At 42.1% G+C, this 576,716-nt stretch overlaps 1 protein-coding gene across 14 annotated transcripts; it reads left to right on the top strand.

Annotated features, from left to right (window-relative positions):
- Positions 1–114,023: 114,023 nt before the first annotated feature.
- Positions 114,024–567,653, top strand: cacna1g (calcium channel, voltage-dependent, T type, alpha 1G subunit). Of its 14 annotated transcripts, none has more exons than XM_051936494.1 (39): positions 114,024–114,663; positions 115,413–115,724; positions 304,217–304,328; positions 311,281–311,414; positions 340,669–340,766; positions 356,352–356,511; positions 360,025–360,316; positions 366,600–366,692; positions 377,940–378,738; positions 380,938–381,305; positions 421,465–421,616; positions 424,345–424,530; positions 425,460–425,574; positions 434,270–434,425; positions 447,884–447,949; positions 456,438–456,528; positions 458,837–459,021; positions 461,535–461,981; positions 467,522–467,622; positions 472,786–472,909; positions 478,674–478,742; positions 480,538–480,722; positions 492,667–492,793; positions 493,025–493,150; positions 496,008–496,097; positions 497,601–497,814; positions 505,170–505,220; positions 527,496–527,647; positions 529,426–529,535; positions 530,190–530,323; positions 532,660–532,730; positions 534,938–535,016; positions 535,177–535,298; positions 536,249–536,599; positions 539,048–539,188; positions 546,319–546,453; positions 552,417–552,603; positions 554,912–555,084; positions 559,772–560,286. In XM_051936494.1, exons 2-39 carry the CDS (start codon positions 115,420–115,422, stop codon positions 559,835–559,837), a joined length of 6,567 nt encoding a protein of 2,188 aa, XP_051792454.1. In that variant the 5' UTR covers positions 114,024–114,663; positions 115,413–115,419; the 3' UTR covers positions 559,838–560,286. The 14 variants fall into 14 exon arrangements, with proteins under 14 accessions (XP_051792454.1, XP_051792446.1, XP_051792445.1 ...); XM_051936486.1 differs by lacking the exons at positions 447,884–447,949; positions 559,772–560,286 and adding exons at positions 451,863–451,889; positions 565,219–567,653 and having other exon boundaries at positions 114,040–114,663; XM_051936485.1 differs by lacking the exon at positions 559,772–560,286 and adding an exon at positions 565,219–567,653 and having other exon boundaries at positions 114,040–114,663; positions 497,601–497,793.
- Positions 567,654–576,716: the final 9,063 nt, after the last annotated feature.

Raw genomic sequence — 576,716 nt, 5'->3', positions numbered from 1 at the left:
GTGTTGGTCAGACGTGCAGACAGGAATTTCATGGTACTACGAACATATGACAATGACTTTGAAATGAACTGTTGAAAGAATTAAACTGGATGGTGCTCCATTCCACGGCTTGCTCTGGCCTCAGAAGATGACTCTTCTTGGAACACCTGTCCTTTATGGTGGTCGGACCAGAGGGGAGTCAGGCCCTTAGTGGGTGGCTTCTTGGTGCTATGAGGGAAGAAGACAAAGTGGACAAAGTTAGCAGCAGCCCCCCCCCCCCCCCCCCCATCGTCTCGGCGGGTTATTACACACCTTTACCAAGCCTGCCAAGGAGTCCTCTGACGTGCATGCGTGACAAAATATAAAAACTTCCTCCTCCTTCTGTTTCATGTCATTTGAGCCTTGCTGCCATGTCAACACGGAGACTACAATTCCCGTCATGCAGTAGATTTGCACTGAGGCTGATGGGAAGACACCTTGACATCACTAAGATGCTCACCGAGTTTAAACAGGAAGACCTCTTTGCATGAGAAACAGAGTTTAGCAGTAATTGTACGAAACTGGAGGTGAAGGGCAGCTCGTCTGATTTGCTCATCACTACCTGATGTACTGGGTGATGTTACATTCTACACAACCTGCAAAGCGAGATTTGGGCACCGGACAAGAATGAAGGGGGCGAGCGGAGCGTTGGCTAAGTGAGCAAAGAGGAATTTCATTGTGCTGTGTGTCTGCGACAGTAAATCTGAAGTGAACTGATGAGCTGGCAGTGTTTTTGTAAAAACATAGTCTTATATTTAAAAAAAGAGATTAATACATGACATAAAGGAATTGAATTTAGCAGGCTCGCGTTTTTATGAAAGTATTATGCTCTCAACTCATTTTCTGCACAACACTATATTTTTTATGAAAGCATTACAGTCATGTCATGTCATTCTCCAACCTGCTATATCTGAACAACAGGGTCACGGGGGTCTGCTGGAGCCAATCCCAGCCAGCACAGGCCGCAAGGCAGGAACAAACCCTGGGCAGGGTGCCAGCCCACCGCAGGGCACAAACACACACCAAGCACATACTAGAATCACCAATGCACCTAACCTGCATGTCTTTGGACTGTAGGAGGAAACCCAGGCAGACACGGGAAGAACATGCAAACTCCACACAGGGAGGACGCGGGAAGCAAAACCAGGTCTCCAGGTCCCCTAACTGTGAGGCAGCAGCGCTACCACTGTGCCACCGTGCCGCCCTTTACTGTAATTCACGTTATTATTTATATTTGTTCTATAAGGTGTTACACTTTTGTAAAAGCACTACAGAAATACGTGACATTATTTACAGGATACTTACTATGTAAGGCGCTATATTTTTATGACAGCACTCCAGTAACACATAGCATCATTTATACATGGCGCTATATTTTTATTACAGGACTCCAGTAACATATGACATTGTTTAAATCTACTATGTAAGGCGCTATATTTTGTTGACGGCTCTCCAATAACACATGGCATCATTTAAATGTGTTATGTAAGGCGCTATATTTCTCTCCTGTATATTTTTCGCCTGTATTTCCTCTTGTCTCGTGTCCTCACCCCGTGTTTGTGCAGCTTGTCGTATTGATCAGGTCTGCTCCTCCGTGTTTTGCTTGTTCATCGGGTTGTTTGCTTCAGGGCCATGTGCCAACTCCATCTTTCTTTCTTTCTTTCTTTCTTTCTTTCTTTCTTTCTTTCTTTCTTTCTTTCTTTCTTTCTTTCTTTCTTTCTGTACTGTAGATTTAATGAGACAATGTCATGATTTACATTATTTGTATTCTCCTTGGGTCACCCAGAGTCGCCTGTGTTGTCCTTTGGACTCGGTCCTTTCTGTGGCTGCTGGTCTTGCTACTGTCCTGAGGGTCCGGGTTTGTAGCACAGGAGTCACGTTTGTGGTTGCTGGCAGGTTGTCCCCCTCATTCCTCATGGCACCCGAGTGGTGAGGTATCGCATGTTGAATGGCACATTAAGACCTTCAGTGTCCCCCGGACGGAGCAGTGGGAGGTCACCTGGGCTGCAGGGTTGTCTTGCCCCTAATGGCCGGCTACTCATCTCGTTAGTCTAGAAGAGCGTATGCCATTTGTGGTCTTCAGAGCGGACAAGGGGGAGGATGCAGTGGATTTGTGAGCGCAACCCCATGAGCAGTTGCTGGGAGGGCAGAAGGAGGTGGCCATTGGGCCCCCGGGTTGACCGAGCCTGCCTGGTGTGTCCAGTCCCATGTGGCCCTCGTGTCTCTTAACAGCCAGACATTAAAAAGCCAGACCAACGACAAACAGCAGGGGGATCGTTTTGTGAGGGGCTTCTCCTGACATCATCAGCAGTCTGGATCTGGTTAAGAAAGCCAGGGGCTGCCAAGAAGGGGGAGGGGACTGCAATGGGAGAAACATGGAGCCAACACCCGCAAACCGCACACACACACACTCTCCCCGCCCCCTCCTCCACCATAATAGATTGAGCTGGAGTGCCGGCTGACCACCACGCTGCGGACCACTGGCCTAGGCAGCCATGAAGGAAGCAAAGGCCACCAAAGTGTAACTCAGATGGGAAGTTACCACAGGGGTCCAGCATTTCAGGGCAGCTGAATCAATCCCGACCAGGTGGGGGTGCACTGATTAGAGCTGGTGGTTCAAACCCCAGGCCCGTCACTATCTGTGTGAAGTCTGCGTGTTCTCCTTGTGCTTTGGGGGGGGGGGGGGGGGCTTTTTCCTTTCTATTCAGTATTATGAATTAAAGTAAGGGGCTTTAAAAAATGTACAAAAAACGTCCTCCTCCTTTTGTTTCATTTCATCTGAGCCTTGCAGCAGTGCCAGTGCGGAGACTACAGTTCCCATCATGCAGTAGATTTGCACTGAGGTTGATGGGAAGACACCTTGACATCGCTAAGCGTGCTCACTGAGTTTAAACAGGAAGACCTCTTTGGATGAGAAACAGATTTTAGCAGTAATTGTACGAAACTGGAGGTGACGGGCAGCTCGTCCGTTGTGCTCATCACTACCTGATCTACTGGGTGATAAGTGGCTTTAAAAAGTGGATAAGTGAATAAATGTACCCACCCTATTGTCTGAATACACACCAGGAAAGAAAGAAAGCATCTGAGCCAACCAGCACTCGAGTGAGGCGCTATACAGTACCATTGGTGTAAGGAAGCCCCCCGTCGTGTTTCTGGACCCACTTCTGCTGAATGATTCGTTGGCTGAAGGTCCTCAGTGTTGCTGCGTTGTTCATAATGGCACTCGGTTCTGTCTTCATTGTCCCCACAATTCATATCTCCTGGGGGTCCGGAGTGGTCCTATTTTCACACTAGCAGGACTCCCTTTATAAAAATGATGTGACGTCAGGACAGTGAGATTCAGGGCCCAGGCACCAGCAAGTGCTGGGGGTCTTAGGGGATGGGGGGCCTAGACATGAAATCAGGGTGTCAGGGGTAAGTGCCCATATGGGGGCAAATTAGGGGGATGCAGAATGAGACCTAAATTCTGTAATCATCTCTCAGCTGTGTTTGATGTGTCCGAGTCTCATTATGTAGATGAAATGGGTATGGGAAAGGTGCTATATAAGTAAATATATTATTATTATTAAATGTAATGAAACAGCAGGGTTCACTGAGCCCAAGATAAATGGAAGACACACACGACAATATCAGGCTGTGGACACTAGGGGTCACTGTTGCCCCTTAAGCCCAACAGACAGACTCGCGGGACACTAGGAAAAAGCACTAAGAAGATTTTTAATTGACTTTCTTCCTTCTTACAGTGCTCCCTAAGTGCCACAGCCACAATAAACAATTAAATGAACACAATACAATTCTCTTTCTCTTTCTCCTCCACACCTCCCAGCGAGCTGTGCCCACCTCCGCCCGACTCTGGCTTGCTTGCTGGGTTTTCAGCAGCCCTTTGTATGTTTTGGTCCGACCCGGAAGTGCTTGGGTCAGACGGAGAACTTGAGTACTTCTGGACTCCCGTCCTTGTGACTTGCCAGCACTTCCGGGTCAGACGGAGAACTTGAGTACTTCTGGACTCCCGTCCTTGTGACTTGATTGTACTTCCGGGCTATATAGGAGATAAGAGTCCCAAGGTCTTCTCACAGCGTCCCCTGGTGGCAGGGCTGTGATAGCGAACTCCAAAGTCCATGATGCCCTGCGGGAATCCGGGGCACCGTTAAGCTGTAGGGAAGCTGCCATTTTGAGCTTTGGGGGGAGGCAGTGTCCAAACGTAGCCACCTTCGCCCTTCCTTCCATCCTCGGGGTGTTCCTTACATTGCCTAAAAAACACTAGAAAAATGTGTTTTACATTTATAATAATAATAGGTTGCATTTATAGAGCGCCTTTTACTAACCCAAGGACGCTTTACATACAGAGGGGTTGGAGGAAGAAAAACAAAAAAAAGAAGACAAAAGTTTGTCAAAGAGGAAAGTTCTGAGTTGGGGAACGAGGAGAGACGGAGGAGTTGAGGGGCCACGACACTGAAGGAGCTGCCCCCCAGGGTGGAGTGTCTGGTGGGTGGGACAGTAAGGTGATAAATGTGCGAGGACCTAAGAGAGCGACAAGGAGTGGATGACACTGGGAGCTGAGAGGGGCACAGGTTATGGAGGGCTTTGAAGGGGACAAGCAGAATCTTGAATGTAACCCTCGATGGAACCGGTAAAGAACAGGGAAAGACGTGAGCCGAACGCTTTGTGTGGCTGTGCAGTCCCGAATATACTGTGGCTGTGGGAGGCCAATGGAAATGAGAATTACAGAAAGCAATACGAGACTTTAGGAGACAGTGGACCAGAGTTTGAGCATCAGTAATGGAGAGCAATAGACGGAGGTGGGCAGTGTGGCGGAGATGATGGAATGAACTTTTTTATACAGAGATCTAATGTGCAGCACCAAGTTAAGTGAGGAATCAAACAAAACAGCGAGATTTCTGACAACAGGTGCAGGTTTGCCAAGGGTACCATCAATAGAGACAGAGAAAGTGGATGTATCACTAAGTTCGGAGTTTGGGCCCACCAGTGACACCTCAGTTTCATTGGCATTAAGTTTGAGAAAGTGCTTTTCCATCCATAGATTAAGATCAGTGAGGCGAGTCTGTAGGGAACGGTCACACTTAGGTGATCAACCAGCAGGGGGCACAATGCACGGCCACCCTCCTGGACACAGCGTTGGTGTAGAACAGGACAGGTGTGCCCCTAACACCCACCAACCCGATTTATCGATAATGAATACCAGAAGAGGCAGACATAGACGTGTCAGGCCCTTGAAGCGAGTTCCTCTTAAAGTAGGATGAGGAGCTCGGCACACACAAAAATCTCCTACTGTTAGGAAAAACTAATATCAGGAATGGAACCAGACAGATTCTTAGGCCCAATTTGATCCCCTCAGCTGGAGATGATCTTTATGAATTTATTAAAGGAAATAAACACCCAAACAATTAAATTATTTAAACAAACAAGAAAATATATTATAATCAACCAAACAAAACTATAAACACCCCTTAAGCAATCCTCCCCAAATCCGTAACAACTAAACAAACACTAATTAATATGCCCACCTCCTTGAACCCTTCTATAATACACCCCCCAGAAAACGGCGAAACAGAAAAGAAAGAAAGGAAAAGAAAAGGAAATATCACCTGTCTACTGACAGCACAAATAGATTCACAGCACAGACATATATATATATATAGTGCATCCAGAAAGTATTCACAGCGCATCACTTTTTCCACATTTTGTTATGTTACAGCCTTATTCCAAAATGGATTAAATTCATTTTTTTTCCTCAGAATTCTACACACAACACCCCATAATGACAACATGAAAAAAGTTTACTTGAGGTTTTTGCGAATTTATTAAAAATAAAAAAACTGAGAAAGCACATGTACATAAGTATTCACAGCCTTTGCCATGAAGCTCAAAATTGAGCTCAGGTGCATCCTGTTTCCCCTGATCATCCTTGAGATGTTTCTGCAGCTTCATTGGAGTCCACCTGTGGTAAATTCAGTTGACTGGACATGATTTGGAAAGGCACACACCTGTCTATATAAGGTACCACAGTTGACAGTTCATGTCAGAGCACAAACCAAGCATGAAGTCAAAGGAATTGTCTGTAGACCTCCAAGACAGGATTGTCTCGAGGCACAAATCTGGGGAAGGTTACAGAAAAATTTCTGCTGCTTTGAAGGTCCCAATGAGCACAGTGGCCTCCATCAACCGTAAGTGGAAGAAGTTTGAAACCACCAGGACTCTTCCTAGAGCTGGCCGGCCATCTAAACTGAGCGATCGGGGGAGAAGGGCCTTAGTCAGGGAGATGAGCAAGAACCCGATGGTCACTCTTTTTAGAGCTCCAGAGGTCCTCTGTGGAGAGAGGAGAACCTTCCAGAAGGACATCCATCTCTGCAGTAATCCACCAATCAGGCCTGTATGGTAGAGTGGCCAGACGGAAGCCACTCCTTAGTAAAAGGCACATGGCAGCCCGCCTGGAGTTTGCCAAAAGACACCTGAAGGACTCTCAGACCATGAGAAAGAAAATTCTCTGGTCTGATGAGACAAAGATTGAACTCTTTGGTGTGAATGCCAGGTGTCACGTTTGGAGGAAACCAAGCACCGCTCATCACCAGCCCAATACCACCCCTACAGTGAAGCATGGTGGTGGCAGCATCATGCTGTGGGGATGTTTTTCAGCGGCAAGGACTGGGAGACTAGTCAGGATAAAGGGAAAGATGACTGCAGCAATGTACAGAGACATCCTGGATGAAAACCTGCTCCAGAGCGCTCTTCACCTCAGACTGGGGCGACGGTTCATCTTTCAGCAGGACAACGACCCTAAGCACACAGCCAAGATATCAAAGGAGTGGCTTCAGGACAACTCTGTGAATGTCCTTGAGTGGCCCAGCCAGAGCCCAGACTTGAATCTGATTGAACATCTCTGGAGAGATCTTAAAATGGCTGTGCACCGACGCTTCCCATCCAACCTGATGGAGCTTGAGAGGTGCTGCAAAGAGGAATGGGCGAAACTGGCCAAGGATAGGTGTGCCAAGCTTGTGCCATCATATTCAAAAAGACTTGAGGCTGTAATTGCTGCCAAAGGTGCATCGACAAAGTATTGAGCAAAGGCTGTGAATACTTATGGACATGGGATTTCTCAGTTATTTTTTTATTTTTAATAAATTTGCAAAAACCTCAAGTAAACTTTTTTCACGTTGTCATTATGGGGTGTTGTATGTAGAATTCTGAGGAAAAAAATGAATTGAATCCATTTTGGAATAAGGCTGTAACATAACAAAATGTGGAAAAAGTGATGTGCTGTGAATACTTTCCGGATGCACTGTGTATTGTAGCAGTAGAGGCTGTTATCGACCTCTTGCACCCTCAGGTACCACGCCAGACACCAGGTAAAAGTCCAAGACTTCTTTATTTTATGATAATAATGTGCACTAAGCACCCTCCACTCCACACTGTACATATAATAATCAATAATCCAAATACTATAATCACTCCTCCTCTCCCAGACACTTCGCCACCCTACCTCCCAGCTCAGCTCAGTGTCTGGGCTTTCCCAGCATCCTTTTATTCCCCCTGACCCGGAAGTGGTTCCTATCCAATCATCCACAAGTCCTCATTACTTCCGGGTCAGAGTGAAAGCCCTTCTCTTCAACCTGGAAGCACGTCGTTTTTCCTGTTCATGTGACCAAGACATACTTCCAGGTTATAGGGCAGATTACAGTCTGTCAGCCTCCCTACAGCGACTCCCGGTGGCTCCCATGGTATCCAGCAGGGCTGTGTATACAAACTACAAGGTCCATGAGGCCCTGCTGGAATTCGGGGAACCTCCATGCTGTCGGGAGAACTCCACCTGGCGGCCTGGGGGTGAGGGCCGGAATATTTAGCTGGCCATCCATCACAGTATATATATACTGTACATACATACAGTATATATACAAATATAAATTAGACACACATACTCCCCACATGTTCCCCAGTCCCTTTAATATTAACTTTGTTTTAAGTTTGTAATCCAACAGGCCTGGGAAGTCCGCCGATAAATCCAGTGTACAAGTCAGATATATTCCACTGACTCGTTATACTGTATATATCTATATAAAAGAAGCGATCTCACCAGCCTGGCGGCGACTCTTTTGCTGAAGTCTGCCTCACCCGGGTGTATTGGCATTAACGTCCGTCCAAGGCAGATGCCAGCATCAAAAATGCCAAGTAAAGCCGTGCGCTCCGAGGATCAGTACTCCTTTTCCGTGCGCCCAACCATCCTTGTTACAGAGCCTTATTTGCTTCACCAATAGCTTCCTTTACATTCACCTTTCCAGCTCCTTCTTAAACAATCTTTCTCCTCTCTTTAAAATGCGCGCCTCCTTGCCTTTTAAGTCGGTTCTCCTTACGTTATACAACAGCGCGTTCTGGCAAGGACCCACAGGCGTGGTTTGGCCCCCTGCTCCCCTTAAAGAGATATCACTAAGACAGTTATTCCCTTGGACATAAGCCCTAAAGGGAGCAAGCGGCAGAGACAGATAAAAGCACATAAAATATGTGACAACCGTTACACCCTCACTGCACACACTCGCTAGCGCCCTCCCCTGGTGGCCAGTTGATGAGTTACAGCTGAGGTCTTCATTGCAAACACGTAGGAGAAGGAACTGCGATGTGCCAAGTGGGATACGCTGACGCAAGCAGAATCCGGCGTGCGCTTCTTCTCCATTTTTCGAGTTTTGGCTTTCAATTTGCTTTCTTTCTGCATCAATTCTCGATGAGCACAGTTTTGCTGTGTATAACGTTGTTATGATCTGGAATTTTCTTTCATATTTTATGGAGTTTCTTTTTTAAATCGTATACGTCCTTTTTGAGTTTTCCTACCCAAAGAATTCATTTTGTATGTTTTGCTTTTTTTTTTCCCCACAAGCCTCTTGGAAAAGGTTATCGTATTTTTTTTTTTCCATGAAGTTACAATGCCATTATTTTTTTTGCAGTTTAGCGTTGGATGTTTCCATGCATCCCTCCGCTATCCGAGATTTTGGATTCCTCTGTCATTCTTTCTTCAGGTCCACAAACTGGACATCTCATTGATTTAGACATTGGGCTTTGGTAAAAGGAAAGTCTTCATTGTTTGGTTACCGAAACTCAGCATGACCTCAGCCTCCCGGTCATCTCTCATAACAGAAGAAGACTTGTTGCTTTTGTTATTTTGGGCCAGAGGTTTTTATGGTTTCTCCTCTCCCGTTGGTGATTTTTGAAGACTTCAAAAGCTGATCAGCTTTTTGTTGTTCCTCTTCCTCTCAGGCACCGCTACACTGGATGGGACCCACCATCCTCAGGGTCTCTGGGGTTTGTTTGGGCAACTCAGAGTCTTGTCCTGAAGCCACTCTAGTGTTGTCATGGCTGCACGTTTATGGGTCATTGTGCCGAGTGGTGGCCCATAACCCCAGTCTGAGGTGGTGGATACTCCGCTGCAGGTCTTCCTCAAGGACCCCTCTCTGTAATATAACTGCACTCACCCTTCCCTCAGTTCTGGCTGTCACCCCCATACTTCACCATAGCGTTGGTGATGAGCACTTTCTGGTCTTCATCAGACACAGTGCTTGGAGTTCTGCCCAGAGAGTTCCATTTTTGTCTCTTCAGAACCGAGAATCTTCCTCCTGAGCTCTCAAAGTTCTTTACATTTCCGTGATCCTTTTCGTTCCAGCCACTCTGCTATTCACGCCTGATGGACGGAGAGCTGCTGAGAGGTCCGTCCTTCTGACAAATGGAGAAGGAACTGCGCGATAACTGAGTGTGAGACACTGACACGTGAGCCGTTTCCACTTGTCTCTTCTCCGCTCTCCCATCTCAGCAAAGAACTTTGTAAAGCTCAGTCCCAGTGACCGCTGGGGTCTCAGTCACCTCCCTGGCCAAGGCCCTTCTTGCTCTTGTTGATCCGTTTGTCCAGATGACCAACTCTAGGAAGAGTCCTGGTGCTTCCACGCTTCTTCCATGTTATAATTATTGAGACCACCGTGCTCCTGGGTACATTCCAAGCTTTATGGGAATGGTTTGATCCCCTTGATTCCCCTCTGAGCCTCACCACAGTTTGATGGCGGAGGTCTGCAGAGAGTCTCATTGACTTCATGGTTTGGTTTTTGTCCTGTCATGCAGTGTGAATTGGGGGACATTCTGCACACACAGAGGACCACGTGTGCCTTTCTAGATGATTAACTCAGTGTGCCACAAGTTCTAGAAAGATCTCAAGGAGAATTACAGCAACCAAGGAGGCACCTGAGCCCAGTCTGGAGTGCCACAGCAAAGGGTCCGATGAACATATAAAAATGCAGGAGAGAGATTCCAGCTATGTATTTTGAAGACATTTGCATACCTTTCTGAAAACGTGTGCACGCTGCATCATTATGGGTTACTGAGTGGTAGACGTTCTTGCAAATGTATCCATGGACAGTAAAGTGAAGGGGTCACTGCACTCAATCTAATGGGGGTGCAGGGACGAGCAGGCACGCTGGAGGAGTGCCAGTCCCTAGAGGATGCCATATCAAAGATGGCTCCCCGACAGCGGTATGCCACACCGCAGCACCGTGTGGGCTTTACGGGTCACATGAGAGACCAGGCGGCTTTGTGTCAGCTCCTCAAATGGTTAACATTTACAAGAACTAATCGTTCTCACTCTTTGGCCCACTGTGCGTGCTGCCATGTTATTATTCTTCCATTCTAGCCGCACACTATGTGAGAAGGTTCTGGAAGCGGTTAGGGTGCAAATGAGTTCCGGGTGATGGGGATCAGGCATGAAAACACGCTTAATGGCTCAACCCTCGTCCCCTGGGACTTCTTGAAGCAGCGCCGTGCGTGAGTCCAACGTTCTGTTTTTTTGGCCTGGCCAGTCTGACTGCACTTGACAGGTTGGCATCACCTGGCACTGTTGGCACAAGGTATAAGGTGGGGGGGGGGGGGGTCACAATCAAAACCTTTTCCAGGTCTCCTTTCTGCTTCAGCACGCAGGTGAAATTCTTTCCCGATGCTCGGTCCTGCCAGCCTAGAGATTCTTCCCATCGTCCTCCTTTTTTCCATTCCCTGCAGACTGTCGTGCTTTATTTCACCAATGGTGATAGGACAAGAAGGTTCAGTAATGGGTGGGGGGGGGTCATGAGTCTCTCAAAGGAGTGCCTGACCAGCTTGTAGGACTGGCCACACTTTGCGTGACTGTGCAGTCCAGTTCTGCTGCCGTGCACGGCGGCCTAAAATTGCTCCGTTTCATCAAAGTCCTCTGATAAAAATCACGACACAGGAATTTAAATTGGAAGCAGATCAGAGTACAGAAGGGGGAAGCGGGCAGATGTTACTTTAAAAATCCAGAAGTGTTCCCCTTTTCTTGGTGGTGCCCCCCCCCCCCCCCCCCCCCCCCCCCCCCACCACCATTTTCCAAAACCCCCAGAGGAGGAGTTTGCCTTGAGGCTGACTGGAAGCATTAAAATCAAACCACAGTCCGGCAGACGCCTGCAAAGAGGCGACACCTGATCGATCCATTGAATTGGACTTTCTGTTTTCACAAAAATAAATAAAAAAATGAGTCCCCGCCCCTACACTGCCACAACAACCGTCAGCGCTAGGGGCAGCTAAACATCCGAGCAGCACAGGGCATGAGTACACTTTTGACAAATCAGCCTGGATATCCGGATTATGATTGTAATCAACTCTCAAACAGGGATTGACACTAAACTGTCATGATAGCTTCTTAAAAGCAGCCATCAGAAACCTTATGTAGAGCAGTCGGCCTGCACCTCATATAGCGCCTTTCACAATAAGCACAAAGCACCCAAGCATGACATTAGAGTTCAAAATGAGCACAGCAGTTGCACAGCCTGTCCACTAGGGGCCCTTCAGATAAATGGTGTTGACCGTCCACTTGAGCCGTGCTGGACTGCAGTGTTTTACATTTCAACAGTCCCAGGGCCGCCCCACACAGCGGTGGTATTCACATTATTTTAGGTTTCACAATGAGGTGGTGTGGGGGGGGTGATGCCATCTCCTGGATTCAGTGTCCTGTACTCAGTTGTTTTTCCCCATGTCTGTGTGGGTTACACTCCATGTATTCTGCTATCCCCTGCTGCATCCTCAAAGTCATCAGAGTTAGGCGAACTGGCTCTGTGGGGATGTTGTGGAATTAAATACAGCACGGTGTGCATCATGGGATACTTGGCATAAGCTTCATGTTAACCGTCTGACTATCACACTTATATGAGCTTGCTGGACTTCCCATTCCGAAATCATGGGTGTTAATTTAGAGTTGCCCCCCCCTATAACAGCCTTCACTCATCTTTCCACAAGGGTTTTCAATGTGTCTTTGTGCCCCCTAAGCAATTTGTGAGGTCAGGTGCTGAGGTGGGATGAGAAAACCTGATTCACATTTGGCATTCCGACTCACCCCAGAGGTGTGGTGTCCATGTTGTTATGGACCACAGGGCCATGGTCATGTTGGAGCAGAAAGGGGGTTGTCCCAAAACCATAACTTTACTTACAGATATTGTCTGAGGTCCCGCCCCTAATTCTTCTTTAGTTTCAGATATTGGCTGAGGCCCCACCCCTAACCATTACTTTAATTCAGTTTGCTGAGGCCCTAACTCTAATTGTTCCTTAATTTCAGATATTTTTTGAGGACAAGCTCCTAGGTGTTACTTTATTTCAAATGGCTGAGGCCCAACACCTAATTGTTCCTTAATGTCAGATATTATCTGAGGACACGCCCCTAGGTGTTACTTTATTTAAGTTGACTGAGGCCCCACCCCTAGCTGTTACTTTAATTCAATTGGCTGAAGTCCCACCCGTAATTGTTCCTTAATTTCAGGTATCTGAGGACATGCCCCTAGGTGTTACTTTATTTCATTTGGCTGAGGCCCCACCCCTAGCTGTTACTTTAATTCAATTGGCTGAAGCCTCACCCGTAATTGTTCCTTAATTTCAGGTATTATTTGAGGACACACCCCAAGGTGTTACTTTATTTCATTTGGCTGAGGCCCCACCCCTAGCTGTTACTGTAATTCAATTCGCTGAGGCCCTACCTCTAATTCTTCTTTAATTTCAGATGTTATCTGAGGACACGCCCCTTAGGTGTTACTTTATTTCATTTGGCTGAGGCCCCACCCCTAGCTGTTACTTTAATTTAATTGGCTGAAGTCCCACCCGTAATTGTTCCTTAATTTTAGGTATTATCTGAGGACACGCCCCTAGGTGTTACTTTATTTCATTTGGCTGAGGCCCCACCCCTAGCTGTTACTTTAATTCAATTGGCTGAAGCCTCACCCGTAATTGTTCCTTAATTTCAGGTATTATTTGAGGACACACCCCCAGCCACAGTCATTCCTTAATTTCTGGTATTAGCTGAGGCCCCACCCATTCAGGTGACAACTGAATTGCATAGCAACACACACAGAGAGTGGAGGCCTGGAACAAAAGATATGGTAGGGGTATGGTGTGGGTGGGTGAAGGGGCGGAGCCTCATCCACAGGCTGGTCCTGGGACTCCCTTCCTTGATCCTACATTTGCTGATCCTCTGAACTGAAGGGGCTTTTAAACCCTGGGCAGGAACCACTTTAGAGGAATACCGTCTGAGGTCAGGAGTACCCAGAGTGTAGAGGCACAGTGGTGACAGGGTCTTGGAGATGGGCATTTCACAGCTCCATATGGGCCCTGTACCAGGTGTTATTGTGTGGTGTATATAGTGAGGGTCAAGCAGCTGAGGACAGCAGAAAAGAGCATTAAGTTGGGTGAGGCATCCATGGCAGCTCATGGCCCAGAAATTACCACAGAAGTACTTAGACTGGGGCAAAAAAGAAGGCCAGGAGACTGTTACCCAAGGGTTCGGCTCTTGTGCGTAATTAGATTGCACTTGGACTTTGGAACTTATAATTATTATAAAATTGTCACACGGCCTAAAGTCAGCAGTCATTTAATCTGTGCTTAACGCCACTAGTAACTCCTCCATTTTTGATGTATATGTTTTTCATCTTTTGTGTAGACTACCACATCTCTTGGAAGACATCTGCCTGCATTGTGCCAACTAGAGCCTTCAGTCCAGGCTGAGAAACTTTGACTTGCAAGTGCTGCTTTGCTTATGGTGGCTCTTTGATTTATCTGCCTTGGCACACACTGGCATGGAAGTTCTTACAAGAATGAGGTCTGACGGCCCTCTGAAGCAGCCAGTGCCAGAGCAACAAATAACTCGGAGGGATTTCCTTCAGTGTGTTATTTTTTAATTTGTAGTACATTTGACATTATTTGGAGCCACAGTGAGCCCGACTGTTTTTTTTTTTTGTTTTTTTTTGACTGTGTGACGCGCTTGAGATGTGACAGTCTTCATTTATTCTGCCTGACTGGCATGTCCTGTGCTGTAAACAGACCTGAGACATGCCAGCTGGTATTGAGTTGTCAGTTCACGCCAAATGGAGGGGATAAGGAGCCACAAAGCAAAGACAAATCGATGTCCTGTTCAGCTATGCGTTAACCGAGCCTGCTCGTGTCACTTGGGGCCTACAGGGAGAGGAGGCTGTCATAGCAGCAAGGAGTGCTCAGTGGGGACTGAATTAGGGCAGCATCTTCATCAGAATGGGCACCAAATCAGTCCTCGGTGTCTTAACCTCAAGGCAGACGACTTCCAGCTTTGCTGGGTTTAGTGTCTCGAACCTCCCCATTTCTATTAAAGCTCTGTAGGCAGTCCTCTTAATATCTCATGCATTATCTTGTGTTTGATCATGCAGAAGTTTCCTATCTATCTATCTATCTATCTATCTATCTATCTATCTATCTATCTATCTATCTATCTATCTATCTATCTATCTATCTATCTATCTATCTATCTATCATATAGTGCCATTCCTGTCTAGCTATTGAGGTGGATGGCTTGCGCCTTGCCCGGCTGGGATGCCTTCTTAATGAACTGGGGGAGAGAGTGTGCTCAGGGCATTATCTCCCCCAGATCACCAAATGGCAGCCCCCCTGGGCTGTTGCAGTACCAAGGATTCCCACAGGGCATGCAGGAAGTTGAAGTTTGGTGCCTCAGCACTGTTGTATACCGCCAGTGGGGTTGCTGCAGGTACTGCTGAGCCCTACTTTGTTGGGCTCCTGCCTAACCTGGAAGAGCTTCCGGACCAGGCTTATGGGCCACTGGAAGCACTCCCTGGTGCAGCATAAAAGATGCTGGCTGCCGCAGCACCAGGGGCCCAAGTTGGGAGGAAGAGGAGCAAAGCTTGCTGGAGAAAGGAGGAGGTGGAGACGTCTGCTTATTGTACTATGTTGGCTGTGGTGGGAAACGCTTGTGGGGGAAGAGTTTCCCACAACCAAAGGAAAGTTGTGTGTTGTGCTGCTGAACTTGTGCTGATGTCTGTCTGTGTTGGGTTTGGGGATCTATCTATCTATCTATCTATCTATCTATCTATCTATCTATCTATCTATCTATCTATCTATCTATCTATCTATCTATCTATCTATCCTGCCTTCTATGTTAAAATTTCTATCTATCTATCTATCTATCTATCTATCTATCTATCTATCTATCTATCTATCTATCTATCTATCTATCTATCTATCTATCTATCTATCTATCTAGTATATAGTGCCTTTCATGTCTATTTTTCGCTCTCTCTAGCACTAGTGGTGTCACGTGTCTGAAGTTCTCCATCACGCAGCACTTTGCCACCCTCCAGTGCCATAATACACAAGAATGGATTAAATGATAGAACTTCATTTTAATAAGAACAGAAAACACAAATCAGCTTACCTGATGTACTTCCTAATCCCGCTTCTATGCTCGCTGGTGTAACAACCCTGAGAAAATCTCCGCCATGGCAGTAATTGGTCTGAAATAAGGACATAATAAGCGACATTGTATTAAGTGCATGTTGCTTTCTAAGATTACTGCGGCCCTTTCTAGTTTGATTAGCCAGCAGGAGGAGAACGGTTGAGGTTTTTTTTTTAATTTTTACTTTTGTCAACAATGAAAGCAAACCAAATGTAAAACTTGATCGGCCAGTCCTGGAATTGAGGTTTTAAAACAAGTGAGTTAAATGGTGGTCTGAGAAATGCCACCCAGCAGTGCCTGGAGAAGGTGCCTCTGGAGTGGAGGTCGTTTACGGAGGATTTGAAGAGTATTGAGATTTGTTTGCTTTCTTATTACATTGCAGATTTCATCTTAAATGGATAAAAAAAGTCTGAATTAGTGTTAGCCTCCCCCAGTTGGGATGTTCATAAGAAGTGTCATGAGGTAGACATACATAATGCACAAGAATGTTTGCTGTAGATGTTTGAAATATTAAAATGTCTTCTTCAGTTTAAATGTTTAAAGCATCAATTATAATAGAAATTTGTCTTTTCGCCCTCTGATGAACCCTAGTAATAAAAATGACAGATACCAGTGTGTTGGGGGGCCTGGGTCTTGTCATGTTACACACTTTGGGGCCTCTCAGTTGTCACAGAGGACTCGGATGGGCTGGCACCCCAGCTGGGATGAGTGGTTCCCTACCCCGCCGGGAAGCTTTTATAATGGAAGGATGGTGGGACGCGGCTTCCCGGGGACCATGAGCTCTCCCTCTGTGTTAGATGGCAGCATCCCTCTGGTGGATCTCCCATGGGCACACCTGCAGGACTGCATGGGAGTTGTAGTCCCAATGAGCCACCAGGTGGAGCAGCAGGAAGGTTCCATGTGATGCATCCTGGGTGCACTGTGGTAGCGCAGCGTGAAGGAAGGAAAGGAAGGCGAGTTGGAGTTGGGAGTGGAGGATGGACAAAGCTGTCCTTGAGGGAGAGGAGGAGGAAATTGTATTGTGGTGGTAAATGTAAGGAAGAAGCCAATGTGGAGGGATTACATTACAAATGAATGCTTACTTGAACCCAGGACTTGTATTTGGGGTTTGGGATGCTATTATGTCCTCTACAGGTCACCCAGCCCAGTTTTACCAAAACTCAAAGATGAAACAATGTTGTAAGCAGTAAGCGATTTCCACCAAAAGGTGTTTCAAGAGACGATTCGGCCCAGCTGAGCGTGCGTCGGCTCTTCAACTCCTTCTGTCCTCAAATCCCTAATTCTACTGACAGTGGTGCTTCCTTCAACATCAATGTCCTCACTTAGGGTGAAGAAAGGTCTGAGCGGGCTGAATTGTGTGGTCCATAAGGCTGTCAATCGGGGGGCACTCGAATGCAATTCATCATCGTCCAATTGCTCCTGCTGATTCATTAATTGTGCCATCGATCCGTAGCGGGCTGCTAAATTTTGGGCAGACTGCCTGAAAGAGAAGCCAGGGGCTTCTTTGACACCAGCATGCGTGCAGAGTCCAGTCCACGTCCAACCAACATGCGACCCGTGACCACCACCCTCAGGCACCAGGGTCAACAAAAACGAATGAAAATTCAGGACTTCATTTTCATGAATAGAAAACACAAACCAGCGTACCTGCTGTGCCCCCTACTCCTGACTCTGCTTACCACTTTCAAGTCGAGGGTCTGTGAATCTGAAAGCTGTAGCTTGTGGACCACCTAATGGGCGGGGGGGGGGGGGGGTTTCCTACTCCGGGGGCCTGCTGGCAGTTGTTACATGGAGGAGCTGAAACAAATGCATAGCCAAGGCCCTTAGAGAAGGCGCTATACAGCAGACGTCTGGATGGTTCTGACATCTTGTCGGATCTGAGGTTTGCGTTCAGGTCGTCTACATCTGCTGGCTGCTAAACGTGTCTTTTCATTTGTCCGTGTTGTTTGATTTTTTTTTGTTTGTTTGTTTTCAGACATTCGTGACAGTGGTTGTGGGTGATGTGAATTTGTCATTCCTTTGCACAAACACACTCGGTGCACACTCCCACTCACATCCATAAGCAATTAGAGGGTCCTCACGCACATGTGAAGCAGAGCAGAGCCAGACGTGTGGCCAGCCAGGACAAAATGCGAGGCCTGGCTCCCCGGTTACTGGCGTGAGGAGCGAAACTGAAAAAGATACCCGGCAAAAAAAAGTTGAGAGACAAAGCCCCCCCCGTGCCTGAGAAAACAAGAAATGATGGCATCCCATGTATAGGCAAGACCACCCTTCCAATGACCACCCAACACCTCCTGATAAAAGGGATGACTTCTCATTTCAGAGAATGCCAACCCATCCTGGAAAAAAAAAAAAGCTAGCAGGCTCTAATGCCCCTGGACTGGAAAAAACTGTAAGTGACCCCCCACCCCGTGCCACAACTAAAATGGCTGCCACAGCAAGGTCCAGGTGCTCTCCAGTTTCCTTCCACACCCCAAAGCTCTGCGTGTTGGATTAACACCTAATGGAGTTGTGTGTCATCAGGGGCTGACATATTGGCTGAGACCCCCCCACTGTCACTGTCTGTAACAAGGATTCTCCCTCTCGGAAGTGTTCTTGTTTTATTTTTATATAACATTGAATGGGCGGAGTGGTGGCTCTGAGGCTGTCGGAAGGTTGCCAGTTTGAATCCCATAAAACGACAAAAGTGACTCTACTCCATTGGGCCCTTAACCTGCAATGGCTCCATCCTGGGCATGACGTTAACCTGCATCCAGCCCTGCATGAAGGCCCTCCAACCTACAGGGAAAAATCTGGGGGTTGGTGGCAGAATTGGCACTTCAGCCACCAGAAGAAACCTCCCACTCCGTTTGAACTAGTGTGGTGCTGAGGTGTCACCCGCTGCATGGCTGCCCTCGAGTCCTAATCTGGGATCCTGAGTTGGTTTGTCATGTGGTTGGTGTGGCAATGCGCCGTATCAGCGCCTGCTCCTAACCTCCTCCTCCTAACATTGCTTACATCCGGCGCCGCCGTGAGTGGCAGCCTTTTCAACAGCTCCGTGTATGACTGTATATGTATGTGTACTTTTCTACTTTTATTTTTCTATTTTTATTTATTGATCACTCCTACCACTTTATTTTATGTGGATTCCTTCCCTGGACACACTTACTTTTACAACGTGGGCATGGATTTTAACACGCCGAGACTCGCCTATTCAAGTACTCAACTTCGGGCGCTGAGAACAAATGCCAGTGCCGGTGTGGTTCCATATTTACCCGACGAGGTAAGAAGGCGATATCGTGGCAGCAGAGCCGGCACTAAGCTAAAAAAGAAGCGGCTTGCGAGAAAGTGGCGTTTCAAGCCTTCGGTGCCTTCTGTGATTCTGTTTTTTTTTTCTTTTTTTTTGTGAATTTCCCATTGGGATTAATAAAGTATCTATCTATCTATCTATCTATCTATCTATCTATCTATCTATCTATCTATCTATCTATCTATCTATCTATCTATCTATCTATCTAGTAGACTGCACAAGGGACATTCAAAAAGTTTCACTCTATTAAGAATTTCAAATACAAATGACATCACTTTTCTACATGGTCACCTTCCTTTGCAATGCAATTTTCCCAGCGTTATACCAACTTTTTAATGCCATCAGCAAAAAATGTTTTTGGTTGAGCGCGTTGCCACTGATGCACCGCTGCGTTCACATCATCATCATTACATGGGTGTGGCTGGATGTCCGGAGTGCCCTGCATCCGTCACACCAGTACGGCCATTTTCTAACATTTCAGTCCACTCATAGACGACTCTACAAGAAAGGAAAAGGACAGAATGAGAAATGCAACAAAAGAGGGAGGGAGGTGGCTAAGAAAGTGAAGTGGAATGGATGTGTGATAAGGAGAGACAATGACGATGTGGGAAAAAGACTGATGGGAGTGGAAGTCCAGTGGATGAGAACGCGAAGGAGGCCAATGCGGAGATGGATCCATGCATCCATTATCCAACCTGCTATATCCTAACACAGGGTCACGGGGGTCTGCTGGAGCCAATCATAGCCAACACAGGGCAGCAAGGCAGGAACAAACCCCGGGCAGGGTGCCAGCCCACCGCAGGGCACACACACACACACCAAGCACACACTAGGGACAATTTAGAATCACCAATGCACCTAACCTGCATGTGTTTGGACTGTGGAAGGAAACCCATGCAGACACGGGGAGAACATGCAAACTCCATGCAGGGAGGACCCGGGAAGCAAACCCAGGGCTCCTAACTGCGAGGCAGCAGCACTACCACTGCGCCACTGTGCCGCCCTCAAAGAACAACATCATGATAATAATACAAGGAATAATAATAGATTGTATTGACGCTGCACCTTTCACACGCTTGCCGGGCCCAAAAACAATGGAACAATGCAAAAAAACTGATTATTGGAGAAAGGCGACTGCAGGTGGGAGCGGAATCCTCGGGCCGCGTCGCCTCCTCGAAGCGGCGCTTTTTGTTTTCTTTCTCAATTTAACAGGAAATGCCTCTCGATGAGCCGTTGAAATAATAGGCTCACAAATTAGAAACACAGCGAGAGAAAGAGAGCCGTCCCAAAGACGGGAGGAATTTCCAAACGCCAGGATCGGTTTCTGCACGGGCTTTTGTCTCCAGATGTGGGGGCCTTTGCGATTGTCGTGGACACATCTGTCAAATATTTTGCCGTCCCCAGCAGATGCTAGCAGGCAGTCAATTGACATGTGCAGTCGCCATGCTCATTACATGCAAACACGGATCCTTCTCCCCTGTGGACTCGGGCCACACACCATGGAGGCTGGAAATCAATCAAAGTTAAAAAACGCTTGCAGAGCGCACGCTGCATCCGCAAGGAAACGAGGGTCTGTGGACCGTAACATTTGTCAGCGGCGCTGGAGCCAGCGGGAGCGAGACGGCTTTGCAGGCTCCACTTCTGACTTCGGGGACGGTGGAAACTGGAAAAGGCGTCCGGTTCAGTGGAAGCTTCTGGAACCTCGGCACACAATACATGTTAGTGCTCTCACGAAAGAGAAGAAAACGAGTGCAACACCAAGAGCCGGAGGAAGACGATCTTGAGCAGCACATCCTAAACACACACACACAGAGATCAGACAGTCCGCTCGACTGATCTTTAAAAAGGGTCTTCCAGAGTGAGCTACTTCATTTTAGGACAAGGGGCCAGGTGAAGGATAGATACTGAAGTTGGCCATTCATCCATAACACACTTTAAACTGGCAAAGGCTGGAAAGGGCAGTACTGGGTGGCAGGGTGGGCAGAACTAAGGAGCAGCTGTGACCCTCAAGACAGTCTGAGGGCACATCCGTGTGGGGCGGGGATTGGCTAAGGCTGCACACTGTTTTAGTTGGGGAGGGGGTGGACAAAGTAAAAGATACAGCTTAACAATCCACTGAGGCTAATATTAAGGACGTACTTAGCAGAACGGCCAGTCTTTGCCTACAGAAGAGCTTCACAGACCAGGACTTTCACCAGTCTGCCTAGAGACGGGCCTCACCCCAGGCAGCCTGAATCCAAACTCAACAGGCAGGCTTCAAGGCCTACTTAGGCCCAAAATGGGGCTCAGACTGTTAGCAAAATGTCCTAAATCTCCAAAAAAAAAAGCCCTCCAGAGAAGAGAAACCTGTAAAAACCTCGTGCTGAAAGAGCAAGGCGAGCGAAAATCAGGTCAGACGCGTGGGCATTGAGGGAGCATTTTACAGGATTGTGCTGCAGAAACCCGGGGAAGGAATTAAGTGTGACACGGCTGCTAACTTTCGTTTCCATCTGTCTCCTTAGAATGAAGGAGGAGAAAAGTCAGGAGGACCAATGAGGTCATGTCTGATACCCGCAAAGCTCCACCCCTTCCAGGAGCAGAAATATTTAAAAAGAACAACAAATGGAGGAACTTTTGTTTGTAAAGCGGCATCGTCACACAAGTTGGCCCTTCCATATTCAGGTGTATGTAGACGACAATCGACTGAAGCCCCAGACAGGTGACCTCCACCAAACTAATTGTGAAGAGCTTCACAGACCAGGACCTTCACCAGTCTGCCTAGAGACAGGCCTCATCCCAGGCAGCCTGAATCCAAACTCAACAGGCAGGCTTCAAGACCTACTCAGGTCCAAAATGGGGCACAGACTGTTAGCAAAATATCCCAAATCAAACAAATAACCCTGCAGGGAAGAGAAACCTGTAAAAACCATGTGCTGAAAGAGAAAAGTGAGTGAAAATCACGTCAGACGCATGGGCATCGAGGGAGCATCTTACAGGATTGTGCTTGGGAAACATGGGGAAGGAATTAAGTGTGACACATTTGTTTCCATCTGTTTCCTCAGAATAGAGGAGGAAAAAAGTCGTGAGGACCAATGAGGTCATGTCTGATACCCGCAAAGCTCCACCCCTTCCAGGGACTGAAATATTTAAGTAAAAAGAACAACAACTGGAGGTTGCCATTCAGACTTGGACCGACTTTGGCATCTCTGAGGAACTTTAGCTTATCCTCACACAAGTTGGCCTTTCCACATTCGGGTGTATGTAGACGACAATCAACTGAAACCCCAGACAGGTGACCTCCACCGAACTAATTGTGAAGAGCTTCAGAGACCAGGACCTTCACTAGTCTGCCTAGAGATAGGCCTCACCCCAGGCAGCCTGAATCCAAACTCAACAGGCAGGCTTCAAGGCCTACTCAGGCCCACAATGGGGCACAGGCTGTTAGCAAAATGTCCCAAAAAAAATGCCCACCAAAGAAGAGAAACCTGTAAAAACCTTGTGGTGAAAGAGAAAGGCAAGCGAAAATCAGGTCAAACGCGTGGGCATCCTGGGAGCATGTTACAGGATTGTGCTGCAGAAACCCGGGGAAGGAATTAAGTGTGACACGGCTGTTAACTTTCGTTTCCATCTGTCTCCTTAGAATGGAGGAGAAGAAAAGTCAGGAGGACCAATGAGGTCATGTCTGATACCAGCAAAGCTCCACCCCTTCCAGGAGCAGAAATATTTAAAAAGAACAACAAATGGAGGAACTTTTGTTTGTAAAGCGGCATCCTCACACAAGTTGGCCCTTCCACATTCAGGTGTATGTAGACGACAATCGACTGAAGCCCCAGACAGGTGACCTCCACCAAACTAATTGTGAAGAGCTTCACAGAGCAGGACCTTCACCAGTCTGCCTAGAGACGGGCCTCACCCCAGGCATCCTGAGTCCAAACTCACCGTTGCCTGTTAAAACAAATACTTGGGCCGACTTTAGAGGAGACTGGGGTCTCTGTGGAGCTTTTGTTTGTGAAGCGCCATCCACCGAATTTTGTCTTTTGGCACAACTGTGCCCCATCTTTGTCCTTCAGACATGGCAGCCAAACGAGGTATCCTACAGGACCCTAACCCTCATTTACTTTGTGAACAATTTTTATTTACAGTCTTTATTAGTAATGAATTTCTTCACTATCAATAAAAAATTGGAACAAAAGATGAATAAAGGAAAGGCAAAAGAATGTGCCACAAAAGGTCAAGTCCAATGTGAAATCCAGAAACTGAACCCAAAGACGGAAGCAAGGAAATCACAAAAACTGAAAATCCACAGCAATGACCACAATATGGTGAGTGTATGGAGGCCTCAACCCTTGTAGTCATCTTAGAGACTCCTTCTCACTTCAAGCACTATGTCTGCCAAAGACCTGGCACTGCTCACCACCTGCCTAATGCCATCCCTGCGGTGGTGCTTGGTGGTGGCAGCATCACGCTATGGGGATGTATGGGCAGGGAGACTGGTTAGAATTAAGGGAAGGGTCAATGCTGCCAAATACAGAGAGGTCCTTGAAGAAAATCTGCTTCAGAGCACACACCACCTCAGACCAGAGTGGTGATAATGGCCTGAAGCACACAGCCAAGACAATGTCTGAATGGCTTTAAAACAAGTCTCTGAATGGCCCAGAGGACATCTACGGAGACGCCCAAAGATGGCAGTTTGCAGACACTCCCCCATGCAATCTAACAGAGCTGGAGAGGATCTGCAGGGAAGAATGGGATAAACTGCCCAAATCCAGGGGTGCAAAGCTTGTAGAGATTAACCCAAGAAAACGTGACACTGGAATTGCTGCCACTACAAAGTGTTGAGTGAAGGGCCTGAATGCTCCCATGAAGGAGACATTTCCATTTTTTGATTTTTAATCAGTTTGCAAACCTTTCTGGAACATGTTTTCAATTTGTCATAAATGGGATACTGAGTGTAGACAGTTGGGCAAAAACTGGCAAATTGATCCATTTGAAATGAAACACAATTAAGGTGCACAAAGTGGAGGAGTCTGAGAACTTTCTGAATCCACTGTAGATTTTAATGTTAAATTTGGAAAAGCAAAGCGGGGTGTGTGTGGCAAACACTCCATACAACCTGGATGAACAGCAGTCCTTTTGACTGGATGTTTTGGGCACCCAATGGGGCCTCCAATAATAATAAAAAACATTTTATTTATATAGCATGTTTCTCACGCTCAAATGTCGTGTTTTGCTTCTGAGCTGATTGGCCTTTGGTCTGGCGTAGTCTTTAGATAAATATGATGGATGAGGAGACCCCAAGGTGCTTGCTTCTGTGCTTCCCCTTGGACTTTGAGCCAATCATGATCGTGTACAACCTCCGTTCTCAAATCCTGTACTTGTGGCCTGGGGGGAATAGGGTCAAACGGACCTGGTAGCCTGTGCAACAGGTAAAGGCATGAAGGTAAATGAGGTAGGTGACCTCAAGTTCCTCTTGTGACTGCAAAGGCGTGCAAAGTAAACAATTTTACATTGGCTGTTCACTGAACAGGTACAGTGGAAATGTCCTCCAGAATACAATAAGGTATTTCTAACATGTGCTTTACCATTATAAAGACACTAGGATAGCGAAGCGCCTGTACACTGGTAAGTCTGTCTGTTTTGATCACCTTGTGCATTTAGGAACCTCTCCTCACCTGATATCCCATCCCTTACATCCCTCTTTCCTTGTGCTTCTTGTTGCCTTGCTGCCCTCTTGTGGACACCAGAAGATATGCTCAGGCAGAGACTGTACATTTTGTCATTTTTACATATACAGTAATCCCTCGCTATATCGCGCTTCGCCTTTCGCGGCTTCACTCTATCGCGGATTTTATATGTAAGCATATTTAAATATATATCACAGATTTTTTGCTGGTTCGCGGATTTCTGAGGACAATGGGTCTTTTAATTTCTGGTACATGCTTCCTCAGTTGGTTTGCCCAGTTGATTCCATACAAGGGACGCTATTGGCAGATGGCTGAGAAGCTACCCAACTTACTTTTCTCTGTGTCTCTTGCGCTGACTTTCTCTGATCCTGACGTAGGGAGTGTGAGCAGGGGGGCTGTTCACACACCTAGACGATACTGACGCTCGTCTAAAAATGCTGAAAGATTATCTTCACGTTGCTACCTTCTGTGTGCAGCTGCTTAGTGAAGCGACATGCTGCACGGTGCTTCACATACTTAAAAGCTCAAAGGGCACGTATTGATTTTTCACTCTTTGTTTTTATCTGTCTCTCTCTCTCTCTCCCTGCTCCTGACGGAGGGGGTGTGAGCTGCCGCCTTCAACAGCTTTGTGCCGCGGTGCTTCGCATACTTAAGCCAAACAGCCCTATTGATTTGTTTGCTTTGCTCTCTGTTTTTGACAGCCTGTGCTCCTGACACGCACTTCTTTGAAGAGGAAGATATGTTTGCATTCTTTTAATTGTGAGACAGAACTGTCATCTCTGTCTTGTCATGGAGCACAGTTTAAACTTTTGAAAAAGAGACAAATGTTTGTTTGCAGTGTTTGAATAACGTTCCTGTCTCTCTACAACCTCCTGTGTTTCTGCGCAAATCTGTGACCCAAGCATGACAATATAAAAATAACCATATAAACATATGGTTTCTACTTCGCGGATTTTCTTATTTCGCGGGTGGCTCTGGAACGCAACCCCCGCGATGGAGGAGGGATTACTGTATAAATATTTACATATAGATTTTATAAATTTATATATAAATATATATTGTATTGTATACATATTTGCACAAACATGTGCCTAGGAGGCAGTCAAAGGGCTTAACTGAGGGTAAGATGTCAGCTCGAGGGTTGATAAGGTGTGCTAACCTCTCTTCTTCCTCTTCTACAGATCAACAGAAGGGAGACCCACTTGAACCAGCACCAACTTCCATCCTCCTGTCCAGACCACGCCCTCCTACTGACCTCACTTCCGCCACGCCCCAGATGGACCCGCCTCTTCCTGCTCAGCAACTATAAAAGCCTGCCTCTCTCTTCCCCAGTTAGTTTAATGGGACTCAGTCTTTTATGATTACTCGTTTGATACTTGAATGCTTGTCTGACAATATATGGGGTGGATCCCCAAACCTTTTCCCTTCTGTTGTGTTATTATTACACTATATATATATATGTATACATATTGTGACGGGCGGCCGGGCCCCATGCCTGGCCGGGACGCCCCTTCAAGACTGGATCCGGGCGAGCAGCCATGGGATGCACTGTACGTGGTGGCAGCCCTCCTGGGTTACATCAGGGCCACAGGTGTGGGACTTCAGGACCCGGAGGAGCTGCACGGCTTAACGAGCCTCTGTGGCCTAATTAGGCCAATTACCACCTGGCGCACTTCTGGGAGGGCTACAAAAAGAGCCTGCAGCCACTACTCAAGGGCCAGAGTCAGGAGGTAGAAGACGAAGCTAGACAGGAGAAGGAGTGGTGGTGCCAGAAAAGTGTTTTGTGTTGCCTTAAAGTGCTTTTGGGACTGTGTATGGCCTGTGGGGTTCACAGGGAAGACGTGCCCCACAGGTGAAGAAAAATAAAAGAGTTTTTTACACGTGAGTCTGTGTCAGGTCGGGCGCTATATAGCGTCCATATCACAATATATATTTATATATATATACACACACACACAAGTGCGATTAGGAGACAACTTGAGGGCTCATCTAGTTGCAATCCCCCCCCGCCCTAGCCGAGGGTTGGCACTGTCACCTAATGCTCCTCCCCTCTTTTTTCCCCGATGGTTCAGACGACCGCCAGTCCCAGTGACGTCACTTGGCTCCGCCCCTTCCGGTCTGAGTGCCGCCATCTTCGTCTGGGTTGCTAATCTGGAAAGACCTATAAAGCTTTTTGCCTTTTTTCCCTTTCTTTTGGTCATCAGATATGCAGAGTTTGCCTTCGAGGCGCCCCAGCTCTTTCTCATTGTCTTTGCATTTCATTACAACAGATATGAAAATACGCAACAGCACACTAAACACTTGCTCACAGTCTGTTCCACATTATTGAATTAAAAAAAAAAAAGAAACTTGAGTCGAGGGTAAAAGCAGCCACTAGCCCAAAGGCACCAGGCTCAACACAGAAGCCAATCCCTAGACTGAATGCCAGTCCATCACAGTGTTGGCATTCATATAAGTAAACATGTCTGTTTAAATATTCAGTAATGCTGCAAGAAATTACACTGGTCTAGTAAACTGATGGAAATGTAAGATTTCAAGAGCAAAAAAAATTAAAAGAAGATGTAGCCAGGTGGCTTTGCAATTGCAAATGCAGTGGACTGTAACGTGTCCGCGGTCCACGTACAAATGGCTAGATACGCAGAAGCTCGGGGCTATTTTAAGCGCTCAGCCTCATATCGGGCCATCAGTCTGCTAGTTGACTTATTTTATTTGGAACGTTCAAAATAGTTTGGATCGGATGTCATGTTTTTCATTCAGATATTTCACTGTTGGGTTTTCTTCTAAGGCTCTGGCTCCAGTTTCGAAAACCCAAACAGTCTGCTGTGTTTCTTGGCAACTGCCACAATGAAGACAAAACAGCGTTCACCAGGCAGGCAAGCGAGCGAGTGCACCCACGTGACAAACCTCAAACTCATTAAGGTTATTTATTTAGCTGATGCCTTTACTTAACTTTCAACGATCAAGACACCAACAACACATTTAGGTGCTTGGCAAAGATTGCCTAAAATGAGCAAAGAGCTGAAAATGACGGTGCCAGGCTGAGCCCGAGAAGTTTAGTAATGTGGTCTAGTTGGTGCTGGGGGCAAAGTGACACTCTGGCAGCTTTGACCCGTTTGTGACATATCAGGAGAAATACAATAACCACGAATGGGGCTGCTCACCGGTCATCCAACACTTGTAGTTAACTGTTAAAAGACACCAAGGATTAGGAGCACCAAGTGGGCAAGGAGGATGAGGGGAATGTGAGGGATTGAGCCCAAGTGAAAAGTGTCCACAACACAATCATTACAGGACAGAAAGTCCACAAATTCAAAGCGAAGGAGCATTCAGCTCAAAATCGAGTCAGCAGGATGAGGAGGCACTGGCATCCTATCCAGGAATGAACCCTGCCTGGTGCCCAATGCAGCCAGTCACCCCAACACTTGACTAGGCAGGTAAAGGAGGGGAGGCTCTGCAGGATGGATGGGTTCACAAAAAGAATGGATGGATAAAATGATAGAGCAATGGAGGGGGAGATGAACAGGTGGGTTCAGAAATGAGATGAACAAATGGACAGATGGATGGGTTTGTTCCAGCGTTACATTCATAAATAGGTAGACCGACGATATGATTGGAGGAATGGATGAAAAGAAATAAATGGATAGATCAATGGATGGATGAATGGGTTCAACAAAATTGTGAATAGATGGGTTCAAACGATGGATGAATATGTACATTGAGGAACTGGATGTATGAATAGTTGGGGTGAATGATTGACAAACAGCTTCAGCAAATGAATAAATGAAAGTGTAGGTTCAAGGATTGGATAAATGAATGGATAGGTTTACTTAATCAATGGACAGGGTGATGAATGGGTCGGTTAATCTATCTATCATATAGTGCCTTTCCTATCTATCTCTCTATCTTAATATATTGGCTTACATTTGTGTTTCTCTATCCTATATAGTCTTTCATATTTATTTATCTTACCTATTCATCTAGTTATTCGTGTCATTTTGTGTCATTTGGTGTCATTTTGCTTGACTTTTCACTACATCTAGTTATTCCAAATTTGTGTTTACTGTTAGTCAGAGTCTATGCAGGCAACATGAGGTATAAGGCAGGAACAAACCCTCTACTGGAACAGTGAGATTTAATTCATAGACTGATAGACAGATAGACTGATGATAAAGGCACTGTAAAACTAATTTATTAATATACAGCATACTGAAAGATATGATGGACAAATATGAAAGGCACTGTATAGCAGACAGTTTAAGTAGTTCATCATGTGTATGTAGTACAATGAATTTGTATATACCTGTACATAGATATGAGGTACTATAAAATAAATATGACAGGTACTATATAAGAGAAATAGATATGAAATGCACTTTATAAGGGATAGATATAAGAGGTACCATGTGATAGATAGATATGAAAGGCACTATATAATATAGATAGATAGATTTTAATTTTAGTGTAGTAGGTAGGATAAGATAGATATTTAATTTTAGTGTAGTAGGTAGGATAAGATAGATAGATATTTAATTTTAGTGTAGTAGGTAGGATAAGCTAGATAGATAGATAGATAGATAGATAGATAGATAGATAGATTTGACAGGCACCTCCTTGTACTGGACTGAACAAGTGGAGAGGCTTTGACTGCACGACTGCTCAGCTTGTATCCCGCTGGTCCGCCCTGGTGTTCCTGGCGTGGGCCTGTTTAATGAAGGTGGTCGTGTGGCTCCCTCCGTTCCGCAGCTTGACTGAACAGCAGAAAGCAGCAGATGAAAACAAGTGATGCATATTGTAACTGTCAGCCAGCTCTTGTTTTCCCAAGGCCTTGTTTTTGTTCTACAAGCTCCTCCTTAGACTTATTGATGCCTTGCATCTTCTCGATGTCTGGATAATCTCAGGTTTGTCTAAAACAAAAAGTAAATCAAACCTGTTTCTCTTGTGCGATTTTTTTTTTTAATTTATGGAAAAATGGTTGACTGATGGAACTTGCACACACAGCTTTTGGTCGAGCTGTGCAGTTTTAGTTGAATGCTGGATGGCATTCAGTTAAGTTGAAGCCTGTGTCTAGATTCTAGATAAAGCAGGGTAGAGGGCATCCTGCTACTGCTTTTTTTCTTTTTTTTTTTTTTGTTCTTTATTTCGCCTTATACAATTTCTTGTATTAGGAATTTGTTAGTTTTTGCATACCCCTTGGGGTCAGAGCACAGGGTGAGCCATTGTACAGCGCTCCTGGAGCAATTACAGGTTAAGGGTCTTGCTCAAGGGCCCAGCAGAGTAGGATCTCTTTTAGCAGTGACCAGGATTCGAACCGGCAACCTTCTGGATACCAGCACAGATCCTTAGCCTCAGAGCCACCACTCTGCTTACTTACCAGGCAAGAAGTGCCCTCAAAGTCCCAACTGCTTCAGTAGTGAGCCTGGATTTAAAGGTGGTAAGCCTGGGACTGCTGCCTTGTAATGTTAAGATCAGCTGATCCTGTGTAACCCTGTGAGGACCAGAAGAATAACACGGCATCAGCTGCTTGGGTTACACTTGGCTTATTCCATCTGTCTGTTGTCTTTACCTGCTTTGTTCCATTTACAGTTTAGGTGGCCAGACATCATTCCTGCAGCGTTGGGCATAAAGTAGGAACCATCTGTAAGTGGGGTGCCAGTCATTCATAGGCACCCCCAGTTACCCAAAATGTGCATGTTTGGGGTCTAATGTGAGACATGAATCATGTGCAGAATCCACAGAGTAACCATAGAGTTTTGATACAGCTGTTCAATGGACTTTAAAAAATGTCAGTTTTAGAACATTCCTGATCATGTACTCATTTTGCTGTTTACTGAAATACATTGTTGCAAATGACAAGGTCCTACCCATAGATTATTCAAAAGCACCTCAAAACTTAAGAGGTCCTGTCTGTTCCCAGATATGCGGGAGGAAACTGGGGAGAAAGTGTAAACTGCACACAGACAGTGGTGGATTGTCGGGAGTTGTTAGTGCCAACAACCACACCACTGTGTTGACCGCTGAATAAAGAAGGCAGACCCACTTATGGGATGTCCCCTGGAACAGCTAACGGTCATAGAGGAGGAGACAATGAAAACAGAAGTGAGTGCCATTATGAACAATGCTGCACATCCTGTTTGTGACACACAAGCATTGAGGATTTTAAGCCAACAGGTGTGTGTCAGGAAAATACACCTTTATAGCGCCTTACTGGGGCTGCCCTCTTATCATTTGGGAGGGCAAAGTAAGGTAATTCTTGTTTGGTGGTTTTGTTGTTTGTTCTAATATTTTTCCTGTGTAAAGTTCATTTCCCCCTTTACACAAGAGTACTATCTATCTATCTATCTTATCCTGCCTACTATGCTAAATTTAAAATCTATCTATCTATCTATTATATAGTGACCTTCATTTCTATCTCTGTCTGTCTGTCTATCTATCTGTCTGTCTGTCTGTTACTTAGTGCCTTTCAGTTCTATCAACCTGTTATATAGTGCCATGTACATCTCACTGTCTATTATATAGTACCTTTCATATCTATCTATCTTTGATATAGTGCCTTTCAGTTCCATCAACCTGTTATATAGTGCCTTTTATGGTTATCTATGTTATATAGTGCCTTTCACATTGTTCTGTGTGTTATGTAGTGCCTTTATTATGTCTATTTGTTATATAGTGTCTTTCATATTGATCTGTTATATAGTGCCATGCACATCCATCTGTTTTATAGTGCCTTTCACATCAAACTATATACCTATCTGCTATATAGTGCCTTTTATGTATATCACTTACAGTGCTTTCATGTCTAGGTATATACCTCTGTTATATAGTGCCTTTCCCATTGCTCTATTTGTTATATAGTACCTTTCATATTGCTCTATGTTATATAGTGCCTTTAATATGTCTATCTATGTTATATAGTGCCTTTCATATGTATATGTTATAGAGTGCCTTTCATATCGAGCTATCTGTTAAATAGTGTTATTCATATCAAGCTATATAGTGCCTTTTATTTCAATCATTTACAGATAGATAGATACTTTATTAATCCCAAGGAGAAATTCACATACTCCAGCAGCAGCATACTGATACAAAAAACAATATTAAATTAAAGAGTGATAACAATGCAGGTATACACACAGACGATAACTTTGTATAATTTTAACGTTTACCCCCCAGGGTGGAATTGAAGAGTCGCATAGTGTGTGGGAGGAACGATCATTTACAGTTCTTTCATATCTAGCTATATACATGTTAAATAGTGCCTTTTATATCCATCCATCCATTTTCCAACCTACTGAATCCGAACACAGGGTCACGGGGGTCTGCTGGAGCCAATCCCAGTCAACACAGGGCACAAGGCAGGGAACCAATTCCAGGCAGGGTGCCAACCCACTGCAGGTGCCTTTTATATGTATGTTATATAGTGCCTTTCATATCAATCTATCTGTTATATTGTCCCTTTTATATGTATATCTGTTATATAGTGTCTTTCATTTTGAGCTATATAGTGCCTTTTATGGCTATCATTTGCAGTGCTTTCATGTCTAGCTATGTACCTGTTATATAGTGCCTTTTATATGTCTGTTTTATTGTGCCTTTCATATCAAGCTATATAGTACCAATATAGTGTCTATCTATATATTATATAGTGCCCCGATATCTCCTTATCTATTATTAGTGACTTTCATATTTCTCTCTCTCTATCTGTAGCCCAGTTGAAAGAAGATTTTAAATAACGTGTTTAGAATGTTTGTTTGTAATATACAGTATATTATCGCAGTACACGAAGAGGAGACCTCGCCTTTAGCGAGCCCTTTAGGTAATCAACCTGCCCGAGCAGGACGCTGCATAGCGAGCGGCGTGTTGGGAGTGCAAAAGGCGCCGGAAATTTCGAGAAGGAGAGGCGCCTGGACGATGACGAGGAGGAGAGGGCGAGTGAGGAGTCGAGGGGAAGGAAAAAGAATGTGGATGGAGTATCGAAGAAAGAAAGAAAGAAAGGGCCGCCGTCTGTAGCTGGTCAGCAAAGAGCGCGAGCGAGACAGTGGCTTGGCGCGCTCATAAAGGAAGGTGACACGAGACGGCGAATGGGGAGCGAGCAGAGTCCATATCGGACGTGTCGGCGAGGATACGCGACCGGGCCAGAAACAAACGAAAGCCCGCTGATGACAGTTGGTGAAGTTAGCCGTTTACTTTTTGGAAGAACATACCTGACATTCCTGGAACTCAGACTGGGCGTTTGTTGTAAATGACGGGGTCGGACAGGTTGAAAGGACTGGCATGGCATTCCTACAGCGTGGAGTTTTGCCTGGGTGAAATGAGAGGAGCTTATCAGGGAGGAGCCGAATAACGGACCCAAAGGAGCTGTAAGTAACTGCGAAAATGTTTCGGCGTTGTTTAGTTATTTTTTTTTTTTTTTATTCGCCCGTGGGGCAGAGGTCGTTTTGTTTGTTTGAGGGACACCAAACATTGAAGCGCCAAACAGGCCTCAAAACTGGAGGGGTGGACGCTGAGAGGTCACGTGAGATTATTGGCGGTACTTGTTATACTGGTGTGTGAGTTTGTCAAAATCGGCATCTAAGGACTACGTTTATTCAAATTCATGTAAATACATACACACGTGTGTGTGTGTGTGTATATACTGTATATATATTTAAGACGTGCGGTCAGGGGAGGCAGTCATCATGAAAAGTAAAAAAATAATAATGGTAACATAAAATAAACGTGTCCACTGGCCTGTACTATAAATTTGTTTTGTGTATGATTCTAATAATTTTAATCATTTTTATAATCAAAATCACTGAATTGGCGCATTTCTTGTTCAAATACAGAGGAGAAACGCGAGGTGCTGCAGCGACGAGCCTTCCCACACCTTGGACTGCACTCTCCCACACACACCGGTTTAGTGCCTGCGATTGGCGCTGCCTGTTGCTGTCGCTCTGTATGTCACCAATATAATGTTTGCAGACACGTTTATTATACACCCTGACTTTCCACACTCTAGCTAATATCTTAAATTAATGTGTGTGACATATCTAGTCTTGCTGATCGAACATCAAACCGCCGTGAAAAGGCACAAGGTGAGGCCGACAGTACCGTGGCGTACCGAAGGGGGCGCATGTGAGCCCAACAGGTGCTCGTTACTGCTCTTCAACTCTGGGCGCTGATAAGTTAGCGATATCAGAAAGTCAAGTGCACTGCAGCGGTCCGTTTATTTTTATTTTTATTTTTTTTTCAACTGACTGCCAAAACGGAAGATTAATACTTTTAAAACGAATGGAAAGTAATGAGGACTTTTACAAGAAAGTGAGGGAGATTATCATGGAGAAGGATAGGCACATGGCCTTCATTTACAAATAAAGATGATCATAAACAGTTTTCAGTTTTATAAAAAATGTGATCAGACTAAGAAAAAAAACAATCCAATACTAAAAACAAAATTTTGACCTCAAATAAAATATCCTTTTGTTTTTCTTGTTATCGTTTTGTTGAACAGTCTGTATTAAAATTGATTAAAGCATAAAGAATTAAAAGCTTTTACAAACAACTAAATATTTCAATTAAGGTCAAAATTGAAATCTGTTTTTTTTGTACAGCAAGCTATACTTTCATTTGTATTGAATGAGTATGAATTGTGGAATTGCAACTGCAAATTTAGAACACATGGAGGGCGAGGAGCAAAGGCGCCCAGTCCCCTCTCTCTCGCTGCTGTAAATGTAACGTTCTTTCTTAATGGACCCTTGACTTACGAACTCAAATCGTTCGCGAGGGCTGGTATTGTAACTCAAGTTGGTTGTAAGTCAAGACTATTTTTCCCATAAGAAATAATGGAAATGCCCTTAATGTGTTCCAAACCACCCACAGCAACACACATTTTTTTAATAGAAAAGGGTTCTATAATGTGCATAATTTACCAAAAACACTAATAATTTTTCTAATGTACTAACCAAAAAGTTATAAAAAGTGCCTAGCCTACCAGAAACAACAATTTCATACTGTACTCACCATTTAAGTTGACATCTTTGGCTTGCAGGAAGGAAGGAGGAGGAGAATGAAATGGAAGGTGGTTATTGTTTGGAAGGAGCCTCCTTATACAAACCTTTTCTTTGTAAAATTGTCGAGATGGTGGATCTCGACATGCTGTACATATTAGGGAGATCGGTCACACGAACGCCACTCTTATATTTCCACACAATTTCCTTCTTCGTTTCGATTGTGATCGCTTTCTTTACCTTCGTTACCTTCGCTTCCTTCCTTAGCAATTATCAAAATAAATTATATAAATCACTACACTGACCGAAATTACATCCACAAACACATGCATCTGGGCTCCGACTGATGCTTACAAACGCTCTCGGCTGTTTGTTTACACTCGCGCAAGCTGATACACATGACCGCATTCAGGTCGTAACGCAAGATGTTGGTCGTAATTCAAAACAAAAATTTTGGTCGTAAAGCAAGTTGTTCGCATGCCAGGCCAGTCGTATATCAAGGGTTGACTGTATGTGAATAGTGAAGAAGCTACTCTTTCTGGTTCTTATATTTGTAAATCTGACTCTGAAGGAGTCAGTGCCACACCGGCCATGAACCTCACCGCATGTCACTGATATATATGTCTGTTTATGTATGTATATATATATATATATATATATATATATTTAATATGCATGCATATATAGTTTATGTATTAATTAAAAAAAGTAATTTGTGATGCTCATGTGTATATATTTAAGTTACTGAATAAAGTGAAAGTTTGGTGTAGCGCCTAATGGAGAGAGGTTTCTGTCATTTAAATATTATTTAAGTTAATGACTGAGAATAGGGTTGAATACTGGAAGTGTTTGTAAGAAAAAAGAGTGAGACTTTTATTTTAGTAGAGAAAGGCTACATTCTGCTTGCTATTCCTACACCAATGGAGGCTCCACCAGTAAAAGAAAGAGTAATCTAGTAGTGCTTACTGCCTAATGAAGGAATGGAGACACATGCTTTTGAGACATTGTGGTTGAGACGGCAACAAGAGAATTAAGAACCCAGGACCAGGCCTTTTGAGGTATAGAGTGTAAATTTAAAGGAATCCATTAATCGGTTTTCGAATTCACTTATTCAGTTCATGGTCGTGATGAGCTTGTGTGTGTTTACTGCTGGGAATCAATCTTGGGAAGGACACATCAATTAATATCAATTACATCTATACATAATTCTACAAAATCTATATGTAAATCATTAAATGTCTCTACTCAGGAATCTGCTCTGGGGTGTTGTCAAACCTGAGGCCTTCAGATTACAAAGTAGTTTTCCCATCAGTCATAAGAAAGGAAGCTCCAGTAGAATTATTGGTTGGGTTGTGGGCTTCTGGGGCTTTAGCCACTGATCTCAGACATCCAGCCCCTGATCTTCAAGAGCCCCACTATACCCCATCTCATCCATCCATCCATTTTCCAACCCACTGAATCCGAACACAGGGTCACGGGATACCCCATCCCATTGACTTATATATCTAACCCGTGATATTTGAGCGACCACCCCCCCACTTCATCCCATGTTGCTTTCTGACACACATGGAAGACTACAAGGGGTTCCCCCCGCTCCCCACTTTTCCACATAACACATATGTAGGACATACAGCATTATCAGTAATAAGTGCTAAAGCTAGTGACACCCCCCGGGAATATCCCCAGCTCACCAGATGGGACAGCTGCTAAGGTGCACACTTCTGTGTGTGATGTCAGGCTGGCTCTCAACCAGCCGGTGACTCTCATGTGCCTCGACTGTTAGCCTGTATAAATCCATATTTGTTTAGGATGGTTACCAATTTTGGCTTTTAATCTGTCGGCAACAGTGCTGACCACTACACCACTGTATTACTGTATTACATTCCAGCTGTGGAATGGCCAAATGGGGGAGGCAGCTTGGTGGCTGAGGTCTCCGGGACTCTAAACAAATCCAAATCATATTATGTGATATCATCTAAATTCTGCTCTATATTTGTAAACTTTTTATTGTTATACTGTATTGAGGATTTGTTCTGTTCTGTGTATTGTATTGACCCCCTTCTTTTTGACACCCACTGCACGCGCAAACCTACCTGGAAAGGGGTCTCTCTTTGAACTGCCTTTCCCAAGGTTTCTTCCATTTTTTCCCTACAAAGGTTTTTTTGGGAGTTTTTCCTCATCATCTTAGAGAGTCAAGGCTGGGGGGCTGTCCACAGGCAGGGCCTGTTAAAGCCCACTGCTGCACTTCTTGTGTGATTTTGGGCTATACAAAAATAAATTGTATTGTATTGTATTGTATTACCCATATTCACTTAATTTATCCATCCATTAATCTATCAAGGTTCTTCTTAACCCTCTTACTCGGTTCAGGATGAGAGCCGCCGTCTGTTTCAGCAACAGTGGGTATAAGGTGGGAATCAGTCCTGTGGAGGGCACTCATGCACATTCAAGTCTAATATGTTAAGTGTATATCTAATTAAATATAATCTCCAAAAAGCTCTGTGTAAACTTGAGGTGGTAACCAGGCTTGACTTTTATACTGGGAGGCAGCAGTGTTATAGTTATGTTTCAGCAAGGGTCTCTCCCCCTAGCTCATGTTTAAACTCCTTTTTTATGTTTTTTTTGTTCATTTTTTTAAATCTTTTTTACATATGTCTATTATTTGTGTAACTATATGTCAATTTTATGTATACGTATATTCGATTTTACAATCAAACACTGTAGGAGTTGGGGTGCTCCAACTTGAAGTTTCAGTTGGTAGGCACTTGAAAACTACCATTTACTTCCAGTACCGAAATTAAAGAAATGCTGGTACCTTACCATTTTAAAAAACTGGGGTCCCCCAGAACATCATTGAGAGTTGTAGAGTGTGGTTTAGTAAGTTTGCTGTGGCCTTTCCTTGTTTACTGGATTTTTGCTTCTCATTTTTAGTTTTATTTTCTAGATTGCAGATTTGGACTCGTTTGTCTTGGGTTGCCTTTTTTAGGCATAGCTTTTGGCCTTATTTTTGACCTTTTTCCCATTTGCATTTTTTGTTTATATAAATAGTACTAGGGTGTTGTACCGTGTTAGCCATTATGAATGTAGAGAAAAGCCAAGCAAAATGACACCTTTTATTGGCTAACTAAAAAGATTACAATATGCAAGCTTTCGAGGCAACTCAGGCCCCTTCTTCAGGCAAGATGTACAGTAATCCCTCCTCCATCGCGGGGGTTGCGTTCCAGAGCCACCCGCGAAATAAGAAAATCCGCGAAGTAGAAACCATATGTTTATATGGTTATTTTTATATTGTCATGCTTGGGTCACAGATTTGCGCAGAAACACAGGAGGTTGTAGAGAGACAGGAACGTTATTCAAACACTGCAAACAAACATTTGTCTCTTTTTCAAAAGTTTAAACTGTGCTCCATGACAAGACAGAGATGACAGTTCTGTCTCACAATTAAAAGAATGCAAACATATCTTCCTCTTCAAAGGAGTGCGTGTCAGGAGCACAGAATGTCACATAGATAGAGAAAACAATCTCTAGCAAACAAATCAATAGGGCTGTTTGGCTTTTAAGTATGCGAAGCACCGCGGCACAAAGCTGTTGAAGGCGGCAGCTCACACCCCCTCCCTCAGGAGCAGAGAGAGAGATAGAGAGAGACAGAGTTTGTTTTTCAAGCACAAATCAATACGTGCCCTTCGAGCTTTTAAGTATGCGAGGCACCGTGCAGCATGTCGTTTCAGGAAGCAGCTGCACAAAAGATAGCAACGTGAAGATAATCTTTCAGCATTTTTAGACGAGCGTCCCTATCGTCTAGGTGTGCGAACAGCCACCCTGCTCAATCCCCATACGTCAGGATCAGAGAAAGTCAGAGCAAGAGAGAGAGAAAAGTAAGCAATCTAGCTTCTCAGCCATCTGCCAATAGCGTCCCTTGTATGAAATCAACTGGGCAAACCAACTGAGGAAGCATGTACCAGAAATTAAAAGACCCATTGTCCGCAGAAATCCGCGAACCAGCAAAAAATCCGCAATATATATTTAAATATGCTTACATATAAAATCCGCGATGGAGTGAAGCCGCGAAAGGCGAAGCACGATATAGCGAGGGATCACTGTAATACAGAAACTGGAGTTCCCTATGTTTATATACACACTCTAGGACAAGAAACAACATTGGTAAATATTTAAATGAGAAATTTTAAATGTAAAAAATTAATAGATTCATTCAGTCTAGGGTTAACTTAACAAGAGAGAAAAGAACAATGTATTGTCAAGATCTCTGGATAAGATAACTGTCCAACAAAGTCTTTTGAAGTTTGTAATGAATTTTTCAAAACAATGTGGGTCTGTAGACAAGTTGTCTGTATATAAATAAATTCTTGCTTTCCATAGATACTTAATACTTAATTTATCTTTGTCTTCTCAAGCCAGATGTTTACGGTCATTGTCTTCCTTGAAGAGTATTTTTGTTGTGTACTTCTGAACTTTTAAAATCCTGAGTCCCAATTTTTGACAAGGTCAGACCTAGAAGTCTGCCTTTTTAATTTGAGGCTTAAGTACCTGGCAGATGAGTGAAATCCTGGCCTTGGGTTCATTTTTCAGGGCTACACTCCCCTTTCTCCCTTTTGTGCTACATCATCACAACAGCATTTAAGTTTAGTATCAATGCAGTCTTTCTCTTGATGTCATCTCTTTCCTTTTATCTTGTCCATGTCCTGCTACTTTTTCTAGCTCCTGCCTAATCCCATCATCACCACAACATAAGGGTTCTGAATATTAAAAGGCAGGTCACTTAAAATGAACACAAAAGAAGAAGGTTCTGTTAGCAGCGGTAATTAGATACTACGTTGCAATGTGGCTGGAACGAAAATGCACTGCACAACATTCATGCCCTACAACGACTGAGGCAGGTTCACCAAATAGATGTTTTTAATGAAGACGCAAGTTTGAGTGATATCGAAAATATAGGCAATTTATACAATCGGAGTGCAACTCTGTGAACCAAGCTCATGTCAAAGGCTTCTTTCTTTACACTTAGTCGGGGTATACAATTTTTAATTAGCATGTGGATGATGGTGCCTTTGGCTCATTCCAGGGGCCCATTAACTGTCCTGCCTGCTGTACCTTTTAAGCTACAAGGCTTACGTGAGACAGCTCAAGTGTGTGCTGGCTTCCATTGCTGGCAGAAGTGATGTGGCCTTCATGGCAACTTCCCTCCTTCTACCATGAGGTCAATTAAGTAATTACCTTTAATTAAGTGCAACATATGCTGGCGTTGGAAAATTAATTGCACGCAGATTGGCAGCCTAGAGTGTCTGCTGGTACTGCCTTCACAGCTGCCAGGGCTCACTCGTCCAGAAGTCAGGCTGAGAACCTTGACAGCTTTCCTAGCACCACTGGATTCATTTTAATGCTCTCCAGGGCTCTGTCCCTCATGTGAGTTTTATTCAGTATTCTTTGTTTTCTTTGTTTTGCTAAATTGTTTCATTCCTTCAGTTAATGCAATTATTTGCATGAATTACTTCCTTTAAACTGTGTTTCACTTGGTAAACTTCTTTTTGTTAATTATTTTGTGATTTTCCTTTTTGTGTTTGCTGGTTTCACTTATGTCTTCACGTTGAGATCAATGGTTAGGGTTAGGTTAGGGGTAGGATTAGTGTTGTGACACTCTGCAAAACAGAATGGTAACTAGAAGGAACAAAAAAGTAAGGCCAAAGAGTGCAGGCTAAAAATGTGGTCTCAGTAGAGGCAAAAGTTTAGTAGTCAAATTCTGAAGTGATTAACCCAAATTGCCAAGACAAAAATTAGCGGTCAAAAATAATGGAGGAGTCTTTTGCCAAAATTGACTAATAAGGATTTTTTTTTAAATATCCCAAAGCTAGGACTGACCCTGCTGGGTCACCATCTTTTATAGATGGGCCTGGTGACACAGTACTGATGTCCATCCATCCATTATCCAACCCGCTATATCCTAACTACAGGATCACGGGGAGTCTGCTGGAGCCAATCCCAGCCAACACAGGGTGCAAGGCAGGAAACAAACCTTGGGTAGGGCGCCAGCCCACTGCAGGGCACACACACACACCAAGCACACACTAGGGCCATTTTAGAATTGCCAATGCACCAAACCTGCATGTCTTTGGACTGTGGGAGGAAACCGGAGGACCCGGAGTAAACCCACGCAGACACGGGGAGAACATGCAAACTCCATGCAGGGAGGACCCGGGAAGCAAACCCGGGTCTCCTTACTGCGAGGCAGCAGCGCTACCCACTGTGCTGCCCCCCAGTACTGATGTGATTCTGCTTTTTTTTGTTAATGTTTTGTGCATTTTGTTCTTTGTCAGTTTTTCCATATGTAGATTTCATTTTTATTATTAATTTTTGATTTTTATTGTATTGGTTTAGATAGATAGATAGATAGATAGATAGATTATGTTGCCATCATTTCTTTGCGTCTTTTTATTCAAGGATTTTTGGGAAGTATCACGTGATTGCAGGTTGATGTCACATTGTTCAGTATCCTTTGGTGGTTAAAAATAGCTTTTTACCTTTGCTTATGTAGTTTTTGACACATTTCATATTTGTGAGTTTTTGTTTTTGTAACAAAGATTTCTGTTTATGAGGTTTACTTTTTATTTTAAGTTAATTTTTGTTCCCGTCTTGAGTTTGGTTGCTTAGATGGCAATTTGTGGATGCGTCATGTGACTGTGATTGGAAGTGATGATATAAATATAGTATTGATTACAACAAGTGTTTGTTGTGCTAAGGTAGAATTCAGCATGAAAAAGAAAGTAACAGACAAAGAGATACATAAAGATCATAACTAGAAAAATCTAGAGAGTACTGGCATCTAAGCCAAACTGTGAAGCAAAAATCAGTTGGAGATAATTAAACACAAGAGCTTTGCAAACAGAGTAATCCACAATTTCACATGAAGAAGAGACATTGGGGAGACCCTTTAACGTGGTGCAATTAATGGTGTCATGCCCCACTTACTTCCAAGAATCTCCAAGGTAATGAGTAAACAAATGATGGTATCCATGCACGCAAACCTGGCGTCAAAAACCATGTAAAAATAATTATTACATTATTACAGAACTGTTGATGTATTTGGAATTATCACATATCAAAACCTCAAACAGGTCCAAAAGTCAGAGTAAAACATAGTTTTTTTAAATTTTTTTATAGGCTTTTTTGCTATCACACACGCAGAACGTTTTGTATTTTCTCCAAGTGAAACGTTCCAACCTTTAAACTTACAGGACGATGCTGCCACTGACTGCTTACATTTCATGTGAATCAATTAGCAACATGGCAAAAACAAAATCCACTACCTGCTATAAACAAAATTGCACCAAAACACCACAAAAATAATTCAAGTAGGTTAAATAAATTTGATTTGAAAAAAAAAACAATGGGTCAGTTGAAATCCTTGTGTTCAAACACCTGATAAGAGAATCAAAACACAATAGAAACGTGACAGAAAAGCACTATCGCCTGATCACACCATTTCATTTTGATCTTCAATGACCATAACTCTGGCTCCAAATTGCTTATGCAGACAGTCTTCCCACTAAAAACATGTTATTGTCTTCATTCTACCCTGAGTTTCCCTTTCCTCCTTCTCTTCCACCCTCTGCTCTTTTCCTAAAATAAATTAATCTTATTTTTGTCCTTCTGGAATGTACTGTATATGCTTTGCCTTTTGATGATCACAGGGTCCTATATCTGAAACTCCAACCCTATAGTGACCAATGACAATGCATTTCCAGACAAGCCCACTGTTGAGAAACAAGTGACATTTTGCAGGTTCAAAAGTGATTAGTATGACAAGAGAATTGCATGTCGGCAGCTTGGAAGTCCCCACTTATCTTGGCCAGCACTGGTATAATAATACACTTTTTAAGACATTCATTTAGAGGTTAACACTCCACTGCTTTGAATGAACTTCTGGTCTCCCTAATCGAGTAAAACATGCACATCGAGTGCATTTTTAAATTCATCCACTGCCTTTCGGTCACTGAGTCTAATTCCAGAATAATTGCCAGCTTCTTGAATTTAAGACCTTTTTAAAAGCGATATCCTGTACAATCAATCCACCGAATGAACTCCCCATTAGCCCAAGCAGCAATTACTTAATGTGTCAGATGGGAGACGCCAGGAACCTTTCCTCTTACCAGGTTTACATTGTGCATGTAATGTGCAGCCGCTTTCCAGGATGGCTTTCCAACAATGAGGCTACTATGCTGGGTTAAATGCTATCAGCGTCACTTTTGATACAACTAGCATCCCCTCATGTTGCACAGAGGCTTTTCCCTTTGCAGTGCCCTTGCAATAAGAGCCCATATTCTGCCAATCATTCACAGGCTAGCCAAAGGGGGAAGAAAACTAATTATTTCTAGATAAAGTATTTAATTCAAGCACTTTCACTGGAACGTGCTTCTCACAGCACCACATATGAATCAAAGTCAAATTATTTCTCATGGCAGTTTGCATTGGAACTGAAGTGTCTGTTGATTGTTTCCCACTTAAACGTCAGAAATATTCTTTGGCTCTAGGCTCGTCACTTTTCTGTTCTGCTTCCTCCAAATGGTCTTTGGCGTTACAGGACTGTTGACAAAAGGGGGATTGGCCACTCTTATTGTGGTAATACTGAGCTTTGGGTGGCATTAAATTAAAATGATTTGCCAACTTTCACTTAAAAATCAGCTTAGAAGTTGTAATGTTAGTGCAAATCCATTACAGTTCCATCTGAATTACACTTGAAAATCATAACTTAGAGCTGCAGTTGTGGGATTTGTGGACGAGAGCAGTAATTCACTTTCACCAGAAAATGACTACAAAAGGATGCATTGTTAGAATCTGGGGCCTGTGGCGCTAAGTCGCTTTGTCCTGAAAATCATGTATTTCAACACTGAAGTATATATGTTGATTTATAACACTGTCCATAACTCACTTGACAACTAACAGTAAAGTTACAGTATTAGAATCTGGAGCCTATAGTGCTAACTGTCATCTGAATTTGGGGCCTAAAACACTAATTGACTATTGCCGTAAAATCACCACAATGCTATGCTTTGTCAGAATTTGGGACTTAAAACTCACTTTCAAATTAAAATCATCACAGAGGCTGTCATATTGGAATAAGGGTCGTTTAACGCTATCCAGATTTCACTTGACAGTCACCAGTAAAACGGTAATATTAGAATTTGGGGCCCATAACTGTGTTAAAAGGTACAAAAATGAAGAAGGGATGAGGTTGTGCTAGAAGATCACTATTATGGCAGATTTAATAATTAACGATTATTACCTTTGATATTATAATTGTAAATGTTAATTTCAGTTAACAGCACTACAATGAAATACACACTTTCTCTTACCAACTGCACACACTGTATTCTGTATGCATACAGTACAACAGAACTTTAACTTTGTAGGGAACAACTAAAAAAGTTGTTAACATGAAGTTGTTAAATGGTATGTTAGTTGACAAATTTGTGTTTAATTGTTGTTTCTTTTTATGTTTCCAGTAAAGATACAACACACATATTAAGCATTTTTGAGTCACTGTTTTTGTAATAATTTTGTCATTGGTGTAATGGTGGCTTTGAGGATATGGATCTGCGCTGGTATCTGGAAGGGTGCCGGTTCAAATCCCATTACTGCCAGAAGAGGTCCTTCTCGTAATTGTGTAACCCTAGATTTTGACACAACACCCTCATTTAACGTATTGAATTGAAACAGGAAAAGAAAGGATCAGTAAAAGAAAAGTTTGTAATTCATTGCTGCGGGTGTTTTTCAGTTATGTTTTAGGGTCAGAGATCTGTCTTCTTCTTCAGCAGTGAATGTCGACTTTCGGTATTGCACATCATTAAATACTAGGCAGACTGGAATGGAGATGGTGCATAGGTCACTTTTGCCAGAGGTGACACTATTCCTCTTCCAGGAGCTTGTCGTCCACTCTAGGGACAACAGCAACAATGGTAATGATACTCTTCCACTCTTCTTTTTCCCCCCAATAAGAACCCAGACCTAAACCGGTGAGTCAATCCACATGCTTGCGTGTGTGACAAATGCTAACTTACTTTCACCTGAAAGTCATCATGGAGATTGCAGTACTGGAATTTGAAGCCTCTAGCACTAACCTGAAAATCACTATTGGGGATGCTGTATTGCAATATGAGGTCTATGGCACTGGCCTAATTTTGCAGGAAATTCACACTAAGAGTTATATTTTTTTAGAGTCACTTTTGGGACTGCAGTGATGAAATGTGAGACCTGCACTGTTTTTTTACTTGATCACCATGAAAAATTACAGCATGTATTCTACAGCACTAGTGACTAGTTTATTACTCATTTCTTCACTCACTCACAGTTGTGTGCTCACTTTGTCTTAAAATGGTCTATTGTTTTCTAAAAGTAAATTTCAGTGTAAATGGTGAACCCCTCTACTTCTTCAACATATTTTCTCCAGCATAAGGTCATGGCAGTCTGTAATCCATTCTAGTGATATTGGATGAAACGTAGGATGTAACACTTGCAGGACGCACTCATTCACAAGTTTAACAGGACTTTTTTTTAAGTTTTAAAGGAAATCTGTGTATCTGAAAGATTCCTATGTAGACACTAGAAGAACATGCAGACTGGTTCTTCTAATTGTGAGCAATAATGCTATCAGCTCTGCCAATATGCTGCAACTTGTAATTGTTATCCCTTTTCACAGTTTGACTTTCTTCAGCTGATCTTCATCATGAAGCTTCCATAAAAGTGCACCTGCTTCAACTTAGACAGACTTACACATTTCATAAACTCTATGTCGTAATCTGTCATAGTATTCTTTAAGAAAGGTATTGTATAAATTGAACGCTGTCAGACTCAAGCGTTAGCTATGCTACAAGAAGTTGTTCAGATAATTCAAGCAGCGGGCTCGCTTGACAGGATGCCATCAATAATGCTGCCTAGATGATCCCCACTGCTTTTGTATAAATAGAAGTGTAAGGCAAATATAATTAATATCAAACAGTCAACAGAACTGAAAGAACTTGAGAAGCATGGCAACAAGACACATTGTGCTGACTTAGGTGCACGTCACTGGCATGACTTATTATAAATAACCTACAGCATCTCAAACAGGTGTGCCTCCGGAAGAAGAGATTGGCAGGAAATGGGACCATCATCTTCATGGTCCTCTAGAGACAAGGCCAAGGGGAACAAAACTGTTCTGAATTCTTAAAATGCTGCAAAGTTTCCTTTAATTGGGACAAACAGTTGCAAGCTGCAACGTAAAGACAAAAGGGCAATTACCTTAGGGTCCGAGCTGAAAAATAAACTTAAAAAGCTAACACACTACAGGAAATACTTCTAAGATTTATCTATTTGTTTATCGTTACATAGTGCCTTTCACTCATTCATTGTCTAACCTTTATTATGTAGTGCCTATCTATCTATCTATCTATCTATCTATCTATCTATCTATCTATCTATCTATCTATCTATCTATCTATCTATCTATCTATCTATCTTTGTAACTGGGAACTCTGTTATTGGAAATGTCGAGGACAAAACCCTAATCAGTTTCATAGTCAGAGTTCAAAAGAAAAAGGGTCCAGTGTCAAAAACATTAAGGAATAAACAGAGCATGTGAAAGGTGCTATATAAATAAAATGTATTATTATTATTAATAATAATATTGTTATTATTATGCTAATAAGTTTTGCTGTACCCACAATCTTGGGCATCTAGCAAGTGCACTATACTGATCCTTATAATGTCACAGTGGTGACATCACATTCCAATCATTTCCATTAGTTTTTGTAACAACCACAATCAAACAATTTACAAAATGACAGTGCTTAAGATATATATATAAAAAACACTTTTTAAAAACCATGCTTATATTAAGTTAAAAAGTGTACTAAAAAGTAAAAAATAAGTCTCTCATACATCACTCGTAAAATAAAAGGTGGGCACTTTTGCTAAGATTTTAAGAAGTGTTTTTTGAATGTTGATTGATGAAAAGCGACCACGCTTTTATTTTATGAATGATGTACGAGAGACTTTGTAGTACACTTTTTAACTTAATATAAGTGTGGTTTTTAAAAAGTATTTATATATATATATATATATATATATATATAAATTATATATATATAATTTTCAACTTTTTAGTCTTGGGTTTTAGTATAATTTTGTATTCAATATTTGAACACTTCCTTTAATATTTCTATCCGTTACTAGTGCCATCTATTGGTGAAATCTTTAACTATTCTTCATTTGAAAATTTCATTTCTTAATTAACATGAATTAATTGATCAGTTAGTGAAACTGATTATTGATTTATGTATTGTCATCGGAAGTGAGTAAGTATGCAAAATATCAAATCATTTGGACAATAGGAAGTGGGTTAAATATCGAATACAAGATTTGTACCAGACAACAAACAGGTGAAGTTAAAAGAAGCATGGTAATAAAAACAAGAAATTCTATCTACATTAAAACAAAACCAAAAGTAAAAATAAATGATAGAAATGGGCTGTCAAAACCCCAGGTTTTTAAAACAAATCCAATTATAACATCCACAAGCTAATGAAACCCAGGATCCTTCCTGAGATCATCAGGGGTTACATAGCCAGACTAATGGATTTAAGTAGAAGAGCGAGTATCATAAGGACGACTCTTTAGGAGCTTGATGGTCAGTGTGTGTCGCTCAGTCTCTCACATATATACACCCTCTGCAGGTCTCTTCAGTATGGCTCTGCCACCTCTAAGTCTCTCTTTCTCTCCCCTAGCAACAGGGAGTTTCGTGTTAAAAATGGGACTCCCATACCGGCGCTGCCCACAAAAATAAATACATCTCAACAAAAAAACAACATGCTGATATTACACTTTGATGCATAAATTAAGAAATTTGTAGCAGGAAGCATTAACAAAAATCTGTAATAAAAGAAAAACATTTAATAGCATTTCAATTGTAACCACTCTTTTTGAATATATGAATCATTACTTGAACAGGCGCCTTCACTGTCCATGTAAATTCATTATCCATTGTTCATATTTGCATACTAAAGGGCAGTAAGAATTCCCCACATGTAGGCCTCGGCTTTATTGATGTGTAAATGCGATGGCTGGAAATGTGTGTGCCCCACAGTGCATGTCCAAAGGCTGGCAGCCCAAACATCCCCAGAAGCTTGCACCACTGACATGGAGATATGTTTTTTAATTCAACTCTGAGGAATTTGAAAATAATTAAGTGGAGCCAACAGATATGGTTTAGGGATGAGTGAATGGGCAAGTTCATGCACTAGGGAACCATGAGCACCTCTGGAGCAGACCAATGTAACTTGTTCCCTTTGTTATTAAATATTTTTAAGCATTTTATTGTACTTTATGAAGCCATACATGGCTGGTAAAAAACTAAGGCATCTCCAAAGTGGAAAAAGGTATATGGAAGTCTTGCGGGAGCCTGTAATAAAGAGTTTAGTTTAAAATATTATCATTGCTGTTATCATATGCTTTGGGTTGCACCCATCTTTACTTACAGCCAGTGACAATGGCCTTTGGCATAAAAAGGGTCACTTTACAGGGCAGGATTTGTTCTAACCCTGCAATACACTATCAAATGATAAGGTCTCCCAGTACAAAACAAATCTAACAGTACCCTTTCTGTTATGAAAGGGAAGACACCTACATTAAAAGATCCACAAAGTAAGTCCAGACTCTCGCAGGAAACCCTAGAAATGGCCATACCCCAGGCTGCCAGATCCCAACTACTACCAGCAGTCTTTGGCTTGCCCAGGCCATAAAAGGGAAGCTGGCTTTAAAAGTTTGACAAGACTTTAAATTAAAAAATATATCAAAAATGACTTACAAGAGAGAGAGGGTAACCGCAAACCTCTGTTTTGTTAAGACAGCCCCAAAAAAGTACCTTTATAAATAAATATTTATTAAGATTTAAACAAATACAGGTACATAATAAAAATAATGAGGCAAAGGGTTTTACCTAAAAGGCAACCCAAATCAAACTAGTCTCAAACATCAGAGTTCAAAAACAGAAACAAAAATTCACAAACCAAAATATCAAAAGAAGAGCAAGAACTTGTTAAACTCCAAACAACACAAAATGTAAACCTGAGGGAAACTGACTCATCCACCAGAATATAAAGGTGGAGAGCAATACCTCAGGTGTGGCATCATGATGATCCTACCTCTTAGCGCTTCACCCACAGAACACAAGGAACATATACATTTAAATACGAAGTATGCAAACTCTAAATAACAAACAAGCAGTGTTGAATTTACATACAAAACATAATCATTCAAAAATAATAAACAGAAAATACACAGAATATAACCTCTGGCGCAAACATAATACTTTGGTTTCTGGGTGTTGTTAGCTTTTTGGTTTTATAGCTGGAAAGCTTGCATATTGTAATTTGTTTTTAGAAATTTTTTAAAAATCAAAAGCTGAAATCTCTCATTCATAGAATTATCCAGACCCTTAATTCAAAACTTTGTATAAGCCCTTTTGACAGCAATTCTAGCTTATAGATTTCTTGATAAGTCTCTGCAAGCTTTGTACACCTGGATTTGGCCAGTTTATCCCGTAGTTCCTGGCAGATCATCTGAGGCTCTGTTAGACTGGATGGGAAGTGTCTGTAAACTGACATCTTTAGGTCTCTCCACTAAATTCTATGGGATTTAATTTTTTGTTTTGGTTGGGCCACACAAGGACAGTCAAAAGCCACTCCTGCATTGTCTTGGATGTATGCTCAAAAATCTTGGAGTTCTGCCTTAAGAGTTCAATTTTTGTCTCACCAGACCAGAGCATCTTTTTTTCTCATGGTTTCAGTTAATTTAAACTGTCATATGCCTTTTACTCAATAGTGGCTTCCTCCATAAATGCTTGTTTAATGGAGTGCTGCTGAGGTGGTTGTCCTATGGACATGTTCTCCAGCAGAGGACTTGTGAAGCTCTGCTTATATTACCATTGGGTTCTTGGTGAATTCCCTACTTGCTCTTTTACTCGGTTTGCCTTGGAGGCCAACTCTAAGGGGAGTCCTGGTGGTTCCAAAGTTCTTCCATTTCACAATTATTGAGACTATTGTGCTCCTAGGAACATTCACAGCTTTATAAATGATTTTATCCTCATGCCCTGATCTGTGCCTCACCATAGTTTAACTGCAGAGGTCTACTGAGAGTTATTTGGACTTCATGAATTGTTTTTTTTTGGTCCTGACATGCAGTGTGAATTGTGGACCTTCTATATACAGGTACATGTATGCTTTTCTAAAATGTGTCCAGCCAACTCAGCCTGCCACAGGTGGACTCCAGTCAAGTTCTGAACACATTTCAAGGAGAATTAAAGTAAACATGAACACAATTTTAAGTTCCACAGCAAAAGTTTTGCATACTTATATAAAATTTTGTCTTCCTAGCCATTTAAACTCATTACCTCTGCAAGCTTGTGTTATGAATGTAAATACTTCTTAATTTTTCTTCATGTTTATTCTACATATTTTCCTGTTTTCTTTTTCTTTGTGAGGGTTTTGGAATGTATGGAATTGCGTAAAAAACAGGAATCAGAGTAATAAACCAGTAATTCTAGGATTGTTGTCAAAAATCAAATAAAATATTTATTATAAACCTTGTGAGAATATCCAGTATCCTGTGAAAATGATTTACCTACGACTCCCATCTCGTATATCATTGTGCCGATGATGTCACATGTTACAACTTCCAGAACAACACTTCCTAGAAGCTGTTATTGCCCAGTAGCAACCATGTCACCAAACGGCAGCACGTTAGATTCAAAAATGAGCAGTAAAGTAAAATAATAAGTACAAAACATAAATAAAAGTGAATTATCTATGGTAAAAAAATAAGAAACCCCAGGAAGACAGTACTGGGCAGAGAAAAAAAGATTTTCAAAATTGCACTAACATTGTTGCTTACTAACATTGCTTCTTAATAGCAGGTTCGCTTAAGACTGTTTTAGGCTATAAATATGGCAGGCCCTTCTGACCCCCTCCATTTGGCAGTAAGGGTCACTCTATTTTTTCCCTCACTTTCTTTCTCCCTCTCTCTCCAGGTGGACCCCTCACGGGTGCTTTCCCTTTCCCTCTCCCTTGACATCTTTGTTGCTCCTAGCAACCCATTACTAGCGTGGCAGTCCTTATCACACGATATCTTCTTGATCATGAAAACTTCGACAGTTTTTTTTATTTGCTGTCTTCAGCAGAGACTCTGCATTTGGATTCCTCTGTAATTGCTCCGGGATGAGGGGATCCTCTGCGACACATTTATGTGCTCTCTTGCCAAGATAATATTTCTAAAGCCGCCATCAAGACAGACGCTTCAGGCAGGGAGATGTGAAGATCCAATTATTGAGAGCTGAACACCTACTTCAGGCAGAGGGTTTTACAAATCTCCGATTACACAGGGCCTTCTATCCAATACAGGCGGCTAATCATCCCCAATCTTGGTGAAACTCTAGAGGAATAAGACAGTTAGGCCCATCAGAGTCGTGCTTGCCGCAGGACTGTGACGGCGTGTGTCTGCTGAGGCGGATGCTCCCCCCGCCCAAGTCCCCAACCCCCCCACTTCCCTGTCGTCCATGGCCTGCCATCTTCCGGAGCTGTCCTTGTCGGCTTGGCAGGTGGGCTGGCTTGGCATGAAACGGGTTGGGAGGCCTAACCTCAACCCTGGCTTACCAATACCAAGAGTGCTAGTGGTACTCGCAGCTGAAATGCCCTCCAGGAATAACAATGAACTTCTGAGTGACATAGAATATAAAGGCAAAGGGTGCTCCACCCACCGAAGAGTGAGGTCAAAGGCAAACAGCTTAAACACTAATTTATATTTCAATAAAACAATATTAACAAAAATCGCATAACAGCAAATACATATGAAAAATAATAATTCAAAATTAACAGAGTTAACAGTCCACTGTGACTCCCTGTTACTTCTAATAAGGGGTACTTTCAAGTTTCAGACCTCCCATTGTGTATTCACAAATCTAAAATTTTTACTTCCTACATGTAGCTCCTTACATTTATTTACATTCAATTTCACTTGCCATTGCTTGTATTTTTTCCAGTATTCTGGTTTATGGATGTTGGCTTTGTTCAAAGCAGTGTTCTTGAGCACAATTTGGGTTGGGAATTCATCCAAGCCTAAATCCTGTGACATACTACCATTGGTTAGCTATTTAACGCAGTCATGTGCGATCTGAGATGCTGATGATGTACCATACGGCTTTAATTTCTGTGGTTTGAAGGTTATTGTGATTCTGTTATAAAAAATATAAAAAAATGGGTGTAGGCCTAATAATTTCCTCAAGCCCCATCAGCACTTCAATTTTGCCTTGTTCCTCAGAGAAGGCCTCACCTCTGACTGCCAGGCCCCAAACTCAAAAGGCAGGCATTCAGTCTATGCATGACAATTTGGTGCTCAGACTTTTAAATAACCACATGTTTAATATCCACAAAATCAAAAGAGGAAAGCATTAAAAAAAACTCTCTGGTCAATGCGTAATACAAAGTTCTTTAATAATCAAATATTTGTTACAGTAGATTAAAAAGGACTGGCAAAAAAGCAAGATTGAACAAAAGGAAAAAGCCAAAATAGGTTTCCCTAAAAGGCAGAGCTGGAAGTGAGCAAACTCAAAAAACAACAAATTTGGAAGCAGTACCTAGAATGAGAGCAGGGGTCAAAACCAGGAAATCTTGAGATGATGGGAAGCGTGATCCACAAGACAGAAAAAAGAACATCAAAGCCTTTGGACTATTGGTTGTTTCTTCTCAAATAGCAGAGTGCATGGGGCCTCTGCTGTATCATTAGGTGGACCCACCCCCCTGGTATGAACATATAAGACACATGAAACATAAGGCACAAAAACCAAACATTATTCACAAACTGAAAATCATCAGTAAACAAAGTAGTATTCATTAGACATACAATATTAAAAAGAAAAAAAAACAACTGATAATATTTGCCAAATAATTTTTAAAAATAACAAAAAAGATTAAATAAATACAAAACACATTTGAGCCAGGGTTAGGCCTATGCATGTAAGTCAGAACTTCCACTGAAAAATGCCACTAAATGGAAAAGTCAGCCAACATGGTGTAATAAAATAAAGACGCTGGGAAAATTCACAAGAAGAATTGGGGAATGACCTCGTATAATAGCAAACAAATGGATAAAAAACAAGAGCATTTGACAATATAGTAATGGTTACATGGAGTTTATATAGAAAATGGTGGCAGGAAATGATCTAGACAGGAAGTGACATCAAAAGCAGATAGGCGGAAGTGATGTCATCATGGAGGGCCGGAAGTGATGTCATCATGGAGGGCTGGAGAGTGACGTCATTATGGCGGAGCCAGAAGTGATGTCATCTCGGGAGAACCGGAAGTGACATCGCTGATGGACTTTGGATAGTGGCCATTTTTGGCAACCAGAAGTATTGTGGGTGAGTTATGGTTTTTCTTCTTTGATTCTGTTGACGGAGAGAGAGAGGCATTAGTACATAACAACCAACCCTCTATCTCTTGTAATATCACACACCTTAGGACTTGTTGTCAGCCTCCTAAGTGCATGTGTGTGACAATGCATAATGCTTTGTTACTTATTTTACAAAAAATGTTTTAAAGTGATTAATAAAATGATAGCAAAGCAATATCATCACACTTTAAATTGCAAAACACAAGTAATTCAAGCTAAGAGCTTATTGTCTTTTCTATTTCTTATGTTCCTTGTACTTCGTGTACTGAGTTCAAGGGGGCGGCTGCCGCGGTGGGTTTCCCCAGGCCTAAGGGACCAGCACAGTGCAAGCTGGATACTGAGACATGTTTGTTCAGCCCAAAAATTCTTGTGTGTTCATTCATTATCTTGTTTCTATGTGGTTCTGTTTGTCCATTTTTTGGTTTGTCTCCTTAGAGAGATCAATTTGATTCCTTACTTTTGCCTTTGTTTTTAATATTTTTGTAAAAAAAAAAAAAAACTTTAAATCTTAAGAATCTTTGTTTTTGTGATTCATGTTTTACAGGGTTCCCTTCTCCCGTTTTCAATTTTCAGCCTTGACTTAATTTTGGCCCATACTGGCCATGTAGCCTGCTTCTTAATTTGGGGCCAGGTTAAATTTCTTACTGTTATAAAATAATTCTATTTTTTTATTTTTTATGAGCTTTTTTTCTATGTTTTGCCATGCGTTTTGCACCTATCTGAAGCTTTGATGCACAGTGATTCCAAATCCATCAACAACTTTTCTATGCAATAAAGTAACTAAAATTATTTTTGTGTTGTCTTCAGCACACTGCCTGTTTGCTTTGATGTGCCATTAGTTTACTCATTGCCTGTGAGATTTGCGTGACATCATTGCAACATTTGAAAAGGTCATCGCCAACATCTCTTCCTCATCCAAGATTGTGGATATAGCCCAGAACTTTGTATAAGAGCTGTTTTGCTTAATAATGTTTAAATTAGATTTCTTTGACATTTTGGTTTTGACAATGGTTCTTTCTAGATTTTTCCACTTACAACCTTTGTTTTCGTTTACAACTATGTCTGTTTTTCTGGTCCATTCTCTTTTCCGTGCTGAATTCTACCTTAGCACAACAGTTGTTAGGTCTCAAAGGAGGAGTGAGGATTAGTTTTGGTACATTAGCCTTTTTTGAGTTTTGTGAGCTGGGAAGAGCGTAACGTTAATGGATATCACAAACAATTCTGGGTCACCATGCAGAAAAGAAAATTAGTAAAGCCCCTAGTTTGACATGATGGTACTGCATCCACGTCCAGCCGTATTGCAAGGGTCGTCAATGCAAGAGTAGCAGTGGCATTAGTTGTTTATTGAGCCTGTGTCCATTCATTTTTAGGCACACCAATTACATTTCACAATGTTTATTCAGTTCTTAAATGATTGTGACGTTTTCAGAACCTGCACACAGGCCTGGAAAGACATGCAAAAGTTCTGCTTTCAGCCCTTCACAAAATTCCCATCTTTTAAAATTTCTCAAAATCTGTGTCTCGATGAGGCTATCTGGGAATTCATCAGAAAATTAGAATGCACTATGTCAGCTTAGCTCAGGCCTGCACGGCTTGTCCTTCTCTGCTTTCTGGAAACAAATTAATAATGAAATATTTATAATGACCCCATCCCTTCTTTACAGCAGGCTAATTTTTCTCCAGCTTTCACAGCCATGAAATTGAGATGCAGATCATCAGCTTTTGCCGAATGTCTCATTTATAGACCTACCAAAAAAATGAATAGAAAATTAAAAAGATGATCTCGAGGTGAAAGAATTGAGAAGGTATAATAATGACAGACAGCGAATCCAGAGAAAGATGCCAACTCCTGTGCATGGCAGCACTCGCTGATCTATGAGAATTACTTGTAGGTGTTGGAAAGTTGGACTCCTGATTGGTCCCAAGAAGACACCGGATGATTGCCCTTTTAATGAGCTGCCGTGATTTCTTCTTCTTTTCTGATTTGTTGTCTTTCACACAGAGGCATCTGGAAGTATGATACGAAGGGCCACTGAAGCTTTTCCATGTTGTGGTCATTAAACATTTATGGGATTACTGATAACGGCCACGACACCTATCAACAAGGAATGTGCCACATGAAGGGGTGTGTTATGTGCAGAGGGGTAGCATGAAGGACAAATTGAGGAAAACTTCCACCTGGCACAACCAGAACTGGCAGTTTACATATACTGGCAAAGCTCAAGATTAATTAGCTAGTTCTGAAATTAGATAATCATCAGACATTGGATGTTGGACTGTAATGCTAAGTGAATTTTATTTTTTCAAGTGCAACATGACAGACAAAAGTGAATGGCACAGCTCAGTGTGAAGTGGGAGAGAGATTGAAACTAAATGCATAAAAACACGTTAAAATTCTTGTTTTTCGTTACAAGTACATTAGCAGTGATGAAAAAAAACATGTATTGAACTCACTTGTTCCTTAAGTGTATTTTGATCTTTCCTTTCAAAAATGTGCACAGGCCTCAAAAAAGCCAGGAAAAGTCCTTCTTTGGAGGTGTGAACTCCCAGAATTAGCCTCACTGTGTCAGACAGCCTAGACCAAACTCAAAAGACAGGCCTTTAGCCGGCCCACACCCAAAAATGGGTCTGAGACTTTTAAAGTCTAAATATTACAAAATATCAGGAAGAGACAGAGGAAAACACCTCTGGCCCAAGTAAAGTAAACAAGGTTACTTTAATATTTAAATATTTATTAAAGAGGATTCAAAAAAAGGATTCCACATTGACAAGGCAACAAAAAGGCAATCAATAAATAAATGTTTTGCCTTTAAAAGCAAAAAACAAAAGCAGTACCTTAAGCGGTCAAAACCGGGGCATCCACACAAATGGGAATCACAAAGTCAACAATCAGGGACCCAAACGCAGCAACGTCAAAGCAGTTGTGAGGACAGCAACCCTCCATTTGGCTCCACCTTCAGGCCTCTCAAGTCAAATCTGCCAATATTACAATATTTTTAGTTTAGTAAACATTTTTAGTGTATCATTTTTTGAACATTTGTAGAAATTGTCAGACTAATGTAATAGAATAATGATAGTGATGAGGATCAGAGACAAATGTTGACAATTATTAATAATAAAATAAAAGTATATAACATTACATTGTATTGTTTACTGATATTAATCAACAATGAAAAGTTTTTGTTTCAGACAGAATTGCCATTGTTCAGGGGCCTTCATCCTTACTTTAAAAATAAATACAGGAATAGGGAGAACCTGAACCGTATCTCCAAGAAGCAGAATCAACTGCACATTGACTTGGAGTTATTTTACTCTTTCTTTGACGTGAAGTAGTATGTAAATGATGTACTTTCTTTTGATCAGAATTAAATTTACCTAATTTTTATATATTGAAAGTATGGGAATTTTAGGCTTTCAATTTTTTATTTCATATCAAATGACCTACTGTTCTTAAATAAAAAATTATTTATAAAAATCATTTGGCTGACATAAGAAAAAGCATACACCTACATAATCAGAAATCACTTGTTAAAATCCCAAATTAAACAACATTAGGGATGGGGGATTTAAGAAACATTACGTTTAATTGTTGGTGTCTAATCAGGGTTCAGTACTTAACAATTTAATTTTAGTGTTCCAAATCATTCAATTCCTGGGGGGTATTCCAAGAGAAAAGGCAGAGAACCTCTTGCCTAGAGATATCAAACAACATTTGATCTCATTTGTGCCAGTGGTCTACCGTAGTTAAGTATTTACTTTGATTTTGATGTACCCGCTGTTATCCCAAATCATGCTCTGTTACTGAGATCCAAGATTGTGCTCTACTTCACAGCATTGGGCTTATTTTAGTGCATGACCCATACCAGATGGTGCAAAGCTTTGAGGGACCTCATTTTATAAAAGTTTAGGGACTCCTTCAGTGAACTGTTTACATTTAGTCAAATGATACTTGTATCAAAATATTACACTGTAAATTAACAGAAGGTGTTTACAACAAAGAAATGATACCTACTTCGCTTTCTTAGTCTCAGACGCTTCACTTAGATGTTATTAGTCATACTTTTTTAGTTATACTTACTTTAAAAACTTGAGAGATTTGAGATAACAATTGAGATTTAAATTATTATGAGATCATTTAAAGGCAATCTTTAAAATCTGACCTCATTTTTAAGAACTTCCACCTTGGAAGGGCTGATGAGACCCCCACCCATTTGAAAACCCTAGTTTATTGCAGTCTATTGAGGATTAGTGCATGGAGTCAGACTTGTTAACTTATTTGGAAATTACATTTTATAAAAAAAAGGCATAGGTGTTATTATTCTGAATCAAATTGATTTCGAATCGGTAAATTGAATTGAACTGACAAGTCACCATCATTTCACAGCTCTAGCACTATATAATACATTTGATTACAGTAACAGTGCAGAATTTTCTTGTAGGCCTACTGATATATTTGGTAATGCAGTATGCAGTTCTGTGTAAGTTTGTGTTTATTCCTCAATTTTTATTTCCTTTACATTGTAGTGTACTCTAAACAAACAAGCATGATGGACTGAATTGACTCATTTGTCATATTTCCTATGTTCTTTTGTATTGCAAGAAACTTAGTGTAAAATAAAAAATGGTTCCCTTTCATGTAAATGATATTTCAAACCAAAGCTTTTTACTGTGCAGTCTTTTGTTACAGTATACAGGAATGGACACTTGCAGTGTTTATAGTACTTTGGTGTGTGTAACACCTGTGGTATTTGGCTTTGTACACAATAGCATTTGGTTAGCAACAGAGAACTGATAGTTTACATATTACTGTCAAGAGAGTACATTGTTTAGAAGACATCCATGGTACAAATTCATGTTGACAATATGTTTAAACATTGTGCCTGGCTTGGCTCTAGACAATGATCCAGTGTTGTTTCATTTTGCTTCATTTCACTCATTTACTGACACGATTATTACATTTTGATGAATGAGTTAAAACTTTTGAGTGAGTCACTTTGTTTGGCAGGTTGAACCAATGTGCTGTTCTGCAGCATATAAACTGTTAAAGACTTCTTCGGAAAATGCAATCCAGCTTTTTTGCTGTTAAAATAAACATTTACTATATTTATAAAGGTGTGTTTTTTTTCTTTAGTGTATCAGCTAGACATTCGTAATTCTTGAGGTGTAATTATAGAATGTGGATTACCATTTTAATTATGTCGTACTTGTTTCTTACCAAAATGTATACTGTATGACACACGGAAATAAATAATAAACACGGTACAAATCTTTAAAAAAGCCGCAAATGTATCAAATGCCCATAAGGCGTTTATCGTGAATACACAAGACTATCAAGCTTAAAAGGTTTATAAGTAAAAGATATATTTTGCTGTTTAATAAGCAGCCATTTCAAATTATTAATAATAATAATTCAAAAATGATTAATAATAATAATAATTTATTATTTATATTTTCTTTTTCCAATTCATAATGTAAGCTGCTGCACTTAAAACAATATTTCTGTCCAAACTGAAACAGTGTCTGTTTAAATATAAATGACAAAATAAAAAGGTCTGAATTATTAAAGTAGTTTTTCTTGCCATTTGTCTAGTTGCACAGGATGACTTCTCTGATTCTTTAACATAATGGCCAAGTTCTCTCTTCAAGCAAACCTCAACTTACTGCTCTTTGTTTACACTGCAGTAAGTTTACTGCAAAAAAATAAAAAGAGAGAGATGCACTGGCTCAACTACCATAATACCACATGTAAAGGAGCACTGTAACTAAATTAGTGTAAATCTTACAAAATAGTGTAAATCTTACAAAAGCAAGGGCAGAAAAGATCAGATTTCATGATTTTACCAATCACTGTTTTCTTTTTTGTGAAAATTGACTGATTTAGATCGACGGCCGCTCGATCAGAGCATCCCTGGTTTTGTGATACTCGGTTTATTTGCAGCAAGTTTTTCCTTTTTTCCTCATTCTTTCTTGCCTTTTCTTTTGTTTGCCTTTATTTTGATTATTTTTATGAATGCATTGATGATAAAGAGACTTTGTTCTAGTATTGTGAGCCCAAGATTTACATGTGACCCCCCCCCCCCGACTTTCCTAATAATATATTAAGATACTTTTAAACTTCTAAAGTCAGTATACCATTTTAGGCCTTGGTAGGTCTGAATCCTCCCTGCTTAGTTTGGGCTTAGCTGCCTAGGGTGTGGGCAATCTAGTGTACTCAAGAGCTAAAATTAGGACACGTCTGAAATTTTGTGTGGGATTTTTGGGTTGCTTGCTCTCTTTTGTGCTTCTGTGTGACAGAGTTCACAACAGATAGGACAGCACAAAGAACAGAAAAACAGAACTGAAAGGCACTATGTAAAATAGAACTAAATGGTAGTATATCAGATATAAAATAGCACTGAATGGAAGTGTATCAGATATACAATAGAACTAAATGGAAGTGTATCAGATGGGTAGAAATAACTAATATTGTCACTATATAACAGAGAACTGAATGGTGTTATATATTAGTTATACTGTATATCTAAGCCACTATATCAGATAGGTAGATAGACAAGTGAATGTGCAAGGCATTGCCTAAAAGGTAGGTAGATAAACAGATAATGAAAGGCATCATATAATAAGAGACAGAGAGATAGTGAGTGCGTGAATGGCTCATGTAATAAAAGATAGGTAGAGAGTGAATGAATTAACGCCACTACATAATAAAAGTTAGATGGATAGGCACCATATAATACTGAACTGAATGGCATTATATCATAACCAGAGATATAAGGCAGTATGTCAGATATATGTATAGATGAATAGTTAGAACTGATAGGTACTACTTAATATACAACTGAATGGTACTATATCATACCTATATACCCAAGGAACTTTAACAGGCAGATAGAACTGATAGGCACTATGTAATATAGAATGGAATGGTATTATAGCTAGACATGTATGGCACTACATCAGTTACAGTAGACAGATAGAACTGAAAATCACTGTACTGTTATAGATAGAATGAAAAGCATTACATTAGGCAGGGCTAAATTGATCATAGATACAGTATGCACTATGTCTTATAGATAGATATGGAAACGCTGAATTAAAAAAATCATTATGTTCTAGAATAGCATGACCTATGTGAGGTGGGGCCATGTGTGTAAACAAAGAAGAAGTGGTCTTTGACTTTGATTAATCCAAGTCGGTAACCCTGACCCCTGTTGGTTTAGACAGGCCAAGTCTTCTTGCTGGCTGGTACAGCTGAGATTTAGCCTGTCCAAAGTGTCATGTATGCTAATGAAGTCTTCCTATTTGCAGAGCCTTTGTGGTCTTATATCTTTAAAAAATTGCAGCAAAGTTTTGCCAGCCATCAAGAATTCATAGTATTTTCTTGAATTGTCCATTTTCTTTATATATCACATTCAGGTTTGGTGTTTGTCGAGCTGATCCCAGCCACCCAGTGCATCATCCCCTTTCCTCAACTTGTCCATTTATTTGTCTCTTTTCTCTTGTAGTTAACCAGAGAGAACAGGAGGGTCAGCAAACAAGACCACAGCAGAATCATAAAAATGAAGTATTATATGTGTATTTTAAAAAGAAAGACAGAAAATCAGAGGAATAATTTGGGATTCTTTTAATGACCAGATGAAAGCGCAAAAGAAAAAAATCTATCTATCTATCTATCTATCTATCTATCTATCTATCTATCTATCTATCTATCTATCTATCTATCTATCTATCTATCTATCTATCTATCTATCTATCTATCTATCTATCTATCTATCTATCTATCTATCAGATCTGAGACTTTTAGGCAACATTTTAAATGTGAGGCCTGCACTGAAATCCAGTGTTGAATACATGGAACTAATGGGAAACGAGGCCCACATATTTCAGCAGAATCTTTTTTTAATTTAACTCGCTTTTGTTATGCAAATGTGAAAATGATTGTAGACGATACATCAGTGGGCTTTGCTCTGTTTACTGGTGTGTGGAAGACCCTTGACACAGATGGTCTTAGTTTATTGATTGAAAGATTACAGGCCTTTGGCATGAGTGAGATGGCTTCCGGGTTGTTTCTGTAACTGATCTGTCTAATAAAAATTTGAACAGGCCTTGTAAATCTGCACGGATCAATACGCGTGTTAAGGAAGCAGCTTCAGGGTTGGGAGTAAACTCCCCAACTCCACCCTCCCCACACAGGCTTGTCAGTCCTCTCTGCTTTTTTTGTACATCAGAAGTTTGTGAAATTTGTTCATTTTTTCCTTGAATGATGATTTATTGTGATGGCTTTATAGCGTTCTGAAAGGGTTAAAGGACAGCATGGGGTCAGAGGGCAGGATGCCAGCCGGTTTATCAATTTGACCATTTTCTGACTTCCTTGAAATTGTACTGGGGAGACAAATCTGACTTTTTTGTGGGCCAGTCCAGGATGATTCCCTATTTAGAATGCATGGCACCCCCCACCCCCTCACTTTGAATCATCACACCTTGGACACAAGGTAGTTGGAGAACCCTGTTAGTAGAAGTGTTGTAAGGTATGCTGCTGTTTTTAATCAAACAGTATAGCTCATGCTAGGCACACATTGCAGGAAAATTGTCCCAGTTTTGGGCCAATAGTGTTAGGTAACAGCCAGGGTTCCATCACTGTTTAGTCAAGCCTTTCGTTATCCTTTAAATATTACTAGCTGAGTTACCCATCAAAGAAGGGTTGAAAGCTAAGTAATCAACGTAGACCTCAACATTGTGATAGAACATCTATTGGAATGTATTTTGTAATACATGTGCTAATAAAATGAACTGCATTTATCATTCCAACAGATGTCGCATCACAAACATTTGTAGTAATAAAATGCATTATTACAAATGTTGATGATGTGCCATATGTCAGAATGACAAATGCAGCATGTTTTATCACTACAAATGTTTGTGATGAGCCATCTGTTGGAAGGACAGAGACATGGCAGCCAGATGGACACACAGATGCTTATCCTTTTATTAAAGTGGATTCTGTATACAGTATTTTGTTACTTATTATGTCCCTGTTTTTTGTATATGTTATTTCTTCATAAGTATTTTCTTGTTTACTCATTTTTTGTTTTCTTATATATACTCGTAATATTCATTGTACTTTGTATATTGATCCCCCAGTGCTATTTAAGAGCTCAGCAGACCACATGATGACTGTGGTGGCATCAGTATCTCCTTCTGCCTATTGTTGTGTGATATTTCAGAATTCATTTTTATGACTTTCCATTCATGTTTTTCTTTGCTTTTTTCTTTCCATTATGGGCTTTGAACAATGGGGAATCTGTATTGAATGTTTAATTTTATGTTCAAGACATATATAATATTTCTAAAATATATTCTGTACCATTTTGGATGCCTTTTTGTTTTGCATGGACACTGCCATTTGTGAGTTTTTGTTGTTATGTTGTCTTGGAAACCACTGGATGTCACTTTGCAGACAGGATAACAGGTCACCGTTTTAATCTGGTTTCTATCCGAGATTATGGATATACTTCAAAAACTTTTTGCAATTTAAAAATTTTAATTTGTTTTCTCTGGTTATGAATTTATTAGGCATGGTTCTTTGACTTGGTGTCTGTTTAGTGCCTCAGGCTTGGGCATCTTGTCTCAGTCTTTACTCATTTGTGTCGATTGCATCTCTTCTCTTGATCCCTTTCTATTTTTGCTGCTATTTTCACCTCTTAGCGGTACACTTATCAGCTCTCTTTTGAATTTTGAATTCTGATTTTTCAGCTACTGTAAAGTGCTTTCGTGATTTTTTTTCCCCGGATTTTGATCTTTCTTTTATTATAAAATATTCAGATTTGGTTTAAGTTTGCATTAAGATGTGTCTCTTCAGGCAAAACCTTTTTTATTCTATTTTTCATTTATGTCCTTGCTTTCAATTTCTTTTTGTCGATACATCCTAAAAATATAAAGAAACATTGTTTTTTGGGACTTGAGGCTGTTTTCAAGGATCCTCTCTCCCTTCCTAGGTTTTTGAATTTAAAATCCTTTCCCATTTTCTGTTGGGCCTGTGCAGACCATGCAGCCTAATTCTTGAGTCACATTCTCCTGGGGTTTCTGAGCAGGAAGAGTTCATTTCTTTTATTAGTTTTACATTAGTTTGGAAATTACAAGTTTTTTTCTTTGTCATTTTTCTCAACATTATTTTGAATCACATCACGTGACTGCAATCATCACACTGATGACATCACTAGATATGGCAATATAAATATAGTGGCAATTGCACACTTCTTTATTTCTCTGTGGATTGATATCACATTCTTCAAAATTCTTGGTGGTAGTTTGTTAATTTTTTGCAGGCCCTAGTGGTAGATTTATGTGTTTTGGTTACGACCTCCTTCTGTTCCTTGACTTATGATTCCATCTTTGTTAAGGTACATGTGAGTGTTCATGGATTATTGTAAGCAAACAATAAGAAAACAATGCTCTGGTTACTTGGTTGTGTTTTGCTCTTCTGGTATTACTGCTCAGTGCTTGCCCTGCTGTTTAATCTCCTGGTGCTCACAATAATTCTTAGAGACTTCTGCATTTCCTTAACTCCTGTTAGCACTCCAGCTGTGAAAATATATAAGCAGTGAAAACTTGTAAGTCTCTTTGGATAAATAGTTCCATATCCATGTATTCAATGACGAGAAGTCTTCGGGCACATAAGTGACTGAGTATTTTGTAGCCACTGTTCCCTAGAGAGAGCAGCTTCCATGCCGGCACTCAACCAGGGTGGGTGTCCTGCACAATTATTTTCAGTCACAGATATGACACGATAGCATCTCAAACCTGGGGCAGATGGCATTGGTGACCTGTACATTGATAGTAGAAATGCCATGATGCCATATGTGGTCATCGCCCCCCACAATGGCATTTAAACCACAGGTTGGCTTTGGTTTGGTTCTTAGCGTGATTGTACTTGGGGCTGTTTTATCTAAAGCTGGTTGCAGAATCAATTGGGATGAATGCAGTACCAAGTGCACTAAGGGCTGAAACTGTGCATTAATCTAAAAGCACACACTTGGACAAGCTCAGTTTTCATTGCACTCTATACTGATCACGTCTCCAGAGTTGGTTCACACTGGGGCTGCAGCAGTTGATTATTTAAGTAATTCAATATTCTACCAATTATTCGATTAATCGAGTAATCGGATGAGAAATACTTTTATTTTATTTAAGAGTAATAGTAAATATACAAAACAGAAAATATGACATCTCTCATAAAATGAATGCTTAGTTCATTTCCTTTTTAGAAATAACATTTTATTGCTTAAATTGCATAAAATAAAATTATTTGTCAAAACTAAATCCATTTAGTGCATTTAAGAGCCATATTATGCCATATTACATTCTGGGTTTAAAAAAAAAACATTGTCTGAAACACCAAAACAAATAAATACAAAAATAACATATCAGTTACAAAGTACTTTAAAATGCTGCTTGAGACTAAGGCATAAATCAGTAATAATAATAACACATAACAATAAAAACAACTTTCTGAACTACAAGTTTCAACCTGACTACAGCTCCGGCATAATGTAAGCCTGTACTGTCTTCTTGGAAGGCTGGGTGTGTGTTATTTTGTGTAAGCCTTTAAAGGAGCATGTGGTGGTTGCAATGAAGAAAAGCGAGCATATCAACAGGCTTGCTCTGCACTTTGCAATGTTTCCTGTTTTATTTTTACATCATATTGTTTTATGTTGAATACTAACTTTAACGTTACTTTGTGTCTCTGCAGACTGGATGCTTAGACTGGGTTCTCCCTGTTGAGGTGCTGAAGCATTGACGTTGTGCTGTCGTGTTTGGGTAGTTCGGTTTTACAACAGACATACTGTACTTTTTTTTTTTGCTTGTTTTTAAGCTTCAAATGAGCCCAAACCTTTGACACTTTCTTTTGCTTACTCTGGCATGTCTCTTCACTTTGCCCCTCACTATCTTCTCTCTCATTCTCCATTTTGCAGTCCACGCCAACAAATAACGTCTTCCTGTCATGTATCCACAGCATAAGTAAACATGTTGTGTGACACTAATAATCACTCTTACGAAACATGCTGAGGTATAGTTATAAGGATTAAACAAAGCTTCAATACAAAGAATAATCGAATTACAGTACTCGAGTTTCACAAGGATTTGTTTCAGCCCTAGTTCAGTCAGTATTTTAGGTTCTGTATTAACCTCATTCTTCATTGTCTGATTCTCAATACAGCTGCCAGGACTCCATTTAAGGCCTGTGCAGGCCAAAGTCTGCCTGTGGAGTTTGAGAGGTGGATGCCTGAGCAGATTGGTGAAGGTCCTGGCCTGCTGTGTTGGACCCTTTCATTATGTTTATGTCACCTTTTCACAACATGTGGGAGGTGAGTGAGACAGGAGGTGAGCCACGTGAATATTTAGTCATGTTGACTTTATTTTTGGAGGTCAGGCAAGGGTGGCTCAAGAATACCCTCTATCTTCCATGGTTGCATTGAAGGAGATGCCACACTGATCTGGTCCCATTCTTGTTCTGGAGCTATAGCAGCTTCACCTATGAGACATGATACTGGCTTTGGTTTGCATCATGCCCAGAATGATTTGCCACGTGGCTTACATTAGCTTTGATTAGTTCATTTTACAAGAAATAGAGTTTTGCCCGAATTCAGTTGGTACTGCTCCCATGTCTGCCTTCTGTTAAATTGTTTGCCCAAAACTAGTTCATAATTCCAGTGTTCTGACAAATAGAGAAAAGGCAAGGCAAATGCATGAATGGATGGATAGCTAAGAATTTGCTCATAGCGACTGTACCACAAAACCTCAGTCAAACTGAGGACAAAATCTACACACTAGGAATGTCTAGAGTGATCTACAGGGCATTCTTTGTGCTTCACAAAAGAAACTCAATGGCCGCATTTATCTGTTGTGCTGACTGGACTTCATTTAGACTGACTAATTTGCTTCTAAGTGACCAGTTAAGGCGGCAGCACGTGTGTATACGTACTTCACTAGCCTGATCACTTTATTTAACCAGCACGCAGGGAATACCCAGTAAATGAGGGGGCCGAGGCAGGCCGAGTGACTGACAGGACATCATTACGGGCTTGGTATTGCACCGGCACAGATGGGTCCCCTGGGAAGACAAATTGCACGTCTCATTATTATTGTTGACAATGTGGCCTGTTCGTTTAACTTTCAGGTCCTGCAATAACCTCTCATCATTCTTCATTGCCTGATTCTCTCTGACATGGACCCTCCGGGCCACTTCCTGCCAATACAGCAGCTATTGTTCTCCGGTTATTTATTTATTTCAGTTTGGAATGGTCCATTCCAAACAACCAGTGAATACCAGGAGGAAAGCTAGAAAGATGCGGCCTCTAAGAGAAAGAAAGCTTTGTCAAGTACAATTTCTCATCAATATATCATAATTGGAACCATTCTAATGATCCATTCTGACTCTCGGATCAGCATATCAAATACATACAAGCCAATGATAAGTGAGGGGAGCAGAAGTGAGAGCAAATGGCTTTGTGCTGTCATATGCCAGTAGATATTAGAAGAGCTGCATGCCTGTAACACAAGTTCTGCTTTCTGTTCTGGCTCAGTACTTAATGTATTACAGCTTTTCCAGGCTTAAAATTGAGCTTTTACATTTTATGTAAGGAGTCAGAAGGAGGATTAACAAAGAGAGTCTGATAGATAGAAAAATATGAAAGACACCATATAAATGACAGATATATAGTCAGTCAGTCATTATCCAACCCGCTATATCCTTACACAGGGTCACAGGAGCCAATCCCAGCCAACACAGGGCGCAAAGCAGGAACAAATCCCCAGGCAGGGCACCAGCCCACTGCAGGACACACGCACACACACACCAAGCACAATTTAGGATTCACAATGCACCTAACCTGCATGTCTTTGGACTGTGGGAGGAAACTGGAGCAAACCCACACAGACACGGGGAGAACATGCAAACTCCACACAGGGAGGACCCGGGAAGCGAACCCAGGTCTCCTTACTGCAAGGCAGCAGCGCTGCCACTGTGCCGCCCGTAGATATATAGTGCCTTTTGTATATATCTGACATTCAAGAGAACCCACAAAACACAATGAATATAACAAAGTTAGCATATATACACAGACAGAAACAAAAAATAGAGAATGATGCACATAATCAACATAAATAAAAGAATTCAAAATAAACAAAAGAGACTGGCTTAGATATGACAGCAACTAACCATTCAGCACATTAAAGGTGCAGGACATCAAATACAACAAAGGAGCTTAGACTAAATTGGGAAAGGGCAGCACCAGAAACTCCAATGATTCATAGGAAGACTTTTGCACAGCAGTTTGTTTTTTTTTTTAATCTCTGTATTTGGTTCCAGACAGCATGGTGGGCATGTTTGTACGTGCTATTGTATCTAGCATGCCTGATAGTTGTTCTTCCCGTGTCTGTGTGTAACTATTCCTTTCACATCCCCAAAAAGGTACACTTTAAGTTAATTGCCAATTCCAGATTATCCCTTTGTGAGTATGGAAGTGTGCGTGAACAGGCCCTGTGATGGACTGGCACCCTGTCAAGAGCTGTTTCCTGCCATGCCAGATACCCCCTGCATAGGCTCTGGGCATAGTGACCCTGAATTAGATTAAGAGCATTTAAGAATGTCACATTATATTGGGCCATGATACAGTAGCATCATGAGACAGCAGATTCCTTCTAGTCTGGGGAATTAAAGCCACTTTGAATGCTCTGTTCCTAATCCACTTGTCACCGGGATGTTGAAGTGCTCACATGAAGACTAATGGCTTGGGGGGTGATTTTGATCTCTTAAAGACTGTGCTCACCCTGCGCAGTGGGAATGCGAAATAATAGAATTCTCTTGTAGTAACTAAATATGCATGATTTTCATAAATAATAAAGAGAACAAAAAGAGATCACCTCAAATGAGGATACAGAAACGTGGCAAGCGATAAGGCAGCATGAGTCGCAAGTTCATTCCAAGGCTACCAGCATCACAAAAATGAACCAGCAATACGGCATAAGGTGACAGCTTTTTGTGCAGAGCAGAGCACCTTTTCGTGGGAGGTAACCAGATTTATTTCTTTTGTTTTATGTATATGCTAAAAGATAAGGTGCTATATAATGGACAGAAAATAGAAAGTGCATTACGCAGCTGAGAACTTCCCACTCTCATAAGAAGCAACTACTAAGTTTTTTTTTTTCTGCCTCTGATGTATCTTTAGGATTGCAATCACTAAGATCATCATTGTAACTGGCAAAGTGGGGATCAGACTAGCAGAACACAACTGATGGCTCAACAAAATGTCTATATGTGACAGAAAATTGTTATGATTCTGGGGTTAGAATTACTGAGAATCCGTTGCATCTTTGGTTCCGGTTATAATTTTGTTTTAGCCTTGTTAATTTAAGTTTCCATTATATTTTGATTTATAATGCAATACCATTTTGTTTTTCTATGGGCAACTGTCATTTTGGGGAACCATTGCCTGTTGCTAGAGGGCATGTTCTGTTGCTTCGTGTGACATCATCAACACAGCCATGCTTGTATATTAGTCAGTACCACAAGTGACTCATTGCCCAAGTTTGTGGATTCTTTCTGGAAGTCTTGTACAAAGTTTAGGGTAGTTTTTCTTGAAGATCCAATAGCAGCTGCTGTGTTTCTGACTATGGCTCTGGTTTACACTCTAGTTTTTCAGATGGTATGTTACAGCCAGGGATTTTTGGCCCGGCTTGTATTTATTTTCAGGTTTATGGTTGTTTTTCTTATATTCTGTTAAGTTTTGTGTATCACTTGTTTATTGCATACTGTCCCTTAAAGAGGCATGTGCTATGTGAGTGGAGCCGGGGCTACCCTGACATCCCTACTCCTGGCCTTATATTCTCAGGACTAGTGTATCGACTGTGTGTACTAGTTTAAGTATGTCTTGCTTTTCATTTGCAACTTTTCTGGATACTGGGAAAATTTTGCTCATGGTTAACAGATTCTGCCTTTTGGGTTGTGTTTTGGGACTTATTTGCCTCTGATTGCCCTTTAGGCAAATCCTATTACTCTTTTGTGCCTTTGTCCTTATTTTTTATTTTTCATTAAAAAAACATCCTCCATTATCAAGATTCCTTGCTGAGGATTGTTTCTATAAGCCAGAGTTTCATTATTTCTTTCCCAAAGTGTGGGACTTTTCTTTATATTTTTGAACTTTGATAGGCTTGTGTAGGCCCCAGTCTGCAGGTGGAAGTTTGGGGACTAGTGCTGCATGATACACTGATATGGAAAAAGTACCAAAAACCCAACATTTAAAATGGTATGATACCCGCATTTAACTCTGGTACCCTAAGTCAGTAATTGCTGACAGACACTTTGCGCTTAGTCATTTATTGGCACAATCGACACACAAAGGTGCACAAGATCTTTGATATAATATATGTATTTCATCAGGCTCAAATCGGGCCCCCTTCCTCTGTTCAAACTTATATTTTTAGATTAACTCATCCCGCTCCTTATAATGATATTTGGAGTGCGACAGAGCATATGTGTGCACACTTGAGCTTGTTGGAGAAACTAAGCAGCCTTGAGAGTTATGCATTATATGCTTAAGTATCGCTTTAGTATTGGTGCTGAGGCACAAAAGCTAGTATCAGTACCACAGTCAATATTTTAGTGCTAATCCAGCATTACTGGGGACTTCCAACCTTGAGGTGAACTTCTGCAGGGTAGAAGAGTGAAAGTCCTGGTCTGCTTTTGTGGCCTTTTTCCGATGTTTGATACCTCATATCACAACAGTACAAGGAGAAGTTTGATTTATTGGTTTTGGCACGTTGCTAACTTTTGTTTATTTTCTGACCTGTCTTTCTCATCCCTTGTGGTCTGCCACTTTTCTGCCTCTTGGCACTAGAGAAATGACTCTGGCAATTTTATTTTATATATTTTTTTTTTACGAGAGATCTGTATTTAAATACTAAATGACAAGCAGGCACATATGGAATTAATTCATATAAACGCTTCCAGGAAATAAGCATCTTTCTTTTTGTTTCAATGTCATGAATTTCACTGGAAGTAAAACAGGATTTCTTTTTGCAAATTTTTTATTTTTTTTTGCAAAAAATAGTTTCACTCCAAATTGTTTGCTCATCAGTAATGGTTGTAAAGATCCTGTAAGTGACCTGATATAAATTCAGGCAGCCAGAGTCATGAGGTTCGCACAAGTCCATGACATGATGGCCAGTTCCCGGCCACGTGTGCGGCTCTGCTGCTGTTTCAAAAACTCATACTGGGGATCTGTGTCGCCATCAGAATTGGCTATGTATTGGTAATGTAGAAAAGGGAAATGCATAAAATATATGAGTTGAGGAAGCAGATTCTCTCCCAACTTTTTTTTTAATTCATTTATTACTTTATCTATTTACTTTTTTTACTAGCTTAAACTTTTCCATGGGTGGGGGTTGATTGTTTCGAACAAAGTCTTGTAAAACTTGACTTATTTGTATGGAATGTTTTTTGATTTTAATAAAATCAATAAAACCCCATTAAAAATATGAGTTGATCACTAAAATGTTTTTCTGTTTTTTGATATACTGTTTTGAAAATATGTCAATGCTTTAAAATGGGAGTTTCCGAAATTGTGTACATCACACTCTATTCAGAATCTCTTACCAGAAATTGAACTTTGCAAACAAATTTTGTTGAAGAAAAAGCATACTAGATTTAAATGAAATCAGCATTGTCAGCAAATAAAAACCTTTTCTGATTGATCCTGCATCAATTAGCGTGCCTCAAAACCAGAAATACCCAAGGTAAACCAAACAAAAAGCTCCAAATTTGCCGTAAGTGGCAGACAATCATGGCCGTTTGATGGAAGGTCAGTCCAGTTGAGGTTAGCCGAGTTGTAAAAAATGTGATTTGCCACTTAGCTGCCTCTTATCCCAAGGCTGTGGCCTTGTAATAACACTTACAGATGTCTGAGTATCATGGAGAGCTTTTTAATGAAATCCTGTTTCCTTGGCCTTCCGCCTCTGGAGACAAAGCAAGAGCGGGAATCTTTGAGCCAGGGAGAACACTGTTTGTGCCTTAAGGTTTACACACATTATGGGGGTTATGGATTCAACCCTGAAATTAATTTTCTTGAATTGAATACTTTTGCTAATTGTTTATTATATCATGAATCATGTTTTTGAACATTTTGTTTTTTTAAATATTTTTAGTATTTACGACTTATGTGTGTTATGATCATCTGCTCTGTTTAAATTTTCTGGGTTTTGCTTGAACGTTAAATAAAAGGTACACTTTTAAACTAAAATTTTGAAACCTAAGGAATTCACATATACGTAGCAATTTGCAAAAAATGAATTGTGTTCCCTGACTACACCATTTTGCTTTTTGATGGGTGGGATTTATTATTGTGCGGCACGGTGGCGCAGTGGGTAGTGCTGCTGCCTCGCAGTTGGGAGACCTGGGGACCCGGGTTCACTTCCCGGGTCCTCCCTGCGTGGAGTTTGCATGTTCTCCCTGTGTCTGCGTGGGTTTCCTCCGGGTGCTCCGGTTTCCTCCCACAGTCCAAAGACATGCAGGTTAGGTGGATTGGCGATTCTAAATTGGCCCTAGTGTGTGCTTGGTGTGTGGGTGTGTTTGTGTGTGTCCTGCCCAGGATTGGTTCCTGTCTTGTGCCCTGTGTTGGCTGGGATTGACTCCAGCAGACCCTGTGGGATGGATGGATTTATTATTTTTATGATGTTGGTTATTGTTAAGTAACTATATGTGTCTTGCTATTCTCCTATGTTTCTTGTATTTTGCGGGTGGATCTCCAAGAGACACGGCCACCTGTCTATCACCTATAAAGGCAAGCTGGGAATTAAAGTCCAGGACGATTTATTGAATGCACTTTGGCAGTGGGTGAGGTATAATTGCAGTTTCTGTCTCTGGTTCTCTAGTTTGCTATTTAGTTATGCTCATTTTTTCTTGGATTATGATATAAGAATTTTGGATTGGACTTGTTTGTTTGTGAATTGACTTTTTGACAAAAACTTTTGCCTCCATTTTTGATGTTGTTTGTGTATTTTGTTATTTTTGCTACTTTGCTAATGAATTCACATTTTATAAATATTCTGGTGGGACTTGTCTCTGTACAAGCTGGAGTTTCACAGTTTGTGCTCTGTGAGACAAAGACCTAGGCATGCCTGAAACCTCACAGTTTTCTAGGGTTAGGCTTCACTTGGGTGAGACCTAATTGCAATTCTGGCCTGTTTTTTGTGGGTCATTTTAAAGGCCTATTTGTGTTATGCTGCAGTCACAACAGATTTTATACATGTATTTTTGTCTCATGTTTTTTTTGTGCTGCTTGTTTTTGTTTTTGATATGTTGAAGGCTTGCACCCTTTTTCACCATTTTATCTGCTACAGTCACAACATCAGCTTAGAATTAAAGTGGAGATCTGAACTTTTTAAGGCATCAAATCCACCCCACCTTCAATAGAGAACACAGCTAATAAAGGTGCTGTCACATCTCATTTACCTTCACCAGCTGGAAAAATGAGGCGTCCGTTTTCAGAGCATTTGTTTTTAGCTGACCTACTGTTCATATTGCGCAGTGTACGACGTGTTAATTTATTATTTATCCATGTAGTCACTCAGTGCGGTGCAGTATAATTAGTAATAAATAAAATGAGCTGCCGCGTTGGGACATGCTGCAGATAGCATGAGCTCAGCATTTTCCTCAAACCTCATTTTATTGGGCTAAACCTAACAAAGAAGTGTGTATTCACTTTTAAAGACCTTTTTATCCAGCATTCACACATAGAGTAATGAAGCTGAGATGTGACTTTTCCAATGGCACAAAGTTTACATGAATAATGTCCTTGTCATCTACCTACAATGTGCACACCATCCTTCATCGATAACACTGTGAGGCTACCGTCTATGGCTGACGCCAAATACCCCAAAAGCAAAGCAGAGCCAAGACAAGGCACCACCTTGTGGATTCTATACACAATGTATTTTAAAATAAAAGGCACTTAAAGAAAGATGGTTCTGCTTCTGGGGTCTTTTCCTGTGCTCATTCAAACCTGGCTGTTGGCCGTTATTTATTTTTCCACCTCAGAGTCCTCCATAAGCCCTGATGTTTTCCATTATTTTGCTTCATCTTCAGTAAGTAGTTTGGTACTTGAGACAGTTATTTATCACTTTTGGCTTGTGTCTGGCAGTTTCCTGACCCTAGCATGTTTAAAGAATATGTACTTGCCTATTGCTACCTCCAATCTTTCTTGGTTACAAAACTGCAACTTTGAACACCCAGCCGTCCTGGTGTTCATAGCGCAGCTGCAATTAACCAGTGTACATTTTTAAAAATTACTGGAGGATCACCTGAGTGCCTGGGGAAAATCACAAATATGGACAACAGCAAAGAGAAGGATTAGGACCTTTGAGACGCTAACCAATACTTGGATGGCTCAATGGCACAGTAGTAGAGTCACTGTCTCACAACTGATAGATTTAGGTTCAAATCCCAGCCCCAATCCACCCACCACAAGTGCATTCCCCCAATGAGGTCACCAAAGCCCCCACTCATACACAGCAGCAATGGAACCAATATTACCCAGTTTGCAATCCTCTTGATATAATTATAAAGCTTGAAGTCGCTATCTCCAAAACACTAGACAAAGATAGCAATGGCAAGGGACATGCATGGGTCCTGAAAATGTAGTACAAGAATGGTAAACTGGCTGTAGCATGCAAAATCATTTGCTCAAAATGAGGTTATTTTCTCCCAATAACAATATTTAAGTTAATAGTTTGCAATGTGAAGAGCATTCTTGACACTTTATTATCATGGCACTGTGCTAACTTGTCATTCAAGTACCCGTCAGCCATACAAATGTGCGTCGCTGGTATGCCACCCACCGATCAGCTGTAGAGCCAAAGCAAGTCAAGGGACTGACTGACAGAGAGATTATAACAGAGCTGCTTTATGTAATTTGAGAATACAGTATTCCTGATCAACACAAAACTTGAGAACAGAGTGTTTCTGGACAGAACCCAATGCTTCTGGGATGTCTCGAGAGCTTTCTGCTGGTTTATTTTACCTTTGAGATGAAAGCTGGGTCTATAAAAAGCTCCCTGTTATAGGCATCAGTTCTTGTGGCCCACCACTTTCAGTGCCTTGCAGGGCCTATTGTTCCCTTTCTATTGTATTTATGACTGAAAATAGGGAGAGGGTTTTTCATAGCATAAGTGTCAAGGCGAACAAAGTCTGTGCATTTGGGGAAATGTTGATAGATGACTGAAGGTCAATGGCAGTTAACATAAGGGAGCGCTACAGAAATTAAGGAAGTTAACTGAAACTCCTATACTGAGCCTGAAATGGACTCTGAAAATAAGAAGCCTTGTAGTCAGATGCCTGATTGGTCACTAGTGCTTCTGGATAAGATGGTGGCACTCTGAATCCATAGCCCAAGATCCATGAGTGAGGACTGAGAGAGGAGCCACCCAAGCAAATTTCTTACCACTGACATTTGGGGGGCTCATCCAGGGTTGGCTCACACAGGGTAATAAAGTGTAATATGGTTGATTGGAGAGAGTCTGCTTGGAAAAAGGAGATAGCTGCACAGTCAAAAGCCTGATCTGTCTTTAGAGTTTTCCCTTAGCTCTACTGGCTAAGATGGCTGTGCTGTACACTCCCAATCTATTAAATCTAAATGAGGACATTTAGCCAAGGGAGGCCCTGCCTAAGTGAAGCTCTTGCCAGTGACATTTGGGGGCTCGTTTGGGGCTCACTCAAGCAGAGAGGGTCAAGTATAGTGAGACTGAACTGGAAAGAAACTAATGTGAAATGATAATTCCTTAACAGTCAGTAGCCTGCCTGGTCACTAAAGAGAGAACAGTGAGAGATCTCTTCTAGATCAACTGTATAAAATGGCTATAGTGAAGAAGGGAACAACCCATGAAAATATCTCACTGGTTACATTTAGGGGCTTATCTGGGCTGCGGTCACACAGGTAGCGGCAAGAGTTGCAAGCTGAATGGAAACAGCCCACTGTGAAAGGAAGCCGCCATCACAGTTAGAATACTTATTGGTCACTATAGAGGGCTTAGTTCTCCTTTAGCTTTCCTGTCTAAGGTGGCTGTCCTCTGAAGTCTGAATTCAGCATTCTAGATTTGCATCCAGCAACTCTGAGTGAGGATGTGTAACTAACAGAAACACCACCCAAGCAAATCTCTTACTGGTGACATCTGGGGCTTGCATGGGTTATGGTCGGGCAGGGAGCAGGAAGTGAAGTGAGGCTGAATGGAGAGAACCCAAAGAGCTAATCACAGGTATACATTCTCATGATAAGTCTTAGCAAGAGGATAGCTCTCCTGGCTAAGATGGCTGTACTCTTCACTCTGAATCCAGCAGCACAAGTGAAGTTGCATCACTCAGAGGGGTAACACCTGTGCAAATTTCTTGGCAGTAACAAGTTTGGGGTTGATCCGGGGCTCACTCAAGTGAACAGGGGCAAGTATAACAAGACTGAAATGGAGAGGGACCACTGAAAAAACGTCACTTATGAGAGAGGCAGCTCTCTTTGCTAAAATGTCTATTCTCTGCAGTTTGAATCCAGCAGCTTCGAGTGAGGACGTGTAACCAAGAGGGGGACCACCAAGAAAATCTCTTGCTGTTGATATCTGAGGGCTTAGATGAGGAGAGTGTATTGAGACAGAAGTGGAGTGTGCCAGCTGTGAAAAGACTCCCTTTTGGCCATATTGGTGGGTCCCTGGCTTTGATTTCCTGTAGTGCAACTCTGCACTTTGAATCTGTGGCCAAAGGTCATATGTAGCAGCTCCACAAGAGTTGCTGCCAGAGGGAATTTCTTACCGATGACACCTTCTTACCTCAGTGACTGTGCCACAGTTGATGTTTTTTTGTAGTTAGCCAGAACCTGAGGCTCCTTACCTGCATTTTCTTGAGGATCCTGCAAGCCGGATCTCTCTCACTGTTGCCTGACACGCGTATCATCCTTCATTCTAATCAAATGACTGCCTATTAGTGGGCTCAGCTTCTGTTTGTACACAGAGAAAGTGAAACTATATTAATTATGCATTTGCATTGTCAGGCATCCCTTATTAAATAAAAGCTGATCTTTTCAGACTCAACTGTCTTTTTTTTTCCTTTGCTTGACCTTTCCCATGATATGCTACTAGTGGATGCCTGGCCATCAGTTGTTTGTTATGAATTCAAAACAAATTGAGGTTTCTTGTGGGAAGCGATGTGCTGCCTCGGTGTAATTACTTGGTAATTAAGGATACTTGAAAATACACATTAACATACGGTACGTTTAAGAACGCTTAGCAAGCAGTCAACACACATCACTAATGCTCATCTCAAAGGCATTGGAAGAGTTGCAGGAAAATCAGCGTGAAAGAAAGAGATTAATATGGCAACTAGGTGGCACAGCGGTTAGTGCTGGCACCTCACAGCCCAGGAGACTTGATTTGATTCCCAGCCTGGTCCATTTGCAGCTTGCATGTTCTCTCTGTGCCCATTAGGTTTTCTCGTCTCACTCTGGTTTTCCTCCACATGCTAAAAACTTGATGGTTAGATGGGTGGAATTATTTTGGACCCTTGAAGATTCTGCTACACCCTCCCAAAATGACGTCTAGAAGTGCTGCCAGTGCTGCTGGATGTGATTTCAGTTACAGGATTTACTTCTTGGGTCCTTTAATGTGTGTGATGAGCAGCTATCACTGTACCTGGTGTGGTGGCCTATGCTGTGCTCTGCTGGGCAATGACACTGACCTGTAAAAATGCACTGCATGACTGACCCTGGACTCACTGCAGTCAGTGGCAGAAAAGGAGGTGATGGGAAAATGAAAAGCCATCATGGCTAACACTGCCCATCCTGTTCATTGTGGTTTACTAAGAGGATGCTTCCACCTGTCATGCCCTTCTTCATCCTGGATGATATCATCATCATTATGGCGATTTATTATTATTGCACTTTGTGTGCCTTTCTACATGTTTATAGTGTCCTTATTGTCATGTGTACAGAGTCCTATGACGTTCTTACTTGCATGTGCTAATCTGCATGCAATACGTTGCCACTTTCGTGCACCCTGATTAGTGAGTAGTACTACCTGACCTTAAAATTCCTTACCTGAAAAATCTCAGAACTCTCTTCTCATTACCTCGCAGAATAAAAATGAAAAGACAAATTTCAAATACTGAAAAGATGTCTTTCTATCAAGTGTTGTATATAAGCCAACCTGTGCTAACTGAAATCATTTACAGTATTACATACAGAAGAAATTCCTTTTCCTTCCTTAAATTACTTAGGTGCTTATGTTGTTGGTAAATTTAGATGTGCTGTGCTTCTGTACTGTACAAGCAGTGTTCTGCTACTCAATGTATGACATTTTATTCATCAAAATAAAGAACTAAAAATGTGTGCAAATTTAAAATCGTCTAGTCATTAATCTAAATGTACTACTAAACAATTAAGGCTTAAATGAAATGAAAACAGTGAGTTAGCCCGCTCTAGGACCTAGAAAGTAGACTTGTGTGCAGAGGGGTGTCTGGGAATACACTGACGTGCTTCAAGTGCTTGCTAGCAAGATTGCCTTTACTGTTTAGTACTATGGTTTGATGTTCTAGGTTATTTTCGGGTTTTAACCAAATCTCTCCATTATCTGGATTAATGATGTAATATGTATGTGTATATTATACAGTGCCTTTCATATCTATCATCTGTTAATTTATACCAAGTGGAGCACCATTATATGTATCTCTTATATATTTCATTTAATACCTGTCTAATTTTATGTAGCACATCTATCTACCTAGCATAAATTGTCATTCATATCTATTTAAAATATTTTATTTCTATTTATCTTTTTTCCTTTCATTTCTATCAATCTGTTATATAGTACCTTTCACATTTTTAATATATGTCCTGTTATGTATGCTTATTTCCTTTCATTTTTGACCATCTATTATATTGTGTCTTTCATATGTACTTAATATATTTTATTTGAGTTTATCTCATTTCTTTTATTTCTATCAATTTATCTGTTATATAGTGCCATTCATATATGTCGAATATATATTTCCTTTAATTCATATCTTTTTCATTTCTATCAGTCTATTTTATAAAGCCTTTTCTAGATATCTATCAATCTCTTAAATATCACCTTTCATAGTTTTCCATCTTAAAGTCTTTCATGTCCAGTTAACATTCTTTTATATAGTGCCTTTCTTATTTATCTGCCTGTTTGTTAAATAGAACCTTTCTTACCTATTTTTAATATTGTGGCATTCCTATCTATCTACAGTGCATCCGGAAAGTATTCACAGCGCATCACTTTTTCCACATTTTGTTATGTTACAGCCTTATTCCAAAATGGATTAAATTCATTTTTTTCCTCAGAATTCTACACACAACACCCCATAATGACAACGTGAAAAAAGTTTACTTGAGATTTTTGCAAATTTCTTAAAAATAAAAAAATTGAGAAAGCACATGTACATAAGTATTCACAGCCTTTGCCATGAAGCTCAAAATTGAGCTCAGGTGCATCCTGTTTCCCCTGATCATCCTTGAGATGTTTTTGCAGCTTAATTGGAGTCCACCTGTGGTAAATTCAGTTGATTGGACATGATTTGGAAAGGCACACACCTGTCTATATAAGGTCCCACAGTTGACAGTTCATGTCAGAGCACAAACCAAGCATGAAGTCAAAGGAATTGTCTGTAGACCTCTGAGACAGGATTGTCTCGAGGCACAAATCTGGGGAAGGTTATAGAAACATTTCTGCAGCTTTGAAGGTCCCAATGAGCACAGTGGCCTCCATCATCCATAAGTGGAAGAAGTTCGAAATCACCAGGATTCTTTCTAAAGCTGGCCGGCCATCTAAACTGAGCGATCGGGGGAGAAGGGCCTTAGTCAGGGAGGTGGCCAAGAACCCGATGGTCACTCTGTCAGAGGTCCTCTGTGGAGAGAGGAGAACCTTCCAGAAGGACAACCATCTCTGCAGCAATCCACCAATCAGGCCTGTATGGTAGAGTGGCCAGACGAAGCCACTCCTTAGTAAAAGGCACATGGTAGCCCGCCTGGAGTTTGCCAAAAGGCACCTGAAGGACTTCTCTGGTCTGATGAGACAAAGATTGAACTCTTTGGTGTGAATGCCAGGCGGCACGTTTGGAGGAAACCAGGCACTGCTCATCACCAGGCCAATACCATCCCTACAGTGAAGCATGGTGGTGGCAGCATCATGCTGTGGGGATGTTTTCAGTGGCAGGGACTGGGAGACTAGTCAGGATAAATGGAAAGATGACTGCAGCAATGTACAGAGACATCCTGGATGAAAACCTGCTCCAGAGCGCTCTTGACCTCAGACTGGGACGACGGTTCATCTTTCAGCAGGACAACGACCCTAAGCACACAGCCAAGATATCAAAGGAGTGGCTTGAGGACAACTCTGTGAATGTCATTGAGTGGCCCAGCCAGAGCCCAGACTTGAATCCGATTAATCATCTCTGGAGAGATCTTAAAATGGCTGTGCACCGACGCTTCCCATCCAACCTGATGGAGCTTGAGAGGTGCTGCAAAGAGAAATGGGCGAAACTGGCCAAGGATAGGTGTGCCAAGCTTGTGGCATCATATTCAAAAAGACTTGAGGCTGGAATTGCTGCCAAAGGTGCATCGACAAAGTATTGAGCAAAGGCTGTGAATACTTATGTACATGTGATTTCTCAGTTTTTTTATTTTTAATAAATTTGCAAAAACCTCAAGTAAACTTTTTTCACGTTGTCATTATGGGGTGTTGTGTGTAGAATTCTGAGGAAAAAATGAATTGAATCCATTTTGGAATAAGGCTGTAACATAACAAAATGTGGAAAAAGTGATGCGCTGTGAATACTTTCCGGATGCACTCTATCTATCTATCTATCTATCTATCTATCTATCTATCTATCTATCTATCTATCTATCTATCTATCTATCTATCTATCTATCTATCAATCAAGCTGGCAGATTTTCCACATTCTTAAAAGGTTGTGTTATTGTTTTAAAGGTACAGCCCATCCATCTATTTTTAATCCTACTGAACCAGAATCAAGGCTATGGTCGGGGTTTAAGCTGCATCATTATCTTAACAGGTGCAGGACAGGACCAATCCCTAGATGGAGCACAAGTCCATAGTAGGGCACACTCACTCACTCATTCACTCACACTGGGCCAATTTAGTGCCATCGGTCAGGAGAGTATAAGTGTCATGTGGAAGTCACCACCAAGCACACACAGACATGGGTAGAGTGTGTAACTTTCACATAGAAAGTGACTGGTTGGAATTCTAACCCATGTCCCTTGACCAGTGAGACAGCAGGTATAACTGCTGTGTCACTCAATTTTTTACTTTTTATACCCACACACAAAATTGCATTGAAGCTTTCCATGCTTGTGGATGTGTGTGTAAATACAAATCTCATGGAGGCAGAAGGAGTACATTGAACACTCATGGCATTTGAACTCGGAATGCTGTACTGTGAGGCTGCAGTGCGAATCAAAGTGCCACCCTAAAGTCAAATGGTACTGCTTAGTTTGTAGCATCCATCCATCTGCTGAGCCATTTCACAAACTTGCCTATTATAATTTTCACCCACATAAAGCCAGAGCCTAACCTACTGTAAGTGCATCAGGGAGAATGCCAGAGTCAACCCAGGATAGGCTGCCAGTCCATCTCAAGGTACATTCATTCTCCAAGACAATTCAGGATGTAGCTTAAAATAGAAGTAATTCGAGAAAATCCACAGCAAAAAGGAACAAATGTACACTTTCCAAACAGACAGCAGCAGGACTAGGATGTAAACTCAGTTCTTTGGAACTGTGAGGCCATCACACTTACCATTGTGTCACAACATTATGCAAACCAAATAATGTGTGACTTCAGTAAAAATGTAATATTGCAGAACTTACTTGGGGCAAAATAAAAAGGAGATAAATAATAATAATAATAGTAATAAATTCAGACTACTGAACTGTTTAATGATGAACCAATGCAAAGTTTTCCATCTTAATTGTAATTGTATCTCCAGTAATTGGATTGTTGCAATCAGGAGCACTAGACAGAAATGAGTAATGCCTACCGCTGTGCACGGCGTGATAATATCAAATTGTTCTTTGTGTGCTGGGGTCTCAGTCTCAGGCCTGCAAAGCAACTCTTTTAATAAGTATACTAGTAAAATGAATGATCCATCCAGGCATTCATTGTCTGTATCAACAAGGTCATGAGGGCCCATCAAAGCAGCAGCAGGTACAAACCAGGAACCTAGTGTAGATGGGATGCCAGTCTGTCACTGAACACACTGAAACACACACACACACATGCTCAAGTCCTTCATTAAACTGGGGGTCAGTCGACCTAAAATAGACATGTTCGAGATGGAAAAAGAAAATAGTGTGCCCTGGAAAAATCTAGTCAGACCCTGGGACAACATGCTAACTCTACAAAGATGGCAATTGAGTTGGAATTTGAACCCAGCACTCTAAACTCCACATATCACAAAATCATTGGGTTGTCCATTCAGTATATACAGTTTCACAATTAGGTTTGATAGCCCCTTGGAATTCCTTAGTTTTCTGCCTTAATTCCTCCTGACAATATGGTCTTATCTTCAATTAAGTCCTGGTCATCAACAAACCCAATCTGCTTAAACTCATGACGCACAAATGTGGACATCTTGTCAGCATTCAGTACTCAAGGCTAACAACTTGTCCAAAAGTTAATTGGAGTCCAGTGTTCAACCAATTATATGAGACTGGAGGTGTGGTTTGGTGGTGCCCTGCCCTATAAAAGGGCACACAAACTTTGGTGATTGACAGTCACCATGATTTAATGAGTGCAATTTGATGATTCTTACTATTACTAAACAAGAAGTAGTTTATACTGTTTATTTCCTTTCATTTATATTGATCTATGTACAGTGAACTCATAAAGTCTTCAGACCCCTTCAATTTATGCACATACTATTGTGTGCCATTTTTATCCATCAATCTACAATCAGTAACACACAATGACAAATTGAATACGTTTTCTGAAATATCTGCAAATTTATTAGAAACTAGCAAAATACCCGCGCTTCGCAGCGGAGAAGTAGTGTGTTAAAGAGGTTATGAAAAAGTAAAGGAAACATTTTAAAAATAACGTAACATGATTGTCAATGTAATTGTGTTGTCATTGTTATGAGTGTTGCTGTCATATATATATACATATACACATATACACACACATATACACACATATACAGATATATTATATATACATATACACATATATTTTTTATATATATATTTTTTATATATATATATATATAATATATATATATATATATATATACACATACATACATACATATACACACATAGATGCACTTACAATAACATAGAAATCAATATAAACAACATTAACATCATTATCATATGAGAATATGAAGTAATATATAAGAAGCACATTTCATATAAATATAAATTATTAAACAGTAAAATCTTCTTCTATAATTTGCTACCGTGGCTTTTCGTTGGTCTGTCCAGGATTTTAAATCACCTGTAGCTTGCAAACCGTTTCACCTATTGACTTGAAATCTGGTACACATATAATACGTCACGTCTGCTATCCGCTTTATGGGTGATGATTGTATTACTCTTTTTATGTTTATTTTATTTTAGAATCAACTCGTATCTGCGCACACCAGGGCGGCCGTGGGCAGATGCGTATGGTGTATTCACTCCATGTTATCGTGCATTGCGCTGTCACTGGTATTTTGATAAAAGAATTTGAACAATATATAAGAAGCGTATAAATTATTAAACAGTAAAACATTAACATTTAAGAAGTAAAGTTACATTGAGTACTACTGCAGTGCCTTCGGGTATACCTCATTTTTTGTTTGCCCATTACATGCTTAAATGTATACATTTTTTGGTGTACCTACCCGAGAACACGCGACATATAACCGAGCGTGGGAGAAGCATGGATTTTAAACACGCGTTGAGTTCATCTGCTGGTCTCCCTCGTGGAATAACTGGTAATGTTTGACTAAAATGTACAGCGAGTAAAACGACATTACCTCCTTTTTTTTTTTTACGATCTCTGAGATCTTGCTTTTTTCGGTTCAAGGCTTCATAAGCTCTTTTATGTGCCATGGTGTACTTAATAAGTACTAATTATCCCAAACCATAATCTTTGAATGTTGCAAGACTTTCGCCTTGTATGTAGATCGGGGTAATTACATTCATTGCATTCCTAGTCTGAATCACAATCTGATTGTATGGGTGGTTACCTGGCACTGTAGGGTTGCCACCCGTCCTTTAAAATACGGAATCGTGCCGCGTTTGAGAATGAAATTGCGCGTCCCGTTTTGAATCAATACTGGACGGGATTTATCCCGTATTTTTTTTATCATTTTTTTTTTAAAGCAGCGTGTCATGCAAATCATCCCACACGCATTTTATGAAGATGCCTCCTTTCCTACTTTTGATTGGGTAATACTTGATGTCATCGTTAGTTTGATTGGTCTTTTTAACTGTCCAGTGAGGAGGGCGTGTCTTTTAAGTAGAGTCTGCAAAGTGTTGGCACTGAGATGTGGCGTCAGCGCCATAGTTGAAGCCCCTAACGTTGCGGTCAGCAAGTCGGCTAACATCCGCCATGTGCCGTCTTTCAGTTGCGAGAAGCAGATCATAGAATGGTTGAAACTGTTGCCCCTAACGTTGCGCCACGGCGTGTGGTTCGTGTATACCTCGTGTCTTCTCATTAAACTTTTATCTCGCGAATATGTTATTGCAATCCGCAGCGGGAGCGTTTCTATAAACTTAATTTAAACTTACGTTTTACACCGTGCTTTGTTTCCCTTATGAACATGCTTGTATGCTTCACTCGCTCCGTTCTCAATTGTTTAATTAATTTTTTGCTCTTCGCTGTTTCCGGCTCTTCCTCCATTTCCCCCTACTTCCTTCTTTTATCTCGCAAATATGTTATTGCAATCCTTAACGGGAGCGTTTCAATAAACTGATTGAAAATAGTTTTGCATTTACCTTTTTAGTAAAAGGCGAGCTTTTAAGCCTGAGAAATCACCCCGTAAATGCACACGTTTAATTGCACATGTGTTAATATGTATGGTTACACAGTATTAAAAGACAGTGAACAACGTCAGTTACCTTTGTTCCCGCGTTTGATAAAAGGTGAGCTTTTAAGCCTGAGAAATCACCCCGTAAATGCACACGTTTAATTGCACATGTGTTAATATGTATGCTTACACAGTATTAAAAGACAGTCAAAAATTAACGTCATTTACCTTCGTTCCCGCGTGTGACTCGTGCTGTAAATCTCTTCCTTGTTTTTAGTTCACGTGATTACGTAGGAGGCGTGATGACGCGATACGTGACTCCGCCTCCTCCATTACAGTGTATGGACAAAAAATATGTTCCAGTTATGACCATTACGCTTTGAATTTCGAAATGAAACCTGCCTAACTTTTGTAAGTAAGCTGTAAGGAATGAGCCTGCCAAATTTCAGCCTTCCACCTACACGGGAAGTTGGAGAATTAGTGATGAGTCAGTCAGTCAGTCAGTCAGTGAGTGAGTCAGTCAGTGAGGGCTTTGCCTTTTATTATTATAGATCAGAAACTGAAATATCACCTATATTTATAAAAGTATTTGGACCCTTTTCTGTGGCTCTCTAAATTGTGGTTAGGTGCTTCCTGGTTGCTTTAATTCTCCTTGAGGTACTGTATGTCTAGAACATGACTGTAGTCCACCTGTGGCAAACTGAATTGACTGAACATTGTTTAGAAAAGCCTGTGTTTATAAGGTCGCATAATTCACAATGCATGTCAGTACATAAAGCCAGCAATGAAGCTCAAGGAACTGTCTAAACACCTCTCCGACCAAATTGTGGAGAGGCATAGATCAGGGCAAGGGGACACTGTAAAACCATTTCTAAAGCTTTGGGTGTTCCCAGGAGTATAGTGACCTCAATAATTGTGATGTGGAAGAAGTTTGGAACAACCAGGACTCTTTCTAGAGTTTGCCATCCGGCCAAACTGAATACCTGGTCAGATATTTCTTGCTTCTCACAGTAGTCCTTGGAGACACTATCGCATAGCATCAATATTTTTGTTTTGAGTTTGTGGCACATTTATCGTCATTAATATTTTGAAATGACTGTAGCATCTGGAACGGGCAGAGCCTTGTATGATGAAGCAGCATGAAAGACTGTACTCTGTGGAGTGTGGGAAGTAATGGATGGACTGGAAAAGAATAAAATAACGGCAATTGGTGTTTCAAGTCCTTTACAGGACATCTCCAGAGGCCGACAGTGCAAGTTAATCTTTCACAAAGGAGCTAATAATCAGTGTTTCCAAAGGCTTGTCTCTGTGTGTTCGCTTTTCCTTCCATCTCATCTCTGGTTGTTCCAGTATGTTAGATCTGTCAAGGAAGGTGCGTGTTGGAGGAAGCCTAAAATGTGTTTTTCTGAGCAGACGTTATTAAATAGCGTAATGACATATAAATATGATATAATGCTGAATTTTAGAGTTTTCCTGATTATCACACTGTTTTTGCAAATGAAGTGAAAGAAAAGTTTCTTGGGTTGTTGCAATGGGTTTGTTTCAACCGAAATATTGCCACCCTCTCAGAACTTCAAACAATCCCTCGCATTTTTGGACAATTTTTTTGTAAAGTTTTGTTTCCAGAAAACATTTTGCCAATTATGACAGGCAGCTTCAAGCTGAGCACAAATATCATTTAAACTTGTCTGTATCACATTGAAATTTAGAGTAACATGAAATGAATTTTTATTGAATTTAGCATGTTCAACCATTTAAGGATGGGGACACATTGCATTAGCTCAGCTGAGCAGAAAATGTTTTGCTGGAGATTTTCATTTGTATTTAGCTTCTGATGCGTCTTGTTTCAGTTTGTCACTTGCCCCAATTCTGCTTTTTAGTGTTGGATATATACTAAAATTCTGGCTTTGTTATTGAAACCAACTTTTGGACCTTAATACCAGTAGCAAAATGGTACCAAAGCAAATAATGGATAACTCCCCCTGCCTGCCTGCCTCCCACATCTCACAGCTGCTTTATTCCCCAAGCAGTTAAGCATGCACGTCTCCCTCTCCGTCACACTTTGCAGTTCATCAAGAAGAACTATCCCCCTTTCAATCTCCAGCACGTTTATATAAATAAATACACTCGAAAAGTGTGATGGAGTCCTCCTTGGTGACTCAAGCTAGATGTAAATCAGGGAATCAGAGAGCCCAGAGGTTGGTCCTCCTTAGAGTTCTTAACACACTGATAAACTGATGAGCACAAGCTACTTGAAAACTGTCATTTATTTCCTGGGTTTTTTTTGGGTACTTTTTTGGTATCGTTATACCATGCAGCCCTACCACTTTTCTATTGTTGTGATGTCCTGGTGAAACCTTTCACCACGTTCATCACTGACTGCACCAGGATTAGCAGGGAAGAAAAGTGGAAGTGTGAATGCAGAATATCAGTCTTAAACGGCATGTTGCACTTCATTGTTTTGAATGCTTGAAACATGTTGTGAACCAGCTGGACGTAGTTTGGTGCTTTGTTGTTCTCAACAACATCTTTAAAAGCCTTCCTTGTAATTTCCTCCAGCAGCACTAGCAAATCTTCAAACTGCTTGTCATTGATGACATGTCTGATTTTTGGACTAAAAAAAATTCCTCCCTTTATCGTGGTATCAGTTATTTGTGCAAACAGCCGTCTCAGATATTGTAATGCTTCACTCTCCTTGTTCATTGCTAAGTTTAATATGAGGAGGAGTGAAAAATCTCTTTATTGGTTCAACAAGTGGTTTATGTGCCACAGTTTTCTGCCCTGCTTATGGAGTGGCCAGTTCTTTTTAACGTTATGTACTTGGTTTATCTGAGCTGCATTCCTAGTGGCAGCACCACTACTTTTGGAGCACCACAGATGTTCCAGCAGTAGCTGTTGTATCATATAAGATGAGAGGAAATCACGTGTCATGCATGCACATCAGAGGATCACCTTTCGGGTTCATCCAAAGTACATAATACCACCCTGGGGCACAAGGGGGCTCTGTCACTAAAATTATCGTCTCCCTTTTCCCCTACAGTATTGAGAAGATGTCCCTCTGAGGGAAGCAGACTCCACCCCTGCTGTTCAGTGCACCTTAAAGCCCAATCGCATTGGAATGTGGTGTCACTGGGTGATCTTGGCAAACCGCAGGACGAAGCTCCAGTAATCTTAACAGAAGACCCGAAAAATCCTTTTGTGAGAAGCTTGAGTGGCTATACTTTGTTTGGAACATTTTTGTTTGCTTTCTCAGCCATTGAGTCACTGTTTTGTTCTTTATTATATCATAACCGAGTTGTATGCTTTTTCCACTTGCGTAACCATGCACAAAAATAGGCGATTGCACCAAAACAATACATGATAGGAAAATTTTAAGGTGATTTTTTTTTATCAGTAAAACAAAATCCATAAGATACACCCAGAAGTGTTCAGGAAGCAAAATCTTTATCATCCAGTGTTATTAATAAAATAATCTTCTTTTTTTGATTTTGTGATGTTTGTCACTTTTTCCTAATTTCTAATTTTTGTGAACTTTCCTTTCTCACATATTCATTCGTTTTGTTTTTGTAACTGATTATTTTTTATAAGAATTTCATAAACTTTATTCCCCTTTATACCTGCATTGGCCCCTGGTATTGATCTGTAAGAACCAGTTTGCTTTGAGGGAGCCCTCCATGAATATGAATTTTCACATCTGTTTGTTAACTGCTTCCAGGGCCTGACATTAAAGTCCCAAAGTGGAGTTGATGCTCAACTCCTGGTCGTCTCGCCGTAATATCTGTATATTGGCTTTACATGCAGACAGCATTGTATCCCTTCTTAAGGCTTTTCTTTTTTCATTACATGGCAAATTAGCTGCTTAAGAAATTGTTCAACTTGAAAAACACTAATCTGAAGTGAGACACTTTACTTTTATCTCTGTTGCCGTGTCTAATTGAAATACCATTTCTCAGCTTCAAAAGATTGAGCACAGATTAAAGCTTTGGAAAGTGCTTGCCATATTCCTTGTTCTTGAGAAAAATGAAATAAAATTCTGACAGGACAGCTTGCATCCGTCACATGCACTTGTGATTTAAGACCAACGTTAAAAATTTAGAGACGCCAGTGGAATAATATAAAGAACCACATCTGCCTGAAAAAAAAAAGCCAAGTATGTCTTGATGTGTCCGTCTTCACCAGCAAAGACGTGCCTGCTTAGGCAAAAAAAATTAGAGTTGGGAGTATAGAGGGCATCAAAAAAACACTGGCCCTACCCTGGCAAACTCTGTGAGAAGATGAAAGATACCTGCCAAGCTTCTGGTATCAAGACCTAAATAGGCTGTGATGACTGAGTGGCACAGATAGACCTCACTGCATTTGGACCCCAGTTTAGGTTGAGGCTGGAGGGTCTTGCAATGACATCTTCTCATGTATGATGCCTGTAGTCTCTAATCTGTCCTCATATGACTGATTGTGTGTTAATAGCAGTAATGTCACAAGTACAGAATACACTGGAATTATTACTTGCATGTCTAACCAACAAGTCCTTCATTGTCACTCTCCAGCTCCATAATAAGCAAGAAGGGATTAAGTGGAACTGATTTTGTGATTGTTATAGAGCAGAGCCCTCTACGGGCTGGTTTCTTGTTCTGCACCAGTCTCTTTCAGGATTGGCGTTATCTCTCTGCACATGAGGCCAAGGCAGGAAACACCTCAAATGGATCCACTCATGCACGCTCTCACAGGGGCCTATTTACCACACAAGCACTTCTTTGGGGGCGTAGGAGGATAAGCATACTAACTGGAGGAAAATCCCATACATATGGGGAGAACATACAGACTTCAATGTTCTGCAAGTAGAAAACTGAGCAGACTGTAAACCGACCATTAGATGAGACACAAGACTAAATTCCACAAAAGGGTTGAAACTGGGAAGTTTAAAAAAAATCCAGATGTTAACCAAACTTTAATGCTAATAGGAATCGCCGAGGTTTCCAATGCCCCAATCTCTTGTTACTGTCCACAGTCTTGGATGAAGATTTGTTTGACGCTAGCTTTTATCATCTCACACCTGCCAAAGCCACACCCCTAACAACAGATCAGTGCATCCTGACGACAGTCCTACAAAATGGTGGCAACCACCAGAAAACAAAAAGATGTGTGGAAAACATTTCATGAAACAAAAATAACAATTTATTTTAATAAATAAGCATCCAAATTGAAAGATAGCAAAAAAAAACTGAATTTCCATAGTCTAAAAAACAAAATCACCTTCAAAAGCTGTGTCTCTTTGTCGATTCTAACAGACCTCATACCCCACCAAAAGTTTCTTTTCTCTAGGGACAGTTCTGACTGAGTTTTTGCTTTCCTCTCCTCCATTGTCAACTGATCATAACTCAATGACAATGTTAATGGACTGATACGATTAGGTTCCATATAAGCTAATCAGTTTGAATCTGCTTTGTTTTCCTGTGTGTTTAAACAAATCTGTGTCTTGTGTAACTAAGAGTTCAATGTTGTAACAATTAAAGTCTTGCGTATCTCATTAGACCAAAAATTATTTCCTCATGGTCTAAGAGTCTTTAAATTATAATTTACCTTTTACTGAAGAGTGACTTCTCTCTAGACACTCTACCATAAATCCCTGATTTACGTAATGTTGCTGAAATGGTAGTCCTTCCGAAAGGTTTTTTCATCTTAGCAGAGGGCGTCTGAAGCTTTATTAACACTGACAATTGGGTTTTGATCACCTGCCTGATCGAGCGAGTTCAGCTAACTCTTCAAAGAGACCTGGTGGTTCCAAACTACTTCCATTTCACAACTTTTGAGGCCACTGAACTCCTGGGAACACTCAAAGGTTTACAGATGGTTTTGTACCTCTGCCCTGATCTGTGCCCGATCACAATTTAAATGCAGAGGTCTGCAAAGAGTTCCTTGAACTTCGTTGCTTGCTTTTTGTCCTGACATGCACTGTGAATTGTGGACCTTATATACAAAGGTACACTTGTGCCTTTTTAAACAATATCCAGCTAATTAAGTTTGTCAGCGATGGACAGTCAGGTTGTAGACACATCTCAAGGAGAATTAAAGCAAACATGCAGCACCTGATCACAATCTGGAGTGCCACAGCAAAGGGTCTGAATACTAATAGAATTTATATGAGAGATTTCAGTTTTTGATTTTTAATAAATTTGTAAACCCTGTCTGTCTATCACTTTGTCATTATGGGTTTTTGAATGTAGAATAATGGGCAAAATTGGCAGATTTATCTATTTAAAATTAAATGTATACATCTCAGTAAATCTGCGGTGGGTTGGCACCCTGCCCTGGATTGGTTCCTGCCTTGTGCCCTGTGTTGGCTGGGATTGGCTCCAGCAGACCCCCGTGACCCTGTGTTCGGATTCAGCGGGTTGGAAAATGGATGGACATCTCAGTAAATTGGGCCGAAATTGAAGGGATCTGCAAACTTACATGTGTATGTGTCTATGTATCTATCTGTCTGTCTGTCTGTCTGTCTGTCTACTTTCCCACATCCCCAAAGGTGTGTGTGTGCTTTAGGTTATTTGGTGATTCTTAATTAGGCGAGTGTGTGAGGGACACCCCATTCCAGGGTGGCTTCTGTCTTGTTCACAAAGCTTCCAAGATTGGCCGTGGCCCCACTGAGACTGGACTGGATTAATCTGGTTTACGAATGTTATGTTATATTCAGAAGTTAAAATAGTGTTAACATCAAGAACAAGAGGTGCCAGCAGTGCTCCTCCCAGTGCGAAAGGTCACTTTGAATTACTGCAGCACAAAAGGCCGACCACATCAACTAACAGGTTGTGTCCACAAACACAAGTGTAAATGCTCACCCCTTTATGGCAGCAGGTGACTGTTGTCTGGAAGTTGCTGATAACTTTTAAGACACTAGAAAGGTGATGGAGGCCAGGGTCAGATGGAGTGCTCGCTGAGATGGTGGCATGCTGCTCTATCAGACAATATGTATTTTTAATGTGGACATTGATTGGTTTGCCAGCGTGCTTACTGCCGTTAGAGACTGACCTTAAATAGGATGCATATAAAAAATGCATGAGCTTTTTAAAAGGAAATAAATCCCAAAGCACATGTTAGTGTGTGCTCAGAAGCAGGTGAGAAAGATTCACAAGGCGCTGGCACAGCCTGGCTGCCCACCCACCCATTCCTGCATGGTGTGCCTGCTAGAATGAAGCCTGCTGCAGCTGTAAGATGCATTTGCCTCTTTATTTTTCAAAGATGTTATGAGCCATGAGAGCCTTCATTGACATAAACCTCACACCAATCTCATCTCAATCCTGTTTGGTACATTAGACATTGCAGATTACTGTCATGTTGGGACCCACCAGACTGGCCCTTGAAATTTGATTGTTAGATCGCTGCTCACCACCATTAATTTGAGTTGAGGCATTCTTTAGCTGTAAAGTAAAAAAAACAATGCTAGAAGCAGATGACAGGCCAGATAAATGTTGTTTTAATATTTTTACCAAACCTTACTTCAATATGATACAAATTGCCATTCAGTCAACTCAAGAAGAACACTGTGGTGTCAAACATCTTCTCTCATGCCTGTGCCCATTTACAATTATTATGGAAAAGCCAGAGTTACATCCCTGGCCCAAATGTCTTCTCATTTTTAAAATTTTGTTTACTTATTACTGCATTTTGTTAGTTATGTGTTTTTAGTTCTTTGTCTCATATTCCTTGTTTTTACCTGTTGAGTCTAAGGGGGCGGAGCTCCTAGAAAGTGCAGCTATAGGACCCCCAAGCCTTTATAAACCTGTGGAGGGCTCAGTTTCTTCAGTTCTCCCTGATTATTAGATTTCAGTTGGTGAGTAGTTCTCCTTTTTGCCTTTTTTTTTAATTTATTTTTGATTGTGGACATCAATTATTGGTTGCTGTTTTTTTTTTTTTTGTGCTTGTAGGGTTACCTTTGACACGCATGTATGCTATGGGAGCATTTTGTGGGCCCTTTTGTGGTAATTACCTGAGGGACTGCATTGGGTGTGACAGAGTCATGAATACCTTTTCCTTCTCTGGCTTTTGACACCACAAAGAAACCATTGAGGGTCTCTGATGTCACATTCATCTTATGCCTGGAGGTTTCTCCCCTTCTGCCCCAAACCATATAAATCCAGAGCCAACCATGAAAATGTGTTCATTCTTAGACCTGGGTCTGCAGAAGCAACATCTTTATCCTACAAATGCAGCTCTGCTTAATCATGGATTGATACAATCCTTTACGTTTGTTCCTTATAATGCAACACTTTCCTCCATTAAACAGGGGTTCCCATCCCAAACTCTAACTCAAATTGAAAATATAAGCCTTGTGCCCCAAAGCTGCTAATACAGACTCTACCCATCCCCATAACCCTGTACTGCACTATGTGAGTTCAAAGATGTGAATGCTCAGTTATGTGACAACTTTAAATCGGCCCATTATGTGTAAGTGTAGGTGTGCCCTGTGATAGAAGGGCATTACATTCAGGGTACAGATCTTGTGCACAAAGGGAGACTTAACCCATCCTCATAATCCAGAACTGGATTACATGGGTTCAAAGATGTGTGTGCTAAGTTAATTGGCATTTATAAACTGTCCCATTATGTGTGAGCATGAGTGTACCTTGCAATAGACTGGTATTACATCCAGGGTATCTGTCTTGTCGCCTGAATATTCTCTGCCCCTGCCTCCAGTTCTCTACAGGCTTAAGAATGGATAGCATGATGCTTGGCATGGATGTAAAAGTTACAGATGGAGGACAATTGTTTCTAGATATTCCATTAGGCAGCCAAGGTGTCAGGCATCTCGTGAAAGCTGCCACCTTCATTTTAATGGAAAACCAAAAGAAAAGCTTCCTCCACCTGAAATGTTTGCCAGTCCCTTAGCAATGTGAAGAACTCATTGATGGTTGAAGCTTGTCCGTGGAAGAATGGGTGCCAACAGTGTCAATGTGGCTAATTTGATGGTATCACTTTCTGTATAGCCTATTACATCCAACCCTTCTTAAAATTCTGACAAAAATTGATAAGGAATTTTCAAAAATGTCTGCTGTTTTACATCATCAGCAAAAGCAGGGCTGACAGCAGGTCACATCGCCATTACATTTCCCATCTTTGCTTTGGGTTCATTCATGTAAAACTGTGGCACCAATGTGGATGTGAGGCAACCCAGATGGTGCAAATTACACCTTCGACTTGCGAATAAATTGGCAGCAACAAGTTATGACGCTAATTATTGAGGGCTGTGAAGAAGCACACTGAAAGGCCATCTTTTTCAGTCAGACACCTCCATTTTGCCATTCAAAAAATTGTCAACTGTCACGTCATGCATTTCTAGAGTGTGCAGTGTGAAAAACAAGTGAGGAACATGGCGGGGTGGGGGGCATCTCTCAATGGGCTTTCATGTTAGCTGAGGATATCTCACATGTCTTAACTCAGGGTTCTTCAATTCAATTTATATAGCATCTTCCACAGCAAAAATCCTCATGTACAGCTCTACTGACCATGAAGACACATTAAAAGCCATGCTGCTACCTTAGGGAAGAGTAGGTTCAGTTTACAGCCTGGTCCATGTCTGGGGATGGAGGTTAGATAGATAGATGTGAAAGGCACTATATGACAGACAGACAGACAGATAGATAGATAGATAGATGCATTCATAGCAATCTATCTATCTATCTATCTAAGTGGGAATCAACCCAGGTGGGCCAGCAGTCTGTTGCAGGCCACACTGAGGTGAATTTAGACTTGAAGCACACGTTGAAGTGACAGATAGACTGTAGTGCTCTATAAACCCCACAGACTACTTTGCCATTTTATAGTGGCATAGCCTATGAGGAAGCCATCAGTTGTTGACATCAGACTTGTTACATTATTAACCACTGAACTCAGCGCACTGTCGCAATTGTTATTATTATGAAGTAACAATCAAATTTAATGTTTACAAGGGGCTAGATGCAATGCAGACTTTTTATATTGCTCTCCTTTTGAACTCTAGGCACTGCCACAATTCTTCTTTTTCTCGTTATTATTATTATTATTATTATTATTATTATTATTATTATATGGTTGTTGTTATACCAAAAAATTTGTGTAATTCACAGGGGCTAGGTGCAAGGCAGAAGCCATCCCTGGGAAGAATGCCAGTCCATTGCAAGGCACCAGTCACATACACATCCTCACAGAGTGAATTTTGCAATTCTACTCAACCAAATGAGCACATCCTTGGGATGTGGGTGAAAGACTAGAGTATCCAAAGGAAAATCCCCTAAAGACATACGGAGCTCATTCAAACTCCACTCACACAATGTCCAGGGACATCAATCAAGTCCAAGTTGGTAGAGCCAAGAGGCAACAGTACTACCCACTGCGCTATATAATATAATATGTGAGATTGTTTATATACATTTTACAAGTGTCCTCCCAGGTGGCTTCCCCCAGACATGCTAAAGTTATATCTGTCAGCTGACTTGGAAATGCCTAGGAATTCCCTAGAAAGAGGTGGAATTTGCAGCAGAGACAGGGAAGTCTGGACTGATTTGCTTGGCCTGTTGCATGGTACTACCCTTAACAGGAAAAGTAGTCTGAGAAGCTGAGATGATGATTGGAGATTTTCCAAATGCAGCACAAGTGACTGATGACTAGCTCAGGGCCTCACAGGGTTTAAACCTTGTGCAGTTAAAATATGTTCCCTGACTTTACTCAAATCTCTAATCAAACTGATAGAAACAATTAAGGGACATTTATCTTATTTACATTTTAATTTTGTGCAAAAAAGCACACATTTTGAATCATATAGCACCTTTAGTTAATGAATGGGTCCCCAAATACTCTCCAGTTATGGTACACTTATACCATAATGCACCTCTTTGGATTTAACTTTGGTCAGGATGGTTATCCTCCTCCGTCAAGGTCACAGAGACCTGGTTACTGTCTAGTGCCTTAGCAACTAAGCCACACCACCAGACTTTTTCATACTTGTACAATGAATTTTTATTACTTACAGAATCTTACAAATTTCTTATTTTTTACAAATGCACATGTTAACTTATATAGTGCCTTTTGTGGGTGCTTTAACAGTTAAAGTATAACACAACTGTTGGCACACTTCTTTGATCAGGCTGTTTTTCCTACTTACTCTGGGTCACACAGGGACTTGGGTACAGTGCATTGCCATACAAACTGAACTACACTGCCAGACTTTCTGGAAGGTGGAACGGTTACTTGTCTCCTTTTAGTTTCCTAAAAAATGCATGCAAGTGTTAAATTGTGTAGCTCCTTTAATTAGTGAAGGGATTTCAATATAACTGCATATTTCTCTCATCACAGTGCATATGCTGTTTTCGGAGATCTTCGCTATTAGCTAAACAAATGAGTTTGATGGACTGAATGGTCTCCTCTCATTTGTCAGATTTCAGAATCACACATGAGTTTGGTTGCAGTCCACTGCATAGCAACTTGGCCACACTGCCAGCCTTTGGTTTTTCAGGAGGTGAACATTAACATATAGCATGACTTTTCAGTTTCTTATAAAATGCTTACAAGTCTTAAATTATACAGATCATTTCATCAGTGAATGGATCCCTGGGCATTTTACAGATAAAGCTTCATTTGTAGTACACCAGTTTGCACATAGTCATCAACAGGCTTGGTATGGTACTCGCTCAGCATCACACTGTGTGTGGGTCACAGTCCAGTGCCACAGCAGTTAAACTGCATCACCTGTCCATAATTTTTAACAACTGTCTAACATTTAGGTTTATAGTATTGATTCAGTAATTCCTTAGGAAAGCCACTTACGTTGATACAGGGATGCATGGCGTAGGATCATTTTGGACCCGCCATTCAGCAGTAACTGACCCTGGAGAGGGTAAAAGGAGCCTACACCTGGCACCCTTAGCCTTAAGGCAGGAAGCTCCTCTAATATGAGGGACAGTCCATCACAAGGCACGCTCAAGTGTTCTCCCATAATGCCTCTATATGGGTCAGTTAAGAGTGACCAGTCTAATCTATGGAGATTTTAGGATGAGGGGGGTAACCAAAGTGGCTAGTAGAGACATGCTCATTCACTCTATTTAACTGATGTGCACTTTTCAATAGGTATCACTTCAATGTATTCTTTTATTTTTAGATTCTATCTATCTATCTATCTATCTATCTATCTATCTATCTATCTATCTATCTATCTATCTATCTATCTATCTATCTATCTATCTATCTATCTATCTAACTTATTGTTGTGGTTGTTATTATTTATTATAATTTATTGTTATGTATCTATAGTTATAGTTATTTACTTATTTTACTCCCATTTCTACAACTGTAGTTCTGTCAGATGAGGTAGTTGCTTGCCAAGATTTCTCAAGGACTCAGTATTGCAAATTACACTACTTATCTTGTGGCTTGCAATTGAACACATTTTCCACAAGGGGGCCACACTTCCTACTTATCCATATATTGTAAACTCTCACACTGGTGTAATTATTTGAATGTGTGACAATGCTTTATAGATTCAGAGTTCAGGGTTTCAATCTTGTGCCCAGTTCTTGTCTGTGTGGAGTCTGTATGTAGTTCTCACGTCTTACTTTTAGTTTTTCCCAAAGAAGCGCACAGTATGTTAATTGGTAATATTAAAGTGGCCTGTATGAGTGTGTCCAAGAAAGGACATGCCACCTGTTGAGAGCTGGTTCCTGCTGGTTCCTGTCATGTGCCCATTGCTGCAAAGAGGCCCTATCCCTCTGAAAACCTGAATTGATTTAGCCTGTTTGTGACCACGAGTGGAAGTAAGTGTTTTTGCAAAGGCTTTTTCATGATGTGTATACCATTAGGGGGTGCTATTGAGCCTTACAGAATTTGAAAGGGTTCAACAAAGGGGACTCCTGTTTTGCTTTAATGACACAACTCAGGCAGGTTCTATGTCTAATTTTGGGGACATTATCATTCTTTCAAGCAGGAGATGAGAAGAAATGAAAAGTAACAACTTTGTCGTTAGAAGGAGATGCCGGTTGCCCATGCCAATTGAATCCAACGGAGAAAAAACGTGTGCCGCATTGAAAAAAAGTTTGACAAGCAAGTAAAATATCACCTAAGTAATTAATTGGCCTGGAATCAGAGCCTCTATATGTGGGAGCCATTCATCGCTGTGGAAGGAATGCTTTACATGTCTTTCATTTTGCCATCTACGATATTATTATCCTGAAGAGAACCCACCTTTCTGAGCCTAACTGCACACAGATTGATGACAGGACCCAATTCTCAGTGCAGTGCATGAGCCAGGAGAGTCAATCATTTCTGCTTCGCTTATTGTGCTAATGCCATTTGAGAAAAATTGGATAAGGTCATTGTTCTCATTATTTTTAATGGACTATTTAACAGTTTCTTATTCAGAGATCTTTGCTAGGGATTTAAGAACAAGACGCATATTTGTTAATGTAAGCTTGGATAAAAGGGCCATCTGCTGTTTGCTTTTTCCTTTAAATCATTTGCCAGAGGTGAGAAGAAAGTCCAAAATACAGAAAAATGAATATCAAGGGGCACCGTGATCGTACACTATTCATTTGATCAAGGGTTACACAATTGGGGGTGCTGCTCTCATATGGTCCAGTTGCTGATTTGTGGCTCTAAACTGGCCCACTGTGCTTAGTGTGTGTCTTATGGTTGACTGGAATTCCAAATTACCCCTGCTTGGTTAGTGTGCCTTGTGATGGACTGGCATTCTGCCCTTGTTTGACACATAAATTGGCCCAGTGTAGGCTTATTGTGTTGTGGGAATGGCTGTCATCCTGTCCAGTTTTGAATGCCACATTAACAAAGTGTGTGTACTGTTGTGGAACCTAAATTGACCCAATATTTATGTAACTGTGCCATGTGATGGGCTGTTTCCCTGCCAAGATGTGGGTCCAAAATCTGTGGGGTTGTTGTTCTTCGGCATCCTTCTCAGGTCATGGACCTACTGTAGATGTGTGACTGTGCATTGTAACAGAATGGAATTCTGCCCATGCAGGTTGAAGTCTTACTTTGATTTGATGTCTACTTTAGTCTGCCTTTAGGTGAACTATCATCCCATCCCCATTGGGGTCCTGCCAAGTGTCCAGTACTGCCAAGAGACTCTCCATTGCCCACTGACAGAATGTCTAGCATCAGAATTTGAATGGGCCACTTGAGTGGGTGATTGCTTATTTGTGGTCCACTGCTTGGAGGAGCTTACAGGTGCAGGGTTCAAGGCCAGGACCATCACCGTCTGTGTAGGACTAGCATATTCTCCAGGTTTCTCACTGGGTGCTCCAGTTTTCCTTCTACATCCCAAAAAGGTGCAGACTGTGTTAACTGGCACCAACATGAGTGGGTATGGTTGTCTACTTGGATTTGCCTTTCACTGGACTGGCATCCATGCATTCATTCATTCATTCATTACATTTATATAGCGCTTTTCTCAGTACTCAAAGCGCTATCCACACAGGGAGGAACCGGGAAGTGAACCCACAATCTTCCCTCCTAGTTTTGTGTCCTATGAGCAGAGGTGTCAGCTCCCTACAACTCTGTAATGAGTTATGTGCTAGTGCAAATTCAATGGACTGCTGGAAAGGTGTCACAATAGATTATGCTTTTCCATCACAGCCCGGGGTGTAATTCCTGGCCTGCTACTCTCTATGTGGACCATAGCGGCTTCCTCTTGTTAATCTGATGTTAACAAAGATGCTCACAATAGGCTAATTTTTGGCTGGAAACTGGTCCCATGTGGGGCTGACAGATGCCCTGCAAATGATGCTACAAGTGACTTTAAAAAAAAATGAACTTAATAAATAGTGATACCACTTAATCAGTAAACTGGGGGTCCAACTCACACTCTAAATTGTGGTGTGTCAGGAGTCAATGGGCCAAAAAGCAAAAGCAGATGAGCTGAGCTGAGAGCTGAAATACAAATAACGACTCCGCTCAACTCTCAAGAGACTCCACAATGACTAGAAGGTGCCCATGAGAGCTCGGCCATGTGCCCGGGGACAAGACACTTTATCAGTATGAGCCCATGGGAGTGAGTGGCACAGTGACACAGCACTCTGCTGAAACTACAGGGACCCAACCGCTGTCTGCGTAAAGTCTGCACATTCTCTGCAGGTCTGTGTGGGTTTTCTTACATACATTATGAAAAAGTATCCACATTTTATTGCTATAAAGCATTGAACCACAGTAAGTTTGTCTTTTTTGACAGAAAAAGACTCTTTAATATCGACGTGAAAACAGATGTGTGCTAAGTGGTCTAAATTATTCACAAAAGTTAAACACAAAACAATTGATCGCATAAGTCTTCACCCCCTTCATGTCAGTATTTACTAGATGGCAGCCATGACAGCCTTGAGTCTGTGTGCACAGGTCTCCTGTTGCATTCATGTGCTGTTAGACTATTCAGAGCTCTGAGTTGTGCCGTTTCACCTTCCCATTTCAGTGTGTTCATGTGAATTTCTGGTGAGACTTTTCAAGGAAACATGAGGTTGGTGTTGATTTCTTACGTGGTCTACTAAGAAATGAGGATTAAAGATGAAAAACATTTTTTGTGGAAGTAAAAAGCAAGATAAACAGTACATACCAAATGTTTATGACTTCACTCTAATTTTCAATTTAATTCTAACCCTAATTTCTGCACGCCCAGGTTATGTTTTATTTTAAACAACTGGTGAAAAGTCAGTGTCATGTCATAATTCGAACAATTCGGGTAGCACTGTTTGGTCTGAATTGTCCAACTTGTACTGCATTTCTGAGTTTGTGGGAGCATTCACGTGCAATTGTTGACTTGATAACTTGAATTTACTGCTTGTCCAAGAGCACATGAACACAGCATCGCTCAATCAGCTCTGACATTTTTCCTCATTCTTCTTTGTAAAAGCTGCTCAGGCTCTGTCAGGTGTCATTGTGATTGTGCGTGAACAGCCTTTGTCAAGTCCAGCCACAAGTTCTCAGTTGGATTGAGATCTGAACTTTGACTCGGCCACTCCAGGACATTCGCATTGTTGTTTTGAAGTCATTCCTGTGTAGCTTTGGTTTTATCCTTTAGGCCTTTAGGCTTTAAACAAATCTTCTCTCAAGGTGTACGATTCTTACAGACTGACTCCTTTTTTTCTTCTTGGATTTCGTCGTGTTTTGCTGAATGCATACATTCTTTTTTCCCTCACAAACCTTCTAGCGCCAGCTGCAGAGAAGACTCCTGTCACCCTGATTGTGTCATCGCCATGCTTCATTGTGGGACTGGTGTATTTTTGATAATGTGCACTTTTCAAACATGGCATTTTAGTCTGATATCCAGAAAGCTCAATTTTGGTCTCATCAGGCCATAAAACCTTCCTCCAACTGACTTCAGGGTCAGTCGTGACCTGGGGTTTTACTTTCCTGATCAATTCATTTGTGTTCTAAATTTGCAATTAGTTTAGGCCACTGATCTGTTTTCACTTTGACATTAAGAGTTGTTTCTGTTGGTCAATGTCAAAAAAGCCAAATTAAATCCAATTGGATTCAGTGTTGTATAGCAAGAAACTGGGAAAGTTTCCAAGGGGCTAAATACATTTTATAGGCACTGCAAGGTGCCCACTTTAGGCAGAGCTGTCCATGGACTTTGCATATTTTCATTTTTTTCTGGGTTTTACTCCAAAAACTTCTGATTTTCCACCCAAAAAATGCAATTCTTAATTGATAATACGAAACTGGCACCAATTGGCCCTGTGATGTACTGATGCTAGCTCCAGAGCTTGTCTTTGTCTTCCATTTGATGTTTGCCTTAGGTTAAGGAATTGGTCCACCAGACCAGACCAGACTATTCACTCAAAGCCTGTGCCTTAGGATGGTGCAATCTGTGATGGAACAAAGCTGGTGGGTTTGATGGCATCACACCTTTCCTCTGCCATTACTGAACAAATTTCTCTGGAATTGCCTCCACCTCACATGGAAGCTCCAACACACTGTCTCTAATGTTGTCAGGAGTGTCCTGTGCTCTCTTTATTTACTGGATTTTATTAGATAATTTTCACAATCTGGAAAGCATACTCTAAATATTACTGGTTCCACAATTGCACTTTACTGGGGTTATGTGATTCATTGTAGAGCCATTGCTTCACAAAGAACCATTTCAGTCTGGGAAAGATTCATTTCTATGAAATTGGGTCCATGGGCTTTGAAAAGCCAGTATGGTGTAGTGGTTAAGGCTTTGGACTTCAAACCCCGAGGCTGTCGGCTCAAATCCCACTCCTGACAGTGTGTGACCCAGAGCAAGTGACTTCACCCGCCTGTACTCCATTTGGAAAACCAAAAGAAATGCAACCAATTGTGTTGCAGGCTGCCTTGGATAAAGATATTGGCTGAATAAGTAAATGTAACATAAATGTATTTTGTGGACAAAACAGAAACTTCGCAGTATACTGAGCTCATGAAAACCTCCACTTGCGCTATTGTATACAGCTAAGAGACCTTTCAAAATCATGAACCCATTGGTAATTTGCAAATCTCTTATCTATTCATGGTTATTTATGAAGCCTGCATGCTTCAGATCTTTCTGGAACCTGCAAATGGATTGTTCATTTGGGAACCAAAAATGATTCTCCTATGGCATTGCACTGAAGAACCACTTTGGCACCTTTATTTTTAAGCAACCATGGCAGCCACCTCACCCATCCGGCCATCTGTGTTAAGTTGAGAGTGGGAGTGGGAATAGACTGGCAATCTCGTTTTTTTCTACCTTGCCTTCCTTCATTGCTGCCTAGATTATCTCCAGTCACCCACTAACCAAATTGGATTAAAAGGTTTCATAATACTATGTCATGTTATTTGTCACATGTCTTGGATCTTTTAAACATTTACTGTTACCCTATTGCCGACAATGTGTACCTTTTTTATTTATTTGGGTAACTCCTTTCTCCAACATTACAATTGGTTGCGTTTTATTTTCCTTTTACATGTTGCAGCCCATGCAGGTGAAGTTATTTATTCAAGGTCACACGTGTCACTAGCAGGATCTAAACCAATAAACTCAGAGTTTCAAGTCATCCTGTCTTACCCACTACGCCAGGCGCCGAAAAGGTCTGAAACTGAGAATGAATCTGTTATTAACGTTTAGAATGGAGAGAGAAGGAGCATCCATTAGCTGTGGGCTCTCAGCGTAAGAAGGTTAATGGCTAATAATCCTAACACGCTTTTCCTAATTGCCCAGCGTTCTGCAGAATGTGAATGAGACTGAAAGTGGCACACCGAGCAAGAGCACGAGAATCCGCCTTTCGGACACCCCATGCCCTTGCGATTGTCTTTACGAGAGCTGATTCTGCGCCTCCAGGCAGGTGCGTCTGGGTGTAACGGGCGGCTACCCGGAAGCAGGGTGTCCATCCTGGTTGCCAAGAACTTTTGCAGTTAGTGGGTGTTGCTGATGGCTGGGAAGAACGCAAACCCGTCATGAAAACAGCCAAGCGCAATCGTAGGCTGGCAGCTATTGACGGGAGCGACAAAGCGGGCCAATTCGGTTGCCAGGCGAGCGCAGCGTCTTGCTAAGAGATAAAGCAGCGGAGCTGCTTTTGCCGTTGCTAAGCGCGAACCTGACCGGTAAGGATGTGGTGAGGGAGCTATTAAGCCGAGACCTGTATAGACGCTACGGGGAGAGCTTATTCTATTATTGCATGTCAAGTAAAATGGAGCTTCTAAGAAGACTACCATTGGACAGCCAACCGAGTACTCGCAAATATTCATAGAGCTGCGTTATAAGTCGTGTGCTATCAGATGAGCTGGGGAACTTCCTCTTGCTACTCAGGTGGGGGAGATGAGACATAAGAAAGCTGGAGCTTTGTCTCTTCTTTACAAACATCTCGTTAAAGTCACAACATTTAAGTGATCATTTAGAGCACAGTATGTCACCCATAAGTATTATACAATTCACGTGTTATATACTATAGAGAAACTTTGGTGAGTCAGGTACTGTATAAATTATGCGCAGTCCAGGACTGCAGGGAGCTAGCTCTCATCTCTGCAGCATTGCCACCAGCTGATTGTTGGACACACCGACACACACATCCACGTTTACTCATATGGAGCCAAATTACCCTCACTGATTAACCTGAATGGCACATCTTTGGAATATTGAAGGAAAACCAGAATAGCTTGAGAAAAGCCCACGCAGGGACAGCATAAACCATATCGTATGTGGGATTCTAATACAATATTGCAAAGTCTACTTAAAGCTAATTAGAACAAAATATAACAACATTCTGATGCCGTGTCCAGTTGAATGTCATGGGGTGGTGGAGTCTGTCTTTACGGCACTGGACAGTTCACTGAAGGGCACACTCAGGCACATCCATGCAAGGCCAGTTTACAGTAAATTTTTATAAATATTAAAATATATATATATTTGTGTGTGTGTGTGTATGCAGTATATTTATAAGGAGACATAGAGACAACATACACACCGCACACAGACAAATTCCAGATGTCAGATTATAGTATTCGCATATTACATATTACAAAGTTTATTTAAACTGAGTTATTATATAATACGATACCCAAACAATCCTATTCAGACCTGCTGAGCACTGGAGCCTATACTTGGCACAAGTTAGGAATGAGCCCTGAACAGAGTGCCAGTCCATTAGAGGGCCTACCTGTGCACCCTTCATCACTCACCCTCACTCTGGGACCAGTTTATATTTGCCAATTAACCTAAAATGCATTGCTTTGGTGGTGAGGGAAATTTTGAGTACCTGGAGAAAAGTCAGATTTATAAGCAGACACAGGGAGAACATGCAGACTCCACAATGAAAATATCCAGACGTCATATTCTAGCACTTTGCATTTTATAAAGTTTATTTAAACTGAGTTATGACATAATGCAACATAATATTATCATACCCAGTTTATCCAATTCTGGGTTGCTGAGCACTGGAGCCAATCCTGGCAATATTGGGTACAATGCAGAAATTGCCTTGTGGACAGAGCTGCCTACTCGGGCACACATCCTCACTCATGCTCACAATGGAGCCAGTTTACTTAAAATGCAACTCTTTGATGATAAGGGAGGAAAACATTGAGTACCCACAGAAAATCACACACAACAAGTACAGGGTGAACATGCAGGCTTCACCCAGACAATATCTAGGTGTTAGATTCTAATTCTGAGAATATCATAAATTTTATATGAAGTAAATTATAACATTTTTAAACCTGCTTAATCCAATCTGGTCAGGGGACCAGAGTCAACCCCTGCTGCATTGGTCCCAAGACAGGAATCAGCACTGGATAGGATGCCAGTCCATCACAGGGCCAGTTTAGACTCGCCACTTACCCAGATATGTACTTTTTTGAGATTTGGGTGGAAAAAACCTCACAGCCCCAGGGACAACATGCAGACTCCACACAGGTAATGTCTCTGTGTGAGATTTGAACACTTAGAGTACTGGAAGGTCTATTTTAACTGGACTATGTTCATCCATCCATTCTCTTCTACTAATCCAAGGTCGGGTCGCGGGGGCAGCAGCTTGAGCAGAGATGCCCAGACTTCCCTCTCCCCGGCCACTTCTTCTAGCTCTTCTGGGGAATCCCAAGGCGTTCCCAGGCCAGCCGAGAGACATAGTCCCTCCAGCGTGTCCTGGGTCTTCCCCTGGGCCTCCTCCTGGTTAGACGTGCCCGGAACACCTCACCTGGGAGGCGTCCAGGAGGCATCCTGATCAGATGCCCGAGCCACCTCATCTGACTCCTCTCGATGCGGAGGAGCAGCGGCTCTACTCTGAGCCCCTCCCGGATGACTGAGCTTCTCACCCTATCTTTAAGGGAAAGCCCAGACACCCTGAGGAGGAAACTCTTTTCAGCCGCTTTTATTCACGATCTCGTTCTTTCGGTCACTACCCATAGCTCATGACCATAGGTGAGGGCAGGAACATAGATCGACTGGTAAATTGAGAGCTTTGCCTTACGGCTCAGCTCCTTTTTCACCACGACAGACCGATGCAGAGCCTGCATTACTGCGGATGCCGCACCGATCCGCCTGTCGATCTCACGCTCCATTCTTCCCTCACTCGTGAACAAGATCCCAAGATACTTGAACTCCTGAACTCCTCCACTTGGGGCAGGATCTCGCTACCAACCCTGAGAGGGCACTCCACCCTTTTCTGGCTGAGGACCATGGTCTCGGATTTGGAGGTGCTGATTCCCATCCCAGCCGCTTCACACTCGGCTGCAAACCGATCCAGAGAGAGCTGAAGATCATGGCCTGATGAAGCAAACAGGACAACATCATCTGCAAAAAGCAGTGACCCAATCCTGAGTCCACCAAACTGGACCCCCTCAATGCCCTGGCTGCGCCTAAAAATTCTGTCCATAAAAGTTATGAACAGAATTGGTGACAAAGGGCAGCCCTGGCGGAGTCCAACTCTCACTGGAAACGGGTTCGACTTACTGCCGGCAATGCGGACCAAGCTCTGACACCGGTTGTACAGGGACCGAACAGCCCTTATCAGGGGGTCCGGTACCCCATACTCCCGGAGCACCCCCCACAGGATTCCCTGAGGGACACGGTCGAATGCCTTTTCCAAGTCCACAAAACACATGTAGACTGGTTGGGCGAACTCCCATGCACCCTCCAGGACTCTGCTAAGGGTGTAGAGCTGGTCCACTGTTCCTCCTGAATCCGAAGCTCGACTGTCCGATGGACCCTCCTCTCCAGGACCCCCGAATAGACTTTTCCAGGGAGGCTGAGGAGTGTGAACCCTCTGTAGTTGGAACACATCCTCCGGTACCGTTTCTTAAAGAGCGTGACCACCACCCCAGTCTGCCAATCCAGTGGCACTGTCCCTGATGTCCATGCAATGTTGCAGAGACGTGTCGTCCAAGACAGCCCTACAACATCCAGAGCCTTGAGGAACTCCAGGCGTATCTCATCCACCCCCGGGGCCCTGCCACCAAGGAGTTTTTTGACCACCTCGGTGACCTCAGTCCCAGAGATGGGGGAGCCCACCTCCGAGTCCCCAGGCTCTGCTTCCTCATTGGAAGGCATGTTAGTGGGATTGAGGAGGTCTTCCAAGTACTCCCTCCACCGACCCACAACGTCCCGAGTCGAGGTCAGCAGCGCACCATCCCTACCATATACAGTGTTGACACTGCACTGCTTCCCCTTCCTGAGATGCCGGATGGTGGACCAGAATCTCCTCAAAGCCATCCGAAAGTCGTTCTCCATGGCCTCCCCAAACTCCTCCCATGCCCGAGTTTTTGTCTCAGCAACCACCAAAGCCGCATTCCGCTTGGCCTGCCAGTACCTATCAGCTGCATCCAGAGTCCCACAGGACAAAAGGGTCCTGTAATAATAATAATAATAATCCATTACATTTATATAGCGCTTTTCTCAGTACTCAAAGCGCTATCCACACAGGGAGGAACCGGGAAGCGAACCCACAATCTTCCGTAGTCTCCTTACTGCAAAGCAGCAGCACTACCACTGCGCCACCTGTGAGGACTGTAAGACTCCTTCTTCAGCTTGGTGGCATCCCTCACCGCTGGTTTCCACCAACGGGTTCAGGGATTGCCACCACGACAGGCACCAACCACCTTACGACCACAGCTCCGGTCATCCGCCTCAACAATAGAGGCACGGAACATGGCCCATTCGGACTCCCTCGGGATGTGGTCGAAGTTCTGCCGGAGGTGGGAGTTGAAGCTACTTCTCACAGAGGGCTCTGCCAGACGTTCCCAGCAGACCCTCACAACATGTTTGGGCCTACCAGTCCTGACCCGCATCCTCCCCCACCATTGAAGCCAACTCACCACCAGGTGGTGCTCAGTTGACAGCTCCGCCCCTCTCTTCACCCGAGTGTCCAAGACATGTGGCCGCAGGTCCGACGACACGACCACAAAGTCGACCATTGAACTGAGGCCTAGGGTGTCCTGGTGCCAAGTGCACATATGAACACCCCTATGCTTGAACATGGTGTTCGTTATGGACAATCCGTGACGAGCACATAAGTCCAATAACAAAACACCGCTCGGGTTCAGATGGGGGGGGCCATTCCTCCCAATCATGCCCTTCCAGGTCTCACTGTCATTGCCCAGGTGAGCATTGAAGTCTCCCAGCAGAACGAGGGAGTCGCCAGAAGGTATGCCCTCTAGCACCCCCTCCAGGGACTCCAAAAAGGGTGGGTACTCCGAACTGCTGTTCGGTGCATACGCACAAACAACAGTTAGGACCCGTCCCCCCCAGGCGGAGGGAGGCTACCCTCTCGTCCACCGGGGTAAACCCCAATGAACAAGCTCCAAGTCGGGGGGCAATAAGTATACCCACACTCGCTCAGCGCCTCTCACAGGGGGCAACTCCAGAGTGGTAGAGAGTCCAGCCCCTCTCAAGGAGATTGGTTCCAGAGTCCAAGCTGTGCGTCGAGGTGAGCCTGACTATATCTAGCCGGAACCTCTCGACCTCGCACACAAGCTCAGGCTCCTTCCCCTTCAGAGAGGTGACATTCCACGTCCCAAGAGCCAGCTTCTGTAGCCGAGGATCGGACCGCCAAGGTCCCCGCCTTCGGCCACCACCCAACTCACACTGCACCCGACCTCCTTGGCTCCTCCCATAGGTGGTGAGCCCATGGGAAGGGGGACCCATGTTGCCTCTTCGGGCTGTGACTGGCCGAGCCCCATGGGTGCAGGCCTGGCCACCAGGCACTCGCCATCAAGCCCCACCTCCAGGCCTGGTTCCAGAAGGGGGCCCCGGTGACCTGCGTCCGGGCAAGGGAAAACGCCGTCCAAAGTTTTCATTCATCATAGAACGTTTGTTTAACCGCTCTGTCTCATCCCTCACCTAGGACCAGTTTGCCTTGGGTGGCCCTACCAGGGGCATAAAGCCCCGGACAACAGAGCTCCTAGGATCATTGGGACACGCAAACCCCTTCACCACGGTAAGATGGCAGTTAAAGGAGGGGCTGGACTATGTTATAACCAATTAATTTTAGTAGGCTTTATTTAAGCAGTAGGGTGTGCAATGGTTAAGAAAATGAGCCACTCTTTTGAATGGAAGAAGGAATCTTAAGATATTTGGGATGTTTATAAAAGGGCAGTGAAGATATTTGGGATTTTTATAAAAGGGCAGTGAGAGTATTACTTACTTACAGATCACCTGTACTAAAGGTGTGTGGAATATTTTGAGTATTTTTTCAGTAGTACTAGATTGTTGTACTGTGTTAACCATTATGAATGTAGTGAAAAGTCAAGCAAAATGACACCTTTTATTGGCTAACTAAAAAGATTACAATAGTCAAGCTTTCGAGGCAAGAAAAGTGTTTATTTTTTTTGCTCAAAAACTTACTTTCTACATCCAAACCTCATATTTTACTTCCTGAATGACCAGGAAGACAAGAAAAAAACTTTCAGATAGTCTGGAGAAAAAAAAAACTTAAGTAGCCTGTTTCATTAGAGAAACAAAAGAATGATAATGAATTGTATCACAAATGTTGTAAGTCTACTTGGAAGAGGTCAATCGACAAGGTATAAGTCATTATAATAAAGCTTATAATTTTTCCTTCAGAGAGTCGAGATGCTCTTCCTGTTCTTATCCTCTGATATATTCCTGGCCAAGGCACAGGATATTATTACCCCAAAGGGTCATGGTGGTCCACTGTCGGCTCAAAGATTCAGAGTCTTATGTTTGAAACCTAGGCCATGTTCATTGTCTATATGAAGTCTACGCACACTCTCCTTGCCCTTTTAGGTTTTTTTCTATGGGTATTTTGGTTTACTTCCCACATCCTGAAGATGTGAGCATTAATATCTTAAAATCAGTATATTATGGATGGATGAAATGAAAATGGATGTGAATTATGGACAGGCATCTCTGTGTTGCATGTTATACTGCCAAGAAAGACCCTACTGTGATTGGTAATAATCCTGAAGCTGAATTTGCATTAATTAATGGATAAACATTTGTTAAAATATTTTGATGCCCTGCGTGCTCTTAACTTATTTGGTGGCCCATTCAAACTAGTTGGCAAATTTTTGTTCTCAATTTAAGTCCCATTGGTTTGGCTGGCAGATGATCCGACTGTCCCCTTTTAGTATAGGGATATTTTTATGAAGCCTGTGCTAAGTGTGTAAAATCATATCCATTTCTGTAAAGGTGCAGTAGGTGGATAGAAAACAGATGTTAAAATGCCAAAATTCTATCTTCTTAAAAGCAGATTAATAGCTTAGCTTGATCTCTGCTGAAAAAGCATACCATATATTTGGATTGCCCTATATAAAGATGAGGGAGGCGGCTTTTTCAACAGTAGTCTTCAACCCAAATAGAATCTCAACTTCCTCGAGTCCTTGTCATGTTCAACCAGAATATCTGAAACAGCAATAATGATGGATCTATGGACTGGTGCCACCCTGCACATTCACTTTGTATCCAGCCTCATTGATAACTACCTGCCCACGGGTTGGATTGACAAGCAATGCGCACATGAGCAGGTGTGGGTGTCATAAGAATGAAAGAAAGAAAGAGAATATTGAGTAGCCATAAACACAGGTTACCTTTTATCCTTCACACTGCTGTATTCGGATATATTGGAATATGGCACTAAAGGCTATATTTAATCTTTAAATACCAGCTGGACGTGGGGACATGGCTTCCGTTAGAAATGTGGGGAAGTGTCCTGCAATAGTTTTTATATTGTAACATTTGCTGTCCCTGACACTTTCCACAAACAGTTACTTTAAAGAAGAATTCAGACAGTGGAAGTCCTAGAACTTTACCTTAAATCTCAGATTTTACAGAACTCACAATTAAGGTAATGGGTTTTGCTTAATATGTGTATATTGTGTAAATGGACAAGACTTATTTGGGTGACTGCTTAAGAATGCCCAACTGTTCAACCTTGCTTTAATATATCAAAATAATAATCATAATAATGTTAAAGAATAATCCCGCCATCTATCAGTTTTCTAAACTCACTTTTATGGAGCATGGTTTGAGGGAAGCCAGAGCCAATCGAATATTCAGGTGCATCTCAATAAATTAGAATATCATATCAAAGTTAATTTATTTCAGTAATTCAATTCAAAAGTGAAACTCGCATATTATAGAGATTTATTACACCAGAGTGATATATTTCAAGCTTTTATTTCTTTTAATTTTGCTGATTTTGGCTTGCAGGTAATGAAAACTCAAAATTCAGCATCCCAGAAAATTTGAATACTACATAAGACCAATAAAAAAAAAGATTTTTAATACAGAAATGTTGGCCTGCTGAAAAGTCTGTTCATGAACACACTCAGTATTTGGTCGGGGCTCCTTTTGCATGTATTATTGCATCAATGCGGTGTGGCATGGAGGCGATCAGCCTGTGGCACTGCTGAGATGTTATGGAAGATCAGGATGCTTAGATAGTGGCCTTCAGCTCGTCTGCATTGTTAGCTCTGGTGTCTCTCATCTTCCTCTTCATAGATTCTCTATGGGGTTTAGGTCAGGCGAGTTTGCTGGCCAATCAAGCACAGTGATACCATGGTCATTAAACCAGGTATTGGTACTTTTGGCAATGTGGGCAGGTGCCAAGTCCTGCTGGAAAATGAAATCAGCATCTCCATAAAGCTTGTCAGCAGTGGGAAGCATGGAGTGATCTAAAATTTCCTGGTAGACAGCAGCTCTGACTTTGGACTTGATAAAACACAGTGGACCAACACCAGCAGATGACATGACTCCCCAAATCATCACTGACTGTGTAAACTTCACACTAGACCCTCAAGCAACTTGGATTCTGTGCCTCTCCACTCGTCTTCCAGACTTTGGGACCTTGATTTCCAAATGAAATGCAAAATTGACTTTCATCTGAAAAGAGGACTTTGGACTACCGAGCAACAGTCCAGCCCGTTTTCTCCTTAGCCCAGGTAAGACGCTTTTGACGTCTCTGGTTCAGGAGTGGCTTGACACAAGGAATGCTGTGACAGTTGTAGCCCATGTCCTGGATATGTCTGTGTGTTGTGGCTCTTGAAGCACTGATCCCAGCTGCAGTCCACTCCTTGTGTATCACCCCCAAATTCTTGAATGGGCTGTGCTTCAAAATCTTCTCAAGGCTGTGGTTAGTCTTGTTGCTTGTGCACCTTTTCTGCCACATTTTTTCCTTCCACTCAACTTTCCATTAATATGCTTGGATACAGCACTCTTCTGGACAACTGTCAAGTCAGCAGTCTTCCCCATAATTGTGTGGCCTACTGAACCAGACCGAGAGACCATTTAAAGGCTCAGGACACCATTGAAGGTGTTTTGGGTTAATTAGCTGAGTGAAGTGCGACACCATGAGTCTACAATATTGAACTTTTACACAATATTCTAATTTTCTGAGATACTGAATTTTTGGTTTTCATTAGCTATAAGCCATAATCAGCAAAATGAAAAGAAACAAACTCTTGAAAGATATCACTCTGTGTGTAATGAATGTAATATAATATATGAGTTTTACTTTTTGAATTGAATTACTGAAATAAATTAGTTTTTTGATGATATTCTAATTTATTGAGATGCACCTGTATATTCAGCGTTGCATTCTTGAACTAAATAACATAACCCAATTAGACGTGACCTTTTATAGTTTTCTGTATTTAAGTAAAAAATTTTAATACGTGTGCAGTGAGTTTTTTTGGGTCTTGCTACTTAGCGTTCCCTGAGTCTACATTGACTTTAGTAAATAAGTAAATAATTTACTTTAACGGGTGTGGGTGAAACGCTTAATATGAGGACCAATGGACCTTCCATTAAATTTGTTTTTACTCTTTTCTTTCGTGATGGAACTGTCCGTGTTGACCCACATTCTGGTTTTTATGGTTCCAGTGCTGGAATAAACGTCAGTATCCTGCAACCCTGAATTACACTGAACAGATTTGTGAATGTTAAGTTATTATTTTGTTATGTATTCAGTTGGTTGAATAGATTTGGAAAGTGGGTAGCACATGATAAGTTGGCCCGTACTCATTCTGGTTTACCACCTCCTCACCTCATTGTCTGGTAAGCTGCTTCTAGCATGTCCTCCGCGGAAGGAACGATCCACTAAACAACTTTCACGAAATAATGAAATCCAAAATGTCCGTACTTCGGACTGTGGAACAACGCTAGCTTTTCTTTTGCAATCCGGGTACGCTTTTAGATTGCTTTTTTTCTGGCAAGTGCAATTATTGCCATTGCACAGTGTGCATTTCTGTATGTATGTGCGTACTGTGCGTTCGCCGGCATTTATTGATTTACTTATTTGTTTCGACGTGCCCCTTTTAACACTGCATTTTATAAGACTGCTGTCTCCAGCCTGTCCCACGGGTGGAATCGCATTTTCATTTCCGTCCAACACGCGACACGTCAGGGATCTATCCGTTCCACTGTGAACAATGACACATTATTCTGAGATATATTGTGCACATGCCGTACTTCTGCCAAAAGTAACTTTTTTATGAAGCTTTACTCTTAGGAGACTAATATGGGAACTTAGGAAAAAATGCGAGCAACGCACACCACCTGAAAACTCGTCAGTCCCGACTTTTCTCAGTAATTCTCTTGTGAACATAAAATATTTAAACTGAAACCATATAGAAAGCATATAGCTGTTGTTTACTTTTAGACTTTATTGCTGTTTATGATTTTAATAGCACAAAGTTTTTGCAAAGCAGTATCTTTGAAGTACAATATAAGCCTGGTATTACCAAATACCGAGACATGTTTGTGTCAGTCAGTGTGAACCATAATCGGGCGTCTTATAGTAAAGGGGTTGTTTCCACTCAGCTGCCGTTTAAACATAAAACATATAGATAAGCAATATGACGGTGGGATACATTTCTATGAATGATGTAGTGTAGCTAGACAGAAAGAAAAAAGGTAGATAGATAGATAGATAACCGGTGCTTCGGTTTCTTTCCACGGTCCGAATCAAGTCAGATGGAAGGTCGAAGTTATTCTGGCCCGTATGAGAGTCTGTGTGTTTACCCTGCTGTGGCCTGGGTTTAGGAAATAGATGAGCTGTGCATGAAAAATACACCATTAAGTATAGTAATCGATGTAGGCTAGCTGTCACGGTTGACATGTGCTGACATCTCTGATCTAGAGCTCTGTGTCCTAGATCTGAATTGCTCTCTTTCCATGTAAAGTTTGCACGACCACAACCCCCAAAACACTGTGGGCTACGTGGGCTTCTCGTGTGTTAGGATAATTGGAAGTTCTGTATTGGCTTGCTGTGTATGAAATGTGAGTGTGTGGGCGTGTGCGAGTGCGTGCCCTGCAATGAACCGTTGCCCAGGCCAGTCTCCTCGCTGTAAGAGAGATATACTCCGATTTTCAGATAAAGCAGATTGCAAAATTGATGCTCGATGGATATTTCTAATTTAAACGCTTTTCAAGACATGTGCATTTAGCACATAAACAGTAGATTTCAACAGACAGATAGTGTCTCGGAGAATAGCAAGGCGCCCTTGCTTTTTTTCAACTCGGTACAATAATTTCGCTATAAACTTAACTGTATCCAGTTGCGGTGCTGGAAATCGAAGAGTCCTGGAAAAAAGGGCAAAAAAGAGGGCAAAACGGAGCTTAGAATAAAGAGTCCACCAATCAGCTAAAAGGTATGTCTTTTCCATGCTCTTGATTGGCTGTGAGCTGTCAATAAGATTCCAGCTGTTTCGTCCGCCCACTCACCGCTAAGTGACGTGGTCTCTGGCGAATCACAGAGAGAAGACGGCCGGCTGCCGTGCCAGTGTGGATCAGGGCGGGTCGAGGGCGGGGAAATGAAGTTGGTCCTGAATCCAGCTGTGAAGCTTTCCTGATCGGGGGCTTCAGGTTTCAGCCCGTGCTTCACGGGGAGTGAGAGAGGGCACTGTGCGGACTTTTTTTCTCTCTCTCCTAAAGCTGCAAGGCAAGGAGCAATCACCATGCAAGGAGCCATCCCACTCATCGGGCTATAGACGCATGATGCTAAAAAGACTACTGCCTCTGGATACCTCTCCCTGGAAAAGAGCTGAAGATATTCCGATAAGGAATAAAATAACACTTTATCGATTTATTTTGCGCATAAAAAAGACTTATTTAAGAAAACAATACAGAGGCAACCAAAGTAAACGTTCCATTGTTCTTTTGTAAAAATTAACCAACTCAAGAAGTGGAAATTACAATATTTTTTGCCTCGAAAGCACATGGATTTTCTTCAGAGATGGAATTAAAAGCGAGCCAACAGTGCGTTGTTTTTAACACAATGGAGTAAAGGCGACGGAATCAGGTCCGCTCCTTTCAGAATCAATGTCGAACAAATCATCTTTACTGTAGGAAAAATTAAAACACAACATCTACCCGGCAGTCTTCCTGGAAGTTGCTCTTTTTTTTGTAGCAAGAAATTAAAATGCAATGACTGAAGACGACGTTCACATCTCTCAATTCACATTAAGAGGTAACGGTCTCGTATGTTTCTTTTTAGTGGATTGGGTAGCTAAATAGGAAATAAGAAACAGAGCTGTACAAGTTATTTTTTTTTCAGACGTTAGCAGTTAGAAGTTGTGACCAAATTTATGAACTGCTAGAATTACTTGGAAAAACCTCCTTTGTAGCGAACCGTTTTCTTAAACAAAAGAAAGTAATAAGTAAGCTAATATGAGCCGCGCAAGAAGCGCACGAATGCCTCGCTTGAATGTAAAGACTTACAATAAACATCTTATGTAATTTGCATGGATTTAATCTGTTGGAACTTCCTGTTTTAAAGGAGACAACATGCCTTTTAATACACGGGGCACACGGGCTTCCAGATTTGTATATGCATACGCGAATTAGAGAAAAGCTGGCCTTAATAAGGATTGTTCTTCAAAATGCTTCGAAAATTTACTTGTCTTATTCGGAGGTGCTCTTTCTAAACTAATGCATATTATCTTATCTCGGTGTCTACTTTAATTTATGCTTTTACCCTATGTGTTGGTTTATTTAGCAATCAAAGTGATCAAAAACATATCGGTAGCGTTGATTTCATTTTTAAGGTGGCTCCTCTCGCTAAAATAATGTGCCGTTTTTTTTCCAGGGCTACGTGTGGGCTTGAAAGCAAGCGCTGGCTGCTTTAAGATTCTCTGCATATGATTTATCATTATTTATTAAGGGTTAATACTTTGCAATATTTTAAAATTCCTTCTTTTTCCTTTTTCCTCGCTGGAGGGGTTGAATGATGGATGAGGATGAAGGGAATCAACCTGAAGACCAGAGGGCTAAGGAATCGGAGGGGAGATCTTCCATCCCCAGCACTTTTATCCGTCTCAACGACTTGTCCGGTGGCGGCGGCGGCGGAGAAAGGAGCGACCAGGATCCGGAGCCCGGCGCGGAGCAGAAGGAGCCAGCGGCGGCGGGGGAAGAGAGCTCAGGAGGCAGCACAGAAGCGCTCCCTTACCCGGCTTTGGCACCCGTCGTTTTCTTCTACCTAAAACAGACGACTCGACCTCGTAGTTGGTGTCTCAAGCTGGTCTGCAATCCATATCCTTTCTAAGATAGGCGAGCTGGGCTCTTCGTGTTTTATGTGGCCACGTGTTTGTGATTTTTTTTTACCAAGGGGGCACAGCGCGCCCAGGATTCAGAAGACTTTGCCAGGTAAGGAGATGTTTATCACTTGACATCCTTACGCATCGTCCGGAGGTGGCTACCTGGACAATTCGGTAGTGGCACACCTGCGCTTTGTGTGTATGTGTTTTGAGAGTGGGTGGGGGGTTGCTGTGCTTCCTGCTGAGTTTCTCTCTCTTTATATATATATATATATATATATATATATATATATATATATACTGTATATATATAATAATAGTGTCAATCTTTTAGGATCACCAGACTTTGTACTTTTATAGACATGAGAGTTCTGTGATTAAGTTTGGCAAGCATGTCGGAAGCGAAGAACCAATCTTTGAATTTCATCTCGGAAGGATCGCCGTTAGCGAAGTGCCTAGCGGAGTAATTCCGCTTTCGTTTCTATTGGCAACACAGCCACCCTGGATTCCCTTCAGCGCATCCCGATACAAATGAGCGCATGTGGGCACGGGGACCCAATGGCAGAGACTTGATAACGATAGGCTGCAATAAAGTACAAGTTCGGCCCTCCCGTTTAGATGCGGGGGGTTATATTATGGCATCGAATCCCGCTTACCAATGTTCGTTTTATTGCTCCCTCTCATTTCCAGATTTGACTTTAGATCGTGGGCGTGTGAAGCGAGGATGGCTTAGCTTTCTCGAGTGATTGTTATAAAGGAGCTTCATTTAGGTCATGACGGCAGTATTTTTTTTTTAAATTGGTGAGAGTGTCTTCTTGATCGTTGGTTGGGTTGAAGCGCAGCATTATCTTTTTAAATTAACATAAATGGATCATCATCGTTTAAGTTTTGAGTTGAGAACTGTGGTGAGGCCGCTTACACGGTCCTCCATCGCTTTCATGTACCTTTATAGTGAGCTCTGATCTAACCCTTTTACGGCTCAAGCCAAGAGGTTTAAGACACTGAATACACGCATAGCAAACTCACTTTCAGTGCTATAAGAGAACAGCACAGGAGCGACCATTTCTGTTGTTGATTTTCTTTAAGGCAGTCCGAACACTTGAATTTGTTCTGTAGAAGCGAATGCCTTAGTGCCAAAACAGCCTTGGCACATCCACCGTCTTCAGTTTATGTACAGGAAAAAAAAAGAGAAGTAATCAGCTGATGAAGTTCGACACGCTGCACTGTAGCTCAGGGGTTTGGAAAAGAAAACGTTCAAATACTCACCAGGCAAAAAAGAAAAGAAAATCAGACGAAATGCAGGGAACTCAGTGGCGTCTCTCCGAGTTTGAGTCGCATGCTCTGCAGCGCGGCGTATGGCGCACTGAGCAAAGTCCGCGTGCAGTACGGTGGACATCGTGTACAGCCTGTAAAAAGTAACGGACCTGTGACTCTTTGGGGCTCGGGTGGCAATGTTTCTGTATCCGGGGACAGAGGTCTTGAATTCACAGCGTGATTTGCTCCGAGTGGGGGCACAAGGTTGCGGCGGCCACACGCAACTCGAATGAGAATGGCATCGGACAAGGTGTACGCAATAGCCCCTATCCCCAAGTCCTCTACCCACTTCTCATCCCCACCAACTCTAGCCAGTCAAACGATCGTGGAAACGCTTGGGCGCAATCAGCGTAACACATCTGAGTTCACATTACTGGTAGCATATTTTCAACAATTTCATAAAATTCATAAATCCATCCATCCATTTTCCAACCCGCTGAATCCGAACACAGGGTCACGGGGGTCTGCTGGAGCCAATCCCAGCCAACACAGGGCACAAGGCAGGAACCCGGGCAGGGTGCCAACCCACCGCAGAAATTCATAAATTTGTTTGCGTATTTGTATGATCCCGCTTATAAATCGTCCTAAATAAAGTAATGGTGCTTTTAATAACACACGGCTCTACTTCATTCTGATGTGCATTTAATTGTTAATAATAATTGCATTTGTGTTTATTTATATATTTGTTTATTGCGTGGACCAATACGGTTTAACATTGGGAGTCCTAGGGTCGCAGAGAACAGCTGGATAGAAACAACGCCCACAACCATGAAATTAATTAAATGTAAAAATTACTAATTTATATGTTTTATTATTATTATTATAACCAGGAACCTAAGGTTTAACACACTACTTTTGGAGGAGCGTGAGCGGTTCCCATCAGTGTAATCTTCTGCACTTCTTGGGCTGTATGAAAATCCTGTCAGCTTCTCCAGATTCTTTTTGAATCCTTTCTTGCTGGTACCAAGAGCCCTAAATCATTACATGCACAACTCTAGTGTTGGTGCCCCACATGCTGCTGATCTCAATGTCTAAATGTGTATATCAGTTTTGCTTTTCATCTTCTTTGAGTAAGATGTTGTTGTCATCTGGGACTGCTACATTGAACAGCAGGCATTACTTCTGCATCAAGTGATGGACCACCGTATCAGAACGGTTTAGCTGAATTGTATGATCAGTTTGCAGTGTGTACCATAGAGCAATAGATAGCTGGTTGCCCTGCTAGTTTTATCTATTCAGTAGAAGCTTGCATTGCACATCCAGCGATGATATGGCTGGTCATCTTCTAAGCTTTCTGCACTTGTTCTCAACCAGCTGCTTCAAGATGATCTCCTAATGGTGTCTGGTGTTGAGTGCCAGGTCCTGAGCTGCCCTGAGTAGGCATTTAGTCTCTCGTTGGTGTATGGAGCTGTTCAGCCATGCCACACTTGGCCTTTTTTTCCACCAATGATCTGTCAAGGCTACAGTACTATGGGCTGTGCAGTGGCTTTTTATATATAGAACTGCAATTTCAATGATGGTCTCAAGTCTCAACTTCATTCCAGATTGGTCAATGGGATGTGCAACCAGGTATTTTGCTCTTACTTTTCTTTGCTATTGCTGTGAGGTAGTATTTTGCTCTGCTGGCCTTAGGAGTCTTCACATGCTAAATTAATGAACTTATCTTTGCCAAACTTGATTAAATCGCTCAACCCAACAATGGTACTGTTGTATGGAGATGTAAGTTTCATAAGTCCGTGGCCACCATTCTGTCTTTTTATCTGTAGTTGCTTGACATTTGCCTTTGGATCGTGAAGTCTACACACCTGCCTGTATTTCAATTGAATTTACAAAAGAAATGCAACCAAGTGCATCTGAAATGTTGTATGCTGCCATGGACAAAGGTGTCTACCAAATAATAAGTAGCAGTAGAACTCCTTATACTTGTTTTTCTTTACTCTTCTTGTCTACCCTGTGTAAATCTTTTTCCCATTTCCTATTATTGTGACTTCTACCCTACGCTATTATATAAACAGAAAATTCACCACATATTACCGTAATATGCATTAACTTGGGTGACATGACCACCGGCTGTACAGCACCAAAGATTTGGGTCTCATACCCAGCCTGACCACTATCCCTGTGGAGTTTGGACATTCTCTTTGTGTCCACTTAGCTGTGCTTGTTAGATTAGCAGGTCACTTCATGAGTAGAAGTGGGCTCTGTGATGGATGTGAATCTCATTCTGGCTCAGCTTCCCTCTGTACTCTCATCTACTCTTAGAAATGAAGATGCCAAAGAAGTTCATTAGACGATGCCTTAGAGAAACCATTTTTGGTTCCCAAAAGAGTCATCCATATAAAAGTTCAAGACAGAACTTTTTATTTAGATTTGTAAACAGGCCCTGTAAATAATCATGAATAGATGATAACAGATTTGTGAAATACTGATTATAAAAGAACAATAACTCTGGCAAAATTCTGTTTTTTTCTAGTCTGTTGTATCCTGCTAGGTAGCCTATTATTTATGCATTAAATATTTCTGTTCGGCCCACATATTAAAAGTCTTTTCAAACTCCAAAGACCCAACTTCATATGGATATAACCATTCCCAGAATTAAATTGTTCATTGTCAAGCGATGAAACCACACAAGCCAGTAAAGTGACATTTTAGAACAATGACTTTTAAGAGTCTTATGCTGTCAAAATCCCAGTTTCATATTTAAAGAACCTTACCAGAATGAAATGGCTTTTTCAATAAGTTGTTCTACAAGGAACCACACCGCCCAGTAAAGTGCCATTAGAGAAACATTTACACATTTTTAAGACTGTACACTCTTAGACATAAAGAGGCCAAAGTGGTACTTCAGTGCAGAGGGACCACATTTGGGTCACAAATGATCCATCCATGAACGTTTGGGAAAGAACCTTTATTAATTTAGAACTAATATTCCACAAATAAGAAGAAAAGGACAGATTTATGACATACCACTAGGTTAATGGTGTCAAAAGGACTCTTGCTTCATAAAATAAGATATGCTAAGTTCATGTTTTCCTGATCTGCAAGTATTCATTGGTAATCTTCTATACATTAAATACAATATTCCTGTTTCATCCACATATTAAGAACATTTTTCAAAGCTCCAAGAACCAATTTCATGTTCAAGGAAGCCTTATAGAATGAAATGGCTCTTTGTTAAGCAATGGCCATACAGAGGACCACACAACCCAGTAAAGTGTCATTAAAGACATTACTTTTTGGAGTTTAATGTTGCCAAGACGGACTTTTGGAACTCTGCTAATGCTAAATCCAAATGGGTGATCATTTACTGTGTTTTGTACAGATATGTTGTTTATTCAGATATAAGGAGACTCATGAAATGGTGTCTGTAATCAAGGGTATTTCTAGGTGTTATGCAATCCAGTCTTCCCCATACTTAAAGTGTCAGAATGATGAACGTCACGATGTTTAATGTTACAAGAAGCATACAAATGATGTGAAACGCTGTTTGTATTCATCTATTAAAGTGTTTATAGCATCGTGGAACATTATTTAAATCAATTGTGCCATAACTTCAATTGGCATTGTTTATCATTTTATATACCATGACCTTGCATTGGACAAAGTGGTTACAGCAAAGGAAGAAATGATTGAATGTCTTTTACAATTATTATTCAATTACTACAAAACCTTATGTTACTAAGCAGAGGCTGTACTTGCAGTGGCAAAGCAGTTCAGCATTCAAACATGAGGCCACGGCTTTCAAATATTCCCCTTCAATAAATGCACAATGTGAACGGGTTTCGATGAACAGCATCCCCTGCTGGACAACATAATGCACTGAATATGTCACCTTATTTTGGATCTTCATCACTAAAAAATGAAATGCTACTGTAGTAGCCATTAAACTCAGTGAGAATGAGAGAGAGAGGAGAGAGAGCACATTCTCTTATCATTTCAAAAAGTCTTCCGACGCAAGGGAGTGCTTGTGTGAATGTGGTGGTCTGTGGGGGAGTAAAATCATCTTTGCTGATTTTTAAAATGGAAGACTTTAAGGGCAGCAGTGTGCCAAATTTTGAACTTGCTCTCTATGATTACTCAGTACCTTTCTTATATGGCTTTGTTCATACAGTCTTGGAACCCCTCAGGCAAATGCACACCTGTCTAAGAAGTGCATTACTCCAAAATGTGGGAATCAGCAGCATGCTCCATTGTTACAGGGGTGTAGCAGTCATACATGTAGCTATGTTTATATTATGTTTGTGTATATAATGTATGTTAGCATGTGCAAGTAACACATTCTCTGGACTCGTTCCTCGTGACATTGAGGACTCTATAAACCCAGTAACTGAGATTAGCACTGCTGCAGGTCTCATGGATCTCGAATCCCTTGTCTGCTTGTTTGGTTAACTGGACATTCTAAACTGGTCCAGTGCTGGGTAGCCAGCATCCCATCAAGCATTGCACCCAGTGCTGCCCAGATAGGCCTCAGTACCCTGTGACCCTGAACTAGATAAAGCAAGTTTGAAAAACTAGGATAACTAAAAAATACTACATCATTGAAAAAATAGAATACAACAAACTATATTAGGTAAAATTAAAAGGCATTTTTCATGAATAGATAGCTGAAAAACATTATGTAATTAATAAATAAAATAACAGCCACTATATTAGGTACAACTGAACGGCACTACATGATAGATAGATATGTAAGACTGTGTGTGATAGATAGATAGATGTGAAAGGCACTACAGTATATAACAGATAGATAATAAGTTTAGCATAGTCGTCAGGATTAGATAGATAGATAGATAGATAGATAGACAGATAGACAGTACATTTCCTTTATTTATGTCTTTCGTGAGCAGAAAAAAAACACTGGTAAAATGAAAAATACTAACATAGACAGGTACCTGAAAAGCACTATGTCATTGATAAAACAAAATAAAAGGGGCTATGTTAGGTAAAAGTGAAAGACTCTATATCATAGGTAGATATGTAAGTCATTATATTATATTAGACACTAGATTAAACATTAAATAGGCACTATATTCCAGATAGACAAATATGAAAAGCACTATATAACATTAGTCTTAATAGATACATATGAAAGACACAATATAATAGATAACAAAAATCACTATATAATTAAAAGATAAGACACTTGATAAAGGAACTACATAAAACGCTACTGTCAATGAGCAATATGACGGTGGGATAAATTTATATGAATGATGTAGTGTAGATAGATAGATAGATAGATAATTTTGCCATAGCGATCATTTAGAGTTGTTAGTCCATAACGTCAAGAAAACCACAGGGGCATAATTGGCACTGGTGTGGTGTATTCTTATAAACAAGATTACTGCTTTAGGTGAGAAATATAGCACACGGCTCAGAAAGGAAATCAAGTGGTCACACGCATACTGGCTAATGAGCAAATGCTTATTAAGGCACTTAATCTAAAGAACACTGGCTTACGTACTTTTGTGTTTTTTAGTGAGATTCTCAGAAGAATTTAGAACAGGTGTTTAGAATCGCTTGCGTGTCTTAAATTGGAAGAGAGGTGGGGTGGCAGGGAATGGCTAAAGGGAACCAAAAATACATAAGAAAGCTCCAGCAGGACTCTAATGCAGTGATGTGTGCAGTATGACGGTCTATTTGGAGGATGTTATTCATTAATTCTTACGAATCCATTATTATTTGTTGTGACAACGATGCCAGCTTGTGATTTTTTTTTTTTTAGGCGACTCTAGATGTAAACTAGTTTTTATGGCTCTCTAAAATGAGTGGGCGCTTTTTTCCCACGGATCCAAAATAATCTGTGCATTTGTGTGCTGTAAGTTCTGCCCGTGTGTGCGTTTCTTTTTCTCCAGGAGACTTTCGTGTGATGAGGGGACTGATAGCTCCCAATGTGAGTGTGATTCTGTGAACCAGTGCTCCCAGTGATGAATTGCTGTACAAGGTTGTTTCTGTACGATTTGCACTACAGTGCTGCAAGACCCTAAAATCTGTTCAGGCTGATTCATAGAATGAGTGGATGCATTTGTTTTAGCTGCCGTTGAAAATCATGGTGTGATGCGGGCTTGAAAGTGGTTGAACAGATTAACGGTCCTTGGGTAGTTTAGTATTTCCAGGTTTGATTTATTTTCCTGCAGAACATTATCTATCTAATTAACACTTGAGCCCTACTAAATAGTGTTGCCAATATGACTAAGTTCTTTTGCGTACAACACACCTTTGGTTGCTTTAGTTGACTAAAATCTCTCATTGGTGTGGAAGACGAACCTTCTGTGTTCCAAAGCTGGTGACAGTGTTGACACTGTCGCTCAGCTCATCTGTCTGCAGTCGAACTTTATTTCTCATTAAATTATTGTTGTTTTTACTGCATAGACTTATTTGTTCAGTGAAAAATATACATATACAGTACATATGTACATATTATAACTCAAAGTTATCAGAAAATACAGAATGGAATTCAAGATGGAGCTCAAGACATTTATTTTGGAATTTGAACCTGGACAGGAAGATACACTAACAACATAATCAATACACACCAAGCAGATGTAGTTGTTTTACATCAGACAAAACAGTTAAATAGCTTTCAATGTGCTTTTGTGAAAGAGGGTCCTTGTTTTTATCTGGCAGATGACTTTGTGGAAAACACCCTATAAATGCAGATACAAGGTATGTCAGTGCTTGGGAAGACAGAAGGAATTCAGCAGCTAAATATATCGTTAAAAAAGTGGGAATAGTACGTCAGTTGCCTAATGGACTAGATAACAGAGAAAATAGCTACGGAATAAACGAGAAGTGAGTAAATTGAGCGAAGAGGAGTTCAGAATTCCAAAAAAACAGAGTTGTCTTAGGCATCCAGAAACCGAAGCTCCCCGTAAAGAGCGGTCCATTTTGGTAGGCTGAGAATTGGGCTATTAGAGATACAGAGATATGTGTACACATTACATGTGGGAATTAAAAAACAAGGTTATGATGCAGGCTGTGTGGTTAAAGCTTTGGATCTCAAACCCTGCGGTTGTTGGTTCAAATCCCGCTACTGACACTGGGTGACCATAAGCGAGTCCCTTCATCTGCCTTTGCCTTAATTAGAAAACTGAAAGAAATGTCACCAATTGTATCATAAATGTTGTCAGTCACCTTGGACAAAGATGTCAGCCAAATAATGAAATGTAAATAATATTTTATGTAAGGAACTTCTGATTGGGGAATGGCATGGTATGTTTACTCACTTTATGTTGCTCCCTTTTGTAAGTCTCTTTGGATTAAAGCGCATGCTATGCAAGTAAAGGTAAAGGTAAATGGTATCACTACCAGGGTGCTCGGGTTTGCATGATCTACGGCTGCTCGTATGGGTTTCTTCCGGGTTTCATTCTACAGTCCAAAGATGTGCAGGTTAGGCGGATTGACATTACTAAACTGGTCTTAAGCCCACTGTATACGACTTCTAGTCAGAGGTGATGTCATACTTGATGTCTGTGAGTTTGTGGCATGAGGATGTCAATTTATAAGACTAGAAATTTCTGGAGAACGTCAGCCTGACTGTGTCACAACTCTCCAACACAGTGTCACATTTCTTATGTATCTGGTGCTAGCACCTTTATCTGACAGGCACTAGCACGCTGCCTAGCAGAGCAGGCACAGCACAAAAACTTTACAGGTGCAGGTTGAGCAGTAGTCTTGGCACTTTTTTTCGTATTTCCATTCTTTGATGTGACATAAAAGACAAGGCATCGGACAGACGAGTCTCTCTTCTTTTTGTGACGTCCAAAACATCCGTGTTCCTCCTTAATTGTTGCTTTGGTGTGCACACATTGGTTGTCAGGTCTTGCACAAGCAGAGCCTGCCCCACGACTTAAGGCTGATTTTGTCAGTATGACAGACTGGTGGGACTGAGTCATTGGGGGTGTCACACAGCATGATAGCCGTGATTGGTGCAGACTCGACCGGATTATGTAAATGAAGTCTGTGACTGAAAAGTCATGTAATGTGACATAGCCTTTAGTGTGTGTTCAACCTACACTCTGTCCAGCTGTTGCTCCAATTGCGAGTGATGATTGTTGGGATAGGCTCCTGCTGCACTAAATTATTGGGTTAAGGAAATGGACAGATGGACGTCTGAGTTGCAGTGGAATCAGAATTATCCACAGCTAGTGTGTACAAATGAAACATGGGGTGAGGTAAGGTAATTACTAAAGCTAAGGAAGGCAGAGGGTTTGAGGTAATCATGGCTCCAAAGAGTGGCACATGAAAATAAGAATTTCACTGCACTCTGTATATGTCATAATAATGGCTCTGTAAACCTATACAAGCTCGGATCGGCAGAGGAAAGTCATCCAACAGCACGAGAGAAAGAAAAATAGATACATTACTATATAAATACTGTATATGGACCAGCAAGAGTTTTAATATGCCATGTAATATTGGGTGTGCTATTTTGGGGACTGGTGCCCTGTTCGAGGTCGGCTAGATGTTACAAGGCGTGAACTGGAGTCCGATAATGTCCAATAATGCATATGGAGGAAATATTCAATGTCACCCACCCTGTACTAAGTGATGGAGTGATCCTTGCTGTGTATTTAACTTTACCTCAGAGTTCTTAACTTTTGCTTAAAATAAAATTTTCAAACATTTTCCGTTAAACACTATCGTAATCTCAATTTTCCATTCTTTGGTGTGTTTGTGGGTAGTGCAGTGGGCAGGGCAGCAGTTTCTACAGAACCTCAAATGTCTTTGATTTGAGTCCTGTGTCTGGCCAGGTTGGGTTAAATTGTGTTAGGAAGGCTTATTGTGTTTGTTGACTTGCCCATATGAGGCTATTGAAATTGGCACTGCCGGGCAGATATGCCGAAGCAGAATATACTGTATGTGGTATTAAGGCAGTGACCCTGCTGGGTCCTCGCTATGGGATTTGGGATGGAACGGGGTCAGATGTTGGGGGTTGGGTGGGGGGGCAGTTGAGTGTCTAAATGTTACCATTTAGTGTGAGCTTTAAACCTAAGCCTTAACTTCCCTCCTAAAGCTGTGCTGACTGCAAATGTATGATATTGCTGTATTTTGGTACAGTAGGTACAGTGGTGAATAAATAAAGAACAATCGTTAATAATAAATTGAGTAAATAAATACACATCTAATGCAATGGCTTCGTTGTATGCATGAACTTGGACATCAAGCGGAGAGGGGAGGATTACTGAATATATGAGAAGTATGGCTTTCAACTCCGTCCACATCAGTCCATGCCTGACCTCGTATCCCACAGCAGGCTACGTGTCCTGCAGCAAGGAGAGGGTTACTGAATTTGGGAGGAGTGTGACATTCAACTCTGCCCACATCACTCCCTGCCCGTCTTGGGTCTTACAGTGAGGGGAGGATTATTGAATATGGGAGGTCTGACATCTGAGGCATCAGACTCCGCCCACATCTGCCCCCACCCATCTTGTTTCCCATAGCTTGGGGTAGTTGACCAATGGTGTAAGGTGAGCAATAATAAAAGGACAGGTTATTTTTATGAAACACATTTTCTGACGGCTTTATAAGGATTGAGCCCAGGAGAATCAAAAGAAAGACTTGAAACAACCTTGAGAAGAAGAACTTAGGGTGGAGGCAAAGGAGGCAGACCACAAAATGAGCAGTTAGGTGGTAAAAGTCTTCAGGGGCACAATCACGGGAAAGAAAAGACGGTATGAGACATCCTGTTTAAGAAATTACAATACAGAGCTGTAAACTCAACACAAACATGAGAGTCACAGCGCGCAGTTTCTTCATTTGCCACCTGTGTGGACAACTATGTGTCTGTTTTGTGCCTTTTAATCATTTAGCTGAGAGGTCCAATCCAACTCCAGACAGAATGCAGTTACTCGTGTGTACTTTCAGTATCTGAGGGAGTGGCACAGGATTTCTTGACCAAACAAAGTGTGTCTGCCATGATTAGAAGAAGAAAGCAACCAGCATCGTGTTGTAATCAGGAGGACGTGTGTCTCGGCGGTCCTTCTACCTGGCTGCCAGGCTCAGTTCAAGCAAAGTAGAGAAAGCAAATAAAAGTTAAGCAGAGCCCAAGGTCAACAGTAGGGGGCAGCAGGAGTGGAAACTTTATCTACTTCATCATGAGAAGTCAGCAATGTTGTCAGTAGGGAGCAGCCGTAGAGGAATCGTCACCTACTTCTTGCAGACCTCGACCAGGTATGGGACCTAAACCAATGGAAGCCAGGAAGGGACAGGGACAAATGTTTGCATCACCTCGTTATCAATACGATCATAGAAGGCCGTGGTAAATGGCAGAGAATGAGCTAAAATAATACCTTAATGTACTAAGAATGAGTATGGTGCTTTGACTTCATTTTAAATTCCAAGGCCATGTCGCACTTTATTTTATACAGCAGCATAAAACAGTTAACTGCATGCCGGGATCAGGTTTATAAGTAAGGGTATAACATATGCGGAGGAGGGAAAGAGAACCTGTCTATTCTTGGAGAACAGAAAGGAGGCAGGCTGCTCTTTACAATAAAAAAGTAATGATGATACAAAAATGCTTAATAACATTCAGACAGGCATCATGATATGTAATCCGTAACTTTTGCTCAGGCTCCGCTCCCCTAGTTTTAAGGACAGGGATTTCCTCCTGAGAGATACCTGGCTAGACACACTGATTTCTTAAAGATGAGATAAAGCTGAGGCGCAGAAATCTGAGCTGCGTTAACAAAGAGCTGCTGCTGCTGCTTTGAGGAAATGTTGGATGCTGGTGTCCGTAATACTTGAGCAGTAAACAGAAAAATTGGTGGTGTTACCGTAACACTTCAAAGTGGATGTGCGGAAACGCGCCATCCTAGACACTAAGACATATCCAAGGGCTACTATAATGCCGTGAGAGTCAATTTAACACTGGCTGTTATGTGGTGTGTGCCCGATAGAAGGTCTGATGGAGAAAATGAAGCCAGTAGAGCAATATAGCATCTGCCTGCAAATCTACAGCATGTGAAGAGAGACAGACACACTGATAGAGACACAGGCAAGTCAAATGATAGAATGACACGATAGGCACTATATAAAATAGACAGATAGATATGAACAAGGTAGACACCAAAAGCACTATATAATAGGCAGATGGAGAGACACTGAAAGGCGCTATATAACATAATCTGATAGGTATTGATGAATGGCACTATACAATAGATACATAATGAAAGGCACTATATAAGAAAACAATAGACACCTAAACAAACTACATAAAACATATAGACAGGTGTTATATAAAGGTGAATGACACAGTGTAGCTAGACAGACAGAAAGAAAAGACACTACATAACAGACAGATAGATTGATATGAAAGGCACTATATAATAGTCAGATAGATTGATAATAATAATAATAATTCATTACATTTATATAGCACTTTTCTCAGTACTCAAAGCACTATTGATATGAAAGGCACTATATAATAGTCAGATAGATTGATATGAAAGGCACTATGTAATAGACAGATGTTATATTATGGTGGGTCTGATTTCTGTGAATGATGTAGTGTAGCTAGACAGAAAGAAATCACCCTATAAAACAGGTATATATGAAAGGTGCTATATAACTATAGCTAGCTAGCTAGGGTGACACCAAAGGAGATAGATGAATGGATGGATATGTAAGGTGCTATATAACAGCAAGTTTGCAAGATGGATGGATATGAGGCACTTTATAACATAGCTAGTGATTTAGATAGATAATAAATGCTCTATATAACACAGACAGCTTTCTGTTTTTTATCGCAGTTTACCAATCCATGTAGTTATTGATGTTCTGTTAGGCTAACCGTGATTTTTATATCTGAATGAAATATATTTGCAATAACTTACGACCCCTGCAGGTAGTCACTGACCAATACATTTTTTGTCAAGTGTGTCTAAAAACCTTTCTCTTTTAACATACCAAGCTCATCTGTAAACATCGTTAAACACGTATGGCAGCAACTTGTAGGACTCTAAGCCAACAAAAATGACAACACAATGCAATGGGAAATATTCTGTTAAGTAATTCCAAAATGTTCTTGTTCCTAGATTTCAAGCTGTAGCACATTGTTTGTGCCCATGCTTTGCTTTAGTCAACGTAACTGCCACTTACACATCGTTCTAGGACGTGAGAGGAAACTGGAGCTCCTGAATAAAAAGATGCACACTCCACAGGAACGAGAACACCTCCAGGAACACTATAGAACCCAGATCTGTGAAGGCATCGGGCAGCCGCAGTCAGGGTGCCACACTAGTCCATTAGGTACATTTCTCACACCTGTCAAGACTGATCCGTCGAGCTTTGCCTGAATATGTGAGGGAGTGCTTTTTCTAATTTTAAAGTGCTACTCTATCGTGATATTGAAGCGGACCGCTTAGTCTCGCTGCTGACTATTTCATTCAAGCAATCTGGAGAACACTGAGAAAAACGTATGGAGAGAAGCACACGTGAAACATTGAGACGAGGCAAATCTGCAGATAAGAGGTACCTGAGCACACTGCCACTTGCCAGTCTCATACACCACAAGCAAGAGTAAGACAGAAGTCAAGGCAAGGGGTGAGGGGGGGAGCCCCCAGTTTTTTCAAGCTGCTTTGGGTGGGGGCTTACTAATATTTGAGGTAGTATGTGCTCAATCAGACTTGAAGTTGTGTCCTTGCATGCTTTTAATGGCTGTGGCTATAAAGTCATACCTTTATAAATGTACAGTAGATAAATACTAGGACAGTAGTGTAGCAGTAAGGTGGCACAACAGGGCAGGGCAGTGCCAGATAGTCAGCATATATTCTTTCTCCAAGTGAACTTATATGTTCTGTGCATTTGAACTGGGTGGGTCTAGTTCCAATGACCAGTGTTCAGTTTGATCTTAGGGTGGTGCCCATGTCTGCATCAGTTTTTTGGGGGTTATCCTTCCTATGCCTCAGTGAGCCCATCCTAGTCCAGAAGTCATCTACCTCCACTTGTTTGAGCCCCCACTTGTCCTTGCCCTGCATGGCTGAGAAGGTTCTTGGCTGCATACATGTGGCCTGACGGTGGATGTCTGCAGCCAGACTCTATTGGGCCTGGCTGGCGTCTCATCGCTTGCACTGCACATTATTACGTGGGTCACCCCAATAAGTGCACTTACTGTGATACCCCCGTCTGTCTGTATCCTCATGAAATGACTGTGCTCCCAGTGGGCCAATTCTGTTGAAACTCAGCACATTTATTCTTTGAGGAAATTTGACAGACAGTTCAATTTTCATTGAGATATCTTGACTACAGCACACTTTACACATTTTTGAAATTTCAAAATCTCTCATTGAGACACATTGGTGAATCAGTGAACCTGTTTATCTTAAAACAGAGAAGCATTTTGTGCAACTTTATCTACAAATTAGTTTATTGTGTAATTTTACCTTGAGAGCAGTTACGTCAGCTTATACATCTTTATATATTTTTCCTTTTGCTCGTTTCTCAGCCACTTCTAATGGCTATGATCTTAAACACCTGCAGTCAAGCAAAGACACCTTTCAGATGGACATGCGATGGGATGAGGTTAGATATGGGTGGGTCGGATGGCTGAATATTACTGTATAAGGAAGGTATGACATTAATATCAGGATTTTATTTTTTTGATTCACTAATAATGAGCTTCTTATATCTGATATTCTCATCATAGAAGTCTTTATAGGGTGTGTTCACATATAACACAGAAAGTCCTTACTGTGATAGCCTTGTCTGTCTGACTGTCCATCACATGAAACAACTGGATTCCCAGGGACCAGTTTTGTTGAAATATGGAGCACATATCTTTCAAGAACTTTTGACAGTTTAATTTTCATTGAAATGTCTTGAGTACAACGTGCTGTCCCCATTTTTTAATTTTGAAAATGTCCCATTATTGCTTTTTTATTGCTTTCTTGTGATAACAGAATAATCTTTTCGAGATCTTGAGAAAATGAAACCTAAGCTTTACTCCTGGTGAGCCTGCTAACACAACTAGTAACAATAATGATAGCAACTGAGGAAAACTCGTGTGGTGTGTACACAAATGTAAGTCTATTTGCATCATGTGTTTCTGTTTGTCTGCTTAGCGTCGCTTTGTGTCAAACTGCAATGGCTAATGTAGGCACCTTTTCAGTATCAAGATCTGATCTGATTATTTTTGGGCACCCCTCACACTATCTAAAACCACTAATGAAGTAAGCTGTAACAACTTCAGGTTTACTTTTAGTAAAGTTTGCTTGCATCCAGATGATATGGCGTGAGAAACAATTGATACATCAATTTACTCTGATTTCAGTGGCCATGAGTTCATCATATCTGTTGTAAAATGACACAAAGAACACAGATAAAGAGTTGGGGTACCACCTTGATAACCCTGTATAATTTGACAAGGTTTTGTGTAAATAAATGTGCAATTAGTTGCAGAGATCTCTTTACGGACACGAGTCCAAAGCAGGACTGAAGTTATTTAGCTGGTCTTCCGGGTTAGGAAGAACAATAGCAGGAAGGTTGTGGGTCCAGAAGGACGGATAACGTGAGGATGGAGATGACGCCATTGATGGAAGGGCTGTCAGTCACCTGGTCTGCAGAGAGAAAAAGAGAGAAAAGATCAGAAAACAGTGCCAACCCCTGGCTCGGTGGGTAACTACATTCACTAGCATCTCCAATACACACATTCGTGACACTGTCCATGTGTCAAACGTAGTTTGGTCCTCTTCTTCAGAGACTCCCATGTCTTCTGTACAGAATGCCCCCTTGCGTCCAACATTGATTATGCTTCATACACTAGATGTCTAGTGACCTGCAATCCAGTCATCATATGGTTTCCAATAAGCTAAACATTAGGCTATATGTTTATCTTCAGGAAACCATTTTGTTTAAGGTGGTGCCCATGTTGTTGTTGTTTTTTTTTTTAATCATTCTGTTATCATCAGAAAGCATTAAAAAATCAAATAATGTTACATATCCTCGCTCAACTTCCATACCTTATGTATGGCTCGGTGACACTTTATGCTACAGTAACTAAACGTGTACACAGTATATCCGTTACACTAAAAGCAACTTCTCGTCTGCAATATTGAAAGATTCTAATGACTACACGTTTCTCAGACACTGCCATTTATCGGCGAAGTGCCGCAATGATCTGCTATTTGTTATATTCAGATGCAGCCAACAATTTTAGCTTTTATACCTCAGCACAGATTTTACATTTCCAGCGGGAATCTCTTTGAAAAAATTTAATGTTTAAGAAATTTGAGCTTCAGTTAGCCACAGTCCCTCCACATCCAAGAACTAACAACAGCAAAGGAATCTTCTTATCATTTAAGCAGGAATCTGCCATCTGTGAAAGCATCTTCAGCCATGTGATATTGTAAAGATGTATTTAAAACATATTATATGTGTACTATTAATAATAATAATAATAATTCATTAATACATATAATTGCATTTTGTTGTCACTGTTATTTACCATTATGACACTCTGTTACACAGTCAAAGTAAATGTTTTGATGAAAAAATTAAAAAACACTCCAGCGTTCAGACCAGCGAGCCAAATCTCTGAACACACCTGAATGTTACACCATGTAGGCCTTTTCTTACTATTTAATGCTGGGGGTTACAAGTGCAACTCTAAGGAGTTTTTTTTTTTTGGTGTTTAAAATTGGATTTAATGAGTTAAAGAAGCAAATGAATGGATTGTCCAGGACTCACCTGAAATGACCCCTGCAATGATTCTGCTACCTCCACTTCCTAATGATAAATCTAACTTTAACTGAGTTGTATGTGTGATGTTGATAGGCATAATGTCAGGTGAAATGTAACTAGCCAAAGCCTAATGGCTGTGTCACACAGTGCATACTCAGAGCCTAATCCCCATTATTATTCTTCTTCCCTGGCTTTGTGGTATGAGGCTGTTACCTCTTCAAAGAGCCTCAAATTTACTCAGACTGTTAGTCATCCTTGTCAGTGTGGTGGCAGAGCATACAGTATGCTGTGCCATGTTCTGCAAATGGCATCAACAAGGTGGCCTCAATGAATGCATTGTCAATGAATTCTGAATGCTTTAAAGAGTTGCAGCTTCTTATAAAATATGCCTGCTTCATACAGTATGACTGGATTTGATGTTTAAATGAGCTGATGAGCATACAGGAGTATGACAGTCAAACAGGCCACAGGGTCAATGGAGTATACTAATTGTATACTGAAAGAATATAACACTATTAGGGAATGTCTGAATACATCCAGCTTAAGCCAATGTCACATTGCACGACTTCTAGTTATAGGGGATGTCAAACTTGACCACTGCAGTCTTGTCGTTTCAGGATGTAAGATTACATGATTATAAATCAGGGGATGACAATTTAGAGTAATGACTTTCCAGCACAGTTTGATATTTTCGCAAGCTCACCCCTCTTTCTAACAGCCAATAAGGTGCTGCCTGACCATGCGAGGTGGCCATGCGAGGCGAGTTCAACTGCCATTTTTTTCTATTCTAGAGTGGTACATAAAACACAAGACATCATACGGACTCTTTTCTATGTGTGAAGTCCAAAACACTGTTTTCCTTTTTCCTCATTGTTGCATTATATGCACTATAAAACCAGGTGAGTGTTCATTGGCTGTCAGTTGCACACATAGCCCACCCCATGCCTTAAGACAAAATTGGGCCGAGTCACAGACTGATTGGATTGAGTCACTGGGGATGTGATACCACCAGACTGCTGATCATGGGAGTGTGCCATGGCTGCCCTCAACTCGCTAAAATTATGTAAACCAAGTCTGTCACTGAAAATCACTGGAAAGTCGAGTAATGTGAAGAGGGCTGATGGCTCTGGTGAACAAATGGTTTAGGAAAGCAGATCCAAAGTGATAAAGATACAGGTGGCTATATAATGCTGGACCTCACATCAAATATGATCCAAATATTATGTAACACAGTGGAACTGAACATCAGATAAACACTCCCACTCTGTACATTGCAAGCAAGAAAAACACCGAGCTATGAAATAACAAATGGGGAATATTATAATAATGTGCAAGTGGGGAATGACTATCAGTACAACGCTTTACTTTATACTGTACATTTCATATTGATGCAAATCCTATCGACCTAAATATTTATTAATATAGCACCTTTCATATCTATCTATCTGTCTATCTATCTATCTATCTATCTATCTATCTATCTATCTATCTATCTATCTATCTATCTATCTATCTATCTATCTATTGTTTACTTGTCTATAAATGGAATGATTGACTGATTTGTTTTTCCTTTGAAGAGCATTCATTTAGCACTAAACCTGAGCCCACTTTCTGTGATGGGTTGCCTGTATCCCAACAGGATGATAGGCAAGAAAGGTAGCAAGAAATAAGGGAAAGAAGGTCTTCCCCGAGACAAGTTCAACGTTCTTGCCATGTGATATTCTCACTCGTGTGTCTCCCCTAGATGTGTGCCTGCAGTGCAAAACCAACAGCAGACAGTGAATACAGAGCCAACACCACCCCCCACCATAAACTCATCATCAGCCAACAGATCTAAGATGGCACCTCAGGTCCTCTCATGCAGTAGTTGGTGTGAGCTGCATTCTAGTAGCCTTTTGAGGATAATAATAATAATAATAATTCATTACATTTATATAGCGCTTTTCTCAGTACTCAAAGCGCTATCCACACAGGGAGGAACCGGGAAGTGAACCCACAATCTTCCACAGTCTCCTTACTGCAAAGCAGCAGCACTACCACTGCGCCACCTGTGAATGTTGACAAGCCCAGAAGGTGAGCTACCCAGCAGGTTCCAGGCATCCCATACTATTTTGTGGTGGCAGCAGAAGGTCATGGAAAGTTGACAGGGAGGCAGAAATCATACAGGATAGAACAAGGTCCTCTCCTGCCAGGAGGCCAGTTGTTAGTCACTAACCTGTTAGGAGAGTTGGGCAAGAGGCCTGGTCAATTATGTGGTGTGGATAACTTAGGTTGACAGTGCCACCAAACCTTTATAGACCCACTGGTCAACAGAGGCTGGGCTAGAAAAACTAGCAGGGCTTTGAGGTACTGGTGAAGTGAGTGAGTGGTTAGGACTTCATAAAGAGCAGTGGACAGGTTCCAGAACACTGGAGCTGCGAGTCTATCGTGACTGTTTAATATAAATAAACGATGACATGAAGGATGCTATTTAACACATAGATAGATGTGAACGATATTATATTAATATGTGGAAATGTGGGTGACACACAGATTATTCCCTAAATTATCGTGCTGCGTTAACTCACGGCACACAATGCTTGTGTGATATCATTAAAGTTGATCTTCCATTTACATTTCAAAACGTACATTGCCTCTGTCCATAACACTTTATTTAGTTATCTTAGGATCTTGACTAAACTGTGACCGCTTCTATGTAAGAATGACACGGAGAATCGGTGCAGTTGACTGCTGCAGGTCTTTGTTTGCTGGTCTTCCTCTAGAGTCCATCCTGGGGCTGTGGTCTTTTCGGGTGTCAATGAAAACATGGACGTATTCTTAGTTTACCCCACGGTTGTCTTCTGTACACTGACTTCTTATTAAGAAGGTAGTCCAGTTCAAGAGTCTAGTCTTTGTTGATAAATATTTTTATTATAATTAGTTATTAGCCTGTTTACTTTTGAGAATTGCCTACTGTGTACTGTACATATCCACTTGCCCCCTTAGATTGAGATCTTCTAGTTGTTTGGCTGGCCTGTGGACAAGGCGATGCCCTGCGAGTGATGGTGTACCTAACCTTGGAACAGGCTTCTGAAGTTTGTAACATGGGCCACTTTTAAAAAATTAAAATACTTCTCTCTTTTGATGTGCTTTTAGTAGTCTTTTGGGATCTACCTTTTATTATTTACTTTACATGTAAAGGTATTTTATGTATTGTAACATGTATTTCTTTTTTTAACATTTTGTGCAGCACTCTTAAAAATAAAGGTGACAGAGTTGTTCTTCAGAGCAGTGCAATAGGGTAAAAGAACTATCCTAGAACTATCTAAGCTCAGGTTTTCTAGATGTGCTGTATCCTGTAGGTAGCTTACTAAAAATGAAAGGTTTCTCTTTTATCCACATATTAGGGACATTTTCAAACTCCAAGGAACTAACTTCATATGCAAAGAAGTCTTCCCAGAATGAAACGACTCTTTGTAAAGCAATGAAACCACATAAAGTGCCATTAAAGAACCACAATTTTTAAGAATGTTACTTAGTGTTCTATATAAATAAAATTTATTATTATTATTATTATTATTACAATCTGTTACATCTCAGTTTGGCTTAATCCTGTTCATGGTCACACAAAATGGAGACCTTTCCTTTGCACGGTGCTTCATAAAGTCTATCCACTTCTGCTGTGAAGTTTTGTTCTTCATTACTTGGTGGCAATCTGACCCTCATCCATGCATAATTGAACCTGCTTAATGTAGTTCAGTGACACAGTAGCCAGACTCTTTGCATTATGTAGTGCCATACACCAATTCAACATGCTTTAAAAAGTCTTCCTCTTCTGCACTGCAGTTTCTTCACACATCGATGATGTGCACACACCCATTCATCATCACCTTGGCTTAATCCAGGCTGTGGTCAGAATGAATAGAGTCTTTTGCGTTACAGTACAGTGTATAGTGTCTTACACCACTCCAATAGTCTTTAAAAAGTCTAACCTCTTCTGCACTAAGATTTCTTCTCACATCACTAATGCCCAAGAATCCACCATTTATCAGTCAGTCAGTCATTCTCCAACCCACTATATCCTAACACAGGGTCATGGGGGTCTGCTGGAGCCTATCCCAGCCAACACAGTGTGCAAGGCAGGAACAAATCCCGGGTAGGGCGCCAGCCCACCGCAGCATCATTTATCAATTTGGCTTAATTTAGTGCAGAGTCACAAGGACCTGAGCCTTTTCAATTATATAGTGCCTTACACCATCCCGCAGTCTGCTCAGACCTCTTTTGATGTGCATTTCTTCAAACATCACTCACCCCCCCCCCACTCCACTCCCCCATCCCCATTCCTTTTTAGTATGTAAGTATTCAGCAAGACTTATGGAGCGTGAGGCGGTGATGATCTATTCAGAGACAGAACGCCTGCTAATTAGGCTCGAGCTGCGGAGTCATTCAATCTTTTCTCGAAAGCGCTGTGTTTTTTTGTTTTTTTTTCCCTTCTTTTTTTCATTTAGCACTGCAGTTATCCCTACACTGTCGGCAAGCCTGAACAAAACAATATGGCCAGGATTTTTGGGAAGCCTCCAGCAGAGAGGAGGGGAAAAAACAACATTCCCGCCAGGTTGGCGGTGACTTCCCAGCCGCGCACACACCAGCGCACGCGTGTGAGACAATGGCGAGAGCCCCCACCCCCATCATCAGATTTCAGTCAGACTTCAGAAGAAGTGACTTCACCCTCCGTGTGTGGAGATGCAAGCTCCTCTTGCTTTTGCCTCTTTTTATTTGTTTTTTTTTTTTTTTTTGGACACAACATTCTCCTGATTTTTTTCCCTCTTTGATGCCCGCTTTCAGCTGTGTGCCTGAGTCATGTGGGGTTCTCCTCTAGAGTTGCCTCCCGCCGTAACTGTAGAGCCAGCCATCATGTGTTCAGGCGAGCACGCTAGTGGGCCAACGTTTTTTAGAGCTGCGTTCTTAGGTGGTGCCTCTCTGTGGTGCCTCACAGAGTCTGTGCTTGTTGTTGAGACAGAGACACTACATTAATGTGCACATGGTCTCTCCTGTGGAGAAGAGACAGCTATCAGGATCAAAAGCAGAGGTAGATGGATTGTGTTTTTAAATTAAAGCAGGCCTCATGGAAAAAACAGAGGGCATTCATTTAATCTGTTCTATCACTATGTAGAGGCCAAACGTCATTAGTGTTCATGGTGGCCAGAGGCAGGTCTGGTCACTCTGTGGGCTTCCGTGATGTCTCTGATTTGTTTGCAAAATCATCCGTGCACCCGTTTGTTCGTCCAACTGTGCATTAACTTAACCACACACTTTAACATTTGTCAATGCGTTGATTCATCCATTTGTATATCCATTTGTTCAGTTCAATTCTGTGTTAAATAAATACAATGCCAAATGAAGGCAAATAACCATCCATATATCTATCCTTAACATGTTTATTGAAAGGTAGGGTTGCTGGGAAGCTGGAGCCTACCCCAACAATCATCAGGTACAAGGCAGGAACACCATAGGGCAAAGAAACAGTAATACAGAAATCAAGCTTATTGGTTAAATGTAAGCAAAGTCAGGTTTCCATTAACTTATGACCTTAGTCAGCTATCCACTTATCCATTCATACATGTCTCTCCATCCATCCAGCCTTTTCTTCATCAATCTATTTTTCCTGTTCATCCACCCAATATATAACTCTCCATCCATCTATTACTAGTTATTCGGTTGACACCTTTATGTAAGGCTGCATAAAACATCTGAGAGATACAATTGGTTACATTTCTTTTCTGTTTCCATTTGAAGCACAGGCAGATGAAGTGGCTTGCTCATGGTCATGCAGTGTCAGTAGTGGGATTTGAATTCCATTCATCCATCGTACTTCTCGTCTGTCTATCACTCAGTCCATCCATTTCACAATATGGGTGCCTTCAGAGTTATTTCAATCCAACTGCATGCGTTGAGATTTTGGAGAAATTCCAAAAGAAATGGCAAAACATGCCAACTCCAGTCAGTGGGCAGCCCATTTGGGAAGTGAATCCATAATCGTAATGTTGAAATCTATTTTTACTGAGTTTTCAACTAAGCAAACATTACAATTCCACATTATTTTTTTAATATGAATTCTAATTTCTCTCCTTTTAATATAACCTATCCACTTCCCTCTCTCTATATATTTAATGTATATATGAAAAGGGAGAGAGAGGATAAAGGAAAACAAAGTAAACAGATAAAGAGTTCAGATTCTTGGGAGTCCCCTTTTAATGTCTTAACAGTCCGTGCACTGAAAAAAGGGAAATAAAGGAAATGGGAGCTACATGTCTTCTTCACAAAGTAAAATATAGTTTTGAAGGTTGGGTGCTGTGTCCTTTTTAGAAGATGGTCCGATACATACACATTTTGGACAAGAGCAGCCCACAATTCTTTCTGCTGCTAAAACACAGCTCAGCCTTTGGTCCCAGCTGCAGGAGTTCTCAACATTTTTGTGCTTCCAAAGCTGATGGACCTATAATTTTTGACACTACAAGATCCAACCTTCTCAGCATGAGCTTCAGCCATGGTGTAGAGTGAGCTTTAAGCAAGAGGGGACAATGCAACGTAATAAATGTGCGGAAACAGAAGCAGAAGCAAAAACAGACATGCCGACGCCGACTTGTGTGGAGGTTTGTGCTGCTCAACTGTGGCGACTCCCGAGCAGTCAAGCCCACTGGTCTGCGCGCGCAGTCACCCGCCTGCAGCTTCAATATGAGACGTAGACCATGCGGCCACTGCCTCTCCTCTCTTGAGCGTTTTGGCACCGAGAACGCCATCCTGCTAGCTCTGCATTTTAATTGCATGTCTGAAATACCTGTGTCAAGCGTGTAGGCTGTGTGCTGATGCCAGCTCCTTTGTCTGATTGCGCTTTGCGTTCTCTGCAAAAAAAAAAAAAACAAAAAAAAAAGAAAAAGAAAGCACACATGCCGATCCTTCCAAGGTCTGGCACACACGCTTCTCTCTTTTTACTTTTTTTTTGTTCATTTTCTTCTGTAGTTGCTGCATCTGGTAGGTTTTTTTGAAATGCTTCCCAATGTCACTGTAATCCCTCAGTAATACACAGCACAGCAGGGCAGGAGTTAATTTCCCTGCCTGGAATATTTCTGACATTTTTATGCCCCTTTTCTTCTGTGAGCTCCCTCGCCCAGGCCGTTCCGTGCGATGTCTGCAAGTTGATGTAGGAATCCAGCCAGGATTTTCCTACCAGCTTTTTCTCATTTAACGTATTATAGAAGATTGGAGCTGTGGAACAGAGAATGGCATTTGAAAGAGAACGGGGTGGAGGGGGGAGTTGTAGAGGGGGCAGTGCTGCCAAACCAAATTCCCCCTCAGCATCTGACTTGAGTTACTTCTGCTGTGTTTAGTGCTGTCCTGCTGCACTGTATACCTGCTGCTCTCTCTTCTTTAATATTCAATTTCATTAGTAGAGATTTTGGAGATGTAATAAACTAGCCAGCAATCTGGACATTTTTGTAGTGCAATCATTATTAATGGGTGTCGTTTTAAGTTTTCTTTCTTTCTTTCTTTCTTTCTTCCTTTACTATGATGATTAGCACATGCAAGTACAAATCTCTCTGGGCTCTTTAAACATGACCATAATGGCATCAATAAACCTTTATAGTGCCTTTCACATCTGTCTCTGCATCTGTCTTACCTATATTGTGCCTCTCACATGTATGTATCTGTATAGTGCTATTCATGTCATCTATCTTTCTCTCTGTTTATCCACCTATCTATGATCATATATAGTGTCTTTTATATCTATTGCATTAATCATAATCTATTTATTGTATATAGTACCTTTCATATCTATCACATTCATCATTATCTATAGTATATAGTGCCTTTGTCATCTATTTATCTATATAGTGCCTTTCATCTCTATCTAACTATTGACCGCATATAGCGCCTTTCATATCAGTTGCATTTATCACTGTCTATCTAATGATCATATAGAGTGCACATCTGTTTATCCATATAATGTCTTCCACATCTATCTATCTATCTATCTATCTATCTATCTATCTATCTATCTATCTATCTATCTATCTATCTATCTATCTATCATGCATCTCTTATATACTTTTCCTATCTGTCTTAATATTCATATGTCCATGTCTCAGATTGCTGGCCCAGGTTTATTTATCCTCAGGGTGGCAAGATGCCAGCTCCCACTCCTTTAAATGTACTGTAGCTCATACTCCTATGTATTTAAGTACCTCACTGTAATTTTTCACATGCCCCTCCATTTTATATGTTTAATATTGTTACTATTTTTAATTTTCTTGCCGGAGATTTTACATTGACACTCACTTTCAGGGTTATTTAAACTCCATTTTTAGTGCTTAGAAGGTGTATAAAAGCGCAGTATAAAATGCATTTTTTGTTTTGTTTTCCCTTCCTCAGTTCAGTTGAGCCCAGAACTAAGTCAGACTGGGAGGCCAGTGCTTTGCAGTGCACACCTGCAGTTATTCATCCGACTACCAGGCATGTATCTGAGAGGTGAGGAAAAAAATATGTAAAAAAATACATTGAGATGGTTCAAACTCAGTAAAGAGAGAGAGCAGGCCAGGATCTGAATGCAAGCCCCTCAAGTTCTGAGGCAGCTGTGCCAGCCTTCTTAACCATTAACCAATGCCAAGTGCGGACTCCATGGTTGTGTTGTATGGTATTGCTCCAAACAGAGTTGTGTGGTGCAGTAGTTAACATTGTCCCCTCATGACTTCAGCATCGTGAGTTGAGTTCACTGTCTGTGTGGAGTCTGCATGTTCTCCTTTTGCTTGAGTGAGTTTTTTTCTCTGCTTTGACCTACAGACAGGTGTGTAAGGTTAACTGGTGATGCCAAATTGGACAAGCATGGCACTGTGCGTGTAATCATGTGGCAGCACCCTTTTCAGGGTTGGCTCTGACCTTGTGCCTGATTTTGCCAAGATAGACGCTGACATCCTGTTAATGGTTTGATGATATTATGGGATGTTATCTTTCACAATAAACAACCTGTTCTAGCCTTTAAGTAAATACACACACACTCAGTCTGACAAGACTCCAAGATACCCAGAAATGAGCTGAGCAGGAGGGGCAGCAAAGCCACACAGTCAGCCGTGTTGAACACATCGAGAAATGGAGGGGGATCAGTATGCAGGAAGCAGGTTAGAAGGGGTGAGTGTCCCTGCCTTTTGTCACATTGCTACTTAGAACCCACCTGCTTCTCCAAGTGAGGCCATATTTAAAAAACATTGCCTGCAAGAATCTCAGAAACTATTGGGTCACATCACAATGACAAATACGCCCAGCATGCCCAAAAACCTACCCATACCTTCAGCTGGGAGGGGCATCCACTGCATCTTATCTTCCAGAGATTAGATAACTAGAAGGAAGAACGTCCAAGGAATGCTGGCACTGCTATGTCTTCACAGTAGAGCACCAAACTCCGTTCCTGCCCACTCCTCAGCTTCCTGGTTGACTTGATCTCCCTCCTGCTTCCTGACCTTGGGTGCAAATGGATGGTAGACACATACCCCACCCCCCTATCTGGAGAATGCTGAAGTTGACATCTGCATGTGATGTACCTAGAGCGCCCCCTGTAGGCTGCCCCTGGCTGCAGTTCAAAACAGGCAGGGATTAAATGGTGATACATCGCCTGGAAGCGAAGTAATTGGTGGGGGAGATTCATTTGTCTTTGGGTTAAATGAGCACAATATGTGCCCATCACACATTTCTTACGGCAGCCTGCAGCTATTTGCACTTGTAACAAACAGCGGAAAGCTTGCCGCCTCTGGGAAAGCTATCACGTTGTGGCGGGGTGTTAATGCGACCAGAGCATGGCTGTAAATATTTTGTAGGTTGTGTGGAGTATGTTTTCCAGAAATGCACACTGTACAGACACGACACACTCTCTCACAGGTATTTTCCCATTTCCTCTATGGTTGTGGGGGTGGGGGGGGGGTCGGTGTGGGAGGAACATGCCCACTGTGGACTCCCTGTGAGATACTCCCCCCATTACCCAGCTCAGGTCCATGATGTATAAATCTGTTGCTCACGGGTATGGCCACGAAACCCCAGCGTGTGCACACACACACACATGGCTGCCAGAAGCCCCCCGGACTCAGGCGACATATGGTTTCAGTTGTCGGCACACAGAGCTGTCCTTATTCCTGCCCTGAATCACCATCAAGGCCTTCTACGGAGAAGGTGCAAGGCCTGCTGCTTCAAGCAATGGCTGCTGATATGGAACGACTGGCTTTTTATTCATCCAGCTGAAATGAAACCCAGGCTTGCATGCCAGCATCCAGGCCCAACTGGCATTGCCACATGGTTTAACATGACGCTGTGTAAATGCAGGAGATATCGGGTAGGCTCTATGCTATATAGCACCTTTGAGAGCAAACAGCACTGAAAGCAATATGCCATCTCACAGTTTTACAATCCAACTCCATTTACACTCTCCATCTGTTCAAGAAAAAAAAATAGAGACTTTCCTTAATCTGTTATGATAGATGCAAATATCTGTTATGATCTGTTATATAAAGAAAATGAAAGGTGCTATATAATAGATAACTTTTGACATCCATCAATGTTTTATATAGTGCCTTTCACTTCGCTCTGTTATGTGTATATGATTGTAGCACAATTCACTGTCTATAGTTTAAAAAGCACTTTTCACATCTCTGTCTGTCTGTCTTTTATATAGAACCTTTCATATCTGTCTATTATATATAGTGCCTTTCACTCTCTATAATGTTATATTGGTGGACAGATGTGAAAGAAACAACATAATAGATACATAAGTAGATGGGTAGTCAGATAAATAAAGGCACTATACAAACGAATAGGACTTCCTAGATTACAAAAGTGTAGAGATTTCTTACTATTGTATGGCATCTGCAACATGCGGTATATAATAAGTAAATGTGTTATCGTTAGAACTGGAAGAAATCAGGGTCTTAGCCCACTTTGTGATTTTTGCAAGTAGTCTTTCCCAGAATACTTGGATAAAAAAATCAAAAATGGGGATCCCTTGAAGTGTCAAGTGTCTATTGATCATATGAAATTGAAGAGATGAGGTTGGGTTTCCCTTTTGCCTTTTGTGCATGATCAGGGCTGAATGAAACGGGACAGAGAAAAAGATCAGAGGCTCAACCATATTGATCTTAAATAAATAAATAAACAAATACACTCAGGAGCTGGGTGTAATAAATAAAGAGGGCTACCCCCACTGGCCCCAATGCCTCTGGTGTAAAAATCAGGCCAGAGTCGGCATCTGCGCAAATAGACCGAGACATGGAAACTTGTATAACAAGAAGAGTGCTGCAGACCCACAGATTGGAGGTGCTGGACAGTGGACAAATTATTCAGAGGTTTTCCTCCGGTGTCTTTCGAGAGCCAGGAGAAGGCAGACAGATGCTCTTTGCGGCTTTGAGTGTGCAGGTGTGTGCAGCCTGACTTCTTCTAAATTCCTTATTTGAGCTGTCTTGACATTTTTGATCGATGTCCCTGCAGTGCGTTTTTACTTAGTTAATTGTCAGTACTTAAAGAGGTCGCTGTGGCCCACACTGCTCGGTCTCCTTGAGGTCTCACTTTGGTGATTTGTGTTTTAGCCTTGGTGCTGCTGTATGCCAAAAGTGAGATCAAACGAGCCCATGTCGATGTAATTTTCTGTAACTAACAAGGGAGAGAAAGATATCAGAAGGAGGATTGCTTTAACGGCCAACAGATTCCACTCAACACGCACATGTACATTTGTTTTGCCACATCATGTGGATGATACGTGGACCAGCACAGGACCAGTAATGGCAGCGCTGCCATCTTGTTTGCAGTTATTCAACTGGACTAATCACATCACCTTGAGACTGCCAGCACCTTTTATGGTGAACAGCCTACAAAAGCGGGAACAGTGCCATTGCTCAACTAAAGGAAAACACAAGTGAAATGGCAGGCTGGCACGCTCTCTCATGGGGTCACACTGTGACCTACCAGAGGCATTTAAACCTCATCACTGTGGGTTCTTTAGACAAAGAGAAAAACTCTGTATGAAGATTCATCTCCCCTGCTGTTCCATGTGCCTGTCTCGTCTACCACGTGATACATGAGCCTGTTTTCTTCTGTCATTCCCCTTCATTTACTGAGGCTTTCATAGTCTATTTAACCCGTCCACATCTTTTCCATTAGTTTTCCCCGAGTGGGCACTGAGATGCAGCCCCTACAGGTAGGCCACTAATGCAGAGTGCACATGTAGTAAAACCACCCTTCTTATTCTTCTTTTGGTTTACTAAGTGACGTCCAGTGCGTCCTCACAGCTCCAGGGGGTCCAGGTTCAAGCCCCTAGCCTGACCACTGAATGTGTGTCCTTTGCCGGTTCACCCTGTGCTCTGAACTCCACTCCCACATCACAAAGTCACATCTTTTACGTTCATTGGTGACTTTATATAAATGAGTGCCAGTGTAGATTTGTTCCCTGCAGTAATTTGGCATGTGACCCATTTTTGCACAAAGATGCTGTAGTAAAATGGACTGGTATTTGCCCAGGTGTTTATTCCCAGTTTCTGCCCAATGACTCTGTAAAACAGTAGTTACCTGACATTTTGTCCATTTGTACCCTGAAATTGACTGCCATTTTGCCCAGGACGTTTATTCCTACTTTATGCCCAACGGTGCTGCGCTGCAATAGGTTTAATACAATAGACTGCATTTTTTCCATTTGTGCCCACTGATTTTGCCTTGCAACAGTCTGGCATTGTGCCCAGGTGGGTGTATTCTTAGGTTGTACCCAGTGATTGTGCCCTGCGATAGACTGACTTTTTGCCCAGGAGGGTTAGTCCTTATTTATGCTCAGTGATGTTGCCCTACAGTAGACTGGCATTTTGACCAGGAGTTTTATTCCTAGCTTGTGCCCGGTGATGCTGCTCCACAATAGAGTAACATTTTGCCAGTTTTTCCCCAATGATGCAACCCTACCACAGAATGGCAATTTCATCATGGTTTTTTTTTTCTCAAGTTGTGCCAGATGACGCTGCCCTAGAATAGACTGACATTTTTGTTCAGGGGGGAGTAATACTAGTTTGTGCCCATTGATTCTGCCCTATAATAGACTGGCATTTTCCAGATTTCTGTGAAATTTTCTGTGAAAATTCTGTGAATTTTCCCTTGGGATTAATAAAGTATCTATCTATCTATCTATCTATCTATCTATCTATCTATCTATCTATCTATCTATCTATCTATCTATCTATCTATCTATCTATCTATCTATCTATCTATCTATCTATCTATCTATCTATCTATCTATCTATCTATCTATCTATCTATCTATCTATCTATCTATCTATCTATCTATCTATCTATCTATCTATCTATCTATCATTGCTGCCCTAAAATAGGCTGGTGTTTTGCCTAGATTGTTTAGTCCAAGTTTCAGCCCATTGATGCCTCCCTGCAATAGACTGGCGTTTTATGCTCAGGGGGTTTATTCCTAGTTTGTGCCCATCGATTGTGCCCTACAGTAGACTGGCATTTTGCCCAGGGGTTTATTACTAGATTGTGGCCCATGCTGTTCAGATGGCCTCCAGCTGTGTAATGCAAAAGGTGGGCTTAGAAACTGAATGAATGGACAGAGTTTTGATTGTCAAAGCCTCGGAAATGAATGAAAAGGGGTGGCATTGTAGTAACACAAAAACACTGAAGTTCAACTTGAAAGGAAAGGGAAATAAAAGCAGCCATTTGAGCAATGCTGAAAAAGGGACACATGAAAAGACAATCAGCGCCCACCCATCATTTAGGTGCGCGTGGCAGCAGCTGCTGAATGAAGCCCAATCGGTGCCTCTCGCTTTGGAGAATTACCTGAGGTGATTTACATAAAGTGGAGTCACACTCGAGAATTTGTCCAATTTCCTTGTAGCCGAGCTCACACTAAACAGGAACAGAATGGCTGCTGGAGTTTTGTGTGGGCTACAACTGTCTTTTATCTTTTTCTTTTTCCTGCTCATTTTGCTGCTTCTGCCCGTTCTTCATGTCAAAGGATTACAAAGGCATTGAGCAGTAAGGAACCCTGAGGTTTCATGAAGACACGTCAGTGTCCCTGTAGTGCATCATTTCTCATTCCTGTGACCTTTTGTGATTCCTAAAGATCTGATCAGAAAATTAGGAGGGCACAGAAAAGTGGCATCCTACCACCGTGACAAGCTGCTTAGCATCACTTCCTATTTCAGCAAAGTGACCAGTTGATTGGTTCACCTCGTGTCACTACCACAGGGGGATGGCATCCAGAGGTGCTATGCTACAAGGAAAAGCAGGCTTTAACACAAAAAATAGGCTTCCACAATACTAGGAGACCTGGCCCCAAACTAGAGGAGCAGAATTTAAGGCCTGCACAGACCAAAACAGGCCAGGACCAGATCTGTACACTAAAGGGAGAGGGAACAATTAAAACCCCTGGCCTAAATGACAAAAATGAATATATCAAAAAGTTTCAAGCGTAAGGTTCAAAAGAAAAACAAGAACATAAGGAGTCAAAAAGTTTTGCCAAAAGTTAACAACCTGAAGCGCATAAACCAAAAATTAAAATCCAAAGACATGAGCAGAGAGCATAACCAGATAATATAAAAAATGTAAACCCAAAGTGAAGTCTGACAGATTTTTCTGGTTTACTTTATGAGTTTTTCACTCATGTTCTGAATCACAAGAATCCTGACAATTTTGCTTCTTTCTTTGGAAAAGTTTGCATTCATAACATAGGAATGAATTACAGTGGAGCCTTGACTTACAAACTCAATTCGTTCGCGAGGGCTGGTTGTAACTCAAGTTGGTTGTAAGTCAAGACTATTTTTCCCATAAGAAATAATGGAAATACCCATAATGCGTTCCGAAACCTCCCACAGCAACACTTACTTAACCTTTTCATAATAAAAAAGGGTTGTATAATGTGCATAATTTACCAAAAACACCAATAATTTTTCTAATGTATTAACCAAAAAGTTATAAAAAGTGTTTCATACTGTACTCACCATTTAAGTTGACATCTTTGGCTTGCAAGAAGGGAGGAGAAGGAGAATGAAATGGAAGGTGGTTATTGTTTGGAAGGAGAGCATCAGGACTCTGGCTCTCTGGTGTCCTTTCTCTCCTTGGGAGAGGCTGTAGCCCACTAGTTCCTGCTTCTGGCTCACTAGGTCTCAACCTTTTCTTAAATAAAAACTGGTCTAAGGTTGTCTGTATCTGTCTTTTCTTCAACACAGTTCTGTAGTATGACATGACATTGTCATTAACCAAGTTAATGCAACGATTAGCTTTTTCTCTGTCTGGGTGGGTCTCCTCTACAAATGTTTGTAGCTTTGTCCATTTTTTCAGGATGTCCTTTATTTCAGACAAATCTTTTCTTTGTAAAATTGTCGAGATGGTGGATTTCGACATGCGGTACATATTAGCGAGATCGGTCACACGAATGCCACTCTCATATTTCTGTACAATTTCCATCTTCTTTTCGATTGTGATCGCTTTCTTTACCTTTGTTACCTTCTCTTCCTTCCTTAGCTTCTTTTCTAGCTTTTTTGGGGCCATTTTGATAGCAATTATCGAAATAAATTATATAAATCACTGCACTGACCAAAATTACGTCCACAAACACACATATCTGGGCTCCGACTGATGCTTACGAACGCTCTCGGCTGTTTGTTTACAATCGCACAAGTGGATACACATTCGGATCGTAACTCAAGACGTTAGTTGTAATTCAAAACTAAATTTTGGTAGTAAACCAAGTTGTTTGCATGTCAGGCCGGTCGTATATCGAGGGTCGACTGTACTGCCTTGTTTCAAATTTTACCTTGATGCCATTTTGTTTGGAATTGTGGCCACCATTTTGTTATGACCTGTTGCTAAGTGAGCGGCGTGTCCCAAAAATCACATTGACATCATGAGTATCACAGCATTTAGGTTTCTGCTACGTGTAACACTTTGTCCAAGTTTGCAGATACTTTCTAAAAGTACTCTTCATTTCCTAAATGGTGTTTCTTAGGCTCCGGGCTTTCGACTTAATTCATTGTCACATTACACAACTTACAGGATATGTCAGACTTGCCGACCGAAATGACTGACCTTGTCGCTGGACGATAATCCCAATTGGCTGTTGTAAACTGTGTGCTTGTGAGTACATCCCTGGTTTGGCCAAAGCAGATGTCAATAATTGGTTGAACCGCCCTCTAGTGGGCAGGCTGAAAATAAACCCTAAGCGGAACAAAATGCATTGTCCAGCTTGCAGTGTGTCGGCCCTTCTTTACTCCACTGTCCATTGCTATTAAGAATTTATTTTGGGTGCTCTTCTGAGCCCTAGAAGAAATCATGTTAACCGTAATAAAGCTGATTTCAAGCTTTTAAGCCACACGTGTTAGTCACTGCAGATTTCATTTAGAGAACAGGCCATCTGGCCGGCTGTCTGGCTGTCTGGCCTGGCCAACTCTTAAAAAATCAGTCTTATGCTGATTGGAGAGCCGCTCGCGTGCTGCATTATTGTGCTATTAAAATGGCGACTATTATTACCTTTCTTTATTTTTCCGACAGTACACAGTGTCCACTTAAGTGTGAATGCGTGCTGTTTCTGGTTTGAAATGGTTTTATAGTTACTCGTTGCCAAGAAAGTGTTGTGGGGGAGTTTGGAGGAGGCAAGTGATGAGAAGTGGTCAAAAGTCAGCCTGGAAAAGAGATTTGTTTTTTAACTGCATGTGCCGTCCCCGTCTTTGAAAAAAATGGAAAGCCGAGTGAAGGAATGTTAATTGTTCCTAATAGTCCCAGATTTCAGGGATATACCAGTGGCTTGGAGCCTATGCTGAGCTCTAGACAGAACCGTTCACTACGAGAGTGGTGCCCAACGGGGTTTATGTTTGAAGATTAACATCCCAAAAACTGGAGAGAACAAAAGGTTCAAGAAAATAAGATGTTTGATGGAACTGTAGGAGTGTAGCCAAATTGATAAAGCACAGGACTGTCACCAGCAGGGCTCTCGAGTGACTCAGAGAGATTGTCACTTAACCTGCCTGCACTCACATCTCAGTAATAATAATGAATTTAATACATTTATATACATTTATAAATCAGTTCAGTAAAGCAGTAATGTTCATTATGGAACGGCACTATATAAAACCTTAAGGTTCAGTGCCCACCACGGACACATTGTGTGATCCTACATGACCCTCTTTTCTTGACATTTATTAAATTATAGAATCACTGAAACTCTGTATAAAACAAAAGGTGCAATCTCCACCATGGACACACTGTGTGACCTTTAGTGACTAACCTTAACCTTAACTGTGACAGTCAGACTCCACGACACAGGATTTCAGCCAAGGATGCTTAATCCACGAGGCAGCAGCACTAACCGATGTGCCACCCTGCTGCTCCCCAGTAGTTCTAAATGACTGCTTTGATTTGGGAAGAGATGATAAATAACATAACATGAGGAGAAAGTGTCACAGCAGTTACTCGATTATGTTGGCTACTGTCTTGTCATCGCCATGGCGCATCATGTCAGCAGAATCAAATGACTGATACCTTTGATCGTCGTCACCATTGTTTCCTTAATATTTCTGACTCTAAGTATCATCCCACTCATGGTAAATAATTTGAGTCTGCAAGTAGCTAATAATGCTTGACAGCCATCATGTCTGGGAAAAATCGAAAGAGTTGACAAAGACAGAGCAGGAGTGCGTACTTGAAATGATTTTACTATTGATTCCTCGTGTAAAAGCCCAATTTACGAGGACATATAAATACAATTTAAAGGTCACCAAATTATAGCCATCGTGACAGGGCGCCCTTCTTGATTACAATCTCTCCACCTTTTGTTAACTTCATTTTGGAGGTTGTTGTATCTGCTGTTGTTCATGGGGGGGGGGGGTTTGGTGACTGTGCTGTAATCGATTTAGCAGTAATGTGAGGCAACATTCACTAGGAGTCAAATTAAGAGGGGTGGACTGACACCCTGTGTTGTCCTCACACAGTCCATGACTCCTGTGCCGCAGTTTGATTGCAGTGGTGGTGAAGTGGAGAAAGTGCCCACTATAGTTAAAGAGGCAGGAACTGCCAGAAAGGGAGAAGAAAAGTAAAGACAGAGAGATGGGCATACAGTCTGACCGGCCAGCACAACCTGCATTTGAGAGCCTTCCTACGGGTACACCCTAGTTATCAGTCTGCCTTTCTTAAGAGTAGGGGCATGATGGTGCTAGTGTGGTATATATTTAGTGCAGAGTATAGAAAGAGCATATGAAGTGATGAAAAGTAAGTAAATCAAAAGGTGGTTCAGAAAGGTTTTAGGTGTGGCTACTGAGTGGGAGCTCCTAAAATGACCATCTTCTTCTGGTGGTCAGCCAGTGTATAAGTCTGGCCCTACCCAGTAATGAGTGTATACTACATATATGAAAGTTCCAATGATTGATCATACACATGATTATGATTCATCGATTTCTTATCCTCCTCAATAATGTATGCCTGGCTCCATAGGGGACAGTGACATGGAGGTTCACCCTGTTGACAAAGATTCAAAGATTTCCCCTTGGGATTAATAAAGTATCTATCTATCTATCTATCTATCTATCTATCTATCTATCTATCTATCTATCTATCTATCTATCTATCTATCTATCTATCTATCTATCTATCTATCTATCTATCTATCTATCTATCTATCTATCTATCTATCTATCTATCTATCACAGAAGCTCCCCTTCATCCAACAGTTTACTTCCTTAGCCCTGTTTAACCCTTCAATGTAACCTTCAAGTTGATACCTCCCTACGTGAGACTAGAAAAACTTAAGAGTCAAGTCCAAAATGAATTAATTTATCTAAGCACTAAATATTTTTAATGAAAGAAGACTGTATGAGTTTATGTATAAAATACAATAAGCTAATTTCTTTTCTGTCTAATGGATGGTCCCCACTGTAAGAAAGAAAGAAGACAGTGTGGATGAATGAGACCACAACTACACCAAGACAAGTCCCAGGTTTAAAACACTCTTTTTTTTTTTTTTTGCAAGAGTACAGATTATCTCCATAATTGCAGTGTTCTTCTGCTTAGAAATTCACTTTGGGCAACACCTCCCTCTCAGCTGCTCGTCCTTCCTGAGAGCTCAATCTTGGAGCCTTTAGATTCCAGAGTGGCTTTCTCTTTTTACATTTCTGGTAAAGAAGGAGGAGCTTGATGAGTCATAGAACATTTCATTACTTCCTTGATACATTACCATCAATAAGGCTGCCCACAAAGACCACAAACTCCCATAGAGTCTTGTGACCATCCAAATGGGGAGCTACACTAGAGGGCTTCTGCCACCCAGCATGCTGGAGGAATGCATGGCCTCAGGAGACAGACTCCTATTGTCCATTTACTATTATGGCCTCAATGCCAGTGGGTGCCAACCAGGATGCCACTAAAAGCTTGCCTTGTATGATAACAGACAGGTCTTACCATCCAGTAGACGTGTTACCCCGACTTTGTTACTATTGTCTGCAATGAGGCTTTCCAGTACTAGCAACACCTATGCACAGAAATTAGCACATTTAATGGAATTAATATAGTTTTATATATCAGTGGTCTTGACTTTCCACTTTCTCACCTGGGCAAAACCAGGTTGTTGTTGTTTAATTGGTTGTTGTGTGTCATCATAGTATTTATTTATTTAGGTTCCATAGAAAAAGCCAAATGTTCTGTTGGGGACAAATAAAGTGTTAGCTTTGAAAGGCACTATATAATATAGACAGATATCTATGAAATCCATAAAATTTCCCTTTCCTGATTGCCTTCTTTAATTACATTCAATTGTTTTTTATTATAATTTTGACCACAAATATCCAAATGTCTTAGGTTTACTTTTTAGGTACTTTGTACAGCAAGCCTTCTTAATATTTAATAATGACATCTCTCAGCTGAAAATGCCCAGCCAGCAGAAGAGGAACTTATAATTTGTCTAAGACAGATCACCCATTAGAGGGTTCTCAGTCTTCTAGCTCTGCGCACTGACTTCATTTCTAAACTGTCTAATTGAACTGTCAAAGGTGCTGAAGTTAACTTGGGGTTAACCAGGCCATTTCTGACCTGGCCACTTCTGTGCTAGTGGGCCACAAGGACAATGGTGTACAGATATTATATTATATTATATTATAGTTAGTGTAGGGCTTTATCAACATGCATCTACAACAGAAAAGAATATTAAACATTATTTCCGTGCTGAAAAAAAAAGTTTAAAGACTTTTCAGTTCTATAGCTTTCAGGTGTGCTATTCATTATTGCAATTATATATAATATATATATGTGTGTGTGTGTGTATGTGTTTGTGCGTTATTAGTATTATAATAATTCTGGCTTGGATGCCAATGGCTGACCATTGTCTATGGGCTTTGCTTTGGGTGCCCAGGCTTTCCTCCCACATTACCAGAGCCACTCAGGTTAGGTTACCTGGCAGTTTCAAAGTAGCCAAGTGCAAGTCAAGGTGCGTGCATGCGTGGGCAACTGTGATGGACTGGCCTCCTTTTCAGGGATGTTCCCTGACTCACAAGACCAACCCAGGAACTCCATGATGCTCATATGAATTAAGCAAGTTTGAGAAGATTCTATTCTGTTCTATTATTGGTTCAGCACCATGAAGCAGTGGATGGTGTTGCCACCTCATGCTTTCGGTGTCCCCAGTTGAAATATAATGCCTGGTTTTCATCTCTGTGGCATTTGCAGTGTTCTCCCAGTTTCTCTGTAGGTTTTCCTCCATTGACTATGCTTTATCTTCTACATCTCCAAAAATGTAGAGGTTGAAAGCTCTTTGTGAATTTAAGTGTAGATGTGTATGTGTTTGTGTGTGTGAGGTGCCTTGTGATGGACTGCTGCCCTATCTGGGGCTATTTCCTTCTTTGAACCCTGCACTGTCTGAGCAGACTTTGCTACTTCATAACCTGCAGATTTTAGAACATTATATTATCCTTCCATCCATTTTCCAAACCTGCTTATCAAGAGCAAGGTCTCAGGGCAGCTGGAGCCTGTCCCAGCAGTCATTTATAGAAAGGAATTAGCAGATTTCCAGTATTCTGCCCCCTTCTGACAGAATTCTCACTCTATTTCATGACAAACTAAAACACATTTCATTCTGTGAGCCTCTTGTCAGCTCATCTTGTGAAGTTCGATCTTTGGCTTATCTGAATCTGAAAAACAACTAAAGAGACATCACCTGAAAACGGCACAGCCACTCAGCCTGAGACGGAGCTCATCTGCCGTTGCCTCGATACCTCACTCACACTTACATTTGTTCCAACTAAATACAACTAAGAAGATTAATTTTTTTTAATTAAGTGTTGTTTTGCATTGACTGTAGAGCTTAACAGAGTTAGCCAAGCGAGAGACGTTATCCGCTTATTTTCCCAATGCTTTTCAAGTGGAGCAGGCAGAACGTTGGGAGAAATCCCAATTTTTTTGTCTGTCCTCATAGTGATCTTGAGCTGCAGAATCCTTCACTGTTAGGAAGTGATCAATAAGAAGATGACTATCTCGTGATAAAAGAGTCATTTTAAAACACATTTAATCTGATTTATGTATTAAACTCATTCAGTCAAACATTATACAGATTGGAAATGTGATAGCGTGAGCATTGGGGGAATGGGTTAGACATGCAGGAGTGGTCAACAGTATAGGGAGGATTGATAAATAGATGGATGGATATGACAGACAGTATAGATAGATAGATAGTGGCATTCACAGCAAAGTGGAAGTCAACCCAGGTGGGCCAGCAGTCTGTTGCAGGCCACACTTAGTGAATTTAGATTTGAAGCACACATTGAAGTGACAGACAGACTGTAGTGCTCTATAAACCCCACAGACTAAGGCAGTGTTTCTCAACCTTTAAGTATTTGCGACCCGAGTTTTCATAACAGTTTTAATCGCGCCCCCCCCCCCCCCCAACGTTTTTTTGAAAGGAGCCCACTAATACCAATTTGTTCTTTTTTAATTAATGATATATCATAGATGCCTATTTTATTATACCTACTTAACTTTTATCGACATTTATCTAACTCCTATATTTATTTTTCTAGTATCAAAATGTTGTTTAAGTTAATTTGTTTTGGTTTCAATAGATGTATTTTTCATGTTTTCAATTCTTGTTTTCTTTTTTTCACATCTTCGTGCCCCCCTTTTTGTTACTTCACGCCCCCATAGGGGGGCCCGCACCACAGTTTGAGAACCACTGGACTAGGGGAAGCCATGCACATTGCTCACAAAGAGTGTCAAGGCTTTGATTCAAATGGAGTATGTTCGATAAAATAACACAAGATTGTGCTACCCACCGCTGAGAAGGTGGACTAAATGATAGTTTTTATTAAGCTGCTGTCTCTCATTTGCTTTGCTTCTGTATGGCAGTGACAGGGTTACAGATGTCCCCCCCCCCATCTCTATCCAGGTTTATCAATACAAGTCTGATCGGATCTTCCAGTGAATGCTCTTAATTAGCTATCCCAACAAATCTCAGGCCTATGGGCCTGAGGGTCACTTTTTGAAATCATCTGTGAAATTGCAAAGATGGACAACTGCACAGCATGGTGTTTGCCAGCAGACACTGATTTTGCTCATAAAGAGTTGGCGGACACACAAACATAATCTTACTGTATGGTGCGCTTTACTCCTTGGGCATTCTTTACATGTCGTTGATGTGCCCCTCATGTTTTCCACAAGAGTAGAATTCGATGGCCTTAACACTGATCTCTGTAACAGCCTGAGCCATGTATGCAAAGTATGCAAAATCAGTCATGTTGTCACGATGCTTCCCATAATGCACAGTGTTTTGAATGCGGCCTGGGTATGAGTCAAAGAGGAATAGTCAATGGCAACTCTTTGAGCTTCAGCCCTTCTAATGTGAACTTGCTGAGCTCACTCACACAAGAATAAAAACTTTTGACATCAGAGTGACACGGCTGTCACTCCATAATAACCAATGCTCTCATTTCATCCTCTCCCCTGTGACTCTTGTGCCGCTTGTACAGCATAGACTATCAACATGTGACATGGCACCGGAAGGAGGAAGGTCAAGGTGGTGTTGTTAGTCTGGTGGCTTGGACCACCAGCTCTGTGTCCTCAATCATCACTGACCTCCTGACAGAGCTCAGACTGGAGCATAAGAAAGATAAACTTACACTCAGACATAAAGCAGCTTTGGAGAGGCTCTATAAGGAATTAAAAAGTCACCATCTCAATCTACATTACTGAACTACTGCATGATTGAGTTATTTCATAAAACAGCATATAACACGGAAAGAAATTTACTGCAAATGTAAAAGACGTAAAGGTGCTTTATAAAATCACAATCTCCACAAACTGATGAAGTCTTCATTACAAAATGAATAAATAATTGGAGGGCGGCACGGTGGCGGAGTAGGTAGCGCTGCTGACTCGCAGTTGGGAGACCTGGGGACCTGGGTTCGCTTCCTGGGTCCTCCGTGCGTGGAGTTTGCATGTTCTCCCCGTGTCTGTGTGGGTTTCCTCCGGGCGCTCCGGTTTCCTCCCACAGTCCAAAGACATGCAGGTTAGGTGGACTGGCGATTCTAAATTGGCCCTAGTGTGTGCTTGGTGTGTGGGTGTGTTTGTGTGTGTCCTCAGGTGGGTTGGTTCCTGCCTTGTGCTCTGTGTTGGCTGGGATTGGCTCCAGCAGACCAGTTCTTTGTGAAGTTGTCTGCTATGTAAAGGTGCTGTATACTATACAATGACAGACTCATCAGATCAGTCTCCATTACTGACTCTTTACAAAACCTTAAGCAAGCTGAGCTCACAATAAAGAAGAACAAAGAACTGAACTATATACACTATTTGGCCAAATGTTTGTGCCTGCCTCACTGTCACACCTATATGAGTTCTAAAACCATGGACATTCATATTGTTTTGCCCTGAAACTATAATAAATTCAGCTCTCCTTTCTACAAAGACTTCCAAATGTGTCTGCCCAGTCAGCCCAAAGAGCATTTGTGAGGTCCGGTCCTGATGTTGGATGAGAAAACCTGCCTTACAATCGGCATTCCAGTTCAACCCAAAGGTGTTCAGTAGGGTTCATATCAGGGCTCTGTGCAGGACCCAGCTTTATACTGAGTAGAATAAAGCTCTGCTCTTCACACTGCTCTTCTCACTGTGGTTTATCATCTGGGAATTAAGTGCTGATTATTAATTCCAGGTCAGCAGAGGGGAGAGGGGTCATTTTTAATATGGTCTGTGCATAGTGCAGTCACAGGTGAAACAGCACTATATAGAGAACCTTATATATGGTGAACCTTAGCAGGCTGAAGTTTAATTGCCTGGTGGGCACACTATGGCTGACAGTCCTCATGTCTGGTAAGCAAAATCACAAACTTGTCAGTTTGGATCCCTGGAAGATGTCACAGATGAGAGGCCATTTTTATACACTTTGTGTCCCTGCTCTTTAGGTTTGCACGGTCTTCCCTGTGTAGCTGAGCTGTTGTTGCTCCTTGACACTTCCACTTCACTATAACAGCACTTACATTTGACCCGGCAGAAATAGCAGTGCAGAAATTTCTTGTTGTGACTTGTGGCAAAGGTGGCATCCTATGACAGTGCCACATTTAAAGTCATTGCACTCTGCAGAATGACCAGTTCTACTGCCAGTGACTATGTGCTTGAATTTGATGTACCTGATCACAGTGAAACATCTAAACTCAATCATCTGGGGGGTGGAGGGAGTCCATATATTTTTGGCCACATAGTGTATATTAAAAAGCAGCAGCTAAAATGTACTCCTTTGTGCCCTATGCTGCCAGGACAAGCCTCACCTGAGTGGTGTAGGTGGGTTCGGAGAGTGGATTGATGGGCAGACCTCTTTTGTCTTCCCGGCACTGTGATGAAGCAACCCAGTGAGAGTGGCAATGATACCTTATGATCTCAGGCAGAGGCCACATTGGCATGGCACTTTTGGTTTACACAGCATTGCATAAAGGAATCCTTCCAGCTGCCTTCCATCTCCTGGAGAGTTAACGGATTCCCCTAATCTTTCGTGTGTGTCCCCCCCCCCCCTTTCATTTTTCCCTTACTCCTCAGATCTGCCTGCTTCCCTCTGGATTTTTTCACTTACCTTTATTAGCCAGGGTTTCCATGGTGACCGTCTTTGCCAGGAGGCTGTTGTTTTATCATTACTGTGTTTCCCACTCCCGCGTCCCTTAAGGTGGACTAGCGTGCATTTTACTGGCAGGGTGGAAGCTGATAGCCAAGCTGACAACTTCATAATGCAAAGGAAGGAAAAGTAGAGCTGTGCCCACCCGGCTGAGCCATCTGAATGCTTTTGGGTGCCAACTTGTTTCCAAGGCAACTGCTGTAAAGATTCACTGCCTGCTTATCCATAGGGGGGCTACGCTCGAGAGCCTGATTGTCAGAGAACTCACCTTTTCCCGTCTTAATGATCTTACATAGATTCTGGAAGTGCCCATCATATCCCATAAGTCATACATGAAAGGTGGCAGAGAACAATTTAATTTGAGGCCAGATGGAGCGCAGAAGGGGTGCGGAAATGAGAGGTGTGCATTGTTAGAAGGAATCGCCAAGTTTCATTAGGGTCAATTTCAACTCGGCTAACTCTCAAGATGCCTGCTATTGCTCCAGGCCACACGGGTGTCTAAAGCAGTGAAGTGGCAGGGTTTCATGTTCAGGGTGGCCACTACCCACTCAACTTCTTTTGCAAGGTGTTCACACCCCTTCATTCTGAAACAGTGCACTTGGTGGCACAGCAGTTAGAGCTACTGTCTCAAAGCTCCAGGGTTCAAATCCCAGCCTGCCTGCTCTCCGGGTGCCATTTGCCCATGTGTGTTCTTCTTCAACATTTCCAAGCCATTCATTAAGAGAAAAAGCATTCAAAATGATCAAGAGAATTAGTATGGTGGATGCCCACTTTAAAATAAGTTCATCAGAAAGAACACAGAGGGCGCCAGAGGGTGTCATGCAATCGCCTGGCAAAGATGTCTGTTCCTTGTTATGGTTGGCATTTGTTTTTTATATATATATATATATATATATATATATATATATATATATATATGTGTGTATATATATATATATATATAATGTATGTGTGTGTTTTTTTTTCATTTTTACTGGATTGTTAACAGAAATGGGTTAAGGGTCTTTATTTTAATTTTTCATAAATTCTTGTGCCTTTTCTAAAGTGTTTTCTAGAAATATTTATGCGTTGTTAGTTTTTTTTTTTTTTGTTTAACTCTAGGACTCTGGGTTCGACCGCAGTTTCCATCCAAAAAGTTGCTTTATTTGGCCATTTTTATCTGCAACACCATTGCATTTACTGCAGGCTGTGCTTGTTATTGTATTACTAGCGAATCAACACGGTAGTTAGCGACTACGACAACTAGGGGTCGAGAGTGTAAAGATCATGATGAGCACTTCCTATTTATCCGAGTTTGCAAAGAAAAAGAAAGAAAGACGTTGGCGTGTGTTGATTTTGTGAGTGCTTTCCAGGTTAACGTAGCTTTGACTTCAATTAAGGATTTTGTTTTGATTTTGATGACCATGTTGTCAACCTCCTGGTTACAAATCTCATGTATTGTCGTTCTCATTCTAGCAGTACAGTTTTAGGAATCCTAAAAATATATTGAGTCTTTCTGCGATGCCATTTTTGTTTCTCACAGGGTTCGTCATTTGTATAGTTTTGTTGTAGCGCTTACCATGGTGGTGACAGCCGGAGTCACACTGCATGTGTTGTTTAGGGTCAAAGGTGTAAAAGTCGGCCTTTGAGAGGTCCAGGTTGTCCGAGTTTGTGGATTCAGCAAGCAAAACCTTGGAATGTGTTTCTGCTGTGCTGTTATCTTCACCAGTGGCAATGCTCTTCAACTACCTTTATGATCTCTGAGTTTTATACATTTTTTTGTGCTTGTTGTAGTAAATGTTCAGGACTGTTATATACTGTGTCTATTATGGGGTTTTGAAGTACAGGGAATCTGAATCTAAGGCCTGTTTTTGTGTTTTGTTTACTTCCTGACAAAGTTGATTATTATTAATATTTTCAGTTTGTTTCTAAGAATGTTGTGGTTATCATTTCCATGGAAAACCATTCCATAATTCTCTGGGACATGCTCTTTAGTAACACCAAACAAGCAACAGTATAAAGGTCATTCCGTTCAGTTCGGGGGTATCTGAACTTGATGGATAACAAACCTTTTCTTAGTGGTAAACTCAGCTTTCTTTTTGAATTCCTGGTTATGTATTATTGCTCTCATTATGAGACTGAATTTTTTATCGTGTTTTGGGCTTTGATGAAGGGTTTGTCAAATTCTTGGTTTTTATTTCGGTTTAACTTTCACGTTTTCTGTTCCATTTTAATTTTTCACCTACTCTCTCTCTCTCTCTCTCTCTCTCTCTCTCTCTCTCTCTCTCTCTCTCTCTCTCTCTCTCTCTCTCTCTAGGTAAAGCAACTATGAGTTGAGGTCTCGTTTTAGCTTTGGTGCAAAGTCCCATTGTGCTTTGGCTATGACCTTTGGCCTTGGTTACAACTCCTCTTTATGTGCAGAACTGTATTTGTCCCCTGGGGGAGATTTGGATTTTTACAGAAATTCTTTAAATAAATAAATAAAAACACACACACACACAATAGTCTGAACACACACAGGAATGACTAAAAGGGAAGAAAATTAAAAAGAAGGAAAACTGCTGACTTGGCAAACCCAGTCCCAGTGAGGCGCTATACAGGCATATTGCCATTTCTATAATGGAGCTTCAGTCTCATTTCTTCACACACTTCTGACTAGTTTGTTGTCTGAAGGTCCTCAGTGTTAGTGTGTCAGAGAGAGGATGTGCAGCATTGTTCATAATGGCACTTGGTTTTGTTTTCATTCTTCCCTTTGCTACGGCCTCCAGGGTGTCCAGAGTGTGTCCTATAACTGAGCCTGCCATTGTCATTAGCTTGTTGATTCAGTGGGCCTCTGTTGAAGTGATGTTGCCAGACCAGCACACCACAGCGCAGAAAATCGCACTGAACATCACAGAGTTGTAGAAGATGTGAAGGATCTTATCGTCCAATCCCTTAAATCAGCCTTTATGATGTGCCACGATTTTCCCTCAAGGCATTGTTTTGTTCTCGGTTATTTTTTGTACATTTAATATGGAATACTGACTTTCTTAATAATTTCAAATTATAACCATTTGTTTATGATATTTCCATTTGTCTTTTTTTTTCCTCCTGTTATATGTGCTAAGCCTGGGAGGTTGTAGGAAACCCCTACCCCAGCCTTATATAAGGTGTCCATCCATCCATTATTCAACCCGCTAGGGTTGCAAGGCAGGAACATATCCCGGGCAGGGCACCAGCCCACCGCAGGGCACCCACACACCAAACACACACTAGGGACAATTTTGGATCGCCAATGCACCTAACCTGCATGTCTTTGGGAGGAAACCGGAGCACCCGGAGGAAATCCACGCAGACACGGGGAGAACATGCAAACCCCACGCAGGGAGGACCCGGGAAGCGAACCCAGGTCTCCTTACTGTGAGGCAGCAGCGCTACCACTGCGCCACCGTGACGCCTTATAAGGTGTTGTTTAGCATTATATTAGTGTCATGTCATTGTTTTTTTATTCTGTTCTTCAGCATCTCTCATGGATTTTTGATCTTTTGGGTTTTATAAGTTCTTCACTGTTTATCTTCTAGTTTCTGATTGTGGACCTGGCATTGTTTCCTTTTTGGCATATCCTTTTTGAATCAGTTTTCTGTTTCTTATTTTGATATTAAAAAATAATAATAATAAATCCTTTAAGTTATGTAGAAACGAAGCTTCTCTTATTATGGACCAGAAGTTTTACAGTTTCCCTTTTCCTATTCCAAGTTTTTGGAAGAAAAGCCTTTTCTCCTGCTTGTTGGGCGTGTGCAGGCCAGAAGCCTGCTTCTAGAGTTTTGGACCTGGCTGCTATGGTTATTAGGCTGCCGTATGACATACCTTTGGAGACAAGTCTGGGGTTTTTGTGGAGATCAGCATGTTGTTAACAGGGGTAGGCTGGTCAAGGGGAAATGTCACACTGATGTTAGAAAGAGAAAGGATATATGGCATAAATGACCAAGTGATGTGGTTAATGGGGGTGCTTTTTTTTTGGGCTAAATAGCCTGTCCTCATTTTAGAATAAACAGAAATTCTGAGTTGGTCTCTTGGGCATTACCAGGATGCTTTAGGTGGCTGCTTTTCGCCAACTGCAGACTGTAATCTCATTGCTCCATGATCAAGGGAAAGCATGTTCAAGATGAACAAGAGATTTACATGTTATTTTAGCTTTATTTATTATGATTTATGATGATGATTATGAATATTCTTATTATATGATTATTAGAATGTAGCTGCTTTATCTTAATGCTCTAATGCTTTCCTGCACCCATTTCTTTACTGCCTCTCTACACCCACTTCTAATAAACAGTCTGGATCAATGAGTTGTGTTCCATTGTCCTCATTGCTTGTTAACACCATGCGATTGAGGGAAGATTTATTTTTTAAGATTTATCATAATTAATTATTATTATTAGAAGACATCCACTGTGCCTTAGATGCTGTATTGCCTCCCAGCATCTGTTTCTAATAGTCAATCTGAATCAATGGCTTTTATTCCACTGTCGTTACTACTTCTTAACATTATGTGATTGAGGGAAGCTTTATTATTAATATTATTAAAAGACAGCTACTGTGTCTTAGATTCTTTATTGCCTCTCAGCACCCACTTCTAAAAGTCAGTCTGGATCAGTGGCTTTTATTCCAATGACCTCACTGCTTCTTAATGTCTTATACTTGCAGGGAAGCTATTCTCAATATGAGCCAATATGGGCTTTAAAGAGACAACCACTGTTCCTGCGAGAATTGCATGATGGGTAGTGGCAAGCCTTCATTTGCATTTTGTGTACTTTATTTCCACAAGTACAGCTTCGGCTCATCAGCCAGAAGTACATGTCAGTCAACCTTTATTTGTATAGATTGTCCTCCACAGATGGCACTATCTCATGTGAGATGCATGTGGTGCCACTACTGTGCTGCTGCCTCTGTGTGTGGACATCAGTTAAAGTGCCCTGTCATTTAATGACCCAGTTATGGCCGGCTTTGTAAAAAAAATGTCCCATTATTGTTAGTGTTTTGGCAAAATGAAAAAAGACAGCAAGCTTTCTTATCTTTGGCTTTATTGAATCACTCCCATGATGCACTCCGCATAGGCCTCCGCATTCTCAGATTTCTCAGAGCTGCTCACTTATGATTCATGTTCATTATGTGCAAATAAGGTGAATGTTGTGCACTTAATGGAAGGCAACATAATTAAATCTACGCAAGCTGCCCAAGGAAACTGAATCGTCCAGGCGGACCGTATGAAAAAAAAAGAAAATGATGACCAGTTAGTGTGGTGACACAGTACAAAACAGGCAAGCCTGTGACTGGAGATGGCATCACCATGTCATCTTGATGTTAGAAGCCATGAGAGTCGCATGATGAGTAGTGGAGAATGTCCCCACCTCCCATGCCTCAGCTCAGTCTCCTTCTTTGAATGCATAATATCTGAATTACAGCAGTGTCATTCCAAGATTGTCCAGCAGGTGTCATCCCCCCATTTTCACAGCCTGCTTGTCCAGCTCAGAATCACAGCAAGGCTGAGTCCATCTCAGCATTAATGGGCACAAGGCAGGAACCAACCATGGATGGGGTGCTAGTTCATCAAGGTTTACAATTATCATTGTTACCAGTGCATACAAATGCATTTTTTCAATAATTCCTTCATCCAAATTACAAACCCTCATATGCTATAAAGGATCATGGGAAAGTCAAATCTAATCCAACATAAATGGTTGCAAGGCAGGAACTGAGCATAGGTCCTTTGTAGAGTACACTTACAGTACACACGCACACCCCAAGTGACTGAAACTCATTTATTCATTCAATCACTTATTCACTTAACCAACCCACGTATTCCAATGGCAAGTTTTCAGATGTCCAGATCCCATATTGCCAATTTCATGCCCAAGACATAAACCAAGTATGTAGAAATTCAGTGAATTTATTTGTTAAAACGTATGTATTTATTCTCCAAACCTTACAATTCTTCTTAAGTGTTTGGGGGGGGGGGGGCAGCTTATGCCAGGGAGAAGCCAACTCTTGACAGGTTGCCTGTCCACTGCACACCCACACTCGCGGTTTATTAATTCATTCATTTTGCACACTTGCTTACTCTGGTTCAATGTTGTGAGGGTACAGTACCCGTCCTTTTACCACTAGATACGGTTGAGGCTAAATGTTACCATCCATCTCAGCTAAAGCCTTTCAAACTCCATGTTTCACCACTCCACACTTGTCATGTCACCACACACTCCCTGGATTAAGTTCATTAGGGTATCAACTTTATTTTCATAAGTGGTCATGTCACAATAATGGCTAAGAGATGGCTTCATGCCAGGCTTTATTTTTCAGTGGGTTTTCATGCACTTTGATAGCGATCTGTGGTCTTCCCTCTTCATTGCTTAGACTGAATCAAACGCTTAGGTCGCCATCCACAAGCTTCTTACAATATGTGCCAGAACTTTCTGCCCATTCCTTCTGGCAGGACTGATGTTAGTCAGTTAGGTTTGTGGGCCTCCTTGGTCAGGCACAATTCTTCAATTCAGTCCACAATTTTCTTTGGGATTCAGCTCAGGGTTTTGTGATGGCCACTCCAATATTATCACCTTGTTTTTCTTTGTTACAACTTCTGAGGTAGGCATAATAATAATAATTCATTACATTTATATAGCGCTTTTCTCAGTACTCAAAGCGCTATCCACACAGGGAGGAACCGGGAAGCGAACCCACAATCGTCCACAGTCTCCTTACTGCAAAGCAGCAGCACTACCACTGCGCCACCTGTGAGGACAACATTATATGGCTGGAAGGCAAATTTGCGACCAGCTTTTAACTTTCTGGCTGATGTCTTGAGGTGTTGCTTCTAGATAATCCGCCCTCCTTCCAATGCCATTTATTTTCTGATGGTCCCCAGTCCCTTTACCCCCACAATGTGATGCTGCGCTCCCCATGCCTCACAGTTTGGAAAGTATTCTTTAGCTGAAAACCCTCACCCTTTTGCCTCTATTCATTGTGATGAACATTATGACCCAACAGTTCTATTTTTGTTTGTTGACCACAGAATACTACTCCAAACGGCCAGGTCTTTGTCCTGGAGATGACCTGCAGACTTCAGCCTGCCTTTTTATGTTCGACTTGCAGCAGGGGCTTCTTCCTTGTGTGACAGCCATTCAGGCCATGGTAATGGAGGATTCTCTTAATGGTGGATGTAGGTACTTTGGTACCTGATGCCTCCAACTCTTTTGCCAGTTCCTTTATTGCTGTCTTGAGGTTCAGCTGAACCCTTTGTTACAAAGTTCACTTATCCTTGGTAGTTATTTTGTGCCTCCTTTCTGAAAAATTCAGTGTCTGAGTGGTCCCTAGATCTTTGTATTTGAATGCAATTGTTTGTACAGAAACTTGCGTTACCAGTCAGTTAACTGGAAATTGCTCCTAAGGAGCAACTGGACTTGTAGAGGTCCACAGTCTTCTTTCAAAGGTCTTGGCTGAGTTGTTTGGATTTTCCCAAAGACAATAAGGCACAGGCCTAAAGGTAGGCCCCGAAATACAGCCACATGTGCACTCCCAATGAATTCAGTTAGGACAGGCTTCTGAAAGTCATTACACAGATTTCTGGAATCTTCCAGGCTCTTTAAGCAGACATTCAACTTCGGTGTATGTAAACTTTTTACCTACTGAAAATCTGATCTAATAAAAACTGAAATCTCTGTCTATTAACTATTCGCGACATGACCACTTCTGGAAATAAAGTAGGCACTCACATTAAGTTGATATTGGGAATGTCTAGTAACATTTCATGTGTGGAGTTTTGAAACATGGAGTTTGAAAGTTGTTAGGGTGGCCCTGCCTCCTGGGGACTTAACCCACAAAGCACGTAGAAACATTTGAAGAGATAGCATATAATTTACAAACATACTGGAAAATACATACAAGGATGAGAAGTAATAACTCCATACTGACAATAAAACATAAAATACGCATACATGCAGGCCCATACATAACACTAATACCTCAGCAGCCTGCCTGGGGCCTCCTAAGCCCTTAAATAGGTCTGGCAGCAGCACACCTGAAGTACTGGGAGGGCCTGCCCCCCTGGGCTCAACATAAAAACTACAAGGAGAAAAACAAGAAAAGAAAAAATACATATTCAAGGAATGAAGATTACAAAATGATGCAGAAGGTGTTGGACTTGTAAAAAACACTGTTATGTAAAGAAACAATTAAATACAGTTTCAGAAATTAAGAAAATCATTTAGAAAAGCAGCTAAATAAATAAAAAAAAATCACAAACAGAAAACGAATCCAGGTCTGTTCTGTATTATGTTTAAGGAAGGTTTACAATTTGAGTCAGGGAGCCATCCCGCTTGGCATCACCAGCATAAGAAAGTGGTGGCAGGGTGATGTGGTGGGCTGTGTTTCCCTGACAAACCCAAAAAAACAAATCTGAAGAACAAAAATGGAAAGAAAACTACAACTGGTAGAAATAATCTGTGAGAACACAAGCCTGGATGTCAAATTCTTGCAAAAAACTAAGAAGCAGAAGAGCTGACTATGAATCCCACATCTGTCCTTCTCTTGTCATGAGTCAGCTTCTCTCAACGGGATTTACAGCCACGGCAGCAGCAGCAGCAGAGTGTCAGGAAAGCCCGCCAGAATTCCATTTCCACAACACCAAATTCCCACTCTGCCAAGGCCGGGGGAGGTGGATTGGGATTCCCAAATGTTTCCCAGCTGGCTTAAAGAAACCGTCTCACTGGTGTGTGGATTTGTTGCTGAATGAAATTTCATTGTCGGAGAAAATGGCTGCATGTGTCAATCTGAGGGGAGCAGGCTAGGACAATTGTTTGGGCTCTCAGACTCAAAAAAAGTTAACCTTCCATCAACATCTGATCCTCCTACAATGACGTCTACTGACGTATGTGAAGGTCTTGGCAGACTATGGTAATGCATACCTACCAAACAGCGCCGTATAGCCATGAAATAGTCATTTTCAAATGCTAATGGATACTTTGCTCCTACAGTATATATTTTGCTGGACACATTTGTTACTGTAGAAAATAAATGTATTCACAACACTTTACTCAGTCTGTTATCTAAAATGCAGGGTTTATGTGCTTTATGAGCAGCCGCTTTATGAAAATTTCTACATACAAAGTATGTCTTTTTCTTCTTTGAAATCACAGTGAAGCTGAATTTCTACAAATGCGAAGATCAAGTTTGCAAACAAATGTCACTAGTGCTCACACCCCATTATCTTCTCAGTCATTTCAAGTACACATCTCTGCCAGGGTGCCAGGTACTAAACTTAAAATCTCCCCATTAGAAAGTCAGTTTTGAGAATTTCCCCATTCTGAAAAACCACATCTGCTAGGTATTGATTCCTAATTTTTTTTTGTTTAATAAATAGTGTTTCAAGAAACAAAACATTGTTTTATAGCCAGCTGCCATACCGCTCGCACTTCAGAACAGTTCATCCACCTGCGGCTAAACAGGTTTAGGCCTAGCCAGTACTTGGATGGTAGACCATCTAGGATAATTTGGGGTAACTCTGGAAGAGATGCTGGTGAGGCCAACAGGGGCCACTTATCTTGTGGTCTTAGTGAGGACCCCAATGCCCCAGTGCAGTAAAGGGACACTGTGCTGTAAATGTGACACTGTCCTTCAGATGACAGGTCTAGGACCTCCAGTTAAGAATCAAATATCAAAAATATGATCACATTCATGATTAGTGACCTTGACACAGCATAAAATGATACTCCACATGCCGTTATCACCAAACACCATTTTTTTCAAAGTTTTGTGAAAGTGATAACTTTGAGCTCTTGTATCTCATTAGGGTATGAACCCCTGGGGTCATTTGATGTGACCTGTACAACTTCAAGTGTTTCGGATCATTTTTGCTGAAGTAACCTATTAGTTTACTCTTTATCATAAGGGGGGAATTTCCTGCATAAGATATGATCCAGAAATGGCCTAAAAGTTAGTGTTGTTTTTGTGTCTAGGAGGCCAAAAATAGGGAGGCACCCCAAAAAGCGCAACAGATAACTGGACATCAAGACGGGTCAAACGGGATATGTGGGGGAGTCACCGGACAAAAAAATAAAAGTGAAGTGATTACAAATTGTTCAGAAGTCATTCTTATGAACTCAATATGTGATCATAGCTTCATCACAAGCTAAACAAATTTGGAAAAGAAAAAGTAATTATTAAAATAATAAAGACGCTACCTTTAAACTTGGGCTCTGCTGAATCTCCGCCTGTAGCTTGATGCTTTGGGAGTTGTCAGTTACAAATGGTTATTGTTATGTTGAAATGTACTCAAAAAGCTCAATTCTAATCTTGTGAAGCTGAACAGACAACTTCACACAATTCTGCAAAGCTCATACCAGCCCTAGATTTGCTTTCATGCTTAGCTGAAACTCTGATTCTTGTTAATAAAGTTAAAAATATTTATCAGGAAGACTACAGGCTGAGGTGGGATAAGAAGGTCACTGTCAGATGTCCCATCAATCTCAGACCTCTCTGACCAACTCCACACGATCTTTGACGAGTCAAAGCTGGAAAAAAGGGTCTGAGATGCCAAGTAAGAACATGAAAAGCAACACACAGTGATTTGTTTTGAATTATCCACAAACTCGGATGGCTGGGACCTGCACGGTGCTGGCCATTTATTCCATTGTTTTCAAATGTCAGCTTCATGCACCACCAAGGGTTGTTGCTTAGCAAAGTCATAACAGTTGATGCTCATAATGAAGACACCCAGAAGAACAAAGACAATGTTGGAAAAAGACGTGAAAATTACGTAAGTGTTAAAAAAAGATCTCTAATCAAAAAACGAATACCAGTATTGGGTTTTACCTATATTCAGATACATAATGTCCTAAACGGTGCTCCAATAGATGAGTTATTAATTTGAAATGAACGTAAATCACAACGATGCATGGCATGAATAACAGCTGGACAGAACGCTAGTCCATTATGGGGTGGGCACACACACACGTACGTACATCAGGGATCAATTTAGCAACGCCAGTTCACCTAACCTGCATGTCTTATTAATAGTTTTGGGTTGGTACTAAAATTTTGACTTCGGACCTCAGTACCGGTACCAAAACGCTTCCAAAGCAGTTAGTGGATATCTCCAAAACCCACACAATTCCTCCACTTCCCTCTTGGAGTATCCATTGTATGTGAAATCTTGATTGCTTCGAAGTAAGGGGTTAACCCCTGAAGTCCCAATAGCAATGAAGCAAAGGGGTCCCATCATCAAGACTCAAAATGCCCCTAAGCTAAGGTGGGAGTCTTCTGAGAGTCAAAGTACTTTTTACCCCATGTAATGGGGTGTTAGGGGCTGGTGAAGGATTGGCAGAAAACTAACACTTACTTTCAGTACAGAAAATACCAAAATGCTGCTACCGTATCGTTTAAAAATTTTTGTAGTACTTTTTCAATGTCGGTATGTTGCACAACCATACTTAGGAAGCCAGTCAGAAATGTTAAAATGAATAGCAGACTTGAGGAGCCTACGTGTGTTACATTAAAAAGTACTAGAAGAGGACATTATCAATGAGCGGCTGCCATGCACTGAGACATTTTGTAATCATTTCCCACAGTGTGTATTTAAATATTTTACTCCAAAAAGTTGAAGGAATGAACCTTTCTAGATCCTCTTTATCCTCTTTTAACCATTTCATAAAATCTCCACCACTGGCCTATTTTTAAGTGCTGACGACAGAACGTGCCCTCAGGGTTATCCCACATTTTCTTGTAGCTGAGGTATATTCCTTAGAACCAGGAACGCTATACATTCAGTGCCTGTGAGCCAGAAGAACAGAGCTTGCTCCTGTGAACCACCCACGCACACAACAAAAAGCAGCTGGTTAAGCATAAATTACTGTCTGGGGAAAAGAGAAAAAAAAAAAATCTATTCAAGAAAAATAAATGCAAAGCCGGGGTAGACATAGCAGCACATGGAGGGAGAAGCAAGAGAGACTGGCTTCGAGGGAGGGCCCTATAGACATCACGCTTGAACAACTTCAACGTTACAGAGTTGTCCTGTGCCACTTCACCCACTTTGGGAGGAAATTTCAGAGCTTTTAATCCAACTGCTCATCCTGCTCTGAAGGGCCCCAAGTCTGAGCTTCATGTAGGACATGATGGTGATCCCAAGATGGTGCTCTTCTGTTCGCCTCCTTTATCACATGATAGGCAGTTTTGGGTGCCAGGTGAGTGTTGTTGGTTGGAAAGCTGCTGAGTCTTATTTAAAGAAGTTTGCTTAAAATCACAGTAGCAAATACCTCATAATAATAATAATAACAACAATAATAATAATACATTTTATTCATATAGGACCCTTTCCATGCTCAAGGATTCTTGTGACAAAAAGACCATTGTTGTATCTTCAGCCAAAATGTTTCAGAGCAGAAAGCTCCAGACAGAGTGTCCAGGTATATAATTTTTCAGATTTGATCTTTATTGCCAGGTGACATTGTTGCTAGAATTTCTCTTGGTGTTTCATCCATATACATACTTTAACAAGGTAGAAACAATTAAACAACACAGTATACAATACCTGACATCATCACAACATTATGTACAGTATAGCAATAGCGGGAAACAGATTGTACAAAATACAAACTTGTAAAAAAATGTAGCAATGAAAAATTGCACACCTGCCCAGTAATATATATCAAGTAGGTCATTATAAAATAAACCCAAAATAAACGTAACTTAGATGGGACGGAGGAGTCATTCTTTAGGTCATTATTGCCATGTTAAGCCAGCCATGCATTGTGCGATTTTGGCAACATTTTAAGCTTGACTTGTAGTCGGCCTGAATTTCAGCTTCATTTCATGTGCAGTATGAGAGGGGTTGCGATGCCTGATTTCATTTTACAATTGGGCTGTCATACAATCTGAAGAATTTCTGTCGAGTCGGAAATTTCTGCCAGCTATGTGGTTGTGTGAGCAGTCTCCCAAGCCAATCTTCTGATGTCGCCATCAAAGAGGTTAATTGGTATTGTATTTGCGCATGTTGTAGTATAGTGGCTGGGCATTGTACATTTGGTGTTGTCACCATTGTCATTTTCACCTTTTTGATTTCAAACTATGTGTTTTTATTAATGTCTTGTGCATCATATTTTCGTTCTGCAGCACATCTTGGATGTTTTGCTGAATGACAAATAAAATTGAATTGATTGATTGATTTGATTGATCAAAAAGCTAACTATCATATACATCTAAATGGCCAATGACAAAAGCATCTCTGGAAACATTTAGTGGAAGAACCTGAAAATAAACACATACAACGATAAATTAAATAGATTACATACCTTGAGTTCTCTCCATAAAGCAGACAGACTGTATAGTCTGCACCTTACTGGCCATTCACGTGTCCAGTTGAGCCTTTTTCTTGTAGTTTCAAAGCACAGTAAAGCAGCTTTTTTTGAGATGCATGTGGCCATGTTGTTTTTCTGAGCGGATAAAGCTTCATTGCAAAATGTCAAAGAATAAAACTGTCTGTTGAGGTGATCTGCATGTACTGTCTGAGCACCCACAAATGACTGGGGACTCCATCATGTACCGTGAGAAGTAGCCTGACCAAAGTTTCTAAAAATCACACAGTGTATGTCCAGCATAAGGATAAAATCAATGCAGTTTATTGTGTGTGCACTCCTAAATTATAGCTAAGCCATACTACCACCAATCGATTCCTACTCAGTAGCCATAGTGGAAGCATTTAGACAAGGAAATATAATACCGAAGAGAGAATATTTTATTTGCTTTTAAAAAGTGGCTTTCACACCCATATACCATACTGCTAGTATGTAATTACAGTCAAAACCTAAAAGGGACAAACAAGTTAAATTGCTAAGCCAGAAAATGTTCAGGACTGAAAATCTGTTGTCAAAACTATAAAACTACACCCAGAATTGTAGTCAGAAAGGAATTTCCAAGGCTCTGTTACCTTAACCATTCCCAAATAAACATGCAAAGTCTTATAGAACATTTGCAATATCCATGACACGCTCAGCATCATCTTAAAAACCATTGTGTTAGTGATGTCTCACAGCATGACTTTTGGAAAACACACTCCCAGAAACAACACAAAATGCTTTTATTCAAATTAATTCTGAGACCAGAGATCTTTTGAAATTCTGTAAGTGCTGTTAAAACTGCAGGCACAGTGTTTTCTGGGTCTGATATATATAAAACCATATCATCTGCATATAGAGAAATTTTCTGTTCCAGTCCTTCTCTGATAATCCCCTTTATCTGATAAGAATTTCGACAGTGGACCGCCAGTAGTTCAATGGCGATTGCAAACAGCAGTGGTGACAAGGAGCATCCTTGTCTGGTGCCATGTTCTAGTTTAAAGTAGTCTGAACAAATGTTAATACAAACTGAAGCTTCTGGATTAGTATAACCGTAGTTTGATCCATGCACAAATATTCGGGTCAAACCCAAATTTCTCCAATGCAGTGAAAAGGTAGTTCCATTCAATCATCAAATGCTTTTTCTGCATCCAATGATAATAATATCTCTGGGGTGTTTGACTTTGCTGGTGAATATATTACATTTAACAGGCGTCGAAGTTTGGAAGATAAGTGTTGGCCTTTAATAAATCCGGTTTGATCCTGTGATATTACCGAAGGCAGCACTTTCTCCATCCTTCTAGCTATAATTTTTGAGAGTATCTTAACATCATTATTCAGAAGTGAAATTGGTCTGTATGATGCACATTGTAACAAGTCAAAATGCTGATGCGAAAAAAGAAAACATAACAATAAAAATATCAACATAAGTTCATAAGCCTCTGACTGCAGAAATAAACACACAGAAAGAATCCCTGGTATTCCAGACCTCATAGAATCCCAAAAGAGTTTACAGAAAAAACAAATTGATTCATGTCAAACAAAAGTTTTAATTATATCTCAATCGTCATCTTTGTAAAGAGCTGAAGGAAGTCCACAGGACATTTGATTGCATAGCAATGTTTTGACACAGATCTCAGCATTAATGTTTGCAGTGCACCATGCAATGAATGTGTCTCTGTTATACGCCATTTGGTATGGGATTCGTAAAAGCAGTGTTAATGCTTGTGATGCGCCATCTGTTGGAATGACTAATGCAATGCATTTTATTAATACAAATGCTGGTGATGAGGCCTGTTTTGGAATGACAGAGACATTGTAACTGGATGGACACACAGACAGACGCACAGACACTTATCCTTTTATTACGGTGATGCTTATAATGCTCATTTCCTTGTGTGGGCCATCTAAATATGCAGCCTGTAAACATCAATACTGTGTGTAATACAGTGGTGTGAAAAACTATTTGCCCCCTTGTTAAAAAATAACCTAACTGTGGTGTATCACACCTAAGTTCAATTTCCGTAGCCATCCCCAGGCCTGATTACTGCCACACCTGTTTCAATCAAGAAATCACTTAAATAGGAGCTGCCTGACACAGAGAAGTAGACCAAAAGCACCTCAAAAGCTAGATATCATGCCAAGATCCAAAGAAATTCAGGAACAAATGAGAACAGAAGTAATTGAGATCTATCAGTCTGGTAAAGGTTATAAAGCCATTTCTAAAGCTTTGGGACTCCAGCGAACCACAGTGAGAGCCATTATCCACAAATGGCAAAAACATGGAACAGTGGTGAACCTTCCCAGGAGTGGCCGGCCGACCAAAATTACCCCAAGAGCGCAGAGACGACTCATCCGAGAGGTCACAAAAGACCCCAGGACAATGTCTAAAGAACTGCAGGCCTCACTTGCCTCAATTAAGGTCAGTGTTCACGACTCCACCATAAGAAAGAGACTGGGCAAAAACGGCCTGCATGGCAGATGTCCAAGACGCAAACCACTGTTAAGCAAAAAGAACATTAGGGCTCGTCTCAATTTTGCTAAGAAACATCTCAATGATTGCCAAGACTTTTGGGAAAATACCTTGTGGACTGATGAGTCAAAAGTTGAACTTTTTGGAAGGCAAATGTCCCGTTACATCTGGCGTAAAAGGAACACAGCATTTCAGAAAAAGAACATCATACCAACAGTAAAATATGGTGGTGGTAGTGTGATGGTCTGGGGTTGTTTTGCTGCTTCAGGACCTGGAAGGCTTGCTGTGATAGATGGAACCATGAATTCTACTGTCTACCAAAAAATCCTGAAGGAGAATGTCCGGCCATCTGTTCGTCAACTCAAGCTGAAGCGATCTTGGGTGCTGCAACAGGACAATGACCCAAAACACACCAGCAAATCCACCTCTGAATGGCTGAAGAAAAACAAAATGAAGACTTTGGAGTGGCCTAGTCAAAGTCCTGACCTGAATCCAACTGAGATGCTATGGCATGACCTTAAAAAGGCGGTTCATGCTAGAAAACCCTCAAATAAAGCTGAATTACAACAATTTTGCAAAGATGAGTGGGCCAAAATTCGTCCAGAGCGCTGTAAAAGACTCATTGCAAGTTATCGCAAACGCTTGATTGCAGTTATTGCTGCTAAGGGTGGCCCAACCAGTTATTAGGTTCAGGGGGCAATTACTTTTTCACACAGGGCCATGTAGGTTTGGATTTTTTTTCTCCCTAAATAATAAACACCACCATTTAAAAACTGCATTTTGTGTTTACTTGTGTTATATTTGACTAATGGTTAAATGTGTTTGATGATCAGAAACATTTTGTGTGACAAACATGCAAAAGAATAAGCAATCAGGAAGGGGGCAAATAGTTTTTCACACCACTGTAAGTTAAAGGAGTACATCACTTTTAATCTAAACCTTCTAAAACTTTGTAGTGGTGGAGGATTACAGATGAAAGCATTGCACTCAAATCTGACTGAAGCTACCTTTCTATTATAGGATGTGTTACCGGGTGAAATTATATTTATACACAGCATACCTATTATTTGTACTAATTACCTGTTTGAATTCTAAAGAATGCGGTTCCCTGTAAAAATGAGATTTTCCAATGACCATTAGCAGAAGCCAAAGTCAGGCACTAGGAAAAGCAGGAATGTTTTGCTGTTGGGCAGTTGCATGTGGCATATTCAAGAGTAAGAAACTTCAGTGAACTAATAATATTAGCCCTAGTAAAAAAAAAATTACATATACACAACCGATTAACTGACAGCACTACAACCGAGGCCCATTTTCATAGGTAATTTTCCAGCCAAAGGAAAAAAAAAAGCTAGAATTCAATAAAATCTGCTTGATTGAGCCAGGCTATTGAAATTAAAAAATGGTAGATTGCAAGAAAGCAGCCTCTACAGCATCACCTCCTGGTGATATGCCTATGATTGCAATGTGGGAAGAGGAGACAACAGGAAAATGGAATAGGAGAAGTGCAGCACAAGACACAGACACATGAAACGGTTGCTAGGTGGAAGCAAGATACCCTCATGCAGACGTGTGAATCGCTGGCAGCAAAAGTGCCTTCAATTTGGATGTAATGTGCAAAAGTAGTTACTATAGTTACAGGCTGGCTGTAGTGCTGAAGGAGGCCAAAGGCACAGATCTAACCCTACATTGAGAGTATCCATTTCTAAACATCACTCTCTCTGCCCAGACTTCAGGCTGTCGGCCCCTGTCACTGCAGTTAAAAAAGAAGGATGCCAAGACTCATGGTGGAATTTTAATTTACAGACCTGTTAATAAATTTAGATTGGTAAAGAAAATGCACTGGAACTACAAGACTCTGTGAAGGATTGATAACTGATGCAGATGAGCCATTAACTTCACATGCACCCTGCTCTGACAACCAGGCTAACTCTGTTACCTGGCAACAGCTTGGTTCCATGTATTATGTTGCAGCAGCTCACAAAATTGAAAAACACCCCGTAAAGTGTGTGGGCTGCATGGGACAACAGCAGAATTTAGTTTGAAAGATGATTGGGAGATGAATCGTGAAAAAAGTAGCAAGCAGAAAGTTGTTAACAGGAAGTCAAAAAACAATAGGTGTAACAAAAATCGGCCGGTGAAAATTTGAAAACCAATAAACTTGCACATAACCAGAGCTAAATTTTTAATCTTAACTCGTAGTCAAAAAGTAGAGCCAGAAAATATTAACAAGAAATACAGTATTTAAATTAGCAAAGGAAGAATAGTTTTTTAGGTCTGAGTCGAATCGAATTAAGAGCTACTAGGAATTGCACAACTCAGCTGTTATGTTTCAGTCCCCTCCAGCTAGGCTTCATATTCCTGTTTCGTGTCTTTTTTGTTTATTTTGGACTCTTTTGTTTATGTTAAGATTGCTACTTTTGTTAATTATTTACATTAGTCTTTGTTTTGTGTTAGTTTTGTGTACATTCTTATTTCTATGTATTCATGCCGATGTTACTACGTCCCTTATGTTTTGTGGGTGGTTCCCCAAGAGGTGGGACCACCTGTCTATCACCATCAAGGGACCACCCTTAGCCCTATAAATGCTGAGGAAGCACACAGTCCCTTGCAGGTCATTGAATTCTTGCTTTTACTCTTTTTCTTTTGTGGACATATTGGATATTTTGACCTCCATACTCTGTTTTTGACTTCACCTTTTGGGTGTGTTTTTGGGATTTATTGGCCTTGGATTTACTTTGGTTTTCAAGGCAACTTTTTTGGGGCCTTTTGTGCTCCTTGTGCTTCTTGTGCTGCAGAGCATTTTTTTAAAATATTTTTTATTTTATAAAGATTCTTTGTCTGAGGTTTACTGTATATTTTAGGAGCCAAAGGTTGATGGATCTTTCCACTTGTGGGGCTTTTTTGCAATAGTTTTTGGGATTTTGTGCTTAGGAAGTCTCTAATTCATGACAGTAACCTTTATATGCTTGACCCAGTTACATAATTCATCAATTATTGATTCATAAATAATAAAATATAAATACATTTAACCAATAAATAAATAAAATGGTAAAGACAGACAAAACATTCTGCAAGATTATTTGTGCCAAGATGAAACGCAACGTGTTAACTACATTGAAACACAATGCATATCCATGTAGTGCATTTAATTTTTCTCTTGTTATAATTAAAAACATATCAACCAAATGATCGATTGCTGTTCATGACAGCACGCAATTTTTGTGTCAGTTTAAAATACAATACCAAAGTGTATTGCATTTTAATTCATGTTCATAGACTGTGTGTCATAACTAAAAGCAAAGCTAGCGTATTTCATTCTGCTTAGCGGCTGCTCTGGGTATCTTGTGTTTTGATTTAAGGCCACATGTTAATTGTGCAAAAGCAGAATTATAATCAAATGACCAATGAATGTCAAAAAGTGGGGTAAGGGCCATCAACAGTTGGGATATGCACCACATGCATATGCATCAGATAGCAATATAGTTAAGACGTTGGATTGTGTTTAATATTGGAACACATAAAACAAAAGTAAACATAGGGTTAAATCCCAGAAAACAAATCCCAATGGAATTCCAAAAATCATAAGGAATAAATCCAGTAATTTCCATCGAACAGTGCTCTTCAAATGTTAATGAACCACTGAAGGATCCACTCTCCAGCCCCACAATATATTGACTGTGGGCGGTCCTACAGCACTGACATCAAGGTGGCCCCGCCTCTTAGGGGGTTCCGCCCACAAAGTACAAGGAACATAGGAGAACAACGCAAAATAAATAGAAACTGAATACTAAAATAACAGAACAATGTTAACAAAAATACACAATTATAAGAAACTTAAGAAAAATGATCATTTACAAATAACAAAAAAGGTAAAAAAGAAAAGTAAACAGCATGACACCTTGTGATACCCAGTTTCCTAATCTGCACCAGAATACCACGGAGTGAGTACTTGGTGTTCATTGCTTAAGTAAACTGTTCTAAAATAGCAGGGAGCAAAAAGTACCAGGCTTACACTTGTCGCACACATGACACCAGTGCACTGAAGGGGGCAGACACGAGCAGGCTGAAGGGAGTTATTAACAGAAAGGTTTTTGAATTATAGCCACAATTTCAAACATATTTGAAAGCATCCTTACCTGGGTATGATCCCGGAGAGGAGGTACCTATCCTCTATGCCATGCTGCTTTTTTCTTTTTAATCCACTTCCTAAAGTATCTCCTGCAAAAATATATTTAATAATTTTTCATATGTACTAAAGGATTACTCCATTTCTTTTGTGGGATTTCTTTCCACGGGTGGCTGCTTATTCGCTCAGATTTCAAATCACATGCATTCTTCCATTATAAACATGCATGATTAGTCCGATGGAAGAAGAATTTCCTTGTAAAGATTTTTTTTTAGGGCAATGTGGTCTCGGCTTCTGATTCATCAAGGCCTCATTAGCTTCTCCAGCAGCATTTTGATGAACCTCCAGGAAGGAAAAGCCTGCTCTTCATTAAATTCAACAATTTGTGGAGTCTCATTTGCATGTGATTAGTGCCAGCAATTAGTATTTGAAAGTGATTTTCCAACTCTTTCTATAACAACGGCAGGTCTTTCCAGGATTTCAAAGACGCTTGTGAAAGGAGGCCCACCCTGAGTTGACTGCAAGTGGCAGCACTCAAGTTGAATGCATGTGTGCATGTCGATTCTCAGCAGTGATTGAACTCCATATCAAGCAGGGGTTTGGCTCATATTGCCACCTGCGTTCATTCAAAAGAGTAACAAAGAAAGGTTCAGGTGACGGTACACAGGAGATTTAAAAGTGAATTCCACCTGGAGGGAGGGGATGAGTGAATACTTGCAATGAATGAATGCTTAAATCCATCTTCTATCCAGAGCAGGATTGTAGGGTATAGCCTATTCCAGCAGTCGCAGGGCACAAGGCAGGAATAACACCTGGACAGGATTCCAGTCCATCTTCCTGAGAGCAATCTCAGGTGACCTTAAGGGTACTGTGTGGATGGCAGAAATCCACCTGGTGATGTGGACACCAAGGATAACAGGAAACATTTCCTAACTTCTTTGCTCTTACATTAACCAATCAACCTTGTTTTCAAAGTCAGTTTCCTAAGGAATGACATGTTGAAAAGTCCCAAAGTGTTAGATCAAGTTAGGAGAGGACATCTGGTTGATTTATCCTTGTTTGCCCCATTTCTCAGGTTCTCATGAACAAACAAATGTTTTGGCTGCTCTCATACTGTAGCTGTGTTCTTTAGCTGTGAAACTATTCCTTCTTAAGTGCAAGGTAGAAGCCTTGCTTGACTGATGGAAACACATTTTTATAGTAAATTTCCTTGGTCATGTCATGTTCACAGAGGGACATCAGTTTTACTCAGACTAGGAAAGTCCAGAACCCTAAACAATTGATCAATTTAAATTTAATATGGTGCCTTTCACAGTGTGATCGTGCAAGTGATGGTCTATATGTATAAGACTGGTGGGAATGGCAGTTTATGTAAATTGGTGCTGAGGAAGGCGCGTATACAGTATACATATAAATGATGGAAACAGCACTTTCAGAGGCAGGGAAGGATGTCATATGCATCTGGGTGGGAGAGTGGGAATTGTACTTTATGAATATTAGTAACGAGAATGGCACCTTAAGGATATGGGAGGTGAGAGTGGCAGTTTATACACCCGAGTGGTGCAGATGGCGTTTAATGCATACTGATAACAGGAAAATATGCTGTGTGTATATAGGTGCTGGGAATGACAGTTTATACATTTGGGCATTTGGGAAGAGTGCAATATGTATATGTGTGATGGTAAGGATACTGTTAAGATTTTTGAGCATTGGAAAGGCACTATATAAATAAAATATTTTTTTATTTTATGTGGTTCATGTGGATGACAGTAATGGTGCTTTATGCATGTAGGCATAGATGTGAAAAGTGCAGTTTATGCATATGGGTGACAGCACGTATGACACTGTATGCAATATGGTGGCTGGACAGTGCAAATAGCACTTTATACATGTAGATTGTGGGACAAGTGCTGTGTGTATGTGAGTGGTGGTGATGGCACTTTATGCATAGGGGTGGTGGGATTAATACTTTATACATGGTGGTGGTGAGAATGTCATTTTACAAGTTTGGGAGTGGGGAAGAGTGTTTTATGCATATGCATGATGGTAATGCCACTTTAAAACAACAACAACATTTATTTATATAGCTCAAAGTGATTTACAAGAAGAAAAAAGAAAAGTTTCTTAAAAATAAAAATATAAAAATAATAATAAGATTAGGCAATACTAAATAACAAAGAATAAAGTAAGGTCTGGTGGCCGGGAGGACAGAAAAAACAAACAAAAAGAACTCCAGAGAACTGGAGAAAAAAAAAATCTGCAGGGGTTCCAAGGCCACGAGACCACCCAGCCCACATTGGGCATTCTACCTAACATCAGTGGTTTACAGGCTTCACGTAGAAGAATTAGATGATGATGGCCGTGTGGACATCTGGCCTTCAATCCAGCAATGTAGGGACTGTATGGTGCCCTGATGAGCTGGTGGTGACGCAGATTGACACCACAGAAAAATTGGCATATATACTTTGTGTGGTGGGAATGGGTACATGCAGTTGTTGAGAATGGCACTTTGTAGATATGGCACTTTTTGCATATGGGTGGTGGGATTGGCAGCTTGTGTTGATTGATTATGATAATAGCATCTCATGGATGTTGGAGGCTGCGGTGGTTTGGCGCCCTGCCCGGGATTGGTTCCTGCCTTGCGCCCTGTGTTGGCTGGGATTGGCTCCTGCAGACCCCCGTGACCCTGTGTTCAGATTCAGCGGGTTGGAAGATGGATGGATGGATGGATGTTGGAGGGGGGAATGGAACTTTATGTGTTGTAAATAAGGTGTAAAAATAACAAGTTGGGGTTTTAGCCTAGAAATTACTTTTATTTTGAGAAATTCTAATGGAAAGGGAAAAGGTTTGCTGGTGTGATGTGGCTGCCACAAATTCAGTTCATCAAATAACGCTGACTTCCTGTGATGGTGGCTCATATATTTGGCTAAACAGGAAGGGGCAGGGTTGGAGGTGTGACATCACTGTCTTCAGACTTGTCCATCTGCTGGGCAGTCCAATGAGCTGTGGGAGGAAGAACAACTACATCATAAACTGTGTCACCACAGTCCTATTCCCCCACAGGATGACCTGTGTGACAGCATGTATTTGGAATTCTGTTTGCATGTTTGTGGTGAAACAGGCCGTTGTATGCATATCAGGTGTGTATAAGGACACTTTTTTGCTTAGGACTTCTGGTAATCCTCTTCATTTTAGTCATTCTGTCTCTCATCTGAAGTGCTATTTCCTGGGGAATTGTTTTGGACCTGCTACAAGAAAATAGCTGGTGCTTAATTGAAGAGCTCTGGAGAGGTACATCTCGTACCCGCCATGGATCTTGGCAAGCCCTTGATCTTCAGCTCTGCTCAGTGATAACTCCTACAGCAGAGTGTTGTTTATAAACAGGACACTAGCAGTACACGACTGATCTTGTCTCGCTCAGTGGGGAGTGGTCGTTTGCAAGTTTTTAGGAGCCGTGTTGCGGTTTTTTGTCTTGGCAGCTCGCCCTGCCATCAGCTGGAAACCTGCTGGGCCTGAGCCTGGATGGAATCAGCTAAATCATACTGGATAAAAGAGGGGTAGACCATCTGCCGTGCACCAAATGGCACACAAATTCTGTAATGAATTCTGCTGCTGAGGAGATTCTGAGTCTGTTAGGAAAAAGCAGACAGTGGGGACTTCGGGAGGGGGGCTGGGTATCCTGGAGGTCAGTTTCATGGCTGCCAATGTAAAGGAAAACCTGCAGATTTTCTACTCCTGAATGTGCCAGGAATGTTTTTGGACCTAAGTGCTTACTCACTTGTTAGCCATGAAGACATCCAAGGAATAATAAACGAGACTGACTGTGGGGAGCGGAGGGATACACAGCGCCATGGGCATTTACTGCCAGCAGAACAGCCGTCACGTGTGTTGAAGTCTTCACCATCCCTCTGCACATTCGCAGTCAGCTCATCCATCTGTTTTTATTTCAATCACTCTCTCACTCAATGAGCGAATATGTCAATCACTATCTCAATGAGTGAATCAAGCACATGGAACAACCAATCAATCAATCAATATTTTACTCAGTCACTGCCCATCCATTTACCCATCTGTACTGGATGTCTGTCACTTATTTGATTCATCTATCAGGCCTCCACTCACTCACTTATTAATTCTTTCAAACAAGCCACCCCTTTATCCATCCACCCATACTGTACATACATTTAACAGTCACTCATTGAGTTTGTTAATAATTATATCAATCAAAAATCAGATTATCTGTACTCTCCTTCATATGTTACTCATTCAGTTATTCACTCTCCCACTGTGCTAATCAGTCATAATGATCATTTGATCAATCATTCTCTTAATCATTCATCCCATAGGCCAATCGTTCATTTAACTAATCGATCAGTCACTTGATAATTAGCGGATTCATAAACTAGGCAGTCAGCCACTCATTTACTTGCACACACTCACACATCCTTCCATTCATCCATGTGCCATTCACTCACTGAGTAATCAGTCAATACATAAATCAACATTTCACACGTTCTCTCCCTCACATTCGCACAGTCCACCCAACCAACCAACCATCCATCCATTGCAATGTCTGTCAGCCATTCCATTAATTAATAATTCATTCAGTGTTTCGCTTGATGAGATATACAAATTGTGTCATAAATCTTTCACTCCCCCACCACACACTCATTCAGTCTGCCCATCCAACCCAATGTCTGCCAGTCATTCCATTAATTAATAATTCATTCACTGTCTCACTTGATGATATACGAATGGGGTCATAAATCTTTCACTCACTCACCACACACTTATTCAGTCGGCTCATCCTTCCATCCATCCATTTATCAGCTTCTCACTGAAGTAATCAGTCATTAACCTCCTTATTTGATGAGTTATGAATCAATCAATAAACTTTTCACTCATTCACTCAACCCATCCATCCAGCCAATGCAATGTCAGAACCTCATTCCATTAAGTAATAACTCACTCTCTGTCCCACTTGAGATGTACGTTGAGTAGTTAATCTTTCAGTGACTCACCACACACTCATCCAATCAGCCCATCCTTCCATCCATCTATATGTCAGCTGCTCACTGATGTAATCAATCAGTCAGTAAATGTACTATATGGCCAAAATTATGTGGACACCCTTAAAATGACCGAGTTCAGATGTTTCTGCCACACCCATTATTAATGGCTGCACAAATTCAAGCACGCAGCCATGCAGTCTCCACTGGCACTAGAACATGACATACCGAAGAGCTCAGTGACCTTAAACATGGCACTGACACAGGATGCCACAAGTCAGTATGTGGAATGTCTACCCTGCTAGATCTGACCCAGTCAACCCCAAGTGCTATGATTGTAAAGTAGAAGCATCGAGGAGCAACGACAGGTCAGCTACAAATTGGTAGTTCAAGCAAACTGCCACAGAGCGTGGACACCCGAGTGTGTAAGAAAGGTCTCTACTCTGTGGCGTCACTCACAACGGAGTTCCAAACTGCCTCTGGAAGCAACATCAGCACAAGAACTGTGAGCTTCATGAAATGGGTTTCCATGGCTGAGAAGCTGCACACAAGCCTAAGATCACTATGGACAATGCCAGGCGTCGACTGGAGTGGTGTAAAGCAGGCCGCCATTGCACTCTGGAGCAGTGGAAACATTCTGTCTGGACTGATGAAACACGCTTGATTAGCACAAATCAGATTGCCTGTTAGCCAGAAGAACGCTACCTTCCAGGCTATATAGTGCCTACTGTAAAGTTTGGTGGAGGAGTAATAATGGCAGGGATTGGGCTGGGCCTCTTGGTTCCAGTGAAGAGTATGATTAATAATACAGCAAAAAAGACATTTTAGGCAACTTTGCGGCACCAGTTTGCAGAAGAATTTTCTGTTCCAGCATGACTGTGCCCTTGTGCACAAAGCCAGGTTCATAAAGACATGAAGGAAGCCAAATGACCTATACAGAGACCTGACGCCAACTTTACTGAATAGCTTTGGGATGAATTGGAATGCCGATTGCCAGCCAGGCTCAATAGGCACACATTCCCACAGCAACACGCCAACATCTGGTGGAAAGAAGAGTGGGGGCTGTTATAACTGTAAAAAGGTGGAGGATGGGGGCGACTCCATATTAACAGCCATGGTTTTGGAATGGGATGTCCAGCAAGCTCCTATATACAGTATGTGAGGGTCAGATGTCCACAAATTAACGGACAAGCAGTGTAAATCAGCCTTTCACACATGCTCCCTCACACACTCTCAGCCCATCCATCCGTTTATCTACAGACACATCCTTCTTTAATAATCATGTCATTTGTAATTGTCTCACTTGGTGATTTATAAATCAGACATTTCATCTTTAACTTACCCTTCTATCTGTCGACCATTCAATTAATGAAACTGACGGCCCAGTGATTGGGGGAGCTGGATGTCTGAGTTGCTGTTGGGTGGGTGTGGTTACCCATTTGAGTGGCAGCAGAATGGGTGGAGCTAGTCATATGAGTGGCAGCAGACCAACAGTTAGAAAGCAGAGTGCAACTTGTAAATCTACAGCAGAGACTTTATTAGTAAATGAATGAACGAGGATTGGTTCCCTGCCTTGTGCCCTGTGTTGGCTGGGATTGGCTCCAGCAGACCCCCGTAACCCTGTGTTCGGATTTAGCGGGTTGGAAAATGGATGGATGGATGAATGAACGAGAGCCAAACGCACAAGGCATCACCTTAGTGAAGATGAAGAGTGTGGTGACAGTGTTCAGGTTAGGAGGGCCGTAATGCTACCTGCATTTTGTTCTCAGTTCATATTTGTTATTTTGTTGTTTGTCATGCTCTGTAAAAACAACGTGTGAAGTCTTTGGTCTTGTTAGGGTCTTTGGTTACAGCGCAGCCATTTATTGTTGCTGGGAGGCCAAGGAGCATCTTAAGACACAATGGTTGTCTTACAAAGCTCATAAATCTGTATTTCATATCCTAAGAGCTGCAGTGTGGCATAGTGGCTAAGGCTTTAGACTTCAAAGCATGAGTTTTTGGGTTCAACTCCTGCTACCTACATAGTGTGACAATGAGCAAGTCACTTTACCTGCCTGTGCACCAATTTAAAAAGCAAAAGAAACGGAACCAATTGTATCTTAAATGGTGTAAATTGTCTTGGATAAAGGTGTCAACCAAATATTTGTAAAATCTAAGAGCTGTCCTACCTGCTAGCACCATGAGCGTGGTGGTCCTGAAGTCATGACTTTGACAGAGGGGGGTCTACGATCAGGCGTGACTCCATTATGATGTTATGAAACTGGAGATGGATGCCAGAGAGCCTCCAGCTTTAAGGAAGGCTGCGGGGTATCGAGCTTCTGTCTCCTTTGCCCCCTTTTAATTCACACTATTCACCATTTCTTAAAACAAATGGGGCCCACGAGGGCGTTAAGCTCCATGTTAAGAGTGACGCTGTCATACTTGCCCCACCGCCGACTCCAGCGGTGAATGAAGCGGCAGACGGGGTTGAATTTTTGCCACTCCAGTGCCAATCACCAGATTCACAGTCTCGCTTGCCAGTTTCCATAGCAAATTGCTTGTTTGAAGCGCATTATTTTTCAAAACCAGAGACTCGACTCTTTCAATTGAGTTCAGACAGTTGCCGTTGCTGCGGAAATTCGCTGCAGCTTTAAATAGAAACATTCAAATTAATGTGCATTTTTTCAAGTCTAAATTTGATGCTAGTAAGAAAGAATTTAAAGTCGCTCTTATAGGTCTCAGCACTAGCCCTGTCACCTTACACTTCTGTTAAAGTGGAGCAATGCGCAGAGTTTGTAAGGTGCTATACATAATAAAGAGCCGATCACTGAAACACTCTTTAAATTTTGAACGGCCTCGAAATGGCCGCTTTCAAGCCCAGCCGACCTGAGTGTCTGACGCAGCTGAAGGTTCAGGGATCTTAAACAAAATTACACACATGCGAGTTTACGAGCTCACATTTTTTAGAACTGAACTCACTGGTACAGTGCACCTCGGGTTCAAACGAGCAACACTTCATGAGCAGCTTATACCGTTAACAATGAAAAGCGAGGGCAGCGAGACGGAGCTGCGGCAGTCCTGCCAGCGTAACTAGTGGCAGGGAAACCATTAAAAAGACAGAAATTGGCTTCGGCTCGCGCACTAATTATGTTTACTGGCGATACAAGCTTTTTCTTATTAAAGTGCACTTTCCCAGCACCGAGTGCTGTACTTAATGGAATACCGCTCTGGTCTCTCACATTAATTAATTCATTTTACGCAGACAAAGTAGTCATTTGTACAGCAGGTAATGATTGGGAGCCCAGGCCGCCTTTATTAGCATATCCCTGGTTCAAAACAAAAAAATGGTCTTAATGTTGCTGATGACCTTCTTAACTCAGGCTATAAGTTTACCCATTCATTATTTTCTTTTGTGGAAACCTTTTTGAAATTCATATAATTTCAATTAAATCCTGTAAATTATCACATAAATGAAAGAGTGCTGCTGTAATCTTGCATAAGAAATGGCCGAAAACTACCAATAACAATTGGAGACAGTAAGACTCGGACAGTGGGCACTAAGGTATAAAGGCAGACAAATAGTTTATGAAATGTACTTATATAATGAAATACAGATAGATATGAAGGGCACAGTGTAACAAAAGAGAAGATACATATGATAGGCACTGTATATTAAATGAGATAGATAGGGCGGCATGGTGACGCAGTGGGTAGCACTGCTGCCTCGCAGTTGGGAGACCTGGTGACCTGGGTTCGCTTCCCGGGTCCTCCCTGCGTGGAGTTTGCATGTTCTCCCCGTGTCTGCGTGGGTTTCCTCCGGGAGGTCCGGTTTCCTCCCACAGTCCAAAGACATGCAGGTTAGGTGGATTGCCGATTCTAAATTGGCCCTAGTGTGTGCTTGGTGTGTGGGTGTGTTTGTGTGTGTCCTGCGGTGGGTTGGCACCCTGCCCGGGATTGGTTCCTGCCTTGTGCCCTGTGTTGGCTGGGATTGGCTCCAGCAGACCCCCGTGACCCTGTGTTCGGATTCAGTGGGTTGGAAAATGGATGGATGGATGGATGAGATAGATATGAACAATACTATGTCATAAAAGATATGCTGTAAATGTGAAAGTAACTGTATAATAAAAGAAAGGCATAAAAAGCACAATATAATGAAAATACAGACAGATATGAAATGCACTATATAAGAAAGGGTAGATATGAAAGGCACCTTATAATAAAAGACAGATATGAATGGCTCTGTATGATAAAATAAAGCTACTGTGTAATAAAACACATAACTACGAAAAGGGCTATTTAATAAATGATAAATAGATAATAAAAGGTGCTATGCTTACTCAAACACTCAAGTAAATATATAAATGTAATAAAAGACAGAAATGAAATGCAGTATGTCATAATATATAGAAAAAGTGATATTTGTGAAAGGCACTATATAATTAAAAATAAATAACAAAAGCCGTAATACATACTCAGTTACACAAGTAAATATGTAAGTGTAATAAAAGAAAGAGAAATCTTAAATGTGCTATATGATAAAAGATACATATGAATGGCTCTGTATAATAAAAGAGAACTTGATTTGAAAGGCTCTATATAATAAAAGATAAACAGATAATGAATGGTACTGTTCTTATTCAAACACTCGAGTAAATATATACTGTAAATGTAATAAAAAATATGAAATGCATTATGTCATAATATATAGATACACACTGTAGATAGATGTGAGAGGCACTCTGTAATAAAAGACAGATAATGAACGGAACAATGTCTACTGAGACACATGAGTACATGTCCATGTCTAAGAGTATGCATATAGGACGCTCATCCAAAGTTAAAGTCAGCAGGTTCTTTTCGCTGAGGTGCTGTTTTCCCACACTGGTCATCAACCATTTTACCGCTGTGCTGTATATGCTGTGCATATGAGTACTGTATATACTGAATCATATCCAGTAGGACTAAGTAGATTGTGAGATCAAATTCATTCCAGTTACTTGAGTGGAGTCTTGAATGCCAGGGGTCCTATTTTTAAAACTTGCCCATGCACAAAAAGTGACACAAAATGTGCTAACTTAACTTCCCACACAAGCGTGTGGATTTACAAAAGAAAACTCGATAGAAGAACTTGAGTATATTTACAGCAGCTCTGACCAATGCGTACGCAACATTTTGGAGAAACTGGGAAATGACAACACCCTTCATCAAGAAGGGAAATACAGCCAAGCCTTCTAAATAATGAATCATGCACATAAAAAAATCATATCACCAAGTTGTTATTATAATGTGCATTCACGTGACAAACATTACACCACAAAAATGCTATTTGTGATGTACAGACTGTATTTTAGTTCCCTTTTAAGATGAAAAATGCTGCATATTTGCTCTGAAGAACTTTTTTGTTTTTTTCGTCAGTTTGTATTTTGTTATTTATCAGGCATTGGCTGACAGGTCAGGAATATCACAGCTAATCTTCACTCCATCAAGCCTGCTGTGCTGAAAGTCATTGACTGTTTCTGTATGGTATGGGTGCATTTACATAAAACATAACCTGCTTTTGACAGCATAAAAGGCAGCAGTGTCCAGTTTTCCTAATGTAATTGGAGTAATTGACGACACTCATATTGCAATAAAGGCTCTGAAAGAGAATGAAGCTGTGCTTGTTAACCGTTAGCAGTGACATTCCATTAATGCACAAGTCATCTGTGATGCTGAGATGAGACTGACAAACGTCGTGGCTCGGTGGCCTGAATTAACCCACGAATCATTTATTTTGAGGCAGGGTAGTACTGGCAGATGACTTCCTGATACTCCTGTACATGTGCTGGTTGATAGTGGCTATCTGCTCAGAGGCTGATACCATACTTTCCCCAACCACCAGAACGCAGAGGAGAGACACTATAAAGCCGCACATGCTCTTGGCTTGCTCTGTTGTGGAGCACACCATAAGACTCCTCAAATGAAGGAGGCCATATCTGGATGTGTCAACTGGGATGTTGCTCAACCAGTCAATGGAGGGCATATTTGCATATGTATTGCATATGATTATGATTATGATTATGATTATTACTATGATTAGCATAGTCCACATATGGGTGGTAACTGGGCAGGGTTCGAGGAGCGTGCACATGTGTGCATTTACAAGATTATTATGATTTGTAACGGGTAAATTGCATAGAAATGTGCGTGCACTAGATTTTAGATATCAGTTTTGTTTTGTTTTTTTGACTTACACATTTTTGGTGTACGCATACTTTCACGCATAAATGCATGCACAGGTTTACAAACGAGACCCCGGTCCTTTGCCTTGGTGGAGTTTGTACATTCTCTTTGAGTCCGTGTGGGTCCCCAACATTACCCAAAGGGCATGTCTTTTGTTATTTGTCAACGGAAAATGATGTGCAGATGATGGGGCCATCAAATGATACAGATGAATAGATCATACATGAAAAGTGTGTTGCTGAAACCTGGCAGATGAAATGACTGAAAACGATCAGTGAACTCTGTCTTATGCAGTCTGATATGAAAGACACTATAGAATGGATAGATGATACAGAGGAATGGTGCAAAGGTCAGATGCAAGCGTTTCGCATTAAATTCCAAGAAGCACATGGTCGCCGTTGCACCAGTCAGCTCTTAACTGAAAACACAGAAGAGGTTAGTACTGTAAAAATAAAATTAAAAATATGTAAAACAATGTAGTTTGATAAGGAGTGAATAAAAAGGTTTATCTGGAGTTCGTCCAAACAGATGAATACCCGAGCCGAGAGCAGATGAGCTCGCTAAAGCAGAGCCGAGCCGGGGCAGATGTGCGATTCACTAGACAGCAGCTGCACTTCAGGCATATGGCAGAAAACGTGTATAAAATTCAAGCAAAGTCACAAAGGAATGAAATCAACGTGTTTTTTTTTTTTTTGTTTTTGTTTCATTCAGGCATCCTTTTACGGTGCGAGGGCCGTCAATGATAAAAGTCTTAATGAAACAAAACAGAGGCACCTGTGAACTGCAAAAAGCGAGTGAACACTGCGGCAGCTCAGGGCGGGTTATGTGGGCTGGATGAAGAGTTGAGTGGGAAGTGGGCCGCCTGGGTACGCTTCACCATTACAAGTTAAAAAAGACACGTGACGCTGCCGTAAGCACCACAGTAAGGCTTGAGGATGGTGTCACTTCCAACAGGTACATGCGATGACGAGACTCGATTCATTAATTATTCACATATTCTGCATGATAGCCAGGCCAACAATTAATAAGACAGGTCATCTCTCTATTATATAAAATCCTGGGACGAGATAAGACTTTTTAGCCTGGGAAGAGATGAGACTTTTATAGTCTGGGACGAGATGAGACTTTTTCAGAGAGATACTTTGAAGCCCCACAAGACGAGACTTTGTGCCAAGAGATTTAACCACGTCCGGGGCCGGAAATAAAAGACAAAGGGTAGATGACAAAGTATAGCGTTGTAAAGAATTCAAAAACGTTGGCACGATACACATGCAGAGCAGGTTAGAGATAATAAAAGTATTAAAATTCGAAAGTCTCAAAAAAATGATAGTAAAGATTGCATTAGCGTTAACAAACGGAAATTATTACTCAGTGAAATAACAGAACAGTGAAAAGAGATCGAATATGTTGTTTGGCTTTAAACTTTAAGTCAGAGACTGAGATTGTCTAATTCGTGTTGCCATCCGGTAAAAGTAATGTTTCTTCTCAATGAAGAGGCCTATCCGCGAGAATTAAAAGATTTGTTGTTTAGTGAAAGTGAAATGTGTAACTCTGAGTGAACCACTTAATCTGCTGGAACTCACACTGTAGACACATTTAAACCCATTGTTGGGGCACTTGTGATTTGGGAGCCATTTTGGAGGAACACCTCTCTTAATGGATCTCAAACTCAATTATCATCTGTTACCCAGTCATGGGGGCCTGACAAATATCTCAACAGCCTTGGACAGGGTGCTCCCTCATACCCAACAAGGGACAATTTGGAACCTGTAATCATGATACCAAGCTCGTCTTTGAGAATGTGGGAGGAAAACTCACTCAGACATGGGGAGAACATGCAGACTCCACAATAACTGGGTGTGGAACTGAAGGACAGAATAATGGATCTCCAACACAGCAGTGGTAACTACTGCCAGGCTGCTCATATTATTAATTCAGCATGAATAAAAAGAAGAAACCCAGGTTCCCAGCTCATCTGCACATTTTCATACCCATTTTATGTAGTTTCAGGGTTACAGGCAGAAGGCATGAATCCCATCAGAATCTGCTGCAAGGCAAGAACACCTTCTTCTGCTGCTTTTGATTCCTATAGCTGTATCTGTATCTTAAGGGCCTGTCACTTCTAGGAAGTCCTCTGGCCATTGTAGTTCATCAGAGCACCCCCAGAGCTTCATAAACAGGCTGATGTCCTCTGGCCAAAAACGGTTTCTCATGGAGATGAGGGCAGATTTGGAGAATGTGCTCAGGGGTCTGTTCCTCCAGGCCACATTCACAACTTGCCATATCTCTGAGGCACAGCATCTGGAGGTGCTTTTTATATGGTAGCAGTGCCCAGTTCTGAGATGGAAAAGTGTAGTCCAACTCCTCCTGCTTAGCTTATTGAGGTGGTTCTGCTGTGGGTGATGTCCAGTATTAAAGTCAAGCCACTCTGTTTTTTGCTTCTGTTTTAGAAGAGTCTTTGCTTCATCGTATGAAATGGGCATCTGAGACTGGGCATGCTGTTCTCCTCTTTTGGCCAATCAATCTGCTTCTTCATTGCAGAAACAAATGCACCATTTAGGCTGGGCTGATTGACATGCCCAGCAATAGTGATTTGTCTTAAGAGTGTAAGTCCCCAGCTTTTACATGCTGCTACTGTTGATGGGCTGCTACATAGGAAAGCCTTGTATAGGGGGGACCCTTGGACCTGATATTTTAAAGTGACCACTGGGCCTTTCAGTCTATATCTGTTAATTATTGCAATGTGTTGAAGTTCATTGTGTTGATAAAGATCATGTGCTCGGTTTGAACAGACTCTGAAAACATAAATTTTTGATATATGTCCACTCCTCTGCTGCCTAGCTCATGCTGGATTAGAATATTGGGTATTATATGGGAATGTACTGAAGGGAGCAACCAACTGACCAGCACAGTGCATAAGGCAGAAAAATGCACATTCTGTGCTTCACAGGTTCAGTTTTGTGGAAATGTTCTGTGAAAGGCGCTATATATATAACAGTGTTGTAGACATATTTCAGTGTTACTTCAGGTCTTACTGGCCTCCTCCTTTCTGCACAGTGTTTTGATTGGGTGTCATTGCAAGATCCCTCCCATCCTCCTAACAGAATCTTCATGTCCTGTATGTGCAAAGCTTTACATTTAAGGGTCACAGGTTTAAAATGCAAAGCTGGTCTTGAATTCATGTCATTTTTGATATAACGCCTTTCACCAATGACACCCCTTTGAAAGAAACTTTCATTTTTTTATTAATATTTTGAGTTTTGACAGTAAACAACTATACACTATACAACGTGAGAGAACATTAGGGCAGTTGCTGGCCAGGGACTTTGAACCAGTCACTTGACTGCTTCTATAGCCCTGCAGTTTGTGCTCTGGGCTCTGTTACCTTTTCTCTAAGTCTTTTCATGTCTCTCTGACAGCCCTCATGCAATTTTGCATACAATAGGCAGAACTATTAAAGAATAACTTCTTTTTAAAGTAACTTTCCAAACACTTCAATTTTTCTTCAGAGAGCCATGTTGCATTGAGCCTTGCTCAGTCATTGCACAAGCAAACCTCCACAATTTTTACTATATATCATCTAGCTATAAAGACTTCTTACTCAGTCCCAGCCACTGACTCACTGGTACCCTGTATCATTTGTTTCACCTGCATGTCTACTAAATGTAAAATTAAATATAATGTGAAGATTTCTGTTATAGATCTGTACTTGCGCAACTAAGTTTATTATAGAAAGGCACTATATAAAATTAGATTTTTATGGACCAGTGGACTGCACACTAACATTGTGAGCACATTAACAGAAGGTAAAACTACACAAGTAACAAAAGTATAAATAATATGGTAAATAAATAAGGGTTGCTAGCAGACAGGGAGTGTGGCCCCCTAGTGGCAAATAAGGTGTTGGCTCAATCCCCATTACTGACTCACTGCTCACTTTATGACCCTAAGTGAGTCATTGAACATGCCTGTTCACTATGACGTTCACTACAGAGAGTCCAATTTTTTTTGTGGATCAAAGAAGCAGGCAAGCTAACAAAGGAGAACGGCACAAAAAATGAGACCTGCAGTGTGAATCCCACAGAATCTCTCCCTCCACCCCAAATTTTGGTTCAGATTTTATCACTAACTCAATGCATGACCCAGTGTTTACTGCAATTGTAAGAATATCTATCTATCTATCTATCTATCTATCTATCTATCTATCTATCTATCTATCTATCTATCTATCTATCTATCTATCTATCTATCTATCTATCTATCTATCAGCTTTATCTGTTGATTTTATATAGTGCCTTTCAGCTTTATCTGTATTTTTGTTGTACCTTTCAGTTCTATCTATTTCATAGTGCCTTTTACTTTTATCTCTTTGTCTATCTTTGGAATGCTTTTCAATTCAATATACCTATCTGTCATATCCTTCATTAAATATATATCTTCTATATAGCACCTTTCATATCTATCTTTCTATTCATAGTCAGTACTACTGATAGTTGTTATTTTTGTAATCAGCAACAAACAATTTGTCTATCAAGCTATTCTATACAGTGTATTTTACATATAAATATCAAACTAATGTCATAAAATGCCTTTCAGCAACTAACTAACTAATGTGGTGTAGTGCATTTCACTGTCTAGGTGTGTAAGCTAATCTATTATAGATCTGTAATTGTTAAAATTCCTGGAATAGCTTTCATGATACATGACGTACAATGTGAAAGGAAAGGGGTCTGCTGCGAGCAAAGTAATATAAGGAAATAATGAACAAGCAAAAAAATAAAGTGTTATTTACTGTCAGGCAGTGTGCCCCCCAGGAGCCAAGACATTGTACTATTAGTAATAAGGCTGCCAGTACAACTTCCATCACTGACTCAACTGTTTGAACCTGATCCTGCCTACTATACTAAAACTTAAATCTATCTATCTATCTATCTATCTATCTATCTATCTATCTATCTATCTATCTATCTATCTATCTATCTATCTATCTATCTATCTATCTATCTATCTATCTATCTATCTATCTATCTATCTATCTATCTATCTATCTATCTATCTATGATTATGTAGTAGCTTTCACCATCTACCTATGGAGAACAATTCAGTCAGAAAGGTGCCATATATAAGGTTAACGGTTGTTGGCTGTAGTCCTGAGAGTCACCATCCTGATGCCCTGACCTAGCTAATACAATGGTATTAATACAAAACAACCCTGTACCAAAGAGAGATGAGAGCTACTGGCTGGCAGTCCATCAGTCTAACCCCCTAGTGGTAAAGACATTACACTGCAAAACATAGCTTTAGCAGTTCAGTCCCCCTTAACCTGCTTGTTTTGTAGTTGTTAAGTGCAGCAGGACAGCATTTGCTATAGGAAGGTGCTATATACAAAATGTTTGTTAGACGAGTGAGTGTCACAGTGTACGGTGCCTCCACAGATTTCAGGACCACGAGGCACCTGGTATTCAACACCTGATGTAAGTGGCGGTTGCCTGTGCTCCAGGTTCGTCTTTTTAGCTCCAGACCGCCCCCCCACCCAAAAAAACTTTTCCACCCGTGTCTCATTTTTTTGTTTTTGCTGCTCTCTGTGTCTGTCTCTTTCTTACTCACTCGTCATTAAACTCCCAGCTGGAGATATAAAACCACTTTGACCTTGTAGCCGGAGCCCAGCCTTTCTCAAACCCTTTGACTAGAAACTTCCTCCCTGGAGAATGATCATTATTTCTAACTGGTATTTACCACAGTGCATTCTTCATCTGTTATTTTTATTTATTTATTTATTTATTTTACTTATTACAGGCGTAATTCACAAATGGACGCCATGAATTTACTATTCCGAGGCTCATTTGCTTTGTCAGAGTGAACACTAATGGCTCAGTTTTCTAAATGCCTGCTTGCTTTTTTACTTTATTTATTAACTCTGTGTGCAGCAACAGAACCCCACAGCCTGGGAACTTTTTTTCCGTGTGCTTGCAGGACCGTGTGTGAGCCCCCTGGGACGTGGCTGGTATGCACCCCCATTAAACAACTGGTATCTCTTTATAGGACTTCTGATCTGCTGTTTTATTTTTTTCTTTGGTTCCTCCCAGGCTTCTTAAAATAAATAAATAAGTGATATAAATTTAAAAGCTCCACCAGCTGTGCCCCCGGCATGGCTCTGCTCTGCGTTTCTCACGCTGGGCCGATTTGACGTGTGCGTCATGCAATGAGAAGGGCTCCCGTGACAGAGACGAGATCAGGTGAAGGGATGCCTTCATGGGCTTGTTTGTCGAGTACAAAGTGCTTCTACAGGCACACAGCAAGGGTCCTGAAGTGGCACAGTGTGACCTAGGGTGCCATGGGCAATTTGTTTAGCCACTTGGATCTGTTTTGTGCTTTATCTTCTTTGTGTTCCCTGACTGGGTTTACAGTCTATGTGCAGATGTGGATGGTACCTGTAATGCAATTGCACCCAGGCACTAGGGAGGGCACTATAAAAATAAAGATTGGTTTACTGCTTGGTGAATTATACACGTCTCTGTTTAGTTCATTCATTGAGTATCCTGCAGGTGCTGGCCTAGTAAACCATTTTACTGCAAAGTGGTTGGTCAGTTTGTTTGGTTCATAATAGTATCTCATGTCACATATGTGTTTGTTTGGTCCTTGACTAGGCGGTGTACCTACTAATTCATTGCCTTATTTGGCTTCTGCTTGCTTGGTTGATTCACTAATTAGTTGTAAGTCAATCAATTAATTAACAGATCAGTTGGCTCATTGATTCTTAATTAACAAGTAAGTTGATTGAGTCATTGCCTTAATTAGCTAATTGATTATTAATCAGCCAATAAGTTGACTTATTCATCTATTGATTGGTTGGCACTCTGATTATTAGTCAGGCAGTAAGTGATTCAATTTATAAACTGAGTGGCTGACTTATTATTATTAATCATCAAGTAGGTTGATTGATTCATTGATTGGTTTACTCATTACTAATTAATCAATCAGTGACTGATCAATGACTGATTCATTCTTTCATTGGTGGGCTCATTGTTTATTAATCACACACAAATCGATTGATTCAGTCATTGAATGGTTGGCTCATTGATCATTAATCAGCCACTAAGTTGATTGATTCATTGATTGGTTGAATCATTTTTAGTTAGTCACTAAGTAGACTGATTCATTCATTGATTGGTTGACTCATCAATAAGTAAGTTGATTGATTCATTGATTGGCTGTCTCATTGATTATTAATCAGACTGTAAGTCGACTGATTAATTTAATGATTGGTTGGGTCATTAATTATTAGTCAGCAAATAAGCTGATCGATTCATTCATTGATTGGTTGGCCCATTGAGAATTAATAAGAAAGCAAGTTGATTGATTTATTGATTGGTTACTGCATTGATTATTAGTCAGACAGTAAACTGACTGATTAATTCACAGAATAGTTGACTGAGTGAGTATTAGTCATCCAGTAAGTTGATCAATTCCTTCATTAATTGATTGGGTCATTGATTATTAATTACCCAGTAAGTGTATTGATTGATTGATTGATAGATAGATAGCCTGGCATTTTCAAAACCACTTAATCCAACCTCATGACAGAGCACAGGAATGAAGGCAGGAATCAACCCTGGATGATGTGTCATCCCATCACACACCAAGGTAACCTAAAACATACAGCAGTTATTTGGGACGTTGGAGGAGAAGCCATGTAGACCAAGAGACTTCATCTTTGAGCTTGAACACTGCACTACCGTGCAGCCCTTTAATCCATGAGTTTATGAATCAATTGGTTGATTGATTCATTCATTAATCAGCCTGTTTTTCAATTATTTAACAATTTATTTAACACAGAATAGTTAATCAGTTGACTGTTGAATGGATTTGCTCACTCAGGATTTTGTTGGTTGTTTGTTTAATGGCTCATTTATTTATGTATTTATTGACTTTACATGAAATGCACTTTTTAATACATGACACCTTTGGTTTATGCTGGTTGGAGAATTGGTTATGAATGGATTGGAGTGTATATTTACTATCTATCTATCTATCTATCTATCTATCTATCTATCTATCTATCTATCTATCTATCTATCTATCTATCTATCTATCTAAATTTGATTCATCCATTCACTGACGGAATTGTTCACTGTTGGATTTACCAAACGTTCTGTAGTTGTATTAATTGCAGTAATACTCTTTAGAGGCTGCCCATATTAGCCCCTTAGTGCTGTGTAAGAAGAGGTTAACAGACACACAGTAGGACCGTAATAAGACTTTTAAAGCACCAACAGCCAGCAGTACAGCATCTGTTAGGTAAGAACTTAACAAAGGCTTTGTTTGATCTTAATAAGACTTTTGAAGCACCAATGACACTTTATTATAGGGGCCTACCTGCAATGTGTCAGTTAGCCTGACAGAGCCTCAGTTGGACAGATACTGTTAGGTAAGAGCTTAACTAAGGCTTTGTATAACTTAATAAGACTTACAAGCAAAAATGACATTTTAGAATGGAGACTGTCTGTTATTGACTGCTTAGAACTTAGGAAAGGCTTTGTTTGGTCTTAGAATTAAAAAGCATCAATAACTTAAAAATAGGAGCTACCTGTAGAGCATCAATTAGGCAGTTACTACTAGGTAAATGTTTTATTATGGCTGTGTTTGGTCTTAATAAGACTTATAAAAGGGTAAACAATGAAACTTTATTATAGGCACTACTTATAATGTGTCTGTTAGCCACTTACTGCAAATTAATGTACTTAAGAAAGGCTATAAAGCCCCAATGACCTGATATTTTAGAATAATGGCTTCCTAGAGATCCCTTATCATTCACTTAGTACAGAGTAAAAAAGCCGTGGTTTGCTCCTAATAAGACTTACAAAGAAGCAGTGGCACTTTTTTAGGAGCCGTGTATAATGTGCAAAGTAAGAGCTTAAGAAAGGTTTTGTCTGGGCTTAAGACACATAAAAGAACCAATGAGTTTAGAACTGGGGCTGCCTATAAAGCATCAATTAGACAGTTACTACTAGGCAAGAGCTTAACGAAGGCTTTATTTAGTCTAAGTAATACTTACAAAGCACCTGTAACTTAGTGAAAGTAATAGAAAAGGTTGTAATTAATTAATAGACAAGCCACAGGCGTCCCCATTTAATGAAAGTAATGTCAAAGTTTACAGAGGTCTGGGACAACACGGCAGTGTCTGTCTCCTGTGCTAGCCCTTTAAAGAGGGGGTGTTTATAAGCCAAGATTGACCTGAAGAGGAGGGAACAGAGGCGTGACTTGTGGGCTTATCGGGAGTCAACTGATTGGTCAGAGTTTTCTTTGCTGAGGATAGAAGTAGAAAACAGGTAACGCTTTCCCCTGTGCACCATTTAGAAAAGGAGCTGCCTGTAGTGCATCACATACTGCTCTGTAGCAAGATGTTAATAGTAAAAGAAATTAACACCTTATCTGATTTTAATTTGATATACAAAGCCCCGTGACTTAATGCTATATGCAACAATTTTGGTTTGTGCGTTGTCTGAATTTGGGTTGTGCCGAGTTGTGAATCACATTAGTAATTAAAGAGAAAGGGACTTGTACTTTTTGCAGATTGACACAAATATTTAACAGTTGGGTCGTCAGAATAGGTTTTAAGAACCACTGCTATAGATTAAGCAGTATCAAGACATCTTCAATCAGTCACTTACTGATGAGTAACAAAGGCTCTATTTGGTCTTAAGATGTACAAACAGCCAATGATTTTAGAATGGGAGCTACAGTACTTATACAGCATCAATTCAATGGTTACCTCTGGTAAGAGCATGACTAAGGCTTTGCATAACTTAATAAGACTTATAAAGCTCCAACGTCTATTTATTAATTACTGCATAGTAAGAATTTAAGAAAGGCACTGTTTGGTTTTAAGACTTATAAAGCACCCATAACTTTAGAATGTAACTTGCCTATAGAATATCAGTTAGTCAGTTAATGCTGGTAAGAGCTTAACTAAGGCTTTGTTGGTTCCAAATAAGTTCTAAGAAGCACCAGGTTAGGTCAGGTCAAGTTGGGTAGCATGCACTGGTGCAGTGAGTTTACACAACCACCTCATGACGAAACAGCTCGGGATCTTGGTTGGCAACCCCCCAGGCAGACACACGGTCCAGTCTCATGCTCTGGAAATGACCCTCTATCTGCTGCAGCCAGATGTTACATAAGCGTCCGCTTAGCCTGGTCCAGCCACTCAGGTCCTCAACAATGAGGATCTTGTGAGCTGGATCACCCTCTGATAATTACATGGCCGTAGTGCGGTAACTGACGCTCCCTCACAATGCAGGTAATGTGCCTGATGACGCCCCATGCTCTCCCTATCTATTCTACTGGCTTCATAGGAAGCGTTACCAGAGACATGAGTGTTGTTTCTAAGGTAAATAAACCTCCTGACGAGGTCGTCACTCTCTCTGCAGACAGACACACTACTGATGGCCGAGCCCAAGAGGCCATTAATGGCTTGGATCTTGGTTTTTATCCAGGACACTTGCAAGCCCAGACACTCAGACACCTCGCTCAGTCTCTCTACAGCCCGATCAGAGCCTCCATTGACTCTGCAAAGATCACAGCATCAAGATCAGTGAATCTTTCTTTGCCAACAGATGCTCCACAGCCGCTGGACCCCACGACCTTGCCCAACACCCAGTTCATGCAAGCATTGAGCAGAGTAGGAGCAAAACACACCCCTGACGAACCCCAGAATCAACTGGGAAAAATGCCTAGGTTCTACCTCCACTCTGCACAGCACTCCTAGTACCAGTACACCAAAGACACTTTATTATAAGGGCTACTTAAGCGCATCAATTAGTCACTAATAGGTAAGAGCTTAACAAAGGCTTTGTTTGCTCTTACTCAGCCTTACAAAGCTCCAGTGACACCGCTTTAGAGGAGAGGCTTTCTACAGTCAGTGCTATGCAACATGATCTTAACAAAGGCTCTGTGTTACACTGCAATAATTGACTAGTAGATTCACTATAGACGCCACTTCAACATGCAGAGTGCTGTAACTGCTTATTATGGATACCTGCATTAACATGTCACTGATTCCCTATTCTAAAGCAACATGACACCCCTCTCAATTCCACTTATTCCTATTGAGGAGTTGTGGGAGACGAGAGCCTATGTTGGCAGCACTGGCTTTAAGGCAAGACAGGGACAATCACAAAGCCCCTTCATGCTCACACACACATTGACATGGGCCCAGTTACCTCTAAATGGGTTAATAAAAAAGGGAAATTCTTCAAAATAGAGGCTTCCTATATAGAAACGGTTGGTTGCTGTTACAAACGTTCAGAGTGGTCTTAATAAGACTTTCAAAGCACCAGTAACACCACTTTAGAACTGCAGTTACCTAGAGATCACCAAGCAGCCAGTTAGTGATATGTCAGAAAACCTTAACAAAGTCTGTGTTTCACTTTAGTAAGACTAGGGGGCTCCGCCCCCTGCTCTCATCGCTCGCCCACCCACCCTGAGTTTGGTTTACCGCATATACAATTTAAAGAGATTGTTATTTTCATGGGAATTGTTACATATGCATTATTTTCACTTTTACTTTTAAACTTTTTTAAAAACAATACTTGTACTTTATTTCCGGCTCCGGGTGTGGTTACATCTCTTTCTCGCAGGACGTATAGCGCTGCTAGTGTTGTGAAGGGGGTGTGGCTGAACACACGCTAAGGAGATGCCGTCGGATCAGCTGCTGGCTTGTTGCTGCTGGCGAACCGCGTATTCTGCTTGTCGTGCTGCGCGTCGATCATTTAAAAGTCTGTACAGCAGCTGTCCTTTTGCCACTTTGCGTCTCTGCCACTTGCATTGTGAAAGGGGGAGGGCTGAACGCACGCTAAGGAGGACCATATGGATCATCTTCTGACTTGCTGCTTGTCGCTTGTCGTTGTTTAAAGAGCTGGGAGCACATGAAGTGTGTCTGCCAAAAGCATTCCAACAACTGCTAGGTTAGATGTCCGTGAACTTGTTTTAAATGTTGTCTCGCGGGACGTCAAATTGTCTTCCAAGAAGATCACGTCTCGTCTCCCTAGTCTCCCTCCCAAGATTTTTTTTTTATAATACAGAAACATACAGTATTCCATGTATGAATAGACATTTAGCATAGCTGTCATGGTTAAGCCAAGGTTTCTCCCCTGGCTTATATTTAAATTTCATTTCCGTGTCTTCTTTGTTCTCTTTTCATTATTGTTGTCAATTGTTTTTGATAATATTGTTTTGTTCATTAATTATTTGTCTAAGTATGTATTTTCTATTAATGTTATTCTGTTTAGTTATTATGTTGTTTCTATGTGTGTTATCCTAATCGCTCATTGCCAAGAGGCGAGGTCACCAGTCCATCACCCAGTCCACTAATTCCCTTTATAATTTTGAACACTTCTGCTCTTGATCTCCATTTGAGTAACCTCCTTCAGTCTTGCCTTGTAGCTCATACTTCTTAGTTGCTCTTCATTGGACTCTATCTCTCCAGCACCATTATATTTCTCATATAATGTGGAGACCAGTACCCCAGGTGAGACTTCACAAGTGTCCTTGACAGCTTAATCCCAACCTTCATTGATTTTTATTCAGTGCAGACTGTCTGCTAGGATACTAAACAGCCTCCTACTGTAGCTTTCAGTTTTTAGGACTTTCTCCAGTGTAGTTTCTGAAAAAGGCACAATAAACACTATGCACATAACCACTAATCTATGGCTTTATATCCATAATCACTCACTTCAGTAGGCACTCTAGGATAAGTGTTACCCAGTTCCAGAGGTTTACCTGATTTCAGCCTTTTTAATCCTAGTAGCTCATCCCTCTCTCTTTATTTTCCAACCTGGAGTTCCTCCTTCAGAAATACTGGGAAGGACACCACTGAATCTTAGCTGGTTGGAAAGATCTGAAAAGTTGTTTTGCGAATATACATTTGTCCCACTGCTGTCATTTTGGTTTAATATTTTAATTTACTTTATTTTAATACAGTTCAGTGTTACCTACTGAATAATGAACTGTAATCTCAGCACTGCCTGTGCTTAACCTGTCAATAGTTGTAATTTGTAAAGTGCCTTGGGGTCATGTTCACTGTAGGAAAGTACTATATTAAGTATAGATTTTTCGGTTTGTTAATTATTAGTTTAAGTATCCTGAACCTGGAGTGTGCAATGAGTTTGAATGGCATAGCTGAAAATGCAGAGAGGTGTGAACTCTATTATTGACACACACTCGCTGTGATAAGGACTATGCAAAATTACAGCTGATGCTTTGGTTTTGAACAAAAGTATAGATATGCAAGCAAGTGATGTGGTCAGAAACTTCCAGAATCAGTACGTTCCTTAACAAGGCCAGTGAACAGTGTTCTTCAACATACAGGGCTGCAGAAGTTTAACATTTTCAAATGATTAATTAAGAGCAGGTCCTTTCATATACTGAAAGCCATAGTCCTTTTATTTTTCATGGCCGTAGAAACCACCATCCCAAATGGCATAACGAAAATGCAAAGAGCCATGAAGTCTATTCTTGACAAACATTCACTGTTATAAGGGTTTTGTTAAATTAAGCCTGATGCTTGGGCCTGAACAGAGGTATAGCTCTGATGACAAGTGAACTTGAAAAATAAAAATCCAAACTCAGTTAAGTTCCCAAAGAAGGCCAACAATTTTCTTCAGCAAAGGACGCTGCTGAAATTCAACTTTTTCAAATGTATTTTACCTTGCGGGATGCAGCTGGTTCAGTTTCCAGCATTAACCCACAAATTCACTAAGAACCAGTCCTGTCATCTATTAATAGTCATATTGTATTTATTATTCATGGCTGGAGCACCCATGAACCCAAATGGCATAACTGAAAATGAAAAGAGGCACATACTCTGTTCTTGACACACATTTATTGTGATGAGGGGCATGTAAAATTAAGCCTGATGCTTTGGTCCTGAACAGACAAATAGCTGTGCAGACAAGTGATGTGGCAAAATACTTGCAAAATCAGTGTCATTTATGTTTTTTCTTTCAGCTTTCTTTAGTAATGGAGGTTGCAGAAGTTCAACTTTTTCAAATGTGTTTTTACCTTGGTCGATGCTGGTGGTTCTGCTTCTAGAATTAAGCCGTAAATTAAACAGTGAAAGTCTCGTCATCTGTCAATGAGCATATTAAACTTGTTATTCATGGCTCTAATAACTGTCCTGCAATGTGCTTTGCAATGGAGTCCATAGTGAATGGCACTGCAGCTATTTAAGGTGTCTGTTTAAAATAAGAATCTGCGGTGAAGTGTGCAATATAAAACTAAATTGAATTGAAGTTCTATGTGCATTTCTAACTACAATGTCTAATGCATTGTTTAGTCTCCATGACATTATGCCGACTTTTGATGGACAAAGCGTTTACATGCCGTTCTATGTTTGAACCAAGAAGCCACAATCGCCAAGTTCTCTTTCCTTCTATGCTTTTTTTTTTCAGTTCATTGTGCCACTTTTCAAAGGAACTAAAAATATCGGAGTCGCAATAACAGGCAACACAAACAATTCATTTCAGCTCCATTTAGTTGCGCTCAGCAGCGTCTCTCTGCTTTGCTCTTAAGCACCAGGCTCCTGTAGACGTGTCTAAACACAATGAGTAAATTGAGCGTACAAGCGTGCCTTCTGTGTTCGGTGCATTTGACACCATGAGATTCAATGGTTGTTTAATGCCTTGTTCAAATATGAAATGTGTTTAGTCAAGCAACAATGTGTAATCTATTTATTTATTTATTAATGTGTTTATTTTGGGAGTAGCACAGTGGTGCAGTGGTCAGCCCTGAGGATCCAAAGATCCAGCTATTATGGAGCAGACAGGGTTTCATCTCTGTCTCAAAACTCTTTTCCTTTTATTTACTTATTTTGTTGTTTTTTGAATAGAATTGTGTAAATTCTGTTTTTGTATATGCTTTCCTTCTTTATATATTCCTGGTGCCGCAGCTATGGGATCTTCACCAGCCTTATATAAGCTTGAGTTTTATACAATATAAGAATTGTGACATTGTAACTTGGACACTTTCTTGTGAATTGTAAGTGCTTTTTCTTTGTTTTTTTATGGTTTTTGGATCTGTGTATAGGAATATGATTTCTGATTTTCAGACTTGGTATTGTTTGATTTAGGTTTGCCTATTAATTATTCCCTTTTTATTGATTCTTTTATTTTTTTCTTTTTATCAAATTTGCTTCATAAAACTTTTAAAATATAAAAAATGTGTTTGGCACCAGAGGTTATATACTGTCACTGTGTTCTGTTTTTTTTTATTTTTATACATACACTAATATATATACACTGGGGGTCCTCCGGTTACAACACAGTTCCGTTCCTACAACAGTGATGTAACCCGAATTTTGGTGTAAGTCGAAACACACCCTAGCCTAAGTCACTTACCTATCCTAACACATTTGCAAAATAATAATCTAGAACATAAAAACACAACTAAGCCACAGAAAAAGGAAGAGGACATAAATATACTTTACTGTACACTGTACTGTAGTAACAGAAAAAATGAGTGTAAAAAAACTCCTGACCTTTATTCCTTCTCACGTCTCAAGTTTTTATGGGAGGGAGTGTTGTATACTCGAAACATCGTATGTTGAGACGTTGTAACCCGAGGACCCCCGTACATATATATATATATATATATATATATATATATATATATATATATTTCCTGCCTTGTGCCTTGTGTTGGCAGGGATTGGCTCCAGCAGACCCCCGTGACCCTGTGTTCGGATTCAGCGGGTTGGAAAATGGATGGATGGATATATATATATTAGAACATTAGAACAATCTAGACGAGAACAGGCCATTCAGCCCAACAAAGCTCACCAGTTCTATCCACATATTTCTTCCACAAAAACATCAAGTTGCGTTTTGAAAGTCCCTAACATCTTACTGTCTAGCACACAAATTGGTAGTGTCTGTCGTTTCTTTGTGTAAAGAAAAACATATATATATATATCTGTATACTTGTATATGGTTGAGATGACAATAAAGTTTGCTTTGACTTGACTTGATATATATGGAAACAAAGGTCTGTAGTATGGCTTGAATATTTCAAGTTGGAAATCCACAAAGGGAGAAAATGAATCATGTATCTTGAAAAAGTTTTTTTATTCTTAAGATTTCGATTCCTACCAGGGATCATCATCTTCAGAGGAACGGGACTACACTTACAGGAATCCAAAGCAATATATAGCGAATAAGGAGGGTAGGATAGTTGGATGTATTGGGGGACTGATGAGGTGAGGTGAGGTTCAGAGAGTGTTGGTTATAAAGTCTTATTTATTATTTGCATGTTCTTCTTTTCAAGCCTGCATATGCTGGGATAGCCACGTTTCAGCCAGTTCTCTGATACTTTTAGTATTAGCCTTGAATTTTACTTGCACTGAGTCCCATTTAAAAGTCTGTGCGTTGGAACTTGTATGTGTTTAAATCAGAGACTGTGAGTCCTTTCTTCTGAGCACATTGTGATGTTCCTGTATACGTGTGGCAAGTGTTTTTGATGTCTGTCCCACGTATACAGCTGACATGCATCACATGGTATGCTGTAAACCCCTGCTGATTGTATATTGTGACCATCATTGGGCAATACCTGGTGTTCTGACCTGGATGGTTCAAGGTTCCTTACCAGTTTAATGGAAGGACAGTTGGAGACCAAGTGTACGGATTATTTCCTTCCCCAACACAATAGGTGGCAGTCTCCTAGTTCACGGTGCCGGCATGGATACCCATGGGGCAGGTAGGGAAATGTAGTCCAGCAGCACACCCCTGCAGTGTTCCATGGGTGCTGCCACAGGAAGCTGCAGGGATAAATCATACCCCCTTAAGAGAACCTACGCCTGGCCCGGGGGTACCTTCTACTTGCGGCGGCGTCACACTCAAAGTGCTCCTGGATCTGGCAAAAAATAAGCCGCCCAACCTCATCTAAGCGACCTAGAGTTGGGTGGATGGGGACGAAGCTTGCCTGGAGGAGTAAAAGGAGAGGAAGGAAGGAGAAGAGAATAGAAGAGGAATTGTGCTTGTACGATATTTGGGTATCATCTGTGAGGTATTTGTGAAAATAAATCACTGTTTGAACTGATACTTGTGTTGGTATTGGTATTGGTGTGTTGGAGGGTTTGGGAGTTCACTGGCGCCCCATACACATCACAGTATATATATATTATATTGTATATACAGTATGTATATACTGAGATGAATAATGGGTTGGAGCTCCAAAGGACACCCCACTTAATGTCCAAGTGGTTGAAGAAAAAGTATTGAGGTTCTCCTTCCCTTGTGACTTCAATGCATTTTGCCACATTCAGTAAAATTTCAGAACCTTTCCAAGTTTTTGCTGAACTTGAGGTGAAAGAAATTTAGCAGGGTTTGCTCATCACTATCCATTACTTACAGTATATACAGCATGATTTAGCACTTTGCCCACTGAATACAAATTGTACATTTATGAATAAGTATTTGATACTGAGTTTGAGATTTCTTGTAATTCTGTCTGATGCTGGTTATACTGTAGGACGGTATGTGGAGAGATCTTCATTTTGTGTGTATGTTTTTTTTTTTTTAAACACATTATTCGTCTGACATTTTATCATCACTGGTGCTAGTAACCTAAACATTGCCAACAACCATGCTTCTCCCTCATGTTTGTGGACCCTGTCTTCTTCCTCCGCTGCTACCACATTAACTGAGCACAGGTCCTTCTGTGCAGCTCCAGTGATCTTTGTTTCCTGCCACACATTCATTCCACACACTTGGGCTCAAAAGCAGCAGCATCTGCACTCACTTTCTCGACTTCATGAGCTGATCCAAGAGAGGATTCTTCCCAAGGCTCACCAAGTGAATGGATTTAAGCAGAGGCGTGGGTCTCCTAAGTGCTGCTCTTTAAGTGTTTCATTGTCCCGCTCACTCCTAATCTCACACTCATGTGCACACACTCTGCTCAGATTTTCAAGGATGGCTGCACCCCAGGCAGCCCCACTAGAATTTTCACACCAAAACAGAACTGCTAATAAACAAAACACTATTTATGAAGAAATAATAAAAGTATATTCAATAACATAAAATGTAAATGAATGCTCAAATAACAAATACATGAAATACATGAACAGAAAAAGAAAAAATGAGAGGCAAGGATGTAGCCCTGGTCAGACCATGACTGCCCTGCCAGCTTCACCCGCTCACTTTGTCATTCTCATGTGAGCTGCAGTGAAGAGGACCCGTTGGCATGTTCAGCTTCCCCTATGGATGCTTGGCACACATGACAGGGGCCTATATTTAGCCGAGTTGGGTCTTCTTTGGCTTCCCATCATGCCGTCTCCCCTGAGCTCATTAAGACGGGATTATCAACTTCAACATCTTCCCTTTCACCTTTGTCTCCACTGCTCTGCGGGTTCCTTGCATTCCATTCGGTTTTAGGAAATAAATTTCGATTGTCGATTTGCTTGTAGATAATAAACGAAAACAAAAAAATTCACAAATAAATAAATAACTCAGTAAATAGTGTGCACCAAACCTCTCCGAGTGACGGCGGGGAGGTTAGGTTCCTCCACGGCGGAAAACAAATTAGATGTAATTTTGTTGCTGCTGACGTCTCTGGGGGCCACGTTGCTGAGCATAGCAGCCTAGCAACGGCCCCTCCAAAGTTCCTTCTCCAAACAAACATATGGCCTTGTTAGGCGGCACTGGCCACTTAACCGTGCAATCAGCAGATTATGGACTCGGGCTGAGGACTCTCTGTCACAGCTGTCTGGGCCAGGGCCAGCGGCTCTCTGGGCCACCACCGAAGTGCTCCGAGGTAATCACCTGCCCGCACCGCTCACTCTCAAGTGCCCTGTTTACACTTGCTGAGTGAGTCTGACATGCTTGAGGAGAAGCAGGATGGGAAGCATTTCGTCACCTGCTCCCTCCCTCCTTCGCCTTTGTCCTATTCAATGATGTCCTCGGCGCAAGTCATGCTTGGTTTCTAAAATTAGGATAGTGTTCTTTTCCGGTATATTTTCCTCCACATGCCAGCCCTTGTGCCAACGTGCAAGCGAGAAGTTGCACTTGTATCAGGAATTTGTTTTGAGACATTGGTGGGGAACAACAACAGCGTGTGAAATGTACTGTATGTGTACGTCTGAATGATCGTAAATAGGCCTGCCTCCTACAGTCATCTGTGAACACATGCACACTCGAATGACCTGCAAGGTGTTCACTGGGGGTCGTACGGCCAAGAAAAATGTGGCACAAATGCCCTCTGAACCTCATGGCATTGAAATGGGTAATGGACTGTTCATGTGGCACATTACAGGCATTCAATCATGCCATACTGTTCTCGTATTGTATGTGTCCATTGGGGGGCGCCACTATTGCTTTCATTCATTTATTGTTTCTTCAAATTCTGCTTCAGTCCTATGCAAATACTAACATTACAAAGGGGAATAGAGTTGGAATGGCCCTGTATTAATACAACACATTTCATGTTCCTCTCCTTATACAGCCCACCATGTGGCTTTGATCCCAATGTGTAATATGCCCCTATGAAACGTTCCACCAGGGGTTGCCACTATTGTGTTCAGTCATTAATTTATTCATTTATCCAAATTCTGTTTCAGCCCAACACAAATCAGTCTTTTGCAAAGGGACATAGAGAAGGAATGGCCCTGTATAATACTACAGTCTCCTTAAATTGTTCACAGCAGGGCTCTAATGTCAAAATGTAATGTGCCCATCTGAAATGTGGCACTGACATAGTATAACAAAAAATGTGGACTGTAGTCATGCACCAATTTTGCAGCATACACATACACTATGGTACTCAGTAGTTGTATGAACCCACAAGCGAGCATGTGTAATGCCTCTTTAAATGTAAGCACCCGCACTGTTGAAATCCTATCACAGAAAAAAGGAAGCATGAACGACCAGACATGCGCACTACACCGTTTTAGACACTCACTGTTCTGTTTTTGTGCGGCCCCACCATAGGGTGCTTGATTAGTGTGTAACAGATGCGAATCAAATGCTCATTCATTCATTCATTCACATTCTGCTTCAGTCCAGTGTAAATCGTAACATTAAAAGTATAATATTAAAAGTTTATATGAGTACAAAGGATGAATGGCCCTGTATTAAGAGAAAAGGCTGTATGGCCTTCTACAGCCTCTAATGCCACTGTGTAATGTGCCCATATGAAATGAAGCATCAGCCCCTCCTAAATCCTAAAACAATAAGGCACATGGAAATTGGATTTGCCCATGCAGCACCTTTCAAGCACTCAAACACACAATTTGGCTTTCTGGGTGTATGGCTCCCCAAAGATTGTCACTCTCGCAAGGATCTTTCTTTCTTTCTTTCTTTCTTTCTTTCTTTCTTTCTTTCTTTCTTTCTTTCTTTCTTTCTTTCTTTCTTTCTTTCTTTCTTTCAGCAATACAGGCTTCAGAATCAAAATGCTGAATTGACAAAAGAGGTTTAGGTAATTGTGGACATGTTTATAGTGCCTTTCACAGTCTTACTTTCATCAGAGTTCTGGGTGTCTGTTTCAGATATGGCACCCTCAACCTTAAAGTCCTATCTCAAAAACGAAAGTATGGAAAAATGGCTTGTGTTCCTTTAAGACACAAACACTATTGTGCTCTCTCATTGTAATGTCATCCGGTTTATCCATTTGTTAATGTTCTTGTTAACCCTTAAAATTCTTCAAATGCTGTGCCTTATGGGTCTTCTTTGAGTCGATTCTGACACCCAGATTTCTCAGTTTTCTGTTGATTGACCATCTCAGTCTGCCATAGCGATAACCCTAAATTTTAGAACAGGTGACACAGAGGTGTTTTTTTATGGGTTGTGAACAAATAAATTACCCTAAATGGAGAGTAAAGTATGTGATGGGTCAAAATTGAACCTGAAGGACATGGCAGTGTTCAAAATGTGTAGCAGCTGAACAAAAGTGTGACAACAATAACAACAACCTTCATTTCTATAGCTCAGAATGATTTGCCACATGTCAAAGAAGTAGTTAAACACAAAGAGAAACAAATTAAATTTAGATAAGAACAATAATGAATACATTTACCTTTTGTAAAGTTAGGGCACTTTAGTAAGGAAATGTGTGGGAATGTAGGAAGAAATACAACATTTAACAGATGACTTTTAGGTTTCAAGCATAAGTGAAATGGATAGTACCTGTTGTAAAAGATAGCCCGGCCTCAGACAGACACGACACCAGAATGTCCAAACACACACACATTTTATTCACACTATTTACAATATTTACAGATTTGGCTCAGTCCTTGTTCCTTTCAGCCGCCTCCACTTCACTCTCGCAAGCTCTGTCCTCTTCCACCTGACTCCGACTCCCTGAATGGAGTGAGGCGGCCCCTTTTATCTTACCCTTGATGTGCTCCAGGTGCACGATGACAAACTTCCGGCAGCACTCCCCAGTGTGGTGAGAAGTGCTGCCCTTGCACTCCGGGTGTACACCATCCCTGGTCCGGCAGCGCTTCCTGGTGTAGCAGAAGCGCTGTCCTCCAGGGTTCAAGGACTATCCAGGCGCCCAGGGAAAAATAGTGCCACTCTCCCGGTCCATCCTTCGTCCAGGCGTCCCGGCGGGGCAGGATCCCTGGCCATCTGTCACACTGTATAGCACCTTTCAGTCATACACAATGACATACCCTGTAGTACTGGCACTGCCATGGGTCTCGGTTATAAAGCAGACAAGCTGACTGTTTAATGGCCTGGGGGTTTGAAAGTCCTGCTCCCAGTGCTGTTGAGATAGGCTCTGGCACTTCACAACCCCCAACTGGGATGTGGTCTATGTCATATCAACTATGAAGAAAAGAAATCAAAATTCATAATTCAGAAATCAGCAATGGATAGGTGGAAAACATAATATTATTTTGTATATGACATTTTGGTTTATGGATATAGCATGAGCTGTGCTGTTGCCATGACAAATGTTCCACCTATCTTGTCTGTTGTCAGTTCCCACTGAGGTCTCAGCTATCTGCAGGAATTCAAGATTTGGAGGTCACCTCCAGGGGGTGCTGTTACCTACTCAAGATAAGACTAAGCCTCCAAAATCCAGCTTCAGGCTTCAAACTAAGCTTCTTTATAATTCAATATAAATAAGTAAATGAGGTAAATATTTAAAATAAATGAGAAATGGATAAAAAGAAGCACTTACAGGGAATGCTACCAAAATTTGCAATCTAATACAAAACGCAATAATAATCACACAAGGGGCCATGACCCTCAGACTTAAAGAAATGGGGGGAGCACCCCCTGAGGTTCCATCCACAAGGTACAAAAACAGAATAAGCACAAAAATACAATTTAATCAGCTAACAGAATCATTTTGTATTAAAACCAAAAAAGAGAAAACAAAAACAGATTTACAGGATAATAAACAGACAAACACAAATAAAGAACAAATAAACAAAAAGAACCCCAAGCTGGACAAAGAAACCTGGTTATACCCTACTGGGTGCTGATCCCCTGCCTCAGATCTAAATTGAGTTTGTGGCTTCACATCAGATGGGTAATGAGTCCTCCATCAAGGGTCTTGTCCACGGTGGCTCAAAGGTGTATTGTGCCTCTTTCACAGTGCTGTGCCAAAGTAAACGCACTAAAGTGAAGCATAATGGGTTAAATGAGATGGAAACAGTTTTGAGTTTTGTGGCAACAAAGCTGCTAAGAACTACAATTAGAAAGCAAGCAGATCATTAAAAGGCAGAACTGGGCAAGCAGTGGTTTTATTATTACACCGGTCGCAGCATTTTGCTCAGTTCGTGGAAGCGGGCAATTGACAAAAGAGGAGCTAAAGTGCAGACACTTCTTAAACCCAGTGGTGTCAGCCTGGCAGCATCAAGCATGACCCCACATTAAGAATAGGAACCTGGGAAGAAGGTGGAGCCTGGCAGAGGGGTGGAGCCTGGAGTTAGGGCCTGAGCAGAGGGGGTGGGGCCAAATTCTGTCTGTCGTAAAGGTTAGGATTCTAAGCAGATTTGTTTTTGCATCTGTTCTTCAATAATCTTTTCATTTTCAAGGTGTCACAGAATTTTATTGTTATTTTTATTTAATGTCATGGCACCATATTTGTGAGGTCATTTTTGTTTTGGTGGCCATTTTAGTTGTGTAGTTCTGCAATTAATTAATGAGCAGATATTGCTGGGTTCTGATTATCTTTCCAAACTAGTTAATCAATAATGGCACCAGAATGTTGTTGGCATGTCTTTATTGATATATTTTTTTATTTATATACCTGCTAACTACTGGGGCTAGAACCACGATCTTTGCCTCAATATTGTTGGGCTTACCTGAGCCCTACAGGATATCCCCAAATGTACATGCATGACCACAGCTTATGGACACCTGTAAAGTATAAGTCTGGTATTTGTCAAGTCAAAGTTAATTCTTCACAAACATACTGTATGTGGATTGTCACTCAAAATTGTGTCCTAAGCACTTTCCATAAATTTAAAAAAACAACTTGCTTGTGCTGGTGCTTTACGGGGGCATGGAGGAAAAGATTAAAAACTTGCCAAATACATCCATTTTTCAAGTCAAGACAGTTAATCAGCTAGTTGACCTCCTTGGTGTTAACTCCAAGCATCTCTCAAGCTCTGTGGGAGTTCTGTGTAAATACGGTTAATCTCAAATAGTGTTTGAGTTGACTGCTTTTGATTAGATCTGGAGCATTAAGCCTGAATAACACCCAGGACAGTATTCTGCTGCCATCTTGAGAATAAAATAATATCATGCTGCAAAAAAAAACACATTTGCCACTCTAAAGTAGTTCATCAATATTCATGAGAAGGGTGGGGCCTTCTGCTTAAACACAATGTAATGTAAATGAGGAGCTGTAAAGTCAGTTTTAGTACAAACTGAAACTAAACTATTCGTGGGATTGAGCAATAGTAATGACCATGTGAACTGGTTATCAGAGGCTGACACACTGCACCACCAATCTGCCGTGATTAGCCTGGTGAATTTGGTCATTTTCATTGTGCAGCTTTTTGCCAACAGAGGCAAAATGACTGCAATCAAGTAGAAAAGCAAAAAAGATGTTAGCCCCCACAACCCCAAGCACTGTTCACAATGAATCAACTGGCAATGTTCATGTCTGGGAAAAAGTGCTGTGGTAGCCAACAATAACAGAAGGGGCGCGTCGGTCCTGCAGATCAGGCACTGACATTCCACACTCTCATGTGCAAGCAACAGAAGAAATAGAAACTCGCTTGTGCTGTCCCTATTATGACATCGGGCTGTATGTTGGTGACTGTCTCTAAACATCTCACATGTGTACTAAATCTGCATAGTAAGGCAGTGGACACTTGACAGACCTTTCCTACTACGTTTATGTTGCCGTCTGGATATTTACGTGTTCCTGTTACACATAATAACATTTTTTTCTTGTTGAAAACAATTCAATGATCTTGGTTCATTTTTGTACAGGAAGGTACACATAACGTTAAGGAAGTTAATCAGTCATCTGTCTGCCCTGCTCATCTATTGGCTACTTTACATCTTGCTGTTGTTTCCCTGCTGCTTAAGGAAAAAGAAACAATTAGAGGCTGCAAATATCAAAAAGTAATTTGAATTAAAGCAAAGATGTCTGTTCAATTTGAGAGAGCCACTGGCGGCTAATGAAGAAAATCACTAGGATGAAAACCTGTGGCCCTCCAGGACATGCATACTCTAGCACTTTCTCACTGGCTCGCTAATTTATGAATTGCTTGATTGGAATGTATAATTGTGCCGTTTTTTGCTCCTCCCCTTAATAAACTAACTGAATTAAATAATGCACAGCCATACATAAATGTCATTTTGATAAAATAAACTTGCACGGCTGCAAAGCAAATTGGGTATGAAATCACATCCCCGGAGGCGCGACCTCCGCAATAGCACATCCGAACAGCACTGTCATTTTAAAGCATCAAAATAAGACATTTTCTGGCAATTAGCATATTTTTGCAACCCTAAAGTGACTCACATAAATATTTTCTCCATTTTGCATAAAATGGGAAACAGACAGCTGAAAGATGTCAGCAGAAAGGTCTGCTCTGAAAACAGCTGTTGAAGGACCACCGGTGCAAAAAGTAAAATGCTGATCAGCAAGACGAGAGCTGATGCTGTGCTGGCCTCATGTTCATTGGTGACCACTAACAGCTGTGGGGTTTATAATTTTTGGAGAGTGACTTGGCCAGTCAACAGCCAAACACGCCAATTGCATGCCATCTGTAGACGTAGAGGTCCAGTTTATCTTTACCTTAGATGTGGCAGTGTGATGGATTAGATAGATTGGTGGGGTCTGAACCTGAGAATTTCCAAGGGGTGAAAGGAAGAGTCCAGAACTGGTACGTCAGGCTGTGCTGAGCAGACCAAAGTATCAGGTGTTAACGAGGGATGGGGCAGTGCCTGGTAAAGGGGGCAAAGGATAAAGAGAAATAAAAGGAAAGGGTCAGAGAGTGGTACGGAAGGTGCTATGTACAATGCATAGACTGTGAAAGGAACTATATACAATATACATGAAAGGTGCTTTATACAATAGCTAGATAGGAAAGGCACTGTGTACAACAGGTAGATGGATATCAAAGATACAGTATGTAGAAGCAATAGATAAATATGAAAGATGATATAAAATAGTGACAGAGATGTGAAAGGCACTATATACAATAAATATGAAGGGCACTACATGCAATTGATAGCCATGGAATTCAATTTGTACTGCACAATAGAAACATTCTGAAAGGTTCTATACACAATTTTCATATATATATATGAAAGGCAGTATATAAATAGACAAATAGATATCACAATTGTGAAAGACACTTTATAATAAAAGTTAAATATGAAAGGCACAATATATGATACATATATTGTGAAAGTGTCCTGCGGTGGGTTGGCACCCTGCCCGGGATTGGTTCCTGCCTTGTGCCCTGTGTTGGCTGGGCTTGGCTCCAGCAGACCCTGTGACCCTGTGTTTGGATTCAGCGGGTTGGAAAATGGATGGATGGATATATTGTGAAAGGCACTATATAATAAATGATAGACATTGATATTAAAGTCACTATATATAAGTTGTGAAAGACACATTATAATATAAGATAGAGCTAAAAGGCACTATATAACAGATTGATATGAAAAGCACTATATACAATAGATAGATTGTGAAACATATTTCATCTTAAAAAGGCACTCTGTTATAGTGATAATAGCAGTAGCAGTATTGTCACATGTACAGGACCTGTCCAACATGTAACATGTCCTGAAGTTGTGATGTACTATAATATGCTGTAGAGTACTGTACAACCTTCTTTAGGTGCTAGAATGAAAAGCACTACACCAGTCACCTTTGTATAGCACCTTTCATTACTCGCACTTCACAAGGCAGACTCAAATTCAATCCAAAGCAACTCAAGAAACAAAAGTCAGATTAACACCTGGTTTAGGTGCCATACTATTCAGTTTTACATTGCACCCTCCACAGCGCACACCATTACAATGAGCTTTATGGAGCAGACAAGAAAACACCGGAAAGTCACACAACTTTAAAATGGATAAAGAAATGAACAGGAAACCGCAATTCTGAACTGGGGTAAGAAGAATCCCACAGATAGGGGGCATCAAAGAGCTGAGTGAGTATTTCTCAGGGTAATATGGCACCATCCAGATGAAATGTTTCTAACGGAGTTCTTCACCCTCCATTCAGAAGTGCTCATAAAATTGCCTGCCTTTCATTCCATCTCTGAACATAAGGGCCTCTTAGGCTCATGTCCTGCTCCAAAGTGCCTCCTTAGCTTACTTCTCTCCAGCAATGACCACTTTGCATTTCTCGGGTCCCCTTGGTCTTTTTGTGACCCCCATAGACCTTGGAGGTCAGCACTGCACCTGTTCCTCCAACGCAGACACGTGTTAAAGTCGCCTTTGGCATCATCAGGCACCATAAAACCAAAATGCATTATAAAACAGAGAGAGATAGATAACAGAATTGTCATTGTCCAGTTAAAATAAAAATCACACCCGAGATAGATGGATATATAGTTGTGAAAGACATTATATAATAGGTAAACAGATATGAAACACACTTTATAGGGTGGATAACTAGATATGTGTAATAGATAGAATGGTCTGCATTCAGTAAAATGAAAACTACCCTAGATAGATAGATAGATAGATAGATAGATAGATAGATAGATAGATATGGAAGACCACTGTAATAGAGTGAAGTGTAATAGATCCATAAATTTGAAAGGAACTATATAGGACAGATATATATATATGCAAGGTGCTATGTAGGGTAGAGAGTTATATATGAAAGGAAGTATAAAACAATTATATAAATAGATTTGGTAGGAACTGGATAGATGGATACGAAAGGCACAATATAACATCAATTGATTGAGTGATCAGCTTTCAGTTAGAAAGAATGTCCTGCCCACTGACTACAGCATGCAGAACTCACTCAGAAATCTGTTCCTGGCCACGTGTTTTATCTGACTGGACTATACATTTCCTCCACAATAAGAAAGTAAAACGCGCAGAAGGCTGAAGACCCTGATCAGCTGCAGAATCGTACTCGTGTGCCCCTGTGCACTTGCCTCATTGAGGAAACAATTAGCGCGATACTTAAGGCACTTGGCTCAAAGCCAGCCTTTCGATCAAGTGGTGACCGAGGAGCCCCAGCACAATATAAATAAACATCGAAGAGCGCCATTTGTCATTTCCTTTTAGATTTTTCTCTCTTGGGCCGCTTTCCTTATAATGCCGGCCAGCCACTGAGTTGCCCAGCAGCCCTACTATCCATAATGTTGCATCACTGCCCCCTAAATGTTCTATAAATACAGGAACATGCTGCGGGGCTACAGTGAACAGAGAACATGCATTGAAAAATGAACATTACAAAGAAAATAAATGTGTAAATGTAGTGAATTCCTTTCGACCACTCAAAGCTTCAGTCAGTCAGGTCATCCCTTGTCAGTCACAAATGTGCTGCTCTTCAAGGCCTGCAGAGGGCTAACTAAAGGGGAGCAACCGCAGCTGTTTTTCTGCTTCCATTGATCCACTAAATTGCTTTTCCCACGGATTATTGGAAAGGATTGGAGGATTAGGTGACAGCATTTAAAAATAGAAAAAAAACAAGAATTATCAGTTTGTAAAAGCAGAGCCTGAGCCAGCAGGATCAGCTGGGCGGCATTTAACTGCACAGCATGCCCTTGGGGGCAATTTAGGGCTACAACCCACCTGATAGTGCCTAGGGTTAATACCTACAGGTGAAATGAAGAATACATACAGGTATGTATGCCATGTTTCTGACAGATCTGAAAGATGATAGATACATAAATATGAAAGGCACTATATAACAGCTAGACAAACGGGTGAAAGGCCTATATAGATATGGAGTATATATGAAAGGTGATAGATAGATAGATAGATAGATAGAGCTGAGACTCTAACATACATAATGCTGAAAGACACTAAACCAGATAGTCCCTGACTGGGGACTGTGATGCAGAACTATAACAGAAGAATTTTTACAAACCAAAGCCTTCCTTGAAATGTATTCCGTGAAATGTATTATTATTGTTAGTATTATTATTATTATTATTATAGTAGTAGTGAGTAGTTGCTTTAAGTGTCCTCCTGAAGTTAGACATCTGCATTGCCCACACATGACCCCGTCTGAAGGCAGGTACAAAGACCATAAGAAGTTGTAAGACTATGTTTTCAGTCTTCAAGTGACCCTTTACCACCTCCTTGTGGAGTGGTGAGATGATCTGCTGTCCCAAGGCATTTAAACAGGCCAAGTGGAGTTACAAAACTACAGTATACTGTCTGCACATGACCCTTTACTGCCCCCTTCTGGTGTATTGTATTGTCAAAGGACAGGTAAATACATTAGGTAATGCGGAGCTAGAGAACTGTCTTGTCTAAACATATGCCTTATCTAACCCTTTGTGATATTATGGGATGCCATCCATCCATCCATCCATTGTCTCCCGCTTATCCGAGGTCGGGTCGCGGGGGCAGCAGCTTGAGCAGAGATGCCCAGACTTCCCTCTCCCTGGCCACTTCTTCTAGCTCTTGCGGAATGCAGCTTTGGTGGTTGCTGAGGCAAAAACTCGGGCGTGGGAGGAGTTTGGAGAGGCCATGGAGAACGACTTTCGGACGGCTTCGAGGAGATTCTGGTCCACCATCCGGCATCTCAGGAAGGGGAAGCAGTGCAGTGTCAACACTGTATATGGTGGGGATGGTGCGCTGCTGACCTCGACTCGGGACGTTGTGGGTCGGTGGGGGGAGTACTTCGAAGATCTCCTCAATCCCATTAACATGCCTTCCAATGAGGAAGCAGAGCCTGGGGACTCAGAGGTGGGCTCCCCCATCTCTGGGACTGAGGTCACCGAGGTGGTCAAAAAACTCCTTGGTGGCAGGGCCTCGGAGGTGGATGAGATACGCCCGGAGTTCCTCAAGGCTCTGGATGTTGTAGGGCTGTCTTGGTTGACACGCCTCTGCAACATCGCATGGACATCAGGGACAGTGCCTCTGAATTGGCAGACCGGGGTGGTGGTCCCCCTCTTTAAGAAGGGGGATCCTGGAAAAGTCTATTCAGGGGTCCTGGAGAGGAGGGTCCGTCGGATAGTCAAACCTCGAATTCAGGAGGAACAGTGTAGTTTTCGTCCTGGTCGCGGAACAGTGGACCAGCTCTATACCCTTAGCAGGGTCCTGGAGGGTGCATGGGAGTTTGCCCAACCAGTCTACATGTGTTTTGTGGACTTGGAAAAGGCATTCGACCGTGTCCCTCAGGGAATCCTGTGGGGGTTACTCCGCGAGTATGGGGTACCGGCCCCCCTGATAAGGGCGGTTCGGTCCCTGTACGATCGGTGCCAGAGCTTGGTCCGCATTGCCGGCAGTAAGTCGAACCCGTTTCCAGTGAGAGTTGGACTCCGCCAGGGCTGCCCTTTGTCACCGATTCTGTTCACAACTTTTATGGACAGAATTTGTAGGCGCAGCCAGGGCGTTGAGGGGGTCCGGTTTGGTGGGCTCAGGATTGGGTCACTGCTTTTTGCAGATGATGTTGTCCTGTTTGCTTCATCAGGCCGTGATCTTCAGCTCTCTCTGGATCGGTTCGCAGCCGAGTGTGAAGCGGCTGGGATGAGAATCAGCACCTCCAAATCCGAGACCATGGTCCTCAGCCGGAAAAGGGTGGAGTGCCCTCTCAGGGTTGGTAGCGAGATCCTGCCCCAAGTGGAGGAGTTCAAGTATCTCGGGGTCTTGTTCACGAGTGAGGGAAGAATGGAGCGTGAGATCGACAGGCGGATCAGTGCGATTAGTTAGATCATGTGGTGCTAGAGTTTCTTAGGGGTACTGTGGCTTGTCCCATGGCAGATAGACAGGCCACATGTTTCTGGAGAACTTAATTCTCTGCTCATAAGTCCCCTGCGCTATGGCATGAACTAAACTATCGGTGCATGGCGCCCCATGGTTTTTTAGACAGGTCATAGGGGGGCTAGTGGCTCTGAGGATTACATCAGAGCAGATAGTAAGGTCAAATGGAGCTAGATGACCATACCGTCTTCACCACCTAGTGGCATGGTGAAGTATCTGAAGCCATGAAGACATAGTAGTCTGTGAGGAACTACAGAAGAGTGCTGTCTACATGTAGTAGATACTCTGTAAAATCATACATACAGATACCGTGGGAATCAATGATGCAGGTTAGTTTTGGGTTTAGCCATTTATAGAACACAGAACAAGAGTGTAAATAGTTAAGTGGTGCACTTACCACATGAGCAGGGGTGTTACATGGGGTACCAAAATGAGGAGCAGAGGCGCGCTGCGTGGGGTGGTGTAGATGGCCGTCAATAAGAGAGGTAAAGAAGGGGCCTGGATAGCTGTGATAGCATGAGTGTGCACGTGGGCAATGGTGTGATTTAGGAATTCCACTCCGGTGAGAGTCATGTTCTGTGAGAAGTGTACTTGCCTGTGAGTTACGAGGTCAGGGCTAAGGGGATTGGATGAGGTGTTTCCCGTAGGCTGATTTAAAGGGGTGAATGTGTTTTGAAGAGAAATTGTTCAGTGTGTGTGTGTTCAACCAAGCTGGCCGTTCCAGAGTTTGTTTGCTTGATGGACTTCCATGGAGTCGTCCAAATTGAGGGGGAAATTCGCAGACAGTACGTGTGGAGATTAGTCTACTGATTGACTTGACAAAAGAGAACAGGTGAGATTAATCTCGAGAGCTTTGAAGGTATGGGAGCTAAGGAGTAAGCAAATGGAGGGGTTTGGTGGATTATGATTTTTTTTTTTTTTTTTTTTTAACTTTTATACCTGCACTTTTTAACATTTTGTCTGGTGCTCATTCACGTCATTTCCCTTTGTTTTATTTTATCTTTATAGTGCCACTACTGACTTTGAATGATTGTTGCTCTGAACACACTCTTTAACGTGTATGGCATGGAAGAAAATAAAGAAGTTGTGTTGTTTGCACTACTCAGCTGTGATCTGTGTCTCTCCTTCCTTCACTGATGCTCGGTTATGACTACAAGTTGCCCGTGGTGTAATCATGTCGTGGTGGGCTGCTATATACACCTTGACTTCAGAATGAAAGTTCTGAGCCAATGTTGCTAAGCACTCCTCCAGCCATCTTGTCATGCATGAGCCTAAGTATCTCTTTTAAAGAGGGCAGATTTGAAGTTTCTGCCAGTAGGCATGGAGATTTGCTTTGTTAGAGCAGATCTTCGAAGGCCATGCCTTGAAGGTGACTTTTCTTGCAATTATAATGTTTGGTACCTCTGAGCATGTGGAGGCCTCCCTGTGATTCTTGAAGCATTTCCTTGGGCACTGCTTGAGGCCTATGGGGGGCGTCATTCAACAGAAGCCTCTGTAGTTTGCACGTTCAGCCTCGTTTCTCATTTTACTGACAGCATTTCTGAGCTCTGAAGGTGGCTCTTCAATACACTAATCTTAATGAACATTCTGTCAGCATTTGAACTGTAACACACAGCCTTGTTGTTTCCCAGACTCCTTTTTGCGTTGGATAATCTAGGAGTTTCACACAGGTCACCTCTAATGTGCCACTGGGGAGTTTGGTTGATTTATGACCTCAGTTTACTGTCAGTTCTCGGAACAACTCTCCCTGTGACCTGTTATTGCTTTGCTGTCCTTCTGAAGTTGTAATCCATTGGAGCTTAGTGGGCACCAACTTGATGCTATCAAATAAGCTTCTGGTGTCACCTGAGTCTGCTAACTCCTGCACTTCCACTTGATGTTGAGCTTTTTTGCCCTGTTTTAGACATCTGCATTAGCTAAAGCGATCAGGATTCTTGACCAGATACAATATGGTGATAAGCTGTTCTCTTACAGATTTCTGTCAAAGATGGTTGTTTTGAGTAGACACTAATATTGTTCAGTATTTGCTTGGCACTCTTCTAAGAAGAGATTTTCATCCAGCGGTTCCTGAAGGTGGTTACCCTGTTCCAAATTTGATAGTCAGTCTTGGCTTGATGGAGGATACCGGGTTATGTCAAGCAAATCTCCATTCCGGTCATTATCCTAGAGTTCAAATGATGACACATAAACAGAAGACAGAGAGAGAGGGACGACTGGACAGTCTACTGCATGTGCATCTGCAAGTCTACTGGAAACTACAGTGCTGCCACCTGCTGGTACCACAGTGAAGCTGTCAGGTGCTTGGCAGGGGTAGGAAGGCAAATTGGACAGCCGCTCCAAGAGAAAGACGTCTTTCACAGTACAAAGTGGGGGGTCATTACAAAGGAGTAGAGCAAAGTACTTAGAAAGTAAGAGGGGAAAAAAGAAAAAGAACAAAGCGAGCAAAAAGGCAGCAATTACTGAAGCAGTTGCTGAATTGCTCAGCAGTTAGTGGCAGAGCTGCTCAATCTTTGGCAGCAGGTTGGGAAGTGTACGCGTGCTGGTCTGCGGGGGTGGCAATCTGATCACTTCCATCCTCCAGCTGACAAGTAAATGGGGGCCAGCAGGCTGAGACGCTCTGAAGGTGGAGGCGCTTTGTTTCCATGGCCTGTGTCTCAGAGGCCTGCTGTTTCACTTTGGACCGAGAGCTGAAGGAGCCCCAAGTGGCCACTAGCTGTAACTGTAACGGTGTAATCGTGTGCGGCTTGAGCTCTTCAGATGCATTTTACTGGAAAGCACTACATCAGGTAAACAATAACAGACAGAGTACAAAGATGCAGACACAATGACAGAGAATTTAAGAGCTCCTTGAAGGCAATGCTATAAACATCTCAGGGACATTTAGGCTAATTAGAGAAGTGAGCACCTGGCCTTCTTTATTTCATGTCCTCACATAGAGAGCCACTCTTAACAGGGCCAGTTGACATGCATGTCTTTGGGACTGCTGGGGGCACACAAGCAACTGAAACACAAGTTCTTTTATTAGCGTTAAACACTCCTCACCAGTAGGATGCTTCTAATAGACTAAACATTAAAGACATAACCAGCTTTACAGGGGGTACCAGAGCCTTACTGTCCAAGCACAGACATACAAAGGCATCCAACTGTCATCTCGCCCCCCCCCCAGTGTATGCAGGATGGGGTCCTTCTTTGCCATAATGCCTTTGACACTCATGGTGGAGTTCCTCCATCTGTACCTGGAGGGAGTGAATTGCCAATGCCTGGGTAAGGCACTCTTTTATACTGGGACAAAGGCAGCATCCTACTTATTGCAATTGACCTTACTGGTTTGAATCAGGTCTTGATGCCATTGGGTCTCCTCCAGGACCCTTCATGGAGGCAAGTCCTGAAAAGAGAGAGTAGACTATCTGGCATCTAAAGGTCCTTGCCTCTTCTCCCACCATTTTCCCACATTTGAACCATTTTGTAAGAGGCACTGTAGAAGAGATAGATAGATGTGAAAGGAATTATATAATAGACACTTTTTAAAATCAGACAGACCAATAAATACTGTATAGCCTCATTTAATGATGAAGGTGGCAACCAACAAGGGTGTGATAAGGCCCCCTTTAGATAGATAGATACTCATTTTGGTATAGTTGACAAGATCACAAAATTAGATAGATAGATAGATAGATATTGTGTCTTGAAAGTTCTGAGCCAGGCTAAGTGCACGACAGGCACTATATGAGATGGATGGATGCATAGTAAATGTCACTTTATACTGTATGAATAAATATGCTATAAACCATAAGGTTAATAAACATAAATGAAAGATGTCATGTATTGTATTAATCCTGCAGATTACACCACATTTCAAATGGCCAAATAAAAGGCGCTAACCCAGCCAAATTTGTATAGCACTTTTCTTGAAATACACCATAACTACGCTTTTTATAAAAAATACAAGAATTAAATACGAAACAGCTCAAAAAACCAAACCAGATTAACACCATTTACTGTAGGTGTTATAGTAATCAGCTTTACATAGCAGCTTTCACAGAGCACACCATCATTATCCATACACTATAAGAGAGAAATAAATGGCACAATACAACAGATAGGTAGATAGGAAAGGCACTATATAATAGATTGGAATGGCAATATACAATAGATAGATAGATATTTAAGACAGTATATAAAGAGAAATTGATAGACACATTTTTAAAACCAGACAGAAAAATAAATATTGTTTGATTTAATTATAAGAGTAATAACCAAAACAAGTGTGATAAGGACCTCTGTATACAGTATATGCTGTTTCTTGATTCCATAATGAAAGTTTTGAGCCACTCTAACTATATGACAGCAACTATATGAGACAGATGGATGTATAATAAAAGGTACTTTATACTGTAAAACAGACAAGAAAAGAGTGAAAGGCACTATAGATCACAAGATTAACAGATAATCAAAATTTTATGTACTTTAATACAGAGCAGATTATAACCCAACTCTGGTGCTAGAATGAAAAGTGCTGCACCAGTCAACTTTATAATCTTTCATTAAACACACTATAACAAGACCTTTTACAAAAAAGAACTCAGAATCAACCAACTGAAGAAATGAAATCAGATTAACACTTGATTTAGCTCTTACACTAATCAGCTTTACACAGCAGCTTTTACTGCTTTATATAGCACAATTCACAGAGCACACCGATAGATAGATAGATATGGGAAAGGCACTATATGATAGATAGATAGATAGATAGATAGATAGATAGATAGATAGAAATGACATACGAATGACATAGGAATGGCACTCTACAACAGAAAGAGTTTAAGGCACTATATAGTAATATATAGACATGAAAGGAACTACATTATAAAAGAAAGATAGAAATGTAAGCCTTACATTAATCTCCTTCTAAGAGACAAGAGGCCAGGTGCTCCAGTCCTGCACTGGCTGCTCAGTGTCCATCAGTGGCCAGCTCCTCCAGCCCCAGTCGCTACTCTAGCTGAAGCACTGTGGCGCTACTGCTTTCTATGATGATATGCCAACTGAGTAATCTAATTGCCTGTTTTCTGCCCCAATGCGATGCGCATTTAATGTACAGTAATTGTTTAAGCAGGTGACATATGATATGGTGTACCGTTTTAATGTTTATTATTTAGGGCCTCCATATGTGCAGCCCTCTCCTCCTGCTGATTTATATAGTGCTCTTGCCAGTAGCCAATGAAAGCGAACTGCTTGCAGAAATCAATGCACAAACAAATTCATTGACTGGAAGCACAGACTCGTGAGTAATACACGTGTGTCAGTCAGCACCTGAGTATTCAGGGCAGGATGTGGTGAGCTACCATGTGGGTTACAAGGAAAAGCGTGGGCTTGGTCCAGCCAGTAACGATGCTGCACTGCTGTGGGTAAAGACGGCAGGATTGCTGCTGTGAAGGTCCAAATGTGAATGGTTACCATGGCAGCAAGACGAAAAAACACATGCGGTACTTCAGCATCACATGCGCTCCTTAAGTGAAATTGGCCAAATTATTAATGCACTGGTCGAAGGAACGACATCAGTCCCTTCTCTCTGTGACATGTGCCAGCTTCTACTAATCGCACACATAGAGCTGTTAAAATAATCAGGAGAATATCAAAAACAGGACTGTGTTGACCATCAGGGGCTAAACAAGCAACCTTTTTGGCTGAGATGAAGGTCTCTTGTGACTGGGTGTGAGCACCTGGTGCCGTCACTGTCCCCATAAGACTTACACTGGTGTACAAGCCATCACTTGAGTCTGCCATCTTTGGGGGGTCCCCACTGTTAACACCGTGATAGCAGAGATAAATCTTGCACTTGTATTACTAAATTAGTGAGCCAATCTTATATTTTATATAATGGAAACCATTAGAAGACCAACACAAATACAATTCAACATTAGTATATTCCCTGATGGACTGGCATCCCATCTAGGATAGATTACTGGTAATTCACTGCACTCCATGAAGCTTCTATCTGTGTATTTGCCTTCCCATTATCCATCTGTTTATCTTTTTATCCATCCATCCACATATCTGTTTTTTTTGTCCAACTACACTGCAGTTTTCAGTCTTTTCGTCTGTCTATATATCATTTTATTACTAAGGCCACTCATCCACCCAACTAGTGCTTTTTCATTCCACTCATTTATACATCTTTCTTCCATCCATTTTATATATACGAGGTATATGTGTATGTGTGTGTGTATGTGTATAATGTACTGAATATGTATGTGTATATATAAATATATATGTATAAATATACACCTGGGTGGCACGGTGGCGCAGTGGGTAGCGCTGCTGCATCACAGTTGGGAGACCTGGGGACCTGGGTTCGCTTCCCGGGTCCTCCCTGCGTGGAGTTTGCATGTTCTCCCCGTGTCTGCGTGGGTTTCCTCCGGGCGCTCCGGTTTCCTCCCACAGTCCAAAGACATGCAGGTTAGGTGGATTGGCGATTCTAAATTGGCCCTAGTGTGTGCTTGGTGTGTTTGTGTGTGTCCTGCGGTGCGTCGGCACCCTGCCCGGGATTGGTTCCTGCCTTGTGTTGGCTGGGATTGGCTCCAACAGACCCCCGTGACACTGTGTTCGGATTCAGTGGGTTGGAAAATGGATGGATGGAATATACACCTGTATGTGTGTAATGAGTATATATAAATATATATATGTAGAAATATATACCTGTATGTGTGTATATACACATACACACACACACACACACTCTCAACCTTTCATCTCTAAATCCATTTTTCTATCCACCCTTCATATATATACAGATTTTATTACAGATGGGACATGTACAGATTGTAGTGTTGATGGCAGCCTCCTTAGGTGTCTTCCTCCTGGATCCCCATTTCTGTCTCTGTGCTGTTCTATTCTCTGTCACTGCATGTGTTCCAACCACAATGAACTGCCAGCGTCCTCCAGTTCATCAGGTCTTATTCTTCACTCTTTCAAGGAAATCTTTATTCAGTCTTTAAACCATTTCTTCTGCCCATGTGCTGAGTGATGGCCATGATGTAATTGACCATACAATACTTAGTGTAGCAGCTGGTTTTGGGGCATCTGTATTACATGGCCATGCCACCGTAACTGATGATGGATTATTGTGGTCTCAATAGCTCTGCAGTTGGCTTTTGCACGTATGTCAGCATGAGGCACCTGATCACGGCAGGCGAGACCCAGGACGTAATGTGTGCACCTTATATAGAACAGTTCGAGTAACTTGGTGTGACAGCTATAGGTGGCCCAGGCTTTACAACTGTTGAGGAGATTGGTTATTCAGACAGCTTGTCCCACAGCAACCTTGGTGTGTAGGTAGAGGTTCTTGTTTTGAAAGGCCCGTCGCCGAAATCTCACAAAGGCAGCCAGTGCTTGTCTGATCTGATTTTGTATTTCATGGTCAAAGTTGCAGTCCTCAGTGAGGTTGCTGCCTGGATATTTAAATTTGATAGAACTGTTGTAATTGGATTGATGGTAAAGACTGATAATATCTGTGGTGCTCTCAAGGAACACCTCTGTTTTGCTGCTGTTTCAGACAGTCCCATCCTGTTGTAAGCATAAGCAGCAGCAGCAAAGATGGCCTGAAGATCTAGAGGAGAGTGAGCCACAAGAGCACAGTCATCAGCAAACTGCAGCTCTAGGACCACTGTTTAGCCAGCATGGTGACCACTGGAGCCACCGGATGTTAAGCAGGTTTACAGATGTGTACATATGCTGTGCATACTTCTATCTCCAAGTCCACTTATCTGCTCATCCATCCACTTTTTGTAGAGTTATGTTTCAATTCATTGATAAATCATTATTTTGTTTTTCATTCTTTCTTCCTTTCCATCCATCAGTCTTTTATTCCATATTTCATAAGTCCAGTCATCTATCCATCCACCCATTTATCAGCCAATCCATTCATTGATCCTCCACCCATCTATGAACTCATCTTTGAGTCATTCCATCCTTCCATCCATCTATTTATCAATCTTTATTTCCATTCATCTATTCATTTGTGAATCTTTCCAGTTTTCATCCTGCTTTAATTTGTTTCCATACACGTGTCCTTTCAACTGTAAGCCCACCAATACATCCACTCGTATATCCTTTCATGCCTTAATCACTCTTTTCTTCCATTACTTTATGCATTCTTTGACCCTGTCACCTTTCATCCATCCATTTATTTTCCAATTTTTTTCTTCCATTTATCTAATTTTTAAAAGTTAAGGACATGATGAATATGACAGTTCATTGTCGGGGTCCAGAAACTGCCAGAACGTGGTGGGCCTTATCAGCTCCTTTTGTGTGTACTTTTATAATTCATGGTTTCTCATGCTTCCTGTCAAGAGAATGCTGGATCGTCTCCTCAGCTGTGACGCACCTCAGAAAGCCAACGGTTCAATCAGTGTGACGGACAAGGTCATTGATGGATTTTTTTTTTCTCAGATGAGGGTCCTCTCGGGGGGTCTATAGATGTGGTTTTCGTGTCATTCTCTTTCCCCTCTTCACACTTCTCTCTCTCTCTCTCTGAGTTTCAATGGAGGCTGTAGATTTGAGCTCCAAGCTGACGATTCCTCTTGTTTCCTTGACTCTCAGCGGCAGATTAGCCTCATTAATTGAGGAGGCGGGCATCCCGAGGGATTCACACCAGCATTTGTTTCCATCTTCCTAAAAACAAGCTCATTTTTTTGTCTCTTATCGCTGACGTTGTTTACCAGTAGGGTCCTCAAGAGAATCCGCATCTTGTTTCCAAGGAGCAAAGACCAATTAAGAGGCAACGGCATGTGAAAGGAGCAAACGAGTGACACCTGATTGTGTGAGCCCCCTGCTCCTGACGCTTAGGGAGTCCATCCAAGCACTGTGGCTAAACGCCTCACATTTCCATTTAGAGGGGTCTGCTAGCAACAACCCGCCCTTGGCAGTCAATTATCTATCCATCTACTCCTCCACTCATTCATCCATTTCCTGCACCCACCTCATCCAGCCTTTGTTTTTTGATGACACAGCAGTATAATGTTAGCAGTGCTCAGCTTCTGCTCACTGTCTGTCTGCAGGGGGCACTTATTTGACAATGGGTATCTTTGTGGCACTCTGTGGTGGACTTCTCGAGGGACTAAGGGGTGGGAATTCAACACCAACATAGAGCAGAAATCGAGCCAGACCAGTGCTGGTTAAAAATCAGTTACTCCTTATATCTCATTGATATGGAGCTCAGAAATCCATTCCTGACCAGGTCTTTGTCTGTGAGAGGGTTGAATGCTATCCTGTGTCCATTCGTTTTTTTTTCCTAGTATTCCTGCATTGTCCTACACATGTAAAATTTTATACTAATTACCGTACGTCAAAGCTGGTGCAGTGCAAATGCCCTTTTTTGCTGAACTGGCATACTAACCCTGACTGGTTCCTTCCCTTGCACCCAGTTTTGCCCAGGCTGATGGACCTTCCACTTTATTCAGCACAGTAATACAGTGCGGTGCTGCACAATGAAACAAATCAGTGTGGTGTAGTGGTTAAGTGCCCGTCACACTACACAACTTTTCCAGCTGCAGACCTCCCTTCTGTGCTCTGTTGACGAGCCAATCAGATTTCACACCACTGATAACACGTAGCTGCCTTTGCACTACGCGTCAGTCATGTTACATGCCACTCCCGCAAATCTGCATATTTCAAGGCGTACCTTTCATGTCATTCTCATAAGACATCCCTCCGCTATTGTTAACATCAGGGTTGTGGGAGAGTTGTCTTCCTATGACGACTATTCAGTATCACGTTAGACCTTTCTGTGAGGTTTCACTGTGAAAATCATGTGACGCAACCATGCAATCTGATTGTCTGTTCATCGCAGAGCTCCAAGGGTCTGCAGCAAGCCCCTTTTTGAATTTTCCAGCAATTTCCACTTGCAGACTTCATTTACATAATCTTAGCAAGTCTGAGGCTGTCGTGGTGTGTTCCTGTGGCCAACAGTCAAGTAGTGGCAGATAGTCAAACAGGTAGGCCCTGGGGGTGTGTGCGAGAGCTGACAAACAATGAGCCCTCACCTGGATGTACAAAGCAGGCAAACATGATGAAAGAAGGGTGTTGGGGTGTTTAAACCTTGCAAATAGAAGAGAGGCTCGTTTGTCCAGCGTCTCACATTTGTCATACCACAAAAGAATGAAAAAAGTAAAATTAAAGGGTTGACTTTGCAGCTGGACTCAACATAAATGCAAAGCCTTCATACAGGCAACTTGGACGCAGTCGTGGCACACTCCTGGGACCCTCAGTCGAGTAGTCTGACGTTCCTAGCGACTCAGCCTGTGATCTCGTGTTGAACTGTGGGGCACATTTGTGTGAATGAGAGCTGACAACCAATGGGCACACTACTGGAAGTTCAATGCATAGAATGTGGTCCTGAGGCAAGATGGCACCGCACACCCAGAAGAGAGGCTTGTCTCTCTGATATCTTGTATTTGTAATACCACGACAGAATGATAAAAGGAATTTAAAGGGCAGAGATTTCAGCTGAACTTCCCAGACAACGGCTCTGTCAAACGACACGTTAATCGGCTGTCACCATTTGAACAACTCGGGATAATTTTGAAATGTGAAGCTGTGCTGGAAAAGTCATCACACTGTCATCTAATTTGCCATACCCAGCGATGTCTCATCGTGTAATCTGGCATTCTCCGGCGACACAAGAATTTGTCAACTTTGACATCCCCTCTGACTAGAAATCAGCTTAAGGCTGTCAGTTCAAACAACATGTGACCCGCTTTGCGACTCTCTCTTTGGTAAATAAAGTAATGTCTGATTGTTCGAAGCTTCAAATGCACAACTGATCTTTTTCTTGGCGGTGCGTCAGGAGGTTAGTTATAAAATACATTAAACACAAAGGGGTGGAGCTTCACAGGCGGCACACAGGAGAGGCCACGCCCCTTGTCTTTTTAAATGCTCTCCTTACTCAGATAGGCAGCCTAATGGTTGTTGTCTGTATGGAGTCTGCACGTTCTCCTCATGTCTGAACAAGGTGTTCTCCATTTTCATGGACTGGTGATTTGGATTTGGGCCTGTATGGGCATCTGATGCCATGACAGCTTTTGGGGCCCTCTGACACCTTGTGCTAGTATGCTGTGGCATATCCATCACCATGTGGCAACACAATACTAACAGAAAGAAAGAGGCAGCATGAACATCTTTAATGCTCAGAACAACGCGGGATAAACGCTTCACTTTTCTGGTGTCATTCGGCTGCAGCCCTGTGTTCACCGCCCCCTTACAGTTTATTTAAATCCCCTCCAAAGAGGCTAACCCTCTTCAGATAGAGAGGTCACCAGTTAAATCCCTGGCACTCAGCTCACTGCAAGGTTCAGCCCACCGTGCTGTGCTGACCCGATTGCTTTTGTGTGTCTCAAGCTGAATCACAAAGACAAGCTGCCAAGGTCCCCAAAAAAGTGGGTCGTGCCAGGCTGCCAAATGGTAAAGTGAAAAAAAATAAATAAATAAACAAAAAAGACAGCGAGGCTTCTGAAGACATTGCAGAATTCCATTTGTGGTCGGCAGATTAGCAAACTTGCGGAGGAAAGCCGATGCTTTAATCGGACTTTTCTTTTACTTAGTCAGGACGGTGACTGTAATCTCAAGGATAAATGAGGGTTCATCCCTGACTTTTAATCAAATTTCAATGCTGTTTTCGATTTAGGGTGGCACAGTGGACCAGCACAGTCACATCATGGGTTTGATAACTTGGGTTCAGTTTGCTGTGTGGAGTTCAATGTTCCCCACCGTGGTCTTTAAAGACATGCCTGTTACATGAACTGGCCCAGAGTGAATGTGACATGGAGCTGACAGGGCATCCCATCCAGGGTTGGGTTCTCAAGCTCTGCCCCTCTGCCTCCTCATATTAGTATAATTAATGAATTACATTTATATAGCGTTTTCTAGCTACTCAAAGTGCTGTATATACACAGTGAGGGGCCACTTCAACCTCTGCCAACGTGCAGCATCCACCTGGGTGATGTGACAGCAGCCATTATTGTGCCAGTACATTCAGCACACATTAGCTGTTAGGTGGTGAAGGAGTGAGAAATAGTTAGTCAATTAGAGACAGGGGATGAGTATGGGGCCAGAATGGACAATGACATGGTGGGCAATTTAGCTATGACATCAGGGAACACCCTACTGTTTTCAAAAGATGGCCAGGGATCTTTTAGGAGCCCAGAAAGTCAGGACCTTGCTTTTACGTCTCACTTTTCTTCAGTACAGAGCCCTCCTCACTGTACTGGGAGATTGGGGTCCACACACAGACCACAAGGTAATTACCCCCCTGCTGATCTCACCAACACCTCTTCCACCAGCAACCCAAACTTTCTCTACATGGTCTCTCAGTTAAGTACCAGCTGAGCCCAGGATGACCAGTTCCGAAGTGCAGGTGGTATGGCTGCTGGCTGAGAATAACTTTGAGAATGTTAAGTTATATCATCAAGCCCCTTGCTTTCAAAAGTGACTTTTTCTATTGCTTGCTAAATGAAAAGACACTAAATGAAATAAGGATTCCAGTGTAGGTGCTATGGCTGCTGGATGCTGGCTGAGTTGGGTTGTCAAACTGAATAGATGGACAGATTTCTTATTACTGTAAAGTAATATCCACATCCAAAAAGTTGGAGCTCTACCATCAGCCAGAGCGACATCTCATCAGACGAGAATCGCACTACGCTGACACAACGGCTCAGCCTGGACACCATTTAAATGTCAACCTCACTTCGTCAATGGTCTCTCTTCACTGGTGAAAATGTTTGATATCTGCAACATATAAATGTTTAGCTTTTAGCACTTCTCTCTTCTTATGTCCATGAGCTTTGGACTGGCACCCAAATTCAAGAAGCGTGGCCTCTTCACCTTAGGGTGTGCCTTTGAGAGCTGCTCTGCTCGCTGCTACTTGGTTCCACTGTTTCAGACATTTCATTGTTACAGTGACTGAGCAGTTTGCTGTGCCACAGACGGTGTGGGCACCTCCACTGAGCCTTGGCACACTCTGAACACCTATATGAGCTTACAGTCGGTGATTGACTGAACGGCTGCCTTGAGGGGGTCGTCTGTCTGGTAGAAGGGCCCGCTTTATCATTTAGGTCAGATCTTCTCCAAGCTGGGTGTTTTATTTACCTTCCAGTTGGCAGCGTCACCGTAGTGAGAGCAGAAGGGGGTGAGTGCACCAAATTGCCCCCGTCACTCTCCATGTGTCACTTTGGAGAACTTCCGTCTGTCAGGTAGAAGAAGAAGTGCACATTAGCATGTGTTATGGATGCATGGCGTCGGCTGGGGAGGCGTGGACCGTGGCAGAAGGTCCATGAATTAAGCATTAGCTGCACTCCTCAAAGCAAAACAAGGCGGGAGTCACCCAAAAATAACTTGGAGGGGGCTTTAGAGTGGCAGAAGTCAATCAATCAGCCTTGAGTTTCTATAGCACCTTATGTAGCTACAGCATGACCCATTGCAAGGCACTTTACAGTGCTGACGGAATGAGATACAACTGAAAGGCACTATAAAATAGACAGAACTGAGAGACACTATAAAATAAACTGCTGAAAGGCACTGTAAGATAGATAGACAGACAGACAGACAGACTTTGGTATAGTAGGCAGGATTAGATAGATAGATAGATAGATAGATCTGAGACTCTATAGTCTTCATAGAGCTGAAAGACACTAAACCAGATAGACAGTAAAGCTGACAGGGACTGTGACACAGAACTATAACAGAAGAATTTTTACAAACCAAAGCCTTCCTTTGGGCTGCTTACAGGTGAGGACTTCCAGCTATATAAGTGAAATGTATTATTATTGTTATTATTATTATTATTATTATAGTAGTAGTGAGTAGTTGCTTTAAGTGTCCTCCTGAAGTTAGAGATCTGCATTACCCACACATGACCCCGTCTGAAGGCAGGTACAAAGACCATAAGAAGTTGTAAGACTATGTTTTCAGTCTTCAAGTGACCCTTTACCACCCCCTTGTGGAGTGGTGAGATGATCTGCTGTCCCAAGACATTTAAACAGGCCAAGTGGAGTTACAAAACTACAGTATACTGTCTGCACATGACCTTTTACTGCCCCCTTCTGGTGTATTGTATTGTCAAAGGGCAGGTAAATACATTAGGTAATGTGGAACTAGAGAACTGTCTTGTCTAAACATGTGCCTTATCTAACCCTTTGTGATATTATGGGATGCCTCAGACTTATTAGTTAGATCGTGTGGTGCTAGAGTTTCTTAGGGGTACTGTGGCTTGTCCCATGGCAGATAGACAGGCCACATGTTGCTGGAGAACTTAATTCTCTGCTCATAAGTCCCCTGCACCATGGCATGAACTAAACTATCGGTGCATGGCGCCCCATGGTTTTTTAGACAGGTCATGGTGGGGCTAGAAGCTCTGAGGATTACATCAGAGCAGACAGTAAGGTCAAATGGAGCTAGATGACCATACCGTCTTCACCACCTAGTGGCATGGTGAAGTATCTAAAGCCATGAAGACATAGTAGTCTGTGAGGAACTACAGAAGAGTGCTGTCTACATGTGCCCCTTTAACTGCCCCTTGTAGTGCAGTGGGCTGTTTTCACTATTTTTCTGCAACTGAAGTTGAAAAGATGACAAACTGGCTGACGTAAACCAGAGGAAGTTACCAAGCTGTAGGTTTCAGCTTTTTTGAATCACACTTTTAAAAATCCAGTGAGAGCATCTTGCAAGTTAATCAGGGAAGCTTTGTACCTTTGGAAATGAAAATGCCCTTCCTGTCAGACCCATGCTGCCGCTCACAAGTCTGTGAATGTGGGACTTCATGTACCTTTGTGCTGTGATTTGCATAAGTATGAATTAATGCTGTCAACAGCTCTGCATTTTTTGATGAAGGAGCCATAGATAAGATGTTTTCAGAAACCAAGGCGACCTACCTGAGACGAGAATATTATGGAGCCTGAAATCATTGAAATAATTATAAACGTGGGATCAATGCGCAGTCATCGGACAGCGTGCCTTGTCTGCCTTACATCTACCAACTGCCTTTTTACCACATGTGTTGGTGAGGCTTTGACTGGTGACTCCCACCTGCCGCAACTAGAGCAGAGAGTTGCATGACCACCAGGACACTCATTACTGCTCTCATCCTTCACATTACACATTCATCTCATCTACGATTTAGTAAGAAAGGCTACAAAGGCTTGGGGTCCCAGTTAGAGGCAGTGGGGAGTGGGTGGACCATGCCCATTCAGTGTTCCCAGTGGCTTAAAACACATTGACTGGCTTTATAGACTCAGTCAATGTGGCGTCTGCACGTTCTCCCTGTGTTCGCGTCGGTTTTGTCCTTGTGCCAATCCACAGCCCAAAGACATGCAGGTTAGCCAGAATGATAACTGAACAAGTGTGTCATTCTGTCAGGAGGTCATCTGGAGTACACTCAGCATTAGCTGGACAGCCTGTGACCCCCCGTAATGGAAAAAGCAGCTTGGCAAAGTGGGTGGAATGAAGTGCTACAGTGGACAGAGAAAGTAAACAGTACCCCTTTCATGTTGTGCACACTTTATTGTGTTGTAGATTTATTTTCAAATGGATAAATTTGCCATTTGTGTTCGTCAGTCTACACTCTGTAACCCATAATGACAAAGTGAAAGCATGTTTTTAAAAAGGTTCTTCAGGTTTGTGATCAATTTGTGTTTCTAAAACTTGAGAGGAGCGCACTTGTGACTGGACATTATTTAGAAAGGCACATGTGTACCTCTGCAGAGAAGGCCCACAGTTCACACTGCACGTCAGGACAAAACCAAACCATGAAAACTAATGAGCTTTCTGCAGACCTCCATGATCAAATGGTGGTGAAGTATAGAGCAGGTGAAGGGAATAAAACAATTTGTAAAGCTTTGAGTGTTCCCAGGAGCACAGTGGCCTCAATAACTGTGAAATGGAAGAAGTTTGCAACCACCAAGTCTCTTCCTAGATTTGGTCATCCAGGCCAAAATGAGGAACTTGGCACCTCAGTGAAGGAGGTGACCAAAAACCCAATGGTCACTCTGACATAGCTTCAGAAGTCCCCTAATGAGATGGAAGGACCTGTCAGAAAGACAACCATCTGATCAGCACTCCATCAGTCCTGTGTTTATGGTAGAATAGACAGCTGTCACTTGTAGTTTGCCAGACCACGTTTAAAGGACTCTGACAGCATGAGGAGAAAGATTCTCTGGTTCTGATGAGACAAAAATTGGACTCTCTGAATAGAACTCCCAGCACCATGTCTGGTGTAGACTAGGCACTCACTGCTCATCATCTGCCTCGTACCGTGTCTGCAGTGAAGCATGGTGGTGCAGAGACAGGGAGACTGGTCAGAATTGAAGGAAGGGTCAATGCAGCCAAATAGAGAGAAGTCCTTGAAGGAAGCCTGGTCCAGAGTTCATGGGACCTCAGACTGGGGAGACGGTTCACCTTTCAGCATGACAATGACCTTAAGCATACAGCAAAGACAATGCAGGAGTGGCTTGAGGACAAATCTGACTGTCCTTGAGTGTCCCATCCAAAGCCCAGACTTAACCCCCATTAGAACGTGTGTGGAGAGACCTAAAGGTGGCAGTTCACAGACATTTACCATTCAGCCAAACGAAGCTTGAGAAGGTCTGCCAGGAAAAATGGGATAAACTGCTCAAATCCAGGTGTGCAAAAATTGCAGAGATTTAACTAGAAGACATGAACCTGGGATTGTGGCCAAGGGGCTTTTTAAAAAGTACTGAATTAAGGGTCTGGACACTTCTAGGAATGAGAGATTTCAGGTTTTGATTTTTGATAGATTTCCAAACCTTTCTAAAACTGTTTTCACTTTATCATTATGGTTTGTTGAGTATAGATTGATGAGTAAATGTGTCCATTTAAAATTAAATCCAAAACACAGTTAAAGTGTGCAGAAAGTGAAAGGGTCTGAACACTTTCTCAGTCCACTCTTGTACACGTCTACACAAAGGTTTGACTGGCCAGGAACTGAGAGAAAGATAGAAGCTAAAGAGGATGTGCCAGGGACTGCTGCTGTGTGGTGAGTGAAAGGTGGGCAAGCAGGGCAGCTAAACCGGGCAATCATACAGAAGTGTAAAGATGGACGATTAGCTGCCATCCATTCTGTTTTTATTTACCCATCTCTTGGACATCCTTGCAGTAGAAATTCATCATTAGGATGTTCAGAGTCCTCTTGGCATTTTGTTTATGAGCTGGAGTAACACCTAGGAGAGTGGACCTTAGGGGAAAGCAGGGTGACCAGACTTGGATGTTCAGAGAAGCATCCAGTTTTACTGAAGCCATCAGTCATGATTAGGGCTTGATGGACTGAACCTCAGAGCTTGTGAGTGTGTGATCATCTCCATTCTAGACAGACAGATACAGCAGATGTGAAAGGCACTATGTTGATTTGAACAGCACTATACAACAGAGAGATTTTATTTATATAATACACTGAGTAACTAGCCATCTCTAGGTTCATTCACACACACAAAAAAAATACAATCATTCAAAAAGATATTAAATAAAATACATAACACTTAAATATAGAAAATATGGAAATACAATGAAAGAAAAAGACAGGTGAAAGCAGATAGATGAATATGATATACAATATGCAATGAATAGATATATGGAAACGATGATAGACGAGGGAGGCACTATATAATGGAAAGAGTCATAGATAGAAAAGTGGGAATATATGGACAGATAGATAAAAAGGCACAGTATAATTGATTTCTACATAGACTGGCATCTCTCAATTAAGGGCAAGTGGGCACTACCACCCATCCCCCAGGAGATGGCATTGTGGTGCATAAACAAGTAGTAAACTTCTTAAAATATTTATATCAAATTCAGATTATTATTTGACTGACACCATTCATTCAGGGTGACTTACATTATTTAAGATACAATTGTTTCCATTTCATTTGTTTTTCCAATTGAGCACAAGCAGGTGGAGTGACTTACTTGTGGTCACACAGTGTCAGCTGTGGAAAGTGAACCCACAACCTCAGGGGTTTGAAGTCTAAAGTCTTATTGAATTAGTCATCCTTATTACATTTTTCCATCGCAGTTTCAATGTAACTACTTTCTAGAAAAATCTTTGAAGGTTTTCTCGGTGCCTTTTGCCTCTAGCTTGGTTCTTGGTTGCTTTGGCCAACCCTTGGACCCCTCAGTGTTCTCTCCATGCTTTTGCTTAAGGGTGCACCTACGCAGGCTCAACTTTTTCAGTTTCACCTCAGGGTCTCAACCACACTGATGTCTAAGGAGTGCTGCCTGCAGTGGGCCTCAGTGCTCACCACAGGGGGCGTTGTCTAATGGCCATTGGTGTTGAGGTGAGCTCTATGAGTTCTTGGCACCTGACACTTGAGGCTCATATGTGGCAAAGGAGAAGAGAGTGTGCCTTTTGACAAACAAGTAGCAGCAGCGGCATCAGCAGCACGTCTCCAAAGCGTAATGAGGCAGCCTAAGTGGCTTGGAGTAATTATTAGCATTACTAAGCCACTGTTGAAGGGAACTGAAGAGCCACCAGTCAGACATAGTCAGACATGACTGTAATTAACATTTCATTGTTTGTAAAGAATACGGCAGAGTTGCCTACTGCTAGCAGAAGAGAAAAAAGAAACAAAGTGGCATTATGTTAAACAGAGAAGCAGCAGAGAGCAAAAGCAAAGAGAGAAACAACATGGGGGGGGGGTGAAAGAGGGGCAAAGAGAAAGTGACCGGTCATACTGTCATACATGTCTTGGCATAACTGGCCCGGCCGGGGAGATCTGCAGCAGACTGAGATCCACCACTGGCTCTGGATAGGCTGAAGGCTATTAAGGAAGCTTGGGAGGACTCCCAGGAGCTAATTCATGAAATTGGGGTACCATGCAGGCAGGTGACAACATGAGGGCACACTGGGGAGACCCTGGGACGTTCAGAGTATTGGTTGGACCCAAAGTGGCCTACAAAAATCTCAGGCAAATGCAGGGACACAAAGAGGGTCTATCAAAGGGTGGGAAGGTCTGCTAGAGTCAAAGACCCCAATAGCTGAGATGCTTATTCTACTTGTATTATTGTGGTGATGATCAAAAAGCTTCAAAACACTGCAGTATGTGCACATTGGCCCAAGCAGACGTGTGATGGGGTCCACTCGTGTGCTGCAAGCCTCACCGTCTGTTAAAGGCTGTAAATTATAAAGGTGCTTTATGGAGGTCAGTGAAGTCTGTCTACCCATATAGCACCTTGACCTATCTCTCTTTTGTATATAGTAGTGCCTATCAGTTCTATTTAATGTATATAGTGTCTCTCAATCCATATATTGTATACAGTACATTTCTGCTTGTCCCATTTATCTACTGTATATAGTGCTTTTCAGTTCTGTCTGTCTGTTACATAGCACTGTACACACCTCTCTACTGTTTGTTAGTGTCTGGGATTTGTTCCTATTCATTGTACAGAGTGTTCTTTTTGTTCTGTCTATCTGTCACACAGAGCCTTATGCACTTGTGTTTGGTTCTCTCTATTGTATATTGTGTCTCTCAGTATTATCTAGTGCCTTACAGTACACACACTTTATCTACTTAAAGTATATTCCCATTTTGTTCTGCATTTCTATACACCTGTCTTTTATTTATGTAGCACCTTTTGCTTCTGTCCAAGGCCATATAGTACCTTACAGTGTACCTAAGAAGGGCAGTTATAGTTCAATAGTTTGTTTTTATTCTTTTTAACAATTGGAGCTCAAGCAGGAGAAGTGGACAGCTCAAGGTCCCTGAGCTGGCATCCTCATGTACTTGATTACTGAAAAGTGAAAACCAGCAGAAGCAACAACAATCACTGGCACACAGAGCAGAAGCAAAGGCCGATGGTGCAAAGCCTTGAGAAGTGTCCATTCAGCTCTTTGACTCCCTGTCTGTCTGTCTGTCTGTCTGTCTGTCTGTCTGTCTGTCTGTCTCTCTCACACACAATGGCCTCTTCTGCCTTGCTTTACTCGTCTTAATTTAGCCATTCTGAGTTGTGTGTCTGAGTTTAAATTATGTGTGACTGTCAGTTGTGTTCTTGTCCGCTTCTTAAAGCCCCTTGTGATGCTCTGCTCTGTGAAGGTTGCTATAACACTGATGGGGCACCTTCTTCCTAGCCCATACATTATGAGGCATTACACCTCATGTTTTGTTTTCAGTTGTATTCCTGTCCGCCTCTTAAAACCCTTTGTGATGTTATGCTCTGTGAAAGGTGCTATATAATATTTTTTGGAATAGAGCTTTTCATTGTACCACCTAATTTATGGAATAATATGACAAGTTGGGTTTCTTTTTTACAGTGTGTTTTGTAATGATGTACTTGGTGAAAGGCACTATATAAAAGTGGGTGGTGTGTGAATTCTCCATCTTGCAGCTAAATCATAGATCGGTGTGACATGAAGACTTAGGTGGTTGTCTTGTATCTTGTTCATTCTGCTTTCTAAAGTGCTGTGCTTAGTGAAAGGCGTAATATCAAGGTAGTGCTCTAGCACTTAAGTCACAATGTATTCTGAACTGGTTGCTTGAGTTGCTTTGTACTTTTTTTATTTATAAAGTGCCTCATTATGGTGTGCTTGGTGAAGGGCGCTATATAAAGACAATGCTAGAGCAGCTCAATCACGTGCTTATCTGAATTGCTTCCTTGAGTTGCTTTATACTGTATTCTTATATGTGTAAATTGCCTCACTATGGTGTGCTTGGTGAAAGATGCTATATAAAGCTAGTGCTAGAGCAGTATATAAAGATAGTAGTAGAGATTTACACTGTTTTAAAGTTTGTGCTCTAGCTCTTGTTCATCTGCACTTGTCCTTTGGGTAGCTTTGTACTGTATTCTTTTGTTATTTTTTAAGGGCCTTATTATAGTGTACTTGGTGAAAGCTGCTATATTAGCACTTGCTAATCTAAATTGGTACCAGGAGTTGGTTTGTTCTCTTTGTTTTCTTATTTGTAAATGCCTCATTATTAGTAAATCAGCACCTCACTGATGCTGTGACTGAACTCACATCTTGCGTTTCTTTCAATTGTATTCTTATGTGTCCCCATGGTGGTGTGCCTGTCACTTCAGTTGTACCTTTATCTGATTTGAAGCCATGTGCCGCTTCTTGTGCTATATAAAGCGCCTTGTCTTGGTGACTAACTAAGTGACCAGTGGTCTGACCCTACTAGTCCAGTTTATGCTGACCATAGGAGTGGACGTAAGCTAAGCAGTTCCTGACCTGAACTCATGTCTGCGTCTTGCGCTCTTTCTTCTCCAGGCTCTCCAGTTGTGGCCCTGTAAGACCTGACCGCCCCGGCTGTGTGTGCTCCTCTTGGACAGCACTCAGCTGGCACGTCTCTGCCCGCTGAGTCACCCAGTGCGCTTTGCTCTGGGCTGATGGCTCATGTTCCCTGTATCTTGCTGGACTGCAGCTATTAGTCAGTGTGCCAGCGTGCTAGGGCCCAGACTGGCTGGCTTTACCCCGCTCACTTTTCACCTCTGCCCTCTGGCTGAATACGCCAAGCGGAGTGGTGCTGGCTGCCGATAGTCAGCTGCTGGAATCCTGCCGTGAAATCATAAAGTCTCGTTTGTTTGTTTTATGTGAATTGAAAATCGCAATAAAAGAAGCATCAATAACCTTTATGTTTCAGCATTTATTGAAGACGATAAAAAAGCCCTCAAAGTACTTGAAGAGGCGCTTTGTGAAAATAAACCATTAACCCGGAGAGGGAGAGAGAATAAACACGGAGTGAGTCACGGGGATGAGGAGGGAAATGCTGTGCTTCACTTAAAAATCTACAGAACACGAAAATGACAGCACAGACACACACACATTTACTGGGCTCACTGGGAGGAGCAAAGGGACACAGGCGCAGCGGCTGCTGAGTAAGGAGCTGAGCTCTGTGTGCCCTGGAGAGATGTGCGTTTCTACTTGGCTTATCATCGAAATCTAAGCCAATACTTTGGTGGCATAGTAGTTAGTGCAGCCCTCATTGTCTGCGTGGAGTCTGCATGTTCTACCCATGTCTGTCTGGGAGGATTTAGAGCAGGGCAGGTAGCTCAGCATGAGTTCTTGGGTATGATCTTCCACCATGGAGACCCAGCATTCATTGAATGGCCCTTGTGGCCATTCTGCATGCAGGGGCGTCATAAGAACTTGGAGAGAATATCCAAACTCCGCCAAGTCAACCAGGTACCTGAAGCAGCAGTGCTAACTGTAATGAGACATAACAGATAGATGGATAACTTTGAAAGGCACTATATAACACATGGATAGATGGGTATGAAAGGCATTATATGCAATAGATATACAGTATATATATATGAATATAAAATGCAGTATATAAGAGGTGGATGCTTAAATATGAAGGGCACTATATAACAGATGGATAGATACATATGAACAGCACTGTACAACAGATAAATAGGTATAAAAGTCACTATATACAATAGATATGTAGAGTAGATAGAAGGCAGACAGATAGAAAGATATTTAGGGTGCTAAATAACACATAGACAGGAAGGCAATATATGTAATAAATAAATAAAATATGAAATTCACTGTACAGCATAGTTAGAAAGGCACTATATAGCAGATAGATAGATACTGTAGATGTGAACAACATTTACTTCTATAGAAGTAATAATAGAATAAAGAAATAACATACAAAAATAAATAATCCACAGTTACATTACACAAATGTATAATTAATAGAGGAGTAGAGTCTTTATATCTAAAATTAGTTTTTATGTCTTTATAGTTGAGGTGAGATGTGAAAGGCACTATATACGATACATAGATAAATATGAAAGGCACAATAAAACAAACTGATAGGCCGGAAAGACACCACAGAACAGACAGATATGAATGGCACTGTGTACAGCAGATCGTTGGCACTTTATTTGTCACAAGTAGAAAATGTAGTTTTTTTATACAGAAGCTCAAGAAATATCATAACAAACAAAAACAGCCGCAGCACAATTCAAATGTCTTCACAAAATTACATGGGCGCTGGACTACAAACTGCACACATTCAGCCAGGTCCCTGGAATTGTGAGTCACTCATGGCATCTGGTAAGCCACTGTGCCACCCTGATGTAACTCATTTGGCAAAATGTGCCATTCTCCACAGTCTGGTGTCATGTGACACAGAGAGAACATTCAAACTGCACGCCGCTTCAGGCCGTTTACTCAGCTCCTAGCCGACTGATTTTCCTGAGGCTCTCACTGTTACGTTTGATCTCTATGGCTGTATTTCATCATTTGTCACCAATCTTAGAGGGTATCACAGCAACTTAATGCCAGTCAAGGCAGACTTGACACCAGCATGCCATTGTTTGATTTTTATGACATGAACAGTGCATGAACTTACACGTGTCGTAAGTGATTAGCATTTAGGGGATGGACATTTTAAGTTAGGTAAGTTCATGTGAGAAGTCTACACATGTAGGTACAATTCCAGAATCTTCACATCCAAAAAGCCATTGGTCTGAATTTGGGGCTTTGACGGCGTCCCCCTTTCCTCTTGTGTGATCCGAGCGTGTTGGTTACATCCCCCATTGACAGGACATGTTGTACGAAATGAAAGGGCGCTATATAGACTTGGATTGATTGACCAGTTATTAGAATGCATGGAGATTATTTACACTCTCAAGTGTCAGATTTGCACTTTAATTGCCTGCACTGTAATTGGCAGCGAGATTAACATTCGGCATCGAGGCGGCTAATCCCTCGCAGCACACACGCGTTTCTTTGTTATCGTCACTGGCAGCAGCGGCATTCACTTATGGAATGAAATGTCACCGACGAGAACAGCAGTCCGAACCCAAATGCGATGGGAAATATTATTGTAATTATTATATATAACACGCGAGCTGGCCGTTTTTAACAGTTTTATCATTTTTAAATGTCAATTGTTAACCTTTTCCGGTGGACAGAAAATGCTAAAACCCGGTCCCCTCCATGAAACGATGGGCTGCACACATTGGAGAATGTGTGTGGATTCAGAATAAATGTCATGGCTGAAACATTTGCTAGCCTTCTTTTAAAACAAAGTCCAAAGATGGCAGGGTGAGAGCCGCCTGGAGGTCTGCCGCTAGCAGAAGAGAAGCGTTTTGGGCAGAAGATCCGGGGTGGTCAGCTGGCATGAAGGGAGACTTTATTTGATAATCTGTGGCTGCTGCCTGCTATAGAAGTGATGCGGCAGGCACTAGCAGCTGTCCATTTTCCAACTCACTTCAGGGTTCAGTTAGTCGCACTGGGAGTTCACCTTGGACAGGGCACACTGGCATTCACCCTCATTCATTCACACTGGGCCAGTTTACAGCTGACAGTTCATTTGGTACGCACATCTTTGAGATGTGGAAGGAAAACAACAGCACTTATGGAGAAGCTCACCAAGATGCAGGGAGAACATGCAAACGCCACCCCATAATCAAAAGGTTAGAGCAAGCAGTCCTTTTGTGTCCATCTCCACCTTGTCATGCTTTTCAGAACAGAGGGAGAGAAGGAGCCTACCTTGGTACCATCCTTGTATGTGATGCCAGTCTGTTGCAGGGCACACCACTTTAAGATGAAGGAAGAATCCAGAGTGTCTGCAGACACAGGGAGAATACCTAAAGTCCATGCCAATAAAGAATGGGCTGAGTCAAACCCAGATCCTTGAGCCTATGAGTCAGAGGCACAAATCACTTCATCACCGTGCCAGCCTACAGAAAACCTTCAGACTCAGTAATCATGAAGAAATGTAAAAGTTATGGTGAGTTCCATTGCATCTTTTGGGCTCCTCTCCATTTTGCCCACCATTCCTATACAGTGGAAGAAATGGGAACTGCAGCACAAGGCATAGATGAGTCTTAGATGTGATGCCAGTCTGTTTAAGGACACTTTGATTAACGTTCATATGCTAAGATGAAGGGGATAAACCAGAGTTCCTGTAGACGTGGAGAGACCATCTAATGTCCATACTGTTAATATTTTTCATGTAGCAGACTGTACTTGTGGCTGCCAAACTTTAATGCCCTCAGGGTGTGGACCGTTAGCTGGGCTAGGGAGTGAAAATCCAGGTGGGCAAGGATTAGAAGGAGGCCCTTTTAAGAACCCCTTATGTCAGCTCATAATAAGATGAAAAGGTTTGATAAGCTTTTGGGTTGACATCAGGTGTTCTTCTGTGTGCCCAGTGGGCCGTGATGGGTGACCTGGTAAGTGGAGTGTGAGGATGCTCCACCCCGTGTGTGTCTGTGTGTGTGTGTTTCCCTCTGATATTCATGTCCTGCAGGAGGATATTGGTCTCCAAAGTTCTACAAAGCTCCACCTGAGGTGTATAGTTAGGTGGGGTGTTCCAGATGAGACAAGAGAAGCCTGAGTAGGTCTTCCTGGTCGATGGCCGCAAATCATTCAGTGACAGGAAGGTCCAGCTGTCTGTGGGGCTCAGGAGACGAATTCCAGCTCTTCATTCCTTGCAGAGCCCCTCACGCTCTTTGTTATGGCAGCTCATTTTGAATGTCTTGCTTGAGCAATGCCAGGCCCCGACATTCGCTTACTTTACAAAGTACATGTGAGAGAAAAGGGAAGAGCTTTGGAATGCAGGAGCCAAGCCACAGAGAAGAAGATTAACCCTCTCCATGTGGCACAGCAACACCCACGGATCCCTCACACCGCGCTTGGGCTGTCAGTCAGATTGGACATGCACCTGTACATACAGTATGTTCTCGAACCTCTGTAGTCCAGTTGGGGGTCTCCCAACACGGCAGGACACCAATCCAAGTGCCACTTTGAGTAACCTGGGATGGCACTCTGGAAGCTGGCTAGTGCTCTTCAGGAGCATGGGTGAGATGACAGTGCATCACAGGGCATACTGGGACTCATCCATCAGCCTGACTTTTAGGGATGTGGGAGGAAGAGTCCGTCAAAAACTTCACATAGGCAGCAACCAGGGTGAGATCTCAAACTGGGGTGCTTAATTCCTGTAGTTGAAGTTTATTGTCATGTGCACAAAGTTCACACCTTACATATCTCATCCAAAAGAAACCTGCTGTAATACACTCACTGAGCAAATTCCAGACACCACTATACTAATACTGGGTGGGACCTCCTTTTGGTCTCTAAACAGCCCCAGTTCTTCATGGCTTGGATTCCACAAGATGTTGGAAACATTCCTTTGAGATTCTGGTCCATGTTGACATGCTTGCCTAACACAGTTTCTGCGGATTTCCCAGCTGCACGGTCATGCTGTGATCCCCCTGTTCTAGTACCTCCCAAAGGTGTCCTGCCAGATTCAGTTCTGGTGACTGGGAAGGCCACTGAAGAACAATGAGGTTTGACAATGGGTGTATTGTCGTTAATTATTAAGTCAAGTGTTACGAGATGACTTCTAACTGAAATCCAAGAAGAGAGTGCTGAACATGATGGCAGATGTGCACAAGCAAATTTGTATTCTTTCTCCAGTCCTGTCCTTTCTGGGGTCACTGGGAGTCAATCGTAGTAGTTAAGGGTGCACAGGTTGAGCCCACCAGAATCTCTCTGACCAGTAGAGAATGGACATGGTTGATCAATGTGACCACAAGGGGGTACCACTGAGCCTCAAACCCCAGACACCCAACACGGTCACAGATTTAAATAAAGGTTATTTATCTACACAGTACCTTCATTAAACAGACAAATCACAGTCCAAAGTTTAATCACCACCATTGTCTAAAGTTTCTTTTGTTTTCTTCCACTCCTCTGGTGTGCTTCATCCCCTCTCCTCCTGACTCTGACTCACCTAAGTGAGGCAAGATGGCTCCTTTTATGTTGAACCCGGGAAAACTTCCAATGTCACGGCATAGCATGACGAAAGCACTGTCAGGTTATGTGGAAGCTCTCCAAAGTAGAGAGAATTTCTCCATGGCAGCGCCCTCTGGTGGCACCGAGGGATCCCAACAGGGTTTCCCTTTTAAAATACAGGTCCCATGAAACCCTGCTGGAGTTCAAACAGGAACCGTAATAGAGTAGCACTGCCATCTTTTGCTGTGGGAGATAACCTGTCCCTGATAACTAGTACGTCCATCCATTATATGATTGCCCTGACTGGGTCAGGAATCTAGAAGCTATTCACTATGGCCTCCCAGTCGGGTAAGATTTCACTCTCTGGCCCAGTAGGGATGCCAATCCATCCGTTCAGGCATTTACATCAAGTTCAGACATACTGTACACCAACATGGTGACCTCCGCCCGGCTGACTTAGCCCCCATCCCATCCTGATATATGTGTGCTACTTGCTGCATGCTGCGTCTTTTCTACAATTTAGCTGTCATTTGCTTAGACTTGAAGGTATGCTCTGCTGCATAAATGGAGACTAATGTGCTTTCATCAGGAATCTGAAAGGCTTTTAAAAACTTTGATAAACACAAGGCAGTTTTAAGGGAAACTATTAATTTGATTTTTATTTTCTTAGCCCTTTTAAGGAATTGTTATCCTTGACAGGCAAAACGCTTGGAGGGCTTATAAATGACAAGCCATGGATAAACAGATGACTGTGCTGTGCACTGGTTGAACACTAGAAGACCCTGCCAGTTACCGTACAGGTTGATTAAAGTTGGATTGGGAGTGGGGGGGTTCCAGGCAGATAGCCACAGAACCTGAATGCCCCCACAGCAGGCAGTTGTCAATGCCTGTAAACTTACAGGGTCTCCTTATGGTTTTACCATGCAGGCCACCTCACCACCTCTAACTTAACATTCTTAGAATCTTAATACCCTCATTGAGCAAATTCTTAGGACCCCTATACTAATGCTGGGTGGGGGCCTCCTCTACTTCTCAAAACAACCATAATTCTTTGTGCCGTGAATTCCACAAAATGTTGAAATGTTGAGATTCCAGTCCATATTGACATGATTGCATCACCCAACTTCTAAAGATTTGTCAGCTGCACCTTCACCTCTCGTTTAAGCACATTTCAAAGGTGTTCAGACCTGGACACCATGAAGACCACTGAAGAACACTGAACTCATTGTCATGTTTAGGAATTGGAGTCACTTGGTGCATTATAAATGCTGGAAGTAGCCATTAGAAGATGAGGCCATATAGGGGTACACGGGGTCAACAGCAATACTCAGATAGGCTGTGGCATTTGAGAGATTTTTGATTAGTATTAACGGGCCCAAAGTATGCCAAGGAAACATTCCACATACCTCTACACCACCAACATCAACAGCCTGGACTGTTGACAAAATGCAATTTGGGTGCAAGGATTCATTCCTTCTGACCCTACAATCTGTGTCGCCGCAGAAATCGAGATTCATCAGACCAGGCCTTGTTTCACCAGTGTTCATTTGTCCATTTTCTTGTGAGCCTGTGTCCTCTTCCGCCTCAGCTTCCTGCTCGTGGCTTGAGTGGAACTCGAGGTGGTCTTCTGCTGCTGTAGCCCATCCAGCTCAAGCTTCAACGCGTTGTGCATTCTGAGATGTTCTCCTGCTCACTACAGTTGTACAGGGTGGTCATCAGAGTTGCTGTTGCCTTTCTGTCAGCTCGAACCAGTCTGGCCATTCTCCTATGACCTCTCACATCAACAGAATGGCCGCTCACCGGATGTTTTTAAATTTTTCACTCCGTTCTGAGTAAACTCCGGTCTGTTGTGTGTGAAAATCCCAGGAGATCAGCAGTTACAGAAATATTCAAACCAGCCCATCTGACACCAACAATCACGCCGCACATTTTTCCCCATTCTGGAGTTTGTAGTGAACATTAACTGAAGTTCCTGACCTGAATCTGCATGGTTTGATGTGTTGCGTTGCTGCCACATGATTGGCTGATTAGCTAATTGCATTGATGAGCAGGTGTACGGATGTTCCTAATAGTTTGCCCACGGTGCATACTCAAATAAAAATCTCAACTCCATTCAAGATAATCAGCCACAACCACTGGTGCAATTCTTTGGCTACAAGGTTCAAAAAAAAATTGAAAAAATGCATAGACTGGGAGGGACTTAGATAGTTAGGTGGGTGGTGTAAGGAAGATTTGTGCAGTGGGGCACAGAGCAGTTTGCCATGACGTCACTGCAGTTTTAGGATGGAAGTTAATCTTAGGGTTTAGTGTGAATGGCGCCATGAGCTCAGCCCAGTTTAAGGACATAACGTCTATATGGTTTAAGCACAAACGTTAAGGTGCGGGGTTGGTGTGGTTAGAATTTGGCGTCCATGCACTTAAGGAAGCTCCAATGGTGAAAACTCCAAACAGATAAGAGTGAGCATCAGTGCCTCAGGCTTATAAAGGCAGTGTTACAGCTGCAGCATCAGGGGGAACCACCTCATCCCCTTCATGGGGGGCTCAGTATACAGAATAAGCAAGGAAATGTGACACAGAACTAAAAAATACATAGCTGATAAAATACACAAGTAAAAAGTAATAGATAAACACAGCAGTATTCCTTGAGAAAGCGTAAAGAAGACACAGGCAGAATGTCAAAATACGTAAAGCCAATAAGACACTTGAGCAATGGGTGAACCCCCCAGCCTCACGATAACATTGAGTTTCAGCAGATTTCTTAATTACAAGTCAATTCTCGCACATAAAAGAAGGTGTCATTTCATTAAAGGCTGCTCTGCTGCCTCCTATCCACTTGGTCAGAAATCCCTTCCTGTCGATAGTTTATTTAAGAAAATGAACAAAATGACTTGGGACCTCAGAGGATTAGTACCTCTCAATTATTGTCTCTGTCCTTTCTTATTGCCTTGTAAATATTTTATTCAAGCAGGGATTTATTAGTAAACCATAAATGCAAAACAGCTCCAGTTAATTGGTTTGTTCTTGGATGCCTTGCTATTTGCACCTCATTATTGATTGGTTGATGGTTAATGAGATAAATAATGAAGACCTTAACACACATGCAAGATTTGTTTTGTTCCAGCTGTACAGTGGCACCGAGGTTCAGACGGCGGTCTCCCAGCTCCAGGGGTCTCGATTCGACTCCCAGCCTGGGCTGCCTTTCGCATGCCAAAGATACGTTTGTTGGGTTAGTAAGTTGGTCCAGAATGATTAACTGTGGGCGCGCACATTGAGTGTGCCCTCTGATGGACTGACGTCAGACCTTGCAGCTTCCCATGACCCACAAGCCACTCGGGGGCTAAAATGATGAGTGAATACTTGTGGCTTTTGTCATGGGGTCTTTTAAAAGAATGAAAATGTTGGTTGCCAACGTGCTTCTGTACAACCTTCATCTGGTGAAACTGGGGTCAGAGGACGTACCCTTGAACCCAGAAGCATTAATCGTTATTTATGTGATGCTGGTGCTCACTCGGAGGTGAAAAGAAACACTCGGTGGGCTTAGCAGCTTTCATCATGCCGGCTGTCCATGTGCGCTGTGGCTGACACAGGTGCTCCTTCCCCCACGTTGATTTTTTCGTGAATCTCAGTGATTTTTCATTGTGGGTTTAGTGTACCATTGTGCTTTTATATTTGTTCATTATCTGAATTTCAGTTCTGGGGGTATCAGGCTGCTGGTGACCCCTTTAGCCGTTCCTGCAAGTCCCTCTCAGTACCTCGGCACCTGGCATGTAGAGCAGCACCACTGTACAGGTACATGGCAGGAGACACTGTCCGAATACTGAACGCAGACCGAAGACCTTCCACCACTTTACAGCCATGCCCTGAAATGAAACACACAATGGCTTCAGTTGACTTTAGAGCTGGGCTGCCAGATTTCCAAAAATAAAGAACTAAATAAATAAATAAAGAGCTTAACCACAAAGGCAATTTCCATGAAGTCGCTCCAAAGGACTCATTTTAACGTTTAATACTGTGCTCAGAAGAATAAGAAGCCACAAATGAAGGCTGATTAAAGTGAGAATTAACATGCCGATTTGGCAGTCATTGTCCTATGTGTATGAAAAGCTCTGCCACTTGACACTCCGCCGGCTCGGGATCTTTCTATTAAAAAGACTAACACGGCACAAGGAATTGCTTCCTGGGAATAAATAAGCTTTGATGGGCTTAATGGTTGTCTCATTTTCTTAACGTTTCAGCACTTTTTTTTATTTTTCAGTCTTTTTGAGAATGTTTTAAAATAACACACGGGGTGCCCTTGGGCTCTGGCACTGTTTGTCCTTATGATGTGGCAGTGGCAGATTCTGAATTAAAAAAAAAAAAAAAAAAAAAAGTTACTGGGAAACTTTACTGGGAGTGAAATATTCTACAAGGCAACATACCCATAGAAATTGTCATGATCCCCCAGCTTTGTCCCATCACCTCAGCACGTCCCCAGTGCCCCGCTTAGCTTGAAATGCTAGCGTTCTCCCTTGTGGGACTCATTCCTTTGTGTTCAAAGTCAAAGTAAATGCCCTGACTTTTAATTCTTCAGGATGGATGGCATTTTGTTTTCTGGTGTAGAAGGACATAAAGGAACTTTACATAAAGACATCTTTTCCAGACATTTATTTTTTGGGATACATTTCATCTGAAGATGTAAATTTTGGGGGTCTCTGTTATACTCACACATTAACAAATGTGCTTTAATGTAAGACGTATTGTAAAATAGTCTTACTGCAATGCTCACACGTTAAGTGAGGTGCTTTAATACAAGACTTACAGTAACACAGTCTGCCAGCTCAGTACTCACATGCTAACAGATGCGCCTTAATACAAGATTTACGGCCATATAGTCTTCTGTCGAATACCCGCAGATTGGTGTCTTTTGATTCAACACGGACAGTACAATAGCGGCCTTCTTTTGCGCTACTCGCACATTAACGGATGGATGTGCTTTAATACAAGGCTTCTGCTAATGCTTTTTTTTTTTGTTATGCTCACACATTAAGTGAGATGTTTTAATACACGGTTCAGGGTAACAGTCTGCTATTGAATACTTGCACACAGACATCTTTTAACACAAGACAAGGTCCTTCAGCTTCTTTTGCAATTCTCGCACGTTAACGGAGGTCTTTCAGTACAAGACTTACGGTCGTGTAGTCGTCTCGCTCAGTTTTTTGTCGACGTTCCCTGATAAATTCGTTTTATGAAGACGAGGTGTGAAGTTTGTTGATAAAACTTTTTTTTTTCTTAATGTGCCGAAACTGTTAATGGGGGGAGTTGCGCTCCTCAAAGTTCGTGTCGCTTTCTGATCTCCTTTCCCCATATACGTCAATTGCCTGAAAGTCTTCTTTTTTTTCCTGATTGTCCCAACTCTTCTCATTATTTATGAATTCAATTTGATATCGCGCCATATTTTAAGTTGTGTGGGGCTTATTGAATGAGACTTCTCTTAGTCGCGCCGGCTTCTTAGCGAATCTTGTTGTTTCAATTAGCGTGTTGGACTGCAGAGGTAATGAGAGAGTCTTAAGAAGCAGGTGTGTTCACGGAGTTGGCGTCTGGCGTCATGAGGGCGGAGCTTAAAGCAAGCCGTTCAAAGTCAAAGTGAACTTTATTGTCATCTCAACCATATACAAGTATACAGATAGATGAAATTGCGAAGCTCAGGGTCCACAGTGTAACAACATGACATGCAAATAATAAATTAAAAATGAAAACACAAACAAGACAAGACATTGTGCAAAGACAAGACAAAGAAGTAGCAGCAACATTGATGTGTAAGATATGTAATATAATAAATAAATAATAGATATAGATAATACAGAAATTATCAGTGTATGATAATAGTTGTTTAAGATATGTGTAAACAATGACAGGTCAGAATGTTTCACAGCAGAAGGATAACAAGAGTGTCAAAATACTTAAAGGTCAATATGAGATTTTCAGTTCTTTTCTACCCGCACATTCGTCTTTGCAGGACAGGGGCTCGCATGTATAAAAGTTCTGTTTTCAGAGGTGGTTGAGGCCGTGTGGAAGGCCCCAGGGGGCAGCCTGGTGTTAAGGAGTCTAACAGCTTGGGGATAAAAACTCTCCTGCAGCCTGGCAGATCTGGCTCTGATGCTGCAGTATCTTCTCTTGGATGGCAGAAGTGTGAAAAGTCCATGTGAGGGGTGTAAGGGGTCCTGCACAATGCTGCAGGCCTTGCGGACACTGCGTTTGTAAAATATGTCCTGTAGTGAAGGGAGAGGCACCCCAATAATGTTCTCTGCTGTCTTCACTATTCTTTGCAGGCGCTTGCGGTCGGATATGTTGTAGTTGCCATACCAATGCTGAGATCCATTGGCAAGGACCCTGGCATGGGGCAGCTCGTGGTGCCGGGCAAAGTGTGGTGTGGCCTTTATTGACCTGGCACCATAAAAGCTGACAAGTGCTTTTTTTATTACGTTTTTATTCACTGTCCTTTCATTCACTCATATATATATAAATAACATAGCGCCTTTTTAATAAAAAATTAGCATCATTAAAGCTGACACCTGTAGTTTTTTAAATTAACTGGTGTGTCTAAATTCTCTTTTCATTTACTCATATTTTGCTATTTATCTATAGCTCTCTCTATATATAGAGTGCCTTTCATGGTAAATACCACAAGTCTTTATTGAAGTGACAACATAAAAGCTGACGTCTCATTTTTATTTATACTGTGATTCTTCATTCTCTTTTCATTTATTCATATTTTAAAATTATTGAGATGAATATGTAGTTTTTTTAGTGTATGTATTTGCCTAAGTGTGTATGTATGATTAATATATGTGTGCGTGTTAGAGCTCAGATATGTGGCTTTTTACATTTTATTTCTTTCATCTTGTTTTATTATATCAAAACCTATGTCTGTGTAAGTTTATTGCTGCTACACAAACCAAATAAATTTGTATTTATGGGATGATAAAGTTAAAATTGAGTTAAATTACGTTGATATATACCAGGGGTCCCCAACTCCAGTCCTGGAGGGCCCCAGTGGCTGCAGGTTTTCATTCTAACCCTTTTCTTAATTAGTGCACTGTTTTTGCTGTTAATTAACTTCTATTTTAATTGAATTATTTAGATTTGTTACTCTGAATTTCTTTATTTCTTTCCTTAAATGTCACCCAAACAGAAATGAAACATGAAGTGAGTGAGCCAACTGAAGACCAACTAAGTCAGGGCCTCAAACTCCAACCAATTTCATTCCAACCAGTTGCTTAATGAGGCGCTGAGTCTTGTTGTTAATTAAACTCGTTCTTTAATTCCATGGCTTGTTTTGTTTTCTCGTGGTGCAATAGCAGACATTTCCAAAATTGTTGATTTTCTCTTTTCTTACACTTTATTATCAGATTTTGTATGATCGACAGTGCTGGTCATGTTTGGCTGGTCCTGTTTTGGCTCATTTCACATATCATTATTGTTTGGCTGCTAATTAAGGAAAAAGAAGCAATTAAGAAGTTCGAGTCTTCAAGAGCAAGTCTAATAAAATTATTTCAAAAGAAGTTAATTAAGACCAAAAACTGGTCAGTAATTAAGAAAAGGGTTAGAATGAAAACCTGCAGCCACTGGGGCCCTCCAGGACCGGAGTTGGGGACCCCTGATATATACAGTAGTAGCTTTTACGGTATCTCACAATGTGGATCACAAATTTTCATGAAATAGAAATCCTAAAGGGGCTGACATTTGACTTTGTAAATTACATTGAGCCTTCATTTTCCTTTCTTCACTCATATTTTGATATATATAGCACCTTTCATGGTAAATTCCACAGGTAGCACAAGTTTTCATTTATATGGCACCATAAAGGCTGACACCTGTCATTTTTAATTAAACTGTATTTTTTATACTCATTCCATTCACTTATGTTTGTATTTATAGCGCCTGTATTTTATTTTTTTTGCTTTTTTTTTTGCTTAAGTAAGCTGCATCTCATCCTTCTCCTTTCTTCCCTCCCATTTTATCATACAGTATATAGCGCCTTTTATACCCATACACATGATCTGGTCCGGCTGCACGGGGAGCTTTTTCTTGATTTAATTTTTGATTTGCACGTCTTGTGCCGGCTGCTGAGAGGAGTTTGACTCCTGACAGCTCGCGAATTCCTTTCAGTCTGCAGACGCGGCGCCTGATGGAGGAGGACACCTGAGCAGATATCTGCAGTAATTCCTTCATAACCGACATCCTGGTTAAAGAAATGTCAAATGAAGTAAAATGAAAGAAAAAGCAGCAAAGCCTCAATGGGTGACTGCACTTGCACTTCCATCCATGCCATAAACAAACAAAAGGTCGACCCCAAAGGCCTCCGCTCCTCCAGCAGGACATGTCATCACAGTTGGCATCTTCCCGTAATAAGGCAGATATTTCGATGTAATCCCGCTGACATCGTGCCAGAATTCCCCGTGCCTCAGAGGGCCCTGCTCCAGCTTTATGTTGTCTTACATAACAGCAGCTCGGTGGGCTTAACTCGCTTGTAGCAGCTGGCCAATGGTCGCAGTCTGGCAGCCCACATCCCTGGCCATGCTCTCATGGTAGGTTTGCAGGCCACTGATCTGTCAGTGCCATTACCTTCTGCTCGTCCAAATGTGCACTCTGGGAGCTGACCGGCAGCTCGCTTTAAGGCACATGTGAGGACGGCCCCCCTCTTCAGTCTGCTGGGAGTCATGGGTAGTCACCTCGGGAGAACCTGAGTGGTCATAAAGTGAGGCCTCCAGGTGAGGTCCACATCCCTAAAACTGGCTCAGCCATATGAAATGTTGAGGCCATTTTTTGGTCTGGCACACGCACTATAGCCCTCTCAATTCTGAACGCCCACTTCGTTTGGGCTCCCTGGTAAGGGCTGGGGCAGCCATGTCTCAGCAGTAAAGTCTAATAGAAAAACACAACAGGGTGAGGGATGCCAAAATGGGCTGCCCATTCCCACCAACTAGTCGCTGCATCCTACACTCAACTTTCATTCACTTCCTTTTTGCTATATATAGCACCTTCCATAATAAAGATCGCCATGAAGATGGCATCATAAAGGTTGGCATCTGCAGATTTTCAAATACACTGCAGTTCTACAACCATCTTTAATTCACACACATTTTATTATATTTAGCTCCTTGCACAGTATGTCAGCACCCATTTCCATGAAGATGGCATTATTGTGTTATTTCACAAAGATACTGCCTGCTGTCCCCAGTATCATCGGGCATGCGCACATACCAGTACATGTGGTATTTATCATGAAAGGTGTGACATATAGCAAAAAATATAAATGATGAAACATGCACTTTAATTAGAAGACAAAAAAACACAGGTAGCAGCTTTCATGATGTCAGTTCAATAAAGACTTGTGCCACATGTGGGATTTACCATGAAAGGCGCTATATATATCAAAATTTGAGCAAATGAAAGGTGAATGAAGAAATGCAGTTAAATTAAAATGACAGGTGCCAGCATTTATAATGTCAGTTCAATAAAAACTTGAGCTCCATTTGGTATTTATGGTGAAAGACGTCGTATATCAGAAAAATGAGTGAGTGAAAGGAGAATGATGACATGCAGCTTACTGGCAGAACCACAAATATTACTGGTATTTAACAGGAAAGGCGCTATACATACATATATATATATATATATATATATATATATATAAAATCCAATGTCTGTCTGTCTGTCCGCTTTTCACGACAGAACTACTTAATGGGTTTAGATCGGGTTTTTTTCTATAATTTGCTTAAACATTCCAGTTGATTTTGTGACTCCTGTCCTTGCGCTAAGAATCATAGTTCACTTGTGCAAGTCCCAGAGAGACACAGTGGGCCAAGGGGAGGGAGCAGGGCCCTCCTCACTCACATGCCAGCCTCGGGGCGTATCTTACATCCGCTTAGCTAGCGAGCGAGAGAACAACTTAACAGATTTAGATCGCGTTTTTTTTCTATAATTTGCTTGAACATTCCGGTTGACTTTGCGATTTCTCTCTTCACGCTGAGAATCATAGTTCACTTGCAGGAGCGATATATTCACGCTAATCCGAGACAGAGGCTGCAGGCTGAGGGGAGGGGATGGCGTGACATCAGGAGTAGGGAGCCAGGCAGGGCCCTCCTCACAGTCCTGTTTCATTTCTACGCGGGCAAAGCCACAGGAGATGGCTAGTACAGTATATATGAAAAGATGAATGAATGAAAGGAGTTAATGTAACCCAGTCACAGTACTTAAAAACTACAAGCATCACCTTAAGATGCCACTCTTACGTAAATGTGTGCCAAATGTAGAACTTACCGTGAAAGGTGCTCTATATTATAAGAAAAATGAATGAAAGAAAGGAAAATGTGGAGGTGCAACTTACTTTAAAAAGCTTTGGAGGTGCCACACATGTGAAGAGTTGTTCTGCATGTGATATTTATCCTGAAAGGTGCTATACAGCGTATAACAAAAAGTAAGGGAATGCACAGGGAATGCACAAATTAAGGTTACATCATAAAATGTGTGTATAGTATTTACCATGAAAGGCGCTATATATAACTCAGAGTGAGTGAATGAAAGTCACAGCTGCTCTTGCATCTGATTGCGTTGAGTTACACATTCATTGCTTGCATTCTTAAGCCATCCCAGCAGTTGGCACCATTGCCAGGGTAGACCTGTATGCCAGAGTGCACTCATCGTCGTATTCTCTTAGGGTTCTCCATTTGACAGCACAATGTGCCAGTCCTAGAAGTAAAGGCATTACCTGTTTATACCAGAAGCCTACCTAATGGTCCTCTTGCCAAGTTGTGGTAGTATGCCATCAAAAAACATTGGTGCTGAGATGTACAATACAATACAATACAGTTTATTTTTGTATAGCCCAAAATCACACAGGAAGTGCCGCAATGGGCTTTAACAGGCCCTGCCTCTTGACAGCCCCCCAGCCTTGACTCTCTAAGAAGACAAGGAAAAACTCCCAAAAAAACCTTGTAGGGAAAAATGGAAGAAACCTTGGGAAAGGCAGTTCAAAGAGAGACCCCTTTCCAGGTAGGTTGGGCGTGCAGTGGGTGTCAAAAGAAGGGGGTCAATACAATACAATGAAGTACACAGAACAGAACAATTTCTCAATATAGTAAGAAATAAAAAATATAAATTTTAGAAGTACAGAGCAGAATTTAACAGTAGATGATATATCCCATAATAAGATTTGGATTTGTATAGAGTCCTGGAGACCTCATCCTTCAAGCTGCCTCCCCCATTTGGCCATTCCACGGCTGAAACAGTGCTGGGCCAGCCAATCCGATGAAAGGACCCCTCTTTCCCACGATTCCCGCGATCCTCCATCTGGGATGACTTTTCCTTAGGCAGGCAAAACAACTTGGCAGGTGGGCCGTGGCACCAAGTGCCACATTTGAGTACCGAAAAGAAAAACAGAATAAGTGAGGGTTAGTATACAATTATAACTGTCATGTTACTTATGTTTAAGTGCTAATGACTAACAACAGAGATGCAGTCTGTACAGTTAATCAGCAGCTCTAGTCAGGGTGTGCTAAACTGAAGTAGTGAGTCTTCAGCCGGGATTTAAAAGCTGAGACCGAAGGGGCATCTCTTATAGTAGCAGGCAGACCATTCCACAGTTTAGGGGCCCTGTAACTAAAAGCTCGACCTCCCACTGTTATTTTATTAATCCTTGGAACCATAAGCAGACCAGCATCTTGAGATCTTAATGTGCGCTCTGGTTTGTAAGTCATGATAAGTTCAGACAAGTAAGCCGGACCTCGACCATTTAATGCTTTCTATGTTAAAAGAAGGATTTTGAAATCTGCCCTAAACTTAACCGGGAGCCAGTGTAAGGATTTAAGAACTGGAGTTATGTGTTCGTATTTTCTTGTTCTTGTAATAATTCTCGCAGCCGCATTTTGGATTAACTGGAGGCTGTATAAAGAACAGTTTGAACATCCAGTGAACACCGCATTGCAGTAGTCAATCCTACTAGAGATAAATGCATGAATTAGTTTCTCAGAATCCTGTTTATTTAAAAAGCGCCTTAACTTCCTAACATTTTTAAGATGGAAGAAACATGTTTTGGACAACTTTGTAATATGTGCTTTAAATGACATGCTAGAGTCAAAGATAACTCCTAGATTGCGGGCTGATTCAGTAAAATTGACTGGGATTCCCACTAAGTTAAATGATGACAAAATATGTATTCATGTGTTTGGCATAGATTTTGAGATTGGCAGCTTTCACAGCAGGTGATGCCATTTCTGAGATTTTGAACGTACCTGGACAGTTGGCAGCATTTCTGGGTTATTGCTAGGTCCACTGGTTATATTGTGTGATTCTTCCAGCAGGGGGCACTGCTGCTAAGCTTTGACTCTGTCCCAACAGGTGGTACTATTGTCAGGATGTGACAGTATCCCAACAGGGGGTGCCAGTGATATATTTTAAGCATCTAACCCAGTGGGTGGCTGTGCTTCTAGTCATTGGAAGTATTCTAGAAGATGGCACCTTTGCTGAGATTTGGCTGCAGTCAATCAGATGGTACAACTGTCATATTGCACATGTATTCTAGTAGGTGGTTCTGTTGCTGTGTTGTGGCTATATGCCAGCATGCGGTCTCATTGCCTGGACATTGCTGTATGCAAAGGAGGGGTGCCAATCACAAGTGTTGTTTGTATTCTAAAGGCCGGCATTGTTGTCAAGTTGTGAAAGCATTCCAACCGTGGGCACTGTTGTAGGGTTGTAGCGGCACCCCAGCAGGGGTACCATGGATATGTTGTGGGTGTATCCAAGTAGGTGGTGCTGCTTCTGAGTTTTGAACATTTCCCAGCAACAGAAGGTGTCATTATTGGGATTTGGCATTATCCGAGTAGGCAGTACCGCTGATGTTGCTCTATTCGATCAGCCAGCACCGTGGTATACATTGTAAGTATGGCAGTGCCATTGTCAGGATGTGATTCTGGGTGCCAATAACAGAGCTTTAGAATGTTCCAGTGTGAAAGGCACAGCTACAAAGTTTTTGCCTTTTTTTGTTTTTTTTTTTCTTTTTTTTGGTATTTGCTCTACTGCATTAATGCTCGAGGGGAAATTGTCTTTGCACATGACCTTTGGGGGTCAAAGCGCAGGGCTACAATTTTTCAGTTTTTGAAGGTAATCCAGCAGAAGTGGATGTAGCCAGTCAAGCAGTACATGCAAGTGTTCCAACTGGTGGCACTGCTGTGAGAGTATTGCGATATCCCATCGTCAGGTTGTGGATGGCACTGCTTCTGAGTTTTCAAAGTATTCCAACAGGTGGCGCTATGCTACGATTGTATTGGGCCATGTGCAGCCATTGCAGAATTTAGTAATAATAGTCCATCTGCCACCCTGTTGCTAAGTTATGCTAACATGAGAGGCCACTGGTAGGTTTTCTAGTAGGTGCCCCTATAGGTGGGCGCTGCATCTGCATTATGGAAGAATTCTAGCAGTGGCACCATCACTAAGACTGTTCAAGTGTCCCAGATGGTGCCTTGACAGAACTCGGCTGCATCCTCATTGTTGGGAAGGTAATGTATGCCCATTAGGGGGCACTATTGACAGCCTGGGTATGTATACGGTTGGCTGACATCACTTCTAACTCTTTAAAGTATTCTATTCAGGTAGCTGGCACCATTGTTGGAAAGTGGCTGTATCCCAGAAGGGGGCACCATTGGCAGCCTGGCTATGCATCTTACTGTACAGCTCCACTTTCAGAGTTTTGGACCTCTTCTAATCCAGTAGTTGGCACCATTGTTAAAATGTGGCTGTTTGCAAGCTGGTATGTGACTGTATCTCAGTAGGGGGCAGCATTGACAGTGCGGGTGTGTATCGTAGTGGGTGGCATCACTTGTAAGTCTTCAAAGTATTCTGTTCCAGCATGTGGCAACAGCGTTTGAAGCAATCAGTATCCAAGTAGACAGCACCATAACTGGGGTGGGAGTGCCATCGTCAGGCTGGCGATATACCCTAATGCTTTGCACCCTTTTCTCCTTTTTTCTTGTCTACTCTTGAGTATTACCTGTGGCAGTGAAGCAGGCTCTACTGCAGCTGTTCTTCTTCATTTTGGCTCTTGCCAGGCCTTGCCATGAAGAATGCCACCATTATGGGACCAAGTGCATCAGTCAACACTTTGGGGCACCAGTGCCATACAGCCAACAATAGCATATTTGGCATTGCTGGTCAAGGCAGAAGTGAGCTTGGTGTGATTGAGTAGGATCTGTCCGGAAAGTGACCTGCTCTGTAAAACAGACCGACAGGCAGATGGCTAAACTACTTGTGGTGTTCCCAGGCGCATTGGCAGCTGCCAGAATCCACTTCTCTGTGCCATCTCTACATGTCTCAGTTCATTTGTTGCTTTCAGAGCTAATTGAGCGTTTCATGGATTTTTGTAATTAAATATACGAGTGGAGTTATGATAATGTGTGTGTACTGTACAGCATGCATAAGCCGTTGCTCTCACTCAGACTCCAAATCCACTGACCTCCTGATACAGCGAGGCTGAAAACAAAATGAGCTTCCTCTGGAAACTGACCACCAGGACAGTTGGGATTATGGCCCCGTAGTGCCCATGTGCAGGATGTAATGGCTGCAGCTCCCCCTCGTGAGACCCCAGATATGAGACCCTAGATATCTAAGTGGCAGGCAGAGAGACAGTCAGCATGAGTGCTCACCCCGCACTGATTCATGCAGCACACAGCAGTCTCGTCACAGCCGTACACAGCTGACTAACTAGCCAAAGACAAAAACAAATAAAATCGTTTTGTCACAATCGCCACGTGCCTCGGCAAGTCAACCCGGGTGGCACTGCATCATGCACTTGGCTGCTAATTACAGGTTTACAAGATGCTGACTAACTAGTGCTGCCCTTCATATTGAGCACCGGGTCTTAGGTGGCACATTAATCGTCATTCCCAGGGGGAGCCACTGAGCCTTAACACTGATAATCCTCCTTGACCCAAAAACCATTGAATTTTTCTGCCGGTGGGCACATAGCCATCGTTCCAGCAATGCCCCCCCACCAACCCCACATGTTCATACACCCTAGCATCTGTCACAGATCATCTGGTGGAATTCTGCTTTGACGTCTTTATTTTGGAGGAAGCCAGCGGCCCCTGTGGTAATGTGCCAGCATCAAAGGGTGATACGGACATCAATTGATGCTGCAATAATTTTGACCTGATACTCCATATATCTGGAAATGTTCTCAAAGCACCTTAAAGATTGAAGATGTTGCTGATGTGCTGTGTATACACATTTTCCATACAAAACCTGGTGTATTTTATATATTACATATTAGAGAAGGAAGCAGGTTGTTTTGTTCAAAATGCGACAATTAAAATGTAACTCTTGTGACTCAAAATAACTGCTCAGATAACGTGTATTTTTCCAACCATTTTTGCTGTGTGTCTCCTCTGCTTATTTGTGGATTTATTACTTTCAACACCTTGGCTACTCAGCCAGCATTGGCATCTGCCAGTCAGCAAACGTGGCTCCCTCTGTCTCTGTTTGCTGTTGATTCATCACTGCCCTAATCAGATCTTAGTACGTGTTCATTTGCATATAATAGACTAGGGGGCTTTGCCCCCAGATCACTACAACCACTGTAGCGCTGGTCACATTGTGGTTCAGCTGCTTGCGTATGGAGAAGCGAATGTACAATTTAAACAGATTGTTATTTTCATGGGAATTGTTACATATACATAATACAACTAACTATTTTACATTACAGCGAGTAATTAACTATAGTAAAAAAATAGTAAAACGTAATAATTTGAAAGTAAATTTTGTTTCATGTTGTGTTAGAGGTATTCATTGTGTTTGGCTTTGAAATTAATACGCAAATACTTTTTAAACTTATACTTTTACTGTAAAACTTCAGGAAAAACAATTTTTTGAATTAAATTTTCATCAATTTCGCATTGAATTTTGATTCTGTGTTTGGACTTACATCGTGACAACACAACGTATAACTGCCTGTGAGTGAATATCGTTTCTTTCTCTCTAATAAAGACATTTTCCAATGTTTGACTCTGTGATTTGTTAATTGTCAAAGTAAAAGCTATTCTGACGGGAAACTGTAAATGTTTTAATACGAATGGCATATCAAGATCTTCTTTGGTGTCTAATGTTATCCACGGGAGATGTACTACATTACCTTTCTTGTATACATCCTTGTTTCTACAGTAATTTGTGCGGTGGAAGACCGGACAGTGTTAACGGTTGTAGATATTCTTTGTGATATTGTAAGTTGTTGTTTTCATCTTCCGCACCATCACCACCAACTGTTTCAGCAGAGTCTATTGATATGCATTTAACCAATTTGTCATGTAACCGTTTGAAAATTTTTGCGTTAATTCGTTTGACTTTATCGTTTCTCTGTGCTAGGATTGCCCGTGTACTCAGTTCTTCTGTTGATAACCCTTCATGATGAAATTCTTCAATAAGATTTGGACATGATAAGTCTTCTTTTATTGGGTACTTAAAGTGAGGAAAACGTAAAAATGTATGAGTTAAGATAGCAGGAACTGTGTCTGACAAAAGCATTCACATGAATGAGAGGTGAGAGGGCTGTGTGTGTGGTTGAAAATGGTAGAGAAGAGGGCGGGACTTGAAAAAATCTCAAGGCCAAAGTCTCGTCTCACAGAACTTGAAATTATCTATTTGAAAAAGTCACGTCTCAGGATTTCCTTTTATAATAGAGAGATAATGTCACGCATGTGCATTGGAGCTCCTCACAGGCTCCATCGAGGTATGTGATGACCACCCGGGGCGAGAGGGCGTTGCTGTCGCTAGCATATTCTTCTCCTTCTCTCCCCGCAGTGCAGAGAAATCGCCAGTGAGGGCTCTTAGCCCCGCCCCTTCTGGTTCATCAGCTGTAAGAAACCCGTCGTCTTTTGCGACCAGAGTGACCCTCACTGACAGAGCTCCTGTGACTGACCCCAAATTCTGCGACTAAGAGCCGAATCAGTCTTGTTTGCACTGTGCCTAAGGGCTAGAAGCATAATGCCAAGAGGCCTCCCTCTTAGTTGGACCTCCATTGGTTAAACAGGACAGGACCCGGCCGCACTATGCTTTATGATTTACGTCATCAGTAATGGTTCTAAATTATACATTTGCAGATCTATGCCTTTACTTATCTGTAACAACATATTCATTTTATTACATTCACCAGCATAAGAAGTTCTGTGTTGGTGGCTGGACAGCACAAGTTTTGCATTCTGTGTTCATTATGGCGTCTTCAGTCCTTCTTTCTCCTCTTTATAGAAAGGTATTTTGCAGGGAGCAATCTATACGGGGGGTTTGAAACGCTGAGGATGATGTTGATATTTCAATTGGGAAACTTTACTTTTGAGGCGTTTTCATACTCCTAGTTACTTTTGCTTTCTTCAGAATCAGGGGATGGACTTATTTCTTTGTTTCTGAGTCCAAGTTTGTCCAGGAAGGTTGAAAAAAGTTGTGTTTGTGCACCTCCACATTTCCTGTAATCACTTGGATTATTTACCCAGCTGTCCTAAGAGCAAAATGGCTATTATAGAAACACTCAATGACTACTTAAAAGTTATTCACAATTACAATTACACACAGGCTGAACAGGGCACATTTGAAGTTGGCGAGTTTACTGTAGCAGCTGGAGGTGCCGCGCCACGGCAAGAACACAATTCACGCGCACTGCATTATAGGAGAGAGCGGGGTGATGAGGTCAGAGGTGCTAATACAAGTGTATTGTGTTGAATAAAGCACAGTAGTTTTCCAGATTCAAGAAAACATTGCCTGACATGGCTTCTTCTCTTGCAAAGCACAACGGTAGAAAAGGGGGCACACACTGATGCGCTTCTGTTTCAAGACCAAAGACGAAGCAGTCGAGTTTCGTCATTTGCCAGTATGATATTACTCTCCAGTAGCCACTGTCTGACTGTCTTGGCTCATAAATGTTTGTCAATAATCCTCATTTTGGAAGGTTTGATTAAGATTTACTACAAGTGTCAAAGTTGGTGTCCCTGCATATCCACATCAGGACTTCCAGGCTAAAGAACTCTTTCTTTCTCAAGGCCATTAGACTCCTAAATAACTGACTGGAGTTTCATTCCTTCTACCTCACACAACTGTATTGGACTTGTCCATCACACACCTACCTGCACATTACACTTTATACTTCTATTCTGATTTTATACTTTATGCTGCCTCTGTTACTTATTATCTATTTGCTACTTATTATTTATATTTATCTTTAAATGTTGGTTTGTTAACCATTGGCCTTTGGTGTGGACAGCAAAGAAAGAAATTCATTGTACAGGGAAATGTGTTTCCTTACTGTGAACGTGACAATAAACTTTGAACTTTGAACAGAAGGAAATCTGATTGCGTTCAGATGATGCCCCCCGCACACATTATAGTTGGTGCTGTAAGATGAGAGGGTTTGATCGGCGGTCTCACATGGCACTGCTCTTCGTTTCTCGCCACCTCTGTCTGTGTTTTGATAGACCCACCCACAAGTGAATTTACACCTTGCTGCTCAGTCACACACGAGACCATGAATGAGGTGCCAGGCTTGCTCTGATGAGATGTTTTATGTGAATTGTGCTACATGTATGTGTATTTATTTTTATTTTTGCCTTTTTTAGTGTTTTAAGACTCTCTGTTAACCCTCAGCTCATTATGCTTTGAATGAGATTCCCTGAGCATGACTACCACATCACCCACAATGCACAGAATTTCATGTAGTTACCTCAATCCCATGTCAGATCACATTCCTACCTCATGTGAACCACTTCAGGGTTCACTTGGTACCGCACCGAGACCACCTTTTCCAAAGAGTATTATTTTGATCCACACCAGAGTTGGATTGACGTGTTCAGTCATTTTCTAAACCATTTTGTCCTGTACTCTGTTACAACAGGGGCTGGAGCTTATCCCTACTAGCTTAGGGCACAAGGCAGGAAAAAACCCTGGACGGGACGCCAGTCCATCACAGGGCAGACACACACACACACACACACACACACCAGCCAGTTTAGTAATGCCAATCCACCTAACTTACATGTCTTTGAGCAGTGGGAGGAAACCCGAGCACCTAGAGGGAACCCATGCAGACACAGGGCGGCGTGTTCATATCTGCCTAAATGAACCAAATGGAGTTTTGGAGATCTTGGAGACTTCTTTTGGTATCAAACAGTTTGCTTTTCACCTGAATTTGCTGTCACCAGCCGGTCCTGGAAAAATTAGCAGTTGTTTGAAATCTGAGCCACTTGTAGCATAAAAATAAAAAGCATCTTATCCTTATTCAACTAATTAGGACACTGCAGGTCATCGTCCAGCCAGCTCGCTCAGGACATTGTCTTCTGTAAACTGCGACTCTAAATTGCATGCAACAAGTGAGGAGAATTGTAACAGAGTGCTGCTTCCTTTCTGCACAACGCTGGACCCAATTTAATCCTAAATTCCTTTTCAGAGTTAATTAATGGGGAATCTGCTTGGGTTGCTCAGCGTCAAGAACATCATTCAAGGGGAGATAAAAATAAAATTCTCCTCTCAAATGCAAATGTGTGAATTCTAACGAGTCATCATTTCAAGTTCATCAGTTCAAGGTCTCAGAGGAAGAAACCTCTAATGACCGCTGCTGATCTGCTCTGTGAGGGAGTCGCAGGAGCCAAGGTTAGTGTCGGTGTCAGGGGGTTGACATTAGTGGCCATTGACTTTCACCTCAATGGGACTTTATCTCTCCCATTTAACAACATGTCAGATAACCTTCAGCTGCATGTCTTTTAGTTTTCCAGTTGCAGTGACTTGCTCACGGCCACACGGTCTGTCAGTAGTGGGATTTGAACCCACAGCCTCAGGGTCTGAACTCCAGAGATTTAACCAGTACACCACACTGCTTGCACTGAGGTCTCAAAAGAACCACTGAATGAATCCTACAAGGATATTTTATATCTTTGTTTTTGTATCTGGACATCACCATTTTGTAAATCCTGTTGCCAAGAAGCAACTGCTGGTGGCTGGTCACGACATCTGAAATCATTGACACGGCAGGTGGTCATCCAGGTCTCATCCGAGTTTGCAGGTAATCGCTGTGTTGGCGTACGTGTCTTTTGGTGGTGTTTAACTTCATGACTTTAGAACTCTGTTCTTGTTTTAGGATCCTTGTGGTGGGTTGGCACCCTGCCTGGGATTGGTTCCTGCTTTGTGCCCTGTGTTGGCTGGGATTGGCTCCAGCAGACCCCCGTGACCCTGTGTTTGGATTCAGCGGGTTGGAAAATGGATGGATGGATGGATGGACTTTGGGTTGGCAGTTTAAACATGGCTGAGTGATCAGTTTGAATTTTGGTTCTGATTTTTTGGCTCATTCCCTGGCTATGTTTCATCTTCTGATCCTTATCATTAAAATCTTTACTGTCTTGCTCTGAGTCAGTACACCCTGAGCATATCCTGAGGTCCCTTCCGCATAGGGGGTCCCCTGTGGTCAGGTAACCTGCTTTTAGAAGGGAATCAAGAAGAGTAACGATAACTATCCTATAAAACCTATAAACAGTAATAATATAACTGTGATGAGTGGAGCAACACACAAATGACAAAGGTGTGAAGCCTCCAAAATTGAGCAGAAAGCAGGCAGGTATCCTCAACAGCCTGCCCTGAATAGGCAACACTCGAAAGCAGCCTGATCTGCCACTCTGTGTGCTGGCTTCAGCCTACACCAGACACAATGGGCCTCAAAAGTTCAAAATATTCTTGAAAGTCTCAAAATAACAATACATATGCTTCACAAGAGGGAGAACCGTAAAACTCCTGTCCCACAAAAAATCTTTAAAAATAAAGGATTTTTTTTCACAAGAATGTAGACAAAAATATCCAAATATTCCAAAAGGAGTTGCCTGCAAGGCAATCCAGAGTAAACGAGTCCCATCACAACATCCACAAGAATAAACCTAAGAAGCAGAGCAAAATAAAACTCAATCCTCACAGAACCACCAAAATCCAGCAGAGTGCATTTCTCATAACCCACCCTGGTCTTCAGTTCTCAGCTTCCTTTAGACCACCACTCCACTTTCACTCGCATTTTTCCTACATTACCATTCAATAGAGGGGCAGTCGAATCTGCTGTGGATTTAGCACCTCCTTTGCGGTAGAGACCACACTGAGTGGTCCTTAGCAAATCTGCACGCTAGGATGTCTCTAATGTGCACATGAGTGAGCGAGTGAGTGAGCGAGCAGACGTGTGTGTGTGTGTGTGTGTGTGTGTGTGTGTGTGTGTGTGTGTGTGTGTGTGTGTGTGTGTGTGCGGGCACTTAGAATGGTGAGCCATAGAGCAGCTTCTTTGTTTAATGCTGCCAAGTACTTCTGTGCCAGAGCCAGGGAGCCATCACGAGTAGCTGGGATAAAAGCAAAGTGAGTCTATGGCCGTCTCGAGGTGTGCGCCTTCCTCCAAGATGGGTGACCACCTAAGACACAGCCAGCTGCAGCGAAGAGCTGTGTTGCCGGCCAACACTTGTTACTGAGTAATGAACAAAACAGCAGGTTGGTAGATTCTAGTGTTTCACCTAATGGGCTGCACGTTGGCTCAAAGTCTTCATCCCACCCCTCGTTTCTACCACCCACTACTTGACAGGCACAGGCTGAATCATCATGGCTATTTTCTTACCCTTCAAAAGAGATTCTTTTAAGCACGATCCCGGCCATCATGGGCGCCTGCTCAGTTTCAGTTTTGTTTGTTGATACACTTGATCCAAAAAAAAAAAAAATGAAGTTATAGTGGTGTCACCCCCCATAAACCCCCCCAACTCACCAGTTCGGGTGACTGCATGTGGGGGCATTGGTGACCTCAAGGGTGCTGGCTGTCACATTCTTTGGTGATTCACAGGTATGGTGCCCTGATCGCCCAAACTGGCACCTCTAAATATTCTTGGTATGAGTGAACCCCATCCAAAGTTTGTTCCTGCCTTGTTTCTAATCATGGCTCCCTAGGACCGCTTAATAGGTGTGCTTATGTGTATACTATGAAAAAAAAAACAGTTGTGTGCTTTTGTAATTTACAGTTAATGTATTATAGAAGTGCCAGGCAGCAGGCTCATGTATGCCGCAATATATTGTTTGGAGATTTTTCAAGTAAGGAAGAAAGAAGGTCAGGCAGTTCTACACACTAATCATGGCGCTAGAGTAGAAATTTCTCTGTACACATGTCAGTGATGACCTTATAAGCCTAAATATGAGCCCCTACTGTACGAAATGAACCAAGTTAATGGAACAAACAGGTCCAGAAAAGTGCTAGTTGAACAATAATAATCATAAGAAGAAGAAGTGGTTTGTATCATTAATAAAAAGAAAAAACAACACACAGGAAGCGGTACCACAAGGGTATGCATCCTATATACTGAGGTGGGAGGGGCAGGACGTCCAATTCAGTCTTGGGTAGGATTGGTCCTGGAGGCGAAATGGCAGAAGCTGTTACTGACAGCGCCCTCTCACACTCGGTGGAGATATTGCCCTTATTATAACCCTGTTGCTGCCCCCTTACAGTACTTGTGTGTGTCTATACATGGTATATTGGTACTAGAAATGTACTGAACTACCACATTTTTAAATTAAATTATACCAACATTATGCTAAATTTTGTACCGGCACCTTGTGTTTTGGTACATCCTGGTTCTCCAAAGCAATATTTGTATTTTAATATGCTTGAAAACTCGTGGAAGTGCGAGGTGGCTATGTTGGTAATACATTATTCTCTTTTGCCCAAGATGTGTGCTGTTGCTTCCATCTCCTTCTCCAAAGTTCTGCCCCTTCTGCTAAAGATGATGTGTATATATATATATATATATATATATATATATATATATATATATATTGTGACAGATTAAGGTCTCCGTGACCCCTTGAACCCTCAGACTAGACGTCAGACACCAGATAAAAGTCCAAATAATGTTTTATTGTTAATAATAATAATAATAATAATAAATGTGCACAAAGCACCCTCCACTCCACAATACTCAAATAATAATAATTCCAATAACCAATACACAATCCTCCACTCCTAGACGCGTTGCCACCCTTCCACCCAGCTCAGCTCAACGTCTGGGATTTCCCATCGTCCTTTTATATTCCCTGACCCGGAAGTGTTTCCCATCTTAAAGTCCATGTGATTTCTTATCACTTCCAGGTCAGATAAAAAGTCTTTCTTTTCACCCCTCTGGTCATATGATTATGACGTGCTTCCGGGTTATAGGGCACGTATAAGTCCTCGAGCCTCCCTGCAGCATCCTCTGGTGGGCCCCACGGTGTCCAGCAAGGTTGGGAATAAAAACTCCATTGTCCATAATTCCCTGCTGGTCTTCGGGGCACTTCCATGCTACAGGGAGGGCTCCATCTAGCGGCCTGGGGGTATTGGACGGGGTAAATGGCCGGCCATCTCTCAAAATATATATATAAGATTATGTAAACCTGGAAGCTGCCGTTCAGTTTTAGACTCACATCTCTGATTGGATGAAATCATAAACAGAATCACTGACCACAAGTTACCCTTTTTTCATTTATTATTTAAGTTTTCTGTTTGACCTGGCTGGCATTACATTAAACAGAGTCTTCCATAAGGTGGACTTTATCTTGTTTTGTGATCTTCTTTTACAGTAGATAGGTAGATTTTAATTTTTGCATAGTAGGCAGGATAAGATAGATAGATAGAGTCATATGAAAAAGTTTGGGAACCCCTCTTAATTCTTTGGATTTTTGTTTCTCATTGGCTGAACTTTCTTTTAATATCTGACATGCCTTATGGAAACAGTAGTATTTCAGCAGTGACATTAAGTTTATTGGATTAAGAGAAAATATGCAATATGCATCATAGCAAAATTAGACAGGTGCATAAATGTGGGCACCCCAACAGAGATATGACATCAATACTTAGTTGAGCCTCCTTTTGCAAATCTAACAGCCTCTAGACGCTGTCCTCCTATAGCCTCTGATGAGTGTCTGGATTCTGGATGGAGGTATTTCTGACCATTCTTCATACAAAATCAGTTCAATTTGATGGACAGCCTGCTTCAAATCATCCCATAGATTTTCGATGATATTCAAGTCAGGGGACTGTGATGGCCATTCCAGAACATTGTACTTCTCCCTCTGCATGAATGCCATTGTAGATTTCAAACTGTGTTTTGGGTCATTGTCTTGTTGGAATATCCAACCCCTGCGTAACTTCAACTCTGTGTCAGATGCTTGAACATTATCCTGAAGAATTTGTTGATATTGGGTTGAATTCATCCAACCATCGACTTTAACAAGGGCCCCAGTCCCTAAACTAGCCACAGAGCCACACAGCATGATGGAACCTCCACCAAATTTGACAGTAGGTAGCAGGTGTTTTTCTTGGAATGCGGTGTTTTTCTTCCACCATGTAAAGTGCTTTTTGTTATGACCAAATAACTCAATTTGTGTCTCATCAGTCCAAAGCACTTTGTTCCAAAATGAATCTGGCTTGTCTAAATGAGCATTGGCATACAACAAGCGACTCTGTTTGTGGTGTGAGTGCAGAAAGGGCTTCTTTCTCATCACCCTGCCATACAGATGTTCTTTGTGCAAATTGCGCTGAATTGTAGAACGATGTACAGATACACCATTTGCAGCAAGATGTTCTTGCAGGTCTTTGGAGGTGATCTGTGGGTTGTCTGTCACCATTCTCACAATCCTGCACATATGCCACTCCTGTATTTTTCTTGGCCTGCCAGACCTGCTGGGTTTAACAGCAACTGTGCCTGTGGCCTTCCATTTCCTGATTCCATTCCTTACAGTTGAAACTGACAGTTTAAACCTCTGAGATAGCTTTGTGTAGCCTTCCCCTAAACCATAATACTCAGCAATCTTTGTTTTCAGATCTTTGGAGAGTTGCTTTGAGGATCCCATGCTGTAACTCTTCAGAGGAGAGTCAAAGGGAAGGAAGCACAACTTGCAATTGACCTCCATAAATACCTTTATATTTCATGATTGGACACCCCTGTCTAAGAAGGCTTAACGAGTTAATCCAACAAATTTGGTGTTGCAAGTAATCAGCATTGAGCAGTGACAGGCATTCAAATCAGCACAATGACAAGGGGACCCACATTTGTGCACAGCCAGTTTTTCACATTTGATTTCATTTCATACAACTAAATTCTGCTTCACTAAAAATCTTTGTTTGGAAAACACCGCAGTACTCAGATATTCATAGGAAATGAAAGACGTACCACTGTTACCTTTCTGGTTGAAAGGAGAGTACATTATTATGCAGGCTGAGAGGGGTTCCCAAACTTTTTCATATGACTGTAGATAGTGTTTGTCCCAAATGGGAAATATAGCAATATAGAAATTTAGTTTCGGATAGTAATGAACAATAAAAGAAGGCGGCCTGTGGTGGAGCTTGATCTGCTGCCGGCTCTGCTACTCCCGACCAGCTAGAGAGCTCTGGTGTTGAAGGTATTTTTAAATCAGAGAGCCTCCTCCATGAGACTCACGACTCCTTCCACGCTCAAACTTGTGCTCACACACATTTTAATTTTAAACTTGCTCAGTCACAGTTTTACATGCATCTTTGCTGTTCCTCTGCTCTGTAATGAGCCGCCTTTTGGGGAGGCATGGCCTGACTGCTGAGAGTGAGCCAAGCGTCCCTGCCCTTCCCCTTTACCATGGAGATGACAGCATTCACTTCCTGGCAGTGTGCACTTGTGTATGTAAACAGTTGCAATGCAGCTCTGTACTTACTGTAGAATGGTGCTCAATGTGAACAGGCACTTTTTAAAATAAAAGATGGTAGGCTGTTTTGCCCGAGTATGAAATTCAGGGATAAGTGTCTTTATGCCTGTCCGTGTGTCTGGCCTGTTGCCATGTCTCTGTCATTCCTAAAGATGGCGCGTCACATACGTTTGTAGTAATAAAATGCTGTGCATTTGTCATTCCAATAGGTGGCGCATTGTAAACATTAAAACTGCTTTTTCGACCCTCATACCAAACAGAATACAGTATAACAGAGACATGTGTACTGCATGGTGCACTGCAAGCGTTACCACTGAAGGTCTACAGTGATTACTTACATTTCAACCTGTCTTAGATTGGTGGCACAGTTAGTTGGTTTGATTAGACCAGAGACTCTTGTTTCTCATAGTCTAAGAGTCCTTTAGGTGCCTTTTTGCAAACTCCAAGTGGGCTTCCATGTGTCTTTTTACTGTGGGGAGGCTTCAGTCTGGTCACTGTCATAAATCTGATATTGGTGGAGTGTTGCAGTGACGATTACTTCTGAGAGTTTCTGACACTGATCTCCAAACAAGTTCTCTGAAGCTCAATCAGATTGACCAACAGGTTCTCAGTCATCTCTGTTTTACCAAATGACCAGCTCCAAGAAGAATTATGGAAGCTTTTGGGAACCTTCAGTGCTGCTGACATTTTATTGGAGCCTTCCCCAGATTTTCCTCACGCAATCCTGTCTCTAAGCAGGCAGTTCCATCAGTTTCATAACTTGGTTTTTGCTCATCCGTGCGACATCCTATAGACAGCTGGGTGTGTTTCCACATTGACCGCAGGTGGACTCTCAGTGATGATCAAATGAATGGGATGCACCTTAACCAATGCAAAGGGTCTGAATTGTTGTGTCCATGTGAGATTTCAGTTTGTTATCTTTAACAGATTCACAAAAATTCATAAAATCCTTTTTGCTTTGTCATTCTGGAGTTTTGAGAATTGTGAAATGAAGAAAACCTTACAAAATGTGAAAAAGTGAATGGTCTGAATCCACTATATGTATATGTGTCTATATACACACACTAAAGAGTGATGTACTGGTGCAGTGGTAACTAAGGCTGCCAACCTCGATTTGTGACTCCATTACCGTCTTTGTGGAGTTTGTCCTTGTGGATTTTCTCTCGGTACTCTGGTGGCTTTCCATATTCTAAATGATGTACCAAGTAAATTTTTCATCTCTAAATTGTATCAGTGTGAGTGAGAGTAACCCTGTGATGGCCTGGCACCCTGTCCTTGGCACCTTGTCTGTTTCTGCTAGATTTGGCACCAGAAATGTGAGAGTCTGAAGTGGAGTAAAATGGATTAATGGCCAACATTAGGGCATCTGAAAAAAATTATTAATGAAGAAATCTGAGGGTCTCAATTAAGCAAATCCACTGGCATGGGTAATGAGAGACTGGCATCATAAGAGAGTAGAATCAACAGCAGCAAAATTGGTGGGCATCCTGTCCTGGGAAAGTTATTCTCTCTCTGTCAGAGGTGGAAGGATGGATGAAAAATGAGGTGGCATAGGGGATACATCTGTGTCATAATGTATAAGGACAAGCCGACTGCCCATGTCAGCTGGAAAAGTACAGTGTGTCACCTGGCATGCCATCAGCACGGCCTGGCATCAGCAGATGTGTCCCTCCTAAATTCTATACCTGTCACCAAAGATGACATGCGGCGAGTATCAAAGAAGTAAAAATATCCGCCTGCTGTTAGATTCACACACACATGAGACCGACTGACTCACGTATGGCACTGAGCTGTGCCAGCCAGCATGGGAGCCTCAAGAGACGGGGAATGCCTCACAGAAGGTGCAGGACGCTGATGCTGAAATCAATTAGCGACAAGTGAAGAGAGCAGAGTGGTGGAGGATGATGGGGCCAGTGGGCCTGCAGTTGCGGTTTTCTGTGAGAGGAGCAGGCGTGTAGATTTTCACGTTTCTTTTCATCGTCTCTGTTGCCTCCTGCCTTTCTTGTGACTTTCATCGTTACAAGTTTGTTTCTGTTTAATTTCTGTGAAAATCCCCATGTAACAATCTGAGCCAACCTACTCGGAAGTCAGTACAAAAAATATATTAACGTGAACTGAATTAACAGCCGGTGGCTATGCTGCTGTAGAGCAAATGTAAAGTTTATACACGTGAACTTGGGCTGACTGATGGCAGGGATTAGTCAGGGTGATCCGTGATGGACGGGCATCCCTTTCCAGGCTGGTTTGTTTCTGCGATGGTGGAGTAGTCTGTACTGGCAAATGGTTTCATAAGCTGAATAAATGAGTGAACAGAAATGAAAGAGGTGCCCGGGACTGAGTGGCTGTCCGAGGCACGATGAGTCTCGCTGAAATGTGACGATGAACCTGCAGCAGAAGGTGTTTTTGGTAGGAAAATTATGGTGGGGCCATATCAGAGTTTTCCTATCTGTGTGTTGACTTCTAGAATGTTCAGAAGAACTTACCTTACTAATCATGTCTGACCAGCAAACTTTAAACGCTGTGTGTTCAGGTTATTGTACGGTTTCGACTCGAGATTTGTGTGGCAGCTCTTGACTCTGTTAACAGTTCTGGAGTCAACACACCTTTTGATTTTTGACTCACGGTGTCTCGCCTTTCGACTTTGTTTTCGGGTTTGTATTCAGGTTTTTTGACGGTGTGCCTTTTGTAGCCGACTTTCAGCCGTGCCTTCGGTATTTGCGCTTCGGTTTTGGTAACGGTTTCTCCGACTTCCATTATCAAACCTTGCTACAGATTCCCAAGTAAACACGTATTTCCCAGTCTGGTGTACGCTGACGCTGCTGGTGGCAACTTTTCATTTTGCCAGCAGGCAATTAAGGAGGGTCAGCTGGAACTGAAAAAGCAGGCGGGTGTTGCCCATGCTGCAGTCCAACAGACTTCCCTGGACCCACTGCACGCCCAACCTACCTGGAAAGGGGTCTCTCTTTGAACTGCCTTTCCCAAGGTTTCTTCCATTTTTTCTCTACAAGGTTTTTTTGGGAGTTTTTCCTTGTCTTCTTAGAGAGTCAAGGCTGGGGGGCTGTCAAGAGGCAGGGCCTGTTAAAGCCCATTGCGGCACTTCCTGTGTGATTTTGGGCTACACAAAAATAAACTGTATTGTATTGTATTGTATTCCCTGGATGGCATATCCAGTCCAGGGGCACAGGGAGCCAGGGCTATTCCTGCAGCATTGGGCACAAGGTGGGAAGAAACACTGCACTGCTGTCAGTTAATCTGTTTATTTTATATAGCAGCTTTCCACAACTCCGCCATCACAAGGCATGGGAACTGGATGGATAGCTACATGATTTTCTTCTAAAATACTCATTTAAATAAAAATCTCTCTCTTCTCCCACTTCATCCAAATATCTGTGTGTAATCAATAAAGCCGTCGTGACGTATTGCTTTGAGCACACGCCACAGTGAACTCCATTACCCAGCAATTTGCATAGTAAATATATCTGAGTAAATACAGCGCCTTGTCAGAGCAGAATGAACTGCAGGCCCCCTGATGATTTTTTGACAGTTGTGCTCAATTCCATAGCCCGTCACCTAATTAAATCTTTCTAATTTGACCTTTTCTTCCTTTCCTGACACTAGCATGCTAGAGGCTTTGTGCACATGATAGATGGCTGTGAGCTCAATGTGTGCAGAGCACTGCAGGTGACAATTCCATACTCAATAACCCTATGTCGCCATCAACTCGGGGGGCTGGCTGTCACCCACATAGCTGTCTTCCATTGGCCATCCAGGTGGGGTGCTCCGCACCTGTGAGACTTTTCTAAGAACAAACTGAAATAAGCAGCTGGGCAAGGGACGGGTCTGGAGATGCAGTGGGCACCATGTGATGAGATGTCTACTACTGGTTGCAGCAGATTATGGGTAGAAGACAAATGTGCGCCACTTAAAGGTTGAATGGCCTAGTGTTTGTTGCAGTAACAAATGTATCCACCATGCCAAGGGTTGGATTAGGTGCCTCTGGTCCCACCAGACCCCTCTGCCCCCCAACACAAACACACATACACAAATCAAATACAATTCACTACACTGTAGTTCTTCTTTTCTAAGAAAACATCTCATGACTTCTTAACTCTAGTCTCTTTTTATGTCTTTTTTTCTTTTAGCGCACCCATTAACAGCGGGTATTGTATCATGTTATCACATTACCTGTGATGTGTGCCAAACACAAAAGGTACCAGTATAACTTCTTAAGATCTTTTCTTATAGGGAGAAATGTCAAATGCAGCTATGTGATTGTTACCAGTAACCTCTTACTGCCCACATTGTGCCCCGCATATTCAACCCTGGGCACCACTAACGGCAGACTGCTCACTTACTGGGGCTCTCCTTTATTTTCATTTCTTTGCTTCATCCCAGTTTACAACCAGCAGATTTAATAAAGCATCCTTTGTGCCCTTAAGGGACAGCAGCACTTGGCTATGCTAGAAATCAGTAATCGGACAGAGACATTGAGTTTAAGCTTTCAATAAAAATTGTATTTATTTGCATAATAACCAATAGAAAGATTTATACATTCTTCATTCAGTCCCAGATGACAGTTCTTTTAATTATTAATTTTATATCCTTTTTAAAAAGTGAAAAGAAAGACCTCCATAGAAAGTGTCCAGCAGCTAAGCAGATAGCAATCTCCATGTAAATATCCATTGCTGCTCTCAAAGTGTTAGAAAGGTAGCAATCAAACACTCCATTCTTGCAACAAAATCCCAACAGAATTTTGCTCCTTGTCTGAATTTTTTACAACCTCCATTTTTGTTTTGCTTTTTGGCTTTGGTATTGGTGCAGTTGACTTGTCAGTTATCAATCTTTTTTTTATGGTTTTATGGTCTCTTCAACCCTGTAAAACATTCCCTATGCCTGTACGTCTGACAAATGTCTCTTTAATGTTCTGTGTGTTTTGTGGGTGACGCCACAGGAGGCGGGGCCGTCCTGACGTCACTGCTTCTGGGAGCGCCCCCTGGCTTTATATTGAGCCAATGAGGGAATCTCGGCAGCAGATCGTAGAGTTTGTAAAGGAGTTTATTGCTGTTTCCTTTAGATTTACTGGGTTTTCATGATTATTGCCCGGTTTTTTGGACAGTGTTCTGGGATTTGGTTGTTGTGGATTGCTTTTTTAGGGACCTCCTTTTTAGATATTTTAAGCATTTTTGTTATTTCTTCTATTTTTGTAAAATAAACTCTCCATTTACCAAGATTAGAGTTTGGGATTGTCTTTACAAGTTGGAATTTTCACAGTTTCTCTCTCTAGTAAGGCATTTTTGTACATTTTTTAAAATTTCAAATCCAGCTTTTCATTTTGGGGCCAGCTTAGGCAATAGCCTGCAGCTAGCAGTAGATATGCTGGCTGATTTAAGGTGAGCCTCTTCAGGCCATGTCATTGAAGGTCCTGGCCTGCTTTATTGTCATTTTGGAGACTTCATACACCCGTTACGCTGTGTTTCTGACTCCTAATAATGACAGTTTTAATATAACAGCTACAGGTGTACAAATAATGGTAACAACAGTAATATAGAATAGCAGCCAAAATAAAACATGAACAAAGTTGATTAGGTCACAATCAATGCACTCTCATTCAGTCCAGTTCATTCACTTTCATTCCCTATACAAAAATCATTAAATTAATAATTGTCAGGCATGTGCATGTGAGGCTCAGTTTCCGGGCTCATCAGAGATAAGCACTACCACTCCAAGACACGAGGAGGCGCTGTCCTTGGCGGGGTTATGTCATCTTTCACCCACAGTCCCAAAGTTGGCCTCCCAATGAGGGCAATTAACTCCACCCCTTCTGGTCCAGCCACTATAAAGCTGAGACGCTCCCGGCAGGTGTTGGCTCATTCCGGAGAGGATGAAGCTCCTGACTGCTCTACAGAGCCTTGAAGCATCCTCAGCCTTACCTGGCTATTTTGCTTTTGTTTTGTAGCAAATATTTTTGGGACTTCTGCGTTTATGAAAAGAGGTGACACGGTTGGTGCCCTAACATTTCTTTTGTGGACGTTGTGTTTCCTCGGTCAACAACATGATATTAATACATTAATTAAGCGTGTGCACTGGGCCTTCATCTTTCCAAAGACCATAGCTGCAACTCTTGTTTCAATTTTCTGCACCAACTAATGGAAGTTGTAGTCCGTCCTTTACCACTGTCCTGTGTCATTGTACTACAATTTTAGCTCCTGTATCTCACCACCTTTTCACTTCTCCCTCCTTTTCTTCTTTTTGATTTCTTTTTATATTTTACAGCATCTTTTTTTTAATGTGAGAATGTGACTTTGTTCTCCTCTGTTTTAACCTCTGGAGTCTCCGTTCCATTCAGACCCTGCACACATCTTTAGTTCAGTTTATAAGCAGTTGCTAAGCAACCTCCTGTAGGACAGGGCCCATTTTGCACTTAAGCATGAATACCAGGTGTGCCACCAAGGTGCAGAGAAACGATCACCCAGGGGCCCGGAAATGTGAGCAGTCACCGGTGTCATTCACTTTAATGGCAGGTCACACACCATCAGCTTTAATTAGTTTGGCTTCCGGGAAAACACTGAGCCGAGATGGCCTCCTAAATGCAACTTACTGCCAAGCGAAAGTTGTGGACAAATACGTTTAATCAGAAGAAAAAGATATCTTGTTAAAATCAAACATTCAGCCCAGTAGGCCCTCCAGTAAACTGTTGCTTTTTCGTTATAACCTTAGAAGCATGCCTGATGTCATCTGTTTGTTGGGTTTTATAAAAGTTAGATTAGCTGAAGAATTAACATGTTTGTCACTATAGTGAAGACCAGGCTGCAGAGGGTGGGGAACACTGCCACCTAGTGGAGTCTGGACACCCTGCACCTAGGCAGCCATAACTGAACCACAGCCTTCCACAATTTCATTTCAGATTGCATTGAAGGGGCTGGCCATTCAAAATGTACAACTGTGTAAAGTCATTGTGACATGTTTAGAATATTGTGACCTGATTGGAATACTTGTGTTTAAGTAGTGATTCTATTTAACATAATTTTTATTGCATTTTATATGCCCTGATATATGTTGGTGCCACCCTAATGTCTAGAGGTGCTTGTAATTTGGCATATTGTTATCCAGCCGAAGTCTGAATGGACTGATCATGCTACTTTCAAGTACATGTAGGGGGAGAAGAGAGACACTATACAATAGATAGATAGATAGATAGAAAATGAGCTATATAATAGATAGATATGTTGATACCATATCCAAAAGGACAAAGTATATAGAAGAGGAATGGACTGATATTATGGTGCAGACAAAATTATACTGAGAGCAATGACAGGAAGGTGGCACAACTTTAGAAAGTCTTTGTTTTCCCAGGACTTTTAAATGGCAGGCCCACAGGAATATAACCACCACACTGCAATTTAAGAAGAACATAAGTAAAGGTTTGGCAAGAGCAAGTCATCCAGCCCAAGTGTGAATGCCCCCAAGGTGCCTGTGCTTTTCACCCTTTGCTTCCCCTTTTAACAATGTCTATTGCAGTATTTTATCGTCTCCTGCTCATTTTCTGGCCACAGTAATCCTCAGTTACTCTGCATGTCTGTAACAGCCAGAGGGTTATGCTTTTCCCTCTCCCTTTTGAAGATTTTTTGCCCCATCATTGGCGTTGTGCAGGCCATAAGCCTGCATCTTGAGTTTGTGGCAAGGTTGTTTTGGAGTGTTGAGGCCTATCCTTTAGAATTAGACCTGTGGTGGAGTGTTTTTTTTTTTTGAGGCCTGCACCCTTTTTGGGATTTGTGAGTGGATGATTAACATTCTTCTTTGTATGCCTAAGGAATCACATACTTTACTTCTCCAGTTCTCTCTGCATTTTTGTAAATTGTTTCTAAGTGCTTTCGGTTGCCTGTCCTGGATTCCTGTGGTAACGGGAACAAAGCTGGTGTGCTGAGCAGTTCAAGCCTTTGCTGAAGCCATCTTCTGAATGTTCAAGTGTTTACTTTTGAATCTAGAGTTGCACCTCTGGCACTTGTCTCTCTGAGGCAGAAGACGCTTTTATGAGGTGCAGGGCGAGCCATGGACAAAACAAAGGAAAAGATCCGCTTCTGCTTGAGTGCCTGGTGCCTTGCGGCATTTCCTGTTTCCACTGAGCTGGCTGGGTTTGCCGGCCTAACTCACTTCTGCTCCTCTTCTCTGCCATGTCTGAGCTGGTCAGCCTTGTTTGGTCTACAGGAGGTGTAACTGGTAGGGATTAGTGTCTAAAACACTGTTACTCCCAGTTCGGCCAGTTTGAAATGGCCTGCCAGTCAATGTCGTCTGCTTTTATTAAATAAGCTGTTAAAATCTTAAAGGGGAACAGTCACAGTTTTGTATCTTTTACTAGTAAAAAATATTCTGTTATATGGAAGCTTTATGGTGTGAAATGCAGCAGCTGTTTTCATATAAATTGCCACAAAAGAGTGGATTGGTGACGTCACTGGTCTAGTATTGAGCTGGTGGTGAGTGAGGACCAGAAGATGATAATAGTGAAAAATCAATCAATCAGAGATTTCGGTAACAAAACACTCTAGACTAGCTTTTGCCAAAGCCAAATCGCTGTTAAGAATCAGTCACTAAGCCAGATGTATATTTTATAGAACCAAAGAAAGTACAACTAAAAAATCAGTGACTCGCACAATGTTTATCCAAGTGCAGCATTTGACGTCACTGGGGCAGCCATATGAAGGTCAGCATACGTAAATATCTAAGATCTGGATAAACATTGTGCAAGTTACTTATTCTTTACTTGTACTTCCTTTAGTTCAGCAAAATATACTTAATTCTAAATAAAACTCGGCAATTAAATGGATTCACAGTAGGATGTACTAGAACCCTGGGCTGAGTAGGAACTCCAGAAAAAGAGATTAGTGCTCTTTTGTTTGTTTAATTTTTGGGTTTATAGTGGTGGTGTCAGGGTCACCTATTATGAATATTTATTGCATCACTTCTGTGGGTTCTTTCTATGACCATTTGCCTCATTTGTTGTTGTTTTTTTACCTCAAGGAATTCATTGGCTTCAATTATTTTTGCAAGTATGCTTGGCTTTGGCTTTCAATTTCTGTTTTATTGTTACCATTTTGTCTCCTCCAATGGCATTCCATTTGATTTCCTGTTGTCAGTCATGAACATCAATAGGAGGTCACTGCCAAAAGACACTGAAAGGAATACTCCCTCATCTGTCTTCAGGCATTTTGAATTCTTTACGTATTTGTTGATTGTCTGGTATTGAACTTGTATAAATCCTCTTTGACTTTAATTTTGTCTTGCGGTTTTGGTATTTGGATGCCGGTATTTTTGATTTCCCGGTTCTGTCCTGTGCTTTGTTTCTGTCTACATATTTGTCTTCCAGACACCTTTTAAAATCATGTGCCCGCAGAGCATAATAGGTGGACAGTAGCAGTGAGGAGATGAATTAGCCCCCCACCTCCCCTAAGAGCTGCTGGCTCGCTTATTTAGGACACCAAGTGACCTCACCCTTACCCTGTAAGCACACCAGTTGGAGTTCTGTCTTTAGATGTTCACAGCCAATTTGGGAAAACTTTTCCTTGGCCATGACCATATTTGTATGATTTTGAAAACTCTAAAAATGCTCATACTCTTGTATAAATATTTCACTAATGCACAGAATGTGTTTCTCTGATTTTTCGAATATCAGCAATTCTGGATTAATAGTTACTTTACTTTAGTTTACTTTGCCATTTTGTGGTGCCAACTGCTGTGATGTAAGGTCACATTGCGAGTGGGGTGGGATGGCAGCAGTATTTGGGTCATGCCATGGAACAGAACACTGTCCAAGATTGTGGATAGATTGTGAAAGACTTTTGGTATGATTCTTGTCTGCTTGCTGTCATCTTGACCTACAGTGTTGACTAGTGTGTTTGATTTATGAGTTTTGGTTATATATTGGGCTTTGATGTTTTGAATCATAACAATTTCCGAGTTGTGACCTTGCCTGAATTTATTTAACATTTTCATCTCCTGGTGCACTTTAGTCTGTTTTTCATTTTGTCTTATGTGGCAAATGGCATGTCATTCAGGGTCATTACGCCTTTCACAGGGGGAAGCACTGAGGGAGTTAATGGAGATGACCATGACAAGAAACCAGCCAGAATATCAGAACCAAAAGTCAATCAAAACTGTAACCCAATAAAATCGTAGAGTAGTTTTCAGAAGTAAAAGTCAGGAACTTGGAATTCTAAAGAACACTAAGTAACACACAAAAGATTGTCTGTCTCAGAATATCTGCAAACTTGGATGATGACAAATCTAACATGCCAGTCTTTATAGCATTGCGGTGATGACATCAACCACATATTTTCCCAGTGTACGATCTGTAGCAATCAAGTGTCATGTTATGAACAAAATGGCAATGGAAACGGCCGCAAGAATTTTTTATAATCTTCAAAAACAAAAAGAAAGGCAAAAGTTTGATTCAATAGTTCAAAAAAAAAATTAAAAGCATAATGGTAAGTAACAATAAAAACGGAACTTAAAAGATTTAAGGAAGAGTTCAAAACTGGTAAACATTGTGATATCACAAAAACTCGTTTGCTGATCGTGTGATACCCGGGACAAGTGACATACGGGGGACTGAGGGGCACTAGGTATTGTATGCCTACGTCTTGTTAATCAGTCCACCAAGTGGCATCATGCTGATTTCATCGAGTGTGTATTTCTGACATCTATGCTACAATCGAGCACGACTTTAAGGATTTTTTTTTTCTCCATGCTGAAGAAAGCACAGATCATGTCACATCAAACATCAAGGCAACAATGATTGTGTTTTTTAACATTGACTTACTCGTCAATAAAGAGTTTGTTATTTAGCAACATTACATTGCTGAGGCGTCTGCAGGAAACAATCAGGAAAAAAACAGCAGCAGTGCACATAAAACTGCATTTTACACCATGCCAGCGCGCCTGCACACACTGAGATGCCAGTCAAAGAGTTTTTGACCAAAAACAATATGCTTGTTGCTTTGCACCTCTTGAATTTGAGCTGAGTTGATCGAGTGAATATTACTGGCGTTCATGCTGCAATTGTGCAGGTGTCTGAGCGATTCTTTTTTCTCTCCAAACTACCACAGCAGGTTTTCAAGAGACAACAATGATCACATTTTTTGACAACAACGGACTTGTTCATAAATGCGGACAGACTGTCCATCAGTGACATTACACTTACCTGCTGAGGCGTCTTTTGGAAAGCAATCGGGGAAAAAACGTCCAGTGCAGTGACGCACTTAAATCTGCATTTTGCACACATCAAGTTGCCAGTCAAAGAACTTTTGACCAAAATCAATGTGGTTTTTGCTTTGCACCGATCATATTTATCAGATGTCACTCCCTGTGATTTCCTTTTGTGCCTGAAATTTAAATTGAGGCTGAGGGGAAGAAGACTTGCTGCCATGGAAGAAATCCAGGAAAGGAGACTGTAGACACAGTAAGAAAAGATGAGTACAAGAAATGTTTTTCGAGGAATGGCAGAAGCGCTGTGACATGTGTGTTACATCTCAAGGAGAGTTTTAAAACAGGTTTGCCTTTTCAACAAATAGTTTTTGCCTCCTTATTTTTTGCTTCTTCAATTTTTTGTAAATAAATTCTCTATTTTTATATAACAACTCCTGGTGGATGTTGTTTCTGCAAGCCGGAGTTCATGGTTCTCCTTCCTGTGAAGATTATTTATTGTTATTTTGAAACTATCAAGTATATTTCTCGAACTTTGAAGTTAAGCACATTAGAGCACTACATAGGCCAAAGCCTGCCACTAGAGTGGGAGTTCAGGCTGCCTTTGTGTGCCTCCTACCTGGGCAGGCATGTGGAAGTTCTAGCCTGCTTTACTGGCTATTCCTGGAGGCCTCACACTAGTTTGATCAGTTTGGGTGAGGGAATCAATACACAGCCAAAGGAATCACTGCTGAAATTTGTGGTGCATAAGAGAAAACAAGATGGCATTGGAAAAAGACACAGTATCGTAGCTACAAAATAATGATAAAAATAACAAAAAGACACAGTATCGTAGCTAGAAAATAATGATAAAAATAACAAAGTCAAATTATAACAATTCCTTGACATTCAAAACCTTGATTGAGCTGAGATTAAAGCTCATAAAAAATTATAAAGCACAGAAAAAAAATAACCAAAGCAGCAAATCGTATCCCGATTCCACTAAATACCTGAACCTCTTCAGGTGTCAGCAATGGATATCACTGCCAACAAAAACGTGCTATTGAGATGACATCACAAGAAACAATAATAAAAATTAATAACAACACAAATAATAATGATGTCAAAAATTGAACAAAACCTACATGGCCCAAACTGAAAGGTACCTCTCTACATTCCCTGAGCCGTTTTTCAGGACCACGGACAGCAGCCCTTTAAAGGTTACACCCTCCCCCTATGTTGTGCATCCCCTTGCCCCCCCAATGTTAAGACAAGTGGTGGGCATCATGCTTGTTGCTCCAGTCAGACATCCAGTGTGACAATGATTGCTTGTTAAATTAAAAATTCCCTAACCCTAACCCATACGATATATGAGGGTCTCGCCAATCAACATATTGACACAGGCCAGCCAGGTCTGTTATCCATGTGAATACTACAAAGGCTGTCTTCTGTGAAATTGCATGGTGGAATCCACGGCTTTTGTTCTCCTTCCCCGGAAGAATTTTTGATTGAGCTCACCATGCTTATTTGACCAAGCACCAATTATTTTCAAGTGACAAATTGCTCTGCAGCATGCGGCTTAGAAATCATGTTCCTCCAGCTACAAATTTTGGTAAAGAGACTAACAAATCATCAGCCCTCTAAACAAAATGCTAGTTTACTTAAACGGTAATTTGTACCTTGCCAGCTTCCTTGTGGGTGGAAAGCACACCGTAGGCGAGCGTCTGTCATGGAAAATACAGGATTGCTAAATTATAAGGCTATAAGCTACTGGTCTAAAACCAACATCATACTCGGAGTCGGGCGAAACCCTTCACTGGCCTTTACCTGACTTCATTACTCCGTCACCTCCCGGCTTGAGCACTGAGCGTTGCTTTTAATTGGGACCTCAGAAGCCTGCAGAGAGGCCTCAGTGTCTTCATGCTAAGTCTGTCAGGTTAATTCATTGACCTTTCACAGCTCCTTTCCGTGATGCCTTGTGATGGTGACTTTGTGAAAGACGCTTTAGTTTTATTTATTTCTTTTTTTTTTTTGCATTTTATTGATTTTACTAAAATCAAATAACATTCCATTCAAACAAGTCAAGTTTTACAAAACTAGGTTTGAGAGAAATCAACCCCCACCCATGAGAAACAGAGCTGGGCCAGCAGAGTAAAGCTTTAAATTAGTAAAAATAAGTAAATAGATAAATTAATAAATGAATAAAAATAAATAGAATAAAAAAGAGGGGAGACAAACTGCTTCCTCAATTAAAAAGTTTATTCTAAAATGTTATCGATTAGATCCTGAGAGGTTTTGAAAGAGTTTTGTACAGATCCTCTAAGTGAGAATTAGATTTTTTCCAAATTCAGTTACAACAACAACAACATTTATTTCTATAGCACATTTTCATACAAAAAAGTAGCTCAAAGTGCTTTACATAATGAAGAAAAGAAAAATAAAAGACAAAGTAAGAAATTAAAATAAGACATTAGTTAACATAGAATAAGAGTACGGTCCAATGGCCAGGGTGGACAGAAAAAACAAAAAAAAAAAACTCCAGAGGCTGGAGAAAAAAATAAAATCTGCAGGGGTTCCAGGCCACGAGACCACCCAGTCCCCTCTGGGCATTCTACCTAACATAAATGAAATAGTCCTCTTTGTAGTTAGGGTTCTCACGGAAGGACTTGATGATGATGGTCATGCAGACTTCTGGCTTTTAATCCATCAATGTTGGAACATCACGGTGCTTTGAGTAGATGGCGGTACAAGGACACCGGAAAAGGAAACAGAAGAGAGAGTAGGGGTTAGTATGGATTTTAGAGCCACCATGAATAGTTATTATAATGAATTGGATATACAGAGTATCAGGATTAAATTACAGTGAAGTTATGAGAAGGCCATGTTAAAGTAATGTGTTTCTAGCAGTTTTTTAAAATGCTCCACTGTATTCCTACTGGCAGGCAATTCCAGATTTTAGGTGCATAACAGCAGAAGGCCGCCCGCCTCACCACTTCTTTTAAGTTTTGCTCTTGGAGTTCTAAGCAGACACTCATTTGAGGATCTAAGGTTACGATTTGGAATATAAGATGTCAGACATTCCGATACATAAGATAGGGCAAGATTATTTAAGGGGCTTTATAAACCATAAGCAGAATTTTATAGTCAATCCTGAATGACACAGGTAACCAGTGTAGTGACATCAAAACTGGAGAGATGTGCTCGGATTTTCTTTTCCTGGTTAGGATTCTAGCAGCTGCATTCTGCACTAGTTGCAAACGATTTTTGTCTTTTTTGGGTGGTCCTGAGAGGAGTGCGTTACAGTAATCTACCCGACTAAAAACAAAAGCGAGAACTAATTTATCAGCATCTTTCAATGATATAAGAGGTCTAACTTTTGCTATGTTTCTTAAGTGAAAAAATGCTGTCCTAGTGATCTGATTAATATGCAATTTAAAATTCAGATTACAGTCAACAGTTACCCCTAAGCTTTTTACCTCCGTCTTGACTTTTAATCCTAATGCATCAAGTTTGTTTCTAATAGCCTCATTGTATCCATTATTGCCAATCACTAAAATTTCAGTTTCAGATTTCAGTAAGATAGTATATAACATCAGTTACCCACTGACTTAAAAAAGGTGAGTTAGGATTCTTCCAGTTGAGCAGGACAAGTCTACTGTGTTTTCCCAAAAATAAGCCCTCGCATGATTTTCAGGCTGCTCTGTGATATAAGTCCCCAAAAATAAATCCTAGTCAAAATCATCAGCTAAAAAGTAAGGCGCCTAAGGCCAGGTTTATACTTCACGCGATGCAACACGAGTCCCTGAAACATCCATTAAATTCCGAGGACACCTTGCCACTATATCTCTGAAAAGGATATTTAATGATTACATCCATCAATTCGAGGATGTGCCCATTCCTGCAGCATCGGCGCAAGACAGAAACAAAATCCCTGGACGGGGCATCTGCTCATCAGCTCATAAGGTGAACACAAGCACACACATACATTGCCGTCATTATAGCTTCACCTACTCCCCAAACCTTAATGTCTTTCGATGGAAAACCGAGCCCAATGTGGAAACCCACCAGGAAAACACACAAACTCCAGGCAGGGATCACAAGTGACGTGACTTCCTGCGAGACAGCAGCGCTACCGCTCTGTAACCGTGCCGCCCCATATGTGTAACTATTAGCAGTATTCATTATTTAAACAAAGTTAACGATTTATCTATAAAATGTAACACACATATTTTAATGCATTTCATCATAAAAGTGATATCAAGTATAAATCTAAGGATTCTAAATGTGCGGAGAGCTGGAATATTACACATTTAATGTGTTCTGTGTGGCGATGCTGCTTGCCGCTGCTGTCAGCTCAGGAGGAAGCCCCAGAAGCTCGTAGCGATTTAACAACTGGGTCGGTTTTAAGATGACGTTTACGACGATCTACTTTAATGATAAAGGACATTTCGAGTTTAAAGCTGAAATTTCCACTTTAATCACAAAGTAGACGTCTTCATTATGTCCTTATTTTCTTTTTCTCTGTGGCTCAAATACGCTGCCGTACATTCTGATGGTATTGTAAAGGTGCAAAAAAAAAAAAAAGACAGTATGTGAGACTTTTAAAATGTATCGTGTCATTACGATCGGGAAAATGCGACACTTGAATATAATAACGCCACGAATACATCTGTATGTCAGCATTTTGCTTCACTACATCAAACTATTCATCAAACATCGTAGCGTGCACATCGATCCTGGAGGATCCTAAAAGCATAGCAAGAAATTCAGGCTGAAATTCAGGGTTTGAATGTGGAGAGTTATGACGATATTCCAGAAGAAGATGACATGACTGTATTTGGATAAATGTATATTGTTGTACATGAATAAATATAAGATATCCCCTAAAAATAAGCCCTAGTGCATCTTTTGGAGCAAAAATTAATATAAGACCCTGTCTTATTTTCATGGAAACACAGTACGTGCTAACAGTGAAAGGCGCTTTATAAATTGATCGTTGTTTACCCAGTGATGCCTAGGCAGGGTTGGTTCGTACATTTCGGTTGATGTTGCTGAGATTGACTCCCACCACCCAACTATATAGCTGGACATGCCAGTCCGAAAAATGTGGCTAATGGGTGTACAGTGGAATAAGAAAGTCTTCAGGGCCCTTCACTGTCTGCCCAGTTGAAGATTTACTGTGAAATGGATGAAATCAGCCATTTCTGTCCATCAGTCTGTATGCGATATCCCATAACGACAAAGTGAGAACATGTTTTCAGAAAGTTTTGAACATTTATTAAAAATCAATAACTGAATTCTCTCCTAAATTTCTGTTAAGTACCGAGACCCTTTGCTGTGGCACTCCACATTGTGCTCACGTGCCTCCTGTTTGCTTTCATTTTCCTTGAGATGTGTCGTGAACTTGATTGGAGTCCACCTGTGGCAAACTGAATTGATTAGGCATCGGTTAGAAAGGCACACGTATCCCTGTGTGTGGAAGGTCCACAATTCACACTGCGTGTCAGGACAGACATCAAGCCATGATGTCCAAGGAAATCTCTGCTGACCTCAAACTGTGCTGAGGCAAAGATCAGGCCAAGATGATGAAACCATTTGTAAAGCTCTGAGTGTTCCCAGGAGCACAGTGGCCTCAATAATTGTCAAATGGAAGAGGTTTGGCACCTCCAGGACTCTTCCTAGAGTTGGCCATCCAATCAAACCGAGTAACTGGGCAAGATAAGGCTTTGTCAGGGAGGTGACCAAGAACTAAAAGGTCACTCTAACAGAGCTTCAGAAATTCTCAGCTGCAATTGAAGAACATGTCAGTAGGACAACTACCTCAGCAGCACTCCATCGATCAGGCGCTGATGGTAGTTAGACAGAAGATGATCTTGAGTAAAAAACATATGACAGTTTAATGGAAAGCTTTTCTGGTCTGATCAGACAAAAACTGAACTCTTTGCACAGAAGTCAAAGCTCTTTGTCTGGCAAAAACAAGGCCCTGCTTATCACCCGACTAATACCACCCCTGTGTCAAACATGGTGGTGGCAGCATCACAATATGGCGATGCAGGGACAGGGAGACTGGTCAGAATTAAGGGAAGGATGAATGTAGGCAAATCCAGAGAGGTCCTTGAAGAAAACCTGCTCCAGAGTGCACACCATCTCTGACTGGGGCGGCGGTTCAGCACGACAATAAACCAAAGTATACAGCCATGGCAGTGCAGGAGTGTATTTGGAACAAGTCAGATGTCTGCAGATTGTGACGTCACCATGCTAATGCTGTAAAGGTCAGCGCCGTGCACTTTCTGGTTATCCTGGAATGGAGGATCTCCAAAAAGACTTTGCATGTGTGTTTTGCTGCCTGGTTTGAGATTCTTGTGCTGTGTTGTTTCATCTGCGATTCTGGTTGGCAGTTTGGCTTCGTTATTTGGTTTATTTTGACCTCCTGGTTTCCGGTTCTTTGTCCCTTACTTTGACTGTGTTACATCTCCTGGCCTCCCAAACTATTCCAGACTGTCCTTTAGTCTCTGACTTGGTGTTCTGCTGGTGTAGTCCATGTGTTTGAAGGTGTCAGGCGCTGTGTGCTCAGAGATGCCCTTCCGCACACCCCTGTTATAAAGAGCAGTTACTGGAATCAGCCCTTTTAATTTGTTCTAATCAAAACTGTCCCTCCCTTCCAAAATCTATCAAGGCGTCACAGACTGAAGATTTCACTTTAGACAGATTGCTGTGTAAAATGTTAAAACTAGCAGCTGATGCCAACCAGGGCAGCAGTTACAAATTAACATGGACACTTTGACAAATCATTTTCCCCCTTTCTGTCCCTTGTAGTAACGCTCGGCCTAACTGGACAGCCTCGTCCTGCACCTCATGCAGCTTTGCTTTGCCTCCTGGCAGCCCTCCCAGTTCATGTCAGCGCTTAGCATAACCGCCATTCAGTTTCACTACTTAGTGAACGCTCCAGGGCCGAGCCAAAGTAATGAAATGTCATTATTGCACAAGGCCTTCCACTTCCCTGTGTGCACTCATTAGGCTGACAGGTCCTGGCAGTGCCCAACAGGTGAACCACTTGAAATGTCGAAGCAGGAGAGCCAGATGGAGGATTTCAGGGAATCTTCAAAGCTCCCAGTGAATTGACCAGCACCTGAAATTCCATACCATCCCGTAAAAGGTTTCTGCCAGCCGAGGGCAGCATGAAGTCAAATGAAAAAGTGCTGCTGGGTGATGTGCCAAGACCACCTGTCTCACATGCTGTCCTTGACAAGCTGCCCGCGTCCTTTGAATTTGGCACAGCAAGCTGAACAGATGATGGGAAACTAAAAAAGAACATTTTTATCCAGCGATTCTCTGGAACCTTTTTACTGCCAACTTTTGCGCACAAGGCAAAGCTGGACACGGCAAAGGATGCCAGCCTTTCTCATGGCAGACATGAGGGCCACCTACTGGTAGGAATGTAGGTTGGCAGAGACATATAAATAGAAGGAAGGGTCTGACTGGCACTTGAAGAGCCAAAATAGTGAAGCCAGACAAAAACTCAGAGGAAAGACACTATAATTAGACTCTTGTAACGCCGCCAACTGCCATACACATAACAGTGGCACACTCTGCATGGCATAGCAATTTCTTCTACAGCTTCTCTGTGTTACAAGACCAGTCCAACTTATCATAGATGTGGAACCCCAAGTACCAGAAGCAGTGCACCACCCGCTCCCTGAATTGTGACCAGGCATTGAGGCTCTTCTAGTCAATAAGCAAGTTCCTTGGTTCTGCAGATGTTAACAGTCCTCCGAGCACCAAGAACCCAAGTTGTCCACCTGACTCCTCTCCTCTGTCTCCTTCACCTTGCCAATACACCCCATAGGTGTGGAATCCTCAGAGGACATGACCTGGTGTCATATTTATAGACTGAGGTGTTCAGAGTGAAGAGCAAAGGAGACAGGCCTGTTCCTGTTGGTGCTCACACAGACCTCGAGTCTCACAAACAGTCCATTACCCAGGACACCACAGGCACATCCACCTACACACCCTTTAATAGGGATGGCTGGAGGGTATTGAAGGCACTGGAGAAATCAGGAAACCATCATTCTCACAGTGTGGCCAACTATGTCCAGCCTTGTGGAGAAGATGGATGATTGCATCCTTCATTCCAGACTTTGTCTGATGGGCAAACTGCAGTGGGTCCAATTCAAGTCAAAATGAAAAAAATAAACCATCAAAAATCCTTAACTTGAAATACCATGAACTGAATAAAATTATTAGTGTGAAATGCCCAAATTAACACTACAGACGCTCATTTCCGATACCTTAAAATAAATGCAAGGTCTGGAAATGAGTTTCAGATACCATAGAAAGAGGACTGCATTTTCTTTTGATGTGTCTCTAAAATGTTCATGTGACTCGCCATACTTCCCTGTTACGAGCCTGGCATGTTTTGTGACTTCTCTGTGCCATCTTCTGATTCTCTTGTCTCTCAAATCTGTGGTCACCTCACACACACAGTCCACAACCCGCCTGTACTGCCTGCCACCACCGCATACACGTGAGTCCCTCAACACTCATCCCATGAGAAACCCCCACCCAGGGGTCTCACTCGCCCCTTATATAATAGTTTGTGTCTGTAGGTCACCTTGGGCAAAGGTATCTGCTAATTAAAGAATAGAAACTGTAAGAATATGACAGAACATTTTGATGAACGAGAAGAGACCTTTCAGTCCATTTGTTGCTCATTTGTTTAGCTAATAGCTCAGTTGTCCCCTTATCTCTTCCAGATCCTTCTTAAAGATTGTTAAGGTTGTACAGTCTTACTCAACATTTCAGAAACAGAATTCACTTGAGCTCCATATTTGCAAAACATTCATTTCTTCAACTTTTAATGAGCACATCTGTCTCATTTAAAATTGTCCAAAATGTTTCCAAGGCAAGATCCAATCTGCGAACGTTGCAATCGAGCTCCAGCCTCACTCACCCACATGTTGTGCACGTGTTGTACCAATTTAACATCATTCTGAACTAAATGCCTATCAGACAGTCTTGGTGTCACAATCCCTCCTAATTAACAGCTGTGTTTGGTGGGCTCACAGAGGGGGACAAACAAATTGTAATGGCCTTTACTTCACTATTAGCACGTAGGCTTGTCTTGCTCAAATGGAAGAATCCTAAGTCACCTGTTTTAAGTCACTGGGTATCTGATGTTATGTACTATTTTTGAAATTGGAAAAATTCAAATTCTCACTTAGAGGATCTGTGCAAAACTTTTTTAAAACCTGTCAGGATCTCTTCAATAATTTTTTAGAATAAACATTTAAATTGGGGAAAAGACTCCTTTCTCTCTTGACTACTCTCAGTAGTTTTACTCGGTCTGTTGGCCTTCCTCTCTTTCTCATGGGTGGGGAGTTGATTTGAATTTAGTTTTGTTAAGTTTGACTTGATTGTATGGAATGTTATATGCTTTTAATAAATTCAATAAAAGATGCCAAAAAGAAAAGAGATTGTTAAGGTTGCTGCTGCAACTCCATGGCTTGGTAGGTTGTTCCAAAAGTCCTACAGCTCTTTGCGTAAACATGTAGTGCCTTCTACTGATGCTGGTCCTGAAAGGCACTATAAAAGACATAAAGTTGATGCCCCCTCAACTCCCCACACTTCAAAGATGCACAGAAAAGCGTGAAGACCTCACATCTCAGCAGCGGCATTTGGAGCGGACGGGCAGACTGCTGAAGGCAGCCCCGTGTTCTCGCTTCTACACGTTCATCGCTTCACGGGAGCCCGTCTTTTCTTTCGCTGTTCATTATGGTTTATTTATTTTTTAAATATTCATTTGGGCTCTGCTCCACTTCTCCAGGCACCTGCCAATCAGCTGCCATTTGCATACATCTGCATATGCATTTCTTACCATTAGATGCACGACTACATGTCATCCTTGACATCAAAATTTCATTTTCCTGAAATTTGTTTTTTTTGATCTACTTATCTTCCAGCAAAAAAAATGAACTTCGTTCAAATCAATCTGTCTCCCCACCTGCTTCCTCTCCGTTGATGGACTGCTGCGAAATCACAAAGGTGAAACGCAGACATCGAAGAGAAGGGGCGTTGTGATCCTTAACATGAAACTGGCAGTAAATCAAGTGAAGAGGCAGAAAGAAGACTGTAGGAAATCACCTTTCTGCTTTTAACATAACTTCTTCCGACCTCCCTAATTCAGGTCAGGTCCCCCCCAAACACTCAAAAATGGAGGCTTGTATCCTCAATAAAAGTCACAGAAAGGACAGTCCTTCCCTAAATTTGGGCCTGAGCTCCGGATTTGGTCTCACCCCAGGTAGCTTATCCCCTACCCCACTGGCAGGCTTAGGCCGGCACAATCCCAGAATGTGATTGTGATTTAATTTTTACTCTCCTGTAGGTGAAAATCTTTGGCATCTTTTTCCAACACCATTTTGTTTTCTGTGGGTTGCCATCATTTTGTGGTGTAGTTGCTGCAGGGTTATATAAAAATCGGCCAGAAGAAGGCAGCCTGTGACGTCACCGGCATCCAAAGTTGTAGATTCTGAAAAGATGTACCGTAGAATGTGCGTTTCTTAGTGTAGCCTTCTTGGTGACGATTCCTTCGCTTTGTTCTATCAACAGTGACTTTGGTCTAGTGTTATTTGATTTGTTTTATCTTTCTGTGTATACCCTAATTTCGTATTAATTCGAATTTGACCAAGCAGGGTTATAAGAATAAGTAAAAATGAGTAATAAATACAAGAAAGCTAAATAAAAAATAACACAACAAGAAGGAAAATTTTCCGTTGGTTGTAGTTTTAAAATGCCCAGCGGTAGCCACTTAAAGCCTGACATTTCTGGCAAGGCGCTACAGTTATGCAAATTATGAGGCTCATTAACATACCACTCCATTAACTTTGGACTCTGCAGCGCCGGTCAGCTGCGTGGCAAGCAGATATTTATTGACCGCCGTCACTCTTGGCACAGGCAGCAGGTGACCAACTAGCATGGAGGCTGCCAGCCAAGTGATCTCTGCTGGCAACAGTGAGACCTGGAAGCTGTTCAGTTTGGGAGCCACGGTGTCCATTCAGAACTTGGCTTCTTGATTCCTTTTAACAAGCCATTTTGAGAATGACTCACACACTTCTAGCCGTCCAAAACAAAATGCATTTCTATTGTTTCCTTGGTCTTGATTTTCTTTTTCTTGTTCTGTCAGGGTGTTTGAGGAGACACTGATAGAGACAACAGAAATATAGAATGTCTTTCATTCACTAGAATCTCCTTCATTGACTGGTCACTAGTGGCAATGAGAACATGGACATTACAATAACACCAGTCGGGATGTCCAGTTGGGTCAGTAGTGACCCTCCCTAGCAAGCCCTGGCCAAAGTCACACTGGTGTTCAGGGTATCTAGTGTTCATTTTTGTGTGCTCGGTAGCTTATAGCATTCCCTGCTGACAAATCTGAAGGAACTGAATGAAAGCATCGCTTCCCATCTACAGCTCAGCTCATTCAGGTTAGTCCAGAATCTCAAATACAGTAAATCAAGCAGGAATCATGTTGGTGTGAAGTCTATCCAGTCTAAACATCTGAATGGTCAATAACTTACTGTGCCCCCTTAGTGGTCAATCTTAAAGAGCAAAAGCACATAAAGTTCACAGAAGGCATCTGCGGTGAATGAGAGAAGGCCACATCAGCTTGTCCAGATAATTCAGATTCATAAATAAGTTATGTCAAGTTCATGGTCAGATGTACCCAGTACAAGGACATTCTTACTGCATGTCTCCTCAAGTGGGCTGTCAAAAACACAACTCAAAAAAATAATATAATGTATGCAACTTAAACTATATATACAATACGTATATGCTAATATTATTTATGCCTGTCTGTCTACTATATAATAAAATGCTATGGTCTGTGTGTGTGTGTGTGTGTGTGTATGTGTGTGTGTGTGTGTGTGTGTGTGTGTGTGTGTGTGTGTGTGTGTGTGAGTGTGTGAGATCAAGACAGGAAGTGCTGGACAAGAGAGGTTGACACACAGGGAGACCAAGGAAAGGCTTGGGAGGAACGCTGAGAGTCGCCTTCAAAGACAGGAAGTATTCACAGGAATACGAGTGATGTTTTCAAGAGGGTAGTGGAGGCCCATTTATAATTTATGTTAATCATAAAGAGGACAGGAGGAGAAATAACAGTCTGAGAAGCAGGCTTGGGACACAGGAGGATTCTTGTCATGTCAATGCCCATTTTTTCATCTTTAGACACCTCTCATTCCTTTGTTTGTTTGTTTAGTCTTTTAATTATACAAAAAAATATATATATATATATAGAAAGACAAAATCACTTAGCTGCTAACATCGGCAAACAATATCCCTTTCACTTTTCCTCTCGTTGCTAATGCACAAGCGAGGCGAGCACATCGGCAAAACGAGTCCTCCTAGGAGAGAGATGTCCAGAGTAGTTCTTTTCAATAACCTGTGTGACATATGGCCGGCAGTTTATCCCGGCCAATACCCCTACACCTCTAGATGGAGTCCTCCCTGCAACATGGAGGGGACATTAGAGTTTTACTTCACAACCCTGCTGGATACCGTGGGGGCCACCAGGGGACGCTGCAGGGAGGCACAGGGATTTGTATTTTCCATATAGCCCGGAAGTACTACCTCGTCACAAGGACGGAAGAAGTGAAGTACTTCCGGGCTGAAGAAAAAGAAGATTTCATCTGACCTAGAGGCAGTTCCAGGTCAAGGAATATAAAAGGACTGTGGGAGATCCCAGCAGTGAGCCGAGTTGGGAGGGTGTGGAATGGAGCTGCTGGGAGTGGAGGATTAGGATTTGTGATTGATTAGTGTATTGATTTATTGAGTATTGTGGAGTGGAGGTGTGCACAGTATTATTATAATAAATTTAATTATTGGACCTTTACCTGGTGTCAGAACGTGTTGTCTACGGGTTCAGGGGTCGACAGCACCCCCTATCTGTCACACCTGACATCTCTACATTTCAATTTTTTTCTGACGATTTCAATAGTTTCTAGGACCCGGGCTTTTTACAGCACAGGCTTACACAGCTAGTATATATATATATATATATATATATATATATATATATATATATATATATATATATATACATACATAGACACACAGTACTGTGCAAAAGTTTTAGGCAGGTGTCAAAAAATGCTGTAAACAAAGAATGCTTTCAACAATGGAAGTGTTAATCATTTATTTTCATCAATCAACAAAATGCAACACTCGGGCGTGGGAGGAGTTTGGGGAGGCCATGGAGAATGACTTTCGGACGGCTTCGAGGAGATTCTGGTCCACCATCCGGCGTCTCAGGAAGGGGAAGCAGTGCAGTGTCAACACTGTATATGGTGGGGATGGTGCGCTGCTGACCTCGACTCGGGACGTTGTGGGTCGGTGGGGGGAATACTTCGAAGACCTCCTCAATCCCATTAACATGCCTTCCAATGAGGAAGCAGAGCCTGGGGACTCAGAGGTGGGCTCCCCCATCTCTGGGACTGAGGTCACCGAGGTGGTCAAAAAACTCCTTGGTGGCAGGGCCCCGGGGGTGGATGAGATACGCCCGGAGTTCCTCAAGGCTCTGGATGTTGTAGGACTGTCTTGGCTGACATGCCTCTGCAACATCGCATGGACATCAGGGACAGTGCCTCTGGATTGGCAGACCGGGGTGGTGGTCCCCCTCTTTAAGAAGGGGGATCGGAGGGTGTGTTCCAATTACAGAGGGATCACACTCCTCAGCCTCCCTGGAAAAGTCTATTCAGGGGTCCTGGAGAGGAGGGTCCGTCGGATAGTCGAGCCTCGGATTCAGGAGGAACAGTGTGGTTTTCGTCCTGGTCGCGGAACAGTGGACCAGCTCTATACCCTTAGCAGGGTCCTGGAGGGTGCATGGGAGTTTGCCCAACCAGTCTACATGTGTTTTGTGGACTTAGAAAAGGCATTCGACCGTGTCCCTCGGGGAATCCTGTGGGGGGTACTCCGAGAGTATGGGGTACCGGCCCCCCTGATAAGGGCTGTTCAGTCCCTGTACGATCAGTGCCAGAGCTTGGTCCGCATTGCCGGCAGTAAGTCGAACCCGTTTCCAGTGAGAGTTGGACTCCGCCAGGGCTGCCCTTTGTCACCGATTCTGTTCATAACTTTTATGGACAGAATTTCTAGGCGCAGCCAGGGTGTTGAGGGGGTCCGGTTTGGTGGGCTCAGGATTGGGTCACTGCTTTTTGCAGATGATGTTGTCCTGTTTGCTTCATCAGGCCGTGATCTTCAGCTCTCTCTGGATCGGTTCGCAGCCGAGTGTGAAGCGGCTGGGATGAGAATCAGCACCTCCAAATCCGAGACCATGGTCCTCAGCCGGAAAAGGGTGGAGTGCCCTCTCAAGGTTGGTAGCGAGATCCTGCCCCAAGTGGAGGAGTTCAAGTATCTCGGGGTCTTGTTCACGAGTGAGGGAAGAATGGAGCGTGAGATCGACAGGCGGATCGGTGCAGCATCCGCAGTAATGCGGGCGTTGCATCGGTCTGTCGTGGTGAAAAAGGAGCTGAGCTGCAAGGCGAAGCTCTCAATTTACCAGTCGATCTATGTTCCTACCCTCACCTATGGTCATGAGCTATGGGTAGTGACCGAAAGAACGAGATCGCGAATACAAGCGGCTGAAATGAGTTTCCTCCGCAGGGTGTCTGGGCTTTCCCTTAAAGATAGGGTGAGAAGCTCAGTCATCCGGGAGGGGCTCAGAGTAGAGCCGCTGCTCCTCCGCATCGAGAGGAGTCAGATGAGGTGGCTCGGGCATCTGATCAGGATGCCTCCTGGACGCCTCCCTGGTGAGGTGTTCCGGGCACGTCCAACCGGGAGGAGGCCCCGGGGAAGACCCAGGACACGCTGGAGGGACTATGTCTCTCGACTGGCCTGGGAACGTCTTGGGATTCTCCTGGAAGAGCTAGAAGAAGTGGCCGGGGAGAGGGAAGTCTGGGCATCTCTGCTCAAGCTGCTGCCCCCGCGACCCGACCTCGGATAAGCGGGAGACAATGGATGGATGGATGGACAAAATGCAGTGAATGAACAAAAGAGAAATCTAAATCAAATCAATATTTGGTGTGACCACCCTTTGCCTTCAAAACAGCATCAGTTCTTCTAGGTACACTTGCACACAGTTTTTGAAGGAACTCGGCTGGTAGGTTGTTCCAAACATCTTGGAGAACTAACCCCAGAGCTTCTGTGATTGTAGGCTTCCTCACATCCTTCTGTCTCTTCATGTAATCCCAGACACACTTGATGATGTTGAGATCAGGGCTCTGTGGGGGCCATACCATCACTTCCAGGACTTCTTGTTCTTCTTTACGCTGAAGATAGTTCTTAATGACTTTGGCTGTATGTTTGGGGTCGTTGTCCTGCTGCAGAATAAATTTGGGGCCAATCATACGCCTCCCTGATGGTATTGCATGATGGATAAGTATCTGCCTGTATTTCTCAGCATTGAGAACACCATTAATCCTGACCAAATCTCCAACTCCATTTGCAGAAATGCAGCCCCAAACATTCAAGGAACCTCCACCATGCTTCACTTTTGCCTGAAGACACTCATTATTGTACTGCTCTCCAGCCCTTCGACAAACAAACTGCCTTCTGCTACAGCCAAATATTTCAAATTTTGACTCATCAGTCCAGAGCACCTGCTGCCATTTTTCTGCACCCCAGTTCCTATGTTTTCGTGCATACTTGAGTCGCTTGGCCTTGTTTCCACGTCGGAGGTATGGCTTTTTGGCTGCAACTCTTCCATGAAGACCACTTCTGGCTAGACTTCTCCGGACAGTAGATGGGTGTACCTGGGCCCCACTGGTTTCTGCCAGTTCTGAGCTGATGGCACTGATGGACATCTTCCGATTTCGAAGGGTAATAAGCTTGATGTGTCTTTCATCTGCTGCACTAACTTTCCTTGGCCGACCACAGCGTCTACGATCCTCAACGTTGCCCGTTTCTTTGTCCTTCTTCAAAAGAGCTTGAACAGCACATCTTGAAACCCCAGTCTGCTTTGAAATCTTTGTCTGGGAGAGACCTTGCTGATGCAGTAGAACTACCTTGTGTCTTGTTGCTGTGCTCAATCTTGCCGTGACATGAAACTGTCTTCCACAACCTCACCTTGGTAGCAGAGTTTGGCTGTTCCTCAGCCAGTTTTAAGCCTCCTACACAGCTGTTTCTGTTTCAGTTAATGACTGTGTTTCAACCTACGTGTGACATTGATGATCATTAGCACCTGTTTGGTAGAATTGGCTGATCAGACACCTGACTAGAATCCTACAAAATCCCTGACTTTGTGCAAGTGGACCTATAAGAACTGATGCTGGTTTGAAGGCAAAAGGTAGTAACACCAAATATTGATTTTAGATTTTTCTTTTGTTCGCTCACTTTGCATTTTGTAAATTGATAACAATAAACAATCATTATTTATATTTCTGAAAGCATTCTTTGTTTACAGCATTTTTTCACACCTGCCTAAAACTTTTGCACAGCATATATATGCGTATGTATCTACAGTATAAGGTGCTGTCACCCGAGGGGAGCTGTTTATTAAAGTTCAGTGTGCCATGAAATTCAAGCAGTGTGCACTCTGGAAATGACTCCCACATGCAACAGACATCAAGGCGCACAGTTTTTGTAACTGAAGGGGTGGATGATGCAGGCATGGAGGGAGGACTACACCCTGGGCTCTGTGGGCACTGAGTACGACTCACCTGTGATATTCCATCTCTTGCCCAGCATGAGCATGTCCCAGCATTTTGGGCGAAAGCGGAAAATTTCTCCACTCAAAATTAAGTGATAGCAGAATAAAATGAAGATGTTGGAATATTTTCTGCTTTCACTGTATGTACTGTATTTGTGTAAACAGATACAACTGAAATGTATTCTAGAAGTATTTTCATTTTTAAGAGATAACAAGTAAAAAAAAAAATGGAGACATGAATAAAGAAACCAAAACACCCATAATAATAAAATGAAATGAACCTGAAAAGAATTAATAGAGCAATAGATTTGCTTCATTTTTTTTTCATTGAGATTGTAATTTTCTCAGTGTAGTTGTGTAACTTAATAAAGTGATAAATAAGAAGATAACCGTCTAGAAAATTTAATCTGTATGTATATAAAATGTAGCTACTGTTATAATTAAATTAGTCATAAAGTGTTTATTTGGTCTAAATGAAGGGTTATGAAAAATACAATAATATATAATTACTTTGATTTTTTTTTACTAATTCATTTCTTCAAGTCCAAAGAAGTTACAAAAATGCCTTCATGGCATAAGACTTAGTCAGCTGCTTTGAAAGTTGGAGCTTTTTTAGTTTTTGTATTTACTTCATCAAAGAAACAGAAATGTCCACTTTTGTTTATCAAATACTGAATTTTTTAACAAGTCATACTCAGAAATAACGGTGAGAACAGGACGTAATGCCATGTAGTAGTAGATGGCATTCTGTAAAGGCCATTTTTAAATATCATGTGTTTGGGCACACAGCCCCGGTGGGCTTCTGGGGGCTCAGACAGCTTTCTTAGACACAAATCAAGCAGAAGAGATATCAAAAATTTCATCAACTGATGTATTATTGTTAATTGCTGATTGCGGAAGGTTTTCAGAGCACTGTAGTTTAAATTTCATACATGTAACAATTTTTGAAAAAGTACGTGATGAAGAGGTTAGTAAGTGTGTGTGTGTTTATTCACTGTGCTCAATGCTGTAATTTTTGACTTTTACAGTCTAAAAGTCATGTAACTTCCCTGGTGGGATTGCCAGTAGAAGGAGAAGTGAGCTGATGTGGCCGATGTTTGCTCAAGCAGCTGCAGCCACTTCTGCTGGTGTTTCACTGTTCAGCTGTCATACGAGAACAAGAGGAGCAAACTCAAAATCGACGTACAAGAGGACGCAACCTCTCTCAAGGTACATTTGAAACAGTAAACTTATCAATAATTGAAGTTGCACTGCACAGAACGGTACTCTGTTTTAAGTTAAGACAAGTTTAGTAATTCACCAGTGCTTTACAATGGGAGCTTTTGAAATTTCAGAAATGTGTACAGTGCACTCTGTTTAAGATATCTAAGGAAAAACGGAACTTTTTCAACAAGTTTCTTTGAAGAATAAGTGTACCAAATTTCTACAAAATCAGTCTATTGGGAGTCGAGTTGTTTCATGCAGACAGGCAGGCAGATGTGATGATGACAGAAGACGCTTTTCATAACAAATAAAAATGTCCCAAAAAATATCTAATCCTAAAAAGGTAACAAATAAACAGTGACAGTGTTCAGTGGATTCTTCATCCCCTTTACAGCAAACAAAGGCTTTGTTAACATCAAGGAGCATCCATACTGTAGTAATTCACTGACAGGCTCATGGTGTGTCTATGTAATAAGTTAAATAGCAGCTCTCTCGTTTTGTGTTTATCAAATACTGTACTTGTAGACAGAAGAAGAAGGTTTTCCTTTGTTGAGCTGACAACTGAGATGTTGCTGGACAAACACTTTATTTAAATTGTTTACATTATTTGTTCTCTCAACATGTAAAGGATAAACATGGAGTGGCGATCATCTCCAGGCTGTATGTAGCCATAGGACTGGACCCTGCTGAGTCCAGAGTTTCAAAGAAAAATCTGATTCTGAAACTGGCAAGTAAACAGAAAAAATAAAAATGGACAAAAGTCCAGAATCACCTAGAAATCATATTACCCAAGGTGTCCGTTCATTTACAAATTTTAGTCTTTTCTTTTCTCTGTCGCATACGGTGTTGGTGTTTGACATGCATTATGGGTAGCAGCCAACTGAGGACCTGCAGTGTGTTTGTTTCTCAAGCTACACACTCTCAAGTCCTTATCCTCTTGTACATTTGTGCATCTGGGACTTCTGCTTCGTTTCCAATTTGTCCTCTTTCCTCAACACAATTGTAGACATACTTTAAGAAATACAGTCCATTTCTTGGCAATCTGTCATGTGGAGTAACCTTCATTTCACAAAATAACAATTACTCTATTTGTTGAGAAAGCTATTTGGCCATTTTTGAACTTTAGGAATGCCAGGGAAAGATCATTTAGTAGCTGTATAGGACAGAATAACGGGAATCGAAAAGGTTTCTCTAATAACCAATTACCATTTAAACCTGGCTAATTAAGGAGGAGCAAAGGGAGTTTTACCCTTTTAACGCTAAAAGAACATCTGCTGAAAATGAAGCTTTGCTGTCACATGCAAATAATAAAATAAAAATCCGTCATTTCAAGAATCGATCACCAGTAATAACACTGGTAATGTCTTGGCTGCATTTTTAAATCAACTTAATGTTACTTTGATAATAAACTATCAGTTTCTATTAAACACATGAACATTTTGAAATATTTTATGCATATGTATATATGTGTGTCTGTGGTGGGCTGGCGCCCTGCCCGGGGTTTGTTCCTGCCTTGCGCCCTGTGCTGTCTGGGATTAGCTCCAGCAGACCCCCGTAACACTGTGTTAGGATATAGCGGGTTGGATGATGGATGGATGGATGGATATATGTGTGTGTGTGTGTGTGTGTGTGTGTGTGTGTGTGTGTATGTGTATATATATATATATATATATATATATATATATATATATATATATATATAGTGGAACCTTCGGGTCACGACCATAATTCATTCCAAAACTTTGGTCGTGACCCGAAGTAATTTCCCCCATAGGACTGTATGTAAATACAATTGATCCGTTCTGGACCGTACGAGCTGTATGTAAATATAAATACGTTTGCTCGCACTCTCTCTTTCTCTCGCTTGCTCACACTCTCTCTCTCTGTCTCTCGCTCGCTCGCTGCACAGAGAATGCACAGGGAGAGACTGAGCACATGCGGAAATCATCAGCACGTACGAACCGGAAGGGAAACTGGCATGTTCGTCACCCGAGTGTGTGTTCGTGAACAGATACAAAAGTTTGGCAAACCTTTTGGTCGTAACCCAATTTGTATGTGGTCCGAGACGTTCGTGACCCAAGGTTCCACTATATATATATATATATATATATATAATTTGTGTGCACATGTGTGTGCATGTGCATCAGAGCACATCCTCACAAGCTCAGTCAATGTACTTCTATATATATATATATATATATATATATATATATATATATATATATATATATATATATATATATATAATCCAACGTCTGTCTTTATGCCTGTCCGCTTTTCATGAGAGAACTACTTAACGGATTTACTGTAGATCTGGTTTTTTTATATAATTTACTTGAACATTCCGGTTGATTTTGCGACTTCTCTCATCGCGCTAAGAATCATAGTTCGCTTGCGGTACCAATTTATTTTTGGAGTTAATCCAAGAGAGATGCAGAGGGCCTAGGGGGTCGTGGCCGGGGCCCTCCTCACTCACGCGCCAGCCTCCTTTCGAGTCGGTCTACCTCGAGCAACGTGTTGGAGTGAACTCTGCCTCCACTTAGCTAGCGATACCCGTTTGTTCAACAGACATTATCATCTACAGAGTTAAGGAGTAATATTTCACATTTTTGAGAGAGAGATCAGAGCCACGTTTGTTTTAGAGGGTAGCTGCTGATTGTCAGAGATATCACTGCCACATGCTTTTCTCCCCATGTGGGGGACGCTCTCCCATCAGACCTGAACACGATCAGATACAATGCCAATGTTTGACGGTGCAGTGTACCTACCTTCCGCTTGGCCAGAATGGGGCACCCCAAAATGTTTCTGAATACTGGAGCTGTCATTCATGTACCTGGCCACAATATATATATATATATATTGTGTATAATTATGGATATATGTTCTGGTGGCTCATCCAGAACAAGCAGAGCTTTTCAATTTTGCAACACATTCTTTTGTTTTCGACATGAAGAAATACAGTGTGACCATGATGACATTGCTGATGTAACTCTGCTGAGTAGTGGTCTTCTACTGATTAGCACCTACTACTAATACTAATTAATTCCATTATTTCAGAAATTGATGTCTTTTGCTTTTTTTTTTGTTTTCTTATCACAGGGCCTGATGCCATCCAGAGCAGGAGGAGATGAGAACGCTGATGTCAGGGTATAACCGCAGTCTGTAGCTCAGGTGCCCTCACCGTACTTGTGGAGTTCCTTTTCTTTCTTGCTTATATTATGGATTGATGTGCATGTTTGAAATATAATGATATTGTTTAGCCCTGAGTATGTCAGATTCCTTAACTGAGCCCCTCCACCTGGTTTGAAAGGGCCAGCATGCTGGTTATCCTGCTGAACTGTGTCACCTTGGGCATGTACCAACCCTGTGAGAACAACCAGTGTACCTCGGAGCATTGCAAGATCTTACAGGTGAGTACCGTACTGCCTCTCCCTTTCTCTACCTGTCACCCTGTCCAGTGGACCCCTGCATGTTTATGGGGGCCGTAGGGGCTACCTGGGTCAGGCTACTTTTGTGTTATAGTATTTTGTTATGAACCAATGGCCGGTTTCACTTGTTGTGTGTTGGTCAAGCATGCAAATGGGAATTTCATAGTACTCTGTAGATGTCCCAATAAACTGTGCTGATTATACTACATTCCATTTTTTGAGCCAAAGCATTCGGTCAAGAAGTTTACAATGCCAATTGACACTTGGCATCCATTCTGTGTCATTGCATGTGCATTCGCAATAAGAAAAATAGCAAGGGAATTGAAAAAATGGCAGATTACGATACGGAAATTCTACTTTGGGCTTTGATGCCAATACAGAGTTGTGATTCCTGGCAACTTTAAATCAGTTTTGAATGTTTTTGAAACATCTGTATAAAATTACCAAATACTGCCGGCTCATATAGTAGAAGGCCCGGCAGCAATTTCAGAGTATCAGATGCCAGCCCCCCTTCTGGGACACTGTGTTGGCCTGACTGCTGCAGGTGTTTTCTGCGGTCTACAAATGTGGTTTCCTTTTTACAAAATGTCTCCTGTCCTCAAAAGGCACTATAAAACACACATGAGAAGGCACTTTCAAGCAACTAATATAACAAAGTGCCACAAGGATATGTGTCTCTGTCATGGATTACTTTTAAATAATTGTTCTGAAGTCACCCTACAGAAGGTTCTGTGTACGAGGTGTGCAGTTTAATTACCAGAACAACCTTGAAATGTCCTGTGCTACAGTGTGCTACTAAAACATTGGAGTTGTAGAAAGTAGCATATGGTGGGGATGCTATGAAAAAGTCGAGTGTCTTTGAGTGGCATAAGAGGTCCTAGAAGGGGTGAGAAAACGTGAACAATGATGCCAGAAGTGGATCATCCATCATGGCAATGGGCTAAGCCAAGGTGGACACAGGGTCTGTGACTTTCTGGTAACAAATCCATTACCAAACTGGCTCCTCCACCCTATTTGCATGACTTGTGATTTCTGACTCTTCCCAAAAATAAAAACTGCCATGAAATGAAGATATTCAGACATCTTACATCCAGCGTAATGTGACAAAGGAACTCAAGGGTCTTCCAGAAACAGAGGTCCAGCAATGGTGACATCGTCTAACTGAATGCATAGCTGGGGATTTGACAGTAGCTGCCAGTGCACAGATGCTCACTTTTTAAATACAAGTTCACTCCAGGAATGAATTTGTCACACCTTGTGTACAGTGGATGTAGAAAACATTGAGACCCTTCACTTCCTACACACTTTACTGTTGTGTAGATTTAATTTCAGAATGATATATTTGCCAGTTTTGCTTATGAATCTACAATCAAAAACTCATAATGACAAAGTGAAAGCACGTTTTCTGAAAGGTGTATTAAATTTATTAAAAAACAAAAGCTCAAAGCTCACTTATATTTCTACAAGCGTTCAGTATCTCTCTCTGTCTGTTATATATTGTCCTTCACATCTATCTATTTATAGTGTCTTTCACACCCATCCATTTTGTAGTGCCCTTTTTATTTTTTTATATACTTTATTAATTCCCAAGGGATGACCTTTGGGGGTCAGCGTGCAGGGTCAGCCATTTTACAGCACCTCTGGAGGTATTTTCAGGTTAAAGGCGTTGATCGAGGGTCTCGGACAGTAACAAGAGTTGAACTGGCAACCATACAGATACCAGTGCAGATCTTTAGCCACAGAGCCACCACTTCACCTCTATCTGTCGACTATATAGTGCCCTAACTGCATTCTTTTGTCCGAATGAAGTGTAACAAGGAGCATTTGGCCTTATATCTTAAGTTGGGTGTTTTAAACCTTTCTTATTTATAACTAGGGGGCTCTGACCCCTGCTCGCTTCACTCATCCACCCCTGGGTTTGGTTAACCCGGTATACAATTTAAAGAGAGTGTTACATATGCACTATTTTCACTTTTACTTTAACACATCAGTAAAAACAATATTTGGCATTTACTTTTCTTCAAGATCGCATTGAGTTTTGATTCCGTGTTTGGACTTACATCGTGACAATGCAACATATAACTGCCTGTGAGTGAATATCGTTTCTTTCTCTCTAATAAATAAAACGACTTTTTCGAATGTTTGTCCATGCTCTTTCTTCTTTGCTTAGTTGCTGACGTGTCATCTAAAACGTATACAATTATTCTCCTGATAAAATTTATAACAGCTGAGAGCACAGGAAGTGTGTCTGACAAAAGCATTCATGCGACTGAGAGGTTAGATGAGCTGGTCTTGTTTGAAAATCGTTGTAAGTCGGGCGTGACTTGAAAAAATCTCATGTTAAAAGTCTTCGCCTCAAAGGACTTCATACCACGCCAGAGTTTTTTGGAATCTTTCAATTCTCGCTGGTAACACGAATTAGACGATCTACAAGTCTCCGACTTAAAGTTTAAATCCGAGCAATATATTCGATCTCTTTTCACTGTTCTGTTATTTCACTGAGTAATAATTTCCGTTTGTTTGCGCTAATGTGAGTTTTACTATCCTTTTTTTTGAGACTTTCGAATTTTCATACTTCCATTATCTCTAGCCTGCTCTGCAAGTGTACCGCGCCAACATTTCTGAATTCTTTACGACGTTCTACTTTGTCGTCTACTCTTTGTCCTTTATTTCTGGCCCCGTGCGTGGTTAAATCTCTTTCTCTTTCTCGCGGGACATATAATAAGACAAGAAAATCACGTCTCATATCCTTCCAAGATTTTTTTTTATAATAGATAGATTTCACTGAAAAATGGTAATGTGTGGTACTGAACATACAAGTAAGAGTCTCACTGTACTCATAAGATATGACTGCTACTACAGTGACAGAGTCGGGGTCGTTCAGGGAGCCAATGGTGGGCTTGAAATGCGTATTCTAACTGTATATAGAACCTTTAATTGTGCATCTCACCAGTGGGCATTTTACAGATAAAATACAAAAGCATAGACAAGTCAAGCACCTGCCTCAGGTTCACGCTAGGATTGAGTGAGATCTGAGCCAGGGGCCTGTTGTATTGCCATTCAATGCCTAATGTGCGACTCTCTGTGTCCGTGCATGACACACGTCGTGTTTTGCCATTGTGATTTCACTGTGCACTGTCCGCCTCAACTCTTACCGTTTATTTAGCGCCGTCGCTCTCCCGACCTTTGCCACCTGCTCATTTGTGTCCATGTCTGTCGCGTGTTACTTGTGACTTAGCACGACAAGAGAGGAAATGAAATGCTTCAGATTGTGGTACAGCCGGGGCTTCTTCGCCTTGATTGGGATTTGAGTGTCACTTTGGTTTGCGGCTACCTGCAACCGAAATTCAAAACTGAGGTGAGCGCCAAGTGTTTTTTAATAAGCACCAATGAAAATGTCAGCCAGAAGTGAAAAACTGGGAATTGCAACATAATCCATTATTTACACTGCAGAAATTAATAAAAGCAGAGGAATTTGCAACTCTTGTATGAAGATGAATTGAAGCGTCGCGTGGGTTTTGTAGAAGCGGAAAGGCTTTGATTTCCCGTTACAAAATGCATATTGAATTTCAGATCGTGTTTTAATGAAAAACCGAGGCACGGTAGGGTAAAAAGTGATGACATGTTCTGCTAAAGATAATAAAAGGAAAAGAAAGAAAAACCAGGGAGCTGCATTGTATCGCACCGACTGACCGACAGATATTAGCATTTAGATTGTCTCAATCGGCTTCTGCACGTATTGTGAATATCCGACAACATTTCCAAATCAAGAATCCCGTCCGGAGAGAATTCAGACTGAAACTGATCCGGGGGCAGAATGGGACGACTTTGTTTCAAAGCCAAAACTCATCTAACACCTGTGTTTGTTCCCCCGATACGAAAAGAAGGTGGCGCTGCAACAGTACGACAAGGAAAGAGCGGGCAGAGGTGGGCATGTCCTTCGCTGCTTCACAGGTCAGGGGGCAGGCAGGGCCGGGGTTGTGCCGAATTCATCCCCCTTACAAAACTACCCCCCACTCCCACCTCCCCAAAATTGCCTGTGTTGCATGTTTTGAAAGATTCATTCAGTGTCGCACATAAATGCTGAAAAAGGCGTCAGCCAAATAAGCAAATGTAATGAAATATGAAATTTCACAAATGAGTTAGAAACTGAATGGATGGATGGATAATAATAAGGATTCAGAGATAGAATATGAAAGACGTGATTTAAATATAGCTTGAATTCGAAACCTCAAAATCACAATAGTAAATAGATGGATGGATGGAGGGGTCAAATTAGGATTTACGTTAACTGAAATTACATTGATAAGGATGTAAAATGCACTGTTTAAAATTGACATTACATAGAATATGGAATTTAATGATTGGGCTAGAAATTGGATGGGTTGCCCTAAACTTAAGTGCAAGGTGCTGTTTAAAATTTAAAATGGAGATTGATATCATATGAAATTGTGCGACAGGGTTAGAAAATGGATGGAGTGATTGATTGGTGGACAAATGGGCAGATAAAATTGGGATTGACCTCAAGAGCAGATGAAAGACATTAGTTATGGTTAAGTTTGACAGAATCCGAAACTTCATAACTGTTACTGGGACACCTGGTGAGAGATGCCGACTGGTGAGCACGCTACAGCAAAGCCACCACAATTTCCTTGCCTTCAGACTGCAGAAGTAAATCCTGGCTTGCAGGAGAGTGCCATTTTCAAATGGAGCCAAGGGGTCTGGTTTTAAATATCACGGCTTCCCTGTTGGTGGAATGTAAACCTCCCGGGCATTTTATCTGGCGATCCAGACAGAAGTGGCACATGAGATGCACTCCATAAGCTTCATGCTTTGTCTGATTGTGCCAGCGGGGAGGTCTTTTCATCATTGTGCATTGTTTCGAGCCACTGAATAGACCCCGGGGACTTTATCAAAGGAAAGTATAATAAAATGTTGCCGTTTTATTTATTTTTTCTTTCTCTCCATACAGCTGCATTTGGTCTAAAAAGACTAGCAATAAACAAGTTGGAAAGCTTTAATTACTTCTGCAGGCCCCTTTTCTTCTAATTTTACTAGCATTCACATCTACCCATTTTAGAAAGGCAGAAAATAGTAGCGACTTTTGTAATGGAAAAGACATTTTTTTCCAATCTTGGCTCTGGCGTACGCATGGAAAAGCATAAAGGCCAGGCATGGACTCCTAAGCAGTCGGAGGTGAACACTGTTGAACTGTTATAGTCTTCCCGTATTCCTGATTAAAATCGTTGCAGTTGTGCTGGCCTAAACAGGATGCTACCAAAAGAGAACAGTGAGGGTGTCCACCATGAAAGATGCTATATAATGATTGACTGATCATTCAGAAGACGTGTCTGAAATACAAAGGCTAAAACTGTTGTTTTGGCAGGAAACAGACACAACCATTCCAACTTATATCTCAACCATCCACTGGAACCAGTGATGCTTCTTGCCAGCCCAATAAACATTTTGCCTTTGTTTTCCAATTTCCTAATAACTGCTCGTTAACAGTTCTTACAAACAGCTTGAGATTCTTTTTTGCTAAAAAACAAATTTGCAATCAAGTAAACAGCCTAGGGCACTAAGGTCCATGGTGCTGGCCTCCTCAATCCCCAGAGCTCCCTTCACTCGGCCCTCCTTTTGAACTTCTGTTCTGTTCTTCTAGCAGAGGGTGCAGTTGCTAATTGTCTGATTTGGGGGCTCTCCAGTGGTTCATAATGCCTGAAGTGAGTGAACTTGGTTGATCTTGTGGTCTTTGCTCTCATCTAGTGTTTAAAACAATGCAGTCCAGGGGACTTTTCTCCAGGTTTAGCCTCCCAACCTTCATGTCGACCTTTAGAAATGCCTGCCTCAAGTTCATTTTTTTGCTTACTGTTAATTCTGGGTGGGAAAGGCAGAGCACCCAAAGGAAATCCCACCCAGTCGGTCGTGAAACTCAGACAAGGGGTGCTGGGTCTATGAAGCACCCTGCCATCATTTTATAAGGTAGGATTTCTAAATGTAGTTGCATTTATTTTGAATGATGGGTTAAATTTTAATAAACTCACCAAAATTAGCAGAGACAGAGTAATGGATTGGTTTGATTGGTGTGGAGGTGGCAAACCTACCCTACTGTTTTATTCACACGTCCTGTCTCTGTCCTAAGTAAGTAACTAGATACCAAGCAACGTTCAGTGTGTGATTATGGAGCTGCCCAGCCACCCCTAATCTCACAACAGGTACAGTTGAGGCCAACAGTTTCCACCCACCTTGGCTGAAGATGTTTTCCAACTCCATGTTTCACATCTCCACACATCTCATATTACCAGACATTACCTGTTTGAGGTTGTCTATTTTATTTCCACAAGTGGTCATGTCACAATAATCACTAACAGACAGATTGATTTCAGCCTTTAATTATACATCAGATTTTCAGAGGATCAGAGGTTTACATGCACCAGTCTGTCTCTTTTTTCATGACTACTTAATGGAAATAACGTAGATACCCTAATTGACTTAACACAGGGACTGTCAGGTGACATGACATTTGTTTAGGAGGGAAACATGGAGTTTGAACATGAATGGTAATTTTTGGCCTCTACTGTAGCAGACTAATTGTAACTGATTCTGATAGAAGAGGTTGTTCTTTAGGGTCACCCAGTCACAGTTTACAGCCTGGGTGCACCTGGTAATACTGGAGGTATGAGTTTAATAGGACACAAGACAAGTACATTTTAAGGATACCATTTTCTTTATGTAAAGTGTGAGAGGCAGAAAACAGTTTTTAAAAGTGTGGAGTATCAGTCCCCCATCAAGTAACATAGCAGAGAATAGTGCGAGTTTTGGTATGTCTGCTAGCTAATAATGCTTTTGAAACCAACTCCCTATCATTGTAACTGAGCTGTTACCTCTTCCCTGAATGAAATGTCTTCTGTTTTGTATTTTGTTCCCTGTGCAGAAATTTGATGACTTCATCTTCGCTTTCTTTGCTGTGGAAATGCTGATCAAAATGATAGCTCTGGGAATTTTCGGAAAAAAATGTTATCTCGGCGATACGTGGAACTGGCTGGACTTCTTCATTGTGCTAGCTGGGTAAGTGAGCAAGTTGAGGGTGCCCATCCTTATTGTCTTATCGTTCCTGAGTGTCTGTGGCTACCTTGGTGAAGGAACGGAGAGGCAAGCAATGCTTCCGTGGTCCAGTCCTCTTCCATTTTTTTGCCTCACCAATTTCAGCTTTTCAGCTGTCATTGTTTAATTAGCTGGTCCTTCCTTCTTCTCTTATTCTGTATTTAGAAAAGCACAATTTTGAGGAATTTACATTTTAAACAAATTTAGAAATATTGGTATGTTTGCTTTATCTTTAAATTTTTAACTCTCTGGTCATTTTCCTATTAATTCTCCTTTTTCATGGAGGTGCCGCAGTCACCTGAGAGCTCTATAAAAGACTTCTTGTCACTGTAGCATTAGGTCACGTTCACTTCAGTGACCTTTAGTTTCATGATAATGGTGTTTGTCTCAAGCAAGACTTGTATAGTGGAGATTCTTTGGTCTTTGACCCATTTTTCTGCATTTAGGACCTTTGGTATTTTGTTTCTGTTTATTGAGAATTAATTTTGTGTTTAATTATTTTGACATTTGATTAAATCTTTAGGTTCATTGGTTTTATACTTTATACATGATATTATTGTGTTTGTTATTTTCCCCTGTTGCTCCTCCAATTGGTTTCAGTTTTAAGTTGTCGATGGTTTGTTTCTCTGTTTGTCCTTGGCAGCAAAATTCTGTGTTTAACTAGTGTCACAATAACGACCATGAGACATTGCGAAGGGTTGGGGCAGCCACCCATTTAATAGTTCCCGGCTGCAAAACTGATTCAAAAATAGAGACATGTTTATTCAACAGAGTCCAAAACAGAACTGCCTCTCCTGAGAAAAGATGGCGGTTTTAAAGGCCAGCGAAGGAAGTGATGTCATCAACACCGGAACCGGACGTGACGTCATTGACTGCCCCAGAGCCGGTCGGGATTTCCCTAGAATGGTCTGCAAAAGATCGAGAGGGAAAATTAGTGCACTTCGCCACCCCCTGGTCTGGCGTGGAATCACATGTATTTAAGCCCTTTAGTTGTCTCCTAAACACACGTGCGTGACACTAGTTAATTTTAGCATTTTTTGCTTAATTTAGTTAGTGAATATTTGTGCAATTATTGCTAAATAATTTCTCTATATTACTCTAAATAATTGTATGGACATGCCGGATACCCACATGCTACACCCATTGACAGATTTTAGCTTTCCCATCCATTAAAATTGTGATAATGTTATAGGAACTTCTTCCAAAGTGATAGCATGTGATGATGTCCAAAACAAACAAGTAAAGAAAGAAAAAAAAATGTGACAAACAAGAATAAAATCTTACAATAAAATACCAGAACATTTATTACTCGTCCTGAATCGTATCAGACATTTAAATCCTGAGCCATAGATGGAGGGCATATGATGGCTTCCATTCACACACAAAATTGACTGCACAATGGAAGTTCCTTTCCCTCCAAACCCAATGCTTTAATGAACATTTAAGGATGGTGGGTCTATACAGTTATGACCAATTACACAGAGTGACCGTGCTTTCAATACTGCTTCACTTCAACCTGAAACCTGTTTAAGGTTCCCGTGCTCAGCTTCCTTGGCACATTGGCATAAAATAAAGGAGCCTTCAAGTCATCCAGCACTTCAACTGATTATTTAATGAAGAGAAACTCCTTGACAGCGTCCATGAGAGTAGCGCCGTGTTCATGGTGGCTTCCTGCCACATACCTGAAACTAGCTCCCAATCACCCTCAATTTGGATTTCGTGAGTTCACACTAACAAGTAGTGAGATTAATTCTGTGCCAGTATTGACTGGCATTATCAACTGAAGACACAGAAGCCAGCTAGCGGGTGCCATGTTGCCCTGAAAGCTCCATGCTAACTACTTTCCTGATTTTCCGCTGTCTGCATTACATGCGCAGTTCACCAAACAAACAAAATGAAACCCGCTTTCAGAATCCAATTCTGCTTCTCCGTAACTCAGGGAAAGTGGAGTAATTATCTGAAACAATGGCATGAATGGCGGATTTCTTGGGACTATAGTCTCTGCCGGCTTCTCGCCTCGTCTCTTTCAATTTCAACAGAAGGGTACAAAACACCATTATTGTTTATTATGGATTCAGCATTGCAATGAATTAGAGCTGTGATTACCTTAGCGGCACGGCACAAAATAGTCCTCAAGCACTGCAGCAATCTATAGCCCAAGAGAAAGGCTACTTCAGAGTAGGAAAGAATTACCTGAAAAGAATTCGAGAAAATTGATTAAAAAAAATAAGGAGCCTTGGCAGAACGAGACGTCCGTGAATGGAGATGTTATTCACTTTTCACAATGAGGGTCCATTTGGTAACTGAATAGTTTGCATAGAGCTTTTCTAGGAATCCGCTGAAAGGATAGGAAAATGTGTCTTCACGTGCTCCCCCCTCTTTCTGTATGGCAAGTTCTCTCCTAGTCGTCACAGCAAAAGAAAACTTGGGCATGGCTTAGGCTGGTGCCCAGACAGTGCCATGGCTTAAAAGAAGAAGTGGAGTGTTGTGGAATGGCCAAGTCAAAGCCCAGCTATTAGATACTGTGGGGGGGATTTGACACAGGCTGTGTACACAAGACACCCCTCAAACACCACACAGCTGACAGAATTCTGCATGGAGCAGGAGTGGGTGCCCAGTTGATGCCAAAGACTACTAGACAAGTATATGACGGAGTGGTGGCACTGAGGTTAGGGATCTGCATTGGCAATTGGAAGGTTTGCCGCTTCGAATCCAATGCCAAAATGCCAAAAAAGGGACTCATCTCTGTTGGGCCCTTGAGCAAGGCCCTTAAGCTGCAATTGCTGAGTGCTTTGAGTAGTGAGGAAAGCGCTATATAAGTGCAAAGAATTATTATTATTATTACAAGTAGAGGAAACACAGACTTGAGGGAGCAACAGCAGCTTTCACACTACGCTCAGATCACAAGCCTCGTTGCTCAGTGGCGAGTTTGTGCTCAGATCGGATTTGCCTATCTTGACGGATCACATCTGTAAGTACAAGTGACTTGTATCAGGCCTCCGAAACGGAGCGCATGTGCACATCAATACATTTGTGTGAGATGACTCGTGGTATTATGCTGCATCCCATTTGAGCTGGAAAGTCAGAATTTGTGAGTTCCTAGTCAGAATTTTCAACTGGAACATCCCCACAAGTCAGATTCCCTACGTAAAAACTCTGGGCTGGTTTGTTGAGTTCGACTTCAGATTTTGACGTCAATCCAAAATTGCAACATACGCAGCACACTTTAGTATTATACTGTTTATTAGAATTCCTGTTTATTTGTGTCTCATTAAATCAGTCATACACACAGTACTGTCCAACTTCTATCCGTGGACGTGTTACTACAGTGTTTGGAGGTGCGTAAATACCTCGTAACGCGTTGTTCAGTAGTTGTCTGTGTTCCAAAAGAGCAAGCACAACACAGACATCCATATTGTTTTTCTGAATGTTTTACTGGAACGTGGTCAACTTGGGTGTGATGTCATTCCCAGCCCTGACATCAGACTTCCAAAGTAAATGCAATACAACATTAAAACCGACAGGAGTACAGTGATCCCTCCTCGATCGTGGGGATTGCGTTCCAGAACCCGAGAAGTAAAAACCATATGTTTATATGGTTCATTTTTATATATTTTAAGCCCTTATAAACTCTCCCACACTCTTATAAACATTTCCCGCACAGTTATACAGCATAAACCCTTTGTATTCTCTTAGATATTAGGTAAGATTCGTTGAAATTATGTATGTAAACACACTGTTTATATACAGTAAAACCTAAATGTTATTTTAAAAATATCGAGCGTCTCCAATATCACATATGTTACAGCCATTACGACAGACAGGCCACCAGCAATAAATACTTACAATGCAAGAAAAATTGTATACAGTAAAATGTGTGTACAGTGACACTAAACGTACGTATATGTAATAAGTACTGTACGTAGAAAATTAATTATGGTTACTCACCAACCATGACGTGACGACTTGTCCGATAACGATGAGTTTAATTTTACTGCACAACAAAGGAGAGCGTTACAGCTCTTCTAAAGGAGCCTCTTCAGGTGACTGTGTAGCACCGCCGTTGTTCTTCAATCCAAATCCCTAAAGCAGATTCCATCCGGACTACCGCCTTATCACGTCCACTTACAACTCGTTTTGCGCCCTGGTTAAAGGACACTGCGGCTGTAGATCTTATTTTCTTTTCCTCCTTTTTAAATAAAAAGAATCGTGGACTCATTGATGCCGTAATGGCGTCCTACAGCGGCGTAGCTGTTCCTTTCCTTCAACATATCTAAAACTTTTACCTTTTTGGACCCTAAAGTTCTGTTGGCGCTTGGGCACGGTCCCTGAAGCACTAGCAGGAGCGGATCGTTTTGGAGCCATAACGAAGGGCTTGACTATACACAAAGATAAGCACAAAAGAGCACAAAAGTTAACTCTTTACACAGCGAAACACGTTGATGCTGAATGAGCGAGACGAGACTTCCTGGTTAACACAAAGCAGAATCAAATTCGGCGTTCCGTCGCTGAGCCAGTCAGCACCCAGGAACTTAACCGCATGCTCTGATTGGGCAGCTACTCAGCCATCCGCCAATAGCGTCCCTTGTATGAAATCAACTGGGCAAACCAACTGAGGAAGCATGTACCAGAAATAAAAAGACCCATTGTCCGCAGAAATCCGCAAACTAGCGAAAAATCCACGTTATATATTTAGATATCCTTACATATAAAATCCGCGATAGAGTGAAGCCGCGAAAGTCGAAGCACGATATAGCGAGGGATTACTGTAGTTCAAACTGTACCAACACTAGTAGCTAGTCTATGCATGGCATCTTGCTCTGGAGGAACGTGATTTGGTCACATAGTCGAACAAAAGCCAGATGGCTAGCTTTTGCTGTTTTCACAGCTACTGCTGGCACTGCTGCACCACGAGATGTATGGGAATGAGAAAGGAGCCAGCGATGGTGGGACCGTGACTGTTGTCACAGCTGTAGCTCTCCTCCATTGTTGTTTTGCCGCACAGCTGGTACTGGATGATAACGACAGTGCTCAGTCCATGTGTATAGGCAAAGAAACACATGAATTCCAACCTGGCTCTTCACGTTCGTGTTACACGGTCATGAATCGGATATGTATCCATTCTAGGAGCACATATGAAAGTGAGTCAAATCTAACTTGAAAAGATTGGATTTCTGTGTCCACACTGCCCTGAAAGCATCAGGTTTGTGTCGCATTAAGTCAAAAAAATCGGATTTGAGTCACTTTAGCCCTGGTAATGTTTATGTAGGGGGCACTTACTTGTCTACAGATGGAAATGGCTTATCTGTTCATTTTTCATTCAAAAAAATGACAACACAATCAAATTCCCATTATTTGTTTTCAAGTGCATCACCGTTTAAAGGAAAATCAGATCTTGATACAAGAACATAGGAAATCTGACGAATGAGAGGAGACCACTCAGTCCATTTGTCACTTGTTTGTTTAGCTAATACCTCAGCTGTCCTCATATCTCATCCAGCACCTTCTTAAAGGTTGTCAGGGTTTCTGTTTCAACTCCATGTCTTGGTAGTGTTTTACAGATTTCCATAACTCCTTTCATAAAGAAGTGCCTACTGGCTTTAGTCCTAAAATATTCTTCTCCTTAATTTCCACTGCTGTCCGTCAATATGTGATTCACATGAATTCTGGTGGATTTACCTGATCAATGCCATTGTGAATTTTGAAGACCTGGGTTAGGCCCTCCTCTGCTGGAGACTATCAGAGCAGGACATGTCGTCAGGACCTAGGATACACCTGGTTGCTCTCCTCTGCACAGCTTCAAGTGCTGCTATGTCTTTCTTGTAGCGAGGTGCCCACAATTGCACACAGTACTCCAGATTCAGTCTCACCAGAGTGTAATACATTCTGAGGTGTCCACACATGTTATAAAAGGAATAAAAATCCCATGGGGAGTCCTTTCATTTTCACATGACTCTTAAGTTGGCCGGGTTTGGGTCTGGCCCCTGCATTGGACTGGCACCCCATCTCCATCCCCACCTACCCGGGGTTGGATCAGAAGGCTTCAACAGTGTTATTTCATTCCTTGCTCTCAAAATGTGTTCCTTGCCTAGTTGACGGTATGATAGAAAAAAAAACTTATTGTTCTGTTCTCTAGACATGGAGTGTTGTCTTGGGTGCTAGTGATGGCACTTGGTATGCCCAGCAAGGAACTGCTACCCCATCCGGGACTGGCACTTTTTTTGTGCCTGATGCTGCTGGGACTGTATACGGTGTCTTTTATGGTGAACACCTTCCACGTACAGTTGCAGATAAAGACCTGTTAGCCTGTCAGGGACATAAGGGTGAGAGGTGACCCTGCAGCCCTCTGTTGATCCCAGGAGAACTGCTGCAAATGGAAAAATCCATCATCCCACTTCAGTTCAGAAACAAAAGGGGATTTTGAACAATTTAGAAGAAATCTGTAAACTCCACCAGTCAGTCGCTCGGGCCACATTCTTCCTGGGCAACTGGAATTGGAAATTTGTATCCATTCTGAGATTAGAAACGCCTGCTTCAAATTAAGGCCCCGCCGGTGCTCACTGCATTGTAAAAGCCTGGGGAGACACGCCTCGATGGAAAGCCTGCTTGGCACGGAGCGCAGAGTCTGGAGTTTTACTGGCAGCCGGATCGGTCAGTGCTTTGATTTTGAAATTAAGCAGTGTGGAATTTATTTTTTTAAAAAAAACAAAAAAACAGGAGGATTGATTTACAGAATGTCGGTTTGCCCCTACCCACTCACCCACCCTCTCCTTTTGATGGGACTGGTGCAGCATGGATGGAATTGTGCCTTTGGAGCTCCATTTAAAGAAGCATCTGCACGGGATAAATGGAAAGTCAAGCACATGCAAGGCTCTTTTATCAGGAAATGTGTCTGTACTAAATCGATGTTGTTCAGCGTAGCACTGCCCACACAGGCATTGTGGTCTAACAGCTAAGGACTTGGACCTGAACCCGTAAGCTGGCCATTTCCATCCTGCTGATGACTCAGTGTGGAAACCCGAGCGAGTTGTTTCGTCTCCCACTGCTCAGCGTCAGACATGTGGAAGCAATGGGGCTGTACTTGTAAAGCTCCTGAGAATGCAAAGGCGCTATACAGACTGACAAGATTACCAAACACTCAATCAATATAACACAGAGTCAGTTAAGCTGGCAAAGCTACAATTGCACTGCACCTGTAAGTATATTCACGGGGTGTTTTCAGTGCTGAGACGCTTTGTGAAATGACAGGATTTCCAACTGAATCCCAGTTACTAACTCTGTGTGACTCTGAGCCTGTCAGACCACCTCATTGTATCCCAAGGGCACAACTATGGAAACAGTTGTGTTGTACCTTGAAGTGCCTTAACGGGCGCTTGCATTGTGCTAAGGCACTATATAAAATCACAAGATCACCAACTGAATCCCTACCACTTACTCAGTGTGACAGGAAGTCTTCTGTATGACTCCAACTGCAAAATAACAGAAACACGTGTACTTTATCTGTTAAGTGTTTGCAGTGCCTTTAAGGCGCTATATAAAATGACACCATTACCAACAAAAACAGAGAAATAGTTGTTGCTGTACCTTTATGTGCCTTTACTGGGTGTTTGCAGTGCAAAGACGCTATATAAAATGACAAGGTTATCAACTAAATCCTTAACCACGTATTCAGTTTTTATTTTTTTACTGCCAGTGCTCCAATTGCAAAATTCTGGAAAGTGCCACTATAGGTGTGTAGTGCTAAGGCGCTGTATGAAATGACGAGATTGCCTACTGAGTCTGAGTTACTCACGCAGTGTGACACTGAGTTTGTCTCTTCATCTGGCCAGACATGAAGGGGAACATTGTGGAAACACTTGTACTGTACCTGTAAAGTGTCATTGCATGGTGTTTGCACCGCAGTCCTAAGGCGCCATTTCAAATGTCAAGAATAACAACTGATTCCTAAATTCCAGTCGCTCACTACACCTGGTAATGTGCCAACTGAAAATTTAGAAAAATAAGTGTGTCATATGTGTAAAGTGCCTGGGGTGGCACTGTATAATATTAGAAGGTTATCAGATGAAGACCAATCCCGAGTTCATTTCTTCACCTGGCAGTGCTCACACAGTAGAAATATGGAAATAATCAGGCACAGGGTGAGGGAAGACACTGGAAAGGACCCCACATAAAGTCCATCGATCCAAAGTCAACCCTTGCTGGAACATCTGCATAACAGACCATCCATCCATCCATGTAACCCACTTATCCACATATGAGCTGGAAGCCAGTCCACCACTGAGTGAACACACACACACGCACACACACTATGCTCAATTTCACAACACCTGTTGGTCTTCAGACTGTGGGAGGAAACCCACACGGACACAGGGAGACCATGCAAACTCCACAAATGGGGCACCCTGGACCTCACTGCAAGGCAGCTACCCTACCACTGCTCCACCATGCCACTCTAGCAGACCATTCTGTCCATTTTCTTACTGTCGTATCCAATTCATGGTCTTGAGGAGCTGGCACATATCCCAGTGGCGAGAAGCAGTACTGGTTGGGATGTCTATTAAATGATCCATTCATCTCTTCATTTTATAACTTGCTTATCTAGTTCAGGGTCCTGGTGAGCAGGTGCCCTCTTGGCACCACTGGGCACAAGATGAAAACCAACCCTGGGCAAGACACAGTTGCAGCACAAAATAACATTGTGGAGTAGATTTGGATTAACCACCCACATGGCACAGCCAGTTTTGATGTAAGCCGAGATTTCCTCGCTTTCTGCTACTGCCGTTCTTCTTAGTGACTTTTCTGCCATGGCCTACAGCAGTGGGTTTGTCATTCGGGCTGCTGTCTCACCTTCTTCTCCCAGAGACAGACCACAGTGCAGGGTAGCGGTTAAGGCTTTGGACTGCAAACCCTGAGGTTGTCGGTTCAAATCCAGCTACCGACACTGTGTGACCACGAGCAAGCCACTTCACCTGCCTGTGTTGCAGTTAGAAAACCAAAAGAAAATGAACCATTTGTGTCATTAATGTTGTAAGTCATCTTGGTGTCAGCCAGATAAGTGAATGTAAATAATGCTCTGCAGATCCATCAGTGCACGAGTTCTTACTACTTTGCTCCTTCCAATTTTCGCTAAGAGTGCCCGCTGTGGCAGTGGTGACGCATCTCACATTCAGCCTGTTCTTAGGTATCTCCCCCTACACATGTTTAGATGCCTTTCTTTGCGTATTTCAGCTCATTTCTCTGTTACCGTTTAGCCAGCCGTAAGTAGATACTTTATGAGAGCTGAATAGCGCCTTCTAAATGGTGGGCTGACGTCACTCATCTAACGATCTGTTGGCAGTGAAAATCACCTAAATGCCAGGCTCATTTACACGCGTGAAGGCTGGGAGTCTTTCTTTCTAAACATCTTCAGCCTTCATTATCTTTTGTCTCCTGTTTGTTTTTTTGAGTCCTTTTGACGGGCTGCGGGTAGTCAGTGGTCTTTACTGGAAAATCCTGTTTGTGCCGTCTCCATCCTGTGGAGCTCCTCTTCTGGTCTATGTGTCTAACTCATGGACCTCTTGAGTGCGCCTTGTCTATACGGAGGTGATTGGGGTGGTACGGTGGTGTAGCTGCTAAGATGCTGCCTCACAGCTCCACAGTCCTGGGACAAAGTGTCTTGGGTTCAGATCTCACACTTGGTCGTCATCTGTGTGCAGTATGCATGGTCCGCAGTTCGGTTTTAGTAAATATACATACAATCCCAAACCCACTAACTCACATTCAGGGCTGAAACGAAGTCTAGATAGGACAGAGTCCCGTGTCAGGACCCCCTCATGCACGTATCCACACTTGCCTTTTCTTCAGACTTCTCGGATCTCGCAGCACTTAAAGGTCTTCTGCTCTCACGCCCCTCATCTGTGACTCCCGTTTTCTTGTTTTTCTGTTGTTTTTTTTTCTCTGTCTTTGCCCACTCCGCTCACTTGGCAGTACCTGCGCTGTTTTTTTTTCTTTCATTCTCTACATGCCCCTTCCATTTGCAGTCATTACAAAAAGGTGCTACAGCGCCTTCACAAACTCTTCAGACTCTTCACTCCTTTACATTTTCTGCTTAAGTCATTTAAATTCATTTTTTCCTTCATCAAGCCACACTCAACTACCTGGAATAACAAAGCAAAAACAGTACTGTCGATTTTTTTCTAAATTTATTAAAAATAAAAACTGAGATATGACATTGGCACAAGTATTCAGACCCTTTGCTTTGCTTCAGGTGCCTCCCATTCTATTGATCATCATTGAGATGTTTGGAATCCACCTCTGGTCAGTTCAGTTGACTGGACTGGTTAAGAAAGGCCGACATCTATCAATAAAAGGCCCAACAGATGAGCAAAAAAACAAGCCATGGGGTCGAAGACATTGCCTGCTGAGCTTAGGGACAGGATGGTGTCTGCACAGATTTGGGGAATGTTACAAAAAATGTCTTCACCATTGAAGGTTCCGAAGACCACAGTTATCCTCATAAATCTTCAGGGAAAAAAGTTTGAAACAACCACAACTCCTCCTAAAGCTGGCCTCCTGTCCAAACTGAGCAATCTTAGGAGAAGGGCCTTAGTAAGAGAGGTGACCAAAAACCCAATGGTTACTCTGACAGAGCTCTGGAAAACCTGTGTGGAGATGGGAGAAACTTCCAGAAGGACAACCATCACTGCAACACTCCACCAATGTGGACTTTATTACCAGACAGGAGCTTCTCATCAGTATAAGGCACATGGAAGCCCCCCAGGAGTTTGAAAAAATTCACCTGAAGGACTCTCAAGCTGTGAGAAACTTGATTCTCTTGTCTAATGAAACCAACATTAGTTGTCATGTGGAGGAAACCAGGCACTGCTCATCACCTGTGCCAAAGGATAAGTATCTGTGTGTCCATCTGGTTGCTATGTGTCTTCCAAAAGATGGTGCATCATAAACATTCATAGTAATAAAATGTATTTAATTTGTCATTCCAACAGGTGGTGCACTGCAACCATTAACACTGAGGTCTACGTTGATAACTTACTGTCCTTGACAAGTAGCACAGCTAGTCCGCCTTAATGAAAGGAGAAGTGTCTGTGTATCTCTGTGTCCGCCCAGTTGCTATGTCTGTGTCATTCCAACAGATGGTGCATTACAAACATTTGTGGTAATAAAATGCATTGCATTTGTCATTTCAACAGATGGTGCATCACAAACATTAACGCTACTTTTACGAGTCTCATACAACCAATGGTGTGTTTTATTACTAAAGATGTTTGGTGTGCCATCTGTTGGAATGACAAACACAATGCATTTTATTACTGCATGTATTACAAAACAGATTCCAACAGATGGAGCACTACAAGTATTGACACTGAGGTCTATGTTGATTACTTTTAAAGAGGTAGCAAGGGTAGTTTTTCATAAATTTGCAAATATTTCTAAAATGCAGTTTTTGCTTTGTGATTTAAATAATTTTAGCACAAGGCTGCCAGATTACAAAATGTGTAAAAAGTGAAGGGGCCTGAAGACTTTCTGAATCCACTGTATATAAAATAAAGTCTGGTGGACTGGCTGAAGCCCAAAGAATGAGACGGACACCAAAGTTGCGCAGCCCCCATCCAGTGAAGAGTTAAAGCAAAATGAATGGCGAGTGTTGAAAATTTCCTTCAGACGTGTTCCGGTTTAGTGTTTCTGAAGTCTCCCGAGGAGGGCCTGTCAGTAGTGATTGAGTCTGATGGGAGCCAGATGTTCAGGGAGAGACCTGAGCCACAAAAAACAGTAGTGAACTCGGCACAGTGGAAAACAAAAGGCAAACTGGTGAGTGGCGTCCCACAGGGGCCACAAAGGGCTCTTCTGGAGCCTCCTTCAGACCTCCAGGCTCCCCTGCTGCACTGGCATCCGATGAGTAGGCGCCCGCCAGCCACATATCATCAAGTACACCACACACCGCTCAGGTGGCAGCTGCCAAAATGAAGGCTGACGAGTTGTTGGACCAGCAGGAAGTTGGCTGGCGGCCTTGCTTGGGTTCATTGCGTGCCGTTTATGGTCCTCCAGGAGCTGTCATCCCACAAGAAGTGGTAAATAAAGTGGAGGTTTCCAGTCTTGGCACTGCCCCATTGTGTCACTCATTCCTGTGCCTCTCCCGTTCATTTTCCAAATGCTGTTTTCCTCCACAGAGTCACAGTAGCTGATCCAAAAGTTGAATACGGGTCCTTGAAGCTGCGTGGCAGCATGCAAATCACTAAATACAGATTGTTTTGAAGGAACCAGTGCTGGATGTGATGCCAGTCTTTGGATAATTAGCTACACTCACTGATAGATAAGATTTAAAATGCACATCCTTGAGGTATGGGAGGAAACCAGTAAAGCCAAAACTAATGAGCACTGGTTTTTAAGTGGTGCCTTTCCTTTAATCCGCGCCCTTACTTTAAATGTTTTATTGGTCCTGTTCTGTGAGCACTGGCAGGTGATGTGGCTCACTCAGTGACACTAATGGGTGACCCTGAACTGCTCATTTTGCGATTTACAGCGGATTGAGAAGGTATTGAGACCCCTTCGCTTTCTGCACACTTTACTGTGTTGTAGATTTCATTTTAAAGTGATAAAATTTACTGTTTTTGTCCATCAGTTTACACTCAATACCCCATAATGACCAAGTGAAAACTTGTTTTAAGAGACGTGTGCAAATTTATTAAAAATCAAAAACTGCAATATCCCATTGACACAAGCATTCAGAGTCTCATTGAAGCCCCCCTTGGCAGCAATGCCAGCCTGGAGTTTTCTTGGCTGTGATGCCATAAACTTCTCACACCTGGACTTGGTGATTTTTCTGCCATTCTTCGCTGCAGATTCTGTCAAGCTGTGTCCAGCTGGAGGGAGACCTTCGGTGGACAGCTATTGTCAGGTCTGTCCAGAAATGTCCAGATGGGTTCAAGTCTGTGCTCTGGCTGGGCAACTCAAGAACATTCAAGAACATTCCCAGAGTTGTCCCTAAGCCACTCCTGCATTATCTTTGCTTTGTTCTGTTGGAAGGTAGACCTTTTGCCCAGTCAGAGGAACACAGCACTCTTTCAGCGGGTTTTCATTCAGGATATCTCTGTATTTTGCTCCATTCAGCTTTCACTTAACCCTAACTAGTCTCTAAATCCCTGATGCTGCCACCGCCATGCTTCATGGTTGGAATGGCATTGCACAGGTGATGAGCAGTTCCTGGTTTCTTCCAGACATGACACTTATCTTGGTTTCATCAGGCCAGAGAATCTTGTTTCTCACAGTTTGACAGTCCTTCAGGTGACTTTTTCCCAAACTCCAGATGGCCTTCCGTGTGTTATTTACTGAGGACGGGCTTCTGTCTGGCCACTGCACCACAAAGCCCAGAACAGTGAGTTTTGCCATGCTGGTTATCCTTCTGGATAAGTTTCTCCCATCTCCATGCATGTTCTCAGGAGCTCAGGCAGAGGGACCACTTGGTTCTTGGTCACCTTTCTTACCAAGGCCCTTCTCCTGCAATTGCTCAGCTTGACCAGATGACCAGCTATACGAAGAGTTGTGATTGTTCCAAACTAATTCTTCTTAAGGATTCTGGAGACCACTGTGCCCTTGGAAACCTTCAATTCTGCAGCCTTCCCTCGATCTGTGCCTCTGTGCAGTCCTCTCTCTAAGCTCTGCAGGCAGTTCCTTCCGTCTCATTACTTGGTGTTACCTCCACTGTGGGACCTTCTGTAGACAGTCCAATCAACTGAATTCACCCCAGATGGACCTCAGGCATCCTGATGATGATCAGTAGAATGGGATGTACTGTACCTGAGCCAAATGTCACAGCACGGGGTCTGAATACTTGTGTCAGTAGGATAATGTAACTTTGTATTTTTAACGCATTTTCAAAAACTTCTAAAATCCTGTTTTTGCTTCATCACTCTGGGGTGTTGAGTGTTGAGTGTTTCTTGATGTGAGGAAAAATGAATTTAAATAATTTTAGCACACAGCTGCATGATAACAAAATGTGAACAAAGTGAAGGGGTCTGTAGGCTTTGTGAATGTGCTGTATGTAGCGCCTTTACCCTCCACATCTGCACTTCCTAAAATATGAGCAGGAGAGGAACAGGGTACCATGCAATCTTATATAGTGGCTTTTTAAAAGGAAACTCATAAAAATATGTTTCAAGTTCAAAGAAAAGTTATAATAGATTTGATATATTTCGAAAAGTGGACACACTGATGGTTTAGGCAACTCATTTATGGAGTCCATCGTGAAGATTGAACACATTTCTGGGTGGTGTATACTTCAACAGCTCTGCCAGTAGGGGGCACCACTGGGCTCAGCTTTGTTTTACTCAAAGGTTTCCTTAAACAGCCAAAACGTTGACCTTTCTTTCCTTCACTGAAGTGTCAGCCCCAAACCGAGGTCTCCAGGCCACGCTGCCCAGACCGAGCGAGGAGCTTGGGGCTGCCATTCACTTCAGATTCCCACACACCTGGTACTGCCCATTCACATGTCACTTTTCTTCCTCTCTGGTTTTTTTTTTTTTTCCCTTTTCAGCCGTATGCTAGATCTCATCTGTAGAAGCAATTAAATTTTTAAAAGGTTTCGTATGAGGAGAATTTACTGCATCTATTAAAATGCATTAGAGCTAACCGGGCCTGATTTGCTTTTTGCCCAGACTAAAAATATGACCATTGAGTTATACAAGACATGCAGAAGGAAAGCATTCGACTGAAACAGGAGACCATTTCTCGTAAAACTGAACTAAACTGAACCTCTGATGCTTGTGCCATTGACTCTCTCATCCATTTCAACCACCAAAAAAAAAAAAGCCTTAAATGACCAAAAAAAAAAAGAGATATTTTGCGCCATTTGCCTTGTTTGGTAAAGCCTGCCACTTGTAAGCACAGCTCTGCAGTGTACATTAGTGGCATTGTGCCAACCTGGCAATGCCAAACAAAAAAGCTGTCAGCTTTGAAAGTGGAAACTGTGCACACAGGTCAATAGGCAGTGTGGCCCCCTAGTGGTGAAGGCTGTTACATGTGTGATTAAAACACGTGTGACCAACTGTAGAAAAGTGCAGGCAGTGCAGTTTGTGGCATCATTGCCTGTTTACACTGACCAAGCGATTGTGTTTTATACGTAAACTAGGAAGTGCGCGGACCTCCAGTCCTCCGCTAAAGGTGGCTCATATTGAGCCAGCTCAACAATTCCATTAGGAGCAGCACAAAACAATATGGCCTCCAAGTGACACTCAGGAGTTGTGCTCCTCAGCCAAACATTGATGAAAGGATGTAAAAGCTAAGTTTGCTTATGAAGTTGTGAGTACTGGACGATCTCCTCGTTTGTCGGCATACTGTACATTTCTCTGTCATTGTCATTCTTGCTTCCTGTATCGTGTGGCATGTCGATGAGCCACTGAATTAGCCAGCTACTCCTCAGTGGTTCTATTTTCAGGCTTACCTCTGGTGATTCTTCCTGAGTCAGACTTACTATTCAGGAGATGTCACTGCTGGAGATTTTTTTCACGGCCTCACAGTGTGCTGCATCGTATTTTGAGATCATAGCTAGCACTGTGGCCTGACGATACAAACACAAGTTAGTTTGTGCAGGCATTTGTCTGTGTTTGTCACATGTACATTCTGTATGCTGTACTTGATCCTAAGCAGATGGCGCTGCTGTTTTTCTTCTTCTTCCTATGAGCAGCCTGAGCAATGTGCTTCAGGCTCAGCAGATGTCACCGCTACTCCTTTCTGCCATGTCACCCTCTCGAGCAGTTTGCCATAAGAAAGACTTGAACCCCATTAACCTTTATACATTTCCACACCAGACCGTTACATTTATTGATATTTTTGTGAAATAAATGTTTGAAAAGGTAACATTTCCTTGTGTTTTTATTCAAGTATTTCATCTTTATCTGTAGGCACTGCATGCACGAGGATCTTTTGTTTGCCTGTTCAGTTATGTTGAAAAAGTCAACAATTTTCATGGCGTGTGCTTACTTTTTTTACATGCCTGTATGTACTAAATGATAACTGAAGGGAACAACTATCATGACAGATGAACAGTACTGAACAATGAATGAAAAAGACAAAAGAGAAATTGAACTATAAGCAAAGGGAGGACCCTGGTTTAAACACAAAACAACATTTGTCTTTAGACTCCATGTTATTTCAGTACAAGCGCCTTGCAGTTCCGTTGCATACCAGTAGATGGTGCTGTACAAGTCCCTACATTTTTTCCCCTACCTTAAAGACTGCCACCCTCTACCCCCTAAAATTTAAAAAAACGGTTCCTGTAAAAGTGGCAATATGGTCACACGGACCATAGAGTGTTTACGGGATGTAAGTGAAGTGTAAGATGTGCTGATGACCAGGATTCCTGGAGGGCAATGAGGTTTTTAAAAATTAATATTAGAGGATAATGGAGGGGAGTGTGAGACGTCATTGAGTTGGCTGCTTTCCCCAATTGGGTATATGGCAGTGATTGGCTTCGTATGGGGAGGCAAAAGAGAGGAAATCAAAAAGATGCTGAGAGAGCAAAGGAGAGAAGAATGCCACCCGTCTTAAGGAGTTGTGACCTTCAGTGAAAGCAGAAGAAGAAGGTGGAGTAGAGACCCTGGATCACCCTCTCTGTGACCTTCCAGCGGGGTACTCCCATGATCTAAAGTGAAGAAAATGCAAACGACGATGCTAATTAGGATCACATGAGTTTAATTCGGTTTCACTGAACCATCAGACAGTCCATATTTATGTATTTATGTCAACGTCTGTTCTGAGAAGACAAGTACTGAAAAAGGAGCGGTGGAAAAAGGAGCCACTGTCACCATGGTAACTTGGAGCCGTCCAGAGTCATCCCCTTCAGCTGGTACGTGCTGGAGCCGGCGGCCAGCGTCTGGGTAAATAAAACGTGGGCGGGCCGCCCGATGCCAGCAACTCTTCTTCCTCAGCTTCACTCACTTTGTGTGATGCTTGTGAAATGGCAGCTGAGTGCACCTTCACTATTAAGCCATGTGTTTTGTATAGAGTCGTTTGCAGCAAGCGGGTTATCTGACAAGGAACTAACTTTAGAGGAAGCCATGTGCTTGAGGTACGTAAGCAAAGAGAGAAGAAGAGTGACTTGCCAGCATGTGGCACATTTGTGGAGACAGGGAGTTGGCAGCCATGCAGCTTTCATCTCTAATGTGCAGTATCCATATGCACTGGTGTCTTTTTTTATAAGACTTGGGATGCCTTTATGGCTCATCTTTGTTTTGACTGAAAAGGTGTTGACATCAACAAATCTTGTCATTAACCGGCATGTTGTCTAACGTAAAACAGCAATGACAAAGGTTGTCTATGTGTGCACCGAAGCCAGCTTGTCTGAATGGAGCCATTCTGCGCTAATGTCAGGGACGTTGCAATCTACAGCACTTTAAGGTGTGCCAAAAAGTGAAGGGGACCAAACACTTTTTGAATCCTCTGTAGGAAGTTGTGTTGCAGCCCTTCAAGTCAGTTTCATGTTCAGGAGAGTTAAAGCATAAATTTTCCCATAGTACCACTGCGGTGGGGAGTCGTCTTTTCCCCATAGACATTCGAGCAATGCCAGCATGCAGGCACTATCATGGACACCTTGACGCTCAGCTGAGCTCCGCTCTCCTCGCCAGAAGCGTCACTTGGTGAACTCGCTGTCACACAAACTAAATGAGACCTGTCTGGATGGAGTGTGAAACATTTCCATAGCGCCTTCCACGGCTGAAGAGAATGAGTAAATGAGGGCCATCCTCCCAGGGCCTTCACTTAGCGGGCATTCAAAGAGTTTGTTCAGATCTTTCATTGGAAAGCCAGTCCCTCCGGTCTGACGGGAATGTTCAGTCGAAGTTATTAAGGGGTGCTAATGGATGTGGAGTGCACATTAGCACCTTTCCTGTAACAATCTGCCTTCCGCTGTATGTGTCTGGTGTTTGTCGCTGAGGCACTGTGGGTAGACCTGCTCCAGCATGGTGGAACACACACCCAGACAGACACTCTATTTAACTGGGATTCAGAAGTCCCCTTTATCGGCCATTTACACTAGAAGGGCCTTGCAGCTCTAAAGACACTTGCAGTACACCAGGAAAGAAAGAAAGAAAGAAAGAGAAAGTGAGTGAGTGAGTGAGTTATGATGCTTTTAATGGTGAATGTAACAGTAAATTACCATTAGATTTGTTGTGCTGAGCTGTGGGATGAGAGGATTATTATTCATATTTTTACTGTTATTATGAATTCATGAGGCTGCCATTTTTATTCAAGGTGATTTATAAGATCAAATTGGATTACACCCATTTTTGTAAAGTTGAGCTCAGGCAGATAACATCGTCAGGAATCAAACTTGCAACTTTGGGGCCTGAAGTCGTGTGCCTTAGCCACTGTGCCATACCACCCTTCCTCGCACAATGCGTCAGGAATATATGACTCACTGTCACAAGAATGGCAAAAAAGGTGTGAGACCTCCAAATCAGAGCCAAAAACCAGGCCAGACTCCCTGTGGGCCTGCCCAGATAGTAAGACGCACTCCCAGTCAGCCTGACTGCCTACTCCGTTGGCTGGATTCAGCCTACAGCAGGACAAATGAACAGTGGCTTCAAAAGTTAAAAAATGTTTATATATAATAATATATATAAAGTCCCAAAATATAATCAAAATTCCCTAACAAGGGAAAGGAAGATTGTAAACCCTTGGTTTGTAGAGATATCCTGACAACAGAATCTTTATAAAAGGAGATCTATTAACAAAAAATAAGAAAATACTGTATAACAAAATGCTCAAAACTGCAAAAAAGAGGCAAAATGAATTGTCAAATAGGTACAAAATAGTAAATTGAAATCCTAAAAGAGAAATAATAAAGAGTAAAACAAAAAATTGAAGATAATAGCAAATGCATACAATAGTCACAAAAACACCAACACACCACCAAAGTGCACTCAATGCACCACAGGGAACTCCATTTCCCAGCATGCCTATTATGGGGCTGGGGGTGGTCCCTAGCATTGATGTATTTGTTGCCCCGCCTCTTGGGGATCCACCCATACAATACAAGGCATGTAGGAGAGCATCTGTTCACAGATATAAATGTAATATTAAGTACACAGCATAAAACTGCCAATACTGATGCTCTGTGTAAGAAAGGACAGAGCCGACTATACTTCCTTAGAAGACTGGCGTCCTTCAACACCTGCAATAAGATGCTGCAGATGTTCTATCAGACGGTTGTGGCGAGCGCCCTCTTCTACGCGGTGGTGTGCTGGGGAGGCAGCATTAAGAAGAAAGACGCCTCATGCCTGGACAAACTGGTGAGGAAGGCAGGCTCTATTGTTGGCATGGAGCTGGACAGTTTGACATCCGTGGCAGAGCAACGGGCGCTCAGCAGGCTCCTATCAATTATGGAAAATCCACTACATCCACTTAATAGTATCATCTCCAAACAGAGGAGCAGCTTCAGCGACAGACTGCTGTCACCATCCTGCTCCACTGACAGACTGAGGAGATCGTTCCTCCCCCAAACTATATGACTCTTCAATTCCACCCGGGGGGGTAAACGTTAACATTATACAAAGTTATTGTCTGTTTTTACCTGCATTATTATCAATCCTTAATTTAATATTGTTTTTTTGTATCACTATCTAAAACTGACATAGAATATATAAATAGACAAAATGGAAAATATTAAAATATATGATAGTAATAGGAGAATGAAGAATAAACAAAAAAGGAATTTAAATATAAGCCAGGGAAGAAACCCTGGTTAAAATATAACAACAGTATCAGTGTGTTTATTGTGTACTACTTTTGTTTTTAGGAGTTATTCTTTTTTATTTCCATGTGTTATTATTTTTCCGTTGTTGTGATGTCGTCATTGCCTCATCATTTTGTGGATTTAGTTTCCTATGAGTGCCACCATTTTGTGTGCTTGTTTCTCTGGGCACCACCACTCTATAGCTTTGATGCAGGTGTCATGTACATCCTTAACGTCACCATCTCACAGTGCCTCAATGTCAATTACTAATCAAATGCCTCGCGAGAGACTAGCGGCTGAGTGATCTACAAAAGTAAACTTGGGGAAGAGTTCAGTTTCGGTTTTTCTTTTAATTTGACGACAATTTCTATTTTGTCCCTAAGAGTCTGACAAATGACAAGGGACGACACATTTTTTCAAAAGATTTGCTCCCTGAAAAATATTTGTTGATTCTGATAGCTTCAAGCTGAATTAAGTACAATGTACAGTAATTTCATATTGACTGTAGGAATTTGGAGAAACATGAAACAAACTTTTGTTGAGTTAGTGCGTTTAATCACTTAATGATGCTGACATCAAACGAACAAGAATTATTGTTCTGCTGTAATGAGTCATTTGTTGCAAATCAAAGTTTTTGATTTTTTCAGCTCTAATTCTTGTCTTGTATTTTTGTGATCAAGTTTTTATTAACAAAGTATAAATCGTAAACAATTGCAACAGCTCACAGAAAGGTGCATTATAATATAACAATAGAACGCCCACCCAACGGCGCCAATCTGCCACCCAAGACCCCACCCACCCCAGGCCTTATATGAACAAAGATAACCCTGGAGTGGTAGGCACAATTAAAAAAAATTAACAAATAATTTAATAACATAAGTAAATTTTGGTATTCAGTTTCCCTCTATATGACTTGTGAGACTGACTGCCAGTTTAAAATACAGGTGCTAGATGAACTGTTAGTCCGTGCTGCTGATAATTCAAGCAAAATAAGATTAAAAAAGGAGGTTTTCCATAAATCAAAAGATAATAATCTAGGAGATTTCCAGCAAGAGGCTCAGGCTAATTCTGCAGTAATTGTGCCTATGGAGAATAACCTTTGCTGGAGAGAAGAAAGAGAGACAGCAGAAAAGTCAAGAAGAAGAAATAATTGAGGCAATAAAGGAATTTTATAGGAGATAATAGATGAGAGAAATTTAGACACTTTACCCCAAAGAACCCTAACCGTGGGACACTCCCAGAACGTGTGTAGAATGTACCTCAGGGACTTGAAGGAACAAAGGGAGCATAGAGGGTCAGCTGATAAACCCAGAGCAAAGCGTCTGCAGGGCGTTAGATACACAAATTCAAACTGAGTAGGTTGGTAATTGGGGTTCTTAGATGCTAAGGTAATGTTCTTAAAAATGATATTCCAGTCAAGAATAGTAAGAGAGGGACGATCACATTCTCCCAAACCAAAGTAACAGGTAATGTTCTAAGAGCGGCTTTCTGCAAAGTTGTATATAGCATAGAGACAGGCTTTGTTTTAGGAGACAGAGACTGAATAAAGGAAAGCAAAGGAAGAAAGGGTTAAAGAAGAAGAAGACAAACACTTAAGGACAGGCCTAATTTGAAGATAAAAGAAAATGGAACAGAGAAATCAGATCTTAGTGATTGGAACGTTCGGAGCCCTGAATCATCAAAAATATTGCCAAGCGTGGAAATACCACACTGCCTCATCTCGTATTTTTGTTTTGGTAGTTGTATGTTCTTCATCTCCCAGTATTCTGTCTGTTCTCCTTGTTACCATTCCTGCAAAGCGCTATAGCTTCCTTGTACACCTGGGACTTTAAGTACAAAGAGAAGGCTCCACTAGTAGAAGCTCTGGTATGGTGTCACTGCACCCAATGGAAGATCCCATGGGATTCCAGAATAGACCACCGGAGGAGCTCAAGCACCCTCATACCAGAGGCCAGTTTAGTGCAGAGTCAGGAAGAATGTGGGAAGGCCAGGGTCTGGAGAGGAAATGAGAAAAATGGGAGGTTAGAAAGGGAGTGCTTTATGGTGGTCCCTTGGTGGTGTCACACACGTGCTCATGGGAAACAGCTGAAGGGCCTAAACACTAGTAATTCTACGCCAGGCCAGGGGGCGGCGGAGTGTACTGAGTATCTTTCTCAGTCCCTTGCAGACCTTTCCCGGGAAATCCCGCCTCTTGCCGGCCCCAAGGATGACGTCACTTCTGGACACGAGGACGCCACTCCCAGTTCCTGTAACGCTGACGTCATTTCCTTTCCAGGCCTTTAAAACGGCCATCTTGCCTCAGTACAGGCAGTTCTGTTCTGGACTCTGAACTATACACATCGTGTACAAAAAAAAAAAAGCAATTTTACAGCCGAGCATATTATACGGGTGGCTGCCCCAACTCTTTATGATGTCTCTGACTCATTCTTGTGACAGTGGACAGTTGGGCGCATGGTTTCAGCAGCAGTTTAAACAGGCCCAGAGTGAGACTTTAGCTTGGTTGTTTTAAAAATATTCTTTGTGTTATCCCTGTAGTTCTTTCGTTTATGACAATGTCAGGGGTCCCCTGCTTTCACACAATAAATGTTGTGATAGATGTGACAGAGACAGATGCAAAGGGGGAGGTGCCAAACCAGCAGTTTCCCATTTAACCGGTCATTTTGTAAAGATAAAGCCCAAAAAGACACACAGGCTAGCCGCGCCACGACCTCAATGCGCTTTCTCAAATTTAACCAATTGTTGACTGCTGAGAACTCCATCTCTGTGCCTGTGCCAGGAGGTCAAAAGGTGACCACCTGGGTTCGTTCCTCAGCCTTTATGGGGTGCGGGCCATGGGAGGGTGGGACCGACACGCTGCCCTTTGGGGCGGGGCTACACCTCCTCTCCTGGTGACTCCTGGGAACTGTGGATAAAGCAGGAGACACCGTCAGCCACAATGCCCCCTCCCACCTCAGGGTGGTAGCTTTCGACTTCCCAGAGCCATCCAGGCGATCCTGATGCACACATGCGTGACAATGAATATTTACTTAATAGGAGCAAACACGAAGAGAGCTTTGGCTGTCCAAAGGTCCACTTTCCAGGCTCCAGTTTGTGCAGGGTGCTGCCTCTCACTTGTGTGTGTACTGCTCTGTTTCTTGTCCTAGTACACTTTTTATTTTCTTCTTTTTGTATTTTTATATCACTTTCTGTTTTGTTTTTTTTCTTTTTAATGAAGGTGCTTGCTAAAGCAGGTCAAAAAAAAATCTAGGGCACGCCATGATTGATTTTAACATTTGGAAAACTAATGGGAGCGCTCCATGAAGCCAGTGCTGAGTTTATTTAGAGTTTGTCATAATTTGCAAAGAAAATTGGCTGAAGGGAGAGCCAGATGGGGGGAGGGTGCTGGTGTGGGCAGAGCAATTTCCTGGCATAAGTAAGTAAGGAGACCACTGGGGCAGTGGCGCCACTCATGTTGGTGTCACCCAGTGCTGTAACCAAAGACCCCCACAGGCTCCTTGATGACTAGAGCTCCTTAACAGAGAGCTGATCATTTTTTAAACAGGGCAGCATGCAGACACTCCATCATTTTATCGTGCAGGTTCCCCCTTGGTGGTTTCAGCAACAGACACTGCAAACAAAATTTTTTTGGGTGTCACCCTAGTGCAGTCCCCACCCTCCTATTGACACCCATGCACTTGGGGCCCATGGCTAGTGGGGTGCTGCCAGCACTCATCTCTGAAGGCTCGCCTGTATTTGGGGATGGTGCTGAGTTTTGGGGTCTTTTTTTTTCGTCCTGCAATAACCAGTGATGCTTTATGATGGCATGGTGGCACAACGTGGGCAATTTCATCCTGACAGCCCTCATGCCATGGCATTTCATGTCGGTCGAACATGCAAATAAGAATTTCACTGTCCTCTGAACACTTGACGACTGCTGCCACTACATCTGGTTGGGTTGCCGGCAGAGCGTGAAAGCAGGTGGTCTTACAGTACATTTGAGTGGATTTCCTCCTTCTGCCCCTCAGACATTTGCTACCAGGCTGATTTCTTGAGACCTATGTAGGTGTTTCTTCTGATGGATTGGCACCCTGTAATGAAACCTCCTACATAGTCACCATTCATGCAAGCACAGCTCCTGTCAGCTTATCCTGTAGACCCTTGCAGTTCTGAATCAGAAGGTGAAAGACCAGAGAGTCCCTGCCGCAAACCCCTGCCTTGAAGCCATTGATGCTAACACAGACTCCAGGCATTCACATTGTTGTTCTGAAGCCATTCCTGTGTAGCTCTGGCTTTATGCTTGGGGTCATGGTCTTGCTGGAAAACAAATCTTCCCCCAAAGGGAAGGTTTCTTGCAGACTTCTTCAGGTTTTCCTCCAAGATGTCCCCATATTTTTCTTCAGTCATTTTACCCTCACAAGCCTTTTGGGTCCTGCTGCAGAGAAGCATCTTCACAGCCTGATGCTGCCACCATCTTGCTAAAGAAGAGGGAGGGTGTTTTTGTGGTAATGTGCAGAGTGACGTATGGCATTTAGTCTGATGGCCACAAAGCTCAACATTAGTCTTATCAGACTGCAGAACCTTCTTCCAGAAGACTTCAGAGTTTCTCTTGTGCCTTCTGGCAAATTCCAGCCAAGATGTCATGTGTCATGGCCTTGTTATTAAGCTGTAACTGGTGAAGCCCCTGGGCACTGTTGTTGTCTGCACAGTCTCTCCAATCTCAGGTACTGTAACTTGTGACTCCTTCGTATTTCTCACACGTCTCTTGGTGGCCACCCTCACTCGTTGCCTTCAGTTTTTGTGGATGGTGTGCTCTAGCAGATTTCTTCATGACTGATTGAACTGGATATTCAGTCACTTGGATATGTTCTTGTCTCCATACCCTGACTTGGGCTTTTCATGCAGTTGCTTGGCGTGTTCCTTTGTCACTGTGTAGGTTAGCCCACCATACTGACTCACTCAAGTTGATCTCTCCACATTCAGGCTCATTTAAAGGACAATCAAGTGAGATCCCAGACAGGTGACCTCCATTGAATCAATTCTGGGTCTTCTAAAAGGGCTGCATCAGTGATGACTTAGGGGTGTCATATTAAAGGAGGTGAATACTTATGAGGTCGGTACTTGGTGTTTTATATTTATCATTAATTTAGACCACCTTGCAGAGATCTCTTTTCACTTGGACATTAAAGTCTTTTTCTGTAGGTCAGATTGAGTTCTTGGTGATTCAATGTTGTATAACAAGAAAATGTGACAACTTCCAAGGAGGTGAATACTCTTATGGGCATCATACTGGACCTGAAAAGAAACTGGGGGTGTTTTTAATTTATTTACTAAGGCTAAACTAATGAAATTCTCCGCAGCTCCTGAATCAATTAATGCAGAGACTTCGGGACCAATTATTGTCCAATGCAGGAATTAACACCAATTTCTTACACAGATTTTGGCTACTAAGACTCGTCCCACCAATTTTTATATAAGTGGCGTTGTTCCCTCTATAAGGGCACACAGGCACAAGATGTCCTGCTTTATACCCATTTATGTCAGGTTAGACTGTTTATTTTCCTTGTATGTGACTTTATACACATTTTATTTCTACAGTCCTGGATGCCCCCCTTCTCTATATATACAGATATAATCACATTATTTCTCCACTAATCTGAAGCTCCTGATGCTGAAGTAGACATTTTGTGGAAACCATGCCTTAAAGAATTGAGGTTGTTTAGAAAGGAAAAGGAGATCCTATCCGGTGCAAGTGTGGCAGTCCTAAGAATTTGCTTAGTGAGTGTAGATTACGGACACTTGCCTGCCCAGATCAGAATTCCTTAAAATTAACTTTTACGCAGTGGAGCCCCCTGTAGAGCAGATCCTGCTCTGGTCCATTGCTGTCTAGATAGAATCGAGACCCTTGAACTCCTAAATCAGAACGTTTAAGACTGGAGCCTCCACAGTGTAACTTCCTGATTGCGCACCCATGTCTTTTATGATAGCCATTACGTCATTGCCCTCCTGAATTGCACTTTTTTAAATTCAGTGCCCCCAGCACTGCAGTTTCCTGTGTTGCACCCATGGCTGTGGCGACACAGTTTACAGCAAAGGCAGATATTTTTAAGTGAAAATACCAGTAATTACCACGGCAGTGCTAAAAAATGCGTCCACTGTGTTGCTCTTCATCTCGCCTCACTTGTGTAAACATGAAGTAAGTGCAGCAACAGCGGCGTTAAACGGAACCGTTTACAAGGAGGCAAGGCCCTCGTGTCAGACGCCATAACCCTGTGCCTCTGCCGGCCTGCAATTAGGGCTAATTGTCAGCCTTGCTTCGAAACGCCTCTCGCTCTCCACTATTATCATAATGCTTCGGCGAAAGGGAAGAAGTGACAAATAAATAGATTTAATGGCTTTTAACTCGACTTGCACACTGACAAGGCCGACAGGAACCCGAAGGGCTCAGCCAGAAGTGCTGCAATTGGGTGCCGGGATGTAACTCACTTTTAAATGCGGCTAATTTTAACGCCATTTTTCTTTTTTGCATTGCCAATTTGCATATTTGTCAGACAATTTGGATTGGTCATAAATGTGAATCTGGAGGAAAAAAAAATGGAAACTGTGGTGTGTCAGAAACCTGCAGAATATGGAAGTCATAGAAGTCATGGAAGTCCTGCGGCCACCGTCTTGGGGGAGGCACCACTGAGGCATAAGGCATCATATCCCATGACCATTGTGATATCTATCTATCTATCTATCTATCTATCTATCTATCTATCTATCTATCTATCTATCTATCTATCTATCTATCTATCTATCTGTCCAGATTTTGAAGTTGACTAGCACATCTTACAATTTCAACATAGAGTAGGGACCCCACTCCACCCCCACAACCATGACTTTTCCTAGAGCTGCCACCTGGCCAAACTCAGCAATTGGGGGAGTAGGGCCTTTGTACGAAAGGTGACGAGGAACCCAAGGGTCATTTTTGCTTAACTCCAGAGAACCTGCATGGAGATGGGAGAAACCATCAATGTAACACTCCACCATTCTGAGCTTTATGACACTGTGGCCAGACAGAAGCTTCTCATCAGTAAAAGACACAAGAAAACCTGTTTGCAAAAAAGGTACCTAAAGGACTCCCAGGCTTTGAGAAAGAAATTTCTCTGGTCTGATGAAACCAAGATTAGCATCATATCTGGAGGAGACCAGACACTGTGCACCACCTGTGTAATACCATTCCAGTGGTAAAGTATGGTGGTAGCAGCATCAGGGACTGGGAGACTAGATAGAGTTGAAGGAAGGCTGAACGGAGCAAACTACAGACATGTCTTTAATGAAGACCTGCTCCACAGTGCCTTGGACCTGAAACTGGGCCAAATAACAAAGCAAAGTAGGAGTGGCTTATGAGCAGCTCTTTGAGTTGCCCAGCCAGAGCCTAGACTTGAACCCAAGCAAACGTTTCTGGAGAGACCTGACAATAGCTGTCTACCGATGGTCTCCTTCCAGCCTCACAGAGCTTGAGAGGATCTGCTGAGAAGAAAATCCCCAAATCTAAGTGTGTGAAGCTTGATGAATTAAAACCCAAGAAGACCCCAGATTGGAATCTCTGCCAAGGGGGCTTCAACTAAGTACTTAGGAAAGACTCTGAATACTTGTGTCAGTGGGATAGTTCAGTTTTTTATTTGTAATAAATTTGCAAACATTACTAAAATCCTGTTTTTGCTTTGTCTTCTGGGGCTTTGAGTGTTGCTTGATGAAGGAATAAAAAGCATATTAATGATTTTAGTATAAGGCCACAATTTTGTAACAAAATGTGTAAAAAGTAGAAGATCTGAAGACTTCCTGAAGGCACTGTGTGTAAACGTTCCCAGTCATAATTCTTTCTCTTAGCTCTCTGTTGTTTGGAGATCAAGTTGTATCAGCAGCTTCTTTAACTTTTTATATTTTTTCATGTGCATTTTGACAAGTAGTTCAGCTGAGGGTAGCTGGGCAGCTGGTGCCTCATGGATCCATCATCCTGCCTTCAAAACCCACACCTGCTCCTTGTCTTGTGGAGTTGGCAACATTCCTCCAAGTCTGTGTGGATTTTCCTCCCACATCTTCAGCAGAGGGCAGGTTGGGTTGACTGCATGAGTGGACCCTTTCTTGGACTGGTTCCTTGTCCAGGGTTGGCTCCTGTGTGGTGCCTGATGCAGCTGCACTAGGCATGATCCTGGATTATATGAACAGTAGAAGGGGTTGAATCCTTTTCTGGATAATCTGTACCCATGGCAGCTGGTGGGGGCACTTTGTGGAGGTGGCTTGCATGCTAACATGAACCATCAGAGAGAAGGAAGGTATATAATCTTAAGTTATCGGTGATATACCAGTTTAACTCTTTGAGGGCTGAATATTTTTTTTCCAGAAACCTCTGAAAAGCACACAAAGCAATGGTTTCATACCAACATAAAACGCCTGTTCCTGCATGCTGTGGCCACCAGCTCACCAAGAATGAGTGGCAGGCTGGCTGCCAGACTATCTTCCCATTTGAGAGGTAGCAGTGCATCACAATCTGGTTTGTACCTCTTGTCATTATAGTGGTGGTCCCCCCTGAGGCAAACCTATATAAACACGTTCAGCACCAATGATCAGCTGGGGACTGGTCAGCTGATGCTGATACCTCACATTCATTTTTGAACACTTGTATCAAAATCAGAATCCGACAAGTCAGAGTCCAATTCAGTGATAATATGGAAAACATGTCCAGAGGGTATTTTGCTTTACACCTTTGCTTCGGTCTCTTGCCAGATGTCAATGCCATTTTTGCTGCTGTTTGCTCCTCACTACTCACGTAAGCGCAGGGAATGTCGGTCAGACCAACGAAGTTAACTCTCCTTCTAGCAAAGAGAGTCCAACTAAAACATAACGTTGGGTTCTGTCACCGTTTACAGTGGATTACCACCATCAACCCCACCTTTTGACAAAAGTCGACATCCGCCCTGAAAGAGTTAAGTGACCAGTTAACCTAACATGGTGGGGCGATTTTGGAGGAAAACTGAAGTATCTCCCAGAGAACCTCACAGATGTGGAGAGAATATGGAAATGCAAGGACAACAATCAGGCAGAGCAAGTGAATGTAGGTGAATCAGTGAGGCCACCGGCAAAGTGAAAACCTTATCTTAATGAGTCCATTTTAATTTGACGTAGGCTCCAGGTGGGGGCACTTGCAACCCCTTACTCTTAATAGGGGCACTTTCACGTTACAAATTGATGCACAAGACTTAAAAACCAATGAGATGCCAACATGAATGATATCTTCATTAATGCAACAAGTAAGACTATGGCTAAATATTCTGGAATCACTGTAAAATAGGTGATATAGGAAAACAGAACTAGAGGTGTTCAGCATTAATCTCAACTTTCAGGGTCACAAGTTCAGTAGTATGTGGTCCTGTTTGCTCCATTTCTAATTAATAAGGAGGGGCTTTGCTGAGTTTGGTGGGCCTACAGCAACTTTTACTTCCTCTCATTTTGTCTTTTCTTTCCATCCAGGATGCTGGAGTACTCTCTCAACCTGCAGAACGCCAGCTTCTCAGCGGTCCGCACTGTCCGAGTCCTGCGACCTCTGCGAGCAATCAACCGAGTTCCCAGTAAGTTCTCCGTCGTCCTCTCACCTCCTTCTGTCCATCATTAGAACTTCACTTTGGTGACCCAGTTGGGTGTTCAGTCTGAATATCCTGTAACTGAATACTGGGAAGTAAGCCAAGGGATTTGTTGGTCATGAATTAGCACCACTCTGTAGTTGTTCTTTTGAATAAATTCTATGAATTAATTTCATCCATCCATCCATTTTCTGAACCCACTTATCGAGGGCATGGTCATGGGGAAGTCGATCAAAATTATTGGAGTTATTTAATGAAGCAGATTTAGCGTAAGATGTAAATGCTGAGTGAACAGGCCATGTCCTCAAAATGGTGTCTCTTTACTAGGAGTGGTGTTTTGGATTGTTTCATTCTGAAGCCAGTACCATCGGTCGTGTCTGTTGCCATGCAACATGAACCAGGTGGTATTCAGGTGATGGGGGGGTGGGGGCAGTCAAAATAAGGGCAGCACTACTAGTCCGAGTACAGTGAAATTCTTACTTGTGTGTCCAACCATAATTCAGCACGTTGCCATTTTTTAGTGCCATGATAAGCAAGAATGCTTTAAAGTACCGGAGTTTATCAAAAAGTAAAGGCAATGTGATAATTGTGTGGTAGCCACAATGGATAGAACCTGACCGAATACAACATGTTAGTGATGGCTTATGGGTAGTTTTAAACACACACCATGCAGCACTCTGTCTTTAGACTAGTTGAAGCCAAGGTTAAATGAACGTGGACACTCCACAGCAGGATTGATTGGACAACGCACCGTAGTGAGAATTCTTTGGGCAAAGTGAGTGAAACCTGCTGAAATTCACCAAAGGATGTTGGCTTAGGCAGATCGGTAAGCTGTTTGGGTATCCATCTTGTGCAAACTTTACGGTACCCCAAGTCAACATGCATTATGGCATGTGTAGATCCATAGGCGATATCCAAATGTGCAGCAACAGCTGACATCATAATCTATTCATAATTCACCATGTCGATAGAGGCTTGTGTGCGCGAAGTTGATTGTTGACCAAATTGAGCTTTGTTGGTCACACCTGCTTTAAGACTTTCTACCCATTCATAAACTTTTCGTTGTGTGATGCTGTTAAAAAACTGAAATATCCCATTGCCACAAGTATTCTATTGCCTTTCTTCAGTACCTAGTTGAAGCCCCTTTGGCAGCAATGCCAGCCTGGGGGTCTTTTTGTGTTTGATGCCTGAAGCTTCAGCCACCTGGATTTTCCCCCATTTTTCTCTGCAGATCCTCTCAAGCTTTGTCAGGCTGGATGAAGGCCTTTCAGTGGACAGCTTTTGTCAGGTCTCGCCGGAGACGTTAGATTGGGTTCAAGTCCAGGGTCTGGCTGAGACACTCAGTGACATTCTCCATGATGACCTATGCCACTCCTGTGTTGTTTTTGCTTTGTCCTGTCAAGGCATTAAGGATATCTCTGCACTTTGCTTCATTCAGCTTTACCTCAGTCGTGCCTAATCTTCCACTCCCTGATGCAGCCACCACCATGCTTCCGCATTGGAATGGTATTGCACATGTGATGAGTGGTGCTTGGTTTCCTCCACACCTGACGCTAATCTCGATTTCATCAGACCAGATAATTTTGTTTCTCACAGTCTGAGAATCTTTTAGGTGCCATTTTGCAGATTCCAAGTGTGTATCCTTATGTCTTTCACTGTGGAGACACTTCTATCTGGCCACTCTGTGGAGTGTTGCAGTGATGGTTGTCCTTCTGGAACTTTCTTCCACCACCCCACAGGTTCTCTAGACTTCAGCCAGAGTGATCATCAGGTTTTCTTGGTCGCCTCTCTTAACAATGATTGCTCAGTTTGGCCTGGTTGCCAGCTCTAGGAAGAGTCATGGTTGTTCCAAATTTCTTGCATTTAAGACACTGTGCTCTTGGCAACCTTCAGTGCTGCAGACATTTTTTGTTACTTTCCCCAGATCTGCACCTTGACACAGTCCTGTCTCTGAGCTCTGCTGGCATTTCCTTTGACTGTCAGACTTTCTACAGACAGGTGTGGACCAATCAACTGAATTGGTCAAAGGTGAACTCCAAACAATGTGTAGAAAACATCTCAATAGACTGGGGCGCTCATGAGCCAGTTGTCAAGGGTCATAGCAAAGGTTCTAAATACTTACGTCATTGTGAGGTTTCACTTCTTAATTTTTAATAGCTTTGCAAAAAACTCCTGGGATATTGAGTGTCTGCGGTGGGTTGGCACCATGCCGGGGATTGGTTCCTGCCTTGTGCCCTGTGTTGGCTGGGATTGGCTCCAGCTGACCCCCGTGACCCTGTGTTCGGATTCAGCGGGTTGGATAATGGATGGATGAATATTGAGTGTTTCCTGATAAGGGAAAAAATAAATGTAAACTAATAAAATAAATGTAAAAAGTGAAGGGGTCTCGTAAAAGAATTTCTGAACCAACTGTAGCTAAGGGTGAAACATCTGCAGATCAAACAGTATTGTGGTTTCATTATTAGCTAGTGAAGGTGGAACCTGATCGGCATGTCCTGCACCAGTGGACATTTACTGCTGCTCATGGTCATCTTCACTGAAATGCTGTTAATATTTAGAATAGATAAGAGGTCCCTTCACAACTCATTGCTGCCAGTGGGCTTCTCCTCCAGTGTGGTTTATCTTTGTTTTAAACCTTGTGTGACTGGAGACCTGGCTGTTACGGTCACACACACTTCTGTCCGGAGGTAAGTTTTAGGATTCATAATGAAAATATAAAGAGACGTTCAGGGTCTGTTCCCAAACTTGCACTAATACACTTGTATCACTTGACTCCAAAAAGCCAGCAGGTTTATTGGCAGTTGTACACGTGTTTCTTGAACAGGGTGACATATTCTCTTGATGTCATTTTCTAGTCTGATTTCTTATCTGGTGCTCCATTGGGGTATAATGATAAGAGCTGGACTGAGGCCCTTAGCTTAATCAGTAGACATCCAAAAAAGTGAATAGGTGGAAATGAAGTTCATACAAGGCACTAAAGTGGATTGGCACTGTGTCCCGAATTGGTTTGCCTGGATAGGATGTGGCCCTTCTATAAACCTGAATTAGGATTAGCACTTTACTTATTTTAAACCACACCTCAGCACTTACATACACATAAAGGAAGTGACAAACCTGCCAGCTATTGCTTAATCTCTGTAGAGAAGCCCATGGTGTTTAAGGGTCCATTTTCCTGTAGCACTGATAAATGGCACTTCGTATACTCGAGAAGGACTGATCTGCCTCAAGAGAAGGCCTAGGAGCTTGAGACGTGCAAGTGGAATGAAGTGAATGTCATGCAGAATGAACACAGGGATGGTGATGCCGTATACAATGGTGCTGAGTGGAGACCTGGCTCGTATCATTTTATGACACCTTTGATGTTGTTTTTAATTATTTTTATCTTTTGATTTAAACCCCAAAGGGTCATGTTAAATAGTTTTACTTGCAGACTTGTGACAGCAGGTGTCGTTTATAGATTTCAGTACTACATTTGATCCAAATTTCTATTAGGCTGTCAAAGTCAATACGACATTAATGAATGCTGTCTTCTCTGAAACAGGGCAACACAGTGCCATCTGCTGGCGACAGGAATTGGAGAACGGATTCTCCATTGTAATGTAACACTTACATGCATAGATTGTCAGACTCGCCAAATTATAATTCAGGGCTGTGTTGGACAGAAACTGTCACAGGACCCACTCACATACACACCCACAATCACCAGGGTCTGGTTTAAAGTCCTTAATTAATCTGACCAGCAAGACTTGAAGAATGTTGGAGGAAACCCATGTAAGAAGATGCTGAAGATCCTCTGGAAAATCTGGGCCTGTGCAGGCCTCTATACATATGGTAGCTGGTAGCGATGCTGCCTGAGACAACAGGTGCCATCAGAGAGACAAAAGTTACACGGTACCAAGTGTAATGGTGTGAGGACAGTCTTGGGGAAATGTTGGAGGAAAGATGAATTTTCTGGGGACAAACCCACATAAACACAAGGGGAATGCTGGACATGTGAGGCTGTCGCACTCTCTGTGTGTCACCATGCAAGGTGCAATGTGGCTTTGTTAATTATTTGGTGGGGTTAGGCTTTAAAAAAGCACAAAACAGTCAAGGTTCCCCCAATACACCCAGAGCTGTCAATGAGAAGAAACTCGTTTGTGTCCCCCTCTTGGTTCTCTCAGATGCAGATTGCTCATCCATCACTAAGTGACTCCTTGAAGCTGCCTCCTGATTTTTCAGTCAACCACTGCTCAGATGAAGCCGTCTCTATCATCCACACATTTTCCACACAAAATCTTAACTTATGTTAAGTTATTCCAACAGAATCAGGTATAAGGCAGGAAAAAACTCTGGTAGAAATCACCCTCGTCTGCTCATCTCTAGATTCTCTGTGACTGTAAAGGGTTGCAGTTTTGTCTTGACTTTTGAGAAGGTCCCACATGAGAGGTTGGGCATCAGACTCCCAAAGAGGTGAGAGTTCAGGGTGTTGTGTTGTAGATGGGTGCAGAATTGGCTAAAACATAGGAATTGTTCAAGGAATTGGGTGATATTAGTAGTGGTGTACAGCAGGTGTCAGTGCTGGGGGCCCCTGTTATTTTTAATATAATTAAATGATTTGGGTAGGAATATGAATAACAAGCTAGTTGAGTTTGCAGATGATCGCAAACTAGGTGGACTGGCTGACAATCAAGAATCTGATGGGATTTGGACAACACACAGGCTTGGGCAGAAGACATTTAATGTACAGTACGTAAATGTGGAGTATTACACATAGAAAATACAAATATGTAGTTTGAATACACTACAGGAGCTCTGAAAATCAAAAGTCCACCTTATGAGAAGGATTTAGGAGTCGTACTGGACTCTACGCTATCAACTTCCCGACAGTGTTCAGAAGCCATTAAGAAGGCTAACAGAATGTCAGGTTATATAGCGCCTTGATGTGTGGAGTACAAGACCAAGGAGATTCTGCTCAACCTTTATAACACACTGGTGAGGCTTCATCTGGAGTCCTGAGTGCAGTTGTGGTCTGCAGGCTACAAAAAAGGACATAGCAGCACCAGAAAGGTCCAGAGAAGAGCGACTAGATAGATAGATAGATAGATAGATAGATAGATAGATAGATAGATAGATACTTTATTAATCCCATGGGGAAATTCACATACTAGGCTGATTCAGGGGCTACAGGGGATGAGTTATGAGGAAAGATTAAAAGAGCTGAGCCTTTACAGTTTAAGCAAAAGAAGATTAAGAGGAGACCTGACTGAAGTGTTTAAAATTATGAAGGGAATTAGTCCGGTGGATCAAGACTTTGTGTGTACATCAAGAATGTGGAGATATAGTTGAAAACTTGTTAAGAAGTTTTCTTTCACACAGAGAACCATATACTTATGGAATAAGTGACCAAGTAGTGTGGTAGACACTAGGTAGGGACCTTCAAAACTGGACTTGATGTTATTTTGGAGGAATGAAGTGTACAGGTCGGGCAAGCTTTGTTGGGCTGAATGGCCTGTTCTTGACAAACTGTGTGTAATGTTCTAATTACATCAAGTGGCTTCCAGTGACACACAGCCCCCATGTGGGACTCGGTAAAAATGACACCAATTACAACTACTAGTGAAGAGCCCAGGCATCACAGCTAATGCCCCCAAGTGGCAGTACACTCAGGCCTCCTACTGAGTCCTCACTCCGATAGCATCTTAGAGAAGTGAGTTTTACAAATGTAAAATCTGCAGTTTTTTCCCTGTTATCTGCCTGGTAGGTTCCATTAAAGTGGGAACGTTCTGAATGCTGCGGTGGGCTGGTGTCCTGCCTGGCGATTTGTTTCTGCCTTGTGCCCTGTGTTGGCTGGGATTGGCTCCAGCAGACCCCCGTGACCCTGCGTTAGGATATAGCGGGTTGGATAATGACTGACTAACTGTCTGACATTCTGAATGTCAGGAATCTTTAAAACATTCAAATAAAGTGGGAGCTGTCAAGTGAAAGTCATTCTCAAGAGGCCCACATCTGCACCACCGGCCTCTGGAAATTTGTCACCCAATTGCTGGCCTGCGGGGATGGCTAAATTGTCAAAATTGTTAACGTGGTGCTAGCACTGATGCTCAATAATTAAGGAGGCCTATTTATATAATGCTTCCCCACTTGAGTTTCATGTTTCCATGAACACTAATTCCTCCTTGATTAAGTTTCTAATAAATAAAATTAATCTCCCAGCCCCTAGGACAGTAATAATCGAATGGCGTACCATAATGGAGAAAGCCATGTTGTCCTTTCATTTACAGCAGCAATAAATGCCTTGCCGACCCCGTCCCCCGCCAGCTTTATGCACTTTGTGAACAATAATTTTGCCATTTATGAACAAAGACAATAAAGATGATAAGCATTTTTTTTTACTATTGTTCATTAGTTATTTTGACAGCAGAACACATAAATTTAGTTGGCACAGCCTCACGGCACTGGGGTCTCACATTCATTGTTAGGTTTTGCAGCATTGGCAGCTTCTGCTACAATCCATAGATGTGCAGTAAGTCGAAGTGGTGCCACAAAACTGCCTGCTGCTGTGTGTGTGTGGGGGGGGGGGCATCAAAATGGGGGGGGTGGAGGCCTGAGCCACTGCATTCGGCTTGCCTGCACATGAGACTTTATGGCTTAATGTAATGAATTCATTTATTGTGAATTTGCAAATTGGATTAAGTGGAATTGAGCATTTTATCTTATATGATGTTATGTTACATTATAATATAATATAATATAATATAATATAATATAATATAATATAATATAATATAATATAATATAGTCCAGTTTAGTTACCTGTGAGCCTACAATTGCATTAAACAAGACCTGAATTGAGATGCATAACACACAGTGGACTCAGACAGTATTCAGGCCCCTCCACTTTTCTGCACACTTTATTATTTTATAGATTTTATGTTAAATTAATAAATTTGCTATTTTTTCCCATCAGTCAACACTCAATAACCCAAAAGGACAAAACAAGACGTTTTCAGAGAGGTTTGCAAATTTATACAATATCAAAAGCTGAAATCTCTCCTATATTCCCAGAAGTGTTGAGACCCTTTGCTGTGGTGGTCCATATTGTGGTCAGGTGCCTCCTGGTTGCTTTAACTCTCCTTGAGATGATTCTAGATCTTTGATTAGAGTCCACCCATGGTAAATTGATTGGACTGGACATCGTTTAGAATGGCACACTTGTGTTTTGGTTTAGGTGGGGTTCCTCTCCTTTTTTGTTCATTCTTGATTCATTTGTCTATTGTTTTGTTAATATTATTACTTTTGGTATTTATTTGCATTCTGTGTGTGTGGGTTTTTTTTTTGTTAGTTTAGTGTCTTTTTAATTTCTATGTGTCCGTGCTTGTTTTATTATGTTCCATGTGTTTTGTGGGTGGTCTACCAAGAGGCGAGGTCATCTGTCCATCTCCGTCAAGGGACTGCCCTCAATCCTATAGAGGCTGAGGAAACGCACAGTACCTGGTGGTCGTCCCGCTCTGGCCATCACAGACTTATGAAGGATGTCACTTCCCACATTAAAGGAACACAGTCTCATAAGAAAAAAGAGCCTGCTCTGCCCTTTCTTCTCTAGTTCCTTTGTGTTAGGAGAACAGTCCAACTTGTCATAGATGTGGACCCCCCTCTCCTCTGCACCCCCACAAGTACTGCTATGTCTTTCTTGTAGCATGGTGACCAGAACGGCCCAGAATACTCCAGGTATGGTCTCACTAGTGCACTATATAGTCCCTGGAATACCTGGTGTGGTATTGTGGTGGGCATGCAAATGAGCCACCCCTCCAGGTAGGCAGTGGTTCACGGACCAGAGAGGCAGCAGGTTTTGCTATTTTACAATTTGTTTGATCTTTGGTTTCTCGACTTTTTATGTCCCAGTTGTCTAGCATGAACTTGGAGCGGCTCAATACACTTCCAGTGGGTAACAAATTAAAAATGTGGAAACCATTCTTGTGTAACGTGTAAGTTACTTAATATTAGCTAAGTGAAAAATGTCAGCTGTGAAACAGGCCAGAGCCCACAGGGTGACGCGTGAGTTGCTGTTTAGAGAGGCCGCGAAAGCCAGCGAGCCAGGCATCGGCGCACCGCGCTGAGTCAGGACAGACGCTAATGGAGACGGATGCACAAGCAGTTCATCAATCACGTCGCCATTAATTGTAAGTGACAGTGCGTCTATCTTAATGTCAGTGTGATTGCGTGGAATAGAATTAGGATAAAAAATGGCTTTTATTGTTGAATTGTTGTAGTCTTTGGATGACTTTGATTGATTGTAGCAGTGCATATATATTTTTTTTTTCTGCTTTTTCTTGTCAGTGTTTGAGTTTTGCTTTTGTTTCCCATCCCTTGCCATTGAATGTGATTGCATGGCAGCGCTGCTTAATTCTTGCTCTTGTCGCCTCAACAATGTTTGCCCATAATGTGCTGCTCCAAGACACTGAAAACCCTTTCCTCTTCATCTGCCATTAACTCCCACTGGAAATAAATTCAAAAGCAACAGCAAAAAAAAAAAAATAGAAGAAAGTGAACAGGCCCTAAAGTGCAAATGTGGAATATCTGAAAAGCAGACAAATTATAAAAGCGTGCCGAGCGAGCGGCCCTCGCAGCCTCCTCCTTCTGATCAGGGGTTTGACAAACTCTGACAGCCGCCGAGTTGTGCCGTGGGGCCACGTGATTAAAACTGAATACAGCATCGCCGCTGCCTCAGGCTAATGCTCGAGTCTTCACAGAGTCACTTCCACTTCTCTGAGTGACTTCAGGATGTCCAGGGTGCACTTGGAAAGCAGGAGACCAGACTGGAGAATTAGACGAAATCGGCTCAAATGAATTTATAAAGTGTTCATCGACTCTGTGGATGGCTTCTAACTGTACTGTAGGAAACAGTTTGAAGGTTTATTTCACATGTCGATTGTTTCCCATTTTGAAATACTGACTTATTTTTGACTTTGTTAAATAACATAAACAATTGATCAGATAAATATAATTTATTTAATTTTACATAATTTAAATTTACACTTATGCAGGCACAAACACACATACACTCTCTCTCAAAGAAAAATATGCTGTAAGTGAAGATAGTGAAGGTAAAGAAGAGAACAGACACAGAGACACATAGACAGACCTCAATAGATCTGTAAAGCAGCTCATTTACTTCATTTGACCCAATGTGTTTAGTTTCAGATGAAATGTTATTGGAGTTGTTCACTTCGTTCAGTTTCTTGTTCAGTTTACTCTACATTTACAGCATGTGTGTACATAATAAATATCATATACATTAATCCCAAGTGTGACTCAGGCTTGGAATTCTATGCAATCACAGCTGAACCCGAGTCAGAGGTGGGGTGACGTTTAATGATCCCCTTCACAGTGTTAAGCCTCAAATTAGGCTCGGGGCAGTATTCTGCTGCCATCTAGAGGAAAAAATAACATTATGCTGCAAAACATCACGAGTATTTCTATGTGTTTTGCCTCATTAAGTTAATTCATCAATATTTATGAGTGGGGCGGAGCCTTAAACCAAAACACAGTGGTGTGTAAACAAGAAGCTGTAAAGCCAGTGAAGTTTATCTGGAAGTACTCTGTGGATCATTCCGTACTAATTTTTAATAAATACAAGAATCCAAAGGAGCCAGACAACGTTCTGGAAAGAAGCAGCCCTGGATGAAGTGTCATTCGCACATACGCCCATTTTTAAACACCCCTTAAATCCATTTAGAGTCACGGGAGGGTCAAAGACTACTCCAGCAGCATTGAACATGATCCAGATGCCCAATTTATTATGTTAAATTATTACTAATACATTCTAAAAGATGTTCCCTATTTATCTCTGTAAACTTTATGTGCAGTGTTGACAGTTTAGACATTAATGGCTATTGGTATAAAAACAGAGCCGACCTTGGCTTCATGTTTAAATTTTCAACAAACAAACGCATTATAAAATGCAAACAGCATGCCTTCTATGATTTTCATTGTCTTTTAATAAGTAACATAATTTTGCACACAGTGTGCACAGAGCATTTTTTCCATATGTATTCTAAATGGAGTTTTAATGAAAAATTACCAGAATGGAGCAATGTCAATGAAATACAGAATGAGGACATGACTCACAAGTGCATAATTTTTATTTTTTTTAGTGCAGTGATTAAATAACAAGTCTTTGATAATTTTGTTAGTGTTGTAATTTTGCAATTAATTGGCAGGCAGTGTGGCATAGTGGTTAAGGCTTTGGACTTCAAACCCTGATGTTGTGGGTTCAAATCCTGCTACTGACACTGTGTGACCACAAGCAAGTCACTTCACCTGCCTGTGCTCCGATTAGATAAAGACATGGAGCCAATTGTATCAGAAATGTTGTAAGTCACCTTGGATAAAGGCGTCAGCTAAATAAGTAAATGTCATTGTGATCCAAGTATTGTTGAAAATGTCAATACATATATGCTGTAAATAAAATAAAAGCAGTTTGTCTAAATGTACACTTACAAGTCACCTTATTAAGTCCACCTGTCTAGCATGAGTTTGGACCCCCTTACATCTGCTGAACATCCTGAATTGTTATGAAGTCAAGAATTGCTGGAGACATCTCCTTCAGGATTTTGCTCCACGCTGACTACAAAGCGCCACACAGTTCCTGCAGGTGTTTTCACCGTGAACATCTCATTCCACCACATTTTAAAGGTGGACATTTGGATTGAACATGGAGGGGATGCAGGCTACTTGTTCTGAATTGCTGGGTATATCATAATAGACAGCCGGCTTCATGTGAGCGCACCGTCAGCTGCCTCCGACAGGCTAAGATTATGAAGGCTATGACTAAAACTCACTGGAAAAGTCATCTAATATGACATAACCTTTAGCCCCTTGGCCCTGTCTGCATAAACCGTGTAAACTGAGCTGGTGCCACATGATTAGCTGGTTGGAGGAGCAGGGTGTTTACATTAAAGAGCAGGTGGGCCTAATAAAGTGGCCAATGAGAGTACAAGCAACAGCATTTTATACAATATTTTCATAGAAAACGTGCTGCCTGAAGTGCTTTACAATTAGTTAAAGAAAGAAGAAATAATTACAAACACAATTACAAACAGAATAGTCTGACACATTGATACATATGAAAGGCACTATATACTAGATTGATAGATAAAGGCACTATATAATAGATAGATATTAAATGTAGCATAGTAGGAAGGATAAGATAGATAGATAGATAAAGCCACTAAATAATAGATAGATAGATAGATAGATAGATAGATAGATAGATAGATAGATAGATAAAGACACTATATAATAGATAGATAGATAGATAAAGACACTATATAATAGATAGATAGATAAAGGCACTATATGATAGATAGATAGATAGATAAAGGCACTAAATAATTGATTGATAGATAGATAGATAGATAGATAGATAGATAGATAGATAGATAGATAGATAGATAGATAGATAGATAAAGGCTCTAAATAATTGATAGATAGATAGATAGATAGATAGATAGATAGATAGATAGATAGATAGATAGATAGATAGATAGATAGATAGATAGATAAAGGCACTAAATAATTGATAGATAGATAGATAGATAGATAGATAGATAGATAGATAGATAGATAGATAGATAGATAGATAAAGACACTATATAATAGATAGATAAAGACACTATATAATAGATAGATAGATAGATAGATAGATAGATAGATAGATAGATAGATAGATAGATAGATAGATATTAAATGTAGCATAGTAGGCAGGATTAGATAGATAGATAGATAAAGGCACTATATGATAGATAGATAGATAGATAGATAGATACATAGATACATAGATATTAAATGTAGCATAGTAGGCAGGATAAGATAGATAGATAGATAGATAGATAGATAGATAGATAGATAGATAGATAGATAGATAGATAGATAGATAAAGGCACTATATAATAGATAGATAGATAGAGCACAGGTGCATTGTGTGTGTTCTTGTGTGTTTGCGCATTTCCTTTGAAGATGTAAAGATTCTACCGTCTACACAAAAAGGTTATTTGAACCTGGGCCTGTTGTTTGTGTAGTTGTGTCAATCAGTTGGAGCAGCCACAGTGTGTATGTATGCCTCTCTCTGTCTCTCTAATGTACAGTATATACAGTATGTGTATATCTGTATATTGACTGAATGCCAGTTATTTCAGATGAGCTACTTACAAGTGTCAGAGGAAGATGCTTGATAATAAAAGTATGGTTCAGCTTTCCCAGGTGGTAGCTTTATTCTTTTTCTTTTAACCACTTGCTAGAGGGTTGTAGAAATAATGAAGAGGTGCCAAGGGCATTCATATACAATCTGGTGCCCAGTAAAACAAGCCATCCATCCTCAGTCCCCTTGGAAATGATTATTGTGGATGCACAGATTCAATAGGAAGGTCCTAACAATCAGGCAGGGCACCAGAAGAGTTTCCTTGGCTCTTGGCTCTAAACCCAGATGGTTTCTGCTTTCCGATGTCAAAGAGTCAGGAATAAAGGAGAAAAGATGGCCTGTCCCTTCAGATATAATAGGGCTCAGGTGTGCAAAGATGTCCACAGGACCTTCCGGGGTCATTCCTTCCCGTCGCTAAGTTTTTTTGAGGAATGTGGCTGAGCTGTCCCGTAATCAGAAGGAGGATGAGTTTAGGGTCAGGAAGTGAGCACAGCCAGTATTGTATACTGTAGCAGAAAATAAAGAAGAGTTAAAGAGGTGAGAAATTTAATTGGATGCATGTTCACTGTGGCTTGTTGATTTATTGTTCTTTTTGTATTCTTCCATGTACCTCTCTCATAAAACGTTATTTGTGTTAAATACATTAAATCCCCTCTAGCACATGCTTGAAAGAATTTCCCTGTACTTTGTACACGTGACACTATAAATCTATAAACCTATAAATCGGCCCGTGTTATGCTGGCGACAAACCACTCACTTGTGACAATACATATGAATATGTGAGAATATATTAGGAGAGATCAATCAATAAATTTATTGTAATTTATTGTAATCTTTGGCACTGCATAGATGGAGCAGAACGAGTCTCATCTGACTAACAAAAAGCTGAGCTGTTCATCTAGAGCCTGAACATAACAAACAAGTCCAGCACGGCAGGCATAGGGAAAAGGAGCAGAGTGCGGCGTCTCAGCCACATACTTAAGGGAAGCTGACATCTGCCACCAAGCCTTATGGTTCTCTGCCTCACCTTTCCAATCACCAAAGGCTTATCTGTGATACTGAGACATACAAAGAGACCTTTAGCACTAGTAGCCTTAACATACAAACTCATTTTTTGCACTCGTTCATAAACTGTGTGTCTCATTAGGATGTTAGAACAAAGGCAGTTCAATACTCCACAGATATCTTGGCTTGAAAAGTCAGGCTAACCTCTGCTAGCTACAAAGTTTCTCTAACACTTGCTTCAGCAGCACACGGCCCTCTTGCTGGTGATCTGAAAGCTCAAGTGCACAGTTCTTAGTTGTCACTCTTGAGATGACAGGAGAATGTAAGTGTGTTTTTCCTGAAGCTCTCACTCTCCAAACTTTGAGCCGAATTAGTGAAAACAGTTTGCCTGAGTTTGTATTGCCGTTGACTCGCACCACAAAGCATCACAGTTTAAAGATTTGCACTATGGTGAACTACTGGTGGCCAGTCATGAACCTGTGGTCTCCTTGCAGCTGAGTTCCTATTAGAGCAGAGCCGAAGTGCTTCTTGGTAACGTCGCTTGTTCCCCCCTCTCTCTTTCACAGCGCCCACTCCACCCATCCACAATGGCAAATGAACTGCCATGGGCCCGCACCACAAAGCCTCTCATTTCAGTGGACTGTACTGTGGTGAGCTGCTGGTGGCCATGACATCTGCATCCTTGCAGCTTGTGCTAATAGGAAGGCTCCTTTAGTCGGCCGCGCAGGAATTGTCTCTGAACATCGCAAGCGAAGCGCTCCCTATTGACGTCAGCTGAATTTTCCCTCTGTCAGTCCTCTCCTTTATGCGCAGCATTGCCACTACACTCCTCTTCACACTGAGATGCTTCATGGTGCGAGTCCACAGCCATCCAGAGGTGTTCTCAAATGGCACCAATTACACTCTGCTTTAAATAATACACATTTCTTAATTTCTTTCCTTTGTGCATCTTGTAATGCTGTAAGCTGTACTGAAGTGATAATCGATTATTAATGAGCTACATGCCTCCCCATTAACACTGCTCGCAGCTTCATAATTATCGTTTGCGTCTCTAAATTGCCTTTAAAAAGTTGGCAATCTTCAAGTATTTATACCTGAGGGAGAAAATGAGCTGCTTGTCTACACGACTCGGTATTTGTTTATCAGAGCTTGTGTCCGTAGTGCGACCTCAGGCTCTCAAAAGTGACCCTCGGACTGCATAGCCTTGGTGTATCAGTGCAATAAAACACGAGTGTGTAACGTTCGAGGTGGAGCCCACACAGCGTTCACACAGTCTGAAGACACCTACTTTGAAACTGAATGAAGCGAGACGAGGGATCTCATACATCAGTGAGCCCCTGGTGCTGTGAAATGACTTGTCTATTACATTTGTTACACGTTTATTTTTATAGATTTAATTATTTTGTGCTTTCATCAATGATTTTTGGTATCAAGTAATCCATTTTTAATGACAATTTTTATGAATTAAAGGATGAGTTTGGTATTTTTAGTTTCTTCACAAACAATGAATATAATGAATATTTGCAATTGAAAATTGTGTTCTAAAGTTAAATGTTTTCTTAACATTTTTAAAAATACGTACCCAGTCCCAACATTGAACCCTATGGGGCATAAAGTATTAAAACTACGTACATTTTTCTTTCCAAAACGGATGATCCACATCTTACGATTACCCACACATTATAAGAGTTTATTCATGTCATTTTTGAACAATAAAAAACAATATTATGAGATTCAGCCATTTTGAAAGACGTCCAGCGGTGTGCACTCCCTCAGGGCTTGTCTTCTTCTGCAATAACCTTTCACCCCCCAGAGTGCGGTTTCCCCTCGAAACACAAAATCACAGTAAACCGTTAATGCCACATGGTTAGTTTTGATTTGATTTACTTCCGTATTTATGTGAGAACTCATAACTGCAACCAGAAAACGTATCCTCACCACATAAAGAAACAGTACCGGGAATATGCGATAAAAGGATTATTTCGAAAACCCTTTTGTTGTCACAGACATGCATCGAAAAAACACAAAAGGCATATTTTCTTTTATCAAAACTGAAAGAGGACGCATTCAGTGTGTTTCTATGCTTTTATTTTCCATGCTCTGTAAAATTCATTATATAACGGATAAAGGACAGGATATGTGATGTTCAAAATTTTGTGAGGCAAATGCATATATATTATGTTTGTGAAGAAATCATTTTGACTTTAAAAATACCAAACTTATCCTTTAACGTTTTCATCACCATTTTGTTTTTTACAATGGCCGCCATCTATCCATCTATCTATCCAGTTCAACAGCACTTTGTCATGTAGTAAGTACAGACGTGGAGCCGCAGGGTAGAGTGTGACAGCAGGTGTGTGATTTGACGTTTCTTCTTTCCTTCACAGGTATGCGCATCTTGGTGACGCTGCTCCTTGATACTCTCCCCATGCTGGGGAACGTGCTGCTGCTCTGCTTCTTCGTCTTCTTCATCTTTGGGATTGTTGGTGTCCAGCTGTGGGCGGGGCTTCTGCGAAACCGATGTTTCTTCCCAGAAAACTTCACAACGTGAGCAAATCGCCAGAGGGTCTGAAAAACATGGAGAATGGGAGAGGGTGGAGGAAGGGGATAGATTTAGGTTATGCTGGGCATTTTTAGAATTCTCTGGCCAGTCGTGTATGTGCTCAATCTGTATCAGCATGTTTGGTCTGATTAACGTACTGTGTGTTCTGGCTGTGGTTGTGTACATGGCCCCAGCAGACAGTTTTACCCACTGAAAAAAAAACGATGGCCACAGACCTCCCAAAATTTGAACAAAGAAAAGAGATGTGTTCCTGACTGTTGCCATACTGTGCTCTAAAAGTGCAATGAAAAGAAAAAGCATAACTTGGATGGTTGATGTGCGGATAATATGGTCTGCCTATTGTACCGAGAGAATCAGAGAGACGTCATCTTATGTAATCTATCGCTGTGAGTGCTTATTTTGGGTTCTTCCAGGAAACGTTTTCTAAATTGCTTTAATCATTGGCCAATTAGTTGTTTTGTTATATGATATTTAGATTTTTTAAATGAAATACTTGGGGGCTTTGCCCCCTGCTCACTTCGCTCGCCAAACCCCCACCCCCGCTCACTTTACTCGTCAACCTCCCCTGTCTCGGCCGCTCGCGTTGTGAAGAGGGGGGCTGAATGCACCCCAAGGAGACACATTTGCTCCTCCGAAACCCCCTCTTAAACGGTGATACAATGGGAAACAAATATATATATTTTTTTACCTCCTCTTTGCTCGATCAGCTGCTGGCTTGCTGCCATGCCATGTAATCTGCATCTCGCACGGTGCACTTTTGTCCTATCACCTATGTCCATATATTCGATCTCTTTACGCTTTTACCTTTTCGTCAATATCGCATTGAATTTTGATTCCGTGTTTGGAATTACATCATGACAACGCAACGTATAACTGCCCGTGAGTGAATATCGTTTCTTTCTCTCTATAAGAAATGTGTCTGACAATGGCATTCACACAAATGAGAAAAGATTTCTCTTGCGGGATTTCACTTTCACCAAACAACAAATCTTTTAATTCTCGCAGATATGCCTCTTCATTGGGAAGAAACACTTCTTTTCCCTGATGGCAACACGAATTAGACGATCTACAAGTCTCCGACTTAAAAGTTTAAATCCGAACAATATATTCGATCTCTTTTCGATGTTCCGTTAATAATTTCCGTTTGTTTGCAGTAATGTGATCTTTACTGTCCTTTTTTTGAGACTTTCAAATTTTCATACTTCCATTATCTCTCTGTGTACCGCGTCAATGTTTTTGAATTCTTTACGACGTTCTACTTTGTCATCTACTCTTTGTTTTATTTCCAACCCCGGGTGTGGTTAAATCTCTTGGCACAAAGACTCATCTTGCTGGACGTGAAAGTGTCTCTCTGAGAAAATCACGTCTCGTCTCCTTCCAACCTTCCAAGATTTTTTTTTTTATAATAGAGAAATTTGAAAATGACCATGATAAATGCAGTACCCAATAAACACAATTAAATTTTATAGTGGCAACAACTAAATCATGTTGTGAGGCTACTCACACTACAAAACAGCCATCTGAAATTTGTGCCATGACAGAACTTCTTCAGATTGTATGACAGCCCAAACGTAAGATGAAATCGGGCATCGCGTCCCATCTCATTCTGCACATGGAGCGATGGCCAATGACGATGAAATTCAGGCTAGCAACTACAAATGGGGCTTACAAGAATGCCAACATCGCACAGTGAATGCCCAGGATTAGGGAAGGTGGGGTGAATCTCCTCAAAACACTTTGCAATCTGCAAATGATGTACAGTGGATTCAGAAAATATTCAGACCCCTTAACTTTCTGCACACTTTATTATGTTGTAGATTTCCTTTTAAATGGATACATTTACCATTTTGCCCATTAATCTACACTAAATAACCCACCATAACAGAGTGAAAACAGGTTTTCAGGAAAGTTTTGGAAACGATGTGAAAATATTACTCTGAATGGCATTTTCATTTAAATGTTTAAAATTTAAATTTTCAATCCAGACCAGGGTTGTGGAAGGTGATTGCTGCTTTGGACAGGAGTCTATGCTAACTGTCATAGGCCGCAAAGCAGGGACAAACTCAGCTCATCACAGGACAAACATACACACACCCACTAAGGCCAATTCACATAACATGCATGTCTTTCGACAGGGTAAGGAAACCAGACCACACGGAGGAAGCCCACGCAGACACTGGGAAAACATGCCAACTCTACACAAGACCCGGATCATGAAATCAGGTCTCCTTACTGCGAGGCAGCAGCACTACCACTGCACCACTATGCCACCCAAAAGCCAGCATTTTAAAGAAAGTGAAAATGTAAGCATACAGTACAATAAAATAATAACCCTGTGCCCAGAGCTACCCCCATAATCCCAAACCAGCCTTGCGGAACTCAACATTCTAAATAACAGCAAAAAAGAAACCTGAGTAGGCAGACAAATGAGGAGCTGTGCTGCATAACCTTGTCATGGAGGTCATACATTTAAGGATTGGGATTGGGATAAAGACCAAGGGGCACCTGCACATGGACTAAATGTACCTTGTCTGACTAATTATCAATGTAGGGACCAGATGTTCCGTTGTCCCTCAACACTTAGAGATCCAAAGGGTCAAATTAAAAAAGGAAGACTTCCAAACAGAGTTAGAACGACCGTCATAAGATTTCCAGCAATTGGCAAAAGTGACTTTTGCAGTCAGAGTGAAGAAAGCTCTAGCAGTAGAAACATGTGAGGAAGTTAACAGAGAAAATGGATGCATGACCATTAGACATACCAGACCAAACATTAAACACTGAGGGGCAATCCCAAAACTTGTACATAGAGGTGCCTGATCTGTTTAAAGATTGACGATGACAGTTAGGGTTGGAGATCAAACCCCAGGTACATAGCTTACGTGGAGTGTAATATGAAAAATTAACTAACTTGAATTGGGTACCTTGATATTTTGGGCCTCTCAACACTAAAGTGACACACAGTATGGCCAAACAGTTGTGGACACCTGACCATGGCACCAAAAAGAGCTTGTTGGACAGCCCATTGAGACAGATCATGCTGCCTGTTTCTTCTACTCTACTCGAAGACCATGAGGTAGCAAACACCAGACCAGACCAGACCAGAGACCACTTGACATACTAAGACGTACTAATTCATATTGTTTTACCAACACTCCAGTTTGTACTTTGCTTATACTTTGTGCATATTATCTATAATACATGATGAGTAAATGTGTTACTTTTTCCCCTGCCTATTGTGGTACTCTATCTTGTTGTCTGAGGTGATAAATATAAAAGGTAATGTAACATATGAGGGCTATAGCAGGGATTTGGGTCATTTTGTTCAGGTCTACGTAATAAAGAGTGAAAAGGAAGGGAATAGGGTCACCCCAGGACCCTATCACAATAAACCAATAAGATTGACCTCAATATCAGCAAGATGTGGCTGAAGTGTGTCAAAAGACTGGATTCCACTTATGGTAACTAGCTGTCCCTTGTCTTCCTCTTTCATTTTTCAGACCTCCATCTTTGGGCCTTGACAAATACTACCATACAGAAAACGATGACGAGAACCCTTTTATCTGCTCACAGCCTCGGGAAAACGGCATGCGCTACTGTCGCAGCATCCCGATGTTGCGTGAAGACGGGGTGGAGTGCAATCTGGACTACTACTCGTACAACAGCACTGACAACACCACCTGTGTGAACTGGAACCAGTACTACACCAACTGCTCAGCCGGCGACCACAACCCCTTCAAAGGAGCCATTAACTTTGACAACATAGGGTATGCATGGATTGCAATTTTCCAGGTATGGCTGTCTTCACCTGCTTGATTATTTTTTCTGGATGTTTCAAGTTTATGATGTTCAAAATTAACAGATACACTCAGAAAAGTTTGACTAAAATTTTAAATGAATCGGGTTCACACTGCTCTTCTGAAGCCTTATAGGGTATGTGTGCTGTTATAGTTTAGCTGTTGGTCTTATCAGCTTATATAAATCTATAGATTTTACCCAAAGTTATCCAATTTATATAAAAATTGCCATATGGACCAGATGAAACACACAGAAGCAATTATTATGTATAAAAGATTTAATAAAACGGGTCAGAACCAAAGTATATTAGGGTGTTGTTATTATCGGGTTAAACTCTCATGGTGGAAGGTACCAGCTGCTGTGTGCCAAGTCATGGAATAAGACAGGTGCCAAACAAAGTTCTGTGGCTCTTCCAGCCAACCAAGCAATGTGCTGCTTCTCCCCTAAATTCAAATTGACTGTCATGTGCACACAGCATAATAAGATCCTTACTTGCGTGTCTCAAGTCAAGTTCTACATACATCTCAAGTGTCAGTAGTGACAGTAGTAACCTACCAACAACAGGCAATTAAACCTCCTTCATTAAATACAACATCGGAGACAGATAGGAGGTCACTCATCAGGTCCAAACATGCAGTTGTCAGAATTATCAGCCATAGAGTAGCCTTACGACTTGTGGGTAGAAACAGTCCCTGAATCTAGTGATGTGACTGGAGAAGGGAGGAAAGTGTCTCGGCAGTACATCTGAGATCTTCATTAATACAGCTTGCCTTTCTACTGCAACATGTCGTGTTGCTTATGTGCTGAACTAAATCTATCTATCTATCTATCTATCTATCTATCTATCTATCTATCTATCTATCTATCTATCTATCTATCTATCTATCTATCTATCTATCTATCTATCTATCTATCTATCTAAAGGCGGCTGCGTTAGACTAATAATCTGAGCCAAGATCACCTCCCTCTGTTGTAGTTAGTGGTCCTGGGCTGAGCAGGAGCTCTACAAAGATGTAATGCGGCAACTGTCCACCTGTAGAAGCTGACATAGATGGGGACATCCAAACATCTAAGAAAGTAAAGACGTTGGTGAGCCTTCTTGTCAGTTGTCCATTTCAGATTGTCACGCGATCCTTAGTCTGAGAAATTTAAACTGCTGATCCTCTCCACAGTCTCTCTGCTGATGTAGTTAGCAGTGTGGACTGCCTTCAGCTTCTTGGCATCTCTGACCAGCTCCTTGGTCCTAATGACACTAAAGGAGAGATTGTTATCTTGGTACCATTGACTCAGAAGCCAAAATCTTTTTTAATTGTTGTTGATCAGGCTTATGATTCTGGAGTCATAGTAGGACCCCCGTTTGCTTCCAGAATTGTCCAAAATCTTCAAAGCCTCAATCCAACATGGTGTTAGAAACTTTCCTTAGGGGTTTTTGGTTCCGTGCCTTCTCAATACCATCCCTGAAGTTCCTGCAGATTTCTTGGCCAACAATTCATGCTGCTAACCATCCCATTCCACTTCATCTCTAAGGTGCTGTTTTGAAATCTGGAGATTTTGCATTCCATAAGCAGTAAACTGAAGCCAGCATCATGTGTGTGGGAACCTTCTTGAGATGATGTGTGCTTTGTGACATGGTTCATTAAGCAACTTGAAAAAGGGTAGACTGTGGCCATAAATGACCAGACATGGTCAGTAACAGTCCATAGGTATGTTGTGGCAATCAGGTTGACATTAGGACATCTAATGTGTGCAAAGGAAACATTACCTGCACTGTCACACTCCTGTGATGTATGGTTTTGAAGGCATAGGACTTTTATTTTATGATGTTGTTTCTCTTTTAGACTTACTAATATTTTTTACTTTTGTATTTTTGTTTACCACCATTTTGTATTTTAATTGTTAGTAATTGTCACTGCCATTTTGTGAGTTCTTTGCTGTTAGCAATGATGCCCATTCCTGTCATTGAAGTCACAACATGTGACATCATCAGGTTGTCACTATTTAAGATGGCAGCTCACTGGCAACTATAATTGCAAGATTCCGGATAAAACCAAAATTAAGTTTACACAAGTCTTTTTCAAGGTTTTGGTACTGATTTATGCTAAGGTTTTTGGCTACAATTTTGGTTACTGTATTGAGTTTATGTAGTTTAGGTATCGTCTCCTTTTCTGGTTTTGATCATTTCCTGCTTTGACTAAGCTCCTGGTCCATTAGCAGTATTCTTTTTCTTTATTGCCCCATGATCGTAGCAGTAGACACACACAACCACCCCAAAAACCAATACCATTGGCACTATAGATTTTTTAAAATAAAATTGGATTCAACAGTCTCCACAGTAAGGCTGAGTATACTCAGTTATAGAATACAACACGCACATCATGTAAATGTAACTTTGGGTGATGCCGTGTGATTTGAGCTCTTACATTTTCTTGTCAGCGTAACCAATAGATGATGTTAGACTGCTTCATATTTAAAATATATATTAATTTTAATATATTTGAATATAGGTTAAATATTCTGACTTCTCTACATTCTAACCTCATGTACCGCAAACGTCATTCAGAGGTCAGCATTGGAATATTTTCACAATTATCAATTACGCTTTTGTATGTTCATCAAAGATTTGCACTTACATTATGTTAAACAAACAAAAATCTGAATTTTTCCATGGCATTAATAAAGTTTATTTCATCTAATCCAACCTAAAATGTATGAATATTCTCAAATTTTGACAAATATTCTGTGCTAATTAACAATCGGTGAAGAATCATCCTGTGATGCCCCGTGTCTTGTAATAAGCTTTTTAGACCTTCTTTTCATTTGCTCACCAAGCTTCATTGCAGGTCAGTTCCAGGGTTCTACTTCATGAAGAGGCAAATTTGTGGGCACAGTTGAACCTTGAAGGTCTCAGACAAATGTAATCAGCAGGTTTACTGTAATTGTTTTTCTTGACTAAGTTTTCATAGCCTCACATAGCGAGAAGTGTGTGTGCTTCTCTGCTTCTCGTTGATTACAGCAGTTTGCGCACGTGATGAAGTTGAACTCTGCGTACACGTGAAGTATCAGCCATCAAATGCTACAGAAAAGAGAGTCACAACGGCAGGCATTTCTAGCTGAAGGGGCAGCCATGATGAAAACAGAAAGTCTGCTTTTTATTGGACAGAAAAAGTCCAAGTCATTAATGACAGTAGACAATAGAACAGAAGTTATCCAACCAAACAGAAGACAAGATGGCGATCTGTAAATTCCTGCTTCAGAGTAATTTGCCACTGACTGGAAGCAGGAATGATTTTCAGTTCAGTTTTGAATATTCAGGTATAAATGTGAAATTATTACATTGTAGTTTGTTGGAATACTTAATGCAGCCTCTCTGGCTTTAAAGAGAAAAGTTTATGAAATCTATGTGAGGAGTAGCCTGCCGTGTGGTAGTGATACAGAGCCAAAGAAGCAAAGTTGGAAAGAAGAGAGATAAGGAATGATCAGGTGGGTTTGTGGAGTGTCACGGAATAAGGGGAACATAATAATAATAATACATTTTATTCATATAGTGCCTTTTGTATGTTCAAAATGAACACCAAGTTGAAAGAAAGATTTGGTAAGAAGGCAGAGGAGAAACAGAATAAATTGGTTTGTGCAAAGGGCACAGAACACTTGGGTGAAGAGGTGCAACAAGATGGTGACGGAGAGAATGAGGCCACAAGGGATGCCATAGAAGAAATAGTTAGAGGTGGTGTCAGAGCATGTGACAAGTATAGATCTCATCACAAGAGATAACTGTAGAAACTGTCCGTTAAACTGGTAACTAGCGTGTCAGAAAGCCAACTTTCACATGGCGAAGGGCAGATCCAGACAGTGATGGACAGGTGGCCCAGCCTCCTGGGGGACCACCCACAAAGCCGACAGTAAACTAAAGTAATATTAACATAGCTCAACGAAAAAGACATAAAACAAGACCTTGAACCCTGGCTGAGATATAACAGGTGTAGGCCTGACGATATCCAGACATTTTCTTAATTAATGTAGCATCGAGACACTTATAATTTAGAGCACCTTCTGGTCACAGTTATTAGTTTGTCATTATGAATCAATCCTAATCCTTTGTGAACCCAAATAGTACACTGTATTACAAGACCCTAACTGTAAATGTGTTCAGTCGTGTATGGTTACTTGACTTTACACAGTAACTGCTTAGCACTAATGGCCTCTTAATGTACCTGTATGCACAGCTGTGCCATTACCCGAGTTACATGATAGATTTTATTTATGTATGTAATTAACATAGTAACTACACTGTAAGTATACTATAATATTAAACACTTAATGTAAAGTTTTGTGATAAATATTTATCAATATACGAATGAGCTGCTGTGTGTTTTCTTGGTGAGACGCAGGTGAAGAGATACCCAGCCTGTAGGTCGAAGAGTGCCCAGAGGTATAAAACTGCCCCAAAGGTTACTGTGAGCAAACTGGGAAAATGGAGGAACTTAAAGACTGGGGTGGTCATGTATTCCAACTGTTTAATCCACAGTTTCACTGATGCGTGACACAGCTTTAACTGTCAGCCTGGCCATTGTCTATGTGCAGTTTACACTTCCCTCAGTTTTTGGTCTCACCAACCCCATGTTAGAATAATTACAGTAGAGACACTAAACTGTTCCAGTGTAAATGAGCCCAGCCGTGTGGACTTGTGTGTCATTCAGATGGGTTTCTGCCTACAAAGGCTCACTTGTGAACTCCTTAGGCTTGACTTGGTAAGCCAGTTCCATTTCACTGTTGAGTATAAGGACCAGATCTGAATTTGCCTCTCAGTCCAAAAGTGGGAGAAGCTCACGGCAAGGGTGCCACCTCCTTGAAATGATCCAAAGTACATAGGTGAGTTAAGAAAATATCTTATCATACCAGTCTCCTGAACCAGCCACTAATGCCTCCCTTACTCTCTTTATCAGGTAGAGCAGGTTCTTTATGTTTCTTTCCTGTCACCCCACTCTACCAGGCTGCCATTTTTATCCAGAAAAGTAAATTGTTAGCTGCTAGTGTTAGAAAAATGCCAAGGCTGCCCAAGTGATGGGAGGGCATCCTGACCTTCTGCTCCTCATGACAGTGAATTTTGAATTTATTGGGCACCTCGCTGTTCTTGGAGGGGTGCAATACAAGGATCTATAGTTCTTGATTTTTATTTTGAAAACTCCCAGCTGGCTGTAAAGTGTGAGCTTTCTGGTAAATTCTTTAAGGATCTCATGTTGTTTGTTTTAAATAAGGGGAAAGCAAGCTAGTGTCCTACTCAGCATAGGGTTTCATTTGCCCTAAAGCAGAGATTAAAAGACACATTATTTACTGAAAATTGTCTTGAACTGTTAAATTTTCAAAGATATTACTTATTGGCTGGCCCAGCGCTGTTTCAGCCATGGAATGGCCAAATGGGGGAGGCAGCTTGATGGATGAGGTCTCCAGGACTCTCCAAATCTTCTTATGTGATATCATCTACTGTTAAATTCTGCTCCGTACTTCTAAAATTTTAATTTCTATACTGTATTGAGGATTTGTTCTGTTCTGTGTATTGTATTTTATTGTATTGACCCCCTTATTTTGACACCCACTGCACGCTCAACCTACCTGGAAAGGGGTCTCTCTTTGAACTGCCTTTCCCAAAGTTTCTCCCATTTTTCCCTACAAGGTTTTTTTGGGAGTTTTTTCCTTGTCTTCCTAGAGAGTCAAGGCTGGGGGGCTGTCAAGAGGTAGGGCCTGTTAAAGCCCATTGCGGCACTTCCTTATGTGATTTTGGGCTCTACAAAAATAAATTGTATTGTATTGTGTTGTGTGTACTAAGTAAGCGAGAAAGGCAAATGTGTTTGTGAATATAAAGATCGTGTAATGACTACAGTAGACTCTGATCCAGGAGCCTCAAGCATACAGCATCACATTGCATTATTTCTGACTCTCTAAAGCCATACTTTGCAGTGCACAATTTTCTTTTTTTTTATTATTATTATTATATTTATACTGCTCTTGCTTTCTTTGTTTCCAGTTCTGTTTTCTCATTCATGGGTCAGTGTGTTAGTTTTCATTGACCACCTGCCACTTGAATGATCCACCTGGCCTACAGCAGCAAGACAGGATATAGAGAGCTGGGCTGGCTGGCTTCCCTGTGTGCCCCCCCCCCCCCCCACCACTCCCAAAAAAAAAACAAAAAAAAAACAAGCAGCATGTCTGTCATTTACTGTTGATCCCAAATGTATCTGATACTGAAGTAACATGTCTCTCCATTGTCAATTCCTTTTAGGTCATCACTCTTGAGGGCTGGGTGGATATCATGTATTTCGTCATGGACGCCCATTCTTTCTACAACTTCATCTATTTCATTCTGCTCATTATAGTAAGTAACATGTGGGGGGTATGGAGATGTTTAGGGTAATACTGCATTAAACTGGGCTTCTTGAAGAGTTGCAAAGACTTTACATGCATATCATATGGCCACGGCATCCCATTGCTCATTTCTCTGGTCCACGCTGTGAGTACCGCAGCCCACATTACTGATGTCCAGGGTAAGGCACCAGAACTGCAGGAATATAAAAGACCTGAACAGGAATATAAACAGCAAGCTGGTTAAGTCTGCCGGTGATACCAAGTGGCACATAATCCATTGGAGCATCACAGAGGTGACTTTTACAGCATATGTGCTTGTGGCAGATTTAACGTACGTAAATGTAAAGTGTGACATGTAGGAAGTAAAAATGTGAGATAAGAATGCAAAATGGAAGGTCTGAAAATTGAAAGTACACTTTATGAGAAGGATTTAGTGCAAGCCATTAAGAAGGTGTTTTAGTGGGGAAGAGTGTTGGGGTGACCCTGTCCTAAAACATAGATTATTTTATTTCCATTCTTCCTTCTGAAGATCCACACCATGCGGTGCTCTCCATAATGTTTGGGACAAAGACACATTTTTCCTTGATTTGTCCCTCTGCTCCATAGATTAAAATTACAAATCAAACAATTCAGACATGATTAAAATGGAGTCTATGCAGACATTTCAGTCACACTAGGTAGAAATTATAAGAGTTTTTATACCTGGTCCCCCCATTTCCAGTGAATGCACAGAAAACTAATAACCAAGACCTAAGTGAATATTGTAAAAACAATTTATTCTAAATGAAAGGAAGATGCGATCAAACTCTACCATGCCCCAATGAGGCCAGATTTGACAAACGTTGTGTTATTCTGGTCAGCATACAACACAAAGGATAGGCTGTGGCCTACACTGTGTGGACAAGAGAGCACTGGGCCTCTCTGGTCTTGGATATGGCTGTTGTGGAAAACACTTCTAGGTCATCCAGAATACATGTGAATTCTTCTACTGCTTTGGGATTCTGAGGGGAAGTGCATTCAAAGCTGAAAGCAGAAATGAACTTCTTCCCACAAAAGAATGAGGGTATTTGGGAGTAATTAGTGACGCCAAGTGCTAGACTGAGACCTTAAGAGCTCTGCTGTTAAACCTGCATGAGATTTTTACAGTAAGTGAGCTGTTATCTAACCAAATGGGCTTTGATTGGCGTAATTATAAAATATGTTTTGCTCTAATGTGAGAGAATACATGTGCCCTGCAAAGGTCTGGTGGCCCATCCAGGGCTTGTTCTGGCTTCGTGAGAAGTGCTGATGGATTGGCTTCAGCTCCTCATGACCGTGATGTGGATTAAGTGAGACTGAGAATATGATCCACGTTCAGGATTTATGTAGGTGTTATTTTTGGTTTGTATGTTTGGGTACGGTGTCATGTGTAAAGTCATTTATTGTTTTATTGTTTTCAGGATTGGGGAGTTGATTTTTAAAATATCAATCAACAGTTCAAATTATGGAGAACGGGGCGTAGATCATGAGCAGTCAACTAAAAATAGGGAAACTACTACCCGCATGCACAGGTTTGTTGGCACCTTGGACAGCTCCTTTATTCCAGCTGGCTAAGGATTCATAAACTTCAATGAAAAGATGGAAGTACGATTTGATGAATTGTCATTGTGGCTTATCTGGCGAAGGAGGACTAGGTGCACTCATTTTTGTTCCCTCATTTTTAACTGATTGCCCTTGAATTCAAAGTTGTCATGCCGGTTGGTTGAAGTTTAAGCTTGTGAGACACATAAAATGTTATCTACTGTAAAGTCATCACATCAAGAGATTTGTGGCTTCCGGCAGTGCCCCAAATTCACAATTGAGGTACCAGGTTACTGACCATTTAAATTCACAGATATTCAAATGGCAGTAAAGATAAAGTTAAAATCGGAAGAGGAGACACTTTGTGCCATATAACATTATGTAGACTTGATCAAGAATTGGTTAAGATGAAGGAAAGTGCATTTTAGGAAAGGCCACCTGTAACTCCATCCAATGGCTTCTGTCCAGCACTTATGGTACCCACATGGGCTGACACCAGAATCCAAATCATGTAACACCATTACAATTTGAGAGGCGTAGCTACATGCCATGGGCAGTGCATTGTACACTGCAGACTATAACTCAGTTGGCTTTATCCACTACAATCAGAATGAATGACTACTGGAGATTCATGTTCTCTCTGTACCAAATTGCACAGAGGTTTATGGGATTCTCGCCTGTTTAATCTGTTGAGTGTTAATAGTGAGAAGCATGGCTGTTCTCCCAGAGGTGTTATCCAATGTCTTCCGGTGGGTGTTCCACCATTCTAAAGCCAGAAACGGGAGAGTAGTTACCTCCTGTGCCCCTTTATTTCCCCTTGTGAGAAGCCATCAGACACTCCCAAGGCTCACATGTCTGACATCAGACAGACTGATACACATAGCGTAACTCTCGCTCACCAGATCGGCCAAGTCTTCTTTTTCTTAAGACCATCTCTAATGTATCATTTCCTCCAGTTCTCTGTAATAAATCCTCATTGACAATTTTTTCTCTTAGAGACCTTTTATTATTAGTTATTATTTGAGTGATGTCTTTACCTAAGGTTTACAACATTTAAGATGCAATTGTTTCCATTTCTTTTGTTTTTCCAGTTGAAGCACAGGCAGGTGACGTGACTCGCTCAGGGTCACACAGTGTCAGGAGTGGGATTTGAACCCACAGCCTCAGGGTTTGAAATCCAAAACCGTAACCACCACACCGCACTGACATATCTAGTGAGCACTAATGAAATATTACAGTATAGCAAAGTAAAGCTATTAACATTTTCCATATGAAGTTTTTTTTTTCTTCTATTGCAGCCAGAACTGCACAAATTTTTTTCAGTGTAGTTCAAAAGTACAGAGGCGACTCTAACCTCCCCCACCAAGCATCTTACAGTTTTGGTAGAATTCTGGGCGACATTTTCAGGTTACAGCAGGGTACGGATGTCTCATACATCAATATTAATGAAAGGGGAACTCACAAAATGCACAATGCATCAGTATAACGTGAACAAAATTTGCCGCCCCGCTGCGCTTTTCTCACTGCGGTTTCACTGCACCCTCTGCAAGTGCTAGAAATGCAATTAACAGCACAATACTGGCCCTTCAGATCTTCTGATTTATTTTTAATGAAAGGTTATATAAACCATTAAGTAACAGCCTTACATTGAGAATATCATGCGGGCCCACTCTGTGGCTACTGTTGGGGTAGAAAGCCTCCCCTCTTTGGGAGACTGTCAGTGATGTCTCTGTTTTGGCGCTGCCTTCTTCAATGTTCTAAATTGTCGCTGATTAAAGAGCAACCCAGAAGTTGTCTTTCAACAAAGACAAATTGAGCCCGATGCTGCCTCATGCGTTCACAGCTGGATTATGTAAAGCCCTCATAAAATCTCACCATGAATGGCCGAGGCTGCTTGAGCACATTCAGAGCAGAGGCAAACATAAAGAAGAAACAGACCGGTTCTGGCAGTCCTCTTAACTGGCTTTCCATTCCTGCGCTCATCAGCTGTAGGAGACTTCACATTCATTATCTGTAACAATGTTCATGCAGCAGGTGTGTATTGTGATTACTGTGCCTACCTTTATTTGTAATTCTGCATGTGCCCCAGGCCTAACATCTGAGACGAGGTCTTTCTTGGTGCAGAGTGCAGCGGTGCGGAGCCGAGTAGATGTTTTCTCGTGGTACAATCCTAGGGTGACCCTGTTCTCAACTTTATACTCTTTTTATTATGCAGACCCCATCAAAATGACCGCAAATAAATGCTGTAACCCTCAAATGTTACGCTACCTTTTATATCGATGACCTCAGGCAACAAGACAAAGTACCAGAACAGAAAGGAGAAAAACTTACACATTTATTCATGCCTGAGATTTTTCCTTGTTAATATTAAAAACTAGTCCCATAAACATAAGGATGTGCCAATGCACACCATGCAGCCTGATAGTCCTAGATGTGTAATTTCAAGCAGCACATAAACTTGTACTTTTACTCATTTCTCTTTTTTGCCAGTTCATCATCTGCATAAGGTCAGGCAGACATATGGCCACCGAGGGAGAGACTTGGTCTTTTTCCTCCATGGATGGGAAAATGGCAGATGAAGAGATAGATAGAGAGGCACAGAGACCACAGTTGCGCCAGTCCTTTATTTTGCTGCCACACATCATGGACCATATGGGGCGTCGTGGTGCAGAACGACTCTCCTATCCTAATCAGCCACAACCCAGTTGCCCAAGGTCCAATAGGACATGCCGACTCCCTACTTCATGCCAGTTCTTGTTTCGGGATGACCCCATTCCATCTCTAGGCTAACCTTGTTGCCATGTCATCTCAGGCTAGCTGGTCAGTTTCAGGGGTTAACTTGTCCTTTCCCAGGGCAATGGCTCATAGAATGTTCTTATAAAACTGACTGCAAGTAGATTGATGAATGCTCCTACCACAAATTATGCTCAACCAAAGCAACATTTCTAAAACTTTGGTGAGTTCACAATGGCTTTCTCTTTCTCTCTTTAACTCATTAATTCATTCTTACATGACAATTTACAAACAATTATGAAAGTATTAAAAATAAATCTACCTCATAGTAGAGTAGAATAATTGCACAAATACAAGAAAATGAGTACAGTTCCCTCAGTTAACCAGGCACACATTTGGTGCAGTGATGGTTGTCCTTCTGGAAGTTTTTCTCATCTCCGCCGAGGTTTTCTGGAGCTCAACCCCAGAGTGACCATCGGGTTCTTGGTCACCTCTCTTAATATGGCCCTTTTTCCGTGATTGCTTAGTTTGGCTATGTGTCCAGCTCTAGGAAGAACCTTGGCTGTTCCAGACATCTTCCATGTAAGAATTATGGAGGCCACTGTGCTCTTTGGCATTTTTTTTTTTGTACCTCAACACAATCCTGTCTCTAAGTTCTGTAGGCAATTCCTTTGACCAGATGGCTTGGTTCTTGTCAACTGTGAGACTTTCTATAGACAGCAGTGTGCCTTTCCTAATCAGGTCCAGTCAATTTAATTGACCACAGGTGGACTCCAAACAAGGTGTAGAAACATCTCGGTGATGATCAATAGAATGGGATGCGCCTGAATACATTAGCCCAGATCTCTAAGGTACTGCTTTCATTTTGTCATTGTGGACCCTTGAGTGTTGCTTGATTAGAAATAAAAGGATTTTAGCACAAGGATGCGACACCATAACATGTAATACGAGTGAAGGGTCCGAAGATGTGCTGAATGCACTGTAATATGACATTATCAAACCTTCTTAGTCCAATTCAGGGCTGTCATCCATTATCACACAGGGAAAGGAAAATGAAGCCTTAATGAATGGCGCAGAACCTCTCGGGAGTCGGCACATCCAATAATCTCTCAAACTAAAGCTGTGTTTTTTTGCTGAATGGCTTCTTTTGGTGGTCAATGTAAAAGGCACTTAATAACATAACGCCTGATTATATTTTAATATCACTAAATTGTGCAAATCACTACAGGAAGACATTTCTTTTTCTCTGCATTGAAGCTATAAGTGGCACTTGTGTAATCTGAGGCGTGAAGTCGTTGTTGCCATGTTAGGTTAGGGAGGTGAGTATGAGGCTAAAGTCCGTTAAGATGTTCTTGAAGGTCCGTCTCCTGCTGTACATGAAGTCATGTGCAATGTGAATTTTTATTGGCATGAAGACATGACAGAAGTGCCCACTGTGCCCAGTTTGGACTTCTTCTTCACACCAAAGGAAGTCTCTTGACAGCCCCACCTAAGTACATTGCATTTTCTTACCCAGATGGCACTTAGGGAGAATAAGCAGTGGGGAGTGCCATGTTATTTTCCACATTATTTTTTTTTTCAGCTACTTTATTATTGCTATCCACTGTGAAATGCCCTTCAGCAATTTTCCAAACATTTTCAGTCTGCCAGTAAGCAGGCTGGAGGCTGTCCCCAGGGTCTCAACTAGAGCCATCTTTTGTGGTCTCTTGTTTTCAAGCATGTGTTCTTGCTAGGCATCCACATTTGCCATAAAGCCTACAATGGAAAAGCTGCAGCTATTAGCAGGACCACCAGAATGAGGGCAAAAAGGCCTGGCAAAGCCACTGCACTCAGGCCCGGCAGCAGGCAGTGATTTAGACAGGCAAAGCGCTCCCCCCCCCAAATATCATGTCAAGCTGCCTCCAATCTATCGGGTATCCTGTTACATGTTGGATTTTTGGAAATTTATTACATCATGTCCCCCCAATATTTCACACACACACCCCCCCCTTACCATTTTGGTCTGGAGCCGAGGCTGACTGGTTGGCAAGCACCATGGAAGTCCACGCCAGCTAACCCAAAGTTGTTCATACTTTTGAAACAAGCCGGATGGGTGGGGTGGCTGCTTACTGCATAGCATTGAACTCCTGCAGTGTGCGCCTGTTGTTAGGATGAACTTTGAAAGAGACTTCCAAATCAAGCCTGCCTGAGACTCCTCTCTTGAAGCTACGCCCCAACGCTTTTCTCACTCATGTGGAAACACCTTTCTAGATGGACCTGCAAAAGCCATCCTGGTGTAAGTCACTTTTGTTAGTGTACCATCATTTGGCTGACCCATCTCCTACCTGAGGCCTTTAAGCTGCTGAGTGAAGAAGAATTATTTCATGTGTACTCTTCCATGCATGCATTTCTTGACACCATTAGAATCAAATTAAATCGAATGCAGGCCGCCTGACGGTGCAGTGTTTAATGATGCCGCTGCCGCGCTGTTTCAGGTGCCTGTGATTAATCCTGGGCCTGGCCACACGGTGTGCACGGCTCCCTGCGTGTGTTTTCTTTCTGCATCCTGAAGATTTTCAGTCATTTTCTAACCTGCTTAGTCCTAAATAAGGTCACAGTGGGGTGCTGGAACCTTAACCCAGCCAGCTTAGGGTGCAAGGCAGGAGCAAACCATGGATAGGGTGGCCAGTCCATCGCAGCAAAGATTTGTGTGTATTGCGTTAGTTAGGTGTGTGCGTGAATGGGTGGGCTCTTCAGTGATCTAACACCCTGCAAAACAGTCATTTCTTGCATTGCATCCAGTGCTCTGAGGTAGACTGTGGCTATCACCACTCCTAGCAGATCACATCTCTCTATTATAATAAAGAAATCTTGGGTCGAGACGTGAACTTCTCAGAAGACACTTTGACGTCCCGTAAGATAAGGCAGTGAGGCAAAAGCACAGCTGCTGTACAGGCTTTTAAATGAACACGCAGCTCGGCAGCAGGAGCAGCAAGCCAGCAGCTGATTCGTCTGCATCTCCTTAGTGATTTTGGGCGAGCAAAGCGAGCAGGGGGCAAAGTTTGGATTAAAAAAGATAATATAATATAACTAGTCATTTAGCCCGTTACAATAACAGGCGCTAGAACAGTAGTGCATAAACATTAGTAGGAACAGTCTATATTAAATGGCAAGGGACTATGACCTCATTCTTTTTGTTGGTCGTATTTTTCTTTCTTTCAGCCTTTCTTTTGTTGATGTTTACTTGCTGAGCTGACCATTCTTCGTGGGCTGCCATCGTGTATTGTGTGTCTTTAATTTTCTGTGACAGTAATACCGTCTTGTACGTCCGCTGGCTTGTACGTCCGTAATATACCTTTAATTTTCTCTGGTGGTAATACAGGCGTGCGCATCGGTAATATGCCTTTAATCTCCTCTGACAGTAATACTGGCTTGTATGTGGCTGTAATATGCGTCACTGTATTGTGTACCTTTAATTTCCTCTCGCAGTAATACTGGTTTGTATTTCCGTAAAACGCCTGTAACTTTCTCTGACAGTAATATCGCGCATCTCACCGTGCCCCGCGCATGCGCACTTCACACACACGGACACCTGGACGCACACAGGGATTTTATTAAAGAGGATATAATATAATATGAGGGTAATTTAAAAAGTAAATTAAAAATTACACGGTAACCACAATAGATATAAGCTGACGCAATACAACACATTCCCGATGGCTCATGGGTAATTTGAACACATAGCACTCTGCCGTTAGTCTAGTTGAAGCCAAGGTCCAGTGAACATGGATGCTCCGCTGTGGGATTGTACCACTTTTGTGCAGCACACCATAGTGAGATTTCTTTGGGCAGAAGGAGTGAAACCTGCGGAAAATTCACCAAAGGATGTTGGCTTGTGCAGCTCAGTAAGCGCTCATTGGTTGTCAGCTCTCACACACACAGAGCGCACCCCAATAACTAAAGACAAAATCAAACCTGTTTGAGGGGCAAGTCGTGGACTGGTTGGAATGAGTCACCACCAATGGCCACCGACTCGCTAAAATTATGCAAATGAAAGCTATGGCTGAAAATCCCTGGAAAAGTCGTGTAACGTGACATGGCTTTATCATGTCTTTTTTTTTTTTTTTACCTCATTGACATTTTCCTCATTGGTCTCCATTGGCTCGTAATATATCATAAATTTTCTTTATCTTCTGTCTTCATGACAAAATGAGATTTGATTTTTATTACCAATCACTAAAAACTTAATGGTGTAAGTAACTTTATTAAAAAAGTATCATTTTTCGGAGAAAATTCTTTGAATACAATTGAGCCTGTCTGAGAATGTTATTTTAGGTTATGATATGTTAATAAGATATCATTTAGTCTACCCCACAATCCTGAATTGGATTTACTAAGTAAATGTAAAGTTTATTTTTTTATTTGATTTGATATACTTTTTAAATCCCTGAGAGGAAGTTGTCTTTTTGTATGCACAGGGTCAGACATTGCAGAGCACCCCTGGAACAATTTTCAGGTTAGGGGCCTTTCTGAAGGCATCTCTTCTGGCAGTAATGGGATTTGAACCAGAAACTGGAGCACACCCTTAGCCACAGAGTCACATTACACATAAGAAGTAAAACTGTGAGGTTTAAAAACACAATGGGAGCTCTGAAAATCAAAAGTACACCTCATGAAAAGGACTTAGGAGTTGTAGTGGACTCTAAGCTATCAACTTCCAGACAGCGTTCAGAAAATGTTAAGAAGACTTAACAGAATGTCAGGTTATATAGCGCCTTGACGTGCTCAGTACAAGTCCAAGGAGGTTACACTCAAGCTTTATAACACACTGGTGAGGCCTCATCTGGAGTACTGGGTGCAGTTTTGGTCTCCAGGCTACAAAAAGGACATAACAGCACAAGAGAAGGTCTGGAAAAGAGCAACTAGGCTGATTCAGGGGCTACAGGGGTTGAGTTATGAGGGAAGATTAAAAGAGCTGAGCCTTTACAGTTTAAGCAAAGGGCATTAAGAGGAGACCTGATTGAAGTGTTTATGACAGGAATTAGTCCAGCGGATCGAGAAGATGACTTTAAAATCAGTTCAACAAGAACATGGGGGCACAGTTGGAAACTTCTTATGGGTAAATTTCACACAAACACTGGTATGTTTTTCTTTACAAAGAGAACCACAGACACATGGAATAAGTGACCAAGGAGTGTGGTAGACAGTAGGGCTTTAGAGACCTTCAAAATGCAATTGTTATTTTGGCAATATTAGGTGGCTAGGATTGTTGAGCTGAATGGCCAGGTGACATCAACATTTTTCTAATGTTCTGCTGTTTAAAGACCCAGAAGAAGTGCTTGATGAACTGCTGTCAGCTGCATGCTGCTGCCTAGTTACTTTGGTCATCCTGCACCCTCAGTGAAAGCACTGAATAGTTTAGTGCAAGTCACCAGAGGTGAACATAAAGGATTATGTGCAGGTCAACGGAACATCAATTGTACAAAACATACAAGCTGTACGAACATATGCGGTATGGACTCTGTGAACAGGATTTAGGGCTTTATGTTGATTCCACATTCTAACCCTTGTGATAAACGGACAACAACTGGAGTCCCCAAGAAAAGCTGGGGTGCCGTCTGGGCCAGAAATCAGGCTTCGTAAGTGCCATGTTTGCCAACTAGGTTCGGTAGCTGAAGGGGCTCGTCTGAGCAGGTCAGTCACAGGGAGTTGTGTCATGCCCTGAAACGAGATGCTCTTTCCTGGGAAAGTCTCAGTTTTATACTGTCACAGTTCAAATGGGATGTCATGCGCTTTAACAGAGTCTGGATGGTGATCCTCATATCGTGACAGACGCCCTCCAGTGAATGCACAGAAAAAAATGACCAAGAGTATAAGTCAAAGGACAATGAGCTCAAACTCTATAATGCCTTAATGAGGCCACATTTGAAGTATTTTGTGATATTCTGGATACCATGCAGTGGCTTGAATGGCCTATTGTCATCTAAATCTTGCTAATGTTCTAAGCAGGTTTGAAAAAGTGTTTTGTTTAGCTTAATATTATATACAGTAAGATGGTCTTACTGCCTCAGCCATCAGTGCTGTTGCTGCATCACATAACCAGTGTACTGGACCTGGGTCCCATATTGGGGTTTTCTTCTGGGTGCTCCGGTGAACTGGGTGTCTGTTTGTGTGAGAAAGGCCTGCATAGTGAAGCGGCAGTCATCCAGGGCTGCTTCCAGGACAGGCTTTAGCCCCTACAATCCTGATATACATTAAACAGATTCAAGAATAATATGATAGAATATATTACACCATCTGCGGTGGGTTGGCACCCTGCCCGGGATTAGTTCCTGCCTTGTGCCCTGTGTTGGCTGGGATTGGCTCCAGCAGACCCCCGTGACCCTGTGTTTGGATTCAGCGGGTTGGAAAATGGATGGATGGATGGATATTACACCATAGTGGTCTTGTTCAGTTCCCCACAGAGGTGTCTTCAGTGTGCAGTTTGCTTGTTCTCTCTGTGTTAATGTGAATTTCTGCTGGGCCTCTGCTTCCTAAAACAGGAGTTTGGTGTTTCTAGTTTGACCTTGTATGAGTCTCAGAGTGTGAGTGTGTACGTGTGTACGTATGTGTGTGTGTGTGTGCTTGACTGCACCCTAAGTCCTGATGACGCTCCCACCCTTCAATAACAGGGACAGACTTTGGCTCTGTCACCCTAGATTGAAAATCCTGGGTTCAAAGATTAAAAGGACAGATGGGTGCTGCCTTGTGTCACTCCCCACTGGAACCTTGGCTGTTTTTTGCTTTTTGTTGGTGGTCCATAGAATGCCCGTCATCTAATATAAGCTGCATATTGTGTAAATGGTGGCAGTGACAATGGGAGTGTGTGGCACAGCATTCAAGGCAGCTTCTTGATTTATTCCTGTGTTAGATGTACAGCAAGTTTGGTGGTGAAGCCGTGTTTCCAGTGTTGACAATGGCTTATCTTCCTTGTCTCCTCGTCTAGGTGGGCTCCTTCTTCATGATCAACCTCTGCCTAGTTGTCATAGCAACCCAGTTTTCGGAGACCAAGCAGCGAGAGAGCCAGCTGATGAAGGAGCAGCGTGTGCGCTTCATGTCGAACGCCAGCACACTGGCCAGCTTTTCTGAGCCCGGAAGCTGCTATGATGAGCTGCTCAAGTACCTGGTGCACGTGGTGCGCAAAGCGAAAAGACAGCTGGCCCAGGTGTACAGGATGGCGGCCACCAAAGCGGGCATCCAGGTGGGGCTAGGCTCAGCTGCTGAGCGGCCAGCTCACAAGAGAAGAAGGAAGAAACATCAGAGGGCCTCTGTTCACCACCTCATCCATCACCATCACCACCATCACCACCACTACCACATGGGAAATGGCAGCCTGCGGGCGCCACGCTCCAGCCCAGAGCTTGGTGACCCGGAGACAGGCTCGGTCCACAATACCTCTGGTCGTCTCATGCTGCCACCTTCATCTGGCTCCAATATCAACCTCCTGCCACCTCCCCTGGGCAACACAGAATCGGTGCACAGTGTCTATCATGCCGACTGCCACTTTGAGCCAATCCACTGTGCCCCTTCACCTGAGAGCAAGAAGAAAAGCACTGCACCACCACTGAGCAGCCTGGGGGGCAAAAATTACCCTACTGTGCACCCAACCTGTGTCCAGGAAAGCCAGAAGGAGAAAATGCCAGTGGATCCTGGCAACAGTGGCTGCGGTGGCACTTTAACCAACCTGAACATCCCACCCAGACCCTTCAGCACCATGCACAGGCTTCTGGAAACACAGAGCGCAGGTCAGTTTCCATAGCAACCCACCGTTTGAGGCTTGTTTACTGCATGAAATGCCAATGCGTCTGAAAACAAGATAAACATCTCACCAAGCAGTCGAACCTCTCATGGCCCTCTGCAGACACAGATAGCCTTTGAGTCATATAGCGCCTTTCAGTGTTGAACACCACCACAAGCCAAGTGCCGAGTGGCGGTACATTTGGATTGTTCCTTACAAGTGCAGCAAAGGCAGATTATATGATTGGCTCAGGGTTACAAAATGAGTGAAGCGGGGAAGATTGAACTGCAGCCATGGGGCTTATAGTCACTGGGCCACACAGAGAAGCTAACAGAATGATAAGTCCGCATTAATGACCAGCATACACGTGTGCAACGGGTTTAGACAGAATTCAGACCCCTTCACTGTCTGCACACTTTATTGTGTTGTATAGAATTCATTTTAAATAGAAACATTTGCCATTTTTTCCTGCCAGCCTACCCTCAATAACCCATAATGATACACTGAAGACATGTTTGCAGAAAGGTTATTAAATGTATCAAACATCAAGAACTGAAAGTTCTCCTTCGTAGATGTATTCTTCTTCTATGAAGGAGAGATTTGAAAATCTTTTTGAAAACATGTTTTCACTTTGTTGTAGAAGAATTCAGACCCTTAATTCATGTACTTTGTAGAAGCCCCTTTGGCAGCAATTCCAGCTTCAGGTCTTCTTGGAAAGTCTCTTCCACACCTGGATTTGGGCAGTTTAGCCCATTCTTCCTGGCAGATCCTCTCCAGCTCCATTAGACTGGATGGGAAGTGTCTGTGAACTGCCATCTTCAGGTCTCTCCACACATGTTCTCTGAGGTTTAAGTCTGGGCATTGGCTGGGCCTAATCAAGAAGACGTGTCCTGAAGCCACACTAGCATTGTCTTGGCTTTGTGCTTAAGGTCATTGTCATGCTGAAAGGTTAACCATTGCCTCACTCTGGAGCAGGTCTTCTTTAAGGACCTCTCTGTATTTGGCTGCAGTCATCCTTCCCTCAGTACTGACCTTTCACATTATCACTGCACACCCATAGCGTGATGCTGCCACCACCATACTGCACCGTAGGGTTGGTGATGAGCAGTGCCTGGTCTTCCCCAGACGTAGTTCTGACCAAAGAGTTCAATTTTTATCTCATAAGACCAGTTAATCTTTTTCCTCATATTCTCAGAGTCCAAGTAGTCTGCAACATTCTTTTAATTGGAGTGGCTTCCATCTAGCCTCTCTACTATAAACGCCTGATAGATGGAGTGCTGCAGAGATGGTTGTCCTTTCAACAGGTTCTCACCTCTTAGCAAAGGAGTTCTGAAGTTCTGTTAGTGTAGGTATTGTTTCCTGGGTCACCTCCATGACCAAGGCCCTTCTTGACTGGTTACACAGTTTGGCTGGATGACCAACTCTGGGAAGAATCCTAGTGGTTTTAAACTTTTTCTATTTCATAATTAATAAGGTCCCATGACCCTGTAGTTAGGATATAGCGGGTTGGATAATGTATGGATGGATGGAATTAATAAGGTAACTGTGCCCCCAAAGAACACTCAAAGCTTTAGAAATGGTTTGATCCCTTGCAGTGCTCTGTGTCTCACCACGATTTGATGGTGGAGGTCTACAGAGAGTTCTTTGGACTTCATGGCTTGATTTTTTGGCGCCAACATGCGATATAAATTGTGGACCTCCCACACACAGGTACACGTGTGCCTTTCTGAATGATGTCCGGTCAAGTCAGTTTGCCACAGGTAGGCTTCAATCAAGTTTTAGAAACATCTCAAGGAGAATGAAATCAAACAAGAAGGCACCTGAGCACAGTTTGGAGTACCACAGTAAAGGGTCGGCATACCGATATACAGAAAATAAGCGACTTTAGCTTTTGATTTTTATTAAATTTGCAAACCTTTCTGAACCCATGTTCTCACTTTACCATAATGGGTTATCGAATGTAAGTTGGTGGGCAACATCTACAAATTTAAATGTACAATACAATAAAGTGCAGAAAGTAAAGGGGTCTGATGATTCCCTCAATCCACTGTATGCCTCAGCTAACGGTATCATTTTGAGGGACTCAGTTTGCCAGCCTACATTTCTTTACGTAAACTGCAAGATACTATGGGATGGTACACACCTTGAAAGGTTGCCCTGTTTCCTATATGACCTCAGCTCACCAAATCTTCTTCTTCTTCCTCAGGTCCCTGCAAAGGCACTTGTAAACTAACCAGCAACCTGACCAATGTGGACAACCTGACCTGTGACCCTGAGAGCTGCCCACACTGTATTAAGTCTCTGAACAACGACTCAGAGGGAACCGACAACGAAACCGCGGACTCGGACAGCGAGGGCATCTACGAGTTCACCCGAGATGCCCACTACAGCGACAGTCGTGATTCACAGAAAGGTGGAGCTGCGATGGGTCCTCGTGCTAACAAAATCATTCAGTTTCTGAAGCTTGTGTGCGAAACCTTCCGTAAAATTGTGGACAGCAAGTACTTCGGGCGAGGGATCATGATTGCAATCCTGATCAACACACTCAGCATGGGGATCGAGTACCATGAACAGGTAGGAGCGTCCGTTTTATTTTTAGACAATACGAATATTCTCGCAGTATTTCTTTGTTCCGTACCCTTTTGTTTAATCCAGCTTCCATAGTCACACAACTAGAACATAGGAGTCACATTTTTATGACATGAGCACTAGATGTTTTTGGGGACAAGCGTCACATGATACAGGCCTTCTTTACTGTTCATAATACGTATAAATTGCATTTCCTCTTGAACAATCAATTTTACATCAATGAGATGCAAAGTAATGTTGTTTGCTGTATATATAAACTGCTGTAATGATGGTGTTTCTTTGCCTTCTTGTCTACTTTACTTGAGAACAGGAACGGCATGGCGCTGTGTGTAATAAATACCACACTTGTTTATGCACATGAGTGCTTATCTCCAGTCTGTGTTATGACTGGCGTTTTTTGTTCATTTTTTTTTTCAGTTTCTTGTGATCTTAAAAAATGACCTTTGTGTTGATTCCTGTCATTAGTTTTTGTGAGCTTCAGTTCAAAAGTGGAAATTACTCCATTTTTGTTTTGGCCATGACGATGTATCCCTAGATGCACCAGGACTGGGCGACTGTTTAGAGGGCACACGAGCAGCCCTAGTGTAGCCGAGATTAGACAAGCGTACCTGCTTTTCTGCTCTTACTATTTTAGATTAGTGGTTCTTGAATTTAGCTCTATCCCCTAATGTTGATTTTTGGTTTGATTTTGGCAGCGCTCTTTTTGACTCCTGGTTTATTTGCTTTTGACTCCGTTCTTTCTCCTGATCCTCACTCACCTGTTCTTCTGGTCTGACTGCCTTATTTAATCAAACTTTCTTTAAACTTTGAGTGTCTCTTCCTACCTATAATTGTTTTCAGTGGGGTTGAGACTCAGACAGATGGTTTGTCACCTTTTTCAACACTCAGCATCAGAACAGAGCATCATTAAGGCAGACAGCACACGTACAATAAGTATAGTATGAGCGGCAGAGACCGGAAATGGTAATTCACCCTGTCGGGCACTAAACTGAATAAAGTGGCACACAGACCGAGGAAAACGAATGGAGCTAGCGGTTCAGCTGAGTTTCATCCTGTGCAAGCCCACCTGCTTTTTTAACCGCCTTGACTTTACCCCGAGCTTGACTCAAGTTTGGAATTCTGTGCAGTTACAGTTAGTCTTGGGGTGACATTTAATGATCTGCTTTACCATGTTAAGCCAGAATAACATTTGGGACAGAATTCTGCTGCCATCTATTGGATGAAATAACATCATGCCGCAAAAAAATCAAGAATATTTGTATGCATTTTGCCACTCTAGGATAGCTTATTAATATTTATTAGTGGGGTGGAGCCTTCAACTAAAACACCCAATGGCATGTAAAGGAGAAGCTGTAAAGCCAGTTTTAGAACAAACTGAACCATTAGTTGAGTCGAGCGATAGTGATGACTGTGTGAATGGATCATCAGACGTTGACACGGATAGTGAAACTGATGCATACGGCACTGTGTAACCAAACCACTCTGATACATCTGGTGAATTCAGTTGCCTGAAGGTTCACTGTGGTGCATGTAGCTGCAAAATGGCTGCAGTCAAGTAGAAGGATATGAAGGATGATAGACCCCTAAGTACCATTCACAATGTTGCAAATGTCGTTCGTGTAAAGTGAAACGTGGAAGTCACTAAGCCTTGCACTGCGGTAGTCTACAGTAGCAGAAGGGGTGTGTCGACTATGCTGATCAGGAACTGACGTTCTACTGTCTCTTGAGCAAGCAAGAGAATAAATATGACAAGACACACTTCTACTGTCCCCATTGTGGCGTCAGGCTGTGCATTGATGTCACAAAGGACAAGCACTAAATCTGCATCAGTCTACCAGTGGACCCTCGGCATACCTTTCTTTCCGACTGTATTTAAGTTGACATTTTGGTATTTATATGTTTCTACTAACATAATTACGTTTTGTCTTGTTGAAAACAATTCAATGTTTTTGCCTTGTTTTTCTGGAGGTAAACGTAACTTAAAGCAGGCTACACCCAGGCTTCCCCACTACAAAAACTCAGTGAAAAGATCAGGAGATGAAACAACAGAAATGAAACAAAATAAAAGGTCAAAAATTAGACACCAAAACCCCAGAAAGCTAGGCGAAAATGAAAGCAGTAAGCTCGTGCAAGAAAGCCAAAAGCCATAACTCGATCAGAAACACCACTAAACTCAATCCTCCTCTCAAACATCATGAAGGTTTACTAGGCATTGGGACCAAGTGACCAGAAGACCCATCCTGACAATGGAACTATTAAAGGCCAAAAATAAAATGGCATCACAGTGATGCTAAATTTAATAACAACAATATATATTTTATTTCAGAAGTCTTGAATGGAGACCTCCCAGAAGAGCAAACAACATTCTCTGAAAAAAATGTATTGGACAAAAAACAGATTTTTCAAGTTGTCTACATCCTGACACAGTGGGATTGAACCTCCTTATTACAGCAGCCTTCCATAACTTCCTGCCAGACCTTCAATGTGGCATTTTCTGCTGCAGTATCAGGTTAAGAAGCAGAGACCCATCTCGTCTGTAATATGCGTAGTGGAGTTTGATTTCAACCATTTTCTATTATCCATAGTGTAATTATTCAAAACATGATTCTCTTTTCCTTATCAGTAATTTGGAGAGGCTCCCATCCCGAAATTGGGCTAAGTACGTATGTAAAAAGGATTTATGTGCAATGACTGAGCTGTTAGCAGACACCATTGTCTTCTGTCCCTTCCACAATGAAGGGCTACCCCACCGTGCGGGGGACACAGAGAACTGAAGATCTCCTGATAAAGTGTAGCTGTCGGAGTGTGCGCCGGTGAAGCAGCCTGCCTTTAATGCTGCACCTGTACTTGTCATATTATTCACTCATGTCGCAAACAGTGTCAAAACCAACTTTACATTCATGCCATCGCACCTGCTGCATACACGTTATAAATAATGATTCATGACTGTATCTGACGGGGCTTCACAGTAGTTAAGGATCTGGGATTTAAATCCCACACCTGTCTATCGTTTGTATGGAGATTGCAAGTTCTCACAATGTTTGTGTGAATTTTCTCCAAGCTACTTCAGTTTTACTACCACATCCCTAAAGACACATCTTACCTTAGGTTTATTTGGTGACACTAAATTGTCCCCGTCTGGACATGTAAAGTTTGGCTACTCATCCAGAAATGCCACAAGTTGACCTTGGCTGTCATAAAATCGACCACCAGGACCAACTGGGGTTTCAGCTTCCAAGGATGCAGCTGTGTCTGACTTGGATGCCGGATCGAGACTGAACCCCAACTTCGGGCCTGCATCGTTTTTAAATAGTGGAGGAAGCAGAAGGGTTAGGGTTAGGGGCTTCTGGTGTTGCATCTCAAATGACATCACAGTCCCTCACGAATTTCTTCCTTTTGCTCAAAGGATGGAAATGGAAAGGCAGTTAACACTGCAGTTCCATCGCTCTCCACAACTGCTATTTTTACATGATTGAGACCCTGTTATATCCTGTAGGGTCCTATGGTGACCCTGTTTTCCCCTTTACATAGTACCTTTATTGTGTGGTCAGGTCCTTCAGCACTTCCTCTCCCTGTCCCTTCTACATCTGTAAGCTCAGGTAATTAGACAGAGCAAAGCAGCAGGCTGGAGTGAAGTTGCACATTTAATTATGTAGTATTGATAATATGCCCAAAAATATTAAGGAAGCAGCTTGCAGTGAGAGTTTTCTCAAACCATCCCTTACAGCGTAAATAGCAGTGTAACTTGCTTCCATAGGCAGTTCTCGGCTTATTTTCAGTCTCGTTTGCTTTACTACCACATAGCCTTTGAATGAAGTATTGAAACAGGCAACATGCCTTGTCTTAATATGGCTGCTGGGATGGAGTTGTCTTCATCATGATTGTCTCTTCATGGCCAGCTGGTGAGAGAGACAGATAAAGGCAAGGTGACCAACTTTATACAATTCTTTACTGCTTTGTGATATAGAATGGCCTCCGATTCAAAACCAATCATAAACGGCCATACTTTAAACCAGTGTTTCCCAACATCGGTCCTGTGGCCCCCTGTGACTGCAGGTTTTTGTTCCAACCCGATTCCTAATCAGTGACAACACCTGATAACACTGAGCTCATTTAATTAGCTGGTATTTTTTTTCTCGTATCCTACATTCAGAAAAGCACAGCAGCATGATTTTTACATTTATAAGACATTTAGAAATATTTCTGCTTTTGCTGTTGATTTAAATGCTTAACTCTCTTTTGTTGATTTCATTCTATTTTGCCCTTTCTCTGTGCAGTTTTCCCTCTTTGTTGTATCTTATTAATGACAATTAAAAATGAGCAGAGCAGACACGCTGGCAAACAACACAAAATAATCAAAGGCTGCAAGTACTTTAGCATCAGACCCACTAATTAGTAAATAATGGATTAATTAAACAATTAGAACACCTGGAAAAGTAGAATGAAAATCAAGATGAAAATACTGTTAAAAAGCAAAAAAATACATTATTCCCATATAACTGCTTGGTACATTTTAATATATATTGTAGAAAAGGCGCTATAAAGTATCTATCTATCTATCTATATAGGCGCTCGACCCGGCACAGAAGGACACAGAGGCACGTATAAAGCGCAAGGACTTTTATTTTTCTTCACCCGTGGGCGCACGTCTTCCCCGTGACCCACAGGCAATACACAGTCCCAAAACACTCTTTTCCACACCACACAACAATCCTTCCTTTTCACCACCACTCCTCCACAAGCGTCGTCTCCTTCCTCCCAACTCTGGCTCTCTGAGTGGTGGTGGCTGGCCCTTTTTATAACCCACCCGGAAGTATTCCAGGTGCTTGACCACCTGGTTCTAATTGCACTTCCGGGTGGGGCTGAAGATTCGACCAGCCGGGCTGCAGACTCCATGCAGCTCCCCCTAGCGGCCATCCGAGCCCCCAACCAGGCTGCGCTAGGTTGGGGAGTCATCGTATGCCAGGGAGGCTGCCACCAAGTGTCCCGGGGGAGGTATTGAACTGTCCATGGCTGCTCCCCAGGAACAGATGCAGCAGGGGCGTCCCTGCCGGGCATGGGATCCGGCTGTCCATTACAATATACAGTGGAACCTCGGTTCACGACCATAATTCGTTCCAAAACTCTGGTCGTAAACCGAGTTGGCCGTGAACCGAAGCAATTTCTCCCATAGAATTGTATGTAAATACAATTAATCCATTCCAGACCGTATGAACTGTATGTATATATATATATACTAGTCATTTAGCCCGTTATAATAACGGGCACTAGAACAGTAGTGCATAAACATTAGTAGGAACAGTATATTAAATGGCAAGGGACTTTGACCTCATTCTTTTTCTTGGTCGTATTTTTCTTTCTTTCAGCCTTTCTTTTGTTGATGTTTACTTGCTGAGCTGACCGTTCTTCGTGGGCTGCTGCCGTGTATTGTGTGTCTTTAATTTTCTGTGACAGTAATACTGTCTTACGGCTCTATTCAATAAGGGCGCGCACAAAAAGGCGAGCTTCAAAAGGGCGACCTCAATTGAGCGCAGCGAATAAAGGCGTTCGTAGATAATTTAGTTCAAATGGCTCTGGAATATGTGAAGAGCAACAAAGGTGCAGATCTTTATTTACGCGCGCCTTTATTTGCTGCGCCCAATTGAGGACGCCATTTTGAGGCTCGCCTTTTTGTGCGCGCCCTTATTGAAGGATACCATCTTGTACGTCCGCTGGCTTGTACGTCCGTAATATACCTTTAATTTTCTCTGGCGGTAATACAGGCGTGCGCGTCGGTAATATGCCTTTAATCTCCTCTGACAGTAATTCTGGCTTGTATGTGGCTGTAATATGAGTCACTGTATTGTGTACCTTTAATTTCCTCTCACAGTAATACTGGCTTGTATTTCCGTAAAACGCCTCTAACTTTCTCTGACAGTAATATCGCGCATCACACCGTGCCCCGCGCATGCGTACTTCACCAGAAGACACCCACACACGGACACCTGGACGCACATAGGGATTTTATATATATAGATATTTTCGTTTTTAAGCACAAATATAGTTAATTAAACCATAGAATGCACAGCGTAATGGTAAACTAAATGTAAAAACATTGAATAACACTGAGAAAACCTTGAACAACAGAGAAAACTAACACTGCAATAGTTCGCGCTATAGTGCTAGGAACCGCTCGTTAAAAACACTTTTTTTAATGAGTTTTAAGCACAGGGGAAAAAATGAACATTTGAAAAATCCGTAATTTAATAAACCACCAAGAAAAGTAACATTGCAACAATGCAGGCTACGAACTGATCACTGTAAATAGAACTGAAAACAAAAACAAGCCTTCTCTACCTTATGCGTCCCTCGCTCGCTCTCTCGCGCCTGTTTATGTGTGTGTGTGTCTCTCTGGAGCGCTCCTGTGTGCGTGCACGGCTCTCTCTGTCTCGCGCTGTCTGTGTGTTTGTGTGTGTGTGTGTGTGTGTGTGTGTCGCGCTCTCTCTCGCTCTCCCTCTTGCTCACTGCAAAGGAAATGCACAGGGAGAGACTGAACATGTACAAACCGAAAGGGAACCTAGCTTGTTCATATACCGAGTGTGTGGTCGTGAACCGAGGCAAAAGTTTGGCAAACTTTTTGGTCATAAACTGAGTTGTACGTGTACCGAGACGTTCGTGAACCGAGGCTGCTTTATATATATATATATATTTTTTTTTTTTTTTACCAAACTTAGTTTTCTAATTCCTGTATTGTTCCCAAAACACAGAACTTGGGAAACAACACATCACTTAATGAGCCCAGGAGTTCAATTAAAAACAGAAGCTGGTTTGGAACAAAAACCTGCAGCCACAGAGAGGCCACAGGACCGAGGTTTGGGAAACACTGGTCTAGACCAAAAGAATTAGCTTACCTGTCCAACCTGAGCCATTTACCAATGGAAGCGCTCAGGTACAACTCATCCCCCGGCTGCTTTGGGGGACAGCTTGTAAGTTCCTGTAAGTCCAAACACAGTCACCCTTTCCAAACTGGTTTGATGCATACTGCATTCCCCCTGAGATAAATTTCACAAATTTCTCATAAGGAGACAGTCCTAAAGACTTGTGGGTTGGTAAACATGATCGATAAAGCAAAATATGCTTCCTGAAACACTGATAATATTACATTTGGTTTGTCTAGCTTACAAACAAAGACATACAAAATATTTATCAACTTAAATGTTAGATACACACTCCGCTACAGACTCCCAATGCGCTCCATAGGCACACGTGCCTTGCTGTATATACAGTACATGACTTGATTGAGCAAGATAATCAGGTGAATGTCATAGGTTTCCACCCAGACTGTTCTGGTATGCCACCTTTTGACAGCCCCCTTAGGTGACTCCATCCCAATATATGAGAACAGTGCCAACTAGCAGCCTGTCTAGTCCAGTGGAAGTTCTGCCCTCCTTGGCAGCCACAGCATAGCCTGCCCTCTTATTTCCAAATGTAGGATAAATGTCCAGCATTCCGAGTTCTCTTAGGATGTTCTCAAGGAGGCAAATGACAATAAACAGCATCAAATTACTTTTCAGTCCATGAGTCGTCACAGCTGACATTTAGTCTTCCATCTGACATTTACCGAGGTATTGTTCTCTCCCTTAGACATGGAGAGATGAGCAGTACATGTGACCGTGTGTGCCACTCTATTGTTATTCTTCCTTCACAAAGGCCTGTTTTCAAACTCTGGAAAAACAAAAGTGGGTGTGCTGTCAGTGAGACAGAGAGATGCCTTTGTGTGGAAACTGCTGTGTTACAAGCCAAATGAAAGGCACTATATAGAATACTGATTGATTGATTGATATCATCTGGGTCAGCTGGGTCCTGGACCATTGTTTGTGATCTTTAATGGTAGATTCCTCACTGACCCTACACATTTGGCAGCTATAAACAGCACGGAGCCCCTTCTGAAGCCACAGAAACAGAGAAGGAGGAAGGGGAGCATGGTGGTGCAGGTGTCAATGCTATTGACTTACAGGTCCAGTTGTGAGAGAGTAAGAGGGTCCTGGGTTCAAATCCTGTGTGAGTTTAACCATTGTGAGATATGGCTGGCCATTCATCCCGGCCAACACCCTCAGGCTGCCAGATGGAGCCCTCCTTGCAGCATGGAGATGCCCCGAATGCCACCAGGGAATTATGGACAGTGGACTTTTAATGCACAGCCCTTCTGGATACCATGGGGGCCGTCAGGAGTCACTGCAAGGAGGCCCAGGGAATTTTATGTGCCCTATAACCCGGAAGTGAGTCTTAGTCACAGCGACAGAGGGAATGACGTACAGTGCATCCGGAAAGTATTCACAGTGCTTCATCACTTTTTCCACATTTTGTTATGTTACAGCCTTATTCCAAAATGGATTCAATTCATTTTTTTCCTCAGAATTCTACACACAACACCCCATAATGACAACGTGAAAAAAGTTTACTTGAGGTTTTTGCAAATTTATTAAAAATCAAAAAACTGAGAAATCCCATGTCCATAAGTATTCACAGCCTTTGCTCAATACTTTGTCGATGCACCTTTGGCAGAAATTCCAGCCTCAAGTCTTGTTGAATATGATGCCACAAGCTTGGCACACCTATCCTTGGCCAGTTTGGCCCATTCCTCTTTGCAGCACCTCTCAAGCTCCATCAGGTTGGATGGGAAGCGTCGCTGCACAGCCATTTTAAGATCTCTCCAGAGATGTTCAATCGGATTCAAGTCTGGGCTCTGGCTGGGCCACTCAAGGACATTCACAGAGTTGTCCTGAAGCTACTCCTTTGATATCTTGGCTGTGTGCTTAGGGTCGTTGTCCTGCTGAAAGATGAACCGTCGCCCCAGTCTGAGGTTAAGAGCGCTCTGGAGCAGGTTTTCATCCAGGATGTCTCTGTACATTGCTGCAGTCATCTTTCCCTTTATCCTGACTAGTCTCCCAGTCCCTGCCGCTGAAAAACATCCCCACAGCATGATGCTGCCACCACCATGCTTCACTGTAGGGATGGTATTGGCCTGGTGATGAGTGGTGCCTGGTTTCCTCCAAACATGACGCCTGGCATTCACACCAAAGAGTTCAATCTTTGTCTCATCAGACCAGAGAATTTTCGTTCTCATGGTCTGAGAGTCCTTCAGGTGCCTTTTGGCAAACTCCAGGCAGGCTGCCATGTGCCTTTTACTAAGGAGTGGCTTCCGTCTGGCCACTCTACCATACAGGCCTGATTGGTGGATTGCTGCAGAGATGGTTGTCCTTCTGGAAGGTTCTCCTCTCTCCACAGAGGACCTCTGGAGCTCTGACAGAGTGACCATCGGGTTCTTGGTCACCTCCCTGACTAAGGCCCTTCTCCCCCGATCGCTCAGTTTACATGGCCGGCAAGCTCTAGGAAGTGTCCTGGTGGTTTTGAACTTCTTCCACTTATGGATGATGGAGGCCACTGTGCTCATTGGGACCTTCAAAGCAGCAGACATTTTTCTGTAACCTTCCCCAGATTTGTGCCTCGAGACAATCCTGTCTCAGAGGTCTACAGACAATTCCTTTGACTTCATGCTTGGTTTGTGCTCTGACATGAACTGTCAACTGTGGGACCTTCTATAGACAGGTGTGTGCCTTTCCAAATCATGTCCAGTCAACTGAATTTACCACAGGTGGACTCCAATGAAGCTGCAGAAACATCTCAAGGATGATCAGGGGAAACAGGATGCACCTGAGCTGTTTCAAGCTTCATGGCAAAGGCTGTGAATACTTATGGACATGTGCTTTCTCAATTTTTTTATTTTTAATAAATTTGCAAAAATCTCAAGTAAACCTTTTCACATTGTCATTATGGGGTGTTGTGTGTAGAATTCTGAGGAAAAAAATGAATTTAATCCATTTTGGAATAAGGCTGTAACATAACAAAATGTGGAAAAAGTGATGCGCTGTGAATACTTTCCGGATGCACTGTACTTCTGGGATGAAAAAAGAAAAGTTTTGACCTGACCCAGAAGTGCTGGATAATCACCTGGACTGAGGGCTCAGAAGCACTTCCGGGTCATGGACTATAAAGGACTCTGGGAAATCCCAGACGGGCGAGTTGAGTTGGGAGGCAGTGTGGCTAAGCGTCTGGGAGTGGAGGTTTGTTTATTGTGTATTCTTTAATTGAGTATTGTGGAGTGGAGGGTGCTTTGTGCGCATTTATTATTATAATAAATTCATTTGGACTTTTATCTGGTGTCTGGCGTATTGTTCAAGGGAGTGAGGGAGCGAGAGCGCCCCCTATCTGTCACACCATCTTGATTTTATTTTGTATTCTTTCTTGTAGACTGCAGCTGCTTTAGCAGACATCAGGTGCTTCCCCATTGAGGCTAATTGCTTTAATGAGTTCACTTAAGGTTAACCTTCTCAGATGTGTTTGATCCAATTCTGGGTTACTGGAGGCTGAACCCATCTTGACAGAGCAGAAAACATCCCTGGATAGCGTGGCAGTTCTTCACATTGCCCCCTCACACATAATGCCCATACCCACACTCACTTAGGGGTCCGTATGGTTTCCGGCTAACCTTGTATCTTTGGGAGTGTGTAACGAAAACTGGAGCACGGGTTGTCTTTGTTTTAAGTAGATAATTTAAGTGAATCCACCTAAAGCAGGGACCAAGAACCCATAGTTTAATGATGTCCTTGTGAATATCCTCCTACAAAGGGGACGCTTCTTCCCTTATTAGGCCTAAGCTTATAGGCATGTGCTGTTATTAGAGACCTTCAGTCCATGTGGCTAGTCGCCTTTCATCATCTCCATCACATCCCTCATGATTTCTGTTTGTCTTTACCTGACAATGTAGTTTTTTTCTTTGGCTTCCAAATATAAACTTTTCTTGAGAACTGCGTGTATTGCAGCTTCCAGGATATTACACACACAAGAAATACCAGTCAGCCGTTCTTCTTTCGCTTAATTACTAATAAAGTATCTATCTATCTATCTATCTATCTATCTATCTATCTATCTATCTATCTATCTATCTATCTATCTATCTATCTATCTATCTATCTATCTACTTCCATTTTAAGATCCGGCCATAACGAAGCATGTTTCCTTTTGGGTCCAGAAACTTTATTGGCATAACCGGCACACTTGGATGACATAATAAAATGAGAAATTTGTGATGCAAACACACTGATAATGGCACACAAGGCACTGAGTTGTAAGGCCGTATGCAGAATGCCGTTTCTACGCGTGACTCCAGCATTGTGCCTCCAAGTAGTTCAGCCATAGGAACCACGTAAATCCAGTGTTCCAAAATTTTTTTTTTAGATGCGTTACTGTGGGGTCACAGATAATGAATACTCTTTAAACAAGGGTGGTCTGTACTAGGGGTTAAACCCACACTAAGACAGGTAGAATATGTTAACACCACATTGACAAACTTTTAAACATTTGTAGAGAGATGACCCTTAATAAATGTACTTGTGTATCCCCAAGTTCTTGTTCTTGAACTCTCTATTATAAAAGGAAATCCTGGGATGAGACTTTCTCGGAGATGATTTCAGGTCTTGTGAGAAGTGACTTTTTGTCAAGAGATTTTGACAAGTCCTGCACTCCTCTCAAACATTTACAACCACACCCACGGTCCAAGCACTTCTCATTCGTGTGAATGCTATTGTCAGACACAGTTCCTGCACTCTCAGCTCCAAGCAGGGTCAGAAATAAAAGACGAAGAGTAGAAGACAAAGTAGAACGTCATAAAGAGGTTCAAAAACGTTGACGCGATACACATGAGGAGCAGGTTAGAGCTAATGAAATTACTGAAATTCAAAAGTCTCAAAAAAATGATAGTAAAGATCACATTAGCGCAAACAAATGGAAATTATTACTCAGTGAAATAACAGAACAGCGAAAAGAGATCGAATATATGGACATAGGTGATATGACAGAAGTATGTATTGTGGTGCCCGGTGGGCGTCCATGCCCGGCCGGGACGCCCAGGAGGACAGGAGGAGGGCTCATTCCTCCTCCAGCACACGAGGGGGTGTCCGCCCTGGTTGTATTGGGGGCCACGGGTACAGAGCTTGGAAGCTCTACCCTGTAGGGGCCTGTGGCCACCGCCAGGGGGTGCCCTGATGCCTTGGGGACCCTGGACCCCAGCGCTTCCGCCACACCAGGAAGTGCTGGGGGGAAGAGAAGAGGGGACACCCAGAGTGCTTCCGGGTACACAGCCGACACTTCCGCCACACTGAGGAGTGTCTGTGGAAGATTGCCGGGGAGCACCTGGAGCACATCCGGGTGTGGATAAAAGGGGCCGCCTACCTCCAGTCAAGGACAAGAGTCGGGAGGAAGTAGGATGACGTCAGGAGGACAAGGAGGCGGCCTGAAGAAGGCATTGTGTTGTGGCCAGGACTTTGGGGTCTTTGGGGCTTGTAAGCACAGTATGGACAATGTATATACTGTAAATAAACATGTGTTGGGTGATATGAACGTGTCTGCCTGTCTGTGTCCGAGCCAGTCTCCACAGTAGATACTGTTTGGCTTTAAACTTTAAGTCAGAGACTTGTAGATTGTCTAATTTGTGTTGCCATCAGGGAAAAGTAGTGTTTCTTCCCAATGAAGAGGAGTATCCGCGAGAATTAAAAGATTTGTTGTTTGGTGAAAGTGAAATCCACATACACGAGCAGCAGAGACCAGAAGCGGCTGACGTGTAGCACAAGTCAGGGGGTTGGCGAGCGAAGCGAGCAGGGGGCAAAGCCCCCTAGTCTTTTCTTAATTTGAATAACTTGAATCATGTCACCTCTTCTTCTCCAGCACTACTGGATATACAGTGGGCAGCTCTTTACTAAGACTAACAGGCACTTCCAGTTATTTCCAGCAGAAGAAAGCCCATAGGAAGCAGCTTGAGGGTCCTCACTCTAGTGACTTTGGAAGATGTCCCCATAACTCAGTCAGACAAGTGGAGGATCCTGTCCCGAGTATAAGAGTCACAGGTGCATGCTGCCTCTCAGGTGGTTGCTGGGGGTACCTTGCCTGCCAAGCATCCCTCTGCCTGCTTTATTCATTAATTTAACCAACCGATCATCTTTTAGCACAAGTCACTTTGGGCTGATCCACTTGGTTGGTTACTGGCTTTTAGCACAGTGCTTAGCATAATGCTGGCCCTGTGAAGTCTCCTTCAGATGAGGTTCTACCAGGTTTCATCTTTACCTTATGGCACATGTCCTTAAAACTGAAGTTGAATCAGGGCCATTTAGTAAGGGGAAAACGCAGGTTATCACTCCACTCGTCAACCCTCCAACTCCAGACTCCCATGGCCCACAGAGCAAGGTGCTGAAAAAAGATACCCAACCTCCCCTTGCAGCAGTCAGTATGTTCCTGTACGTCAGATACCACTCCCTTGCTGTCTTGAACTGTCGGCATAGTTTTGTCCTAGGCTTTTGGATCTGCGCCTTTTCCTACTGCTCCGTTCTTTTCTCTAACTGGCATCATTCCCTATCATTTTTAAAAGAAACTCGAGAGAAACCGGCTTTCAACTCCTCGGCCAAGGTTTAACTGTAACCGGCTGTTGCCCATTGTTTTGGCTGGTTTACCTCCAGGGATAACTGCAGGTCAGGAGCTCTTTCCAAGTCGAGTGTGACATCACCCTGGAGCCAGAAGGCAACAGGGTGGGTGATAAAGCGAGAAGGGACAACAGCCAGGGTTCCGGCCACCGTTTAAACACCTCTCCATTTGCTCACTTTTGTCTTTTCCTTCTGTGCTCTCAAGTCTTTGCCAGCTGTGTGACATCCAAATGTACTACATTAAGCACCAGAACCCTCCAGGAAAGCATGACTCGTCGAGCGCATAAAACAAAATTACTGCTTGGAGCCACATCTGTGTATCGGCTGGAATTTTGGACTCCTCCAACTGCCAGTTTAGTCCCCCAGGGTGCACCCCACTATTTAAAATAACAGCAGCACATCACTCCCTTCTTAGTGACACAGCAATATTCTTTCATCTGACTTGAAAGCATAAAAAAAAAAAACAAAGAGAAAAGAAAAAGCTCACAGCTGTGGTTTACCACTGGGCACAAGGGCAAGAACTAATTCAGGATGTGGTGTCAATCGATCACAGGGCACACTCTGCCCATTTCTTGAGCCCTCTTGATCCAGTTCAGGGTCTCAGTAAGGCAGGGCCTATCCTGGCAGGATTAGGCACAATGCTGGAAACAGGATGAACTATTATATTATATTATATTATATTACTTTATATTATATTATATTATATTATATTATATTATATTATATTATATTATATTATATTATATTATATTATATTATACTGCGGTGGGTTGGCACCCTGCCCGGGATTGGTTCCTGCCTTGTGCCCTGTGTTGGCTGAGATTGGCTCCAGCAGACCCCCGTGACCCTGTGTTTAGATTCAGCGGGTTTGGAAAATGGATGGATGGATATTATATTATATTATATTATATTATACAAACAATTGCATATTCTACTAAATCCAACTAAGATCACAGTCTATAGAGACTATCCTGTCAAGTCAAGTCAAGTTGGGGAGTATGCACTGGTACAGTGCGTTGCCACACCCACTACACGACGAAACAACTCGGGATCCTGGTTGGCAACCCCCCCCCCCCCCCGGCAGACACGCGGTCTAATCCCACCCTCCGGAAATGACCCTCTATCTGCCGCAGCCAGGTGTTACGTGGGCGACTCCTTGGCCTGGTCCAGCTATCCTGTGTATGTTGGTTATTTTATTTGTTCTGTTCTGTTCTATTCTCCATCTAATTTCAGATTCCCACTTAGTCTAATTTTAAACTCGCAAGTTTATACAGACTATGCCATGTGCATTGGTTATTCTATTCTGTTCTATCATCCATCCAATTTCAGAGACTGTGGAAGATTGTGGGTTCGCTTCCCGGTTCCTCCCTATGTGGATAGCGCTTTGAGTACTGAGAAAAGCGCTATATAAATGTAATGAATTATTACTATTATTATTATTCCACATAACCCAATTGTAAAATGACAGGCTATAGAGACGGCCCTGTGTGTGTCGCTTTCTCTGCTCAGTTCTGCTCAGTTCTGTTCTGTTCTATTATACATCTCTCCTCTAACCCACTTATTCAGTTCACGATTGCAGGAAGCTGATGCCTTCTTTGGGAGCATTACACACAAGACCTAAACCAATGAGGTCCAGGGCACTTGCCTATCACTCAGCACATTCACACACCCACCCACACACACACTCCCATGTCACCACTTAACTTACCCTAAACCATTTTGGGAAATGTGAGGGAACTTTTGAATACCCAGAAATGGAAGGAGAACATACAAACTCTACACAGACAGTCCTCGGCTGTGATTCAAACCCAAGGAGACTCTGGAGCTGTCAGGCAGCTATGCTACTTATTGTGTCCCTCTCACCTGTATAGATAGATAGATAGATAGATAGATAGATAGATAGATAGATAGATAGATAGATAGATAGATAGATAGATAGATAGATAGATAGATAGATAGATAGATAGATAGATACTTTATTAATCCCAATGGGAAATTCACATTATCCAGCAGCAGCATACTGATACAATAAATAATATTAAATTAAAGATTGATAATAATAATAATGCAGGTGAAAAAAGACAATAACTTTGTATAATGTTAATGTTTACCCCCAAACGGGTGGAATTGAAGAGTCGCATAGTGTGGGGGAGAAACGATCTCCTCAATCTGTCAGTGGAGCAGGATGGTGACAGCAGTCTGTCGCTGAAGCTGCTCCTCTGTCTGGAGATGACACTGTTTAGTGGATGCAGTGGATTCTCCATGATTGACAGGAGTCTGCTCAGCGCCCGTCGCTCTGCCACAGATGTTAAACTGTCCAGCTCCATGCCAACAATAGAACCTGCCTTCCTCACCAGTTTGTCCAGGCGTGAGGCGTCTTTCCTCTTAATGCTGCCTCTCCAGCACACCACCGCGTAGAAGAGGGCGCTCGCCACAACTATTTGATAGAACATCTGCAGCATCTTATTGCAGATGTTGAAGGACACCAGCCTTCTAAGGAAGTATAGTCGGCTCTGTCCTTTCTTGCACAAGGCATCAGTATTGGCAGTCCAGTCTATTTTATCATCCAGCTGCACTCCCAGGTATTTATAGGTCTGCACCATCTGCACAGTCACCTTTGATGATCACAGGGTCCATGAGGGGTCTGGTCTTTCTAAAATCCACCACCAGCTCCTTGGTTTTGCTGGTGTCCAGGTGTAGGTGGTTTGAGTCGCACCATTTAACAAAGTCCTTGATTAGGTTCCTATACTCCTCCTCCAGCCCACTCCTGATGCAGCCCACGATAGCAGTGTCATCAGCGAACTTTTGCACGTAGCAGGACTCCGAGTTGTGTTGGAAGTCTGATGTATATAGGCTGAACAGGACCGGAGAAAGTACAGTCCCCTGCGGCGCTCCTGTGTTGCTGACCACAATGTCAGACGTGCAGTTCCCAAGACGCACATACTGAGGTCTGTCTTTAAGATAGTCCACGATCCATGCCACCAGGTATGAATCTAATCCCATCTCTGTCAGCTTGTCCCTAAGGAGCAGAGGTTGGATTGTGTTGAAGGCGCTAGAGAAGTCTAGAAACATAATTCTTACAGCACCACTGCCTCTGTCCAAGTGGGAGAGGGATCAGTGTAGCATATAGATGATGGCATCCTCCGCTCCCACCTTCTCCTGATATGCAAACTGCAGAGGGTCGAGGGCAGATAGATAGGTAGATACAAAATCCCTAAATCTCCTTTCACAGATTTCAGTGCTGCTATGAATGGGTTCTAAACCCCTCCAGAAGGTCTCCTTGCCATTTTCATTCAGTGTTATCAGGTAATTAGTTGAAACACAATAAAATGTCTGCCCTCTGCATGCAGTGGAGCTGCTCTAGATGAATTATCTGTGGGAGATGAGGCTTAGTCAAATAGCTGTAGGCCTGGACTGGTGTTTATCTTCTGAAGTGCTTTATGACATGTCAAGCACATTGACTTCACTGTTTGTTGGGGTCACTTAATCTGGCTATACATTTTTTTGACTCTTTTTCGCTAATGTCATGTTTTTTTTTTTAAGTTGTTGTTCAGCTAGATAGAGCAGGTGACCGCCTGGAGCTCTTCTTCAGTTTGGGACTTTTTTTCTGCTGTGGCTGATGCGGCAGGATTGTCCCAGTTACCGTTCTGTAAATGGTGTGTTTGGCTTCATAGTGCATAGGTGGTACAACTAAATGAAGAGATAGATAGATAGATAGATAGATAGATAGATAGATAAAGGCACTATATGATAGATAGATAGATAGATAGATAGATAGATAGATAGATAGATAGATAGATAGATAGATAGAGCACAGGTGCATTGTGTGTGTTCTTGTATGTTTGCGCATTTCCTTTGAAGATGTAAAGATTCTACCGTCTACACAAAAAGGTTATTTGAACCTGGGCCTGTTGTTTGTGTAGTTGTATCAATCAGTTGGAGTTCTAAGACTCCCGCTAGCAGCCACAGTATGATAGATACTTTATTAATCTCAAGGGGACATTCACAATTGGGAAGCTGTAAGAGATCGTTGTTTTGGGGTGCACAGAAGACTGGAGTTGGGTGACCAATCAAATAGATTGTCAAGGTGGTCATTCTGAGTATTGTGTAGTGATGTGAGCCCCCCCCCCCCTCCCCCCCCCATTTATCGTTGGAACTCTCCCTTATTTTTCACGGTCAATCTCAGTAGATCTTGTCATGAGTTCTGGTCTGATAAAGTGGACAGTATCAAGAGACAAATATGCCACAATCTGCTGATTCTTTCACTAATTCAGTATACAAATGTGCAACATTCCAGTGTGAACAATTTATTGCCCCTTATAGGGAAGTCAGCCGAGTAAAAGGATTAATTATATCTTATATATAAACGTCTACGCGTGGAAGTGTGTGTGTCTGTCTGTCTGGCCCGGAAGTGAGAGGTGGAGTCGGGGTAAGGGCTCCGCCTCCGAGAAAACAGAAAACTCATATAAGCGAGGTGAGCACATCAGCAAAACGAATCCTCCTAGGAGAGAGACGCCCAGAGGAGTTCCTTTCAATTACCTGACATCTCTACATTTCAATTTTTTTAGTTTCTAGGACCCCAGGCTTTTTACAGCATGGGCTTACCCAGCTAGTATATTATAATTACTATTAGGCCATATATTAGGCCATGGTTGAAGACCTTGTGACATTCACAGAGAAATTTGAAAAATGGAAATAATCAGACAGAGGCTAATATTTTTTCACAGAATTTGTGCATTGATTCAGAACAGAAATAGCCTCATGAACTCACATTAATGTCTGACAAGTCTACGTCGGCACTTAAACATCTCAGCCCAGAGCTTAGTTAGGCAGTTTTGCACCCCCCTGATCCTGCTTCACAATCTTCTTGTTTTTAGTAATGGACTTGACCTTCCTCGTTGAATCTATCGTGTAATTTGTGACTTCAGTTGCATGCTACCAAGGTCCTCGGCCACTCTTTATATCGCACCTTTTCTGCCTTTGTCTCCCTGGGAGTCCCCAGAGAGCCTTGAGGGGTTGTTCCCCATCACTTCTAACCTACATGACAGCAACACACACAGTAGTTGGCATCGGAACAACCTTGTGCATAATCAGTTCTTTCCCCAATTAGTGGCCACGTGGGTCATGTCAGATGTGCGCACAGTACCCAGAATGCTCTCAGTAGTGAGGGTCTTGCATGCATTAAAAAAAAAAAAAAAAAGTAGGCTTCTGTAAATGTCACAGCCTCACGCATGGGCGAACTGCAGATGTGTGAATTCCTTGTGACGTCTCACAGTGTACGGCTGCGTCTTATCTCTCTTTCTCTCCCGCAATCACATCTGCCAAGTCTGGCCCCCCAACCAAACTACCGTTCTGTTTAAAATATTTCGTCTCCTCTGAGTTGGCTGACAGGTTTGTGAGAAAGATTTCTAACAGTCTGTCAGACTGACAAGCCCACACATTGAGCGGGGTGGACAGACAAAGATAACCCCCTCTGGCAAGGAGAGAAAAGGGAAAAACAAAATGGAGCCTGGGATGGAATTTGGGAAATGCATCAGCTGCACCTCCTGAATCTGATGGCTCCATATCAAGAGCTCTTAAAGTCACATTCCAGGAAGTGAGCGGTATATTCATCAAGGGGACACAGGTCACCATCAGCCTATCAGTCCTGCTGAGAGCGTTACCTTCTATGGAATATTTGTGAAGTGGCCAGAGAGTGCAACTTGATTACGCTTCTATTTATACACTCTTTCACATTTCAGATCTTCTTAGCAATATCCGTAGAGGAGACGCACCCTTGGGGGCGCAGACCTTTTTTGAACACTGTGGCGAAATGTAGATTAAATCTTGTAAAGGGTTAAGGAAGGCAAGGACGTGGCAGCACTGTAGCCGTCCACCCAGGGGAACCATTAGGGTAGTGCAGGCGTTGTGTGCCTGGAGCTCATCCTAATGGACAATCAGAAAAATGTACTGAATCAATATGGTGGCCTTTATAGTGAAGGCTCTCGCACAACGTTTTAGTTATGCCATCAAGTGTAATTTTATAAAGTGCCTTTATCTATCTATCTATCTATCTATCTATCTATCTATCTATCTATCTATCTATCTATCTATCTATCTATCCTACCAACTACAGTGTATCCGGAAAGTATTCACAGCGCATCACTTTTTCCACATTTTGTTATGTTACAGCCTTATTCCAAAATGGATTAAATTCATTTTTTTCCTCAGAATTCTACACACAACACCCCATAATGACAACATGAAAAAAGTTTACTTGAGGTTTTTGCAAATTTATTAAAAATAAAAAAATTGAGAAAGCACATGTACATAAGTATTCACAGCCTTTGCCACGAAGCTCAAAATTGAGCTCAGGTTCATCCCGTTTCCCCTGATCATCCTTGAGATGTTTCAGCAGCTTCATTGGAGTCCACTTGTGGTAAATTCAGTTGACTGGACATGATTTCTGAGAGAAATTTCTGCTGCTTTGAAGGTCCCAATGAGCACAGTAGCCTCCATCATCCGTAAGTGGAAGAAGTTCGAAACCACCAGGACTCTTCCTAGAGCTGGCCGGCCATCTAAACTGAGCGATCGGGGGAGAAGGGCCTTAGTCAGGGAGGTGACCAAGAACCTGATAGTCACTCTGTCAGAGCTCCAGACGTCCTCTGTGGAGAGAGGAGAACCTTCCAGAAGGACAACCATCTCTGCAGCAATCCACCAATCAGGCCTGTATGGTAGAGTGACCAGACGGAAGCCACTCCTTAGTAAAAGGCACATGGTAGCCCGCCTGGAGTTTGATAAAAGGCACCTGAAGGACTCTCAGACCATGAGAAAGAAAATTCTCTGGTCTGATGAGACAAAGATTGAACTCTTTGGTGTGAATGCCAGGCGTCACGTTTGGAGGAAACCAGGCACCGCTCTTCACCAGGCCAATGCCATCCCTACAGTGAAGCATGGTGGTGGCAGCATCATGCTGTGGGGATGTTTTTCAGCGGCAGGGACTGGGGGACTAGTCAGGATAAAGGGAAAGATGACTGCAGCAATGTACAGAGACATCCTGGATGAAAACCTGCTCCAGAGCGCTCTTGACCTCAGACTGGGGCGATGGTTCATCTTTCAGCAGGACAACGACCCTAAGCACACAGCCAAGATATCAAAGGAGTGGCTTCAGGACAACTCTGTGAATGTCCTTGAGTGGCCCAGCCAGAGCCCAGACTTGAATCCGATTGAACATCTCTGGAGAGATCTTAAAATGGCTGTGCACCAACGCTTCCCATCCAACCTGATGAAGCTTGAGAGGTGCTGCAAAGAGGAATGGGCGACACTGGCCAAGGATAGGTGTGCCAAGCTTATGGCATCATATTCAAAAAGACTTGAGGCTGGAATTGCTGCCAAAGGTGCATCGACAAAGTATTGAGCAAAGGCTGTGAATACTTATGTACATGGGATTTCTCAGTTTTTTTATTTTTAATAAATTTGTAAAAACCTCAAGTAAACTTTTTTCATGTTGTCATTATGGGGTGTTGTGTGTAGAATTCTGAGGAAAAAAATGAATTTAATCCATTTTGGAATAAGGCTGTAACATAACAGAATGTGGAAAAAGTGATGCGCTGTGAATACTTTCCGGATGCACTGTATACTAAAATCTATCTATCTATCTATCTATCTATCTATCTATCTATCTATCTATCTATCTATCTATCTATCTATCATATAGTGCCTTTCACAGTTACCTATCGTGTCATATCTCACTTTATTGCATGGTGTTCTGATCTTTCATCTCTCTGTCAGACAGTCACCCATCACTCCGTCAGTCTTTTTCTTGCAAAGATCAGTACGTACTTCTGACAGACATTCCCACCATACTTTGAGCACCTTTCTATCCATGCACTGAACCCAGGTGATGTTGTATGGAGCTGTTAGTGGTGAAGACGTTCACGTGATACGTTGACTGGACAGTTTTAGTTTTTTTTCTTGACAAGCTCTGGACCAGAATTAATGTATTCAGTCAATCACTTATATCTTATATGGTACCCTTTCTATTAGTACTTGTCACAATATGGTTTGACCTGAACATTTTTATTTTATAAAGTACCCTTCATGGCAACCGGTTAATTATAACATTTAATAAAGTGCCTTGTATGAAAAGCAGTGGTGCAGAGCAATGTAATAAATCAATTAGTCTTTACTTTTTATTCTGTTGCTCTTGGAGATGACAGTCGCACAATGCATCCTTAATCCTTCTTAATTTTACATTGTGCCTTTTCATAGTGAGCTCTGACATGAAATGTTTTATTTCATTAAGCTTTGCCTTAAAACAGTGCCTTCTGAAGTGATTGTTCTAACAACAGGAACACTTTTAATACATTAGCTAATGAAACAATGGCTGCAGTGTTCCCAGTCCAAATCCCTGGTTGCTGTCTGTGTGGTGTTTTCATGCCCTCTCTGTGTCTGCGGAGTTCTTATTCTCTGATTTTCCCTCCACATCTGAATCACACGCCCGTTAGGTTCAGTTATTAGCAATTCCAAAGTGGTCCCTGTATGTGTGCACATGAGTTTTCACCTAAGATGGATGGACGTCCTGTACAGGGGTGCCACAGTCTTAAAAATAAAGGCCCCAGAGCTGTTCTTCAGAGCAATGCAATAGGGGATCCATTTTGTGTTCCCAAAAGATTCATCCACATGAAGATTTCGGAAAGAACCTTTATTTATGGAGATCAGTAAGATGCCCCATACAGTAAATAGCCATGGATAGATGGCAACAGATTTGTGAAATCGTGATTTTATCAGGACTCTTGCTGTCTACAATTGCCCAGGCTAAGTCCATGCTTAGTGTCCCACTAGGTAATCTACTATACATGGAAGATTTCAGTTTGGTTTTCTACACATTAAGACGTTTCTCAAAGCACAAAGAGCCAACTTCATGTGCAAAGAATGCTTCTCAGAATCAGATGATGCTTTGTCAAGCAGTAGTTCAACAAGGAACCATACAACCCAGTAAAGAACCAGGAAGTACCTTAAAATAACACAATAAAGAATGACTTAAGAACATTTGGTGGTCTTTTGGCCTGGAACCCCTACAGATTTTGTTTTTTAAGGACTTCAATTATGTATCTGTCTTATGTGAGTGTGTATTTTTTATTTATTTTTGTATACTATTTATTCATTATTATTCTTATCTAATTTGAATTGGTTTTTCACTACGTCTTTGGACATCTTGTAAAGCACTTTGAGCCACATCCCGTGTGTAAAAATGTGATAGAAAGAAATGTTGTTGTTTTTATTAGCTTAAGTTAAAAAATGAAATCAGCCATCACTTTAATGTTTGAGGTGTCTACTGACTGCAGATTTCCTACAATGGAACATTTTGTTCCTGCATGCTTGGGAAACTGAAACGACTTGTAAGTCCAGTTACAAGCCTGTCATACCCCACACACCTCATTAAGAAAGCCAACAAACACCCCATGGCATCACCTACTCCAAACTCTTCCAGTTCTGTATCATCCTCCTAAGATTCAACCCAGAATCCAGGAATCCATATTACTAACCGAGAATAAACCGGATATGGACGCAGGTACATGGCATGCCCATGGACGCAGGAGACATAGTGCGCAGGTGCCGACAGCGAGCGAAGTCTGATCCACCGAGAACGAAGGAGTCACAGCTTAATAATGAAGGAGCTCAACTAACGTAAATAAGAAATGAGGCAACGCGCCCATAGGTAACCACACAGCCACACAATAAAGAGGATTCAGCCCACTGTCCCAGAGTGAAACGGGAAATACTACGGAGTCTGCAAAGGTCCACAACACACAGCATAATCAAACCCGAGATAGTACGGAAAGTGCAGGCGCCTACAACGCGTTTCTGAACCATAGCTCACCACCGCAAGCGAATTCTGATACACCACCAAAACCAAAAGAGCTCAACTAACGGAAATACAAAATAAAGCAACGAGCACAGACAATACAGAACCCTAACCGTCCACACTACACAGCATAGTCAAACCCGACATAGTACGGAAGGTGCAGGCGCCTACAACGCGCGTCTAACACACCGCAGGCAGACCCCCGAGATAGTACGGAAGCCCCAGAGATACGGACTCCACAGCATATGTGAATCACATTACAGTAATACAATAATATGAGTACTCACAGACAAACCAAACACAACAGGCTTCGGCGTCCCGCCCCACAATCAAACCAGAGAGAGTACGGCGTCCCCAAACGTCCACAAAACACAGCATAGTCAAACCCGAGATAGTACGGAGGGCGCATGCGCCTACAACGACTACCACATAAAAAACACACACGGCACCGGAGGTATAATATTAGCTCAACTAACCTACAGATGTCGTAACGGTGAACATGATACATATGTGACAATTACCAGGACAGACAATAATCTCTTTCAAATCTATTTCGGGTTACCCAAGACCAGGGGTTGGCGAGCAAAGCGAGCAGGGGGTGGAGCCCCCCTAGTGTTAAAAGAACATGCAACTCTGACTTTCTGAGGTATGCATTTACATTTATCATAAAGCAGAGGTTCTCAGGCTGTGGGGCAGGCCCCCCTAGGGGGGGCGCGAAGATCTGAAAAAAAGAAAACAAGAGTCGAAAATATGAAAAATACATCTATTGAAACTAAAACAAATGAACTTAAACAACATTTTGATACTAGAAAAATAAATATAGGAGTTAGATTAATGTCGATAAAAGTTAAGTAGGTATAATAAAATAGGCATCTATGATATATCATTAATTTAAAAAGAACAAATTGGTATTAGAGGGCTCCTTTCAAAAAAACGTTAGGGGGGCGCGATTAAAACTGCTATGAAAACTCGGGTCGCAAATACTTAAAGGTTGAGAAACGCTGGTAAAGCACGGCAAGCAGTGGCCGTTGTGTGTTACCTGCGTCTGATACTACCAAAAAAAAACATCAAACTATGAAGACATTTGGAAACAAAGCATGCATCTTACAGAAGTAAATTGTTTGACTTTTTAAAAAGAAAATCTTGAGGCTTCACAGAAAGCATTCTAACGAGTTTGTACAACAAGCCAGCAGGCACTCTGGTCGTTGCCTCGTTGCACGTTGAACTGCCAAATATAAGAAGGCACACAATTACAGAACGGCTCGTCTTTCCTTATGCAACAGAAATGTCCACACAAGTCAGCAGCCTGCAAACTCCAGCGTATTCCTCTCATTTTGACAAACTTGTGCGAATCCAACAAGCCCAGGTTAGCCGTTAAAAAGACAACTGGACACTGAATTTGAGTATTAAACACCCATGTGTCGAGTTTATTTTCAATGAGTACTGTGTGTATTTCAGTTATTATGTACACTGTACTTAAATGTTGACTACGTAGTTACTGTTATTTGTTAATGTCTGCTCTTCAGGGGCTAGTTTACATTAAAATTCCTGCTAATAAAAGGGCCGTTTTTGGAAAAAAGAGACAAAACTGCATCTTAGGGCCAGATGGGTTAAAAACCAATGCTGTAGCCCACCACTCTCCTTCCTGTCACCTGACATGTGGCTAACAAGGTGAACAGGGACACAAGCCTGATCGGTGACATCTTTATACGTGCAATGTGCCATCTCTTCTTCTTCTTTTTTTATTGTGAATTTCCCCTTGGGATTAATAAAGTATCTATCTATCTATCTATCTATCTATCTATCTATCTATCTATCTATCTATCTATCTATCTATCTATCTATCTATCTATCTATCTATCTTTTTCTTTTATTTTTAAATTTAATGTTATACAGCATAAGAAATTGAGACTCACTGGAAGTGGGCTTGACCCAAACCCATTTTGGTGTGTATGTGTGTGTGTGGCACAGACCAAACTGGAGTCACACTTCTGTGTTAGTTGCGGTAGGTGAATATTATTCAGTGCATTGATGTCATCCCATTGTGCATCTTCAGCGCTTTTCCTGGAGTCACTCACATCCCTGTCATTAATCTTTTAGGAAATATTAGGGGCAGCATGGAGCAGATATGCATAAAGGAGACAAGAGCAATGGGATCCTTCACTTTACGTGGGGGCTGGATGAATGTGTGCATTAACCTGAGAAAGAAAGAAAGAAAGAAAGAAAGAAAGAAAGAAAGAAAGAAAGAAAGAAAGAAAGAAAGAAAGAAAGAAAGAAAGAAAGAAAGAAAGAAAGAGGTCTGCATGGCTAGAGGGGTAGCGAGGCAGTGCAGTATTGGGGGCCCTGTCTTTATCGTAGGACACCGCCTTGCCTCCACGGCTTGTTCTTGCTCTCCTCCTTTGCTTTAGTCCCACTACTCTCACTAATTCTGCATCTCCATGGCACATCAGAAAACCGGGTGAACAGGACTGAAGCTGGGGCTCAGAGTTTGTCTCCATCCTACACTCGTTATCAAGTTACTTTGAACCTATAGGTAGATCTAAATTTGTCTTGTCAGAACATATTTTGTAAGCAGTAGAACTTGGACCTCTGGTCCTCGAAGAAGTGCCTCTCATGAAACACAACACCACTGATCACTGCACTGAGGTTGCTGTAATGTCCTTCAGTGTTGGCAGATGTCCTGACAGACATGCTACATGCTTGTGAATCCACTGCTGTCTTGGTCACCATGTCATGTGGCCACACCTCCACTCAGGACCAAAGGCCTATGACATGGTGGCAGAAGCCTTTTTGCCCCTTTATGACTTCTATTGCTCTCGGTGTGAGTAACCTGTGCTTAACAATAAAAATAATTAGTCAGTCCATGCAATGTGCTTCACTGTTGGCAGAGGTCGCCACATTTCTTTTCCTGTCAGCAGTGCCGCATGCCTGCACTGCTTTGTTTTTTCTGTCAGCTAGCCTGTGTGCCCAGACCAGGTTACCGTGAGTGTCATTCATTTTTTTTTGTTACCATCAGTTCTACTTTTTCAGCTCAACTGTTCCCATGCTGTTTGTAGTATCAATTTAACAATTGGCAGAAATCGAAGGCTCAAGCTTTGGATCCTCATTTTTCAAAAAACTTGTTTTATTACAGTGAGCCTTACTTAGTATTACTTGCTGATATTAGTTTGAGCCACAAAAAGTTCAAAAGACCTGAATCTTAAAAATATACCTGACTCTTCAAATAGGCCTGTCCCTGAAACAGAACCCCGAAAAGGCCAAGACCTAAAAGTCCCAAACGGCAAGGGGAACAGGTTAAAAACCATTGCCCATAGTAACATTTCTTAGAATATATGATTTATTAATGAAAGCTATAAACAAAACTATAATCAACACCAATACCATACTATTTTCTAAGCCCACTTAATCCTGAGCATAGGACGTTGACACCTATCCCAGCAAGTATTTCCAATGACAACCTGCAAAATTTTCAAGAGAATCAACAAAAGAGAACCCAAACAACACAAGCTGGAGCGAATGATTAGTGCCAAGGCAGCTCAGACTTTTGAATAGGCCAGGTGGCAGCTACAGCTGCAGCGTTGGGGGGCCTCCACCCCCTTGGCTTCAACATATTAAGAAATAGTCAAAAACATGCAATGTTGATAGAACTAAAAGATGACCAATATTACAAAATGATTGAAACAAAGAAAAGCACTTAAGGAAAATTGTTTTACAGAAACGTCGACGTTACCAAAAACTGTGTATCTAAATAAATAAAAAAAAAAACAAACGACAAGATTAACTAGGATAAAAGAAATAAAAGCTCGAGATAAAGTCCTGGTTAAGCCATGACACTTGATTTGATTCCTTGAACTCCCAAGTCTTGTATTTACTGGCTTTGGCAGTCACTATTGCTGACTGACTTCCCACCATCGCCTCGCCTCGCCTGTTTCTTGACTAGGAATTCGACTGTCCCGTCTCATCCCCTGGGCTATCTCTTTCACTTTCTGACCCACGGTTCCTCGTTCTGTGGGCATGACAACCAGATCCACCAGCAGGTTCCGTGGCACTTCGCTCAGCCTGCCGTCCTCAGAGAAGGCCCATCTGGAGCTCTACGTGTAAAGCATGTGCTTACTGCCCTCTAGTGGATCATCCGTAGTACTTACTCTGAGGGTTCTCCTTGCTTATTGCCCTTGTTTTTTACCTTTCTCTTGTTTTGGCCCACTTAATGACCACTTTAGCCCTGGTGAGCTTTTGGATGTTTGCAGGTTGTCAAGTTACAAGTTATCAAGTCCAAGTACTGTTATCAAGTACACCCAAATTTCTTTTAAATCTCTGGGATTGCTATGTAGATAAAAAGAATATTTGTTTTTTTTCTAACGTTGCGTGACTGTAATCAGCAATCCTAAGCTGCCGGGAAGACAAGAGCCCAGCAGAGCCACTCTTCCAATGATGATGGGCGAGAATTCTGAGAAGCGCTCCTTCTGATGGGAAGCTCAAGTATTCTGAGAGGGCTTTGGCCATCGGTGAAGAAGGGCACTAATGAATCAACGAGGTTCTAAAAAGACAAGAAACGTCACGGAAATAATTGTATCCATACAAATTGAAAATAGAATCTAAGGAGACAGTGGGCGTGGCATCTTTAGTGCCCTCTTAAAAAAGATTCTTTTTTCCGTTTGTGCCTTGGCTTGTCACAGTTGCTGGGTAACCGTCTCAATAGGCATCAGAGAGCTGGCGCCTTGGGTCGGCGCGAGGCCTCACAAGCCACATGCACATTGGCATCCTGTGGCGTTAGAGCCTGAAGGGAATGTCCACTGAAGATGACTGGTAGTGAGCAGTAGTGGACCACACCATCGTGGTAGGAACACAACAGTGAGACATAAAAAATGAAATGGAGTGAGCGAGTGAGTGAGTGAGTGCAGATTGAGGATGTAAGGCAGAAAACATGTGGGCCCCCAGGTATGATTTGAAAATTGATGCTAAGTACACGTCCAAGAGAGAAAAAGGTCTACGGTGTTTGGGTGGGGGGGCACTATAAAGCAAAAAAGCGTGAAGTCAAAAGGTGACACGCGTTCCCTTAGTTTACACTGGATAGCCACAGAAGTTTGAACATTAGACATGCATACCCATAGAGGGTTGCACCGTATGCCAGTACTGAAAAAGTACCTAAAACCCAATTGTGAAAACGGTTCGGCAGTGACATTTCTTTAACATTGGGAGCGGAAGTAGTTCTCAAGCACCTCGCAATAGTCATTTATTAGCACACTCGCAACACAGCCCCCCAAAGCTCTCTCCACCACACTCCCCTCTGTTATACATATGCCATATAGTTCGTCTTAACTTTGGGGATCTCCGCCAACCACACCCTTCCTCACGCTCTTCGAATGTGTATATTTTTGTATAAACGCGCTGCAGATTCTAAGGGTCCCCCACTCCGCACCTTGCATTGGTTGGCAGAGTGCCGTGTGGCAGACAGGCTGCTGTGAGATGGAGGGCAGGGGAGTGGGGGTTTAGTAAGCCGGTATTGGCTTCAGTACCATTTTGGTATTAGTACTGAGATCTAAAAGCTGGTATCAATACCCAAGTCTAAATTTCAGTACTAATCCAACACAACTCATGTAAATAATAACCGAACTTTAATGATCCTTCACTGTGAATGCAGGATGAATGCAGGTGAGCTACTGAGGTGATGTGAGCCTGATGTAATCTGTCAGTTCCAGTGAGGACAATAATTAATGAAGCGCAGACATTATGAAACACAGACGGCATTAGTTTTACACAGTAGAGCGAGTGAAGTAATTACTACCGGAGGACCTCTAGTTTTACTCCCATGCGAATCTCTCATGTCAGGAACTTTGTACTGCACGTTCATGTCTCAGTGAAGATTACGGAGCCTTTTACCTTCTATGAAAAGTCTGTGAAAAATAACTCCAGGTTAGACTAGTCGCGTGTGAATCGACATATCAGTCAAACGGTCATTTGAGCAATTCAGATGGGACTAAAATTGCAAATGTCCTCTAGTAATAATTACTTTACACAGTTCGTGAAATGGAAAAAGAACGGCACCGGTACTCCATGTTGTATGTGCTGAATAACAGGGGAATGGAGTATCCCCTTCAAAGGTTTGAAGGTGCGCTAATATGCACAACTTACATCAAAACGCCCAGGGATGGGGTCCCCCTTGGAGGTCTGAACAGACTTACTGTTGTTATAAATAAGGGCTGCTAATGTGGAACTGACGATACACACCAGTACACACATATTAACTACCAGTACTCATAAGGCAAGAGTAGGGAAAGGTCGGTATGGGGTCCTGGTGCATGGCAGCCCACTTCAAAGCCTGACTTTACTCCACCCGCACCCTGGTGTAAAACTAAGCCAGTCCAAATAGGGCCTAAGATGTCTGATATTTTTTGATAGGAAACTGTTATGTATGTGCTGTCTTGTAAGAAAAGAGACCGGGACCAGGAATTAACACATAATCAAAAAACACGCTAGGATGTAGCCGGGAAACCCAGGCACACTTTCAGAGGAATCAAAAACAGTAAGCGAAAATCAAAAGTCATTAACAAAAATGATATCTGAAGTTCAATAAATGCTAAATAATCTTTTGAGATTTATCTACAAACACGGATAGAAAATGGCCGTAAAAATAACCCTTTTAACCATCCATTATCCAACCCGCTGAATCCGAACACAGGGTCACGGGGGTCTGCTGGAGCCAATCCCAGCCAACACAGGGCACAAGGCAGGAACCAGTCCCGGGCAGGGTGCCAACCCACCGCAGGACACACACAAACACACCAAGCACACACTAGGGCCAATTTAGAATCGCCAGTCCACCTAACCTGCATGTCTTTGGACTGTGGGAGGAAACCGAAGCGCCCGGAGGAAACCCATGCAGACACGGGGAGAACATGCAAACTCCACGCAGGGAGGACCCCGGAAGCGAACCCGGGTCTCCTAAGTGCGAGGCAGAAGCGCTACCACTGCGCCACCGTGCCACCCACCCTTTTAACCTCTTTTCATAATTGACATCACGGCTGTGACCGAGGTGACCATGGCTATACCATCCGACTAGCGCCATAATGACAAAGTAACAAAATGGCATCCAAACAAACAATAAAGACCAACGTTATGAGTAATTCAAAACAGAAACCCAAAGAAATGAAATGACTACCGACAAATACTCCTGGGAGTCTACAAATTCTTAAATGCCATTGAAAAAGAGAAAGTGTTATTCAGTAAGACCAAGAAAAATTAAAGGATAAAGCCAAACCACAACACAAGAAATGCAAAGCAGAAATAATGGAAGTGATCAGAAGTTTGAAAAGCAGAAAACGTATCGATATCAAGACTCTGTCCGATCTTTTGTCTAAACCAAACTACTGAACCAAAAATTACGGCTGAAGCCAGAAAAAAGGATCTGTAACACTAATAAAGAATTCTAACCACCATGTGCAGTGATTTTTCTTTTTATTTACCTGCAAACTCAGATGACAAGGAAGCACACGGTGCCAGCCTTTTATCTCGTGAAAGTGATTACATTGGCATCGTGCACAGCCAGGGGTTGTTGCATAGCAACACCATGACAACTGGTGCACAAAATAGTGGCATCCATGAAATCATTGCATGGATTAGAAAGGCATTGGAAAGAATGTGCAAAAATGTTTAACCATTATACAATTATTTTTTATCAAATATTAAAGCCAAAATTGGGTTCTACTACCTCAATAACCCATATCCATATATAGAGTGTAATTATATGACCCAAGGGGGTTAGAAATTAATTGAAAACAAACACAAATCATAACCGTGACAAACTAAAGGCAAGATATTGGGTTAAAATTTCAAGTCTCTGCCAAATGCAACTGTAAAGTTGGTGTAAGAGGAGCATTAGCGTAGTCAGCAGGATCAGTGAAAGTTACGATGGAGACACCACAAGAATAATTTTGCTAATTTTTCAGCAGTAAGAAGTTGGCAGGCACCTGTGGACTGTGAACCACAGAGAGATTGTCCTGTTGATTATCATTATTAGCATTTTCTTATTTGTTTAATCAACCAGATAACATATTTGGGTATCCCTTTCTTCTCTTAATTAACTCTATGAAGAATTGCACACATTGGAAATGGCAAAATGTTTTGACTATAGTTGAAAGTTTTATAAGTGCTAGCATAGCGTCTTTGAGAGAGACGTAAACTGTAACTTGAGCAGGGTATCCCAAAATAAAAAGTTACGTTTTATAAGAGTTCTATGGTAAGAGCTAAAAGACATCTGTCGACTGTTAATTGCAGATGGAGCTTCATTCTGAGTGTCCTCAACATATGCATGCATTAGTCTTTGGACACACCTGCCTTCTCTAATTTTGATCTAAATCCATAAGGAATAGAATGAAAGTGCAGAACATCTTGACTCCAGCCAAGATTTAAGATTCAAAGTTTAAGGCTCTGTCAGGTGTACCTCTAAGAATACTGATAGAGAAATACTAGCGTAGTCAGCAGGATCTGAGCTTACTTGAGAAAGAGTTCATCTTTTGTAACTGGTGCAGGAGATCCCAGAACTGGATTTTTAGTTTTATTAGAGTTCCAGGAATTAAAAGACATCTATGGATTGTCTGTCACAGACCAGTTTTTATACTGAGCGTTACCAGCACATGCATTCCCGAGTGAGACAGCATCTTTGGGCACACCTGCCTTTCCTAAGTGAATGCTATTAGAACTTAAATGCACAGGGAGAGGCATGAAGGATTTTTAGTTTTATTAGAGGTTGTTCGCATACATCCACTGACTGCATTCTAGAATGATCTTCATTGGCTGGTGTCATCATCAGAGGTGGGTAGAGTAGCCAAAAATTGTACTCAAGTAAGAGTAGCATTACTTCAAAATAATATTACTGAGGTAGAAGTAAAAAGTAGTCATCCAAAAAATTACTCAAGTAAGAGTAAAAAAGTACTTGGTGAAAAGACTACTCAAGTACTCAGTAACTGTTTGATCATAATAAATTATTTATTTTTTAGAAATGTTGTAATAAGACAGACAAAAATATAAAATAATGTGCAAATTCTGCTATTCCCAAATAACAAAATAAAAAATGAGTAAAAATAAATAACATCTTTACAAAATAAAGATGCACAAATAACATAAAGTTCCAAATCTCAGTTTTTCACAACAAAGCTTTTGAAGCCAAAACCTACAGTAGGTAACATGAATGTAAGAACAGTGCAAACTACTTACAGTGACGAGATAACCTGACTGTACACTGACAGTAGAATACTGCATATTCACTTACCCTCCAAATAGCACAGCTGATAGAAAATAACATGAGAACAAGGCAGCGTGTGCACCTACAACAAGTCTCACTTTAACTTGACTGGCCAGTTGCGGATAGTTGACACAGACTGCTCAGCCAATCAGAGTGCAGCAGGCCTGCCGTGCCTCAGAGACCCGAGTTTGATTCCCCGCTGGGGAGAAAGTGAGTTTTTTTTCTTTTTAACCTCAAACGGACATAAAATTTATAAATTGGTATATACTGTCAGTTAATGAGATCGTTATATTTTCATGTGGGATGCTCCTTTTAAAATATTTTTTAACAATTGAGACTGCAATTAACATGAACAAGTGTCCTTATAACTGTTATTTTTAAGATCCATAACACACAGACAGACAGAGCACTGTGTAATAGAGAGACAGACAGACAGAGAAGTCACTAGATATATAAATAAACAGGGAAGGTGCTGTATAATAGATATATAAAAACAGCTAAGGAGATAGATATATAGATAGATAGGAAGGAAAGGCACTATATGATAGGCAGACAGGGAAGCTGCTGTATAATAATATTAATAAAATTACTGTTATTACTATATAGATAGACAGGGAGTTCACTGTATAAAAGACAGACAGAGAAAGCACTACTAAATGAAAAATGGTACAGCCTTTTTATTAATCAACAGATACTTTAGGAAGGTAAGCAGATAGTGAGAGTACATGTAGATGTGAAAATCAATAGACAGACAGATAGATATGGAAGGCACTGTATAACAGATACAAAACTGTCAGAAAAAAAACAGGGTATACAGTAAATAATCTACAGGCAGAGAAGCCACTAGATAGGTAGATAAATAGACATGAAAGGCATTATATAAGACAGATAGACAGGAAAGACACTATATATTAGGCAGAAAGGGAAACCAAAAAGTAATAATACTATTATTACTACAAAGACAGATAGACAGGGAATTCACTGTATAATAGGCAGACAGCAAAGGCACTATGTAAGAAAACAGACAGAGAACGCACTAGACAGAAAGATCTCAGCATTAGCAATATATTAGCTTTATTATATATATACAGTATATGTGTGTGTGTATCTGAGATTTATGTCGAAATTAATGAAAAATGATTTAGTCTGTTTATTATTCAACACATGCTGCAGGAAAGCAAGAAGGCCGTTAGAGTACATATACTGTAGATCTGAAAGGCACTAGATAGACACATAAATAGAAAAGTCACTGTATAATAGATGTGGGGTGTTCTTTTTAAAAAAAATAAAAATTGAGACTGCCATTAACATGAACAATTGTCCTTATAACTGTTCTTATTTTTAAGTTCTGTAAGACATACACTGTCAGACAGATCACTGAATAATGCACAGACAGAGAAGTTACTACATACTGTAGATAAACTGGGAAGGCACTGTATAATAGAAGATATAAAACTGTCAGGAGAAAAAAACAGATAGATAGACAGACAGACAGACAGACAGACAGACAGACAGACAGACAGACAGACAGACAGACAGACAGACAGATAGATAGATAGATAGATAGATAGATAGATAGATAGATAGATAGATGTGAAAGGCACTATATGACAGATGCTGCAGAAAGGCAAGCAGACAGTGAGAGTACATTCACATGTGAAAGGCACTAGATAAACGGCAGACAGAGAAGGCACTAGACAGATACTGTACATAACAGTATTAGCTATATACAGTGGTGTGAAAAACTATTTGCCCCCTTCCTGATTTCTTATTCTTTTGCATGTTTGTCACACAAAATGTTTCTGATCATCAAACACATTTAACCATTAGTCAAATATAACACAAGTAAACACAAAATGCAGTTTGTAAATGGTGGTTTTTATTATTTAGGGAGAAAAAAAAATCCAAACTTACATGGCCCTGTGTGAAAAAGTAATTGCCCCCTTGTTAAAAAAATAACCTAACTGTGGTGTATCACACCTGAGTTCAATTTCCGTAGCCACCCCCAGGCCTGATTACTGCCACACCTGTTTCAATCAAGAAATCACTTAAATAGCAGCTGCCTGACACAGAGAAGTAGACCAAAAGCACCTCAAAAGCTAGACATCATGCCAAGATCCAAAGAAATTCAGGAACAAATGAGAACAGAAGTAATTGAGATCTATCAGTCTGGTAAAGGTTATAAAGCCATTTCTAAAGCTTTGGGACTCCAGCGAACCACAGTGAGAGCCATTATCCACAAATGGCAAAAACATGGAACAGTGGTGAACCTTTCCAGGAGTGGCCGGCCGACCAAAATTACCCCAAGAGCGCAGAGACGACTCATCCGAGAGGTCACAAAAGACCCCAGGACAACGTCTAAAGAACTGCAGGCCTCACTTGCCTCAATTAAGGTCAGTGTTCACGACTCCACCATAAGAAAGAGACTGGGCAAAAACGGCCTGCATGGCAGATGTCCAAGACGCAAACCACTGTTAAGCAAAAAGAACATTAGGGCTCGTCTCAATTTTGCTAAGAAACATCTCAATGATTGCCAAGACTTTTGGGAAAATACCTTGTGGACTGATGAGACAAAAGTTGAACTTTTTGGAAGGCAAATGTCCCGTTACATCTGGCGTAAAAGGAACACAGCATTTCAGAAAAAGAACATCATACCAACAGTAAAATATGGTGGTGGTAGTGTGATGGTCTGGGGTTGTTTTGCTGCTTCAGGACCTGGAAGGCTTGCTGTGATAGATGGAACCATGAATTCTACTGTCTACCAAAAAATCCTGAAGGAGAATGTCCGGCCATCTGTTCGTCAACTCAAGCTGAAGCGATCTTGGGTGCTGCAACAGGACAATGACCCAAAACACACCAGCAAATCCACCTCTGAATGGCTGAAGAAAAACAAAATGAAGACTTTGGAGTGGCCTAGTCAAAGTCCTGACCTGAATCCAATTGAGATGCTATGGCATGACCTTAAAAAGGCGGTTCATGCTAGAAAACCCTCAAATAAAGCTGAATTACAACAATTTTGCAAAGATGAGTGGGCCAAAATTCCTCCAGAGCGCTGTAAAAGACTCATTGCAAGTTATCGCAAACGCTTGATTGCAGTTATTGCTGCTAAGGGTGGCCCAACCAGTTATTAGGTTCAGGGGGCAATTACTTTTTCACACAGGGCCATGTAGGTTTGGATTTTTTTTTCTCCCTAAATAATAAAAACCACCATTTACAAACTGCATTTTGTGTTTACTTGTGTTATATTTGACTAATGGTTAAATGTGTTTGATGATCAGAAACATTTTGTGTGACAAACATGCAAAAGAATAAGAAATCAGGAAGGGGGCAAATAGTTTTTCACACCACTGTAGTAGTTTAGTTTTATATATAATGTATATATATTTTTCAACTCGGAGAATTGTCAAAAAGATATATATTCAATCATATATTAATCGACACATGCTGCACACAGGCAAGCGGGCAGTGAGAGTGGAGATAGATGTGAAAGACGCTAGATAGATTGTATACAACATGCAAAAATAGCGACCACTTGATAACAGTATTAGCTGTAATCAATGAAAGCAAGAATTAATCAACAGAAATAACCGCGATCGACATTTTAAACTTAACAATTTACTTAAGAAAAAAAAAAAAAGAAAAATGCCCCAGCACTTCTATGAAAGCAGACGCTCACAGGCAGGCAGGCAGGCAGGCAGGCAGAGCAGTGAAAAGCGCAGAACAGCACCCCCAAAATGGAAGTGGCAGAAAATAGATCGCATCGGTAATGGTTTAGCACTACCATAGAGAATGAATGGGAAACGATTTAGGGAGTTTTAGCTAAAGAACGCGGTGGCCGCTGCGCGCCATTAATGGAAAAAAAGTAACGATTCGAGTGTTGCCCAATGTAGCAGAGTAAGAGTAGCGTTTCTTCTTCACAAATGTACTAAAGTAAAAGTAAAAAATATGGTGCAGTAAAACTACTCTTAGAAGTACAATTTTTTTAAAGTTACTCAAGTAAATGTAACTCGTTACTACCCACCTCTGGCATTGTTTAGGCACTTGTGTCTTCCCAAACTGAGCTCTGTTTGTACCCTCAATGTCACCCTGTTCTGAGTCCCTAGACATACCAGCATGGGTAGCCTGCAGCCGTGTTTCTCTGGCCATCTTTTTGCTCAATCGTGTCAGTCAGGCAAATTTCCATCTGAATTCAATTACAACTTGATTACCCACCAAAGTGCCCAGTTTAAAGGCCAGTTAGGGTCATTTGAAGCCGTTTAGCGCTAGAGTTTGCTGGGGCTGCGTAAAATGTATTGTATAGGCTTTGATCTACTGTATATACCATATACTCAAGTATAAGTCAGGTCTTGAAACCCGAAAAATCGATCATAAAATCAGACCCCGACTTATATGCCCATTCAAAAATGCGACACTTACGTTTATTTTACATCTTCTTTCCTCCTCCAGTCGCACACCAGTTTCTCAGACGCATCGAATTTTGTTGCAGCAGCGCAGTTACCAATTTCTCTCGCTACTTCAACAACGTTTAATATGAAACCAGCTTCATATTTTCTTCTGATCGAACGCTCCATCGTAGATAAGCGATGCTCATATGATAAAGGTGTATGAGGGTGTGAGATACAAAAAACACAAAACAGTGCAAACGTCGCTTTGGAATAGTTGGGGTATTACCGTGTGGTCACGTGGGCACAATAGAGAGACAGAGATAAGTTAGGAGCACACGCTGATACAGCGCATTGCTGCACCCACATAGAAAACAAGGCCGCGTGCTCTGTGGTTACTCTCTCAGGTGGGCGTTAACATATCAGAATCTCTCTGACCAATAGCGCGAGTTTTCAGCATTTGACTTATATGACCGACATTACAAAATACCAGAAATTATACGATAAAATCAAGTCCTGACTTATCCGCGAGTATATACGGTACTCTTATTCTGTATGTATGTATGTGGTAGCCAGAATTTATTTGTTGTATTTTCTGTTTCATTGTTGCTTTGTTAATTTTAGTTAATTATTCTTCATGTTTCTATGTTAATTTAGTTATGTTTGTTTAATATTTAATATTATGTACTGTCATTTTAAATGTACTGCCATTTGCTGTACTTTGTGGGTGAAGTCCTGGGAGGCAGGGCCACCTTTTGGCTTCATATGTGAGCTAGAAAGAGAAACCCAGCAGTGGAGCATTAAGGTGGTATTGGATTTAACTGAGTTCGTTATGTGTGCAAGCAGACAAGGTTTGGGAGCAATCCAGGAGAATACATGAAAGCCAAAAATGGGTCAATACCAGGAGATTAAAAAGTATGAGCATCAAAGCCAAAACAGAAGAGAAAAACAGTGGTCCAAAAAAAAAAAAAAACAAAAGTAAAAGAGTTTGAAAGAGCAATAAGAAAAAGGTTTTGAATCCGCCACTCAGCTGAGGAAGTGAAATCCAGGGGGACCTTTTAACCCGTCACATCATGCCATGACCTCAGAGGACCTGATCCTAACAATGGGTACCTTTGCCCTAATGACAGAAACTCCAAATTAGAGGCAAGTGTAGAAGCCAAGATGGCCGATAAAACGGCCCAAGAAAATTATCCATCAAAACAAAGGAGAATTGCTGCATAAGGATGGCAGAATCAAGCTCAGTGATTCAAAAAACCCAGAACAAGTGTCTGATCACCAGCATCAATACCAGAAATCATAAAAACTATCCTAATAATATTGTTATTTCTTGATTTGATTTTTTGTGCTACTGTATATTGTATTGTGTACTGGGACTTGTTCACTTTGAATTGCCTTTAAGGCAGCTCCTTTTTGCCCTACATTCCCCCTTTTTCTGTTTTTCTGTTTTTGTTAATAAATACTTTATTATAAAAAAAATTCTTTGTTTTGGATCATCTCTGTAAGTCAGAGTTTTATGGTTTTCTCTCCCTTGAAAGACATGTTGATAATTTTGGGACTGTGAGTTCATTTTTTTGAATTTATAATTTCAGTTCCCCATTTTGGGCCTGGGTAGGCTAAAGCCGGCAGGTAGCAGTTGGTGGGCGACTGACTTAGAGTGTACTTCTCAGGTTCTACCCTTTATAGTCTTTTGGATGCCTCACTTAGTCTAAGACTCCACATCACAATAGTATATTTCCCAAAAGATTTCCATGGATCCAACTTCTCATCCACTTGGGTTGCTGAGATCTGAAGCCTGTCATGGCATCTTCAGGCACAAGGCAGACAGCAGCCCCAGTCACTGCACCAGTCCATACTACAGTATGGCGCTTTCACACATAATCAGAGCTGGCACCATTCAACAACTTGAGAGGGTCCAGAGCAACCGTTAAGGGCGATGAGCAAGTTGACAGATTTTTTGTGAGGAGGACGGTTTTCCATATTTTGTTATTTATTTATTTATTTTTTGTTTTTGCATTTGGCCCTGTCTTCCTACTTGGCAATCATTAGAGTTGAGATTTCAGGGAAAATCCGGGGGACTAATCGGCCTGCCAGCAAGACAAAAGAGAGCTTAGTTTCCGAGGAGGCAATTGATAAGAAATAGTCAGCCTGCGTCACCCTTGTATAACAGGCAGCTAATTCAATCAAGCATTTAACTTTGAAAAATGAAGTTTATGTGCTGAGGACAGGTCTATTCTGGGAAGCTAATTTGATCTTTTGTCATTAAGCTCCAACAATAGCATTTTCAAACTAATGCTTTTTATCAAATCCAAATGAAATTAGCCAGATTGGATACACTTTTGAAGGCATGCTGGACAAGGAGCTTGGAGAAAGGCAAACGATATCCAGCCAGAAATGCCGTGAATCTTCATTGTTTTACCCGAAGGAGCCGTGTATTTCATGTTTTATGTTTTTGGATGCTTTGTAACATTGTTTATTTTTTTAAGTCCATTTTGGCAGCAATTCGGATTGGGTTTTGCCATTGGTGGTATTGTTTGCCGGTCACCTTCTAAGGTGTCTTTTATTTAATTATTCACATATATTCAGTAAAGTACAGTTGGTAGTAACCTTTTGTCTTGAAGTGTGAGAACTAAAACACCATCTAATAGCAGGAGCACCATGATAGACTGTTGCCTCCTTAAATGCTGCTGGGACAGACTCCTAACACTCTGTGACACACAGTTGCGTCGTTGTGGGGGGCTTTAGCTCCTGCTCTCAGGCGTTGATCCCCTAATCAATGAGCACCCTCCCCATCACTTGTCAAATGCATTTAGGTTTCTAGCCCCCAGCCCTTATTCCTCCTGTATCGGCATTTTGACTCAACTCCAATGGCAACCAACCAAGCCCCCTCCACCTAAAACTTGTCACCCATTGTAAGTGCCAGACTTAACGAAATTCCTAACAATAGCTAGAAACAAAATGGATCTGCAAAGTGTATAAAAGAATTAAAACAATCAAAGCAAAAAAAAAAATAATAATATGTGTGTCCCCGTGACATTTCACCCTACCTCATTTATTTTTGGGAGTGTAGAGTGCAGCCATTGTTCTGCTCACGTTTTATATTCTTTCTAACTTTTTGACTCGTAAGTGATGTTCTCATTTCTGTTTTTCTTCCTTTCTTCAGCCAGACGAGTTGACAAATGCACTTGAGATCAGCAACATCGTGTTCACTAGTCTCTTCGCTCTGGAGATGCTCCTTAAGGTTCTTGTGTACGGACCCTTCGGCTACATTAAAAACCCCTATAACATCTTTGACGGCATCATCGTGGTCATCAGGTAAGCCCACCCTCCTGTTTGCCTCTCAGCCCGTTTTAGAAGAGTGTAGTGGAGACACATTTCCATTGTTTAAGACATCGTGTGTTTTCTAGGACAGTCCTTCATATTGGACCACAAATTTTCGTGTCCTGAGTTCTTAAAAAATGTTTTATTTGTTGCTAAAAAATAAAGACAGAAACTAAAAAAGGGCAAAGTCCCATGTCATGTAGAAGGTTGAAAGGCAGAAGCATTTCGTCAAAGCTGAGTGTTGTTCCACTTGAGAACATGAGAGGTGGTTCCTCAGCCTGGTAGAAGTCCTTCTAAAGCAGTTGTTGATGACCCGAGGGCAAAACGCCTTTCCTTGAGGTGCAAGGCGTTGTTCTGTAGGTGTTAAAAAATACACAATTTTATTAGCAAATGACCGGCTAAAGATGTTTTAATGATGTCTAAAATTTGGCAGAATGATCAAGTGACACACTTAGTGCTTTCCTGGTATGAAGGGGTTGCGCCTCATCTGAATAACAGCAATGATGCTCCTTTCCTTAATTCCCCGGTGATTGAGTTACCACCTTTTCCATTGATGAAATCAAACCAGGAGGCTCTCCCAGCAAGATCCCCAACACCAAAGGACTAGCGATGGGGAGAGAAGGATCAGTGGCAGCACTGAGACAAGCAAGATATTGGAGAAGAGACCTTCAAAAATGACACCATGAGTAACATCTGGGTCATCAATCACAAACGAATTAGGGAAAGGAGTATCATCGCTGCCATTCAGTTGAGGTCCAACCATGAGGTGCAACACCTTCCCTAAATAGCGGAAGACCCTTATGGTGATCATTCTTTTAAAACTTTATGAAAGAAGTCCTGCATTAGTGGTGGATGCAGTCCAGTTTCTGTAAAGCTCCTCTGAAGGTGGATTTTATTATGTTTAATAATTCTATGGACAAAAGTGCTCATAAACCTTGGATAATCAAAACAAAAGAATTAGTTTTCAAATCAGTTTATATCACTGCAAAAAACAGACTTTAGAGAACTATTTTACACAGGCTCTTCTACAGTAAACAATACTTTTGCTTTCTTCTCTCCTCTCCTTCTCCCAGGTGAGATTTGTCTTTCTTCTATCCTGACTCCAAATCACCTGGGTGAGGCGGAGTGATTTCCTTTTTGACAGACCTGGGAGTATTTCCAGTGCCACAACATGACAGCCAGGAAGTACTTCTGGGTCAGGCATAACCCTCCTAAAACCAGGAGTACTTCTTCCCCTCAACTCCCCCTTCCCACCCCAAGGGCAACTCCTAAGAAACCTTGCAGGGCTGCCCATTAGGCCTACAACTCCATTGCAGCCCTGCGGGTGCGGATATGAAAGATCCACTGGAGGGATGCTGCCATGTGGCCCCAGAAGGAAGTCTCTTTCCGTAAATCCATTATAATATTCCAGCTGGGACAGGATACACCCACCATCCAACTGGGATGGCTATCCAATCATGGGAATAAGTCACCATGAGGATCTCCCAACTGTGTAATGAACCATCAGCCCTAGTCAGGGTTCCAGCCAATCCATGTTGTCCATGAATATTTATGTTTGATTGTAATTCCAAGCTTTTGGTTAGTGGTTTGTTGACAATGCACTGATAGCTTAGCCTGTGTGATCTGAGTGTCTTTAGCGGACCTTCTCATACTTCTCTGGAGTTACCGTATCTGCACACAGTTTCAGAATGGTTGTTCCAAGACCAGTATTGTAACAGATAGCTTTGAAAATATAAATCTTGCTTGGTAAGATCTGAAGAAGTCTGAATGGAATTTCATAAAGGAAATGTATTTTTTCCAATTTGAGATAATATAGATCATCACTTTTCCACTGAGCTCTTGAGAGTGCATTGGGATACTTCCAGTTGAGCAAAATGAGTCTTCCTTGTTTAAGGAGTTTGGTGTAGAATATCACAAATGATTTTTCATAGCACAATGTCATCTCATCTGGTACTATTGCTGTTTAAGGCATTAAATGGGATTTTAAATCCAAGGCCGTCCAAGAGATATACAAAAATGTTTGCCCAAAACAGTTTAAGTGTAGGACATTTGATAGCTCTTGCAGTGGGTTCTGTTTTAGGTGAGAAGAGCATGTAACCAATGAGTTGAATTGGGGTTCGCGTGGCATATATTGAGCTGTTGTGTTGGTGAATGGCTGGATTCCATTCCTTTTCTGAAGTTTTAAATGAGAGACCCTTTCCCATCATTCCCTAAAATCATTAAAAGCTACGTTCCTTAAAATACGTTGATACAGTCTGGACATGCTGTCTGAATCTTCATTCAAATCAGCCAGTATCACCTCAGGAACTCGTAAAGGTGAAGGATGAATGTGGTGAAGAAGATACAAGGTACAAAGTTCATAGAAGAAAAAGTGTGTCGCTGGAAGAGTAAATCTGAGGCGTAGTTGGTGCAAAGTTGCAAACTACAGGTGGTGACAAAAAGCTAAGGAAACATTTGGGAAATTATAGGATACTCCTAAAAAGAAATGTGTTAGAATGGCCCGATGTAGAGTTCTGTCTCACTTCTGTACTCCAACAGACTCCAGTTTCGACCTCCATGATCTGTTTTTAAAATCGCTGATTTATATGCAGGTTCTTGAATTGGTCAAAATACACATGGTGTGTCTTATTTCCACCCCTTTCCAAGTAGGAGCAGTAAAAACAGTGATTGAGATGGAATCAGGCCTCAGGTTTGTCCTGTCTTTACATCTTGTCACATCCAGTGTTTGGGAGATCGTTGGCCAACAAGGTGGAGGGCTTTCTGTCTTGCGGACGTTTCGCCTGATGCGGGTGCTCAAACTGGTGCGCTTCATGCCAGCTCTGCAGAGACAGCTTGTGGTCCTCATGAAGACCATGGACAACGTGGCCACATTTTGCATGCTGCTTATGCTGTTCATCTTCATCTTCAGGTAAGCAATTGGTAGTCAAATGGGAAGTCCAAAACCATAAAGTCCTCCACAAAGGGAAACTTAAATTGAATATTTAAATTTTATTAAAGTTTATTAATCCAATAATTAAACATAATTACAGAACAGTTAAGAAACTAACAAGGGACAGTGATAGGCTGAATAAGTAAACCACTTGAGTGCGTCGGTATTCTATATACATTGAGTTGCAGTTACAGTATAGGCTGTCTGGAGATGCAGGCTGGCCAATCAGATTGTTCACTCTATTAGGTTTACCTGATGAATTCTGGTAGAAGCACATGAGCCGTGAAGTCTACTCACCACCAGGATGGTAGGCATGCCCAGCCAATGGCACTATTCAATATGTAGCCAGTGGTCATGTCTTCCCAGGTGACTGGCCTGTCCTCTACTCTGTAAGCTTTTCATTTCAGGAGCTGTAGTATTACATTTGCAGTCTACGCCTCATCTGAACCTCTCTCCTTCTGAAGCCTCCCAGCATTCTCCACTGTGCAAGAAACAAAGGGGATGCAATAATTCAGTTTCTGGCACCTGCTACTAGATACAGTCGAGCACCAAGTCTTTCAAGCCTTTTGAGGCAACTCTCCTGTTACCTTCAGGGGTGATGGAGTTCTCCACAGCCGTGCTCAAGTGAAGCTCAAAGTGCGGTGCTAGCAAAGGGTTAAGCAGCTCACCGGCTGCATTGTCAGATCAATTTGCTTCCAAAAAAGATCCATGCATTGAAAGAGCCGTAGCCTCCCTCATTTACATTTCCTATTCTATCGTTTCTAAGAAGTCTAGACGAAAATATTAGGAATAATTATTGGAAAGGTCAGACTGTCCCTTTTGGTACCCGTCAATAACGGCGAGATGCCTGCGTCAGTGGTCATGTAAATGTGGGCTCTAAACGCCTCTGCCTTTTGTTTTATATTTAGCATTTTGGGGATGCATCTGTTCGGCTGCAAGTTCGGCTCTGAGAGGGATGGGGACACTCTGCCAGACAGGAAGAACTTCGACTCTCTCCTTTGGGCCATTGTTACAGTCTTCCAGGTGAGCAACAAACGAAAAATGCTGTGCTGAATATGGAAAAAAAAAATCCTTAATAGCAAAAGCACACACAAACAGTAAAATAGTTGCTGGCTGTGCTATAGATTTTCTGTCCCCTTTTATTTCTTAATTACATTTACAGCGTTGTCTCCTTAGGGGAGGTTTGCAAAACACCAAACAAGCAACTTTTATCCGAGCAGATATGCGTGTTCACAGTTGTCCCTACTTTACGGACGCTTTGTCTGTTCAGAAATCCTCATGGAAATCCAGCTGTCCAGATGACATCGGTTATCGCCGTGTCATTAACCTTCCAGTTCCTGCCAACTGAGTAAAAGGAAGTAGCCACCAGTTGCAGACATTAATTACTGCTGCCAGGATTGCTTAAATTAATTCATTTATTTATGTATCTGTCATTTCTCCAGTGATGCCACAGTCACTGTAATTTGTCTTATGGGCTTCGCCCGCCTGCGGCCTTATTTTTCAATCCTAGTGTTTGTTGCTCATGATGACCACGATGTAAAAGATTGCCATGTGATTTGAAAAGCATCCTCACAAAATTGAATTAAATAAATAAACTCCTGATATTTGGTTTGGGTGGCACGGTGGCGCAGTGGGTAGCGCTGCTGCCTCGCAGTCGGGAGACCTGGGGACCTGGGTTCGCTTCCCAGGTCCTCCCTGCGTGGAGTTTGCATGTTCTCCCCGTGTCTGCGTGGGTTTCCTCCGGGCGCTCCGGTTTCCTCCCACAGTCCAAAGACATGCAGGTTAGGTGTATTGGCGATTGGTGCTTGGTTTGTGGGTGTGTTTGTGTGTGTCCTGCGGTGGGTTGGCACCCTGCCCGTGATTGGTTTCTGCCTTGTGCCCTGTGTTGGCTGGGATTGGCTCCAGCAGACCCCCGTGACCCTGTGTTTGGATTCAGCGGGTTGGAAAATGGATGGATTTGGTTTTTGACTCCAAATTTACCAAACTCCCGTGAACTTGAAGATCAATGATCATATCTTTTGACTTGGCGTGTATTGATGTCACCTAAATCTCTGTCCATGGATTCAGTTAAAATTGGTCTGAGAGGACTGCTGTGGAAAACATCCCAACAGACCCAGCAAGTGCCATGTCCAGTCATATACAAGCTGTGAATGCCCCTTACTCTAGCAGTGCCACGTTTGTAGTGGATGCTTCCTTCTACACATTCTTTATATACTTCTGCCCACAAACCTACTCAGCCCTTACTGCACTTGGTGTGGATACTTTATAGTGGAAGGCTCATAAAGTGATCATATTCTGACTTTCAGTCTCTTTATTACATAGACCTAAAAAGGGTGCCCCAAATCCCTGCTTTAGCTCCTGAGGCGTGACCGGGGTGGGGGGGGGGAGTTTAGGGGCTGGGGTGGGCATTGCCCCCCCCAGAGACAAGCCGTGCCCACCCTGTGAAATGCTCTGTCTGTCCAATGAAAACTCTGGAGAAGAATAACATTTGATTTTCAAAACTGAGTTGCTTTCCAATCGGCCCGTTTGAATTTGCGGTGTATCCGTCAGTGTCTCCTCCACTAGACAGGCACCGCGCTGCTCACAGTTCACTTTGCCGCACATTTTGCAGCACATTTTGAACCTGTTGACCGCATTCTTTAATTAAAACAGCGTATACGTTCCATTCTTTTTATTTTCTGGTTGGTAACACCAAAGGCTATGCATAGGTGGCTTATTAAATAGCAGACATCTTCAACCTCTGTCCCTCCGCAAGCTGCTGGCTCCACGGTTGAGCCCAGCATCGCTGCTACCAACACGGAGCACAGCGCACCCACGTCGGGAACTGAAACTCCAAAAGATGTAGATAAGCCTACACAATCCTCCAGCTCTGCGCCCATGTCGGGTACTCCAAACAAAATATACAGTCCGGACTGCCTGACTTAAATATGGATAGCCCATCCCAGCCCGTTTTAATTAATTATCCCAAGCGCGCATTCGGAAAGACACTCAGATGTTTTAGTGCAAGCTGGTATCAGTCTCGACCATGGCTTGAATATTCTGTTGTCCGTGATGGCAGCTTTTGCTTTGCCTGCCACAAATTTAGTGTTTCCAATTCGGACCACGAGGACATATTCGCCAAACAGGTGTAGAAAAAGACGGTGGTGGCTTCCACAAACACGCGTCTAGTATCCCGCACGTCAGAGCCATGTCTGCATCACAGCACTCATCATTACTGTGTGTCTTCAGCTGCATGCGAAAGCTCTTTCTCTACTTTGAACCGCATTCTCACTCCACTCCACCGAACAATGCTGCATTCAAGGAAGAGAAATGTAGTCATTCTGGCACATGAGAAAAACATCACAGAAAATCTAGACGTGAATGAATTTATTTCAGAATTTGCCAAGAGTAACCGCAGACTGGTCCTGTAGATAATATCCAGGTTAAACACTGGAAACTGATGTCCTATAGCCTCCCATGACTACAATAAGCCACGTTTCTGTTCTTGCTCTTATATGTTGTATACATTTGACTTTATTGATATTTACTGTACCTTGTAGATGTAGTTCTATATTTGTTCACAAAAAATAATAATACAAGTTCCATTGCCTCTGTTAATTTTATTGAAGAATAGGTTATGATTTATGCCACAATTTTTGCTTTTATGTTATATAAAACTGTTATTATTATTTGAGCCCCTTACAAAAATGGGGGGAGTGGATGGATGGATATTTTTTTGCCCCCCCAGACAAGCCAAATGCCCACCCACACATGATGTTCTGGTCATACCTCTGTTTAGTTCTCATATGTTTGCACTTACCAGCCTGTCACAAACCAAAGACAAACAGGAGAGAAGGTTTACAGTTTTAATCATGCATTATAGATTAACATGAACTTCAGATTCCTAGTGTGCCTCAGTTTACCTTTCAGCACAAAAACTTCCTGATGCAGACAACACTGGAGTGGCTTCAGGACAAGTCTCTGAGTATCCTTAAGTGGCCCAGCCAAAGCCCAGACTTGTACCCCATAAAACATGTGTGGTGGGACCTGAAGATAGCAGTTTACAGACCCTTAACATTCAGTCTAACAAAGTTTGAGAAGATCTACCAGGACAATTGGGTTCAACTGCCCAAATCCAGGTGTGCAAAACTAGTGGAGACTTACCAAGAAGACTTGAAGCTGGAATTGCTGCAAATCTGCAAACCTTTCTGAAAGCTTCTTATCACTTCGTCTTTATGGGTTATTAAGCGTAGAATGATGGGTACAAATGGCATATGTATCCATTTGAAATTAAATCTAACAAGTCAATAAAGTGTGCGGAAAGTGAAAGGGTCGCAAAACTTTCTGAATCCACTGTACTTGTTATGTCTTTATGTCATCAGCATTTAAGTGAAGCTTAAAATGGCTCCTGATGGTGTATGCTATTCCATAGTGTGTTCTGAGATTTTGAGATAAGGAGGACAGAAGTTTTAAGGTACTCATTAATCATGGTGCTGGAGAGTGGCGACGTGGTGCATGTTGATCAGCACGCGCAAGTCAGAATTCCACAGTACTCAGTACGCGTGACAATACTGACCCTATAAACCTATACATGTGAGAAGCTCATTTTGGAGTGGGACACTTGCTGGCAAATTCCATGGGGTGGGGTAAAGGGGGGGGGGCGGGGGGTCACAGTAAGTACTATGTGATGTTACACAAAGTAAAAAGTCATGCCTGAAGATGAATTTGTTATCACAGGCCACAGGCTTGGCCCCTCCTGAGCATGTTGGCTGTTGTTTTAGAAAGGCGATCGCAGAGTCACCCAGAGGTGTGAAAAGGGCCTTACAGGGTGGTGAAGAGAGAAAACGACAGGTGTATTTGGGATTTAGAAGAGTGCGTTCTAAATAAAGGAATCCGAGCTGGGAAGACTCGCTTCACAAGTCATTATTCACTCAGCCGCTCATGAACGCCGGTGTTGGAGAGCTCGGAGTTACAGCACAGACTAGGCTGCCCGGGGAGAATGTAAATAGCAGTGACAGGTAAAATAACAACTGACTTTAAATTGGCAAATGACGCGTGCTTTGGCTGTAACTGCACGAGGCCAAATTAAACAAGCCTACCTCTACCCATTAACGCTGAGTGGGATCAGTTTTGGGTCTTTGTCACGTTTGCAGGCACCTGACAAGCTTTGAAGGACACATAGGCTGTCCTTTAGTTTTCCACTGACCAGCTAGGTGACTCTCTAATCCATCAATTGGTTTATTTATTGATTGATTGACTGACATTATTTGATTTTCTAATCAACAAGGGACACCAAAATCAAATAAAAACAAGGACATCAAAATAACTGATCAGTAAAATTGTTATTATGACAAAAATAATAACAAACAGAAATATGCAGATGGTGGAAGACATAAATAAACACTAGAGCATCTCTAGGCCTTGCTACCATTTGCTGTTTCGCATTCGGTTACGGTTGGCCTGCTGACCTGTTTGAGTATATTAAATTGGCCTCCTCTTCCTCCTCCTCCTCCTCCTTCTTCTTCTCCTGAAAACACTTTCCTGCTCTTCTCCTCTGCCTCTGGTCTGTATGCCTTCTACCAGTTAACCGCTTGCTAGTTGCCATTCTCTCAAATCCAAGTTTGTCTTTTGAGTGACCACAATTAGCAACATCCTGAGTACCTTGGGGGTAACGTCTGGGGTTAGGATCGGTCTCTGGGCCGCCTCCTATAGCTCCCTTCAGCTCTGCACCAGATGTTCCTGCTACCCTGAGCCCCAACTCCTAAATTAAAGGACCAGAAAACCTCCAGGTCATGGGGAGCCACTGATAATTCAAGGGTCTCCCTGCTTCCACCTTTTCTTTTTTTGTATTAAAGACCTGCCTCCCTTCCTCATTTCTTATTTTGTACTTCGATCAACTGATATTTTGCTTTGCTTCTGCCATTTTGACTTTGATTTTGGCTTGTGCCCTTAATCTCTCAGTTTTTACCCTTGCTTTCATTTTTCGACTTACACCAGTCTCCTGATCTGTCTCATTGTTAATTTGCTCTTATTTAGCATAACATAGACATTTCGGCTTTTTTCTTGGGTGTTGCCATTTTTGTGGATCCTGTTGCCATGATGCGTCCTCCAGTTGCTGGGAATGTGTTCACAGAGGTCGTGACCCTGTCCTCCTTACATCAGGGACTTAAAGGTTGGCTCAGGTGGGCTTGTTTTATAAAGGTTTTTTGACTTTAAATTTATGATAGCGTCTTGGTTTTGAAGAAAGCATTTTTTTAATATCTTGCTGTCGATTCTGAATGCTGATTTTTTGATTATATTTACAGTTTCTTTGAAAGAAAGGATTGACTTTGTTTCTGACCTCAGACTTCCTCATGTTACTCCCAGTCCTTGAATAAAACTTTTTACTCTCTCCTGGCAGAACAGTATAATAGGATTAGATAGGCCAGGAAATGAATGATTGTATAACAGCTAGGAGTCAAAAAAAAAAAAAAAAGACTTAAACGCCCAAACAGAAAATAGAAATAAATCAAAGTAAAAAAAAAATCTCAGGCCATCACCTAAAAACCCTTCCTTGACTCTTAATACAAAATAAGGTTGTGTCTTCAATCCAATACGTGGATAGCAGGAAATGTGCACCATCATCCATGTATATAGGTAGGCCTTGATAACAGAACTGGTCACATGACTTCCATAGTGACTTCCAAACAAAAAGGCAGAAATATCCACAAAATCTTCATATCTTTCCATGGACATTCTTTAAAGGTCTGGAAAGCTTCATTCCTGCTGCAGATCTGTTAAACTGAGCACTGTGAGGCCGATTACATTGTTCAATATTGTGTCCAATTACTGCCAATGACATAAATGTGGCACTCATTCACTTACAAACCTTGACTTTTCATGCCATGAGTACATATTCATTTGGATTGTTCCACTGAATTGGTGTTTGCAGTAAATCTTTGTAAAACTGATTGGAATTTGATTTGCCGTTACTTATCGTTGAGTGCGCTGAGAAGCACTTTTGTTTTTTTTTTTTAAAGAACTTCACACCGCTGGCTACTCAAGAAACATAATGAGTAAAGGCGGAAAGTCTGTAGGGTGGCAATCAGAGTTCTTCAGCAGGGGCCTCACATTACTGCAAGTTTCACCAACGCCATCACCAATTTGTTTTGTTCGCAATCAAGTCTCCCTCAAGCCGGACCAATTTAGCACCAGCAGTTAAACGTGCGACTTGCCTTCAGTGTGTGTATTGCCTACAGGATGAATGTTTCAAGTATGCAAATAGATAATTGCCGTACAGAGCATGTCTGTTTAAATAACAAAAATCAAATACAGAGTGCAAGCATTCTGCACATCTGTGTTCCTCTCTTGTGTCTGATGTGCTCACGGGTGGCCCAGACCAAGAGAAGGTGGGTTACAGAACGTGAAAAGGCTGGTATTTACACAGACTGATGCCTCTCCTAACTCCATTTACCCAATTTCCACAGCCTCTTCTTCTCTTATAAGCAGGCAGGGGCTCAGAGCCTATCCCACTAGTGCCCAGTCCTACTAGTCCATCACATGGCACACTTGCTTATAAGCTGATTTACCAAAATGACATGCCAGTAGAAAACTGAGATCCCACATAAACACACCAAGGAAATGCATATTTCTCACACACTGTCACAGGTCCAGGATTGAAACTTGGGACATGGGAGTTCTGAGGCCACATTCATAACCACTGTGCCACCTCTACTAATCCTAAACCAAACTGCACTTTGCCCTTAAGATCTACCATCAGGCCGTTCTGTTTGGGTACTAATCAATATTCACTCTCTAAGGGGGAGCCCCCACCACTCAATGAAACAATCGAGTCTCCATGTGACCATACAACATTTAGCTATCCATCCATCCATCCATTTTCCAACCCACTGAACCCGAACACAGGGTCACAGGGGTCTGCTGGAGCCAATCCCAGCCAACACAGGGCACAAGGCAGAAACCAATCCCGGGCAGGGTGCCAGCCCACTGCAGAACATTTAGCTATCTGGTGCTAAATTGTTAAAAGTATGATCAACTCTCTGTTAAGGAGCTAAGTCACCCAGGGCCCGTGGTGGTCTTAATCCATACTTGGTTTTAGGTTCATGTTTTAATGCTTGTCCCACATTTGTCTTTCACGGCACACTTTCCCTGAAGATCGTTCATAAACCATTTATTAGGCCACAGATAGCTTGTAATTAGCCATTAACTACAGTATATAATTAATCCTCTACCTAGTGTTTAAATCAATGTGAGAATTCCATTGTGACACCTCCGGTCAACAGGCATTGAAAATCCATGACAAGCACATTTCAGCACATTCAAAGTTAGCCGACCTGCTGCTGCCTGTTTGTCAAGTAATCTTCAATGGACTTAATCACAGTCAATCAACAGTTTAACCATAAAATGTTTAAGTGGAACAACCTACTAGTGTTGATTGTTGAAATTCACCAAAGCGTTTTTTGCAGGGAATTTGCTGGGTTTGCCAGTGCTTTGCCATGCTTAGGCATACTTCTTCCTAGGTCCCCATGATGCTTTGTGAGGTCAGTGTGACATCACAGGGATATAGCAGCCAATGCAGGATATACAGCAGCACCTTCATTCTGTCCTTACCAGCAAGCTGACTGAGGCTTAAACCCCCCTGGCCCCAAAGCCACTCCACATGTCCTTCAGAGAGTTGTCACCAGCAGCAGCCATAGTGGCGGCCATTTCATGGATGTGTGCAGGGCTGGCTCCATCTTTTTTTGCTGCCCAAAGGCAAAAGTGAAAATTCTATGGCCAAACCATGGAGTCATGAAGAAACAATTGCTGTACATATTATTGCAGATTGTACCGGAAGAGGTCTCGGGTATGTCATTCCTGTTTGGGTTTACATGCAAGTCGCTCACAAATGTTGGATAGAAAACCAGGAGGAGATTCCCCCTTGAAGATTAACACGAGTTGAACATGGATGTCATTTAGAAAGAACGTTAGGCAGTGGTGGGGGCTGGGACAATCAGGAGCTGGTGCCAAAGATCACCCAAAGACCCCCCCCCCTCCTAACACCAATGGTGACATCTTTTATTCTTAACAAAGTGCCAACCCCAATCATGCTCACTATAGGGGGAAATAACCGTCAAACCCTGGAAACACATAGAAAGATTTATTTTACAAAACTGCTCTGTAACAAAATGAAGATCCACGGAGCACAAGAGGCAAAAGAAGTTGCTTGAATATGCAAAGGCAATCCAAGGCAAACACGTCCCAATCCCAATTCCAGCAGATAAAGAGAAAAACAAGTCAATAAAGCAACAAATCCAGAAAATCGCAAAATAATCAAAAAGCAATATACACAGGAGAACTCACCATCACGAGAATGTTCAGAATGAACCGCAAGGGACTGTGGGTTTTCCCAGTGTTTATGTGGCTGAGAGCATCCCCTTGGCAGTTATGGGCAGGTGATCTGCTTGGGGGAACCACCCACAAAACACATGGGACATAGAGGAAGAAACACAGATACCTAAAAATTAAATGATCACCAACATTACCATAAACAGAAGACTCAAAATAAACGAAACAGACATAAAAATGGCATTTGATACCCAGCCAGGTGGGAAACCCTAGCTGAAACACAAGAGAGGGGTATTCAGGCTACCTGCTCCAGTAAGATTGTTTCCATATATCTAGAATGTGAGCCCTTGTTTTTGAACTCTGCCATTTGAAATCCTCCCTGTTGTCTAATGAATTCTTTTCTATCTGGCAGATTTTAACTCAGGAAGACTGGAACAAGGTTCTTTATAATGGTATGGCATCCACCTCCCCTTGGGCTGCACTCTACTTCATCGCTCTTATGACCTTTGGCAACTATGTACTCTTCAATCTGTTGGTTGCCATCCTGGTGGAAGGGTTTCAAACAGAGGTAGGTTGTCTCCTGCTCCTACTTTTGGTTTTCTGTTTAAGGTCTTCAGAAGATCTCATCCAGTCTCCAAGCTCAATGGGCCTTGAATCATCTGCAGGAATGAGGCTGGGAAGGCCATTGGACATGTCCCACCTTCAGCTGCTCTTCACGTATTGCCAGCTTAATAGCCATAATGTGTTTTTTTTTTTTTATGCATGACACTTTTTCATGTTCTTCACTGCATAATCTGTTCCCCCAAAGCAGTGAGATGCAGTTCTTGATGTGGTGAAACCTCATATGGTGCCCTGTGGTACCTCTTTGACACTCTAGAGCCCTCATTTCTAGCAGGTAAAAAGTCTTCAATGTAGTGGATTTCATCCTGCTGCTATCCTGAAGCTCTGCCCTAGCATAACCTGTCATTCATTTTCATTCCATTCTCCTAATTCTGTTTCTTCCTCAGGGTATTATCTGCCCATCCTCAGGTCTTTCAGCCTGGTTGCACAGGTCAATTCTCTCAGAGATGCGAGGCAGAGGGCCTGGCTGGCATGCATGTCAATGCAAACATTTTAAGTGGTTTTATATGATCTTTGACTTCCTTTAGGGTGGCCAGACACTATATAAATAGAATGTATTATTATTATTATTATCATTATTGCCAGTACTTACAAGGCTGGCAGTGACCAGCCTGCATTTGGTGCTTTTACCACTTCTTTTTGCGTAACTATAGCCACCTCCAGCAGAACATATTTTCTGTTTAATTCTATGTTTTACATTACACTCTTGAAAGCTGCTTAATCTGCTTCATGAAAATGGGGAGACAGGGTCCTTGCTGGATAAGGTGCCACACCTTTGCAGTGCCCCCTTACGCATACACACACACACAAACTGAAATTTGTCATTTTTAGAGTCAGCAGTAAATGTAACAAACACATTCTTTGGAGGTTTGGTTGGAAAAGGGACTTACACTGGGAGCATGTGCAAACATGGACAGAAATCATGAGTGAAATTCACACCCAGGATCTTGGATCTATTATATTATATTATATTATATTATATTATATTATATTATATTATATTATATTATGCCATGTCATTTTCTAACCAGACCAGGGTTGCCCTGGAGTCTGTCCCAGCCAGCCTAAGGCACAAGACAGGAACAAACACTGGACAGACCACCAGTCCATCACCAGATGAACACACCCACATACACACCAAACACACACTCGGGCCAATTTAGCATCACCAGTTCACCTACCCTTTATGTCTTTGGACTATGGGAAAAAAATGGAGCACTGGTTGCTGTATCTGTGTCATTCCAACAGATGGCACATCACAAACAATTTGTAGTAATAAAATAAAATGCATTACTACAAATGTTTGTGATGTGCCATCAAATGCAATGCATAAGTCTCTGTCATATGCCATTTGGTACGGGATTCATAATATCTGTGTTAATATTTGTGATGCGCCATCTATTGAAATGACAGAGACATAGCAACTGGACGGACAAAGAGATACACAGACACTTGTTCTTGTATTATATTATACAAGGGGGCTCCGCCCTCTGCTCGCCTACCTCGCCTACCCCCGGCGTTGGGTATCCTGAAATACATTAGTCGACCCAAGCAGCACATTATTCCTAACTTCACTCCGCAATAGTGCCACTCACAATATGGCGGTGACGCCTGTGCCTTCACTCCGCAGTAGTGCCACTCACAATATGGCGCTGACGCCTGCGCCTTCCGTACTTTATGGACCCGTGGGGCCTCCGTAGCCTGTTCTGTTTGAATCTGGGCTGCAGCGCAGAGTCTTCTTTTTTGTGTGGCAGTGTCGGTAGTTGTTAGCCATGGGCGCGTTGTTGCTTCATTTCTCATTCACGTCAGTTGAACTCTTTCGTTTTTGGGCCGTGACTCCTTCGTGCGCGGTGGATACGACTTTGCGTGCGGTTTATGAGACGCGCGCTGTACGCGCCTGCGCAGTACGTCTCATGGTCCCATCGCCGTGTACCTGCGTCCATGCCATCCGGTTTACCATTCTCGGTTAGTAATATGGATTATATTATATTATATTATATTATATTATATTATATTATATCATGCTGGCACCCTTTTTAGGGTTGGTTTCTAACTTGTATCCAGTTTTGCTGACTCAGGCTGTGACCCTGCCTTGGATTCAGCGGTTCTGATGATGGATGGTTGGACGTTACACTAGTGTCCCTTACAGAATGTATTCCTGTCACATACAACGATGAATTCCAGGGCCCTAAAACTGAAACAGTTGGGTTCAGGAAAAAAGGTGGATGAGTAACTGAAAATGCAGGCTCAAGATGGAGAAGGCAGCACATGGCACACACGCCTATGTTTTCAGCTACGTGATTGCAAGCAAACGGCTGCGCTCATTGAAATTCAGATGAAATGAGCGACTTGGCAGGAAACGTTTAATTGCGCCCTGATTAGGCTGTTTAATTTAATAACGATTTGACAATTATAAATAGGAAGTGGAGACAATGAGCGTCTGCATGTTTGTTTGCATAAGTTTATTTGACTTTATGTCTTAATTACTACGACAGTTAAAGCCGTCAAAAGACGTTTGGGGCGGCACTCGAGGATGACGGATGAGATGCAATTTTTTTTTTTTTTTTTTTTTTTGTGCCGTGTCGCACACACACAGAAGAAAATAAAATAAAACAAATCAAATAAAGTCATCTGTTTGCACAGCTGCTCTCACTTGATCAAAAAGCTGTTTAAAACGCTCGTAAATGAAGCTGTTAAAAATCAGCGGAGTTGTTTAGTCTGAGCCTTCTGGTGAATTTTGTGGTGAATTCTGTTTTCAGTTTGCGTCACTCGTCAAAGAGGCGCTGGAAAGGAGAAATGAGAACGAGAGCTCGATTAGAGGATGAGTCCGATCAGGGAGGCAGAAGGTGGGCGACTCCAGGGATTCGGTGTCGTCATTTGTTCTAATAGTGATGTCAGTTTAACTCATGAAGCTCCACACGTGATAATTAATCCATAAGGGACAGTGAGGGTCCTCAGCATGTACTGGGCACTGCTGGCATACTGCGCCTTCAAAAAGCCTTTAGAGCCTTCACTTTGTTCATTATTTGTGATATTGTAGCCTTGCACTAAAATCATTTCAGTTCATTTTTTCCCCTCATTAAGCAACACTCAATACCCCAGAATGACAAAGCGAACCCAGGATTTTAGACATTTTTGCAAATTTATTAAAGATAAAAAAAATCCCATTGACATAAGTATTCAGACCCTTTCCTCAGCACTTTGTTGAAGCCCCTTTGGGGAGAGAGTTGACCAGTGACAGCGCCCCTTGTCTGATTGGGATGCAATCTTTTACCTTCTGTCAGCCCTGAAGAGGTCCACAATGCGACGTATTTGACACACTGTAATATGTCATCCAGTGTGACCAGTGATGTGTAAGTTTAGCCCAGGTGATGCTGTTATTTGACCCCCTCCACAGTGATCACTTCTGAGAAGGAAGGGCATAGTGAGCACAGAAACTGTGATGCATCCCAACGTGAGCCATGCCTTTCGTTGTAGTGAAGGCCGCCTCCATGCTGACCATGTAAGCAGAGCAGCAGCATGTGAGCTGGATTTGTCCAAAGTGCCACATTCGCTAAACTACCCGAGTGAGTCATCCAGAGCGTAAAGCTCGATGCGGCAGCGTAGTCTCTGGAACTGAAGGCTACAGATGGACCCAGATAAAAGAGCAGCTCTTGAAAACTGAGGTACAAGATGCAATTAGACTACGCCGTCATTCCTTCATTAGGCCCGACTGAGAGTGCTTGTTTCCGTGCTCGAGCAGACCGCATCGTTACACTTTTGTCTCCGCCAGACTGGCAAGATCAGGAGAGTTTTGAAAGTCCCCAGGAGGGATCGGGAGGGGTGGATTTGGAGGATTTACTCGTCTGGAAATTGTTCAGCAGCAGCAGCACAGCGTGGCTTCCAGTAAAACATCAGGAAATGTTCTTGGCGTCCACCAGAGCATGCATGGCTAACACACGATGTTCACTCTGCCATTGGCCTTTTTTTTTTTTGCATTGACCTGGTGTAACAAAGAGAAGTGTGTGTGTATGTATGTGAGAAATGAGCACACCCTCATGGGAATCAATTACACAAATGTGTCACCAATAGTGGGGTGACTCATGAAGTGGACACTGGCCAAGCCCCTAAGCTCTGAAACATTGAGGAAAAATGAGAAGGTGTAGCCTGGAAAGGGGATGGCGGTCAAAGCAAGAGCAGCTCAGCCGCTGATTTCTGACAGGTTGGAGTTGCTGCTTCTGAGTCCCTTGTGCCGGGGACTGACTGTCAGACTGACTGCGTGCTCAGCAACAACAAGAAAACTCACTTAGTCCGATGCTCAGGGTTGATGTTACTTCAGCACTTTAAGCAGGACCTCCTTCACATGTTCCTTTTAAGTTATTGCCTCCAGGGTGCAACATTCCATCCATCCATCCATTATCCAACCCGCTGAATCCGAACACAGGGTCACGGGGGTCTGCTGGAGCCAATCCCAGCCAACACAGGGCATAAGGCAGGAACCAATCCCGGGCAGGGTGCCAACCCACCGCAGGACACACACAAACACACCCACACACCAAGCACACACTAGGGCCAATTTAGAATCGCCAATCCACCTAACCTGCATATCTTTGGACTGTGGGAGGAAACCCACGCAGACACGGGGAGAACATGCAAACTCCACGCAGGGAGGACCCGGGAAGCGAACCCAGGTCCCCAGGTCTCCCAACTGCGAGGCAGCAGCGCTACCCACTGCGCCACCGTGCCGCCGTGCAACATTCTATACAGCATATTCATGTGAACCCACCTACACTCCCAAGTAGAGTAGGGGTGGCATGGAGCCTGTCCAGGCAGATATGGGTACAAGTTCATGTATGGCCGCACTCAGCCTCATGGGGACAAATGAACTAACATGCATGTGCAGTGGAATCACAAAGCTCTCCACTTGCTGCACACTTTATTGTGTTGTAAATGTATTAAATTAATGCACTCCTGATATCTTTGCAAAAGGACGAAGGTTCAAGTCTTTAGAGTCCTGGTGCTTCCTCTCTTGCTATATGGTTACGAGACATGGACGCTATCCAGTGACTTGAGATGACTCTTTGGAGAATCCTTGGGTACCGTTGGTTTGACTTTTTGTTGCTCATGGAGCCCCGAATGAGGCACATTACCTGTTGTGGCAGATAGAGGTCGCTGTCGTCCTCTTGAACCCTCGGACAATACGCCAAACACCAGGTAAAAGTCCAAATATTAATTTTATTCAGACAATAACGTGCACAAAGCACCCTCCACTCCACAATAATAAATCAACAATACCATACAATCCTCCACACTCCCAAACGCATTGCCACCCTTCCACCCAGCTCAGCTCAGCGTAGTGGTTTCCCAGAGTCCTTTATATAGTCCTTGACCCGGAAGTGTTTCGCCCTCTCTGTCCACGTGACTAGGAACACTTCCGGGTCATATAAAAACGCCGCTTCTTCACCCTGGAAGCACGTCATTCCTCTTGTCCATGTGACTTGGACGAACTTCCGGGGCATAGGGCAAATAGTTGCTGCTCCTCCCTGCAGCTCCTTCTAGCGGCCCCCATGGTATCCAGCAGGGCTGTAAAGGAGAACTCCAATGTCCATAATTCCCTGCTGGCATTCGGGGCACCTCCATGCTGCAGGGAGGACTCCACCTGGCGGCCTGGGGGTATTGGCCGGGATGAAAGGCTGGCCACATATCACACTGTATTGTGAGGGAGCGTCAGTTACGGCATGACAGCCACACGGCATGATTCCCAGAGGGTGATCCGGCTCGTAAGATCCTCATTGTTGGGGACCCAAGTGGCTGGACCAGGCCAAGGGGACACCCACATAACACCTGGCTGTTTCAGCTAGAAGGTCATTTCCCGGGGGGCTGTTTTGGTAGGAAGACTGGACCGTGTGTCTGCCTGGGGGATTGCCAGCCAAGATCAGGAGCTGTTTCATCATGTGGACCATTTTTGTCTATCAACCTGCACTCAATAACCCATAATGGCACAATGAAAACAGATTTTCAGAAAGGTTTGCAGCTTTATTAAAATTTATTAAAAATCAAAAATCTAAGTCACTTACTCCAGGTTGTGCTCAGGTGCCTTTTTTTTGCTTTACTCCTTCTTGAGATATTTGAGAACCTGACTGGAGTCCACCTAAGGCAAATTGAATTGATTGGACATCATTTAGAAAAACACATGTATCAGTGCCTAGAAGGTCCAACAATTCACAATGTATGTCAGGACAAAAGCCTAGACATAAAGTCCAAGAACCTCTTTGAAGACCCCCCACAATCAAATTGTGGTGAGGCATAGACCAGGGCAAGGGGATAAAACCTTTTCTAAATCTTAGAATGCACCCAATGGCCTCAACAATCGTGAATTGGAAGAAGTGTGGAACCACCAGAACTGCTCCTAGAGCTGGCTGTCTGGCCAAGCTGAGCAAGAAAGGCCTTGGTTAGGGAGGTAACCAAGAATCCAACTGTCACTCCATCAGAAGTCCTCTACTGAAATGGGAAAACCTTTTGGAGGGACAACCATCTCTGCGGCAGTCAGTCAATCAGGCATGGATGTTAGAGAGACTAACTCCTGCTTGGAATTTGCCAAATGGTATTTAAAGGAGTCTGAGAGCATCAGGAGAAAGATTGCCTGGTCTGGCGAGACCAAAAATGAATTCTTTGGGCAGAATGTAAGCACTATGTGTGGTGAAAACCAGGCACTGCTCATCACCTGCCTGATGCCATCCTTATGTTGAAAAATGGTGGTGGCAGCATCATGCTATGGTGGTTCAGGGACAGGGAGACTGGTCAGAATTAAGGGAAGGGTGAATGCAGTCAAATACAGAGATGCCCTTGAAGAAAACCTGCTCCAGAGTGCACATTAGCTCAGATTGGGGCGATGGTTCACCCTTCAGCATGACAACCACCCAAAGTATTCAGCCAAGACAATGCTAGAGAGGCTTCAGGAAAAGTCTCAGACACTCCTTGAGTGGCCCACCCAAAGCCCAGACTTAAACCTCACAGAACATGCGTGGGGAGACCTGAAGATGGCCATTTACAGAAGTGTCCCATCCAATCTAACGGAGCATGAGAGGATCTGCCAGGAAGAATGGGATAAACTGTCCAAATACAAATGTGCAACACTTATAAAAACTTATCCAGAAGACTTGAAGCTGGAACTGTTGCCAAAAGGAACTTCTACAAACTACATGAACCTTTCTGAAAACATGCTTTCACTTTGTCATCATTCGTAATTGAGTGTAGATTGATGAGACCAAATGTATCCACTTACAACGCAGTGAAGTGTGCAGAAAGCGAAGGGGTCTGAAGACTTTGTGATTCCACAGTATGTGTGTTTGTCAGGGATACGCACAACTCGTAAAAGGATCAAGTGGACAAGAGAAGCGAGCCTGTTATTATTAGCCTGTTACAATCCTGACATGCTAAAAACCTACTGACCTTGAACAAAAAAGTGACCCTCAAAGTGGCCTTTTTGAGAAAGATTTTTAAATGAAAGTTATAGAAAATGACAAAAGTTTGTTTTTCCAAGTTTCCAGCCATTTCTGGACATGCGTCACTTTATATAGTTAGGGCAGGTAAAGGTTTTTCACATAAAAGTCGCTAGGAACTCTCACACCGTGCCTGCAGTATTTGTTTGAACCTGTGGAAGAAGCAGTCAATGAAATGACAGGCGATCTTTACTGGAAAGGGAGCCTGAGTTTTGTAAACTTTTCTATTAGAACCTGATTCCTAGTCATTGAGGGGTCATTATTGTCACATGTTCACAGTGCAGTGAAATTTGAAATTAGTAAGCAGGCAAAATCCAAAACCAAAAACGATATTAGCTCAGAAATGAGTTTTCTCTTCCCTAACAAGACACAGAGTCAGACAATGCAGAACACAAAGCTCGTCCTTAAATCAAATGGCTGGCAAAACTACGTGACCACACACCAACCCCGACATCACACACAGGCGGGGCTCACCAAATATTGACAGACGGCATCACGGCAACCAAACTCAAAATGGTTCAAACAGAGCTGAGACATCAACAAGAGCCCAAGAACATCCAAAAACGTTGTTCTGTACTGCCGCCCCGGGAGAACAACTAAACCCCGGGCTGCTGCCTGATCAGAACACTGCTAGGAAAACGCAGTTTATTGTCGAAATCTTTCAGGGTAATGTAACTAATCCTCGTCCTTATTTATGACCCACTCTCCGCACGCCCCAAATCGGCATAAGATATCAAGCATTAAAGCAATGAAAGGAAAAAAAAGGAAACGGTTATATTTACATATTAACAGACAAGACCGTTTATGTAATTCCCCCCCCAAAAAAACAAATACATAACAAGAATCAAAGACAACCTTTCACAGATTAGGGTGCGAGATGTTCGATAACCCGGTTTCCCCAAACTGGATTACTGTCCTTACAGTTCATGAGCACAGTGAAATGCTTGAAGCCCCACGGAGTACTCCGTCAGCCGATGCCAATAATACCAGTCTCAAAGGTCGATCACTCCGGTGAAACCAAAAAGAAGTTTGTCTTCAGAGACGCGTCTCCCTTGCATCTCCGAGTTCTTCCAGTAGGTGGCACGCAGGTGGATTTTTGCCGCTAACTCGCTGCTTCTCCTTGCTCCACCGCTCGATGTCTCTCTCTCAATCTCTCCCTTCTTTTCTGGTTAAATCGTCTTCATCCCCAACTGTCCTGTCCGCGCTGTGTCTTCCCCTTAAAGGTGTATTTCCCCATTTTTGGGGAACCCTCAGCAACCCTGATGTACAGCCTAAAGGGGACTCAAACTGACTACGGGACAATAGTACATGTGGCGCCCGCTACAGTCTTACGTCATTTGGACTTGTAGTGCCAAAGTTGCTCAGATGTGATGGATATTTATATATAAATATTTATATATATTGTGAATTTCCCCTTGGGATTAATAAAGTATCTATCTATCTATCTATCTATCTATCTATCTATCTATCTATCTATCTATCTATCTATTTAGGATCTTAAAAAATCCCAGAAATTCTCTTTTTTCTCCTTTCCCTTGACTCTAAGCGACTGCATGCAGCCATTTGTGTAACACACTTAAGGTAGAAAAGTAGCAGCACAAGTAGAAGGAAGTCGTAGCACCTTGGGAAATAGCCCATTAAAAGCTCAACCGAGTCCCGACTTTCATGGAGCTCATCTTTCTAAAGCAGGGAAATAAAAATAACACAACATTCCTAAACCTGCTTAATCGAGTTCACGTTTCCTGGGGTCAGACCCTAAACTGGCCGAACCGAGTGGAAAGCAGAAGCCATGTCTAAATGAGGTGCCGGTCCATGCATACATTCACACAGGACCACTCTGAGATCACCAGTAGACCTAGCCTGAACATTTTGGGGGGATAAGGACAGACGATGGACCTCCTGGAGGAACATCCACACCTCCGAAACCTAAACACTGGATTTGGGCTCAGAACCCTGAAAACCTGTGGCAGCAATGCTAGCAGCTCCTCTGCTGTGCCACTTCTAAGATAATAATAATAATAGTAATAGTAATAATAATTACTTACTTTCATATATCTCTTTTCTAATGTACTCAAAGTGTTTTACATAGATGGGGGGGGGGGGGGGGCACTTCAACCACCACCAATGTGTGGCATCCATTTGGATGATGCGATGGCAGCCATTATTGCGCCGGTAAGCTCCCCACACATTAGCTGTTAGGTGATGAAGTGATGGTTGAAATAGTTAGACAGTAAGGGACAGGGGATTATTAGAGGGCCTACGATGACCAGGCCGTAGTGGGCAGTTTACCCAAGATATCGGGGTACACCCCACTCTTTATGAACGATGCCCAGGAAACTTTTATGACCACAGAGAGTCAAGACCTCAATTTTACGTCTCAGCCGAAAGATGGCAGTAATTGTTTCAGCACAGTGTCCCCCGTCACTAGAACTGGGCATTGGGATCCACAGACAGACCGTAGGATAAGCACCCCCTGTTGGCATCATCAAAATCTCTTTAAGACTGCAGAGGGAAATAAATTACAAACCCAAAAGCCCCCTGATTATTTACAATTGTCAAGCTGATTATTATTACCCCTGACAGCACATTCCAGAACATTTCATGCTCTAAAACTTTGACCCAGTGCCACCCAGCACCACTTTCATAATGAAAATTGGAGTGAGATACGTTGGTATACTTAAATAAAGAAACTAGCGTAACATTGCGTCATCTAGTGGCCTCAGGCTGTTGCTACACTTGTATGCTGTGAAGTGAACAAAGCTAGAATGAGCCCAGTCTAAAAAGAAAAAGAATGAAGACATACTGTGCACTTGAAGTGAGCAGGGGGCATCTCTGAAGTGAAGCCAGTGGCATCTTACATCTCTGTTCACTCTCAGATGGTAGCGGCCTGGCACATCTGTATGGCAGACTGCTTGAAAGGCCAGGTGACGTTAATGCTTTATGGCTCCAAGCTGCAGGCTGATTGGACCCCAGGGATTCATCTTGCCTACCGCTGAATGCCAGCATTAGCTCAGGATTTCCTGGTGTTATATATGCCAGTACGCCACACGCAGCACAAGTGCACATCTTGTCCCCACTTTTGGCTTTGCGGCTCTTGGACGTGCATGTGGTTGTAGGGAGCAGGTTGCTGTGTGTGTTGAAATGGGAGGACATGGTGAGCTGTTTGGCAGAGTGTAGGAGGCACTCAGTAGTTAAACATGCCGTGCCAACTGACTCCATTTGCATGATCCCAAAGTAGACACAACAGACATGGCATCTTATCTGTGGAATGGCCTTATCTGCCTTCCTGACCTCTTCTTCTTCATCCTCTTCCTCCCGAATGTGTTGTGCTCTTGCTGCCTGTTGAGTACTGAGGTCCTTTCACATGCTATCCACTTGGCAGTGCCACCTCAGTCATGTGCATCCTGTTTGTTGCTTTTAATGGCTACAAGGTAGCATTTCTTCAGTTAGTCCTGTTCAAAGTGTGCACTTATCCTGGAAAATACCAGTTTACCGTTCACAAATTCCCAAATGGCATGCTTCATTAATCAGCTGCAGTCCTAAAACAATTTGTGGCAGCTGGAAAACAGAGCATAGCATCAGCTGGCCGCTAATGGGCTCTTCCTCTGAGGATGAGACTTGAATCTCATGGCATGGTGAAGACAGAAAACTGTGTTTTCAATGGGGCGTACTTGGTGAAGTAGAGAAGCACAAGGACCGTGAACACCAAAGTGTCTGTGCTGTCACGTGTGTTGTAGAGTTTTCACAATGTCAACGGTATGGCGTGAGGGGATCTGGCACCAACACCTCATTTTCTAAACTGGCCAATGGTGTGGCCTCACAATTCCAGGAGACCAGGCTTAAAACTTGGCATTCTCTCTCTGGGGCTCCTCTTAATAAATAATTTGGTTTCTTGAAATATTCCATGGCCATAGAAGTGAAGTGCATTATATGCGAGAAGTTAAGGACGGGTGGGTATGTGCACAGATATGTAAGGCACTATGATAGATAGATAGATAGATAGATAGATAGATAGATAGATAGATAGATAGATAGATAGATAGATAGATAGATAGATAGATAGATAGATAGATAGATAGATATAATTTGGTATAGTAGGCAGGATTAGAGGGCGGCACGGTGGCTCAGTGGGTAGCGCTGCTGCCTCACAGTTAGGAGACCCGGGTTCGCTTCCCAGGTCCTCCCTGCGTGGAGTTTGCATGTTCTCCCCGTCTGTGTGGGTTTCCTCCGGGCGCTCCGGTTTCCTCCCACAGTCCAAAGACATGCAGGTTAGGTAGATTGGTGATCCTAAATTGGCCCTAGTGTGTGCTTGGTGTGTGAGTGTGTTTGTGTGTGTCCTGCGGTGGGTTGGCACCCTGCCCGGGATTGGTTCCTGCCTTGTGCTCTGTGTTGGCTGGGATTGGCTGCAGCAGACCCCCGTGACCCTGTGTTCAGATTCAGCGGGTTGGAAAATGGATGGATGGATGGATGGATGGTAGGATTAGATAGATAGATAGATAGAAAGAATTTAGTATAGTAGGCAGGATTAGATAGATAGATAGATAGATAGATAGATAGATAGATAGATAGATAGATAGATAGATAGATAGATAGATAGATAGATAGATAGATAGATAGATAGATAGATAGCACTCTATGGTAGAGAGATGGCTTGTGAAAGACACTATACACTGGTAATATAGGTAGGTGGATGGAATGAAAGGCATTATGTAATCTAGATGGACAAATACTGTCGGACTCTATATACTGTAGATAGACTGTAGAATATGAAAGGCACTATATACCATACATTAGACAGCAAAAGGCGGTATATAGAATAGGGAAATAGGTATGAAAGGCACTATATTATAGATAGAAAGACACACAGATAGATATGAAAGGCACTATATAACCAAATTAGACAGACAGTGACAGGCACTATATAGTGTAGACAGATAAATATGAAAGGCACCATATACAGTGGGATACCTGCTGGACACTCACTTCTAACCTGTTTTCTCCTGCAGCTCTCCCCATGTATTGGCTGGACCGCTACAAGACCCCTGGTCCCACCCCATCCACGTCTAGCCATGAGGGCTGGATGGCCGTCTCCTAGTACTTGACCACTTTGTTTTGAAGTCTTGCTTTTCAGGGCCTCTGCAGGCGTTGATCCACAGGCCTCCTTCTGTTTTCCTCCTTTCGAAGGCTCCTCAGGCTTGCCATTCGCGTGCTTTCGCTGGCCCCTCATGCATCATGACAATGGCCTTTTGTTTCGTTTTATTGTACCGTGTTGCAGCACTCGACCAGACACGGTGTGTTTAATTTGGGCCCTGGCGACGAGCATAGGAAAGAATCCACGGCGGTTTACATGAGACGGGCGTGGGCTTCAGGATTTAATGACACCAGTGAAGGAGGTTTTCTGATTTTCCTCCATGGAATCCTGGATTTTGTCCACTCTGAGTGTAACATTCCAGTCCGGCTTGTCATTGTTATCTTAGCAGTAACTGACTCTTTTCCTTTCTTTCAGATTTCATCTCTTTTTCACATCCTTCACTTTGTTTCTGTACTTATATTTTTACTTTGATTAGCTTCTTAATCCTGAAGGCTTTGTGTCTCCTTACTGGTTACACTGAATGAACGAGGTGATCAGCCCGTGCCTCCATGTGTCCAGGTGAATTTCATCAATATGAAGTAAAAGTCAAAGCCCAACAATTGCAGTGTTTCTCTTTCTTTTTCTTGTTTCTGCTCTGTTGATGGGTTTAATTTTTGTGCTAAATGTGCCAAAAGTTCTCCTGCAGCCTGATAACACTTTACAGTTTCATCCAAGGTAGAGCCTTGAACTAAGAAATGGCTTGTCTTTGCTTTTTTGTTCTTGGACAAGGTTATTGTGTGCTTCTATCAATTCACTTGGACGTCTAAAAACAAACTAAACATTTTTACTTCAGGAAATTACCAAGAGGGAAGAAGCGATTGGGCAGTTAAGCTGTATTCAGCTGCCTGTCGACTCCGGGGTATGTAGCTGGATCGCATGAAAAGACCACCGGTGGAAACTAACAGTGACAGTCTGACTTGATGTCTTTGTGGCTCTTAGTCACGTGTGGTTGTTTTTTGGTAGAAGCAGACTTGGTTTTAAGTCCATTGAAGTTAAAGCATCTTTGTCATCATCATCATCATCATTTTCATTCCACACATCCTGGTGAGGGTCACAGTAGCAACACACCAACCAGGCCTCCTTACTACCTCCAGAGCTTCCTGAGGAATTCCCAGATACTTACAGGACAGTCCAGAGTGGTAAGTCCTTCCGACATGTCCTGGGTGTGTCTGAGCACATCTCTCTGGGGGTATCCAAACTACATGCCGAGACCACTTCTGTTGGTTCCTCTACATCTGGACCAGCACAGCACAGGCAGGTGATGAGACCTGCTCGTGGTCATGCAGTGTCAGTAGCAGGATTTGAAGTCACATCCTCACGGTTTGAGGTCCAACTGCCGCATCAACGTGCCTGTTTCATTTTAAAAGCAGCTCTTCAGAACCACTAGTCAGAATTCATGTAGATTACGTTGCTTTTCGTGACAAGTCATTTAATGGACTTTACTTAACTAGTTGTGCTACATGTCAAAGATGGGCTGCAATATAAATAATCAACGTAGATCTCAGTGTTAAGTGTTTGCAGTACACTAAGCAATCGAATGCATTTTGTAATGCATGTTGTAATAAAATGCATTTCATCTGTATTTCCAACAGATGGTGCATCACAAACATTTGTAGTAATAAAAACATTTGTAGTAATAAAATGTGTTACATACATTTGTAGCAATAAAATATGTTACTAAATGTAGTAAGGTAGTATTACAAATGTTTGTGATGCAACATATTTTATTACTAGAAATGTTTTGGATGTATCATCTGTTGGAATGACATATGCAATGCATATTATTATTATCTGCAATTTGGTATGGGATTCGAAAAAGAAGTGTTAATATTTGTGGTGTACAATCTGTTGGAATAACATGTGGCAACCGGATAGACACATAGACACTTACCTTTTCATTAAGGTGGATTGGATAACTTGATAAATCTTTTTTACAGTCTCTGTAGGTATTTGCAGTATAGGCAAAATATATATTTATATATATATATATATATACAGGGTGAGTCAAAATTATGTTAACACTAATGGTGCTGCTATGTATATACTTATATACAATTTTTGTTGACAATTTATGTGCCACGTATGGTACGTGTGTTGAACATGATGGCGAATGGGTTGAGACATTCCTATAAATCATCTTGCACCTATGTAGTATGTTTTGTGAATAAATTGTTTCCGCCATTCAAATGTTAACATAATTTTGACTCACTCTGTATGTGTGTGTATATGTTTATATATTTACTAGCTGTGCAATCCATCTAAGACTACTAAATAATCAATGTAGACTTCAGCATGCGATACATATGCCTCTGTTAAATGCCATTTGGTATGGGATTTGTAAAAGCAGTATTAATGTTTTTCATGCATTATCTGTTGCAATTACAAAGACATAGCAAGTGGATGGACACACAGACAGACACAAAACCATTTAGTACAGTGGACTATCTGTGCTACCTGTCTAAGATGGGTTGAAATCTAAGTAATCAATGCATTACTACAAATGCATATGTCTCTGTTATATGCCATTTGGGATTGGATTCGTAAAAGCAGTGTTTTAATGTTTCTGATGCACCATCTGTTGGAATAACAGAGACATCGTAACAGATACACAGACAAACCGACACTTATCCTTTTATTTTTAGGTGGATGAAATTCTTGTAATGTACTTTTCATTTGTCCACTTTTAATTCCCACTTGTGCCCATTCATGCTCTTCTGGGGCTCCTGCTTGGATTAAATGGGTATGGAAATTGAATGGAAAAATTTCCATAAACTCTCATGAGACGTTGTTGCCCCGCCTTGTGCTTTTTAAGATTAATTGCTTTCATATGTAACCGAAATGCGAGAATTGTGTTTGAATTAAAGGCGAGGCCAGTTTTGCTGAAGCTGCAGCATAATCAGAAATGAGATATTATCACCATATTGAGTGAGCACATTAAAATCAAGAAGGGCTTCAGGCATTTAAAAAAGTGAATAAGATAGTAATGGTAAAGTGTGAGAGTAAGTTCTGAGTAATTCTCCGTACTTTTATGATCATTTCTATTCGGGTTGGCCGTACAGCACTTTTTGACACACAGTTTGTTCGTGGTCACCTTGATCAGTTTTTTTGGATTGGTTCACCAAGGGGTTACCCTCCACACTCCGATGACTGCTCTCTTTGTGGGTCATGAAGACACTTGCATGGGAAACAGTGGGTTGCGACACCAGAAAGGATGAGAAGCGCTGTTATAAATAATATGTCAAAAATATAAGCAAGCGGAATACACATGTCGGCAAAATAATAATAATCTGATCTGGTTCATGTTAAGCATCCAATATGCTTAGTTTACCAGGTGGCTCTCTGTCTTAGTCTCTGGTCTGGCTTGGTCCAGAATGGTCCTTCATCCAGCATCCCATCTGCATAGACCAGCAGAAATGGCCTCTTCTCAGGATGGAAAATGGCAGAGTCACTTTGTCTTTCTCACAGCCAGTAATTTAAATAGGTCCTGCTGTCCTTGACACACCATTAGTTCAGGCAGACTCGGCCTCCATTCCAGTCCCACTGTCACCTGTTCATGTCTTAGCCACTTTTATTTTCTCCAGTTTCAAATGTAGTTTCAGACAAGCAAGAAAGAGAGGATGTACAGGTACTTAAGTCGTAAACTGCTGTCTCAAACCTGCTTCTCTCTCCAAGTCATAAAGGTACTTGGTCCTTTCCTCAGGGCTCATAGAATGTTAAACCCACTGGTCGTAAAAGTCCCCGAGTGAGGACTGGCTTAGACAGCTTTCCTGTAATTTAAAATATGATACTGTTAGACATTAATAAAATTAAAAAAACATAGTTAAACTAGGTGTCATTCTCCATTACAGAGAGAAAGCCTGTTGATCTATAAAGTGAGCGAATGCCACCCATGTCACATGGCAGGCCTCATAAAGAGCCGGTAGTCACTGTTGTGCCCGAGTGTGTTGCTGCGTGCCTGAAAACGTCCACCTCATTCTCTTGACCTTCACTAACAGGAACAAAACGGAGACATTTCACCATGCTCCAGCACTTCAATTCACAGGCCAGAAAAGGGCATTTGTTTAAAAAAAAAAAGGGACTTACAACCATGTCTGCTTGTGTTCGCTAATTGTTGTGTTCATTGTGTTCACAGTCATAGCTAAGCAGCTGTTATAGAAGATGGCAGGAGGGTGTTACCCTGGGTTCAACAACTAACACCTCCATCCCCTTCTTCATCACTGCATTTCCCCTCTCAATATAGTTTATAAAAGTTAATATTAAGAAAACATCTCTTCAGTTTATACAGACATAAAACAAATATGACCCGTGTGAGAGATGTGCCCTGGACATTGACTGTGATGGATCAAACGGATGCTGAACTTGTCCATATGTTGAGCTTTTGTCTGTCTGAATAAGGTGGCGTGCAGGCTGGCTTCACCACAGAAGACATTTGTGGAGCTCTCTCCATTGAACCTTGATCTGCACCACTTCACATTCAGATCCAGGCCTGAGTAAACCAAGCACATGTTCTTGATGCGGACGTAGAAAGCGCTCTTTTAGTTACTTTTTTTTTTTTTATTAGAAGTTTAATAATAAGGTTGATTAAACTGATTACTCTTATCTTCTGTTTCTTCTTACGTTCCAGTTTCCCCTCTGACACTATAGATACTGTAAATGGGAAGAATTTTGTAGCTTTTGTACCTTTGTTTGTGTCACGATATTAAAAAAAAACGTTTAAAATAAAATGCATTAATATGGATATTCTCTCATGATTGAACCCCTTTTCTGTTTAGAAAGGCAAGCTGGGAGATGGGACTCAGGTAACGGAGCTCAGGCCTGCTCCCAGCATTCCTCAGCATTCCTGTCTCTTTGGGGTGACGCAAAAGGGGGCAATAGCAGGCTGCTGGGCATGCTGCGGGCAAGCCGTGGGAAAGCCACTGCTTCTCAAGGCAGGGCGGCCACTGGCTACCCACAATGCTTTGGAATGTTGCTCTGCTGAGTTCATTCTATCACAGCTGCTCTGTAGCGTAGTACTGGTCTGTAGGTGCAATGATGGGGACCTGGGCTTTACGTACTGTTCTCACTCTTTGATTTTTTTATTTGCTTATGAATTTATTGTCTATACTTTTGGTGTCTATATTTGGTATGAAAACCACTTACTGTTCATTATTTAGATCCTCATTTGACTGTGTTTGGTGCAATGATTGCTCCTTTTAAAACTTGTTAAAACGATGCGATGTAGCCACAGGAAGAGGACAAAGAAATTGACTTCCCAGACTGGCAGGGTATTAGTGAGAGGACCGTTATTGTTAGTCATAATAGTAGCCAAATGATTTAAATCAGTTTTAGGATTAGTAGTAGAAGTAATAGTAATATGTAGTAACTCTATTTAAAATTGTTATTCATATTTGTTACAGAAGTAGCACTAATAGCAGGACTGTTATTATTATTAGTAGTAGTAGTAGAAGTGCCAGTAATGAGATAGACATTATTATTATTATTATTATTGTTAGCCAGAAGAGTAGCAATAGCAGTCATGACTATTGCTTTTGTAACTGTTTTGTCATTAGGAGTTGGAGTGCCAACTGCTTCTTCTCATTATTATTATTATTATTATTATTATTATTATTGCTATGGGAGCAGCAGTGGTTTAATGGTTTGTGCTGCTGTGTTACCAATGCACCGGCTTGGATTCAAATCCTCCCTCAAGCCATTGTCCTCGTGGAGCTGATGCACTCTCCCAGGGGTTACATGGAATTTCCTCCCACAATTCCACAGGTTTGTCGATCAGGCTGCTTTGTCCTGGTAGGGTCCTAATGTGACCTTATTTACTATGTAGACCTCACCACAATACCCCAAATCCCAACTTTAGCCATTGTATGTTAACTCTTACCAGCCTGGTCAGTGTCAGGATTGACTGCTACTATAGCACAATATGCCCCCCCCCTCCCCTTTCTTTTTCTTATATCTGTAACCCAAACAGTTTGGAAAGAAAGTTACCTTTTTTTATTCATACATAGATTAACTATAAGCAGAGTAAAACAAGTGTTGGTAAAATCATACAACCTGATTTATAGGCAGTTTATCTTGCATCTTATCTACCAGGTGGCTCCTTGTCTTAGTATGTTGTGAGCTACGAGTCTCAAAGCACTAAGTCCCCATAGTCCTAAAAGCACTCCCAATAAAGCCCAGATGGGTGACAGAGGGTATCACACCTTCAACCTTACACGTAAGCGCACTGACAGACGCCTTATCTGTGCCTCTCACCTGATGAGTATTGGGCTCCATGCCCACCTGTGTGGTGTATGTTAGTGAGTGTGTGTACTCTGTGGTGGACCAGCATCCTGCAGTTACTGTAAGGGAGTCTGAAGATAAATGGATGGATCACAATCTTTATATCTGCTGTCTCTGAGATTTTACCTAATATTATTATAATTCCAGAAGCAGCAATGTTAACCAATCTGCTTCCAATAATAATAATAATAATAATGTATTTTAAAGAGACAACTATTTCTTTGTAATTCAAATGCATAGTCATGACAAGGTCACACCTTAGGTATCCATTATGAACCAGTTATTAACAGTCTATAAGCATTTCATTAAATATAATTTTGACAAAGTTAAACTATTATTAAAATAATAAGTCTTGAAATATGTTATTATCTTTTTTCATAATATTGTAATACCTCTTAATTGTTGCTTATAATGGATCCCTAAAGTGTTGCCAATAATAATACAGTTTTGCTCTTCCTCTTACAAGCGCTAATTTTACTTAACCCTCCTTTTATTACATCCTGTTGAGTAATCCAAAGGATGGCATCATTGCACCTCCTTGTTATTTTTTTTTCTCCATCATACCAATGTTAAGATTTTTGCCAGAATTATGAGCAATGATCTGAGCGATTTTCTAGTGAATTCCTTCTAATGGCTGGATTTGTTTCTCAGTTGAATGCGAAGGCCGATGCCTGCTTATTTAGTCCAGCTTATCATTTCGCCCTTAATTCACCAGCATCATTCTGATTTTTACTTGATGATAACTGGTTGCTAAATAATGTTATAAAACATGGACTAGTTATATTGTTCCTTTGGTTGGTTATGAGCCTAAACGTGAGAGAGGGTGTCTAATTCTGGTTAGCTTCCCCATTAATGTACTTAAAGGGCTTAAATTTTCATCACACCCTTCACACCTGTGGGCCTGAACCTGTTAGTGTTTTCGACAGCTTTTTTCTAAGTTTCTGTCACTTGAATGTCTTTCCCTAGCTTGAAGGTTGGAGATACTCCCAGCCCGGCTAGTTTGTATCATTGGACTGCTGATTTTCCTTTGTTTTTGGTTGTGGATACTCTTGACATTGAAGAGGACCCAACACCTAAAGAAGCGTCTCAAAAGGCCGTAATTCTGTCAACTGGTTCACTGCCGGGTGTTGAATTGATATATGCCACACTTAAGGAGAACTTTGTTTGCACTCTGAGGAGCTTTCTGCAAGAATTATGAACAGATGAGCAAAAGCTGGTGTGTGGAATCAGTGGGTAATCAGTAGGTAATGTTCATCAGATTGTAGGTGTAACGTATGGAGCTTGTGATGGCCAGGGACCAAAGTAAGCCTGACTTTGTTAGATCTGTACAGAAAGCAATAGCATGAAGAATGAACAAGAAAGAGAAAGTGCTACAAGGTACATGACTTCTTCACCAGTGTGTATGGAAATCAGTGGTTCTTTCTAAGCTCCAGAGTTTGGGGAAAACTGAAATCTTAAAGGAACTAGTTATGGAGAATGCCATCTCTTCTGGCATGAATGCCTTACACAGATGAATCAAGTCATACCTTGACACACAATACCTTGACAACCAAAGCCACTCCACCTTGTTCTTCTGACCAGCATCATGCAGAACATCCACTTTTCATGACTCACTCACACACACTTCTGTGCAGCAGATAAGAAGCCACCAACTCATTGGTTTTGCTGTGATTCTCTCTTACGATTTTAGCTTCTTTTTATTTTTTTTGGTTACCCAGAAGCTGTGATACAATCTTGGTGTTATTGTTGGGGTTTTAACACCCAAGAAATCTAATTCCGCAATCAGAATTTTGTTTTGAGCTTCATTTTAGAACTTAAATGTTTTTTTTACCGTCTTTTCCTGCACCATTTTGTTATGAGGCTATTTGATCGGTTTTGCTTCATCCATTTCTTGTCATGTTATTGAGATATTGGTATAAAGATCAACCTAAAATATTTGCAAGTGTCCAACATTGGAGCAAACTTAGCATACTACTTACTCAGAACTTTGATTACTGAAATTTTGAAGCAAAGCTCTACCTTTGACTATAACTTTTGGTTTGCAATCGTTGACGTTTCTGTCTTTTTGAATTTCTTTTGATGCTTGCTCCGCACTTACTCCTGATCCTTACTCTTTTTCTGATTGACCGTCCTTTTTACAGTCAGTACAAGTTTATATTTTGAACCCTTTTTAAATGAGCATCATCCATTTTGTGTAGATTTCCGTGTGATGTATTTTTCCCAGTCTGTATGCCCACAGCTATTCATATAATGTAGAGATCATCTGCTGTGTTGTGTCCCTATTTAAGATGGTGGCTCTCATATTTTTTGGTCCATGGTTTTGGATCCACTAATGACAAACAACATACTGTGTGAAGTTCTGATTAGGGATTTCCAGTTTAGCTTTGGCTTTTAACCTTTTGCATTTGTTTTGAGACACCCATTTTGTTTTGTGTTCTTTGTACTTTCCTTGATTTTGTGTTTTGTCTTTTCACAGAATTGAATTCTGAACTTATTTTTTGTTTGTTAATGCATTTTGGTACAGTTATTTTGAGTTGTTATTGTTCAGTTTTGTCACACTGCCATTTTGTTTATCACAACAACAATTGTGCCAACAATTAAAAAATTTTTTCTTGGTGGCAGCCAGACTATTGTTGGCATTCATGCTCAGGTGCCATCAAGTGACATCATCAACAGCTATGAACAAGCAGCAATGCCTAGGTGTAATATAAAAGTGAGCACTCTATTTATGTTATAACACCATATAGGAATGATTTGGCTCTGTTCCTCCATGGTGACATTCACCTGCTCCAGGCCCTCAAAGCACAGTGCAGGTGTCTGCGATTTCTTTTCTAAGTGTGGTGTAAATCAATACGCTCGCTGTGTTCATGCATGCAGAAATGTGCTGGTGATTCTGGGATTTGTTTGTCCTTCTGGGGTTTGGATATTCCAGTGACGTAGACTTGCTCATGGTAGTTACAGTAGATGGTGTTGCATGTACCTGCCCTCCCTTCATCTCTGCTCCTCCACTTTCTGTCTTTTGTTTTAAATGTTCCCTCTGTTTGGATGCTAATTGTGTGTTTGTTGTGGATAAGGGCGACATCTCCAAGTCGGACTCTGAAGACTTCTACTCCCAGAGCCTGGAAGACGTGTGTGGAAGCAAGAAGGACCTTTCAGCTTCAGCCAGTAGGTGGACACGTTGTGGTCTCTCTTGGATTCCAGTTACCCATAATGGTTGAGTAAGAATACATTTTGCAGGAATTAATTAATTTTGCAAAGTAGCCCAAAAAACACTTTTCTTTGCTTTAACATAGTCTAGTCAATGCCTGCCACATGGCACTTCCTATATGGCCGTTCTGTATGGTGACTACCAGCCCAAGGCGCCTGGCACATTAAGTGCGATTGTGTAATTGTTAAGATGCACTGTAGCTTTTACAGGTTAGTGAGATGTTGCCGTACAGAAGCAACTTGCTGCATTTGAGCCACTGTCTCTCCAAATGACCATTTTTCATAGGGTAGCCTTTGATTTCTGGATGACACTCTTATTTTAATCTCACCATCGGATATCCACTCCCATTGATAGAGCCAAAAATTCTCTTCCATAGTCTTCCTGCTTTAACAAATATTTCTGTCCCAGAGCTTGTGGCCTCAGTTTGAGGGCCTGGTTGAATTTTCCTACTGGTCCTTGCCAGGTTTTTTTCATCCATTACCATTTTGGATTTTCTATGAGTTCCAGTGTCAAGCCAGGATTGACAAGCTTTGTTGGGTTAAATGGCCTGTTCTCGCCTAAATCTTTCTAATGTTCTAACATTCTAACGAGTCAGTTTTTAAATGTGTTTTAAATCAGTGTCGCTCAAAGTGTTTTAGACCGAGGACCACTTTCCCAAATCAAAGATATGGAGAACCATCTGTAGCCAACATTCACACATTACCGTAAATTCTATGTTACAGTGATCACATTCTTTTTTTTCTACCTATACTCAAGTAAAAAATCTTAAATATCCCAAGGTTCAAAGAAGAAGAGTGGTGCACAGACTTAAATAGTTAGTTAATAAAGCCGATGTCACATTACGCAGCGACTGGTTGTGGAGCTATGTTAGACTTCTCGACTGCATTTGCTGATCATCTCGCCAGACTTTGTCAACTTACACAAGTGAAAATCTCTGGCCATGTCCGATTTCCCGACCTTCCTTTTTGTGACAGCCCATAACATGCTGCCTGAAGGAGCTGGTGCTATGCAAAGGGCTAACAGGTACGCCACAATCTCGGCCCTTTGTTTTCCTTTTTTTCCATTCTGACGTGGACGGGACATCAGACAGACAAACATCTCTTCTGCTTGTGAGGGTCAGAACACCTGCTTTCTTTATTCCACATCACTGCATTATATGCTTTGTGTTTCCAGATGAGCAGCCATCATGCATACAAAGAGAAAATCAAACAGGAGCGAGTAGTGGAGTGTGAGGTTCTGGGCATGGCCCATTCATTACATGGCGGCTTTGAGGAGAGGGCATGTCGCCAATTTCATCCGACTTGCTAAAATTATGCAAACAAAGGCTACAAACTGAAAATTGCTGGAAAAGTCGCATAATGTGACGTGGCCAATAGCCCTAACAGCCGAAGCACCTCCTTCATTTAAGAGCCTGAATGTCTCCTGCTGTCATGCCCTTGGAAGGTGTCCTTAGAAAGTCGAGCACAAACTCACACTGCTCCTGAGTCTATTTCTGTGTCGTAAGCTAATTCTCCTACTGATACTCAGCTACCATGCTGGCTCCTTTTTGTTGCTTCACCCACAGGTCTCTGCCTCTCACCCGGTGCCTTCTCTCCGGCCTGGGTGGCATATGCTGTCCCTGTTTCATTCTCTTGCTTACCAGGTGCTCAACCCTGCCCACATTGAAGTAAGGTCTCCATTACAAGACCAATCAGACCCCACTGGGTTTACTTTTCAAAGTCCCAGATTTCAGTCAGTGATCCATAAAAAGCCTTGAAGATGGTGTTATGGTACACAGACTTAGAAAATGAATACGTCAGAAAGCGCATGTGACAGCATCTACATGGAATGAAGAGACCGCTGTTTTAAAAAAGAGTCCCATGTAGTGAAGGAGTTCGGCTTTATGATAGTGAGGTTACAAGTTGGAGGAATCTTAAAAAGAAACGGAAGGATCAACCACTTCAACCATAGCAGGAAGGAGTGGCGAGGTAGAAGTAAAAGATGCTATCATCTACGAGAAAGTCGGATAGGGTGCTTGGTGGTCTCTGTCTTATCATGTGACATTATTTGCAAGTAAATTCTTCTAAGAAAGATGACTAGGTCAGTCCACAGACCACCTGACATATACTTGGTGGTCCTTGGACCACTCTTTGAGAGCCAGTGTTTTAAGTAATGATTCCATAATATTCTTTCGGATATATGAAAGAATTGTGCTTCTCTAGACGGTCATTTCTACAAGTCCATGTTACATTCCTGTGGTTACTAATCTTGTTTTCTTTTCACTAGTGGTTCCCATCAATGGTCACGTGGAGATGAAGAACAGCTTGACCCCACCTCTTATCACCCACACGGCAGCAACGCCCATGCCAGTGCCAAAGAGCTGTGCTTACGGTGACCTGGCTCTGGGTTATGAGTCTCGCCGAGGGAGCAGTGTCTCTGTGGACCCCAACTGCTATGATATAAAGTCCCCGGTTAGTAAGGAATTAGTTGGGACGGGAGGTTGGAGGTTAACATTAGGAGCCAAAAATGGAGGAATGGTGCAGCAGTTTCTTGTTACTTTCTCGTATACAAAGTATAGGGAAAGTATTGGAATCCATCCATCCATTCATTATCCAGCCCGCTATATCCTAACTACAGGGTCATGGGGGTCTGCTGGAGCCAATCCCAGCCAACACAGGGCACAAGGCAGGAAACAAACCCCAGGTAGGGCACCAGCACACCGCAGGGCACACTCACACACACACCAAGCATGCACTAGGGACAATCTTGAATCGCCAATGCACTGAACCTGCATGTCTTTGGACTGTGGGAGGAAACCCACGCAGACAACATGCAAACTCCACACAGGGAGGACCCGGGAAGCGAACCCAGGTCTCCTAACTGCAAGGCAGCAGTGCTACCCACTGCGGCACCGTGCCTCCCAAGTATTGGAATCCTCCAAAAATTAAATTTTGAGATTTTGATGAATCCCGACATTTTAGACATCCCTGAGTTTGAAAATACCATTTTTGGAATTATGTCTGTGTGTGTGTGTGTGTGTGTGTGTGTGTGTGTGTGTGCGCGTGTGTGAACAAGATAACTTGAGTACACTTTCACTTAAGTCAACCAAATTTTGCATACAAGCATTAGGTACAAAACTTTTGGGGTATTTCCATTAACCGGAAGTGGTGCTTTACGTTTTATTCATGCAGGTGCAGTTATTCAAGTTTACTTTTATAATAATTGTTCAATATATTATTAATTTGATTTAATTTGTTGTTGGTTCTTTAATGTACATACTGTATATACTCATGGATAAGTCAGGACTTGATTTTACAGTGTAATTTCTGGTGTTTTATAATGTTAGTCGTATAAGTCGAATGCGGAAAACTCACGCTATTGGTCCAAGAGATCACGATATGCCAACACCCACCCACCTGAGAGAGTAACCACGGGACACACGGCCTTTTTTTCTATGTGGGTGCGGCAATGCGCTGTATCAGCGTGTGCTCCTAACTTCTCTCTCTCGCTCTATTGTGCCCACGTGACCACGTGGTGATACCCGAACTATTCCAAAGCGACGTTTGCACTGATTTTTGTTTTTTGTATCTCACACCCTCATACACCTTTATCATAAGAGCGTCCTGGAGCGTTCAATCAGAAGAAAATATGAAGTTGGTTTTAAATGAAAAGTCGTTGAAGTAGCGAAAGAAATTGGTAACTGCGCTGCTGCAACAAAATTCAATGCGTCTGAGAAACTGGTGTGAGATTGGAGGAGGTAAGAAGATGTAAAAAAAATAAAAATGAAGTGTCGCATTTTTGAACGGGCGTATAAGTCGGGGTCTGATTTTATGATCAATTTTTCAGGTTTCAAGACCGGACTTATACGTGAGCATCCATCCATCCATTTTCCAACTCGCTGAATCCAAACACAGGGTCACGGGGGTCTGCTGGAGCCAATCCCAGCCAACACAGGGCACAAGGCAGGAACCAATCCCAGGCAGGGTGCCAACCCACCGCAGGACACACACAAACACACCCACACACCAAGCACACACCAGGGCCAATTTAGAATTGCCAATCCACCAAACCTGCATACAGTAATATAAAAAAGTAATCATTGTCTTGCAGTTTACTTCTCAAATATCCATCCCCATATCTGAGTATACGAGAAAGTCGAGGGGAGACCACTCCCGATTTTTTTCCTGTAGCATTTTCCTTCTCAACAGGCCTCCTGGTCAACTGACTAAATTCAGGGACTTGACTTAAGATTTGGATACCAGTGCTGGTTTGAAGTATAAAATCAGGATTGGTTGATAGATGTATGAAAATGTGATGTGATGTGATGAACGGCAGTTGCTAGGATGCTTTATGCTGTGTGGCCTGTGACTTCACATCGGCCAGCTGTTTCAGGTTGAGCTGTGCACTGTAGGATATGCAGACACCGACAATAATGGAAACACTCTCCCAGAGAGATTATTCTTGAAAGCACAGAAAATCCTTTGTGAATCATTTCAGCTTTTGAAATTGGTTTTTAACTTCAGCTTTAGTTGCAAATCTTAGATCTTCTATCCTTGCTTCAGTCTGGCTGCTCATTTTGGTTTGTGTTTAAGTTTTCTGTCTATTTTGATCAATCATCTCAAGACTGAACAGCTAGAGAAATGAAACAAAAGGCTTACGAGCCTCAGAGTTGGATTAGCCAAGCAGGAAGAGGGTCAGCAGCGTCAGTGTAGGCAAAAAGTGAAGCCTCCGACTCTTTGCCTGACCGCTGACCACACATTTTGCCCTCTTCTTTGTTTTTTTTTTTTATTTACCATTCTTTTTCTTCTGTGATGAAGTTGCGGATGTTTTGATTGTTGTGATTGTCGAAGTGTCAGTCTAAGAGTTCCCAGGTGCAGATCTACTCTGAGGATGCATGCTGAAGAGGGTCACATTCTAAATGTCTTTTCTGTGATGCCAGTTACCTGCCCATTCAGGATATAAATGTGAGCTGCATCTTCTACAGGTGAGCGCACGGAGCTCCCCCTACACACCCTGGAGCACCGCCAGCAGCTGGAACAGCCGGCGCTCGAGCTGGAACAGCCTCGGCCGAGCCCCCAGCCTTAAGAAACAGAAAAGACAGTCAGGGGAGCGGCGCTCGCTGCTTTCTGGGGACGGCAAGTCAAGCTCAGACGAGGGAGAGGGTTCTGATGGGGAAGGTGGCTCTGCCAGCAGCTCACTGCATCAGCATCGCATGGAGTCCCTGGAGACGAAAAGTTCTTTTGAGCTACCCCCTGACACCCTACAGGTGCCCACCTACTTATACCGTTCAGCCAGCCTGCTCAGTGCGCGGCCTTCATTGGCTGAGCACCAGGACTGCAATGGGAAAACCTCACCATCGGCCATGTTGCATCAGTTTTCCATCGAAGAACAGCAGAGTGATGATGACAACATTGAAGAAGGAGGTATCATGGTGAGCAGCCCTTAACTCTTTTTTCACAAAAAGCCTTGAGGTAAAGTTTGAATGTGATATGTTTTTAAATTGCATTCATTGTTATGAGGTCAATGTTTTCATTAAGGGTCGATTTTATCCTTAATCCCGGAGCATTCTTAGCCTTGTGTAATGAAGTAGTTCACGTCCTTCGTTTTATCTTCAGCTCCATTCTTTTATATTCTGTTGTTCAATGAGCACAAAGTTACTAGCCGTACATTGCTGACCTTTGCAGCACACATTACAGTAGAGTCTTGCTTATCTGATATAAACGGGCCGGCAGAACGTCAGATAAGCGAAAATGTCGGATAATGGGAGGTGTTAAGAAAAAGCCTATTAAACGTCAAACTATGTTAAAATCTTACACATTACGAGCCTAATACAGTGGAACCTCAGTTCACGAACATCTCTGAACACGTACAAATCGGGTTATGACCAAAAAGTTCGCCAAACTTTTGCCTCTGTGCACGGCTACACACTCGGTATAGGAACAAGCCAGCTTCCCTTTCAGTTTGTGCGCGCCGATGATTTCCGCACGTGTTCAGTCTCTCCCTGTGCATTCCCTGTGCGAGAGAGAGACACAGACAGACACATGCATACGTGCAAGAGGGAGACACACGCACACACACACACGAGAGAAAGAGAGACACACGCACACACACACGCGGGAGAGAAAAAGAGAGACACACGCGAGAGAGACACACGCAAACATGCGTGATACAGACACACGCACGAGAGAGACACACACGCGAGAGAGAGAGACACACGCGCACACACATGCACACAAGAGACGCACACACACGCAAGAGAAAAAGAGACACACGCGAGAGAGACACATGCAAACGCACGAGAGAAAGAGAGACACACCCACACACACGCACGAGAGAGAGACACACCCACACACACGCACGCGAGAGAGACACACCCACACACACGCACGAGAGAGAGACACACCCACACACACGCATACAAGAGAGAAAGAGAGACACACTCACTCACACACACACACACACACACGCGCGCGCGCGAGAGAGACACACGCACACACTCGTGAGAGAGACACATGCACACGCGCGAGAGAAAGAGAGACGCACGCACGCACGCACGTACGTACGCACATACATACACACACACACACACACACACGCGCGCGCGCGCGCGAGCGAGAGAGAAAGAAAGAGAGACACACGCACGAGAGAGACACGCACACGCGCGAGAGAGACACACACACACACACGAGAGAGACACGCACGCACACACACACACACACGCGAGAGAGACACACACACACTCACACGCGAGAGAGAGAGACGCATGCACACACACACGCCTGCATGAGAGACACGCACGCCAGAGAGGGCCAGCCACATAATCCACTGTAATCATGTTTTACAACAAAGCAACAGAAAAATTTAACTGAAAAAATTAACTTAGCAACAAAAAATAGACTACGCTCACACTCGCAACTTGCAGTTCTTGTTGCCGATTGATGTTTTTTTTTTTTTTTTTGCGGTGGGACGTCGGATAATACAGAATGTTGGATAAGCGAAGGTTGGATAAGCGAGACTCTACTGTATATGAACACTCAAACTATGTTACACACTTGGCCGTTGTCTTGTCGAGATTGGGTCCTAGGGTGACCCTGTTTGGTGTTTATGCCCGTTGTTACGTGGACCATAACCAAGTGCTCCAAATCCCATACTTTCACCACACTGTCAGAACTGACTGCTGTTGTAGTTCAGGTACGCCCCCCCCCCCCCCCATCTTTAATATCTGTAACCCCAGGAAATCAGATAAAGTACCAGAACAGCCAGAGAGAAACTTACACATTTATTCACGTATTATCATAAGGTTCCAAACTGTGCCCAAAATATAAGAAGATAGCAAAATAATACAACCTGCGTAATAGGCCACTGGGTGGCTCTCTGTCTTAGTATGTCGATTTGGTCTCTGGTCCCATATGGTAAACAACTATTCTACTATCAGGAGAACATCTACAAGTGGACAGTATGCCAACATGTCCAAGTCCTGCCACCCCAACAAGTTCAACTGGAGAACATAAAACAAGATGCTCAAAAAAGTCTCTAAGAAGCCCAGAATTTCATCACGGACCACCAGGTAGTTCTTGCTAGTGTCGATGTCAACGTGTGCCAGGATGACATTTTTGCTGTCCAGAAAGAACATCAAGGAAAGGCTGAAGTTTGCCCATCCGGAACAATATGCCCTGGAAAAACGAGGAACAGATAGAGTTATCTGACAACAATACCAGGAGACATGTTTGGTGCAAGCCACAGACTGCATTTGACCAGAAGAAACTGACACCAACCTGTAAAGTGTGGTAGTGGGAATGTTTAGGTTAGGGGCTGCCTTGACGCATGAGGGCTTGGGCCGCACACCATCATACAGGCCACTGTGAATTCTTTATTGCACCAGAGGGTACCTGAGGATAATGTGAGACCATCTGTCAGAAGATTGAACCTCCCGAAAGTAAATCCACCAAGGAATGGCTGAAAGGATAAGAAATGGAAGATTCTGAAATGGCCAAGTGTGGGGATTTGAAATAGACTGTGCACGCAAGACACCCCTCAGACATCACACACCAAACAATTCTGCATGGAGGAGTCGATGACCAAAACTACTAGACAGTTAGAAGAAAGGGGGGAGCAATGCCAGCTTTTAGGGCCAAGGGGGCACTTTCTTTTTCTAAAGATGGAACTCGAATATCTGTTTATTTTTCATTGAATACATTATTGCAAAGTCAAATTTTCATTGTTTTTTTATCTTTATCTAAAGATACAGTTTAAAGGAGGACCAAATTTTGATATGTCCACATATGTCAGAAAAGAGAACAACATTTCATGGGTGTACAGATGACTAACAACGATATGGCATTAAAGAACTGGACAAGGTCGACATTGTATAACAGTTGACTCTGGATAATGAGACATTAAAAGAAAAAACAGGAGAAGATCAGCTCTGTATGACAGCTGGAGAATTAAAAGAAAAATACGACAAAGTTTGAGTTCAAGTGTTATAAAATAACTGGCTAAAGACAATGGGACATCCAAAAAATGGGGCAAGGGTCCAAGATCAATTCAGTATGACAGCGGGCTAATGAAGAGGGGGTCAAGTTTGACATAAATGTTTAGATAAAAACAATAAATTAGTAAGGAAAACAATCAGGAAATGTGTGAGGTCAACTTTACATAACATTTGACTAAAGACAATGAGGCTTTAAGAAGTTGGACATCAGATCAGTTTTAAATAGATAGATAGATAGATAGATAGATAGATAGATAGATAGATAGATAGATAGATAGAAATGAAAGGTACTATATGATAGATAGATAGATAGATAGATAGATAGATAGATAGATAGATAGATAGATAGATAGATAGATAGATAGATAGATAGATAGATAGATAGAAATGAAAGGTACTATATGATAGATAGATAGATAGATAGATAGATAGATAGATAGATAGATAGATAGATAGATAGATAGAAATGAAAGGCACTATATAATAGATAAATAGATAGATAGATAGACTAATATAAAAGGCACTTTATAATAGATATATAGATTTTAGCATAGTTGGCAAGATTAGATAGATAGAAATGAAAGGCACTATATCATAGATAGATAGATAGATAGATAGATAGATAGATAGATAGATAGATAGATAGATAGATAGATAGATAGATAGATAGATAGATAGAAATGAAAGGCACTATAAGATAGATAGAAATGAAAGGCACTATATAATAGATAGATAGATAGATAGACTGATATAAAAGGCACTATATAATAGATAGATAGATTTTAGCATAGTTGGCAAGATTAGATAGATAGAAATGAAAGGCACTATATCATAGATAGATAGATAGATAGAAATGAAAGGCACTATAAGATAGATAGATAGATAGATAGATAGATAGATAGATAGATAGATAGATAGATAGATAGATAGATAGATAGATAGATAGATAGATAGATAGATAGAAATGAAAGGCACTATATAATAGATAGATAGACTGATATAAAAGGCACTATATAATAGATAGATAGATTTTAGCATAGTTGGCAAGATTAGATAGATAGAAATGAAAGGCACTATATGATAGATAGATAGATAGATAGATAGATAGATAGATAGATAGATAGATATGAAAGGTACTATATGATAGATAGATAGATAGATAGATAGATAGATAGATAGATAGATAGAAATGAAAGGTACTATATGATAGATAGATAGATAGATAGATAGATAGATAGATAGATAGATAGATAGAAATGAAAGGTACTATATGATAGATAGATAGATAGATAGATAGATAGATAGATAGATAGATAGATAGAAATGAAAGGCACTATATAATAGATAAATAGATAGATAGATAGACTAATATAAAAGGCACTTTATAATAGATATATAGATTTTAGCATAGTTGGCAAGATTAGATAGATAGAAATGAAAGGCACTATATCATAGATAGATAGATAGATAGATAGATAGATAGATAGATAGAAATGAAAGGCACTATAAGATAGATAGAAATGAAAGGCACTATATAATAGATAGATAGATAGATAGACTGATATAAAAGGCACTATATAATAGATAGATAGATTTTAGCATAGTTGGCAAGATTAGATAGATAGAAATGAAAGGCACTATATCATAGATAGATAGATAGATAGAAATGAAAGGCACTATAAGATAGATAGATAGATAGATAGATAGATAGATAGATAGAAATGAAAGGCACTATATAATAGATAGATAGACTGATATAAAAGGCACTATATAATAGATAGATAGATTTTAGCATAGTTGGCAAGATTAGATAGATAGAAATGAAAGGCACTATATGATAGATAGATAGATAGATAGATAGATAGATAGATAGATAGATAGATAGATAGATAGATAGATAGATAGATATGAAAGGCACTATATAAGGAGTCAGTCTATTGCATGGCACACTTATTACACCTGGACCAGTGCAGAGTTCCAGTCATTAATTCTGCATATCTTTGAAAACTGTGAACTCAATACAACTGAACATGGAGCCAAGAGCAGCGAGGAGGAAATGCACCCATAAACTCCTGCCATGCCTGATCTGCAGTGACTACTACAGATTTAGTGGCCTCATTAAATAGCACAGCCACCTCCTCAGGGAGACACGAGTAATCAGGCTGAAGGGTCTGACTCAGCAGTTTACACAATCCTTCCTGCCATCATATGGCACTGATGCTCAAGATGCGACAGTTGACATGTTACTATAAACTGGACATGTCAATTGGTAATCTTCAAGAGATATACATAGATGCCCTTTTCTCTCATTGTGTTATTTTCAGTGTATTTGTTTTAATGGCTCCTGTTTCCATACCTTGACAACTTTCTTTTGCTTCTTCCAGTCGTTTTCCAGTGGAGATGATCATTTGCTTCTCTTTTTGCCGGAATGGCCGCCACTGTGACAATACACAATCACACTCACTTTGCTTTGTCCTCAGGGTCGCAAAGCCAGGCTGGTTCGGTGGTTTGAGAAGCATCAGCCTGAATGGTGTCGGGAAAGAAGCACTTGGTCACTTTACCTCTTTTCACCTCAGTCTAAGTAAGTCAGATGTTTGTTTTTGTCTTTCAAGGCACAGAACAGTAGAGCGGTACTGCTCATCTCACCACATTGGGGTAATTTCACTAAATAAGATTTGACCTAAATAAACCCCAAAAACTGTTCTCCACATTTTACTCATAAAAGTAGCACCTTCTCGAAATTGCATCAAGTACAACTACAGTATAACGAGACCAAAGTCATGCATTTGTTTATCGAATCAAAAAGAAGGCATGAATAAGGGGAACCAAAACACATCTACCCAGGACCCCAGACCAGTGACAGTATCAGTGGCAGACTGTCAGTACAACATTCTACATCACGGGTGCAGTTCTTCGAGTAAGCAGGCCGTTAGGATTTGTTAGGTTTTATCATTTTTTGTGGTGATTTTTGCATGGATTTCTTTTTTTTTTTTGACCCAAGGAATTCAATGTCAGCATTAGTTTATGAATTGAAAGTAAGCTGGCAAAGTTATTATTTTTTAACGTGTTGCCTCAAAGCCATCTTTGCTTTTGGACCACTAGCATCATTCATTCTCACAGTGATTTACCCAGAATCCCTTTTGTTGCGCAACACTTCTAACATCAGAGGAATGCCAGTGTAAAGGTCATCCCAGGCAATTCTGCGTTATTTTACAGATAAATATCCTAAAAGCTTTGTGACTTTCTAAAAGATTTTTTGCTATTGCCCCTCATTTTTGAGTTTGCTTAGTGTTTCTGATACTGACAAATAAAATAGGTTTGTGCCTTTTTTTTTTTTTTTTATTTCATCTGTCCACCAAGACGTTCCATGCGCCCACCCGTATGGGCTGCCTGAAATTGGGACCCGAGTGCAGCAGGCACCTGGAGGCTGCTGGATATCATGGCCGGCCTGTACACTGGTACTGTGAGTGCTGTGCAGAGTGGAGGCAGGACCTCTGCGTTTTTCCCTGTTGATTCCGGGGTTTGTCAGTGGTGTGTTCTGCTCCTACTCTGTTCAGTGTTTGTATGGACTGGGTGTTGGGCAAGGTCGTGGGGTCCAGCGGCTGTGGGGCATCTGTTGGTAAAGAAAGATTCACGGATCTTAACTTTGCTGACGATGCTTTGATCTTCACGGAGTCAGTGGCTCTGATTGGGGCACTCAAGAGACTGAGTGAGGGGTCTGAGTGTCTGGGCTTGTGAGGGTCCTGATAAAAACCAAAGAGCCAGGCCTTTAATTACCTCTTGGGCACGGCCATCAGCAGTGTGTCTGTCTGCGGAGAGAGTGTCGACCTCGTCGAGAAGTTTACTTACCTTGGCAGTGACATTCATGTCTCTGGTGACTCTTCCTGTGAAGTCAGTAGACGGATTGGGAGAGCATGGGAGGGATCATGAGGTCGCTGGAAAGGGGTGTGTGGCGCTCCCAATATCTATGCAAAAGGACGAAGCTCCAAGTCTTTAGAGACCTGGTGCTTCCTCTCTTGCTATATGGTTGTGAGACATGGACGCTATCCAATGGCCTGAGAGAAACACTGGACTCCTTTGGTACTTTGTCTCTCTGGAAAATCCTTGGGTACCGTTGGTTTGACTTTGTGTTGCTCATGGAGTCCCGAATGAGACACATGACCTGCATTGTGAGGGAGCGTCAGTTACGGCACTACGGCCATGTGGCGTGTTTCCCCGAGGGTGATCCGGCTCGTAAGATCCTCATTGTTGGGGACCCAAGTGGCTGGACCAGGCCAAGGGGTCACCCACGTAACACCTGGCTGTGGCAGATAGAGGGTCATTTCCGGAGGGTAGGACTGGACCGCGTGTCTGCCTGGGGGGTTGCCAACCAGGATCCCGAGCTGTTTCGACATGTAGTGGGTGCGGTAACACACTGTACCAGTGCAGGCTCCCCAACTTGACTTGACTTGAACTTGACTTGTCCACCGGTCATTATCATTCCTTTTCCTGTGTCCTGTGAGTCAGTATACAAGTAAGGAGTAGCCGTATTACCCATAGACAAAAACGTTCTTTAAATTTAGTGGTTGGGATAGGCATTCCGATTCACTTTACTGATTCGATTCTTGAGAATTACCTGATTCTTTTAATTTTTTTAAAATAGAACGTACATAGAATGCCCTGGAGGGAGTGGGGGTTTCTCCTCTGATCGCATATATAAATATATAATTAATATTATTGATAGAAAATTTACATTTAATTCATCATCTATAAATATTGAATTCATTATATATTTAATTCTAGCTGTCCCCCATGGTTCCGTCCACATAGTAGTGAAACAGGACAAACTTTAAAAATCAATAAACTAACAGGTATCGGTAGCTAAGCAGAGGCAAGTGACACTCCAAAATATGGTGGGAGGTCGACTGACCCGAACGGAGGCTGGCACGTCAGTGAAGAGGGCCTCACCCAGCTCCCTACTCCTGACGTCACGCTTCTCCCTCCCCTCGGCCCGCAGCCTCTGTCTTGGAATAGCGTGAATATATCGCTCCTACAAGCAAACTATGATACTTAGCATGATGAGAGAAGTCGCAGAATGTACCGGAATGTTCAAGCAAATTATAGAAAAAAAAAACCTGATCTAAATCTGTTAAGTAGTTCTCTCGTGAAAAGCAGACAGACAGACATTGAATTATATATACAGTAATCCCTCACTTATCGCGGGAGATAGGTTCCAAGGCCGACCGCGATAACTGAATTTCCACGAAGTAGGGACACCATATTTATTTAATTATTTAACGTGTATTTGGACGTTTTTAAACCCTCCCTGTATTGTTTACAACCCACCCTTTACTCTATTAATAACAAGGACAACTGCTAAGCAATATGAAATCAGTAGATAAGTTTACACTTACTGTATAGCGAAGTACACGTAGCAGCTTGTAGGCGGTTATGACGTCGTCGACCTTGTTGCAAAGATTCCTAAAGCAGATTCCATCCAGACTACTGCCTTATCACGTCCACTTGCAACTCATTTTGCACCCTGGTTAAAGGACACTGCGGCCGTAGATCTTATATGCTTTTCCTCCTTTTTAAATAAAAAGAATCGTGGACTCATTGATGCTGTAATGGTGTCCTGCAGCAGTGTAGCTGTTCCCTTCCTTCAACATATCCAAAACTTTTACCTTTTCTGCAATCATTTGCATCTTCTGTTGGCGCTTCGACACGGCCCCTGAAGCATTAGCACGTTAATGCTGAATGAGTGAGATGAGACTTCCTGGTTAATGCAGCACTCCGTCGCTGAGCCAATCAGCAGCACACAGGAACTTAACTGCGTGCTCTGATTGGGTAGCTTCTCAGCCATCCGCCAATAGCATCTCTTGTATGAAATCAACTGGGCAAACCAACTGAGGAAGCAAATACCAGAAGTAAAAAGACCCATTGTCCGCAGAAACCCGCGAAGCAGCGAAAAATCCGCGTTATATATTTAGATATGCTTACATATAAAATCCGCGAAGTCGTGAATCCGCGAAAAGTGAACCGCGAAGTAGCGAGGGATTACTGTATATATATATATATATATAGAGAAAGAGAGAGAATTTGTATGTCATTGTCCTCTTTCCATACACAAAGCATGACGGCATATTCAAGATGCATAATTAAAATAAGACATTTTGTTACAGAATCCCAAGTGAATGAGAATTGTGCAACTTGAAATGATTTGCTCACGAATCAAATGAACGAGAATTCTCGAGTAGTGACTCGCTCACGGATCAAAAGGACGAGAATTGTTAAGTTGATTCTCGGGTAGCGACTCGCTCACTTGCTCAAGCGCTTTAAACAACACGCACTTTAACACTCTCACTGAGCTCCACTGAATTGATTCATTCTTGCTCACAAATCGATTCATATGGTTCACTGAAAAGAGTTGTTCAAAAAGAACGATTTGTACGTGAATCACATATCAATAGTAGTGGTATAAATGCAAATGATATGAATGGAAGAGTAAGAAAAGTAACTGCTATCTTTACTGACGTATTTAATAATACTGTTAGCCTTGTGATATGTGGCCTGAATTGACAGCAGCTATTCCTGCAGATGAGGCAGAAGATGTGCACACTCCAAGCTCCATAAGGAAGATACTGCTTGCCATTTCTGTCTGTGATTCATCTTTAGGACTGGGATTACTAAGATTGTAATCTTATTTGACAAAGTGCACATCATATTACCAGAACAACTACAATGCACATCTTGGAGCTCAACAAAATGTCTACACGCAGCAGGAAATGACTCTGGTGAATTTTCTTTTGTACTTTATTTAAAGAGAACTTTTTGCACAAACCACAGGCTTATTACTATTCATCACACAAAAAATTATGGGAATCTGAAACAAATTTTTATAATGTATCTGGATGCACTATTGGGACAATTCATCTATGATCTTGATCTCTTCCTCTCATTTGTCAGACCTCTTGTGATCAAGTCCCCTGGGTGGGTAAGCCTGGGCAAAATAAGCACTTAGTGTCCAATTGTTGAAGGCACTGCTGAGGAAATCAAATGAATTCATCTGAAATAAATGTATGTGTATACTGACATTGTCATTGCTTAGTTACATTTGATATCCATGAATAATACATACATGAACCAAATCAGAATTACAGGAAGGAACCAGAAGCTCTTATGTAGATATAAATACTTTATCTGAGAGATGCCACAATACAGCAAATCCACCTCAATAGACACTTCATGCCCAGCTTCAAATGTGGTGTCCTAATAATCTCACAAGCTAGAGGCTGGAAAAAAAATCAAATTATACAGCCCAGTACTCAGTTTGAATTAATTCATAATGAAAGCCTGTTTTGGCAGGTTTTTGCTAGAAGAAGAGCAGCGACTTGCTGTCTTATTGAAAGAAACTATTGTGAAAATAAATTGCACCTTGTCATTTAAATCTCTTCCAGCAAAAAGCAGTCATTTGTTTTTTGGGGCAGGCAGGCCCAGGATTGTTTTTGCAGACATGCCAACTGCTGTACATAGCATAAACATTACTGTGATATTGTGAAATTAAAATTGAAATAATTGTTGTGTCCTGTTCTATATAGTAAATATAGTCCAAATAAATACATGACTTTTATCCAGTGACGTGCATATTATATTTTCCTGTTGGATTTCTTTCCATTTCAAGATTTTATGATAACTGTCTGTGTCCATACTGCATACTGCATTTCAGTTAATGCTGATACCTTTTTAATTTTTTGTATTGTTTTAGCTTCCGGGTGACGTGCAATAAAATCATCACGCACAAGATGTTTGACCACATCGTTCTAGTCATCATCTTCCTGAACTGCATCACCATCGCAATGGAGAGGCCCAAGATCGACTCCAATAGCGCAGTAGGCTCACACTTTCTCTAAATGTGTTCACTTTTATGTCTCCTCACGTTGAGTGGGTTTTCTTTGGTTTTGACATTTGTATTTTTATTTTTTGAATGTTCTTGCAAAAGATGTCAACGTGTGGATGTCGCTTCCACTATGCCAACCCATCACTTAATTACACCAGCTTTTTCTAGCCCCTCTTAGAATGACCGCTTTATGTACAGTGGATTCAGAACGTCTACGGACCCCTTCACTTTTCACATTTTGTGATGTGTCAGCCTTGTGCTAAAGTCTTTTCAATTCATTTCTTACCTCATTAAGCAACACGCAGTACTCCAGAATGACAAAACGAAAACAGGATGTTAGAATTTTTTACAAATTTCTTAAAAATAAAAAAATTGAACAATCCCATTGACAGAAGTATTCAAACCCTTTTCTATTTGACATTTTACTCAGGTGTGCCCCATTCTATTGATCATCACTGAGATGTTTCTAGACTTTGTTTGGAGTCCTCCTGTGGTCAATTCAATTGATTTCACATGATTAGGAAATGCACACAGCTGTCTATAGAAGGACCCACACTTGGGCAAAAACCAAGCCATGAGGTCAAAGGAATGTCCTGCAGAGCTTTGAGACAGGATTGTGTTGAGTCACTGATCTGGAGAAGGCTACAACAAATGTCTGCAGCACTGCAGGTTCCCTTGACCACAGTGGCCCTCATCATTGTTAAATGGAAGAAGTTTGGAACATCAACGACTCTTCCAGCCAAACTGAGTAATCATTGAAGAAGGGCCTTGATAAGAAAGGTGGCCAAGAACCCAATGGTCACTCTGGCTGAGCTTCAGAAAACTTGTGTGGAGATGGGAGCCCCTCAGTAAAAGATGCATGAAAGTCTACTTGGAGGTTTCAAAAAAGCACATAAAGGACTCTCAGACTATCAGGAGTAAGATTCTTTGGTCTGATGAAATCACAATTATCATCATGTGTGGTGGACACTGATAATGCTCATTAATTGTGCAATACCATTCCAACAGTGAAGCATGGTGGCCACAGTATCAGGGACTGGGAGACTAGTCAGGGCTGAAGGACAAACTACAGAGATATCCTTAATGAAAACCTGCCCCAGAGTGCCTGGGACCTCAGCTTGGGCCAAAAGTTCATCTTCTGAACTATAACCCTAAGGAAAAAGCAAAGCCCACATAGAAGAGGCTTGGCTTAGGGTCAACTCTGTGAGTTTCCTCCCAGACAATAGCTGTCCACTGACGGTCTCCATCAAACCTGACATAACCTGAGAGGATCTTTAGAGAAGAATGGCACGAACCCAACTGAGCCCTGACAGTAGCTCTCCACCGATGGTCTCCATCCAGCCTGACAGACCTTGAGAAGATTTGTGGAGAAGAATGGCAGAAAATCCCCAAATCCTGGTGTGTGTAGTTTCTCACATCAGACCAAGAGGACTTGAAAGGTCTTCTTGAAATTGCTGCCAAAGGGGCTTCATCTACAATGGAGTAAACTGTCTGAATACTTGTGTCAGTGGGATAGTTCAGTTTTTTAATTTTAATAAATTTGCAAATATTTCAAAAATCCTGTTTTCACTTTGTCATTCTGGGGTACTCAGTGTTTCTTGATGACAGAAGAAATGAATTTAGCACAAGGCTGCAACATCACAAAAGTTCAAAAAGTGAAGGGGTCTGAAGACTTTCTGAATCGACCCAAGAAGACTCACCTTCCAAATGAACAAAGCAAGGACAACACAGGTGTGTCTTAGTAACAACTCTGGGGATGTCCTTGAGTGGCCCACTCACAGTTTAGACTTGAACCCAAACAAACTTGTCTGGAGAGACCTGAACATAGCTGTCCACTGGTGGTTTCCATCCAACCTGACAGATCTTGGGAGGATCAGCAGAAAAGAATGGTAGAAAATCTCCGGATTCTGGTGTGTGAAGCTTGCCATGTCAAACCCAAGATGACTGTAGGCTGGAATCGCGGACAAAGGGGCTCCAACAAAGTACTGCGTGAAGAGTCTGAATACTTGTGTCAATGGGATTGTAGCACAAGGCTGCGAGATAACAGAAAGTGTACAAAGTGAAGGGTCTGAGAATTTTCTGAATGCACCGTAAGCCCTCCATGTAAGGTCAGCAGTTCAATCTTCACTTGGCAGCACCCAGGCAACAAGCAGTTAAATACAGTGGCTGTTTTAAAGAGATGATTTTAGTTGCAGAAAGTGGACAAAAGAGAAGTCACAGGGACAGCTTGAATAACTCACAATAGCAAATATGCAGACAGTGTAGAGAGAGAAGAGACAAATGACAGGCCTGCAGGCGTACGCGCCTCACGTGAACTCATCGAGTCTGTTTAGAGCTCGCGGCTCTCAGGAATGGACAGTAGCACCTATCGGCTTTATCACTTCGGCTGTTTATGTAGCAGATTCCAAAAAGAGGGGAGTAGACTAAAGAATGCAGAGGTTCCTTGAGTGAATGAGTTGCTGTAGACTTTGTTTAGAGAAATAATGCTGTTCACTAAGGTGCACCAAACGGAAGCTCAGAGAACTTCAGCGTGAGGGGGGACACTGAGGGATCTTCATTTTGTTAGCCATTGAATAGGAGAAGTACAAGAGTGGACACCTTGAGCCCAGCCCGATCCCCCAGATATGGTTCTTATTCACTAAACCATGCCGGATAAGTCCACCTAACAAAGCCTTGATCGTAATCTCGACAGAGAGTGACTAAGAAAACACAATAAACACTTGAGTGTGCTTGAGAACTCAAGTCAGTAATGAATTAAAAATGAAGAAAATAACCAAGGGTCAAGAAAGGGGCAACATCAGAAAATCATTCGTTTTTGGGGAGACCCCATGGTTAAGGATACAAATAGATACAGTGAACTTAAAAGGTCATTTTTCACACACTTAATTGTGTTGTACGTTTATTTTAAATGGATACATTTGCCAGTTTTGCCTATCATTCAACACTCAATAACCCATAATGACGAAGTGAAAACATGTCATGAGGAAGGTTTGTAAATTTATTTAAAGTCAGAAATGGAAATCTCTCATTCATAGAAGTATCCAGACCCTTAATTCAGGACTTTTTAGAAGTCCCTTTAGCAGCATTTCCACCTTCGAGTTCTCTTGGGTAAGTCTCCACAAGCTTTGTACACCTGCATTTGTGCAGTTTAGCCCATTCTTTTTGGCAGATCCTCTTAGGTTCCATTAGATTGGACTGGAAATGTCTGTAAACAGCCATCTTCAGGTCTCTCCACACATGTTTAGGTTTGGGCTTTGGCTGGGCCACTCAAGGACAGATGGAGACTTGACCTGAAGCCACTCCAGTGTTGTCTTGGTTGTATGCTTTGGGTCGTTATTGTGCTGAATGGTGAACCATAGCCCCTGTCTGAGGTGGTGTGCACTCTGGAGAAGGACTCCTCTGCATTTGGCTGCATTCACCCTTCCCTTAATTCTGACCAGTCTGCCTGCCCCTGCACCCCCATAGCACCATTGAGTTGGCATTAGGCAGGTGACGAACAGTGCCTGGTGCTCTTCACCAGAAATAGTATGTAGAGTTCTGCCCAAAGAGTTCAATTTTGTTCATCTCATGCTGTTAAAGTCCTTTTAACTATCATATGCCTTTTACTCACGAGTGACTCCCATCTAGCCATTCTACCATAAATGCTTGATTGATGGAGTGCTGCTGAGATGGTTGCCCTTCTTACAGGTTCTCCCATCTCAGCAGATGACTTCTGAAGCTGTTAAATTGACAATTGGGTTCTTGCTCACCTCCCTGACCAAGGTTCTTCTTGTCCAGTCACTTGGTTTGGCCTAAACGTCAACTCTAGGAAGACTCCTGGTGGTTCCAAACTTCTTCCATTTCACAATCATTGAGGCCACTGCACTCCTGGGAACTGTCAGAGCTCCAGAATGATTTTATCTCCTTGCCCTGATCTGTGCCTCACCAGAGTTTGATCAAGGAGACCTACAGAGAGTTTCTTGAACTTCCCAGCTTGGTTTTTGTGCTCACATGCAATGCGAATTGTGGACCTTTTATCCACAGGTACATATGTGCCATTGTAAATGATGTCCAATCAGAAATGAGAGATTTCATTATTTGACTTTTAATACATTTGTAAACCTTTCTGAAAACACATTCTCACTTTGTCATTATGGGAATCTGAGTGAAGATTGATGGGCAGAAACGTCACATTTATCCACTTAAAATTAAATCTACAACACGATAAAGTGTGCAGGAAATGACGGGGCCAGAAGACTTTCTGAATCCACTGTACAAAAAGTGCCAACAAAATCCACCGGTGGCCTCAGCCTGGAATTTATCATCCTGCTTTATCATGTTAGGGTTGAATTCATGGATGGACTGCAAGTGTTTTCTAAATTTACATCTCTTTTTGGCACTTTCACTGTTTTTGTTTTCTGGCTTTATTTTGTTAATTGCTATAAATAGAAGTGCTATAGAGAGCTGGTAGGAAGCTGGCTGTTTCTTTTGTTTCAGATTTAACTCCTAATTACGGAAGCTCATAGATATTAATAGTGGCAGAGGTACAAATCTCTTACTGAGAAGACCACGACCTTCACATATGATCGCTTCCCCGGCAGTCTTTCTCTTCCTGCTAGCTGCCCTCTTTTTCCACCCAGATGCCATCAAGCTCTCTTATGACCTTCGTCTTGGCCACACTTTAAGTATTCTGTATGAATGGGTACAAATCCTGCAAACACTCTGTGATTACCTGCCTCAGTGCAGTGTAACTCTGCATTATTGCCTTTTATTTCCTGTATATGTTACATATCTGTGGTCCGTTATATATGCCATTATGTGGTAGTAAGCTTTGGTAGCAACCAAAGGGAAGAGATTGTAGGTGCTGTAAAAAGAAGACACAACAAGCATAAAGGGTTGGGGTTTTCCGGCCCCGTATACTGTAAATAATAAATCCTGGTCAGAAAAATTGTTCATAACAATATGTATCAGACAACAAGATGGCAGACTGGGGGAATCTTTATGGAGAGGGGCCGGAAATGAAAGTGAAGGCTGCTGGGAAGGTACCAAGATGGATGCTGGGATGTTGACGTCATCAGGGGTCGACAGAGGGAATGCGGAAGTGATATTGCGTGGTTAGTTACTGGAGGCGACTTCATGGCGGTGGTGTTTCTTTCTTTCTGCCGAAAACAAAGAGAGAGAGGTTAGTGCTCCGCCATTCCCTTCTGGCCTGCGGTTTCACGTAACAGTTTGGGTCCTTCCCTGGCTCCCTAAGCGCGCGTGCGTGACAGTGCACAAGAAATGAGTTTCCTGCACAGCAGTCCATGATAGTGTGACAAACCTCAGTAGAGATGCCACTTGTCCTGACCAAGGGGAATGAAGCATGAGCTCCACCAGCAGGAATTGTACCTGATAATGGCGGCAACACAAAACCAAAGTCCTCATACAAAGCTCTGTATTTTCTGGCCACTCGAGTCTCAGTAGTAAATGACAGAATGAAAACAGATCCAAACCGGATCTGGCGGGGCTACCATTTCTCTATTTCCCACTTGTAAGCAACTGTGTGGGGTTAAAAAAAATAACATGGAGAAGGAGTCCATGGCAATTCTTGAAAGTCCATTTGAGACCTGAAGTGGAAGCTGCATGTCCGTGCTGACTGGATACGTTTCCTTTGCGTTTTCTGCATTGAGCTTCTGCTGTGTTACCCTTCTATGACATTTTGTCCCCCAATGAGAATTCCCTCAGTTGCCTTGTGTGCCCATCTGAGGGTCTCTCTCTTTCTCACTTGTTCTCTACAGGAGAGATTTTTCCTGACGCTGTCCAACTACATCTTCACGGTGGTCTTTCTCACCGAGATGACAGTAAAGGTAAGACACGTTCTCTGTTGTTTTTACATGATTCCGTGGGCATAACAGCCCTGTGCCTTTGAGCCCTCTTTATTAATCCTTCATGATTATGTTTTAGCTCCAAGTGGTCTGATTTTATAAACCCAGTCTTGTTATTTAGTGTTTAATAACAGCCAAACACTTGCCTCCTTGCAGTGCCGCTCACTGGGGAGAGTTGATAACTTGCTCAATTAATAAGATAACAGGCTGATTATTTATTAAATAAGCCCAGGGTTATTGAGGCCTGCGATTAAAACGGCTCTGCTGAACTGATCAGGATATGCAGCGTGAACTTCCTTAGCCATCCTTCTTCTAGACAGGATGAATGAGGAGAGTGTTGTGAAGAGCAACTTTCTGTTTAGCCTTCTAATATTCATGCTATACGTGGAAGAGTGAGCTGCTCAAAAATTAGGGTTAGGGTTAGGGTTAGTGTCTGTCTGTATCTTGTTTGTTTCGGTCAAACCCTTCCATGCTGGGTAAGGGCTAAAGTGGCCTTGTTGTTTTATTCAGATATCCCAGACCACGATTTGAATCATTTTGGAATAATGATTTTCAGCGCGTGTGCATCTGTGTCATACTGAAAACTCAAAATAACATGGCCTAAATGAAACCTGGCACACTTATTACCATTATAATGTCTCCCTTCTGCCATTCCAGTCCAAGAAGCTAGAATGCAGTCCACAAACAGCTCCCCTCTTTTCTCAATGACAACAATCTACTAGATCTTCTTCAAGCTGGATTCCGCTAGGGCGACTCTATCAAGAATCAGTCGGAACTGCTCTTAGATCTGCTTGAGCTTCTCTCTCCTCCGCCCTTTTTCCTTTCCTTCAAGAAGACTTTCTTCTGCCTCTGTCTGTTTGTGCTCTTGTGAGATGTGCCGAGGTTGAACAATGCTTCTCCATTGTTGCTCAAGGCTGTGGAATGATCTCCCTTTGGCTAGTCTAAACTGCACCCAATTTTCTCCTGTTTAGGTGTCTTTTGAAAACGTACCTCTTCATTAAATACTTTGGGACTGCTCTCCGGGACAGCTGCTGTTGGACTCATGGAGTTGAGGAACTTTATTTGTGTCTTAGTTTAGCTGCACATGTCATTATATAGCAGCAGTGCGACTCCCTCTTGCTTGTTTTTTTTTATCTTGTTCTCACTTCGCACCTTCTAATCTTTCTTGTATGTATTATAACTGGCTTTATAAGTTGCCTCAGATAAAGGTGTCTGATAAATTAACAACAATAATAATCTACTATATTAGGTCTATGTGTGTGTGTGTGGTCCATCAAAGCAATCTGATTGGTTAGTTTGGCTTTGGTGACACGTCTGAAAGAAGAAGCGTGAGTGAGAGACACACACGGAGGAGTAAAGGCATAGGAGGCACACTGAGAGTCACCTTCAAAGACAGGAAATTTAAAAAAGGTCTCGAAATGACAGAATCCGACTATCAGGCTTTACAGAAATGTGCTTGACATCAAGTGTGCCGGGCAAGGGAGATTCAGACACATGAGGATACAAAGGAAAGGTGCTGAAGGTACACATGAGGCTCAAGATATCAAATATTTTGTAATGTATTCTATTACCTGTCTTCAACAGGTGACAAGCAAATAAAAATATACTAGAAATCCATGGGATTTTTCTCTACAAATATAATGAATGTATAAGTAAATAAAAATGTTTAGCTGCTGTTATGCTGATGGACTATCAAGGCAGAAAGGTCGACTTTAATGCACATTTGATTTTCTTTGTGCTCAGTCCTACCTCTAACAGCATTTGCATCTGTTTGTAGGTGGTAGCCATGGGCTGGTGTTTTGGGGAAAGAACATATCTGAAGAGTAGCTGGAACATCCTGGATGGTGTACTTGTCTTCATATCAGTCATCGACATCCTCGTCTCCATGATCTCCAACAGTGGAACAAAGATCTTGGGAATGCTGAGAGTCCTGCGGCTTCTGCGCACCCTGCGGCCCCTCCGGTAAGCATTCTGCTTGTTCGACATTTCAATGCCAAGACTTCAGTGAGCTTTAAAAAGTGAGTTGTGGTAGGAATTGTGCTGCTCAGGACACAGGGGTCCTGTGGTTCCGCTCTTTTTGCTTTCTTGTGCTTTGAAACTCCCAAAATAGCCAAAGGCTAAAAGTCAAAATACTCACAAAAACCAAATGTCTACATGCTTGAGATACAAACTAACAAAAGGAAAGTCGACCTGAAGATACAAGAGCAAAGGGGGCAGACAACACAGAGAAAACAGTCCGTGCCTTGGCCGTTAGCCTGGGTCTCTGATGGCGGTCCTATTAGCCAGAAAGCTCTGCCCCTTAGAGGAAAGAAAAGGAATTGAAGGACAATACAATATGAGAAAATAATTGACAAAGAACAAGGTCAGTAAAAAACAAACATATAATAAAAACATGGAAAAAAACAGAATCTTTAACGGATGTGAGACAGTGAGACAGACTCTTAAAACGAGTTTGGAATTGGTGGAGATGAACCAGCAGCGAGAATAAGAACTCGTCTCATAATTTCCGTGTTAGCTCAGGTTAGCTCAAACTTCCTGTCTTGGCCCCTTTTTTGGTTCATCATTGCTGTTTTTAAACAAATGAAGGAAGAAAAGTGCAAAAAAGGTTTGGGATGCAAGGGCTGACATCACTTATGAACCTATAGTAGGCTAAAAGTGACAATAGAAATTTTAAATGAAACAAAAAGCCATGGTGTGAGACCTCCGCTGTCTGCCGCTGTTGGTCTAGCAAGTCACGTTCACTTCCAGTTGGTGTTTTCTTTTAGAATCTGAGAGGTGAAAGGGGTGGGGTCGATGGGGCGTGGCCAGGGGGCGGAGTCAGGGCTCTCTTCTTTCAGATCTTTGTCTTGTTGGCTTTGGTAACAAAAGAAAAGAAAAGGCAGGTGAGCAGATGTGTAACCTCCAAACCCTTCCTCAGTGTACCCTCAAAACTGGTTCCTGTAAGTGACATGACGTGCGCCAGATGCACCCTTGGACCCTTTCACTTGTTTTACATTTTCTTATGTTGCAGTTTGTGCTTAAATCATTTAAATTCATTTATCGGCCATCAGGCAACACTTTATACCCCAAAATGACAAAGTGAAACCAGGATTTCAGAATTTTTTTAGAAATTTATTCAAATTAAAAAATGTAAATATCCCAATGATACAAGAATATTTGCTTTGGCTCAGGTGCATTCCAATTCAATTGATAATTGTTCAGATGTTCCTACAGACTGTTTAAAGTCCACCTGTGGCCAATTCAGTTGGTTGGACTTGATTAGGAAAGACACACAGCTGTCTATAGAAGGTCCCTGAGTAAAATCAGGCCATGAGGTCGAAGGAATCCCCTGCAATGCTTAGAGACAGGCTTGTGTCGAGGTGCAGATCTGGGGAAGGCCAAAACAAATTCCCCCAGCGCTGCAGCACTGTGGGCTCTCAAGGGCACAGCTGATATAATTTTATGATATTATATAATTTTTCAATTTTCTAACCACGACTCTTCCTAGAGTCCTTGAGATGGTCACCTACCAAACTGAGTAACTGTGGGGAAAGGGCCAGAGAGGTGAACAAGAGCCAGACGGTCACTCTAGCTGAGCTCTAGAGCACCTGTGTGGAGATGAGAGAACCTTCAAGAAAGACAACCATCACTACAATCCTTCACCAATCAGGCCTTTATGATAGAGTGGCCAGATAGAAGCCTCTCCTCAGTAAAAGACACATGGAAGCCTGTTTGGAATTTACAAAAGGGCAACTAAAGGACTCTCAAACTGTGTTAAACAAGGTCCTCTGGTGTGATGAGTGTCATGTCTGAAGAAAACCATGCACTGCTCATCACCTGAGCAATACCACTGCAGTGGTGAAGCATGGTGGTAGCAGCATCATCCTGTGGGGTTGTTATACAGCATAAGGGACTGGGAGACTAGAATGGGTTGAGTGAAAGCTGAACGGAGCAAAGTATAGAAATACCCTTAATAAAGACCTGCTTCAGAGTGCTCTGGACCTAAAACCGGGCTGAAGGTTCACCTCCACACAGAACACTGACCCAAAGTATACAGCAAAGATAACACAGGAATTTCTTAGTGACAGCCACGAGAGTGTCCTTGAGGGCCCGGTCAGAGCCCAGGCACGAACCCAACTGAGCCTTGACAGTAGCTCTCCACCGATTGTCTCCATCCAGCCTGACAGATCTTGAGAAGATCTGTGGAGAAGAATGGCAGAAAATCCCCAAATCCTGGTGTGTGAAGTTTCTCACATCAGACCAAGAAGACTTGAAATGTCTTCTTGGGATTGCTGCCAAAGGGGCATCATCTAAAATGGAGTAAACCGTCTTGAGTACTTGTGCCACTGGGATATTTCAGTTTTTAATTTTAATAAATTTGCAAATATTTCAAAAATCCTGTTTTCACTTTGTCATTCTGGGGTACTCAGTGTTTCTTGATGACAGAAAAAATGAATTCAAATGAATTCAGCACAAGGCTGCAACATCACAAAATGTCAAAAAGTGAAGGGGTCTGAAGACTTTATGAATCGACCGTAAACTACTGTGCAGCATATTAATTATGATATTAATACCATCATCAATAGTCTTTGTTATATTATTTTTATTGTTATTCACGTGAGATACGGAATAACCATGGTAATAAATTGCACATATTTTTAACACTTAAAGTTATGCATTAGCAGAGCACACCTTCTGGAAATTCACAGGCAGACCCCAATTCTTACTTTGCCCAGTGGAGCAAGTTTATCAAAAAGTGAACATCCAGACGCTCCCGAAGAGAAAAGGGGGCTTCTGTCATCAAATGCCAGCTCCAAATGGCTCTTCTGTCAATACTCGATTAAGGAAGCTGTCAGTTTTTCATGCGTTGCGAAAGCCTTTAGCGACACCAGCTCACTAATTTAACTTACATTTAATGGAGGTTAATCAAGTCAATTTTAAAATTCTGCTGCACCCTGCTTTGTTTACTTTTTGTAGATAATTAATCAAAATTTAAGATATCCAGAGGGAAGGAGCAATCTGTGCTGCCTCTGAGAGATGCGTCTTCATCCATCACTTCAATTGTGAGGTTGCGCATGGCAGACTCTTCAGTTAATGTTCGCCAAGTCCATGTGCTCCTTCAAAGGCCGTGTCTGGTTAAAGAGTTGGGTATCTCAGGAAGGTCAGTTGCTCCGCAGCTTCGGCCTCATCAAGAGGCCTTTGGGACTTCTGAGGTTAAAAACCTCCAAGTGAAATGTTGATTTATTTTTGTGGTTGCCAGTGATGATTTTCAGGCCCACAAGAGTAAATTACATTGGATTCAGCAAGAACACAGGCCCCTTCACTTTCTGTACGCTTTAGTGTGTTGTAAATTTAGTTTAATTGGATACTTTTGACATTTTTGTCCAGCATTGTACACTCTGTAACCCATAATGACGTTTTCAGAAACGTTTGAAAATGTATTAAACGTCAAGAACTGAAATCTCTCCTTCATAGAAATATTCAGACCCTTAATTCAGTACTTTGTAGAAGCCCCAATTCCAGCTTCATGTCTTTTTGGCGAAGTCTGTACAAGCTTTGCACACCTGGATTTGGGCAGCAGTTTATCTCATTCCTCCTGGCAGACCCTCTCAAGCTGCGTTAAATTGCATGGGAAGAGTCTGAAAACTGGCATCTTTGAGGCTCTGTGTGGTGGAAGTCTGGGCTTTGGCTGGGCCACTGAAGGATACTCAGAGAGAGACTTGTCACAAAGCCACCCCTGTATGCTTTGGGTCGTTGGTGAGCCATCACCCCAGTCTGAGGTGGTGTGCACTCTGGAGCAGGTGTTCTTTAAGGAGCTCTTGGTATTTGGCAGCATTCACCATTCTGTCAATTCTGACCTGTGCCCCCCATTCCCATCGCGTGATGCTGCCACCACCTTGCTACTTTGTAGGGATGGTGTTAGACAGGTGATGAGCTGTGCCTGGTCTTCACCAGATGTAGTGCTTGACATTCTGCCCAAACAGTTCAATTTCTGGCTCACTACACCAGACAATCTTTTTCGTTGTGCTCTCAGATTCCTTAAAATACTGTTAGCAAGCTCCCAGCAGTAGTTAGCCACTCTACCATACACACCTGATTGATGGAGTGCTGTGAGATGGTTGCCCTTCCAACAGGTTCTTCCATCTCAGCAAAAGACGTCTGTAGCTCTGTTAGAGGAGCTGTTGTTTCTTTGGTTGCCTCCTTGACCAAAGTCCTTCTTGCCTGGTTAAACACTTTGACCAGGCGACCAACTCTAGGAAGAGTCCTGATGATTGCAGACTTCTTCACCTTTGTGCTCCCGGGAACACTGAAAGCTTAGGAAATGTTTTTTCCCCTTGCTCTGGTCTTTGCCTCACCACAACTGGATTGCAGAGGCCTACAGAGAGGCCCTTGAACTTCATGACTTGGTTTTTGTCCTGACATGCAGTTTGAGTTGTGGACCCCTCTGTACAGAGGTACACGTGAGCCTCTCTAAATCAATTCAGTTGGCTACAAGTGAACTCCAGTCAAGTTCTGGACAAAATCTCAAGGAGAATTAAAGTAAACAGGAGGCACCGGAGCACAATGTTGGGTGCCACAGCAAAGGGTTTGAATACTTCTAGGAGTATATGAGAGATTTTAGGTTTTGATTTTTGATAAATTTGCAAACCTTCCTGAAAACATGTTTTCACTTTACCATTGTGGGTTCTTGAGTATTAACTAATGCTCAAAATTGGCCAAATGATCCGTTTCACATTAAATCTACCACACAATGAAGTGTGCAGATAGTAAAGAGGTCTGAATATTTATGAATTGTAGGGTGTGCTGTTGTGTCATTCTCCAAATCCAAATGAGCACCATGGAGGCCACAGGTATAAATACAAAGATTTTATTTTTTTAATAAAAGAGTAGGCAGTGACCTTGAGAGGAGCTGTGGTATTGTATGAGGAAGTCGGGAGTGGCAGAGAAGTACATAAGAGCTGTACAGGATATGTACGAGGGAAGTGTGACAGTGGTGAGGTCTGCAGTAGGAGTGACGAAGGGGGGATTACATCAGGGATCAGCTCTGAGCCCTTTCTTATTTGCAATGGTGATGGACAGGTTGACAGACGAGATTAGACAGGAGTCCTCGTGGACTGTGATGTTTGCTGATGACATTGTGATCTGTAGAGAGAGTAGGGAGCAGTTTGAGGAGACCCTGGAGAGGTGGAAATATAAGAGGAGAGGAATGAAGGTCAGTAGGGCCACCAAGACAGAATACATGTGTGTGAATGAAAGGGAGGTCAGAGGAATGGTGAGGATGAGGGGAGTAGAGCTGGTGAAGGTGGATGAGTTTAAATACTTGGGATCAACAGTACAGAGAATTGGGGATTGTGGAAGAGAAGTGAAAAAGAGAGTGCAGGCAGGGTGGAGTGGGTGGAGAAGAGTGTCAGGAGTGATTTGTGACAGACAGGTATCAGCGAGAGTGGAAGGGAAGGTCTACAGGACAGTACGGAGATCAGCTATGTTATATGGGCTGGAGATGGTGCCACAGGAGACAGAGCTGGAGGTGGCAGAGTTAAAGATGCTAACATTTGCACTGAGTGTGACGAGTATGGACAGGATTAGAAATGAGGACATTAGAGGGTCAGCTCAAGTTGGACGGTTGGGAGACAAAGTCAGAGAGGCGAGATGGCGTTGGTTTGGACATGTGTAGAGGAGAGATGAGGGGTATATTGGGAAAAGAATGCTAAGGATAGAGCTGACAGGGAAGAGGAAAAGAGGAAGGCCTAAGAGGAGGTTTATGGATGTGGTGAGAGAAGATATGAAGGTGATGGGTGTGACAGAACAAGATGCAGAGGACAGAAAAATATGGAAAGAGATGGTCTGCTATGGCAACCCCTAACAGGAGCAGACGAAAGAAGAAGAAGAAGGCAGTGACAAGAGTAGGCAGAACACAAAAGTACAAAGGCTTCTCAGGTTTTTCTTCTGGGAAAAAAAAAACCCCGCTATTCTTACAAGGGTCTCCTCTTGAGTTTTAGCAGAGATCTTGGCAAAGCCACACAGTAGGGTCAGATCTTCCAAATAATGTCTTGACATTGTTTTGGAATTTGAAAGTATTTGCACTATGTGTTCAGTAATATCTGGAGAAATGTATGGACAGTTGTTTGTGGTAATAAAACACTTTACTATGATTATGCAGTCCTTGCTTATGAATAGTTTTATTAGTTGTTTTAAATTATAAGCCCAAAGCCCTCCTGGGTCCAGCATATGCGTGGAGGAGCCCAACGACCCCATGGGGCACCTGTTCCACTTTGCCACACTCATAGTACAGGGTCCCTTTCTTCGTTCACTCCAGTTATTACACTCCTTCCCTTACACACTTGCCTCACTTTCTCCCACTGCTTCTGACTTTGCTCACTGGACTGGTGGGAATGGAGTGGCCACATGCCTAGTGCTCCCCGTTGTGATTAAGATGATTGAAAACAAGGAGAAAGCACAAATTCCCAAACAGGCTGATCTTAATATAATTAGTTTATTGACTGAGAAAATGGTAAAGTCAAGAAGTACAAAAATGATCCACGATCCAGGCCAAGTGATTCCCAAATAATCAACAGGGAATGAAGAGCTGTTATAACTATGAGTTCTAAAACTTATAAATTCCAAAAAATGGCAAAGGCACTTCCATTAATGCCCACTAGAGGGGAATATAGCGCCAAACCCCAGCTGGATAAATCGTCAAACACAGAAACTTCATAAAAATAAAAAAGGTTTTATTCTTCACAGGTCATATTGTGGAGATCCGAAGATCACAATGGCAAAATCGAGTTAACTGAAATGCAAAGCAATTCAAGCAAATAAACTCCAACAACAGAATCCCAAGGCAAAGTCTAAAAACAGAGCAGAAAGCCAAAAAAATACAAAAGGCCCGGTAAAAACACAGAACTCACCAAAACACCCCAGCCAGGTATTGTGGGAGATCCTCCACGTTTATACCAGGCAGTGATTGGCAGGTGGCTTCACCCACAAAACACATGGAACATAACCCAGGCAGCTTGCATACACAGACACAATGAAAACAAAGAATAATGCAAATATTCAACAAAAGTAACAATGTACAGGGTGAGGCAGAAAGGACGGACGTCTTTCAAATGGCTAGAACTCACCACTAGGTGGAGTGACAGATGTGCGGTAGGTGGCGTTAGGTTTGCGAAGTCTTAGCATTTTTTTATTTTATTTTTAGTTGAAGCCATGGAGCCATGGACGATAGAACACCGCATTTTTGCGTACGACTGTTTTGTCAAGAACAACCAATCTATTACCGCAGTTCAGCGTGAGTTTCGTTGCCATTTCAATATCCACAGAAATAAAGCTGTTCCCGCTCGTAACACTGTCCTACGCTGGGTTAAAGTACTTCGTACACTAATGAACAAAAGACCGCCGGGGGCTACATGAATTGCACGTACCCCTGAAAATGTGGAAAGCGTACGACTAGCCCTGCTGCGCAGTCCAAGTCGATCTGCTCGGAAGCATTCTTCTGAACTTGGCCTCAGTAATCGTTCGGTAAGGCGTATTTTGCATTTAGACCTGCATTTCCATCCTTACAAATTGGCTGTTGTGCAACAGTTGAAGGTCGGGGATTACGCACAGCGACTGAACTTTGCACACGAAATGGAAGCAATTTTTGATGACAACCTCATTTCCAGGTTTGGTGACATTCATTGGCCTCCTCGGCCCCCTGACTTATCCATGTGCAATTATTTCTTGTGGGGTCACCTTAAGGCACATGTATACGAGCATAAGCCCCATACATTGGAGGAACTGAAGGAAGCCATTCGCGTGAAAGTCGCCCAAATCGACAGAGTGATATTGAAAAGAGTGGAGGCCAACTTCTATGAACACCTTCAGAAATGCATCAGTGATAACAGACACCACATGGGAAATGTTGTTTTCCACACTTGATTTTGTCAAATGCTATTTCAATATGGACTCAAATCTTTCAATAAATTTCTTTGTAAGAAAAAAATAACAATTTTGTGATTTTGTAAAAGATGTCTGTCCTTTCTGCCTCACCCTGTATATAAAGGAATCAAAACTGAATAAAACAGACCTTAAACATGAAGTTGGAATCCTGGCTGAAACACCACAAAAGTGAGGCTAAGTATCAAAAGTCCTCAAAATGCAAAAGATCTTGTAATTCCAAAAAGGGCTAAAGGCCAAAAATACTCAAAAGGTTAAAAAGCTAAATACTCAATGAGACGAAATGCCGAAATACTCAAAAGCCAAAGACAGAGAAATCAACAAAACATCCAAAGGTGAAGCATGGTGGTGGCCACATCATGCTGTGGAGTTAGGGGCTGGGAGGCTAGAAGAGTTGAGGGAAAGCTGAACGGAGCAAAGTACTGAGATATCCTTAATGAAAACCTTCTCTGAACCTTAGAGTGAGCCAATGGTTGACCGTCCAACGGGACAATGACCCTAAGCACAAAGAAAAGACAACAATTTCCTTGAGTGGCCCAGCCTGAGCCCGGACTTGAAGCCAATTGAACATTTCTGGAGAGACCTGACAATAGCTGTCCACCGACAGCTGACGGAGCCTGAGAGGATCTTCAGAGAACAATGGCAGAAAACCCCCAAGTCCAGGTGTGTGAAGCTTGTCACATCAAACCCAAGAAGACTCCAGGCTGGAATCGCTGCCAAAGGAACCTAATAAATTTGCAAAAAAATTTCTAATATCCTGTTTCCGCTTTGTCGTTCTGAGGTGTTGAGTGTTGCTTGATGTGGGGAAACAATGAATTGAGATGATTTTAGCACAAGGCTGCAATACAACGAAATGTGGAAGAAGTGATGAGGTGTGAAGACTTTCTGAATCCACTGCATTTCTCTCCTGTTTATCAGGACAGTCTGAGGTCCTGCGTCTGTCCAGTAGACACCCCTGCTGGCTGACATATGGGTTACTACTACCTGTCCTGCCTTCTTCGTGATTAAGTTGAGCTTCACCCCTTACAAAGTTCTGTGGAAATCGAGCTTGCATGATGTCAGCTGGTGTCTCCAAAGTGCAGTAGAGGGGTCCTAAAGGCAAGCCCTCCCCACTCTTGCCTGGTCTTTTTGTTTTCATTTACATTTCTTTAATGACACCACCCTAGTACTACAAGGGAGGTCTTGAAAGAGAAATGAAGTAATAGCATCCGTGCTTCGAATGCAGCCCCCCTCGTCATTCCACCCTTTTCTCGCTGAAGGATAATTGCATGCTTGGGTTATTCTGTTTTTTTTTAGATAGGTGAAAAGGCAAATAGATTATTTTATGGAGAGTACCCTCACGAAGCCTGCAAATAATAGGACTGTTAGTTTTTGCATCGATTCATACCGAGTGCTGAAACGCTCAGCAGTCTCCCCTGTAAACGGGAAATTGCTGGCAAAGAGAATCATGGCATGCCGTTCTGTAGATGGCAGGCAGAGACGGTCGTCTTCAGAGAGTTGGAGTCGACATAACAGAAGGTGTCAGAGATTTGTTCAGCTCTTTAAAAACTTTACATTTCATGCTCTGTTGACAGAACACAGACGCCTATGCAGCCTGCCATGGAGAGCCAATTCTAAACGAGGCTATGCTACCCTCTGCTGGCCAGTTGTAAGCACTGCCCTGCCACAAAGTGTGTTAACAGCTAGTCAGTATCCACGCCCTCCAGTTTATCACATGCTGCTTTATAAAGGGCAATGCACCCATCTGAACCCCCAGATAAACTCCGCAAAACTGACAAGGATTCTGCCAGTGATATTGACTACTAAAGCATTAAGCCCTAGTTATACTTACCGTGTTAAGCTAGCGAGCACACTGACAGCTACCGAAATGGCATTTGTACTTGCAGGGGCTCATTCAATCAGCACATGGATATTCTCCTAGTCAGTAGGTGGCAGTGTTTGGTCAATGTGCTGGGTGCCACTGAAGATGGATGCAGCACCATCACATATCTTCTTTTGCTTAACAAAGAAGACAAAAAAGCATTATTCACTCCTAATGGGAAAACCAAGAATGGAACCAATGAAGCAGGTCATAATTCCAAGACTAGAGCCATTGTGGCCATTAAAATGGATAAAATGCTAAAAAGTGAACTTCAAATACCCCTTCAAGAATCTGCATTTTGGTTGGACTGCACCACAGCAATAAAATAAATTTCAAATGAAAACACTCAATTCATGAGTTCTGTCACTAACAGAATCACAGTGATAAGAGATCATTCACAACCTTCACAATGGAAAAATGTCACATCTGCCCTAAATCCAGCAGCTCGGGCACCAGGAGGACCGAGCCAAGCCTAGAAAGCTTCACCAAAAGTAAAATATGGACACAAGGCCCAGCAGTCTTCATGAAGCCACAACATGAATGACCAAAAAAGACTAAAGATGATCCAGAGATGAAAAACTATGAAGTTATCTTGACAAGTGCAGAAGATCTCAGCAAACCTGTAGATAATCTACTACTCAAGATGGCCACACTTAAAGAGAGAGGTGGCATGGCTTGTCAAGTTTAAAGAAAAACGTCATTTAAAAGATGTGGTGTGATTTGTCTACTTAAAGGATAAGTTTGGTATTTTTCAAGTCAAAAGTTATTTCTTCATAAAAATGGTGTACAGTACATGCATTTGCCATGCAAACTTGTGCTCTAAAATTATCTTTGCTTTCTATGAATTTCAAAAATATCTTGTCTGCTCTGGAGCTTTACAATTTAAGGTAAGGGGCATGGAGGAATAGCTTAAAAATGTACTAAATATGTCCATTTTTCAAGCAAAGACAGCTGTGGGATTGCCAGAAAAAAGCCCACGATGACAAGTGGAGAGTAAACCTCACACAAGAGCAACTGGGCGCAGCATTTGGACCAAGAATACTAGACACAAAGGGCATCAGGGGTGACCACTGTGTCACAATCAGTGTCATTTCTATTTGTATTTAGATAGATAGATAGATAGATAGATAGATAGATAGATAGATAGATAGATAGATAGATAGATAGATAGATAGATAGATAGATAGATAGATAGATAGATAGATAGATATTCATTTTGGTATAGTTGGCAGGATCGCAAAATTAGATAGATAGATAGATAGATAGATAGATAGATAGATAGATAGATAGATAGATAGATAGATAGATAGATAGATAGATAGATATTCATTTTGGTATAGTTGGCAGGATCGCAAAATTAGATAGATAGATAGATATTCATTTTGGTATAGTTGGCAGGATTGCAAAATTAGATAGATAGATAGATAGCTAGAGAGATAGATAGATAGATACTTTATTAACCCCAAGGGGAAATTCCCATTTATTCTCTCCTACCTTATTAACAAGAGATTTCTGAAGTACTGATTATTTATCGGGGTGCCATAACATGCCTAAAACACACTTTCCTCCCACATTCTACAGACATACACAGCAGGTAAATTTGCTGTATGTAAGCGGGTGTGCCCCCCAATCAAAGCCGGTCCATCCACCAGGTGACATAGCTGGCTGCCTAGGGTGTCGTTAACCAAGTGGCACAGTTTCTGAAAGTTAAGGGGCACACTCCCCGACATGCGCTCCAAACCCACTCCTCCACCTCTTTCCGTGCTTTGGACACCAATTGGCACTGTTTAGTCATATCGAGGGGCACATGCTCTAAACATGGAGGGGGACCCCACATGCCTAAGGCTCCATATGAGCTTCGCCTGGCACTGCCTCCAGTGGACTGGCATATCTTTCAAGATTGGATTCTGCCTCGTGGCTGGTTCTGCTGAAATGAGTCCATGGTTTCCATGACCCTGTACTGGTGAAAAGCAGCCCTGAAAATCAATGGACTGATGTGTGGTTGCACAGTTAATAACATTTGAATCTGAGCTATGAATTCAGAAATAGTTGTTATTTTCTTATTAAAACCCAGAAGAGTCCTTCCTTACCGTCATCTTATTTTTTTCCTCTTTCTTCTTTCTGTAGGGTGATCAGTCGAGCGCCAGGTCTGAAGCTGGTGGTGGAGACCCTCATATCCTCCTTGAAGCCCATTGGCAACATAGTTGTCATTTGCTGTGCCTTCTTTATCATCTTTGGCATCCTCGGAGTTCAGGTAGATGGGGACACTTTCTACTTGTCCTAAATGTTGTGGGAGTTGTACGAGAGGAGGCTCACAGTTTGCCCGCTGGCTTTTTTGGTTTCGCATTCTGTGCTTGTTGACTTTTTTTTAAAGCTCAATTGGGGCCTGATGACACTGGAGCCGCCCTGGCAGGGTCGGCCATGTAAGTCATGGGTCAAATCATACCTTTCTTTGTTTCTATCTTTCTTTCTTTGTTTCTGACAGCTTTTCAAAGGCAAGTTCTTTGTGTGCTTGGGAGAGGACACCAGCAACATAACCAACAAGTCGGACTGCCTCCAGGCGCATTACAAGTGGGTCCGCCACAAGTACAACTTTGACAACCTAGGCCAGGTCAGTGGTGTAAGAAAGGGCACAACCCGTTAGTGAAGTTTCTTTAAATTCCTGAGAGGCTAAGGATCTGTTTCTGTGTCCCCACTGAGAACGCTCTATGGAGCAGCACCCTGCATTATATGAGGCAGCCCAGGTGCTTGTGCAATACTCGCCTGGCCTTTTTGCATTCATTTACATTTCTTTGATGACACCATCCTGTATTTTTTGTGCACATGACATCTTTTTGCAATTTGCAAGGGATGTATTTAAAGAGGGCGGCACAGTGGTGCAGTGGTAGCGCTGCTGCCTTGCAGTAAGGAGACCCGGGTTCGCTTCCCAGGTCCTCCCAGCATTGAGTTGCATATTCTCCCCGTGTCTGTGTGGGTTTCCTCCCACAGTCCAAAGACATGCAGGTTAGGTGCATTGGCGATCCTACATTGTCCCCAGTGTGTGTGTGTGTGTGTGTGTGTCCTGCACTGGGTTGGCGCCCTGCCCAGGATTGGTTCCTGCCTTGTGCCCTGTGTTGGCTGGGATTGGCTCCAGCAGACCCCCGTGACCCTGTGTTCAGATTCAGCGGGTTGGATAATGGATGGATGGATGTCTTTAAAGAGAAATTAAGTAACAGCATCCATGTTTCTAATGCAGCCCCCGGAGGAAATGTAACAAACACAGTCTTCTCACAGATTATAGATCTGCATGCTTATTTCCAGATTTACAAAGATAAATCTTCTTTTGAGAAAAAATCTCCTGCCCATATAGCGCTATGCTCTGCCCTTAGTTACTTTTGGCATTTCTCATTTTCATGATTTTTAAACAGTAGACAAAGCTGAAATACCATGCATGTGTCCTGCAATTCAAATAAGGTCACCATCCCTCTTGAATGCCAGAAAAGGCAGCTAAAGGAGGTTGGCATCAGGATGGGCATCTGTTTACAAGTTTAGCCAGGGTACAAGGCAATAAATCATCCCAATATTCTAACCTCTGATGTGATGAATACATGAATCAATGTCTCACCTGCTGAGTAGAATGGTGAGGAACAAAGACTTGAAATGTTACAAAGGTGGTAAAAGGCAGCATTGACGTGAGACTAGAAATCAAATCAAATTTTATTTGTGTCGTTGAGTAGGGAAATAACACGGCCCAAAATTATGAAAAGTTGTCCTGTTTAATTACCTGATAACTGAACAAAAACAGCGTGTGATGGCACAATTTCAACAGTAGGGTCCAAGAGCAAAAGAAGAGAGCCGGGGTAGGCAAACTAGAGCCGTTCTTTGAGCAGGTCTTCTTGAACTGGATGGAGTTCTGTCTTGCAGTCAGCTCAATCCAACAATAGATGCCCTCTCCCAGGGAGCCAGGGCTTTATAGGGCTCTTGACTGGAAGGGGCGGAGTCAGTTGCCCTCACAGGGCATGTCCTCAGAGCTGTGGAGAGAAAGGGAGACGACATGGTTAGTGACAGTGACATAGACGAACTCAGAAGGTGCTCCTCTGGCGTTCATGCATGGCATTTGTCACATGCAAGTTTTACATGCAGTACAGTTGCTCAACTCCAATGGCTGTGCCTTTAAGAAGAATGTAAAGGGACAATAACAGTAATACATGACTTTATAAATATCAAAACTCTTTAACAGAATTATAAATAGTTGATAAATAATAGATAAAGAAATAATGCATGAGAGTAGGCCATCATGTAGCTTCAGACTCTTTCATTATTCACGATGTGGATGGACTGTGGACAGAAGCTCCACCTCAGTGTCTCAGCACAGGACTTCAGGCAGCCATAGTGTTTACCTGACCACAGCACAGAGGAGAGGCTGTTGTTGGGATGGCTGCTGTCGCTGTTCATGTTCTTTGTCCTGGTCCACCATCGCTTGGTGTACACGTCCTGGAAGTGCACACCCTGTGATGCATTCAGCTGACCACACCACTCTCTGCACAGCCTTGTGGTCCTGATGCATGCCGTTCCCAAACCAGGAAGTTATACTTCTGATGGTGGATTATAGAAGTTGTTTAGTATTTAGGAGGGCAGCCTGAAATCCCCGAGTCACCTGAGGTGCTCAAGGCTTTGTTGTGCCTTCTTTAGACAGAATGTTGTCAAATACAACACCAATGCTCTTGACTTGAGGGCGTGAAGGAATAAAGATGTTAGCATTTCCAAATTTTGAAAGGAGAATTTCAGACTTGGCACTCTTAAGCTCAAGCAGATGATGCGTCATCCAAACTTTAATATCATGGAGGCAACTAACCAAAGAGAACCTGAGGTGGATTTTGCAGAAGCATAAAGCTGGATGTCATCAGCACAACAATGAAACTGCTGTGATGATACATAATTGAACCAAGGAGGAGGAGGTAAGGGACGCAGTGCTGATCCCTGTGGCACACCATGGGTAGCAGATGGATTCTGAGAAATGATTTTATTCAGTTCAACAAATTAAAATCTATCAGTTGAGTGAGACTGAAACCATGAATAAGCAGTTATACCCAGTGAAGACAGGCAGCGTGTGAGAAATAGTGTCAAATGGTGAACTAAGATCAAGAAGGACAAGAATACTTAGTTATACTTAGGAAGTGGGAATCAGAAGATCTCTGAGCATCAATCAAAATGAGTCTGGTGTCCTCTGATGTTCTGGCTAAATTTCCCATCACGCCCTTGTCATTCTGGCCCCTGATTATCCCCTGCCTCTAGCTGGCTAATTATCCTAATAGCAGATGTGTGGCGAGCATACTGGCACAGTGGTGGTCATTAAAGTGGTTCCCCATTATCTGTCAGGCACCTTGAGTACCTTGAAAAGCGCAATCTAAATGTAATTAATTCATTAAATACACTGGAGCATGAGCAAACTGAACCCACTCAAAAGTTCCCTTGACTGTCTCTAACAGGCTCTGATGTCGCTCTTTGTGCTCGCCTCCAAAGACGGCTGGGTGGACATCATGTACGACGGCTTGGATGCAGTGGGGGTCGACCAGCAGGTATGTTGTTCTGTTGTCTTTTATCAAATGTGCAGCTCCCCATCCCAGGAACCTGTCCAGATTCCCAGAATCCATTCTGGTGGCTTATATAAAAATGGTTTCTTCTTCTGTTCTTCCAAAATGAAGCCTGTGTCTTGAGCAAGGGGTCTGAGGGCAAATGAAACAAAAAGGGATTTAGGGAAAATGACAGCAGGGCAACAGGGAGAGAACAGACAGACAAAGAGGCCAACTGGTAGCCAAGATGAGCAAAATGGAGACAGGCAGACCGATGAAACAAAAACAAGCAGGATAACGGGCACCCAGCATGGCAGACAGAGAACAACAAGAGAAAGAGAGAAGGGCAGAATAGTGAAGTAGAGAGAAAGGGAGAGGAGTCAGAAACAGACAGAGAAACATGCAGAGTGACAAACAGACTGAGAGAAAGATCATCTAAGAATGATGATAAGAAAGAGACAGACTGATTGATGGACAAATGGAATGATGGGCAGACTGACATAGAGAAATGGGCACTGAAAGGCTGAGAGAACAACCAGTGGGCAAGCAGAACATCAAACAGACACACAAACTGAATGACAAGCAGACAGACAGACAGATGCATGGCATGATGGACAGACTGTGCCAAAGACAGACGTACAGATACACAAACATCTGCTCACACACATACAGACATAATGACTGACAGGCACAGAGAATGAGAAGTCAGACTGGCAGACTAACAGACACATGAAATGACGGACAGACAGACCCACAGAATGTCTGACATGCCGAGAGACTCATCGACAGGAAAGCAAAACAAAAAAACAAAAGACATGTGAAAAGATGGACAAGGGGAGACAAAGACAGATGTAAAGACACACCAAATGCATGCGGGGGGCAAAAGACAGACTGACTAACAGACACCTGGAAGGATGGACAGACACAGAGAAAGCCTGACAGCAAGTCAGCAGAATGGCAATCAAACAGAATGATGACTGACATGCAGAATAACTGGCAGACACATACAACGAAGTAGTCACAGACAAAATGAACGATAAACAGGCAAGCTGAGAGAGGGACACACAGACGGACGCAAAGGACGATGAGCAGACTTACCAACAGACAGACAGACACGGGGATGACAATAAGACAGATATACGTGATACAAATAATGGGCAAAAGGATCTGCAGTCTGACCGACACAGACAGAAACCCAGAAAGTGTGCCAGACAAACACACAGGAGTATGGACTGACTGACTGACAGACAGACACGCAGTGTGATCGACTCAAAGAGGACAGGAATAGACAGACAGTTCCAAACTGGCCCCAGTATGAGCGGTTGTGTGCCCTGCAGAGAATTGCCACCCTGTCTAGAGCTGCTTCCTGCTGCCAGGATGGGTTCCGGCCACTCTGTGACCCTTTAAGCAGGTCTGAACATGTCATGTATGTATTGTCCAATAAAGAAGCCTTGATCAGATGATGCAGGCTTCTCTCAGCTCTTGGTAACAGGTCTGTCTTTTTAACAGCCCAGGTTGAACTACAACCCATGGATGTTGCTCTACTTTATCTCGTTCTTGCTGATTGTGGCCTTCTTCGTGCTCAACATGTTCGTCGGGGTAGTTGTGGAGAACTTTCACAAGTGTCGGCAACATCAGGAGGCAGAGGAGGCCAAACGTCGCGAAGAAAAGAGGCAGAAGAGGATGGAGAAAAAAAGAAGGAGTAAGGAGAAAGAGCTGGCTGGTCGGTAGTCTTTCCACATCTTTCTGAGTCCTGCTTGACCTTTGATTACAAGAAAATGGAATAATAATCCCCACCCCACCCCACTCCTTATAACTACCCCTCATCCCCACCCAAGCTAATGCTCAGTGCCTGGTAATTTAATTTTCCAGCGCATGCCCAGGTAGAAACATCTGCATGGATAGCAAATAGGAAAACAGAAGAAAGGAAAATGTGATGGGGTGGCACGCTATTGTTATGACAGTGCCCCCTTGTGCCTTGTGCATGCCATGCAGTGACCAATGTACAGTACAGTACTGCACAAATAGTGTTCTGCAGAGCAACAGTGTGGCCAAGGGACGACTGTTGTCATAAGAGTCTGTTCACTATTTGTTTTATTACAACCTTGCTCGAGCTCAAATGCCAATTCCGTCATTGTACAATTATTTGATGATCCAGATGATCAAAATAATACAAAATTGTGTCCAAAAGACCTGTGAAAACCCACATGGAATAAAAAAAGCAAAATTGTAATGAAGCGTCAGCTCAAGGCTGTAATAACGAGCGTAGCCCTTAGTTTGAACTGTGCGTGTGAAGTCATACAAGGTTTGAGAAATACAGATAAAAAAATATTAAAAAGAAAAACAAGTGGGAGCAACACTGTGACCCCTAGAGATATGGTTAACCTTAATACAGTATGTCACAAGAGCCCCCTGTGACTCATATGAAGGGAACCACAGTTGTTTTGATTGGCTGGGCACCACACCTTCCATCTCTTAGCTCCTCCCACCAACAGCAAGTGTCTCTCTCAGCAGTTCCCTTCAGTTTATCTCCGATGCCAGCCACTCAAGTGGCACACCAGAGACGCTGCGTGAGGCTCATGGTATGACAGAGTGGCGGGGCCTGCAGGATCAGAGGTCAGAGGAGCTCTCCCATCTCATGTGCTTCTTGGTCTATTTGAATGCTCACCTTTTATTCTTTCACTTTTTTCAGCCTCACCTCATCTCTTCAGCTGTCTTCTCTTCTTCACTTCTGTCACCTCCTTTCTGCTTTGATTGTTTTAAAGATTACTAAAGAGATCTCACCAGCACCAATCAGTAAACTGCCGTGGTACAATTTCCCAGTCTAATCTACCAATGGAATGCATCTTCCCATTTAGTTAAAACATCAGTGGCCACCGAGCATGGTTCTGGTCCTGATCCGTGTGGAGGGGCAGCACAGATGCTGAAGTCGATTATCGGTGCACCTTTTATTGTAATACCTCACTTGCATCACCATAAAACAGCAGAAAGTTTGTGTTGTCACCTAAGAACTCCAAACTGAGGAAGTGCTGCGTGATAACAGCCTGCAGTTAGCACCTTTCAATAGTAAACACGATCTGAAGGCACTTTAGGAGTACAGATACACAGAACACCTGTTACACCTGACCTTTACTGTTGGAGTGGGGACATATGGCGTGACACACTCAAGATCTCACAGTGAGTCAGTCGGGCATCAGGGCTGGCCCTGTAACTTGGTGATTTCAGATCCAGTTCCTTAATCACTGGGACACACAGCCCACCTTCTACCAAAGGAGGTCACTGATTGGCCTGTCAGCTTTTTAGTCACTAGTGGGCTGTAGTGTTGTCAACAGTTACAGTGCTGGAAGCTGGGAAGCATGTGACTTAGAGAGTCCCTGAGAAGAAGGCCACAGCAAGTGTGCTGTTTGTAAGTCGAATTTATGGAATGTTCTGGATGGCAGGGAAATAGATGTTTTTAAAATTCCACCTTTGCACGTAGTTGAAACAAATTATATCAAACTTTTAGCAGCTTATTACTTTATTACTTCATATTTAAATTGATATGTGCTTATACCGTATGCTTTGGCAGTTTTATGTTACTGAATGCGCATATCAATATAACATTATAACAATATAACATATAACCTGTTAAATCAAAAAGTTCTATCTATCTATCTATCTATCTATCTATCTATCTATCTATATAGCACCTTTCTATCTATCTATCTATCTATCTATCTATCTATCTATCTATCTATCTATCTATCTATATAGCACCTTTCACTCTATCTATCTATCTATCTATCTATCTATCTATATAGCACCTTTCTCTCTATCTATCTATCTATATAGCACCTTTCACTCTATCTATCTATCTATCTATATAGCACCTTTCTATCTATCTATCTATCTATCTATCTATCTATCTATCTATATAGCACCTTTCTATCTATCTATCTATCTATCTATCTATCTATCTATCTATCTATCTAGCACCTTTCACTCTATCTATCTATCTATCTATCTATCTATCTATCTATCTATATAGCACCTTTCTCTGTATCTATCTATCTATCTATCTATCTATCTATCTATCTATCTATCTATCTATATAGCACCTTTCTATCTATCTATCTATCTATCTATCTATCTATCTATCTATCTATCTATCTATATAGCACCTTTCACTCTATCTATCTATCTATCTATCTATCTATCTATCTATCTATATAGCACCTTTCTATCTATCTATCTATCTATCTATCTATCTATCTATCTATCTATCTATCTATCTATCTATCTATCTATATAGCACCTTTCACTCTATCTATCTATCTATCTATCTATCTATCTATCTATCTATCTATCTATCTATCTATCTATCTATTTATATAGCACCTTTCACTCTATCTATCTATCTATCTATCTATCTATCTATCTATCTATCTATCTATCTATCTATATAGCACCTTTCACTCTATCTATCTATCTATCTATCTATCTATCTATCTATCTATCTATCTATCTATCTATCTATCTATCTATCTATCTAATTCAATTCAGGGTTGAGTCGGGCCACAGCCAATCTCAGCAGCACAGTGCACAATGCAGGAGCCAGCCGCCCTAAACAGGCACACACACATGTAGCTGATGTACAGTCACCAACTAACCTGAAATGCACATCTTTGAGAGGACATCTCAGGCAGACACAGGGAGAACATGCAGAGTCCACTCAGACAAAGACCAGGAGCAGAACTTGAACCCCGGATGCAGAAGCAATGAGGCGGTGGTACTAATCACTGAAATGAAATTCTAAATAATGTAATTATTGTAATGTTTTCTTTTACTGACATGTTGCTTTCAAATTATTCTGTCATGGTTTTCTCTAAGGGCAACATGGTGGTATAGTGTTGACCAAAGCTGACTTACAGATTCCGGAACTTGGGTTCCATTCTATGCTTGATTATGCTCTGCTATGAAGTGTTGTCACATTACATGTTACTGTATGATAAGTAGGTACAGTAGGTAAGTAGTGTGATTCAAGTGTTTAACTGTTAAATTAAAAAGGAGAAGGACCTGGAGGTGACAGGTACAAACCACAGAGAATCTAATCAAAGCCTAAATAATCGACTCTTTTAGAAACAAGTCAGTGCACATTGGAAAACCAAAAAGAAACTCAAGCTGCAAATCTTTTGAATGTCCACAAAATCTGGACAGTGAACCGTCCCCACTGGCAGTTCTTTATAGTGTCACACAGATGATGCAATTCAGGGTGACTCCTAAGGAACACACCTCCTAGTAACACTCGAGTCACGTGTAGTAACCGTGACACAAAATGGCGTCACCGTAAAGCACAAATAACGCTGGTGCTCTTCGTCATTGGCAGCCTGGTACAGAGCCCTCAACAGATGGTCAGCATGTACCGAATTAACTAATGAAGTAATAAAGAAGTGAACTCGTAATAATAAATCAATCGATGAATTAATTTTAAGTTATTAATGCAATGGGAAAACCATCATTATATGCAATATGACATGATCTGGGCTGATATGACAGTGAAATATTTAATTTAAATATAATGAGCTCTTCATGACCCCTGCTCAGAGGACTAAGATGCTAAATTATTTAAGTAAATAACTAATAAGCTCACCAACAAATGGATTAATAGGTTAATTAGCTAACTAATTATCACATTGACTTGATCATAATCAAATGATGCCATTATTTAGTTAATTAACCAGTTAATGAATTATGTAAAGATAAATTACTAGACGTACTCCAGTTTATACTTGAAGGTGTGTTTTAATTAAATTTTAAATTCATGAGTGCTCTTTGTCTGGTCACTGCGTGTTCTCCCAGGGTTCTTGCCTACTGTGGTTTCCTCCATTTTCTGCAGACATCATGTGAGGTTCATTTGTAATTTGAAAATGGCTCCATTCGCGTCAAGTCAACCGTCTGCATTTCACTTCTCGGTTCCTTACTTTTACCTGCGGCTGCCAGGAGGCGGGTTTGATTTCTTCAGGTTTCGTTTATGCCCAGAGCTTCATCATAGTTGTCTTTCCAAGCCAATTTCCTTTCCGTCCACTAAATCAGAATGAAATTGATTGTTCTGATACCACTGGGTTTCTGGAGCCATTCACCTTCAACCAATCATCTTTGAAGTTAGCCTTTGACATCACGAAGCAGGGACCGAATGCACAAACGCATACAATTTCACGTGCAGTTTAAAACAATTGCAGAAGTGGTCCTCATCCCTGAATCAGATGAAGCCAGTTTTGATCACGTTGTATTCTGTTACGCTTACTTTAGACATTTCAATGTTAACAGATTGTCTTCCCCTCCAAGCTCCGAGGATGTTGCGTGTGTTTTCATGAATCACAAGCGGTCTGCAGTCTGATTGGTTGACGGTTACTGACTCTTCTAGAATGACATCTTTGATGTGGATCCAGCAACAACCGAACCATGACGTTCTTTGAGCTGCCATCCTGAAGTGACAGCCTTGAGAGATCAGATCAGCTACTCTCAGGATGAGCGCGAGTTCTCCGCAGCCGCAGTTCTTAAAGTGGGTGCACTGGTGATTGCCCTCCCCAGAGTGAGACATGGCCACACAGTGCCAACCGAATCGACACGGCATTAAACTGGGAACCTGTACAGGCATTTTTTTTTTTAAACAGTCTTTTAATATTTTTAGCTTGTCTTGCACAAGTTTCTGTATTTATTCCTATCAAAAGTTTTTTTTTGACACACTACTCCGTCCTTGGATTTAATACACACGGTAGAGGGTGGCCGATATGCTGCTTTCAGACACACTCACCCTCACTGCTGTGTTTCAAATGGCATATTCAGTGAGTATTCCAACCCCAGGGCCGTAAAAACAACAATATGAAACATGGCTTCACTTGGAAGTGAGCTGCAATTCCAAGAGTGTCGAGATTTTGGTGTCCTTGGAGTGATTTTTGTTCCTTGCTTTATTTGTTAATTTTATTTTTAACATGAAGGCAGTCAGCATCCTGCTTCACCATTTTGGGCCCCTTGTACACGGGCACCACCTTTTTTGTTCACTGTTGCTATGGAAACTGCTGTGTGACATCATCACCTCGCCGTGCAGCTATAAAAGATGGCGGTGTGATAGCAAACAAACACAATCCTCTCGTACCTTATTGACTACTCTGACTGTTTATTTTTCTAACCAGTTTTTGTTCCCTTTCGACTTATTATAATTTGGACTTTCGGTTACATTTTTCTGTGTTTTATTTTCTCCATCATTTTAGGAGATCAGAGTTTCTGAAGTCAGTTTTTCGATTTTCTTGTGCGCTTTTATTGTTTTGAAAAATTTTGGGCTGAGTGAGCCGTTGTTTTGTTTCTTCACCGCCGAGTCCAAACCGTGCTGCTGGCGTTAGCGTAGCGTCTTGCGTCTTCATTCCTTTTTTCTTGCTGTTTTTTGTGTGGTTTAGCACTCAGATTGGGTGCATCTGCCTCAGGGGCTCTGTTATAGGTCCAAATTCGTGTTTTATGTCCTATTTGTACATTTTTGAATCCTTTGTTTTTTTGTTTGTTATCTACATTTTGTACTATGCCTTGGTTATGGTTTGTGGGTGGCACCCCCTGCCAATCACTGCCAGGAATTGCCCTTCTCTTCTGACGGTTCATTATGAATGTGCTCTGAAGTGGCTGAGTTTTGGTGATTTTCTGGATTTTTTTAACCTTTGCTCTGTTTTTGATCTTCATGATTTTGTTTGCTCTTGGAATTGCCTTTTATAGGCCTTGTATGCCCTTTGTGCTCTTTGGAGCTTCACAGATTTATTCAGAGCATTTTTGTTAAAAATAAATCTTATTTTGTGAGGATTTTTCTAGGCCCCTTTTGTACCTAGCCTGGCATTTTATGTGGGCATTATTGGAAGTGCTTTTTGGGACTTCCGCACATTGGAACTCCACATTTATGTCAGATTCTGCTCTCCCTGTTTTGTTTTTATCCTTTTATTTGGGTTGTTGTAGCCACTATTTTGATTATTTACCAGCAGTGTCATTTTGAGCTCCTCTGAGGTTGTGAACTGTCACTTTAAAAGCTCACCGTGAAGGTTCACAGATTAAAATCAGAACCTTTGCCCTTGTTAAATCCTTTTCCTGATGATATTTCTGGTTTTCGATTTTTGGCTCTTGTTTTTGTGTTTTGCGATTTTGTGTTGTTCCCGGTCACTGAGCTTTTTGATTTCCCTGTGTTTGACTCGTTTCTGTTTTTTTGACATTGTCCCGACTTCTTTTAAAATCCAGTGTGCTTCTTAGATTTCAAACACCCTTCTTGGTTTTCTAAGCTAATTTCTTGTCTCGCTGTTTTTATTTATTTTTTATTCTTGTCAGATTTTTGTTTTGCGTTTTGTTTTTTGTAACTGTGCGGATATCTTTCCAGTTTTGACACTTTTTTGGCTTCATGTCTTCTCAAAAAATCTTTTTGCTAGTTTTACTGGTCCGTATAAGATGATTACGCTTGTTGACCCCCTTGTCGCCTGGCTTGTGGTTTTGGATTTCTCTTTGGCTCTTTCATCTCCTGGTCGGCCTGCCATTACTCCTTTGAAGGACAAGCCTGCCTTTTTTTTTTTTCTCATTCGGGGACAATCCTGAGAATGGAAGACTTGGAATTGCGCGACGTCCTTGCTGAATTTTATGTAATTACTTTGTGTAATTGCACATTGAGAACTTTCAATCTGAAGCCTTGTTTTAATCTTGTATAATTGCTCTTTATGTTAAATGTAAATGCTGCATAATTAATAGAGGCAGTGTTAGTGGTGCATTTCCTACTTTGCATGATTAGAATTGTGTTAATCACTGGGGGCTGGAAGAGAAATGCACAACATTTCAAAAGTTGCACAGTTCCAGAATAACTAAATACAAAGTTCAAAATTACAAATTAGAAAAGGTGGCAAAAGCAGTTCCCATTCATCAAGCAGTTTTTGAAATCCTTAAAATGAGATTGCAGAAGGCACAGGCAGTGTAGGGCTTTTGCTTTTTTGGTTTATTTCTATTATTAATATTCTTATTACCTTTATTATTGAAGAAGCACAATTACATTGATAACTTAACAACTTGGTCTCATTCTTTTAGATATAATGCTGGATGATGTTAGACGGATCAGCTCAGGATGTGCAGTCACAGGTACAGAGCCGTCACACACCCTGTTTGCTTTCCTCTATGCACATACTGTATACCGTAACATGGAGGAGAGGGCATGCGAGTTTGGGTGCTGTCACCTTCAGTTTCTGTCTCACTAAACTGTCTGGCAATGTTGTCTGTCCGACTCATCACATGCCGCACTAACACCTTCACACCATTAGTCTTTTGCGTCACAGTCCCGTTCTCCCCCCACCCCACCCCCCCCGACCACCACCACCACCACCAAGTTCACAGGAGTTAGCAGACCCCCTAGGTTTGTAAGTCACTAGATGGAGGAGATGCTCTAAGTTTATTTTCTTCTTCCTCTCATACATGCATTCTCAAACCCCCCTCTAATCAAATTAAGTGCCATGGGAGATTGGTGCCTGTTTTCGGCAGTTCTGAGTGCAAGGTTGGAAACACCTGGGTGGGCAATCCTGGGCACTGATGCCCACATTGATGCCAGTTTAGAGTTTCTGCTTAGCCCAATCTGCTTGTCTTTGGGATGCGGGAGGGAAACTGAAATTGCGAAAAAAACAAAACTCCCAACGCACAGGAGAAACGTGCAAACCCCATAGAGAGTGTCAATGGTTCAAGTATCTGTGAAGCTGCCAATGTGCCAGGTTCTCCTGTCTTGCTGCCAGGTGCTTTTATTTCCAAGCACCCTTATGGTCTTATACATACACAAATACTTTCACGTTTTGGATATTCACACCACAAGGCTTGGTAAGGTGAGCCAATTCATCTTACAGTTTTACCATTTCATTTATAACAGGAGAAATTTAGAGAAGGCATCCACTTGTGGATCTACTGTACATCTGCAATATTTTTGAGGTCTGAAGGTCTTTACATTTGTATTGTAATTACATATGACTACATCCACTTTACATTTGACAGTTATAAAATATTTTAGAATTAATCTGAATATTACAAGGATGACCAGTCAAGTGAAGTCTCAAATTAAAGGATGGTAACGTTAAGGCAACACCAGTTAACACCACATTTAAATCATTTTTTAAGTAGTCCCAGTTTTTGACCTATTTATCAGATACATAGTAAAGAGCATTTTGAAATTAAAGTATATATACTAATACATTGCTAGGAAGCCGATGTCATATTATGTGACTTCTAGTTGTTAGTTGTATGTCAGATGTGTTGAACGCAGCTGCTGAATGAAAATTTCTGGGCCTGACAAATTTAGCGACTTTCCAGCAGAGCGAAGCTTTCCCGTTTATGTGACAGCCAATAACGTGCTGCCTGACAGAGCTCATGATATGCATTATACTTCTGGATCAGCATTCATTGGTTGTCAGCTCTCATCAACACACAGAGACCGCACCTACGACGAAAGAGAAAATGAAACCTGTTTGACCTTGGCCCTTTGTTTAATTTTATCCATTCTCTCAAGGTACATAAAACATGAGACAAAGCAGACTAGTTGCAGTGAGTCACTGGCTACGTCAGACAAGACCTTACATGAGCATGTCACTGACTACCTTAGCCTTCATTTACATCATTTTTGCGAGGTGAAGACTGAAAATCGCTAAAAATGTCGTCTTAATGTGACGTGGTGTTTAGTGGTTAGTGCTGGGGTCTCACTACTTTAGAGTCCCAGGTTCATATCCTTCATGACGTTTGCATGCTCTTTCCATGGGTTGTCTTCCAGATTCTCTGGTGCTCGTTTCTTAGGTTAGGTTAACTGGTGACACTAAATTGGCCTAAAGTGTGACTGAGTATGCCTTTCAGTGTACCGGTGCCCTATCCAAAGCCCCTTCCTGCCTTGTGCCCACTGCTGCCATCACATACAATGACTCTACATGACCCAGAACTGCCCAGGTGGGTTAGAAAAAGTATGACTGAATATTTACAGAAAGTAAATTAGCATCATGAGGATCTGAAATAAAAATATTGTTTTGGCTGTTTGATTATAACTGATTTTGAATCCAACACACACTCTATAATGTATATGTACTGATATATACAGTGGTGTGAAAAACTATTTGCCCCCTTCCTGATTTCTTATTCTTTTGCATGTTTGTCACACAAAATGTTTCTGATCATCAAACACATTTAACCATTAGTCAAATATAACACAAGTAAACACAAAATGCAGTTTTTAAATGATGGTGTTTATTATTTAGGGAGAAAAAAAATCCAAACCTACATGGCCCTGTGTGAAAAAGTAATTGCCCCCTTGTTAAAAAATAACCTAACTGTGGTGTATCACACCTGAGTTCAATTTCCGTAGCCACCCCCAGGCCTGATTACTGCCACACCTGTTTCAATCAAGAAATCACTTAAATAGCAGCTGCCTGACACAGAGAAGTAGACCAAAAGCACCTCAAAAGCTAGACATCATGCCAAGATCCAAAGAAATTCAGGAACAAATGAGAACAGAAGTAATTGAGATCTATCAGTCTGGTAAAGGTTATAAAGCCATTTCTAAAGCTTTGGGACTCCAGCGAACCACAGTGAGAGCCATTATCCACAAATGGCAAAAACATGGAACAGTGGTGAACCTTCCCAGGAGTGGCCGGCCGACCAAAATTACCCCAAGAGCGCAGAGACGACTCATCCGAGAGGTCACAAAAGACCCCAGGACAACGTCTAAAGAACTGCAGGCCTCACTTGCCTCAATTAACGTCAGTGTTCACGACTCCACCATAAGAAAGAGACTGGGCAAAAACGGCCTGCATGGCAGATTTCCAAGACGCAAACCACTGTTAAGCAAAAAGAACATTAGGGCTCGTCTCAATTTTGCTAAGAAACATCTCAATGATTGCCAAGACTTTAGGGAAAATACCTTGTGGACTGATGAGTCAAAAGTTGAACTTTTTGGAAGGCAAATGTCCCGTTACATCTGGCGTAAAAGGAACACAGCATTTCAGAAAAAGAACATCATACCAACAGTAAAATATGGTGGTGGTAGTGTGATGGTCTGGGGTTGTTTTGCTGCTTCAGGACCTGGAAGGCTTGCTGTGATAGATGGAACCATGAATTCTACTGTCTACCAAAAAATCCTGAAGGAGAATGTCCGGCCATCTGTTCGTCAACTCAAGCTGAAGCAATCTTGGGTGCTGCAACAGGACAATGACCCAAAACACACCAGCAAATCCACCTCTGAATGGCTGAAGAAAAACAAAATGAAGACTTTGGAGTGGCCTAGTCAAAGTCCTGACCTGAATCCAATTGAGATGCTATGGCATGACCTTAAAAAGGCGGTTCATGCTAGAAAACCCTCAAATAAAGCTGAAATACAACAATTTTGCAAAGATGAGTGGGCCAAAATTCCTCCAGAGCGCTGTAAAAGACTCATTGCAAGTTATCGCAAACGCTTGATTGCAGTTATTGCTGCTAAGGGAGGCCCAACCAGTTATTAGGTTCAGGGGGCAATTACTTTTTCACACAGGGCCATGTAGGTTTGGATTTTTTTTTCTCCCTAAATAATAAAAACCACCATTTACAAACTGCATTTTGTGTTTACTTGTGTTATATTTGACTAATGGTTAAATGTGTTTGATGATCAGAAACATTTTGTGTGACAAACATGCAAAAGAATAAGAAATCAGGAAGGGGGCAAATAGTTTTTCACACCACTGTATATATACAGGGGGTCCTCGGGTTTACGACACAGTTCTGTTCCTACAACAGTGATGTAACCCGAATTTTGGTGTAAGTCGAAACACACCCTAGCCTGAGTCTGAGTCACCTATCCTAACACTTTGCAAAATCATAATCTAGAACACAAAAACACAACTAAGCCACAGAGAAAGGAAAAGGACATAAATATACTGTACAGTACACTGCACTGTAGTAACAGAAAAAAATCTTTACCTTTATTCCTTCTGATCTCTGTCTAATTTCACTTCCGTCGTGGTGGTTTTCCTCTTCTTCGAAGCACTACCATCTGAAGACTCTGACTTTCGTTTAGGAGCCATGATAAGGGCCAAAAAGTCACCAAACAAAGCAACACAAAACGGAACACTTGTGCCACGTGCAACCAAACCAGTTCACCAAATCCATCACTGAAACGCCGCGTACTTCCGCCGCGCGCAACCAAACTTGTTCGTCCACGTAGTCTGTAAGTACGACACTAACGGCGTAAGCTGAAACACTCACTTCTCAATTTTTTTAAGTTTTTATGGGAGTGAGCGTTGTATGTCAAGACGTTGTAACTCGAGGACCCCCTGTGTATATATATATATATATATATATATATATATATACATATATATATATATATATATATATAATTTAATTACATATTTACAGTACTAGGGTGTTGTACCGTGTTAGCCATTATGAATGTAGATAAAAGCCAAGCAATATGACACCTTGTAAACCTGATCAGATGTAAACCTGAAGAAGGGGCCTGAGTCGCCTCGAAAGCTTGCATATTGTAATCTTTTTAGTTAGCCAATAAAAGGTGTCATTTTGCTTGGCTTTTCTTTACATATTTACATAATTATATATAATTTTTTTGTTTCAGTACCAGCAATATTGAAGTTGTTAAAATAATCAACATGCAGTTTGGTTTGTAAGGTCTGACGCTTGTTCCTCATTTAGAATGGAGCACCTACTTAGATGCACTCCCAGTCTCTACCCAGCAGTTCAATGAGTGGATCCCACCATAGCTTAAACCCATTCTTAGTGCACATCCTGCTTCATTTAATGTGCTGTAGTATTCTCCTTGGACAGTTTCTTAAAACCAAACCTCATTAGTGGCCGGCCATGTTAACAATCACCACTGGACGGAGACTCCATTTCAGCATTATTATTGTACATTTGGCCGACATCTTTATCCAAGACAACTTAAGACTGCAGGTAGAGTTTGAACCACCAGCACTGTGGTTTTAGGAGCAGTGCTTACCCAGGGCACCACGCTGCCTGCCCTTATTCCAAATGTGAGAAATTTACATTTAAACTGCAAGCTAATTAAAGGAATTGTAACACATGGACAATGATATGTCCCATCATAGACTCTATCTCGGCCACTCAGACAAGTGTTAACCAGTGTGCTGGAGATCTGTTTTGTTGACCAAATCATTTTTGGCCGTGAGTTTTAGGACATTTTGAGAATTCAGCTCTCCAGCCCAGGCCTGACGTTCCTTGTTGTGCTGCTAATGCTTCTTGTCTACAGATCTGTCTTCTCTCTTTTTTGCTCCCCTTCTCTTGCACTGGAATCACTTCTGACATGGCCTCTGATTCGTTTATTTGCAACAGACATATTGCATCTGGCAGGGTGTTTAGCGTATTTCTTGAAATGTCAGATGTTCATAACGCATGTAAGAAATTCTGCATACAGCAGATTGTTAATTAATAATTTAGAAACATCACTGAGATGTTTTCTCGTCACCATTGAACACAGCAACTTTAAATTGTTCAATAATATGAAATCCGTTGCTTTATATCTAGCACTGTTTTCATATTTAATAATTCTGCCTGCACAAGTCCACCTTATCTTAGTGATTAAATTCCAGATGATATAAAATTTGCATAAACAAAAATCTCAAAAGAAAGTTACATGAATACAAAGGAGGTGCTCTACAAGGCTAAGTCCATATTTATCCGCCGGAAAAGCTGTACAGCCAACCCAAACAAAGTTATTACAAAAGTGCGGATGATTACTGACTTCCCCTTGTATATGTAATAATTATCATAATTATCTTGAATGGATATACCTTCCGGGATTTCTTCACCCTTTTAATATCTTTAAAAAAGAATGTCTCTGTAAATTTTTTAAAAGCTTTCTGTCAAATAACGAGTTACTTAACGTAACATTTACACCCAAAAGGTAGGATTTAAAGAATTTGTTATAGAAAGGTTTCGAGCAGGTTGAACTTTTAATCATAATGCATGGCCTTTATTACAAGTGAAGATAATAGGCCGTCAGCTTCTCATATTTTCCATTAAGTGATTCCACTTTTAAAATGTCAGTCGTTTTTTAATGTTCAGTACATGAAATTTATGTAATGCCTGAAACGTGTAATACATTTACCGACTTAGCATTAGCTCCTGGGGCAAATACTACGTTCATGAAACGGCACCAGGGACTGAAATCCCAAGTGCTTGTCCAGGACGCCACCCTGGATGAGTCTGACTCCGTTTCTAAAGAGCCACATCTGCTCTCCCTCATCAGTTGCAAAGCAGAGCTTCATCATTCTTCAGTCACATGAGATGGAAGGACAGCTCAGACAGAGACTTGGGTGAAGGCCACCAGTCGTCAGCTGAACTTGACCTGGCTCTGCGTGCCTGGAAGAGTTTTAAAATAAGGAAATTCTGAATGTTTTAATACATGGACAATATTAGCCAGTCTTCAATAAGTGGACTTGTAACTTTTTGGGTGGTCAACTCAAGTAAGAAACCAACATGTTCTCTAACATCAAGACAAAACCCTCATTAACCTCTGTCTGTGCCAAGGGCTCCCACCGTTACATAGTCGTCTTCACTTTGATTTTCCATTCCCAAATGGCTCATTTTTCTCTCAAGTCTGACTCAGAAAGAGATGTGTGGTTTGTTTACCATGTGCGTATGTGTAAAATGTGTGTCCTTGTCGTGTCCTGTCATTTGGATGTGTTCTGTGTTGTCTTTTCTGCTGGGTTTCTCAAATGTTTTTGTATTCTCTCATTTTGTTTGTCATTAATTCCCTGTTGATGTCCGGTGTACCTCTGTTGTTGGGAAATCCAGCAGAAGATGTTTCCGCTTTTTTATTTGTTATTTTTTTATTACAGAAGCTTTCAGGTTTATTGAATGTTGGCTGTGAATAAATCTTTTTCTTACTCTTCTGTAGACAAATTTAAAGTCTTGCCGTAGCAAATCCTTATTTCGTTAATGCCGTAGAAACGCAACTAATAGGCGACTTAAGAAACATCATGGACGGCTCCCAATGTCCTCCTCTGAGGAACGCATGGCCCAAAACATTTTGATAAGTGAATCATAGCATCAGGCTATTAAGTCTTTAGTAATCTTTACCTTTGCTGCTTGATATGTAGATGAGTTCTTTGAACTGGACTGGCACAAGCCAGAAGGCAGAATGGCATCCGTCAGAATCGCACTGTACTCAGTAGTTGTCTGTTAGTGACGCAGCAGCACAGTCAGCCATGAAGGCACACAGTAAAGACAAGGACATCTGCTTCAGAGTACAGCTGACATACTGTTTTAGCAAAAAACACATGTGTTTTGAACGTTGTGAGCATACAGTTGGATAACAGACATGTGGATTACGCAGCACAAGTAACGTGAGGATAGTTTTCTTCGTTCTTTCGTTTGCCATGGTAGAGCATGAGTCCCCATTAGGGTCTAATATATCAGGAACTTTTTTTCTCTCATTCTGCACAAAAAACGCTGGATTAAAAACATATCTTGGCCATCACCACAAACTGCATGGCGTAAGTGACATATAAAAAATATCATTTTTGGTGTTGTTTTCTCGCCATTCTGCTTAACAACCCCTTTAATTAGACTGAACTGGACACAACAACACCAGGATGGGAGCTACCTTGGTGCATCTGTTAGATCGGTACTGCTACGTAATAAGACGTCTTTATACAATTTACAAAGCACTAGTGACGATCCTTTAGAATAGGGGCCGCCCATAGACCACCACTTAGTGCTGTGGAACGAGACCTTCACAGACACTTTGTTTGTTTGTACTTTGACTTCTAAAACAACAGCAACTTTAAAAATAGGACCAGCAATAGCACATCTATTAGTCACACACCGCTGTGTAACCTGACATTAACAAAGGCTTTGTTTGGTTTTATTACAATTTACAAAGCCCCAGTGACGATCCTTTAGAATAGGGGCTGCCCATGGACCACTCCTTACCAAAGACGCACTTTGTTCCAAACACCAGTTAGTGACTAACAGATGTGCTGTAACTCCTGTAAGCACCTCGGCTGTCATTCGGGGAGGCTTATACTGTTACACCTTCAAGAGCCTTTTTTCTGTTGATTTTGGAAGAATAATTGGGCTTGACTGGCGGGATAAGATCGGATAGCAAGCTGTCTACTTCATTTTAAAAAAAGCGACACAGCAGCAACACGTACGTTGAATCTGAAAGCTTCTGTACTGCATACATCGCCATACTTACTGGGTGCAGTGCGTCCATGTGCAAAACCAGCATCTGGTATAAAAAAAATATAAAAAAGTAAAATCCTTCTTTGTGCCAACATATCACTTGGTTGGCCTTCAATAAAATAAAATTTAAAAACAAATCAGCCAAGCGGATACCAAATGATGATGGTTTTGCATTCATTTTATTTTTTTTCCCACGGACATTGCTGCCATTCCCAGCTGCATTTATCGCAGTCTCTCCTTTACGAGGCAAACCAGGTCAAGTCAGTAACCACCATGGAAGGAACAGCTTACCAGCGACAAAGTTGAAATCTGACAAGGCCCCTTCCCTTCGCTGGGTCAACTGGTAACGTGACTGATTTACCCTAATGAGCTCGGCACCAGCCTACAAGGCTTCACATTTGTCATATACATTTACAAATGGCTTCTCCTGCACTAGATGTCTGAAGACGGTGGTTGTGCTGATGCCTTGTTATAATCATGTCGTGCTCCCATCTGTCCATTTTCAGTCCCACTTTATCCTACAGGAGTGTAGAATACCCATCTTACAATGAGACCGAGTTCCATTTTGAAGTAATTTTAATGGAAGTGTAGATCGAGGGGACAACATCAACATCTGAGGTGTACACAGGTCAGGCCAAAGATGAACGTTTGGCCCAAAGTGGATTCAACTCTGAGGATGTAGCAAAGCAATCTGACCAAACTGACTTTGTCTCTTTTACAGATAACACCATCAGAATGTGGACTTCATCACATTATGTCAAAAGGAGAGCTGAGTTCACTCCCTGACATGAAGTGATATGAATGAATAACAAAGAAAAGCATCTTCAGTGAGAAGTTCTCCTTCAAGTAACAGAGAGATTGTTAAATATGAAAGGCGCTATATTAGATAGACTATACAATGACACCATTATAGTTTGAGACGATTGAATACGTAGCAAGGCTAACGCATTGTACATTGTAGACTGGAATCCAGTTGACATTTGTCTGCTGTGCTCAGACTTGGATTCTTCCTCATTTACTAAGGCATCCATGGATTTATTTTCCCTAAACTTCACATGACCCTGGATTTTCAGATTTCACTCCTTTTTTTGCTCCTTGTCTTCTAGAGTATTAACCATTCAAAGTCCCGTGTATGGTTCAAGTCTGAACTGTGGAACTCTCTGAGCTACCCAGCTGTACATATTGAACATGGCAGTTGTGTGTGGTTTGTATAGCGCCTTCACTTTGTTTCACATTTTGTGATGTTGCAGCCTTGTGCTAAATTCATTTAAATTCATTTTTCCCCTCATCAAGCAACACTCAGAATCACAAAGTGAAAACTGGATTTTATAGTTTTTTGAAAACGTATTATAAATAAAAAAAGTGAAATATCCAATTGACACAAGTATTCAGGCCTTTTCCTCAGTGCTTAGTTGAAGTCCCTTTGGCAGTGTGGAGCCTGGAGTCTTCTTCGGTCTGATGCCACAAGCTTCACACACCTGGATTTGGGGATTTTCTGCCATTCTTCTTTGTAGATCCTCTCATGCTCTGTCAGGTTAGATGTGTCCATCCAGGTTTCTCCATAAGAGGCGTGATTGGGTTCAAGTTCAGGCTGTGGTTGTGCCACTCTAGGACATTCACTGTGTTTTCCGTAAGCCATGTTTTTCTTTGCTTTTTTTTAAGCATCTTTGTCAAGTTAGATGAACCTTTGGCCCAGACTGAGGTCCAGCGCACTCTGGAATTGGTTTTCATCAAGGATAGCATTCTACTTTGCTCCACTCAGCTTTACTCAACCCTGTCAAGTCTCCCAGACCCTGCCACTTAAAAACAATCCCATAGGATGATGCTGTCCATCACTGTGCTTCACCACCGAAATGGTACTGCACAGGTGATGAACATTGTCATGAAGCTTAAAATTTAAGTCAAGCAGGCCCGAGAATATTGTTGCAAATTCTCTGAAAGCCCTTTAAGTGTCTTTTTCCAAACTTCAAGCAGGCCTTCATGTGTCACCTGGCCTTAAAGCCCAGATTAATGAAGTGTTGTAGTGACAGTTGTATTTCTGGAAGCTGTGCCCAACTCTGCAGAGGTTCTCTGTAGCTCAGCTAGAGTGGCCATCAGGTTTTTGGTCACCTCTCTTACCAAGGCCCTTTCTTTTTTTCGATTACTCAGTTTAGGTGGGCAGCCAACTTTACGAGGAGTGGAGGTTGTTCCAAACTTTTTCCTTTTAAGAATTATAGAGGTCTCTATGCGTGCTCAATAATCCAGGTAAGGAAATTCTAGAAAGTTGATTCAGTTCATCTGGAGATAGTTCTTTTCCAGGGAGATACGTTACATCACTCATCCAAGTGACTTCCTCAGTCTCAGTTGACTGCAGGTTTCTCCAACCTCATAAACAGTACCTTTGCATAATGACCGAAACTAGCACCATTGACTAACAATGGGCCATGTGATCAATGATATGCAAATTGTCCATTGATCAATGGCCATGAGTACCATTCACAGAGAGTTGGGGCATGGCTGTAATCACAGCATTGTAAGATGGTGAAAGATGGCCCCCTCCTCAGTTCAGAGATGGTTGTTCCTTTTTCGCATAAATGGCCTTCTTGACTCCTCACTCAAACCAGCGTTCCTCCCTGTCCAGGATGTGCACATCTTCATCACTGAAAGAGTGACCACTGTCCTGTAGGTGTAAATAGACTGCGGAGTCCTGGTCTGACGAGGTAGCTCTTCTGCTCTTCTGTGCTCTTGGGAACCTTCAATGCTGAAGACATCTTTTGTAGCCTCCCTCAGATCTGTGCAGACACAATCCTGCCTCTAAGCAATTCCTTTGACCTCATGGCTTGGTTTTTGCTCACCTCCAGAACCTTCTATAGACATCTGTGTGCATTTCCTAATCAGTCCAATCAACTGAATTGACCACCAGTGATGATGATCAATAGAATGGGATGCACCTGAACCAAAGCAAAGGGTCGGAATACTTGTGTTAATGGCATATTCCAGGTTGTTGTTTTTCATAAATTTGAAAAAAACTTATAAAATCCTGTTTTTGCATTGTCATTCTGGGGTATTGAGTGCTGCTTGATGATTATTTTACGGCTGCACCTTGTGCCACATGACTTCCTTTATAAAATGTCACAATTTGTTCATGACAAATGTAGATATATACAGTGCATCCAGAAAGTATTCACAGCGCATCACTTTTTCCACATTTTGTTATGTTACAGCCTTATTCCAAAATGGATTAAATTCATTTTTATCCTCAGAATTCTACACACAACACCCCATAAATGACAACGTGAAAAAAGTTTACTTGAGGTTTGTGCAAATTTGTTAAAAATAAAAAAATTGAGAAAGCACATGTACATAAGTATTCACAACCTTTGCCCAATACTTTGTCGATGCACCTTTGGCAGCAATTACAGCCTCAAGTCTTTTTGAATATGATGCCACAAGCTTGGCACACCTATCCTTGGCCAGTTTCGCCCATTCCTCTTTGCAGCACCTCTCAAGCTCCATCAGGTTGGATGGGAAGCGTCGGTGCACAGCCATTTTAAGATCTCTCCAGAGATGTTCAATCGGATTCAGGTCTGGACTCTGGCTGGGCCACTCAAGGACATTCACAGAGTTGTCCTGAAGCCACTCCTTTGATATCTTGGCTGTGTGCTTAGGGTCGTTGTCCTGCTGAAAGATGAACTGTCGCCCCAGTCTGAGGTCAGGAGCGCTCTGGAGCAGGTTTTCATCCAAGATGTCTCTGTACATTGTTGCAGTCATCTTTCCCTTTATCCTGACTAGTCTCCCATCCCCACAGCATGATGCTGCCACCACCATGCTTCACTGTAGGGATGGTATTGGTCTGGTGATGAGCGGTGCCTGGTTTCCTCCAAACGTGACGCCTGGCATTCACACCAAAGAGTTCAATCTTTGTCTCATCAGACCAGAGAATTTTCTTTCTCATGGTCTGAGAGTCCTTCAGGTGCCTTTTGGCAAACTCCAGGCGGGCTGCCATGTGCCTTTTACTAAGGAGTGGCTTCCGTCTGGCCACTCTACCATACAGGCCTGATTGGTGGATTGCTGCAGAGATGGTTGTCCTTCTGGAAGGTTCTCCTCTCTCCACAGAGGACCTCTGGAGCTCTGACAGAGTGACCATCGGGTTTTTGGTCACCTCCCTGACTAAGGCCCTTCTCCCCAGATCGCTTAGTTTAGATGGCCGGCCAGCTCTAGGAAGAGTCCTGGTGGTTTCGAACTTCTTCCACTTACGGATGATGGAGGCCACTGTGCTCACTGGGACCTTCAAAGCAGCAGAAATTTTTCTGTAACCTTCCCCAGATTTTTGCCTCGAGACAATCCTGTCTCGGAGGTCTACAGACAATTCCTTTGACTTGTTGCTTGGTTTGTGCTCTGACATGAACTGTTAACTGTGGGACCTTATATAGACAGGTGTGTGCCTTTCCAAATCATGTCCAGTCAACTGAATTTACCACAGGTGGACTCCAATGAAGCTGCAGAAACATCTCAAGGATGATCAGGGGAAACGGGATGAACCTGAGCTCAATTGTGAGCTTCATGGCAAAGGCTGTGAATACTTCTGTACATGTGCTTTCTCAATTTTTTTATTTTTAATAAATTTGCAAAAACCTCAAGTAAACTTTTTTCATATTGTCATTATGGGGTGTTGTGTGTAGAATTCTGAGGATAAAAATGAATTTAATCCATTTTGGAATAAGGCTGTAACATAACAAAATGTATATGTTTGTGAAGAAATAACTTCGACATGAAAAATAGCGGACTCTATCCTTTAAGATTACCTTGCAGTGAACTTTTGCATTTCTCCCTTCGCCCACTTAAAGGTGATGTCACAGGTCACCTCACTCAGACTCGCATGAACTCCTCAGCCATCATGGTGCTTATGGAGAAGCCCGTCTATGAAGCAGTGAAGCCTTTAGGTGTGGTGTCTGAGAATTTGGTTCAGTCATTGACAGTTTCCCTTTCTGTCTAACAGTACAAGTGTTGCTACTTTATCAGTATGTGTGGTAGATATCCGCGGTATCCCCAGATTTTATTTCTTAATTACACAAATATTTATTTGTATGTGTCTGTGCCGTCATGTGGAGTACCTTTTGAAAAGCTGTGTCTGTATTTCCCAACTAATGAAGGCTGTGTTGATGTTAATTGCTAACAGATTATCATCTTCTCTTTTCTCCAAAGGGCTTCTGGACTTACCAAAACTTGAAATATCTAAATGTCTAGATTATTTAAATTGGACACGTTCTAAGGTTATAAGAGTTGAAGGCCAATGCTTGTCATTGGGTCTTCAAAGTCCATGCCCTTTGTTAAGGACCGCCGATGAATCTGATACTGGTGCTGATCAATCAGTGCATGCACCCAAGAGAACAATCTAAAATGACAGCATGGCCGGCATGTTGCTGAGTGATCAAAATAGAAGAAGTCAAATCCCTGCACTGTCCTTCTTAACTTGTCTCGATGCCTCAAAATGGCTGGAGAAGAATGCACTTTGAAGTCACCAATGATAAATAAGGTTTTTCCAATGTGGTCATTTGTGTAAGTCAATGAGATGAATGGATTTACTGTAACTGGAATTACTAGAGTCATGTGTCACAGGGCATCATGAGATTGCAAACAGCCAAGGAAAATCAGTAATGCAAGGGGCAGTGGGTTACAGGTAGGTGTGGAGTCATTTTGTGTTTTGCCGATTGGTTACTGTTCCTTCCCCAAAAATGATACATTTCATCTTGAAGTTGCCACTTTGAAATGATTGCATGTGTTAGGAGTCACTAATGGCACGCAGCTTGCCTTCATAATCCATAGCTGCTTTGGGCTTTGGTGGAGATCTTAGTAGTGAGCAGTCGTAGGTCATCAAACTGGGATGTGACTTTCCTTGAAATTCTCTGGTGTTCCTGGCTGTTCTTAGCAGTTGACTCATCTGTGTAGATTTATACGTGACACGTGACTCCAGGTTCTGTTCCAAGTGCATTCTTCTCTTAATAATTTTCCTTTTCCAGTGGGCTTCCATTGTTATAATTTAGCAATATTCATATGTACACCATCAGCTTAATAGGCCATGTCAGTGAAATTACTCCCTGTAAGATTTAGAAGTTGAATAAGTACAGTTGTATTACATGCCTATGAAAATAGATAGATAGATAGATAGATAGATAGATAGATAGATAGATAGATAGATAGATAGATAGATAGATAGATAGATAGATAGATAGATAGATAGATAGATAGATAGATAGATAGATAGATAGATAGATAGATAGATAGATAGATAGATACTTTATTAATCCCAAGGGGTAATTCACATACTCCAGCAGCAGCATACTGATAAAGAACAATATTAAATTATACAGACAGACAATAACTTTGTATAATTTTAATGTTTACCCCCCCAGGTGTAAATGGAGTGTTTTATGGATTTTCATATATATGTTCCTCACTAATATTCCTGATTAATGATAAAAAGTAGGAATTTTCATAATTTGAAGTAACAGAATTAGCTGCTGTTACAGCATTTTGAAAGGGTGAGCTGTTCTTGGCTATTTGAAGTCCATTGTATTTGCACCTTGACCAGGACATCATATGAGAGCAAATTACTTTAGAAACAAGTATGGACCACCGTATAGTCAGACCACACTTCTTTTGCAGTGTTTGCTTCCATTAACACTTGCATTATGGGTTTTGAGATAACAGGTTAATCATTTTTTTTTTTGCTTCTCTCTTTATTGATATTAATATTTAATTAAACTCCTTCCTGGTTTTTTTTTGTCCAAGGAATCTATTTCTCTTACCAAAATTATGTTTCAACATTTCATTTAGATTATATAGTTTTATTTTGAACCATTTCCGTTGCTATTTTTTTTCCCCTTATAAGTCTTAACCATAAATGTCCATAATTTCTAAAGTGTGCCTAACCCGGAAGCAAAGCATTCACATACAGGTGTGCAATTTACCCCAAATACAACCTGGATGGATAGCAGAGCATCTCGTCAAAGGCAAGACACCCAGTGTGCCTTCTGCTCAGGTGGAAGGTCTTCTTGGGTGACACATTCTGTCTGGCAAGACCTCTGGCTCAATGGCTGGGGTGGAACCCAGGCCATCCGTTTGCCCAGGTGTTCATGTCTTTTTCACACTTCCCTGCAGTGTTTTTGGAAATATGGGCTGATACCCTTTCAGTGGTGGCTTCTGGCTGCTTGACCAGTCCCATCCAGGTTCTACCTTTCTTCTCAGATCTACCATTCATCCATGTTTGGCCTCGCAGGATGTACCTCATGCTTTTATACCTTCATCTCACACTGACCTCAACACCACCCTTGCCTTTACCGTTTCTAGCTGGTCATGTGGCAAGCCAACAGCTCAGCACATCTTATAAAAGAGTCATTTCTAGACAATGTACATTTAACCCTAACCTTTCTTATGTTTTTCTAGCACATTCTTTTATCACTGTTGTATTATGTGCCTAATCCATGCATATACATAAGGTAAAGGAAACACACAGCATATAATCATCTATAGTCCATCTCATATCAGACATGTTGATCTCAAGTCACTAAAACAGTCGGCTGGAAATTTTGTATTTTGTAAAGCACTATAGCAAGTAAGGTTTGTCATATTTTGTCACTTCCTGAGAAATTGTTTATTTTATCTGTTGCTAGCCCAAAAACACACTGACACACACACCCACACACGATGCTGAGCCAAGTCCAGAAACTAAGAAGTTCTCCTTCCTCTTGTTGCTTTTACATATGTCAGCTCAGTTTAAAACATTTGCATGTATTCTGCACCACAGTGTGGACGGCCATTGAAGCTGTGCCTCTAACGACTGCAGCCAAACTGATTTGGCCTGCCTTCTTATTTTTTTCATCATTTAGTAAACTTTTTTTGATCAGAATTTTTTTCTCATGAACAGTTGTGAAGATCAGGAAATCCTGTGGCATGATTATCGCATGTTAGGTTTTATGGTTTCCGAGTCACCATTTTGTTTTTTCGCAGACGCTCCTATTTTGTGTGTTTTTTACCTTAACGCTGTGAACTGTTACTAGGAGACGTGGTCCATGGATGTAACAAATGTGATGCTGAATGAGCTGGCATCACGTGTTCTGCAGCATCGAAAGTTGAGGGTAAAAGTCTCAAAATAAAAAAAAATGAATTCAGTGGTGTTACTCGGTGTGTTTGGAGTTCAAAGGGTTATAGGATTTAGCATGTCAAATTCTACTACAATTTCAGTTTATTGGTCTTCAGTTGCTCGGTTTGACACCTCTTTTGGTTTCGATGCCCGACACATCCAGCTAGCTCCTGATCCTTGAACTATTTGTCTCGTCTGGATGTTCCTGCAAGGCATTTTAGCCATCACCACGGCTCAGGGTCAAGAGGATTTGCATGAAAATTCTTTATAGTAAAAGGTATGTCTGAGACAAAAATCTGTCCCATTTGGCCCTAACAAAATCCATACTGTACATACAAAATGCAATAGAGGCCCAAGGAAAAAGAAAATTGTGTAAAAAAAAAAAAAGTGTGGTGATGCTCCTGATTAAAGTTGACGGTTTTGTTTACGTGGATACAGTTTTGAAAAGTGGAGGCTGCAAAATGTTAAAATGGTACCAGTTTACATGGAGAGATCAAGCAAGTCATCTCTGTCAGACTCAAGTCCATCCCCAGAAGACTAGCACTATAATTAAGTCAGGCTTGTTTCGGTTGAATAACATGAATAAGTGAGAGTCAGCCATGATGTGCTCTGCATTCTCAGAAACAAAAAAGATCTGCGTTCAGAAAAATGCTTTGATGACTGAACGTGTCCGTATAGTTTTGGTCCTCAGTGATTTAATTGGGGGGCTGGTTTTATTGAAAGATTTCTTTAAAACGGAGACAAAAGGAGTAATGCATCAGGTGACTCTTCCCCAAATCAAAGTCCGAGTATTTTGGGGACAATCGTCAATCCACTGGCAGTTCAATACTCAGCAGCCGTTGACAAGAGTACTAAAACTAAGCAGTGGCCAACATGAATTGCCAGATGTACAACGATAAATAGCAGATAATTTTCCAATAGTGAGGCTCTGACAGATTCATGGAAGTTCTCTTCCAAGGAGGAGATAAGCAAAGTAGAAGATGTTTTAACCCTAGACATTTAGAAATATTATCTTGAGTAATGGTGAATAATATGTACAGTACATTTTTGGTTAGTTTTTCTGTTTTGGCGTGACACCTTTTGGTTTTAATTTTGGAATACGGCAGCTCCATTTCGTGAGTTTGTTTACATCACCAACAATTCCCGTTATCACTTTTCTACAGTCAGAAATGAAGCCCAATGACGCCAGCGTGCTAAGGCTAGCTTGAGCACCCAAGCCTTTAGATAAATCTCAAAACATTTCACAAATAGCTGCCTTCTGGAAGTCTTGGGCATTTTGGATCTTCCTACATATGTTTTGGCTATGAATTTTGCTTTATGTTTTAGGATTAGCAGTCCATTCTTCTTTGTCTTTTGGCTTCAGACCCCAGCTACTTTTTATGACAGCATTTATTTCATTTCCTGTCTTTCCAAAATCAGACAGAATAGAAGGCAAGGTCACCCAAAGCATGGAAGAAACATAATTTTGGAGTGGATCTCTCCTTTGTAAAAAAATATCTTGTGGATATCACAATCAGCAGACATGAAAAATCGAAAGTGTTAGTATGTCGCAAAAGTGGGAAAAGAAATGAAAATGCTCCATCACCAGCCAGAGAAGAGAAATTAAAAACAGAAACTGCGAGAGTTTTGTTTCACAAACTGAGCCGTAAACGTTCAGAGTGAGCTCCTGCCTACTTTAACTAGTCTCTAATGGGTGCAATCCTGCGAAATGATGAGGACTGAGGAGCACATTAATAAATGTATATTCACTCATGACACTTCTGCACATGACTAACTGACGCTGTGGGTCTTGGTTTCTCATCCCAGTGGTTCAGACCTCTGCTGAATCTAATCTAACATACCTGACAACTAGAGAGGAACAGGCAGGGCACATGGAGGCAAAGCAGCCTGCGCTCAGTTGCTAATTTGATAGACTGATACCTACACGTAACGTAATGGGAGGTTATTGGTCATGTTGTTGACTCAGGAGTGGAAGAATAATGACAAAGAGCCTGAGTGCCATCAACATCTTTATCTGTGTGACGAGTTCTAGCAGGAATCGAGCACCCACGTGTCGCAAGGAGCAGCACATCACAAATGAGATCTTTCTCTCTTTCCATCTTTTCTCTTTCTAGTCTTGTCAAAGTTCCATCCACAGTTAAGAAGCCATCTTCTCCACCCACCTTCAAGCTCAATGGGAACCTCCATAGTGAAGCCAAATCATCAACCCACCCACATCACCCTTATACTGAGGTGTCACCCTAAAAAACAAAACTCCCTGCTGTCCATGGGTTCACTCCTTAATCCCTTGTCAACTCCAGTGCATCAGCAGGCCAGATCTTAACCATTGCTCCCTTTCAATCTTTGCCCTTTTTCCTCTGGATATCTTCAATCCAACTGAACATAATGTCAACAATAACATTTATTTATTTACCACATTTTGCACAAATAAAAGTAGCTCAGAGCATCCTAGGCATTCTGATGCTGAATTCAGTCTTTTTTGGATAAACATGTAAGAGCAGCAAATTGTCTGCTTGTCTATGCATAACTTACAGCTCAAGTCCCAGAGATCACCTTTAAATATTATTGCTTACTCGTGGTAGACATAATTGACGTGACTCCAGTGCATTGCTTTTGTCTGTCAGTGCATTAAAAGAAAAAAGACGCCGTACGTTTTCAAGCAACAGTCAATCTTCAGGAAATTGTGCTGAGCCCGGCTTCATTAAAAAACAATTACCTTGTTTCCCAGGTGATTTTCCTTGTGTTTCATATTAAAAAAAGAATGAGAGAAAACAAAGCTGGTGTGGAGTAGTGAGAAAGAGAAAAAAAATGTCCTCGTACAGAAATGGCCTACTGGGGATGAGTCTGACCCATACAGCCGATTCGGGTCACGGCCACTTTGCAATAAGAACAGCAGCCTCCACATGTAATTACTGTTCCCTGTATTCAAACAGCACGTCAGGAACTCCACTGCACTTGAAATGCTAACATAACATTGTAGACATAAGGTAAAGGTAATATGAAGGAAATGCGGTCTTCTGGTTTAAACAGAGAAAGCTGAAACCAGCCAAAATATCCCCCTGTCCACAAACTCACTCCACATTACTGCTGCATGCAGCCTTTGTGGTTTTCATTGTTGTTCTTTGGAGAATGGAACTTCTTATCAGATTTAGGAGGAAACAAAACGGAGATCTTTGAATCTACCCTAACTATACCAGTATCAGATAAGCTAAAATATGAGGAGTGAGATAAGATAATAATAATAATAATTCATTATATTTATATAGCGCTTTTCTCAGTACTCAAAGCGCTATCCATAAGAATAGAGTAACTCAAGGTTAAAATAGCAATGGTAGGATTTGATATATTAGCAGACAGAAACACAAAATAAGACAATAAGATGAGGGGCATTGCGATGAGCGGTTAAGATAAACTGGGCTAGGATACAGTGAGACAAGATAAGCCAAATCAAACTGAGATAAGCTAAAGCAGGCTGGGTGAGATAGCATAACACAAGATAAGATCATCTAAAATGAGTAAAGCGGGAAAAGATAAGCTAAAGATAAGGCAACACAAGGTTCAATAAGCAAAAATGGAATTGCATACATTAAGACAAGATAATTCAAATTAAGATGAGATCATCTAAGGAAAGGATGGAAGAGGCAGGCTAACACAAGATGAGGGAAGATAAGATTACAGTAGATAAGATTTGCTAAGCAAAGGAGATAAAATAAAATTGGGGTAGTGAGATGAGATAACTTAAGATAAGGTTACACAAGCTTAAATAACCAAATATGCAATTTGATACATTAAGACAAGATAAGCCACAATCCAAACCAAACTCTGATAAAATATGGGGTAGTGAGATGAGAAGTTAAGACAAAGTAAGATAAATAAGCCAAATCAAACTGAGATAAACTAAGGGAAGTCTAGAAGAGATAAGAGGAATATAAGATAAGAGACAAGGGGAGGGAGATGAGATAAGTTAAGATAAGACAACACAAGGTTAAATAAGTGAAGGTGGGATTAGATACCATAAAGCAAGTAAGACCAAATAAGACAAATTAATCTGAGATCAGGTAAGGGAAGGCTAGATGAAATCCGTTAACACAAGATACGATGTTTGAGACTATGTCCACACTACTGTGTTCTCATTTAAAACATAGACATTAGTCTCAGTTTTGTCCATTGCCTGATTGGTCACCTTTGACATTGAAACTCATATTCCAACATAGTGGACACTGAGGAGTTGCTTTTCATGCTGCTTCTTGTGTTGCTTACCTGTGTGCATCTAAATTACATTTTGTACAGTTTGAATGCTGCATATGGACACGGATCTTCATCTGCTAGTTTTATAATGAGAATAGTTGCTGTAGCTTTACGATAAATCCCATCTCTTCAAGGAGGACATTTCTGCCGGTGCACACATGCCCAGTGTAGGCAAACAGCTACGTTATATGCAGTTTTTGGTTATTTTAGTGAGAGTGCAGATATTTTTCGTAAATAGTGTGAAAACACTAGTGTGGATGGAGGGCATTTTTAAATGAAGACTGTCACAATAACGAGACATCACACAGATAAAGGTTTGGGGCCGCCACCCGTATAATGAGGTATCCTGGCTGCAAAGCCAAAAATATAGAGCACTGATGTGCTTAGAACAGAGTCCACAACAAGACTGACACATAGGGGAAACGGTTAGACTTTTAAAGAGGAAGACAGGAAATGAGGTCATATGGGTCTGGCTCAGGATCATCTGCCATAGGTTCAAGACCGGAGGTGACATCATAGGGGCCGGAGCCGATAAGGTCTTCTTCCATTGGCTCGGTTCCGGAAGTGATGTCATGAGAGCCAGGTGAGATCTCCCGGGAATGGTCTACAGGCAAGGGAAAAAAAGAATCAATGTACTCTGCCACATCCCAGCATGCCTCAGAAGTGCCTTCCCTCGAGCCCTTTAGTTGCCTCCCATGCGCACGTGGGTGACAAGATGTAATAGTGTTGGTGTAGCCTGAGATATGTTGAGATGAGGCTGAATGACATACGTTAACACAAAGTAAAATAACATCAGCTAGGCTGAGTGCTGTACAGTGATAGATACAAAATCGTTAAAAATGATCATTTAGTACAGAATTAATTGCAAAAGTGAATGCTAATATTTAACGAGTCAAATAAATTAGTCAATAATGTGTATGTTGGTTGTTTAATAGATTCCTTAATTGACTGGTATCATATCTTTACAAAGACTATCAAAGTGCAGATTATTAATGTGTATAGAATCAATTATTTCTGTGATTTGTTGATTATTAATAATTAACTGCTTAATTAGCCACATATTTAGCTAAGTAACCAATTAATTAGATACATTTGATAGGATACTGGATTCATGACTACTGCATGCAATGTCCTTCACTGGCTTAGAGCCCAGAATATAAGATGCAGAAATATTCAAATAAGATAATATTAACTAACAGACTGATTCTGTTAAAAATAAAACTAATTATAATATGAATGTTTATTTCATTAGTTTATTAATTAATCAAGTAATTAGAAGTACATAACATATCTTATAAAGTACCAGTTTGAGTACCACGAATCGTGCATTTCACAGTGGATTGACTGAGGGGCCTGTACAGATGTCAACATGCAAAGATATTCAAAAATTAGCATTGCTTGATAAAATTAATTTGTGAATCGTGTAATTAGCTATGAAGAAAATTGGTTAAAGAATGAATTAGAGGTAATTAACGTGCAGTATGTAAAGACAGATTATAATCAATGAGATGAGAGAATCCAATCCTTTTTCAAAGCAACTAGTAGATCGGTACTGTGTCAAACGTGGTCTTCTCCAAACTGACAAGAAAACCTCCAAGGCTGTATGAAAGCCCCCCATGCAGGAGGAATCTATGAGATGAGTTTGTAGAGAATGTTGTAAAGGGAGATACTGGACTGGTTGAGGGTTTTTTCTTTTTCTTTCTTTCTTTCTTTTTTGCTATTATGCATGTCAGTAGTGTGGTAAGTATGTTGTGTGTATATGGAGGGTGGAGGTCCACATTTGTCAGCTCTGACAGTCACCCAGTTTGTTCCTGCCTGTTCCCTTGTAGAAGCGCAGTGTAAACCCTACTATTCTGATTACTCTCCCACACGCCTCCTCATCCACAAGATGTGCACCAGCCACTACCTGGACCTCTTCATTACTGTGGTGATTGGCCTCAATGTCATCACAATGGCCATGGAGCACTACCAGCAGCCACAGGTGGGTATCCCTGTCTGATATGTGGGTGGACAAGTCTGTCTGGTGTGTTCAAAGTGCCCAGTAAGCGTAGGCTTTCAATTTGATGTTTTAAGTAAATTCTTGAAACTTTCAACCCTCTAGATAGACTTGAGATCGTCCAGTTTGTTGCATCCACAATTAGAACGTCCAAGTAGAAGTTTGTTCCTTCCAAGGCTCCCTTGGTTGAAGTCACCAGCATTCTGAAGTCAGAATGATTTATCAATAGCATGTTGGTAACAGAGTGAATCATTTCTGTTGCGGAGTTAATAAATATTAACAAGGGTGATGCAACTTATCTCCCTAGGCAGTAAACTTAACACATTTAGTCAGTATTTTAATTTATGGATTACACATTTTGGTTTTAATTGAAATCTGCTCATGTTTTTACCATTAATTATTCACATAAATCTCCAGTCCCCCATCCTGCTTTTTCCGCTCAGTCTGATCGTATCATTAAAACAGCATCTGAAGTAAGAAGTTTAATCTTGATCTCCATAGTACCCAAAAAGCCACCAAACCTGAACTTGTCGTAACTCGTACTAGCTGAGTATGGGAATATTTAATATATCCCACTTTTTGTTCCTCAGAGTCTCTTACGTTCTCAGATGTTGTAGATGTAAGGTAGCCTTCAGAGTCTTAGAGCACACCTGTGACATCTCTGAAGTGCACAGTTTGTCCGAAAGGCATGTGAGAAGAGCCGACACTCAGATTTGTGATGACAACAGCATATGTTCAATTTAAAAATGCATTAAAACATTTATAGTGGCAATTCAAGTGGCAGAGCACATTTAATCTTAACATACAGGGAGACCCCCAAGTTAACAGAGAGGAGAGTGGAGCTCCTTCTCAATGGTAGGCAACTAGCATTCTGTAGCATAGGGAGCACGTGGGGCCACTAGAGGGAGCTGTAAATACAAGCCCCTATTCTTCTGTATGACACCAGAAGTCATTCCCAGGAAATAGGCGTAAGCAGTTCATAGCTGGGGTGTAAAATTCTCCTACTGGCCAAGTGGTCACTAAGTTTGGAGTTGAGAGGAGAACATTTGGCAAAGACTCAGCTGATGGAATGAAGCAAAGGCCAGGCTGTGGAGAAGGAACTGGTGAAAGATAAAGGAAGGTAAGCAGAGAATGTTGTCTGTAATATTTTTTGAAAAGTGGGCAAGCCATCCCTTCTGATAGTTAAAGGTGTTTTGTTTATAGGTGAGCTATACGGCACATCACTTTGTTTGTAAATGTGTACCTTTTTTGTACTTTGTTTTCTGCTAGTTTTGTTGGAGCTTCCCTATAATAAAACCTCATTTTTATACTTTTGGCCTACACCAGACTTCTTTAGCCTTGGGGTCAGCTTGTGAGTGCCTCCTACAGTCAACAAAGCCTCACCTACCATGCTGGAGTAATTTTTATATTTCTTAGGTGGCGTTGTTTTTTGCAAAACATTTCATTCCTGACATTATGCAAAGGATGATGTTTTCAGTTAACACATTTAAACACTTTAGGCATACAAAGTTGGCTGGATTTTTGCAAGCTATGGACCGACACACACAGACGCTGAGCATTTTAAAGAGGGTCCTCGTTGCTGTCACAAGCTTCATGTGGGCAGACTATGGCTGTCCTTGAGGCCCACAGTGTCTCTTTTGCCCTCTCTGTATAGCATGGATTCTGTCCAGCACAAATGATACGGCAAGAAGCTTTTTGACAGGATGTGCCAGATGAGTGACCTTCAGGCAGTTCTGATAGTCTGTTGCTCTTGTGCTCTACAGGTCCTGGATGAAGCCCTGAAGATCTGCAATTACGTGTTCACCATCATCTTTGTGCTTGAATCAGTCTTCAAACTTGTTGCTTTTGGGTTTCGACGCTTCTTTAAGGACAGGTATGGTTAGTCAGGTGGCATAAACCTCTGATGTGATCCAACACATCCCATTATTGAACATTAGAGCAGCACAACCAAAAACACCTTACCACCAAAGCAGTGTGAAACATCTGATAATACTAAGTTCCGTAAGCTTGCTCATTTGGAGAGTTGCCCTCCTGCCGTGGTTACTGACAGTATGGCACACGTTGTGGGAGTGGGAAACTATGGGACAGGTGGGGCACAATATAGACATTAGTGGAGAAGAACCTTTTCACTCTCACACAGATGGGAATGAAAGGTCAGAATTGAGATTGTGGGACAAAGGTGAGATGACGGTAATATTTAATAAAACTCCTGCAAAAATAATATTGATTTAAATATAAACAAGAATAGTTACACCGTCATCACATTAGGTGGGTCAGATTAGTGAGCTTCTTAAGTCGAATGACCTGTTCCTATCAAATGTGAAAAAGTGAAGGGGTCTTAATACTTTGTGAATTCACTGTATGTCCAGTATGTCCTGTGACATGTCAAGCTGGCCAGCGGTCTTCACAAAGACTAACTAGTAGGTCCTGTTATCTTGAAATCTCCCCTGAATCCCATTATTTGATATAAATCATTCATCCAATGTGACACTTGGAGCTGGCTCTAACTGAGGTTTTCTTGTTGTAGGTGGAACCAGTTGGATTTGGCCATCGTGCTTCTGTCCATCATGGGAATAACGCTGGAGGAGATTGAGGTCAACGCTTCATTGCCCATTAACCCAACAATCATCCGCATCATGAGGGTCCTGAGGATCGCTCGGGGTTTGTATGGAAAAGTGAACATGACCTTTTAAAGTTAGCAGGCTGTTTCAGGGGAACATGATCTTTAGTGTTCTCCAGATGGTATGCCAGTTCTCTGACAGCTCAGTGCCTTGTCACAGGTGTTAGGCTGATTTGAAGGACTAGGCCAATGTTATCACCCAGGGGTGCCACTGAGCCCCAAACCTCGGACACAGTAATGCCCAACATACTTTTGGGTTTAAGTAAAAGATTTTTATTAAACCGAAGAACCATTCCAACAATCACATGTGCAAAGATCAATAAACTGAACAGAGGTCAAATCATTTCATTCTCCTTCCATCCTCCAAGTGTTTTGCCCGCTGACTCCCCAACATGAGGCAGAGGGTTCCTTTTCAATCCTGACCCAGGAATGCTTCAGGTGCCACAGCATATCTTCTTGGAAGCACTTCCAGATCATATGGAAAGCAGGGAGGTCCTCCCTATCAGCACCCAGGGATCTTGACAGGGTTATATTTCCGGACTTCAATACCCAAGCACCCCTGCAGGTGTCCCAAGTGGGATGCCACAAGAGGTCCTCTGCCGCCTGCCCTCTGCAGGATGGAGCTGCTCTCAGCTTCCACTGGTCCAACTATTGTATTATTCTGGCTGGGTACAAAGTGGTTTCCAGCTAATCTGTCCTTCCATCATAGCCTCCCATCCAGACAAGTAATTACCTTATTTCCCAGCCAGGATGCCCGTCCATCCTCTTGGGCACTTACAGACATTACATGACTTTTTGTAATGGTGCATGTCAGATTTGGCGACTGCAGTTGTTGAACACGTTGCTGGACCATGTCAGATTACACAGCTGAGCTCTGAACTTCTAGCACAGCCACTGGCGTGGTGCTTGACGGAGCCGGTGCTGTAGGTGGGTTAATAGCTGCAGTGAGTTCAGACACAGTCTCTGCCCCTTTTCTTTTTCTTCCATTCTGTTTGAGTATGTAAAACATGAGACATCTGACAAAGGAGCTTCTCTTCTATTTGTGACGTTAGAACACAAATATTACTTATTCCTCGTTGCTTCAGTTTATACTTTGTGGTGTCGGATGAGCATTCATCAGTCATCAGTTCTCCAATACATACACCCCACCCATCCAGCTAAAGACAAGCAAAACTGATTGACTTTATCATAGCGAGTCACAGATTGGTTGCTCAGAGTTGTTGTCTTTGTCATGTTAGACGATTGGCTTCATGGGAGTGTGCGACCAACTGCTGCTGACTTGTTATAATTACACAAATGAAAGCTGCCACTAAAAATGTGTCATAAGCATAAGCCTCAATATGGAAACCACTAGTCCAGTCTGTGTCTGTCATATTATTAGTTAATTAGCTGTGCTACCTGTCTAAGCCTGGTTGAAATCTAAGTAATCAACGTACACCATAGTATTAACGTTTGCAGTCCACCATATACAGGAATGTACTCTGTAGTGCATGTAGTAATAAAATACATTGTATTTGTCATTCCAACATCTGGTGCTTCACAGGTATTTGTAGTAATAAAATGCATCACTACAAATGTTTGTATTGCGCCATATATTGGAATGACAAATGCAATGCATTTTATTACTAGAAATGTTTGTGATGTGCCATCTGTTGGAATGACAAGCAGACAAACACAGAAATACACAAACACATAGACATAAGGTGCATGCATGCAAAACGTACCACAGTTATTGATGCTTGTGCTCCTCTTGTAATATATTGAATGTTGGCCTTGATGAAGTACGAGAATTCTCACATGAGACTATCTGCTCTCGGCATTTCTCAGTCTCCATTCATCTACTCTTTTTAAAAGCTCATTTTGTCCTGGTTAGAACTTTGGGGACTGGTAACGTAATCCAGCAATCAGAACCAGTTTATAGTGCGCTGGTTAATAACTGGTATCAAGCACATGTGCTTAGGGGATATCCTCAGGTCTCTAAAAAGCTAAGCAAAACCAACTCGAGTCAAGAGGGGGTGTTGTCATTTATCTGGTCAAGTAGCAGTCTCAAGACAAAGTTTGATCTGCATGCATTCCTTGTCTTTTGTATCCATTTTTATTCAGAAAAACGCAGGAGATATGTGTATCTTTGAATCCAGCTTTCCTAACACTGATATAAGGGGCTGGGAAACCGGATGTTCCCCAGATTGGTGAACTTAATATTGTCAATTGTAATGGACAGTCTCCTAGAACTTTCTGGTCAGACCACTTATATACAGTATATGCTATACATTTCATATTTCATTGTGTACCTGAAACATCTAAAGTGTTGTTAAACACTAAGGCTACCGGGGCCGGTGTGTGCTGTTGGGTCATCAGTTCAATTTCTTGTTTGCAGTGCTGAAGCTTCTAAAGATGGCCGTAGGAATGAGAGCTCTGCTGGACACCGTCATCCAGGCGCTGCCCCAGGTAATCTCCACTTTTATTTGCTTTAAGTTCTTCCCACTGTAAAGGTTTTCATGGTCAGTGACCAAATGAAACTGATTAGGCTGGCAATATGGAAGGGAGGCCAATATTAAACCAGCGATGTCAAGTAAATGAAAGGGCAGTGGGGGTTGGGGGGAGGGGGGCACAATAAACAATGATTGTCATCTTCAGCCCAACAGCTGATGGCAGCAAGAGCTTCAGGTGTAACATACTGTCACACCTTTTTATGCTGTGGGTGATCTGTCTATCTATCCATCTATCTATCTATCTATCTACAGTACATCCGGAAAATATTCACAGCGCATCACTTTTTCCACATTTTGTTATGTTTACAGCCTTATTCCAAAATGGATTAAATTCATTTTTTTCCTCAGAATTCTACACACAACACCCCATAATGACAACGTGAAAAAAGTTTACTTGAGGTTTTTGCAAATTTATTAAAAATCAAAAAACTGAGAAATCCCATGTCCAGAAGTATTCACAGCCTTTGCTCAATACTTTGTCGATGCACCTTTGGCAGCAATTCCAGCCTCAAGTCTTGTTGAATATGATGCCACAAGCTTGGCACACCTATCCTTGGCCAGTTTCGCCCATTCCTCTTTGCAGCACCTCTCAAGCTCCATCAGGTTGGATGGGAAGCGTCGGTGCACAGCCATTTTAAGATCTCTCCAGAGATGTTCAATCGGATTCAAGTCTGGGCTCTGGCTGGGCCACTCAAGGACATTCACAGAGTTGTCCTGAAGCTACTCCTTTGATATCTTTGCTGTGTGCTTAGGGTCGTTGTCCTGCTGAAAGATGAACCGTCGCCCCAGTCTGAGGTCAAGAGCGCTCTGGAGCAGGTTTTCATCCAGGTTGTCTCTGTACATTGCTGCAGTCATCTTTCCCTTTATCCTGACTAGTCTCCCAGTTCCTGCCGCTGAAAAACATCCCCACAGCATGATGCTGCCACCACCATGCTTCACTGTGGGGATGGTATTGGCCTGGTGATGAGCGGTGCCTGGTTTCCTCCAAACGTGACGCCTGGCATTTACACCAAAGAGTTCAATCTTTGTCTCATCAGACCAGAGAATTTTCTTTCTCATGGTCTGTGAGTCCTTCAGGTGCCTTTTGGCAAACTCCAGGCGGGCTGCCATGTGCCTTTTACTAAGGAGTGGCTTCCGTCTGGCCACTCTACCATACAGGCCTGATTGGTGGATTGCTGCAGAGATGGTTGTCCTTCTGGAAGGTTCTCCTCTCTCCACAGAGGACCTCTGGAGCTCTGACAGAGTGACCATCGGGTTCTTGGTCACCTCCCTGACTAAGGCCCTTCTCCCCCGATCGCTCAGTTTAGATGGCCAGCCAGCTCTAGGAAGAGTCCTGGTGGTTTCGAACTTCTTCCACTTACGGATGATGGAGGCCACTGTGCTCATTGGGACCTTCAAAGCAGCAGAAATTTTTCTGTAACCTTCCCCAGATTTGTGCCTTGAGACAATCCTGTCTCGGAGGTCTACAGACAATTCCTTTGACTTCATGCTTGGTTTGTGCTCTGACATGAACTGTCAACTGTGGGACCTTCTATAGACAGGTGTGTGCCTTTCCAAATCATGTCCAATCAACTGAATTTACCACAGGTGGACTCCAATGAAGCTGCAGAAACATCTCAAGGATGATCAGGGGAAACAGGATGCACCTGAGCTCAATTTTGAGCTTCATGGCAAAGGCTGTGAATACTTATGTACATGTGCTTTCTCAATTTTTTTATTTTTAATAAATTTGCAAAAACCACAAGTAAACTTTTTTCATGTTGTCATTATGGGGTGTTGTGTGTACAATTCTGAGGAAAAAAATGAATTTAATCCATTTTGGAATAAGGCTGTAACATAACAAAATGTGGAAAAAGTGATGCGCTGTGAATACTTTCTGGATGCACTCTATCTATCTATCTATCTATCTATCTATCTATCTATCTATCTATCTATCTATCTATCTATCTATCTATCTATCTATCATATAGCATCTTTCATATCTATCTGTCTATCTTGGTTGTAATTGTAATTCTCTCTTTTAGCTCTTGTGAAGGACTTTGGGTTGCACTCCTTGTCTAAACTCGTGATATGAGATGAATGTTGTTCTCCTTAACTTTTGACTCATTTACGTGCTTTAGAGGAGTCACGTCAAAGTCAGTGTGCCGTTGTCTGTCTGTGCAGGTTGGAAATCTGGGGCTGCTCTTCATGCTTCTGTTTTTCATCTTTGCCGCCTTGGGAGTGGAACTGTTTGGTGATCTCGGTAAGTAGCAGGGATTTGAGAGAGCAGTCTCCTCAATCATCAGCATAATAGACCATATTATTATTTTACAAAATTCATTACCTAAAACAAATGTTGCTTTATTTAATAGTCACTGATTGGGGTTTCTTTTTCTGTATTTTGGCTTCTCTTTGTTATCAAGAATGCAGTGAAGACCACCCTTGTGAGGGCCTGGGACGCCACGCTACATTTCGGAATTTCGGAATGGCTTTCCTTACCTTGTTCAGAGTGTCCACAGGAGACAACTGGAATGGCATCATGAAGGTTGCTGTCTTCACCGCTCATTTTCTGCCTACCTTTTTCCATTTTTGTGATGTGATGTTTTCATTTGGTAATCTTTGATGTTCTGCGGTGGGCTGGCGCCCTGTGTTGGCTGGGATTGGCTCCAGCAGACCCCCGTGACCCTGTAGTTAGGATATAGCGGGTTGGATAATGGATGGATGAATCTTGGATGTTACAGATCCATTGTTATCTCTCTGACTGTTTGGTTGAAATACCACATTCATGAGACCTGAAATAATAATTATGATATAATCTCAGTGGCCATTTTATTAAATCTGGCAGGATTATTTCCAGAACCTTCTTGAATCCATCCCTTGAAGAATTCAGCCTGTTTTGAATGCCAGATGGCATCCTACTTATTGCCAGATAGGCGCGCCTAAAAATGTGGCCACTGAGTGTATGTCAACAATACCTTCCCACAGGAATGCTGGTTATTTTACATGACAGACCTCACTATACGCTGAACTAGAAGGCTGCATTGGGTGAAGCTATATGTAGAATAGACTTGTCACGTAGAGACAGGGCACGCTGCCTTCCCTTAATTCTACTGAAGGTAGCACGTCCCACTGTAAAGGTTTTGCAAGTCACACTAGAAAAATGCATTTCTGTCACTTTACCAAATCTTTGGCAAATCTCTGTGGTTTGGTGGGCACACAAAGGCATTGAACAACAGTCCACTGGGTGCCAGTTGTGCTCTGAATGTCAACACTTTAAGAGCTCCTTACATCATTGCAGCAGAGAGCTCTCAGACTGGAAGGAGATGAGAGATATAAAGGAGCAGATGTATCAGTGCTGTCGTGGTCTGTGCCCGCTATGAGAGCAGTTTTAGCAATAACACAGAATCCCCAAATTGAACCGTTCAGAGTATTCAATGCGAGAAGCGTGTGTGCATGAAAGGCATTCCAAACCTGTGTTCATTTTCTTCTTTCTAGGACACACTGAGGGACTGTGCCCAAGACATGGGCACCTGCTACAACACAGTGGTGTCGCCCATCTACTTTGTTTCCTTCGTGCTCACAGCTCAGTTTGTGCTGGTGAACGTGGTGATCGCAGTGCTCATGAAGCACCTGGAGGAGAGCAACAAGGAGGCCAAGGAGGAGGCCGAGATGGAGGCTGAGCTGGAGATGGAACTACGTAACATCAATAACCCGTCTCCCCTAGCTGAGGGGCTGCCTTGGCCAGGCGGAGTGGGAGACATTAGAGACAGGCCAGATAGTCCAGGAGGGCCCTCTGACTCCAGCCAGGTCAAACTGGACTCACCGCTGTCGCTAGATGCCCCACTGGTGAGTTCGTTGACCAGCAGCAGGTGGTAGGCATGGAATTAAAATTTCTCAGTGTGAAAAGCAGGAAGGAAAGGATGACAGTGGTCGATGCATTACATGAGGAGAGGTGTTACAACCTTTGGAATAATGTGTGAGTGACAGACATCACAGGCAATGCTTTATTAAAACTTTACAAAAGCTCAAGAAAAATATTAACAGTGTAACTAATCACAAACCCAAAAACATACACTAGAACTTCTGGCTTGGATAGTAAGTGAGCTGCTGCTGTCTGATACCAGGCTTGTAGGCGGGAGTAAGATGGACCAGATTGTTGTCAGATGTGCCCAGCTGTGCCACAGGTCATTAAGATTTGACTGGAGCACGTCCAGCTTGTTCTGTCCACAAATAGAATATGCTAATAGACGTTTGTTTCTTCCAAAGTTCCCCTGGTTGAAGTCACCAGCGCTCCTTTATCAGAATGATTCATCATTAAAGTGTTGGTAACAGAGTGAATCATTTCTGTTGCTGAGTTCATAAATATAACTAAGAATGATGCAACTTACCTCCCCGGACAAATCCGGTCAGCATTTCAGTGTCTGGATTGCACATTTTAGATTTAATTGGAATGTGCTCGCGTTTACACCGCTGCTTATTCACATACAGTAGATGGCCTGATTGTATCAGATGAAACCCATCCAGCATTAAAACAGCTTCTGAAATAATACGTTTAATGCAGTTGCCCACGATTCCCAAAATGCCACAGTACCTGCACTCGCCACGACTCACCATGAAATGTGACAGTTGTTTTCTTTAGAAACGATCAAACATTCCTCACTACAGTAAATGGAGGCCATGCAGGTCTAAAACCTTTCCACCTTACTTAAATGGTTGCTTTGGATTTTCGCCCTTTCCATCCTCTGATGAGCTGCTTCTCTGATAAGGCGTAAGAGAGTTCCTTAGGTGGTAGTGATAGCAGACGGACACTAACTCAACGAAAAGATGGTGCTCAGTAAACGAGAAAAATGGCGTTGCAATTATACGCCATAAAATGTCACCTTTTTAACCAATTTGAAGCTCATATTCCTCATGGTTCAAACCCCCATGTGACACATTTACCCAAAAACCAAAGAGAAGGCAGGAAAACCAAAAGAAACGTTTAAAAGATAGATAGATAGATAGATAGATAGATAGATAGATAGATAGATAGATAGATAGATAGATAGATAGATAGATAGATAGATAGATAGATAGATAGATAGATAGATACTTTATTAATCCCAAGGGGAATTCACAAAGTTAGCTGTGGCTAAATGACACGATGGGTGAAAAGGCCACCCCATTGATCACCTCCTGTTCCAACTTGCAGATTCAGAACCTTTTCTGCTAAACGTCTTTCTGGTTCTGACCTTCTACTCTCATACTTTTAACCTTAAATTTTGTCTCTAATTTTGACTTTTGTCAAGTTTGTCAATTAGAGTGATCCCAACGTTGAGACTCATAATTTGCTCTTTAACGTCCTAGCGAGTCATTCCAATTTTATTCCTTTCGAGGTCCATTATTCCAAAATCTGATGTACTGCATTCACCACAAACTGTCATCGGTTTCCTCACGTGATGGAAGGCTAACACGGGTTCTGGGCAGCACTGTAGAGAGCTAGACTGGTGTGTGAGGCCACTGATTTCTACTGCGGCCTTTCCTGTTGCATCCGTCTCAGAAAAACAGAACCTGTTAGCTTAATACTACTTGCTGCTTTAATTAGACAAGTAGAAGGAGTGGCTGCCCTCTTATTGTGGTAAACGGGGTGTGACTTGTAAGGGCCCGGCTTTCTCTGTGGCTCTCATTCTGTCTATTTGTTGTTTTTGTAATTTATTTGTTTCTTCTTTCCTGTCACTCTCTCTCTCTTTCTCTCTCTGTCATTCATTTTCCCTCCCTCCCTCCATCTCTCTCTCTCTCCTATCCTTTTTATATCTGTTCTTCACCACCCATTTATCCCTTCCCTTTCCATCGACACCCTCTCTGTTCTTTTTTTCTCTCCATGCTCCATATCATCTCGTCCTCCCTTCACTCAACCCTTGCTTATTATTTCTCTTTCTTCACCCTGGCATTTTGCATCTGTTGATACTTCTCTTTCTTCATACTCTATTTCCTTCTTATCCCTGATTACTTCATTCTCATTACTCTCTGTTGTGGTTTCATCCTACCTTTTTTTTGTAACTCTTTCTTGCCCCCATTCTCTTTCACTGTTTTCCTTTCCCTGGCTTCACTTGCTCACCACCTACTCCTCTGTCACCACTTTTCTTCTTTCACTTCACGCCAATTCTTTACTGCCCTCCCCTCTCACACTTGCTATCTTCCTTCCTTGCTATCCACCTTCTTCCCAATGGCTTCTCTATCCCTTTCACACTCTCTGTCCTTCGCTCTCTTTCTCTCTCACTTCTCTCCTTGCATGCCGGCCTATGCCATTCCCAGGCAAGACATTTACTTGACACCATCTCCCTGCTGATCCAGGGCTCGTTGGAAGGAGAGCTCACCCTCATGGACAACCTCTCGGACTCGGTGTGCCATCACTACGCCCTTCCGAAGTCTGGCAAGTGCGCCACCGAGAAGCAGGTTAATATTTCCACTGGCCCTTCTCCCCAGGCGTTTTTGTGAGTGTTTCTCCTTGTCAGTGAAGTGGAGGTACCAGGGCAAGCAGCTGTAAAGACAAGGGTTTGGATGGCCACTTCAAGTGAGATTAGATTTGTGGGGACCCTTGTATGGTCAAGTGAGTGACAAATGCAGGAGTTATAGCAGGGGTGGGCAAAGTCATTCCTGGAGGGCCACAGTGGCTACAGGTTTTTGTTCAAACCCAATTGCTTAATCAGAAAACAATCCTTGTCAATTATTCAATTTCATAGCTTGTTAGCGCTTCAACTCTGCCATGTCAGGTCATTCCCAAATCCTACATTTTTTTTCCTTTCTTAAGGATATCATCCAAATAATCTGAAGTCTAAAACAGATGAGGAATTTTCAGTGTTTCAGTTTTGTCTCTTCACTTTCCTTCCAAGTATTTAATTAAACCAAATAGTGCGTGATAAATACACACAGAGGTGTAAATGAAAACAAGTTAAATGGAGAAATGCTGGTTTCTTTTGTCATTAGCATCTCATTGCTAATAAGGAGCAATTAAAAAACAAGAATACAGCTGTTTAAGACTAAAATAAGCAATAAGGGTTCAAAATCTTAATGAGCGAGACAACTAAAGTGAAGCTGAAGTGTTACTTGAGCAATAAGGGCTTCTTATTAAGCAATTGGGTTGGAACAAAAACCTGCAGCCACTGCGGCCCTCCAGGAATGACTTTGCCCACCCCTAGTTATAGGCATGTATTGGCCAGCATCACGTCATGGACTGGCACTCAGGGGGCTTCAATTTAAGGAGACGTTCAGACAGCTGTGTGGGAGGCAGATATGACAACCTCATGACTTCAAAGCTGAAGTCCTACTGGGGCAATGGAGTGTGCTGATTGGAGGGCAGGGGTGAGTCAGCTGGGGGGTTTAGATGACCAAACACTGGGCCAATAAGAAGTGCCATAACTTCCCATCAAACCTCTAAACCAGGCACATTCTGTGTGGAGCGGATAACCACAAATTCTTCCAAGGTTGCTACCCTCTTATACTGTTAGGTGGGATTTAAAGAAATACCACCTGGGTGACCACCTCCAGTTTTAGAGTTGCTCATCTCCCTGTTAAAGCCTCTAGAGTTCAGGCCTTGAATGGTTTTCTTATATACAGTACTGTGCAAAAGTTTTAGGCAGGTGTGAAGAAATACTGTAAACAAAGAATGCTTTCAGAAATATAAATAATGATTGTTTATTGTTAACAATTTACAAAATGCAAAGTGAGCGAACAAAAGACAAATCTAAATCAAATCAATATTTGGTGTTACTACCTTTTGCCTTCAAACCAGCATCAATTCTTGTAGGTCCACTTGCACAAAGTCAGGGATTTTGTAGGATTCTACTCAGGTGTCTGATCCACCAATTCTACCAAACAGGTGCTCATGATCATCAATGTCACACGTAGGTTGAAACACAGTCATTAACTGAAACAGAAACAGCTGTGTAGGAGGCTTAAAACTGGGTGAGGAACAGCCAAACTCTGCTACCAAGGTGAGGTTGTGGAAGACAGGTTCATGTCATGGCAAGATTGAGCACAGCAACAAGACACAAGGTAGTTCTACTGCATCAGCAAGGTCTCTCCCAGACAAAGATTTCAAAGCAGACTGGGGTTTCAAGATGTGCTGTTCAAGCTCTTTTGAAGAAGCACAAAGAAACGTGCAACGTTGAGGATCGTAGACGCAGTGGTCGGCCAAGGAAACTTAGTGCAGCAGATGAAAGACACATCAAGCTTATTACCCTTCGAAATCGGAAGATGTCCAGCAGTGCCATCAGCTCAGAACTGGCAGAAACCAGTGGGACCCAGGTACACCCATCTACTGTCCAGAGAAGTCTGGCCAGAAGTGGTCTTCATGGAAGAGTTGCAGCCAAAAAGCCATACCTCCGACGTGGAAACAAGGCCAAGCGACTCAAGTATGCACAAAAACATAGGAACTGGGGTGCAGAAAAATGGCAGCAGGTGCTCTGGACTGATGAGTCAAAATTTGAAATATTTGGCTGTAGCAGAAGGCAGTTTGTTCGTCGAAGGGCTGGAGAGCGGTACAATAATGAGTGTCTGCAGGCAACAGTGAAGCATGGTGGAGGTTCCTTGAACGTTTGGGGCTGCATTTCTGCAAATAGAGTTGGAGATTTGGTCAGGATTAATGGTGTTCTCAATGCTGAGAAATACAGGCAGATACTTATCCATCATGCAGTACCATAACGGAGGCGTATGATTGGCCCCAAATTTATTCTGCAGCAGGACAACGACCCCAAACATACAGCTAAAGTCATTAAGAACTATCTTCAGTGTAAAGAAGAACAAGAAGTCCTGGAAGTGATGGTATGGCCCCCACAGAGCCCTGATCTCAACATCATCGAGCGTGTCTGGGATTACATGAAGAGACAGAAGGATGTGAGGAAGCCTACATCCACAGAAGATCTGGGGTTAGTTCTCCAAGATGTTTGGAACAACCTACCAGCCGAGTTCCTTCAAAAACTGTGTGCAAGTGTACCTAGAAGAATTGATGCTGTTTTGAAGGCAAAGGGTGGTGACACCAAATATTGATTTGATTTCGATTTCTCTTTTGTTCATTCACTGCATTTTGTTGATTGATGAAAATAAATGATTAACACTTCCATTGTTGAAAGCATTCTTTGTTTACAGCATTTTTTCACACCTGCCTAAAACTTTTGCACAGTACTGTGTGTGTATGTCCCGTTGCTCACTAGTGGCCATGCTATTCACCCTATGAGCCCCCCCAAGATGGAGAGCTCCACTCAATGTCTGTAGTGCTGGTGCTCTTCACTCATGAATGTTTGTGAAGCATCTTTTCTTATTTAGTGGAGTGAACAAGTCCAAGGGGTGCCAATCAGTAGGCCTGGGGCAACGTTTCTTATAAAAAATAATTTAGCCAATGACACGATCTGTGATGCTGCCAGTTAAAATGATCTTACCCTCAAACATGGCCATGGCCTTCAAAAGGAGATTCTTTAATTGTTGCATAAAAGATTTCCCTTTGGACAGTTTTCTTTCCAAATAAGTGTAGTCTTTAAAAATGAACATATTCCTTAGGTTCTTGGATGGGGTCAATCTTTTGATAATTAACCTTTAAAATGGCCATAGTTTTACAAAACAATTTGGGAACTGGTATCCTGAAAGAATTTCTGATCCTCAAAAATGAAGAAATTCTCTGAATTTCCTTCCCTTCAGGCAATTTATAATCCAAACGAGTGTGGTCTCCAAATATGAAGCTGTTCCTTAAACTTACTAAAGGGTGCCCTTTGGAGAATTTGTAATTAGTGTTGAATCCCGTCAGTCACCCAGTGGGTGGGCATGGGGGTGTCTCTTTAAGACAATTTAAGATACCCTGAAAGTAAAGATCAAAATGGGTTTGATCTTAAAGGAAAGTTCTGTATTTTTCAAGTCAAAGTCATTTCTTCACAGTCATGGCATACAGTATATTCATTTGCCACTGGAAACTGTGTTCTAAAGTGAAGCATATTTTATGAATTTTAAAAAAATAGATATCCCACCCTTGTGCTCTCTAATGGAGCTTGAGTAAACTCATTGGCACGCACTGATGCCAATCAATCTGTGCTGCTGGGATGGGCTTCAGCTCCCCAGGACACTGCCCTGCATAAGTGGGTTAGAATAGCAGTACATCGGTAACGTCTGTTTAGTTCTTGTCACTTGATTCCATGCCATGCCCTTGCTCAATATTATGTCCCACCAAAGCACATGCCTGCATTATCATTCTAGCAGCAGCAGGTAATATCTCTCTATATATAAAAGGAAATCCTGGAATGGAAAGCAAATGCAAGGCTACGATACGTGATAATCTCGAAAGACATTTTAACGACCCACGAGACCAATGAGACTTGCCACAGGACCGTAAACATGAGACTTGGTGCCAAGAGATTGTCCCAGGGCCGTAGCAAAAAGGACAGCGGCTGTACAGGCTTTAAAAAGATCGAAGGGCAGCATGACAGCAGTCCCCCCACTGACAACGCGAGCAGCATTGTACATCCTGCAAGAAAGAATTCAACCACGCCTGGGGACAGAAATAAAAGACAGGTATTGCTTTTACAACATCACGTGAGACCAGACAATGAGCCATCATTTAAAACAAGTCAACAGACCTCTAAGCTAGCAGTTGTTGGATTGCTTTTGGCAGGCGAGCATCATGTGCTCCGAGCTCTTAAAACAACGACATGCGACAGGCAGAAGAGGCAGAAAGACAGCAAATGATCCAAAGGCATATCCTTAGCGTACATTCAGTCACAACGCCCTTCACAACACGAGCAGTATTATACGTCTGGGAAGAAAGAGATGTAACTACGCGCGGGGCAGGAAATAAAGAAACAAGTATTGTTTTTACAAAAGTTTTTAAAGTAAAAGTGAAAATAATGCATATGTAACAATTCACAAGAAAATAACAATCTCTTTAAATTGTAGATTGCCTGCCTAAGGTAAAGTCATCCCTGATGAATGGGGACGTGGGAATGAGGGGTCCTTTCATCGGATTAGCGTTACTTCAGATGTGGAATGGCAAAATGGGGGAGGCAGCTTGATGAATGAGGTCTCCAGGACTTAAAACAAATCCAAATCATATTATGTGATATCATCTAATGTGAAATTCTATTCCGTATATTTATACTGTATTGAGGATTTATTCTGTTCTATGTATTGTACTGTACGGCTCAGAATTAAAAGACAATGAGTAAAATGATAAATTAGAACTTCATAAAGACGTTTACAAACGTTGGCGCTAAACACATGCAGAGCAGGTTAGAGACGATGAAACCAGGGAAATTAGAAAGGCTAAAAAAAAATGGCGCTATACACATGTGGAGAAAGTTAAAGGATATGAAAGTAGGAAAATTAGAAAATATAAAAAAAGAAAGTAAAGATCGCAGTAGCGCAAACAAACAAACTGCCTCATTTAACTATACACCAGTCTAACTTTGGTTTTGCACAATAATTACTACGCTATTGCACCTTAACACTTAATTCTACTTTATTCACATAACTGTACTTATTTATTATGTTCTACTATACTGTTACCTTTCAATCTATGACTTTTTGTTAATTTAACTGATATTCTTGTAATAGTTTTTGATAAGCGGATCAGGATGCATTTCACAGCGTGTTATCCTGTATAACTATGCATGTGACAAAGAATCTTGAGAATTTCAAAAATGGAGATTACCGCACATGCATTTATTGGTTACTTTAATGTATATATATTTATCTGTCTGCTTATTTAAAAAGCTACATTTACCCCAGGAGTCAAAAACGTTCTGTCTAGCCCTTGTACAAAAACCTAGACAAAAGCTGGGGTATCACCTGGGTAACCCCATGTACTTTTGGAACTGTGAGAGGAAAATAGCAGGACTTTACAGACAGGAGTCCAATGCAGAACTCTACTTACTTTGGTACTTTGTAAAAAAAAAAAAAAAAAAAAAATTATTAACTGCTGATGATGTCGATCGTTTTGTCTGTGCTGAAATTCCAAACAGAGAAACCTGTCCTGACCTCATTAAAAAGATTCAGCATATTGGGACTCGCAAGATTACAAATATTGTTTTTACAGAAGTTCTGAAATAAAAGTGAAACTAATGAAATAGCAACAATTCAAAGAAAATACGGGGGTTGGCAAGCGAAGCAAGCAGGGGGCGAAGCCCCCTAGTCTTTAATAATAATGAAATAAGCTTCTGTACAGTGAAAGAAGATAAGCGATCGTAAATGTGACTTTTTCAGTGACTGTTGTCTAGTTGTGTACAGAACAGAAACAGCAATTCACATGTGAGCGCCAACATTTAAAGTCAGTAACGGCGCTTGGCAATGACTTTCTGAGGTGAATCCACATCCCTGGCCCTGAAGTGTACCACAAAGGAAGACGAGCAGATGGCCTTCTTTTAAAATGGCTGAATTGCACCTCAGTGTCTTGCTTCTTGCTTTTTTCTTCTTTAAATGATACACTGATTTGCAATACGCATGCATTCTCGGTACCCAGATTAATACTCGATAACATTTCTGGCTTAAAAAATTGATGTATTCAATATCTTTTAAGGCTCTTTTTCGCAATGGGACTGTGATACCCTTAAGCTCCACTATAAAATGTAAGAGCAGGCTAGTTATTTTTTTTAAATTTATAAAAAAATGTTTCACTTTAGAATGCAATTTCATGTGAAAAATGTATATATACCATGATTATGAAGAAATAACTTCAAGTTACTTACCCGTTAAAAGTTAAGCACTTCCTGAAGGGGGTGGCCTTTGGAAAATCTACGCTTAAAATTAATAATAGCCTTAAAAAGTGGAGTGGCGCCTTCAGTCTCTTGGTGTGTTGGGGTCGGGCGGGGGGCTGCTTGTTTAGACAATTCAAAATGGAGATCAAAAAGGCAGCAGTTGCTCAAGTTTCTTGAGTACCTCTACCAATTGTAATTAAAAGGGGCTTTGATCCTGGAAATATCAAGTAATTCATTGAGTTTGCAGGGAGGTGGAGGAAGACCCCTTACGAGAATTTAGAGTCAAAATGGGTGTGGTCTCCTAAAAATGAAGCAGGAACCCCGTTTTCTGAAGGGGATTCACTTGAGAGAATTTTTGATCAAGGTGTGTGAGGCCTTGAAAAATATAATGACTCCCTACGTTTCCCAGATGGTGGAGAGGATCCCCCTTTAGTTTATTTAAGATCCAAATGGGGGGGGGGGGGGAGTTCTCAAAAATGAAGTTCCCTGAATGTGGTGTCCTTTGGATGATTTGTGATCAAAATGAATGTGGTCTTCAAAAACCAAAAGTGTCCTTCCCTGAAGGCAAAGTTAGATCAACACAAGTGAGATGTGAAGTCTTCTGGGGCAGGGGGGAGCGCTGACAACAGCATACCATCACCCTCTGGGCACAGGGCAGCCTGAGCCCACCTAAAGTTCATGCTGTCCTTGGGCTCACTTCCTTTTGTGTTTTAGGCTGAACAGCCCAAGGTCCGGAGGAGGTGGACACTAGGCTCTTATAATTTGGTGTTAAACTCTTCTTTCTTCTGTTCTTTTTTTTTCTCTTGCTTGAATGCTGTGTTTCTCACGCTTGGCTCGTCTTTCCCTGTTTAGATCCCTCTAGCTGAGATGGAGGCTCTGTCTCTGACGTCTGACATTGTGTCGGAGAAATCGTGGTCCTTAGCTCTGACGGACGACTCTATGCCTGACGATATTAACACTCTCTTACTAAATACTCTGGAGAGCAATGTACTTGAAGTAGACAAACCTGTGTTTTTAAGCTCCCTGCTGGGACTCGAAATACTCCTCGGCTTCCTCCCTGTCTTGAAAATAAAACCACTAGGATGAAAAAAATGTTCCTTTCAAATCTAAAAATTGCTTTCTGTCCGAATAGTTGGGCCAGACTTGGCAGATGATAACTATGGAGGATTATTTTGGACAAATAAACGTGACACTAAATGAACAATTACAGCATGACATTTGAGTATAAACAATTCAATGTGTCACAAAGTATATTTTTGTTGCTTATTTCTTTAGGCATTTATGTCATTATTTCTCCATTTATTTACGCTGCTCTCAACATGAAATAAGCCCTGAACTGAAACACCGTCACTTAACACTCGTGAATGTTGAGGGGGTGGGCTGTAGCGAGTCCTGTTTTCTGATTGGTCAGTCGTGCACAGACTAGACCACTGCACTTTACTGGCTCGTGCGCAGGCTCAAAGTCGCGACTGGGTGTTTCGGATATGAGTGCAAGGAAGAGTTACCCACAATGACTCTGTGAAGAGACGATTTGAAATTCAAAGTGTCTGCTGGGACTGAGGCACTTGATGGCCGAAGGTTTACGTCTGCTCTACCGACAATTCACCAATCAAAAAAAAAAAAAAAAATACAGAAGTCGATAGAACTCAGCTTTGACGAGTGAAAGTGACCAGCTTCATTTCAGGACTTATTTCATGTTGACTGTGTGTCACTACAGTAAATAAATGAAGAAGTGTGCTAGGAGTTATCTTACATCTGGTCATTGTTCATATATTTGGTATCAATGTTTGCAATCTTACACTCGTTTTGGGGGATTTGGGGTCCCTGAATTCATTTTTGCCGTTCACTTTTTCATATTCCAATCTGTTGTTATTTTTGGGCCGATTTGACCATCATGTAGGGGTGCGTATCATTTTAGGCGCCCGTCATTAGGGCAGGCGTACTTGCCATGGAAGTTTTATTGAAGGTTATGACCTCAATTTCACTGTGATGGAATGAAAGGACAATCCTTCTCTATCTCTCTTATCCAAGGTGAGGATAAAATCCTTCATGGATCGTGTCTCAGAAAAACTGCTTTTGGACTCTGACTTTCTTTCATAAACCGAGGTCCTGACTCTCTGTGGCCATTAAAGATCCCTGGGCATCTTTAGAAAATGTCCTGGCTAAATTGGCCACATCCATCCTGGCCCCCTAATCATCCCTGGTCACTAACTGGCTAACTGTCTGTCACCCCTTCACCAGCTAATAGCGAATGTCTGGTGAGCGCACTGACGCAAAAATGGCTACCATCGTATCATCCAGGTGGGTGCTGCACATGGGTGGTGGTTGACGTGGCTCTCCTGTGTCAGTGTAAAGCACTTTGAGTAGTGAGAATAGTGCTGTATAAATGTAATTCATTATTATTAAGTAATAATTATTATTCTTGTCTGCTTCTATACATTCTTCTCCTTGTCACTCTCAAATTCTATCTGCTTTTCAGTTACAACAAAGTATTAGATAAATACATAAATAAGCAGCTAAAAATATATTTTGTGACACATTAATCATTTATACTCATATTTCATGTAGTTATTATTTATTTATTGTTACATTTCACAGTACTTTAATTTATTTCCATATTTACTTATTTTTTACATTTAGTCAGAAATGTTCCTCCATAGACGAGACTTCTTAAAATTTGCCTCTAATTTCCTTGGCGGTGTGGATGTGCCCTGGCTGCTCCGAAGGTGGCGTTCTCCTCTGCCACTCCCTTTCTCTGGGCACAGTCCGTCAGCCCCCCATGCACACGGGGCTTCAATCTAAGAACGTCCTCTGGGCACTGATTGGCACAAGCAGAATGTGGAAGCCTGTGTATTTCGAGCCCTGGCTTGGCATTTAGCCATTCACACCTCTCTTTCTTTCTGTCTCTCTTTCTCTCTCTCCTTCCTGATATACACACATCCCCCATTCGCGGCCTTGTGTGTATACTGTAGAGTAGATCCTCTCTCCCACCTCATAGCAGACACTGCTTCTCTTCAGACATCTCTGGATTCATTCTGTGTGCTCGGCCTCTCACCGCTACTCTCACGCCTAGTTCTCGTATCGAAAGCCTTCTCTTTTCGATCAGCTCTGCCTTCCATGGTTTGCATTGATGGATCATGTCAGGCGTTACGTGAGAGAAAGACAAGGTTGAGGAAGAAATGCTTGACATCTTCTCCTTCTTTCAGCAGAACGTTTTCAGATTTTGGAAGTTCCGGAAAGTTCAGGGAATTCTGAAAAGATGAACATTGGAAGTTCATCTTCCAGATTGAAGGGAGCAGGTCATAAGCCTTGAAAATAACCCAACTTGCCTCATGTGAAGTCTGTTTCAGAATACTGACGACACGAGTAGCATAAGAGGCAGGTGGAGCATTTACACTGATTTTCAGTCGCTTGCACCCTAAACTACGTGACACGTGAAGGTTTACAAATTCAGACAGTTCTGTCCCTTTTGGTTACGTTCATTAGCACGTTGACTGCCACAGTGAAAACGGGTCAATTTATTCATGACGTCAATGTAAAAACTGTGAACGAAGACTTCAGACATGACAGCAGGTGTGGTTATATGGCAGCTTTATTTTGCAGCATCACAGTGAGTAGAGTTTCAGAAAAGCCGGCAATCAATATTACATGACAGCATCAGGGCTCTTCTGAACCCCGTCTGTTGGGTGGGGCAAGTTTTTATACCCCTAGAATGCGTGATTTAATATCATTATGAGATGCAACAGTCGACAATTTTATTCTCAAACGCCCCTGTGCGATGTGATTTCTTGGCTCAAATGTTATGGCATTGAAATGTAAGCTAAGGGAAAACGTGATAAGGCAGACTCATGTGTGGAATGCTTTGGCCTTGAGTCATTTGAACAAATATTTTTTTTTCTGTTTGCTCAGCAAAGCATGCTGAATGGTTTCGTATAGCTGACTTCTCAGACATGAATTTGTACAAGGGAACGAAGAGAACATTCATCTTCCACAAAATCTGAGTATTATTTTAATACTAGCATAGCAAAACAAGCGGTACAATGGTAAGTCCATCTGTTTCGAGCGCGTCGTGCATTTATGAACCTCTGTTCACCAGATACGTCTTACGTTCTTCTTCCTTTGTACATCTTGTTGCCCCATTGTTGGACGTACGCCGCACAGTTTACTACCGTACAATGGCCACTTGCCTTTGTTTAGTGGTCATTCCCACCCACTCGTGGATGCACCGACATTACACCCGGACCAGGGCACGGATGCCAGACGGATGGACGTCTTATCTTTTTTTATATAGAGCGATACTGATTAAATGCATTTTGTTATTGATCCAAACTCACAATAAAAAATTATTGTCAGTAAAAAAAAAAAATCCATTTGAGTTATCTCGTAGTTGGCACATGGAATAGAAAATTCTTTGTGCTAGTGATGGCAGATTCATGAACGATTCATTGTTTTTTGAGCGACTCTTTTCACTGAATCATGGGAACTGATTTGTGAGCTCGATCCACTAGAGCTCAGCGTGAGTGCGCCTATTTGATGTAGTCTTTAGTCGTACGGGCGGCTCTGTGTTCTTGGGCGCTGACAACCAATAAATGTTCATCCAGAAGTATAAAGCATAGACGGCAGCATTGAGGAATAAGGAATGTGGGTGTGTTGGACCTCACAAGCAGAAGAGAAGCTCATCTGTCCAGTGTCTCGCGTTTTATGTACCACAACAGAATTGGGAAAAAGAAAAAAAAGGTCAAGGCTGCGTCTGAACTCAAAGCACCTGAGAACCCTTCTTAGAGCACCGGCTCCATCAGGCAGCACACTATTGGCTGTCAGACAAAGGGGTAAACCCGACTGTGCTGGAAAGTTGGCACACGGCTGTTAAATTTGACGTGCCCAGCAATTTCCTGTCATGTGAATTGACATGGTCTGGCGCCAAGATCAGCACTTTCAGTCAGTAACTCTGACATACCCAACAACTGGAAGTCACCTAATGTGACGTCAGCTTTACCCACAAATATTCGGTGGGTAGCGCTGCTGCCTTGCAGTTAGAAGACCCGGGTTCGCTTCTTGGGTCCTCCCTGCGTGGAGTTTGCATGTTCTCCCCATGTCTGCGTGGGTTTCCTCCCACAGTCCACAGACATGCAGGTGAAGTGCATTGGCGATTCTAAATTGTCCCTAATGTGTGTGTGCTTGGTGTGTGTGTGCCCTGCGGTGGGCTGGTGCCCTGCCTGGGGTTTGTTTCCTGCCTTGCGCCCTGTGTTGGCTGGGATTGGCTCCAGCAGACCCCCGTGACCCTGTAGTTAGGATATAGCGGGTTGGATAATGGATGGATGGATATTTGGTGCTACAGCCACAGATGATGTACAATATAACTCTTAGATTGCATCCGACTATAGATGGCGTGGTACGAGTTCACTCAGATTTAGCAGTCAACGTGTTAATGGCGCTATAGGCCAGTTCAGAGCCATCTGCAGCACTGCCCCCTACTGTCTAATCAGCAGTCACCTTCTTCTGAGAGGAGAGCCGTTTGGAATCAAGCGCACTGAATTCAGCGAGCGTTTTGAGTTAACGGCTACACCCTAAACCATGTTAGCAGCACTTGGTGTTAAGGGAAAGTTGGTGAAAAACAAATTCTGTTTTCAATTTTATATGTATTAAAAAAAATTAAGAAGCACAGTGGCGCAGAGGGTAGCGCTGCTGCATCGCAGTTAGGAGACCCGGGTTCACTTCCCAGGTCCTCCCTGCGTGGAATTTGCATGTTCTCCCCGTGTCTGTGTGGGTTTCTTCCGGGTGCTCCGGTTTCCTCCGACAGTCCAAAGACATGCAGGTTAGGTGCATTGGCGATTCTAAATTGTCCCTAGTGTGTGGGTGTGTGTGCCCTGTGGTGGGCTGGCGCCCTGCCCGGGGGTTTGTTTCCTGCCTTGCGCCCTGTGCTGGCTGGGATTGGCTCCAGCAGACCCCCGTGACCCTGTAGTTAGGATATAGCGGGTTGGATAATGGATGGAGTGGGGAGAAAGCTTGACTTTCTAACCCCTTTCAGCTGGAGAACACTAGAACATGCAGCTGTAGACTGATTCATCAGGCGGTACTTTCAAGTAGTAACCAAACATGCAGTGCAAGCAACCATCCAAAGAAAATTATGAATAGCACACCAGTCAGGTCAAGCCATCGCTGGTCATTAGCTAAAAAGGGAAAAATGAACATGAGGTTGGCCTCACCTTTCAGGAGGCTCAGTTCAGCTAAAATGAGACCTGACCCCGTACTAGATGAGCTACATGGCATCTATGCCATGTCTTCCCATAGCTTCTCTTTCTTCTCTTGGAAAAAGTCAGGCATCATAAAACAGGACCGTAATTCCAGTGACCTTCTCAATGCTCTCTTCAGTCCGTCCCACACTCACATCTTGGTGAGGTAGAAAACAAAAAGAAGGGTGACGGCTTGTCCAAGCGTAAATGGGGTTTAGCACTGGTAAAGATAAACTTTTGATTGGATTAGGCAGATGATCAGGCCTTTCTCGACTTCCAGTTTAGGGCGTTGAGCTGTCCTATTTTGACATTGAGAACAAAAGCCTGAAGAGCTGTGGTCCACGGGGTCAGGAAGACTCACAAATGGCTAAGTGGCTAATCAAGCAGAAGAGCACGTCCAGGCCATGAGAGATCAATCCGGTGAAGGGAGGGCATGAGACATCAATGAGACCAATAAAGAAATTACATAATGAAAAAAAAAAAAAAAAAAACCAGTAGAAACCCTTGTGCACATGTGTAGTAGACGTGTTCAGGATGTCCCATCACTGTTTGCTCTTTGTCGCTGTCCGCTGGTCTGTTCCTGCCGTGTGATTACCACGCTTCCCAGTGCCTGTCTCAGTTCTTTTGCATGTGTCATCGTTCTTCTGGTACAAGTGTCCTCACTGCAGATGTGAGAATCTCTGTGATCACTAAGAGCTGTTGGTGTTTTCTCCACAGGGGGAGTTGCGAGCCGAACATAACAATCCCAGTGCCATACTGGCCGATAACCTCCTGTCTGTCAGGAAGCCCTCTGTGGGCCGGACGCACTCTCTGCCCAATGACAGCTACATGTTTCATCCACTGAACCCAGCAGGATCCACTGGGCCCTCCCGAGGGGCTATCTCACCTCAGAAGGGTCAGTCAGGTATATCTTAGATGCTCTTACTTTGTGACTTTTTGGTGCCTCACTGCCGCAGGGAGCCCAATTTGATGCCCAACCCTGTAACAGTCAATGTGAAGTTTGCATGTTCTTCCAATGCCCCTGGCATTTTCACTCCAGATAATCCAGTGTTTGCTCCCATGTCCCATAGACATGTGTGTGTTAGTGTGAGTGTGAGAGGTGTCATAGGTGAGAGTGCCATGTGAGCGTCTGCTGGTATATGTTAGGTTAATGGACCCTCTGTGAGCAAGAGTGGGTACATGCGTAAGTATTTTGGTGACGCTGCACAGAAAACATGGGGGCTGACGCAAAGAGAGAACAGCTGACATCACCAGCTGTGCTCATAGAGATGGGGGTCTGCTTGGATGACCCCTACTAACTCCAGCTGCAAGAAACTCCCTATTGAGCAAGACATCACCGACCACTGGCCGTTCACCACCACGCAAATCTTTCAACTGAGATGCTGCCTAGTGTGCGTCCACGACAGTTCACTTGGTGAAGAGGATGGGATTCACACTGTGGACAGGTGGAGTGTAGTGGTGACACTGAGCAGAAGAGGTGGAGGCTGACGCAGAGAGACAAGTCAGCTGATGTCACCAAGAAGCACTCCTCTCACCCCGTTCATTCATGAGCTTTACATGGCCGACTGAAGGAGCTCTCCTGTTAGCTCACACATCAATGAGCTCCCTTCTGAGAACCACAAGGATTAGTTTATGGAGTCTGAGTGAACCTCTTCGGCATGTGAAGCTTTCCTGTTCAATCAGAATCAAATATTGCAGTAAAAAGGGAGCCGTGCAGGTAACGTCATCAACAACCAAGGGGAAGCAATGTGCAGAAATGCCCCAAAGACTCTGCAGATTTCCAGGTAAGCACCACGTCAGACTAGCCGTCCTTGTTAATGGCGGCTCCAGAGAGTGGTGAAGGTATGCAGGTAAGGATGTCAGTAGACACGACTGTAAGAAAAATCTTAACTGACGGAGTCACGACTTTAAAGATACACACACCATGAGAGCAGAAAAGGAGCGAGGCCTGAACCACAAGCAGTACAGGAGGAGCATGTAAGACATGACAGGAAAAAAATAAAGAAAAAGGTGAATCCTCACTATTCGCTTCCCAGGTCCTCCCTGCGTGGAGTTTGCCTGTTCTCCCCGTGTCTGCGTGGGTTTCCTCCGGGCGCTCCAGTTTCCTTCCACAGTCCAAAGACATGCAGGTTAGGTGGATTGGCGATTCTAAATTGGCCCTAGTGTGTGCTTGGTGTGTGGGTGTGTTTGTGTGTGTCCTGCGGTGGGTTGGCACCCTGCCCAGGATTGGTTCCTGCCTTGTGCCCTGTGTTGGCTGGGATTGGCTCCAGCAGACCCCTGTGACCCTGTGTTCGGATTCAGCGTGTTGGAAAATGGATGGATGGATGAATCCTCACTATCTGCGGATTCTGTTTTCATGGATTTGTTTATCCACTATTACAAAAGAGTAGCGTACCCCATTTAGCTTATCCACGGTCTTATCCTGCCAATTCATGGTCATGCACAGCAGAGAAGCAATAAGGGGGCTGTGACGCCCGTAGATGCCCAGGGATGCATGCGTGCGACAGGATCATCGTGTGTCCACCTCACACAGAGAGCCGTGGGTAAGCCGTGACGGGGACCAGCACTTGCAGTTGTTCACCACGCATGAGGAGTCCCCAGTTACTGTAAGTGCAGGTCATAAGCTCACACTGATGACGTCTTACCTGAAGAAGGGGCCTCCGTTGCCTCGAAAGCTTGCATATTGTAATCTGTTTAGTTAGCCAGTAAAAGGTGTCGTTGTGCTTGACTTGTCACTACATCCATAATGGCTAACGTGGAACAACACCCCACTACCATGGAGGAAGTAAAAGTCGTAACCAGGTTTCTGTAGGGCACCACTGCCGAGCCTCGAGGGGTGAGAGCGGAGGGCCGGTGTGTCGCTCTTCACTGGGCCTCCCCCTGAGCTGGAAACCCCATTTTTCCCTTTACGTTCAATGCTTCCGTATCCATGTTTTCCATATCCACAGGGTTTTCCAGGAACATAACTCCCACGGATAACGAGAATCACGTGAAGGTAGATAACACCACATCAAGACGCAGAGCTGACAGGTCTCTCGTGGTTGAGTTGTTATCAAATCACAAAACATCTGAAACAAACTCCCATGAAGGCTTGAAACAAAATGGCATGACTGGAATGTGCCGCATGTGCTTAGGGAGTTTTGTGACGATCTCTTTTAGTAAATGGCATTCTCTCCTAACTGTGTACTTGAATGTGACCTTCTCTTTTGCAGGTTCCACCACATCAGTGCAATCCCAGCCAGCCGACACCAGCACCCACCTTTTGGCCGTCCCATTGGATTTGTTCCGGCCCATCAGTCCCCACAGCAAGTCTGATTCAGAAAGCATCCCCAAGATCCCCCCACCAAGATGCCCCTCCAGTGCACACAGGATGCTGCGACGGCAGGTGAGTGGCAGACGACACTGGCATTTGGTGTGTATTTAAGGAAGAAACCAACTGAGAACCTGTGAGGCGTTTATTTCTTACACCACACACTCTCATGTCCTCCTGCGCAGTTGGGCATCTGGGCCTTCCCCATCTTTTTCTGTCCTGCTCAGGTCCAGTTTGTCCTCTTATCTCAAGACAGTAATAGACACCTTTGTATGAAATCTGCCATTTCATTCTGCAGTAATACAACACGTGTCTTAAGAAAGCCGTTTTGTTTTGGCCATTTTTGTCAGAACCCAGAACTGAACTTTAGGAATACCGGTACCTTGCAACACAAATGAACAGAATAACCAGTCTCAGTAGAGCTAATGCAATGACAAAGGTTTCTCTAATAACCAGTCAGCATTTATACAGGACTAATTAACGGTAAGCTAAGGAAGGTGACCATTAAGGAATGGCTGCTCAAAATAGGGCTTTGTAGTCACGTGTGAATGAGAAACTAAAAAGCAGCCATTTGAAGCAGTAATGGTCATTAGCTGTGGTGGGCTGGCACCCTGCTCGGGGTTTGTTTCCTGCCTTGCGCCCTGTGTTGGCTGGGATTGGCTCCAGCAGACCCCCGTGACCCTGTAGTTGGGATATAGCGGGTTGGATAATGGATGGATGGTCATTAGTAACACTAGTAGTATCTTGGATGAATATTTAAATCGGTTTAGTGGTATCTTGATAAAAAAGATATCAACTGCTATGAAAACTATGCAAATTTCTGGGTGTGTCCAAACCTTTGACTGGTAGTGCAAATGTGAAATAAGTACGAGCGAGCTGTCACTCACTTTTCTGAGAAATGTATGTATATACCACATACCCACTGTAGTTGTCATGTCATGTCACTTTCTAGCACAGGGTACAAGGCAGGAATAAACCCAGGGCAGTACAGCAAACACACACCACACACACACACGTATGCTAAGGCCGGTTTAGTGTCACCAGTTCACTGAACCTGCATGTCTTTGGACTGTGGGAGGAAACTGGAGGAAAACCGCACAGACACGGGGAGAACATGCAGGGAGGACCCAGGACACAAACCCTGGTCTCCTCATTGCACCGCCATGCAGCCCTCACATTGTAGTGTAGAGCCTTTAAATTGGAGTTGCCATTTTGGAGTAAATGGGGAGGGTTGGTGTCAGGAAAGGCATCTGGCCTTAGTAAAAACCGCATTGAAACCTATAAAGCAACGACCTCACATATGGAAGAGGAAGAAGAAAAAGAAGAAGCTATCAGCTACTGGGGAGCTTGGAAATCCTCCTAAAGGCTAAGCGGCTAATGACAAAGAGTCTTAAATGACATAGTAAAGTAGTCATAGTAGTAGGATCTCCGGTCCTCTTTAATTCCGTTCTTTAGTGCTCTGCCTTGGTTTTCTCTCTGGAAGGCACTATATAAATATATACGAGAGAAAGTCCATAATTATTCACACTCTGTTTTTAAAAAGCACTAGGGGGCCTTGCCCTCTGCTTGCTTCGCTAGATCCAAACTCCCGGGGGGGCGCTCTACACGCCAGCCATTCCATGTCTCTGCTGCTCGTGTTGTTAAGAGGGCGGCTGAACGCATGCTAAGGAGATGCGGTCGGATCAGCTGCTGTCTTGCTGCTGCTGAGCTGCGTGTTCTGCTTGTCTCGCTGCACGTCGATCGTTTAAAAGCAGCTGTCTGTTTGTCTCACAGGACGTTAAAGTGTCTCCGAGAAAATCGTGAATCGTCTCCTTCCAAGATTTTTTTTTATAATAGAGAGAATAAAATTAAAGTAGAGAACATACAGACACATGTTTCAAACATTGTCCCCTTGCCTTTCACTGCACTTGGCCCAGCACTGCACAAGTTTGTTAATGCCCCCCAGCGGTCCTCGGGCTTAAGCTCCACTGTGAGCTGTTTCAGGGCCCATCTTGCACAGCCTTTATGAAAGCCAAGCCGGCTGTGGATGGTGTCATATGCAGAACCAGGACTGGTCAGTTTGCCAGAATCACGGAACAGGCTTGCTCAGTGTTGTCATCGTCACTAGACATGGATGGACGTCCCGCTCCTTCTTCATGTTTAACACTTGTCCAACCATTTTGGAACTTCTCACTGCAATCGTAAAGCACTGCCTCCATATTGTGGAGAAAGCCTGCTGTAGATTTTGAGCCATAAAAAGTGAATCAGTACCCGCTGCTCTTCTTTGGTGCGGACAGAGGACAGAAAGGCCATGTTTAATCCTAGTAAATGGAAAGGGAGACTGACTGATTGAGGTGAAAACTTGATCCCTGTAACCGCAGACACACCACCTGTGCACGGAGAAAGCTGGACAGCCAACATATTAAAAATGATCACAAAAGTGCGTATAATTCTTAGGTTATCCTCATAAAATAAAGGGAACTCTACTGTCAAACATGCAAAGCCTGTGTCAGGGAAAATGAAGGCTTAAAGTGCAAGAGACTGCATGCTGCATTTTGTTTCCTCTTCTTTCCACAAGAGGGCGCCCAACTGTACAATGAAGCAAAGCGTCGCGTTCATCAACAGAAGGAGACGCACAGCGGCTGGTGAAACATCAGGCCCACATTTATCATCCAAAACTGCGATTCCCAACACGTGGACTATTTAATACCTAAACATTACCATTGAAGAGTATTAAGTGATTAAAATGCTTCATTTCCTCCCAAATAAATCTTACTTTTCTAATTTCCTTTCCGGTGAAATAATTGTTCAGCTTGTGCTTGAAGCTTACATTTAAGATAATTGTGTAAATATCAAAATGCAGTGTGTATAAAGTTCAAAATCATTACCGTGTTAGCATTTATGACAGTATTTAGAATTACACATTATTAGAGAATTCTTTACAAAATTGTATTTGCCTAAAAACAAAAAGAGAGGAGATGGAATTATTAAAAAAAAGAAGAGTAACAAGTAACAGGCACATTGCTTCTGCTCTCCTTAATTTCCAGTGGCAGGTTGAGACATTGTAAATATGACGACAGGCAAGCAGTATGCATGTTCTTCTTAGATAAAGTCAGGTCGTAATATTCCTCTACTTTTTAATAAATAATCTTTAACTTATATAGCGCCTTCCATACTGAATGCTGTCATGAATGGCTACAGTGCAGCTGTGTCCGTGTTTGTCCAGAGCGAGCACAGGAAGGTGACAGGGCTTTACCATCACAGCTTTCCATAAGTGAGCATCACTCCAGGGCACTCTACTAGTAATGTTTCTATACAAATAACATAACAAGTAGTATTAGTTGTGGTGTTTGTGTGATACACACAGAATCATGCATGGGTGTGGTTGTGAGGGCGGGAGATAAAATGGCATGTCCAGTTTCTTTATGTTTTTCAGTTACTCTCTTCACAAAAAATAAACACCTGAACCTTCTCAAACCCAGTTCAGGATCTTGGGGTGCGGGGCGGTCTGGCAGTACTGGACATGTTCCCAGTCCACCACAGGACCCCATCACGCGCATGTCCACACTCACTCATGCCTAACCTGCAAGTTTTTTGGGGAATGTGCGTGGAAAACAGAGAGCCCAAAATGAAAACCCACACAGGCACAGGGAGAGCATGCAAACTCCACAGACATAATGACCAGGAAAAGAATTATTATTATTAGTGGTTAGTGGTGAGTACAGAACATGTGATGATCAAAGATCTTATTATACAGATAGATAGATAGATAGATAGATAGATAGATAGATAGATAGATAGATAGATAGATAGATAGGAATGGCACTATATGATAGATAGATAGATAGATAGATAGATAGATAGATAGATAGATAGATAGATAGATAGATAGATAGATAGATAGATAGATAGATAGATACTTTATTAATCCCAAGGGGAAATTCACATACTCCAGCAGCAGCGTACTGATACAAAAAAAAAAAACAATATTAAATTAAAGAGTAATAATAATGCAGGTAAAAACAGACAATAACTTTGAATAATATTAACGTTTACCCCCCCCCCCCCCCCCGGGTGGAATTTAAGAGTCGCATAGTTTGGGGGAGGAACGATCTCCTCAGTCTGTCAGTGGAGCAGGACGGTGACAGCAGTCTGTCACTGAAGCTGCTCCTCTGTCTGGAGATGATCCTGTTCAGTGGATGCAGTGGATTCTCCATGATTGACAGGAGCCTGCTCAGCGCCCGTCGCTCTGCCACAGATGTCAAACTGTCCAGCTCCATGCCTACAATAGAGCCTGCCTTCCTCACCAGTTTGTCCAGGCGTGAGGCGTCTCTCTTCTTAATGCTGCCTCCCCAGCACACTGTCTGATAGAACATCTGCAGCATCTTATTGCAGGTGTTGAAGGACGCCAGTCTTCTAAGGAAGTATAGCCGGCTCTGTCCTCTCTTGCACAGAGCACCAGTATTGGTAGTCCAGTCTAATCCAATCCATACATTACAATACAATTACAATACATACATACAGTACATACTGCCAGGATACAGAAAAGTCCCAGCAAAGGCACTTGACACATTCGAGTTCCCTCTTTCAACAGTGTGACCTCCCACAGTTTAAGCAGCTGATTCAGGCTGTAATGGAGTCAGGAATGGAGCCTGAAGTACCCGTGTATGTATGTCTATTGATTTCTTTCTCTGAGGCACGTGTCGTTCGGGTGTCCTTTCTTACCAACTCTTTGTTTTCCTTCTCTTTTCTGTTTCTCTCGTCCCCACTCCTCCCCATCCAGCTAAGTCTCATTTGCCACAGCGCAGACCCGCCATACCTCCGTCATCACAGATACTCCTGCTTTTAACTTCCTGCCTTCCCTGCTATAGGAGCACTTCTGCAGACAGGGGGCGATATGTAACACTCTCACCATTAGTCATCATGGCCTTGTTGGTATTGCCATATGATGGACACTTCCTCACAATCATCCCCCACGTGAAAACTTATTCACTTAAGCCAAAGGCCTTTTAAGAATATATTCTAATGCTCTTTTCAGCTGTTGAAGTGTGTTCAGACCAAGCGCATTGGTGCCAAGGCCGTTCTGTAGGACTGTCTTCTTGTGAAGCTGTTGTTCTAACAGGCCTTCAGCTCTGAAGCAGCAGCAGTGAGGACTGATTACCTTAAAGCAGAAGTTCTTAGCTGCGCCCCCTTGTGGGTATGTTTCAATTTTGATCTGTTCCTCTAATCCAGGGGTGTCGAACTCGAGGCCTGGAGGGCCGCAGTGGCTGCAGGTTTTCATTCTAACCTTTTTCCTAATCAGCAAACAGTTTTCATTGCTAATTAACTCCTTTTCCCTTCATTTTAATATCCTTGTTTTTTAAGAATTCAGTCCTCTAAATTGATTCCTTTCTTCATTAAATGACAGCCAAACAGAAATGAGATGTGACACGAGCCGACAGACGACCAGCTAAGCTGGGATTTCAAACTCCAACCAATCTCTTAATGAGAAGCCGATTCTTTCTCTTCATTAAATCTGTTATTCACAGCGCATCACTTTTTCCACATTTTGTTATGTTACAGCCTTATTCCAAAATGGATTAAATTCATTTTTTTCCTCAGAATTCTACACACAACACCCCATAATGACAATGTGAAAAAAGTTTACTTGAGATTTTTGCAAATTTATTAAAAATAAAAAATTGAGAAAGCACATGTACATAAGTATTCACAGCCTTTGTAATGAAGCTCGAAATTGAGCTCAGGTGCATCCTGTTTCCCCTGATCATCCTTGAGATGTTTCTACAGCATCATTGGAGTCCACCTGTGGTAAATTCAGTTGACTGGACCTGATTTGGAAAGGCACACACCTGTCTATAGAAGGTCCCACAGTTGACAGTTCATGTCAGAGCACAAACCAAGCATGAAGTCAAAGGAATTGTCTGTAGACCTCAGAGACAGGATTGTCTCGAGGCACAAATCTGGGGAAGGTTACAGAAACATTTCTGCTGCTTTGAAGGTCCCAATGAGCACAGTGGCCTCCATCATCCGTAAGTGGAAGAAGTTCGAAACCACCAGGACTCTTCCTAGAGCTGGCCGGCCATCTAAACTGAGCGATCGGGGGAGAAGGGCCTTAGTCATGGAGGTGACCAAGAAGCCGATTGTCACTCTGTCAGAGCTCCAGAGGTCCTCTGTGGAGAGAGGAGAACCTTCCAGAAGGTCAACCATCTCTGCAGCAATCCACCAATCAGGCCTGTATGGTAGAGTGGCCAGACGGAAGCCACTCCTTAGTAAAAGGCACATGGCAGCCCACCTGGAGTTTGCCAAAAGGCACCTGAAGGACTCTTAGACCATGAGAAACAAAATTCTCTGGTCTGATGAGACAAAGATTGAACTCTTTGGTGTGAATGCCAGGAGTCACGTTTGGAGGAAACCAGGCACCGCTCATCACCAGGCCAATACCATCCCTACAGTGAAGCATGGTGGTTGCAGCACCATGCTGTGGGGATGGGAGACTAGTCAGGATAAAGGGAAAGATGACTGCAGCAATGTACAGAGACATCCTGGATGAAAACCTGCTCCAGAGCGCTCTTGACCTCAGACTGGGGCGACGGTTCATCTTTCAGCAGGACAACGACCCTAAGCACACAGCCAAGATATCAAAGGAGTAGCTTCAGGACAACTCTGTGAATGTCCTTGAGTGGCCCAGCCAGAGCCCAGACTTGAATCCGATTGAACATCTCTGGAGAGATCTTAAAATGGCTGTGCACTGACGCTTCCCATCCAACCTGATGGAGCTTGAGAGGTGCTGCAAAGAGGAATGGGCGAAACTGGCCAAGGAGAGGTGTGCCAAGCTTGTGGCATCATATTCAACAAGACTTGAGGCTGGAATTGCTGCCAAAGGTGCATCGACAAAGTATTGAGCAAAGGCTGTGAATACTTATGGACATGGGATTTCTCAGTTTTTTGATTTTTAATAAATTTTGCAAAAACCTCAAGTAAACTTTTTTCACGTTGTCATTATGGGGTGTTGTGTGTAGAATTCTGAGGAAAAAAAATGAATTGAATCCATTTTGGAATAAGGCTGTGACATAACAAAATGTGGAAAAAGTGATGCGCTGTGAATACTTTCCGGATGCTCTGTAATTCCATGGCTTGTTGCTGCTCTCATTCTGCCACAGCAGACTGTTGATTTTTCTGTTTATTTTAAGAACAACATCAAAATGTTTTGGTGACCTGAGAGATCAATCTGACTGAGACCTTCACTCTTCTTTATTTTAAGATATTGTGTGATGGGCACAGGTGAGCTGGTCACGTGGCACCTCGTTTTGTGTCTCATTTTTGTTTGGCTGCTAATTAAGGAAGAAGAAACAACTAAGGGGTCTGAATGACGTTAATTAAAATGAAGGCAAAAGAAGTTAATTAGCAGCCAAAAACGGGTCACTAATGAAGAAGATGGTCAGAATGAAAACCTGCAGCCCTCCAGGACCGGAGTTTGACACCCCTGCTCTAATCTGTTAAGTGCACATGGCCAGCATACACATCTCCCATCACAGATGAATAGCGTGCATAACCTTCCATCTTGAATTTTCAAACGAAGGAAGCCATTTTTGTTTTTATGAGCTGGTATGATAAGGACCCCTTGATGAAAGTAATTGTGTTTTTTTTCCTATGGACTGGGAGCACTGGACACTAGTTAGTGTGGGCTCTCCGGCTATTTCTGCGTGAAAGTCAACATCGCCTTTTGTTGAGCAGCATGCACTTTTTAGGAGCAGCGAATTGAGAATGTCTTCAGACCCCTTCACTTTCTGCACACTTTATTATGTTGCAGATTTGTTGTTAAACTGGCTGTGCTGCCCATCTAAGACAGGTGGAAGTCTAAGTAATCACTGTAGACCTCAGGGTTAACGTTTGCAGTGCGCCGCGCAGTACATGTGTCTCTGTTACATGCCATTTACTATGGGATTCGTAAAAGCAGTGTTAATGTATGCCATGCACCATCTGTTGGAATGACAAATGCAATGCACTTTATTACTGTGAATGACTGAAATGACAGAGGCGTGGCAAGTAAATGGACACACTGAGATTTATTCTTTCATTAGAGTGAACGGATAAATTGTCCATTTTTGCCCATCAATCAACACTCAATTACCCATAATGACAAAGTGAAAAGCTGTTTTCAGTAAGGTTTGCAAATTTATTAAAAATCTCTAATTCCCCTTGAGATGTTTCTAGAACTTGATTGGAGTCCACTTGTGGCAGATTGAATTGACTGGACGTCATTTAGAATGGAGTATGGAGGGTCCACAATTCCAACTGCATGTTAGAACAAAAACCAAGCCATGAAGTGCAAAGAACTTGATGTAGACCTCTGTGATCAGACTGGGATGGAGCAGAGATCAGGGCAAGGGAATTAAAACCACTTCTAAAGATCTGAGTGTTCCCAGGAGCACAGTGGCCTCAAGAATGGTGACAGGGAAGAAGTTTGGAACTACTGAGACACTTCCAACTAAACTTAGTAAATGGGCTTTGGTCAGGGAGGTGATCAAGAACCCAAATGTCATGAGCTTCAGAGTCTTCTGCTGAGATGGGAGAACTTGTCAGAAGGACAAGTCCATCAATCAGGCGTTTATGGTAGAGTTGTTAACTCGCACATTGAGTTTGCCAAATGGTATTTAAATGCCTCTGAGTGCTGCGCTGATACGGCGCATTGCTGCACCCACCACATGACAAACCAAGTCAGGATCCCAGATTAGGACCCGAGTGCAGCCATGCAGCGGGTGACACCTCAGCACCACACCAGTTCAGATGGAATGGAACCAATGGGAGGTTTTTATGGTGGCTGGAGTGCCAATGCTGTCACCAACCCCCAAGTTTTCCTTGCAGGTTGACAAAGTAGTGCCACTTTTGGTGTTTACGGGATTCGAATCAGCAACCTTCTGATTACCAGTGCAGATCCCAAGCCCCAGAGCCACCACTCTGCCACTATCTGGTCAGATGAGTCAAACATGGAACTTTCTGAGTGGAATTCCAAGCACTATGTCTGATGAAGATCATGCTCTGCTCATCACCCTTCTAATGCCATCCTTACACTGAAGCTTGATGGTGGCAGCAACATGATATGGGGGTGCCTCTTAGCAGCAGGGTCAGAGACATCGGTCAGAATTGATGGAAGGGCAAATGTAGCCAAATACAGAGAGGTCTATGAGGAAGACCTGCTCCAGAGTACACAAGAGCTCGCATTTGAGTGACGGTTCTGCCTTCAGCACGACAAACACACCAAGATAACACAAGAGAGGCTTCAGGACGAGTCTCAGCCCCAAGTCAAAGCTCAGGCTGAACTTCTGTGGAGAGACCTGAAGATGGCAGTTTGGCGACACTTCCGACCGATCTTGAGAGGATCTACCAGGAAGAATGGGATAAGCTGTCCAAATCCAGGTGTGCAAAACTTGCAGAGACTTTCACAAGATGACCTGAAGCTGCAATTGTCACCAAAGGGGCTTCTACAATATACTGGATTAAGACTCTGGATGCTTTTGTGAATGAGAGATTTCCGTTTTTCATTTTTAATATATTTACCAGCCTTTCTGGAGACACGTTCTCACTTTGTCATTGTGGGTTACTGAGTATAGATTGACGGGGAATCACAATCCTTTCTAATTGAATCCACAACACAATAAAATGTGCGGAGAGTGATGGGGTCTGAAGACTTTCTGAGTCAACTGTATGCTGGCAATTGTCAAGTGAATTGGGACCTTCAGTAAGTTATCGCTGTTGATTGGCTTATTCTTTCACAAATGGGCAGTCATCAGTGCCTTTGACGCCCCGAGGTGCCCTCACGTGCCACCTGCGCATGCTCACTGCCTGATTGTCCAAAGATTGTTCTGCTTGCGCCCCTACCTTTTTATCATTCCTTCCACTGATGCTTTATGCAACCAAAAAAATGACCTCCATACACTGACCCTTCATTTTGTGCCATTATCGGTAAAGTGGGTTGTGTATTTGCAGAAGAGCTTGGTCACAAAGCATCTGATTGGCTAACGGGGTTACACAGTAAGATATTTTGGCTTATTTTGTTGTTTTCTTGGTTGCTTTGTTTTGTATGCAGGCTGCCCAAATAACCAGTCAAGTGACCTACTGACCTTTCTAACTCTTTCCTGTCCATATTCCTCCACCTTCCTCTCCCACACGACTGAATCCCCCTCCTCCTCCTCCCATCACCTCCCTTTTTGCTCTCCATTCCCAATGTAGGTGGCGGTGACCAACGACTCCCTGGATACCCTCTACGGTGAAGCCAAGGAATCGGTTACTTCTGCAGAGAGGAACCAGCAGAGCGATCTCTCCGTCCTCCAGCCCGCAGTACTGCTTGTTCCCGCAACTCCTGGAGCTTCTCCTAAAATGGGCCGCTCAAGCGTCCGGACCCAGAAGCAACCGCACAACCAATACAACATCTCCAAATACCCCAGCCCTCAGCCAGCCCGGAGGAGTCCCTTCAGCGAGCAGCTTTCCCAGGACCCTGCTGACCAAGAAGTCACCCACATCATCACAGGGGGTCAATCTTCAGGCCTCCCTTCTTTAGACTCGATTAGGGGTCCTAGTACCTGCCTGAGAGACCTAAAAAAATACCACAGTGTGGACACCCAAGGCCGTCGCCTCTTGGTGGCCCGGCCTTCCTCGTGGCTGGACGATCCCCGGAGACACTCCATCGAGATCTGTTCCTCTGTGGAAAGTAGCCCACAGCGCAGCTCTGGATCCTCGGGGTTTGTTTCACGGGCGGAAAGCTTTCAGCAGCCTTCGCCGAGGCGGAAGAAAAAAATGAGCCCCCCTTGCATTTCCATAGACCCTCCCGAGTGCCAGGACCCACTGGTGCTGCCCAATTTTCACTCTGGCCTCTCCCCCTTACCCAGTAGAGACACCTGTCTTAGGAGACGCGCCCCCTCCTGCGATTCAAAGGACTCCTTGGACCTGGGAGGGGAGGCCTTGCTGCCAGAAGCCACGCAGATCTCCCCTAACCCAAAGCTCCTGACTCTTCATAGCTTCTCTTTTGAGAAGACAGATGCTGAACACTGAATTAGAAGGAAATGAATAATAATAATAACAACAACAATAATTCGAATATCATCAATAATAATCTCGATCGATCGATCACCATCATCATCATCATCAGACAGACACTCTCCACATTTGCCAAAAAAAAAAATAAAAAGAAGCAGACTGTTTTTCTTCCATGAAACATAGGAGCTTACATCTTGTATCCTGGTTACTGGTGGAACACACACATCCAAAGAAAGCCAGCAGAACATCAGAGGATCTCCACCAGCCACCAGAACATAAAAAAATAAAAGGCCTCCCCCAACCCCCCCCCAACCTCACCCCGGGCCCACAGACTTCCAGGTCCTGGATGGGGACGTGTCCTGGGTGCACAGGGGAGCCAGGGGTGACAGGAGATACAAAGCAATATGAAAGTTTAGAGACACTACATATATATTTTCTTAAATTATTGGGCCATAACGTTGATGCAGGATGTAGAAATTTTGTGATTTTTATTTTATTTTTTTTTTTTTCGGGGTGGGGTGGTTGGGGTGGGGTTATCCGAGTTCAGTTTTTGATTATATATATATTTTTTTTTTTTGGTTCTTTTTTCACTGATTTGACATTTTTAGCGTTTTTTCGATTAAAGGAAACAGGAAAAAAACGAAAAAAAAAAAATAGAAAACAATTCATGTCCTTCTTAGAGCCGTCTGTTCCGAGGCATCCATGAGTCTAAAGACACATTTCTTATTGAAACCTTTTTAATGCTTTTTTTTTTTTTTTTTAAGCACAAACAGTAGCCAATAGTGCATTAATATAAAATAAGTGAATAGTTTAAACAATGAACCCATGAGTTTAAAGAGGTGCCAGCTGTACAGTACAGTGTGTGTGGTTGCTATGCCAGTCAATCCTCTTGTTGAAACAGCCTTCAAGCAAATCAGCGGCATCACCAGGACAGACTGCAGGCTTCTGGAGGGTATGGCGGAGTTTCGACAAGGTCGCCATACCGGTTATTACCGTAAAAACGTATCTGCTGTTGGAAAGGCGCCACGTCTCTCTTTTGCGTTTTACGAAACATTTCCCACGCAGCATTAAAAAAAGGTTGATTTCTTGAAGGCTGCCTGGCACGAGCCGAGGTGGGTGCCCAGGTGCTTTGAACTGTGTTCTCAATTTTGCCTTCTTCTTCACGGTGAAGCACACACACACACAAACCCACCCCCCACCGCCCCCCCTTACAAAAATGTCAGAGGATCGGCCGCGAGACGGTGCCCCCGTTTCCCGATTGAGGTCTGTTTTATACAGAAAGTATTTTTCAAATGTTTTCAATCTCAGTATTTGATACTGTTTCTCATGAGAATCCTAGACTTGCAAAAAGTGTGTGAGACGTTTGTAAGGAACTGACTGTCATGCAATAAAATAGCCGCAGTTTTCAGCAACACTGTATTTGTCGGTTCTCATATGAGTGGAACTGTAACCTGCTTTTATCCTTAGATGCTGCAAAAAGAAAAGAAACAAACAAACAAAAAAAACAGACTACATTTTCCTTGACTTGAATGGAGAGATACACCTTTATTTTTGTTTTTATTTGTTTTTATTTTGGTAATCCTGCTCCAGGACGACCTGCTTTTATCAATAAAGCAGCCGCTGAAAGATGATCAGGCTTTTCCATGTTATTTCTGACCGCTGTGGCTTTGAAAAAAGAAAAGCCTCCACTGAAAGGCACCGTGCCCGCCATGATATGCCAAGGTGAGTCGATGATGATCTGCCCTCTTGTGATGGGTTTGTTTGGGTTGTGGAAACTACGGCGTGTCTGTGGTCGCAGTGTCGACCCTTATGTCTCTTGTTTTACAACTCCGTTCAGTCCATCAGACTCATGAGAAATGTGACAAACCAGAGGTGGCCATTCAGTCCATCGGGCTGTCCCGATAACTCATCCTGATGCTTCTTTAAGATCGGCGGAGGTTCTGCTTCAGCTCCATGTCTCGGTGGTTTGTTCCCGATTCCCACAACTCTTTGCGTAAAGAAGTGTTTCCCGGCTTCGGTCCTAAATGCACTTCCCCTTGATTTCCACTAGGTGTCCTCAAGCATGTGGGTCAGCCTTAAACAGGAAAACATTCTGCTGGCTCTCTTTTATTAAATGCCTTTGAGCATTTTGGAGATTTGGATGAGGTCCCCACGCAGTCTCCTCGGCTCGAGACTAAACAGGTTTAATTCTCTGTCACAGTACGATTTGTCGTTATGTACTGATATGCAGTTGGTGTTGTGACTTAGGAGTCCCAAAGCACACAAGTCCTAAAAAGCACTTCCAAAAATGCCCACTACAGGAGAAAAATACTCAAACCCGGCTAGCAACAAGGGCTGACACATAACTTTATAAAATACAAGGCCTGTCCAACAAGAAACTGAACTTGTGCCAATGAGCCAGGCTGGCAGACTCACGATACTGGTGGTGTGTAGCGGTGACCATCAGCTTTAACCTAACTACTTGCTCAATCACACCATATCAGTTAGTCAGAGAGTACGTGGCAGTAGTGTGAGCCTGTGTCCTGGGCCTTTTGCAATTTTCAAATCAGGCAGACGATCACATAACTGGAGCAGAAAGTGCTTGCTTTCATTCCAGAAAATCGTCACCTAACTGTTCTGGGCACCAGGGGGCACTTCAGCTCCCCAAACATCCAACACAAAGGCTCGGAGCCAAGTATAAAATGAATGAAAGAGTTTTATTGCAGGAAATGCTTCAGGTAAGCGTTTCCCACCACAGCCACAAGTACAGTAAACCCAGCAGGCACACAGCAATGCTGTTCTTTTGTCTGTCTTCTCTCTTCCTTTGTCACGGCCTCCACTCGTCCACACTAGCATTGTCCTCCTTCCTCCTGAGTCCGGCTCATTGAGTTGTGGCAAACAGCCCCTTTTATCCAATCCACGGAAGTACTTCTGATGATATGAAGCTGGGGCTCTGAAGCACTTCCAGGTGAGGTTGGAGCCCTACAGAGTAGGGACTCTCAAATCTCACAGTTCGCCCTGGGGGACAGCCCTGTTGGGTTCTGTGGGGGACTACAATACACGGCATGCCTTGTGGGCACCCACGTGGGAATCCCAGTCTGGGTTGGCTGCCATCTAGCGTCCTGGGAGGAGAGAAGGCCCCGTGTAAGCTGTGTACTCCTGTCCTTCCAGGCTACCAGCTGTCCCTCACACTGTCCATGAAGATGCTGAAGACGTAGGCATCAGTAAAAGGTCATGTTACACAGATGCATTGTGCTGCAGCAAAATGTGTGCTGCGTCTCCTGACAGGTGAGCAAAGAGCGAACCGTGTCAGAGTCAGTCAGGAGATCTTAGATCATTCAAATAACAGAGCAGGTGATGAAGTGGGACTCCTTTATTGTTCCCGAAGTTGTAATCCACCCTGAAAAGTCGCAGATTTTAAACAATAGAAAATTCGCATTAGATTAATGTGACATTCCACAAAACGAGCTCCAGGACGCATTCAAGAAATGGAATATAACTTTGGGAATGATGTATAAATAGAGGAGGGGAATACTTTGAAGGAGGCAAGTCTGATTAAGCTGTAAACATATTAATAAATGTTTCGGGTTTTTTTAAGTTTAGTTTCTTTTTTGGACAGACCTCGTAAAATGGCTTATTACCAAAAAAACTCTCAAAAAACAAAAGTAAGCTCCGTAGAGCACAAAAGGCAAAATGGAGTTGCCTAAAAGAAAAGGGCCATCCAGGCAAACAAGGTCCCAATGCAGAAATCCAGAGCCAGCTCAAAAAACCCAGCAAACGTTTAAAGTACAGAAAAGGGCACAAGTAGATTCACTAACACAGACACGATTGAAATGAGCCACCAGGAACGGTGGGAGGCCCTCCGGATTGATAGGGTGGAAGGCAGTGACTGGCTGATGGCCACACCTTTTGGGGGACCACCCATGAAACACATGGGACATAACACTGACCGCTTACATACATAAACAAGGACGACGAATGCTGCAGTAATCGACAAAAGTAGCGTTAACAATAAAAAAGAGAATCGTAAAGAAACGCAAAACAAGAATCTGAACCCAACCCAGGGCTCCTGGCTGAGACGTGACCTGTGTGGTGACCGGAGCGGCACACAATACTCCAGATGTGACCTCACTGGTGTGTTATAGTAACCTGAACATAACGTCCCTCGGTTCACATTCAACACTTTTTATGACATAACCTAACATTTTATTTCCTTTTCAGGCGATGAAAACATAGGGGGCATTCTATTTGAACCTTCTATTTTAACTGCAAAGGGAATTAAATTTTATAGATATTTATGAAAACTGATGAGTGAACTATTTAAACAATAGAAAAGGGTATCTTAAAGGTAGAAGGTGTATATACCTTTAAATAAGATTTCATTTATGGGATTAAGTGTGCCAGAGCATGCCATTCATGGCCATATCCCCTACCCTACCCTACCCCTAAAACTCCCTGTGGCTCCCCTCTTGTGTTTATCATTGATGTTCCTTCTGCCTCCATGTAGCACTTTGCCTTTTTTACATTAAACTCCATTTTCCAAGCGTTCACCGACTTCTGAAGCCTTTTCAGGACTTTCTGGATTTTCCTTTGCTGCCTGCTCAGTGTCTGCCATTGCGCCAATTCTACTATCATCTACGAATTTCACAAGTTTACTAACTACAGTAGAATCAACGTCATTAGTATAAATCTGCAGAAGTAGCGGACCCACGACAGAGGGACTCACTCCGCTGCTGACCTCATTCACCTCTTATCGGTTACTCTTTGTCTCCGGTCAGTTTTTTAGGTTTAGTTCATCCATCCGATTCACCTCGATTGTCCAAAATAACATCAAGTCGAGACTGGAAGGTCCCTGAAGTCCTTCTCTCCACCACACATCTTTGGTCATGTACTCCCTGTGTCTGCATGAAGAAAAACTTTGTAACATTTGGGCAAATTCTGCCCTTGACAAGTCTCAAACCGTGTCTCCCCGGGTTTAAAGTAACAGCTGTGATCCATCTATTAATTCCCTTTCATCATTCCAAACACTTCAGTCCTGTCCCCTCTTAGCCCCCCCTGTACTTCAACTGAAAAGGCTCAGCTCCTTCAGTCTCTCATACCTCGTAGTCCTAAGCAGCCTAGTCGCTCTCCTCTGGACTTCCTCTTGTGCTGCTTTGTCCTTCTTGTAAATATGGAGACCTAAGGTGACCCCAGTACTCCAGGTGGGGCCTCACTAGTGTTGTGTTATGAAGCCTTCGACTTGTACTCCACACGTTGTGATAACCCTATTAGCTTTCTTGACCCTTTCTGTCCACAGTCTGGATGTACTGTAGGTAATGACCAGACAACTATGACTTCCAGGTCCTTCTCATGAGGTGTGCTTTCAGACCGCCCACTGTGTATTCAAGTCTTAACTTTTATCCTACACATAACACTTTACTTACATTCAGTTTCATCTCTCCAAGTCCCTCTGTAACATCATCTGCCCCTCCACTTAGGGTGGCATCATCTGCAAACTTAACCACCTTATTGATTATATGCTTGTCCAGATCGTTTCTGTATATTAAAAAGAGCAGCGGCCCCAGCACTGACCCCTGCTGGACACCACTGCTAACATCATTTCATTCGTTCTTCTCACCATAACCCTTCGCTTCCTGTGTTTAAACAAATTTTGTTCCCACCTATAGAAACCCCCCCATATTCCCACTTCTTTTGTTGCTTTCTAAGAGTTAACATGCCTGCTCCACTCACACCAGAGGACAGCAGTGATCTGCAGTGACAGCAGGAGCTGAAATCCATAGAAGACTTTCTGCACAATATGGAGACAGTGTGTTACCGCGGCAGAGTGTTCAGAAATGATCAAGAAATTCAAAAATGGTCAGAAAAGTGAATAAGCAGTGGGACACCCGCATCCTTGTCCAACATTAATGGCCACGTTGAGCAGGTCCATACCATGACTCTGATGAACCGAGGAGGATTTCGAACCCCTGGTACAGTTTCAGCCTATAAGAAACATCTCACTGCTCGCTGTTTACCCTTAGAAAACAAGACAGACGTAACTGATGAGGTCGAAACTTTACCACAATGACCACAGACACACCGTGTGTCCACGTGTGTGCAGGCAACCCAAACAAAATGATCACCAAGACGTGGTTCAATATTGACTTACGTTCACGAAACACGAAATGGAGCTGACCAGAAGTGGAAAGACCACCTTTTTATTTGAATGAACCCTTACTTGGTCTTACCCTTTTTTCCTCAGCTCCAGCCGATATCCCTGTTTAATGATGGTGCCAAAAAGATTGAAAATAAAGTGCACACATGGGTCCAAAACTGGCGTGAGCCAAAATAGAGCAAATCAAAGTAGCTGAGCAGATGTTCTGTTCTCTTCAGCAGATGGTCCACAATGAATGTTGACTTCTGGTGGCTTCTGGATTTTTATACCACCAGCCCAGAAGGGGTGGGGCTTCAGGGCAAGTATGGACACTGGGTCACACCCCTTCCAGCTGGTGAGCTTCAGAACTGCAAGTGGAAAAGGAGAGGCGATTAGTAATGGTGCCCCCTGTCTGTTCGAGGTGGTATTGTTTAATTTATCAGAGCCCTGAAGATGGACCATTCTTGACACCGTCCAGTGTGGACTTTTTTGTATTACCATCTTAACCATTTGTCCCGATGATCTGAACTTTTAGAACAAATGACATTTAGGTCCGTTCATGCCTGTCACTAAACTGGCATCAGAGCCAACCCTCACCTTTCATCACAAGATGGCTCCACATCACTGTTTTAAGCTAAGCTCCACCAGGTTATGTGGGTTGCCCTACCTCCAGGTGCCCGCCGGTGAACATCACTCCTCATGATTGGCGCCAGGAGTGAGCCCAGGTAATCCCATCCTGCGTAGGGTAACTCTCCTTCCAATATGTGCCATTATGAGGGTCATTGTAAACTGTTCTTTGTCTCAGCTCTCAGTCCCAAACCAGTTCTCCAGAACACCTAGCCGTATGTACTGGAGCCAACACAACAACAAGGTGATGGCCCAGGGTGAGGTGGTGGTTAGGTGATGGCTCAGGGTGGGGATCACCATCTCCAAGTTGGAGGCCCTTGGGTCTTTCGTGGAAAGGAGTGGGTTGTTCTTTCCCAATGAAGGAGGGACAACGGCCTTTAGTGGAGAAAATCAAGTTGTTCACAAGCGATGGGAAAAGGGAACATGAAACTGACAAGCAGACTTGGAGTGAAGGCAGCTGTTGTGCGGCACTGGCCTGGTGAAGAGGGAGGTGACTCCAATGACAAAGCTGTCACTTTATTGGGTGATCTGCTCGTGAGCTGTGGGTAACAACTAAAAAAATGAAAGTGCGACTACAAGTGGCCGGAGTGAGGCTTCTTCCAGGGACACTGGGCTGGTAGGGTGTGTAATGGGCTGCTGGGGTTATTACCTGGCCGGCACATCTCCGTAACAGAAGGACCGGGGAAAGGAGCTTGCATGGGGCAATACCTCCGACGGGACGACAGAGGGCAGCCCCCCCTAGGCTTGCTACAGTGCCAAGGAGCAGGGAAGCTCAACCCTGCTGGAGACCGAGGCCACTGCCAGGGAGCATATGGAGAACAGCCGAGTCCTCCTCTGCAGGGCTGCTGTCACACCCGGAAGTGCAGCTGGAAGGAGATCATGGGGCACCTGGAGTCCCCAGTCCTTCCGGTACGGAGGCGTAAGAGGTGAGAGCCTCAGTGCAGAGTGTCTGCTCCCACCGGATTGAGGGGAGCCACTTGAGGTGGTCTGGACATGTTGTAAGGATTCCCCTCAGGTGGCTTTCCCTGGACCTCTCACTGGCTGGAGACCCAAGACATGCTGGAGGGATCGTATCTCTGGGCTGACTATGGACTTGGTGAAGACGAGCAGGAGCCTGTGGCTGGGGTCTGGGAAATCGGGGCTGACGTGACCCGCACCAGGATGAGATGACATTCTGTGTTTTTTTATGGGTTGTGAACAAAGTTCCCTAAAATGGGGAGCAAAATCCAGCCGAGTGTATGGTGGAAAGGAGACGGCAGTGTCCAAAATGTGAAGCGGCTGTGCACAAGGGTGACTTTCAAGAGCACTTCAGTGGGGGGCTTCGCATTTCTGAATTGAAAAGTGCTCTGTGAACATGGAAAATACTTGAAATGCAGTGGAAAAACTCAATCAATGTCAACGGATGGCTGAAACAGGTCAAAGGTAAACATTTTTAAAAAGCTGTACAAATTATGGGATGTTTAATGTTTTTTTTTTACTGTTCTTAAATTGGAGAAACTGTAGGAAAAGTCACAAAGTTTCATCAGTTTTTAAACACTAACACAGTTTGTACCTTGGGGCCAATTATATATAGTGTCCCTTTTGAAGTTCACACTGGGGGGGGTATCCCCGGGGGTCTCTGTTATCAATCCCACCATCAGCTGCAAGTCGTCGGGTGAAGCTTATAGAAAACAACAGCTGAGCATCACTGCTCTGGACGCATTCGGAGGGGCCACTCAAGACCCTGTGTATACAGAAGAAGAGGTGAGTCCTTAACGACAGAGCAGAAAGTCTTTCAAGTCAGCAGATACGCCCCCTGGACCGCCATACTAACACTGGCTAGGACCTCCCTTTGCTGTCAAACAGGCTCAGTTCTTCATGGTGTGGCTTCCACAAAATTCCTTCCAGGTTCTGGTCCGTGTGACTTGACTTATCAGCTGCACATTCATGCTGTGAATCTCCCGTTCTGCCACATCCCAAAGGGGTTCTATTGGATTCAGATCCGGTGACTGGGAAGGCCACTGAAGAACGCTGACCTCACTGTCACGTTCATGACACCAGTTTGCTTTGTGACATGGTGCGTTTTCATGCTGGAAGGAGCCATTAGAAGATGGAGAAATTGTGGACAAGAAGGGATGCACAAGGTCAGCAACAATCCTCAGACAGGTCATAGCATTCAAGCGATCATTGATTGGTATTAATGGGGCCCAAAGTCTGCCAAGAAAACATTCCCCACACCGTGACACCACCACCAGACTGGACTGCTGACACAAAGCAGGCTGAGTGCTTGGATCCATGTTGTTCTGACCATAATATCTGTGTGTCTCAGCAGAAACCGAGATTCACCAGATCAGCTTACGCTGTTCGAGTCGGCAGCTGTCCACTTTTGGTGGGCCTGTGCCCACTGCAGCCTCAGCTTTTGTGTTGTTGTCTGATAGAAGTGGAACTCGAGATGGTCTTCTGCTGCTGTTGGCCAGCAGCCTCGAGGTTTCAAGTGTTCTGTATTCTGAGATGCTTTTCTGATCACCACAGTTGTACAGGGTGAGCCAGTCTGGCTGTTCTCGGGAGGGTTTCCATCTGCAGAAATGCCATTCACTGGATGCTCCATTCTGAGTAAACTGCAGAGATTGTTGTGTGTGGAACTCCCAGAAGATCAGCAGTTACTGAAATACTCAAACCAGCCTATCTGACACCAACACTCATGCCACGGTCTAAATCACCGAGATCAAGTCTTTTCCCCATTCTGGTGTCTGATGTGAACATCAACTGAAGCTCCTGACCTGTACCTGCAGGATTTTATGCATTGCGCTGTTGCCACATGATGGGCCAATTATATAATTGCATTGATCAGCAGGTGTAGAGGTGTCCCTAATAATTTGCACAGCGAGTTTACATATAATAGTAGGACATGTGTACTGCATTTTAACATCTTAGTGTCATCACTCAGAGAAAGTGCAAACAAAGTATACCAGGACTCATATATTTTCATAAAACAGAAAACATGAGGCCATAGCAATCAACAGTATGTGTCAGTTTACAGATTTTAAATTTTATGTTCAAGAATAGGTTTTCAGCGACACCTGCTGGCTAAATGATGCAAAATACAGCAGCGCTAAATGGAAAATCTGAATTAACCGGCAAATAAATAGCCAACTTCAGCCCCATTTCATCATGCCTGTCGTGAACCAGTTCGCCACCTTGCCACAGAAGCCAGACGCCCGTCATTTCAAGGATCCACTGCCAGTGGGCACTGTCAAGATTAGCAGACAGCAACGCTTTCTGTTACCGGCATTGGGGATGTTGGCCTCCAAAACCAAACGGTTCCTTAAGCAGATCACCACAACATCAGCCACAATTTTGAATGTTTGATTTTAATGATTTAATTTAAATAAATTCAATTAAGTAAAATGCAAGTTAATCTAATTTAATTAAAAATGTTTGATTTTTGCAAGTAGAAATAAATATATCATAAACTCGTAGGTTAAACAAAATGTTGAGACGCTGGTGTGTCACGTGACGTGACGTCACAGACACCAGGCGAGAGGCCGCGATACTTGAAATCTGCGTAACTCGGAAATTAGACAACAAAGAGCTCCTTCACGATAAGAAAAAGAAAATATCAAAGCAAGCAACTGGCACGAGACACCACAGCCGAACTATACCGAAGATAACATCCATCCATGTTTAATTCATCAGTAAAAGGGGGAATTTGTAAAATGCGACTCGCGTCATCCATGCAGGACATCCCATCGGGCGAGTGTGGCACTGCAGCGGGCTCGTTACAAAGGGCTGCCTCTTCTTGTTCTCCCAGTCCACGTCTTCCCATTGCCGCCAAGCGACCTGCCACCTTCAAACCCAAGCAGAAATAACGAATGAGAGGCATGCAAAAGTCTTTACTGCATTTATTCACCTTTTATAATATCAAAAGGGTCGAATGGCAGGGTGATGGAAACACCTTTCTCACGGCACGTGCACT

Source organism: Erpetoichthys calabaricus, chromosome 14 (genome assembly GCF_900747795.2).
Source record: "Erpetoichthys calabaricus chromosome 14, fErpCal1.3, whole genome shotgun sequence".
Classification (NCBI taxonomy): Eukaryota; Metazoa; Chordata; class Cladistia; order Polypteriformes; family Polypteridae; genus Erpetoichthys; species Erpetoichthys calabaricus.
Note: the sequence above shows the minus strand (reverse complement) of the source record. Positions and strands in the feature narration are given on the sequence as shown.

Bases quoted from the DNA above. Each gene is read 5' to 3' on its own strand.
- cacna1g (XM_051936483.1), top strand. From the start codon at position 115,420: ATGATGGATGAGGATGAAGGGAATCAACCTGAAGACCAGAGGGCTAAG. The intron at 459,022-461,534 runs GTTAGTAAGGAA...CATCTTCTACAG, and splicing joins GCTATGATATAAAGTCCCCG to GTGAGCGCACGGAGCTCCCC. The intron at 478,743-480,537 runs GTAAGACACGTT...ATCTGTTTGTAG, and splicing joins TCACCGAGATGACAGTAAAG to GTGGTAGCCATGGGCTGGTG.